Here is a 576716-nt window from a genome sequence, read left to right as displayed (position 1 = left end):
AAATCTTTTGGAAATCTCCAGTGACAAGAGTTTCTGAGGGAAACACAACCCTTTACAATCCACCACTGAGAATAAAATTACTTGCTAGGGGATGCACTGAACCTGGGCAAGGGCTGTATGTAACACGTCCTTCTATCTCTGTGTCTGGTGGGATTTGGGTGCAGACAAAGAACAAATCCATCTATCATTGTTGGTACTACTTTTTGTCTTAAGCCTGCCTTGGAAGGTGAAAGATCCAAGGCAGACCATCAGGCTTAGACAAGATTGTTCCCTCCCTCTGACCCTTCCCTCTCTCCTTCCATAGTAAAGATGAGAGGTGAGAGATGTGTCCCTGCCCCAGAGCCACACCCCAAAGCTTCCACAGGCCCCCAAGGTTCCCTAGGGCTCTTGCCTCTGTGGAAGGCAGGACAACCCTACCCTGTGCTTGCAGCCAGGAGTGAGGTACAGAGATTTTCTCCACCACAGAAGATCCTCCTGGCATTTCTGTTTCATCAAGTGCCTGCTCAGACAGTTTTCACTCTTTGTTAGCCCAGAGAAAATGATCCCCTCTCCAGCCTAACTGAATTATTTTTGGTCCATCTGCAACAGCACATTCTGCCCCAACTGGCAGAAGTGTAGCTACTCCTGATGTTCCCAAGGAAGGAAGGCAAAAGAAATGTTCAGATTCCCCATGGATTACAGCGCTGTTAAAAAAATTAAATCCTTTTGTTTCTAGACTGTACTGATCTGTTAGAAACTATTGAGCAGAAACCCAGAGCAGTATAAAATTCCTTTTACAGAGGAATTCTTAGAAGAAAAAACTGAAAACTAAGCTTCAAATCCTCTTGTTTGATTTTAAAGACAACATTTCTGTTCTAAGAAACAGTCGCCTTCCACTCAGAATTTTTAATATGAAAACAATCTTTCTGAAATTGTCACTGATTTCAGCATAGTTGCCGAGGGAGATTTGGCCCTATGTGCAGTCCACAGACTGTGCATGCAGAATTAATACTCTCGTTAACATTGCTATATGCAAATGCTCCCAGGATGCAGAGAGAGATTTGTCTTTCAGATTAATATTTTATGAGAATTTTGTGTGTACATGATAAATGAATAAATGGAGGGACACAAGGGGACATGAAGAACACGTGCATCATGTGTGAGAATTGCATTAATTCTTAAATGTTTGCAATGGCTACAAGATGGTTAAGGAACAAAAAGATTTATTATTGTAATTACATAGGAGGACAGAATAAGGGAAGAAAAATGAGAGATCAAGGGAGTTGTCTCATGTTACAGTTTCTCCAGCTGCAGAGCTGGCTTGAGAGGTTCTCCAGACCCTCCTGCCCCCACTCTTCCCACCCTATGTGCCTTTCCGTGGCTACAGACTACCATCCCTTTAATTCTGCCAACTCAATCATTTGCATGATCAAGCTTTAAACCAGCTCTTAATTACAACATGGAATCACACTCTTAGTCTACTTGGTCTTTTCTTCATTTCTATATTGAGGGCCAATACCATAAAATCTCAGCACTAAACAGTGCTGTGGATATGCAAAAATAGGCATGTCAGGGAGACTCAAAAGATGTCTCAGAATCTGGGCGTTAAAAAGGAGAGTTATGTGGAAAAACTGTCACTGATTTCCTGTTGTTTCATCTTCTGGGCCACCCCTTCCCTACCTCTCCAGTTGTCCTTATTCCACTGAAGTTTCATTGCTACTCTGGATGACATGAAGCTCTGTCACACTTAAACTATAAGAAATGTAATACTGTATTTGTCCAAAAACCTACATGAGTAAAAGAAGATCCCTGAGGGGATATTATTAACTGCCTGCTACTTATCATTGATGGTTATTCTCTGAGACTACTCTCCTGTTTAATCTTTATGCTCTCGACAATAACCCGTCTCTCTTTTTGATCAAGTGTTTAATTTTCTTGAAAGATTTTCTCCGACTTTAGTTATTATTGAAGGGGATTTTAATTTTACCCCAACTCTTTAATGGCTAAATCTTGAATATCCAGTATTTCAAATAGGGGTATTTCAGTTACTCTAAGTAAATAGTTCAAGGATTTGGTCTTGATAGGTAGCTGGAAAATTTCAAATCAAAACAAAATTGAAATTGCAGTTTCTTTTCCGTGTCAGAATAGAGTTTTTAGTCTCCCTGAATGACCTGTCAGTGTATTGGAATAAGAAATGGATACTGCTAGACTGCTACAGAGCATACTCCCATGTCAGCAGAGTTTCATCAGCATGAGTGGCAGCCCTGTATGGGAAATCAGTTAGCTGGTTATTTCATCTGCAGTTGATCAAAGATAAACAAGATAAAAAAGACAAACAAAGGAAAGTGGTGATGTAGAATGTATTCTTACTTTCCTAGCCTCCACAGGCAGTATTATGGCTAAATTTCCTCTAATTGTTTATAGTAGAACTTTAAAGCATAAAAGGGGAGAAAAATAAAAACAAAAAAACACCCAGAAGAGGTTCAGCAGAAAGCAAAGCCCAGAAACCCTTGAAATCTGCTTGGTCTCCCTTCTCACAAGCATTCCCAATCCTTCCCCATTGGTCACTGCATTCCACAGCACAGCAGAAGTCCAGCTTGTGGGTAAATATCTCATAATATAACAGTTACATTTAGAGCAGCACATAGAGCAGGGAAAGATTGCACTGTAGGACTGAGAAGTCTTTTTGGGAGGCTTGTTTTGTTTTACTATACGGGGCAGTCCTGTTTCCAATGACCTTGTTGCCCATGATAATTACAATAGTTTGCAACAGTCTTCTGTTCCTGGAGCCAATGAATTATTAGACTAGGCCCACGATTTTGTCTGTATTCCCAATATTGGCTTACTGTCTTCTCTTGTCTGATCTGAACATTTGTGAATGGAAGCACAGAGCCTCAGTCTGCTCCCTTCTGTGTAGCCACTCTTCTTTTCTGGTTCCCAGGGTCAAAATGGGAGCTTGGTACATCCTTCTTACAGCCTGAAGCAAGATGGTCATTCACTTATCTTCCTTGCCCCTTTTTCACAATAACCCACCCTCACTGCTACCCTCCCTCCCAGCATGGACTTGTTCACAGGATGCAATCAGAGAGGTACCAGGAGCTGCGCAGGACACAGCTGCTCCATAATCCAGAATTCAGGTGAGGAAAAGACTTGAGTGAAAGCATCAGGGCCAAATGCTAATTAGCAGGCACTGGAGTATGCAGATCTAAAGGTATACATCTGAGCCTTACATTTCTCAGTCTGTAAAAACAGCACTGAAACACTTCCCTATTTCTCAAGACAGTAACGAGGGTTAATAAATTAATGCTCACCTATCACCATACTGTCAGAAAAATACTCTTCCAAAATCAACATGTTTTCAAATATTTCAGTTGATGACAGTATTTTATAAACAGGTACAACAGACTATAAATGGCAGCTAATAACCTCAAGATGATCACCGTAAGATTAATCTAATATTGCAAAATCTTTCAGCCTAAATATTCATTTCCCCTGTTGCATTTCTGTTGAGGCAGTTGGGCTCAGCAGCCACATTTGCTTTCTCAGCATTAGTTGCCAGAGTACACAACAGTACAGGTGGAAAGAACACAGCAAGAGTGAGATGTAATCACCAAAGAAATGGAGCAACAGACTTAAGAAGAGCATGGCTCTCACAGCAGGTCAGCTGAAGTGGCAGCTGTGCATTTCTGGGCTAGTACCAAGTGTCCACTACCACCTTACAAGAGCATTGTGGCTTTAGATTTTATCCCAATTGACTGAAATACACACAGATTTTCTAACAGTACCTTTGCTTTTCAGAGAGTACTGGTTCTGCTCCAGCACAGGACAAACTTTCTCCAATACCTAATTTTTCTACCCCCTAAGGCTCAAACAAGAGATTTATAGAGAATCTTTGTGTGCTGCCCTTCACACTTGTGTTCAAATCTTCCCTGCTTAATGAGCCATGGGCTGTTGCTCTGAAACAGAGGACATTAACAGTTCAGAAAAAATAAACCCCTGCAGATTAATCACCTGCCTTCTTCATGGGCCCAAATCCAATCAGCAGACAGTGTGAAAGCAGAGTATCTTCATGTACACTGCCTGGCTGATAAGCATATTAGCTGATCACTAGGCCTGGATTTGACAAGCATATAGCACATGAGTCTTATTTCACTGTTTATTTCAAATGAATACCAGAGGTCTCCAAATGTCATTATATTCACAGAGACTAACAATGTGCAGCCATTTCATGATTCTCCTAGTATTCCCTGCTTCCCATGCCAGTGAAATAGTATCTATTTCATGCTTCTTGATTTTTAAAGTGAATGTTATATTGCTTTCTGAACAGCACTTAACTGCTAGGCATCATTTCTGAGTCCACCATGCAGTAATCCCTGCAAACACAAGAACCTGAATCCATCTTGAGAACAACACTTTGCTAGAAACTGGCCACAGACTAAGGGTATTCCTGCTCCTTGGTAAATCACTAGTAGCTTTATTGTTACTTAGTCTGACCGCTGCATCTGAGTACAGGAGGGATAGTACGAAATAGAAACGGGATTAAGTGTTGGCCAAAAGGATGGCAAACCCATCAAAAGCCCTTTGCCAAACCTCAAACATAGTATAGGCAGGACACAGTGCCTAATTTTCTGGAAAGAAAAGAGAAAAGAAACAGCTAAACAATCAGTTGTGCTGTCAGCAAAATTTCCTCCATTCCACTGCAAAGTAATCTCAGAAAAGACAAATGGGATATGGCACTAAACAGTTAAACAGACTTGAACTCCTTCAATTTATGTAATGACAATACCCTTCCATCACCATAACCCACCTCTTCACCCCTGCCCGCCCCAGCTCTCCATGGTTCGAGAGACTTTTTGAACAGAGTGATTCTAGCATAACATGAAGGAAATACCAGCTTTATCTTTTGATCATTTCTTACTCATCTCCTTTCTCTTGTTGGGTCAAATCTCAGTCTCACTAAACTCCTGATTTAGCCTATTAGCAGGTAACAGTGAACCCTCATCCTCATTTCACATTTCCCATGTTTCCAATTTTATAGCCCTTAGAGGCTACAGGAGTGTGCTGCTTTGATTGCCTTTACCTTAACCTTCCTACAGGTCATGCAGGTCAGTGGCATACCTGGAATAAACTGGGACTGTTATTTCAACCATCAGTCACTCTTCAGCTGGAAGGCAGAGTCCCTTTAGCAGGGAGACTGAAGTGCTGCAGAGCAAAGCAGAGGACAGGAGTGTCTTGGATGCTAACTGTGTGCTTCAGCTCCCACCGGTTAACAGGTATCCATGGGCACCGCTGTTCCCCTGGCTCTGTTTCCATTTGAACATGTTTTGTTGCTATTGGAGCATTTCAGTAAACAGGACCCAGCGCAGTGTCCCTGCTCTGTGACCATTCACCACAGGCTAGATCCTCCGCAGATTAAAAGTCAAAAAAGCTGTGGTGTTTTCCTGAGCTGAGGATTTGGCGCTATGTTATTAATGGTCCTCTGCCATCAAGCAGAATTCTTTTCAGGCAAGACACTGAACAGCATTTGATTAAGACCTCTGTGAATGGAGCATGCACAGCACCACAAATTCCCAGAAATGGTCCTGTACAAGGAACCACCTGGATGCTACAAAAAGAGCCATGTGCAGAGACCCTTTAAATACAATGGCACTCCAAACTGGACATCTTTGTAGCCCTTCAGTGTCTGCTGGGGTCACAAGCCCTGGAGCTGGGCACATTAATTCACTATGTCTTCAGAGCCAAAAACACTGCTGAGAGGGATGCAAACATGTTTGCTTTACGATGACTCATAAAGACTCTGCCTGGAGTCTCCCAAACAAGCCTTCCCTTTCCTTTAGTGGCACATGAACAGTGCACACTACATGCTTTAAATGGGATTCAAGTCACTTTTTCATTGCTACTAGAGCAGGTACTGCTGGAGATAAAAGCAACTGTCTCAGAAGAGCAGGTATGACATGTGGTACATAGCACCAAAAATAAATCTTTAACTTCCTCTCATACCTGCCAAACCCACTCCAAGGAAATAAGCTTGGGAAATATTACAAATACACACTTCTCTCTGATTTCAAAGGAAGAACTGACCTATTTTCTCTTTGCCCATTTTAAACATTTCCTATGAGAAGATCAGTTTGCTAAAACAATAGTCTATGTTTGGAATAACCACAATTATAAAGAAAACCGCATGCATCTGAAAAGGGCCAGTGGCCTGATGTTTGCATCGGAGGTAATTCACACTAATATCACTATTTATAGTGCAGCAGCACCTCAGGGACCCAGTCATGCTCAGCACACCTACTTGGTACACACTATACAAACATGAAATCTGATAGTCTCTCCCCTTTAGTATACTCATCATACCTGTGATTTATGGAAACTGGTTGTGTACTGTCATATAATTTGAGAGTGGTCCTTTGTGAAATTATTTTCTCATGTCATATTTGTGTAGTAAATATTTTCCATATCCTTTCAATAGCTGACCTGGCTTACAAGAAACAAAAGATTCGTGTATTGGCAAAGATGACCTACTTAAATCAGGAACAATTAAAGACCCAGTTCCTATTTACAAGCTTGCATAAGGAACCACACACACACACACACACACACACACACACACACACATATCAAACTGAAGATGCCAGGAAATGTTTCTCAGTGCTACAATTCTGGTCATACAGGAGGGTCTAAGGCAGGGGGGAACAAAAAAGGAAGTGCTTGTTATTCATTATTAGCAATGTAAATAGGACACATTTGGAAGCTGTCATCATCCTGATTGCTCATCTGCTTTTATTAGTCCTCATTCTTTATTCTCATTGTCTGGTTTTCTGCGCTTGTCATTAAAGTTAGTTATGTTATAGGCATCTGTTTAGCATATTCTATATGAAAATGCAAATGGAAATAAAAAACACCAGTAAAATAAATATATGCAGCTTCCCTGTCATGTATATATTTGACTGTTGCATGTCAAATACAAAATAATTATCACTTCATAAGTCCGTGTGTTCATTATGTGCATTACTGTTTTACCAGCAGATGGCAGTTTACTATTACTTCAAAAAAGTTACTTTGTTAATGTCAGATATTTTAAAGTTCGAAGTGGTTGGTAAAAAGCTTTGAGCTCATTTCAAAGCTAATTTTTAATTCAATTTCCTTCTGCATCATCCCCTCTAGAAAACGTAATCAGGACAGAGCTATTTGCTTCAGTTTACAGTCATACTGTTGACCAAGGCTAAACACTATCTACACAGAGTTATCTGACAGTAAGTTCATGCAGCACCAGTGGGTATTATCCAGCCTCAAACACTCACTGCTGCTACCAGCCCCTTGAGGCACACTTTACACTCCCCAATTCCCAGTCTATGCTTGGGAAATTCCACACAACATTATTAACACCAGTAGCAGGGGCAACACAAGGGACGTGACTGTAGAAAGAGGCCAGTGGTTTATTTACTGCTGTGTTGCTTTGACACTGTCTGAATTTTAGGTAACAAAGAGTTAAAACTACCATCCGGGCAATGCTGGCTGCCTCCTGCACTGCAGCCAAGGAGGGCCAAGGGCGAAGGGATTCTGTGCCAGGAGATGCAGCCTGCAGAGGCTTTCAGAATTCCTGCTGCTGCCCAAGGCCATCCTTTAACCCAGTCAGAGCTGCAACTATGAGCCCATCTGCCCCTGTCTAACACAGGGCTGAGAATGAGAGCTTTCCTAGTGAAAACACTCCAGCAGGGAGCACAAGCAAAATGAAGGGATGGGTCTGTCGGTCCAATGCTGCTTTAACACATGGGCACAGATTTACCCTGGGCATCAACTGACATGTACAGACCTCACAGGCACAGCAGTGCCATCTACATCCTAAGACCAGGCACCAGGAAGAGACTCGTGCACCGAGAGCCTCACTCTTCACTGACCCTGTGGTGACATTGCTCAGTCTGTGTCAACCCATCTTCCCTTCCTGCCCCAGCAACTCCCTCCTTTGTGTCAATACTGGTATTCAGGTTGGCCTGATGAGGCAGTGTGGAGTTTGCAGTTGGATCTGTTCCCTCATCCAACTCGGCCACCCACCTCAGCACACAAATGCTCCTTTTGTCTGTACCAGCCACAGAGATCAGGGCTGGATTAAAGCAATCACATGACTCCTGGCTTCTCACAGAAGCAGAACTCCTCTCTCCTTACACCACAGGTGTGCCAGCTTGCCCTTTCACTCTTGGTGGTATTTCAGGCACACATCCATTTCTGCCAGCTCTACAGCCACTGAGCACAATGGTGAGTTGAAACAGATTGTAGAGAGGGTGGGAAGGAGGAAAGGACTTCCCCCAACTGCCCACAGGCTGGGGACGGACTGGTTTTGTGGCTGGGCTCAGATTTTGTTAATTTGGTTTTTTGCTTTGCTTACATGGCAAACTGCCCTTTCCCTAGGGCTGCACAGGTCCTTTCTAGTCCTGCAACTTTTGAATTTGTGTTCCTTCTATTCTCACACTGAAGTAGCAAACAAGGGATCCAGAGATCACTCTGCATCTAAGTACTAAACAAAGCTAAAAGTTCCAAAACAAAGAGTACTGATACACACCAGTGTGTAACCTATCTTGGGAATGCAGTGTTTTCTTTTACAAGCAGTCCCACATAGCCTGTTTTTAATGATCTGCATAGAGAGACAAATTCACCAGTGGTATTAAATTAGAAGTGGAAAACAACAGAGACAGTAGATGCATTATACAAATGGGAAAGAGAGATGAAAAACACAGGAATGAGAAAGGAAATGTAACAACATTTGGGAAAAACAGGAGAGCATTGCAGAGTGGGGAACAATAGGACATGTATACATGGTATCGGGCACAGATTGACCGGGGGACATCAAAAATGTATCAAGAGGAACAGCTCAGCAGTAAGAGGGGAAAGACTTTTCTCTCCAATGCTGAAGATTCCTGACGATGTAGGACACTGGATACCCATTGTGGTGATGTCCTCATGGGTAGAGCTATAAAATAACATTGATATAGTTCCAAAGCCTTTTGCTAGAACAAATAGCAAATGGAAGTATTTAAGAATCACATAATGACTTTTGACAATTCCTAAACGATCACATAACCAGAAAAATACATGCTGATCAACCTTTGTTTCTCATGTGGACAACTGCATAAACAAAGCACATGTCCATGTGAACCTGACACCATCCTATCAACTTTTGTTTCCATTTGAGAAATACTTTAAATAATATTCAAAGCAGGTTTAACATCAGTTATTACTCTGTTTGATTACTGCATTCTTAAGAAAATGGACTTCAAAATTGTATTTTCTAGTTGAAGATTAAAGAGCTACTTCTGGGCTTCTTACCTTCTTTAATAAAGTAAGATTCCATCTAGTCTCAGAAGCTGAACATTAATATAGACGAGATTTGCTGTCGTCTTAGTAAGTGTTAGCAGCAAACATTTAGCATTTCCATTACTTTCCTACCCAAACTTCACCTACTCACATTGAGAAGCAAACTGGATTCCTGATACCCACATGTCACCTTCATCTTGCACTCAGGGATACCTGCCACTGTTGGACCCCAGCTTTTCTGCTCTGCTTCACAAAGTAAAAGCAGGTTTGTGCCTCAGGGCAGAAAGAGGGCAGCTTTTCATGCCTGTGATGCACAGGTATCCTGCTGACCTTCTAAGCAGCCTGCTTCCCCTCCAGGGAGGCTGCTGTGAACAGCGGAAAAAGCTGTTGGCTCACTGCATGGCCAACATGCAAAGAACAGCCACCACATTTGATGCTGTGGGATACACTTGGGATTGGAAAGCAACACACATTACTTCAGAGTGCAAGGAAAGAAGGGAATCTTTTAATTGCACCTCAGCAAGCAGTGAAGTCCATTCAGCTAGCCTTGCACTTCTTGTATACACATCACCTTCATACTGCAGGCAGGGTCACAGCACTTGCCTATGACTACAGCATACATCCTCAGAAACAGGTGGAAGGAAGAGGGAGAGACAAGACATCTCTCAGCAAGGGGCAGAGCTGGGCCCTCTTGTTCTCACCTTGCAGAGGCATGAACAGGTTAGCTCCTGGCCCCACTGACAGAGAAAACAGAGGGAAAATCCCACATCCTGCTGAGAATTCAGAGCAAAACTATGCCCTGTGAATTTTGTCTGACTTACGGCATTTCCTAAAACAGGTTTGATTGCCAAACAATACAGGATGAAGGATCTCTTAATTCCCCAGAATCTGTCCCAAAGGCTGAGCACTCTTAGTGCTCCTGATCTTGTGCACCGACTCATATTAAATCAGTTGCAGGACTCAGCCTAGGTTTGCCACACTTCCTCCAGCACACAGCACTGTGAGAAAGGATGAGTCGCAATCTGAGGCTAAAGCCAGGATATGCATTCCCTTCCTCCACTTTCCCCAGGCTTTATACCTAAAGCAGAGCAGCAACTAGGTGACTTATCTGCTTTCAGCACCTTCTATATTTTTCAGTTTCCTGTCAGGGCACAGAGAAGCCATAATGCTGAAGAACTACATTATCTTACTTTGCATTAGTTTTTCCACCTCCCTCTGTGAATTACCATGCCAAAATCTCTGCTATTTGAGTGATATGGAAAGCAGGAGATGAAGGCTCAAAAACTGCAATTTTGTCTACAATATGCAGCAAATAGAGACTAATCAGAAATTAATATTTATGAGCTATGTTCTTCTAATATGATTCCTTCTGCCCCCAAATGTCACTGTAGTGTCACTTAAAAGACAAGAAGGGGTGAGGTGAAGTCTCTTAATAGAGAAACACAGCAGAAACCCATGTGGGGAGCAGCACAGACTGGAGGCTGACAGGACTTGGCTCTACAGAGATGCCGGCCAGCAGGACAGGGACAGCGGAGCCCACGGACAAGAGAGCTTCAAGACATTAAATACCTGGTGGCTGAGAGCCGGTGCAGCTATGCAATAACCAAGAAGGGTTTGTCTTCATGTGCTGAGCAGGGCTGTGGGCTCCTTCCTGGCAGAGGCGGACGTGGGCTCGTCACGTGCAGCGGTGTCCCTGGAGCCCCGCTTCCTGCAGCGTGCTCTGCAGAGGGCAGCAGCTCAGAGGCGCAGAAGCTGGAGCCAGCGGGAAAGAAAAGCCTGTCTTACAACATATCTCACTGTGAGGATGTCCCTGAGCAACATCCCTGCCTTTGTCCAGTGGTTTCTGGGTAGAACTAAGTCCTAGAAATGAGTGTCCCAAACCTGGCACCACAAAACGGAGCTTCCATGTAACTGGATGCAAAAAAAAATTGCACCACAATGTTATAACAAAGTTGGGAATTAAACAGACAGCAGAAATTCAGGATGTGACTGTGTGTATATAGGAGGCCATGTCCCCTCAGAAGTCAAGGGATGACTAAAACCAGGAACAAAGTAAGGCCTGAGTACCCAGAGAATACCATCCAGCAAAGCAAACAGCTAAAAAAACCCCATTGGAGTTAAACCCCTTTTCACCTCCTAGCAGCATGTAAACACATTAACACCAAACTTAGATAGAACTATTGGTTTCTCTAAGAACCTGTGTTTTTAGTCCAGTATCTGAGGAGATCTTTGGACAAGCTCCGCACTGCTATATACCCTGCATTTCTACTTGGCTGGGGGGTGTGGGGCAAACACAAGACCAATTCTTCAGCCAAGACTCATCTACTGTGGTAAATACAATGAAATAAGAATACACTCACTATGTCAGTGGGTCATATAAATTAGAGGTGTTGCAAGGCTTAATAACAAAAGAAATGGCAAGATATACTGAGTTTCATTTAGAGCTTGTATATTGAAAGTAAGGATCTTTACCCAGGAGTGAATTTTACTCAATGAAACTCAAATTTTAAGTAAATGCAAATAGCCTACACTGAAAATGTGAAAAATAAACACAGTATCATTTAATTTAATTTGAGCACCCAAGCAAGTCATTCGCAAGTCTGTTTAATGTTTAGGAAGAAAAAGCCTTAGTTCGGTCTTTACAAATGGTTTTAGTTACTTCTCTGACTTTCCATCTCTTGAGGATAATCTACTCCTAATAAGGACAATTGCTCAGATTTATTACCCCACTGAGGTCTTGTTAAAGATCTAACAAAAATCCTATTTAAATGAAAAGGACAATAGAATCTTTAAAGTCAGTGTAGAGTTTAATTAAAACCTGAAACAGAATCAATGTCTTTATGCATTAGAAAAGCAAAAACAGATTTTGAAGCTGTTAAACTACATGTAATTGGCATAAACTATCCATTGAACCAAAGCAGAAAAAAAAAAAAGGCACACTATCATATGGAAATTGGAGTCTATTAATAAATAACAAACCTGATACATGTGCATAACACCATATTTTTGCATGCATTTTTTTATTTGCCTAATTTGCTAAGCATATCTTAGAGCAAACACGAGACACACTAGCTGTTAAGTTGAACAAATCCAAAAGGGACAAAAAGAGACTGATTGAAATCAATGCATTAACATGCACCAGCATTTAAAAACGTTTCATAATGTTCCCAAAGAGAGCATGTAAACTGCAGAAGTCTCAGTGCAAAACTGCTGTAATCTGTGTTCCCATGTAGTCATTATTCATACATGGGAGTATACAGTTCCTACAGTCATTTTTCATGCATGAATAGTTTAAAACCCAAAATCACTGACATAAACACACAAGGGAGACATCTCTTTTGAAAGTTAACATCTTGAGAACTCTGGAAAGGAATATGAAGCCAGACACCGGTCCACGTGCTGACACGTCTCTCCTGTAGGGAAGGGTCTGTGTGCAGAGCCCCCCTGTGACCGCAGGCACACCCAAACCTTCCCCAGCCCCAGAGTCAGCACCAGCCACTTGGTCGCCAGCTGCAGAGCCAAACCCAGCAAGGTCTGGACAGCACAGAGCAGAGCAAAGCCAAGACTTAACACTTCTCCCTTCCCCCCATCGGCATACAACTAGGGACAGCATGTACGGAAGGGAGGTCGGCCCAACGGCTTCTTTGGACACAGTTTCCTTTTCAGGAGAAAATAAATTCTGAGACAAAAACACCAAACCAAACCCATAACCTACTTCTGCATTAAGGAAAAAGCACTTTTCCTTCTCTTCTTTCCCACATGATGAAGGGTGATGGGCTGGCTGGGAGTGGGCAGACACGCAGATGGGCTTGGTGCAGAGAAAAGCACACCAGGACACTCCATGCAGCGGCAGCTGGAACATGGTACTCCAGCCTGGCTTTCCCCTCTGGCTGGCCCAGTTTGCACCCGAGAGCTACAAAGCAAAGCAGTCATGATGGAACTGCAGTGCTGGGGTGGGTCACACGACTCTGGAAAATTCCAGAGAGGATGATACACCACCTTCCCTCTGCAGCAGGTCAGTCCCTTGTTAACGATTCAATCAGTTTTGTTAGAATACACTGGAAGGCCATAAAAGCGGTCACCTTACTTAGGCTTCTCTCCATTTAAAATTACAGCTCTTGCCAGTGCTATAGTATAGTCGGTGCCTTTGCTTTCAAACTGCATTTTTGCACGACCGTTCAGTATTTAGGGCTCCTTTTTTAAGGCCAGAAACACGTGCCCGAGGCAAGGCCGGGTGGTCCCTTCGGGGCGCGGGCAGGCAGTGGTGGCGGCCGGGTCCCTGCGCCGGGTCTGTGTCAGCCGCCCAGCAGTGCCGAGCCCCGAGAGCCCTTTGGACAAGCACCGTGCAACACCACGCACGGGGCGGGTGCGGCACAAGCCGTGCGGTACCTCGGACTCACCCTGCACCCGGTGCCAGCACCGAGGGGGAGCGCGGGGTAACACGCAGTGTCACCGGCCAAGGCACCGAGCGCGGCACCGCCCGCCCCCGGCAAAGGGCCGCGGCCCCGCACCGCCCGCCGGCCCCGCCGCGGGACAGGGGCGCTGCGGGGACCGGGCGCGGCCGGGCCGCTGTAACGAGCCCCGGTAACGAGCCCCGGTAACGAGCCCCCCGCGCACGGGCCCGCGGGGGCCCCCCGGCGCTGCGCTGGGGCCGCGGAGCAGCCGCGGGAGCGCAGGGAACGAGGGCTCGTCCCGCGCGGGTCCTGCGCGGCCGGTGGGCCGGTCCTGAGTGCGCCTCGGGCCGGCGATTGTGAGCGCGGTAACGGAGAGGAAATGTCCGATGTGAGGCCTGGGTGAAAGACATATTAAAACACTTAGTGTGCGGTGCATCCTGGGGGTTGTATTCCTCAATGACCTTTTTAAAGAAATATATTCTGCAGTCTCTTGTCAGAGTATGTGGGAAGGCACTGCTGTTTACAGATGTCAGCCAGTGCTTGGGATTCTATTACCCATTCCACTTGGTGGCAAACAGCCCCTCATTTCCCATTCCATCCACACAGGAACTGGAAATGTAAATTTCGTGCTGCTCTTTTTTTTAGCTCTTTCACTGGAGATAGAAACCCCAGTACAGTTTCAAGGCAATGAGGAAGGGTGTGAAGCTGGATGAAATCTTGGAGCATGCCAAGCACTTTCAACTACCTTTATAGCTAACAAGCAGATCTACATCTTGGCGAGTTATGACTAAGCTCCAAATAAAAAATACAATTGGAAAATACATTAATCGCTGCCAATGGCAATTTCAAGCAGGATTTAGGATCTCTGCTTCATTAATGTTATGTAGTTCACTTGTCACATACATGAAACAAAGGCTATTTTCCAAATCAGGAATGAGTGAAATACAGCTGTGGAAGGTAACATTTTAGGCTGGTTTGCTCTTTGCACACATGCACTTTTTCATGCAACAACAGCATTGCCAAGAGATAAGAGACAGGCTTCTCAAAAGGAAGGGGGGTGGCAGTGGTATGGAGATTACTCACACATTTCTTTTAGCTAATTTCACATAAACCATCCTACAAAGCAACTGGACTGGCACAACAGCTGAGTGGCACAGGGCAGGAGTGGAGCTCAGCAGCATCAACGAACTTCTGCCAGAACATGCTTAACACAGAATTACACTCTGAGTATTTTCATTACTGATTAGGTTCCCATGTCTTCACAAGCACATTCCAGTCATACTAACTTCCAAAAATATCTGGCCAGTCAGCACAACCTTGTCTAGCAATAGAAAAGATGGCATCTGCATAAAGTTTGTCAGCAGGGGAGAAAGGGAAAAAATACAGGCAGTGAAGGTGAGGAATGTCCGTAACTTAACATTGCTCCAGAAGCCTCAGTGCTTCATGTAAGCAAACAGGTGGTTCCTAAAACTGTGCCTCTGAAGGAGGCAATACTTTGTGCAGCATTTTTTCTCCTGTGTTTCTTATTAGTTACAAGATCTCACAAATTAAAACTCTTAGAACAGATGCCCCACTCCCACATTAAAAGTTATGGGAGGGACTTCTTAATAAAAACACATCTATCACAGGCTTCATTAGTAAACTTATCTTGTTTGGGTAGTGGATTGTTGCCCTTGTCCTGGGGAGATTGCCCTGAGGAGCCTGATTCTGAACATGTGTCTCCTCTGTGATCCAGAGATCTTCTCCCTGATCCAGAGCCCTGGGACTCTCCTTGTAGGCCTGTATCATAATGTTTCCATGTCTGACACCAGCTCTACCTATGGGTGCAGTCATAGATTTTTCAGTGAATACTTACACAGCTACAGCACCTGACACAGTATCTTCCCAATATAAAGGGTATGGAGGAACACAGATAAAGTACTTCCTTCTGTGCATCATCCAACTCTAGTAAAGGAAAGAATTTCTCACAGGGCTTAAGGAAGCAAAAGGTGTGGCCTACAACTAACTGGGGCCACAAAAATAAACATTTTGATAATTACCTCAATGGAGAGGTAAATGTTTCAGTGCTAACACCTGAAAGCTTGAAATTGTTTTTTTTTTTTTAAATCATTTTAAAATCATTTTAAAATCAGCCTCAAAGTAGCAGAAAATATGTTGCTACTTTGGAAAGTGTTAATGCAGACTAAATCCAGTCAATAGCATAAGTCAAGTTACTCATAAATTCTTGTGCTCCTCAGATCTGCTCTTCCAGAAGAAAAGCACTTTAAGAATGCAACAGATGTTTTGCTTTTGAGCGCATCTCAGTAGAGCTCATGTACACCTGAGCGAGCAGGAGTTCACTCGAGTGAACAGACCTGTCCCACATCTGTTACAACTTACCCATTTGCAGGACCAGCACTCAGTCACCTCTGTAAAGCTGAACCCAACCCAACAAAACTAGAAAGAAGTAACGTTTAGAGTAGTTAGCTCTTTTTCATCCTATCCACAAAGACCTTGAATTAGCAACTGTGTTTAGGTAAATGCTTTTGCTTTTGACAAGCAAACCCACAGAATCCAGATTTCTAAAGGCAGGTGTTATGAAAATGGCAGGATAGAATTTTCTTTAAATCATGAGAATTCTGATCTGTTGGAGAGCTAGATTAAATAAAAAAGCTTGAAAATTAATCTTCTCATTGTGTCACTGCAGGGTAAATATTTCTTTCCAGTCTTACTTCCAATCTGAAAATTTCCAGAATGGTTCACAGAACACCCCATCACCACTCAGCCTGCTCAAGGAAACTTTCCTTTCTCCTGTCACTTCTAAAGCTTGGCTCTGTCCCACAAGCAAAATCCCAGCTCCTCCATGACGCTGCCTACAAGATCTTGGTCACTACATTTCTCTTCTCTACCCAACTTGGGAGCATCAGGTATCCCCATCCCTGAGCACTGCTCAGTTCCTCTCAGAGGAGGACACATCTGCCCCTTCCCCCCAGTAATCCAGAATGCAGGAGGCAAACGGGTGCCCTCCTTGTAGCCTTCTTCGCACCTGCAAAAGCCACAGCAAGAGTATAAAAGGCAGTACACTCCTGCAGTGAGCTAAATGTTCACCACTCAAACAAGCAGAGAAAAGACAGGACATGGTTAACATGAGGAACAACTGAGGAGAGACATGGATTTTTCTTTGAGACAATCCTTTTTGTTTACACACACTGTAGAAAAGTCAAGTTTTCTTGAGCATAGTTGTTTTTAAAAAAACAGGAGGCATTTTCTTTGCTCAGAATTCAAAGAGGCACACAACTGCACTAAGCATGAACATGCTTTTTGTATTTTATTAAGAAAGCTGCTTCTACTGCCACTATGACTAGTCATATCTTACTGTCACCTTTCCCCAGTTACTCACTAGTTCTGCATGAACATGCAGATACACCCATCTACTAAAACAAAATGGAACGAAGCCTCTACCCAACTCTGGATCTGCTTAAACTGACAGTAAAGCCACATGTTACACTAGGAACAACATTTAAGTATTCTCAAGAAAATACAATTAAATAAAACAACAAAACTAGGAAAAAAACCCCAGCAAGTTCTATAAGAATGTTCTGACAAGAACTTAATACATAATTTCTTTTCAGGTTACTTTTTGTTTTGCACTACATTTAAATACTGAAGAATGTTGGCAGGAAAATTACATGTTATTCTAGTGTTTCTTTAGGCACTGTAAGAGCTATTCTGCAGCAAAACTTCTGCTGAGGTAGGCTCTGGTGACAGAACACATTTAGAAACAATGGCCAGATGGTGGCACAGTAAATGCCCTTGCTTTGATGGGCTGTACCTGTCTGTTAGAAATATTCCTTGTTCCATATGCATGTGGAGTATTAGACACATACACTCCTCACACAGAACCACCACCTCCCAAAACACGTCAGTAGAGTATTTACTACCAAATCCAGAAGGAGTTTGTGATTCTAACGCTGTCCCCATTAATGAGAAAAATGTCACTATACAAAAGCTCTTCTTTTTTTTCCCCTTCTTATCAAATCATTCAAACAGCTGATAACTAGCTTTTATGGATTGGAGAGTCAGATAAAATTCTGAATCTATTATTTTACTAAAACCCCAGGGGTCAACTTATCACCTAAAAACCATTTTACATGGACAATTTGACTTTCATGTGGAGTGTCAGAACACACCCTAGATGGAAATCTAAAATAAATTATATGGAATACTGCCTTCTTTGTGCTGAAATTTATTGGTCCCATACTACAATAATTTTGAAAATTGTATTCCTTAAGCTACAGTGCTGAGATACTATTAACTGCTTGAACTGAAAGAGCGGGTCTGATAGGCTGCTATAAAGTCTATGAACAGAGACTAATTTCTATTGAACCACATGCTTATCTGAAGCTGTTTTCCACCATTCCAAGCTGCCAACTTTATTTTCTTTCAGAATACACTGCACATTTTTTTACCATCATCCTCAGTATGCACTGTCACTTCAGTAAAACCATTCCAGAAGCCAAGAATGCATCTAAGCTTCTGCTAATATGGTTGCCTGAGACAATCACACCCAAGAGAGAGAGAGGGAGAGATCCACTTGTATCTCTTATCTTCCTAACAAAGTTTATTTTCCTCACTAAGCAAGCCTCCAGTCTCCGAAATGCATCTCTGAGATATATCACAAGATAAGCAGATCTATTTCATGGCTGGCAATTTCTTAATCACTTCTACTGCCATACTTTTGAAATAAAATTATTTGATAATGTGCTGATGCTTTGGTCAATGCACCTTTTACATCTGTTAGTACAGTTTTTAGAAAGCAAACTGACCTCAGAGCCTAAAATCTTCATAATTGAGGAGATACTGAAAATGTAATGATCCAGCTGCTGGGTAACTATTCTTTGAGAAAAAATTTCCAACTAGACAGAAAAATCTTCTCTAGGCATAACACTTAAGACACAAGAATGGAGCTCTGGGATAAAAAAGTTTAATTCCTGCACCCAGGAACTCCAATAGCTAAAATATTACACCACAACCAGAAAAAAAAATCAGGATCCTAGTAATAAACTGTACTGCCATACTTTCATTCAGATAAATTAACAGCCTTACAAACTGAAAGAAATTGCTAAAAAAGGAAGTTCTGATCTGCACATCCAAGTTTCTAGATAGCACTACTTTCACTTTTTCTTTACTAGACAGTGTCAAGCTCTTGAAGAGGCATTCAGACTAATGACAATTCACTGTGGCAAATCAATCTCTGTTGTGCAGTGAGCTGGAACAACTGGGGTAAAATAGATTATATAGATTATAGCATATATAGATTTAGCTTTGAAACACTTGCTTTTTGTTTTGGCCAAGCATCTCAGTTTGTCAATGGTGGCCTATGTCAAGGCAGAAAATTTAGAAGCATAAACTTAAGAAGATAACCTGAGGAAATTATTTGAGACAGTAAAAGTAACATCCATGTCTACTTTAGTTATATCCTACCATTTATTAAAGTGACTACAGCAAGTTAGCAGGACTTTTTCTGTCTCACCAAAACAACAGAATTCTCTCACATCACAAATTCACAGTACTGAAGATAAGGAAAAGTGCCAAGTTTGGAGTTTTCCACTGGTACTGATAAATATTCTGAGCACTTTTAAGTGCTTAAATTGTTGAGATAAATGTTTTAAAATCTATTCTATAAATTAACTCAAAAGATGAAATTCATAATTTCATAGTGGGTACAATTGATAAACCCTGAATCTAGCTGGAAGGGTGATCAGGTATCAACATGCAGCAGCTTAAAAAAAGTTATACAAGCTGACCTTAATATGTGTGAATATCAGGTTTCCACTGTAGAAATATATTTTTCAATATCCTTGTCTGAGCAGAAATCATGTCATTTATATGCAAATCAGACTATATTCTGCAGCTGATTCTTCTGTGCTGAAGCCATGGGAATTATTTGCACTTAATAAAGCCTCATAAATAGCTTTTGCCTCTAAATGGGTGAGGGAACAGCAAATATATCGTAGCCATTTACAGTTACAAGCATCTTTTTATTTTGGAAGTTATATGCATCCTTTAATAGGAAGTTTCACAGTTACAAAAGAAACATTGTTTCATTTATATAAACAAAATACCCTTACAGCCTTCAAAACAGAATGTTTTGCCTTATTCCCTATGCTCAGCTATCTAAAACATAGAAATTGCCATCTAGCATCAATCAGAAAGACAGTCTGTTTCATCATTACAGGCTGGCTCCACAGAGTATATGTTAAATACGGGAAGAAATTCCTAGTTATTCTACCTACTTTTTATTATATTTAAAAGGGCATATACCTTCTTCATACAAAGTATGTCCACCCAGTATCATCTACTGCATTTCTGCCAAATGTTAACCCCTTTTTCACACGCCACCAATTAGATGTGCCCCTCAAGTCCTGGCACATGGAAACCATCTATTTAGAGAGCACAGGAGAACAGACTCAGGATTAGTCAAAGCACATCCCACAAGACAAGAATGCACATGTAATGTTTCACTGTGGTAGGTAACACACTAAAGCTAACTGGGAAACAGCTCTAACTGGTATAAACTGCCTGAACAGGGTTAAGAGCAGGACATGCCGTGCAGACTGCAAGTTAACAGTAGCACAGCTTTTCCTGTCACTTCACAACCAGAGGGAATCACAACAGTGATCAACATTGCCTAGAGAAAGGCAGTAAAAGGGCACCTATTGCTTACCAAGATGCAGCCCTTACCTCAGCCCATTCCACCTGAAACACCTGTTGAGAGCACATGGAGACCAAGAGCTACAACAGTGGGAGAAAAGTGAAGGCTTAAACTGATACAATTTAATCTCACATGGGTTTTAAGAACAAATACAGAAGCATGGCTCAGCCAGGTTGACCCTTAGCTGAATAGTGGCAGCCAAAAAAACCCTGCCCTTTTTCTACCTGATTGTTTTCAGACAAGCTGAACTTCATCACTGAAAACATCATATGTGCCTCAGTTTATTCTCACGTAAGTCTTCCATAAATTCAATGTGTTGTTAGCCTTTTGCTGGAAGTGAATTTTACCCTGATTAGTATTTTCTATTTCCTTGTTAAGCAAAGGAGCTAGAAAAAAAACAGGCATTCATGAATCTAATTTCAGGGATATAATTTAAAGATTCTGGCAGTAAAATGATTGACATGATACTGCTCTCTTGCTTCTACATAAAAAGCACAAGGGGTGACATAAAGAGCTAATTCAAGACATCCTCCCTTTTAGAAGAGGTACCACTGATACTGTCATAACGATGCCTTAGAGTGGTATCATTTGTGCTCTGCAGATTGACTGATTTTAACTATTTTGTGCATGTTGGTTTCATAAGGTGACTTCTGTTCACTCTTTATCATTATTCTGACTGCCTTTAAGAGGACCAACTTTTATACCTCACATAACTATTCTGTGAAGGTATATCTGAGTAAAAATACACCCAAATAATAAGAGCCTGACCTGTCGCAACTGGTGTTATTTTAACAATTCCTGTAATGTTTAACTCATTAAAATCTTCAAATACATGAATAATAAGTCTACATAATTAAAATGTGTCCAAGACATGCTGCATACAATTAAAATTATGTCACAATACATTTACAGTGTTCTATATCCTATGACTGTACCTTAAACAGAAATGTGTCTGGCAACATGTTTAAACACTATAGTTATTATTCCACTAACAATTTTTGAAGATTGTGGGTTTTGAGTGAATATTGCATTTTCTTCAAGCACAGATATGGGTGACCTCAGTTTATATTTTGAAATCAGTATGTGTGATAGGACAAGAAAGCATATAAGGAAGTTGAAGTTAAATTAAAAGCAGGTATAAGCATGTATTTTTATTATGGAGAATAAGACAAGTAAGATAGTAAAATCTGACTTCTTGTCACATTGAATTTTCTTTCACTATTCTATTATAGGAAACAGTATTTTTATAATGTAAATTTTATAGAATCATCCCCAGACTAAAGTCTGTGGCAGCCTGCTGTATCCCCAAAGAATTACTTATACAATCCCACTGATTGAAACTCAAGCCACTCATTTAAAGTTCCAACTCTATGCAGAATTAAAAGTAAGGATCATTTTAGGCTCTAACAACATTTTTATGTATTTTAATCTGTATTTTATTTATTGGTAGTAGCTTAGTGAAATTGTCTGATGTCATCCTGTGGAATTTAATTAGTCTGTTTTATCATCTCGGCAGCACCTGAAAGGAAGCAGAGCCATCTTTTGCTGTTTTATTCACCTTAGGAAAGTTAGATCCCTATGTGGATAAAAGAACTCGGGTGTGTCATGTGGACAAGAAAGGCAATATTCTGTGAATTCACAGCACACAAGGTTCTCCATGGCAGCTGTGTGAGGCCACTGTCATCACAGGTAGTTTGGTGAGTCCCATCAGAGAGCAATTCAGCCCACTTATAATCTGAATTATCTTCTGACTACACAGGGAGTCCAGGTAAAGTGACTTAAGGTGATTTAGTTAAATGACTAAACCTACAGCTCTTCATAACTAAGTCTATCCTTACCTTCTGAGGCATGACCTGGGAGTTTGGTCCTCTGGTCGTTTGTACAAAGCATCTGTGGAGAAACACCACTGTGACTGCCTGGGAGCCATCTGCTTTCCATGGAAATCAGAAGATGGTGATGGGCAGAAGGTGAACTCTGCATTCTTAAATCTTGCCATGAACTGGGAGGTGACTAGGATGGGCATGCCTAGGACTGCTGGGCTAAACGTAGCAGTAGTACAGCAGTTCTGACTTACCTCAGTTTGGAAGATTGATTTTAAAAATTAATTCAGATTTGACTAGGTTTTTCTAATTCTGCAGTCAACTTGCTCTTCCTGCCTGTATTTGTTTTGAAGTATAGTCACTGTGTATCTACAGTTAATTGTTGCCATAGAGACCTGCTATGGGTATCACTTTTGATCTTTCAATTATTCTGATTTGAAAAATGAAACAATAACAAATACTACAATACAAAGTCATTCCTTTTCCTGAGATGGAGGGCACATCTTCATGGAACTTCTAAAAGTGATTTAGATTTTAAAGAGTCATTCAGCTAATATGAATAATGAAGCAAAAAAAAAAAAAAGAGCGCCAAATAAAGCACTTATCTCTAAAAAAATGTTGTTGCACCAGAGGTTTGATATTAATGTAAAGATATTGCAGTATTGAAGTATTTACATTCCAAAATCTGTGAAATTTGTCAGCAGCAATAAGACAATTCTGTAATTTTCCAAGGGTGATATAGGATGCTGATTTTTTGTGGAAAACAGACCAGAAATAATCTTTTAGAACATCTGCATGAATCACCTTGGAAGTACCAAAATGCATTTACTATAATGTGTTTTGAGTATAGGATATTAAAGCCTTTTAAAAATCAAAAGGAAAAAATTTGAATACAGCACCAGAAAATTAATCAGCCTAAATCTTGAAGAAACCCAATAATTACTGAACTCGTGCACTGGGGAAAACCAAGAGGAAAATAAAATACATGCCTGCAAGGATAATTTTCTTTGAATTAACAGTCTAAATATAAACCTACTCCTATAAACTAAAAGCAAGTGATTATATTTAGACTATACAAAAAATGAAGCAAAAGCAGCAATAATGTCAATTACTTTGTAGACATTATATAAAATACTGAAATATTTCACAGAAAAATGGAAATTCACCTTCAGTGTAGATATGGGGCCAAAAAACATCTTGAAAAGATACTTCCTTAGTACAGAAAAATAAATAGAAACTTATTCATTTTTATGAAGCCCTAAGCACAACCAGTTTCTGCTATTCACTGCCTCACAGTTCAGAACCTTTAGAGGGAATTTCATGCAGACTAGCAGGAAGAAATGCAGCACCTACCACCTGAAGCATTCCCAGTTTGCAGGTGAGGCCTGAGCAACCAGCAGATAAGTGAAATTTTGGAAAGTTGCAAGTAGTATAATCACAAAGTTATATAAGTGAAACAAATTATATAATCAAGATTATCTTGATTGTTTCCTTCCTCTCCTGTTTTCCAAATTTGAAGCTCAGCTTTGTGTTGCTGAGTAAAAACTTGTGTCAGACTTGAAGAAACTGAGGAACTGCTGAATTAGCTGTTGCAGGCTAAAACCCCAGGGAAAGGCAGGATACAAAGGTGATTAAAGAATGCTATGTAAATAAGAACTATAAATTGAAAAAAAATGTTGTGCATTTCAAGCAGCAGGTGCTTAAACGTCAGCATCAAGTACCAGTTTAGATGCCTTAGAGGACCTGAAATATCTCCATGTGGGAGACCTGTGCTCCTCTGGCATGGTAGATTGAGCCAAGAGAAGATTGTCTGGAACATCTAAAATTACATTTGTCACCCTGCATTCTTAAATCTTACCCTGACACAGAACTGGAAAATGCACATGGCTAGGACTGCAGTAGTATAGTAATTCTGAGTTACATCAGTTTGGAAGCTTAATTTAACAAAACCATCAGACAAAAAGAGATCTGACATACTAAAAACTTCCAGATGTAATAAAATACTTGAGTTGCAGGAAAGGGAGTAAGCTTGGGCCTGCTGGAATTTGCATAGTCAAAAACATATCGAGGGGTGAGTAGTGAGGCTGCTTATGCTGGGCCAGTCTTTCATGTGCAGAAAGAGTTATACCAGACAGTAAGTCAAAGTGTAAGGAAGCACTGGAGTCAAGTAAAATGTTTATTGGCTGATAAAATTACAGCCTAGTAGTGCAGCAAAATATGGTTGCACTACAAACAATGTTGCAAGAACAGACAGCTAATATTCCATGTGTGATTTTAACCTTTTAATGCCACATATTTTGAATAATTAACAGTAAAAATTAACATTCTCTTGGATTTCAGGCAACATTATATATTCTGCTAACTACTGAACTTGCAGGGCCTACTGTTCAAACACTAAAGCTTCAAGAAGATATCCAAATCCAATGCTTGGTGCCTAAATCTGTATTAGGACAATAAATATCCTTTTATTATTTATTATTATAAAATCATTGTATGACCTTAGGTGTGAAAGTGAACAGTCAAACAGAGCTTTAGAGTATTGTACAGACATTTAACAACTGGTTTGCTGAGATTCTGGAAGCACATTTGCTTGAAGTTACACATTTTTATTAACAAGTTCATAGCACTGTCAAAAGGAACATCAAGTATCTAGAATAATTTACCATTCTATTACCTCTATTTGTAAATCTAATTATTTTACAGAATCAGTGCTATGAAAAATTCAGCATTAGAGAAACTGAAAGAAAAACCCAAAAAGCACTGGATTTCCAAGGAAAGTGTCTTTCATTCACTAAAGAGCACTTGTGAAGCAGGGCACGTTACTACAAACATATTACTACAAATCCCTTACTTTTTCTAATGAGATTTAATGTTATTAAATTAAACTGTTAATGTTATTAGCAGTTTATGAACTGTTCTTCTTTGACACATTCCAATATTTTTTTTTATAATCCTGAAAACAGCAAGGTCAACAAACAAATATTTAAGTACTTTTCAAACTAAGATATTATACTAGAATTCTATAAATTAGACACCAGTTTTGTTATTATCTACTCTATGCAGCAATCCAGCTATTGGTAAATAGGTATACAAATTCTCTTAACTGAAGGCTTCACTCTGTAAAACTGACTGTAACTTTTTTCCCCAGCACTTACAATGTAATTTGTTTATATGTTTTACAAAATGCCATCAAATATTCCAAGGAAGGGCTTGACATCACTGATTTCATCATCAAGAACATATCTAAAGAGTATTAAGGAAACAAACAAATTAGGTATAGCACATCAAAACCTATGAAAACAGGAACACTACATAAAGTATAGTCAAGAGATATCAAGCCAAACAAAATAATTTTAAATAATTGCCTTTTCAAGAAAACATAGTTCTTACTATTGCTATGAAAATTAAACTTTTTAAAAATTAATGTTATAAATTAACACAATGCTTAGAGGTCTATATTCCATGAAGAACTAAGCACTTGAATGCTGAGGCAACAGTAGAATCTGTTTATTACCTGGGATTCGCTTCTTTTTCCTGTTCTTTTGTGAAAATAAAAAAATCCTCTTTCCTAGTGAATTTAGAAGAGTCTGAGATTATTTTTGAGACAGGAGAACACTGTATGTTTTTCAGCTCTTGAGAAGCATTTGAGTGATTTTTTTCTTGAACATTGAACTGCAATATGAAAGTTAAAGTGTATATGGTTAAAACAGCTACCGGAAAGAGAAACTGCCAGACTGTTGTAGAATGTAGTGCAGGTATTTAATTGATATTATGGTATTTGACAAGGACCAAGCATGTGATAAATATAATTATATACTGCATAGAAAACCTATCAAATTGAGTTCAAATAGTTTGGAAATCATGCTATATAAAGTAAATGTGTGTCTTATTTATTTGTACTAGGAATATCACACTGAACACAGGATGCATGCGGGTTTGGACAACACAGGTTCAGAAATTCAGGATGCCCAAACTGATTCATAAGTCAGATATGGCAAATACATTTACATATTAAATACTCTAACAATAGAAAATTCTGTTATCAGTATATTTTTACTCACCAAAGTTATATTTCTACTCTGTACAGATAAATTCCCTTTTGATGTGCTACTGACCACAGAAACATCCGAGTTCTGAATATTGGTCTCATCATGTACTACTGTGCATGAACTGAAAATACCAAGTTGAATAATTTCAGTATTTTTACAGAAGTGCAAAACTATTTGCTTTTCAGTTCAGCATTTTCTACTTGTTTCCCTGCTCACTTAAATAAAAAACAAATAATATAATTCAACAACTCATACCTTTTAAATGTTGAAATTTCCCTCACTTTTATGAGGGAACAACTTTCTATACATTTAGTTATACAGATACATGTGAAATACAGACAATATTTTAAACTAGTAAAATTCTAAAACAGTAATAAATTATATGACTCTTACTCTTGTGAAATGTTATTTGTGGCTTTGCTTCTTGTATACTGGCAAAGGGGTTCACACTCATCTGCAATTTGAAGGCAGATATTTCCATGTTCCATTTAAGAATGAAAGTTTAAAAAACAGAGTTAAAAATCAGCCAAAACGCCTTGTAAATATTTCACATTATATGATAAATAATAGTTTGAAAATTATTCAAATGTTTTAACACTTGAAATATTTCTTTTGCAGATTTTGGTCTAATGTAAAGATAAGCACAGATATGGAGTCAGATAAAATAACAATTATGCAGTTGCAGACAATCAAAAAATTTTTAATTGTGACTTTCTCAACTCTCCCTTCTGTATTAGATTTATCACAATATATGACATTTAAGATAGAGTAATAAACCTGGCAGTGAAGTCAATAAATCAAATATTTCAGGTAGTTCTATTCATTGTATACTATAATAATTTATTCTCAAGTAATAGGCTGTAGAATAATTTGTATGTAGGAAACAAAGAAGTTTGTTGAAATAACCTTACCTAATTCTCTACTGACAAAGCTACTAGCAAATACTAATTTATCATCATCAATATCATCCCAAATATCATCTCTCATTTCAAAGTCCATGTCCAAAGCATCTGAAAAACAAGATCTGCTTTTATCTGCATCAGTCAACTTAAAATAACATTAAATATTTTTAGCATTTTTGTATGCCATTGTCTCTTAGCTCTTCTCACTCACAATGGTGTCATTTTCAAGCTGGCTGAGGGTGCACTTGATCCCACTGTCCACCTTGCCGACAAAAATGTTAAAATTATGCAGTATAGTTGCCAACACTTAAGGCAGCAGGAACTAAAAAAGTGTCAATTCATTTCAGCACCGTGTTTCTTGTATGTCTGAGTATGATCTAAACACTGGAGCTGCAACTTATCAGCCAAATTCTGACTTACATCAATCTACTGTCACCAAATACAAAAAGGCATGCAGTGAGGAGAACATCATAGTAATATACTGATAATGAAGACTGCTCATTTAATACCAAATGCAAAAACATCTGTGACCTTTTAGGGGGAAGAGAAACAGAAAGAGGAATTTTGCCAACTGCCAAAAAAAAGTTCATGTTTCATTAACTTCTTTCATCAAAAAGAAAAAAAAAGTATAGATATAAGGGTAAAATGCATCTTGTATTACAACTGGCTTCATAGGAAATATATACTTTCTGAAAGGTATTATTGTAATGTATAGGTTTGGACCTTTATATATTTAAGCATTTTCTTTTAAACATTTAAATGTTTAGATCTACATTAGAAATTCTTGGAGATACCAGAATGAAGGCCAATTAAGGCCAATATAATTCCCCATACAGTCAGTGTTCTACAATGCTATACTGGTTGCTGTAGTGATTTCAGCAAGTTTGAGTTCAGATAAAACAGTGAAAATTGTAATTTCAAACATTAGCAATAACTTACTACTCTTTCCATAATTCCAGGGTTGCATTTGTTTCTGAGATACTCCTAAGCTATTAACATTATCTGCCTGGTCCACTGAAGGTGATAAAGACAACTGTTTATTGCTAGACCTATTAAAAAAAGAAATAAAAAATTCAGTGACAAAACATTTGCAGAAAGGTGCAAAATAATTTTATTCACACAAAAAATTCTAATAGTTACAACTAAGTATACCATCTAAAATAAGACAGATTTCCTTTTTATTACTTATATTAATCAGTACCTTGGCAGTGCTGGCAACGAAGATCTGGGTGTAAAACCAAATTGTTTGAGATCCACATTTTGAGCTTGAGTTAACATCTGCATCTAAAGAAAGCAGAATATTTTAACTTTTAAGATACAAACATATTGAGAACTGTTATTTTTTTTAACAAGTTTAATGACATCATTAATACTGTATCAAGTTAGCATAATATTTAAATATCCTATATAAAACCTTTCTGGCGTCTGCTTATATAATGTAATCAGTTAAAAAGGTTTGAATTATGTGCTTCTGGTGGAGCTATCCAAGCACCCTGGCAAAGCCAAACTGGTTAACTCTCATCTGTATTAGCTATAGGCTAAATAATCCTGTATTGCAAACAAACAAGTAAATAAAACTCTGAGGAGGAAATAAAACCCTCCAATATCTTAAATGTCATTCTTGCTGCAGAAAGACCTAGTTTAACACTAAGTTCAAAGGGATGAAGTGCAAGCCATGAAATCTTTCACAGGGTTAAAAACTAATATGGATGGGTTTCTTACGAAAGTGGATTTACCTGCCAGTGAAAGATCTCTTAGTAGCATGACTCGAATAAATACCACTATTTGTTTCATTCAGGTCATATTGTGCCAAAACCAAGTCACTGTACAGTACCTTTCGACAATGTCTTTGAACCTCACTCACCACAGTCTATCAAACATCATAAGAGGAAAAACAGAGTACATGCACAAAAGTGGACCTTGGAAGTATTCCAAACAGCAGCAGAACCTCTTAGAGATTCCTGAACCTTTGTCGTTATTTGCTTTTTGCACTCCATGCAGAAAAGACAAATTTGAATGTTCATACTTAGTTATAAAATTCTTTCTTCAAACAATACATACAAATACATAACGTATTAAAATAAATATATTAAATAGCTGACTGTATTCAAATGAACCTTTAGCCGCTTTACTGGGGGTATAGATGAAATTGAGTTCCTGCTCCTTAAGTCAGCTAGGTACACAGAAAACTGTGTGTCACCATTCATCTGTGACTTTGGAGGTACTCCAGTTTTACCTGAGAAAATGAAATACAATAATCTTCAGATTAGTTTATTACAGATAAATCCTAATTCTTTTCAAATCAATGGAAACTTCGCCACTAAGCTTAGTATCTTCTCTTAGAAGATTCTAAAAGATATAACACGCTAATTAAATGATTTAACACACCAATATTCATATAAAAGTGTAACAAGCTTGACATTGTTCTTAAATCATATGCTAGATGGTCTGAAAAATATTCTTAATCACTGTAGTGCCTATAAAAGTGTTACTGACAAGGCTTTTTATAACTGCTTTTGTGGCTGCATCATAGCAACAACTCCAGTCTGATTCTCTTGCTTGTGCTGCTTCTGTTGATGTAGCCATTGGTACGAAGGAAGATATTCTAAATCATATTTGTCCCAAAAGTATCAGAAATGGTAGATTTAATGACACTCACAGCAGTCATGCCCACACACATCTTTATTTTTACACCGATGGTTGCATTCTCTGTTTCCATATTTCTTGTAAGCAATCTCTTGTTTAGATCTGCCTCCTAGACAAATATAGAAATTCAAACAGTAATATTAGATATCAAATACCCATGATTTTTCTTACTTTCAAAATCATCAAAGAATTGCACTGTAGTAGTATGTGACAAGCAGAAGCAGCAGCATTGTACTTTTATTACCTTTGAAAAAGAAACAGCATGGATAAATAAGGATCTTTATTCTGACAGCAAAATTCAATTTTCTGTTGACTTTGGAATTAGCCAGATATTGTGATCTGACCATTTACCTGTATCTACTTTTGCTGCTGGCAGACTTTGTGGTGAGCCACAACATACATCAAGTCTAGACTCAGCTTTCAGTTTTCCATTTGTAGCCACCTTACGTCCCTCTGTTTTCGGTGTTAAGTAAAAGGCTGTATATGTTTGCTGTATATCAAAGCCAACTTTGAACAAAAAAAGACAAAAATATTTAAAACTACACTAAACTGTTTCTAAACTACTGATTACCTTCAGTTTTCTAAAGTGTTTAAGAAAACATAAATGTTATTCAAAGGTCATGGAAATTTGTTAAATAATGTCCCATTAAAAGCACACTTTTATATGAACAGATGCTTTATGAATGAGATTAAAAATGCTAAATATTTTCAGAATGTTATAGAAGAACAAAAAAATTAGTCCCTTTTACTGAATGTTTTGTATTATTTTAAAACTACATTTATCTATGGCTTTGCAATGAGAATATAATTTTAATTTTTCAAATGTACTACAGTCTGTGCTCAGTAACAGCAGCAGCTCTGTATTGGCAAAGGCATAAAATGAGTATAGTTGACAGTACTTTTGAAATTGAATGCTAACAATGGTTCTGTTTCTAATTAAACCAGGATTCATACGAGACTGAGAGACACCCTTTGTAAAGAGATTATTTTTGTCTTTTATTAGGGAAATAAAATTTCCTGGAAATATTGCTGGAAAACTCTATAGGTTTTTAGAAAAATGTGAGGTGTCTTTCAAGCCTGAAACAGAAGCAGACTTCAAAATAACTAGAGACTAGAAAGATCTGGTTTTAGTCTAATTTCACTGTCGGCAGTTTCAGAGAAATTAATTGTTGTGTTTAGTTTTACTGAACTCAGTACAATGTGTAGATAGCCAAGTAGCAATAAAAGGACAAATTTTCTTCTTTTCTGTTTGGTTAGCAAACGCTTTTTTTCCAGAGCCACAGGTTTAGCCACAGAAATATAGATTATTCTAGGCTTATTACTGTAATAATCTCAATATTCAATGTTTAACATGGAAGCATCAACTCCAGTTAATCTAGCACACAGCAATCTTCTTTACAGGTGGGGTATGATGACAGAATTTAATACAATTTTTAAATTGTATTTTAAAGTTCTGTGTTTCAAGGTCATAACAGTCTCTCCTCATCTGCTGCTATAATTCCAATTATATGAAAATTGACACTGAGGGAACACTGTTTAAATCTGCACATGTTAAGGTACAAGATTTTCAACTGTAGAAGTTTCTTGCTACCGAAGTGGAGATGAGTCCATATCTAATACCTCTTTACCACTATGCAAAACGTAACCATTCACAAAGACATAAATAAACTTATCAGCTTGACAGGTTATCCAAAGTGAAAGTTAACTCACTTGAAGGCGAAGGACAAAAGAAATCCTAATCTCTACCAACGGAGCAAAATAATGTCTCCTAGTAACAATTTTGATGTTTCCCATTTCCTTAGTATGGCAGTAAATGAAATAAACAGGTAAGTAATTAGGACTGGCAGTATGCAACCCAGTAAAACATGTGATAGAATTTTGTTTCCAGATCAGTTCATTTTATGATATTTTTGGCTTGATATAAAGTGTTTTAATAATTTATTCAGAATTCTTATGCAGTTGTTTTTTTAATTCAAACCATACCACAACCTACCATAATCAGAACTAATTAAATTTATACTAATGTCTTCTGATTTAAAAGCTCTTTTCACTTCAATTTTCTTTGTCCAATTTCCATTTTTCAGAAGCACAGAATCCCTGTAAGGCATCAGTAAAGTTTTGTTAGACACAGACAATGAAAGCAAGACTGTAAACTACAGTATCTGTAACAGGTGAAAGAGTCTGTATTTGGCCTTAGTTCTTTGGGTTTGCTTGATAAGTGGCCTAAGAATAATCTTCCAATAATATATGATTTATGGCAATAAGAGAGCTGGGATCCTGCAGATCAGCTTAAGTTGTGCCAAAAGTGCCAGACTTCGGTCACAATTCTCATGAAGGTCAGGCAGTTGGAAAAAATTTTGTTTCTCTTTTCCCATTTGCTCCAAGCATCTCTTAGCCAACTGGAGAATTTAATTCCATCTTTGAGGGAAAAACAATTAAAAAATATAATTAAAGAAATATAGCTAACAGCAGTAAGTAAGAACTGATGAATATATCTTTTTAATAGGTATTTTGCTTGTTTTATATTCATGGAAAAGTTATTATGACTTCCATAACATGACATCAATGTTGTACAGATATTTACACATACTCTCTGCACTGACAAGCACACTGACATGTTTTTGGGGTCTCTGAATCTTGTGCAGCATTTTAAATGACAACAATGACTAGGAAATGCTGTAGAATAAACAGTAATTTTGGACTATTAGGCATCAGTAGGAAGTATTGCAAAAACTGCAAGTCACAGAACAGATCAAAAGCCAACACCCTAAAAAGATGTGAGGCAAAACCCCCTAATCATACATACATAATTTTCTGATTAAAAATGACTTGGTTGTCAGCATCTCCTATGACCAGTGTAACATAGTGAAAGTCTGTCGCTGTTCTCTTTGTCTGTAGCTGCTCATAGTTTGTTAATTTGACGGTTACTAAGATTTCGGCCAATGTATCGCTGTATTTTGGAAGCTAGGGAAAATGATATAGAAGACATAACTGCTAAAATATGCAAAGTAAAATATATACCCTCCCATAAATTTCTAGCTGTTGACACAAGTACATAAGCTCAATTCAAGCAATTTGTGGTACAATTTTTATTTGTTGTTCTGAGACACTGTTATACAGTTCTAACTTGCCCATAGCTGAATACTCTAAATTTGAGTAAGTATTGAGAATAAAAGACAAATGCAAAGAGAAATATGCAAGAAGAAAACTCGTTATATATAAGTTATATTTTGGCATCCCAACATTCCTCAATAAGATATTTATAATTGTTAAATCTTTGTTCTGAGAATCAAACTATTCATCTAGTATTATGGCAAATGAAAAACTTAACTAGAACTGATTGTTATAACAATAGTATTTCATACATCTATTGAGTTTTTAACTTCAAAGATGTCTTAATTTGTATCAACTTTAAGGTTATTTTTCAAATGTTGCATTTCAGAAAGGCAGAGTGGCTATGTGACCCATTTAAAGATAAAATGCATATCAGAACCTCGAAGCTCCTGATTACATGTGGAATTGTATCCTTCCTTTGAAAGGGCACCAACTAGGTAAATGTAATAATTTACTGTTTCTCTATATTCCTAACTGTGATGTAGAAAATAAATACGAGTTAATGCCTCTTTGGTAAGTTTTATTTGGATGTTTTTCTGTCTCTAGGGTTTGTTTATATTCAAGATAGAAGAGACCTCTCAGGCTGACATATAAAGCTAAAATGTGGATATACTGGTTTGCATCTGTAACATAAAATTTTATTAATGAGAGAGAGAGGGGCCAATATATTACAGGGAATGTCTATTCCAAGGCTCTCATTCAACGTTTAAGAGTTTCATTATACATACTAAGTTGGAAGGAGGTCACAATATTGTGTAATCTTCTATCAGCGAAGACTCAACATTTCTTTAAGTCAGTATTTGCTCTTTCATTTAATAATACCAGCATAAAAAACATACAATAGATAGAAAAGCATTTACCTGTTCAATATCAAGTTCATATTTTGGAAGGTGCAAAACAGACTCTTTTATCTGGTTTCCAAAAGGAGGATGTCTGTTTAAAATCTGCAAAGATTGAATTTAATTTCTGATACATTCAGCTGATTAGAGATGCCAAGAGAAATGTAAATCTAAGGAATCCAAGTCACCTGAGTAATTATGCTAGCAACAAAAGCCCTTATCACTCCTGGTTCTCTACTGTCAGGGATGCACAGAATAGCAATATTACCAAAAGAAAATTCCAGTACTTTTTCATGTTGCTACTGCTTCTGTTCAGGTAACAGCCAATGAACTAGACAATGACCTCAAAACCCAACTACTCAAGTTTTATATGAGATGACTCTTCTATGTTGCCCTAGCTTCAACTAAAACAAAAAAAATGACAGGAAAAACCACAAAAGGGGCAGGAACAAGAAATCAAATTCCTGAAGTCAAAATAAAAAAAAACAAGTAAGATTGGTTTCCCTCAGAAATCTGTTATATCTTCCAAAACACTGGAATAAGTTTCCTCAGAAAAGAAGCCAAGAACCAAAGAACTTGCCCTGGGGTAAAATCTAACTTCCCTAAAATAGAAAGTGCTTTATAGATGATTCAGAAGAGTTTTACTCTATCACCATCTCAAACTAGCAATAATGGAAATTGGGGATTCTCATAACTAAGATACATTAAGAGAAACTATATATATTTCCTTTTATATTTTTTCTAACACTCCCCAAAGGGAAATGCATATTGTCCTTTCTTTCGAATTATGTTAATTATGACATTCTACATATTTAAGCAACTGGTTTCCAAACTCAGCCAAATCAGTGAAATCATTCACATTAAATTTACTACAACAAAACATCATACACATTTTTCAAGGACAAACAGCAGTAGTTACAGACTTTTTAAAAATTCACTAGTAAAAATAAATAACCAACTAAACCCCTAAATTTTGCTATGATCATACAGCAGATATATATTAACCATACTGTTTTTACTGGTAATAGTATTAATACTCGATCTTTTCCTTATCATATTTATCTGTGTACAAAATAATAAATTACCAATTCAAGTTCCCTTGCGTTTATGTCTTCAATTTTTTTAAATGACGTCAGCCCAGCATTTACCATAGCATTTGACAGTGACACACCTGTGAAAAATTTAAGTTTTATGCTGTTAAAGGACAATCAATAACCTCAAATTATTCTGAAAAACTGCACTATAGCAGGTATAATCAAAGCATAAATAATTTTATATTACATTTGACCCAGCTTTCTGCCCAGCAAATCACTACATTTCTTTGCAGCTGATTAAATATTTTAGTATTATTTAATTTCTCCACTTGTAAACATTTCTGAGCAAAATAATAACGAAAGTCACTGAAAAAATGCATTTATTAGAATCTTCTAGGAGTCTTTGCAGAATATGCTGCAAGAGATATGACAGCATAAGAAAAATGTACAAAAAAAAGGAAAATCGGACAGATATGTGTAGATATAGCACTTACATTATTAAAAAACGAAACATGACTTTATTCTACTGAATAAGTGTACAGGAAGGATTTGTCTACACTGGAAGTGCCATATTTACTCCACTTATCCTAACTCCCTAGAAATGCTGAACACGAAGCAGACCCCTCAGATGACTGTGTTGCCATTGGCACAGGTGTGGAGTAGTGGAAATGTGTTCCCAGCACACCATACCGTGCAGTGCACAAGCTAACAAGCCTTGTCCCCTGCTTTGAATCCACGTGAATGAAGCACTACAGCTTCTGCACTTGAGCTGGCAAGGCTGTAACATACTGAACCATATGGATTTTCTGGATTAGCCATTCTCAAATTTGCAGATCTCTGTACTGTGCTCTTCAGTACAGAGCGTGTGTGTCTTTAAAGAAGAAATACAGAGAAGGCTGCAGTGAATTCTGAAAGCATGAAGGTATGATAAGACCAGACTTCAAAGCAGGAAGCTATACGACTGCCTCAAACAAGTATGACTACATTTTTGTAACGCAGAGGACTCAAAAATTTCTGAACTCCTTTTCAAATAATTATGACAAGCCGGTACTTCCAGCTGGAATTTCATCCAATAACAGGATACAGTGATAGGAAGAAGATCATTAGAAACTTTTGATCATCATGTGTGTAAGAACCTCATGCACAATAAATTTAATTCTATTTCAGGATTCCTATCCATGTCAATGCGAATTAAAGGGCTTTCATGCATATAAGAAAGAGGAACTACAGTGACAGCTGTTTGGAAAGGAAGGCATAGCCTAGTCAGAGACATGCAATCACACGGATGTGGAATATGCCTAAGACACTGAGATGAACATTAAGAAATATGAACAATTCTGAAATACTTTGAAACCCTGAAGGAAATTACTAAACAGTTCATTTTTGTTATGACAGATTATTCTGACAACTGTGGTACTCAACTGTGGCAAATGAGTAATTACAAGACTAATTTTATTATGTAAGCAGACACCACAGAAACCAGCAGGCTAATTAGGAGGTTTGATTCTCTATCAGATTACACTTTTATAATTTCTGTCTAGTACCTACCAATTTTTTCCAATTGTTTAGACACGTGAAGTGAATTTTCCCAAAGTCTGCACCTGAAACACTTTGCTAAAATCAAAGAGTTTAATAAAGCAGAAAAGTTGTTCTTAGATGATGCCAGAAAGTCAGATAACCCTGTAAAAATAAAATTGACTTATATTAATCAAATAAAATGTAGCTTATTTGTATTTGAACCAAAAAAAGGATTAAATTTTACCATACATCTAGTAACTCTTAAGCCATTTCTAAATATTCTGCCAGTATCTTGTGTCAAAGTAAAGTCTTGAACTGGAATACATCCCAGCTGAGCCTGAATGAGACTGGAAAAAGAATTTTTTTTACATACAAGCCATATTTACATAAATGTTATGTAAACAAAGTACAATAACATTTTAAAAAAAAGGAAACACAAAATAGAAAAAATGAAATGCAAGATCTGGTCCTCTGTAAAATGACAAATTTTAGCAGGGACTTCAACAGCCATAAAATGACAGTTTTTCAATAAAAAAAATAACAGCACAATATAATATTTACCAGTTTATTTTCATTTCTCTTGTTTTTATCTTCCCCTCCATTGGAAACCTATGCATGAAAACATACATATTTTCTACAATTCATTTGATTTATTGCTAAAAACGTACTTTCATTCTTCAATGAATTTTTTTTGTACCTGATAGTTATTTTGTCCTTGTCTTTATTCAAAGTGTTCAGTATTTTCTTTTCATTTGTTCTTAACTTGACATCCAGAAATTCTGAGCAGTTGGAGATCATTGTAATCTGTAGCAATTAGAGTTTTTTATTAATTGTTTTTATGTGCCATTTTTTCTATCACTTCTTCCAACTTCTGTTTTTTAAAAGAATACCTTAAAAATTTTATTGTCTCAACACTAGGAACATGAAATGTTCTTTCTAATACTGACCAACTTTCATTCATTTCCCTATAAGGCTATTATATAACAAAAAGGGAAAATTTTCTTTCAGCTTTTAGATTACTATTTCACCTGAAGTTATCTAAAATTAACCACACTGCTAACACTTTATCACATACAAGGCAAAAACCCCAGCTTTTCCCATCTATTATGTATTTCATTTTACTTTCTTCATACTTTAAGAACAAAAGATAGCCACAAGAAAAGAAGCATTCCATTTTTTCATGGCAAATCACTTCTACAATAGTATTTGCTTGAAAACAAAATGTCTTTTGTGACTTAACAGTAGCAAAAACAACCTGTTATCCGACAGAGGAAAGCTGCTTAAAACAGAAAGACAATTCCTTTAAAACTAAAATCTGTTCTTGATGCAGTTGGTTTTTGCAACAAAAATACTACTAAACCACAAAACAGTACAATGTTTAATACATAAACAGAACAGCTTCAGCAGCTTTCTCTCTCATCTTCATAAGCAAGTTTAGCGAGGGGAGAAAGAGTTGGAAATCAAAAGATCTCAAAAATACCCCAACAGAATTTAATTAGATGCATTCTCTAAAACTTTACATAAACAAAGACTGAGCTCTTTAAAATAAAACCTTCTGCTTCTTATCTTAGATTCTGTTTATAATCAATTGAACATATGTAAATTTTCTTTAAAAAGTTAAATTACCAATTCATTTAAAGTCTCAGTTCCCTTAATTGTGAAAAATTGCTTCACTGTATCAAATGCAATATAATACCACGCCATTAATCTTCCAGTTTCTGTAAAAGAAGAATACACCTTAGAAAATAAATATGCCAAGTTTATTTTAGTGAGCTGGAGGTTTTTTAAGTCACAAAACTAAATTACTTTTCTTATTACAGGCCTCTGTGAGGTTCACCACCAACTCAGTATGTTATTGCCCCCAGTGTCTCAGGGGCATTACTGACCCGATCACGGAGTGGCAGAAAGAACCATGTGCCAGTTAGTTTTCTCCAGTGGAGATTAATTAACACTAACATGCCAGGCAGTGAACTGTGGTTGCTGAGAAGCCAACCACCTCTAGCAGAGGACTGCAGACACGAGCAGATATCGATAAAACCTGTCCTCCACTGCACTGTGACACATCCAATTATCCTGTCAAAATGTTCTGCAATTTTCTCCTAATCTGCAAAAAATTTTCAGCAACAACAAGAAAAAAATCGTTCTTTTAATATTGATCCATGGATAGAACTTCTATGACTTGTTAAAGAAACCTGTTCATATATTCTAGTCAAACAATCTCTCAGATTCTGCTCTCTACTACATTTGTGTACTCCAATTAATGGGTCACAAGAAATGTTGTGACCCTTTGTAGTTCACTACTATCTCAACATCACTTCTGAAAAGCAGTTATTTAAAAGAAGTGTTACCTGTTGGTTTGAAATTATTTGCTTCATCCATCCTGATCAAATCAAAAGATGATAAATCATTTAAGTTCTTCAGACACAGTTCTGTCAAAAATTTGAAAACATCTGTATTTTTAGTACATGCAGAAAAACTACGTACAAATCAGAAACATCATCAAATTGCTCTGAATGTATACCCAAGTAATTCCACTGAACTCAAGAAAAGATTTTAGAATATGATTCTGCTTCTATTAAAGTTGGTGGTTAACTTCTGCCTGGGGAAACTCACGGGACAACCCGACTGTTTTTCAGCAAAGGAAAAGAAATGATGTTGGAATGTAGGCTGCCATATTCAATTTTGAATGACAGATCGGAAAGCCCACAGCATTTATACAAAAGATTTCTGCTGGAGAGTTAACACTTAAACTAGTGTTTAAATTTCAAATTTCAAATTATCTACAAGTATTTATTAATCTTTCATCAGATATTTTCATACTGTATCAGGTGCATTTGTATTTAGTTCACTGAACCTACTGTGTCAGGTATCTGCATAAGGATGACCAAAGTGTTTTAGTTTTCTCTTTTCAAGACCAAGACAATGTTCAGAATTTAAAAGTCAGTTAGAAAAGCACTCAAAGTGATAGTTCCTATAGCAACCAGAAATCATTCACATTACATATGAAATGTATGAAAACAAGTAACTATATACATTACTACAAAATACTTCATGTGTGCAGGGAAGAGGAGCTAGTTTCTGTAAGAACTTTAAAAAGAGGTTGTTTTTAAGATCAAAACACACTTCAAGAAAATACAATCCACACTGAAAAAGCATTTTAAAATGAATTCTTCTACCCTAGCACTAACTGTAGAGGTGGTTTCATACCATGCCTTCTCCCATGAAGGCTTATTTAGGTAGTAACATGCTTCATTACCTCTATTCCTTTCAACCTACATGCCAAAAATAGAAAAGTCCTGATCTAAAAGACAGGAAAAAAGATAGAAAACTACTGAACAAACACATGAACAAGGTAACTTTTTCTACTGATAAGTGCTTCTGTTTTAGCTCTGCAAGTCACAGTCAATGTCTCTCCTATTTGGAGACTTCAAGCAGTAGCACTTACACTGTGTTCCTGAGGATGGGCCTTTGGAATCCCTAAACAATAAAAAGCCTTGGCATCCTTCCACCAAGCCCAACATCAATCACAAATTTTTCCTACACAGTTGTGTAAAATGTAATAAATATGGAAGTGGAGTCCAAGTACAAGCTCTACAAATTTCTGGTTGTGTATCTGTCCATGTTTTCATGTACCAGACCCTCTTCCAGATACTTAAGTTCCAAATGGTCCAGTACACAAATGTACAGAACTATGATGGACACAAGGACTTTCACCGATGACAGAAAACTGTACTTGTAGATTTGCAGAACTTGACAGCAAGTAGTCTTTAATTAATATACTCGTTTTTGATCTACCAGAAAACTTAATTAAAATAAATTAAAACCAAACCAAAACCAAACCACTCAAAGAGAGTTGTATGCTATTTCTATATTTAAAGATGAGAGGCACTGATTCCCAAACTATTTAGTCAGCTGTATGTTTTCTAATGGAATTGTAAATAGCTGAAATGCAGTATTAAGAAAAAGTCAATAACTGGATTTTATTCAAGTCTTAGCAAAAAAGCCTTTTAAAATCATGCAATTTTAAACTGTGTCTGAACAAGGTAAAGATGTTTATCTTTTACGTGCTTTGTTTTCAAAGCTAAATTTGAAGGGAAGATGACAATTTCTAAAAAGGACTTTCTTGAAAGTATGTCAATAGATATTAATGAAAGTAAATGAGATCAATCAAAGGAAAATTAGGAAGAATGACAAGCAATCAAAATTAAAGTGCTCTGCTCCATATTTCTGAGCACGTATATGAAGACCAGATAGGTAAAAGCATTTAATTATTTTCCCATATACAAGAAAAACAAAATGCACTTATAGTCTTTCAAAAGTATTAATAATTTAATAAAATAAATAACAAAACATAGTAAATTACATTTGTTTTGCAAATGGATCTATTGAAATTAATGGAGATATACATATAATGAGAGAATCTGCTCTAAAACATAACATTTTACTGAAAAAAAGCTGAAAATTTCACACTTACCTTGTAATTTTGCTTCAATTCCAATTTTATCCAATCCAGGTGAAAAACCTTCATGGAAAAGACAAAAGGTGTTTTAACCTGATGCAATTATACACTTCCTCCTCAATATCATCAGCCATCAAAACTGATTTGCTGATTTTTGGGAGCCAGATAAATACCCCAAAATAAAAAAGGTGTAGTTATTGCACTGCTAACAAGTCAGAAGCCTTAGAGAGTGGAACTAAGTAGCAGTAAGTAGCTTTTGGAACAGATGTGCAAAGGTAAAAGCTGCAGATATTCCCCATTGTAAAATATCAGTCCTAGAAGTTGCGGAAATGTCAGTAGCAACTTCCCAGGTACAGTTTTCCCATTTAAGAACATAGAAAGCCACCTAAATTGTAACATCCATACAAGTAGTAGATGTACTATGTTCCAGCCCCAGCTATAAATCCTTATAAAAAACTGTCTCCAGCAAGTGTCCAATGACTTCAAAATCAGCTGTAGAGCAAGTGGGCAGGAACAAAGATATGGTCAGGGATGGGGACCAAGATGATGTTCTGGACAAGACAAACTGAAGAAATTGGAATTAATACTACTGAAGTTTCATTCTAGAAAAACTATGAAATATTAGACTCTCTTTTTTTCTTAGCAGTAGATTACATATTCAGCACTGAAAAATACATTATGGCTTGATACAGCATAAATATATGGCCCAGTGTATTAAGAGCAAAAGAAATACACTATGAAGCTGTAAATGGCTCCTTCATGATTTTTAAATGTTATACCATGATAAAACTCCCACTACTTATGTCAAAGCAACAAAATATTACAGGCCATATTGTACATCTTGTTTTCATCTTGTTATGAAATAACAGTCCATAAGAAAATGACAGAAACAAATAATATGGACCTAACACATCCTAGCATGATAATTTAGATAAATTTAAAAAAATAAAAACAAACCATAATGAGTTGGATTTTTTAAGGCTCTAATGTACAAGAAGGTTGATCGTATCCACTCCAAAGCTACAGTGACATCTGTGACAGTGTGTAGCACTATTTCTGCATTTAAGTGCTCAACAAGATGCCTGTGCAAGCTAATGCAAAAAAACAGGAGTTAAGTACCCATTAGCAATACAAAATTATCCATTAGCAATACAAAAAGTGCTAAAACTATTTTTGGGGAAGAAACAAAAGCAAACAAACCCCTCCTCCAAAACTACATCAACTGATCACTGTAATCAGCGAAATCAATAGAAAACAGTAAAGGTAATGTAAATAATCAACAATGTAATTTGTTTATTATGGCATAATGTCCAGCAAGGAAAAATAAACTGTCAACTGTGAAGTTTCACATTTATTTAGAAAACAAAGCTAGAAACATTTAAAAGTTACAGCATAATGGTGATATTCTGTATATATTTGAAAATTAAATGTTAACAAAATTACTCGCAAAAAAATTCCTATTTTACTCTTTAATGTCTTAACTTCCCTTTCTCTTGATAATGTGTTAAAATCAAGTGAATTCTTGTAGGTCGAGTACTTCCCAGACTCTATTATCTAAAAATTCAGAGACATGGTCTGGGTTCAATTCTTGCTTTTTGTCTTTGCAATATGAACTATTTCAGTTTCTTCAGTTTTCCAGCAGGAATTTATATAACTATTTTTTTGTGGTTGAGTTTAAAACGTTCTAAAGATGGCTCTGACTGATAAAACAGAGGCTGTTAACTCCTGAATAGCTTAATTTGATTTTCCTTAAATTTTTCTTGATTTCTTCTAAATTGACCAAATAAACACCCTAAAACCCACCTGAAAAAACACATTCTGTGGAAACTATGAAACTCTGCTACCATCTATAAAGTCTTATAAAAATTACTTAGTTACCTGCTCTCTATTATATCAGCACCATTTAACATCTGAATATACCTCTGCCTTGTGCTCACACGAGTCATAATAACTGCTGTAGCTGTAGTGTCAAACTGAAAAATAAAACCACAAATAAAAGCTCCTCTATAGTTCTTAGAAAAAAAAAATCCATTTGAATATGTATCAGGTATCTGTTGAGTCCATTAAAACTGTTTTCTTCAAATCCTGGTTGAAATAGCTATTGTTTGCCAGCTTCCCACTATTTCTCTAATCCCCACTGACCATGTAACTGAAATGTAATCTTTAGATCTTTTTCCACTTTTTGGTGGACCATACAAAAGCAAACAGATTTCTTTCTCAATTAAGAAGTTACCCAGGAGTAATTTAAGTATCAATAACAACCCTTTAAAACCCAAATGCTGCAGTAAAATTATTGGCATTGTTGTTTCTTTGTTGAGAATAGTTTCTACTAATCTATGGACAGCACCAATATATAGAGCATTAACTTACCTGAGGCCTTCCAGCTCTCCCAATCATTTGCAGAATATCAGTTTCACTGTACTCTTGAAACACTCCTCCAACATAGTGCATTGTGGATTTTATAACCACCAGGTGTGCAGGTAGATTGACTCCCATAGCTAAGGTGCTGGTAGTAACTACATCAGAGCAAAGTATATGAACACCATCGAAATGTCCTGGCAGACACTCAACAAGCAGCAAATAAGTGACTTAAGTCTTGATGCCTAAGAGCTGTTAGTTTCTAGTGGAATCAGTGGGCATTCTGCACCACAAAGGATTTTATGTAGATTACAGACAAGTACTTACATAACAATTTCCTGTGTACCTGATCATCAGCATCATTTATTATCGAGTTCTTTAACAATTTACATCCTAGATACTTTTATTTAAACACTCCTTTACATTTGGAGATAATCCATAATCCAATCCACCCTCAATATTACAGACACACAATGAAGAAACATTATTTCCTATTTCTTCATGTATAGATATTTGAATACAGCCATTACTTCATCTTGGTTAGTAGTGGTCAATATCTCTAAGATGTATTTTAAGTCATCAGTCATTAGCATTGTTTATCCATAGTGCCGAACCAAAATCACCACCAACACTATCACAGCACTTTACCAACACACGTTCTCACATGGAAAACACCAGTCAAGTGTGTGGCAAACTATCCCACACTCATGTTTGTGATTCACTTCCTCTAAAGAATATATGGGATGGCGAGAATTTAACATAGAAAGCCAACTGATATTACTAGTCTGCTAGGACAACAAAGTATTAATGAAATTTCCAATTCTTGAAATGAAAATTAAAATTATTACTTACGAGTTTTTCATATTTTGATAGTATGCAAAATGGGAAATCTGTCAAAACAAAAGAACCTAACCATAAAAAAAGCCGCAAAGAAAGATTACTTACCAGTGCAATCAGAGCTTCAGTCCATGTGTGTGTGTATATATAGATATACATGTATACACACACATATTGTGAGTATAGAGATATTCTACTCCAAAACCAAAAGATTTCTTTCCCTTTGCAGTAGCTGTGAAAGGTGTGTTAAAACCCTACCTCCCATCATGCTCACAGAGCTATGAAGTGGAATACGCTCCATACTCTTTCAGTTTCCCCTGTTATAGAAATGTAATTCTAGTATCTCAGATGATTCTGAAATATTCATACAAACTACAAATTTCAAAGGACTTAAGTACCAATGAGCAACTTTGCCATGTGATAGTCCACATGTATGTTCACACTGTGCTCAGCTGTGGCACAGGGTCTCAAAGCCATTTTTGCAAAGAGCAATCATAGAATTAGTCTCCTGAGATTTCAGAAATGGCACCAGAGCTGACAGCCACACACGGTGCAGCAGGCAGCCAAAGCACAGTAGATTGCAGGGATGCAGGGGCCTTTTATTACCATGGACATTGCAGCACTAGAAAGGTTTCCAGATCACAGTAAGGGTATCTACCTTACATTTTCATAGCAAGTCATGACCATTGTAACAGGAAAGAAAAAAATCCATGAATCTTTCAGTGTTGTACATGAACTACACAGACAATTCTCCATAGGCTCTGGATCTTTTGTTTACAGAAAAAGAAAGCCTGGATGAAATGCGACAATTATGTCTCAGATACCTTCTCATTTCATGTAACAACAGTTGGAGTAGTTCTTAAGAATCTCTTTATCAGTCACAACACCTTGCATGGGAGTTTGAAAATAGTATCCTGCCCATCTAAGAAGCATAAATATACAAGATTACCTTCTGGGAGGCCACTGCTTCAAAAGACCCAAAGAAAACATCATGTGAACTCAGACATACAAGCACAGAGCTCCACCTCAATGGGATGACTCAATGGTAGGAAAAAGAAATGGGCATGGCCAGACCTATACGGACATATGAGGGAGGATAACCTCCATGCACAGTGAAAAGAAGTTCTATGGTCTTTAGTAACAGTGCATATATAATCTCAGAGGGTAAAAGTGCACATGAAACAGAAAAAAACCTTTATCTGGATTTCACAAATTCCAGAAGTTTAACAAACTATAAAATCATAAAATATTACCACTTCGAAACTGCAGTCTTCTTAGGATATATAAACGACATTTGGACTTTCAAAGTTAAATTTACTTACAAAGTACTGGCAAGTCTCCCGCAGTAAAAGCCCCTTCAATTACTTTTCTGTCAGAGATCTCCATACCCGCATGATGATAAGCCACACCACACATTAAAAGATCTGACAATGAAATCATTACATGCATCATTTAACCAAGTTTACTCAAGCAAGTATTCATTCACAGAGCAGAGAAGGAGTAGGTTATATTTACCTCTCAGTTTGGAGTCTTTCAATGAATTTGCAAACCTCTGTAATCTATGCAACACAAACAAAAAAATAATATTAAAAACTATATATTCTTTGGGTATTTTCAACCACTAACTTTCCCATCTTCACAGAGGGAACAGACTGACTCTCTGGGGCAGCTATTGTAGCCTTTCCATCCTAGTCATCTTTCAAAGTCACAATCTACAATCCTTATGTGTTGTTCACATAAGGCAAATAAGATCATGTTTGAGGTCCAAAATCAGGAGGTAGCTTCTGCAGCTCCCATAATTAGGCAACCCCAAAGTAAATAATAATTAATATAGCTGTATTTATTAAAGGTATCTGATAATACAAAGACATTTTATGGCTTGACTTAAAACACTAGTAAGACCACATCCAGTTTAACTATTCATAAACTTGGTGCTTGCACCACAATGCCTTAGAGGCCTGTAAGAATTAACGTTTTTATGTTTATAAAGCAGATTTGAGAAACAACTTAATGTTTGTGAAAAGTACCCTAAAAATCTGAGAAGCAAATAAAACTTCCCAAGAAGAGTGCCAATTTACCAAAAAGAATGTCAACTGTGAAGATTTTTTTGCACACTCCTCTGCTAGAAATGGTATTAGCTCAACAGCTTTCCTCACAGAAGTCACAGGTTTACTAAAATATACAAACACTTATTAACAACCCAAATAGAAAAATACCTTTGTTTCTGTTCTATACTCAGTAGAAATTTAGCATCTTTTGCAAAAACAGAAGCAGCCTGCTGTACTCCTTTTCTTGTGGCACAAAACTATAAACAAGAAAGGGGTTTTTTTGAATCAACACTTTTAAGAAAGAAAGAATTTCAAATGCAATTAAAAAAGCTGCTCTACCACAAGTGCTGGTTTTTGTTCTGAGTATGTTTGTATAATACTAGCTATCTTGTAGTTAAGAGTTAAGTCAAATTTGAATTCTGTCTGATTGTCACTGCAAGGAAAACCAAGAACAACTTTGCGTAGCTTCACTGGTCGTTGATCCTCATCTATTTTCAGACATACAGCAGGCATCTTGCTGTCTGAAAGCCATTCTGCAATCTTTAAAAAAGAAGACAGAACAGAAATTATAAATTTCTTCTTTTAATCATGTTCCTGCTCTAACAGCATCACAGAATAATTAACTTAGCTTTTTTGTCACATATAAACTATTAACACATTTGACATTGCTTTTATCACTAAAATCAGGTGAGGTTCTGCTTTCTATGGAACCAATATAACTTGGACTGAGATCTTGAGTCTGTTGTGATTTGTACTTAAGAAGCAAAAATCACAAACAGAAATCTAAAACTGAAGCATGTCCATACTTGGCTGATAGCTCCATATGGCTGAAGGTAATTTGTTACATAGCATCAACCTCACAGCTGTCTTTGGCTGACAGCTTCAAAATTACAAATTTTGTTATCAATCTGAAATTGCAATTCCAGATAAATTTTATAAAATACAACTCCATTGATCAAAATACAAAGGTAACTCTTACATCTTCAGTGTTTGGTATTGTTGCAGAAACAGCTACAAATCTCAAGGGAGGAATAGTGTCATGCTTCTCTAACAGATGCCAAAGAGAAGACTGAATAGTCTTCATCCGACTGACCACAACTTCTAACGTTGCGCCACGGCTTTCATCTTTTATAACGTGAACCTAGCAGGAATTTCAAAAGACTTGCTAAGTATTTCTCCAGTACCAATCTACACATGTGCTAATAAATCTAGTATTTCCTAAGTTTCCTTCTATCTTCACAAAAGATACAAAACCAGTGCATAAAACCCCATCCTTTTTCTTACCTCATCAATGAGAAACAGTCGTACAAGCTGGACTATAGAATTGTCTCTCCATCTTCTAGTCATGCTATCCCATTTTTCCTTGGAGAAAAAAAATCAACAAAACAAAACAACAACAGAAGGTGAAAGATGTTTTAAAGGCCAACACAGGCTGCAGCAACAGTCCAGGCAGACATGCCTGAAGTTTAACAAATCTTTAAACAGAATCAGTTAAATTAAAGCTGATGCCATGCATGTTTCATCTGGCACATGACTGTATTACTAACTGTTGTTTATACGAACTAACAGGATGCCCAGCGGTGTGCAGGCAAGCATAAGGACTGCAAAATTACTACGTATACAAAAAAAGGAGCTGTCCTAGCAGCATACAATTAGAAGGGTGCTAATGTCTGCTTTTTGTGAGTTCTTGTAAGAAGTGGGATTGAAACCTACTGGTGTAGTGATAATAATATCAGCATGATGTATTTCAAATAAATCATCCATCAGTGTATCTCCTGTCAGCTCCTTGCAGGTGAGTCCAATAGGTCCAAATTTTTCTTTCCAATCCTCAAAACGCTGACTGCACAAAGCTTTTATTGGAGCCACTAAAAATAACACAAAATGATGAAAATTACATCAGGAAAACCAAATCTTCAATTGCACTAAGAATTTGGTTTAGTTTCCTTTACTTCCTTCTTCCCTTCTTGTGTATATCTTGCCCTCTTGGAGGACAAACTGCTTACAAGATTTTCTAATTTTTATTTGTATAGGTAATGCTGAACACTACAATTACACAATGGTGTTAAATATTAATAATAGTTTCAATAGTATCACTATTAAGGAAAACACTAAAAGGAAACAACTTTTTAAAGAATCAGGTAGGTCACAAATTCTTAACATATTTAATTTCAATATTTTTAATGCATTCACTCCAGATCTCTACATCGACAGAATGACAGTTTCTACTGCTGTCACCAAAATGTTTAAAGCTGCATAAAACTTACTGTAAACAACTTTAATATTTAACCAAGGCAGTGGGGCTTCCATGAGTAATCTGGTAATAGCTAGCTCGAACATTACAGTTTTTCCAGAGCCAGTCGGAGCACAAATCACAAAGTTCTTATCTGTATATAAAAGCTGGGAAAGAATTGCAAAGTAGTAAATATAACACAGCTATCCACAGTATCTATTCATACATCCCAAAAGCATTGTCTAGGGGAAAATGACACAAGGAAATTATTATTACGTTGATATATGTAGCCTTCTAAAAATTTTTGTGTTCGATGAGAAGTTACAGCAAAAGAAACATCATTTGCTACACATCTGCCACAGAAATTTAAATGAGATACTGTTCACCTAAGCTTTTATGTAATAAAGTCTGTCACTGTGACAAACAAACCTCCCACTATGTAGCATTAGATGGCATTAATACAGAATCACTGCCAATGTCCACTTGCAATCAAACGTGGGCTCATCAGAAAGAAGTATTTTGTGCTCAAATTCAAAATACAATTTGTTTGCCTTCTGTAATTTGATCTGCATTCAGAATTTCAACATTGGAATATATATCATTTAAACAGAATGTTTAGTTTTCAATAATCGCAAATGAAAATTTTGCATGACTGTGCTTCCTTCTCACACATTCTATCCTCTGCCATCTTAGAAGCCAGGTATGTCCATGTCAGGTTCCTTCATTTTCCTCTGATAAGGTCGATTCTACCTTCCTTCCTTCTCCACAGTGTCACTCACTCATTCAGCCACCCTTCCTCCCTGTAGCATTCTCTGTGCAGCCTTCCTGGCTTCCTTCCTTCCCTCCCAACTCATGCATTCTACTATTCTCACTCTTTTTTCCTTTCCTTCTAGCTGTTAATACTCTAAAGTATTCTATGATTGCTAGGAGCTCACATGGACAAACAGGAATCACCCAGCAATCAATTTATATATAACTGTAGCAATGACTGACACTGACAGTACTGCTGAACAGTTGCAGGAATTACCTGTGTTCATTTACCATTGTCAGTTCTCCAATGCTCAAAAAAAAAATAATCAATGAAGTATGAATGCTATATGAATACAAAATTTACCCTGATTTTTATTAAGTAATCCTTTGTAACATTCACTGTGAATCAATCAGAGAAATTCTACCAAGTTGAGTGCTTGCAACTTCTTGGAACCAGAGCTGCTACCAAGTTGAATTTTTCAACCTTAACCAATTTAAAAAAATATGCACACTCATTATCTTTTTAAAATGCCAACTTCTTCTTGACTTTTTTTAACAACGCCATGTCATACACACGACTGCTAAACAAACTTCATCCTTACTGGCACTTATAAAAAATTTTGTATTTAGGAGTACTAATACATGAGCTGTACCAAAAAAACCCAAAACAACTATTGTCCCAATAACTTTTTTGCAACTTTGATGAAAGTAAATCTTGCTTACAGCTGTGACTTCCCTTTATTCTAAGAACAAAGAGTCACAGAAAATTATTTTACAGGCCAATTCTAATTCTCATCAGAAAATAAACACAAATTTGGAACTAAGGAAAATATTCTAAATCTATGCATAATACTAAAAATTTAAGGCAAAACGGGGAAAATACATTTCTCCATATCATTTAAATACAAGATCATTCTGCTCACGTAAGCATCATTCTTAAAATCCCTCTTTTTATAAAACATTACCTGGTGAATACAAAATTCAAACAAAAGCATTTGCAACAGCAAAAGTAGCTTAGAAACATGCTTAGAAACATTTGTGAATGACACTGGGATTTTCCTACAGTTGAATAAAAATTCCAAATGCTCTGTTGAAGACTCTGATGGAACTCTGATATGTTCTCTTTGCAACAGCTATAATAAAAGCTTTCTCAGTTTTTTCAGCTTTACTTTCAAATAAGTTTTAGGTTTTAAAGAAAGAGCATAACTGATAAGAGGGGCATGGACAAACGGCCCTTCTCCAAAAGGAGAACCTTCTCTCAAGTTCTGCTTTTCTTAATCTTCCTGTGAAAATCATTAACAAAATATTACTAATCTGTATAAATAAATATAAATATAATCCACATCTTCACACAAATGTATTTTATGCTGAGAAAAAAAATTTTAAAAGTTTTTCTCATCTCTTCTCCCAGCTAAGCACAGCCCTGATCAACCATTCCAGGAAGAGGTTCTAGATATATTACAGTTTTCCAATCCCTTTTATGTTCTGAATATCAAATTATCACTTATATTTATCTACAAAGTACTACTTGCAGTCACAGTTACTGTTCTATACTTACATCATCCAAAGCTTTAGACTGTGCATAGTTAAAATATGGGAACTCCTTAAAAATACTTCTAAATTGGGTTGCTTGACGGCATTAAGGAATTTAAAACATTTGAGTGAAAATTATAAAATTTATTTTAGAACTGCAAATACATCTCTTTCTTGTAATTTAAATGAAAACTTAAAACATATACAGCAATATTTCATAGGCTTGTAAAAAGTTATCTAAAAGTAACCTATTAAATGATTCAGTAGTCTTCTTTTAGATTCTTGGTGTGACATATATTCCACTTCAGTTTAAAAAACATGACCTATTTGAGAGGCCTCAGGATTATACCAATACTCAAGAACTTCCTCCCTGGCACAGGCTTTGTGGAACAGCATACTATTATGGAATGTTGAACTGCAAGGGACAAACCAGATACAAGAGCAAGCAGAACACTGCTCTTAGCCCATTTAAGGTGCCAATGGCCACATGATATTTATAATATAACACTAATTAGCATAATATTCTACCATAATGTTCAGTCATAACAGTAGCAAAGAAATTCATGTATGATCACTTAGTACTGTGGTTTTAAAGATACTTTTCAGTCGCTAATAACGTGTGCTCTTCAGACAACAACATTCTTATCTAAAGCATGCATAAGATGAAAAGAGAGTATTGTGAGTTACAAATCCACATGAGTGAGTTGATCCTTGTCTGGACTTGCACACCGTGACCATCTCGTCAGGCTGAGGATGCACACACAGCCAGACATGACACCAACAGTAACAAGAACTGTGAACTGCTGAGGTCTCAGGTTGATGTTACATTAAATAACTAAAGAAAGAGGAAAAGCTAAAGCAGTAAAGCAAGAAATAAAAGCAGTTAAACATTAAAAGGAGTAAAGTTAAGCAAGTAACATCAGACTAGAGAAAATGGGGATTTAAAAAAAAATTATCTAAATTTTCTCTTTAAATAAGGGAACTATTTTCAAAATGTAGAGCACTAATGATCTGTGATTGGCCAATTCAGAACAACTGAGTCCTTACCCATTTTCAAAATTAGGACACTTTTTAAAGCTACTAACATGAATTTAAGATGCCTAAATTTAGACACTTCCTAATCCTGATATTTAACCTGCCACTTCACAGGTTACTAGAAACAAAATATTGAAAAGAATGCATAAAAAAAAAAAAGTTTGACAGATACAGATGAATGGTCAATCATGTTATATGTTCAAGACAGGGCCAAGAAGGAGGAAAATTATGGTAAAATCTGCATAAAGAACAGAAATATACCATAGGCACACTACAACATAAGTACAGACCAACAAAGAATATGTGAAGTTAATTTTCTCCTGAGAAAACAGGATAGAAAGTAAGATTCAGTTTTCCTAATATTTATTTCCTAAATAATAATTCACTTTTCCTTTATTTAAAGTGTATGGGGATATCTGTGTATATGCATGTTTGCATATAAAATCTTGCGTGAAATATATATTATGCAAATTAAAATTTTACATTTTAAAAATAAAGTTTTGAGGATTAAATTTTAATAAGTTTTCTTAGGAATGAATGATCTGTAAGTTGCCTTATTTTCATTCTATATTTTTAAGTCCAAAGGATAAGCACCTATTTACCATTTGATTCCCAGCATCATGTTACAAATCGAAACTATTACAATGTAATACACGAATACCCAATGGCTACAAATTAAACACTACAGTTTTGTAAATGTAAAGCATTGTAATAAAATCAGTAAATCAGAAGAGCAAATACAAGGATACGTATTTCTGTAACAGCCCTCAAAATTTCCAATTTTCTTTCTGTAGTTCCTAAAGAAATAGAAATAGTAAATTTATCAAATCAGATCTTTTTTCAACCAATAACCATGAAAAATATTTTCCTGACCTCAAGCTATGTGTTCTGCGAGGAGTTCCAAGGTTACAAACAAGGTCTAGGTGATACAGAAGGAGCTGACAGGATAGGACAGGGAGATCCTTTCAAATGAAAGGACCATCACACTGGAGTGTGCTGAACTCACTCCAGTTTAAGGATGTCTTGCATGTACCAGAGGCCCAAGACTTCACGCAGCATGTAGTGCAGCATGTAGAAGGGGATAATTACTTCCCTTAACCTTCTGGCTTTGTTCCCACTAACGAAGCCCAGGATGCTGCTGGCCTTTGTTAGTGCTGGGGCACACTGATCGTTCATGTTCAGCAAGTTGTTCACCAGACCCCAGGCACTTTTCCACAGAGCTGCCTCCAGTCAAACCATCCCAGGGGAATCCTAGGGGTTCTTCTCTTTCCCTGCAGCAGGACTGTGCATTTGTTCCTGCTGTTTTTCATGAGATCACTGGCAGCCCCCTCCTCCAGGAGAGACCCCTGCAGTACTGCACTGGTAGCAGGCACATGGGCAGAGTGTGACCCAGTAACCACCATCCTCTGAGCCTGGCCAAACATTTTCAGACCCATGCAGTGGTCAATTCACTGCTACTGCCCTAACTTGGACACAAGAATGTTGTGGAAGATGGTGTTTCTCAAACACTCTATGATTCTATGAACACTCCTGCTGAAGGCAAAGTAAATGACATCCACTGCTCTCCCCTCATCCACAAATTTCAGTACCATTGCTCAATAAGGCAATCAAACAGGAATCATACTTTCCATTCCTGGCCTGTCTCCAAATCCCATCCTAAGCCACAGCTCTGCCCTGCATTTTTCTGCTAGAAGTAATTTTCTATTCCATATTTCTGAAGCAGTTAGCCAGGTACACAAGGTACATTCCACAGACGCAGTGAGTCCCTGTCCCAAAAAGTTTAAAATCTAGAAATAAACCACACTTAGCTAAAAACTATTAAAAAACAAAAATTATTCTAAAACAATAATTTATCATTTCATCAGAATTCTAAGCACTTCCCCTAATTTTCTAGATATCTCCTATTTAACATCTATTTCTACAAAGACACAAGTACAAGCTACATCAGAAACAAACATTTCATTTTCAATATCTGGTTTAAAATGAAGATGACACTCTTTACCACATGAAAGGACGAGGCTGCTCTTTTCCAAATTGCTTAGAGGACTGATGTGAAGTGACATTTTCAAATACATTTACATGACTTGGCACTTCTGAAACTGTGAATCTTCTTCATAAATTGTTGAGCCAGCTCACATTAACAATGCAATTAAGTTCCACAGAATTGCAATACATTCTACCAATTTCAGCCAATTATCTCACCTTGAGCTGGTGAGAAAATGTTCTTCACTCTACCTCCGATCTTAGATATCCATTATTGTTATATACCAAAGACAGACTATGGACAATTTTTCTTAAAATAGACTAAAAATAATTACCTGTCATATCCAGAATCTCTGAAGCATTAGAAAATGATTGAAATTTAATTCCATTTTCAGACACAGTGTCCTCATTATTTACTCTATGCAAAGTAAAATCTGAGTCTTTAGTTATTGGAGCATGATGATTATTTTTCCATAAACTTTCTTTTCTCACTTCTTTCACGTTTTCACTTGTATTTAAGCAAGCATCAATTTCTTTCACATCAACAGAACCAGCTTTAAATTCTGCATTTTTGTATGTATAACCAGACTTCTTAAATAAGCTGCAAAAGATCCAGAATTTTCATTAGTTTGTTGTAATGTTACACAGTTAGTCTAATACTTTGAAAATATGTATGTTTGTATTAGAAGCAGAACTAGTAAGATACACTAATAATAAAATTGTATCTAACTTTATTTGATCTGACATAAAAACCTCTTTCAAGATATATTTTAACTTTATTTTCATTCCAGAAAGAACTTGAAAGAATTAACTGCCTGTCCAGCTAGGCTCTGACTCCCAACAGCAGATTAACTTTGAATTTCTGCATATTAAAACCAATAGAGACATACAGGTTCTGAGGAAAGCTCTCCTCCCAAGCAGCACTGAAATCACATTGAGAACTGCTCGAGGAATTTATTGCTGACTGCCTGACCACTGTTCTGAAAAACAAGTGATTGTTGCCTTCTTGCTTGTTACCATGCAGATAAAGAACTCAGAGTAGTATTTTGCAAAATCTTTGTTATCTAACAATTTCTTTAAAACTTAAGCAACAAATCTCACGCTTACTTTTCTCACGAAAGAGGCTGAGCTCAGGTCACATTTAATTAAAGTACTAAAATATTGGCAAAAAGAAACATCTTTTTTCCTTATACTGAAGAAAATTAGTGCCTGGAGCCCTGGAAAAGAGTACCTTCAACTGAAGGATTCAAAACTTTGTGTTAAACAGATTAATCTAAAATAATAATACCATTCTGACAGTGATAAGTTATCAGAGTTGACTAGACATGTACCTTTTTCTTAACACTGAATGGACACTCTCATCATCATCATCACTGTTTTCCGGAAAATTACTTAACACTTTATTTTGTGAAAAATTTGCACCAGGTTGCTGAGAAAACTCTATTCCTCTTTTAGATTTATCTTCATCAGAAGAGAGAAATGATGAAACTATTTTCAGACTTTCATGCTGAAAACTAATTTTCTCTCTTTCTCCTAGACTTAATTGTAGCACTTCTTTTTCAGAGGCTATGCCAAAAGGAACAGGTGCTGATGATTTGTCTTCTACTTTTTCAGTGTTACTGTTACATTGTTGTATAAACATCTGGTGCTTTCTCCCCCCTACAAAAACAATAAATTCATATTTATGTTAATATTCATATTCTTATTCATAATCATTTAATCAAATATTTTCCAAACCGTATCAGCCAAATTTACATATGTTATATGAACTGATATTTCTATCTTATTGCAAGAACTTTAGTGTATATTTTGACTTATGCTAATGAATGTAATGTATTTGTTGTCAATTAAAAAGTTATAAAAATAGGGTGACTTTCTTTGCTTCCTATACAAAGTAAAGGAGCAAAACTGTTCCTCAGAACTACAAAGCAGTTTGTAGGACAGAACTCTTCACCCTGTCCCAGAATAAAGATGGTCTTTAAAAATGACACAATGACCAAGCTTGAAGTTCCTGGTACAAACAGCTGTGAGATAAACACCGCAGTCTCAACAGTCAGAACTGGTACCAATGCTGGTGACAGGCTGCTCTCACAGCCCTCTTGGCTAATTATCACATTTTGCAAGGTTAGTTCTCAGTAGGATCGGTGTCCTGATCTGGCAGACCAGATCAACAAGCATTGCTGTTGGCAAAAGGAAGGCAAAGGCAGGAGCAGAAATAAGCAACTAAACCTGACAAGATAACAAAACAGTTCTATTCTGCAGTCTATTAATTTCAATGTTATCCATTTGGAAATTTCAAATTATAATGTCCTGTTAGTGATACAACCACAACAGTTCTAATTCTACAAACACCAGAAGGCTTATTTGAGTAAGTAGCTGCTAATGGAATTGCTTGTGCTGAAAGTAGAAAATAAAACAAACCACCTTCTGTTTTAAAATAATTCTTAAATAGAGAATATCATAATCAGCACAGCAGCTAAGAAATGCAGAAATCTGGTTGACAGAGAGAAAGCAACAAAATTCTTTAAAATAAATTTCCTTAAGGTGATTCCAAGCGTCTAGATGGGAGGAATATGCCACTTCACAGCAATTAACAACCAGATTCCAATTTCGCCTCCTGAACAGCAATTTGATAAAAGCCCCAAAAGGGAAGATAAAAGTTAGTTTCATATAAACTCTGTACCTTGGGTGAGAGACAGGTCATCAGATCCATGTGTTAACACTGTGCTCTTACAGCCCTTCCCACTGTGTTACAGTGCTTTGTGAAACAACGTGGAGTAACCGAAATTTTGATTATACTTCTGACCTTGCCCACTTCTGCACAGTAAACCTGTGGCCTGTATATGCCTAAAGAGGACTGTTAAGACTCCAAATACATCTAACACCATCATTCTCCACTAAAATACATTCTATGTCTATACTTGCATACCTAGAATAGCTCATATTTCCCAGCAAAAGAGGAGGAAATATCTGTCACATATTATTTGTTAAGTAATTTCAAATGAACGTAAAATATTATGGTTTAGTTGGACTTTGCAGTGTTATGTTTATGGGTGGACTTGATCACTTTAAACGTATTTTCCAACCTTTCCAATGATTCCATGATTATGTTCTATGATATTTTACCCATATGAGTGTTGGCTGACTTTTTTTCCAGTTCCCTCTGTAACTCCTCTGCAGATGGAATTTCAGCAGTAGCTGGAGCAGGTGCAATAAACCAATTCTTAGGCTCTTCATTTTCTAGATACCTATTTTTAACACACAAATATAAGGTAAAAGCATTCTGTAAGCACCCTCCACAACATCTAGCTCAAAATAACTAATTATAAATAACCTACTGTTTCTATTGCTACAAAATATTCTTATTCTTCAATTCATTTGATTTTTAGTCACATAAAATTAAAGAGGCAAAACTTCTGCTAGCCTCTATTTGTTGTAACCCTAAGATACACCTGCATCATACAATGTGCTTGGAGACATTTCAAAGTATGGGTCATGAATCTGGAAATTTCTAGTCCCATGTTTCTATCAGTAGACAAAAAAGTGAGTCACAAGAATACTACTGTAAAATGATTCAGAGTGTGGAAAATCTTGCAGAACAGTTATATATGTCTAACAATAAAGCTTTACCTTTGTCTCATTTCTGGTCTTTCATAAAATAAATTTTCCAGTGGAAAGACCATGTCTGCAGAGTTGAACATTTTTAGATCAAATGTGAAGTCTCTTAATTTGCAAAGGGCAGCACAAGCAACTGTAAAACCAGAATTACAAGAATTGAACCTGTATAAAGCAATAGGAAGTTTATTAGTTCTAAGTGCCAATATTTTCTAAATTGTTTTCTTTTAGAGCTTTTGCCTGCATCCTTAATTCTTCTTCAAACAGAGAATCTCTGTCCTGATAAAATATGGTTCCTATTACTTATGACTAAAAAATTCCATAGGGCAGCACTTTAAACAACCTTTACACTACTACGATGTGTCTGTAGGAGAAAAGTGGGTAGGACTGAAGATCAAGATAAAGTTTATATTAAAGTATTTAATTTCCAGGTAAAATGCTAATATTCTTTTATACAACTGCAGACTATATACTTTTTTCTCAAATTGTTTCTGTTCTGAAGGAAAAATACATCTTATGATTACAGTCTGACAACCTTTTGCAAAATAAAACTATACTGTTACCCAAAAAGTCAACAATTATTTTAATTTACAAGAAAACAAGATTTTTTTAAACCTACATGCAAATTGCTTACCTGGATAACTGGTGTACAGACCCAACTCCTTAATGTTGTTAACAGGTTTGTTCTGAAACATCAGAAACAGAGATTATTTCTAAACTATTTATAATATACACCAGTCTTAAAATACTCCACCTAATTTAAATGTTTTTCATTTAGCACCAACTGTAGACATCAGACATATTTTCTTTATGCATTCATGTTGAGAAGTTTCACGGCTCTTAATTCTGCTTGAGGACAAGTTTAAAAAGCAAAGATCTTACTAAAAGAATACTAGAGAGATGATTTTTTGACTCAAAAATCTTAGATTCACTAAAACAAATGGTAAAATACTAAATGAAGCTTATAAAGTCCAATAAAGGCCAACTCTGGAGATAAGGTAACAAAGCAAAACTATCTACTTTATCTAGAGAGATATACAAAGGCAACACTTCTTTTACTCCAGCATCTCATCAGTAACACATGAAAAGAATCTTTGAGAGTGCTTTGCAATTAGGACTCAGGTTTACTTTATTACTGTGTACTGTCAGCTGTGAATCAAAAATTTAAAGTATATTTTTCTTTTACAGAATCTGTAAAACTTCAAATATTCCAAAGAGATGCTTCAAACTTAAAACAGAAAACATTTCACAATACCAGGAGAATATAGAGTATGTAATCGAAACTGTCTGTGAACACAGTGAAGAACTTCAAACAAGAAGTCTGTCCATGCCCCTTCTACACAAAGTTTGCAATACCACTTCTGCCAATTTCTGCAACTCCCACTCTGCCAGGTTTTGCCACTTTCCCCTTCACATTATTAAATCTAGAATTTAGAAATCACACTGATAAATCTAACAAAGGTGGTTAATTTTGCCACCATGCTTTTGCGTGCTTTTAATGCCAGTAATCTAAAGCAGGAGTTCTCAGGCTTGGTAGCAGTAGGGGCAGCAGAAAGCATCTATCAGGAACACTATCAAGGTGTTGTTACTGAAGTAGTAATAATCCATGCTGGTGCTTATCCAACTGAATAACCACTGCTCCATCAGCAGAGCTGCGAACACTGCATACCACTATGAAATGGCTTTCCTATCTCAGGTGGGGCATCGCCAATCTATGATTATGCAACTTCCACTTAAGTAGTTCAGATTTATGATTCCCATCCTTGAACAGTCTTTGTTATATTTGTTATATTTGATCTCTCAGAGCTTTATGGCCCCTGCTCTCTATGTCATTTATTCTTTGATCAGCTCCATTTATTCCAATTGCTTGATAATATAAATAAAAATAAGATTCTATGAGAGTCATTCTATGAGACTACGGAAATCTGAAAGAGATGCACTCCTTTGTGCAGCTCTGCATTCATCCAGCTGCTCACAGGATGTAAGCTGGGACATCCCTCTCAAAATCTCCAGACAAGCAATAATGAAAAGTCTCTTGGACTTTTAAAAGAAGAAAGAACAAAACAAAAAAGGTCGGGGTGTGGTGGTGATGGTGGGAAGGAGCCCAAAATGTCCCCACAATGGAATAAAGGATAATAAAAGGAAAGGATAATAAAGGAAATAAAAGGATCCTTTCCATATGCTCAATACTGTTTGACTGCACAGGTAAAAGGCATATTCCAGGCGGCAGAATGAGGGAGTAGGTGTTTGCAGGAGCAGCACGGACCATTGATTCACATTTACAAAAAGGTGTCTGCCAAATCCTGTGAGCAAAGACCTCTCATGTATCTGCTTTAAGAAACACCTCACTACGAACACTACAGGCCACAAGGGGTTTTGCTCACTTTTGAAGCCCCTTTACTTTTCACCCTCCTCCTAAGCCAAGTCCTTTCCTCAGATCACCTCAGTGCTCTCTCCCGGGGCACAAGGTGAAGCTCGCAACCTTCCCGAGCGCTGGCCCAAACAACCCGCGACTGCGCACTCCCAGTCCTGGTTCCGGTGCCCCAAAGATTCAGATCCCCAGCTCGCTTGCACTTCTTCCCGGGCTCTGCGAGCCCCTCAGAGTCAGGCTTCCTCTCCCTTCACTGAGGAAGCAGAACCTGCGAGCGCCGCTCCCACCTCACCGACAGCGCCTCCCGCCGCCAACACCGTGTAAAATGGCGGCCGCGGTGGGGCCGCGTGGAGAAACCGCCTCAGCCGGGCCGGCGGGAAGCGGCGATGGCCGCCCGCGCCTCCCTCCGCAGTGTGCGGGGGCCGGCCGGCGTCCCCTCCAGCTCAGGGGCTGAGAGCTCCCGCCGGCGTTCCCTGTTCCCTCCCCGCTCAGGGGCCGAGGGCTCCCGCCGGCGCGAAATGGAGGGCGGCAGGCCCGCTCCCCGCCAGCTGCCTTCTCTCTGAGGGGCGGCCCGGCCGCGGCACCTGACAGACCCCGCTACTCGGAAATCCTGCAGCGATAGGAAGGGATGGGGCTAAATTCCCCATATAAATTGTCAAAGAGGAATGTGGAGAGACTCCACTGGTGCAAGATTTAGAGCTTGTCCAAACGTGGGAATTACTCTCTCTTGGAAAGTCCTTACTCACTTCGACCCCGGTATAAACTAGAAAAGGCAGCTGATTCCTGACCCATATGACTCTGTTAGCAAAATGATTCCTGCAGAAAGAAAAAAATATACGGAAAATATTGATCGTTAATATACTTTATAGTGGATTTTTGCGACTTTTTTCCCTTGCTGATGAACTGGAGCAACAAAACGCCTCAAATTCTACAAATTGAAGCAATATCACATAAAGTATTTGTAAAATGCAGCAGTAAGTTGCTTTTTATTTTCCCCCACAGAAATACTGCAATTTATCATCCTGGACTTGCCATTAGAGAATAGTTTTTAAACTAGTAAATTTTAAATAAATTGCAGAACTGTCTCAGTTTAAATTTTAAGCTGGTTCAAAGCTTCATGCCATTCAACAAATACTATAGAGGCAGCTACTGTAAATATGTATTTCCTCATACATAAATAGATGAAAAGAAGATTTTCTCAAATATTGATTGATTTTAACATAAATAATTTTTATTTAATCAACTTTTTTTTCTTTCTTGAAAATATTGATTAATTTTTAACTTTCCATTTCAAATTCTTAGACATTGTATGTTTACATAATGTGTGTTTGCTCAAGCCATACAAGCCCAGGTCAATTAAAAGCATGCAAGAAAGGTTATACTCATTTTTACAATTCAGTATATATGAGGTCTTTATTAATTCTTACCTTAAAAATACTTGCATCAGAATTGTGTCATATTATAATATCCCAAAATTTACACCACATGTTTAGATGCTTTAATCCACCTCCCCAACTAATTACTGGGCAGACAGCCAAAAGTGAGAAGCACTTCATTCGTATTTCCAACATGACAGGATCTTGGCCAGCACAGAATAACAAAAGATTTTATGATAAAAAGGTTAGAGTACAATTAGGATTTCTGATAAACCCATTATCTGCAATTGAATTCTGAAGCCACCAACATTATTCGGTAATCTGAATAAAAGCAGGGAAATGTTTGTGCTTATAAGCATACAGTAAGCACTCATTTTTTGCTTGTAATAAATTCTGAAACCAGAAAGCATTTTTCCTTCTTACTATTAAAGAATGCCTTCTTCGATTCTGGCCTCAGGCAAGTTTCCATCTTAGTTCACAACATCTGCTTTTAGCTGACCAGACTTTAATGTTTAAAGCCATAATACAAACAGTTCATTTTTTAAAGCTATTTTTTCTTCGATTCCTTTCCCTAGGTGACATCTCCCTCAACACACACACAAATCACATAAAATATATAGCAAAGCAGTCTCTCAACTGCTCCGAGACAGTTTAATTTTTGATTTTCCCGAAGCCTAACATCTGATCTGCCATATGTTTTGAGTCTTTCCAGCTCATGGAGATCACATACTAAGTCATAAACTTGCATGTTCTGGAGCAATGCAACTAGAAAATCATGAACACCAGACATTGGTCAGTGATCCGTACGATAACAGAATAATACTCATACTTGCTAAATACAAAGCTGTTAGAAGATTCAGGTTTCCTCAGAACTTACAAATTGAACAAATCAGCAACAAACAAATTAAATGGATAAAAGGAGGAGGACATAAGTGATCTGACAATCAGTGGTGTCTTTCAGCTTCGTTTGGCTTTATCCACAATTTCAGAGGCATGACAAAACCATTGGTCTAAAAAGCACCCTACCTCATGGCAGAAATCACTCTGAAATGTTAAAAGGTCTAAAGTCACAGGCAAGCCCTGAACTGCATGATTTTTACCATTGCTTGAGGTGGTTTCAATTACTCATCTATTAAAGAAATTGTAAGATTCGAGAATTAAAAAAATATTTGCAGCTGTAATCTTTTCCAGTCAAATAAAATACAAATAAAAATACGGCAAAAATTAAGTTGCCTGGATGAGGAAAAGGGAAGTTTCTTCCATTTTCATGTTGGCTAGTATTTACAAATGTGGGCCGGATGTTGCACCACCCTTGCAAAAACTTTAAACAGGTGAATAACTTAGTTTGTGGCAGCTGAAATTACTCACGTGCATAAGTGTTTGCAAGATTAGGTCTTAAGAGAGCTAAACGCGGCTCCCGCTGGGACCTGGCAATACTGCTCTGCATGTCCGCCGGAGGGGATCTCCCCGAGCTGATACAAGGCACTGCTCCCCAGGGCTGAGCCAGCAGCCTGCTCTTGCTGTGCCCTCAACAGCTGCTTCTCCAGGAAGTTTAGCTCTTGAACTTTGAATTTTATGTGGCTAAATTAAAATATTTTTATCGCTATTGCTTTTTTCATGGTGAGGTGGCGAAAGCGGTCTTTTCTGTACTTTTTTACATGTTTCCTTTTTAAATTTCTTACCCATACAGGTTTTTTTAAATTTATTTTTTACACTTCTAAGACATGAACTCCTCCCACTGAACCCCTCAGGCAAAGACTAACCATCAACGACTATTTTCATTATGTATAGTATTAGTGTTGTGCTTCAAATTAACAAAACAAGCACATTCCACATTTACAACTCCACCCTGAACAAATCTTATCATGTACAAACATTTATTTTATGTCATATGCTATTTAGATACACTAGCAATTTTGCACATAGACAAAGGAGATAATGTAATATTGAGTATAGATTTTACAGTTCAGATAGCTAATACGTTTCAATTCCTGTATCTAAATCATCGGTTCAGCTGATAAAATGAGACATACATGCAGAAGGAAAGAAAGTGAGATTAATGCTGTGGTGATATTTGCTCTTTTGGAGTGTATCTCCTAGGAGGCAAGTCATTGCTGCTTCCCTTAAAAGTGAAACATAAAGAATGTTTCATTGATAGTATCCGTGGAGTCTGCTTTTGTAGAGATGACAAATAAGCCTGAAAGTTATATCTGCAAACACTGTTTTGGAAAATTCCTGGCTATTTTCGTCTTGTCTGTTCCAACATTGTACTTTTTTAAAGGTAGGAAGGGAATGGATGCTTTTTAAGCTAGAGCTATTTTGTTGAAGTCAGATCTCAACAAAATGTTCTTATTTTATTGGCTTTTTGCTCTAAATTATCATGAATCAACAGTATTTACTATCATACAATAGCTAACATCTGAATTCCAGATCCTCTGATGGTTTATACCCTTTGACAATGTTTCCTGCCAGCAAAATTTCTTTTTCTTTGGATTAGAAACTATAATTCCATAATTGAGAACATACTGTTTATGAACTTCATTTGATGTACAGTTTTGGGAATTTTAAAAATATTTACTCATATTAATCTTCATGTGTCACTCTGAATCATTCAAAAAGTGTACATCCAAAGAGCTCATCTTCCAAATCATCAGTTCTATACATATTCCTGAGTAATACTTGCAGACCAGTTGACTTTGAGTTAGGTTTGTAAGTGAAATCCTTCTAACTTGCTGCTGCTCAGTAAACTGAAAAGAAGATACACTTATTGGAAGACAAGGTCCATAGAATAAGCCACAAATTGTAATTCTAAGGAAAAAGGAGGTTTCTCATCATGGAAAAGCTATTTATACAGAAACCTTAATATGACTGAGGTATTTGTCCATATTCAAGGGACAGAAGAAAATCTGTGAGTTTTGAAAATACAGATATGATAGAGAATGAATTTTTAGAATACATTTTGTTTTACACATAGCATTTTTATTCTCCAAGAAAGTTTATAGCTGTTCAAATGTGTTTTGTTATTTTGGCAAACAATGTTTTGAAGAGTAGGCAAGAGGTAAGAAAACAACTACACTATGAGCACTTACTATCTATGTATCTGATTCCTTCCCAGAGAAATTTGTTTTCTTGGCTTTGTGTCCACTTCATTTTCTGTAGAAAAAAAAAAAGCAAATACTTTAGCTACTGTTCTCTTTGAAATGCTCATCAAAAGATTCCTAGAAAAAGTTCATCTTCCTCACTTGTTTTCTTCCTTCCTGGTTGGTCCTAATTACTAAACTTATACTGATGAAGGTGGAATAAAGCAACTCAGCCACATAAACAGCATTTAAAGCAGCAGTGTGATACACATACAAAGTGCGTGGGGTCCAGCCAGTATGATTAATGGATTGATGTGGTGAGGATTAAGACACATATGTATTCTAGAGATAATTCTCTTAATTTAAAACTATCTTTTCTAGGATGACAGCCTGCTTTTCAGTTATTTCTAATAATCTTCCATACTGTAGCTATGCTGTGCATTTTAAGTTAAACAGCAACAATATGCCAATTAAATTTCTGCAGACTATATGATCTGAACACCCTACAGATCCTTAGCTTTTTCAAAGTAGGTCCGTGTATACAGATTTTGTTTGATCTCTGGTTCATGTCAACCTGGTTTTGAAACATACCATGACTAGAAAATGTTTCTTTATGATATGTTAGTTATCAAGAATGTGATCTATACTGATAGAGAAGGAAACAAGTTCATGCACTGATCTTTCTTCAAAAATGAAGTTTATTCTCCTTGCATTAAGGTAGAAAGCATACATTCCTCAAAGTTTGTTTTCTCCCGTACTTATTTATTTTAACTTTTTATGATCATAAAGAACATTTGCCTTGAGCCTTATGATTTTAAATTTAATAATTTGATGCTTGATAATATAACATATTTACTGATGCATCAGAAAAATGTTGAGTGCAAAGCTGTGTGTCTTGTAACAAAGTGTGGTCTAGTTCCAAGGAGAGTGTTAGGATATTATTGCAGTGCAGGTAATACACAACAGTAAGTACAAGTGCAGGAGTATTACATGTCCTTGCAGATGATGGAAGGGACATAAGCCAACCCTCTTGTCTCCATATCAAATACCAGAAAGCTGTTTATGTTTTGCACCACTCAGACCATATTGTTTTAGTAACTTAACATGACTTGAAAGGTGGGGGGAAACCGTACTGTTGCAGATGCAACACACAACAATGATACAAGTATCTAATATCAGGATGAGAAGAAATGGCCTCAAGTGTGCCGGGGGAAGTTTAGATTGGATATTCTTCACTGAAAGGGTTCCCAGGCATTGGAACAGGCTGCCCAGGGAGGGGGTGGAGTCACCATCCATGGGGGTATTTAAAAGATCTGTAAACATGGTTCTTAGGGACATAGTTCACTGGTGGACTTGGCAGTGCTGGGTTAATGGTTGACTTGATAATATTAAAGGTCTTTTCCAACCTAAACGGTTCTATGATTAAGGTGTCTGTTGAGTACTTCATCACAGTTCTTGGGTTCACTGACCTCCATTCTATTGCACAAGTCTTGAAGGCATTTGAATAGAATATTTTTTCCAATTCAAGTTAATTTGTACCTCTGTAAATTCCAGTGCTACCATATTTTTTGACTGAAAATCCTTGTGAAACAAGTATAATTCAAAACTTGAAAGTAGCAAGTATCTTACATTCAGTCTTTCATGCAGTCACTTGTACTGATGCTTAGCTTCCAGTTGGGGCATTTGAGGCAATTGTACTGCTTCCTGACATGATGTCTTCTGAAAACAAACCCCAAAACATTACATGAGAAGCAGCAGAATAGAAATCCTGAGTACACTCACATTTAAGAAATTGTCCATCACCAGGTGGGTTTGTTCCAAGCCAACTGTGGACTCCAAACTGCAGAGCATGTCAGGAGTAGGCACTGTATTAGATTGAACACATTCAGAGAAACTTCCAAGCTAGGAAGTAAAGGCGATGACTGAAGCTTGGGAACTTCCCACAATCACAAAAACATTTGAGCACAAAAATCCCACTGTACTTTGGCACAAAATGCTGAAGATGGTTTACATAGACTCAACTTATCCTCAAAGTAGCACAACTGCTTTGGTGACAGTGGAGAACCTGAGATATCAACATGTTGCAAAGAAAGAGGAAAAACTTCTGTCACACTGGATTTTTGATAAAAATGGAAGAGGCAGCAAGGAACACAGTTGAAAAATGCAGTGTGTTGACATACTACCAAAAGAAACAGAGTTAGATATGAAACACTTTTATAACAAGCTGACTACTGACAACGATACAGAAAGTAGGTGACAGTATTTCAAAGTCAAGACATTCTACATACTTGTTGATGTGTTTACAACATAGATGAAAGAGCAGTTTCAAGATTTCACAGAGAAATGCAGGCTGACACGTTGACATTGATAAAGTTTTAAAAACATCTCCTCACATAAAGCCATGAAGAAAACTTTTTAATTTGCATATTTAGTCCAGCTGTTCACTAATGAGCCCTTTCATGTATTAATTCAGACCATATAAACTTACTGGTAAATTTTGTGATAAGATATTCAGAAGAGGGCATATATATTTAAATAGATGAAGAAAAGATGAAATGATCAGTGGACTCTACCTACAGAAGAACTCAGGGTGTCATGATGGTCTGACAGTTTTCTGTGTCTTCTACTGTAAGGTGGTATATGTGCTTTCTGTTAGAATGTTCTGTGGAAAATTGAAAGCCCTGGCTTTCTATGTAATTCTGAGGAAAACTTGGGAACTTAGAGTCTAGCACATCACTACAAAGTATGGTAGGGTTCTCCCTTCTCATTTTACCAAACAGCATTACAGTTACAGCATTCACTGAAGATCCCTTCCCCCTTTTAGTGAAATGATTTCAATCCACATCTCCCACCTCGTGAGTGAAAAGTCCCATTACTCAATTATTCGCTTTTGTGAGCCAAGCCTGTCTCAGCATTGTCAGGGTAAAACCATTTAAAATGGTATGGTACAATTAAACCTTACATAAAAAGAACACATACGTGCCAACATGACTGTATGACTCAGGAAAAACACCTGAGAATTGGGAGACACCCCCCCCCCAAAATTACTGCATTCCCCTTGGCTACCAGAGAATACAGTCATGAGTGCTCTTGTCCAAATATTTAATTCATCCGAAGGAACCCAACCAAGTAAACCCAACCCACTATAAGGAAGCAAAGTATTTCTAGTGATAACAGTGATGTTTGTATCACATTTGCAAGAAAAGCCAAAGGGTCAAATCACTATTTAAAAATGGAAAATGTAACTTGTTAACTCTAATAATATTGAATTGAAGGAGTGGATTTTATATAGCTTTTAAAACTGTTTAATTTACTATGAAAGAAACTAAAGATTAAAAACTCATTCCTTAACAGAAGGTTTCTGCAAATCATACCAACTTACAAAAAAGTAGTAAGATCAGCCTAAGCTAAACTGTTTCTACTAGCATCACTAAATGTTACAAAGTGTGGGTTTCAAGTGTTTAGTGGGATTCATCATTTCTTTGTACTCATTTAAGCATCTTGTTTCCCTGTAAAACATGCTGGAATCACATCATCTAGGCAAATAACTTTAACATTTGGTCTTCATAAGCTGACTACAAAATACTCTATGTGAAAAAAAAATATTTCTTCATGAAACGTGTTATTTTCTTTCTTGAGAAGTTACTGATAAAATTCTCATGATATTCAGACAATATTTTAATTAAACATATATACAAAAAAAAAATCTACCTCCTGTCTCCTTGTTTTATCTCTTGTTTTTCTTTTGGCTTCACCTCTACAGAGTCAGAGTGGTATGACAAAGGAGGATGTAAGAATCCCCAACATGAGCTCCTTCATGTAAAAAGCCATTAAATTTCACCAAGTCACCCCCTTTTTGAGAGCTGTAACTTTTCCTTTTCTCTCCACCCTTCTGTTTTCTCCAAAGTGTGACCTTTGGCCTATATTCACAGTCTGCACATAGACTGTGGAAGCAGAGGGATTTGAGGCAGAAACATTTCCTTGGGCAATAGAAGTAGCAACAGCAGGAGTACCAGGAAAAACAAAGTGTTAGGATAAATCTCCCCTTAAAAAAAAATAAATCACAGTGCCAAGCTATTCCTCACAGCTACTATAGACCTATGGGGAAGAATCTTAATCACCCATGCACAAGGTACAGAATATAGATCCACAGAACTTCAAAATTAACTTGGATAAACTTACAGTATTCATTCAAAATAATAGTAATTAAAGAAATCGAATGTGAGCAAGAGAAATGCACTGAAGTGTTAAGACATAAGCCCAGCAACCATGCAGTTTTAGAGCATATATTTATAGAGCTCTGCAAGGCAGCTCCAAACACTGCTTTCCAGATGGCAGAGGAGAGCAGAGACACAAAGCAGTTATAGCGATGGAGCTGAGATCTATCACCACAATAACAACCGTGCAATAAAATAGCAGACATCAGCAAAGTAGAGGAGGTTTACTCACAAAAAGCAAAAAAAGGGAAGCAGCATAGGGAAGGGCTCCAAGAGTGGCTGAGGCTTCTGGGAGTGGCATCTAAATTGTGACTTCCCAACTTTGGCAGCACTTGCCTTGGTTAGCTCCCAAAGAAAAATCTAGTTACATTTGCTTACAGGTATTTCATGTTTCAAAAGTAAATTCTTATTTCCCTAAATATATTCCAAGCTTTTAAATCAGGGTCTTTGCTACTGCTTCTTGTCATCTGTTTCCCAAAGACTAAAGGGAATTTGTCTGTCACAGTCTTTCTGCTTTGTCATTAGCTCATGGGTGTGCATTGTGTGTATTTCAATAGTTGAAAATACAGCTTGGCTGTCACCTGGTCCTTCTTACCTGACACTGAGAGCATGAAGTATGCTTCCAGCCTAGAAATACGAGCACACACATGTACTAGTACCTGTCACTCCAAGAGCAAAAAACTGATCTACAGCGATTATCTTAGGGAACAAGAGAGCAGCACAACTCCCCTTTTGACTACCACTGCTACATATTCAGCCTGAAATAAGCATTTTAACCATTATTCCTTTCCTGCCAATTAAACAATTGTACAATGTGTCACTGAAATACAAGGAATTACAAGGACTGAGACTGATTTCCCTGTAACTACCACCTCAATTCTCTGGTAGTAAAGCATAGCTTTATTTTTAATTGTTGTAACTAGTGATTCCTTTGTTGATTTATGGGAAGCCCACAGGCACTCTCATCACAGTAGAAGTATAAGATTTTACAATATAGGATACTAGTATTGGGCAGTTTGGTTGGTTTTGTCTTTATCCTCAGACAATTTAGTACCCATTCAAGGTGATGCTTGAGAAATTTACACAGTAACACTGGGCTTTAATTGGTTAAAACTGCCATTTTTCTGTTGAAGACCATTTCAGACAGTGTGGTGGAGTAGGATAAAGTCAGGTCTGTTCTCCAGACTGAGGGAACAGCTTTCATTGCTCACAGAGGACAGCTAAGTAAAAGCTAGTGAAATACCATGACCACCATTAATGTGACACAGGAATTAAAACAGTGCATTTCCACTAGACCTGGTTGGGAAATAGAGTTTTTATCCTGGTAAAATTGTAATACCTCAGACTGCTTCCCTTTAAAAATATCCAATTGTTTTAAGACTTCCCATAAAATCTTTGGGCAAAGTTGGTATCCTCAAATGGCACATTCTGATTATGGTGAAATTCCAGCAGGACGTGGTTTTGCTTCAACAGTATTTCAGTAGTTTCTAATTCATTAACAACAGCCTTGTAGAAAAAGGCAGTAAAATGATTTTTTTTTAATTTCAGTTATATTTTTGCATTATATTTCCCAGTTTTATTTTAATAGTGAAAATCTCTGCAATGTTATTTGTTATTGTCATAAAAACGAGCCATCTTTCCCCTGATGATTTATATAGCTAGACATTATGTAGCATGCATCTTAAGCCCTATATAATTGAAATTTGCACAAAATTGTATTTCTAGGTTATAGTTTTATGTTATGCAAAGAACTGTTGACTGTATATTTGGAAAGGATTAAAAAAGCACTATTGTCATATTAAATTGGGGAGAGGGGATTACTACTTACCAAATTTCTATTCATATTCACAACACTTCAAGTAACTGCTATTTTAAACATTGAAACCCACAAGAAATATCTACAGGAGTATTGGAAAAGAGAGGAAAAAACCCTGATACTAAACACAAATATTGCTATGTTTCATTACTGTAATTGCTGCATTAAACCAAGCTTTTACGTTAGTAATCTACCAGTTTTCAGGAAAAAGAAACAAAATATTTCAATCGTATACATCCAATTTCTCTGGTTTAAAATGAATTCCTTTCAAAGAAGGTATCAGTTAACACCAGAGAGATTTTTGCCCCTTTGCAATGCTCTATAGTTCTGAAACACTAGCTGGAAATAGGACTTCAAGGGAGTGGAGGAGAGCGTAAGATGACTTCAGGAGCTTTCTGTGATTCTGTATCCATTGAATCATTAGTAGTTCTGAAACTCAAGAAAACTGGGTATTGTGTAAAATAGCTCGAGGGAACAGCTTCAGAACATTAAAATACAGTCCACAGGCAATTTTCTAAAAGAACACTCCTTACCATAGTTCTGTCCTCCTTTTAAATATTTTAAGCTAGATGCCTTAAGTGATATATGTCTTGCTTTCCTTTCAGTATAAAATTTCTCTTTGACAGACGGCTTTGGTGTGAGGGCCCCAGCACTGCTGCCTCCTGGGGGCTCCAAACCGCTTCCCTCAGCCTGCCAGGATCCCAGCACACCTCCACCAGGGATGCTGCCGTGCTGGCACAGTACAGCTTGCTTTGTATGCATTGCTTTCTTCTTCTGCATGTGGGTATGGAACACTTTTCTTATGAACTGTGGTTCTTTGTTCCTGTGTTGGTGGCTTTTTGGACCAAAAGCGTGGTAGGTGCAGGGAAACACCAGACAATACCTCTGCTGCTCTGCACTAGTCAGTGAGCTGAGGGTTAATTAATGCTCCGTTATATTGATGTACACAAGCAGTAAATAGTCCTCTCTAATGGTAATCTAAGATAAAGTATACACAAATAAGATTAGCTAAAACCTGGTGGCTTTTAGATATTTAAAATTTTTAAAATTTTTATTATAAACTGTAGAAGTAAGAGGCAAAGTTGCCTGTGGGTCATGAGTGGGGACAAAGACTGGAACAACACTTTATTGTGGGAGAAGTGGGCTTAGAAAGCTTGCTGCTTTTGTTTGTTTGAAAAATCACCTATAGGGATTTTTTTCCAAACAAGACTGAAAGAGCTAGAGTTTAAAAAGCTAGAGTTCAAAACCATAAATACCTATGGTTTCTTCTGGGTTTAGAACAGAAAAGCCTTGTGTGCATGCATACATGCAGATAAGTGGGCACAGTTTTGCTTGTATCCAAAACCAGGTGTTAGATTAAAATAACTGTTCCCACATCAGTGACACCCTCACAAATAATATAAATGCTGCAAGTGTAAAAAGATATGACAAGAAAGGTGTTTCAAACAAAGTCAGTTTTTCTGCTTATTAATTCTGGAAGCTGATTCTCCTCTTCACCACTCCTTTTTACACTACTGATGCCAAAACACGGAAAACATGAATACCAACACTGTAAAAAAAAAAAAATCCTCATTTAAAAAAATTTAGGTTCAATGGGTAGAATGCACACAGAATTCAGTTTTGAAATGTGAATAAATAGTATATTGTTCAAGCAATAGTGTACAATATCATGCTTTCCTAAAATGGTATTTTAATTTGAAGAATTTAATCTTGTAAAACAGAAGACAGATATGAAACAGGTGAATGTTTACTCATGGAAAATATACAAAACAAGAAATTCAGCAGTATCTAAGACCATAATACTAATAGCAGTGGAACAATGAAGTAACAATTGCCTGGAAACAGCATAAGAGAAAATATAGCCTTGTGCACTGATTTAAATAAAAGCCTGCATGTATGTTGTTAGACCATATTGGAAGTGACATTGTGTTAAGAGGATTCAGCCATTGAAGTTGTACTGATGTAAGCTCAGGCAGGATTTGGCCCTGCCTATCACATATGTTATACATGTGCTGCTCACTCTCTTTTGCTTTTCTCTGTTCTGACCTGTTGGCTGTCCCTGTTGGCTGTGATGCTGACTTCATTCTTGACCCTGGCTTTCTTCCACACCCCATATCTCCTCTGGCTGCACATTACTGCTCTCATTGCTTTAGCCATCTATTTTTCTACCATAATTTCATCCTTACTGAAGTCTCCCATTAAGAAATCTGATTATTTCAAGCTATCATTGAAGCTGTTTGCTTTCCTAGTTTAAAATGCTTTTATTTTGACCTTAATGCTTCTCAGTATAAGCACCCTACAGAAACATTAAAATTAATCCACTTGCGGCCAATTTTAATGTAAAAATATGACCATGTTAATCTTCAGCTATCCCTACCAACTCTTCATTGATTTCAGGATCTGTTAAAAAATGTCTCTTCTTGTTTTCCTCCATGGATTTTCTCCAGAATACCTCTTCATCTACAGGCTTGACTTTTCATTCCACCTCTCCTTAAGAAGTAACTTTCATCAGAGCTGTGTGGATGCCAAATGCTATCAAATAAAACTGTTACACACAGTTTGCATTGTATATATGCAAATGGAGATAAAGTCAACAGAGGATAATGTTCCATTGGTCAGTGCTATGCAAGAGTGCTCTGGGATACAGACTATCTATGATACGAAATACATCTAACTGTGTCCAAAGGGTGTATTTTGGACAAAAATTAGGAAATTGAGTTTTCAGAGTTGAGAGGCAATGGTTAGGACACAAAGCCTGTGGCTACAAGAATATTGAATATAATAGGGATCATGATGGCATCACCTCTCATCCTTTCTTCTGGCATGAAAGGCAGTGTTTGTAGCAGAGGGGGGCATTACAGTTGCCTCATTTCTTTTCCCTTACTCATAAATCTCTGAAGGAAGACACTCTGCTAAGTCATATGCTTCCACAACAGCTTCATGGTCCTCGTAATCAGAACAAATACGAAGACTTTTCAGCTTTCCCCGGCAACTCCAAATGAGCACTGTAGTGTTCCTATGAGGTTTTCCCCCATTTAGCACTGCTGTCACCATTCAGTTCTGTCCTTTGTTACAGTTTTACCAACACTGTTTATAAAACTGCTCCTGAGCTGCTTCAGCTATCTGAAAAAACCCAGCTTTTCTCAATCCTTCCATCCTGCCGCTTTTCCATTTGTTTTCAAACTTCATATGATAATACCTCTTTCTGAGTGACTCACTTTGCTACAAATTTCAGTTAGCAGAGGGACGAGAGAAATCTGTGACAGTGAGTAACACCTGAAGAATGCCATGGATTTGCACAAATGTCAGTTTACTTCCCCATTTGTACCAAAACCAGGTACATTTCAACACCTCATGTTTGCTGAATACATGCACTAGTCACTAGGAAGCTGACAAATCCCACAGAAAAAGTATGAACAGCCACCATTGCATCCCTCATTCCCTTTTCAGGGATGCTAGTAGGAAATCCATTTTCAGTGAGGCAAAAGAACTGGAGTACCTCCCTGTGTTATTTGTGAATTAAATTAATTTTCAGTTGTCTTCTTTGCATTAGGTATTTTAGAAATACCTATTGGACAACAATACTTCTGTTTTCATGGGTAAGTGATTTGGGCTTGCTGCTTTCTTGAACTGTGACATTACTTTTGATCCATTTAATTCATCATTTCCATATTTGTAGCTATAATAGGAAGCAGTTCCCTACTAAGTTGGCATATTTCTGTAGCTGTACCATATGGTCCTATGGCTTGCATACCACAGAGTGAAGAACAAAAATAAAAATCAGAAGGTAGCCATTAGAAGTCTGCCTTGGAAAGCTCATGTGCAGCCAAACCCTCTACTTGGAGTATGCTCACACCAAATTACAGCACTAAAATATTTCCTCACAGAGGATACGAAAGGATCCACAAACTCCCAAAGTGGTCTTGTGTAGGAGGACTTTTGGAAAAACTAATGTCCTACATGCCTCCCTGCAGAAAAACAAAACAAAACAAAACAAAACAAAAAAACCCAACAAAAAACCACTACAGCAGAAAGCAAGCAACCAGATAATAGGTGAGGTGGTGTGATATAATTTTCTAGATGAGTTTCTATGCTTAGAGGAACATTAGAAGATTATGACACTTGAGGCCTCAAAAAAGTTCATCTTTAAATGACTGTCCTGCCTATTCCAGATACAGCCATATGTGTTACTTGATCCTGTTCCTCACCAGTCTGGAGAGGGCTTATCTGATACACCCAAACATGTAATTTGATAACAAGGAGAGCACAGCTCCCACTTATTTGCCAGAGGTCCCAGTAGACTAGAAACATGGCATGCCTTCCCGTGCAGGGAGGAAGAGAAACAACAGCCTTCCCACACCATCACACCCCTGCCCCTCCTTGTGCCCAAACCTGAGAAGGCTCTGCTGTATTCTCATGCAGAGCTGTGCCTGTGACATGGGGCTGAAGCCACACTAAGCTTCAACATGTTCCTCTGTCAGCCCACCGCAGTTACCACCTTTTCCTGTCATTAGGAAAGTTTGCTCATTGTAGTTTTTCATATAATAACAACGAAGCTAGTTTTCATTTCATTACCAGTAGCTAAGAGTAATGAAAAAAGAAAAAAACCCAAACAAACAAGAGACGATTCTCTTTAAAAATAAGTGAATCAGTCAAGTCACAGCAAACTACTCACAAGAGAATTCATCCTCAGAACTTAATACAGAACAAGTTCTGCAGTGCACCAATACACACTTTAAATAATGCCTTTCCAAAGCATGTTATCCTCTCTTCTTAGTGAAAGAAAAAAAATCCAAAGCAAAAAGCCAAAAAAGGTTCTATATTCAAGTTTAGTACTATTATCCCTACTGTAGCTGGTAGGTACTGCAATAGCATTGGAGGCAGCTGATTTGGAGGTACGACTACTTTCAGTATAAGAGATTGCAAGAAATTAATTGTTTTACTCAGATTTTAATGTTGTTACCCCAAGGAAAAACTGAAGTGGAAACAGGAGCAAGCTACAAGTATATCACGGTACAGAATGAGAAATTCTTCTGATTTACAGTTGGGCTGGGAGAACCTAAAAATCAGGTTACTTGGTTGCCCAGACTAAGATACATGGTGCCTGATTTAAATTTCTATACTTGCGTCTTTTGGCCAAAGAACCTAAGAGTTTTAACCAGGGACATACAGTTACATGCAAAGAGACCTGCCAGGCTGGAAAGATGTGGATCAAAACATTACCTGTCAGAAAGGCTTTCACGGAGTCTCTGCTGTACATCTCTGCAACGGAGGAGAGAAGTAAAGGAAAACTGAGCTGACTGCTGCATTTCTTCCTCAGTAAAATCCAGGTGTAATAATGGTCTTGACAGGGCATATCAAGGGCTGGCAGCTCTTGCAGTGCTTGGAGGGACCACCTGGGTAGGCAGGATCTCACCCCCCATCCAGGGAGGTGAGCAGGGCAGGGAGGGGACAGTCCCCACACCCATCTGCCACCTCCCTGAGCACAGGGACAGCCCAGGACATCAGCCCACAACCAGGCAGGTCTGTAGGGAGCAAGAGACCAGCACTCTTACAGCATCACCAAAGCCGAGGCTAATGATCCCAGGCTGGGCTGAAATAGGGTCCTGGGCAGGGTGGGGTGTGGCCTCAGGTGGGGCTGACCAGGCCCATCAGTACCCCCGGGGCTCTGGCAAGTCTGGATGTATGTAACCACTTCCAAAAAAAGGGGAGAAAACAATTATATTCTTATACGAGGTTTTCCTCCTTTTGCAGAGCTAGGAGTAAAATTCCTATTAATTTCACTACTGAAAATTAGTATCTGTCCTCTACCAGGAGTGGAGAGAAAGAAACTGCTTATGGATTTTTGGATCAGTAACTTATCCTTTCCACTTGTGCCCACCATGTAACGTGCAGGAGACAATTCAAGCCTCCAGATTCAGCATTTACTGAATTCCATAGGTGAAACTATGTATTTGAAGAATACTATATGCACATTTTCTGAACTCATCCGTACTTTTAATTCTAGCCTTACTAGAATATTGCAGACAGCCTACAACTTTACTTCCTAGATGATATACAAGCTGGGGTTTTGGGGGTTTTTTTGGGTTTCATTCATGGGAGTTTAAACATACCAAAATCACTCTTCAAGATTTTTTTTCTGCTCCTTCTTAGACTATTTTTTTGGTAAATAAAGCTTCATAAAATGTCCTAAGTGTTACAGTTTAAATCTATTTTCAAAGAGATTTTTTTTTTTTGCATATCAAATATCTGTAGGCTTAAAAATTTGTTATTCTTGGCTACAATGCTGTCACAGATATTTATACTTGTTTTACTTTCTACTTTGCTTATTGTGAATAATTTTGAATAATATTGTAATAGACAGCATATGTGTACTGTTAGAGGAATAATAGCATTCTGCTGTTGTCTGTAAGTTTTAGCTTGTATTCAACATGCAGAATATAAAAGAGTCTCCAGAAAAGAAGTTTAATGTATCAACTTTTTTTTTCTAAATTAAACTCCAGAAAGGAAAGTTACAGTGCTGCAGTATTGATTCATCTTCAAAAATTAATGCAATGAGTACTTTAGGCATAATGCTTTCAGGTCATAAAAATTAATGAAAATAAAATGTGTGGTCATACAAACTAGCATGAAAAGTGGGTCTCTTTTGTAGGAATTTTGTAATTCAAAACACCCGATCATGTGTAACACAATTAAATTTTGCTCTGACCATCATTAGGTTCATAGTGACTAAGGCAATTTGAGAATTTTCAGAACATCCTTTGCCTCCCTGATTCTGTCATCCAAACCAGGATCCCTCAAGTAGCTGCAAGCCCATTCACACACACACCCCCCCCATCTATCTGGCACATGCTGCTAACAACAGCACACAACCCAATTCAGTGCCTTCAAGAGGGTTATGCACATGTTTAAAGTTATGTACATACTTTAGTGCTTAGTTGGATGAAGCCCAACATAGTGGCTTGCTGACCCTTATTTCACATGAAAAAACTGGTTCAAGAACAGCCATCTTGATTGAGATGTTGAGAGATATCCACAAGACATGCTCCACGATCTTCCTTCCAGAGAAACACAAATTCAGTCCATGCCCAACCAGCAATGTCAAAGTACAAGCCAGCAACTTTTCCCACAAAATATCTTCACCTCTCTGCACAAGCCTCCCAGCCTAAGATGTACTCCTCTACCTTTCATTTACAGCAGTTTTGCTGTGGTGATTTTCCGAGGTACTGTGTGTGAGATTAAAACTGTGCTTGGATTACAGCATACAGTAATAAATCCCTGTGGGCTGCTATGAAATGTTCAGTATATATTTCATACCTAGACTTTTCCCCTTATATTTTCATTGTTTTAAGTTACCTAGGCACACAAGTGCTCTTGTGCAATAGCACTGGACATCTAATGACTGTTTCATATTTCAACTCCATGGGGAGAATTCAGTGCCAGTATTTAAAAAAGTGACTAATTTAACAAAAATACAGGGACCTAACTCAGATAAAGCAATTTATATTAACTTCTTTTAGCCACTTTGATCTCTGTGGCTTGCTCTGATTTTGCTGAAGAAAATACCTGGCTCTCTGAAGCCCACCTGCTGCAAACATGAAGAAGCTGATGCTTTGTCTAAGCAGATCATTGGAACATCCCTGTTCTGCCCAAATCCATCAAGAGGTTGCAGACCTGGCTGTCCCAAACCAGGGTTCAGCACTGGGGCTCAGCACCATAGGCAGCCTTCTTCACAGCACAGGTAGAACTGAGTTCACACAGGATTACTCTGACTATGATCTGTACCTGAAGGGAATATTAATTGCTGGTCACTTAAATGATGATTTAAAGGCCAGGCAGCTTCAGACTGTAGATTGTACTGTCACACATGCAGCTAATACTCAGTTCACAGACTCTGCCCAGAGAAGGCACATCATTTTCCCTACCTGCTTCTCCCTGGCATTCCTTGTAGTCTCTCTTAGGCATCTTTTCTTTACTCAAAATTATTTCAGTGTGTATGATTAAAAAAAGGTATTAAATTGCTCTGTTCCTTTCATAGGCACTTCTTGGAACTTAGTAATGAGGATGGGTTTAGTCCATTTTCCAGCAATGCCTCTGCCAAGGAGAAATGCATAAAGAGTATTTCATCTGGATAACCCAATGTTTCCATTACAATCACATAACGTCTAATTATGTACTCCATAAATCTTCATATTTTGTTATGAAGCTCATAATAACAAAGTCTGATAAATAGATTCTCTCTCATGGCCACTACCAATTGAGTAGAAAAAAAACTTATTTATGAAGCTTTATTAATAAAATCTGAATAATTCAAACAGCTTCTTCAGTGAAGAAACAGCAGTAGAGTATATTCTTATTTGCATATAAATGAAATGATGCTTTAGTGTCAGAGTGAAGAATTAAATAATATGAATTTTTACAGTGCAGTCCTGACAGCCTCATAAATATTATGGTCATAAGTTGCAGTTTCCTAAAAATCTCATTTTATCTTTTATTACAAAAATATGACCAAAGGGCCAAGTCCTGCTCATTTTACATGTGTGAGTATTCCCAATGACAACACAATTTTTCAGTAAGTGAGGTTACCAGATTCAGCCTTATGTCAGCTAGTGGAGCAAAAGCACAGTGTTATCTACATATCTATTAGGAGACCAGAATCTCGTATTTAACCATGAGAAAAACCTTGTGTGTTGGTGAAATATAACAAATAACAAAGAAAACTGTAGGTCTACATTCAAAGAGGCAATATACAACAGCAGGAAAGGAAAAGCACACAGCTAATGCACATAAGATGCCAGTTTTGCCAGTTATGCAGGTACCAGTTTGGCCAAGCCCAATATTCCTGTTAGGCTGTAAATAATCACTAAAGCTACAGCAAATATAAGAATACTTAAATTACTGTAAATGGATTTTTACTTCTGAGGAAAGCTCTGATTTTGTGTATTTTCTTCTAAAGGTTGAAAAAGAGCAGCTATAGAGAGAGCTGAGCTGGATGAAATGCATTCTCCTAGAGGTCAAATAAAGGTGAAGGCCATGGGCACTACTTAAGAAACTTCTCTGAGAGATGTTGTGCAGTCTCAGGAGCTGGGACAAGAAGTGTGTGCCCATCTTCCCATAACCTGTCAGTGGTATTTTTCCAGCCACAGTGCTGTGCAAGTAGGACAGGATAGTCAAATACAGATGAGGCATACATTAAAAGGAAAGCTAAACTTGGGGTGATAGGAGGAAAAGAATTATTTATAGAGGTTTTGGAAAGTTTATAAATCAAAGAAATTTATCTATAAAGTCTAAAGAAGAGAGACAATGGGAGTATATAGTCTTATCTCCTGTAAATTACAGGCAACTGTTATTTAACCATGAACTGAGCCTGCTGGACTTCAACACAACATAGCCTGTGTTTGGATAGCCTGCATTTTTCAGGGAGGCATTGAGTCTCAATTTGAAGACACTGAGAGCCAAGGAATCAACCACAGCACTTGTTTATTCCAAGGATTATTTGTTATCAGTGGTACTGAACTAGGTACTGAACAGTACACTATTTTATTTTGCTTAATTCCAGCTGCTAGACATTACTCCTTCTTATTTAACTCTGGTAGGTTCAAGTGGCCCTTATATTCAATATTTTCCCTGTGCATATATGTATACATTGTTATCAACTTACCTTTAAATCTCTTTGGTTCAGTGAGTAGTTTAAGATTTTTAGTTCTTCAATTACATGGCATTTGCTCTGATTTCAGATCTTCTCTATACTCACTTCATTTTTTCCAGTATCCATCTTGCAATATGAGTATCAGAACTGGCTCAACCACCATCATAACTTCGCACATACAGGTAGAAATTGTCAGCATTAACAGCTGTGCTCTGTCTATAAGTCAAGGTTTGCACAAACCCTTTCTGCTACAGCAAACTCATCAGCTTACTTAGCTTGTCCTTTTTAAACTTTTCCATTGTGTAGGAGAGTCTACATTCCTTATTAGGTATATATTGATAGATTTTATTAAAACGTACATTGTTTGAATGAGATCCAGTTTATAAAAGGTCAAGAATTCCTCTGTATCTTTGCCTGAAGTAATTTTTATATCTATTTTTAACTGCCTTTAAATAGGCCGTAGAGACTGCTATATTGTGGTATGTTTTCTGACACCACAATAACTCTTGATATTTCAGATATAACTGATCAGAAAGTGCTGGCAGACACAGTCACTGCCACATCCAAGAGCATTATTCTAGGGCTGTGCTCATTTGCATGTGAGAGCAAAGCTGGCAATCTCAGCTTTCCTGGTTAAGGAATGGAAATGGAAAATGAAAAACAAAAAAAAGGATCTTAGTCCCATGGTTTTCAAATCAATCTCTTCATGTTAGTGCAAGACTCATGAGTCCTGAATGATTGAATTTGACAGTATTCCTAAAGGGCACAATAGCGTGAAGAGATTTGTCTCAACCTGGTGCCAAAGAGAGCAAAATTTTGCCATAGAATCATATTGCTAACAGAAAGAGTAATTAAAAGTTGGAAAGCATGTGTCATTCAGGCTAATGAAAACTGAATGGCACATTTAATAGTCTCTACTGTCATTAAAATTGAATTTTGTATATATGCATATTTGTATATATATTTTTAATACTGCCATTAAATATACTTTTATTTGCTCATTTCCAAGTAGTTTCTGGTTTCTAATTTATGAACAGATGTTCTTGGCATCAAGGGGATGTTAAGGATCTCCTACCTCTGTTTGTGCTGGATACATTCATCGGTTACCTTCCTGGACCTTGCTTATCAGTTTTTCAAGGCTGGAAGACAGTACAAACACACGGAGGCTTCTAGTTTAATTGACCTAGGAAGAGGTTAATAGATGTGCTCTAGTGTCAGCATGGATTCTTTTAGGCCTGTCAGCAGATACAAAAAGTTTGATTCAGCTGCAGATTCTGGCAGCAGTGGATGCAATCACACAGCAATGTTTGGATCCTTTCTTGGCAAGCTCCCAGAGGTGGGCTTTGGTGATGGCTTGTCAGCCATAAGGAATGTTCTGCATGGGCCTGTGTTGTCATTTGGCTTCTCATCCTTCATATCCAACCTAGAGATAAAGCCACAAGACAATGCAGCAGTTAGGCTCGCAGAGCATTAGATGTTCTGCTTTGTTTGTCATATTCTGTTGATGCAATTTCTTCTCTTTCCTTCTGAGAAGTTCCTACTGTGGTGCATTGTTAGAACTGGATCTCAGTGTTGAATGATAAGGTAGAGCCTTCTTTGCCCCAAGAGTGAAGGAGTTTCTGCTAATCCAAGCCAACAGGAAAGAAGGAGTGTCTCCTGCTGTAGGAAAGGCACAGAAGTTGTGCAGAAGCAAATCAGAAGCTATGTCTTTACCTATTCTACATTAATTCAAAATAAAGCAAAAATAAGCTGGAGATATTTAAGCAAATACTGAGGAAATACAGTGGAAAAGGTACACCTAATCTGTCACTCTCCCATGAAGATGTACATGGAGATAGACATTGATGAAGAAGTGACTTTTGAGAAGACATTCATATGAGGAGTCATAATCAATTTGACTGAACTTCCACCTTAAACAGAGGATAGGCAAGAAAGAACAGAATTTGGCCTACATTATTTTGTCATTATCCCTCATTTAATTCATGTTTAGTATAATCTGCTTTTAAATACTGTCACCCTTAACTGAAATTATTGAGCTAGCATACTTAACTTTGCTTAATGTCAAACTGCTGCCCTGGCTTATTAGAGCCCTAAAGAGAAAGTGTAAATTAGAACAACTGTTGGGAAAAACCCCGCACACATCAAACCTCACCACTGAAAACCACCAAAGCAGCTCAGCAACTTGATTCTGCACCCTCCTTTTAGACTGTATAATACGAAATGCAAATTAGCAAAAGTGGTGGAACCTGTTTCTGCTTTTAACAATTTGTTAGCCTAAGCACAGCTTGTTATAATGTAAAGTCACATTAGAATGTTGCCTTGGAAACTTTGTCAACCTCAGGTTTGGTTGTTATTTACTAAGGGCTGCAGTTACAGATCCCTACCTGAAGCATGCAATAAACAAGAGTGTTTTAGTTTATATTCTAATAAACAAGAGCTCTGTGCAACAGTGAGTGCAGGGGAGCTACTCTTTAACAAGAGCAATGTTATTTTACCTTAAAAATTGATCAAAGTGGATAAAAGACAAAAAGTGCTAATTCTCTTATTTGCAGACAGGCAACTGCATTGGTTTCGGTAAAATCCAACTACTTCAAATATCAGCAAAACATTATTCCACTAAATTTCCTACTCCTGCTCATTGCTAGTCAGTGGTTACAGCGGAGACCAGAGCCAAGATGCAAATTCAATTTGTGTTCAGTGCGATCCTTCTTCTTGTGTAATCAGGTAATAAGGCAAAGCTGCAAGCCAAGCTGTTCCCCGTTATTACGGTGTGAGCGAGGCCGCTCCACGGCCTCTGGGCTATTTGACTGAACTCACAGCGGAGCTAATGAGGACGAGATCTTATTGGGGACAGTAATTATTTCGCAATAACCACAAGCAAAAAAGAAAACCTAAGGGCCGAAGACTGTTGCAGGGGGCACGAACACCAGTAAAACACCCCGCCCCGACGGCGCCGGGCCCGGGGGGCGGCACCGGTGACTCGCGCCAGGCCCCGCCCCCGCTTCGAACCCCCCGCGCCGCTGTGGGCGGGCCCTTCCCCGGCGCCCGGCCAATCGTAGCACGTCTTTCGCCGCGCGGCGCCGCCATTGGCCGGGGCCGCGGCTTCCGCCGAGGGCCGGGATTGGCGGCGGCGCGCGCGCGGCGAAAGGGCGGCAGCAGCAAAACGCCGGGGCGGCGCGCGCCAGTGTCCGCGTGAGTGTCCGCCACCGCGCGAGCCCCTCCCGCCCCGCGCGACCCCCGCCCGCCACCCCCTCCCGCACCCCCCTCCCTCCCCGCGGCCCCGTCCATGGCGGCCCCGGGGCTGGCGCGGCCCCTCCGCGGGGACGGGGCCCGGCACGACCCGCCCTGACGCGGCCTCTCCGCCTGTGGGGGACCTGCTCCGCGCGTCCCCGCCCCTCCGCTGCCGGCCGGTCGCCGCGGAGGCCCTTCCCCTGCGGTGCTGAGCGGCGACCCCGCGGCCGCAGCTGAAGGGCCCGTCCCGCGTTCTCCCCGCTGCGCCCGCCCGTGAGTCCCGCGGCCGGTGGCGAACCCTGGGACGGGCGCTCGGGCCGCGGCCTCACCGTCAGGGGCTGTCCCGCAGAGCCGGTGACGAGCCCCGGGTGCTCCCCTTGGCCTGGCAGCGGTGACACCCCCGGTGCGAACTGAAGTGCTGGAGGCGGGACGGCTGTTGCCTGTCTTGGAACAGACGGATTTACTGTATCAGTATCCGTATTGCACTCTTTGTGCTGCCGGTGAGGCCCTGCTGTTACAGGTTTGGAACAGGCTCATCTGCCTGCTCAACACTGGCAGAGGGAGTGTCTGAAACCTCTCTAATCTCATTCCAGTAATTTCCAAGTCCCACTCTCCAGCAAAGCTCTGTCAAAAAAGGAGGCTGTTGCTTGTCCCTGTTCTGTTACACATGGATGACAGACTAAAGGTAGCTCGAATTCTTTGGGGACAAAATGTATTTCCAGCTCATAGCTGAAAGAGATGAATCCTTTCATTGGAAGTTTTCCAGAATATGTTTCCCCTGTGAAGAAAAGTTCATCCAGAACTTTGAAGGTTTGACAAAGTAACAAGCAAGGAAGGTTTTTGAATGGAACTAGTGTGGGGAACTGTCAGAGGTGGTGCTTCCAGGCTCACTTATCACCCATTATTCTGCCCTGGGGCTTCCTGCCACTCTTTCACTCATGAAATAGAATTATTGGGGTTTTTTTGATTGTATGGTATTAACTGTAAATTTACTAATTTGCAGTTTTATGTAGTATTCCCAATATTTGGGAAGAAGCACTTCAAAATAAGCCTATGTTATTTTTTCTTGTTATGGTGGGAGGACAACAAATAATTATGCCTTTTGTTGAGATTATCTAGGAGGGAGAGAAATCTCTTGTATTGAGAAGATATTTTTTATAATTTCTTTCAGGTTTTCTGTCTTTCTACAGCTGTTGCAGTGTGCAATGCAGCTATTTCCGTGTGCATCAGTTCCTTGCCTTTCAAAGCAAACTTCAGGGGAAAGACAATGCTTTAATATGAATGAGAAAATGTGAAAGATGAAAGAAAATCATTATCTAAGCTTATCTTGCAGTCTTTCTTCCCTTCACTGCTCTTCCCTTTTACTAGAGATAGAGTGGGTTTACTGGTTTGGTATTTCTCTGGGATAATGGATGACACTTTGTTGTTTTAGGTAACATAGAGGAACTCCTCAGACTCCCTAAATCTCATCTTAAGGACTGAGTGCAGGGCCAGGAAGTGTCTTACCAGATATGCTTGCTCCCCCAGGTGTCCAGAAGTGGCCCTCGAAGTCTTGGATTTTTTACTTGAGATTTGTTTTGTGATGGAGACGGTGTTGAAGTCTCACCGTGATGAACAGCACCCTCATCAGGCTGAAGACTTCCACAGGAAGCTTGAGCAGAACAGCAAGCTTTCAGGTATGCGCTGAAATAGGAATTGTTAACATTATGTTTTGTTGCTGGCATGCTGCTTCATCACTTCAGGAAGTTTCAATATAGATTATAAGCCTGTCTGTATATGGTCCTGGTGTATAAAGAATTAATGAAATGAAAACATTTGAGGTGGCTTTTGATTTTAAGTTTATTCCTGCTTTTTATGTGTTACAATTTGTCACAATTTGCTAAATTTACTATTTATTTATTATAGAATATGTTACTATAAGAGGATACTAGAATTCAAAAAAGCTAGCCCTGGAGAATAAAACTCTGACCAAACAAAAGAAGTGAATTCTTATGCAGGGTATAGAAAACACTTAAAGTACAAGAATTTGTAAACTGAATGGAAGACTACGTGATTTTTTTTAAATAATACAGTATAGCATCCTTGTCGTGCCATCTAGTGATTGCAGCACAAAGTGCAGCAACTTAAATGCAGACCAAACATGGGGTTTGATGTTTACTATTTTAAGAAAGTGTGAAAGATTGCATTATTGATCTTAAAAGTATATAAAAAATAATTCCTCTTCTGCATTTTTGATATGCATCTGGTGGATATGCACCTGTGCTTACAGAAACAACTATTACAGTTTTGTCCTGTGTGAAATTGATATTGCAAATCTCATGTAAACATTTGGCAATGAGCTGTAGATGTTGTACTAATCAGAAGGCTTTTGCCCTCTCAGGATCTCCTAGGTATCAGATGAGTAAAAAATAATTTTTTAAATGCTGCAGCTTATAAGGGAGTGGGATGAATAACAATATCAAGTATGCAGATGGTAATGTCAGCAGGGATAAGATACCTTTGTGCTGTTTTTTCCTCTGTATATGTGAATTCATAGTCCTGTGAACTGAAGTGTAATTTGTGATCTCAAATATACATCAGATATTGAATCAAGTAGTAAAGTTCCTAACTTATTTTCCCTGTTCTTTCCACCACAGGAATAAAAAAAGATATTGAAAAACTTTATGAAGCGGTGCCACAGCTTGTAAATGTGTTCAAAATTAAGGAAAAAATTGGAGAAGGTAAATGTTTCATTTTAGCTTGCTTAGACTTAGATTTCTTTTGGCATTTCTAATTTAAAAAGTATAAATCTAAGATCCCAATATATGCAGTTTAATCCAAATTCCTTTTTGACTTACTACTTGGTCTCTGTAGGAATTCTAATAGCTGAGCTCATAGGTGTGTTAATTAGGAACATTTTCAAGCTATTTTCTTGAAAATCTGGTATATTAAAGCCTTTTAAAACAACACTGCAATTTTGACAATTAAAAATTTTTGAGGTAGATTCAAGTAAATAAGTCTTAACATTCCGTTCTTTTTCTCCTTTACGTGAGAAGTCTATTTATTTTACTCTTGGGAGCAAACAATGCTTTTCAAAAATACCACTTGCAGTTTGGCAGCACTATGAGAAAACAAGCTTCAACTTAGGATTCCACTCTGGAGTCACTTTCATTTTAGCAGTTCTCACCACCAAAAATAATGTCTTAAGTCAGCTTGGTAACTCTTGTTGCTGTAATCACTTATATTGAAGGCATGGGTCTCTAGATTTTTATTTTTTTTAATGAGTGCAAAAAGTATTTCAGAGTTTTTGCTGGCCTTTTTATGTATGTGTTTACTCAGACTCTTGAACTAGCATGATGCAGACACAATACTTAAAATGTAATTAAAAGTAATTTGTATTCTTTATTCGTATGGAAGAACACTTCAACTTGTGTATTCAGATATCTCAGTTCTGAATTAACCTCCTAAGAGGTATATTAGGATATCCTTAAAATTAAATGGATGGGTAAGTTTATTGTGAAGCCTGAAAAATCCCTTTCTCAGATGAATGTCACATTCTTTGTGCTAATGCTCTGGGAAAACAAACAATAGGAGTCACACATCATGTGAGAAGCCTTACTTTATAGATAAGGTACAGAATTAAGAAAAAATGTAGCAATTTCAGAAGTGCTTTGAATAGCAAAGGCAGTGCCTTCCACATTAGCATTATATAGTCCTCTTACATTGTAGAGAGAGGAGTTGGATGTCAGATGAAAGTAAGCTACCTGAACAAGAAAGCAAATCAAAGATAGGAAATTTACATTCAAAGAGCTCTGTGTCCCAGGCAAGTTAGACAGTGTTATATTTGCATTTTTACTGACATAAAAAACTTGTATACAAGATCACGGAATTCAGTAGTAGAAAAAAGGAACTGGATTTTTCTCTTTTAGAATCTGCTTTTGATGTGGTATCAAATACACTGCAGGATTGTGAACAGTTACATCACTTCTGTAAAAAGCTGCATTGACCTAATTAAAAATGTTAAAGACAGTGTTTTTCTTCCTTGTTTACAGGTACTTTTAGTTCTGTTTACTTGGCCACAGCACAACTACAAACTGGATTAGAGGAAAAAATGGCTCTGAAACACTTGATTCCAACCAGCCACCCTCTGCGAATTGCTGCTGAACTTCAGTGCCTCACAGTAGCAGGGTACATAAACAAAAAAATTATGATTGTCATGACTAAACTGCTGAACATTGTCTCACTGCTCTGTATTTATTTATTTTAAATTTTGGCACTTCTCTTGCTTCTTTTTTAACCACAGACATGAAAATTCTTTTTATCGAGAGCAAATAACAAATGGAGTGTCTTACCTGTAAAGGATGCCCCTTTCTGCTAATCTCAGTTTGCAGAGGGTGCTCTGTTTTCCATCTGAGAAATTCCATGATGTTTCTCTGTGAGAACAAAAATTCCAGTTCTGAAATGCTTTGAAAAAAAGAATCTCTTCATTAGAAAATGTGGTTTTAGGAATGAATACTTGTTGCCAGAGTGTGCTGAATAACACCTTCTTAAAGTAGTTGGATCGTGAAGGTTAGGTAGTTACAGGGTAACTACAGCGGTAACTACAAACCACGGCCCCACAAATAATCTGTGGTACCCTCATTGCAAATTGCAGAACTCAAATGGAACATAGCAATGAGCAGCAACAGCACAACTACTGATTGCTGATAAGACTGCTGTCAAGATATAAGTTAGTATTAAAAGAAAGCCTGACTGAATTTTTTAAGAAATAAAGAAAAATAAATGTTCATCTTCTGATCTTTATTCAGTAACATTACTTTTCTTCTAGGGGACAAGATAATGTTATGGGAGTTAAATATTGCTTTAGGAAAAATGATCATGTGGTTATTGTTATGCCATACCTGGAACATGAATCCTTCTTGGTGAGTCTATTTTAATGTGTAGTAAAACATTTAATTAAGAGCAGTTGCATAATTATTCTGTAATTATTCTATGATTCTATGAATTACAGTATCCAAATAATCTTTCAGGACATTCTGAATTCTCTTTCCTTCGAAGAAGTGAGGGAATACATGTTTAACCTGTTCAAAGCATTGAGGCGCATTCATCACTTTGGTATTGTTCACCGTGACGTCAAGCCCAGTAACTTCCTCTACAACAGGCAGCTTAAAAAGTAAGTCTGGCCATACTGTGATCTCATTTGGGGATGTGTGCCTTGGCAGAACAGAGTCTATTAGGCTTTTAGGCTTCTTTCCTTCCAGCTGCATAACACGTGCTTAAGTAATAAAGCTAAAAAAGGTGGGTTTTTTTAATTTGTAATACTTTTCTTTCAGTGTTTAGGGATTTAAGGAGGGAAGAATTTTTTTTTAAAACTTAAGATAATATCTTCGAACTACTACAGAACTAATGTAGCCTTACCTGTTTGAAGACTCAAATTTCAGTAGTATTTGCCAGAAGTCTGTCAAAAATTTCAGCATTGTTAGTCTTGTCTGTCTTCACTTCTACATTTGTCCTCTGCCCGTCAGAATCCTGCAAGAGTGAAGTTACTTGTACTTGACTGTTGGTTGAAGGTTTGGAGCTGTAGGATTAAAACCCCAGAAATCAGTTGCTGGGAATATTTTTTTAACACCATTGAAGATAGTATGCACTTGAGAAGATTTTGGGACAAGAAACAATGAAGTAAGAGTGGTATAGGGTAAAAAACATTGAGGGGATAGGTTAAGATGGAACACAGGAGGTGAAGGAAGAAAACAGGACTGTGATGCTGGCAGTAGTACAGATAAGCAACATATTGAACAAAATGTGAAAGAAAGATAAGTAAGCAAGTAATGAATAGTAAACTGAAATGATGGATAGATACTTTGTGACTCCTGATTCTAAATTTGTGTATTTCAGGTATGCCTTGGTAGATTTTGGCTTGGCACAAGGAACCCCTGATACAAAAATTGAACTTCTGAAAACTGCCCACTCTGAAGACCAGCAGGAAAGTTGCTTGCAAAATAATCCCATTGTAGCCTTGGGAAATGGGGCTTCTGTCAGTGACACAGCACCTAAACAGATAGCTCAACAGTCAGCCTCAAAAGCAGCTGACAGAAAGTCCAGCTCACTTTCAAAAGCACAGATTAAACAAGGAAGAGGAGGAAAGGTTCTCAGTCTCTTTCATTAATATTGTTGTATATGTTTAATGTGTTCCTTCATCCAACAGGGGGAGATGCAATACTTGCACAGAAGCCATGTGTGCACATCTTGCAGGGCCCCAGAGGGATGCACAGAGGCTACTCCTATGTAACTGTATTGGCTTCATCATTATCTGTTTAATATAATACAGTGCCAAAGGCTGTATGAAACCCTAGCACGGGTTACTATTTAGACAGCCTTAAATCCTTTTTTAAGAGACATGTACAGTGAAACTCCTCCCCAAGCCAATAATTATTCACCTGTATTTAGTTATTGCATAACAAATGCAGTACAGACTACACTCAGATTGTCTTGGGGCACTTCTGAGGTGTGATTTGTTTTGTAAGCATGTTTGCTGTTCTGTCTAGACCATGTTTTCTTCATCCACAGTAAACTGATGCCTGAAAATGACTTACATGCAGCTGTTCATGTTTTATGTCACTTCACACTTTTTTTTTTTGAACTGTCAGTATCCAGCTGTGTGTTAGATCGGATCCTTATTGTCCTTTTCGTTGGTATTGCAGGAGGACTCTGTGCACCATTCTGTCCAGCGCTCTGTCTTTGGAGAGAGGAATTTCAATGTCTACAGTTCCACATACCAGGAGAACTCAAGTACAAAAGTAAAAGTATGACTCATCAGTAGGATCAATCTGTTACATATTTGGAAAATTATAGAACTGGTGGTTCTTTAAGACTGGACACCTCTCCAGGATAATGCGGAACTAAAAGTTTTTGAGCAGATTATTAAGTGTGCCTTTGCTCAAAGGCTTAAGGATTTTTTCATTTCTGTTTCAGTCCCTTTTGAAACTCTTGAACAACTAGGCTGTCTCCCTAGCTGATCTTGTTTGGATGCTAAATTAATCTTTTTTCCTGTACCTGTATCTGTGTAACTGATCACAGAATCATAGAATATGCTGAGTTGGAAAGGACCTATCAGGATCATTGAGTCCAACTCCTTGTCCTGCACAGGGCACCCTGAGAAACACACCACGTGTCTTGAGAGCATTGTCCAAACACTTCTTGAACTCAGACAGGCTTGATGCCATGACCACTTCCCTGGGGAGCCTGTTCCAGTGCTCAACCTCCCTCTACTTATCTTGTGCCACTTTTTTTTTCTTTTGCATATGAAGCTGAGGATAAAACTTGTAACTATTTTTTTGTCATTTGTCTAATATGACAAGGGGGAAACCCAACTAAATTAGAGGGTTTTGTCAACAGTGAGTATTTTATTGTAGAATTAGGGTTAGTGCCTGAGTGTTGCTGTGGCTTTTCATATTCTTTACTTCTTATTCTCATATTGAGCCAAAAAAATTCTTGAAACATTATACTAACTTGAAAAATACTTGGCTTGCAGCTTCAGAATATCTAATATATATATTGGGTTTTAGTAAACACTGAAAAATGTCTTCTGAAGGGGAAGGAGAGGAAATCAGAATATTTAGAAAGCTCCAGTGTCTGTTTTATAGATGTTGTGATACTGTTAAAAAAGATTTGGTGTCTTCTGTCCTAAAATTGCAGCTTCTTGCTCACGAGCATTGGTTCAATCTTAGTATTTTAAATATGTCACTTTCTCTAAAATATCTACATTGCAGCTTATAAAACAAGCAAAGGTGATAGATGTTTCATCTAGGAAGTTAGTAACAAAGAAGAAGATTATTTTTACCAAAACTGTGAGCAATGGGGCAGCCAGGAAAGCTGCCGGTCCCTTAGACCTGCCCTGTGACTGTTACGCAACGGACAGAGTTTGCAGTGTTTGCCTTTCAAGGTAATTTGCTTTGATAATGTTGTAAAATTTGTGAAATTGCCCACTCTGATGTCAAACAAAGTCAGAAACTTAGATTTACTAGACAGTTCATTTAGTAGGTGAAAGATAGGATTTGATCTCTTAAACTCTTAAAACTGAGTACTCTTTTTAAACAAGAGTAGTTCATGGAATTTGTGGGATAATTGGTTCACTGCTATCTGCAGCAACTAAGATCCTCTGTTAATGATTTTTTGTTGTATTTAATTATTCACCTACATGTGTTGTAGAAAATTGCTTGAGTTAATTACAACACTTAGAAAAGACAATACATCAATCTGTCATTAGTAGTTATCTTATAGGCCTAAATCATGCCAACAGTTGGGATTCTGGAAATGGTGAAATGTAGAATAAAAAGCAAACCTGACTGTTTTTATATTAATTTAAAAAAATAATAGAATCACAGAATGGTTTGAGTTGGAAGGGACTTTAAAGATCATCCAGTTCCAAGCCCTTGCCATGGGCAGGGACACTTTTCACTAGACCAGGCTGCTCAAAGCCCCGTCCAGTCTGGCCTTGAACACTTCTAGGCAGGGGCATCCACAGCTTTTCTGGGCAACCTGTGCCAGTGTCTCCTGTTAGAGAATCTTAGTAGCTCAGTTCAACTCCGTCCCTCTGCAGTTAGTTTTGATTATGATATACTATTGCCTTTTATCCCCACATTATTTTTTAAATAATGATAATTTCGCAGCTTTTAGTTAATGACAGGTAATATCTTGTCAACACTCAGAAAGAGCTAACCTTAGTTTGCTCTGGACTAATACAAAGCCAGAGCATATACTTCAAGAATCTCTTGCATTTTTTGCCTTTGGTGAATTAGTTTCAACTTCAAAGTGTGCTATGAAAACTAGACTTTAACAAACATTATGCTGCTCTTGGATGAAACTAGAAAAGGTCATTGTGAATTAAGTATGCAGTAAGTATTTCTCTGGTACTATCTTATGCTAGATAATACAATAAAAATATAATAGATAATATAATAAGGCTATGGCCTTATGCAACATAATGTCATGCTAGATAAGATGCTTCAAAGTTCTATAAAACTTGAATAAAGTAGGGTTAGGCTGTTTACACATCTTACATAAATATATTCTAAAAATAATATTAAGTGTTATTAGAACTTATTTATCAACATTTATATTCTGAATATGTTTACTTCTTATTACAAGGCCTCAACAAGTTGCTCCCAGGGCAGGAACACCTGGATTCAGAGCACCAGAAGTGTTAACAAAGTGCCCCACTCAGACCACAGGTACTACACAACGAACCAAAACAAATGCCTTTTCTCACCTTTTGATCCTTCTAATTTATGCATATTTTGTTGTCTTTTTTTTTATTGGAGGATTTTTTAACATGTGAAATTAATTTTTTCATCCCTTCTAACCCTTATCAAACATTTCCTGATTTTAATTAAAAGTTTATTATTAGGAGGAAGAACAAGTCATGAATATTTTTCTTGTGTTTGAAACTCGAATGTATCTTTATTCATTTGAGGGTTAGGGCCACATGCAGGAGTGGAATATATTTTTTTAAAAAAGCCATAATTTTTATCAAGTTTTTTGGCTTATTTATTCAAGAAAGATCTTGAATAAATCTTGGGGAAAGGACATACTGTAGACTTTTCTAGACAGATTGTCACATACTTTACTGTCATAGCGGGCATAATTAATGGTAGAATTGCAAATGGGTTCTAGAAAGCATCATTTATTGATTTTTATCACAATTTTTACTTTTCACTAGTGCTTTAAATAGCTAGTCTGTAAAAATAGCATAATCTTACTAAAATTTTAATTTCTCAGTGTTAAAGTCTATTTAACAAGATTCAGTAGTTTGGGTAAATATCAGGACACAGCAGAGGGATGGTTAATACATTAGGTGTTGCAAGCAACATGGAAGAGGTTGTGCCTACCTAAGGCTGGAGAGCCAATACAAGCAAAGTTACCCATTACACATTTGGTGTATGACTAGGAGTTTTGACTCATGAAAAAATACAAATGTCCTCAAAAGGTGGATTTAAAATAATAGGTTTTAGCCACTTTTTTTTCTGAATACTTTTTGAGAAAGTTGACAATTTTCAGTAGTTAAAGTGTGTATACACACTCAAAATAGACTTAACAATACATTTGATCAGTTTATGCCTAGATAGTTTACTGTTATTTGAAACAATGTCTGTGCTGTGGGTATGACTGGGATTTCAGAGATATGGCAGCTTGTTTGGAGTTCTTGTGCCTGTGCTGTAACAGCCAGCTTTATAGGCTACAAGCCATCCAGAAATCTAGGACAAGTTTAGACAATCCCTGAATCTGTCTAGACAGAATTTAGGCAGAAAGAAGACGTACTTGGGAAATCTTGGACACGTGCTGGTGTTAAACATTCTTTCAGACAGTTTTCTATTCTCTAGGGTAATGGAGAGCAGGATTACAGAAAATAGGGGTAAATCTGGAACTCTTGCATGTGGCACTGACATCCCTGAAAGGTCTGAGTGGTGCTGAGCTCCTGTAGTATGTCAACAAAGGCCTTAATTAGAACTGGGTAGACCAATACTAATATTTATGATATTATGTTTTTTTTGAACTAACAAATATTCTTGTCCGCTTCCATCTGGGACTGCTGGAGTCACCTCCTTGTATTCCTGCCAATCTTATGTCTAGTTTTGGTCTCTGTGCTGAGACCAACTTACCAGGTGGATCCAGCTGACTCTATCCAGAGCTACCACCGCGCATCGGACCCAGGTTCACAGTGCAGGGAATACAACCTAAACTCTCAAGCTGATGCTACACAGGTCCATTACCCTTTCACTTGGTTTGTCCTGCTCCCCTTTCCTCACTAGTTAGATAACACTATACAAAAGCATAGGAAAGAACCACGATTTTGATGTCATTCTACAGGATCTTGGAGTCTGTCAATGATCACAGGTCTACCAGAATTGTAGGGCTAGGATTTACTAGCCATTCAGATGTATAATGCCTATTAATTTCAGCAAGAGTTACATAATTAAACCTTTTCAAAGGTCTTGACCTTGATTGCTCCAGCTTACTCAAACACATCCTCAGGGTGATGCCCAAACCCTCAAACATATCATCTTTTCAGCAGTGATACAGTAATATTAAAACTTTTTTACAGGAACTGTGCAGAAGGTAGAAAACTTTTCTGCTGTGAATTGTGCCAAATGATTAACTTGGATTTTTATTTTTTAATAAAAGACGTAAAATCTGGCTTTGCAACTAAGTCAACCTAACACTTTTTTAAAAAATCAAAGTCCCGTGCTGAGTATTTCTAATTAAAACATCCAAATTAATTACTGCCTATTTTGCTACTTATTTTTTGAAGAGGAGCAGGATGACTCTGTCTTTAATTCCCAGCTGTTAATTTTTCTCTTCAAAGTTTGAGAATCCTTCAAACTCTCTCCTTCACTAAACCTCACCATCTCTCAAAATGTGCACCTTAGTGAGCCAAAGAAATTATGGCAGACAGGTATTCTTGTAACTAAAGTTTCCATCAGGCTTTGGCATCTATCCCTAGAGTACTCTCTGTACTCTTCATAACAGAGTGAAAGTGATGAATAAGTTCTACCTATTAGATTTAAACTGCCTATATTGTCAAATGATTTCATATTAGAGAGCAACAAAGTTCATAGTAAGATAAATTTCTTAGTGCTGCCTACAGCCTCATTCCCCAAAAAATTCAGATTCGCATTAATTTGTGAATTGTTTTTTATTTATGACCTTTATATATGATTTTCTTTGTATGAAGTAAAGTTCAAGAAGTATCAAAACTGGGCATTTCATTTGACCCATCTCATCTCCCTGGGTAAAACAACTTTATATATTGTTTTGGTACATTTTAAGTTTATCAAGAAAAACACACTCTCTGCATGAAAGTAGGAAATTATTCTTCATTCTAATTATAGTAATTTCCACTCTTTGCTAAAGTAATTATCTATGTGACTAAAGTCAGAACATAACTTCTGCTGATAGGAACTTCTCAGATCATAATTTCTTTTAAAAGAAGGTTGTGATTTTGTTTGTGATGAAATTGTGAGTTTAGTTATTACTAAATTTGCTTTCCTTTGCAGCAATTGACATGTGGTCTGCAGGAATCATATTCCTTTCTCTGCTCAGTGGACGGTATCCATTTTTTAAAGCAAGTGATGATTTAACTGCTTTGGCACAAATCATGACAGTCCGTGGATCCAGAGAAACCATTCAGGCTGCTAGAACTTTTGGTATGCAAACCTTAATTATGGGGAAAAGGGGAAAAATGTTATTTAATGCTGTGACTTACAATCTGATTTTTTTTTGTTTGTGTATATAAATATATTTTTAGGTTTTAGAGTCATTTTGGAAGTAAATGACACTTTTTGCATGTAAAAACTAAAAGTACTAGTCTATATTTACAGACTTCTAAGATGTTTTTGTACTTTCTGCCTTTTACAATGTGTATATGGGGTGCTTCATGCCACAGTTTTTCCAACCTGTCTACTGCCTTTCACTAAGTCAGGGCTACTTGAGGTGAAATATGCCAACTAAATGTTTTCTACTGGCATTTGGTTAGAATTCTTGAGACAGTGTTTCTATTCCTGCAAAATTTGTCCTGGAGGCTTAAGTCAATATGACTTAATATTTAGATGATGTAAACCTTACTTTCCCCCCACGCCCCAAGAAGAACTAGTAACAACAAAAAACCAAAACCCAACAGCTGGCCTGTTTAAAAAACAGAAAATCACCTCAGCAGAACACACAACAAACCAAAATAACCATTCCCCTAATTGCTTGCAGGCCAAATGCTGCAGCACTTGCTACCTGTATGTGTAACTAACAGCATCAGTGTTCATTCTCTAGACAAAGATGTAAAAATCAGGTGTACAGGGTGGCTGACAACCTGTCACTATGTAACTTCATATAAGCCAAACTGCTTTGTTCTGAGCAGAACTGAGGCTGTGACCCTTCTGAGTTGCTGGGACTATTGCTGTAACAGCATGGCTGGTATGGGGGGGGGGTTGGTTTTGGTTCTTTGATAGGTTTGAGGTGTTTTTCTTTCATTCTGGTTACACTTCGAGACATGAAATTTCTCTGAAACAAACTTGAAAGTTACAGCTGCATAGAAAGTATAATAAAACGTGGCTTACCTGTACAATTTTTTCCTCCAGGTAAATCAGTTGTGTGTACCCAGGTTGTCCCAACTCAAAACCTGCGAACCCTCTGTGAAAAGCTGAGAGGAACAAACAGTGGCTGTAGGAGATCTCAGGGAGAAGTGCCCAACGGGTCTGAAAACGACTCAGCTTTGCCATTTGCAGTAGACAAACCGTGTGCTCCTGAGGCACTTGGGAAACAAATTCAACAACAAAAAAGCTTTCAGGAAGGTGATGGTGCTTTGGAAATTAAGGCAACTGACATGAAAGGATGGGATCAGGTTCCTGATGAAGCATATGACTTACTTGATAAGCTACTAGACTTAAACCCTGCAACAAGAGTAACTGCAAAGGAGGCTTTGTTGCATCCTTTTTTTAAAGACGTAAGACTCTGAGAAGATCCTGTATTCTGTTATTCCTTTCATGTGTTTTATGTGGAAATGAGATACTGAGGCAGTTTTACCTTGTTGCCCTCAACATTTACACTCACTGAAATAACATCACACTGTGCTCTGAACTACTGAAATTTTGTCTTGTACAGTTAGACTGCAAATGTCAGTTTAAGAAATATGTGCAGATGTAAAAGTTACATAAACATCACTAACATGGTCTTATCCTAAGACACTTATGAGGGGTTATTGCTGTGCATACCTGTTCTCTGAAAAAGTTACCTTTGATCAAAAACAACAAAGAAAAAGGGTTTCATAAGCTCTATGCTTAATTCTCGAGATATTCCCTTAAAATTTACAGATTTGCCTTAAGGTATGACCGAAATATGCAAGTATGGAAAAAAGTCTCTCAAGCACTTTCTTATTTCTGCTTTGTTCCTGTTTAGTACATGGGGGACTGAAAATGGAGCAAAGTGTGTTCGTTTTATTCAGACTATTTTCAGAGAACAGTATTACTTTGAAAGTGTTGCTAGAGGAGAGGCCAGGTGCTGGAGGTTATATCATCAAAAGAAAAGCATAACTTTTAAAACTACATTTTTTTTTGTGTCTGGCCTTTCCTACTTAGGCAGTAATAATAAATGCATAGTACTCATTTTGCATAGCCCATATTCCTTAGTGCCACGGGTAACTGTCAGTATTCAATAGGTGCTGCCTTCAGAATGTCTTGTGTGACAGGCATAGATTTGATTTCTGTTATGGAAACTGATTTTTAAAAAAATATCTGTTCAATAAATGATTTGGTTTTATAACTTCAGAAGCTTGTCTAGAGATGCTGTACAAAAATTAGCCAGGTAAGGTTTTCTGCTATGCTTCTGTTTGGGGAAGATCATGCACACTAGTTTCCTGCATGAATTCCTCAGTCTAGAAGACACTTTTCTGATAGCTCTAGTGTGTATGACTGTTATAGTGGAAGTATCTTAATTATCAAGGAAGTCTTACCACAGACTTAGGAGCTGCCTATTGTCTGGTCCTAAGTAGGAAAATCCACCATAATAACCCTGTACATTCAATGTGTGAAGTAAGCTACATTATGTTCAGCAGACGTTTTTCTAAACCCCTTGATAATTCTGGGGACTGAAATGTAATACAGTGTTTTTCCATGTACATTTCTTGAAATGCTAATGGAGTTGTTGCTATAGGAGGTTACAAGCCATTCTGAGAAAAGATTGCTGCTTTGATACCTGTTGCATAACTGGTATGAACTCGTGGTTACAACAGTGCAAAGGTCCTGACCAGGGCTGGGGCTGAAGAGACACTATTTCAATATATTCAAAATCTTGAGCACATAGAAAGTGATGGTAATATTGCTCTGTTCCTGGCATCAGCTGTTAGGGAAAAATATTTGCAGATGTCAGAATATTGATTGCAGAAAATCTTGAAACCCATAAGACCCTGGGGCCCAGGTCTTAGTAATTTTTGCTGTTTATATAATTTCAACACAGCGCGTCACTGAGAAATTATTTATCTAAAGGAACTGTGGCCAAATTTGGCAAGCAGTGCTGTCTGCCAGTGTCTGCAGATGTATTGTTTCCTCCTACGTTCACTCGTGCTGTCTATGGTCTTATGAGAGCACTAGCTGACAGCAAGCGAAAATATGTCAACTATCTGTTGTGAACTTTCTAAGCAACTCCAGCTCTTTAGGCTTTCCTGCTAACAGCCTTAAGCAGCTCCTTGCAACAGGCACTACAACAATTAACCACTGCATAAATTTAATAGCCAAAAAGGCAAAAGCATTACTAATGATATTTTTACCAAAACATTAAGGGTAAATAAAATTTGTAAGGACCAGTTCTAAGCTCAGTGTATTCCATAATGAGCTGGAAGAACACACTGGTATTACTTCTTCCAGATAGCTATTTAAAACATGGAGAATTTTTTTTCCAGGGGAGGGATAAAGGAAAAGAAAAGTGTGTTTGAACAAGCATATGCTTATGAAGTACTTTTTCTAGCACTTTACAAAAGAAGAAAGCCAGAAGTAGAATGTTAAATACAATGGGCTCTCACCAGAGGAAAAAAGAAAAAGAGGAAAAAATGAAGGAAAACAGCAAGAAAACACTAAAACACTGGAGGCGAGCAGTGGTTGCCACTGAGTTTTCTGCTTCTCTCACCTGTAGTTCTGAGAATCTCATAATCTTGTAGGTAAAAGCCAAGTACTTAAGATTCCTTTAAAGTTCAGTTGCATGATTTGAGATGTTTCTAAACTGAATGTGAATCTCCTACCAGGAGAGCTACAATTAGAAAAAGATTCTGCACAGAAATTACGTTGCTACAGTAAATGTACAGGAGTTGTGAGGCCACAGCTGGGTTACTGTTGAGTTTTGGACACCATGCTATGACAAGGATATTAACAAATTGGACAGAAACCAAAAACGGCGGCAAAAATCAGCATGGACTTGGAAAGATGAGGAGAAACTGATACCTAGAATCCTGAGAACAGAGTGCTGGGAGCAAATATAAATACATCTGTGTATTTAGCATAGGGGAAGCTAGCTTATTCTCAACACTAAGCTAGATTCGGTGAGGAAATTGAGGCATTTGTGAGTTTGTTATTTTCATCCTACTTGAAAAGGATAGTAAATACATATTTAGAACAAGAGCATAATAGAACAACAGCATTTTAAAATTAATACTTAATGGCTTAATGAATTCCTATTCTATAATGAAACAATGCAGTTCAAGTGTACACTTACAGCAAGGACAGTTCTCTGAGACATTACTGAACAATGTCCTTACTGCACTATAGTTGTAAATGGCTTTTTGGTTGGGTTGGAGTTTTTTTATGTTTGTTTTTTTAGAGCACATAGTAAATTATTCTACTAAGGTAGCCACAGCATGTTCACTTCGAATTTCTCTTATGTTTTCCAGAAAACAGAACATGTCCCAGGCCAGTGACAGTACATATATGGTTCATACCCCTCTCTGCTGCTGTGTTGCTTACTGGCCAGTTCAAGGGGTAGTAAATATTTAAATTGGCAGCCTGCACACAGTGGGTGGAAATTGGATAGTCCCTTTGATCATACGCTTACAAAGGCCAGCATATAGAGTTTTGTTACCCCGGTAACCAAAAATTTCTAGTACTGCTGAAGTGAGGGTCCAGTAAATCAGATATTTTGCATCAGGAAGGTACAGCATAACCCAGATAACCAAGGGTTTTTAAATTTGCCTCTTATATGGTTAAATCTGCCTCTCCCTGACTCAACCCTTTTTACTTTCATGTCCCTTTATTCTGCAAGAATATTATCCCTATACAATGCTTTATTGTATCATGTTAAAAACTAACCACTATAAGCATTCCTGAGTATCCCCAGGGTATTGTTTATTCCATTTATGGAAAGACTTACATCTTCCTGTGGGTATATGGCAGGGAAGAGAATGGTTTTGTTACATGTTATTTGTGCTCTTGCATAAAGTTCTTGCATAGTTTTCAGAGGAGTCAGATTTTAATCCAAACCCTAATTAAACCTTTGATTCAAAAATACTAGTGCTAAGAAATGTTTTGCCCAGGGTATTTATTCAATCCATGTCTTCTATATGGCATAACAAACTAGTTGTAACAAATAATGCATAATTAACTTTACTTCTTAAGGAAGAGATAGGGACACAGCCTAACAATAGACATTTTAAAGGAAAATTAACATTTTATATGATTGATTTAATGAATGCCATAGCTCATATGTAGAAGCAGGCAGGCCATTGATAAAACCTCTCTTGTACTTTCCATTCCTGTTTCCTCTCATCACCGCCCCCAAAAAATCCTACCAGAGGATTAGATGCCTGCACTCTCTCTTGCTGCTTTTGTCTTTAATGATTGTTTTGCTGCTTTGAATGTTACTGTGCGTTATGTGAAAAACACCAATTATTTCCAAGTGTCCTGGGGTTCCTCTCTCAAGTCCTGCTTCTGTTCTACTGTCTGTTTACTTGTTTCAAAGATTGCAATTTCCTTATCAAAAACCTCTCACTTGGACTTGGCAGGGTAGGTAAGAAATTCCAGAGTTCTCTGTAGCATTTCATTTTTTTTGTCCATAGGCTTGTCTTATCTGATCTGGGAATACCAATTTCAAATGAAAGAGAAAGCCTAACTTCTGCTGAAATTTCTACTCTGTGAGTACACACCTGTCTGGAGGAAAGTGCTGAAGTGAGACAGTAACATGGATCTCAGAGGACACAAAATGCTACTGCCAGCTTTTTTTCTTGCTTCTATAAACAACGCCACATCTTTTTCCTTCACCAGATTTGTATTGAGCTATAAAATTTGTTTCAAAGTTGCTTTCAAAACTCCCCAGGAAGTTATTCTGCCTTCTGTTTGCCAGCCCACTCTCATAGGCTGCCTTAGCTACTTGTGGGGCTCCTTCCATATCCCAAAAGTGAGGGACTTATGATGGCTGACTTGCTGCAGGGGAGTCCAGGACACACAGAATCATAGAATACGCTGAGCTGGAAGGCACCCATTACAATCATCAAGGCCAGCTCCTGGCCTTGCACAGGACACCCCAAGAATCACACCATGTGCCTGAGAGTGTTGTGTAAATGTTTCTTGAGCTCAGACATGTTGAGGGTCTTTTTGTTTTTTCAGTACTTTTAATGGATTGAACTATGGTAGTTTACCATGGACAATTCACCAGGACACACAGTTGTCCCCCATACAGCTTACAGCCGAGCAGTTACTGCCTGCTGGGATCCTTCACATGTGCAATCTGCCATATGTTTCCCATTGCAGGTCTGCTTGCAACTAACTCTGTAACTTGAGTCACATTCATTACAGTTCGTTCATGAAAAAATAGTGTTTAGTTTGAGTTTAGAGGTATTTACCCCAGTTGTCTTTGTATAAATCACAGTATTCTGAAATAGTTTCTTACAGGCAGCCCATACTGAGAGGGGAGAAAGGTCTGAGTTACCTCTTGATTGCTATTCTTTTGGTTTGCTAAAAATCAATTATTTTATTAATTTGATGCATTATGACTTACATATGGTAAATCATCTAACAGCCAGCAAATCAAGGACTGCAAATTCCCTAGTAAATCACCATGGACATGGATGCAAATATACTGGACCAACGGTGGTCCAGAACTGCATTCCCTGGCCTTTTTTCAGAGTTTGTAAATGGAGACTTAGTCTAAGGCTTTTCCTTGAAACATTTCCATAGGGATTCATCACCTACAAATTTTATACAGCACATAAAACTGATTAATCAAAGCCCAATGTTTTCAGACCTTTTGGAACCTAATGAATATGGTAGGACATTACTGTGCCACTTCAGATAATTGCTGTTGGACCACCCAGCTCCTGCCCTCACACCACCTTTAGGACTACATACTGATCCTTGGAGATGAGACCATAATCTGGACATGCTTCACTCTGCCTATGGCCTGCCAGTAAAATTTGAAGCAAAAATTTATAATTACCAAACCAATTATTTTTCAAGTGCTGACGGACCATAATCACAGTTTGCGAGATGCTATTGTTTTGTTCTGTCATGTACTAATTATTCAGGAGAAGCCATACCATCATGCTTACAACTCATTGGTTTTAACCCTGTAACATTTGTATATCAGGGGCATGAAATGCTGAGACATGCCACACGTTTAAATTGTAACTACAAAATCTATATGTCAGTTTTAAGTGCCTCAGTACATGCTAAGCTTTGGCATGCAAACGTGAAAATTAGATCTACCACAGAATTTTCAAATATTAATGTCACTCATCCCCTATTGCTGGTATAAGTCTAAGTGAAATGCTAATTTGCAACATTCAAAGAAGACTCAGAATATCCAGGAGAGAAATTCAGTACTGTAATTCAGCCAAGTGCATGTTGCCTGGGTTAATCCCAGCAGGTCTATTTTGCATCTTCCAGTGCAACAAACTCCTTGTGAATTTAATGGAAATTATGAGAAAGGCTTAAATAGGAGGTCAAAAGAAAAATTCAGGTAGCACAAGAAATACACCTGCCATCCTTACAGACGCTGGGAGAGGAGTGCTTACCCCTCAGAGCGCAGGACAGCTCTTAGCAGCATTGTCTTGTGATGGCTTTGTGGCCTCAATTGGGTGTGCACATGTGTTTCAAAAGTTGCTGTTTGGTGCCGAGGCTGGGGTGAGTCAGCTCTAGATGGTTGTTCTCATTCCCTTAGCTTTATGCACCTGGATGACAGGCATCCCATGCCCATCACTGTGGAAATCTAAGGAAGGGATGAAGTAAAGTAGAGATGTAGTGCTAAGCTACCTCTGCTAGTTTCAGTGTTTGGGGCAGGGGCAACTCAGTCCCAAAACCACTGCAGCTGGCACAGCTTAGAAAGCATCCCATATGATTGAGCAAAGGAGCTGTGGATGCAGGGGAGGAACTCTGCTGGTAGCAGGCTCTTGGTGGTGGTTATCAGCCCTTCCAGAGCACCCTTCAGCCCAGCGGAAGACCTCCTTCTTCAGCAGCTAACACTGGGTAACAGTGGATAGGGGAACATCAGAGTGGTGACTTGTCACTGGTGGGATTCCACAGGGCTCTATCTTGGGCCCTGTGCTCTTCAACACCTTCATAAATGACCTGGAGGCAGGACTGGGAGGAATACTAAGCATGTTTGCGGGTACCACAAAACTCAGAGAAGCTGTTGACTCCCTGAAAGGAGTCAAAAGGTCTCCCTGCAGAGAGACCTCAACAAATTAGAGGACTGGGCAATCATCAACCATATGAAGTTCAACAAGGGAAAGTGCCAGATTCTGCACCTGGGATGGGGCAACCCTGGATGTTCAAATAGGCTGGGGAACAAGATGCTGGAAAGGAATCTGGGGATCCTGGTCTATGGCAAGATGAATATGAGTCAGCAGTGCCCTGGCAGCCAGGAGGGCCAACCATGTCCTGAGGGGCTTCAGGCAAAGCATCACCAGCTGAGCAAGGGAGGAGATTGTCCCACTCTGCTCTTCTCTGGGGCGGCCTCATCTTGAGTCCTGTGTGCAGTTTTGGTTATTAGAAAGAGATTCTTCACTCAGAGGCTGGTTGGGCACTGGAACAGGCTCTCCAGGGAAGTGGTCACAGCAACAAGCCTGACAGAGTTCAAGAAGTGTTTGGACAATACTGATGGGCGTGTGGTGTGACTCTCAGGGGTGGTCCTGTGCAGAGTTAAGAGTTGGACTTGATGATCTGTGTGGATCCCTTCCAACTCAGCATATTCTGTGATTCTGTGAAACAATCAGCTCCCCAGACCCAGCGAACGTGGCAGCACCAGGCAGGGGTGTACCCTCACACCTGGGACCATGCAGGGTTTAGGGCAGGAGCTGCAGGTGAGAATGCAGCAGCAGGAGAGTGCAATGGTGGGGTGTCCCCCTGTCCACCTTCCCTCCTGCAGGAGCAGCTGTCCACCTCCCTGACACCATCAGGACCTGCATACAAAACAAGCTGCAACCCTCCCTTTCTCTTCCCACTAATCTTCTCCAGTTTGTAAAACTGACAAACAGAGAGTAATTGATGGTTTATAAAGATATGCAGCTTATTTATCAGGAGGAATGGAGCTGGATACAGCAGCACAGGATTTTTGCCTTATCAAAACAGATGAAGAACTGAAAGATGGATGCTACCAGATACCACAATAAATTCCAATTCCCATCAAACAAACTGTAACAAGTCGTTAACGTCCTCCTACTCAGATGGAGGGAGATCTTCCTGTTGGTCCGTTAACAGAAACATACCATTTGGTGTCAAGCCTTATTTCCCTCAGTCCAGAATTAAGTCTTTCTAACAGCAAGAAGCAAAAGGTGTTTCCCCACCCACCCCCTTCTTTTGACTTCTTCATTCTTCTTACCTAAAGTGGGTTTATCAAATTTATAACATGTAATTAAGTATACCAGACCTAAACACAGAAGAGATCTTTAAGAACTTTTCCAAGCTTGCTGGTGACCAAAGAGTCAGAAGAGGCCTCTGAGCTGAATTTATTTGGGTGGGTCAAAGCAACATTTTCCACTGTCTGGGGGATCTGAGCTCAACTGAAAGGCTTCATCAGACTAGAGCTGTTTTTCCAGTAGCTTTTCAGATACAACATGGGAAGAATGCCATGGCAAGAATGTAATTTCTTCCAAGCATTTTCAGCCACAATTTTTCTCAAAAGATCCTCTTTGACCCTGTTGTCATTAGAGCTAGGACAACTGAGATTTTAATTCAGAACTTTATAGTAAGTATATAGAATATATGCACACAGACCACTCCAGCTGATAATCAGTATGAATACAGAAAAGGTCGGGATAGGCAAAAAGCAGAGGAAAACAGATGAGAGAGAAATATATAGGAGGAGCAGCGACAAAATGAAATGGGAATGGAATTCAATCCAGAAGGAAGAATATTTTGTTTTCAGAGCTTGGGGTAGTAAAGGAACAAGCCCACTGCAAGTTTTCACAGCCAGAGTCCCTCAGATAATTGCACTAATACTGGTCAGCCCACGCACTGAAGCATTACTGAACACACCACACCAGCCGAGAGGGAAATCCGAACTCTAAGCATTTGGTAGGCTGGTTTTACGCTCGGGCAGGTGTGCACCTGGCAGCTGTGCAGTCCCCATCCCTCGATTCTCCAGACTGGATACTTACATGAACAAGCTATGGCTCTATTTTAGGCTGGCACACCCAAGGTCCCCCCTTCTGCAAAGCTAGAATATGGAGAGAAAGAAAAGGAAGGGAGAAACCTGGGGACTGCAGGCCTATGTCTTGCCCCACCATGCAAAGGCAGGCTGAATCTAGGGAACAAACTCCATCCTGCTTAAAAATTGCTTTCTAAGCATAACCTTGTGAAGTAAAGCTCTTGGAATAATGATTAAAAACAAACCCACTCGCCTTAGCAGCTCATGTCAAAGAAGCTTAAGCACACGCCTAAAGTTAACCAGATGTTTAGGTTTCTGCTCGTGGGGCCTGTGCTGACTCTGCAGGATTGCTGGTTTACAGAACTGACTCACAGCAACCCCAGGCCCTTAATTCTGCTGGTACCTCTGCTCTGCTGATATGTGCTCATTGGTATGCACAGGCTGCAAACACTGACTCAGATGCCAGATTTCTGTAACATACACAAAGCCATAAAAGTACTTCTCAAACTCCGTCAATCTAATTGATTCAAAGCACACAAATATCTTGAAAATTAAATATAGATATATTTTTGTGATATGCAGGTACAAAGTGTTTTCATAACATTATTATTGACCCAAATATTCTAAAATGCCACATTAAAGCAATAGTGGCTTTAAAAATGCAAGAGAAGGTGAAAAACATAGATATTATTACAAGACACTCTTTTCAACCAATGACATGTTAAAAAAGTGTCTTATCCAAAATGTCTGTAAATGACTGTGTGTGTTAAAAATACTTGAGGTTAATCTCTAAACTATTTTTCAAAACTCTTTGCCCTTTTCTAGCATAAAATGTCAGGTTCTTCCAAATGGATGTTATCTGCTTTAGAGACACACTCTGCTCTGGGGGGAAGCTCTAGTTGCCAAGCATTTGGCAAGACGGATTTGCAATTAGGTACTTCCCTCTACTCTGGGGAACCTGGACTATAAAAAGAGAGCAGGAGACAGACCCAGATTTAACTAAAAGAACTGCACCCACTCCAAATGCTGCATGCCAAGTTTCAAAATACTCTGACTTGCAATAAAGCTTTAAAGATAAGTTTCCAGCAGCCATCTCAACAGCCTGCTGAATGCACACACGCATGCTGGGATTTCATACAGAAATGTGGTTCATAGTGAGACCTGGGTAATTAAACTTTTGCCAGAATTAGGACATATATAAAGAACACGCTCATGCATTGCTATAAAACTCAGTCCATTAACTACAGTTGGCAAACAATGCATATAGGAGACAAGGGTGGTTGTGAAACAGATTGCAAGATGTGCTGGTTAAAATTCCATGTGAGAGGTACAGTCGGTGAATATACGAGCGTATTCCTGCAAAAGATTACTGACTACAAACACAAACTGGCACACAGACACTTCTCCGGTGCTCCAGCAACTGACTTGCTAATCAAGCTACACTGAAAATACCTCTTTCTTACAATTGTCTTTTCCAAAATGCTGTAGGTGTACAAGTCATTTGAAAGGAAGAGATAAGAGGGTCACAAGGTGTTCAAGTCTTGCCGCAATTAAAAAAAAAAGGTTTTTTTAGTCCTTTCTAGTTTCTGAAGCACACTTACTATTGTAAGTTAAATGATCCATTTAGAAGGAATCTATGAAAGGAGGCCTAAGCCTCTCTCAAAGGTTAAATGAATTTACTCCCTTTACATATGAGATTTGCAGTGATAATGTGGAGATTCTTCCTTTTCTACCTGGTTGCATTTGCTGAAACAGACTAGTTCCCCAAAAACTTCAGCTGCACAGATCATCCATCATGAGGATGAATGCACACGTGCAAGTGCAAGCAATCTGAACGTAGGAATGTAGCTAATGCAATACTGCAATATGGAGCATTTAAGTGTACTAGAAATAATTTTCATTTATAGTTTTTTAAAAATCTCAACCAAAAAAAGTATAAAAAATAAATTTTACGTTACATTGTTTATAAAATTCCTTCTATTCAATACTCTACACATGATTTTAAAATCAGATCTAAAAATGATCAGCAGCCTATGTAAGCGTTGGCGGTACCTGCCTGGTCAGGCCAGCAAAAAGGACCAAAGCTCTGCTTGGATTTTCAAACAAATTCCATTGCCTCTGTACAAAGAAAGGACACAATGAAGCACAAGAAAAAGGACAGGAGATCTGGAGCAGAAAGAATTACAGTTCTTTATACAATTGCTGGATTTCTAGTAGCACAGAATCTGAGTCTTTTCCAAATCTGCTTTTTCCATTAGCTTTCATAATAATAAACAATGCTAGAGGTAAGATAGTTCTTCTTTTCATCCCTAGAGAGCCACAGTTTTGAAGAGATTGCTCAGATGGGGCACTGCTCAAGGCACCAGAATACTCCAGTATCAGGTTAACAGTCCTTTCAGAGGAACCAGAGAATTTACCCCCAAAAGATACTGGCTGTACCTTCTGACTTTCTAAATTTCATATATGTTATTTTAGTCTAGTTTCATCATTATAAAACTGTAATACAAATAAAGTTTACAAAAAGTGTCTTGCTTAGGGTATTGTTGATGATAGAGGTACGTAATTTCAAAAAAACCCAAGTTTAATTCATCTTTAAAGAATGTACTATCCTAACAACTATCATCTCCGAGTAAAACAAAGAACTACTGGGAACTACAGCAATGTGAAATTCATTCTTCTCTGAAATACACAGGAACTGTTTATTTCTTCATGTGCTCAGACGTGATCTGGATTTTCATTTAGTTTTTACTGCAGCACAGTGAATGAGAGCTATAGCATCCTGGTAAGTAAATTATGTCCCAGTTCCCCTCCATCTTCTTTGTATTTTGATTCTAATTCTAGAGGACGAGCAAATTCTTTTCCCTCCCCATTCCTAATTCTAGTTAATCTTTAGGAGGACCAAAAATCAAGTGAAAAGATTTGCTGATATTTAGCAATATTTTACTATATATTCCTTTGAAAAGAAAGGTTTGCTTTTACAGAGTATTTGACCATTTCCAGCCAGGTGAAGCTCAGTCACTGTTGTGCTGCAGGTCCTGGGTCAGGAAGGGGTGGCCCCTCTATGATCCACACGGACAACACTGGCAGGTAAACATGGAGTTACTAAGGCTCAGGTGGACTCTACCAGGGAAGGCCTTGCCTTCTGGGGCAGAGCCATTTTGGTCCAGCTAGGATGAGGGAAGGAATGAAGGAAGGAAGGGAACACGCACACACCACCAGATTTGAGTACCACTCCTCCACTGCAGCAGGGGTGAAAGCAGGATCCTCCTCTGTTTCACTTGCTTGCTAGGCTTTTTTTTTCTTTACTTTTCCTTTTCTTTTTTTTTTCCTAAGTTGTTAATGCCTTAAAATGTAGGCAGAAGCTCTTTTTGCATTCTAGAAGATTAGATCAAAATTTTCCCAATCTTACCAGTCAGAGACCAAGCATCTCCCAAATTTGACCCCTGCTATGGAGCAAAACCAAAAGTTTCCTCCTTGTATTATCTCTCTTCTTTTCTTGGGCAAACTGAGACAGGCATCTTGCTTAGAAGTTTTTTGGACTCAAGTCTAACATATCTGCACAATAACTGTTGAGCCCTGAAGGACTCCAAATATCACCACAGGCTACAAAATATTTCTCATCAAACATCAGCAAGGTTCAGACTTGCAGCAAGAACCCCAAAGCCTGGTAACATCATAGAAAGAACACCGAAGAAACTGTCACCCCTGCTCTGGTCCCCACAACAACAGGAAATTTGTTAAACAAAAGCCTGAGCTCATCCCAAGAAGCAATCAATGCTCCCAGTACACAGGAAAAAGATATGACCTGGAAAAAGAGGTCAGGAAACATGCTGGCAACCAGCTTGGTTTGAGTACACACGCAGCCAGAGACCTTGAGAAGTTTTGTTACCCCTTGAGATGCATGAATGGCACAGGATGAAGCTGACTTCCATCAGCTTCTGTAGTTGCTGATGCACAGGAGAGTTCAGCAGCCACACTGCTGCAGAGTTGGTAGGTACTTCCCTGTGCCAGCTGTCTGGGACCTCCTGGCATGAGCATCAGCTGCAATTCAGCACCAAGGAAATGCCCACTGAAGGCCAGCAAAGAGCAGCACGAGCAGGGCTGCTCCATGAAGGAGCCAGAGGCTGAGGTGACAGTGGTGTACACAGCCCCCTCATCAATCAGAGCAATCTTGCCATGTGTGACCAGGACAGGGAGAGCCAGGTGCAGGCATATCAGCAGTCCCTGATAAAGCAGTAGAGATATAAACTAGGCCCAGGGTCTATGCAGAGGGTCCAGTCAGTAGCAAAAGGAGACAGAGCTGGAGACAAGGCCACAGCACAGACCCAAGATGCATCTAGGAGGCAGGGCCAGAGTTGGAGACAGACACACTGACAAAGCTTGAGCTGAAGCACAGCCCCAGGGGAGGCCACTGTGTGCATTTGGGGTCCCAACTCAGTGGTTTCAACCTTAGCTGGTCATCTCCTTGCAGGAGGGGGTTACTATTGTAACTCTATTGCTTTTATGATCACATTTCCAAAAAGAAAAACAGCTGCCTCAATACTTCTGTCTCTCTCTTAAAAGAACAGTTTTTAAGCCAGCTGTTAGGGTAATTTAAGCTCATGCTGTCAAATAAATTGACCATGCAATTTTTGAGGTTTACTTCATTTATACCTTTTAAAACCAGCCTCAGGGACTTCAGAGTTGCTGCTCAAGCAAGTATTTCATTGCTTTAACTTAGTATTGAAAACATATTACTGTCATCTCTCGATCTCCATTTGTGCCTTTCATACAAGCTGCTTCCTGCCACATCACACTCATTCATTTCTGGTTTTCTGTATAGAAAAAGTCACAGCCCCGGTATGCGCCTGTTACGTAACCCCCTGCTAACGGGCTCGGGAATTCAGGATTCCGAACAGCCACAGATGAGTGAGCAGACTTGGCAAGCTCAGATTTTACTTCCTGTGAAACTGGAATGCAGAGCAGCTTGCTGGGCTTTGCAGTTTGTACAATAATTACTCCACTAAAGAGTTAGTCTGGAAAAGGAAAATAAGGGAGGTGTTGAAACAAGCCTCCTGCCGGGTCTGCAGAGGGGGACTCAGCTGAAATCACATATTTTAAAGTAGGTCAGTGCACCATATTGCATCTATGAGGAAGTGGTCACTGTTGTCAAGTCACCTATGCGTCACTGGGCTGCAGCAGAATGTACAAGATCAGGACTCCAAATGAATGTGACTCAGAAGAGTCAACTTCTTCTACCTCCTATCCCAGCTACTCCATGCTCCAAATATTTCCAAGCTGCTAATTTCTAATCAGATGGCTGCTCTGAGCAATGAAAGGGGAATGGGTTTACTTTCAAGAGCGCTGGCTCTACAGAGAACTGTCTTGCTCTCGAGCTCTGGCACCAAGCACCCCAAGTGTTTCCAAACATCTGGAGGTGTTCCTGCAGGACAGGCTGCCAAGCCCTAGAGTCCTGGGTTAGGACAGGCCCACTGACCCTGGCAAGATACCTGCTCTCTCTGAACACTCAGGAGCACTGTGGAAATGGAGTGCATTAAGCAACAAGAGACTCCGTAGAGGATCCAACATGCTAAATTCAGAAATGTCAAATATTTGCAAATGCCCTGCCCCTGAAGGAATTGGGCTGAACTGCTGCACCAAACCATGAACAGCCACGTTTCTCAGTGGAAATGCAGAAACACATGTCCACTCCTCCACTCCAAGACATATGGTTCACTTTTTGCGTGAAAGCTGGAGTATAACAGTGATAATAAGTTTCACACTGGCTACTTATGGCAGTGTTATCTCCACCCTTGGGAACTCTGGAAGGGATAGGTGGATAGTTGGATAGTTTTGAGCAAATTTTAAAAGCAAAGTTGCAAGTTCTTGTAAGTTTAGTCAGTACACGAGACGGAACAGAAATGTTCAACCCATACAAACATTCCTGCAAAGGGGGTTCTTACAGTGTTCATGGCAGAATCCACACACCTGCTGTTCCCAGGAGACCAGACCTTCCAATTCTCTTTGAATTTCATCCCACCTCATAGCCAAACAAGTGCCCCAGTTACCACCAGTGTTGCCTGTCACAAACTGTTACGTAGTAAGCGTGCATTGGTGGCCCTCCTCATTTCTGCCTCTTCCAGCAGAGATAGCTTTCCCTAAGAGCTACAACACAGAACAGCTCTTCATAATTGAAGTGCTCGTAACAGGATCAAAGTATGATCATTTCGCAGTCTGAGGGTTTCACCACTCTGTGTCACCCAGCAGGTTACTGGTAAACGTGTAATCTCTGTTCAGTGCTGACGATGAGTCCATAATGAACAATTAACGTCCTTAAATCCCCCTGTGTTTTCAAAGAGTTATCTGCTTGCTCTAAGCAAACTGCAACACACTGACCCTTGTGGCTTGCATCTGCTTCTCTCCTGCTTCCCTAAAACTTGGCACAGGAGTCACTACCTTGCACTCTGAGCTCCTCCCCACTACTCCCCACATATTCTATTAATTTAAAAAACCGTAAAAAATAGCTAGATCTGTTGGGTGTGCTAAAGTTTGATAGATAAGTTTTTTCTTTGTATTTTAAAAAATGTTGCTTTTGTAAAGGACACTAGCGACTTCAACAATAATCACTAGAATACACGGGTTTATGAATTTTTTTCTTCCTGATCTAGGAATGTAAATACGTCACCAGTTAAGAACAAGATATAACAGCAGTTAAACAGTCCTTGTTCCCCTAAAGATAATGAGATTGCTCACATGAGACCATTTTGAAGCATAGCAGATTTTTAAAAACATTTCTTCTGGCCTGAAGTATTTAGAATAAGATCTCTACATTCTCCAACTACACAGCTGTTATATGTCTGGCTTTTAACCCAAATCTGTATCATACTAAGATTCCCAGTGAATAGCTGCAAAACCTCAAGGCTGATTTTCCTTAGCATTGACAGTTTATTCCTTAATCAAGGTATTTTTGTAATGGATTACTTCAGTTAAATTTCCTTAATTTCCTTTGAGGATGCATTCTATCAAATATATATTTGATACAACTAGGGATAGCTCAACTCCCTAGTCCAAAACCTGGAAGTGAGAAGTTTTGGCCAGTGTCTCAGCCGGAAGTTTTTGTTTCAGGAGAAAAAATCCTGATTTATCAAAAAGTCCTGATATGGAAGAGTTTCATTTGCATGAGTTTAATTGATTATTATAATCATCATCATTTAAAAAATTTAAATTCTAAATGAAAATATTTATATCTACTGTCTCACAGAGAAAAATCAAAGCGGGAGACTTTTAGTTCTCTAGACCTTTTCTTGCTCTTCTGAAGCTGGAATTAAATAGATTTTTTTTAAAGTCTATTTATTTCTTTGAGCTAGTAATGAATAGGAGGAAAAAAACCAAATTCCCTCAGTACCCTGCTTCCATCTACACACAGGCTAAATCAAATTTATTCAACAACCTACAGACTGGGTGGAGGTAGTGGGAAATACTTGGCCATTCTGATTGTTCCTGACAACAGTTGCTCTGAAGTGATGTTATATTATGATGAGAATTGTGGGTGTTTTTGTATAGGAAAAACCCACAAAAATCTAATATTTGTTCAGTACTTGGTTTTTCTAGATTGAAATCAAATAATAACAACAACAATGATTTAGATATAAAAACTAGAATCAGGGCGTGTAAGCTTTTAAATATCTTCACTGGGCACTGAGGCAGACAAAGAACAAGATTTTATTCTTAATTTAACTTCACCAATCATTTAAAATCAACTTTTAAAGAATAGTATATTTGACCATGCTTTCATAAAAACAAAAGAAAAACATCCAGGCTATAGAAAAAATGTGCCAATATACTCAGACCAGACCAGAAGCTCCACAGATTAGACATCTCCTTTCTTAGTGTAATTCAAACTGTTTTGATCTACACTAAACAAGATATGAGCATATATCAGGGATCCCATTTTGCCTATTTCTACATGTCAGCAGTTACCATGGGAGGAATTGTGCCTATTTCCCCATTCCTCTCACGGTGACTCAGCCACTTGAACCCATCCATGGCATGTATGTAACGCAAGCACATTCGGCACGGAAGCCTCATCTGTCCAAAGGTGTCTCGTACAACCAGAAGACTTCAGAGATGCAAAAAGCCAGGACCATTGTCCAAAATCTGCAACACACTGTCTCATCACCAGGCTCAGGCCACTGAACCTGCAGTTCAGACCATGTTTCCCGGGCTGGGTACAGCTTCCCATGTGCAAGCCACCTCCTCTTGGACAATAAAGATGAGTCATAAACACAGATTTTCTAAATATAAACCTTTCTTTGAACAAGACATTCAGGATTTGGACATGTCAGAGCATGTAGTGATCCAGCCATCACAGAACAGTATTGTCTGACAGTACATTTTCTATCAGAAGTACAAAGCAACAACAATCTTTCAGCTACAAGATCCTGGCTTTGTGGGGCAACACCGACTCCAACATTGACTCACTTGTGCCTTCTGCTGCTGCTATTCATGTATTTCTGAATTATGAAACCATGCACAGTTATACAAGTTTCCTTTGCAATTTCTGTGTGACATATAAGGCAATAGCCTCCTGGCAAACTGGCATGACTAATCTCCTAATTTCTTTACTCTGAGACTCTTCACAGAATAGACTTGACTGAGCTGTTTGTAGTCTCCAATAGCAGTTCAAGTAGTTTCAAGTTAAAGCTTAAATAAAGTAGGAATTGAAGGGTAGTCTCTATGTCCTAGGGAGAAATGCCATAGATCCTTATGGTGAGAATACAGCACACAGCTCTTAGTGAGTTTCTTCAAATCACTTCTAGGATTACTTGAAAAAATGAAATACGTGGTACATGCAATAGTTAGTTTCACTACTTTTACCTTCTAGATTGTGACAGCAACCTACAGATTTCAAACTCTTGAGATGCAATGCCTGAAGGATGCAGCAAAATTACATTTCCTCCAGAAACATTCTTGGTTTAAGAGGATCCCTCCTGCAGAGGAACATCCTCCCATTCTCTCACACTGGCACAGCTGCTTTTTTGACCTTGCTGCAAAGTGAACACCAAAACAATGCAGCACCCCACTGTTTTAGAAACTCTGGTGTGTCACTTCAGAGGGGCAAATCAGCACACAACTGCAAAGGGATAGTGAACTATAAGGAGAGCATGTGCAGATGAAGGGACTAGGGTGTGGGAGAGCCATGAGTTTTTTCTAATAGGCCTTACTAGAAGAGCAAGTGTATCAAGCTATATTTTCAAGTTAATTTAACCCAATTTCATGGATAACACACAGTCATTGAAAAAGACACATCAAAATCCCACCTGTGCACATATAGAGGACATATACTACCACAGTTCTACAGTCTCATTTGTAATTTTTAAAAATAAAAATTACCTCTTCTGCTCTGCTCAATAATTTGGAAATCATATTTTACTGGAAGTTTTTCTTTTGCTGGTACTATAACTGCACATGTGTTGGTACTGAAGCCTGAAGTTCAGATCATAAATAGCTGATTAACAGTTCAACTTTTGGATGAAATAACAACATTGCCAAGGTAGGTTAAAAACAGCTCACTTTGCCATCCACCCTCACCTTTGAAAGGATAGCAAAGCAGTTTTGCCTACATTATTAGGCAAGGAATTCCACATAAAAGTAAACATGCAAGCAGTATTTCCTCCATTGTAGGGCACTAGCATGCCTAGAGTTGCTCAGCTTTTCCTGTTTGTTTCAGAATTTCCCATTTCTGTACTTCCCCAGTATCTATGATTTCTAGCAATTAAAAAAAAAAAAAAAAAAAAAGAAAACGAGTGCTGTCTCAATTCCAAAGACAGAACATAGGTTTTAGCATGCTACTCTGGTGTGTTTCTGCAATTTTTTCTCAAAACATACTGTGTGCCCACAAAATCTTTGCACTTGTGTCAGAGGGACACTGGGTACAGAGCACCAACAGAAGACAGAAACTGATGCTGTCCATGCAGTTTATTTATACCAAATATTCTAGAATTTGCCTCATCAAATAGTATTCACTGTAACAAATCTAGATGAAAGTCATTTGGCTGATGCTATTCTTCCCACTATTCCATTCAAGTCAGCAGATGAGCATTGTCTCTTGAGAATTTCTTGGCTTTGCAAAAGTTCTGACATTATTGTCTGGTGCTTTGAGTGTTACAATCAAATGACTCCCAGCTGTTTATTCCCCCATCCAACATGTTATTTCACTCAACACACCCTTCAGTTAAACAACTGATACATTTCTTCTTGCATTACCTTGCTTTTTCATTTGGTCTCCTGCAGTAAGGAAGTTTTAGCAGTTGTACTCTTTGTACATCTATCTCTTGCTTATCCCCACACAAAATCACTTTTTACTTTTTCTACCAAATCTGCTAAAGGGTTGAAGCCTCTAAGATTTGTTAATAGTTGGCCCATAGAGAGAAGGGACACCCAAATCTGTTGCCCACAAGAGGACCATCTGTGGTGTGTATGTATACAAGTACAGCACAAACCAAGAAATCCACCCACAGGGACACTAGGAAAACTGTGGGTACAAAGCCTGAAGCATGGCATTAGCACCCAGCTGGACTTCCACACACACAACCTCAACTCTTTGAGAGTAGTCACAGGTGTAAGGCACATTCATGCTTTAAAATCTCCTGAAATAGAGCCATACAGCACTTTGGACCGGCAAACACCCAAACCCTTGAAATACATTAATAGAACTGCAAAATCTTGCTGTTCGCTTTCTTTTCTGTTGTCTATTTTCAAGTTTGGAGGGTATTTTGCCCTAATTTTTCAAGTATTCCAACTTTGCTATTATAGCTTGTCTCTCCTTTCTCTTACTGAAAAAGACATCTCACTTTGCCATTATATTTCACAAGGCTTTAGCACTGGAATTGCCTTTCATGTAAACAGTGTCACCAGTTAAAGATTGCCATCAATCTGCAGATTGATTATTCTGCAGATGTTTGCACAGGAAAGATCCTGCACGATCTGCATGATCAGAGTATTTTCTGTGTTAACCAGTAAACTGCTAACGCTTTGAATTTTCTCTCATTGAATAGTTTAAAATGTAGAATGCATTTCATTCACAGAATCATCTATTCCCATCTTGTTACATTGTTTGTTTAAACTCTATTGCTTTCTGCTGTATTCCTCCATAAATGGTATGGTTTACAACAGAAAATACTCAAACTGCCTTTATCTTTTATTCTCCAATCCGTTGCATTGCTTAGTTCTATTTCCAGTTAACACAAGCCTGTTGTAGACAGCAACACTGACTGTTGCTATGGTTTTGTACTTCTTATGCTTTGTTTCCATTTCTACTGGTCCTTTTTCAGTTCTTTGACATGTTTTTAGTTACTTCATCTAAGGTTAATCTCTTTATTGACTCACTTGCTTAGGTATCATTTGGACTCAAATCATCTGATCACATATCTGGAATACTTCCAGACTTTTGAAACAATATTACAGGATATTATGCTTAGAGTTAGATGGCAGTCTAGCACTTAGCTTCATTTTAGCTTCGTTTTCCTATTAAGTGACTGCAAGGAATGAAGAATACTCCGCATTTTTATGGCTGTATCAATGGTATTGGTCTTCAACTGAAATAAGGTTATATCCTACTGTTCCTTGTGATGTGCAGACAGGCAGAAGCTCAGGATGAAGCCTTTGTAAAATAAAGTGAGCAGCCCCCATTTTATTTCATGGTTCCAGCTTCTGGTGTCTTGCAGCTGGGACTCCGCTTGGTTTTCTTGCCTGGAGAACACCAGGCTCAATCCTTTTTTGGATTCAGCCATTTCCAGTAGTTCCAGCAATTACTATGGAATGCTGTGTCAAAATCACTTTAGAGTAGGCCATTTTCACACCAAGAGAGAAATGAATGTCTCTATACTTGTGATCAGTGCCTCAGTACAATATGCACCTACTTCCTATAGAGGCTTTGAGCAAGGTTGGACAAAAAGAGGAAAATCAAAAGTAGGAGTTGATGGTGTTGATAAATCTTATTCCCACCAGAGCCAAAGAAATGATCCACATAAATGCTCACCATCACAACCACAGATTACACAATCAGAACACTAAAAATAGCAGCAAAACTTACATGGACATAATATTTTCAAATCTACATCCAGACAGTTCAGCCTTCAAGATCTCAGGACAAATTGTTTTTCATATCAGACTGGCTGAAAATATTGCTGAGCCTTTGTTTTAATCTCTCTCCAACACAACCCCACCTTTTTCACATGATATTTGCTGTCCCAAGTGTCACCTCATTCAACTAAGATGGACTATGGCCTTACAGTTGCCAAGACTTGAGATATACCAGACAGAGGATAACCAAGAAGATGATTTGGTTAACCTGGTGAATAATCATTGCCTAATCTGTCCAACAGGGATACTTTCTGATCCATCCATTCATACCAGGTAATGTTTACTACTTTCCCACCCCATCCCATTTGTAATTGCACTGCATATGGGGCGTTAACATCTATGGCCCTGAAACTTAACCAAATAATCCTGCTCTTTCCCACATATTAAGAAGTGTCCAACCTGTATTTTCACTTCATAAAGTGCTTAAATTTCCTTGTGCTGGACTTCTACACTATGAGAGAGCAATTTGTATTTTCTAACTCCTTGCTGTTTTTTTTTTTTTGAGGAGTGTTGTGAATCATACACAACAGGACTGAGCAAGACACAAATACAGGCATTCCCATCTCCACAAGGTCAGGGAGACTGAAAATGTGCACATTTGCTTTCAATATTCATGTTACATTATCTTATGTATATTTTTTAATATTACATTTAGAAAAATTCTGTCTTATATGTTCTGAACATATCCTGTTCTGCAAAATACAAGGATGCACAAAGAACATGTTTGGACAAAAGATTACGAACTTTCTCTTCCAGAACATTCTCCCTCCTCCCTGCACATCTAAGTACTTTCTTATCAGGGATTCAGAAGTTGCTGATTACAGAGCAGCAACAAAATATCTAGTCAATCTCACAAATGGCAACAACTTTGTGGTAAAGTTCATGTATGGAGTCTTTAAAGCATATCTCCTAATTTACTGAGTAGTATGCTTTTTATCAGATTTTTATAGGGAAAATCTACTTTGCCAGGAAAAAAAAAAGTTCCTTTTCACTAGTGAAAAATCACAATGGAAATCCTGCTATTAAAACCCCCCTCATAAACACTATCAAAGAATCATACCAAATAAGGTTTGTAAGGATCTTTTATTTAAATAACTAACAAACTATTTATACTTTTACAAGAGTCTGTCCTATTTTAGTAAATATTTGGCAAAGTTATTTGATTAAGAGAGCAACCTGACCCTCATTTAACATGGTTATTTGCCATAACTTAATCTTCCATCATTTTGGTTTAACTAGACAAGTAATTTTTTGATATCTTTAGGTTAAATAATACTTTTCATGGCTTGGTTAAAACTAGATTTCACAAGATAACTGACCAGGCATCTTTGAAAAAACTTTTTTACAGACACCTTAAGGCTGAAATCACTCTTAGCAACTTGTCATCAAGTGCTATATAGAGAACTGCATGGTCATTTCTTGTTTGATCACTAGATGTATCTTTAATTCCCAAACCAAGCTTTGCTTTAGAGGCTGGTTTTTTGATCTCTGAAAGCTTTTTAGCAGCTGTGATTTCTGTTCTCTGCTCAGACATTGAAGAGCACCTAATGTCATGTCTCAAAGCAACTTGTACATCAAAATCAAAGGACAGCTTGGCACTAGTTTTGCAGAGTAACAAGGCAATGAGGCACCATCCTACATCCTACAATCGTCTGCATGCTGTCTTCTGAGATTTACCAGTCAGGAGTACCTGTACTCCTCACACAGCAGCAGTGGTGTGCAGCATTTACAGGCCAACTCCAGCTCCTACCACACAGCACCATTTTGCTCTCTGATATTAGGCATGGCCCCAGTGCACCACTCTAGCCACTAACATGTTTAGCTTGACTTTTCTGAAGGAATTTTAAATCGATTTCTGTAGAGCACTTCTTTTTGTAAAAATGGAAACTCAATTACTCTCAGTTACATATATTTGTGTTACACACAGCACACAAACATATTGGTTTCAGTGATAATACTGGATGCACAAGAAATGCAGGATTAGATTTATAATTGAATTTTGGATAGCTTATAACATCAGGTACCTTCAAATAAGTAAAGCTGGTAATAAACATAAAGCTCTCCACATAGAGCACATCTAGAAGAACTTGGTCAGAGACTATTGAACTCCAACAAGGGCCTAAGTCCATCATTTCAGGCCATCAGCTGAAATGTATTTCACTGTACTTCATGTTAGCAAGGTACTAATGTGGCTTCTATTTCAAGTGCATACACTACAAAATAATTCCATAAATCATGCTAGACTAATGATCAATTCACATTACAAATACAGTGCAGTCAAGAAACTCTGTTACAACACAGTCCACATAGACAAGTTTTAGCTTTATCAAAATCCTGTTGTGATGGAATGGAGCTGTTCTGCAATAATTTATGAATACTCAGTGTTAACACAGTTACTGGGATGATTATTTTACAACTAGATGAGGGAAGGGCAGGGTATGGTATTTGCAGAAAACACTTGATTGGCAGTAAGAGGCAATTACAGCTGATGGTCCATGCATATTGGAGTTCAAAAGAATTAGAGTAGCTAGAAATGGACTTTCTCAAAGGAAGAAACAAACTAAGGAGCATTTGGAAAGAAGTACAAGAAGCAGACTGACACATGACCGTATCTGGATGTCTATAGAAGCTGGGTCTGCCACACTAGACGTAGACTTCAAATAACTAACAATGTATGTAGACTTTAATAACCAGCCATCTCCATATTCCAAGCACTTCCCTCCTCCTGATGAACTGAACTACCCGGTTTTAGGAACTCATTACAACTTTCAGAAAGAGATACTATATTTTCAGGTCTCATTCAGGTTGCAGCAATCAGGCTCTTGTTAGTATCTGCTCACCCTTTCATCTCCAGGGAGGTAAAGGGACAAGGCCTTAGAAGCTTCACTCAGTAATTAAGTAGCATGTGTGGCATTTCATGGTTTTTGTGGACACATTCTAATCAGATCAGGATACAGCTACAGCCTCAGAGCATGTTAGGCCCTCAGGAGATCTAGGCTGCTTTGAACACCAATATTTTCTATGAATTCAATTCCACACGCTCTTCATAGTTACAACCAGCAACAGAACAACTTTTCATTCACTGTTTTTGACGAAGCCAGATGCTTAAAATGGCAAACCAAAACCTGTGGAGAACTGTGCTTCTGAATCTCCTGCCAAATGTGGGAGCTGCACAGACTGAGGTTTGTGCAGTGGTTTTCTACTCTCCTCACACTGACCCAAGTGCAGGCTGCTGTCAGAAGAGCCAATTTGCATTCTCCTTTACCAACAGCAGCAACCATGCAAGCAAGTGCAACCGCAAGATAAATCAGGGAGATGATCTGGCTGAAAATTAACTCTTTCTCCCTTTCCTTCTGTCCCAAATGTTTAGTTTTCACTTGTGCACATGCCTCTGGTCTGGTTTGTCCAACAGTCATGTACATGAACACTAGTTCTGGTACAAAAGCAAGAAATATCACAAGGGAGGTTTTCCCCAGTTGCAGCAGCCAAATCTTTCATCTGATGAAAGCATCAGTGTTGCCACGACCCAAGCTCCATAGGAACTGATCCACAGACTGTGCTGTTGTCTGCCATCAGTGACTTACAAGATGTGAGGAAAGAGGAAATCTTACCAATGTTCTTATTAGAAGAGGCAGTTTCTTTAGAGTGATCCTGTTTTTTCCTTATGGAGAAGATGCAATGTGTAGAAGCACATAGTGGTTTAGCTGTAGAGAGAAGCTGCCTCACCAGGTAGATTAAAATGCCCATTTTATCACACTGAAAGCTCCCAGAATAGGAGCTAAGACATCAAATATGAAATTCTCCTCAAACCCTGAGCTGGGCTAATCCAGAGGGTATAAGCTCTGTAAAAGTCTCTGTGAGAAGAAAAGAAAGTTGGTTTTGATAACACTTCTCTCCAGTAATGTAGACTAATAAGATGGAGAAAGCAAATTCAAAACCATAATGGAGATTAGTCATCTCCACTGAGTAGGCTGTTTGTCTCTTGTTGCTTGTGTCTAACAAACCCCTTTTGTAGTTTCAGTTCTTTCTGGATACCCTGATAACTGCCCTCAAGAGGACTGTTTGGACATTACTCCAAAGTATTGTTGCCATCTGTAAATATTTGTACATATTATCAGAGCTCTGAAAGTGTAAATTTCTGACAACCAAAATAAATCAAGCCATTTAAGTAAAAAGACTTAAAAGTCAACTATAACAGCTGAAGAAAATATGAACTCTAACCCTCTCCCAGCAGTGGCTTGAAAGGAAAATGTGCTTGTTTCTGAAAATGAGCTTGTCATTAGTGTAATGAAGTTTTCCACTCCAGCACAGAAAAAGCATGCAAAGTGGTTTTAAAGAGACTAAAGTGTCAGTGGGTATCTTCAGCACTCAGGAGAAAGGTCTTATAAAATCAGCAGCACGTGGGAGGAAAACAAGAGTCTGGAGCAAGGGGATATCACAGCTAACAAGCAAGAAAGGAGCTCACATCCTGCTAAAAAAATCGGGGCTGCTGCTGCTGCTTCTCTGCCCACTCATCCAGAAATAAAGCACCAGGCCAGTTGCTTTACCTTTCTTGGCCGCAAAATAAAAAATATCACTCTACTCTGCACTACAGTAAAAGTAGTATTCATTTTAGAAAGTTTATAATTCTTTAAATTATAAAAGAATTTAAACTACCTGTAGACAACCAAGACAAGAATTTTCCTGGTAATTGGACCAAATTTTAAAATTAATTATATTTTTGCACGCACACACACACACATATATCTACATACACACATGCAATCAAACCAACATGTGAAAACACTGAAAGACTGCTACTGCATTTTGTGGTACTTTCCACCATTGCTGGTGAAGCACAAGTTTATTAAGAATTTGAAGTTTACTGACAAAATGCTCATACTTTAGAGCTAGTCAGGAATAGATAAACCCTATGCCATAAGTAGTAACATCTACTGTCTAACATTAAGAGGAGTTTCAAATCTTTATTGCCCAGAGAGGTGACTTCAGCTTCAGAACACTAAAGAGAGCAAGTTTATAAAGCACTTGTAATCCACTTGCTAATATACCTGTTCTCTCCAAATCCAGTGGTTCACAGATTCCTTGAACATGCAGTATTACAACAGAAAATTCTGTTTTCTTTTAACATGCAGAACGTCCCCCACACGGGCTTTTTGGCATTGGGGTTTTTGGTGTTTTATTTTCTTTTTTTTTGTGTGTGTGTGGTTTTATTTTGGTTTTGCTTGGTTGGGTTGTGTGTTTGTTTGTTGGGCTTTTTTGTTTGGTTGTGGCTGGTTTTTTTGTTGTTGGGTTCTGGTGAGTTTTGGTTTTATTTTATGTTTTTAAAAGGATTGCATTGTATTATTGCTCTTAAAAGGAAGGCATTATAGATTCTAAAAACTCATGAACTTTGCTGCACAGTTTTAGCACCTTCTACTGCATGTTATTTATGTCCATCCACAGGTGAATAGGACGGATGTGATGTATTACCCGATGCAGTGCTCACTAAAGTTAGCTGGAACATTTCCACTGACTTTAGAGAGCTTTGCACAAGACTGTTAGAAGAGGCTTTCAATGAGAGAAATGCTGCACTCGGTTCTCATTAGCAATGTTGAACTATGAACCCGCTAACATTTTGAATATCTCGGTGCAGCCAAGGAGTGCAGAAAATATGCAGTCCCATGGAGCATACCCCTGCATTCAGAGCTTGAGTCTACTTTTGAAAATAAATTTACTTCCCCTTAAAACAAAGGCAAAAAATGTCCCTTTTTTTATTATTTTTCCTCGATGCAGTCTGATAGTGTCATACTGTCAAACACTCTCTTTCCCAAGAAACAAATTTTTTTTCCACAAATCGATTTAAGCAAACATCAAATTCCCCAAGACAGTTGCCTTGCATGCACAACAGTCTATTCCTACCCCACAGAGCTTTAGTCCGGAGTAGCAGTGCAACTCCTGACTGCTCTGTTTAAAACTCACTGTAGCCCTTCTGGGTATACAGCCTCCATACTTAACATGCATGCATGTCTTGTTTATAAAAAAGTTTCAATTAGCAACTCAGACAAAAGACATGCCTATAAATAAAGATACAATAAAACCACACAGAAGAATACTGAATAAAGAAGGGAAGAGTAACAAGAAAAAGGAACCAGCTTTTCAAGCTCCATGGGGAACGGAGAGCATTCAGCAACTATCAGATTTAAGCCATTGATAATTCTCTCTTTTCCTGTTCACTTCAAATTAAACTTCTAGCATGAATCACTATCCAGAACATATGCATCAGATCCACATGATTATTTACACAAAGCTCATGCTTTCCTGCAAGCTCCACATCTTTGCATCTATTGAGCACAACTCCTCCTGTCAGCTGCACTCCTGAGATCAGGCAGCATCAAGCTGCCTCGTTAAGAACCATTCCCAGTGCAACCAAGCTAATTGCAATGAAGTGCTGACAGAGTGCCTTCACATATGAGGGAAACGTGCTGTGGTAAGAGTGAAAGAGAAGGAATGTCAGGGTGGAAGGTGACTCAACAGCTTGTGCATTCCCAGGCCTCACTTCAGTTAGAATGTTTTTTCTTAAATAGGCTCCTCTGAGATACTGTGGAGTTTATATTTTTCGTGGCTTTTATATTTTCAAGCTTTTTCAAAATAACGGGATACAACTGGAGGCACCCGTGCAGTACTCTGGGCACATATCCACAGAAATAAGAATTACAGCATGAACATATCCACCTCAACACACATCCTCCAGGAGGTTTTGCAAAGAAGGGAGAAGATGGCCTTTGCAGGTCACTGAGGGAACTAACATGTCCAGCATCTGGCAGGCTCTTGGAGCAGCACATTCCCAAAGACAGTATGAGAAGGTGCCCCCAGATACTCCCTCCTGCTTACCAGGGGAACTCCAGCCCCAACACCTCTGCTGACCTCTAGGGAGGCAGCACTTTCTCTGCTGTGATGTCCCAAGCCATTTAAATTTTTTTAACATAAAATTCAAGTTAACTATACAGAACAATCTGTAATCATGAGTTATTATAATTGCCTATTCAATCACAGTATAAATTGCGAAAAGTATATACTATAGAAATTCCACATAGAGATTCCCAAGACTACAACAGCTGATCAAGCTGTGGCTTAAGATGCACTTCTGGGGAGCTCTGTCCTGGCAAGCAGGCTGCACCCTCCTGTGCTGGCCTGGTTTTCCAAATCACAGAACTGTTGCTTCCCTAGTTCCTTCTATCCTGAAAACCTGATGTATTGTATTCAGTAAAAAATTATTTTGCTCTTGAGACTTAAAAGAGCTGTGTGTTTTCTTTGGGAGTAATATGTATCCCACAGAATTTTCTGTCTTGTCTTTCCTAATGTATCATCATCCTCATCTTTATTAATCTAATCCTGCATTTCTGAAGGAAACCTGAAATGTGAAAGTTTGTGCCTTCACTCCATTTGATCTGTTGTTTGTATGTTCTCCTTCAGTTTTTCCATCTACAGCGCTTATTTTAGCACTCAGTATTTCAAGGAAGCCAGGATAGATTATAGTTCCTGGTATCTGGAAAAAATGTCTTCAGACAAACCTGGTAGTCTGCTCAGTCTCAGCTTTCTCTCCATTGGCACCTGCAGCCAGGGGGGCACCCAGCTGGTGCATCACACATCAGGCCTAGGGATTTGAAAATTGTTTATTTCATTCCTCCCCAGGAATAACCCAGGTAGCTTCTTTCACAACCAAATGCTTATAAGTGATGGGATCTTAATTCTAATAAGTTTTATCCAAGAGCAAAGAGACAGGTCTGTTGTCACACTGTCCCTACATGCGACGCTGCTGCAGCACAGCTGGTCTGCGAGTTTTCTTGTGTGAAGTAATCATCTAATAAAGGTCAGAAATCTGGTAATGACTAAAATATGTACAATAAATATTACAATCTTTCCTAAGCACTTAAGAAGCCTTGCTGTCTGCTGATGTACTTGATAGGGTTTGGCTAATGGCAGCTTATATCAGCAGAAGGTGCCTACAGTGTTTTCCCCAGCATTGAATAAGGCAAACTTCTGTGAACCATGCATGAGCAGAAAAACACACATTTAAAGATTGAGTACCTTTTAAAAAAAAATATCACCTAAATAGGAATTGGTCCTCATAAGCACAAAGTCGATCATTGCCAACAAAAATCTTCCACAAAAGACTATGTGAGGAGACGACAGCAGCCTTCTTGTACCTATGAGACACTATAAAACTACATTTGAGCTAAATAAAGTGGCTAAATAGATTTAATAGTTCTGCATTTCGGAGAAACAGACACCAGAAGCCACCGACCAGGATACAGGCTGATAGATGGTAAGGCTTGGACTCTTTGAATCTGAACAATTTGGCTTCAGCAGTTCCCTTGGAGACGGAACATTATCGTAGGGCCGGAGCACTGGCGGGTTGCAGCTGTGGGAGCCCAGCCCCCAGCCTGGCCCAGGGTACACGGAGCTGGGGGCTGGGACCTGGGCACAGCACTCGCTGGAAGGCAGGCTTGGATGTCTGAGCAAGGAAACGGCATTATGCTCATTTCCAGTGCTTGAGGAAAGAGGACATTGTGTACTTTTTTTTGTGTGTGTGTATGTGAATAGAACAAGTTACATTTCTGCCAAGGAAACACACGCTCCTGCCAGCGTCTCCTAACAGAGCAAGCACTGACTGGTCTCCTGGGCAGAGACAAGAGTGAACAAGAGGAGTCTTGGCACCCCCTTCCTACTCCCCAGTGAGCGACATTCATGAACGCGATTATCCTAATCAGTTCTTGTTTTTGCAGAAAGCAGGGAAAAAACCCTAGGTGCTCGAATCAACGGAGCACATCAAGTGTAGAGGCTAATAAAGCCTTTTATTGCAAACTGAAGTCAGATTTCAGTCTGAGTGGTTAATGTGCTTTGGTCAGCTATTTGTTTTTCTCTTAAATTTGCTCCTGACCGCTTCACTTGCAGTGAGGTATTTGTGTCTTTTTATTACTTTTATTATTTATACGAGACATAAACCAAACACACTTTCCATCCTAACTAGCAAAACAGTCCAGTGGTCTGTTTCTCTTACACAGAATCAGCCTGGAGGCATGACAGTTATCTTTCCTCTCCTCATATTAGCCCTTAAACAGGCAAGACTTTCTCTAAGGCCAACTGTCCCAATCCATCATCGCAGACTATCAGCAAGCTCATACCACCATAGTGACATGATGAAATACCAGTTTCTGTCTAACTTGTGTTGCTTCCCAGCATCACTAATGGTTCAACATCCTCAGCAACACCAGAGGTTAAGGACAACCAACAGTCTGCCAATCGATTTTTGTACGAGGCTTTATTCAGTTAATTAGGATATAAATCAGCAAAGACACAAAATAGTGACTGTCATAAACAGAGTTTATGTATTATTGTGTGCTATCCTGGAGCTTTTAGATGAACAGAAAACCCTCAGAGCAGAAATGTTGCCCAGCTTTACTTTCTGCTATATAGTGAGGCAGGGTTGCACGGAACGACAGACTGATTCAGAATTTGTTTAAAGTCCATGTTGGAAACTGTAATTTTATCACCACTTTTCAGTTTTGTGCTGGGGAGCTATTTAATAAAATCCTTAGATTTCATTAAAAAGAATAACTTGTTTGTAGCTGTCCTTGCAGCTTTGGTTAATTCTGTAGTAATTGCTGTGCAGGTCAGAGACCAGAAATCCATGCCAAGTTTAAGCCAGCCAACATGGATAACAGTAACTTCTCTTTCCCAGCATACACTTTGACATGGGTTTCAGAACCCACTAGAGAAGCAAAGGAAGTACCTAGAGCAGCTTGTTCTCTCTGAGCTTCTGTTGTGAACCCTGTACCACAAAGCTTCAGCAACCCTGAGTACGTGATAACCAGCTTAATCACAAGATTTTTAACAGATGTGACTGGAAGGCTGAAATGTAGCATTAACTGCATGCCATACCCAACAGGGCATGGAAGTTGAAAGCAGAAGGGTGTTGTGGGAAGAAACTAAAATTTAAAAAAAAAGACAAAAAAATTCAGCAGGAAGATCAGAAGAAAAATGCAGGTGAACACATGGGGAAATAAGCCTGATTAAGAGTAGGAATACCTGAGAGAAGCAGCTAGGGACAAAGAAATGAGAGGAAATTGATGCTGTCTTATTGATGACATGACAAATGCTCACTACACATTCAAACAAAAGAACCTGTTTTCCCCAGTTAGCTGAGTTAATTAATTTCCAGTTCTTGGCGCTGGTTTTGGCTAATTTACCAAGAGAGAAAATTACAGTTCTTCCCTGGAGCTGCAGCAGACTGCATTTTGAATTTCCCCAAGCCACCAGTTTCCTTTTTTCTTAAAAGAAAATCCTTTCAACCTTTCACCTAAACACAGGCAGAGGAGGAGATGGAGGCTGGAACATGAACAGACTATAGCAAGCCCTCATATGCACAAGTGCTCACGCCAAAGGAGATGGGTAGAGTACTGTACAACATACTTAAGGATCCTCAGACCTCTGACCTCTTTATTTGTCAAGGTAATTTACATCACCATTGGGGATGGTATTCAGGCAATGCTGCTTTAGACAATACCATGCTGCAACACATCTGTGCTTACACCAAACACACCACCAGATGAAGGAGAAGATTCTTAAACTATCAGCTAATAATACTAATAGTATGACAAATCCAGTGCTGGGCACAGTTACTGAACAAAGTACATCTGTTTGTAACAGTTGCTATCTCAGGGACACTACAAAGAGAAGTGGCTGTCAACGACCTTCTGTATCTTAATTGATCTTAGTTGGTTAGTCCAGGCCAGGTTAGTGTGGTTTGCTGCTCCTTGAGTTAGCAGTGGCTGGTCTGTTAAATACACACTTCTCATATTTACATTAGCACGGTAGAGGTCTAAAAATCTCAGTATGTAACCTTGATTTTTTAAATCAATGTGTATAAAAATCTTGCAAATTCCAATTAGATTATAAAATGCAAACCCTACAATATAAATTACAAAACAGACCCCTGAGAACAAATTCAACAGCTTCAGAATCAATATTCCTCAGTGTTAATTGTGGCAACAAACTGTGTTGAAATTCTTGTGTCCCTGATGGGTTTCCAGCTTTCATTTTCAGATGTAAACAGTCAAGGAAATCATGCTTGAGTTCCTTCTTTCCCTGGAGAAAGGGATATGTAAAGCTTTCCAAAGCTTTGTCAATTCCTTTGGCACCTCCTTGTTGAGATCTTCCCTTGCCAAAGAATGAGTATTTTACCTTGTGACACTTCTCAAAAATGTGACACAATGTACTAGACATTTGTTCAGCCTTACATTTGTTAGTGCATTTCCATGGTCTTGACAGCAATTCTGTCCCCAGCTGAGTGGATTGGGTTAGTAACCATTTATTCTAGGCTACATTTAAAATGGAGTTGTTGAACACAGAACCACAGTCCTGAAATATTACAGTTTTTCAACCTTGTGAAACTGTGACCTTGGAGAAAGGACATGGGTTCAGGCCATGACTAGGACTAAGGTTCCGGTTTGGGTTAGTGTTTATTTGGGCTTTATCTTTGTCTCTCTGTTAACCCTAAACCCAAGTATAATACTTAGGCATGAAGTGAACCTTTATCCACATTCAACAGTCATTTTCTAAACTAAGTCCTCATGCAGCCCACCCCTTTGTTTGGTGACCACTTTTTGCCTCTATACCACCTGGACCCCTTGGCTTTCTCCCCTTTTTACCCCAACTGTAACTCTGAGATACATCCCCTAAGATCACTGGAGCTCTTTCAAGAACTGATTCTTACTGCTTTTTCACTTTGATAATTAGCCTTGTCAAACCCAAGCTAGTCCTAAGCTGTGAGTGTGTAGTCTTTGCTAATCTTAGTGCAGCTCCACCAACTTAGAGAGTTGATTGTCCTGGCCCTGAACATAGGCTATATTTCCTGGAAAGGAGATGAGAAATTAGAATATCCATTTGCTTAGACCAGCTTGCAGCCTGCTAGCATTGCAAGCTGTAAGCACTGTGCTGTTGTAAAATATATTTGAGGCCATTTTCTTGTCTTAGCATTAGTATTTTATGAAGTTAAAGCACAAAAATTAACATTGTACTACTTGAATCTGTTGTCTCTCAGCCCTCATTTTGGACCTTCGGAGTATGGCTGCAGAGAATAAACAGACCAGGAATGCTACACTGCTTGCTGGAATCCTAAAATAGGAAAGTTGGTGAGATGCTGTTTCTGTATGACATCAGACTACTTGCAGAAGGAAAGGGAACAAACAAAACAGTTAATGCTGTCAACAACTGCAGACCTGTAAATTCTAAAATTACTAAGGCAGGTGGCAAAAACCTCTTGAAGAAAAACTACAGCAAACTTCTCACTCCGAAAACAGTAATACAGATCAGTTGGCACAAATAGTATATTGTAAGTTGAGGAGTAGTCGTCAAGATTCCTTGGGGATTAGATGTATTTTGCAACAAATAACACCTGCAAGAGCACTACAGAGCCAAGGGATATAGTGGGTAGAACAGGAAAGGGATAATGATGGAAATGTTTCTAGCCAAGCTCACCCCTTTCAGGAAACATTACAATACCACATACCAAAGAGCCTGGGTTGTTTTTCTTGCTTTATCATTTGATTTTCCATATGGTTTAATAATTAGCCAACTTAGTTCATGGTACCATTTCACTTCTTTAGGAAACCTGTCTTATAAAATGTTTCCTCAAAGCAGTTTGTAAGCAGAGAAGAGAAACCTCATAACACTGGCTTTGTGTGTACAGCAGCAACAGAATTAACCCAATTCCCAGAGTTCTGCCATGAAACAGTGTCGCTCAGGTCTGCTTAGCTGGCAAGATAGTATGGAAATAGTGGCCAAGATGGCATGGTTGTACTGATCTCTTGAAACTCCATCAGCATAAAAAGGTTAGTTGGTACAGAGCATAGGGTGCAAAAAAACTCCCAAACATCTATTGCCTCGACAAGCCAGTTGCCATTAAAGCAGATGCAGTACCTAGGTTACTTGCTACTGAACAACAGAAGTATTTAGTGAGCTCAGGCCATTGCACAACACTGTCTGAAAAGAAAGGGAGGAATTAGTTTTTCCAGACTTGGAGCTGTATCAGAGACAGCTCAGATGCATTCACAGCTGGTTCTTATTGGACCCAGCATTGACGTGAGTGAGCACCAAGCAGCAAGTGACCTGGTGTGTCTTTGTCAGTGGAACTTAAAGCAGACCAGGACACCACAGTCATATAAAAAGTACCTCAGACACAGCTACAGACTGGCCTTCAAAAAGGCCCCAAAACAAGCAAAACTGAAAAACCTCCAACATACAGATTTAGTCATCTTAAAAGGTTAAGCAGCAAAAAATAAACGTAGCAATGGCAAATATTGGCTGTGCTTCCTAATTGATATCCACAGCTAAATCTGATTTCACCCCAGACTTTCTGCCAGCACTGCGTACCAATTCCCCTGGCTTTTATTAAAACCAAGATCATGTTGTAAATTAACCAAGTTTATGCTGCACTTGAATCACTCTTTGCCACTGTCCTTCTTTTTCCGAACATGATGACACTGCCTTTGCAGGCCTGTGCCAAAACTAACAAACCTTAGGTACTTCCTAAGCATTTTCATATGCATGAGTATTTTCAATCCTGCTCTTTTTAGAAACATGAAAAAGTTTACTAAATCAATACATTCTAATACAGTTTCAGAGTTGCAAAATGAAAGAAATGTAGTTGTTATAGCAGAAGTTATCTGCATTTGCCTGCATTAATTTCTCTCCTCTATTTACCTTTTCTCTTGAAACCTCATTTTCAATGACCAGAGTTGCTTGGATAAACAACTAAGCATATCCAAAAGAAACAACAGCTAAAGTCAAAGAAAATTCTTAGGTCAGCAACATTTTAAAATGTCATTATTTCAAACCAGGATTTTGCACAAGCTAACATTTCTTAGATCTCTGCTTTAGTAACATATTTGTTCAGAGATGTATTTTTTCCTCACCGCATTAGCAATGCACTGAATTTCCTATATATTGCCTTTGTTAGAAAACCAGCTATTGTTTATGCCTTAAAATTTAAAAAAAAAGCACATCACCAGTCCAGCCTTTCACCACTTGAGGTGGATGAGAAACCATCTGCATAGGAACCCGCTCCATACTAATGAATCTACAGCAAAACTCTGGTAACTCAAGCCTGCATTTATTGGAATTGCTCCGGCTGCAGGACGGCAGAGCAGAGTCAGCACCAGCTGCTCTGCATCCTGTCGGGGCTGTCCGCCTGCTCCTGCCTTTCTCCGCCTGAGCAACGACCCCGGGGAGCTCGGCCCCGGTCACTGCTCAGGCACTAGGGCACAGCACTGTTCCTCCGTGACACTCCCAGGGAATCCCTGGGAGCTTTGGGAGCAGGAAAATACAGATTTATGCATTAATACAATTGGTATGAAACCACAGGAAAATGTAACCACGCCTGAGCCCAAGCAGCTGGGCTCAGCTCTGGGAAGGCAGAATATCCAAGTCTTGCCTTCAGGTCCCAGCTATGAGGGGCAAGAGCCGAGGCACTGCTCAGTGCTGCTCCGGGCTGCTCCCTCCGTCTGACCTGCTGCACAGCGAGACCCTGCTGCTTTCGGTCTCCTAGACCTTTGCTTCTATGCAAAATCCTTTGGTGCTACCTTGGGAAGAGTAGCCTTAACCTGCCACAGGAACTGGCTTGCCCCCCTCCCCAGCCAGGAGAGACACCACAACCACCACGATCAACATCATTGGAAGTTTTCAATTTTAATTGCAAGTTAAATCAAAGTGGACAGAAAATTGAGCCATTGCCTAAGCTCCTAATCCACAAAAATCAGCTTTTGCACATACTTCGGAGGACATATCCTAACATGTGAATTTATTAAGGATTTTAAAGCTGATAGTTCATTTTGCTTAACACACACATTTTTCTCCAGATCAGTTTGCCCTCAATATGGAGCCATTCCTCTCTCCTTACTAGCAAGGAGGCATATATTTTTTCTTGAGTCTTAAGTAAAAATAAAGGAATGCAAGGCTTATCTGACATTCTGTTTACTCTTATATATCACCATTGTGTAAGATCTGTAAATATTTTCCATGTGTTAGCTAAAGCAATCCTTCCATTTCAGCGTCTGCAAGCTCTATCCACACAGCCTTTCAAATTAGCCTTAATAAATTATTTCTGACAAAAGTCAAACAAACACAGTTCAAGGACTCTTCCTACTCCCCACTATTTGCTGTAGCTTTATTCTCACATGCAAAATCACCACAGAGTTCATATTCACTGTAACTCAGCAATTTTAGGTTCAAAGGCCACATTTCAAAAGTAAAAATCAAGCACATTCACTTTTTTAGGCTGCCTTACCTTTGCTTGCCATGCTCAAAGTGGGCTCCAACACTGAAGGTGGTTGATTCCTTCCCTCTGCATCCCGTACCAGGAAAGAGTCCTCAGGCAACAGCCCCACCCCGGCCACACAACCCACACACCTGGAGCCTGGTGGCAGGTGTAGGCGTTTGACCCATTGATGTTCATCTAACAAACCCTCCCATTGGGCTGGGGAAATGGTAACAGAAGGCACATAAGAGAAATCCCATTTAAATAATTTAAAAACAAACCACTACTTTTGGCACTGAAACCTCAAGTCAGTCAACGAACTGATCAGATGAGGAAGGAGAAACATAAGAACGGTTTAATGCAATCCTATTGCTCCAAAGTCACCATTCAAATGAAGTGGTCTCCCTTGCTAGAGTCCTATTTCCATGGACAGGTTGCTGCACTCAGTGAATTTTTCTGTGCAAGAGGTTGATTACTGTCATGGTCAAAAGTTAAAGTAGATTTATGAACATAAAATTCAGTGTAAACAGATACTCGAGCAGAACCATAAATGTCAGTGCATACTTAATATGGGAGAGTTAACTTGAGCAAAAAAAACATGAACCATACTCTTGTGCATGTTGATTTATCTAACTAAATGAATTTCTGTAAGGATAATATCTGGATAACTACACTGTAGGAAAGTATTTATACAACCACAAACAATCATAAATTGCAGTATACTGGCAGTTTGGATTTTAATTAATGTTCCTTTTACCCTCCACCTCTCCTTCCTTTGTTATTTACTCATGTCCCTTGTAGTCCTTATTCCAAGCTGGCTGCTCAGATGGGAAAATGTCTTCCTCTGCAAGAAACATCATAATTAGACTGAGAAAAGGATGAGAGTTTTCTGTGAAAAGTTAAAACAAGAATCCCGCAGAGTTTACTAAAGAAAACTCAAAGCTTTCTACAAGGATACAGCCAACCTCTCCTGTTTCTCTTTCACCCTTCGGCACCCAAGCAACAAGTGAGTCACCTCCATAATGCACCCAGCATACAATAATCACATCACACAAAGTAGACGTCTCAAAAATTTTTTCCCAAGAAATCTCCAAAACCATTTGAGCTGCCCCTTACCATTTCTTCCAGTTTCTCATCCTATTTTCAGAGCAGTCATCATGGATAAAACACCCCCCTCCAGTAAAAGCCCAGGGCTTTTTCACTATTAAGTATGCTTGTTTATTTGACTGTGCTTGTCTCCAGTCTGAATGCAGTGCACGGTAGGAAAAATTAAAAATGGAGAAGATAGTCTACAGAAGGAACCCCTTTTGTAGGTTAGACATGTCAGACTAGAGATGGAGGAAGATATCCCAGAGCAGGAGCAATACAGTTGCTGCAGGATGCTCCAGCCTGTTAGGGTAGCAGGAGATGGTGGGCAAGGATAGATTGCAAGGAGTCAGGATACCCCTCATTCCTAGCAAGAAAAGAGCACTGCAGTGCAAAGGTCCACAAAAGGAAACGCAGACTTTGCAGCCAAACTTCAGACTTCCTGCAAAGGATGGGCAAAGAAAACAGTGGTACTAAAAAGGAAAACTCTTTTTATTCAAATTACAGAGTAAACAGAGGTTAGATTAGACTGAGGTATCCCAGCTCCCAACCTCGTGGTCAGCCTCAGAATGGGAGCTGAGAAGAGCAGTACTGAGCCTCAGCCACACCAGAGATGCTGGCCATGGTCACACAGGTTTCTAAAGAGGAGAATACTTTTGTACTGAATGTCCCACTGAACTGTGTGATTCACCCAGCTGTGGCACAACATTCATCCTTCCAGCACGAGGAACTTTAAAATAAACTGGCCACAGTTAAGTGGGGGATCCAGTGCATTTCAACATCTTTTAATCATCAATGATGATTACTAGACTAATTCTTTTGACCTACAAATCAACTCTATTAAGTCGGGATATTTTCTACCTCCGTCATTCTGCAGAACATTCTTCTATGTAAGAGTGAAAAGTTTATTAAAAAATACAGGGCATGGCATCATTGCTTAAAGCAAAGGTTTTCTCAGAACATGAAGTCAACAAAACATGGTTGTTTCAAGTTTACCCAGGAAAACAGTATTTCTTCACCATATGAATCCTTTCATGGTGCCTCCTGTTCCTGGGAGTGTTTAGTTTACAGCATGGCATTTAACACTTGTGCAGATTCACTCTCCCACAAATTCTGTGTGCTGTGACAAAGACACTGTGCTGTAAACACACTGGATGAGAACTGGAAGCAGAAAAAAGGAAGAACAGCCTCTTACATCCTACATACTATCCTTTAATGTAGCTTATGGATTTACAAATGAACAGTATTTAAAAAAAGTTGGCTTTGGCAACAGAGATTGCGCCTATAAAATAACAGCTCTTGAATTCTACTTCTTCATGGCCGTACCTGCTGTTTGGGATAAAATAGCTTTGTTTATTTCCAATTCATGGTGTTATTTGCAATAGGAAACAGTAATGAGTATTTCACTGGTTTGCCTTTGCAGATAGCATGGTGAAAAGAAATTACTGAGAGGAGCAAGAAATATGTACCTCAAAATTTTAGGGAAATTTTCTTGATGCAATCCTTAAAAAATATAGTGAAGGACTACTTTTTTTCTTTTTTTGCATCTGGCAAAATGCGTCTTACAGCAAGAAAAGTTAGAAAACAGAGCACAGTCTTTTAACCTTTCACGTTTTTCTGCAGATTGCTGAAGTAGTTAAAGTAGAACAGAGACCTTCCTCCCAGAACGTCAGCTCTCAGACATGCATCATCTTTAAAGTGCTAAAGTGAATAAGAAAGCCCCATATGAAAAAAAAGTGAGGCAGAGAAAAATTCAGTGCCTTGGCAGGGTTACTGGCAGAGCTGGGCTCTCCACTGTGCTGTGCCCCGCAGAGTGGTTTCCATCGCTCCCTGGGAACCACAGGGTTACCTTTCTTGAATGGCATTTTGGCCAGGGAACGTCATTCTTCAGAACTGATGCCTAAATGAAACAGAGCAGATAAGAGGTGCCCCCAAATGCCTTAAAGTAGATTGTATAAGTCTCAAACAATATATTATTACATCCCAAATCCCTTGGATTTAGACCTATCAAGATCTGCTCTGAGTTTTCTCTGTCTGGGTACCAGAACCTGATTCACTCAGGTGATAATCAGGAGTTGTGTCACAGAAACCAGCACTAATTCTCTGCTATAAAATCTGCGTCAAACCTCCAGATGTCTCAGACAAGGTGGCCTAAACAGATATTTTCTGTGTCTGATTTACAATGTGTGAACCTTTTATTATAAAGGTAATTCCACTGTATTGCAGCACCTGAAGTATGCAGAAATAACAAAAACTTACAAGAAATAGGTTGCTAAGACCTATTTGTCACTATCAGGATTTAAAAAGAAAGGAAATAATCACAAGCTGCTTTTATTGCAAAATGAACTCTAACTGTGAGAGGAGGAAGATACATAAACAGACACCAACAGTAAAGAGCCAGTTGTTCATCAGATCTGCAGGAGAGAGTTTTAGGTGGGAAATTCCCACTAAGGCTTCAATAATTTATACACAAAACTCCATGTGCCTTGATTGGAAAACAGACTTGCAGTATTAGATACCAGTGACATTCTAGCAGGCAATAAGGTTTCAGCTCTGTGGCATTTGCCTGTTTGCACCGGCCTGATAGGAATATCAAAAGAAAACCACTGCCATGGAGAACTGTTTTTCTTAAATAGCATCACCAGTGAATGGTTCTTATTACTGTGTTATGGAGAGTAAAACCTGATGCTTCTGCAAGATTTATATGATAGCTTTGATCAACCAAGCTTCCTCATGAAAAAAACGGGCAACCCTTCCATGAGAGTGTTTTTACTATCCCAATGACATCCACATGAAGTTATCAAGTATTTTGTAAGAATAAAACAAAGATTTGAAATTTCCTCAACAGGCTGCTAGTATCTATTTAAATTCACAACCAGAGGCATAGAGTTGTGTGATATAATTCAGTAAATCAGCTTAAAATAGGCTTAATTTTAGTACTAAAATCTTAGGGAAAATAAAGCGGAGTTTTAGGGACAATGCAAGCTTGGTCAAGTCTGAATCACATGTTAGAAGCCTTTAGTCAGGCACTTCAATGGCAGTCAGTCCTGGGGAAGGTGAGAAGTTCACAGAACATCCCTGAAATATCTTAGTCCTTGACAATGAATCACAGCTCATGACATATGATGAGCTGTTTCCTTAAATTTGGTGACTGATAAAAGAACAACTCTACTTCCTTTAAAAAATATTTTAGCACTGTGCAACAGCTTCATGCATCTGTATTTACAGGACTGAACAGTCATTTCTTCCCACAAACTTAAGATCTTTCCCAAAGGGTTTAACACAACAAACATATTTAGCCCATACAGTTATTTTTCCCCCCTACCTACTACTTGTCTAAGAGCAGTGTGTGATTTTACTATTTTGGTTGCTATTCCAAGGCATTTGATGAGCCCTGAATGCACGTTGCAGTCTGTGTGGGTTTTGCAGGCTGTTTTCTGGAAATATTTCTTTAATACTGAAGAACTCAAAGCCAGATGCTAGTTCTTTGTCTCCAGTGAGGTGACCTAACTTACAAACTCACTTGCAAAAGACAAAGGCAAAAGTGTCAAGCTAGAGATGTGTTTGCTTTATCCAAGTGGAAGAGTGGAAATGTAAATGGATGGCAGTCAATGCAGGAATAGCAATGAGCTCAAGGGAAAAAGAGGAAGAAACCTTCCTGAAAACTTGGATCAATGAAAAAGTTTTTAAGCCTCCCTGGTAAGTGGGCTGCATCACATGCAGTGCTAACTAGACCAGTCCTGGCCACAGCATGGACACACTTTAAAGTAGCTGCCAGTTAAAAACATCTGGGAACAGGCAATGTGAATAGGGTGTATAAGGGGTGGGATAGTTACAGCTGATTCATGTATGACTAATGTTTTCCTTGGAGGCCTAACCAAGTGTTGCTGAGAAGAGGGACACGAGAGCAGCAGTGGCCCGTTGCTGGCTGTCCTTGTCAGGAACGAGCCCATTGGCAGCCTGGAAGCCATTGAGCTTCACAAATGCCAAAGTGGCACTGGGAAACACAGTGCTCCACACTGGCAGCATTTCTCTCCATTTAGGAGAGTGACATTGCCCACAACCATACCGTGAGTGAGGAGATCTCAAGTGCTGTCCTTTGTGTGCTGTGCCAGACAGAGCCTGTGGGCTTTGCTGTAGAGCATCTCTTACTAATTAACACAGTGTTTGTATGTTTGCACGTGTGCTGCACAGAACACTTGTTTCAACCTTCTCTGCGGTTTTTATAATGAAACCTACCCAAGTCATTGAAGCCAGAATCGCTCCAGTGCCTTGCTACCTTGCACACTCTGCTCAAAACACATGCATTTTTAAAAAATGAGCACAGCATTTTGCACTGGTTGGTCTGAAAGGTGAGCCTTCTTGACTTAAATGCATAAAGCAGGACCAGCATCACAGTTGTTGGAATTTCAGCTGCAAATAAGAGCTTTTAATGCTGATTAGAGTCAAGGAAGAGGGCTTTACAGCTGCACAGCAAAACTCAGATGTTTGGAGAAAATGGGTAGTGTGCTGAACTAACATTGCAAGAAGAATGCATGACATGAGAGACTAGGGAATAGGTCCTGTTTTCAATAAAAGTCTAAAGAAGGAGGGAAGAGCTGGGGTTCAAGGAATCATCTTTGGATCTGAAGCACACTGGCAGCTGTCAAAACTGTCTGCTTGCCAGATTATATTTTTCTTATTTGGTGCTAAAAAACAGCTTACACACTTGAGAGATGCTTTGCTGGTGTAAACAGACAGAATTTGACTGAAGTTGAAGGAGCAGGTTTATATCAGCAAATGCCTCCAGTTTTACACACATTGGTTTCTTTCAGTGCTGTAAAAAATCTTTTTAAAGGTTTGTAAGCAGGAAGCAACATTTGAGTTCTCCCACCTAGAGACAGAAGCTGCATACTTGCATGGCAGTGACTCTGATCTCCTTTAGTCTCCTTCCATGTAACTGTTACCTTCACTGATTGTGTCAAAATAAACTTATATCATTGTATTTCTACACTGGCATCACCAGCACATATAAGAATCAGATTTTTGTAAGAACTGTTCCCCAGTGTGAGGAATGCTGTCTACAGAAGATTTACATATGGATTCATCCCGGCTCACTGCAGGTGCTCAGTCAGGAACAGAACAGAAGGCAAAATTAACCGTACCCAACACCTTGCCAGAGCTAGATTTCTGAAGTTCCCAGTGTAACTGTGGCCTCCTGGGTAGGTGATCCCATGATGCAGGTGATGGGCGCAACCCACGCGGGAGAAATTACTCTGTCCACAGAGCAGATCATCCTGTTCTTTCCATGGCCCACTGGGACGGCAGCCGGCCCAGGCAAGACCTCTTGGTTTATGACAGACCCTTGTTGTCTAGCATGTACTAAAATATGAGTCAGTTCAGGGACACACGTTTGAGGGAAGTCACAGAAAAATTAACTAAGCACTGCCAGTAAAAACATGGGTGTACTTACTCCGGCTTTGTAATGGTACAAAGCGTGTCAGCTTGATACATGCTTTCCAGTGTAATCATCCCTCAACTCTCCCCGGATAAAGCCAGCACACTCATGCTACAACACTCATAATCACAGCACCGATCCAACTTTCTCTGTCAACCAACCTGACAATAACCTCATCACGGATTTCTTCCTTTTTCCATCTTCAATTATCAACATCGTCTCCCCACATCATCAGACTCAGGGCACTGCCAGCTTAGTCTATGTAAATTAAAGTAACAGCCTCACCTTCCTTGTGTAGGTCTTTGTCATCCTGTACCTGCTCCTGCCTCTCTCTCTTGACCATCTTCCCCATCACCAGCACCCTTTGTCAGCTTGCATGTGATTCTTCTGCCCTGGGTATCGGAGCTGCCTGATGAGCTCTTTCTGGGGCTAAAGAGGGTTTGAAACATTCTGTCAGAAGACTGGGATCCAAAACTCCACCTTTGGGTCTCTTTCCTCTTAAAGCGAGGGTAGCTCTGTTTGTGACCAGAGTCCCAGATGGCACAGGTGCCTCCTGCAGCAGAGATGCTGTACAGAGCTGTTTGGAGACCTGGAGGGTGCAGGGCCCCTCATCACTCCCCACATGGCAGGTCAGTGAGACAGCAATTTAACTATTAAGTTAAAAACGTGAGCCACCTCCCTCCCCACCAAAACCCACATGCATCTTTCACCAGCAGTGATATTTTTGTCCAAAGAGGGTCACAACAGCTCTGTCTTTCCCATCACACGCTCCCACTGGGCATACATGGTCTGTCATGTCTGCACTCCTTCAAATCTACACCTGAACACCCACTTCCCCCGAGAAGCCCTTGTGAAATGCTGCCATGCACCCCGCAGCTGCCCCCAGAGCTGACAGCTGCCTCCCCTCTCACTTTGAGCTCCACTGCAAAACCCTCTTGGGACAGTCAAATTGCCATTTTGATCCTGCCTGAAGCCACAGATCTCCCAGCAGTAGGGCAACCGCTCTGCCTCGCTGCTCCTGTGTAAGTTGGACAGGGACAGACAGGAGTTTGTTCTTTTCCATGATGGGTTTTTTTATTTTGAACTCCTGAGCCTGGTGTTTAGCAGTGGAGGGACTCCCCAGAGGCAGGACTGCCACTGTACCTGTTCTGCTTGCAAGGCAAACACGCTCTGTCTGACCATCCCAAGTATCAGCACTGCAGTTTGTGACTTTCGACCAGAGCCTTTTGTATTTCATGGCCCTTCTTGCCAATGCAAAAGCCAAAGAGAGTTGCTTAGCTTACACACACACCCCTGATTTGTCTGAAACACTCTGTTAATAAAGGGCATATCACAGGGTTATATGCACAAGTCAGCAGCACAAGTCCTGTCTATAATAATCCTGCCCAGCTGGCTGATGCCCAGCACTGTATCCTGAGTTTCCAGTGACAGGCACTATCCCAGCCCAATGCCCTTGGCATGCTGGGGACAGGCTGTGGCCACAGCCAGTGCGTGGCAGCCCTGGAAGCCTGCCAGGTCCTGCTCCTTTCAGGCATGAGCCTTCAGTCTCCCATTTCCACACACTTCTTAACTGCTTCCTTCATGTTATTTTATTGGTGTGATTTAAATTTTCTGTGACATGTTTTGGCACTCAAAAATATTTCTGCTGCAAATGCCCTGTGTGTATGTTCCTCTGAAATCTTCCTGTTTATTTTATTTTTCGTTCTTAACAGCCAATGTTACTAATCACTTTTAGAATCATGAACTAATAAAAATATTCATAGAGCAAAGAATTTCCCTACATCCCAAGCTCTTACGACCTCATGGGATATGCCTCCTTGTATGAAAGACAGACTTAGAATTTTTTAATCCTTTTGCCCTGTTTACAAAGCAAATCTGGAAGTTAAATGCTTAGAGCACTGGGAAAACCACAGCCACTTGCACAGATTGCAGTGTGATTTTGCAGGCACACTGTAAAAGATCTACTGACAAAACAGAGTGGTGAGCCACTTAATGCATTGCTAAATACCATCAGCTTTCTCTGCCTAACACTCAGTATTTTGGTTTTTAGAATAAGATTTATTTTTTTGTCAGCACAGTATGTTTTTTACTAGAGCCAGCAGTTTACAAGCAGCAGTAACAGCAAAAAAGAGCCTCCACCCAAGTATTTTTTTAACCAATTCTTCAGACATACATGCCAAAATAACTGGGTGGAAAAAAAATCTGTCATTTAAACAAGAGTGCAGGAGTAACACTTTTGTGCTGCTCTTCGTCCTCAGCTATCCATAAACCAACTCCTTTTTAGATTTTTCCTAAACACAGTAAACCTGCAGCTCAGCAGTGCAGGCCAGACAGGCAAGACTGGCTGCACAGCCGGGAGACAGCTCAGTGTGCATCACCTTCTGGACAAGCTGCAGTGAGACCCTGAAGGCTTCCAGCAAATCAGGGACTATAGATGTGTAATTTGAGTCATAACCTTCTTCAAGCAGGTGAAGAGATGTAATTTGATCTTTCTTACGCAAAGTGTAAATGCACAGAGATTGGCAAGGCCACATCTAGAGCCTGAGATTTGGGAACACTGTACAAAAACATACGCTGCAAACAGAGTTCCAGCCTCATAAATATCTGCTTTACAATTACAAAGTGACAGCTGTGAAAATTTATCAAAATATTGTCTCCTTTTCCTTTTATAAGTCTTGGAAGGAACACTGTGATAAATTTAATTCTGTTTAAATTAGAAGAGCTCTGGACTGTGTTTTTTCTGAAACTGGCACTTGGTATTTTTTGACTTTCCAAAACGTTTGCTTCACTCATAGTGCTTGACAGAACAAACACCCACAACATTGACACTTATTCTGCAATATGGCAATAGTCTTACTTCTTAATGTCTAAAAATACTCATGCAAATGCATCACAATTTGTTGGCTAATAATTACATTTTAAAATTAATTCCTCATATGAGACACTGATCATGCTTTCCCACCATGTTTCTGTCAAAATACAAATCTTACAGGCAAAGGTGAACAGCAGCTCCAGCATCTTTAGGCTGTGAGTCAGCTCTATGGAGCTCATTTCCACAGGAAAACAAAACTGTCTTAATGCAGAAACTGAAATATGGTTGTTATGAAGCAAAAAATCTACTGCAGCTCTGTGAATTGTAAATCATAGGCAACATGTAGTTTAGAACTGCTTCTAATTAATGGCCTTTTCTGTACTGAAGGAATCTTGATTTTTAAGAGTGATCATTAAACATTTTAGATTCCCTTCTTAAGGAACTCTCTTTTGTGAGTCAATAACCACAACCTTTGAATAACCCAGGGAAATACCACTGAGGCTGGTTCCCCTCGAGTGCCCGTGAAGAACAGTTTGCACATGAAATACAGAAAGCAATGCAATAAGCAGGATAGTAAACACCTAAATCCTTGTCCTGCTGATATGCAGCCAACTATCTGCTCCAGCAGGGGAAGACCCTTAACAACCGAAAACACAGACTTGCTCATGTGTCTCCAGTGTACCTGCGGTCATGGGTACAACCCAAGGGCACTTGGCTGCTGCAGACCCTTGGGCTTGACTGTGCTCAAGCCAGGCTTTGTGTAGGAGTGGACTGAGGTTGTGTCTTGACATGCAACAACTAAATGCCCACTGGATCAGAGCTCTGGACTTCAAATTAGAGTGAAGAACAGCAACATTAACTAAATATAACTACTGGTTTCTGCAAGAAGCCGTGATATTGAGAAGTCAATCAAAGCCAATGGATAAAATAACACAGAAAGGTGAAAACAGAGGTGGACACACAGAATCAAATTCTACCTTTAATGCACACAATTCCCACTGAAGTTTATCGGACATGAGAACAGGGCAGTGAGACAAAACTTGATCTACTGATGTTGGCTTCAAATAAATGAATCACAGCATCAATTATTAATAAATTGATATACTTTATTATGCACAAGAGACTAAGATGACATGACACTGTGGTTATCAAAACTGTACAACTATGCATTTCCACAAGTCTCTGAAATACTGAATGTAATATGAAATACAAATGGGTGTTCAGACTGGCCACAGGTATTAGCAAGTAAATTTCTCCCATTCTTTGATTTAAAAAAGCATCTGGCATTTGCATCTTAAAGAAATATACTTATTTATTCAAAGGTGAGACTATTGTGTTTGGAACTGGTAGGAACACGGCAGCAAAGATCTGATAACACTGTGAACATCCCTATGAATGACAAACAACAGGGCAAACAGTCACCTCACACGAAGGGCTATCAGCACAACCAACAGTATAGTCTTCTTGTGAAGCATGAGGTAGATATACATAACAGAAAGAACAAACAGGAGAGGAAGGGTTAGAAAGGGGCAGGGGGAAGGTTACAATCATCAGCATTTACAGAATTTTGCAAAATCCATTTCCATGTGGAATATGCTACAGAAATAGCCTAACACAGAAAGATCTGACCTCTTGAGATATGAATATAGTAATGTCCAAAACCAAATGCTGTAAAAGGTTAGAGTTAGTGATTAGACAACACATGACAGAAGAAGCAGTCTATTGTGGAGTTTAAGTACATTACTAATAGCTTTTACAGGCAGAAGGTGTCCCTTTTTAAGCCCAATCCTCCCATTCTTACACAAAAAGTTCCTTTGCACTTGATTCCACCACGCTGAAATTAACCCCTTGACTCCATCCCTCCAAAACTCTGCTGTACCACCTCTGCTGGGATAGCAGCATCTCACTGGCCTTCCACACCCCACGGGGATCTGCCATGTGAGTCCAGCATGACAAGACCACGTTGGACAGAGGGGGGAATCAGTGGCTGAGCAGTTACACATTTGGGACCTTGCCACACCACACACAGAGACTTGCAGCAGAGACAAATGGCTGCTATAAAAATAGAGCTTATAAGTGTATCAGTGATCTGAACTGAAGGCAGCTTACCAGCTGCTGGAAAGTACTATACATTTTTGTAGTAAAGCTATTAACTGGGAATGCCCAGGTTTGGTTGCCTCTCTCTTTATTGAAGCAGAAATGGCTGTTCCATCTGCTAGGTAATCATTTTAGTAACCTCCAATAGACAATTAATTCAAGTGGATTAAAATTTCTGAATTAAATAGCTGAGTACACCAATTTCAGTTAATTTAAACTGTATTTCACACACGAGTCACCAAATCAAATCTTTGACCTTTATATATTTTTGGTTTATCCAATGGAAAATATAAATCTGTAAATTATTTTAAATTTACAGTTTTAAAGAGATTGATAATGCAGCATGTTTCTCTCAAAAGTACATAATTATCTGTTTTACAGAGAAGTTTTCAACCTATCCGTCCCAACAACCAAATCTAATACTTCCTATCAGAAACTGCTTAATAAAATATCTGAGGAAGGAAAGGGTTAAAACAGGGGAAAAGAATTTACAAAATATGTAAATTTCACAGTAATTGAAATTAAACATTTCATATAGAGTAACTTACATTTATCTAAAACATTTAAATATATCTTTATACAGAAATTTAATGTAGTAAAATATAGCTATGATTGAACTTAAAGACTCTAGTCTTCTTTGAAGACATCTTTAAAGACTTTACACATAGAATATGCTTATACAATACATTCTGCTGAAGGTTAGGCAAAGCGCTTTCTTTTCAACCACACAGGCAGCACATTCATCCTCCCGACACCTCGTAACAGAGCCAATCCTGCAAACCCTCACACATGGGAGAACTACACCCACGTGACAATCTGTCCATGTGACCAGGACTACTCACTGGCCTGCTAACATAAAATATTTTTGTATGCGTAACTCTGTGCACCAACTGCCTGCATGGACACTGAAACCAGCTGTGGTGTGTAGAGTCCAGCATGTGCTTCTAATAGCAAGGATGAGGCATGCAGTTACTCACATGTGTAAGTGTTTGCAGGATTAGTAACAGATTTGATTTAAAGTGAGCAACATTCTACCTTATCCTGGGCACTTAGGTCTATCACTTATCTTGCACTTCAACCATCCTGGCATCAGCAAGGCACAAGTGTAGAATCAGCAAGAGACTGGCAGCTCAAACTTCAGAGCAGACTATCGCTCCAGTGTAATGAACTCCCTTCCTCTCTTGCAGAACACAGGTAACTTTCACTAAAATTAATGAAAATTATTCATCTCATTTTTAGAGGAAAACAATCTCTCTTTTCCTCAAAGGAGAAGAATCAGTAGAACACATTACAATTACAAAGTGGCAACCAACAGTCAAACAATTACACATTAAAAGTGTCTTTTTTTTTCATTTGGCATCAATTTGAAGCTCAAGATAAGGCAACAACACTGAAAAATACTGTGACAATTAGTACCTTTCTGCCATTTCCATACTCTGATACTACTTTGGGACTATCCAACTGCAATGTTCATACAACAGTTTGATACAAACAACTGCACAACTATCTTCAGAGAACAATTTCGATAGGCAGTATTCTGCACAAACAACACGTTCTACTGTATATTCTTTGTGCTCTCAAACCCATCTCTTATTTCAAAGGGCTAGCTGAAGGATTAGAACCAAATCAACTTCTTTATCTCCTCTATCTTCTATAAACCAAAGAGACAGTTTTTTATTCATATATATATATATAAACATTATATATTTTATGTGTGGAAGGGACACTGAGCTAATTTCCAATTGTTAAAGTGGTAAGTTAGGCTCTGTATACCTAGGTATACATCTACTTGCATAAAGACATTGTCATTAAAGATACACACACACCTATGTTAGTGCACAAGACCATTCTTTGTCTTAATGTTTGTGTGTGCCTATATTTGGTATAGTAGATTAAAAAAAAAATCTCTTATTAAAGAGCTTTGGCCCAAAAAACAAGAGAGGGAATGTTAGTGTGCTCTTTTCCAATTAGCAAATCAATGCATATTACAACAAAAATACCTGGAACAAACTTGAACCTACAAACACAACAGGAAAGCAAATGAGATGCTGTAGCTGTAAGCTGAACAAAACAAAGATTACTCAAAAGTGGCTAAATGTAGCTGAAATAATAAAATGTTATTAACCAAAGAGATTTGACCTTGAAGCTTTCTTGCTTAGGCAAACAGAAATCCTTTGACCTAAGGTCATCTTTGTTCTCCATATCTTGTGTAGTGACAGGAGAAGGGGTAATGGCTTTAAACTGAAAGAGGGCAGGTTTAGATTGGATATTAGAAAAAAACTCTTTTCTGTGAGGGTGGTAAGGCACTGAACAGGCTGCCCAGAGAAGTTGTGGATGTCCCATCCCTGGAAGTGTTTTCAAAGCCACACTGGACACCACCTGAGCAACCTGGTCTAGTGGAAGGTATCCCTGCCCATGGCAGGGGGTTTGTAGCTAGATGATCTTTAAGGTCTCTTCCAACCCAAAGCATTCTATGATTCTATGATTGAATTCCCTTAATGAATACTTTGTGTCAATGAGAAGGTTCAGGGAAAGAAAAAAATTGTATAGACAAAGCAGCATTTTTCCAAACTGGCATAGACTTCACATTGAGGGGCCCACAAACCCCCAGAAAAGGTTGCAGTACTGTAAAATTAGTAGCTTTGTCACATGTAGCATAACATGCTAACAAGATCCAACAGGCTGTGTTCACTCATGCATTGTGTGCTCATATACACACTCACACACACAGTGGCTTCCCCAAATGAAAATCAGTCTTTTTTTTTTCTCCTGTAGAAAAATTCCTCCTCGTTTTTTTCAGAAGCAACCAAAACAACCCTTTTAACTTTAAAAAGCTGATGTCCACACACAGTCCTTGGAACCCATGTGCTCCTATGTTGCTCCTCAGCTGTGTCCCCCCCGGGTTAGGTGGCACTGCTGCTGGAGCAGGGGGTGCTCTGTGTGCTGCCGATGCTGTGAGCTGCACTGCTGTTCTCGGACGCTGGCGGGGATGTAGGGACCTGCTGTCTTCCTGTTGTTTCCCCTGAAGGAAAGGGAAGAGAAAAGGTGGGGTCAAGAAAAGGGAAATTGAAAATGTTAAATATCATAGAAAACAGCAATTCACTCCTTCCCAGTCTTCCTCTTTTGGTGGTCTGTATTTCCATGCAATAAATACATTGAGGGACAAACCTTAAACAGAGTATTGTTGAAAATGCTACTAGACTTTGGCATCTTAACATTGCTATGCATGTGGGGAAAACAATAGTGCTGTTTTGCACTTTAAAAGCAGCTGATGGAAACTGCCAAGATAGACACTGTCTACCTTCTACTGTCAGCTGTCACTCAATGGGTCCTGTTACAGACCACTTTATAGTTTTGCTATCTGCAGGAAAAAGGCCTCTGAAATGCAGGCTTTAGTTCTAATGCCAGTTTATAGAGTAGCATATTTACTAAAAGTGGAGCTGAAGACAGTGTCCTTCAATCAGCTGGATACCACATATCCTGAGACATGGCCAGTTTTCTTCATGCAGAAAAACAACAGGCTTAAAGCTTGACTTGATTTACTCCTAACACAAAATGCAGGAAGTTCCCCTATAGCTACCACAGTATGTGAAGCACTTAAAATCTGTAGTGAGAACATGTCTCACTATTTCTTGTCAATTGTTTACTGACAATAAATTAAAAGCCCTTCGTTATTTAGATTGCCAAAACAAGCACTAGGATTTAAAGCCTGATTTATGGCTCCTGATAAAACCTAGGTTTCTGTCTGCTCTCCTCATACATCTTCTGCACCTGTGCCTGGGATTCCATGGGAAAAATTCAGCTCTCAACTAAGCATGAAAGTAAAAATTGTGCCATTATGTCAATGCCCAAAAGATCATGAGACCACGTAGGAAACCATAACTGTGGCATTTTTTAAGCTACAGTGCTCAAATCTGTACAGTATTACAAAATCATCTCTTCAAAACAGATGGCAAGACTTAAGTTTATATAATGTGCACTGTAGCTGCCCCCTCCCTTGAGCTCATCTCTCAGGATGTGAACCTGTGATCTCAGCACAGTAACACAGTCAGACTGCTGCTGCTTGAGCTGCAGACCTCCTGTGGCAGTCAGAAACAGCACAGCTGCTTTCCCAGTAAAAAAGCAAGACAGAAATGTTTTGCTGGTCATGGGTAGGAGCAATTAGGAAAAATCAAAGGCCTCATCTCCTACTCCATGAGTTTGTAGTGACGCAACTCTCCTGCTTCACATTATCCTGTGTTATCCAAAACCTGAAGCCACGGGTCAGGTCTGCAGAGCCCAGTTTTTCTTCCATGTTCAGGATTTGTTGGAGATCTTGTTCCCCAGTTGCTGATTGCTTCAGCGACAGGTTGAAGGCTGGAGGCACAGCCTGCATCCAGAGGGTTACAGTGCAGGGACGAGACAGCTTCCTCCCACAGGAGCTGCTCTGGCACATCCCCCTGCCCTGTGTGCTGCTGCCCAGCTGCCAGAGCTCAAGCTCCTCGGAATGCGGCTGCAGAGGAAGTGTGCCTTTAACACTTTGTGGTTCAGGCCACAAAATATCCTTCTGCATGCTGCTCAGTATTCTGAGGTCTGCTACAAACAAGGGAGGTCTAAGGATTTCTCACAGCAGAGGTTGCAAGTGCTCTGTGTAATGGAAACCAGCAAGTTTGCTGCAAGCTGAAGCCACAGCCACAGCTGAAGTGCACATAAGGCCCCACAATGCACAGCTCTTGCCTTACACCCCACTGGTTTAGGAATGGGGAGGAAAGAAGGGATGGGATGGGACAGGACAGAAAAAACAACAAACTAAACTACTAAACCACATGGCCTAGGAGCCCAATAAAACTTTTAAAAAGAGGGTGAGGATCTTGCTTTTAAATTCAGCATTCAGTCTAACATTTACTCTTGTGAGCAGAGTTTGATTCTCTTTTTCCCAGTGTAACAAATAACTATGCAGCTCATCCACGAGCAGTGAATTTCTGCTCAAAGGCAGCAGGTCAGAATCTGCCCCCAGTCATCTGCAAATAAATCAATTTTCAGCTCTAACTTGCTTTGGAAATGGCTTTGCAACCAATCAGAATAAACTGTATAAAATCAAAGTCTGTGTCATCGTGCTGTAAAAGCTTTCATAAGCCTTGTTTGGATGTTTCTTCCCCTCCTGACTTGCTCCCTTCTTCAGTTGTTTGTGTACAAGCCTTCCTTCCTTTTGTACTACAGGATATATTTATAAAGGCAGTGACAAGCAAACTCCCTTTCATTAAAACAAAACAAGGGAACACAAACATCAGAAAGCAGCGAGGGGAGGTGGCAAACCCCCATCCCCAGCCGCAGGAGAAGCTGCTGGGGCGGTGCAGAGGAAGGGCGGCCGCTGCGCTCCCCCGGCAGGGCCCCTGGCCCCCGCCTCTCTCCCCACAGCTCTGCTGCCACCCATTTTACAAACCACATGGTTACACACAGCGTTGGTCAGCCTCAGCACATCAACACGATCTGTACGCATTTAACCATAAATTCATTTATAAGCTAAACACATGTTGTTTTCATTTTACGGCAAAGCGAAAGCACAATGCCAGAGTCCCTGTACAAGCCCAATGGCTCGCTCTCCCCTCCCGCCTCCTCTGGAAAGTGTCCTAGGAGGCACCTTCCCTTCTGTTTGGGTTGGAAGACTCCTTCCTTCCACTATAATTCAATGGCCTGCACAGGACCTCATTTCTAGAGCGCAATCAGCAGCTCTGATATACCACAATATATCACAATCACTTGTTGAACAATAGCAAATTCTCAGTGTCCTCAAGGAAAAGAAAAAAATCCAAATCACAGTGATGTTACGAACACAGCCTAGCAACTACATCTGGACTGGATGATTTTTCCTGTATTTTATTTCCTCAACACCTAGCTAACCGTAGAAAAGCTTTCTTTAAGGGAATATTCAAGAAAAGGATGTAAAGAAATGTAAACTATCACCACAGAGGCATTCTCCATCTGTCTTTTTCATGTAAACAGCTTCACGTATCTCATGTTACCGAACCAGAACTGCTCAGAATGGACATGTTTCATCTATTGACAGTAAACAAGCTTTTACCCATCTGAATGCAACAACACGCACTTTATTATTCACACTTAGGAAAGCTGCCAGTTGTACTCCCTGTCCAGGAAGTCTGAATGTTTGCTTTTCTATCTCCATTTGCCAAATATAATTGGTTGCTATGTCAGTTTACTTTAAATCAGATCCCATAAAAAAAGGGAGAAGTGGGGGAGGAGGGACGTTTTTAACTTCTCGGATTTTGGAACAGTTTATCCTCTCAACTTGCAACACTGCCTGAAGGAGGAAAGCGTGCTTCCTAAGAGAACACAGGGACAGATGTTCTCTAACACAGTTTACAAGGTTTAACGCTCTCATTAACTAATCAGACTTGTGCATGTCCCTTCCTAAAAATACTCAATTATCCCTATTAAGGCAGTTATTAAGAGATACATATTTATATGGTTAAATTTTGAAGGGTTTCTGCATCCATGCACACCGCAACAATTTTGCTCCTACATAACATCCTCAGATAAATGGGGTTAATTGTGGCAAATCCTTGCTATTTCCATTTGTCCTTGGGTCTTCTCCAGGCAGGACCAACACCTTTCTCGTCCTTTAACTGACTAAAAGAAGGATCAAAAGTACAGACTCCTTTTGCAGAAAAGTCAGCTAAAATTCCTCCTCTGCTGTTCTAATATTAGCTTTCTCTCTCTCTTTTCTTACTACCCATGTATCTTAGAACATTTGTACTCCACGCTGAATTGTTTCAGAAAATCTAGTGTATTCTGAAGCACAGTTTTGATGCTTTAGCAGAAACTTTTCATGACTGAACTCAGCAAAAGACCTACATGAAAAAACTCCACACAACAATCCTTGCTCAACATCTGGAGATTAACTTCTACCTGTTTTGGAGTTCCCTTCTGCTATCTCTTTGAGGTTTTAACATTAATGGCCCACCAAGAGAACAAAAGAGCTCATTCATGTAACGCTCTGTTACCAGCAGAGACATACTGATAAAAGTGCATTGGTAAACCTCCTTACAGGCAAAAAGGTGGCCTTTTGCTGCATTGCACACAGCACTACAGCAATAAAAACACCTTACTTCACACATCCCAAGTTGCCATTCTCTACCAGCAGTAGCTTTTATCTGTGCTCTGAGTATCAGCAGCATACAGTTCTAGAATGAACTCATATTTTCCAACCTTTGGTCTGAATCATGTGTTAGAAACCCAGTACTACTTGCAACAAAAGATGAGATATCAGAGAGATTCAGCAATGCCTAAATTCTCTAATGGCAAAAGACAGCCACTCTGTAGATGAAATTTAGATTATCTTTTTTCCCCCCTCCATGTGTTAATATAAGTCTGCAGCCAGCTCTAAAATGTTTCCACTGCAGCTGGATTATCTTGTCTGCCACAGCAGTTGCCCTCTTAAGAGACTGTCCCTGCCAGAGCCTTGGCTGCACTGTGTTGCAAGTTGTGCTTTGCAGATACAAGATACTATGTGCACAAAAATTATGTGCACAGGAACATAGGTTCACTTTCACAATTCTTTGAAAATCTGAACCAGATAATTTCCTGGATAATTTTTATAATTTCTGTGATTCTCTAATCTGATGCATTACAGTGTCCCTGTCCTTTCTTCTATTTTCATTTATTACTTTATTTCTGGCCTTTTTCTCCACTTTTTTCATCTCTCAAACACAAAGCCAGAGCAGCTGCCCTCTCCGTATGTGGTCACTATGACTGATATACTTTGCTAATATAACTCTTTTCACGGGATTGGTCCAAGTTCTATTGTTGCTGAAAGATTTCTCATGCTGGATTCCCAGTGTTCCTTGACTACAGACACACAACTTGTGTCTATAGATGGTTCTGTACATGAACAGAGATCGAACTTCCACAAACGCAGGACCTATTAATTTAAGAGTTGTTTTAATTTTTTTTGTTAATAAAGGTTACCTGTGGAAATTACCTTCTTAACTTATATATTTACTCACTGAAATTATGTTTACTTTTCTTCCACAATGTTTCAGTAGTATATGAGACAGGATTATACAATTTATACATATTATCACAAACTTTAAATTTTCCACATTTGCCCCAATTCCAAACAAGTTTCATACACAGCTGATGCACTGAGAAGCATTAAACTGCTTATATAAAATTGTTGTACTGCCAACTGGAAAAAAGCCCACAGGGTTTTTTTTTCCAAATTAACATAAGCTCCTGGGTCATAATATTTACAGGAGCTCTGACCCAACAGGGCCAGACTCTCACTCCTAAATAGCTTCCATGAGGTTTTGGATGCCAAAAAACCCAACACACTGTAGTGGGCTACAGGCAAATTCCACTGCTCTAGAGCTGCACAGGTTTGGAGTAATTGATTTCTCATTTTCCCCTCCTCCTAAAGGTCTTGGTAGGGTCTTATGAGGTTAAAAGTAGAAGTAGCTGGGAGTAGAGCGTGCTCTAGGAATCCTGAGATACCCCATAATCCACAAGCAGCCAAGGCCACGTGCTGGAAATCATGCTGGCTCCATCAGTGTCCAGTCTTTGTACCACCTTGCAGATGACATGCAACAGAAAGCTCCCAAAACTCCCTCTTCTTCCAATAGAGTATTCTATTTCTGCAAACTTAGTTTACTACGGGAAAAAATTCTGAGGAGATACTGGAAAATTATCTATGCACAAAGGTTGCACCAAATTCAGGCACATTCCTGATTATTTGTTTGGGCACAATTAAGATTACATGTGACTTCTACCAATTGAATGTAATAGTTGAAGAATGGAGGAATAAATAATTGTGGCAAAAATTTCAGGTAATCAAGGCCCAAGAAAAATTTTCAAGTCTAGTTATATTCAGAGTATGTCTACATAAATAAGGCATTCACTTAACCATTTGGCCCACTCCTTATACGCATCGGTCTAATGAAGTAACTGCAAAAAAATTTTTAAAAAGCAGTACGGGAACCAAAAAGGATCCATTAACTGAAATGTTAAGTAAATTTCAAATACAGAGATGCTACTAATGATAATGCACAAACCATGAATACTCAGAGTTTTACTTGTGTCCCATGTGAGTTTTCAAGATTCACATTTAAAATTATTTTAGCAAATTTTAAATCATAACGTGTAACATTTCCCTGTAGGGAAGGGCGGGTATCAATTGGCTGATACACAATACAGGCTCACGGGAGGAGCTGCTGGAAAACTCCCTAGTTAAGAGGAGAGGGCAAAAAATAAAAAAGCCCAGGACAGCCATTGCTGGCTCCCCTCCCCTTCAGACCACACCAAGTTTCCTGCTGCATGACCTGCACTGAGCTCTGTGAGAGCCCCGTACTCACCTGTGCGAGAGTAGATGAACCAGAGCGCTCCCGTCAGCAGGGCCCCGATCACAAAGGCTGCAAAGGCAATGCCCACCACAGTCAGCGTGTCCAGCCCGTAGAACACAGCTAAAGGTAAACACACATAACACAAGGACTTTTCATTATCAGTGGCAGATGCCGTTTTACAAAAATACACCCTTACACTTTCATGGGAGAGTTTTTTAAAAATTCATGGTTAATTAAGCACCATTTTAAGGAACAGCCTAGCAAATTTGCGTCAAGGAAATAAAAGGGAAGCTTTCAGAGAGTGGCTTCAGGTCAACTAACTGTTCCACATCACAAAGCAAAACCCCAGTTCAGCACACCCTAATCTGGAAAGCGTTGCAAAAATTAAGCATTTTCAGTTGGCTGTTAATAACTTGCTTTCAATTAAATATTCATTTATCTTAAAAGTGTTTTAAAAAGGCTGATATTTTTGGCAGAAGATGCTTTTCACTTAAATGGCCTAAGCAAGCTTTCCCCTACATCTCCTGCAAGTTCAGTCTGAAATCTAGGTGGAGAACGGAACTGCTGTTAAGAGGGAAGAGATGCCAGCAAAAAGTCAGCAAAAACATAAATAGAAGCAATTGTTTTTCACATTTGGCAATGCTTTCAATAACTAAAATTAATTCCAGAACACAAAAATAGAAACACACACACATGCAAATCACTTTCTAGGGGAGAGGCCCTTTTGTAGGACCATTTCAAGGGTAACAACATCTCGCCCCTGGCTGTGTTGCCCCCTAATGCTGACCATCCAAATAGAAAAACTTTTGGCTTCTGTGGTTTTGTTTTTGGTAATTGAAATACTTAAAAAAATAATAATCACTCTTTCAGCAATCATTTGGGAAAATTTCTTCTTACAAAACTGATTTTTAGTTTTAGTACTTTTAATGTCTCCCAGTGCACAAAATGGCTTAGGACAGTGAATTTTACTGACTACTCGGGCCAGGAAATGAGCTGACTGGATCTCAGTAGTATCCTTTAGTGGAATTTTCAGTTCCCAGAATACAACCAACACCCTCACTTTACACAATCCTGCACCCAGCAGATGTCCCTAAGGACATCTCCTATCCTCTTTTGACAAATGTCTTCTCCAGCAGTTCCTGTTGGCAAGGGCCTTCAGGACCCATTTCTGGGTACCTGTGACCTAGTTTGCATATGCAACACCTGACATATAATGGCTTAGAAGTTTCTTCTCTCATTTCTTCCATGAGGCTATTTCTGGTTTCTCTGGATACTTTCAGTCATTTTAAATGCAAACAGAAAAAATTCTCCTAAACACAACTGTTTTTTCCACCAGGCACCAGCCAGTGTCCTCTCCTCTTAGGAGGAAACTTAGTGGAGAGAAGAAAGTCCCATGGAGAAGTGGCAGAAGCATAATTTCTCATTGCCCTTGTTATTTTGAGCAAATTTAGTCTTGAAGGCAGGAACAGAGGAAAAAACCTTCTTTGCACTTCCTCTTCTAAATTCCCTTTTCTCCATTCATTCTTGCTTTTGGCTGCAAATCATCTGTACCTTCCTGTTTATTATTGCCTTCCAGTGCTGTTCCTTTTCTGGGTCATTAATAGACCCTGATTAATTCACTACACCAAGACAACAGAAAAACCAAAGAAATTAATCCATATCAAGTCAGTGATCTCATCTACAGCACGTAAGTGCTGGTGCCAGAGTAACTGGGGATGTGGCCAGCTGCAGCACAGGATATGAGTGAGGTTTGGAATAGGACATATTTAGGACACAGAAGCTCTGTAGGATCTTTGCTGCTCAAACACAGGTATTGGGAAGCAGTGGCCTCATCAGAGAAGGGGGAAATAATGCACACATATCAGCAAATGAACTTGCTAAGGCTGAGACTCTCAACGGTGTTTTCCCAAATTTGATTATCACATACATCAAAAGTCACAGCCATTCTCTCTAAATGCTGATGGGAACCTCTCAATCAGCAACTGAGTCAGAATTATGTTCTGTTTCAGAATTATACACATACACACTCACAAAACTTGAAGATAATTTTAATTTATCTAATGCTTTATAGACAAATATTTAAAACTTTAAAGTGATTGGTTTAAGAGTTACTTACGTGGCTGTCTCACATTTGGCTTTGGAAGGGAAGGATCTAATTTAAAACAAACAAAAAAACAAAATCCACAAAACATTAATCAGATAGAGTTCCACATACAGCCTACAAACTATGCAGGTTCTGATCTGACAGGAAAACATTAATTGTAATTTTTACAAACCAGGAATTTCAGGAAAACCATCCCAAATTCAATAATCTCACTTATCTCAGAAAAATTCTATTCATATAACAATTATTCCTCAAGGGACCCTATCTACGGTATCATTCATACATCACATATTTTGCTGGCAAGTACAGTGCAACCTTTCCCAACTCAGATGTCACCAGGTCTGACCCACAGTAACTCTGGCTACTCCTATGTGGAAGGCTGTTTTAAAGGTGATTACATTCATCTGACTACTCACTAGTCCCAAACAGGAGATACCAGCATGCTAAATCACAGGGACAAAAAAAGTCAAACACTGGCTATCACCTCTAAAGAATAGTGATTTTATGGCACAATAAACACTACTTTGTCCAAATCACATGAATATGTATTGATTCATTCATTTTCCTGAGTCCTACTTGTTATTCTTGAAAGTTGTGTGGGTTTTTTGGTTTGGTTTTTTAATTATATATAAGAATTGAAAGATCATAGCTATTGTATCAAAGCTATTATTCTTGGCAAGAACATCAAATATCATCATCATTATCAGCATGTAACAGAAAGAGACAAGTAAACAACTGTTTAAAAAATGAAGAATTTTCCCTTCTTTTGCTGAACTGGCTTCTCTCATCTTTCTCCAAGAATGTCACCTCAAGCAGAAGACCTAGAGATTCTGGCTTCAGACCCAAGGACCTGTTTGGTTAGCTGTAGTTTGATACTGGATTGCCCAGTAACTCAGGGGTCTCATTTAAATTCCAGCCTATCTGACTATGTTCAGTGCAACAGATGTAAAAGGATTGGATTCAATACTTGTTTTTGTATCTTTAGTAACTGAAAAAAAAATAGTTTAAGTGTTATGCAAACATAGCAGCGCAAAAAATAAATATATATATTTATTTATTTTAAGTGTTCTTAAACCAAGACTATGCTTCTAACTTCTAAAACCCAGACAGCAGTGCTAAACTTCCAGCAATATCCTTTAGACCATTAGGCTCTGAGACATGTGAGATGCGTGCGTACAAAATCCAAAAAAGCATTTTATTCTTAAACTGTGTTATTGACTCTTGTTCGAACACGAGTATTTCTTGGCATATGATAGGAAACAGGTGAAACAGAAGTAAGAAACAGGTGAGACCATAGAGGGGTGTGTGGGTGTCTGGGTGTGCATTCACAAATAAGCTGGAAAATCAAACAAACATAACACCAACGGTATAACTGAATGTAAGATTTGTGAGGAGGGCTGGACTGAAACCAAGGAGCAGTGAAAAGTACAAACATGGGTAAGGGCACTATCAGATTGTCCAAACACTCCACTAGCATATCCCAAGTGCCAAAAAAATTCCTTTTAAGCTGAGAGGAAAATGAATTTTCCATGCTCTTTCTATCACTGGCTTCTCTACAGAGAATATGAAATCTGCTAATGATAAGCTGTGTAGTCCATTATCAATTCGCTTCAGTCATCCAGTTCTTACATGTACTTTATTGTGGTTTGCTCAGAGCAATTCAGAAGCAGTGAGAATCCTTGAGGTCCACAAAAAACATCTAATTTAAAAACAAGATCAACCAGCCTTTAGAATTATTGTAATTTTATATATCTTTGTAGGATAGAAGCACTTGTTAGTTGCCCACTTGACCTCCTTTCTATGACTTGTCTCCTTTTGCAGTAGAAATACGAATCTGAAGTTTCCACACTTTAGCAAAAGTCTGAACAATGACAGTGGTAGATTATTTCAATAGAAGAACATGTAATTCCTATCATTTAAATGGCCATCCATATGCCTTTCATTGAAGTGGGGGAGATCATGTGTGTGAAATGTAGGAATGCAAAGGGAAAGAACGTGGCAAGGAGTTAGGTTTTAGACACTTCCACTGAGATCTAGTGCAATAATATAACCAACAGTCTCGTAAATAACTAACAAAATTAGGAGAGAAGGAAGAGTTATTCTCATTTGGATATACCATTGTAATTTCTAGTACAGTCAATGACAGTTATAAGCTTATGCCTGAAGAGAATAAAAGACACTTTTGCAACAACCAGTTTGTTCTGACTTTTGAAACATCAAGCGCTTAACTTTCACAAGTGGCTTGCTGAGCGGATCCAATGGCAGCACCTCACACAGTATGGTTTATAACAGTGAAAGCTGGTCTGTTCATATTAAAGAAAATGAAGAACACCACCTCTGAGAGGTAAATTCTACTGTTCAGTAATGTGATATAATTTCTTCAAATCTTAGGTTCACATATTGGCCAACACGACATTTGGCTTTAAGAAAGGGGTTGCTTGATTCACTGCAGGACAACTGCACACCAACAAAGCTATGCTGTTAATGAGCCACTCTGTATTATGTCTGAAAGCTGGGATATGCTGGGGAGATTTCCACCAAACATCCCACAATTAAAGTAAATCGTCCACAATGCAACGAAATACTCTATCACACTGTTGTCTTGTAACTAATCTTTATAAATTTAGCTTGTCTTTGCACACTAAGACCTTGTGCCTCTGACAAAGACAACATTCTGAGTGGAGCCCAAGATGGGAGCTGCGCACAATGCTCCACACATCACAAGGGCAAGAGAGCTGAGAGTACGACTCTGTTTATTGAAAGCTGAATTTCAGTTGCAGGATTTACTCATTCCCAATAGAAAGCCCACTGAAATAAAATGAGAGTTGAGCAAAAATAAAGCACAGAATCAAACCCAAAGCACGGTTTTAAGTGACAGATCAAATATTCACCTTTAATTCATAGTGGATTTGATCTGAATTAACAAATTCGTAGAAAACTCTCCAAAACTAAATATGAGCTGACTTGCAGAGTTAGACAGAAGCAGTTGTTGCTTATGTCCCCTAGCAACGCTGTACGGTACTTTAAATTGTTGGAAGACTAAAAAGCATGCACTGTACAATGGAGGTTAAAGGACTTCTGATCTCCATCTTTTTGATGCTTCCCAAAAAACATTCCAAAGGTCAAACAGTCCTTGGACACTATTGGAACATTTTGATTCAGCTTCTCCAAATCCTTCAATCAGTTACTAACCACAGTCATTTTCTTGCAATACAGATTACATAATCAAACAAGTCCCGCCAAAGTGGAGCACCTTTGTGCATCTCATCCTTTGCTCTTAATAGTTTAACTGTCTAATGAGTCTCCAGTGGCCACCTTTCTGCTTTACAAACTTATCAGGCTTTAGCACCCTCAATACTTTGTAATTCCACTGTTGTTATTCCTAAATTTATATTTACAAGCACAATAAATAAATTATAAAGTAGGGAGCAAAGCACTGCCTTTGATCTCTGGGCAACAAGGTTGCTGCAAATGCTACTGCTGCATTCATATCCAAACCCCAGTACAGCATTCCTTTCTCTATGCCTGGCAAAACCACAGGTCCAGAGATCAATACAATCAGAAAACAGCAACGAACTGCCTTGGTGACTGCTGCCAGGGAAATGTCTAAACAAGTAACATCTTACAGACACAGTATCACCATAAGATTACACAACGCCACATACTTGGAGCACTCCCTCATTTCAAGCCCCTGTATGTTACACAATATAATATATATAGCTTTATTAAAGAGTTCAAGCTCATTTTCATACCTTCTTGTTTTCCTTCATGTGTTATTACAAGGGGCTTGGTGAAGGTTTTCTTGTTGTGCATCATGGCCAAGATCATATCCACATTGAGAGAGGTGCAAGCTTCATCAGGAGGAATGCACTGCAAGTGGAAAAACTGTGTGTGAGGTCAGAGAGTCACCTGTTTGCCAAGAACCTCCAAACAACCCCCATGTAATGTACTGGCAAAGGTAATGAGCTGTATTTCAGGATGCAACCTCTGCCTTCGTTAAAGATTCTCTAACCTTTATGAGACTGTTACTATTAAACTTAAATGGTAGTAATTATTTTATTTCAGGATAATTTTTTTTCTAAAAATCTGGTAGTCAAAACTGTAGCCACTGACATGTGTTAATGAACAATGACAAATCATTTTTAAAAAACACATTTTAAGTGAAATGTGTATAAACCCCAAATTAAAAATAAATTCCGAACTCTTAGAATACATTCTTTAACAACTAATTTATATATAATTCCATTAGTTATAAAGCAAAATTTGGCAATTCTCTTTTGTAGCAATCAGATTACAATATTAACCTATATGATGCACGGCTTTGGAAATTGAAGCTAACATTGTTTGTGCTTTGGATATGGATGTGATATGGACAGCAAAGATCATCCTGAACCACTTGTGTAATAAAAAGCAATTTCTATTCGTAACCATCCAATGAAATTTAAACAGAAACTGTAAATCATGTAGTCAAAATGCATACTATAATAACTCTTCTCTGTTAAAATCCTGAGCCTAGAGATACCATGTTTATTACATCAATTCCACAGAAAACCGTTTATTCACTTCAGAGGTCAGATGAGAATAATACCTTATTTTCATCTAAATCATAAGATTTAACTTTATAAATTACTGACCTTTGGCAGTCCTTGAGTATCTTTGTCTTTATTTGTACACAAAGTCAACTCGCAGTGAAGAAAGAGCAGTGAGATGTTGAACATTGGTTTAAACACAAAGCTAAATCTTTTTTTGTCCCTCTGTGCATGTGGTATTGGAAAGTTCACCTTCTCAGTACTGTAGAATTTAACAGATTCATCTTTAGGACAAATGTTTTCTATAATGGTATAGTCAGACATTCTATCTGGATTTGAAAACGGGGAAACAAAGCATGTTTGAATGGCAAAGCCCAAGGATCTGTCAGCTTTAGTCAGAGACACCTGCATTAAAAAGAAAGAGATGGTAAGATCTCAGAAATGACATTTTTAGTTCACATTTCATTAATATTTTCAACAATTTTTAAAGCAGTTTTCCAGTACCATTTCCAACCTGAACTATTTTGAAGGCTAAATGTTAAGAGTAGACTGTCAAACTGAGAGACAGAAAATCTGTGGTTTCAAAATCAGCAGCTGTTTAATAGCATAACTGTGCATAAATACAGCCATCTCTTATCTTCCTGAAAGCAGATGAAAAACCCAGCCCAGACGAGACACACAGTTAATGACTGTGACTGCCACCTGAAATGGCACTGCTTCCCTTAGACACACACGCTGTGACAGAGCTGGATGGAAGTCAATCACTAATTCCATATCTTTGTATCTGTTTGAAACTATAATGAAAAAGAAAAAATACAAAAGCAACAGACACAGAGAACCCACCCCCAGCCATGACAGGAATGCAAAGGCAGAGAAGAGGTCATGGTCTGAAGTGTGGGTGGCATTCCTGGACTGGGGGGTTGAGGGAGCCTCCTAAAAAGCCATAATTTCTTGTGAAAGGATCCTTTTAGTTTATTGTAAGTTTGAAATTCATATTCTTTTATGAAAAATAATTAAGACTGCAAACTTCCGAGGCCCTAATGTTGCTCAGCTGGACTGGAATGCAGACAACAAATGCTACAGAATAATTAGAAGAAAAAAAAATAAATGGAATTTGTAACGAATGAGCTGTGTTGCTCTTAATAAACAACAGAAGCATTGTTTCTAACCATTAACACTGCCCAATGAAACAGTTCCACAAGAAATAATTTGCTTCTTAGAAGAAATGTGCCTTATCTGTGTACTTAATCCATATGTGCCTCATGTATCTTTAAGGAAGAGCCTGCCAAACTCTGTGGTTTGTGCAGTAATTTTTGAATGCTATGAGTTTTGCCGTGAATAAAGGCATTTCTCATTTTTTCTCTCCCTTGTGTGAGCAGCAATCAAACTAGAGACGAAGGGATGTGCAAGGGATTTTCTAAGCAAGAAAGACCATCTTCCAAAAAGAACAGAAATAAAGATGGATAAATGAAAGTCAGCCATAAATACTGACAGGAAACAAGCTGCTGGTGTAAATTAGTTTAAAAAGAGATTATGGGAAGGGGGACAGGCATACTACAGTTCATTAAATAAAAGGATGAATGATATCTCAAGGAAAGAAAACAACTACAGGAGGAAGGTGAGAAAATGACACCAGAGAAGAAAAAACCCCCCCAAAATATTGAAACACGAAAAAAATCTTTAGCAGACAAGGAAAAGGGAGATATAGAGTTCTTACTGATTATGATCTATTTATCAACCCCCCCAAATATATTTGTTATTAAAAAATGCAAAATAGAAACAAAAAAGCAAAAAAAATTATCTGAGTCTGTTAAAAAAATGGAGTCACAGAAGTTCAAAACTCATACGTTTTTCAAGGCACAAGAAGGAAAAACAGAAAAAAAAGGCTTCTGCCAGGACAGGTGATGAAGAAATCAGAACATCTGTCTGAATAAACAGCTACAGAACCAGACAAATCCAGAGGGCTTGGAGCCAGGGGGATTCATCTCAGATCACTGAAGGAAGCAGACGGTTTTATCCAAATGAAAAAAAAAAGAAGTGTCTTTTATAAACATATTCTTAATAGAGTGTAACATACTTTGTTTTTGCTTCGACTATCTTAAACTCTTTTCACTGGGTAGAGAACAAGGAAGAGACACAACGCACTGATATGAAGAAAACTGCACCAATGTCAGACAGGTCACTGTGCTTATCATGGTGCAACATGGACTCACAAAGAGGAACTACCTTGGGCAAGAGAAATATGGCACAGAACTAATTCAGTAAATATACTCTTGGTCTTATAAGCCCATAGTTCACACCTGGTAATTTACTCATCTATGAACTAGTGATACTTCTTCCCTGCCAAAGTTGTATTTATTAATGCCTACCATTATTTGCAAAATCCAAAATTCTGTACACATGGCTATATTTAGAAATACTGACTGTATTAGTTTGAAATTTCCCAGATGAGGAACAACACATGGAAATATTATCATGTGCAAAACACACCTGAAGTCAAGGGCTGTTGATTTTGCTTTAGTCTTACTTATCTAAATCTGGTAGATCCTTGTGTGGCAGCATTCAAAAGGATTGTAACTGATGTTTTTAAGTGAACTGGAGAGACATCAGAACCTGTACTAATGGTGGAACCTGAGAACAACTAGCATATGAAAGACACACACTTGTAATAATTTTTTGCACGTCTACATCTTTCAGATGAGGTTCAGATCTACTATCAAATATAATGAACCCTGAAGCCTTCATCAGGACATGCCAGTTCAGAGCAAGAGCCCAGAGACACTTATAAGTTCTGCACAGAAAAGCAGATTTGGCAAGAATCACCGATTTACCTTGTAAGAAAAATTCATCCATTTTGCAAGAATCCTTTGGTTTTTACCCAAAACACTGTCCTACTTCTTACCCCACAGTTTCTGTCCTCTGCAGCCACCACAGTAGCTACCTGCCTGCCTAAACCAACTGCCCAAAACCCTTCAACTCACAACAGATTTGGCTCAATTGCATGGCCTTGCAAAATGCTTCTTTTAGTTTGAAAGCCTTTTTCAACTTGTTACCTCTACATATATCGGCCCATTCTCAGCAACAGAGAAGAGTCCTTGGGAGGGAGCAAGGAACAAATCTGTTTTGTACAGCTCCATGTTGAAGGTAACATTGGTGATGTGTGGTTCAGGAGGCCAAAATATGCCTCTGTCATCCTCTGGCTGGTGCAGTGTGCAATTAAACTGAAATGAAAAAAAAAATAAATACAATAACATCCTGAGTCAGGAGTGGTAGCTGGATAAGGGCAAATTTGGTGTGTGCAATACAGGCCTCCCCCATGTTCCACCTACTTAGTGTAAATCTTCAACAGGGTCATAAGAAACAGTAGTGAGAAGAAATGTGTTAAAAGACAAATTAATTTCTATACAATTAATGTAATTTATGTGGAATGCCTATTACAATAGGTATTTCTTTATTGGCAGGTGCAAACTGAGAGTAACATACCGCTATTTCAGGCCAGCTTGAGAAAGAAACATCTCCCTCATCAGCATCCCCCGGAAATCCATTATCACCTGATTCCATGTCATCATCATCAAAGCCGCTGCCTTCAGCTGGTGATGACAGCTGAATGACAATCTGCTCAAAAGATATTGCAAACAAATTAGATTAGATATAACTGAGCACTCTCATGGTTATTTTCTTCTCTCTTCAGAACAATGCAAAGGCCAAAAGAAGAGCACCAGCTAAGCAGATAGTAAAAGCATGTCTTAAACAGCATTGTGCTGAGCATGTAGGACATGTAGCTTGCATTTCAAGAATGTTCCTTAGTTTTTTTCCAGAATTCAGAGCCAGTGATGACACCAATCTGGGTGTTGGTGTCTGAATGAGCAGCCTAGCATTTCTGTTCTATTTCTGGTATTTCTATAACCAACACTGAAAAAGGAGACAGCTTTCTAAAGCGATTTTTTGCAACTTACAGTTTTCCTTAAGGTACTCAGGAAAAATCACTAGAAGTGTTAGGGTTGCTACAGGATTTTCTCCTCTGTCACTTGCATTTTTTCTTTCCAGAGACGTAAACCCAAAAACATTATGTCTCTTCTTCATTTTTCCCTTGTTTTTCACTGAATTTGTACTGAATTCCAACCTTTTCTTTTAATCCTTTGTACACTTCTCCGTTACTTCACCTGCAAATTCCCTGGTTTTGTTTTCCAATGTTCTGTACTCTGCTTCAGTATGCCTTGTGGGTCCTCAGCTAGTTCCCTCCCTTCCAGGACTTCAACTTTGTTTTCTTGGACATAGAGCAACTGCTAAAAAGTGGCATATACACACCTTTTGACACTCCACTGCTGGGTGTTTATTTTTCAGGAGAAATGCTACGAAATTCTGAAAAACACCATACGGGTTTTGGAGTTCAAGCGTGTAGCCAAGACTTTTAAAAGACGTGATAGAGAAAAGAGAAGAGGTAAATGACTGTTTTAGTTTGGGCCATAATAGAATACAGGGACAATGACAGTATTTAGCTCCAGACACACGCTGCTCTGTAGTCTGCTGATGATTCTATCCACAGTGCTGGTTTGGGACTGTTTCTAAAGTTAGGTGCTACCAACTCACCAGTATAGAACAGTTGTAACCAGGCAAGGTCAGATCAGATTGCCTTAGCTGTGTTTGGGTTGGACCACAGGCTTTCCATCATTTGCCAAGGTTATTCTATGTACTGGAAAGCTCAGCAAGAGAAATGTGTCACTACTTTCCAATCCAGATTAGCTGCACTGCACTCAGGCTCATAAGTTTAGCCAGTCTGGAAGCAGTCACTTACAACCTAACTGTGCTCCTTCGCATCAACACTTATATGCAAGTACCCAAGAGTCCCTTCATCATGTACATCAACAGACAGAAAATATAAACTCAAATTCTAAAGAAGTGTGCATAATTAATGTATTTTCCTCATATTTTAAGAGCCTTTTTCACACACAATTTTAGAAGAAAAAATTTTCACTTAATTCAGCATACAAATTAATTGGTATTGCTTTGTACAATCACAAAATTCCCATTCCTCCTTACAGAATATAGTACTGCTTATGTATCAATGCATCAAAGCTGCACAGGGAAAGCTGGTGCAAATTCTCTGAGATTGGTACAGATAGTCCCCAAAGGGCAGCCATGCAGTTTTGTAAAAAGTATTTAACTCCAACTCCTGCTTTTTCCTTCGGGATACTATCTGACCACAGGAGCACCCTGAATATGAAGCCTTCATGCCTCCATGAATACAGGGACTGTGGCTGCAACGAGGTTTGAGTTAGACAGGAAAAGATCAGGATGCCTCCTTTTTGCTAAGACTAAAGCTAACTGCAACAGCTTCCTTGTACTACTATGATGTGCAGTGCAGAAGGTGGGTCCTCTTTGTAAAATACTCACAGAGTTAAAATAAACAATCTTGTTCAAGATATATGCTGTCCGAGTCCCACATTTGTTCAGTGCAGACTCCAAAATGAAATGGGTGCCATTCATCCTGGCTTTGCAAGAGTGATCCAGCAGCGAGAGCTCTGTCCGGGTGTAGCCACTGGCCTGAAACAAAGATGCTTTGTAAGTGACTGAAACACAATTGTGTTCAGCTCTTGCTTAAAGTGAAGTTCAGAATACTGTTCATGATTGCTCATAGGAGGAAGTGAAGTTCATTGTACTGACATCCAGGGAAGGTCACTCTCAAAATGCTGTTACACATGACAGACAGGGAATAAATGTAGCATGGAACAAAGAAAACAACAGGTTCATTATTAATCTTCTGATTAATAATGCTGACTCTGGTCTGAAATAAGCTAAAAATGCTGTCTGTATCAGGCTCTTTTCCACAATGCAAATGGACACAAGCAACCTGTCAGCTGGTAGATGGTACAGACCTATTCAGGTTTCACATTGCTATCAAAAGCAGCTTCTTTATACTTCGGAAATTAAAAACAGACTGATGGTTGAGCACACTACTTTTTTGACAGAGCCAACCCTGCAAAGCTTTAATAGGAAATCCTCCTAAAAACCATCGGATTGTTGTGAAGAGGAAACACGATTCTGAATTATGGCAAAGAATATCTACAGTATAGTTTCCTCACCAAACTATTTTTGGGGGGGTTGAGTGGTGATGGCTGTAGATCTTAGAATGTTTATTTTTTCAATCAAAATGCAAATAAAATGGTCTGTCCAAAAAAAGCCTACCCCATTTTGAGAATAAGATAGCACACCAACCTGCAGAGCATCTTTTTCTACAGCAACTGTCATGGCTTTGTCATCGCACTTTATCGACAGGGCCACATCAGCACTGCCCTGAACCTCTTCCGGTTCTTTATGTTTTGAGAGGGAATGTCCAAAGTCATGATTTATTAACGTATGTACTGAATGCCTGGATGGGAAGATTTCTTCTCCCACTGTATCATGCCTTCCTCTGTTAATGTGAAATGGAAAAGTCAGGCCATCACTTAACGTGGGATTCTTTGGAGCAGGCAGTGGGTTAGCTCCCAGCAATTCCGTCAGCTCTGGAGGAAGGGAATGGTCTTCTTCATCATTCATCTCTTCTAAAAAAAAAAAAAAAGAACCAGACAATCCCCCCCCATAAGTTCATTAGATATTTTTCCTAAAAAGTATCCGGCATTAATAATTTTCATACCAAAAAAAAAAAGTATCCAGAAAAGAAGCTCCTGAAGGACATCTAAAGTAGCATCTTTGTACTTTTCAGATAACTAGCCAAAACTCCTCCAACTAAAGGTTTAATTGTTCCTGAGGCACCTAATCTTGGTATATTTGGTCCCTGCTAAAAACCTCCAACACTAAGAGCTGAAATTAAACTTTGAGGAGTAGACCTATTACATGCAAAAGAACCACAGAGGTAAAAGAAACATCACATTCATAAATATACTATTTTAGTGCTGCTGAAATAGTCTAAGTGCAAATCATTGGGTTAAATTCTTTTATTACTCAACTCATCACAAATTCATTCACTCTGTTGTTGTGAAACTACTTACATAACCAGAGTGAAGCTAAATGAGAGTTAACGTTACAGTGAGTAAATGAGAAAACTATCTCCTGGCTTATACATGTGACTGCTCAGGACAGGAATCTCAACATCTGCCTCAGGCAGATAATTATCTGTAACCCATCAGAGTGCAACTGATAAAATTATGTGAACACAAGGTTTATCAAAATGGTTAAAGTGGTTGAAACTCAGAACTAGTGAAAAAAACAGATGCAACTCTGCTAGCTTCAATGGACCCAGATATCTTTACATCAGCAATGACTTTGGCCAAATAACTTTTTCTTTTTAATGGTTGTATTTATTATCATGTCTGTCAACAATTTAAATGTTTATTTAATTGTTTCTTGAGACAATTTCTTGTCTCAAGAAAACACTATGCTCATACTTCTGGGGAAAAAAACAACACTAAAAAAAAAATCAAAGCTGGACTTATAAACTAACAAGATATCTGGTTGCTCAAGTTCATTTCAGTGAACACTGAGTATGGTCAGATATAAAGTCTTGTGTGTTGGATAAACTATAAACACCTAATTCCACCAACATTTCAGAAAATAAAACAACTTGCCTGGACTTTTCTAATCAAAAAGCCATCATTTACAGATATTACTGGCGTTCTTGATGAAAGTAAAAGCTGTGCAATGCCCAAAACCAAAGCTTCAAAACTGAGAAAACATCTTTTAAGTAATTGTATTCCTGGAAATACAAGATGTATTTTTTCTATATGTTAAAAATCCATTTTTAAGCTTACCTGTATCTTCAAGTTGCAGATGAAATCTGTTAGCAACAGGGGCTTTTGTGTAGGAAGTAACTGGACTATAGTTATGCTCATAAGCCCACTTGATCAGACTCTCATGCGATGAGGGAATATCAGGTATTACTGATTTACTCATAGTCATGGATCTCTCTGTTTCCTTTCCAAACCCAATACTATTTGATGTCTGCAAATAAAGACAAACTTAGTTGGTGATTTATGATTTATGGATACTTAAAATGGAGTAGTGATACTGATTGAACCTGTTTTTTTAATCTGTTTTACTCTATTATATAACAACAAACTGAGGACACCTGGGAAATAAACCAAACCCTGCCACTGTAGGCACATAACTGTTGCATACATGGAAAAAGGCCTCCCCCTTCCTCCCAGCCTCTGGCTGGAGTACAGTAAATCAAGGTAGTTAAAAACTGTTAATCCTGAAATGAGACAAAGAAATATTTACAGTAATGTGTATAATGCAATACTTTCTTCAAAACTGAGTTGAAATTACTTCCGAGGTGAGGTGAATTCAAGATGCCAACTGATTTTTTAAATGTCCCCTTCATTTCTTTGATGAGAGCATTACTTCAGCTGCATAATGGAAAACCTTTGTTCAAATGAGCATTACTGAAAAAGGCAAAACAGCATGCTCATGAAGTAGAGCTGATACCAGCTCATGCTTTAAAGTCAGCTGGCACCAAGGACAGGTTGTGTCTGAATGAGCACCCTAGAAACGCTGCACGCCTCCTGTACATTTTTGATTATGTTAAACAGGATTGAATTAAATGCTTAACAGAGCAGTAAGTGAGAGCATGCACATTTATGCATGCTCAGACTACTCAAATAACATATACTTTCTGCATACGAAAAATTTTAAGATTTAATTAACAATACAAGTTTTACACAAATAAATTGATACAGCAAACTCATAAATGCACTTGCATGTTTCATTTTTTTAAATTATTAATAATTACAAATAATGCCTCAAAAAAGTTGGCACTGGAATACAGATGAGTCACACTGTCAGCTAGTTTCCATTTTCCGGTAAATGTTTTGCTAACTTTCAAATTTTCTTGTCCAAATGGGTAAGTCAAAGTAATAGAACAACTATCTCTCACTGTTAGAGGGGCAGTTAGAAAATATTAACTGGTATTACACTTAAACTTGCATTTAAGTACTTGGCATCTTTAACATGTATTCACACAAAGCTAAATACATATATATTTATTTTTACACTCACAACACTACTATTATCACTATAACAATCATATCAATGGCTACAGAACAAGTTGAACATAGATGCTGCAGGAAAGGCATTGATGACCCACTTTTCAATGATTTTTGCAATGTGATTGAATTGCACTTTCTAATGCAGCTGATACCACGGAATGTTCCATAAACACTTTAATTTCCATGCTCAATTATCTTCTCCATCATATAGGCTGCATTTTTTTTCATCCCCATTGGTTTTCCTCAAATCTTAAATCTTTTTCACTCTAGAACATCATAGGACTGACTGTTGAGATCTCTTTTAGATAGTGGTTGTATGGACATGCTACACAGGCCACAGAGCTTGGCTGCACTTCACCTGACATCAGAAACGACTTTAGAACAAAGAAGTGAATAAAGCATGTAGAGAGTCCTGATGGTATGGCAGAGTATACTTTCAGCTCCCTCCCTCATTTCTTCCTAGAGACCCAGTTCTGCAGCTTTTAAACATTTGCAGCTCCACAATAAAAATAATTTTAGGTACAGTGTGTGGTCTGAGGATACTGTTACTAGTATAGTTATCAATGACCAACAAAGGCCACTGAAGGTAAGAAACAAAAATGGAGCAATAGGTATCCTAATTTTAGTGCCTTAATCAGTTTTGGATCAACTGATCTTTGATCTTCAATAGATGCAAATCTGGACACGATTGATCACACAATGTCATATTACCACAGCTTTGACTGGTTGGAATTATTATGCTACTCCAACTTTGCTGCATCTGCCTCTCAGCTTTCTTTTACTTTTTTGTCAGAAGGAGACAGCTGAAAAAATATTATCCCAGAAGTTTACTGTCCTAGCTGGCACCCAAGCACTTCCAGGGCTTGTTTATACCACTCCACTCCACACTGAGCCTGTAAATGTTCAATCCTGCATTACCTTAGTGAAACAAAACCTGAGAACAAGGGCTTGCAGGAATAGACCTTCACTTGCCTGCCCTGCCAACAGCTTCACACACAGTGTTTGAAAGCAGGCAATCAGAGCCCCCACTAACCTACTCAGAAGAGAGACCATTTCTGAAAGTGGTGGGCAGTTGCTCTCATGTAAAGAACAGTCCCTCCAAGCTTTTGAAACCCTCACAGGGTTCTGTGCATTTCACTTCTCTCACTCTTCGCCCCTCAACACACTTATATTCTTTCTGCAACTTCACTGTGCAATTCCCAGCTTTGCAAAAGGACACCAAAACCAAAGAAAGCAGTGTGAACAGCAGCCTACAGGCACATAACCAGACAAGCACTGCAGAGGGGCTGCTGTAAGGACAGACTGCACGCTGGAGTTAAACACAGCCTGGGAGGAAAGCACTGCACATACATGATGTGCAGTATCATTTACCTAAATGACTCCCATTTTACTGGTGTTTGTATACAGCCTCTTCCAGAGTTTCAAGAAACACAGCAATCTGGGAGATGAGCTATATGAGCTACAGTGTCTTTTTCATTTTTTGTCTGTGAACTTAGACCTCAATAACTCACAGTCCTGGGTCTGAGGCAGCTTAGCACTAACCTTTCCCTCTCAGTCTGCCAATCCCCTCAAGACAATTCTGATTTGTACTGACGGCAAGAAGTTAGGAAAATTGAAGTGCGTGGAACTGCTTCAACTAATAAAAAGAACATTGTGAAACATTACCTAATTGCTTAGTAATGTTTTTATGCACTCTAAATTTGGGCTTGGAAAGGTCTTCAGCTTAATAGAGATATGAAGAGATCCTAAATGCTGGATATGCAGACTTTTTAATGACATGGGGGAGTTTGGTCCCCTCCCACACCCTCTCTAAATAAAGGAGAACAAACATATTCAGAAAATGAAACATCTATATACATAAAGCAGTAAAGCAAACAGTTACCCACAAATCCTAACATAAATACAGTCTTTTATATACTGACATTTCCATATATATTTTATGTATTACTTTTTCTTTTTGTTAATCTAAATAAAGTGTTACCTTCTGCCACTCATTACAGAAGGAATTTTTAATTATACTTTTATAATTATATTATTTATAATTTATATATATATACTTTACCAATTAATAATAATTAATAAAGAAGAAATGTAAAAATAATAGCAGCTTTCCTTTTCTATATTCAAGTACAGCAGTTTACACACAACAGAATTCTAAAATTCTGTAGAAATCCTCTCCAGGAAAATTGATCATCCATAAAGTGATAGCCTCATGGAGGTGAAATATGGTACTTGAGCTATCTCCAAGCAGAGAGGGAACTAAAGCACAATTCTCTATCCTATGAAAGTAGACCCATATGGGCCCAAATACACAGTGGTGAATTTTACTTAATAACCTAGAATGAAACTTTAAAGTCAAGCATTGTTTTTTTGCCCTTCTGCTTACAAGAGTGGTAATCCTCAGCACCTAACCTTGACCTTTCTCTTTAAAGACTGATTATTTAGGACCTACAGAATGACCAGAACACCCTTTCCTGTCTGTAAGACAAATCTGTGTTAGGGATGAAGAGGGAATTTCATCATCCACCCTAGATAATTTTTCCATTCAATTTTCTGAGCAACACCAAAATTTGTTTTCTTTTATTTCCTTCATTCTCAAAATATAGCATGAAATTCTATCTACCAATCTGTCCTCTTGGGAGATTTAGATCAATCAGCCTTTGCATCCTGTCAAAACAACCCTTACACACATCAAAAGCAGAATGCTACTCAGTAAAGTAAAACTCCCATAAATAGAGAGCTGAAGTTTGAAAACGTAACTGAATTACTGCAAAACTGCTAATCAGGAGGCCACTAGGTGGTCCTGAGCAAACATTCAGCTCAACTGTACAATGTGCTCTTAACTGATCACTTAAGACAGAAATAGGTCACACATTTATTGGCTGCGTGATCAGTCCAATTATGTTTATTTATTTCAGACCAAGGGAAAACACATTTTCTTAGTATAAATGGTGCTGAGCTACAAAGCCCGTACCAAAAATCAATGTTAACCAGCATCCCCTTCTAATTTTAGAAGTTTAGCTTTAGAGATCCTGGTTTTAACTTTTAAAAAACTTATTATTTGCAGTTTGAGGAGAGAAGAGGCCAATTTGACCAAACATTTACTGGGGCAGAAGTACTGGCAGGGAAGAGGGATAGACACAACTACAACCACAAGCAGGAGAAGTAAAACTGTTTCCACTTCTAAGGGTTGTGGGTGTGTGCCACATATTCAGTATTATCCATTCTGCACTCAGAGGCATTGTTCCAACTTCTGAGATGAACCTGTAGATCCACTCACTAAAGTAACAGTAAAAACGGAGATGAAGATCCAACTCTGTGTTTAGGGTACTTCAACAGAAGTTTAAAAGACACAGACCCTAAATCCTTGCACTAACCACCCGGCTTCTGCCATGTGTTGGTCTAATAGCCCATATATTAAAAACTAACGAGACAAAATAGTTTCTGCATTTGCTCCCTGACATGCATTAATAATTAAAAAAAAGCAATTATATCACATTTAAATGGATTCTATATTGTTGCAGTATTATATCTCTCAAAAAATAAAGGTGCCTTAACTTACAATCACTTCCAGCTTTCCCTGGACATCATGAGACTTGATAACCCAGTTGACAGACTTTCTACACTTGAGGATAAGTACGACATCTCTGACAAGTCTGGCGCCTGGTTGAGATGGTTTAATGTCAACAATTATATCCACCTGGAGAGCACTGGATGTGGAAAATAGAAAGTTAGAACAGAATGCCAGAAATTTGCAGCTATCAACCTTCTTCCAATCCATCATGTTTCCACTGTCTGGCCAGCTGATTAAAATGCTGGATATTATCCCAGGCAACACAACATGTGCAAAACAGATTGTTATTCCATATACGCTTAAGTGATTTTGCATAACAATAGAAACAAGTACTTTTTAGACAAATAATATTGTTGTCTCTTATTTACAAAGTGTGTGCTATTCATTTCAGCTATTATTTAGAGCAGGTAAGTTATATGACTAGCAGATTGCTTTATAAAATAAACATTGTTTTCTTATTTTCCTCTGACAGCATATAAATATAGCTGTTTCAGTTTCCTCTGGCTACAACTGTATTAAAACTCAAAATAATACCTTAAAAAAGGCAAAAAGACAAATTAAGCAGCTTAACGCAAACACACACACAAAAAATCCAAACCCAAATCAAACCACAAATACTGTATTGAAGGATGTCTCTGCTTAGGCAGTTAAATTGTGGAAATTACTTTGCTTAGGATCTTGTGTGTGTTGAGGAATTAAGCAGTGTATTCAGTTTCCAATCCTTCTGGATATATACTTACTCGAAACAGAAAAAACCCCAGATGTCCAGCCCACTGCTTGCTGGAAAATAGATGAACACTATACAGATTTTCAAGATCTCAGTAAAATAAGCAAATGGACAGAGCAAATAACACCTTGTCATGCAAAATATCAATTCAACAGAAAAACGTAAACTTCTAGACCATCTTATGGGGCCACACATCACAAGAACATGCTCATCCCCAAGCAACAGGTTTCAACTAATATTCTGCACTGAGACTCAGTTGTATTTTGGGGCCTTTGTTTCACCTCCTGGAGTTTTATCACACACTCAGATTGGCTTCCGTATGTTTCTTTGAGGATTTAAACTTTGTAAAGATAGCTATGGATAACACATAAAACTAAGAACAAAGCAACTTATCATTTCTTTTATTTTGAATAACAAAATACTTAAACATTTTCACTGTTATCTGAAAACCAAACTCCTATTGTACTATCAGCCAAAGCCAAAAGCCCAGTGGGCTTGGAATCCAGGCTGTCATTGCATAGCACTACATGGGATGTAGAATGATGGCTGATGCTAAAGATCAGTTCTGTTCAGGATGGGCCTGCAACTCACACCACACAGAATCAAATCATTTGGGGTTACCTACTCTCCTTCCACTACATCTTAACACTTTTTTATTCTCCCCAGGTTGCTAGGCAAGAATATTGTCAGGCTCTGGATTCAACATCTTGTAATGAGATAATTATCCTTTTTTACAAAGATCCCTCCTCCCATCCCATCTGTGTGATTTTCTCATTAGGGATAGGACATGCTCATGTGTAACTGCATGAGGAGCATGACTGGACAGTGCTGGATATCCAGTGTCAGCAGTAAGCAGACAGGATTTTAATGCTATCTTATCTCTGATGAAATTGTAACCATCTACATTTCACGGCAGATTTCTGTTCTAGTAACCATAGTCAGCACTTAACACAAGCTTTTTCAAGTATGACTATCTGAAGCAAACCCCATTAATGTTCTCCCACTGAGATCTAGGAAAGACGAGCAAAAGATGAATGTTTTAAATGTCCTACCTCCCAAAGGTACCTTCGACAATTCAGATAATCCTCATAATGTGTACAGAGAGTTATTTTCCCTAACCACTAGTTATAAAATTTTCTGGTCAGTGGACCACTGTCAACCCTTAACATTTTTTGCAATTATCAAACTATCCCTTAAACTCAACTGGAAACTTGACAGAAAATATTGTCATGGATCTTCAGACCAACTGTGGAACAATTACCATAGACCACAGGTCATTTGCAACCTCTGGACCACTGTTTGGAAGCCACTGTCCTAGGCTTTCTTGCCAGTCATTCCAACCAATGACAGGTCAAGATTACTTTCAACCTCTCTCTCACCTCCTCATACAGCAGTCTAACCTTAAACCCTATCTGTCAGATGCTGCCCTTACTGATATTCCCTTATTCATCTTAGTCTTGGAAAAATTCAATTGATTGAGCAAGAAGGGGGGGGATATAGTCCATAGAAACTGTGCTTTGAAGTCTTGTCCAGAAAGATCCTGTGATTATGAAGCAGAATCCAAAATCTTTACATACTGAAGAACTAGTTTCTATTTAAGGCAAAGTACTGAAGTCCGAGCTTTTCTTGTAAATCAACTTTCAGTTGATTTTTAAATAGACAGGTGAAACCTTTAGTTATGATTACAAACAGTTTTAGTCTATTTAGATGATATTTTACCTGTTAGGATTGGAATTTGGAGTGCTTAGTTCAATGATATGAACTTCTCTTTCTTGGACTAAGTTAGACATAAGGCACCCCTCTGCTGGCTTTGGTTGTAGGTATCCCGCAAGGTAATTTAAAGAGAGAAAATTCTTTTTAATGTTGCACGAGGGTGGAAAAACTTGATCTGGAGAGGGAAAAAAAAAAGGCATGTGTACCTTTAAACATAGCTATCAGCTTAGATATGTATATATACTGCGTCTACTTCAGTGTGGCACTATATTGCTGAAAGGTATATCTGTTATTTACTGTAAGCACAACAAATCAACATCATATTGAAAGGGAGATCACTGTTGCAGTAACATCACATTTCTGACATAAAATATATACTTCTAAACTGAACAGCTTCTATTTATGGATTCAAACATTTAATGAAAGAAAATTCCTACAAAGAGAAATTTGAAAACAATATTGAAGGAAAATATGTGAGCATTTTTCAAAATGAATAAAATACATTTAATTTGTTCCTTGTGTCTTTAAAAAATATTTCTTTCTTTTGTAATTTACTCAGAAACCTTTTGTGATCAATTCCTTCTCCCTCTGGAAAATGTTTTATTCTTGTTATTATAAACTTACCATAGAAAGTTTAAAATACCATAGAAAGTACTTTCCATTTCCTTACTCAATCTATTTCCCTATACATTGTGTAGTCAGTCAGTGCTCTCTAGAAATACTGCAGTTCTCTTGTGTGTGGAAAACTGAATACAGCAAGAAAAGGATGAAACCAGTTGCTGATATTAAGGAGGTCTAATCATAATATCCATAACTGAAATGATGAAATTCTAGCATAGATATTCACTCTCTTTCGGTTTTAACTGCCTAAGTGATCATGAGCATTAACTAGTGCAAAATGCAAACTATTAAAAATAGTCATTTGGTATGAAGTTCTCATGCACAGCTTACGTTGCTGTACCATAAGAAACAGTATTTCCACTGAAAATCAGGAATACTTTGCATTTCTGCTTTATAAGAAAGACTTTTCCTATTAAGGTCAGTAGTAAGATTAGAAAAAGAAATAAACCAAAAGCATGCACTGTGCACACAAAACTGTGGACAAACTCTTAACAACTTATCTAAGACCATGTGCCCCCTAACTGACCACTGAAATGTCACCTCTGAAGCACATTTGTTTGTGCTGCACAACTTTGCAGAGAGACCAGAGACTCCTATGGCCCTGGCCTCTGCAGAAAAAATTAGGGGAGTTTCTTCTGATCTTACACAAAGTAGCCTTTGAAATGAACTGTGCTGTCTTCTCTACAGAATCTAGGAAAGCTGTATAAGGCTGTAACTATTCATACTGCCCAAGCAAAGCACTCCTCTAACTATCTGGTATGTGCCCTGCCAGATTAGCCTTGAACACAGCTGCAGTTCTGCCAGCTCCTCCCACAACAGCACAGAATGGAAAATGATCCCAAATGGCTTATGCTGAGCTTGAATTTATATATATATATATATTCACATACACACACAGACACGGAGATACTAGCTATTTGCTTCTTAGCTGCTGCGCAACACAATTCAGGCCATAAAATAACAGCCTCTGAGCATTGTGTGGATAGTTACCACACGTGCTATCATTTGCCATTGCAAAGAAATCAGTTCTTGCTCCTGGCACTTCCATTAAGTGCCTCTGGAGCTCTCCAGAACTGCTACTCTTGCCGCCAGAAGCACAGAGGCTTCCCAGCCTGGGCCTCCACTCGATAGCACGCTTTTCCTCTGCAGCAAATTTTAACTCTATCAATGGCTACTTGACACACACACCAAAATGTATTTACTCTCATCCCTACCAGTTACCAAAATCTGGGCTGGAACCAAAGAGAAAAGGGGATCCATTTCATCTTTCTTTGCTCACTACCCTTCTTTTCTTTGTTAGTTTCAGGGCTGTCTACTTACTTTGGAAAGGCACTGCAGGTGTCTGCAATCAATTAAAAACATTACCAAACCAGTCAACAAACAGTCAATTTACGGACCCTGTGCCTCTCTAATCTCCACAGACTCCCAGTATGGAATCAGACATGAGTTTTGGCAGCAACACCCTCAGCAGAGGGTCTTCAGCCAGCAGGCTCAGGTGCCGAGGGGCCCCTCTGTGCAGAAGGCACGTGGTGGAGCTGTGTGCACAAGTGTCCAGCAGCCACCTTCTCCTTCGGCGCGTGCCAGACTGCCTGGATGGAGACAGAGGACTGCACACTGGGATCTGTAGTTTCTGTGGGCAGCACCTCCATTTGACAGATGAGGACAGACATCGCCTGCTCTATTCTGCATGAATTAGGTGTCATCCACAGGTTCTTGGCTAAAAGTTTAATATCCAAGCTTAACATCATGAGGAGGTCTAGTGTCACTCTCCAAGACAGGCACCCCAGGCAGCAGCAGTTGTATTGAGCAATAAAAATCCCATCCAAGCAGAGCTTGCCTTTCAAAGTCTGAGCAGGGGATAAGCAAGGCATTTGCAATTTTCCTTGGGCACTCTGATGGTGGGGCTTATTCATGTGCATTTTGGAGTCTGCCAGCCCTTAGCACAGAGATCAAAACCTTGACTGACATTTAATGGCAGGGGAGACATAGGATCAGGGAAGGGACTACAGAGGTCTCTGTAGGGAGTATGGAAACTCTCGTCAGTACTCATCCCACAGCAGGACATACAGCTAAAGCCAGGCACAATGCAATCACCTACAACCATTAAACCACACAAGCATGGCATGCAGGATATGTGCACTGGTGTGTACAGGCTATAAATTCAGATTCATGACTGAAGCTTCATCTTCTGCCAGGACAGAAGCACAGTGTTACCATCTGTAAATGGACTGTACATATTCCAGTTTAGTTATTCTTATGGCTGACTAACATTTTTTCTTATTAGCTAAGAAATGTGATGATACTAGCCTCCCTCCAGGCTAGCATTTGCCTTGGATTTACACTGGTAATACTGGGTGAGTTAGGTAACATTTACTAACTGATAAGCCTTCCTGACTTGTTCAATTGTATCTTACTGAGGCATGAGGATTTAAACTGCCTTCTGCTGAAAAACACGTACTAAGACCACTTTCATCATGAACAGTCCTCCTTTCTAGAATCTGACAGTGATTACCATGGCAGTCACTTTGTCATCTCCTTCACTACACAAATCAAGGCAACAACAAGAACCTCACTTCTTGTGCCCCCTTCCTCCACACCCCCATTCTGGCCCCTCAAAATTCTTGCTGTGGTCACCATCCCTGCAGTGTTTATCGACCAGTCTTTAGAATCAACAGGATTCAGATGCACTTGGCCCTGACCCAGTTTGCTAGTGCTCTCAGCTGCCTTTCATTTGCAGCTTCAAAAGTGACTTCAGAGACCCATGGCATCAGAAGCAGCTTTATTCTATGAAAAAATCATCCTTCTTCAGATCTTTTAGTCCTCTGGTTTGCATTTTCTGTTCACTGTATTCAGCTACAGCCTCCACTTCTAAAATGTTACATCTTCCAGTTTCAGATTTGTCTACCTTGAGTGAATCTGAAATGTAGACAATTATATGAATTCTGCAATTAAATTCTGTATCAGTCACATAGCAAGGAACTACTTCATATGACCACCTATATATTAGGAGTAATACTAGCAGTGATGCACAGACTGGCAGCTAAAGGTACCTTACTAAAATTGCTTGAGGAGTATAAATTTTACACGAAAAGCCCAAAATGTACATCACTGTATGCTGTGGTTTGTGAAATCCAGTGATTCTATTGTTCAGTCTGCAGAGAAGCAGAGCAGGACCACGTCCCACGTGGTTTCCTTAGAACTCCTTGCATGACTGCTGCAGTTCAAGAACTGACCCTCTCCCCACCCCTGAACACATGCATAACCCCCCACACATACATGCACTTTCATTCTTCTGCCAAGAATTTAAATCAAAAGCCAATATGGTTACAGCTGAGCTAGTTTGTAGGAGCCTTCACAGAAACTGTCTATTTTGGTTGCCTGCCAAGTTCCATTTTGTGTAGTTACTCCTAATTAAATTGTGTTTTAACACATTCTAAAGATGATACAGAACTCTCCTCTTTAGCTGCCTGGTTTGACTGGATGCAAAAATCAACAAACCAAATTTTATCTGGTTTTTTTTTGACATACCTAATTCAATATTCATCTCTGCAACACAGAGACCACCACTCCCATGTATATGTTCCAAGAGCACTTTAATAAGCTAATAAATATATTTCTGAATGATTTTCTGGCATTAAAATCCAAGACTGGTGCCAAGTAGAACAAAAAAAAAAAAAAATCACACAGGGGAATCCTCTACAAATTTGGCAGGATTTGGAAAAAACCAACACAGGCATGTTCTGATTTGGGGGGCAAGCCTCATATGTCAGGAAATCAAATGACCAGATACAGGTGGTTAGGAAAGAATGTTTTCTCCACAGAGGGTTTTTGGCTGTTTTGTTTTGGCTTTTTTTTTCTTAGCCAACTAGTTCAGCTACGCAGGACTTTCTATAGAAATATTGCTGCAGAGGCTCATATTGTTATATTTTCCAATACTGCTCAGCTGCAGAGCTACAGCCCGAACCCTACCCTAATATGGGCCTGTAAAGTCCCTGAGGAGCTGGAGTCCTCTCCCATCTGCATTAGGCCACCTGACGAATCTGGCATGTGGCTCACAGGGACAGGAAATCTTTCTCCTTGGGATGAAAACACACAAGGATAGACTGAGGCAACTTATTTTGGTGAGGAAAGTAGTAATTCTTTGCCCAAAGTAGCCTGGATCCTTACACAAGCAAATATTGAAAAAAACCCATAACTCGGGTATTTTTGGAAATTACCCCCTACATCAAGGTCTCCAGTTCTTCAGATGAATGCACCCAATCACTGTGAGTAGCTGATTCCATTTAAAAGGCAAAGTTTTGACTCTTTTAAGATTCTGAGCAATTGCATCCACAGTTACGAGCATAAAATTATGGCATCAGAATCCACTAAAAGTTGCCTAAATCCAAGGTCTTGTCTTTAGACTTGCTCTTATCTCTCTGCCTTCCCCTTTCTTATCACATCTCTTGGAAAATGAGAGGTATGTTTAAAGATTAAAATACAAAAAACAGTGAAATAATACTACGGCAACACAATATCCAGAAGTATCTATCAATTTTGTTGGTTTTGTTTTGGTTTACCTTCTCCTACTTTAATGTAGATGTTTCTTGATATTTTAAGTTCAGTGAAAGATGTTACTGCTCCATATTCCTTCTGGGCCCACTGTAGCAGATGTTCATTCTTCTCAGGAAAAAACTTTTCTTCTGTTTCTGCTGACAAGGAGAAATTTCCCTTCTCAAACTGAACAACGGAACCTAAAGACACCTGATGGGAATAAAAACATATTTTTAATGGAGTACATTTAACCACCCAGACAAGTAGCAAGTTTAAGCAATGTAATCTGTCACACTCAAACTGGAGGGTGATTATGGCTTATTGCCTAAATGTCACACGTTTTAACATCTGCATAACGATTCCTTTTTCTGAGCTGTTCTTGCAAAATGAAGTGCCCATGAGCCTGGGTAGGGTGCACATGGCAGACTAACAGAGGGCTCTGAGCCCCTCTCTGAAATCATACTGTTGCAGAAGTGGAACCACAGTGCTGCAAGGGGAGATAAACTGTGAGGGCAAAGAGAGGGCTGGAAGACAATAGGAAAACTAAGCAGGAGAGAATAAGATGATGATCTGAGGAAATGAAGGCAGATAAGAATATGAAGCTCAATAAAACTGGGAGCTACTAAAGTAACTCCCAAATCAGACAGAACATGAGTCCAAGATCAGTGACACATAAAGGCCAGCCCATAAACACAGGGTAAGGAAAGAAAAAGGCTAAAAGAAAGGGAAAATGTTTACTGTTGCTTTATTTACAGGAAGTAAGGAAATATTTTAGTCTAATACATAACACAGATGAGTTATACATCTTCAGAAAAATTCTTAAAAATAGGTTACATTAACTGAGATCTTGACTAAATGTCATTGAAAGCTAAAATGTCATTTAAAACAGTCAAAATGGAAAAACAGTAAGTAGAAGTGTAACAGGTTCTACAGGAAAGCCTAAGACTTTCAAACACAACTTCACTGAAGCGGCAATAGCATCATTCAAGAACAGAAGGCGGCAGAGGGTCAGACTCTCTTTCAGATTGGGACCTGCTTCAACTTGTGATGGTCTTGAGAGATAAACAAATCATTCCAGATTTACTACAATGCAACATCATCCCAACAGCAACCTTTTGACTTGCCTGGCCCAACACTTCCAAGACATTTGTCAGCTCTCAAGAGGTCCCTACAGCAAATGGTGAAAGAGCAGCATTCCTTCATCTGCCCAACCTCAGGAGCCATCACCCATCCATATACTTTACTGTCTCTTCCTTCAAGGTGCTGACAGACTGGGGCCTACATGCTCTATCCAGACTGGTCCTTCAATGAACACTTTCACTAAGATCTAAAACCATCACGTCAAGAATAATATGTACTTGAGCGAAAGCACAGCAAGATGAATAAGCTTTCAGGTGTGAAAGCATGAGTGAAGATTGCTTTGGATGTATGCCCTGTAGCTTGTTCAGATATAACACACAGCCCCTACTTCCAGACCACTGCAGCAGACAAGGCTTCATGAAAGAAGTACCATTACATTTTCTTCTGTTGTCCTCAGAGCACCTCAGGAAGAAGTCAGAGTCACTCTGTTGTTCTCCTCCCCATTCACATTTCCCATATTTCTATTAACTCAGATTTCTTTGGTGGAACAAAAGTGTATTTTTTTTTGTCCAAAACTACTGATGACTGGAAGAGGGAAAAATACATCATAACAATTTCTGCCCAGAGTACTATTTACACATTACAACAGGTAAGGGTCATAAGTATCTCTTAAGTCTTTTATAAAACTAATTATTTTACAGAAATTATCTGAAGTCAGGTTCCAATTACAGAAATTACCCAACGGCAACCAACTATTACCTCCCCTGGAGCTATTGTTCCCAGCACTATTTCAGGGTGATACATACCAATTTGTTTAGCACCGACAAAAATATTTGTCAAAGTAGACACATAAATTACAGCTTTTGGCATATGGAAAGAATTTCTAAGTTCTTCCCTGTGCTTCCAGCTAGTATTTATTATGCACATATCACATATTCTCCTCTAAGAGAAAGCCCAGGTAATTAAGAGTTCAATTTGACCACACCTGTCACAAAAAACAACTTAGGAAACCTTTTGCCACAATAATTTTCAAAGTTTAAACTAAAATCTGTTTTGATTCTGAATAATCTTCCTTATTTGTTGTTTTTGATATGACTACCATAAAACACTTCCTTCAAATGAAAAAGAAGTCTTTACTCAGTGTAACACAGACTACAGCACATTCTCTCAATACTCTCATAATTCTCAAATAAGACAGCATGTCTTATTCTCAAATAAGACATGCTACTACTATTAGAGTACATCCACTGCCCCCAAAACTACAATACTAGGAAAAGAGAGCAACACATTTATCTCTAAAATGTATTTAGTAAATATACTAAAAGTACTTCACTGTACTTTCACCACTTAGAAGCTGCGGGATTGATTTTATGGGACATCTCTACAGTGCTCCTAACACATTGAATTCTGTGTAAATTAAAAGCATACAGTCTCAGAGGATGACACTGACACAGCATAAGCCAGGTCATGCCAAATCGCATACAGAGCACCTCTTAGCAATGCTGTCTTTTATATCAGAGACATGTGGGATATTTTTGTAGAGCTTTAGCCTAACTAGAAAAATCTCCCATGCATGAAAATTGCAGGATTTAAGGACTTGACTGGTGATTATTTGGAGGAATATTGAATAGATGTTGGCATTCCACCCACAGAAACAAGCCTCCTTAACTACCTCAAAAATACTACAGTTTATCCAATATAGTATAGTAGTTAGTTTTCAATTACACAATGTTTCTGGTATTTTTTATGGTCAGCATAAGGGTAAAGCAGCATTAGGGTATCTTTTAAGACATGTGAGGACAGCATAAGAGAAAATATTATTCCTTCTAAATAATGACCAAAGAAATGCATTACCTTGCAATAATGCATTTTCACTGTATTTTTCATTTGAGATAGTTAAATGTTTGCTAACAAAACAGCTTTCCTCCTTAGAAAACACTTGGGTTTGCATTTATTACTAATTAAAACTTGAAAACCTTTTTCATCATCCTGCAGCATGACAAATGTCTTCCTGAGGGACAGATCCTACCAAAGTTACCAAGTCCTGTGAGGGAGGAACTGACAGACAGAAAGCAGAGCAACTAAGAAGTCTGGCATAAGCATCCTCACTAAGTGATCACATAGTAAACATCTTTAAATAAACATGAAGCTTATCATAATTTATTTTTTTAATCACATACTAAAGTCTGTTTGAAATGCTGGTTCCGCTAACCAGGTTTCAGAAAGGACTGCAGCATTCTGCTGTGCCTGCCAATGTTGGGATTTTTACTACACAGACCTAAGGCAAGGTTAAGTGAGCCAAACACGTTATTTTTTTTGGAAAGAATTCAACAGACCCTTCCAAAAAAGGCAAGCATCACTGTTTCAACACCTGCCTTGAACATTAACTACTTACTCTTCAGAACAAATTAAAAGCAACTTGAACATGCTTAGCATAACCCAGAGCATTAAAACCAAATAATGTTTTAAATATTTGGGAATATATTAATTTTTATCGGAGTACTAATTATACAGCTTGACTTGGTGATTAAGAAACTGCTGCCACAGACACTTTTATCTCCTCCCTTTATCTCCTGTAGTGGTTACTTTCTGAGTTTGCTGAGTGGAAAAAGTGCCCCAGCTCTATTTCTTCCAGTTGTGAGGACATGAAAAGTGACTGCACCAGAAACATCTTCTGCTGCTGAGTTCACCACACACCCTGTGACATTTCTGAGGCTAAATGAGGAAACTTCCAAACTGGACATGGAAAATCCGTTTGCAAGACCAAAAGATACTGGCCACAGCCACTAACCACAGCAAGGACCACGGTTCAAAGGGATCTTCTGCAGTCAGAGGGAATGAGGATCAAGTACGGTATTTTGAAAACTTGCTACCAAAACCTGAGTATTCCATCAAAGAACAAAATGTGTTTAGGAACACGTTTGGCTACATACACTACTGCCCTGCTGGCGACTGGGGAAAATAGGAACTGAAATTTTCTTTGCACCGTACCAAGGCAAGGAAACACATACCCCTCATGATGAAAGAGGTGGGGGGGAAATAAAGCCTTTATATGTCCCCTAAGAAAACTTTCCAGTTACTATCCATCAGAGGGAATAACTCTTAGAACCAAACCTGAGCCATCTCAACTATGTACACTGGTGAGCGTGAATATTGCACTCACAAAAATAGCACATTCTGTTTCTTATTTTACCTATTTCCTTCTTTCCTTTTAAATGTTTATTGCCTTTTTTTATTTGAATCTGATCCAGGCGGGATATTTACTTCGTTTGTTTTATGACATTTTAAGTATTTAACATAGTTATAATTCAGAACTCCCAAGTAGGAAGTAAGTCCATAATTTAAGCCTTGAGAGAGAGGTAGGCAGCTCTGGGAGAAGACCCAGAACACAAAGTTAAGTGTCCACAGCCACACAGCATGAACCAATCCCTCCCCTAACAGCAACAGCTACACCACTACTCACCAAGGGCCCTCCAGCACAACTAAGCAACTAATCCACCCCTAAAGCCAAGATATAGGCAAATATAGTAGCAGAAAAAAGTAGCATGCTTCATATTTTTATCTGAGCTATACAATATCAGACCTGCGGTGGAACACGCAGGAGAGGAGTAAATCTGCTCAGAATAAAATTATAAAACTTGAACCAACTTTCAGAGAAGCCCACATAGGGATCAGACTCAGCCGGTGTTTTTTGATACTGTACTTTGATGAGCTTTGCTCCCCTTACAGAGGAAAAGTAACGCCATGGATGAAATATCAGGTATTCCAAAGGGCAAAAATGTATCTTCTGTTGGTCATAAATCCACATACACATACTATAATCATCAAGAGAAAAATTCTCTCTGATAAGGGACTAAGAAACATGCTGCTTTTGAAACGCCATGTAACATTTGTGAATCCTCTATCAGCTTTGCATAGTCCTTACCAGCCACAGAGGTGTGATGCTTTCAGGCAGTAGTAAAATTTCTCATGTTCAGTTTAGTGTTCTCAAGACCACATACAGTAATTACAAAATTGCACTTCCAGATTTCATTTTTTTGAAAACAAACACATAAAAAAAGCATCATCTCAATTACATTTTAGATTTTAGTTCTACTTCCTAGGAGATGCTCAGTTTGCCAGGTACCTAAGATCCTTTTATAATTAAGGCTGCTCATCGTTTTCTCAGGATAAGAGCAGAACCATCTGAGATCAGGCTCTTGCACATCTTTATGGATCTAGAAATAAGATCCTGGGATTTTCTATCAAAGCTGAAATTGTGTCAACTCAAGTGTAACTTTCAAAACCCCCAAGGAACAGTTACTAGAATGATAAAAAAACATACAAACAAAAAAATCCATGTAAAGGATCTGTTCCCAAAGTTTAGGGGATTATTAATTGCACACAGGTAACTGTCCAGCCATCTTACATTAATCTAACCACATATTAATAGATTCAACATAACACTCATTTGACAGGAGCAAAATAAGGTAGCAGAAGGGATTCTGTTTCAAGTTAGAGTCCATGTAGTGGAAGGAGTGAAATGAGAATTAAAGCCTATCTGTGCAACTGCAGCTACAGTTTCCACTGGAATCAATGAGTCAGTGACACAACCTGTTGTGATTTACTATCTCCATGTCACTAACACCAGTAGTCTGCCAAAATCCACTGCCTGCTTTTGTAAACTTCCACTGGTTAAACCTCCTGTTTACTGAAGCAAGCAAAGAAGGGAAGGAGCCATGACCATACAGAAGACTATCACAGATGCCTGTTCCAGGCCCTTCAGTCTGCTGCATGATGGGTTTGAGACCTCAACCACTAAATTCCAGAATATTCTTTCTTTCCTTACTCTTGAAGCCTAGATTAACTTAAAGCCCAAGTCTTCCTGACTACCAGTCATCTTGGTTCTGAAAGTGATGGGTCTGGGCTCCTAGAAGGACCAGAAGGAGGAACACTCAGGATCAGTCAGAGGCAGCAATGAGAAAGACCAGCAGGAGATACAAGGTGCAGCATCATCCAGATCTGGCCTATCCACACTCCTAACACAAAGGTTTGTTGGCAGTGATGACCAATGAAGACGGCCCACTCTCAAAGCTGAAACGCCAAGCAACAGAACCTGAGTTTTGAAAAATGTCTTAGATTACATGGGATCAAGTAGGAACTTGGCAAACCAGGCTCTGAAAAAAGCGCAGGACTTTAAAGTCTCAAGAAAGGAGAAACTACGACATCACATGAACCTGCCTTGTTTTCTCTGAAATTTACTGGCAAGTTGGTATTTTTGAAATATTTCTGCCCAAACCGAAGTGATTACAGTGAAAGCACAGGATACCTATACATTATAAAATTTCACTATTTTGGGATATCACACATATAGAAATTTTTTACCATACACCGCATATTCATTTCACATACTGTATCTTGCTTCCTAAGCCAGAAATATCCCTTCTCTACTGTAAGAGCTGCCTGAAGCAAGCTTTAAATGAAAAAAAACCCAATCCCCCTAGATATTTAAAGATGCCTTACTGGGGTTATTGTATAATCTTAAACTCCTTTTACCGAATGCAGGCAATGCACTGCTTTCAAGCATGTATTTACCACTCTGTCATTTTTAGCCATCCCTACTGCTGACAGAATTCCTCCCCTCTTCTTCCAAGAATGTAAGAACCACCACTATATGTAGCCTGAGGTCCCCCTAATATTTCTGGGAGCAAACCCAGTTATACAGACTTTAGAAAAGTAGTATTTTGCAGTAGTTGAATCAGACCAGGAGACAGAATCTACAGGGAAAATTACTATTGCAAAAAGCACAGTAAGAGTTACATTTACTAAACACTGCTTTTAATTAGACACACAGTGATAATTTTCACATTTTTTCAAAAGGCAGGGAAATGGTGTGAGGAGGGGAGAGGAGCATATGAACTTTTCCAAGTGGAAAAGGGCAACTACAGGATTATTTCCAGCTCCTGAGTAGAACGATGAAGATTTATAAAAAATAACCCCATGATTCTACAGAAACGTAAACGTCCTTTTAAATTCCTCTTCACACTTCACACAACGCTAAAAATCTACTGGTTTTACGTGGAATAGTGAAAGGTCACTATTTATACCAAATTTATCACTAGTCATGTATTTCCTATCCTTCCTCACTCTTCTCCTAGCAGAGCGTTCTGTTCACATCTGGGTCTGTTTAACCAGTGATTGGAAATTTAGCCTCCTGATTTCCCGTTAAATACTAGGCACAGGAAAACAAATAGCACTTGTTTTTCAGTGAGTTTTGTCAGTCATCCAAATCTAGTACAAACCATAGAACAGCCTGTGGTTTGGTGGCAGTGACCCAAGATATGTGAACCATATTTTCATGAAGTGAAAGGAATAAACCAGCTATTGGCTGAAGTAATAAGAACATGGCTTTTTAATTCTTAAAAATACAGAAATTACTAATAATTAAAATCTTCATTTTAACACTTAGTCTTCTATAAAGACTTTATCTTCAAATCTCAAGCCAAGACCATGTGATCTGGTTTTCTATTTATCGTTACTGCTCTTGCTTTCTCCATTTTGCTAACTTAACACACACATTCAGTCCTATTAAAGAAGTTCTTGTGAGTAAGCTAATTTGCTTGCATAAGTGCTTTCTCATCCATAACTCTTACTCATTCAATTGCCTGAATAACTAAGAGAAAAAGCTGAAGCATTACTTCTTAAATCATATATTATATAAAATCACATATGTAGACATTTAAGGGGTTTTTGGATCTATTCTAACAGTGATTTCTGCCAGGAAATCACAAAGGATTGGGTCCTTTCTTTCATTGATTTAATTCTCACTATTTTAGCTTGCTGAGTAAAGACATTCCTAGGCTATAAAAGCAATTGAGAAAGCTACCAAATCTAAAGAAAAAAATTACTTGCTGAGTAGCACCTATAAAACCCTCTTTCTGTGAAGTTTCATAAAACTCCTGGTTTTCTGCCAAGACATGTTCGCAATAAACCGGCTTTAGGGAAGGAGAGAAATGATGACTTGATGGGAAGGAAGGAAATTATTTTGCTGTATGAAAACTTTAAAGTGGGGTGGTGGGAGAAGTCTGGTAATGTTTTCCTCCAAGACTGACCTGCAACAAGATCACAGGCAAAAGCATTTTCTACAGGTGTTGCCTAATTTATGTAAAATTGTGATCTGTCGTAATCTAACCAGCCTAGTCACCAGTGAAGATGTCCTTCAACTTCCTCTCCCACTCCCCCTTTACAATTTAATTTTGGCATTTATTCCCTGCTGAGGCAAAAATACTTAGCACAGTAGCTAAGTATTCCCCCTAGCTGAACTGAATGGAGCTCACCACCCATGTGCTACTCTTTAGAGCAATGAGCCCAGGAAGACCTGAACAAAAAATGCCTGTTCCCAAACTGTTGTATTTTTGTGACAGGTAAAAATATACGATCAGATTAATATGACTAGATGTACTGGTAATTGAAGTGATGATTTTCAATTACTTAGGTCAGGCAGAGTTCATGCACTAACCCATTTCAGGTATTTTTGGACTGAAATGCCATGATACTAAGGTATGTTTATTTTTAACACTGTGAGAATAAACTCAGGACTTACTTTACTAAAATTGCAATAATTTCCCAGCAACTTCTTCACCTGTCAATATAGAAACAACTCGTGCAGAGTCTGAAAATAAACCTGTCCATGCCAAATGTACTGCTAACATCACACTAGACAGTCACCATACATTCTTTTCTCTCTCTCTCTCGTAAACACACAGAGGAATTTTTGTCAGGTCTTTTCAAGAGGTCCAAATTTTTATTTAAGACTCTTCACTAGTGTTCCTTCTGATTTATAGATGAGGAAAGCACCTTGAGAAGCAAAATGACAACACAGGCAACAGACTAGTAAAGAGCAAGTTCCTTTAGCACCCATGCCCTGTCATGATGGCTTCCTCCAAAGTACTGTCACTCTGTAAGCATCACTGTGCTTCCATTCAGCACCATACTTCTGGAAATAAACTCTTCAAAACATGACATTCAAAAAATCAGGATGGTAACCAAACACAAACTTTGGTTTGTTTGGGACATGCTACTTAATTTTAATGTTAATTTATTCCACTGTGAGGTTTAGCCACCAGTAGACATTTCGTAAAAATGAAACCATGAGCTGTCTCCATGAAGATAAAGCATGTGACAAGTCACTGTGCTGAGAGAAACTATGTGCATTACATGATAAAAATAAGTGCAAAGCCACATGTATACACCAAATCTATATTTTTATACTGAAAAATGTTTATCAAGAAGGTATTTTGTGCTTCCCCCTATATTATAACCATACACACCCAAAGGCTGGATTTTCTCCCACATTCATTTTAAACTTCTTAACTTATGGAGAACCAGGCCCAAGGCAAAAAACCAAGCTTGAACTATGTGATAAGAAGTTAAACTCCAGCCTAACTCAGTAGTATTGTACTTTCCTAGTCTTTTGGATATGTGCTGACACAAGCTTTAAATCTTTTCATCCTTTCCTCTAAATAAAGCAATCTGGGACAGCTTAGCTTTAGTGGAAACTCAAACAATGAATTCACAGAGCAAAGGCAGCAGACCATCTTCCTTTTGAGGACATGAAAACACAGCCCTAAGCTCCAATACAATCATCCTTTAAGCTCAGTATGCCTTAGTTTCCCCTAATATGCTGTTAGTGGTACTAACAGCACTTCAGAGTGCTCCAGTTCATTATCTGCTCATACCCTGAAGCTATCTTTGTTAGAAATAACCTTTGAATTTTTAGTACAATTAACTTGTAATATTTATTTAGTTATTTATTCAAAACACATCTTCCTAGAACAGTTTAAGAACTTTATTATGATGCTTTACAAGGAAAAAATAGCTAGTATTAAAAAGAAATAAAGAGCTATGACTTCACTAATAGTTACGTGATCCTTTAACTACAAACTTTGACCCGGCTCTAGCAGTGTGGTCTTTATCAGCAGCAAGTCCCAGAAGTTGTCATTTAAAACAATACTTGCCTTTCTAACTAGGGCTCAGTCAATGAAACAAATTTAATTCATATTTTACATACAGTACATTAATAAAATTGTGAATGAATGTACTGTTTGGAAAGTCTGAAGGAAAAGCTGGAAAGTCAAAGAATATCCTGCCTGAGGCTTCCATAGAGACAGACACAATAGTTATGACACTCCTATGGTATGCATGCCACAGACTTCTGGTTTGAGCATAGAATTCACGGGCATTAGAAAAGGTTTTTCAAATTTAAAATCTTCTACGATTCACAATACTCCCGTTTTTTGGCTTGGCTACATATTTAAGGAGAATGAACAAGACAGAGCCAAGCAGTATTAAACAAGGGCCAGACTCTGCAGCCCTTGGAGCTGCTCTTTACCCTCCAGGTTCAATTCTTTGGAACTTACTGAAGGCTCTGGCACAGAGGCAGGGAGCCTCTCTGCTACTAGAGTAGAAGCAGAATGTCCCTTTGTCCCACAACTCACGTGAAACAAGAACCCTCGAATCAGCAAAGGGAAAAGCTCTTCTAGGACAGAGGCAGTCCCAGGGATTGGAAACAGGCATGGCACAACACAGGCAAACAGCTCTGTGGAAAACTGGAGCCCTTGATTTCTACTTGGCATACTGCACTCGTCTACAGGTGCAACTAGGGCTTCCTCAGCGTTTCCCATGTTTTCTGTGTGATTCTGTGCTCTTTTTGCAGAAAGCTTTTGGGAAATCAATGCATTTGTCCTTGTGAGCAGAGTGGAATTGTGGAATAGCAACAGATGATGACCACACAAAGTTGTTCACCCAGTAACCCTCATGGTTTACCATCCCAAGCTACCCTACCTACTCAAAAATTGGGTCATGAAAAGTGGGAAGGCTGATGAGTCCCTAATAAGAGACTGAAGTTAGCTTCTGCTTGCAGCAAAAATAGTGCCTTAAAGAGAAAACACAGAGAATGTAGTTTTGGAGGGAGAGGGACCACAGGGACTAAACTGGGAGAGGTAATGGTGGATCAGTACCCTGGCATTCTGCAATCTGATTCTTTGACCTCTTTATAAAAAAGAAAAATAGAAACCTTAACATGGTGGAAGGAAAAATACATAAATCATATGGCACTTAAGGAGATCCAAAATGGTTATGGAGAGCTATTCGGATGTTTAAATGTGATTAGGGATGGGTCAATACTGAGAGCCGGTTAACTCCTTGCAACAAATAGGTGAGCTCCCACATCTGCTCAGCAGCATTATCCCAGTGCCACTGCTGCATGCTGGCAGGATGCCATGAGGCACCACAACTTTCAGCCCTTACCATGACCAGCAGAGACTAAGATAGAGTATTGAGAGGAGGTATTTGAGTCCCACCAACACAGCAGCAAAGCTGTGGCATCTACCAGGTCCTGTCCCACCTGAGAAACAGTCACTCTTTCCTGCACCATTAGTGGCTAAGTTTACTGTGGCAATTCTTGAGTTCAGGTAACTTCTTGTTTGGCATGAATTCTGAGGGTTGCTGCTCACAGTTTCAAGCCTGTTTTTGTAACCAGAAGAGCCTGAAACAGTTTTCTGAAGCAAACACTTATCTAAGAGTACAGTTTTGGCAGTTAAAGCCTTAGGGACACATTCCTATTGTTCCTATGCCTTAATGCAGGTAGCTGAAGCCCTGCTGAGCCAAACCAAGCAAGCTCAGCATGATCACAGTCTGAACACCTGCGTAGTGCACTGAGCGGAAACGGATGGCTCTCAGCGGAGCACCTTTCCACTCCCAGAGCAAGGTAAGGGGAGAGGGAAAATCCTGGGTGAGGAGGAAGAACACAAACTAGCTGAATACAAGCTAGTTGATATGAGATGGGAGCGATGATGTAGTAATTGTAAGAGAAGATCAAAACTAAACTGAAAGTAGGTCCAAGATTTTATTAACTGATGGAAGATGCTGTTCTTTCGGCCCAGAGAGGAATGAGGACTCTTATCACACTGTTGTTCAGGACGTTGTTCCTCAGCTGTTTCCTGAGCAGACCTGAACTGTACTTGTTGCATTAAGGACATATGACAGGAATGGTCAACAAGAAGATAACAGTGAAGAGTCTCCAAAACAGTAATGAAAATCTTAAGACTATGAATACTTTAGAGTACAAACAAGCTCATGTTCTTTGCACCAATCAGCAACAAATTGTACTGGAAATAGGACAGAGTCCTTCAAAGTTCAAAATATCAAGGGTACTCTTTCTCTTGTACCTTGATGACAGGAAAAAGAAAAACAATCTCAGACAGCTTATGGTATCCACCAAGTGACAGACCTCTTGGTGCACTTAACAGTGTCACCACCACATTAGGTCAACTGAGAGAGCAGTGCCCCTTCCCAGTGCTGCAGCACTGCCCCTCTTCCTGTCCTGCTGATGCACAGTGACACCGTTACATTCCCACTGGGTACTGCAGAAACAGTCTTGCCTACCACTGTCAGCTGTGCTGGAGGAGAAAAATTAAGCCCTATAAGGATACAGCTAAATATAATCAAGTTTAGTTCTGCAATTAGAGTTGAATATAGTAAAAGCTGCAACTTTCATAAAGATGACTCATGATTAGACATGATGTCACACATGAAAAATTTAATCCAAACAACTTGTCTGTTTCACTACAAACAGCAAACTCGAATGTCCTGGCAAACTGTAAGGACATGATTTACAAATACTAGGTAATATTTGGATCTTACATTATAAGCATTGCTCCAGTCTTTCTGAGAAATAAAAATGATTTCATTCTGGGCTTAGCTTGGTCATTTCAATAGACCAAGCTTCACCAGAGACATAAGCTGTAACTGTACATATTGAGCTCAATATATACAAAGTTTTGTTTTGGTCACAGACCACACAACAAGTGTCCACCCTTAAAGTTTCTTGTTGCTTTGAGGTTTTTTGCATTACGATACTATTAGACTTCCAATCAGGACTGGCAATCTTGTAACCTCACAGCTTTTGAACTAAAATGGCTGTTAGTATTAACCACACAATGTGCAGATTCTGAAAAAGCAGTTTTGCTTTCTTTTCCTTGAATGCACATAACAAGTAATTGGCTACTTTTTCCAAACTGCTTTGCCCTACCACCTAACTGTTCCCCAGAGCCCTACAATGAAACTTGATCTACTGTTAACTTGTTTTTTTTTAATGTAAGCTTGAAAAACTTCCAAATGAATGCCATTAACTCCATGTCTTGTGCGACAAGTAGCTATGATAGAGAGCAGGCCAAAGGACTGTGTATACTTACGAAGAAAACTCTTCGGATTCCAGGTGCCAGTCTTTCTGTTTTTAGCTTCCAGACCAAAGGCAAAGGAGAGTTAAGAAGAAACACCAAAGGCTTCTGGTGAATATGCACTGATGAAATTGGATTCAAATGTAACGTGACCTACAGAGAAACACAGAAATATGTGAATACTTCCTGGAATTTGAAACAGCGAATCAAAAGTAATTTTTATATATATTATGACTTTTAGCATTCAGACCTCTTGACTCAAGACTGCAGACTAATCTACTTCCACAAAAATCAGTCAACAGAGCAGAGAGAATATAAAAGATGAAATAGTTAACATTTGTGCTCTGTGCTTGCAAAGCACTGCTAAAGTGTTTAAGAAAACCTTGGCAAATGTTGATGAAAAATAGCTTATGCAAAAGGTCAAACCACTAAGCTGAGAGTTGGAGAACAAGGAGATAAAACGAATTGCAAAGCAAACTCCGATTTCTGGTTTCTAGATGGTAGCCTACAAAGCTGGCTTAGAGTACAAAATCTTATCTGCTGATTCTATTAGGGGCATAAATCTAGCCTGCAAAACAAATAAAACTAAACAAACAAAAAACAGGAGGAAAAAATCCAGAAACACAAGGAAGCACTACACTAGTTCATGGAAGAAATTCCAAAATAAATTTTAACATACACTAGGGAAAGAAAATGCCTGTCTTCAGGGACTAGAAGGATATATAGGGTAAATGATCTCAAGAAAGTGGACATCACAAAAGTGAGGCAACCTGTTACAGGTGGCTCTGAAGCTACCAGTCTGTGGTTTCTGGAAGCCCCTCCTGCTCAGCTCCTTGTATGCTAGTGCTGCCCCTCTAGAAAGGGTCCCATGTTGGACAAAACCCTCACCAAATGCATGATAGAACAGCCTGTCAGTTTTTAGCATACAACAACTTGCAACTGATATCACAGTGTTTTTACAGCATCTAATAAGCTGTTTAAGCAGTGATTATTTAGCTTGATAGCTTAACCCACATTATAGGAAGTAACATTTAGTGTGCAATGGAGAGATGATCTACCACAGACTGAGCAGAGAAGCTGATGTCCCACAATAATGGGTGATAGGCAGATTCCCTGATAGACAACCACAGCTCTTTCTCAAAAAGGTATAGAGGGAGCAAACACGAACACAACCACCAATCTGAGTGGTGGCAAATAGAAATGAGCATACAGGTAATTCAGAATTAATTCTGTATCCTGCTAAAGAAGTTGAAAGGAGATCTGAGACCATGTCTAGTCAATTGCATGATTCTTCTATAATGGCAAGCAGACATCAGTTTACCATTAAACATAGATTCTTCTGGCAAACTAACTTCATGAAAGTTAAACACCAAATTGAAAATTAGGTACCCATTACTGCTGAAAATATTTCCAAAAGAACAAGTTAGGATGGTTTTTTTATTTTTTAATTTTCTTCATTTCCCCTTGAAAAGTTCACCATCACTGTAAAGCGAACGCCAAGACCTGGTCTCAGATCTGACAGACACCTGGAGGAGTCCACTACTCAAGAACTTGCAAAAAAGCTGGCAAACAGCTGGCTGTGCTCTCATGCCAATGAGAAAGCAGTTGCTTACATGTGCAGAATGACTGACTGTGTTGCTCATCCCCACAGTGGCACAGATACCAAATCCCACAGGCACATCTCTGGGGGCACCAAGGGCATCTCTGTCCTCCTCCTCTTTGTTAAGCGGATTAAAACTTGTTGGAAAACTGAATAAATCCGTATTTGTACTAAACCCAAGCTGCTTTAAAGAACAAGCATCTCTCCCCATCAGCAGCTGGGCAGTGACAGTGCTGCCTGCAGGAAGGCCAGGCACTGCCATTTTCTGCCCACCGCTGCCATCTTTGTCACCACTTGGCCTCTCCAGCAGAAGACCCAGTGGTGTTTATGCATTTCCAAAAGAAAACACTAAGTACCACAGATTACCACAAACCACATTTCTCTCCATTTTCTGCCTCTAAAGAATACAATACCTCATTTTTGGAAACTGGAGGGTGTTAGTGCTCTCAGTTCTAGTGGGAGTACAGAGACTTGAAATACCAAACAGGCATGTTTTTAGCTACAGAAACTGTTTTACGGTATCAGCTATAGAGCCAAAGTAATTCTGTTAGCTGAAAATAAGAGAGAAAGTGAAATTATTTGTTTTATAAGGCTCCTGCTTTGTCGTTCTGTCTAGAAATGGCAAGGTGAAAGGAAAACGTGTTTAGAACCACTATTAATTCACGACTATTAAAAAGCTTTTGTTAATTCTTGTGGGTTTTCAGCTGTAATCACTGTTAATTACTAATAAGCTGTTTAAACTATTAAATATAATTATCTTGTTCTGGGGTTATGTTTTCTTATAAAGCAATAAAAATACTGTAATCTCAGTTTACCAAAGTAGCTCCTCTTCCAGACTCACATCTGCCCTTTGTGTCCCCCTTTGGCACACACGCCTCCAAATAATACATGACCAACTTGTGAGGAATACAACAATTTAGACACAGATGAAATGTATAGATTAAAATTATTCTGAAAATCTTAAACCAAAACCTACTAATTCATTTTTAAAAAGCATGTAAGTCTGACTGGGACATGAAGAAGTTATGCCATTTTTGCTAGAATGCATTTTTCCACATACATAAAAAAAACAGAAAAAAAAAAGTCTTTAAGTTACCACGTTCACAGGTGCCCTGTCTATCAAATCTGTGCTGGCATTACTCAGTCAGCTGTATCTGTACATACCCATGCTGGTCACTTCTGGCTGCACAGAGTTCCTTTAAGGTCTCCAGCAGCTGCAAGGTTAAGGAGGCTGCAGAGGTTTCTGTCCCCAGAGATCACAGTTTCACGGAGGGCTGAGTATCACCACAGAAACCAACTACAAAAACAGTCTATGGGCTCCTGCCCCGTTACTCTGGTAAAGCAATTTGTACTACGTGAAAGGCAAGGACACAAATGCTGAAAACTGATCAAAGTAAATGCTGCTGTTAAAGTACCATTTTGTTTTGTTGACTTCAAGGCATCAAATCACAGGCTTTGTGTTTTGTTCTAAAAAGATGAAAGTTAAGTGCCAAGGATTTGTAAGGTTGAATTAACTATTCCATCATGAAGACCTTCAGATAAATTCATAGCACATTTTCCAAAACAGCCATTACAAATTTGTGCTAATAAGCCAGGACAAAATATGCTGTGTTGTATTGAATTACACTGCCTAGGCTTGGACAGCTGTTCTCTAAAAAAGAAGAAAAAGAAAAGAATTTTAACTCTCAGATCACATAAGCACATTTTCTGAATTACAAGTGGTGCACTAAAGATAGATTTATGACATCTTAACTCATTACTCTGCTGCAAAGATTAAATTAACTCATTCAAAGCAGGCAAAATTTAAAGCAGAATTTTGAAAATTTATACCTATCCTTGCTCTAAGTGTTCTCACTCTTTTTGTTAATACAATATTTATAGGACATAATTTATTCTGGTACTGTAACAGTCAAAGAAATTAATATGAAGAAACATAGCTTCACAGTTCACTCATGTCTAATAATCAATATAGGAGGTTTCGAATTTCCCCTGAAATTCAATGGAAAAATATAATGTTGATACATTGGCCATAACAGAATTCAGTCGAGGATTAATCCATGAATCCACCTCAAGTGGTGGGATCTAGTACTGCACCACTTTTCAGAAGTTTATCAATTACTCTGGGAAGGATCCTCTGGCCAATTTTTTTTATTTTTAAGATAAAAGTAAAGAAAAAAATCTTTTCTTTAGACAGAGACTGTGAATTCAAAATGGAACACTGTTTCTTCCTCACCTCTCACTGAATATTGTGTTATAGACGTGATAGCAAGCCAGCTATAGTAGATTACACTGCCCAGCTTTCAGGAGCCAACAGTTTCCAAGAGAGAGTTCGTTGATTTTTCCAAGAAACATAAAATACGTTCAAGTGGTGTTACTGTTTGAAGGTAGTTTTGATCAAACAGTTGCATATTTGCACTCTTAAATCAAATGAGCGTATAAGCACTTTCCTATAAGCACAGGAGACTGCTCCCTGCTTCCCTTCTGGGAAGATTCTCCAACGCACACTCTTTATTCATAGAAGGCAAGCACCAATTTTTCTGAAAACTCATCCCAGCAATGAGAAGGAAGATCTTCAAAACAGTATCAGAGAAACAACTAACTCCAGGAAAACTGCAGTGCCATTGAAAATAAGCCCTCATACCCACAGTTACTTTTTCTCCCACAGAACTCAACACTGTGCCCCCTTCACAGCCCTTGCCACAGACAAGCCATGCTTTCTTCTCTCTGCCAGGCGAGCACTAATGGACCTGCCCCTTTGGGAGAGAGCAGCAGGGCTGCAGTGCATAGGGCATGAGGGAAGAAAAGACCTTTTCTTTTTGCACTGCTGCCAGGATGAGGCATGACTCAGTCCCCAGGGAATGGGTCTGAGTCCCTGGTAGCATTCACCAGGTACATGGGGGACTGAAGTTTATTTCCAAGGCTCATGTAACACTGTAATTCTAAAATCAACCCTTTGTTTATTTTATCCTAAATATATGATTGCAAATGAATTGGCATTGCCTGGACCTTCTCGCCCACACAATACTGAGAGAATCTGATTGACTAAACAGCAGTTATAGCTCAGTTGTAAAAATCATGGGAAAGATTCACCCCTGGCATAATTCCACTGAAGCTACTGGCATTAAACCAGAGACTGATGTGGTCCCATACATTACTTCTTTAAAAAAAAGAATACTATTGCACAATCTGTTGACTGTTATGATCTACCACCCAGACGGGAAACCTCCAGTCAAAAAGTGGTAGGATGACTCCATCAAAAAGAAGACAAGAGAACAGAAAGGTTGATAAGGACTACCCAACTATGATCTATGGCCCATTGCACTTTTTTCATTAAGAAGTACTGTCAAAAACCTTTGACTGAAAAATGCTTGATATTTCCTTTTTTTTTTTCTCCCTATTTGTCCTGCAACAGGGGCTAAAGGTCAGGATGTGCTGTGCCAGACACAAAGAGCTTAAAAATCAAGTCCTGCAGCATGTGCACATGCTATTAACAAACTATTCTGAATAATGCATGATGTTCCCAGAGGCCTCTTTAAAATGAAGACACATTATTAATGATTCAGAGGAGAAATGCCAGCCCCAAAGCATGCGTTCAAAGGCAGAACTAAGCAAAGCTCCCTTCACCTTCAGTGAGGATGAAGCATCGCTACTGAATTTGGTACCTGTTGTACTCAGAGCCATTTTTAATTAAGATCTGAAGTTTACCATCAGAACCAGCTTGAAAACTGGCCTGCCCATCCACTGACACAGTGGCTGTACACAACAGCCAGATGAGAAAGAGTCCATTATTAGAATAAAAGCCTAAGAGTTTGCAGCATATGGAAAAAGTATCTGTAGCACCATGGTTCGGTCAATGGAAAGCCCACGTCTATCAGTGCAACACTGGGACTACTTGGCCCATTCTGCTTGTGACCTGAACTAAATGCTCAGGCTCCCAAAGATTTAAGTGAAATCATTTGTGCCATCTGCCCTTCTAGAAAGCAGCCAGGCTTCCCAGCACTTCAACCCTAAAAACATGATGTTTCTCTCAGCTTTGCATAAATCAGTAGATGTCAATACCATTCACATGCCATATAATGAATCCTGAGGGGACAGTCCTCCTTTTATACGGTTTGTGGGAAAATTTATTTTTGGCTTTAGATCTGTTTAAGGGCACACGATCCATTCCTGTGAGCCACAAGTACAGCATCTCCCTTACTGTTGTTAGTGACCTATTCAAAAAATGGTATCACATCAGACTAAGTTCTACTTTAACAATTAAGGTAAAAGACTCATGCAAAAATGAAACAACTTCCCTGATAATATTCTGTTCTGCACTTACATGTACATGTATTGCAGATATAAGCTTTTCTTTGGTTCATTGCCTGGGCTGCAAAGTTTAATTTTATACTCCTCTTCCCTTCTCCCATCCCTAGACTTCTACCAGATAGTTGTGTAACAGAGTGCCCAATGCCCTGAAAAGACAAGGCAGGTGGGGAGGGGGTTAACTACTGTGTTGGAGGATATACAAGTACATACTAGAAAGCAGCTCCTGTCCCAAAGGAAATGCTTCTTAAACTGACAGAAAAAAGGCAGATGACAAATTTCTGCCAGAACCATTTTCTTTAAATGCATTTGGGGCATTCTGAGCTAATCTACACGTGCTTTTCCAGGTAAGCACAAGTTTCCACTGCCTGTATTTTCAGCAAGTTAGATAGGTGCTAGCCACCCAGCCAGAAATTAGCTGCACTAGTGTATCACTACAGTAGATACATCTTGCCTCTCAACAGGTCTTGCTAGTCATGACACAGTGTCCTAAGAACATCATGGCACAACTGGAATCTGAATACAGAATTTCCAAATCTCAGGGTAAATCCTACATAGCTTGACACCATACTTTCCACTGTTTCACAAGCTGCAGGTGAGGAAGGGAAAGAGGCTGAGACAACAGGGCTTCAGAAAGCAAGAAAATATTACAATCGATCATGAAGAAGATGACAGACTGCAGGACAAAGGACATTTGAAAGCCCCCACATACAAAACAATTTGGTCCTCCCAGGTTTTGCAGCTAGACAACACAGAGCCAGATGACTGGGAAAAAGAAACATCATTCTAGGGTGTTTTTAAAGAAGCACTGTCACATAGGCAAAGTGCAAAATGCAAAGTTCACATCTTTATTGGACATGCTTGCTTTCCAAGCCAGAGCAAAGAACAGCATGTGTGCATGAGTCATAAAAAACAGACAACCCAGCAACAGCACCAGATTTAGGAAACAGTTTTGTTTACTTTATTGTCAGTAATCCACCAGCCCAAGCAAGAGTTGGTGCAAATGCGTGTCTGTAACACATATGTTCACAAACAGTATTAGAAATTAAATACAAAGGAAATTGGTTTCAGAAGATTAAAAGTAACTGTAACCAATGTTGTCTCTCTACTCCCCTGGGGCAGGTCTTCTGTCTTCACAAATTTTTTCTTATTTTCAAACTTCAAAAAGTAATCAGAACTTTTAGTCTCTGTACAAAACAAAACAATATTGGGGAAATATTTCAAATAATAAATTTTTGATACGGACTTCACAGAAAAAAATTACCCAAAACAACAAAAACCCTAAGGAACTAAATTTTCTATTTAATCAGGCCTAGTCATATAAGTAAGACTACTCATACCTCTATATAATTGCAGAATCAATACCATGAAATGTGACAAAATATTCCAGAAGACACTCGTGATGCTACCCAGTATTTTCTTGCACAATGACACCATTCTATGCGCTTCATATCTGCACTACCTTGCTGATTCTTGCTTGAAAGCAGGTTTACTGAAGAAAATACTGGCTTGCTTTCCAACTAAGTGAGAAAGAACCAACTGCATGTAGATTCAGGTGCATTTTCAGTGTTCAGTTTGCTTCATTGCAAGTATCGCTTGAAACCCAACTAGTGGACGAAAGAATGCACGTTCCAGTGCTCTGTTCTGAAGAGACACTTACAAAGCAAGTGCCACTGTGCAGAGTTCTCTGCAAAACCAATGTCATACAGAGTCACCTTACCAAAGAAAGCTCAAAACCCCATTTAAACATTCATACACACTAGCACATCATGCCCATGCAGAAGAAACGAACACTGTGCTTCCTTGAGAGATGATGGAAGAGTGAGCCAGAACTTCAAACCGTCTCCAGTGTAAGAGAATGTTGCTTATCTCCAGAAAGGTGACAACTTTTAATACTTTTCCCTCACTGATGACATTTGAGTCACTACCAAATATTACCTCTCATCTAGAAACACTACTGCCACCATTATGTCTATTACATACAGTGTGAGCTGCAATCATAATAAAAATATTTATTTTAAATTTCTATGGCAATTTTTAATGAGACAGTATCAGCTATGAACTACCAGTGATTCCTTCAAACTTTTTCAAGCAATTTAATTTTCAGATGCTTGTACCTCATGGTGGTGCTATTTTCGCATCTTCTCCTTTAAATAAAAAGTTATCCTACTGCAGAAGTACTCTGTTTTTCACAGGGAAAAGAAGAGACTCTGGTAGAGAAACACGAACTTAAGTGTTATCAAAAGCAAGATCTACATAAAAACACCCAACCAATTAAAACATTCGTTGTTCTTGTATCTTGCCACTGCATGGTTTGACTGTTTCAGCTGATACAGGAGCATGGTTGTCAGGCACGGCAACCTCCACACAACTTACGTTGGAAATTTTCCCCTATGCTGGGAGGCTGAAGGAGAAGGACTTCATTAATTCCAGCTTTTAGTTCAAACAGATGCTCTAGAGAACAACATAAACATGACCACTCATGACAAGCATTGCTCCAACATCTCACACACACACACACACACACACACATACAAGCCCAAGCTAGACTGGAACCTGACCATGGGGTCTGTGATATAAACAGACTCCTGGAAATGTCATCACTTCCTTAATTATCTTTTCTTGGGGAAAGTAACTACAGACAAAGCAGTAATTTATAAATACTTTAAGGCATGTCAGATAGAAGCTTTGAAGAAACTGGAGACCACAAATGTGAATCACAGTTTATGATCAAAAAGCAACATACTTCCATCCTCCTGAAAGAACGTGAGAGCCCATGTGTAGTGTGCTTACACACACAAGCCAGAGAGAGAGAGAGAGAGGAAGAAGAACAGCAGCAGCAGCCCCCACTTGCTCTCTGCAGTCCTGCAACAACACATCAGTACCTGTGGACACTTGCAGCAGAGGAAAGCAAGAGTCCAATTTTCAGCTTCCAACAGGACATTTTAAGCAAAACCAAAAACCGTCAGCAATCAGAAAACTCCTTTCGACATTTTTCCTTCCTTTCCGTTTGCCTTCTGTGGTAGGCCTTGGCATGGCTTCAGGCACCGCTCCACATAGCTCTCTGAACTGAGAACAGGGCTCACTTTCTGCACACAGCAAACAGTCCCATTTTTAAAAACAAAAAATACCAAGAGTTTGCACAGCACTTTCCAAGTCATGAGATGTCACTGCTGCCTCTTTAAGGGCAGACATGGATCAAGCCATGCTCCTGCAGGACACCCGGCTCTGTACAAACAGTCTCCTCTGGCCAACACAGCACTTCCTCTGGCAGTTCTGGTGGGCAGAACTTGAAATGATTGCCAAATCCAATGACCAACAAATCCTGAGCCGGCGAAAAACAACCCACAAGACTGCAGTCCAGACAAGCAAAATGAAAAAGCCACATTAAAAAAAAGGGGATTTTATGAAAGCACAGATGCCTCAAAGTGCTAACAAAGAGAAGAGGGGGAAGCGTGTTGTGAAGGCTTTTAAAAGACAAGCAAACTCCACTTCTTAAAGACATAGGAATGTCATGTTCATCAATCAAGGCAATTAAGACATTTTAGTGTATCTGCAGCTTTCAGCAGACATGGTGTTATCTGAGACAGACATTGACTGACTACAATTTCTGTGGAGCATGCTGCCAGTATCTTTCAATCTTTATAAGGTCTATCATGCTTAATTTCTGATTCAGTCCAGTACTACAGCCCAGAAAAGGCTCTTGGGCAAGGCTGTGTGTAAAGGGAGTAACAGCAGCCTGCAAAACAACCGTGGTGAGCCAGTAGAGCTACCACAGGCTGTAAGGCAAGCTTTGGAAAATACCCAGGATCAGAGATGCATGTGATGAGGAACTACTGCTTTCCAAGCAACAAATACAGGGTGTTCCTGGAGTATGTCTGCCACAGTGTCACTCACAACTTGACTCTGAGACCTCCCTGGCACAGAGCACTGGTGGAAGCAGTAATTCATCTGGACTTTCTGTTCTCGATCTGATGTGACACCATTCCCTCACAAAACACCGTGCAAGAAGATTCCAATAAAAAGCAGTGGTCAACCTCAAATTTGACACAGAGGTTTGCAGGTGGTCAAACTAATTTTCTACTGTCACTCTGAAGATCCTGTTTGGACTGATAACATTGCCTCTGCACAAGTTCATGAGCCACAGATCATCAAGGAACAAGCAATAACAGGGTGAAGTGATCAAGTTGACCTCGATGGGCTCACATAAGAGGCGAGCTGGCCAAGTGAAGAGGCTGAAGGTTCAAAACTGCTCTACATACTGGCATTGAAACTTGTGAGTCTGCTGCCATAGCTAGAGATCCACTATTACTGCAAAGTTAAGGTAGTCAAAAAGTATAGAGGCAGGAACAGCAAAATACCCTTGCAATGTTCAGATCCAATCTGTACCTGGGCATAGGTACAGTGCTTTGTTTTATTTCTCAAAGCTTCTTCTAAAGCAGCAACTATTTTTCTTCAAAGCAAAGGCCTCTTGACTTATCAGAAATACTACATATACCCACATGCAGCAGTGTATAGCTATTCAAACAATGGGTAACAAAAACCTCACTAACTCCAGCTGTCAAATAACAAACCTTGAATTCCCTTCCTGCCTGCTGTCAGCACAAGACCTCCAGGCCCCCTCTGACCATGGCACTAGTGCCACAGGTCAGCATGTTTAAAATATGCCCAGAAAGTGGCCCCCTTATCCAAGCTGAATCTCAAGGCTGTTCCTGGATCTCTGGATGCCTGAGCATGAAACAAAACATTTTTCCCTGACATAGCCTTGGGTAAGGCTGTTGTGGTATTAAACTTCTGAAAACAGCTAAAACAAACACACTGAGAAACACAGTAAATACCTAGAATAATAGGCAAAATGAACTAGGTTTTCATCACCCTCATTGCCCAGATCTTCATAGTTCTAAAATACAAAAACATTGTGACACAGAAAAATTATCCCGAATTCAAGATACTTTGGAAGTCATAATGTAGAAATACATTATTAGGTGACTGTTTCAGAGTCCTTCCCTGTCCCATTTTTTCAACTTAGAGGATCTCTTCAGAAAGTATTTAAATAGCGGACCAAAATAATTTTGCCCCTCAGTTTACAACTTCTAAGTGGGTTGGCTCAGGTACCTGAGATACATCACTAGCAAGTATCAGGCTAATTATAATTAACTTGCTCCAGGAACTAACATCAGATTTACTCTCAAAGGAAATTTTTAAAAATTATTATCAAATTGTTGCAAAGCAACGCTGATTAAGTCGTGGGGAAAAAGGTCTGTCAAATTATTACAGCCTCAGTGGCATTACTCAAAATTATAAAAAATAAAGACAAGTCCTTGATTTTCCTGACTTCATTTCACATAACACATGTTAAACATCTGTATCAGGCATAACATCTTAAAGGTTTTGAGGATGAGGATGTCAACGAAAACAATAGTGAATCCATTGCCAGGAACTCTGATTCCATGTATTCATATGTATTCAATCCTAAGTATTCACATGAGATTAATTTTATATGCCCCTCCTTCCCCCCTTTAACTATTTCAATTGTGACTATGTGCCTGAAGCAGCTCAGGGAAATTCAACCGACAGGCATAATAAAAGAATCCTTCATTAACTTAGGACTTGATAATACAACTTAAGGAGTCACTTTCATCTTAAAACTTTTACGCCTTTCTATACACATTTTTCTGGTTCAAATCCCTAGAGTTTCCAAGTGCCTCTGCAAAAACTAATTCTTTCTCAGAACAAGCAGCTCCATGACAAAGCAACTATCTCCTTTCTAAAAACTGGGAAACTGAAGCAGTGAAGATACCCAAAGCCGAAAAGAAAGTTATTGTAAGAGTTCAGTAGTTCCTGGCATTCAGCTGAGACCCAGATCAGTACAGAAATGCACACACGCACTCACTTCCCCAGGAATATTTGATCAAATAAAACAAACAGAAAAGGCTTGCATTTTTCATGCCAAGTTCAATATAAACACTTGAGGTTATTACATGCACCCGTATTCTATTTCCTATGATAAAGCACGGCCAAATATGAATTGTGATAAAAGACATTTCTAAGAAATACTTGAAAGAGATTGGAACTTCAGGGGTTCTTACTTGAAGAAAGTGTCTTCCCAGTTTTAACATATGAGATGTCACCCCAACAGGGATTAATGAAGTAAAACACAAACAAATTCCTTGAAGATCATAGATATGATTACAGCATTTCATGATATGACCCTCCATTTAACAGATTTCAACCTTAACATGAAAGTGCTAAATTACTGATTCAGTTTTGCAAGGACTGTTCAGAATACATAATCCTATACATTTCCAGTCTGTCTTTTTTTCTTCCCCCACCCCCTGCCCCAGTCTACAGGGAAGAAAAAGCACCCAAACCTTACTACCCTTTACTGAAAAGCCTGGGTGTGTTACAGGAGGAACACATGCCTCTCCTGCCTTGACCCCCCCCTCACATCAGCCACCCCTCCTATGTTTAAATTTGCAAACCCTTATTGTCAGTATATTCTACACAAGTGTCAAAGTGAGTTAAATTAATGCATACATGTATGTTGCATATTTATGAGAACCAGGATTACTGCACAAGTATGTTTAATGCATGAGCCCTCCAAGGAATTTGCTAGGGGAAGTTTACACTCCTCCCAGAAAGTAAGGAATGTGTAATTGAGCAGCATTCTAGCACAGGGCAGGTTAAAAACAAAATGAAACCCGACCTCCTCCCCCAAAGCAAGCCTTCACTTAAAGATTTTCAGATCTTGCATTTCATATTATCAGAACTTCAGCCAACCTCTGAGCAAATACATGATTTATTTTAAACATGCTTTCGATGCTGCTAAATCTAACTAATGTGCTGTCAAACAAAAGCACTGGTTTTATCCTGGAGTATACTGGAAATACTGTGTGACAAACGGATCTCTACCTTTGCTATCAGCATTTGCAGGCAACAGGAAATACCTCAGCTGGTAAATCAAGCTCATGTAACTTGAGGTGATGGATACATTCTACTTTTAGACAGAAGGCCACTTGGAGTTGGTTTTGCAATAATGGAAAAGATAACATTTGCTCTGCTTTGTTCTCAGAGTCTGATCCTATAAGTAAAATCCGATCTTTCCAAGTTGTTTACACTCTTCTGCTCGACACTGTTGCCAGCAAGCCTTGCTCCAGCTTCCTGTGCATTTTTAGAGCAGCCATCTCCAAGGGCTGAGACTGGGAACTGGTCGGGAAATGGGAGAAGGAGGCTAAGAACTACAAATCATGAAATATATTCTGTGTCCTACACTTTGGTGTATCCCTGAAGTACAGAGACAAGACAGCTTCAGGCAAACTGCTTTCTTACCAAAAGCACATTAAAGGAGGCACAAGCAGCCTCTTTCTACTCAACAGCAAGTATTTTTATTCAAAGCCAAATATTTAAATCTACCATTCTGTCAAGCTGATTAGGCAGTAGGGGCACAGCCTGCACCCTCGTGTGTGTGTGACTCGCTCACGTTGTGTGCACACAACTGCAGAAACTGCCCTTTGACGTAAGCAGCGCCAGCAGCACCGCACCAGGGGGAAATTTGGGGTTATGCAAATGTGCACTTGGCAGTTGATTGGGAGGTACAAGCTCCATCTGCAGCCTGCTTCATCCCATCCCTGGGCACCCTTTAGTAACTAAGAAGTTACAAATTCCCCCGATACCATGTTCCCACAGCAAGGGCACTCTTCTGTCCATTTTCAACAAAATCCCTGTTACATCAGCATCTTTGCTCTCTCATTACAAATTCCCTAATTGTGTACACACATTGCTCTCACAGGACACAGTACTAAGGATTTGTGTGTGTAATACTGTAAGAATATGAACTAAGAAGTTCAGCTGTCATAGCCTGCAATGTTTTCTTTGTACTTTGGCACTCTGTTTTGATGTGTTTTTAGAGTAAACAACAGTATGGCATAACTTAAAACCAAAAATTTTCTTCTTGTTCTATTGCTTTCAGAACAGCTACAGTTCTGGCCAGTCCCTTTGAGTGCAACACACACACAAAAGTAATTGGACTACCATAGTCAGCAACACTTGCTTTCTGTAAGCAATGCCCCCTCAGTGAAGCATTAAGGCTGCACTACAGAGGTAAAAGAATCTGCGTTTCAGTATTTGTATATAGTGGTCATGGCAGGGATCCAAAGGTATTTATGTTAATTTACAACACATTTAGGTAAACGATCTGCTTTTGAAGACAGCCAATTCTGCAAAGGCCTGTTGGAGATCTAAATCTGTTTCTTATTTCCTTTGCCCACCCCACCACCTTTTTTAAGTATACTTCATGGTTGTGAAAGGTGATTGAAAGGGTGACTGGGTATGGAAGCAGCTTACTTGCACGACATGCAAAGCATAGGGACAATATTCATGCAAATTGGACATAGTTCTTTGTAGTATTTTGGTGACAATTCAGAAGTAACTTTATTCAGCAAATGAATGTATAACAATGCCATTTGCAGACACACTTGTCACCAGGGACAAAAAGTAATTTCCCCTTTACCTCTCTTTCATGATGGCCAAGACCCTCCTCAGGGTTTCTGAGATTGAGGATGTGCACTTCTTGTGGCAGGCTCGTCGTGCCTCGGCTTGCACAGCCAGATAAGACTGTAAAACTTTCCAATAAGGCATGGACTGGATGTGAATTGTTAACAGGCGATAAGACACATTCATTGAGAGGCACAGGACCTGCAGAGGAAGACACAGATAGACATTATTTGGAGAAAAAAGCAGTACATCATTTACAATCAAATAATGATGATCCTTTTGTTCAGAAAACCCATAGGAACAGAAGCAGAAGCTTCGTGTTCGTTCTCCACAAAATGAAGACATTTATTCCCGTTGCCCTTTCAAGTTCTCCTGAATATGCTAACTCATTGGTTCATTTCTCTCTGAAAGTCTAAATTTCAAGTATGAATTCCAAAACTGAAGGTAGTCTTTTGGTTACCATGGAGGGATCCAAGGAGAAAACAAACTACCACCAGTGATAGAAGTCAGAGGAACTGGTTTGTCTTAGATGTGAATTATTTGTTTATGTCAGACATTGTTATCTCCAAACATTGAAAAATGCATTCATGTATATATAACAATGAAAAGTTAATCTCTACTATAAAGGTAATTACATCAGGAAGGATTTGGGCGAGTTGGATTTGTTGCTTTTGAAGCAGTGCTGATTTATAGTGAACGTCGTTCAAATACATTGTACAAAACAGCAGGCATCTGTCACACGATAAAATGAAATGTTTGTTTACTGAGCCTATTTTGTGTCTGACAGCAATTATCTACACTGATAACAGATATCTAGTCCAAAACAGAGTGTACACCGCCCTTTCAAATAATCACCACAGCATGATGTAGTGCCATACTCTTATATAGTACGTGAGACCGTGTGATGTGATATAGCAAGATAGCGCAAAAGCTGAAACATACAGAGCAGTTTACATTTAAACTATATCTCAGGAAACTAAATCAAGACAAATATTTATGAAATGCAGCCCTGCTTTTCCAAAACTGCTCAAACCCACCCCTGACAGTAACAGATACAGCATGTTTTTGATCCAGAAGGTCACAGGAGAACATAATTGACTTAACCCCTAATTTGCACTAAAGTCACTCAGATAAGAATTAGACTCACATGAACCAGTTAGTTTAGAGGCTGCCAGGCATAAAAAGGAAATATAAGCTCGAAGCATATTTTTTTCCAGATAGCGTACATCTGCAATTCAAGTAAAATGCTTCTTTTGAAAAAAGTTCAAAATTAAAGAAAATCCTCAGCTGATCAAATGGCAGAGCTCTGGTTTTGTCAAGTCTAGAGCCAGATATTGCAGCACTGGAGATCATCTGACTTCGGTGTACACTTATGTTTAATTATATTAGCGCTGACCTACACTTTATTGGTTAAAAACAGTTTTTTCAAGATAGAGTTTGCAGCTGGGCATTTATTTAGAAGTCAAAGAGACTATCTTAAACCAGACTATCTGGAAAAAGCAAAGCCCCTGAGCACAGGGAAATTTCTGCAGTGCCTCGGGCCATGTGTGCCTTGTCCTGCCAAACAGGCCGTTCCTGAAACCCACCAGTGCATAGTGCATATCCTCCCAGCTCCCACAGAGCAGGAATATTTGTAAAGGCAATACTCAAGGCATAAATTATGCATGCCTGTGCTTGGGGTACAGAGCATAAACAAACTTTCTGCTCTCTAAATGAGGAGCTTGGCAGTAGCACTGACCACCAGCTTGGAGGACTTGAGGTTTTTTGGTTTTTATTTAAATCCTTTTAAAGAATACGCATACAAAATGGGACCAGTCCAAGTAATGATACTCAGTTTACCAAAAAAAAAAAAAAAGAAATCCATTAAAAAGCTGCTCTTTGTAATGTTTGAAGAAATATTTAGAATTTGTAACAATAACACAACCAGTAGAGAGGCCACATTTTCCTGATGTACAGGACCAGATCAGAGACCCCGTTAACCAATTAGCCCAGCCACTGATGTGTAAGTCCTGCAGCAGACCATGTTATACAACCTGCACAAAAAGCTTTTCTAAACTGCACAAGGATTTCTTGGGCTAGGGAGCAAACAGAGTGCCAAGGAACACTTGTTCATTGAATTGTTTCTTGCAGACCAGAATGGAGTTCATGTTTAAGATGCTTCAATCATAACACATAACAAACACAGATAACAAGGTGTAAGACTGAACAAAACCAGAAATGGAGCTGCTGACAAAAATGTGAGTTTTCCTTAGTAAAGGTTCAAGACAAAGAGCTAATACCTCCTTTGTGATTTCCCTGTGAACACCTATTTCAATGCAGTACATCTACAAATCCTCCTCTCCAGCCTTCATTTGGTATTTATTCTGAACAAATTTACCATATTAGTGGAGAAGACATCTGGATACTCCCCTCACTTCCTACAAGGACTCATCCACATGAAGATGATGGTGACTGGTACATTCAGGCTCTGTCTCCCTTGCCAGCACCTCAAATGTGCGTTAAATCCCTCTTTCAAAGTCTTCTGTTCTGCTCAACATGCAAGATGGAAACACTCCCAGAGGGAGCAGAAGTTCACATCCCGGATAACCAAGCGCAGCCAGGCTTATGTGCACAGCGATGGGTGGACCAAGGCATGCCTCCTCTGCCTGCACTCCACCCTGGCAGGACGGGGCCAGATCTCCGGCAGAAACTCTGTCACTCTGCTGGCAGTGAGCCCATGTGCTGTCCCAGTCCTGAGCAGGGCTCACTGCTGTAGGCCTGCTCTCAAACCAGTGCAGCTGCACAGTGTCTGGCCACATACCCTGCTGGCCTGGGCCACCCCACCTCCAGCAGCTCTGTTTTGAGGAAAGGGGTGCACAGAGCTGCTCTAAACTGCTCAGTGTAAGAAACCAATGTTTTCAGGGAGCTACTGCATTTGATAGAGCTGCTTTCAGACCAGCCTCCTAAGTGACTGAGATACAGCCCTTGAAATCTGAACTGAAGATCAGAGTATCTCCTGGAGGCTGCTCCACTGCAGTCAGACCACAGAGCTGTAATACTGCCCATGCACAAGGCATGTTGGTGGGGCAATTAACAGAGAGGTTTCTCCAGCTGTCACATTTTTGCCAAGTTTCACATAGCTGCCTGTGTAGCTTTGTTCTGGACCTATACTACTCTTTCTAGGAACTCAAGACTCTTGCGAACACTATTTCTCTTAAGCATGCTGGCAGTACCAATCCACAATCCTCACACACTGATATTCGTGTTATTTGCCCAACCACTAATCTGGGTGTAGTGCCATGCCCAACATACACTGGCATGCCTGGAGGGAGTGCCAAGTGAAAGGAAAAATTACTTCTAGATCATGAAGTCCACTGAATGCTCAGCCTGTACATAGCACAAGACAGCTCCTTCTGCCACCATCTCCCAATTCATACTGTATTTTAGTCTATTCTTACGCTGCCTGCACTCCAGCAATGCTGGAGCTTTTTGCTCAAAATTCACTAACCATATTTCTTTCCAGCCCTTCCTACCATACCTGCAGACCTGCACCAGTCAAAGAAAGGTAGATGTTGCTACAAGGCACTGTCACTCCAGCAGGAGCAGCAAGAGCTCTCCTCTATCCAAATTAGCAGCTCTTGGCTCCTTCACAGACCCCTCCTCCTTATCCTCCTTCCTTCCTGCCAGCTTCCTCTGACTAGAGAGCCAGTTACTTCTATGTAGTTTAAATCCTACAAAATGCATATTTACCACTCTGAAAAAAAAACAGAAAGTCCTCTATATGACACTACTAATCTGATTGTTTATCACCTCCACATCGCCTACTTATATTTGAAAGCCAGCATGAAACCACAACCTCATCTTGCCTGGGTTTTATTGTTCCACTGCTCCGCCCTGCACAAACCCCCAGACTGGGCTTTGCCAGCTTCCTCCTACAGCCCCACACCTTGTTCCTGCCAACCTCATCTGGATCAGAGACACCAACATCCTGCCAAAATTCACTATCATCAACACTTTAGTTCATCCGATTAACACACCAAGATTGCCTCTTCAGCTCCAAACATGTACAGATGTTCTCCTGCATCTCCATCCCCATCAAACTGGCACTTAAAGAGTCAAAGCTATCTTCCAGTTTATCCATTCTAGTGTGGTCGTACGCCTTTAGCGCCTTCTCTGCTGAGAATACAAGTGCACACGCACAGCTATCCTTGGGCTTTTGTTTAACTTTGGAGCATGTAACCACTTAATCTTGTTAGAAAATCCTGGCTCCTACCACAATCAGATTTTAGTTGCTTAATGCCTTTAGAAGATGGAAAGCAGGTGAACCAATTATTAGGTATGTGGTTTACAATGGCAAATATTTTGTGAATTCAGATTTCTAGACAATCATTCAGTATTGAATTATTTTTCACTTCCAAATAATAAGAATATTTTAAAGGAAATCAATGCAGACCCAACCTTGTTTGATACTAACATCTGGAACATATTCAATACAACTTCAACATTCTTGTTTCCCATATCATCCATGCTACTAATGAACAACATGTGTTCTGCTGTAAGAAGGTAGCAGAAATGGGAGTAAGACACTAAAGGGGATAATACAACAACCCAAGACCAACACATAACTGTGATGGATTTATTCAAATAGTAAAGGCTAATGTACTTTCTGTTGTATTTCCATGGTGGTTTCTATAGTGTTGTCAGTTGAAAATTGTGAGCAGCTCCTGCAAATTGAGTGAATCTGTGCTGGGGGCTCCACAGCACGCTAGCATGGTTCCCCTATGCCATACCAGAGGGTACAAGCCACACCAATGGGATATAACACTCCTCAGAAAAAGGACAGATTTATTCTAATTAATTTTTGAATGAGGGAATGACACAAATCTAGTCATTATATATAAAGACAAAAAAGGCAAAATCCAGACTTGAGGAACACCAGGGATCTCTATGCTGTCAGGTACAAAGTAATATAAATTACTGCAGATCCTGCTAGAATTCATCAATTTATATGCTGAAAAGCACATTAAGATGTGGAAGAGGCTAACTAAAGCAGAGATTTCAGTATGCCCAAATGACAGACTTGCACGAAAGTTCTTTTGGAGAAGGTTAATTTAAGGGCATTCTCTTATATTAGCTAGTAACAATGATGACTGAAACAAGAAAAAAAGAAAAAAAGACAGGATCCTCAAACCTCCTTTTGAATGACAAAGGGAAGGGGAAGCTAGTTTCCCTTGAACTCAAAAGCTCCATGGAACACTTGTGCAAGACTCAGCAATAACTTCTTCCTATGACCTTCGCCACTCATTTCTATAGATGCAAGTGCATGGGCGAAGGGACACTGTTCTACACTGAATAATTGTTACCACCTACACAATCTTCTTCTCATAAAAGGTTTCTCACTGAGGGAAGCATTTATAGCAAAAAAATATACTCAAGGGTTGAGGCAAATAAGAATTTACAGAGAGAAGTGACGTCTATCATTCAAAGAGAAAATATAAGTCATTACTACTTATTTAGCATGGGCGGTTTCTAACAGTAACTACCAAATTCCTTCCTGCATGCCCATTGACAAAAGACCACCTGGAAAGCCAAATTCCTAGTAATTCAAATGGTATAGAGGATAATGGACAACCTCCATCATTAATATGAAGAGCAGTTTGTAGTATAGAGGACCATGAAAAAATAGCATCACACTCCCAAGCCAGCACTTGGGCAAGACATCTCTGCTCATGATCAGTCGATTCTGGCAAGCAGCCTTGAGAGATGGAAAAGACAAGATCAGATGGTAGGAAATATTACACTGCATTGTGTTGAGAGGCAGCAGCATAGAGGAAACTGCAGTGTTTCTTCTCAAAAGAGAAGACCTCCACCATGATCTGCAACAAGAAGGATCTGGGCTGCCCAAGACTATTCCTGGATTACACAAGTTTCCTCTCTAAATAAGTGTGACCACCATAAAAAAGAAGCAGGTAGAGAACACTGAACCTTCATACAGGCCAAGGGGAAGACTAAAGTAAAGGATGACTGTCTAAAGTCATCTTTATATTTGTACAAATCTACTATTGATTTATTTATTTTTGTATCTTACACACTATTCGGCTGCGGAGGAGAGCATTACACTTTTCTTGTTCTATACAACTCATGGCAGCAGTTGCAACTTGGGTGAAACACAGCACATGTGATGCAGAATAACACGGCTGCTAGTCTGCCATAGTTTTGGTAAGGAGGAGGAAGAAATTTACTGACAAACAAAACTTTGGTGTGCTTCCATATCACTTTTCTGCCTTAGTACATAGCCAGAAATGCATGGGAGTAATCAAGGTTTTGGATTTGTTCTGACAAAGAAAAAAAGCAATTCTGATCTTTTATATTTAAGAAATAAATTTTAAAGTGTGGAGTTTTTTAGTTCTTTTTCTGTCACGTCTAGCATAGGCTTCTTGTCAGAAAAAAAGCACATATATTTCATGGTGAAACTACTTTTGACTGAATTATCACTGGGGCAAAGGGCAGAGGTTTAAAACTGCAGGGAAAAGATTCACGGACATGGACTGATTTTGGCTATTTTGGAAAAATAACCCAACCAACCAACACACCCAAGATACCAGACTCCACAGATATCTATTTGAAATGAGTGAGCTGTAAAACTTAAACTGAGAAGAGGAAAAATATATCCTCAAGAAATATTCAGGACAGATGGCAACACTTGGTTGTAGAAGGAGTTAATATATACTAACTAAAAACACGTGCTTGTGCAAAAACACAGCAAAGGTTTCCCATTCCAGTGCTCTGAGCCCAGAAATCTCCAGCAACTTCATGACACCATCCCTGCATCTTTTCCCTTTCTCCAAGCATGAAAAAACACAACTATTCTCTGAAAAGATGCATTACCCTACATACTTCACCTTTAGACTGACTTCCACTGCTAATGCTACGTTGCAATTAGACCCTCACTCCATGTTTTCTCTATCCACAACTACCATCCCCCAATTAACTGTCATTCCACTATCATCAACTCTGCCCAGACTTATTCCATGTATGGACCAAACTATTCAGATGTTTCAACACATTAGATTACACTTAATCTGAAATATACACAGTAAAGACTATCGAGCATCTTCTGCCTGCCCACTAGGAATCATTCACACCTGTAGATGACATGCTCCATACCTTTTTGGGTTGCTATTCTGCTTGGTACAAACTCATCCTGTTTTCTCCTTCTAAGCAAAATAATCTTTTTTGCCTCTCTGGTGCATCTGTTGCAAAATATCCACTCCCACTCCTAGACACTGATAAAAGCACAAAATTTATCTCCTCTGTTTAGCAGAGATGATCTAACCTCAGGTGTTACTTGCACAAACCACACTTTTTTTTTTCCATGCAGGAAAAAATTCAAATTACATTTTGAAAGCAGGAATGCTTTCTCCCACTTTTTAAAAAACAAGCTTCTATTATCTTTTGTCCTTACCAGGACATAAAATTGATGCAAGTTCAATTAGAAAGGTAAACTATCAAATAAAACTCAATTTCTGCAGCAATGTATTGCTACTTAAAAAATATGAATTGTACTTAAACTATCCACTTAATGAAAAATTGTAAAGGTCAAAGTCAAATTCATTTGTTATACAGAAAAATTTAGTTCAATACCTGAGCAAGCAAGGCAAAGCTAGGCAATGTTAATCAGTCAGTATCTTGTTTGACAAAAGAAACAGACACTCTTGCTGTCTTGTTTATACACATATTAAGCTAATTAAACAGAAGAGGCAATGAATGAAAAACCTGTTCGGTTTAACATCCGCTGAGCACAATCTCAAGACACTGCTACCCATGAGGCACAATCTTAGAAAACAAACATCTGCACCTGGAAAACAAAGAAGTCTTTCAAAAGCAGATGTACTCTACCACAGAGCTACATTTTATGTAACCTCTGCTGTACTTTTTTCTGACCAGAAGTACTGTCAGAGCCCTACCTTCTCTTGAGGTTTGCAGCAAAACACTGCTTATAGGAACTCTTCTCTACTATATTTCCATGCCTGAACGTGCAAATTCATCCACATATGCTTTCTCTCTCTTCCCATTCCTTCTCCCAGGCAAGTATTTGGAAAACACTTCACTAACATAAGAGCATCTTTTTAATCCCTATAAACAGAACAGCATGAATGCATTGACTCTCATTTAAATAAACCCAGAAAGCACAATTTCTGTTTTCCATGCCAAAGAACTGAACACAAAGTAGTCCACCAAAAAGGGTTGTTTAGTTTTTCCCTTTGTTATCCTCAAGTAGTACAAAACAGACAAATTTCAATCAAATCTTATGTCCCATGAAGGACCATCCCTTTTTAAACAGTCGTCAATGTTACTCAGAATAAGGGCTTCCCCACCCCCCAGACATGGTTCTATGTCAGAAACCCAACTTTCATCACAAATTTGTACCGAGATTGTAAAAGATATAGAATTATTTCAGATAACAAGCAGTACCTAAAATCCAAATAATCATTGTGCCTTAACAGCCTTAATGGAGGAACCAAATTTAGCATTCCATTTGCATCACTGTTAATGGATGAAGTTGTCTTCAGCCCAGTGATTGTACAAAGAGGAAGAAATGAACAAACAAACTATTTCTAACATTCCTTGTTCATTATTCCTAACAACATTCAAATTTTATGTTGTAAAAGTCTCTTTTCCCCAGAGATAGCCCATAAATTGTCTCAGATTTATCCCTCTTTACTGTAGAAAGGATAGGAAGTTGCATGGAAACAATGAATGGAAGTACGCTTTTTATCAGAAAACGACAGGAAGCATTCTGCTTGGTTTACATGAGAGCCCTGTATTAGGGCCAAAAGGGAAAAAAACTCCAAACCTATAAAAACTAGACGCCTGCTCAGAGCAAAAATAACTAACACAGGTTTCAAAAACATTGTATTTTCAATAAACCAGTATTGAAACTCCTCAAACCATCCTAACCACACTACTGCTGTTACTGTATTCCTGAAAATGAGTAAATTTAAGATTACAGAGAAGGAAATCAGTTTCGGAAGGTAAAAAGAGAGAACCATACTTACTTTCACAATCAGCCACACAGGAATTCAGCAAAGAGCATGCACAAAAACACACATGAAAACATAGATTAAACCTGAGCATCCTGTGCTTACCTAAGAAAACAAGTCTTCCCAGTCTCTCTCAGCAAAATATTACCTATTTAAATTGCAAATGTATGCTTCGATTCTTTGTATACTCATGGGTACTCTTGAAAGTGCTGATACAAGTTCTAATGATTTTTGAACCAACACAGGAAATGCTGGAATCCCATCTCAGGCAGCATTAATAGGTATAAATAAAGGCATCCAAACAGACAGTAATAGGTTACAGAACGTCTACACAAGACTGAGGGCAGGGGTAAGATTTTTGGCTTAGGCAGATTTTGTTGTTCAGTTTGGGGTTTTTTCCTTTTCTTAATCAGAACAATTAAAAATATCCCATGGCAGTTTTTTGGAATGGCAAGTGGCTGTCACATGCTTGATCCCTACTGAATTCTGTTTGGAACTACATGTGCAGCCATCTTTTGCCCATATTGGTTGTCCAAGGGGCACTACCATGCAGTGAAGAGTTTATATCCAAAGTCTTATCTGATGACTAATGACAGCAACCTCAATGAGATCAGGAGAAACTAGAGGTGCCTTCTGTTAACTGGTTAGGGGGGAATACCCACCACAGAGTTGATAGCTACTCTTGCAATTTAGAAAATTTTCTAATTGCTTTTACTGAAACTATTAAGACACTAGACAAACATTCCTAAACAATTACAGTATTACACAATTCTACAAACCATTAACAGATTTTCCTTTAATTCATAACATTAGCATTACTTTTGATAGGACATCCAAGCTCCAAAGTAAAAGCATAGTCAAAATTTTCCTTTTATTTATTTTCTTTTATCTGGGCCCAAACTGCTTCCTTTTCTTCACATACACAGACACACTGAACTTGCAGGGGCTCCATTTGTGCCTTTTTTCCCCCCATCTATGAGCTCCTTTCCACAACTCTGCTAAACTTATCTGCAATTTGTTTTCTTTTGTATGCAACTGCTATTATTTCATTAAACTGTTCCTCTGTAGTCCCCTCACCTTCATCAGTACTTGGCATTCACTACACCTACATACAAAGGGATCTTCTTTCAATAAGATTTCCTGCTTTTATCTGTCAATCAGATTATGTGCAGGTCATATTTTGGTCTTCAAAGAGGGAATACTGAATTCTGGATGCTGGTGCATATGGATGCATGCACATCTGGAGAGTGAGAGAGAGGTGATCTTCTTTCAAAGATATCTTTTTGACAGCCCCAGAGATGCAGAAGACCAGATGGTACAGCTTTCAGCTCAACAGCAACTTCCATGTAATCATCTTCTGCTTTAACTTCACCACTGGGCCCAGGGCTGCACAAGAGACTTGTCATTTGTGACTAGCACATTGGAAGAACAGGTTAGCAGTCACTGCTTCTAATCCTTGGCCAGTACTGAACTATGTGGACCCTGCTTGCAACACCGGGCACCCAGAGAAAAGCAGACAGAGAGGAGTTCTTGGTTTGGGGTTTGGTTTTTTCCCTCCCCTTGGTTTTGCCTGTCAGAAGCCCTTCTGTGCTAATACATTGGTGCTTCACTCAAGCACAAAACTTTATAAGCCTTGGCCTTCCTAATCTCAGCTAGCACGTCAGAAACATCACTTCATACTAAAAAAGGGAACATCTGCTCAGCACTGTATGTCAGGAAGATCTGATAAACACCGCTGCTGGACGCAGAGCCGGAATGAGAGCAGCCGCTTTGAAACTCGTGATTCGCGTGCTGCCAGCCAGACCGGGACATGCTGGGGTTGCCTTTCCCATCTCCTCAGCTGCACATGGATTGAAAATCCTCATCAGTGGACAGCCCTTTCATAAAATAAAGAAACATTTCTTTGTTACTCCGGCTTCCAGCTGCAGCAGTTGGCAACTGCTTGCCTCAGAGTCCCATCAAATGCAGTGGGGATCTCAAAAGCAGCAAAAGCCAAAGGGAAGGAAAAAGGTTTTGGGGAAGACAGTTCCATAAATGAAAGAGTACCAACCTTTTCCTAATTAAAAATAACAAGATTACAAGTTCAATTGAAGGCTGAATTCCTGTAACTGACCCTTTAAGGATGAGTTCACTATCACTAAACGTCTGCACAAAGCTTGAAAACTGATCCTTATCAAGTGCTTAAGCAAGAGAAAACTTCCCTCCACAAAATACATAAAAGTTGCAGTCTTGTCGCAAAAAATATAAAAAGAGATACACCAAAGAGAGAGAAAAAAAAAAAAAAAAAAAAGGCAAAATCTACTGTACTGTTCCCCAGCCCCCACTGGGTTAACCAACTGCTCAGCCTCTATCGTAGGGTCAGCAAGGAAAACAATCCCGGAATATGCCCTGCTACAGGTTTTCTCTTTAGACTTGTGAATTTTATTATCTAGTTTGGTTTTAACTAGGAAGGACCCTGTGCTCCAAATTTTTCAAGGTTCTGTGCCTAAAGATGAGGAGAAAACACCAGGTTGGCCCCAGTGCTGAGGAATGCTTACAAAGACCTTGCTCTGTCCTGAACTCAAGGACAGCATCCCCTTGGACAGGGAAACAGTGTCCACACTCCCCTATTTGAAAGTCATGAAGATAAATGCTGTCAAATGTTTTTCCAAGTTCATCGAGGTGTTTCAGACAATTTGGCTGAAAGAGGCTGGTGCTGGAGACAGCTCAAGCCTCATCTGGATCTCCAGTGAGGGTTATAAACACAAGATAGCACTGGTCCACAGGTCACTGATGGCTCAGCTGCTTGTAAGTGGTCTGCATAACCACATTTTTCTTTATATCAAATTCAATAAAAAGTCTAATAGATAAGGTGCATGGTGGTCCTTGAAAAATTCTGAGGGATGACTATGCACCTAGATATCGCTACAGAAGACAAAGAAAGCCCACACTTCCAAGCTATTATGAACAGAAGTCAATCAGAGTAGCCTTCACTAAGCATCAGCAATAAAATAAATTTTTTTCATCAATTAAGCAAAGATAAAATAATAGGAGAGCTCTAGGCACATTTGGTGTTAAATGAAGGGACAGAAATTAGCACAATGCCGAGCAGGTCATGGACTATCCAAGTACAGAACATCCCACCGGTCATCAAGTTTTTCAAAAATGTGGCTCGAAAAATTTTTACTTGAGTACTTTTCCCCCTGTTTTTTATCTAAATATGAAATAATTACGCAAAGTCACTCTTTATTCTGGTTTAAAATTTCCCCTCAATTTAACTTAAAGTGATAGTACACCAAAAATCAAAAAATAAAGGAAAAACTTGGGAAGAAAAGAAAATATGTGCAGATGGATTCTAGAGTATTGTGAGCAGCTGACCTAATTTGGGCTTTTAGAAGCATTTATCTTCACTATTTCCATATATGCCAATTCTTCCCCAAAAATCTCTCCCATGGTGACATTTTTGTTTAAAATAATAAAAAATCCTGTATCATGTGAGTTTTCATGCTCCTTGGAAAATATATATATTATACTGTAAATCCCATATAGACTTGATTATCTTAAGCTAAATAATAAGCTTATATAATATGTTAATACAGATCCACAGGCATCTGCCTAAGTTGTGTAAACAGTGTCAAATGACATCTTGCAGTTCCAGACAAAAGAGTGTTTTCTAAAGTCCACATGCCAGGATCTTTAAAACATTATTTAAAATACTTATTACCAAATATTCAATTCCCTGCCATGTAGCAAGGTCGGCTACAAAGTTATTTTAACCCCCAAGACAGGGAAGTAATTGCAAAAATAAAAAAAAAAAATAAATCACTGCATTCTCTGTTTAAAATAGAAGTGTCATTACAGTAGAGATACAAACTGCCCCTTTAAAATATCATGGCAATAGGCCTTACCCATGTGAGCTAATCCCCACAGTCACCATTTTTAAGCCCAGCTCCCAGGACAGGCCCCCAGGCACCAGGTGGGCTGGCTGGCAGGTGACAAGCACGGTGCCTGGCACCCAGGGCATGGCTCTTTGCTTCACTCACACAGTGTGCCACCCCCTCCACAAGGGGATGGACCCAAATGAACAAGTCTATCACGGGATGGCAGACCTATACATACACAGCTAATTCCACAGGTAATGACAAACCAGTGAAACCTAACACTGGAGGTTTATGAGACAGGATGAATCATCCAATATCGAGACAGCCAAACCCAGTCTCATTCTCTTCACCTCTCTTCTCCTTCCCACCAACACTTTCCAGCTACTTTATGCCTATTTTCATGATGATCAAACCTGCCTTCCCCAGGAGCTGATTCAACTCACTAACATGATAGGAATCTAGCCCAAGCTAAGCAGGCTCCTGTTGGCCTTTGGTGCATTTGATAGCAGGGAGGAAGGCTCGGGGAGCACCTAGGCTGGCTCCCATCGAGGGCAGTGGGTAACCTGCACTCCTGTCCCTACTGTGGGCAGTAGGGAGCCTCCAGATTTAACTGTGCTTATGAAACCACAGACTGAATGCAAAGACCTTCCTAGAAAGAGATACTGCTGATTTCAGAAAATGTGCTGATTGTGTAAATGCAGTTTCCTTCTAGTTCAAGATCAGCACAACAGTAACACAAACTACTACTTTCAAAAGCCCCTATGCATTTTCATTTTGAATAAATATTTCCACGGTGCAGAACAAAAAAAAAAAAAAAAAAAAAAAAAAATCACAGCTTAGCAACTGCTCTGATTACCAAGAAGGCATCATGCAATACCTCACTAAGTTCCATGCATATACATATATGTGCAAGCGTAAATATACACACACACATTCTCCAAAGCTATTTGATCTGTACATTGACAAAAAATTCAGTGAAAGTGAGAACAACGAATCACACTTAGTCATATAAAGTCATATATATAGTCATATAAAGGTATTTGTTCCACATTTGAAGAGCATGCAAGAGATGGTTGGTTTTGAACATAAAAGCTTTTTCTGAAGGAATTTCATTTACTTTCCTCAGCACTACTAAAATGACCATTTACAATGAAAGGACATTGCAGTCATGACTCACGGTCTCTTAAAATTGCTTCCCTAACCAGTTTTCCTGTGAGCCCACACTTAACACCTCAGATAGAACGCAAGACTGGAGCTACCTCCTTTTTAAGTTGTAACCACACTGCACTGCAGCACTCCTCTCACCTTCTCATCTCCACTTCCTGTGTCAAACTCCTGGAAACTGCATTTACAGCTACACTGCAAAGAATCATCTTAGATGTAGCAGTATTAGACCTGATGTGGGAGAAGTCTTAAGTTTGAATGAGTTTAATCATTTATTAAAAGCATACGTTGTCACTTCAATTCATTTGTGTATTTAGGACCTTGTGGCACAGTCCCTTGCATACCATAAAATTACTTACTCTTGTTGAATTAACATAACACTTTTTATCCAGACAGAATAATTTTTCAAGAAGACTGAAGGAGTCACCCAATGCTTTTTTTACCAGCTCAGCTCTCAGTCCAAGTTAGACTTAGCTCTAGTTTTCAGAGTGGGGGTGAGGGGTTGGAGTGGAAATGCTATTAAAAAAAAAATTGAAAATGAGGATCAGGAAGTTTCATTTACTGTTCTGACTAAAAAATCCCAAGTAAATCCTGTTTGGTTTACAGATTCTTATCATCCCAGGTTACTGTTACAGCATCTTTTTATGGGACAAGATGCATGCATACAAGATGCTACATATTTGAAAACAATTGCAGACAGTTTCTCTACAAATTCTATGTGTAGAGAAGACCACCATCCTATCTGAATACCTAAAATAACTTATCACACCACATACAGCCTCACCTACATAGCTAATGCAACAGGGTGGTTTCCTAAAATATCACACTATGCCCAGGGAGACACCTACAATATGTAGGAAGTATAAAGTCAAAGTCTTCTGGCCCCGGCCAGAAGAGGTTGCTTGTACATAAATACCTTGAAGTAGAAGAGCTTGGGATAAACTCTTCTTGGATCAGTGTGAAATGCTGTCCTGCTCTGCACTCACTGAACTTTTTGCAACATAAAGCAGAGAAACAACCATTTGTCAGCTAGTAAGGAAAAAAAAACAAACCCCAAACCATTAAAGACCTGAAATTTATGATCTGAAATGTCCAATCCTTCCCTTCAAAAGCAGCAGTATTTTCACGCTCATACAGCAATGCAGTACCTGCATCCATGCAGTACATGGACATTTGTCCTGAACTTCCAATCAGCTGTAAGCAATTCAAGACCAGTCACAGCAGCTTTAACCAATCTCATAAATCCCAGGCTTAAATAATAAATAAAAATAAACATCTTCTCATCAGTAACATCCAGAGGTTCGTTTTCTGGGCACAATATCTGTCCACATCAAGTGCGTGGGTTTTTTCATGCTGCTGTTCCTATAAAACTGTTAATATTCAGACAACTAAATAAACAGATCTGCTCTTCAAGTCAACTGCTTTTGGATTATAATTATGAAAAGCAGAAACCATCTTTGTTTTTTCCTCCCCAAACTGGAAGAAATTGAACTTTGCCCTCTCAATAAGGCTGACTCAACAGGATGAGTAGAATACAAGCACAGAGGTCAAGTGGCCTAAGAAATCTGTTTTGAATATCCATACAAAAAGGCTGACCAGAAGCAACAGAAAAAATACCTGAATTTTAACAAGCTCAGTGCTTATACCACACTCTAAACAGAGTCCGTTTTCAAAGTGTGATGTTACATATTAAACTCAGCTGTTAAGCTAATACTGAAGTGTGAAAAACAACCAAGCCACCTTCCACTACTCCACAGGCCATTCCACCACAGCTCAGTGTTGCCATCATCACAGTGAAGTTATCTTGAAGCAAGATTACTTAAACCGGAGATTCCAGGTCCATAAGCCTAGACAAATATTTTTGGGAATATTTTCAAGAAGTTGAGGATCTGGGACTTTTGAAATGCTTGGCCTTGGTTTGCTAAGCATGTAACTATTAGTTAAAGTGCAGCTTAGAACTCAAGACAAATGGTTTGCACTAATGTGGGTCTACAGCGATATTCTCCCCTTTTACAACTTGTTAACATTATTACCACTAATTTATAGGGCAAGAGAAATTTACCAGTTGATAAAGTGAGCTTGTCCTTAGGCAAATAATTTGGTGGCTTTAAAGTGAGACTTCAAATTAACCCTGGTTACCTAATGCCACATGTTCTCTTCAATGTTTTACATGAAAAACACCACAAAGTTTATTCACATCTTCCTTTAAAAAAAACAAAAATAAAAGAAAATAGGCCTATTGTTAAACACACTTAATGGAAGAGAAACTGATGGTGGGAATATGTAATCATACAACACCTGGCCAGTGCCACAGTGCAGCAGGTGCCCCATGCCCTGCCTGATCTTCCACTTTCCTGAACACAGTAATCCAGCCCTTAAACAATACTAGCCACACATGGGAAACAATAGACACTCACAGACTCTATTGGAATTAAAATCTCAGAATTATTTAAGGAAAATTGAGACTAGAAAGATTATTTTGTATCAGTTGCCAGCAAAATGGACAAATGCTCTCTCCTCTTAGAATCACAGAATCATAGAATGGTTTGGGTTAGATGGAACCTGCCTTGAGTAAAGACATCTCCCACTACTCCTCGTTGCTCAATTCCCCATGCAACCTAGCCTTGAACACTGCCAGGGATGGGGCATCCACAACTTCTCTGGGCAACCTGTTCCAGTGTCTCACCACCCTCATAGTAAAGCATTTCTTCCACATATCTAACCTAAATTGCCCCTCTTTCAGCTTGAACCTATTACTCCTTGTCCTGTCACTACAGTTCCTGTAAAGAGCCCCTCTCCAGCTTTCTTGCAGGCCCCTTCAGATACTGGAAGGATGCTATGAGGTCTCCTCACAACCTTCTCCAGGCTGAACAGCCTCAATTTTCTCAGCTTGTCTTCACAGGGGAGGTGTTCTTCCCCTTACCAACTTCGTGGCCTCCTCTGGACTTGCTCCAACAGCTCCATATCCTTCCTATGTTGGGTGCACCAGGACTGTACACAGTATTCCAGGTGGGATCTCATGAGAGCAGAGCAGAGGGGAAGAATCGCCTCCATCAACCTGCTGGTCACAGTCCTTTTGATGCAGTCCAGGATAGGGTTGGCTTTCTGGCTGCAAGTGCATACTGCCAGCTCATATTGAGTTTTTCATCAACCATCACCCCCAAGTCTCTCTCCACAGGGCTGCTCTCAATCACTTCACCAATTCTGCAGGTGTGCCTGGGATTGCCCCGATCCAGGTGTAGGGCCTTGCACTTGGCCTTGTTGAACTTCATGAGGTTTTCATGGGCCCACCTCCAAAGGCTGTCAGTGTCCCTCTGGTGGTATGTTCAAGAACACCTTTGCCAGTCTTTGTTTCATACCTCTTTTTCATTATAACATCTTTGGCTTGCATCATTTGAGCCATAGAAATCCATTCTGCTTGATTTACAAGCGCCCAAGCTCAGCTATTCCTATCTGTACAAACACTGTGTGTCACTAGGTCATCACAACAGAAGTCTATGTTGCCAGAAGATAAAACACGTCATGCTTGTTAACACACAAGTGTTATCTTGTTCGACCAGATACCACCAAGTGTGCAATCACAGTGACACCCAGCCCTGTGAACCTTGTGTGAAGCCAATCATAGGTGAGGAGAAAAAGTACATGCACCAAAAAATGTTTATAAACACAGAAGTGCCAGTCTCGAAAGACTGAAAGAGCTTTACCACAAAAATCTACCTAGTTTTTTTAGGTGACAAATATATTTGTTTTCAACAAATCTTGCTTTAATGAAATACTACCTATGTTTGTCATGTGTTTTTAAATAGAAATTTATTTTCTTGGTAGGCATCCTGTAGCTATGCTGTAGCCTTCAACTCATGAAACTTTTGTCTTTTAAAGGTTATGTTTTCAACCTAAAATTGAGTTTCAGAGCCCTTTTGTGCCTAGGTGCAATAGCATTCAGAGAGAAGCCTATAAGCAGTAATACAACACTAAAGAACAGTTTTTTCTTATGTCAGAAATTTGCAAGTGCATTATACACTCACCTGGTTTTAAATTAAAAGCTAATTTGGGGGTTGCGTGAGAATTTCCATATTTCTTTCCCCTTTGAAACTGTGAGGTTCTGTGGGAATTCTGTTTTTCTTTTTAAACCAGATGCCTTGGTTTTAGGTAGTCTGCTCTGTTAAAATAAAAAACATCTAAAGGGCATTATCCACACAAAGAGCTGAAGGTCATTACCCAACTGTGCTCATTATCTCATTATATGGTCTAATTCGGTAATGTGTTTTCTTCCGGGATGTGATAATTAGTGTTGTGTTTCTTTGTTTCTAACAAAACCTTGGAGATACTGAAATCTTTTAAGGAAACAGTGAAGCATTTTGGAAGGCTATGTGCAGTAAGAGTCAAAGTTACGACCCTTCCTAGTTCTTACAATTTCATGGCTGCCTCTTCCCAAAGCAATCTGCTCTTGGATCCCCGCTTTTAGGAAAACAGCTCCTAAAAAATGAGTACCAATAAACTGAAATTTTCTGGTGAGGAACATCTCTATATACACATTCAGAAAATGAAAATTCATTCTAAATAAGCCACAAAATCCACAGAGAGACTATGTGTTTTCCTTTCCACAGAGGATTCAAATAATGGTAATAACTTACTTTAATCGAGTTAGGGCTAGCAAGTATGTGTACTGTAACACAGCCAAGTCCTGAAATCATTACCTTAGACCCAGCATACACACTGAACACTTTAGCAGCACACACTGCCTTCAACTCCCATGGAAATGTGTAGATTCTTGTGGGGATGTTGGGGTTTTATTATCTCACAAGGTCAAGCTCTTAGTCCTTAATCAGGCAAGAATCCAGATGAGGTCCATGGGAGATTTGCCAGCGAAAGAACTAACTGGAGAGAGAGAAAGGATGACTCTAAACAACTTGGGAGCAGAACTTTATAGAGAACAGAGAGAGCTTGCATATTGTACGCCTGATTCATAGGGAGTAATTTAGCTCACGCAGATGGCAGCCACATGTAAGAAGATCTGGCCGTATATATCCTATACTTGCGCCTTGTCTTCATTGAAAAGAGAAAGGCATCAGTGGATAAGCATGATTTCAATTACTAAAAATGTAAATTTTGACAGAATAAGTCCACTAATGAGATTTTCAAAACTGTTAAAGTTAACATAAAGGAATATATATTGAATTATAAAATAAAATACTTACTAACTATGCACCCTTGAGGTTATTTTCTGCTCTCCAGAATCCCACTAGAAAGTAAACAAACCCCACATGGAAACAAAAATCATTCTCAACAAACAAGTAAAATTCCTCACTTAGGAAATGTCTCTCAAAAGGCTATCTGCAATATCAGCCAGAGCTCTGAAATTAATCACTCACTAAGTTATCTCTTTCCACTCACCCTGAGGTAAAGTTTTGTTTCAGGAGTTTTTTACTAAATGCTACCACTCGCTTTTCTTTTTATCTAGGCAACAACTTACCCCCCGCTCATTACTGCCCTTCTTCCCTTCCAAAATACCAAAGAATTTTCTCCTCCTTGATTTCCTCCTGCTCACTGAGTACGTGCTTATTAAGTACGTGCCCCTTGTGTTATCCTACTGGATTTCTCTCCATATAATTCTATAAGGGCATTTGAAAAAATGCAGAGCTGTGGTTCTACAAGAGTTAACTGAGTCCAAACTTTCTTAATGTACTGACCAGCTGCTTGCTAGCTGTAACCAGAAGGAGCATGCACATTGGCAGTTAACTGTTAAATGCATTTTCAAAACTAATAGTAAATTGAAAACAATTTGAGCTCTGGACATAAGTACAGTGTACACTCCCAGGTGAGCATCAGATATAAAAGGAGAACTGAGATGGCCTCCATATGAAATCACAATGGCTCTTCTGCTCAAATAATCTTTTATTAACTTTTGCCTTTTTTTTTTTTATGGGAAGTTGGGGAAAGGAGTTTTAACTCAGGAAATAAGTCATTTGTGCCCAATGCTAACACAGCATTTATAAGGCATGTATCTTGGTATCATCACTGCATGGAAAAAAAGTCTCAGGGAACCTCAAAGCCGACTCAGGTTTCACAAAAATATAAAACGTTCAAACACATCTGAAGTACTTCCCTTTCAGAGACCCCACAGGTGTTGAAATCCACTTCCCTGTATGGCAAGGGTTCAACTCCCATTTAAGGGCTTACATGAAGAAGGCAAGAGCCCCCTTGACACTACAGATGGCAGGGAACACATGGGGGACCTGACTGCCGGTGATGGAATACAATTGTTGTCTTTTCCAATACACAAAAACTCCAGTTGCTCCTCCTTGAACAATCAAACAAACAAGACTTTAGGGGGAAAAAAAGGCAGGTAAATTCTGTAAAAACTACTCACAAAATGCTAACCAAAGAAGGTGTTTTGTCCCACAACTTAACTGGAAGCAGATAGCTCAGTGAGCAGGATGGCTTTTTCCCTTTCAACAAAGATGAACCCAGCCCTGTATACAGGGTAAGCAGTGAGAAATCTTACAGTGAGACTTTCGAAGTGACTTGGCAACACTTAGAACAGCACAATTTCTTTTCAAGTACAATCGGTAAAGGATAGCATTATTCAGAAAACAGTCACAATATCCTGGAACTTAACAGATGCAAAGTAACTTTGCAGTGGAGTCAGCAGTCTGAGGAGCCTCGCACATGCTCTGCAAGCTTTCAAACAGTCCTCCAGAAAGACTGGGGGGGAGGGGGGGAAAGAAGCAGGGAGGGTAATGAGTAATACCTCTTCCTGCTAAACATTCAAGGTACACGTAAAAGCTATCATTGAGTCAGCACTTGGGGGTGGCAGTTCAGACAGTAAAATCTGGTTTGCTGGAATTTACAACAGCCTGAAGGTGGCCACTGCTATGCATCTCACATACCCATACATATATATTTTAATTATTACTATCATTTTTGTAGAAGAAAATAATATTCAAATGACACATTTCAACATATTCATAACTAGGAGGTGATATCAGGTTATGATTTGAGGAAAAGAACAAGAGCTAGGGACTGACAAAACTTAGATATTTAATAAATGGCATCTTAATACAAACAAAAAACAAGCAGACAATGAACCTAATGCAGGGCCCAATTAAATCATATGGTTTGGTGGGGTTTAGACAAGCTCACATTTCAAGCTTTCACTTGCTTACACCATGGCATGCAAGCTGTAGCACCAAGTGTGAAAGGTTCCAGCTCAGAGCCCAGACAAGGACTGTTGACTCACATTTATTCAACAGTTTTTATAGGAAAAGCATGAAAGTTTCAACATTGCATTGTACAGTGGTGCATTTCCTTTTCATAATGTATTGTATATCACTGTAGGAAACTCTGCTAAGCTGGCAAACCCTTCTTACTGATACAGTTTACATAAGTCAAATGAACAAAAGAAGTGCTTCTGTCAGCTTTTCATGTACTTTTGAGTAAGGATGTATGGCTATGCCAGTAAATCAAATTGTTTTGTTGCCACATGTTCCAGTTCTGACAGGCTATGTTTTACTTTGTGGTTATGTCTAACTGTGCCACCAGGTGAAACACAGATCAAGTTACTCAAAATACCTGAACAATACTTCAATACTCTACTTGTGCAAGAGGAAATTCATTTTTGACCTAGTACAAACCTGAGCCGCTGCAAAAAAGGGAGGTTCCACTACCCCTGTCACCCACTTTCACAGGTCCCTGCATTTGCTCTAGCAATTATGATGATTCAGGGAAAACCAGACCCTTCTAGAACTTCAAAAGCTGTCACATAAGCACACAGGAACCAGGCTGAAACTTCTTCTTCTATCAGTGGTTTAACTTCATGGAAGGGAATGGAAGTTAACACCCACTATTTCACTAATATCTCATGAGATCTGTGACTGGCCATACAATGCAGAAGCAGTCTCAACATGACACTGCAAGTGAAGTCACTTGGTTAAGCATAAGCCTCACTGTGTCCTGCTTTAGAAAAGCCACCACCCTCAACTGATCGACTGAAGCATGGTATGAACATTTTCTACTGGATACAAACAATTGAATAATAAACACCCCCATCCCCTGCCCCCCGACGTCAACACAGACCTGACTCATAATCCGAGAGAATCCAGGCAGAGCAGTTCAACTGCCCCATTACTCTCAGCCCTACCACCAGAGCCACAAGCTTGGCTGGAAAAGGACTGAGTTCTTGTTGAGCACAAACACCCTTTTCTTTGGACAACAAGGCTACAGTAAAATAATAAAATACATTCATAAATAAAGGACAGGAGTATACTCTCATTTACCAATTCTTTATTGTGCTTACTATCAACTATTAATAGTTTAGTAAATTCCCTTGGACCATTACCTGCAGTTTTCGTTCACCATAAATGCAAAGAAAGACCCATGTATCACCCACTATACACTGCTCAGCCATTCTGTGAAAAAAATGTTTATCTTTAAAGCTTCCAATGTAACTGCACTGTTATATTTAAATGTTCTTTGAGATCATCCAGGAGATTACAAACATGGTTGTTTAAGAAGTCTGTGCCAGCTGTTCTATGTGTATATTAGGAGCATTACAAAGGCATCAAATACTCATTAGTGATGAGATCATCCCAACTAAAAAAACATACTAATACACATCTTGGATACAGACAATCAGAGTGAGGTATTGGACACAGGAGGAAGAACATACACCCAAAGAAAAAGGAGAGCAGAGAGCATTATATGCATTGCATTGTCCCACTGAAGAGTGAGGAAAAGGATTACTTCCCTTCATTGGCACAACAACCCTTGCACATCAGGTTCGCAGTAAATGTCTCTCCAACCATACCAACCATGGCCTATTTAACAAAACAGCATTGAGGACCTAACAAGAAGCTGCTAGGAAGAAAAAGCAAAGAAACTCGTGTCACAAATGGAGAAGGAGTGCCAAAAGACTTCAAACGAGAACACCATTTCAGGACGTGGTGTGCTACACCACCTTCAAATCTCTGCCATTAAACTGCCCTAGAGACATAATGCTATACAACTGTGCCAGCATCAGACACCTACTGACTGGTTTAGGATGGAATTAAAAGGGCAGAAGATGTAGCAACTCTGCAGAAAGGTATGAACACGAACCCTTTCTGGCTGCAGGGCTTGTAGCCCACCAAATAGCAAACTGAATCCCCAAGTGAGCATTCCAGCAAGAGATCCCACCAGGGAGCACTGGGACACAAGCATACAGGCTGGTTGCCTCCAAAAATGTAAGGAAAGCAACTGGAACAAGAAGACAACACAGGTATCAGAACTGAATCAATTAGTTCAGTCAACTAGTAGGAAAAATGTTGATTGCTCCAATTAAATTACTTCAGTCCATTAGGCCAAAAAAGACTGATTCATTGCTCAGAAATCCTCCCTAATAAATCCTGATTTTCTTTGAGCAATCTTGTCAAATCATAGATACTTGATTGATACATGAACACTTGACCTATAAAACCATCTTGAGTGCATTATTATTTCTTCGGAGAAAGAGGGAAGATACATTCTAGGACTCCTCAAGGCAGAACAAAATAAAGGAGTTCTTTGTTAGCAACTTTTACTTGAAATGTTTTAGACAGTTTCTTGGTTAATCCTTTGCGTAGTGCTTGTGTGATGTTGAAACAAACAGAAGGATGAGCTGGTTTGGTTTTTGCCACATACAAGAAGATTTTAACAACATCACTAAGCACTCAATACTCAGAACTGTGTCATTAGAATTCTTTTCTCCTGAATCATATCAATAAAGCTGAAGTTCAATCTAGCATTCATAAGAGATGACTTACAGGCTTCCTGCTGCAAATGTACTTTTGAGATCCAGTATATATAACAGAGACACAGAATTAAGTAACTTTAATTTTCCTTATTATTTTATAGAAAATGAACCATCACGAAGTCTTAGATATTATCTTGGGCATGAAATTGCTCGAAAAACCCCTAGCTTTGCAAATTTCAAAAACAAAAAGGGAAAAGAGATTTCAAGAGAACACAAGCAAGAACCAGGTCTTTTTCAGGATTGCTTTTATTTTTATGCTACTGGCATGAAGCATTCCTTATTCTGACATTTCGGGGGGGGGTTCTTTTTTACTATCATTGAAGTCAGGTAACAGGCCTTTTAACAGCAGACACTGGGGAAGCATTTGTCAAGTGTTACAGTTAAGACAATTTTAATCTTCTGAAAAACCTCAGAGTCCTTCCTATGATGCCTGCTTTAGCTCTCTTGCTTCCATCTGTGATGATACATGTGATCACAGAGATCAAACATTAACACTGGGAGAATGAAAACGAATGCAGTGAACAATATGGCCATGAGCACTATTTCAGCAAGAAAAACAACTACTATTGGCCTAGTTCCAAAAAGCAACTGAGACAAGTAATATCCAAGGTAATCTCTGAACAGTTTTCTTGCCAATTTATGCAAATACCCATTACTTTTTCAGCTTGAAGGTGAAAATATCCCACAGAACAATTAATTACTGCTTTGAACTCATTAGTGCTATAAAAGGAAATTTTGCCAGACTGATCTAAGATTTCAAAGCAGAAAACGCAGAAAACTGGCAACTTTTACAAATTACATAGTTTAACAAATCCTCTCCAAAGACAAGGTCTGTCCCAATGCCAGAAACTGAACCCACATGTTAACTTCTACCACATTGCTCAAGCTATGTATGGGATGCAATGGCGTCCTGCCTGCGAGTAAGTTTTCTTCTAATGATGCCAGAAAAGAATCACATTTCACCTGAAAATGGTGAAATGCGTACAGTCTCAGATTTCTCACCCCCTTGCATTGAGTATGATGGATCCTACTTCTTTTAAAAATAGTGAATTTATTTTTTTAAGAAATAAGGTTGGCATGGTAGGAAGAGAAAAGAGAAGCAATGAGTTAAGACACTCCTCAGGACATCATAACTAATTTATAACTTGCCAAAACTTCAACCCTTGTTCCTTATCAGAGATCACAACAAACTTCTGCAGTTCAGCATCCATGAGGCTAAACATAAGCAAAACAGGTGTGAAGTCTGACAGACCCTGAAATAAAATTTTTGCCATTTTCATACCTCCAAAAAACAGCAGGGGGAGGTTTTGAAGAATTAACAAGATAATAGCAGTTATTCCAATGTGATCCAAGAACTTTAAAGCCATTACATAAGCTCTTCACACAGTCCTGCATGGAAGATGTCAGGGTAGAACATCTGTTTTACATATCAAGAGACCAAGACTGAGAGATGAAATGACTCATGGGGAGATCACAGAGAAAGTCACAAATCCAGATACAAGCCTTTCATCTTTCAGTCAAAAGCAGAGGCTCACAGGTTACACCTACAGCCATCAGGAAGAGGGACTCCAAAAGAAGAACAGATCCAGTTGGTGGCCCAGCATCACTGTGCTCTTCTCCAGTAGTCCAGTTCAGGGCTGAGCCACAGCTGGAAAGAATTGATCTGACAGCCCATAACTCAGCCCACCCTCTCACAAAGGCCCTTCAGGCACAGGCCTTTACATTGAGTCACCACAGAGGATGACCACATGCACGTCAGGGCACACAGGGCTGCTGTGCATTGACTGTTAATGAAAAGTGCACATCACTCCATGGGCCACTCCATCGTGGTCCCAGCAGAGCAGGCAGCACACCTGTCCAGCAGGACCACGAGCCACAGGCAGCTTTTATCCTTCAGAGCAGATGTTTCCCAAGAGTAACCAGGAATCACCCATTTGGACTAAACACACACACAAATATATACAATGTGTGGCCACGGCTGTTAAAGTTCTTCTTCTACAGATTTCCTCCAAGCAACCCCAAATGTCCAAACTGAACAATGCTAAGCTACTTCAGCAACAGCTACATTTTCAAACAAGGTTTTCACCTTTACTCACTTTCATACCGTATCTGCAGCCTAAAGAACTGCCAAGGCATTGTGACACAAAGTGGCCAGTTACCCCCCACTGATTTTTACACATAAAGGGAAAGCACACAATCTTGTGAAGGAAAAAAGTCATCTTGACTTAGTAGCTTGAATCAAAATAACTTGAGCATCTCTAGTAGGACATATGTGTTAGTGTTCCATTTAAATGGAAAGTAATAATACAAAGGAAAGTTTTATTTACTCCAAAATAGATTGCATCAACCATCCCTTCCAGATACAAGGCAAATTCAGTGATCTGGGAAGTGAGGGAAAAGAAAAGAGGAAAAGAAGTGAAGGTAACCATAAAAATAAATTCTTGGCTCCCAGTTTTAAGTAAAGTACATTAATTTAAAATTTTAAAAGAAAACAAAAAAACACCACCCAAACACCAAACCTGCTCCAGATGAAAGTAAACTTTTTACTGAAGAGAAAAAAACAGAAACATTTCCATTGCCTAACCCTGAATTCCTTTATTTGTTACTTCTTCTATGTGCTACCTTCCAATAATGAGAGTAATGACATTTTCAGTTTAGTTATTTCCACTCCTGACAGGTAAAATCCCTTTTTTATTAAATACCTATTAGGAAGTTTCACAGTGTAGAAGCTGCCAAAAAAAGGAAACAATAGCTCCATCTTTTATAAAGTACACTTATGAAGAAAAGCACACTGTGCTTGAAGCAGCTGTACTTTATGGCATTACTAAAAACCTTTGCTTTTGTCACCTGTGGTCAAAATTTATCCTTGGCGAAATTCCATTGACTTAAAACAAGTTTACACCAAAGAGGAATCCAACTCAGTGCCTTCAGGTAATGAAACATGGCACAGAGTCTTTGTGCTAAATATATTTTTTTCACTCTAAATTCATCTCTCCTATGACTTACAGCCTAAGGGACTTCAGCTCTTTTTGTCATTAGCTACAGAGGATGAAATTATTTCTCTTCTTTGAAGGAATACATCTGACCCCTATATTCTCTCTACACTATAACATAACCAGTAGTAAAATAACAGCATTGATTCATGCAAATATATTTCAGTGGAAGAAGCTTATAAAAGAAAAACACTTGCAGAAACTCAATACAATTTTCATGTGAAAACAGCAACTGTTTTTCTAATAGCAGATGCTCTGTTTTTTCTTGAGACACCCCAGAATCACATTTGGGAATGCTGTGTTTGGGGTGCTACAGCCCTTAAAGTCCAATCTTTAGTTAACTAAATATGCCCTTTTCACTTTCTTATTAATTAAAGGGATCAAAAGTTCATGTTATTTTTAAGATAGATTACAGATGGAGAACCTAAGAAAGAGTTAATAAAGGCCTGCAATACAGAAAGGATATTAAAAGATCTACAAGCAAAATCCCAATTCCCAATTCCCTTCAGAAAACAAAAGAATTATTTTTAGCAAAGTATTTATAAAATAATTATGTGATGCTTAGAATTTGTTAAAGACGAGTTTCTCTTTCAAAAAAACTTCAATAAATTTCCTTAGAAAGACAAGGATTAATGCCATTCCCCATTCTGTGCCATAAAATTTTCCGCAAAATTACTTTTCATCAGTTGAGTACTTCCCCCCAGAGACCCTCAGCAATGCTGCCATTTGCCTGCATCTACGCAATTCCAGTACTGCATTGTGGGCCTCATATTCTTAGGATTCCTTTGGCATCACCCAGAGTCAGTTTTAATCAAAGAACCAGACATTCATGTTTAGTGATAAATGCTCTGGTTCAGCAAACACTTCAACATACATTCAGTTGTTTTGCTAAATCAGGACCCACAACCCCACATCCTACTGTTCCACATGGGCCACATGGGTATAGAATTGTGCAGAATTCTGCTGAAATTCAACTGTTTTTAGCTTGAGAGCCTTGCTGATACAGGAAAAACATAGTCTGCTCAGTTCAAGCCATTCCAAGTCTGTGACACAATTACCTCTTTGAAAATACATAACCTTTCTCTGTATCCTGACTCTTTAAATTCTTCAGAATTTTTGCGTGGGTTTGGAAGAAAAAAAAATACTATTTACGCACAAACCACACAGAAATGGCACAGGATTTGATTCAACTGAGTTGGCTGGAAGACAGACAGAAGGCCAGATTAAAAACATAATTTACAGAGGAATAGATCACCAAACAGCAGTGCTGGAGAAACATTAAGTCCGGGGACCCACAGATTTAGTCTAGCTCTCCAGTTTTGATCAATCTTTGTATTTAAATTGCTCAATTAAAAACATTATTTGCTCTTCAGAACTTATTACTTCTTTCTGTGTGAAATGAAGATTAACTATCTTTTTTTATGTATATTTTGACATCTCAAAGTTACCTCAGCAAGCTCACTGATATGAAGTTAGGAATTCATCATTTGGTTCCCTATCAGATGAACAATCTGATATTAAGATGCTTCAAATCACCATCAGGGTGCTGAAAGAATATTTAAAAAATAGAACAATTTCCACCTTAAAAGCTAGTCAGGGGTTCCTAAACAGTACTTCTCAGAACTGAGAGCACATTAGCCTCTCCTGAAAAGAGCATGACCATTCCCTTGCACCCTCTGCAGGGGGGCTCCCAGCCTTTCCCACATGGAGCATGGCAGTGGCAGATGGCACAGCACGAACCAGCCCTCTGCTCCTCTAATTCTCCTCTGAGATTGCAAGTCTTCAAATGTTCCAAATCCTGGTTAATCTCATCCTCTAAAGTCTGGCTATGCAGACCATAAAGGGATACCGGTGGGTGGTTTTACAAGGGAGGCAGAAATCAGCTGATTATGAGAAAGAGGTAAAAGGAAAGAGAGGTACAGAGTCAAACCTGTATCCATGCAGAAGCTGAACCAGCCTGTGCTTTACTTCAGTCCTAAAAATTCAAGAGCCAACCTCTGTCCCTTGGTTCTCATCCTCTAAACAAAATTTAAACAAAAAAACTCCACGGATCTGGCAACAAATACTTTGGAGAAAAAAATAAAAATTACAATTTAATTACATCTGGGAAATACCCAGCAAACACTGTTTAAAGTAGAAGGAAATTTGTGTGAGTGACTTAATTGGTATTAATTTCATTTTTTTAATATGAAATTTTTAAAATTTCTACTTCCAGTGGAAGGCTTTTCTGTTATGCTTTGAATGATTTTATATTGCTTTTTGAAACACAGTGTTCAAGGTCAGGGGAAGTTCGTCTTTAAAAAAAAGATGTCATGACAAGGTCTGTTTCTTCCTGTTGTTACACTTATTAACATGGCACCCATCACCACCATATCTGGGGGGCACAGATCCAAAAGATACATCTTACAAGTGAACAGTCTTATTGAAAATGAAGCACACGTGCTCTGACCAATGTGAGATTACTTATAAGAACAAGTACGTAAAAAGAAAGGAAAAAAAAGCTAGGATAACAATACAGTAGAGAACCAGGGAGTAAAGAGCTGTTGAAAGAAAACCATAGAGACAGACCTAATGCGAGCAGATAAACCAGTCAGTAAGATCAGTATTACAGAAAATGGGTAAATTCTTCAATATATCCAATTCTTACAGGCTCTTAAGACATCAGCCTGATCACAACCATGAAACTCTGTCACAAGGGGAGAGGTGTCTACAAGGCAAGCACAGGCAATACCCAATGTCAGGGGGGTTGAAGAAAAGTGAACATAACTACATGGGCAAATTCTGACTGGTTTCAGATGCCATGGCTGCACTGCTTTGTCAGCAGCAGGAATGAGTTGCACCACCAGAGGATCTAGCCCAGAAGGCTGGAACGAGACCTTTGGCCAGTGTAGATCCACAGGCTACATCACCCTTCTGTCCTCTTTCCAGTTGAATAGTAATGCAGGAAAGAAAAAAGAAAAATAGAAGTTCAAGTTAAAAACTGTTCCCATTCCTTCATGGAAGAACCTGTCCTGTTGAAGGTTTGGCCCTCAGGGCCTAGGGTAGATACATGTTTCAGCTGTCCTCTAAGACATCAAGACATGCATCGTGCACCCAACTGCACAAATTTGCCAGCAAGTAAAATAAATATGTTTCAGCCTTTGATTTAAGCTACATTAGGAGAGCATGTTTTTGCTCCAAGATTAAAAAGCCAGACTTGCTTATGAGGTTATCCAAGGCTGTAGTGTGTACAGTTCTGAGTGTTTTTGTGTGGAGTTCCTACTGTAGGTTGCCAGACCTTAATTTAAGCCCACTTCAAAAACATAATTCCTTCACTGAGGCAGATAGTTTGCCAGCAGTTCTTCTCTCCATCCTGCCTTGGACTATTCACGAAGAAAAATCTCACAGTAATCAAGGTTTTCTTTGTAATCTTTTTCTGTTATATTGAAGCTGTATAAATACAAGCTTACAAGAAATCTGTATATAAGATAAAAGCTAATCAGATTCAGATTAGCATTTAGCTACATACATCCAGGCAGTATGAGGAGGTAGAAAAACAAATATTATTTGAATATTTATACAGACCACTTTCAATGCAGTTAGTGAGGTGTACTTTTCAAGTATTAGCACGAAAAACATGCAGATCTGTGGCTCAGCTTTGAATATCCATGTCTGTGCATCATGTCTTAAAACTCCAGGGTTTTGGGGTTTTTTTGATATATATTTAATAGATTAGTACCTTAAAAAGCAAGAATAGAAAGAAATAAACTAAATACAGATTCTGTCTAGAAGCTCACCTATATCTGAAAAGATAAGAATGCTGAAGATATTGTAAAGTCAGCAAAAAACCCCAAGACAATTGCAGCAGAGCCAGTGTAGGACTGGCAAACAAAAGAAAGGTGTGCTTTCCTGCAGCAGCCTCACTTCTTCAGAAAAAAAAAAGTAAGCTGGAAAAAGGCTTAATATACAAAAATCAATACCCTAGGGAGGTGGCATGCTGCCCCCTGCCTCCCCCAGGCTTCACCACAAGCACGCAGGGATTTTATTTATACTTCCTAGCTTTATTTAGACTTCTAGTTTTATTTATACTAGTACATTAATGGTTCAAGACTGAAAGAGCACGGGTTCTGTACACTGGTAATTAAGAGCCAAGCTTGATCATCACTCTGACCACTGCTCATGGGCCCCTGCCACAGCTTTTTCCACACAACCCATTGCTTGCTCCCACCCGTGTTTCACCTATAGCCACAAACTTCCTGCATTTAAAGTATAACTGTTTGCATTAATAGGACTCAACAAAGTTCCAAAAGCTCTACCTAAATAACCTTCAGCTGTCCTTCCTCAGTTTTAATTACATTTGCCTGACATCTCTCTCTCTCTCTCCTCTTCATTGAAGTCCCTCAGTTCTTTATTGCTCTTATCTTACTGCACTCCTTATACACTGTAAAGGACACTAACTAGATGTTCTCGTTAAGAACTTATTGAAAACATAAAAAGCATGGAGGAAAACCAAAACCCACAGGACAGGCACAGCCAAAACCCACAATGACAGAGCTTTCCCACCTTCCCCTAACCAACTGCGACCCTTTCTACTCCCTTCACCTATGTTCTTCCCATGCAGACAGCAGGAAGAATCAGTCTCCAAGAAAAAAATAATTTGAAACTAGCTCTGCTCCACACAGGGTGCTGGACTAGATTTCCAGAGGTCCCTTTCAGCCAAAATAATTCTGTAACTCTACTTATGAATAAGCATTTGATCAAATCCAAGGCTTTATAAGAGTTTGTTTCAAGAATAGTTGCCAGAGGAAAACACAGAATTGGGGAGTAAAAAAAAAAAAAAAAACCACAATAAATTTCAAGACAGATACGTTAAGGTTTCTGAACACTGAAAAACTTTCTAATAGTAGTACCGTGTTTGATAACACTTAATGTGTTTTAATTAAAGCATAAAGAGGTAAGCTGACTTGTTAGGCAAGCAATTTCCTCAGCAGCAAAACAGAATTGTGGTTGTAATAAATTAAAAAAGCTTTTATTTTTCTACACCGGCACTTCCTTTTAAAGGAGATTTTTACACATCTATAATGATTCAGATTTGCTCCAAGTAATGGCTCTTCTCAGCCAAGACCAGCATCCAAGTCCTTGGCTCCAGCCACAGACACACTCAGACACGCCCTGAGAGTTCATCTGTAAGGAAGCTATTGCAAAATGTTACCATCACGTACTGCTAAACAATCGAAGTTACTAATGTTGGATGGATGCCCTTAGGAGGTCAAACCCAGAGAAAGTCCCACAAGGCTTGAGGGCTTGAAACAACAGTTTTCCACGCTGATGATGAAAGGAAGCCAAATTGTAACACATTTAATTGCTCAGCCCTGTCTCTTCCAAGGCTGGTCATCTTTTCCACAGTGAGGACATCTCAGATTTAAGCAAGCCATCTGTCCACTGTGCACTTTTCCCACTATCTCATTTTGACTGACTGTGTATCCACTTGGCATCTTCTCCAATGACCCACACTGTATGCAAGCCGGAAACATAAGAGGCTTCCCCTTGCAACCACAGAAAGAACTCTGACAAACAAACATACTGAGAAGAATCACTTCAGCACTTGAAGAAACTGCAGTATAAACTAGGTACTTGAACTCCACAGATCTTTCCTTTCTCCATCACAAGTTATTGCAACATACTGTTTTAAAAAATCCATAGGCCAAAAAGTGTGACAGGAGAAATCCCCACAAACAGCAATGCATATTCCTAACTACAAGACCTCCAGCAACACTGACAACTGTTATTAAAAGGTTTTTGCCATCACCACTGACAGTTCACTATAAAACAGATTAGACAACTCTCAGGAATGACCAAGGTGAGGTTTATCCCAACAAGGCAGGAAGGATGGATGGACTGAGTGACCTATTATGAACTTTTCTGGGATTTTGTCAGACATTTCTTTTTATGAAGTCAAATAATTGTGACTTAATTCCAGATTATAGGTCTTGAAGCTGGAATGGAGCTGGTAAACCCTTTCAGCTCAGCTCTGTAGAGAGACTCTAGCTCAACTTCACTAGCACAACCCTGCACCTAGGGTAATAAAATCTAGCCTCTTGACAGAGCAAATAGTTCATCATGCTGGCACAGCTACCCTGCTTCCTCTCCCAAAGGCTTCCATAGCAACCCTACCCTACATCCATGCACCATGCAGTTCTCTTTCTTTAAATAAATAGGTAAATAACCTAAATGACTTACATTACTACTGCAGTTCTTAAATTATTTTAAGGGTGAACACAGGTGCAAAAAACCATTCTTATAGGAACAGCATTGTTTCTCACATCATATATGATGCAGTTATAATCACAATAGTTTTATGTAAAACCTAGATATAAACATAAACTTTAGCTGACCTACATTTTTCCAGCATGAAAAAGTATTTTTGATAAACAATTCTGAAGCTGTACAATAGGTTACATTGAATGCATAATTTACATAATACCACCTACCTGCAGCTGCAAAGCACAAAACCATCAAAGCAAACACTGAAGTCACACAACTTGAAGACATTTTTGCAAATGCTGTATCTTCTCAAATCAATTCCCTTTGTAGCTCTTCATGTAGATTTGCTTTCTTTGAAATTTGTGGTGTGCTTTGAAATCAAATCCTCCGGACTTTTGATTGCCTACAGAAAGAAGTAAAAATACATATTAATATAAATACAACTTACAGAAATGTTACGAGACATTTAAAATTGTCTCTCTTGTAAGAAGGAAACAGAATTCTTTCTTAAAGGGGAGTGCATTTTATATTGCCAGATACCCAGGTGCCAATAGCCTACTATTCCTCCTGTATTTCAGCACTTCTTTGCAGCTGTTGCTCTCTCATTTTATACACTGTGCAAGTTATGATCTAATTGGAAGTGAAACCCCAGAGTCCCTTCTGTCAACTAATACCGAAGTCCTGTTGAAGCCTGCCAATGGTACTTACACCCTCAGACATGTTTATTTTAAGTAATCAGACTTTCTCTGGGATGTAAAAATATTTGTTTGGTTATTTATCTGCTGGTACCTTTATTATAGCATGGAGAAATGTTTCACATATGCTCTAGCTGATTTATGGGTAACTCAATAAATTTAACTCATCATTTCTCAGTACGACAAATTCTGAAAACTCTTCAATGCCACTTGACACTAAATATAAATACAAAGCTGTTCAGAATCTTTATTTTAAGAGATTTCAGGACACGATATACCAGGTCAGTTAAACAACTTTATTGTGCTATACAAAAAAATGACAGTACAGCTGACGCCTGCAAGGCTTAAAAACACTGGAAATTCTGGACCTAGAATTTCACACTGTAGATTTTTAAGAGAAAACACCAGATCCACAGTATCTTCTTCCACTTTTTTTTTTTTTAACGTATTCTCAGTCATCTAAATATCTAGAATAAGACTACCTATCAAGAAGGTAAGGCACCAGAATGTTGGTATTGTGTTCAGTCAAATAAAAAAATCTTATCTACTTTATTTCACTGCCAGCCTTCTGGAGCAGAAGATGACAGATGGTGCCTTGGCAACCACTAACACTCACCATAAAGCAACACAAGCAACTACAAACCGCCATCACAGCTCTAGGTGATAGGAAAATGCTGAGTCAGGACTAAAAGCATCGAAACTGTGGCAACATGAATAGCATATAAAAGATTCTTGCTGACATTAAAATGGAATGAAGTACAAAGACAAAAGGCTGGGCTCCATTATACAGCGTGTGCCGCATTGCGCACCATCAAAGTCTGCACAACGAAAACCTGCACCTAGACCTGCACTCCCAGGGCTACGAGGAAAACACCAGGAACTCCTCTGCAGCATTTCTCCATGGGTTTATTCAGCAGGGACATTACTTAGATCATGCTCCCATCAGCAGAAACCTCTCATTCTTCAGCAACATTTTAAGGCACAGAGTTGTGCAGAAATAGTGAACACAGGGAAAGAATGGGAGAGAAAGCAATGCTGCTCAGAATCCCATTCTGGCCTGACCACCTAAATGTGTTAAAATGTCAAGTTTCAATTCAACTTTGATTTGGGAACGATAATTTAAAAGGGAAAGAGAATACATACACATTTCCATCGGTATGAGTGATTTGATTCCTACTGAATCCACTGACCAGTAACATTTACAAGGTATAACTCAGAGTAGGCAGTATATGAAAATTCAGAAGAACTTTCTGAAGACTGAGCTCACTTGCTTGAAGATGTGCACTCACAAACTTAAAAAGGAGGGCAGATATCAAGCCATGTGAAAAGGTGACAAACTGACAGTGAGTCTCATGACTTTAGGATGACTGATATCCAAGCAGTCAGCTACACAGCTGCAACCCAAGTCAAAAGATAGACGAAATTGCTACCAATAACTCACTTAAGAATAAACCTATTAAGGAGGCAATTTGTCAGTATTTTGCAAAATCTGATCATCCTCACCTGTGACAGGACTCAGCTACAAAGCTACTACTAACTGACCATCTGACTATACCAAAGAGAAACAAATTTAAAAATAAAAAAAAAGGTGTGAAAAATTCAGTTGTGGTGCAAAATCTCCTGGATTTTGCTTCAATATGAAACCTGCTGTCACTAAAAGAATACGTGAAACCTGCGAAATAGGAAAAGCTGAGGCAGTCCACAAAATAGGGAAACATTTCCTTTGAAATAAGATAAGAAAGCTGTGCAAAGGGATAAGGAACCTAAACTATTTATCCAAGAAGTAAACACAACTGCTAGTCAACTTGAGATTAAAAAGAAATTTCCGAGAGAATCATCTTTTCCTTTGGGGTATATCTGCATGGCTATTTTTGTAACTGAGATCACAAAAGGGCATATTAAAAGTATAACCAAAAAATCCCAATGAGGAAGAGGAAGAGAAGACAACATCAGAGCTTTGGGTTTACTAAACAATGTTTTCATGCTTTATACTACCAGCTACAAGGAAGGCTGGTAAAAGAAGACATCTGCAGCCAGAGCCATAGAAGACTAAGAGGCGCTGTTTGCTGGGGCCATTTTCACTGAAGTTTGCTGTTGTAAAGGCCACTAGTCCTGGTAAAAGCAATGGTCCAAAAAACACAAAGAGCCTGTTTCGTTGAGAAATATCAGTTTGCAGATGCAATGGGGAAGGAGCACTGCTGGGGACATAGGAAGAATCTTACTACCACTAGATTTTATTAGGTTAAAAGGAAGACTGGGGGAATGGAAAAGGGGAAAACACATTATGAAGTACATGAGGACAAGTAGGGAAGACAGCATGAGGTTTTAATTTGGTTTAAATGAGGAGCCTCTGATGTCCATGAGAATTTTGATGCATAAAGCTTAGCTAGAAAACAGTGAAAAGCATGATGCTTTGGGAGGACACCAAAATGCGCTGAATAGAAGAACAGATAACATTGTTATGCTAAGCTAGAGGACAAAAGATGCTCCTTAACTCAGTGGTATTTATAGGAATCTGCATTTGTTAGAGCCAGCAGCAGTAAGCACAAAACACAGATCACTTGAGTACACTACTGTATCTCTCTGCCTTTCACTAATCAAAATAATTTTTTTCATAAAAATCTGCTACTCATCCTCAGAATCCCAGCCTTCTGTGGATTTTTTAAAGCTATTCTTTGAACTAAAACGTCACCTTCAATACTACAACATGACCAAAGAATTCACAGGTGAGAAGCATGCTGCTTACTCTTAAAAAAGCAGTTTTCCCTAGGGACATCCCAGCCCTCACTGACACGCACTCTCAGGCCATAAGGCTCTGAGGTCTATGGATGGCTTGTTACTAAGAAATCACATTCTGCACTGCTCTGACACCAGTAGAAATGTATCCACCCCCACACCTGCCTACTGCTCTCCAAAAAGGGGATGAGACTCTGCTCTAAAGTGCTTGAAGAACTACAAATGAAAATGACCCATTGTACACCCTAGGATTAAGCTCTGTCTTCAGGACATTTAAGCACTTTCCTACTCAGCCTATTTCTGTATTTCTGGCCAAGTACCTATTACACATTATTCTTCTTGAAATCAGTGCCACATTTATTGTTGAATTAGAATCTTTTTGTTTTATTTTCCCCTTTTATTTCTGTTCCTCTAACCCTCTTCCCCAGTCATCACCATCTGTTTCATTAATCAGCACCTATCTTTCCCATACAAATTCTTCCCTTGCCTTAACTCTATCCTCCTCCTTGTCCAACCTTTTCCTTTACTGCCTGAAGAACAACTTCCACTTCCTCTCCTCCTTATCTACCTGGACTCTGGTAGTTCCCTCCTCCCATGCCTGGTGCCAGAGGCAGCACAGATCTCTAAAACACTGCTAACAAACACTTCTCTACCAAAGCCAGCCAAAAATCCTCCTCTAAGTCACATCACAAGTCCCAACAAAGTGAATGGGGATACTTGAGTGAAGCCAGCAGGATCTGTCCCTTTGTGTTGTTTTGCCATAGCAACACGAACCCAAGATTCTAGGCCATCCAAGGCCGCCTTCACAGCCAAAGCTTTTTCACTTTCTGTTTGCTTGTTTTACGCATGGCAACCATTTAACTTATTTAACCAGGTTTTTTTCCCATTTGTCCCAGTTGGTTCCCTATGTGAATGCAATGAATACATGCACTCCATGTGTAAGTAAAAAAGCCAATCATTTGTAATCAAGTACAGTCAAGCTCAAGAAAAAAACCAACACAAATGGTTAGCTATACAAGCAGTTCTATAAACTTACAAACAGAACAGTTCTTGAAAGAGTTTATTTAATAACCCTACTCCTATTAAATATGCATTTTTGCAGATTTCTTTTTTATTAGATGACATTTATCCTCTGTCAATTCTCTGTGATTTGCACACATACAGGTCAGAAAGATGACTAACAGAATTAGCAAATATTCATGTGGAATTAAAAATATGTACTTTTTTAATGCCTATGTTCAAGGCGTATACACGAAGTTCCACATTCAGAACTCAAAACAGTAACTTATTCATAAACTATTAAGGGGACAGATTCTGGTTTAGAAACAACAAAGTGGTTTCGTTTTCAGGGAATATATGAATAGTAATAAAACTAAAAATCCTGACATATCAAAAGCCCAGGGAAAAAGTAACTCTGATGTCCTGCAGTTCACATGCTGCTGTGCTTGTAATGGGACATTTCAACAAGTCACAGTTAAAGGCTATGGGAACTGGATAAGTGCCAAGGGAAGATGCTTTATGCCATTTAGCAATTGTGCCCCTCTACTCCATGTGACTTTTGTTTTAACATTTTGTTTATTTATTTTCTTATTAATGTATTACAATGTAGCCTGTCAAATTACAGGAAGCCCCAAAATATGCACAAATGAGTCCATAAAAGATGTAAAACCATTCTACCTTTTTAGTAATGGTTTGCTGAGGTTGGTTTTGCTACCTGATACATATTTTGCCCACAGTTGGCAAGAAGATCCAGTTTGGAAGAGGGTGTCTATTCTCAGTATCATTTCACAACCAACTTTCCCTTCAGCTTCACAATTTATTTTTTTTTTATCACCTGACTTCATTACTGTGAGTTTAGATGACACCAGACACTGGAAGTTTCAGCTGAATAACAATTGCACAACACAGCACAAAAGTAAGAGACAGTTTGCAGAAACAGGACAAAAATTAGTCTGCTATATGTTCTCAGGACTCCCCTTCCCCCCAACACAGTGAGGTATGCAGCTGAATCTTCCTAGGCTGAGGGGCAAGGTTCTGCTTACCAAGTGTAAACAAGAGAATAGTCTCTTACAGGATCAGGATGCAGGAGGGTTCAATAGGTGGAAGGGAAGGAAGTGCCTTCGGGAGTCTTTTAGTGGAAGGAGTATCCAAGACTCTTCCACAAGGAGTAGACTGGAACAGATTGCTTTTTGACAGCAGCAGAAATTCCTAGAGGTTACTGAACCTCTACAGAAGGGAGCACAGACAGCACTTCAGACAGAGTTTAACAAGACCAACACCCTACATACAAACTCAGTACCAAATCAGAACTTTTCTACCTTAACGTAGAGCCCTCAGGCACATCCTACATAGAACATCACTAACAGGAGTGGAGAAAACAAGATGCTGGATGCTGCACAATTCTTGTACTATAATGGCTCAAGCCATTATACTGTAATGGCTCAAGCAATCTGCCATCTACTGCCAGCTTCTGCCATGTTATTTTCTGTCCAACTCACAAGTAGTCTATTCTTTCACAAGCAAAAAAGTCATGACAGTACCCCAATATGGCCACAGCAGTGACCCTGTAACACCCACCTAGAAAGACAACTACTTTAAGCATTCTGCTTCCATCTTCTAGTTAAAAGATGGATGAAAAAATCTCACTGCTCCTACAGGGAATACCAGCAGCACAATTATATGCCATCCTCCTGATATACATTCAGATAGCAGAAGAAGAAAAAAACAGAGATGCCTAGAAACATACATACATAAACACATGGCAACCCAAGAAATGTCAGATGTACATTTAAATAAAACTCAGATTCCCACCAAACCCAATTAACCAGTACTATCTCACCACAATTAACAGAGAAACCAGGCTCACATTTTTTAAATGGGACTTGCTGATTCTGAAAAGTTTACCCCAAAACAAAAGAGTGCACTAGAAACAGGAATCTTCAGGCTTAGCAAGATCATCATAAATTGCATGACAAAAAAGTCTCTACAACCTTTCCTTCTCACAGTTAAATTTCTCTGGACTAATTACTTACTTTTCTATGGTTTCTAGTTGGAAACAGAATAGGTTTCCTGGCACTGGGCTATCTTACTCTTCACGAACACAGTAGCAGCCAACAACCTCACAGAAATTTCATTTATCTTAAGTTTTACTTGGCTCAGTTTCTAATTGCACACCTAAACTAAACAGATAACAGCTCTAATGCACCTATCAAGACAGATATAACCCTAGGGAAGGTACCTCTGTAGAACTGAAGCCACAGCAGTATGTAAAGTTACCAACAACTCAGCAAGGCTTCTTCCACTCCGAGTAAAAGGTTTCAGCATATTACTCTGTCAATGAATGCTTCACACTGTTATTTTTTTCAAGACTGAACTCCAAAACCTTAGAACTGCATCTAGAAATATTCTGCTTGGGACCTTCCTACCAGGAAAAAAACCCTAAATCAATCACTGGTGGTTTTAAAATCTTGAAATTATATCTACACATTTAGAAGAGTAGTTTTGAAACCATAACCTAATAAATACCAAAAATTGTCTAGGTTAATTGTGAGAAACCTACAGAGAGTAATGATGAAAAGCAAGACTACAGCATTAACCATAAATTTGCTATATAAGGATGCAACCCTCTTTGGGAAGGGAAAAACAAACAAAAAATAAGTGGTTAGCAAATAAGTGAACAGGATTGAAAATCAGTGCTTCCCACTATACAGGAATTGGATAAGGTGATACAAGCCAGCCCTCCTCACTGCCATGGGCCATAAGATACTACAGGATGTAAATTAACAAGTTAGAATATTAACTGCTAGGTATTTTAAAGTTAATTGCATGCATTATCAAAACCACATTTTGGAAAAAAAGCCAAATGAACAAAACAGAACAACAAAAGAAGAATTTTGGTCTCTAAGGCATACTCTAGTAGGCAGTTAGATCAATAGATTATTTCTTAAAGTTGTTAAACAAGAATGCAAGATAAACACATTTGTCAAAAGTTCAGTGTTACCCACTAAACTTTCAGATGCTCATCTTACAGATAGGAAACTTCTCCCACACAAATAGGGAAGACCTTAAAATGCCACACAGTTAAAAGAATGAGTCAAAAGGAGTTTCCCTTTGTGTAGGGGTAATCTACCCTCTCCCTAACTGTCTGTTATATAACTGGTATAATTCAATTCGTTGGGCAGAAAAACATGTTCAGGTTAGGGCAAAACCTTTTTTCATAAAAATTATTATTTACAAGCACTTCAATGAGCATTTGTTTCAGTCAAGATATGCATCACTATCACATTCCACTCAGAATGGAGATACACTCCCATAAAATTTTTACCATTCAGAATTTCCTTTAATCATTTTACATTAAGTGTACAATCAAAGACTGCAAAAATCTTTGAGCACAAGTATAGGGAGAGGGAAAGCCGGAATAAATTCCTATACTCTGAAAAACAATCTGTGCATCTTGTATGCCACTACATCTCATCACTGGAGTGAACCAAACCACCAGATCCCCAGGTATTCAGAAACACTGATCACTTGTAAGGAGAAATCCCTTGCTGGAGGGAGGAACTAATCCATCACAGAACAGGAGCTGTACATACTGGGGGAGTGACTTGGTCCATTAATGCAACAGCCTCAAAACAAGAAAAGGTCCATCTTTTCAAATTCCACAACAGCTGTTTTGTAATTCAAATCATTGTCAAAACAATGTATTGCATTGGTGACAACACACTACTATAGTTCTTAGTCATGCTCTGGTCAAATGCAGCTACAGTCTAACAAATTACTTGTATAAATCTAAGACAAAAGAGGACATATTGGTCTTCAATTCACCTCCAGCTTCCTGGCAAAGAAATATACACAAATTCAGCAGATTTATACTATACAATAAGCTCACGGGATACTTTGGGATTTTTTTTATTGTTCCTCACACACACAATAAACCTCACTGATTTCCAACAGAAAATTACTGTGCTGACAAAGGAAATCAGAAAATAAGTGAATTGCCATTATTCTTCAGAATCATTAACAACACCTTATGTATCACAGACCCTACTGCCTTCTGTGCAGAAAAACAACCTACACACAGTAGCTCTATAATTAACCTGTTTCAGACCCATGACCTCTAGATAAGCTATTCTCCTGCAACCTAAACAGGTCTCTTGCAAGGTCACAACTGAAATTATTTAAAAGAGGGATCCTTTCCAGCTGACTCCCAAAATATTACAATGTGTTGCAACAGGAAAGGAAAAAGAAAAAAATCTGAACTTGGCCAACTAGTGTACTGAAATTAGGCAGACTATTAAAGAGAAGTGATAAACATAATGGAATTAAATTTGTTAATTATAAAGAGGTATAGCCCATTTTAAAGTACTACTCACAGAATGAAGACGGAATAATTATTTTCATATTTTCCTAAAATAACCCCATTTATTTCATTATAGATACGTCAGAAACTTATCTATCTTCCCAGGTATAATCATTTTTAAGCAGTACAAGTCAACAATACTACATTTACAATGCAATATATAAAATGTTCTCTGCTGAACTGGACAAATCTGACTAATCAAGGTCACAAAGTAAGTTCTTTTGAAAAAAAATTATTTTGTGATACTGGAAATTAAAAAATATGGACTATAAACTGAAGTGGCAGCTTTAAAGTCCCTCCTTCATTGATTTTCAGAGATATGTAAATCTGTTTCATTTTGGCTACCACAGGGTTAATTGTTGCTGTAATAGCACAAGAAATGCTGCTCTGTTGGATGACTGCCAGCACATAAAAATGTGAATCCACAGTTATGGATAAAGCAATTCCAATTGCACTACTTCTTTGCTAGTACATTTTTATGGCAAAACATGCTTCTATTCATGAAGTGGCTAGAAACTAGCATACCGCTGTTAATCACCACAAATATTACTGCTATAGAAGTAATGCCTATTTATAATGCACAAATATTTTGTGGATCTAGATCAAAAGTAATGCGACTGCAAAGATATTTGCAATCTGTATCCCACAGAGTATTTTCTGAGATTCACATAAATTGCCCAAGACTTGGTAACTCATGTCTTAAATGTTAACAGAATATTATTGGAGGTATCAAACAAAAGAACTGTAAGATATATCAGGCAAAGCTTTACTGTTATTTTCAAATAACATGAAAACAGAAATCTCACTTTGAGATGCTGAAGTGTGTAATTTGTAAAGTCAGAGAAACACCTGGGGAGAAAGTTTTTTTACTCCATGAAAGCAACGGAGGAGGGAGATTATCAATGGAATTTAACATACACTGTTTTGTACCTTCAGCAGCTGGCAACAACCCATAATGCCCTTAAGAGAAGAATGCATGGCCACTGGAATACACATATACCTGGTCACTGAAACAGTGGGAAGAAAACTCATATTCATTTCATACTTCAGTATGCAGTCAGTGCCATTCCAGAACCAGAGGAGCTTACATCTCTTCCTTTAAACCTGACCTGGGACTGTCAGTTCAGCTGAACTACATTTTGTCTCCACTTGCTCTAACACCTAATGCTGGGAGAATATACAACTGCTATCACTCACAAGCAGCAAATTGGCTACTCCGTGAAAAATGCTCCCTGGCATGTTTTTATCCCACCATCAATAAAAGATGGCTTAACACCAAGTATTAGCAGCAAGATATCTCACATTTACAGAAGGGTGAGAGTCCATTCCCCAGCTTCTACTGGGGAATAGCTGACATGATGCAAATTCCCATACTTCACTTAGCATTCAGCCATCTGTATGCATATCCATACCTTATGTTTGCCATTGGGCTGCATCCGACTTCACAGACCAGAAAGCAATATGGCTTGATGCAAGTCATCCACAAAACCTTCTCTGGCAACAGCCTTTACATCAGTATTCCTGGTACAAAATACTTAACCAATCATTACACCAACACAAATCCAAAAGGAAAATCATTATTGATCTGTGCTGAGAGCGTCAGTTGACCTTTACAAAAATAAGCTATTAATGACTTCTTAAAACGTAAGAGAGTATCTAAAAATATTTTCTCTTATGGAAACCCTAAATACTAGAAATAGTTTCTTGTGAGAATACAACTTCTTTGCAACTCAACTTTAACTCTCAGGATGTCTATATACAATCATAAATGTGACATTGTAGCAGTTTCACTGTGAAAATATTTTGTCTAGTTCGTTATCTAAAACTTACGGGATTACTCAAAATATCATTCCTTAGGTTTAATTACTTCACTTCAAACATCTTCAAAGAGAAATTTCTCTCAAATAAACCTCTAATGTTTTTGCAAGTCCAGTTATGGCTAATATGACAAAAAAAAAAAATCCATTCAGAAGAGTGGGAGACAGGCCTGCTAGAGAAAATTAATAAATAAGATTTCAAAAATTATGTGTTTATTGCAATGCATGAGGGAAGTCTAAGTAAATTGACATTCATTTTTTAAAGAAATACTATCACAAGTAGAGGCCCAAAGTTTTAACAAATTGCAACTGTGGTAGGAAGAGAGACTTTATAGACAGAAAGTTTTGTGTTCCCCCTGCTGGTTTAGCAATTGACTCCAAACATGGTTCCTGAGGTAGGCATCAAGATGCTGGGGTATGAAAAGATGTTTTGCAGGCCAGGAAAAAAAACCTTGAAGCTTACTTCTTAAAAGAATTCAGATCCATGGTGGATATCATTTACACATTGACCAGGTGAGGCTCTGGACACACAAAATGTGCATCAGTATCAACAACCAAACGAGACCTCCCCAGAGACAGAAAGCATGGCAGGAGAGAAAAATTTGAAGTGTCACTTTAAAGTTAACAAGGTTGGACTGCAGCAAACAATTGGGGGAAGCAAGTTTCAGAGTAAAGGACTCTTCACTGAAGGAAGCCAACGACCTGCCCCCCGTTCAACACTCGTCCCTCCCTTCCTCCCCCAGCTGAGCACCAGCTGCAGCAGTTGGTGTCGGCCCAGGTCTGAGTCGAGGAGCAGCTCCTCCTCAGCTGGAACTCAAGCCCTGTAAGCTTTCATGGGTTAAACTGGAGCTCTTCAAACGAATAAGCATCTTCCAATTAACATTTTACTAACACTCTTGCTGGGAACACTTTAACAGGACACCAGTACAGTGCTAATTAAAACCCAGCTACCAATTCATGTCGTGCCTGGCATTCATGGAGAAAAACATGGACTGTAAGAGAAATAAAGTAATCTTAGAAAGAAGTGATAAATAAATAGATTTTGTCTTAGGAAGATGTTTCATTTACATGTACAGGTTTAAAGTCTTCCACATACGAGACTACAATAGTATGAGTCCTCCAGGTCACTGTAAGACAAATCTAATTGGTCCTACAATTAATGAGCAGGCAGCTCTGTCACTCTGGGTTTTCTCCCCAGTGGGGGTCTAATACCAGCCTGTTCAATCTCATCAAAAAGAAAAAAAAAAAAAGTAAATAAAAACTTAGTTTGGTATAAATACAGATCCAACCAGAAAAACTTTTTCTTAGAACAAAATCATGGCACTTGTTCATCCAAGTGTCTAACAGGTTACAAACCCTATCAGGAGGTCTCTAAAAACTGAACTGTCCTGATGATACTACATATGAGAAGAAAATAATAAACGATAGCAAGTAAATTTTAACAGCTACAGCTTAACAAAACTGAGATGAGTAGATTTATACCTGGTTACATCCACAGCAAGTGGAAAAGGTGTAACTACACATGCAGCTACACCTAAAGTCCTTTCTTTTGAAAAGAAGTATCACCTCCTGTGCTGTTTGATGCCAATAACAGTGATTTCAGAATATTAAGTGCACCTGAATCTGAGTAAAGTTCATATTTAAAAACTCACTTAATTTACATATAACTTTATTGGCACATTCTTATTATTACTAGGAGAGATGAACTGAGAAGGCTGCAGTGAATTGACTCCAGTACATTCCCTGCAAAACATGCAACAGAAAATCCCACAGGTCAACAGCTCCTCAGTGAAATGGCAATGACGGGACATGTATTATCCTCACACAAAACTCTCACTCTGCTCGTACACCGCGGAGTTCCCACCTGGCCTCCAGGATGACACGAGGACCCCGCACACACCGGCGTGAGCATCCGCACAGGGCTTCGCTCGGTGCCCGCAACTCGCCCAGCACGTTCCAGCCAGCCAGGCACGGTGACTGTCGCCGGGACACCTGTAGTTTCCCCCCACCAGCCGCTCACCTCCCGGCTCGCTCCTCAGTTCCCACCCGGAGCCCGCGGTTCGCACGGTCCGGCCGGGAGCGCCGCTCCCAGCGCCGCTCCCCGCACCCGCGCGGGCTCCGACCGGCCCGGGCAGCTCCCGCACCCCGCGCCCGGCAGCTCCGCGGGGGCCCCCGGGACCGTCCCGCTCAGCCCGCCAGGCTGACACCCCGGGAGGCGCCCGCCCCAGCGGACGGGGCACCCCCGCGGGACGCCCGGCCCGAGCCGCCGCACCCACCTGGCGGCAGGTCCGTCCACGCCGCGTCCCGCGGGGCAGGCGCGGGGCAGGCGCGGGGCAGGCGCGCAGCAGCGCGGCTACGCCATGGGCAGCGCCGGCCGGGATGGGAGCGGACGGGAACGCAGCCCTCTCGAGGCTGCCCAGCGCCGGCCACTGCTGCCCGGCCCGCGGTGCGCGGAGGGGGCGCGAGGAGGCGGGTGCGGGAGAGGCGCGTGCCCGCCCAGCCGGCCCCCGGCCCGGCCCCCAGCCCGGCAGTAACCCCGGCGGGGCGGGCGGGGCCGCCATTGGGCGCGGGGCGGGGCCGGCGCCGTGACGGCCGCGCCCGCCTCCGCCGCCCTCGCGCAGCGAGCGCGCGCCTCGGTCCCCGCGCGGCCCGTCCCGCACCGTCCGTCCCCGAGGCCGTGAGGAAGGTCCCGGTGCCACACGCGCGGCCCGGCCGTGCCGACAGCCGGCGCCCCGAGCAGCCGGAGCACAGCGGCGATAGACCTCGCTCACGCCGCCCCGGGCGGCGGCACCGCGCCCCCGGCCCCCGTCGGCAACGGCTTTAAGTTACCGGCCTGGAAGGCGCGTGAGGCCGCGGGCACCGCGTCCGTAACGGAGCCTGGGCTGCACTCGGCCCCCGGCGTGACCGGCGGTGTGGCGGTGCCCTGCCCTGTGCTCCGAGGTACGTCCCCGCAGCCCCCGGCGGGCCCAGCTCCCACCGGCGGCGGGGGGCGCAGGGACTGAGCGGGGCCCCGCCGTCCCGTCAGCGCGGCCGCCCCGACCAAGGGCAGCCAAAAACACGCACCAGAAGGGATCTTGGCTGACACCACACAGCTGACATCGTATACAGCTAAGGAAATCAGTCCAGATCACTCGAGAGTTATTACTTTATGGTAGAAAATAACAAAGTGCTGTTCGGTGCAGAATGCACTTTGAAGTTGGTCAAAACACCCAGCTGTCAAGACTACTGAGTTGGGGAGCCATGTGTCATTAAGGGAGCTACACCATGGGTGAGGCCTTTCCACCTGTAGCCCCGTTCTAATTTTCTCTTACAGCAAGGATGAGCAGAGAGTTACTTTATGACACAGTCCTGCAAGACCGTTGTGCTCTTGGTACCTACATATCCTTTCAAGGTCATGGTAATAAGAGCAATACTAGCACTTGGCAAACATTAATACGGCAAAACTCCTGTCACAAAATTGAGCCCTAATCCTATTATTATCCAAATAAGCAATTATTCTTGTATAGGGATGGAGACCATGTGGAGATAAAGAGCGGTACAGAGGAGTTTCAGAATGTTTCAACAAAATTTTACTAGTTTAATTGGCTTTCTTGCTAGGAGGGGAGTTGATTTTTTTCATAGTGCTGTTTGACTTCAGCCCCTTTGTCCCCAGATCATGAATGCTGAATTCTTACATCTACCCAGGAGCTGTGTTATGAGTGTTCAGACACAATTTAGCCAAATTTGCAACCCAGATTAATGCCCTGCCACTTAACTTTGATCTGTACTGTTTGGACGAACCTTACTCATAAAGTTCCACTGCACATACCACACATCAGTCAATGGCTGGGTCCCCCAAAGACTAGGTCTCAAAACTTCTACGTTATTTGTATATGAGACCGCTAGCAAGTAAATAACAGGAATTTAGTCTACATTAAATATTTCAGCAAACAGGCTTATAAAATCCGCAGAAACATGTAAAATACAAGTTTGGACTGCTCGTTGGCAGCGGTAAGCCAGCTTACAGAATTTTTCATTTATTTTTAGTGTTTGAAAAGTTGTGCATGTTGGAACATGACATCTCCTCTCTTATCACTCTCGTATGTAGGATGCAAAATCTTTGCAAGAGAGGCCTGGAGGTGGGGGAAGTCCCTTCAAGAATGAAGAAAATTAATATTCTTTAGCAACATATGCATTTCAAGGCATATTTTGTGGCTACTATACTTCCACTAGCTGAAATTCCAACCGCTGATTAAAAATGGGATTGAAATTTAAGCAAACCAATTATTTTTATTTTAATTACTCATTTGGGTCCCAGTCCCACAAAGATTAAATCAAACAGATTAGGTTCACTCAAATAAGCAGCCATGAGAGCTGTTCAAGTGTGTGAAGTCAAATGTGTGCACACAAGTCCTGGCAAAATCAAATTCTTTGTACACAGGTCTGACTCCAGCCAAATTATTTTCACCATTTTCACTGATGTTGATAAGAACTGATTCTTGTTCAAGAGCCAATTCTGTTAGGTATTGACCATAGTTCAGGCTTTACACCACTTCTCCTGGTGTCTGAAAAAGTTCAAGACTTTCTATGACACACTCAACAATGACTTTTAGTTATAAACTAATATGTAACTCAGTTGATGTATATAAAGATCTATATTTGTATATGACAAATTGCCACATTAAAGTACAATTAGGAACATGGGTTGGCTCCCCCAGGAACATAATGATAGACAGTTGGCTTTGGCAATTTTTCTTTGTTTTTACATTTCATGGAAGAATAAACAGAAAACACCTAATTTCTATTAAAACCATGGAAAATTCTTGTAATCTTAACTATAGGGTTCATCTTTGCAGCTGAGGAACACAGTTATATATATAATTTGTATTTTTACTTACTTTTTAAGTATTTCCTGATCTAGTGATTAACTTCAGTCCAGGGCAGGGTTTTTTACTTAGCAGGCATTGGCCCAATCCAGCAATGTAATGTATTATCCTCACTAAGATGTATGAAAGCTGTGACAGTTCACTTTTGCAGGAGGTTTAAATGTTTTCATGGTGCTACATAATTAAGCCTAAGCAAATGTAAAAACTCAAAAAATAGGCACCAAGTAAAAACTATTACCATCACTTGGCAGTTTTAATTTCTTTTTTTTTTCTTTCTTTCCCACAAAATTCAATAGAGATACTTCTGTGGGTAACAAGTACCCGTTTACTATTCTCACGAAATTATAGACCAGCTTCAATTACTAACTTCACATTATAGTCATAGAGCTCTAACCTGCATCGAAGAGTCTGCTGAATTCAGGTCACCCAAGCCAAAAGCAGTATCAATCCTTTAAAATGGCATCCAATCTGAACTAATCCTTCCCAGGGACAGAGGTTATTGATTTGGATACCATTCTATATTCACAGAATCACAGAATATCTGGGGTTGAAAAGGAGAATTAGAGATCACTTGTACTCAAAACCTTAACATACTAAAACCATCATTGCCTGGGTAATTTCCACAGTTTTAAGAACACAGAACCGTCTCTGCCTCTGTAATGATGCAGGACCAGGGCCTTGGGATAACCATGGAGCTGGGGCCTGTGTGCTGTCCTTGGGACAGCACTGAATACACTTCCTGCTAATTAACATATTCTTCTGATGAACCCACTGCCACGAGTATAAGCATGCTTTAAAGAGTTGCTGCAGGATGTAGGCATCTGATGATCACTTACCTATTTATAGAACTATTTAAAAGTATTTTGCCCACTAAAAGAAATGAAGGGTACAACAGCTCTACAAAAAGTTTATTCCCAAATTGACTTGGAGATTCTAATCAAAAGCACAGACTTCTATAAAAGAGCAACTTTGTATGAAAATGTTTTCTTGTCACAAAGTATTTCAAGATCACAGAAATGATTTTCAGACATTAGTAAGGACTAATTCTCACAAAACTCTGTCTGACTCCAGTGTCTAGATTCTTGTCAAGGCTAAAAGATAGTCCCAACCAAAAAAGAACTAAAAAACCAAAATAATAATCAAAGATAGGAAGGACCACACTGTCCTAAGAACTGTTCCTGTTTGCTTTTAAATTTATAGATCATGTTCTACATTAAGGCAATACAAGTTCTGTAATGCTGGATCCAGACAACAGGCCAGCAACTGTGTTCTTGAAATGCTAAAGAAACATTGATAGTTTTGAAAGTCTAGAAAAGAGTAAATATCCTAATTCACTAATTCCAAAAAGGAATGGATCCTGCAAGGATATTTTGTACATAAGACTGGTTTGGAACTGAGATTAAGCACAAGGAGTATGTTCAGATGAGTGCAGTCATTGCCCAGGACATCCACTTTGTCCCTCTCTGAGGTAAAATGCTATTATTTAAAATTAGCTTTCTGTTTTAAGCTGATTTATTTGTGATTTATTGTGCAGCTGAAAGCAGGGAATAGAAAGGTCTAAAAGGCTTCACCATAGGTTGCTAGATATAGGTTGTTATGATGCAGTAACTCTATTGTTATACTCATATGACTCTACCCACACAACCTTTAATATAAAGGTTCACTTAATAAAATTAAGCCATTAAAATCTTCTTAGGAAATAACTCATTAATACAAACTAATGAGGTAAAATTCTACATTCCTTACTGAATGATCCTGCATTCCTTGAACACCTAAAACTTTTGCCAAAGGTAAGTAAATGTTAGTGTTGAACTGTTAGGCTTGTCTACACTTGAATGTTACCTTGGATTAAGGCAGGGAGTGAATTTCAAGTGCACCAGCAAATCTGAGTAATTCCAAAACAGACAAGTCATGTATAGTGCAACCGTGGAAGATACCATGGGGTTTAAACTCAAACCTGATGCTACATATCCAATTCAAATAACACATTCTTACTTTCAGGTTTAAAAAAGGAAGAAAAAAGACAAAATCCTCCAGCATGACTAATCATATCATTTGTGCCTCCCATTCACCCCTGCTTGCCTTGTTTAGGCTCTTCTATACCCAGCACTCCTCTCCTATTGACTCTGATATGCCCCTTACCCTCCTTCCAACATTTTTCTGATAAGATGTTTATAGGCCCTCAACCTACCAAATGCAAACACAACAGACTAGAAGAGGGAGGAAAGAAAGAGAGATTATATGAGAGAAGGGAAAAATCAACAAAAGATCAAACAAGAAAAATGTGAAACTAGCATACCTTTACTGCTCAATCACTTCTTTCTGGCTGGATCCCATTCCTCATATTGCATGTTGTCTGTTTAAAGCCCAATCTGAAGTTTCATCAAATAGCCAGAAGTCAATAGATTACTTTAAACTCTTCAGTTCCAGACAATTCTCTTTATGTTTGATCATTACACACCTAGAACCTTGTCACATAAAAATTATTTAATAACATACACGTGTACTTTCAGATTCAAGACCACATATTAAATAACTCATATTCACCCCTGTAATACTTAAAATATGGAACTATATATATGACTAAAATTGCATATGTTGTTTGCAGGATTGAGTCCCAAACTGCTGTATTCTGTTCTGAACTTTATACTGCATGCTTGTGGTTTCCATACTGTATTATGGGTGAAAAACTTTGTAGCCAAGATGTAAATATCACAGGCTGAAATCTTCTCATGTCTACAATGTCCTAATTACTTTATTAATTTTTATTTCTATAATTTCCATAGGGTGCCAAAAGTTTTACTGAAAATCATCAAGACAAAGGTGCTGCATAGAGAGCTAACAACTTCAATTAGCAAAGGTAAGTGAAAGAAAGGGATGCAACACAAAGAAAAGGAGGCAAGACAAAGTAATTGAGCATTGAAGCTTGACACACTGTTTAGATTATGTGTCTTGGACATTTTCTTTCAGCCCTTTTAATCTTTAGTGGATTTGTTTTTCTCTTTTTCTTCCCTTCCCAATCTGATTTGATTGCAAGGACATGATCCACTGGGTCATGATAAAGAAATAGAAGATTGAAGTACAGCCTGCCTCACAGATTAGGCAGAGCCAAAAATCAAACAGCTAGATAGATATTCACTACCTTTCATAAAGTAAATTTCATCCAGCACAGTAAAAATGCCTGAAATATGACTGCTTAAGCTACATTTCTGTCCCAAGATAAATAGGTTAGCTAGATGTTTAGAATCTAGCTATACATCCCAGCAAAATTTCATGTCAAGTAAACAAAAAAAATCAAACCTAAAAAACCACAGAAAAACCAACCAACCAAAAAACCAGAAGTTGCAAGACCTTATTTTATTAAATAGAGCTACTGTTTTCTTATCAGTCTGTTTGCAAAGAGGTTTGAGGATAAGGAGGTTATGAGATGTTTATAAGGTGATACAGTATGATATTTTTATAGCCCAATTTAGGTAATCACATTTTAAAGCAGAGCCATAAAATGAGTCTCTCTTCAGTATACAGTGTTTCCAAATTTCCTCCCCACAAGAAAAATCACCAATTTAAACCTACTAGTTATATGAATTTAAATACCAATCTGTGGCAAAATTTTTGGATTTGGGAATTACCAAGTAATGTATTGCCCAGGGTCCAATTTATTTCTTGTTTGAACTCCAAAAGTTCAAGGAAGGAATTCTGCACTGCTGCTTTGTGCTCAGGTTTGGCACTGATCCTGGTGAACACAGCAGGAGAACACACCATTATTTTTCTTTTGCAAGAGAAATTACCAATACTACTGCAAAACAAATGGGTAAAAGTGCCTAATTTTATACTTTTCTATGTGATTTAAAGTTTAGATCTAGCTGGAATTATGAATTAATGTAAAAGTTTTTCCTTCATGTATACAGTGCAGCATTAACTATTTCAGAGAACATATTATTTTGCCTTTGTGTATATAGGAATTAGAATCTTTTTGCAAGAGCTAGAGATCTCAATTTCATCCCTCCAAGTGATCTCTAATACATTACATTCCTTATTTTGCTTTAGACTGCTACTGATTCGTGCCTTATGTTGGATATTTGTTTGTTTTTCCCACGTGTTAGTTCATCGTCCCTGAAATTACAATAACACGTGCCAGGGAATGTGACCTATGAGTCTTAACTGTCCTTCATTGAGACTGAGTGGGGATGTAAGGCAAGTGCATACATATATGAAGGGTTTACACTCAAATTTGACACATAATTTGCTGCTGGAAGGCTTTCATATCATAAATCATAAATCATATCATGATTCATAAAGTATCAATTATTTAGTGTAGATGTGTGTGAATTGCTATCAAAATTCAGTCTTTGTTGCCATTTACACATTAAAAAAGCCAAATGCAAGTTTCTTTTTCCTTCAAATATACACAAAAGATAAGAGAGGTCTCAAGTAACGAAAGAGAGGAGGAAAACCAACCCAACCTCCCATCTGCTCCTTAACAAAACCTTGAGAGAAAAGTCTTTTCACTTCTTGGGTCTCTTGATTGAACTAGTGAGCATAGGACTTGTGGAGAAAGGCAATCTTTCAACAGAGAAATCCACACAGATAAGTAGAAAGCAGCTGATCGACACCACCAATCATAGCACATATCTGAAGACAAAAAATGTGAGATACCAGTTCCCAAGCAGTCCAGAGAATATCCAGCTAGCTGTAGTTTCATTAATATTTCTCACTACAGGCCCAAACACAGCTGCTTCTTGTAACCCACCACCATTCCCTGTCTTGCACAATTTAACAAGAATTTTATGTATTTCTGAATTATTTGTTCCACAGAACTGGCAATGTCAAATATGAAGGCGATAATGAGCTGAAGGACATCAGCAAACTGAGTACGTCAGAGCCAGTGCCCCCAGTGTTATCACGTGGAAATTGTTTTAAAGCAGGGCCAGTCCAAGCCCCGCTATATCACAGGGCTGAGAACTTTCTGTACAAAACAGGTTGCTTACATTCGCCACATGTGACCTGTGCATCTGTTGAACCATCTGTATTTTAGCAGACAGGCAACAGAATTACACACTGTTGAAAAACCACAGACAAAAAGAAACAATCAAAGGCAAGTTATGCCGCTAGCAGATATCATAAATATACATATCCAGTAAATTTGCTATTCAGGTCTTTCAAATTTTGCTGCTGCCTGAAGGTTTACTTTTATCTCAAGGACTGGAAGTTTCATTTGCCCCAAAATCTTTTTTTTTTTTTTCTTGGAGGTCTTTACAGGCTGGCATGGTACATGCCCACCAACAGCAATATAGATCTGCAGAAGGTCTCAAAGTTGAAGAATTCATACTTTTCTGAACCAGTCAAAATGTACCTAAAAAATTTCAACTTCTATAGGTTGTAAGAGACCAAAAGTACGAAGAAAGTAACATTATATACTTAAATCATCTTTTTGATACTTCATCTGTTCAATTCAATTGCTCTTGGGGGGGGAAAGAAAAGAAAGAAACCCACAAATCATTTCTACATGACATGCTCTTTTTAAAACGTGGAAGGAAAATATTTGCCTGCCCTAGAAAATATACTGATGCATACCAGTACACCAGAGAAATAGGAAAATCTATAAACCAGAGAGCTCTTTCTTACCTCCCAGATAAAGAAAACACATATTGCCTGGATATCTATATATTTAGATGTCAAGATATTTTGATATCAAGAGGCAATGGAAGCAGAATAGTTAACTACATTGAAAACTGCTCCTAATGTGTGAGCCACAAAACTATCACTATGAGGGTGAGAAAGGCCTCGTGCTAAAGAACATTGGCTGGCCTCCATCTGTCTCATCCTGTTTCTCCCATGAAGTAGACCAACCACTTTGTTAATGAACAGTAATTAATTCCAGAAGGAATAGGGGATACAAGAACAGATTCCCATAATCATGCTTTTTAAAAAGCAAGACATATTAATTATCAGTATCTCTCTATTAACAACTACCCAGGTACAATAGGAAGGGGTACACAGAACGAAACTGTATTTGTTGAGGGTCTGATGTCTACACTAGACACACTTTATGGGAAGTTATTTCCAGCCAATTCCTGTGTGGACTGCACATCCATTAGTTTTTGGAGCATGTTAGGTCCTGCATCACAATTTAACTTCACTCAGGAGGAATCCCATTTGTGTACTCTGACACTGCAAACTTGAGAACCAAAAAATGTGGGAATGACCAGGAGGTTCATTTCCAAAGCCTGCTCCTGATCCAGCTGACATAGGCATATCCCAAATACCTCCCACAATACAATTTTGCTCTCACTGCTCTTCAGGGACACACGTGGGCAAGAGAAACTTACCCAGCAGATACTACAGGGCACTGGCAACACTGACATTTGCTGCCTGTCAATAGATGCATCTGATACCATACTAAGGATGTTCCCACTCAAAGGGAATGCAAGTTCACAAAACATTTTTAGGTCTCTGCTTCTAAGTGTTGAAATCCATGCCAATGCAGAGAAACAACTTTTATGTACTGCTGTGCCCTTCTTCATTCCTATTTTGACTCCACGTTGTATCCAGGATTTGCACTGGCCCTCTGCTAGGGAGAACTTCACTAACTGTCCATGAAAGGACTGTAGAATCCTTCTCCCCAGCCCTCTTTCTCCTCTCAAACTGAACACAAATCCCTCTTCCATTATGCTTGGAACCTTGTCTAGCCATTCATGTATGTGAGGCTGATATACCAGAGGAGATACTGTCTTCTGTTGTCCTTTATTTCTTAAACGTTTTTACTTCTTCAAGGTAAAAACATTCAACCACAGTTCTATTTCATTGTATGGGATGGAGTTCAGATCCCTGAAGAGAAAACAGCTGAATTCCTTGGGTCCCAAGTTTCAATGTTAGAAATACGAAAGTTAACAAATTCTCTTTAGACCAGAAGGGATTAAGAATGTAATTTCTTAATAGCTGCATAATATATCCCACATACATTCCTGATAAAACAGACATATTTAGCACAGGTTGAGAACACTTTTTTTTTAAACCAAAATCTGGAGTGATTTCTCAAATGCAAGGTACTTTCTTTTACCTTTTATCTAAAAAGTGTGATGGCAACAAATTAAACCATCCATCCAGCAGAAAGGTAAAGTTAGCCTTTGCACACCTGTTAGGCAAAGTTAGCAAAAGATAGATAAAGCCTATGACTGGGCTGCTGTCTTTTCTAATTCCAAGACATGCAGTTAGTGTTTGATTCCTAACCTAAACAGTATTTGTTGAATTTCTGTAGGTAAAAAAGAGGCCAAACCAACATATTAAGCAATATAAGTTGAATTTTCTTGTTCTGCTTGTAATTTTTGAAATGCAGGCTTGTTGTACTACTCAAAACTTAGACCTTGGTAACCATCAACATTTTATTACAACGCCTATATGTACATTTTTTACTGTAACCATATACATCTCTCAGAGGGGCATAAGCTGGGGACCACTCTTAGCTCATACTTGTTTCCCCATGCAGCCACACATGTGGTGAACAGCTGTAGAAGTTGTAAAATTGTCTTTGCACATGCTGTTGAATTTAATATGCATACACATTATGTATGAAGCAAGTCCTACAGCAAAATAACGTACTGAATATTTCTTTTTACTAATTTTTGTAAATATTTGGCTTTATTTAAATAAAGACAAATGTTTCCTTCTTAGATTCTTTCAATAAAATAATAGCACTTAATTATTCAGAATTGCAGGTTTACCAGTTCTTACCACAAGCAAGCCTTTTAACCACATCCGTTATGGCAAAGAATCAAATGCTGTCAAAAGTGAATCTGCAAAGCAACTGTTACTATGGTATTGTGACCAGCTCCACTGCAATAAAATACAGAAATGAAAATGTAAATTGTTACTTATATATACATTTTGCTCCAGGGTGCTATAAGCAAAAATGAAAACAGCTGACACTGAGTCACCCTTCTAGATAATAAATATTGCTAATATGAATCTGATGTGTTGAAGGGTGGGAGGAAGCTCCAGAGACTAACACTCCCCTCGTTAATATTCTACCACCAAATTGAAGGAAAGGTGGAGTGGTTTCCCCATCTCTGGTGAGAGCTAAATCAATCCCCATGGAGATATCTTATCTGCAAGGCTCATGAAAAATATCTGACAAGTAAATGGTTAGCATTTGGAATGGACCACACCGTGTGAAGTAACAGTTATTTCATAAGAGATTTCCCATGGTATATATTCCCAAACCCAACCACGAGGCCTTCACTCCCACACCCACCACATGATATTATTTGAACGCTGTGCTCTACTATTAATATGCTCAGGGCAATTTTAAGCAGCAAAATACATACAGCCAAGCACACTAAAAGGATTGCTTATGTCTTGCTTATTATTAAAAAAAAAGAAAACAGATCTATTTAAATGAGGAACACCTCCCTCTGCTCCCATCTTCCATCTGCCAACAAATACAGATATTGCACATGAGGCTTATCACATAATAGAAAGGAAAGCATTATACAAGCCCACTGTTAATTTAGCTATGTAAATAAGAGCAATCTTTTTTTAAATTTGCTCCTTTTTCTGTTTTCTTAGTCTTTGTAACATGTTCAAAAGAATAAGGATTATTTTGAAAACTTTCAAAACTATTTATAATTTTTATTATATTTTGATCAACTATATACTGTAGAAACACGCTCTCACCAATGTTAAAGTTAGCATGTATGAAAACAAGCAATTGCCCATACAAACTGTCTGCAAGTCTTTTACACTTATCTACTACATGTCTTCTGCATACACTAAAACTGGTCAGATTAAACTTAAACATTTTTCTTGCCAATTTATTAAAAAAATAGCCAAAAATTGCTTGAATCTGATTTATGGATCTGACAAAAGAACTCACAAAACTTTACAGCTAATTTAAGAAATTTTACAAACATTTTTTATTATAATATCTAATTACAGTGCCTACCTGTGCCAGTGAAGTTTTTAGGGAACTATATCCATAGTGCACATATTCATCAAGCCCCAGTTCAACCTGATGCCAATCAATTAATAAGTTTTTCTCAGAATAAATGAAATTGCTTGAGTGTCTAAGTTGTGTTGCCTAAAGCTGTAATGAGGCCATTTGCCTGGAGAAATGCAAGTTGGAACCCCTCACTGTTTCTGTTTGCACGAGTTCAGATCTCCTAGTGGTACTAGCAAACAAATACTAGCCAAAGGCCAAGACTCAAACAAAGATAAGACTCAAGCCAGAATAAGCAAAGCAAAAATGCATACTATATTGTAGGATGCTGCCTTTTCTTCCTTGTGGGATACTGCATTACTCAGCCAAGGCCTCAGTCCTGATAGCTCTACTTATTGGGAAATTCACTTCAGATTAAAGAGCCTGTGAATTTTAGCAGGCAGACATATGTTCACCAGACAATTTGCTCTACCAAAATTTAATTTTTTTTTCTGTTATCACAGTAATTGTCATGTAGTTAAGCCATTGCTGATACATAGGAGAAAGATCAGACTTCTACCATAAGGATTATCAACGTAGCTACTGTCAGAGATACCAGAACCAGTTTCTTCAAACATACAGGGAATGACATTTTTTCCAACAGAGATCTGGGAGAAGGGGAGGAGGGAAGAGTTGGAGAGATCCTTCAAACAGGAATGTAACTTCCAATAATGACTTACAGATGTCCGAATAATGTTCTAAGATCTTCTTATTAGTCCAAAGCTATTATTTGTAACATATGCAGAATGAAAGCCCCTTGCATAAGGCTGTAAAGAAACTTCTTGACTGAACTAGTTGTGGCTCAGCCAACTTCAGCCCTGGGGGCAGGGAGGTGCAAAGGGGGTAAAAGAGGCCTCATTTTGTACTATCACGCTCAAGTTTTCTTACAATTTTGCCATTACTTTAGAGATGGGACATCTTTACTGTATAGGTTCCAAATCACCACACAAAACTATCGGAAATGCCTGTGATAAAGCAAGTAAAACCACACCCAGCATTATAGGAGAGAGATTTGAAATCAGACATGCAAGAGTAATGAGAAAAGATGAGAGTTTTCACTTAGAATATATGAAATTCGCTGCCAAAAAGAGAAAGAAAAAGCATCCAAGTTGGGCATCTCATATATACTGAGGAGAATTTATGTTTAAGTGTATCCAGCTTTCACAGTAAATAGCAAAGCATATAATCAATCATATTCCAGCAGTAAATATTAATATCAAATGCTGAATACCTCATTTACTCCAAAGCACTTCCAAGGTTTCGATTTCAGATAGTATCACCCAAAGCAGCTGTTTAGTAAAAATTATTTGTATAAATTAAAATCAACATTTGATCTTCATGCTGGTTCTTAATTATCAGACAAAACTCTTAACAGTGTGTCTGATGTAAAGTAGGGGCACACTGGAGGTGATGTGTTTCCTTTACAGATGAAAAGAAATTGTTTACAGTGTCTGTCACCATATGTACGTCAGGATCAGAGACAATTTGGTTGCATCAGTTAGATTTTCATTAGAATGCCAATCAGCATTTTTTACCAGCTAAGACACTAGAGTGTGCGTGGAAGCATCAACTGTGTCTGGCACCAAGGTTTGCTGGAAGGGGAGCAAATCAGGAAAGAAGAGCACACGGGGAGTCTTACAGACCCTATGGTGGAGGTTGGCAGAAGGTGCCTATTACACTCCCTTTCCCCTGTCCTAAGCAGTCAGAGGTGTACCTGGCAGTGCCCTGCCTCTGTGGAGGGGCACAGGCTTCCTGGCAGGAGTGGGAGCTCCAGCTCCTTACCAGCTATGTGGGAGCCAGCAGAGCCAGTGCACCTGATGTACGAGCTACATGGATGTCCCTAACATTCAAGTAGCAGTTTTTAACCCTTAGTGCTAAAAGCTAGTGCAACATAGGAGGTTGATCTGGACTTTTCTTACATCATACAACCTAGGAAACACATGCAGATTCCCCCTAAAACTGGTAGGTGTCAGGGCACCACATTGTACATCACGGGGGAATTACTGCCATCGGAGTGCAGGCGTACCATTGCTGTGCTGGATCAGCTGGGGCAGAGCTTTGTCCTTGGCCACAGCTGCTTCATAAAAATTCAGAGTGTTTTGCAAGAGGTAGTTGGGTTACACCTGTTTCAGGTAGAGATAATTCTAGCCCCTGTGAGTCAGTAGCATAAGTATTTATCTCTTCTCTAATATACTTAATTATTTACTTAACAGTATGTCAAACCTGAGTAAGCCTTGGTTTTAGCTTTGTTTTGTTGGATTTTTTTCCATTGTCTGTTCTTTTTCTAGATCCCAGTAAACTCTAGATACCAAACAGTATCCTCAAATAATGATTTCCCCAAGGAGAATATGCATTGCATGAAAAAACTTCCTTTCAATTTTGCAGGCAAAACATTTCAGTTTCATGACTAACTTACTCACTGTGGTTCATAAAATAAGGTGAATAGCCATTCCTGCTTTAACTTATCAACATTTGCTATTACTGTTTAAAACATTAGATGTGTCATGGCACAGCTTATTTATCTAAGTTATGTAATTATCTTAATTGGAGTTTTTTGCCTCTGTCATTTCGAAAGCTTTTGTGTGTTTTTATCACTTCTTTTGACCCAACTAATCTTAGTCTGATGTAATTTGGGGAGAGAAAAACATTTCAGCAGCAGGAGTCTTATCAACATCTGTGACAGATACTCTTGTCTCTTATGCTCCTGTTACATTCCCAGCACACGATGATGAGATGCAGGGGAAGCCCCTTGCATGAGTGGACACGGAATTGAGGATGCCTTGCAAGCAGCAGCACTGGGCTTTCTGTACTCATAGATGTCAAATAGACAAATAACAATATACCTATAATTTTACTTACAGGCAAAACATTTTGCCCAACAATAACAGAAGACAGTTTCTCTCTGTATTAACAAGAAGTAGCAATGCAGAAAAGTGAAATGTTTCTAGCATTGAGGTTAATCATTTTAGGACATGTCCAATAGCCCTTGTTGGAAACCTTGCACAAATGTGGACTGGAATTTGCCAAAATTCTTCATCATGAGGGAACACTGAAAGAACTGAAAACTATTTCAAATTAATGGAAAAATATATGGCACGTTAAAAGTTTTACAGAATATGTATTTAAAAGAACTTCAGCAACACAATTCAATTTAGGTTTCCCAAGAGCCTCAAAAAAAAGAAAGTATTGAATAGGCCTTTATTCATATTTCATGAGCTATCAGAATTATTTATGTTCCTACATAATTCTGCAGAAAGCTCCAGCTAACTGAGCACCACCTGAGAAATTTACATGTTCTGGGCAAAGTCATACAGACAAGACAAGATTGCTTCAGGTTGTAAAACATGCTTTGGTCCTTAGATCCTCACTACAGGACAATAATACCTGAACAAAAGCAGATTTTGCACAGAAAAACCAGTCTGAAATTCCTCTCAGTGTTTCATTTTTATTGGTAGCATGGCCGATGAGCAGGTGCTTATTCTGCAAGAACAAGCTGTCATACTCCTTGTATTTACAAACTGCTGCAGCTGTAATGAAGCTCATTCCCAGCTCTGTTCATCCCATCTATCAACACTTCACACTTCTCAAAATTTACCATTAATGCATGTACTACAAAGTGTTCATAGAATATCTTTAGTATCCTGTAAGACTCCACTTCAGCTCCTCAATCCATCTATTCAACTGCCTATAAATATATTTGTTCAGAATTATTATTGTAGTTTACAATTATGCAGCTTTAAAATTAATGAGATGCAATATGAAACAGTAAATCAGATTTTTCAGTTGTTCATATTTTCCTAGATCATAACTTTAATAGAGAGAAAGAGGGAACAAGATAGAATCCTCAATTACAGTTAGCAATACAAATACTTCCATTAAAAATAACAGTAATCACATAAACATTATACATATGGATCTGTACACGTGTATTTATTTTTCTTCATTCTAAGCAGAGCAATATTTCAGTTATGTTAGGATTATGCAAACAGAAAGGAAGAGTACTTGCCATACTACTGAAGTAACTGCTGTCTCTGTTCTGTGGCAGCCACAGAAAAATCTCTGTGAAAATGCAAACAAACAAAAAAATTCTATCTCCTTTCCAACAATTTGTAAATTATGTTGCAACTGCAACAAAATATGTTTTAAAAGACCAGTAATTAATTTATCATTCTACTATAAACCTATCTGCACTGTCAGCCTGAAATTTTAGCTTGATAGAGACTGATACTTTCATTTCTGATTAACTTCTTTTCTTTTAACATGTAATTCTAAAATAAACAGTTCTATATTACTAAACTGACCTTTGTTTCCATTTCAGTAGTCCCCCTATAAGAAGAAACAGAACAGCAGGACCTGACATAGTGTAAGGTATTTGGTTAATTAAAAAAGGTTTCATAAAGCAAGTTTTACCACATTAAATCTACTTGGAGGTTATTTCTTCTTTAGTGAAGAGCAAGATATAGTTCATAATTATTCATTTTTAATTTTTGATTAGTGAAGTCAAGAGCTGTAGTGCCTCATGAGAGCTGTAAGAAATCCTAGGTTTGATCCAGCTCTTATTAACTTTAACAAAAGCTCCAGGTTTCCCTTGATATCTCCATTGTTCTACAGGAAAACAGTGCTTTTCATTTCTTTTCTTCTACCTTTTCACAGATAATATATTTTTTGTAATGAAAGAAAAAAATGTTTTCTGCTTAATATAGGAATATATTCTCAGCCATTTTTTGAGATTATTGATTTTAATTATTAAGTTGATTAATTGAATAAATTAATTACTTGAATAAATACAGAGCACTCATACCTTCCACTGAATTACAGGGGCTTAGATCTATTTTAGGACTAAACCCTCAATACAACATTATTTTACAATACAGCTGTAATTTTATCTGCAGCACAAGAACCTATAGAAATAACTGAAAATACACAAAATATTTGGATGTATTTTTCCTCCAATATAGACATCATACACATTGTATTCATAATATTATGTACACAAAGTACAGTGGGATTTCTCCCCTGCATGCAGCAATTCTTACAAGTAGAGAATGCTAGAAGGTCACACTGTTAATGAGTCAAGTAATTTCTCTGCATTTGGAACATTCCAGTGCTGGATGGATACCACAGTGGATTTATGTTTGTAGCAATCACCTGGAAAAGGTATAGGAAGAAATGAAAATAAGTTGCACAGTTTTTGTTACTCAAAGGCAGAAAAGCTGTCCAGAACAATTTGTTCTTAATGGCTGTTTTAGCTCAAAAGAGGCCCTGAAGTGAAGAATAAACAAACTGTCACAGGAACAGAGAGTAAGTCTCTTAAGATCAGAGTTAAGGTTCATTGGTACAATTGCTCTAAGGCAAAACATTACCGCATCTTGGATTAATCTTGGCACGTAGATAAATATAAAGGTACAGCACTAATGCACATATGCTTTTTTTTGTAACCCTTGCACATGCAATACAGCCAAATGCATAGTGCAAAATATAGTGTCTTGTGAAAATGAAATGGGAATTCTAAACATGTTGAAACAGAGGTCTAGAAATTCAGAAACTAGATAATAATAAACAAAAGTTAGATAAACAGGCCCTGCTGTCAGTCTTGCACAAGTTGTATTACTCTTGTTTAAGCTAAAACAGACTCCAGCCAGCCATCTATCTCAAAAAAACAGTTTTCCCATCTACAACTTGCCTTCAGCTTTTTTCTCCCCCACAAAGCCTCAATATTTTTTTTATTTTTTTAAAAGATTATTTTAACATATTTTGACCCTCCCATGAAGAAAACCAGATATGCACAATGCAATTCCATGCTGGAGGGATTAGTCCTTCACATTTATTTAAGTATTAATATATCACTGGAAAATCCTTCAGTTTTACATTTGTTAAAAAAAAGGTTGTGCCAAAATCCTTTTCTCTTTCATCATTATTTGTTCTCCATCAGTAGCAGAGTCCTGAATGTAGCCACCCCTCTCTTGCTCCCAGAAACCTGCCTCTCCACACCCTCCCCTGCCCATTCCAGCTAAAGGCATTTCAGCTCTTGGAGATGGGTCAGAAGTATCAGCACTCAGGCTGAAGCCTCAAGCCAAGCAGTCTGTTCTCCTTTGCCACCTTCAAAGCTTCCCTTTAGGGGAGTAGGAGTTGCTCAGCTTCAGGCAGTGGCCAGGGACATGCAGGAATTCTGACAGTCCTCACTGCAAGAGTGGGCTGGCTGGAGTCTGGAGGACTTCTCACCTCCTCCAGTGTGAGGTTCCCCACTCCCTTTGCTACAAAACCTCAACTCCTGCAAAATTCACATAACGCCACACTGATATAGTAATAAACATTTCCCATGAGCAAAGGACTGTTCCTATTGCAGGAACAGAGCTGCATGTCCACTGCTTATCCTTCCTCTGTTATTTGCAAAACATAGCTGAGATAAGAGGATGAAGGAGGAAAAGCCATTCTTCTGACAGCAAGCATCTGCATCCCAGTGCAGCATTGCGTTATCCTTCCTCCTCCCTAGTAAATAATGCTGCCCAGCATTACCTATTAGAGCAAGGCTGTGGGATTTCTGGACTGGGCAAACTCCTGAGGACTGGGCTGGTCACTTACTAAGCCTCTCCATTTGCTGATACACTGCTCCCTTCACAGGCTCCTTGGCATAGAGAGGTGGAATATTCCCACTGGCCTCAAATATTAGTTCTTTTTTCCATTATGGTGTTTTAGCAACTGTTGTACTCTCCAGGACTTCTCTGGCCTGAAACAAAGTTAGAATCAGCACTGGTAATAGAGGATCTCCCTGGCCAAGGTCTAAGATTATTAAACTGTCCTTAACATGATGTGCTCGTAGACACTAATAGCAAAAGCTGCTGCTGACATGCACAGAGGGAGGAGTGTTTAGCAATGGAGGAAAGTCAAGCAGGCCTTAGGTGAGTTTTCCACAGAAGTGGATGCAGAATGCATACGTAGAAATAGCAGGACAAGTTCCTTGCAGAAGGATAGAGGCTTAGCAGAGGAGTCAGTCACCAGTCTTGGGCCAAGAGCTTGTGTACGTAGTTTCATAGCAGCTTCTCTACCAGCTTCAGTACCAGTGGCACTGCTCTCAAGCACCAGCATCCACACTCTCAGCTTCAAGCCACCTCAACAAGCAGTTACAGGAACTGCTTATGTCTGGGAATGGCAAAGAAGTGGAAGAGTTCTTCAGAGAGCCACTATCAATGGGACTGACCTTCATTAATCTAATTATTAGTGGCTCATATAATTTCACTATAGCTATTTTAGATGTTTTGAGCACATATACATACAGATCCTTTTAACTGACATTGCATGTGAATTATTTTCTCTGTATATGAACAATTAGTTAGGGTTAAAATGGTTTGGCTTTAATTGAATAGTTTATGACTTGGTTTGTGTTTAAAATACATTACTGTATGGGTTCTGCACATGCAGAAGAGCCAAGGAACAGATTACTAATCTTTAAAAAACTTGCAAAATTTCACAATCACCTAAAAGCTAAAGCCATATTAAGCCTGTAAAACATATGGTCACTTAACACTTAAAAATCTCACTAAAAAAAAATCTCACTAAACCTATAAACCCATAAAGCCTGTGACAAATTAACTGATGGTTGTATGGTAAAATATAATTTAAAATTTATTAAAATTGTTCAAACCATTATAGCTCCGCTCAAAAACTCACTTCCTATTTCACTTCAATGTAGGTATGCAGGGTATATCTTAATTCCCACCTTTCTAGAGCCAGACCCAGGAACAACGGGATTTTCTGGTTGCCCATATCAGCTCCCTAAACAAGCAGGCTCCTGAAAACACCCCATATGAAAATATCTCTGGGTTGACAGTGCAGAATTGGTTAGCTCAATCTAATTGGGGGCCCTGGATTTTTGTTACCAGTATCAACCTTCACCCAGTTCAACAAAATCACCCTCTTGCCACTGTCAAACATTTACAGCCAGTTCCACTGTGCCTGGCCCTCTGATGTTAAAGTAGTTCCATTTGTTGAAAAATGGCAAGAGTGAGGAATCTCCCTCCCAAAAAAAGTAATGACATGTAAGCAGCAAGGTCATTAGAAACGAATTTTTTAAACAAACAGTCCTAAAGACTCTGGAAGTGTGCAACTTGACTTTTCTGAATTTATTATATTGGCATCCACAACTGTTCATTGAGCTAGGCCGCAGACTGCAAAAATAAGGAATAACATTTTCTTGGAATTGATGTCTCCATTTTTTATTTTTAGATACCAAGTGGGAGCAGGTATGCCATCTACACAACACATATCAGTTCAAAAAGCCCAATCTCTGAAAATAATTTAGAAACTTTTACCTTCATGAATTTTGAGGACACACATCATTAATCACTTAACAGACTCCATGGTCCTAGTACAAAGAACTGAACTGCCAAGACAAGTTTAATTTTAATTCATACTTGTATTTTTAAACTTAAATTTGTAATCTACAGAAGATAAATCAGCCTGTGATAGCCACCCACCAGCAGGTTAGTGTCAGGGAGCAGGAGCTGGCTGCTCCACCAGGCAGGGTAAACACGGAGCCGATGTAGCCTCACCTGCACAGTACCCACCCCAAAGCCCCCAAGCAAGGTGAGCAGAGCAGGTCTAACAGCAGCAGCCAGGGTCAGCTGATAGTCCAGTGATTGTCAGACAAGTTTGTGGTGATCAAGCAGGTCCTAGGTCAAGCCAGGAAGCCAGCTAGCAGGGGTATGGCCAGGCAAGGGCATAAGTACTACATAGCTCAGGGAAGGGCATGGACCTGAGACAAAAGAGGGGGATCCTAAGGATGGCCCTCACAGCCCTGTCTCACACTGCTCTTTCCCCAGCAGTCTCATCCAAGGCTACACAGCTGCCCTGTGTCAGGGCAGGACCCAAACCACTCCCAGGAGAGGAGAAAGGACTGCCCAGCCTGTTGGTGCACTCAGGGTTCTGACAGCTGGGGAAGCTCCTTATTCAGCCCCATGGTGTATTTCCTGGATTCCCCACTGTTGGTTGTCCCAGATGTGTACAACAACATGGTTTCAGCCCATCCCAAATGTGATAGTTCCAGTGTGTAGGAACAGTGCCATGTTACCATAAAGACCAAAGTTTTGGGTCTCAAGATGCAACATATACAAACTAAGAATAGTCCTAAGAAAAAAAAAAAGAAAAAGTAAAAAAAATCCCAACAGTAAGCATATCCCTCCCTCACATTGTCTCACAGGGATAACCAGTTCACTGGGGCAGAGACTCCTCTGAATGCCCCAGTAGTTCTGTTTCTGGCAGCATAGAGGTTGCTGCAAATAACTACCACCTTCTGCAACACAGTGGTTCCTTTGCCCTGGCTTCTCAGTATGGCAACTTTGAATCAGAATCTGATCGTGAAAAATCTTTCCTTAAAGGTTAATAACTAACAGACCGTCTTTCCTTTTTCAATCACACTGTATTTAAGCTGTACAAATGTCACCAAGTGTGCAAATGTCACACTGGTCACACTGAATGTGTGAATACTGACATCATGCTTTCTGATGTTCTCAGCAAGCAATCTGATATTAAAAGTCAAGGCCAAAGTCACAGAACCACTAATTCTTATTACCAAAACGAGCAGAATAAACTTTCACTAGTTCTGAGCTGACATCTACTGGCAGAAGGTTGCAATAGAGTAGGACACTGGACACAATCAGGAAACACATAGGAAGGTATTTTGTTAAGGATCTCCAACTGGTACCTGGTGAATGATCTGAGATTGGAAAGCTCATAAAAGTACAAATTTATGCAATTCTGCTGTAAGGGTATAATCTCTCACAGAGAGATCAGGCACGTAGCTAGGGGATCTAACTCCTCAATCATCACCTCAAGTTTTGCATTTCAAGCATAACTTTGAGCCAATTTTATTCATGCAAGCAATTGTGCTTAAATTCATTTTAATCAGATCTGCTTTGGGTTAGCTTAAATCATGAAGAGTATGAATACATAACAGCTTGCAACTGTGTTAGAGCAGTTCAAGAAGTTCTTAGGTTTCAGCTGAGGCACAGTAATTAATAACATGTACATACTCCCAGCCAGCTGTAATGTAGAGCCAACTCAGTTTGCACAAAGCCACCACTGAAGATGGTTTAAAAATTCAAATTATGCTGAAATGAACTAGTACTAAATCAGAAATACATTATTTTCTCAGGGACTCAAACAACTGTTAGAACCTTACTTCAACAAAATCAATTCAATAAGGCTGTGGATGCATCTTTTCCACCTTCAGTTTCTTCCACAGCACAAGGAAGGGATTGACAGCGTGGGGAGCATCCAAACCTTTCAATACACATCCAAGTGCCACTCAGATTCTATGGATTCAATCATATGATGGCAGCACAGCCACACCATAACTGCAGTTGAAAATTACTGCCATAGATTCTGTTCAAACTACTATAAATCATGTGATTTAACATATTTTATATAATGGAAATTAAATCCCTAATTTATGGCTAAATATACATAGCATTTTATTATGTACTAATGCTTTAGGCAAACATTAGAGGACCTCCTAGAAGAGAACAGGTAATTTCCTGGCATATGCAAAGAGGGCATCTCATGAAGGAAAATAAAAAGGTGAAATTCAGACTTAATACACTGTTTTGTTTCTATTCTTTTCATCCTAGTTGGTTCTAATAACCACAAATTTAGTGCTGATACTGAGTATCAACATCCTGGGGAGTACAAAAATATACTGAACAAGCCAGTCATTTTCGCTTGGCAAGCTATTTAAATCTTTGGTTGTGAAAAGCACATTGAGCATTTCATTCTGCTAATTTTACACATGATGAAAAGAGACTCCTTTTCCACATCATAGGAGTCCATAATTTTTTTGCTATTCTCTCTATATGGCCAAAGGTCACGGGATGGGACAAAGAACCGATGTACACTTGAACCCTTCAGAATAATGCATTAAAGTTCTATGTAGAGAAGCCTAGTGACTGAGGCCTTCTTTTCCTGCTCAGAATGAGAGCTTCACAGGACACCTCCCCTTCAGCAGAGCAGCCCCCCACATCCAAATCCAGATGTGATCTCTGAAAGCACAGCAGCAAGCTGGCCATCAAAAATTAAGGCCTGACCAGACAGAAATTATTTTGAGGAGCTATTTAATAAGGGAATATGGATAAAGAAAAAACTTAAAAGATCCGAGGAGAAAGCAGATGTCCCTGAGCAATCCAATGAACAGTAAGGCCAGGCAGGAGCAAAGCAGCTAGAGGGACGTGTTTGCTTCAGGTGAGAAGCTGAATTGTCAGAAGGGAGAGCAAGGCAGAGGAAGCTGCTTATCCACAGGCTGGCAGAGGCCAGGAGAGCCACAGCAGGGGTAGAGGGAGCATCGCACTGGCTGAATGTCAGAAATAATTGACTCAAATGTAATGAAAGAGTTTAGAAATTAATTTTCAGGGAGAGAAATAGGTAGTTGCCAGCTCCATCAGCTGATGATGTAGTATGTTCCCAGTCAGGGATCATTCTGCAATAGTCCCTCAGTTGGACACTAGCTGAAGGCTGAGTTAATGAGGTGTGAGATTTCTCTAGCAAGTGAAACCAATCTAGTGGGTGAGAAAGCAAGCTGGAATGGTGCAGCTTTCTGGGATGCATGAATTTTTTCACAGTCATTTCCTGTATGTACCAAAGACCGGCCTTTACGACTTTTACGGGTACTCTGCCATAGAGTCTCAGATGAATAAAGTTATAAATACCTGGGAAAATGATACAATGAGTTAAACAAAGAGCATAGGGAAATGACACTTTGAGGTCATTTACCTGGATGAAAACCTAAAGCAAATCTGTTGAAGTCAGTAGGGTTATTCCAAATTTACAGTGCTATCTGAGAGCCAAATCTGGCCTATTAAAGCAGTAGTCATCAACTTCAGTTTCTGTGTCTTACTGTGATATAAAGCCGACTCCTGTAATCACGTTTTGAGCTTCAGTTCCCGTTACTTTGTTTCCAGTGGTTTTTGAAGTATTTGTTACCTGCATAGTCAAGGGTCCTATGGTGGTCTAGTGGTTAGAGTGCAGGACTCACACCGCTGCGACCCAGGTTCAATTCCCGGCCCCCCGGGCAGCTGGAGCTCGTCAGCCTTGTATGGCAATCCAGCTACGTCCTGGGGACCTCACTGCCACTGTCCAAGCTTTGCTCAGCCCCGGCAGATGAACCTCAGGATTAAAGGGTGGGCTCAGTTCAGCGCACGCTGTGTCTCACCTAAAAAATCCACTGCGCAGGCTCGAAGGGTTTATGACCTTTCCCAAATCTTCGCTTGCGAAGACTGGCCATTATTATTATTATATTATTATTATTATTATTAGTTAAGGGTCCTATCACACAGCATTCACTGGGCAAAGCAGTGCTTTAAAGGCTCCCAGGGAGAAGAAAATTAACATGCTGGAAATACTTTTGGGAAATATCATTCAACTTCTATAAATTAAAATAAATCGTTTGTGTTTCACGTGTTGTGAGGCTGATGCAGCGGTGTCAAAGCAACAGCCAAACCCACAAAGTAAGCATATATCAATGTGAACTATTAACATATCACATCAAATTGCACTACTATCTAGGATAGTACACTCCATACATGATTAAACCTACAAAGTGCTAAAAGGCAAATGCAGAGCAAGGGAGAAGACAAAAAGTGTCAGGAATTTGATGGTCTTGCTTCACTTATCCCCATTTCTCCCTAAGATCTGATTTGCAGAATACAGTCCATACAATTCTGCAAAGCATTTGCCTTTGTTCAGTGTTCTGTTCCAAACACAGAGAAGACAATATTGCTGAAATGCAGCACTAAGTGCAACAGCACCTTGAGAGTTGTTTTTAAACTAATAAGAGAAAGTAAACACTGGTTAGCTCATGTCCCGTGTCATGAAATCCTATTCAGAACAGATGCAGGTGACACAGTGCAGAGAACTGCTATGGGAATGACTGCAACAGCACTCTCACCAGTTCACTGTCTCCAGGGAATTATCCAAACATTTTTGAAAAAGTACAACAGGTATGAAAATCCAGCTATCCTTACGACATAGCTTAAACATTTTACAAGCGATGTAGGACATAGGAGATTAAAGTCAGTGAGGTCCTTCCAGTCAGTTTAAAAAAAAACAACAAATCCCTCCTTGTCAGCTCAAATTAGGTGCTTTTTTAGAATACTAGTTTTTAATTGCTGAACCTCAGCTGTCAACACTGACCCAGTCTGTAATTGGCAGTGTTTATCAGCACTAGCCGATTTTTATACAGATGTTTATAATCAGGAAGAGTTCATCATGATTCAGGGATAAATGGCTATCTGTAAGTAAAATTTTCACCAGAAAGTATAAAACTTGCAAACCTCAGCTAACAAGATCCATGGCAAGGGATAAACATGCCCTGTAGGAAGATAAAAATTTAAAGATGAAAAGAAATAGATACTTCATTATTTCACATCTTCTGAGCAAGCATTTAAAAATTTACCTTCTACCCACGGGACCTTCAAATGCCTTTGTTCAGTAGATCAAATCCCACTCAGATTTTCTGCCTTAGCAGACATTTAAGAATGATCAGTGATACTTGCTTTCACATTCCAAACAGATGAATCATTTAAAATATAATAATATAATCTATTTCCATGATATTCACCATATTAATGAAGTCTCAGGCTACTACCTTGGACATTGTCTTACAGTCTCCCAGATAGAAGCGATTAAAACTCTTTACAGAATGAGGTGTCTTCAGAAAGATGCAGTCTAACCCACTGCAGGCAGAGAGAACTGTCAACAAGTCTGCACTGAAATACCACTCCATCTCAGCCATCCTATCAGACTTGTAAAAATTCATTTTCTGAAGCATGTCAGGAATGTCATTCTAATCTGTCATGTAAGTGGATGGCACTAGGACTGTCTTGGAAATAGCAGACACTGGATGAGGGCAAAAGCATAAAGGTGACCACCTCTTTCCACTATTTTATTGTTTTCTTCTCCTCTCTACCCAATCATCACCTTTGGGAGAATTGCCAAAAGTACTTTTGGCAGCTACCTGCCTACAGGCCACAGCCAGCCAGACTCAGACCACGTAGCAAGTGCTGCAACTGGGGAGCCAGCAATGAACACTGCAACATTTTTCAAAGTTGCCTTTTCCCACATAGTATTTAAATGAATCAAAAATTACTGTAGTACATTCTTTTTCAGCTTATTTTAATATCAGTTACACACAGGTAGTGATTTCATTAAAACTTGGTTTTCTAAGTATTTACAAACCAAACCAGTATAGTTTTCAAACACAGTGTTTCCCCATTCACAGCACAGCCCACCAGATCCAACTGACTTAAATTTTTACAAGACGTGAGCAGATTCAGAGGAGGATTAAGCAGTGACAGTCTGGAAGCTAAGAGCAGAAAGCAAAATAAGAAAGCAAACAAGTCTGCTCAATAGACAACAGCTTCTGTTTTCTTTTGCCACTACTGGCATTTTTGCTAGTGTCCTTCCCATCTCACTGTCCAATCCCATCAATAGTAACACAACTTCATACTCCTCAGTAACAATCTTCTAGTGAGGAGATCACTCTGTTCAGCAAACCCTGAGACTTACCTACAGAGAATTCCACTCCCCTTCCTTGCTTTTCTTTATTGAATGAGGTTTCTAGTACTTGTTCTGCTTCAAATATAGGAATTCCTTACATCCCAGTAAAAACATCCTCCTCCTATCACCTAGAAAGAATAAACTTTGTGTTACCTACTCACAGCTCAGTAGAGGTGCCAGAGGAAGCAGCAAACAAATGCTTCCCCCAACAACTTCATCTATATCCTAACAGATTGGGCTGCTTAAGTAATAATACATGCCAGATCTACCCTAGATATTTTAGATCCTATACAAGTACTTCATACTTTTGCCAGAAAAACAGAGTCATCCAAGTACAGTTGGTCCATTCATTCAGACACCTTGCTGAAAAAAAAAAAAAAAGAGAAAAGAAAAAAAGTATGCAGATAAATTACTTTCATGATAAGAATCCAAGCAAGTTCTGATCCTAAAGTGGGACATGCACCTGAATTAAATACAAATCTCGTTTTGCAGAGTTACCTTATTCTAAAGCATGCTGGGGATGAAGCTTTTAAGGTGTACTGAGATAAACAAAAGCTTAGTCAATAGCTAAAATTCAAAATAAGCTTGGTAAATTCCTTTGTAGTTTTACTGGTAACAAATGAAATTTATTAGGAAACAACCTGGCCCTCATTTTTACACTACAATGCATTTGTTAAATATATTTGGGGTTAATTTAAGTAATGAATCTGTATATGAAGGAAGGTATGAATACTAGCCAACTCTTAACCAGACATACTATTTATGTACTGCTCTTACAACATAGCACAGTATGACCCTGCATAATCAATAAAACATAAGCATTCCATTATGCTAAATTTAAGACTTTAAAATTAAGATAGGAAAATCAAACCAAATTTGATCTAAGTATACCAATTCCTCTTTTTTAATCCCTCCACCTCGTGTTATTAACTAATGAGTGAGCAGGTCTGGCAAAATAACCATCTGGTGTGTTTTAGCCCTTAACAGCTGTTCCTTTTTTATGTTGATAACTTCTCAATGAGGACCATTGATAGGGCAGGTTTTTGTCAGGGTTGCAGGTGTGTGGCTGTTATTGCTAGAGAATAAAATGAAGGTGTGATTAGGTTATAAAGACTTCTGTGTCTGTCTTCTAAAGCTCTGTTCTTCCTTCATCTTTCAGGTGGGGAGGAAGTGAGTTGTGGCTTTTCCTAAAACTAAGGTAAAAAAGATGACTGGTCTGCTCTGAGGGTGGAAGTTTAGTTTTGAATTGCTCAGGGGTGGCTGGTTATGGTAGTAGCTCTAAGTCAGTGATTTCTTAGCACCTAATATTTATACAGATTGTCTTTAAATATAAGGTTTGTTTGATGTACCTCAGGAGAGCTCATAAAAATAAGGAAATGCTGTTTTATGGATGTCTTTAAGGGGATAGCTGTCCTTCTGAGAGAAGAGATTGTGCTACTTGCAGTAAGAAGGCTGTACTCTGTCCTGGGTAGTTCTAATATATCAACCTATGGGAGGTTCCAAGATTATTTATGAAATTTCAGTGTGATTATTGACTATTACCGAAAAAAACCTGTTAAAAAGGCCTTGAAGAATCAAATGTTCTTTGGGTGTAGAGTTTGGTAGACTGTCTACCTTTGTTCTGTATGTGGTATGCTAATATTTTTCTGAGCTGCTGTTCTTGACCAGTATTTGATATATGCAGGTTCTATGCTGGTAGCTATAATGCTCAGCTAAAACAAAAGAAAATAGCTGCCTTTTCAGGAGGCTTGCTAATGCATGCTTTTGGAGAGCTATCAGTGAGAGCAAATAACCTTTTCTTAAAAAAAAAAAAAAAAAGGAAAGAAGTGTGATTCTCATAAGATATGATATCTTGCTAAAAGCCTTGACTTCTCTAGAAATGTAATTCATGTAAGCTATTTGCCTTTTATTCTTAAACTAAAAAGACACTTCTATCAGGTTAGCTAAAAACTTCAAACTAGGCCTTAAGGAAACACTCAAGACTTCTCTTTTAAGACTACTTGACCTTTGGGATCTGCTTCAGCAGCTCAAGGACACACAAAGCTAGGAAGGGGTGGTTTGAAAAAACATCAAACAACTTAGCTAGCTGGAATCTGATCACACTTTTGCTTTAGTGTGCAAACACAGGTTTTATTTTAAGATAGGGAGGAGTGTTATGTGACTAGGGAGAAGGGGAGATGGAGGGGGAGGTAGTAAAGGAGGGATTGACCAAAACACAAACTTTTATCTGTCCTTTAGAAGATGCAGTCTTAGCTCTCCTATTGGCATGGAAGTTGATTTCCACGACATAAGTTAAGGTTTTAAAAGCTGAGCATCTAGACTGTGTTATGTACAAAACTTCAGTTTCCTGGTTTCCTTGGGCACTCTTTGTGCTTTTTTTTCCTAGACTCTACTGTACTAATTTACAAAATTTTCATGAAATTAGATGTGTGTCTCCATCTGAATAAAAGACATGCAGAGCCTGAGGTGGTGTACTTAGTAATAGAAATTACATTTGCACTCATTCTTCATGTCAGGCAGGTGTTGCTATTTTCCAAGGTATGTGAACTCTAAATGTAAACAGAAGGCTGTTGCTTGCACAGAGGGAGAGCAATATGAATGCTTAACTGTGGTACTGCATCAACAGAAGGTGCCTGGTGAGTTTGTCACTGGCTTGTGCCAGGGGGCAAGCAGGGCTCTGCACTGACTGGAAGGACAAGGCCAATCAGGCTGTTCCCAGTACCCCATCTTAGCTGGGTTCCCTCTTATGGACATCTCCAGTGGAAGGTACAAATGAGTGGTCAAAGTATCAACTACCTTTGCAAAAGCAGTACTATGAAAAATAGCAATAGTTTTGATACCTGATTTATTGTGGACCTCAAAACAATCTGATCTTGTACTGCATTTATTACTGATGTAGTGTCCTATGTAGGTATGCTGGCTGGTAGTTCAGAACTGTTCCAGGTATTAACGACTCAGGTTTGATACATTTTCCTTATTCAAGAAGAAAAGAGAGCTTTTACCTTGATGGCAGTACTGTTCAAGGAAAGACATCTGCATTCTGTAAATGACTACAGTGAACTAAGTGTGGCCAGCAGGTCGGGGAAGTGATTCTGCCCCTCTGTTCCACTGTCAGAAAATCCCACCTAGAGTATTGCTTCCATCTCTAGGGTCCTCAGTGCAGGAATGACATAAACCTGTTGGAGCAAGTTCAGAGAAGAGTCATGAGATAATTAGAGAGAAGAAGGGCCTCTCCTATGAAGAAAGGCTAAGAAAATTCGTATTGTTCAGCCTGGAGAAGAGAAGGGAGACATTAGAGCCCCTTCCAGTACCTAAAGGGGCTACAGGAGAGCTGAGAGGGACTTTTTACACGGGCATGTAGTGATAGAACAGGGGGAATGGCTTTAAACTGAAAGGCAGTAGGTTTACATTGGGTATGACGAGGAAATGCTTCACTGCAAGGGTAATGAGGCACTGGAACAGGTTGCTCAGGGAAGCTGTGGATGTCCCATTCCTGAAAGTATTCAAGGCTAGGCTGGATGGGGCTTTGACCAACCTGGTCTATTGGAATGGGTCCCTGCCCATGGTAGAAGGGTTGGACTAGATGTTTAAAAAGTTCCTTCCAACCCAAACTGTTGTCCACACACATGGGGAGAAACTGGAATGTCTCTTTAGCTTCAGGGGCTGTTTGAAGTATGCTTTTGAATGCTGAAATAAAGAACAAATGAAAACATAAGATGTGTGATACGCAGTATCTGATGAGATGTTACAGTTTGTGTAAGATTGGGCCATAGATACTATTCTAGCAGTGTGCTGATAACAGTAGCTTTCTACTTTATAATGAACTTTTCTGAAACTCATTACATACTTCATAGCATGATGAAAAGCAGGCTATCAGTTTTTCTTAGCAGAAAGCTAGGATGTATTTCTAGATTCTAGGGGTGCAGTATATCCAAATATGTACTTTTGTAAAACACATGCCTTGCTTAGAACATGAAGGTATGCCTGTAGCTACAGTATTGACATTCTACAAACAGAAGGGAACATGTAAGCACCATTAAATCCAGATATTCTTCACTGAATACTTCTGTCTTTTTTTTTTCCCCTCAGGTGTGATGCATAATGATCTTTGAACAAGTGGATATACAAACTCACTAAAGATGTCTGTTCCAAGTCAACACCATTCCATTATAATTAACCCTCCTCCACCAGAATACATAAATAACAAAAGTAGTGGTTGTCAGACAAACCAGCTCCAGTACTTACGGAGGGTGGTCATGAAAGCCATGTGGAGACACAACTATTCCTGGCCATTTCACCAGCCTGTGGATGCAGCAGCGCTGAATCTTCCTGTAAGAACCATTTTGGAATAAGAGTATTAATAAGTAAAATATTTAGAGGACTTTTGAATTAATGTTAGTTGAAAACAGTTTTTTTTCTGATGCAACAGGTTATGGAAGACTACTTTTGCATTTGAACTGCTGTCTACAAGAAAACTGTTCTCTTTGTAGAGAAATGCTGCATTTTTTCTAATTTATGTTCTGTATTGAGGCTAGAAAAGGGATAATTTTGAAGGGATAATAATAATGCTTAGATAAGCCTCTTAGAGTTTCTGGATATTGGCATTATTTGTCTTGTTGTCTTCTGGTTTAGACATTTATTAGCACTGAATATGGTGAGTATTTTCTTTTGCCTTTAAGTTTTTTATTTTTAATATGAGGCAGCCTCAATGTCAAATACGTTATGATGGGAAAACAGATCTGACTGACCCTGAAGTAAATAGGCAAATCTGGATCCATTTTGATGCATAGAAGTCATTACACTTGCAGTATTTGTTAATTTCAAATCATCTTGCTCTGAAGTTTCTAGAAGAATTAAATGTCCCTGTAAAAATAGGGAAGAAAAGAAGAGATATGATTCTTATAATACCACAGTGCTAGACCATCTTCTAGGAAATAGTTATGATGGTAAATTCTTGTTCCGTGTTGCTGCATGGGTTTTATTTTTGTTAAAACTTAATTGTAATAAAGTGCATGTGTATAATGTCTTGTGATAAATTGTTTTAATTCAGGTATCTTTAGACTCCAGTTCTGGATGTTTTTCAATCAAATGAAAACATAGGTTATTGACACAATGGTATTTCAATGACCTGGAAGATACCACTCTTGGTAGATAAGTAGAAAGGTGTTAAATAAAACCATGATATGTTTCCTTTGATTGTTTTCTTTTTTCCTCTCCACTAGCTTAAGCATTCATATTTACTTCTCTTATGTTTCCAAGACTAATTGTACAAAATCATTTGTTCTGTTCAGAGCAGACAAAAGCCTGTATCTATGGCTGTTTTCTTGTGACAAACTCATTTGGTCACTTCGTACAAAAGCACAGTCAAAGTGACTATCTTCTTGTGTCTTTTCTTACCCTTTTTCCTTCTTGGAAGGAGCTGTCAGTTAAGGTTAATATTAAGGGTCATTCCATCAGAGCTGTAGCAACATTTGCAGCTGGCTTCAGACCAGTTCTGCCTCTCTGGATTTCTAAGGCAGCCTCTTGACTTCTAGGAGTATGTGTTAGTTCAACCATTGCACAATAGCAAGCAAATGTCTGGCTCCATGGCAAGGACAATAAAGGTATTTGCCCCATTTGCCTCTCTCCCCCAGATACTAGAATCTTTTAATGGTAGAATGGACAATAATTATTAGCTGCATTATTTAAAAATTTTCTTGGTGGTGTTTTGGTAAATTCAATAGTCTACACTATAATGTATTTAGCTTTTTTATTTCACTAACACAGATTGTTAGGACAGCTTTAGAACACTGTTGGAATAGTAGTAACTTCACACAAAGCGTATGTGAACTTAGTGGGGGTATTTCTGTTCCAGTTTCTTAAATGCACCATTAGGGAATTAGCCTCATGTTCTTACCCACAAGCTTTTAGCCATGCTACTAAAATAATCACAATAGTTTACATTCCAGCTGCTTTTCAGTCCTTGCCACATGTTCACTAGACTAACCCTGAGAGGAGAGCTAGTATAACCCAGGCAATAAAGTATTTGGACAGCAATTGTGAAAACTTGGCAGCTTTTTTGTTAGTGACTGAGACTTTGTCTCTGTCCAAGTTTGTCTTTGGCTTCTTTTTCCACTGTTCTGTAAACCAGAGTGCTACTTCAGGCAAATGGCTTTTAGATAACAAATGAGAAGTGTGTATACTTTTCATAAGTATTAGTACCAGGAGAGCTCTGGATTCTATTGAAATAAATATTCTTTGGGGCTTTCAATTGTGTATGTTATATGAAAGAACAAGGAGGAAATATAAGGTGAAGAGTTCCTGACCACTTTTTTGGTACCTATGGCTACAGGGGAAAGTTTTCTTTTACAAAAATATTGCTTCTAACATAATGCAGTTCTCCTCTCTTGCAATTCAACTTTCATAGCTAAATGTGTAAAAATCTTCATGTCCTAATATTAAGGTACCTGTTTGGTGACTTATTCTTTCAATACCACAGGATTATTACAGTATTATAAAGAAACCTATGGACTTAGGCACCATAAAAAAGCGTCTGGAACACAATTACTACACAAAAGCTGCAGAATGCATTGAAGACTTTAAAACTATGTTCTTGAATTGCTACATGTATAACAAGGTATGTGAAACACAGCCTCTTACCAGTAACTGATTCTATTGAACAATCCAAACAAGTCTAAAACAAGCAAATGGTTATTAGAACTTGCACTAAGTCAATGTCGGCATGATTTTTTTTTTAAACTATTTTCTCTGAAAGGAGAGGAGGCTTTTTTGCTAGGATTGACTGAAGGCATGTAAGTAAAGTCTCCCTTGCTGTTACAACAACTGAATGTTGTACAAGGATTACACCTCCAAAATCTCTGGGTTATGGCTGTGCAGCTCAATCTGCAAGTGCTGTGTAACTCCTGTACAAGTTGAACACTAGCAACCATGAACCATGCTTTTTTCCTCCCATAAGTTTAACCTAATGAAGTGTGAGCATCTCCCTGTGCTTGGATGTTTGTTGGCTGTGTCTCAGTATCTTTGAGCTTCAACAGCTTTCTTCAGGACATAGTAGTAAATAAGGGAGTTGAAGATCTGCCCCCTTTTCCCTTTGCTGTAGATGTATGGGGATGGAAAAAGGACTGTGCAATGGGATAGTGGGAGAAAAAGTATTTCAATAGTGAAGTAATTTGTTTTAAAGTGAATTGTGGGGGCAGGGATGGCAAGAACTTCTAGACCTCTCTGATACTAGTGGCTTTCTTCAATCCTCGGAGCAGGATCCTGTAGTCTGGTAGCCCCCACTACTGCAGTCTCTCCTTTCCTGAGTGTTACTGACCGTATTTTGCAGCCAGGTGATGACATTGTGTTTATGGCTGAAGAACTAGAAAAAGTCTTTATGCGGAAAATAGCCCAAATGCCACCAGAAGAAACACTAGTGAGTCTCAATAAAGGAAAAAAAAAAGGAAAGAAGCCAGAAGGTAAGGCCTGTGTTTTATCGTGAATTGTTAAAATACCAAGCAAGCAAAAGCTGGAAACAGGGAATCCTCTTTGTCACAACTCAACCCTTGAGCAGCCGGGGTGTTTTCTACTCTTTCCAGAACAATCAGACAAGTAACAATACTGCTATAAGGCTTTAGAAGATTTATATTTTTTTTAAAAAGGCAACTGACTTCCATTTCAGAAAATGTCATAGGGCTGCTCAGTGTCGTGTTATATAAACTAATAGGTGTAAACATCTATGGGAACTAAACAGCATAACAGCTGGAAAACACATTAGTAATCTAACCAGCCAAAGCAAATACGGAAAAACATTGGTCTAAACTCTCCTCAGATCAGTGGTGGAGGGCTGTAATACTGCTTAGCCATATATGCAGGTATTAGCTATGCTTAGGAACCTTGAACCTTCGTGATGCAGCTTGCACCCTTTGCTGCCTGGTCTTTAACATGTTTGTAGAAAAGAACTTGATTCTCTTCTTGGCAAGAACATTTTTACAATGTACAGCGTATAGTGTGATGCCTTTTTAATCTTTTGTCTGAGGTTAATCCACAGCTTTCTTGAAGCCAAATAATGTGGAACTTGGTACAATATTCTAGCTGAGGCACTAATGGTGCTGATGAGGATATCAATGTTGCTATAAGTAACAACTGCTCTTGTTTGTATTTATTTGTACCACTTGTGTGTGGAAGAGTGGTTTTGCTGACAACTGTTCAATTTGACCATGTAAGAAATTAACTGCAACATTTAAGACCTAACTTTTAAAATTTCCTATATTAAAATAACCAGAAACACAGCAGCCCATCCCTGGGACTTCAAATGAACAAAGCACAAATCAGACACAAGCTGAAAGTTGTGAGCGGCCTCCAGTGATGACTCAAGAGCGACAGCAGATTCCACCGGCTCCTTTGTCTGCAGCCCAGCCAACTGCTTTAATGCCAGCTGCAGTCCCTATAACAAAAGTAAGTTTCCTCAAATAACCTTCAGAAAGAAAGATATTGAAATGGCTCCTTCAGGCATTAACAGCAAAACCTAAGGAGCTAGGCTTATTGCAATATCTTTTCAAAACTTCTATTGTGATAGAAGACAGTAAAAAATCTCTATTAAATCTTCTAGGTCTCTGCTAAATAACTGGGCCAGTACTAATTCTAGAAACTAAGTGGAAATTGGGATGACTGCTTGGTACATCTTTTCTTATAAATGTGGTTTTAAAACGTTGTTCTCAAAGAAGCAAAATGAACTTTAAAATGGTCATTTTTGAAGAGTATTACTATACTTCTGCAGGCTTGATCTTGATGCAGGAAACTGTTCTTTCCTTGAGGAAATAATGAGGCTACTTTGAGGATAATGGTTTGAGTACTAAAATAAAGCTCTATTTAATAATTCTCATGTTTTCAATGTAAATCAAACGCTTGATTCTCCAAAAATAGCATGTTTGCTTGAACATTGGGTAACTAGTCTGGAAGATGTCTGTAGCTCACAAAAGCAAGTTTTTGTTAACTGCAATCTTAATGTGAACATCTGACACTTTTATCAGAAAAACTCTCATGTATTGACTTGTTTTTGTTTTGCTGTTGCAAAGAGGAATAGGCACCTGTGGCAGCCTCTCCTACAGTGTATACACTTCACTCCAGAAGAGTCTGAACACCGATGACAAAGCACATATTGTATTGCTTCCAAACCAAATACTACCCAGGTTAAAGAAAAATAAAGATAAACCTTGTACACAAAGCCCGCAACCGGGCCTGAAATAAATAGCAGTAGTTTTCCCCTTTGTGTTGCAGTCAGTTTGTGGGTAACTTCACAACCTACCAGCTTCCTGGAATCCTCTTGAATGGCTAAAAACTGACCACAACCTGACCTGCAGTACATCCCATTCTTTCCTTTAAATCTAAGGTTAAGCTTGGTGTGCTGATCTTGTAATAACTTGTAGGTTTTCAGTCTAAACTTGTAGAAGTGCCACATTCTGCTCTGACTTCAACAGCTGTCAAAGCTCTGACATTTTTGAGATTATTCTTTTTGTGTGTGTGTGTATAGTCTGAAAACTGACCATTCTATCACTGCTCTGGACAACTGTATATTTTTTCTTTTCCTAGGCAAAAAAAGGTGTGAAAAGGAAGGCTGACACTACAACTCCTACTACTTCAATAGTCACAGCAAGTGGTGAATTTTCTACCATGTTTAATGAAAGAAGAGCTGTTAAAGCAGGCAGAGGTGAAAATGAACATATGGTAACAAATAAGCTTCTGAAGAGATCCTTGCCACATTCTCAACAGTCACCTGGAATTATTAAAAAGATTCAGTTGTCAGAAAAATTAAAACATTGTAATGCAATACTTAAAGAAATGTTTTCAAAGAAACATGCAGCATATGCGTGGCCTTTCTTAAAACCTGTAGATGGGGCATCTTTCTCCACTGGTGAGAACCAAGGCATTGCCAAATGTCCTACAGACCTAAGAACCATTAAAGTAAGTGTGTTTCTGAGGAAATTAGACTGTTTGTGTGCTTGCTTGAATAACTTGTGCAATTACAAGATTTTAGATGTGTTAGCTGAAAAGGTGTCATGAAAGCTGCTTCTCCTTTGAAAGAAAAAATGGCCACAGAATCCAGATACTTATGTGTCTCAGACTTAGCCACAGGTCACTGAAGAAAGTTTAAGTCTCGTGACTATGCACATAATGGCTAATTTACTTACCCAGTGAACAAGTTAATATAAGGAGTGAGGGAATTATGAAGCCCTTCCAAGCAGGCTGCATGTTAAATATCTCTGTTTGTACATACAGTGCTGTTGTTAATGCCCTGTAAAACAAAATGCAATTCTATTATGTCAACTTCTGCTTCTCTCTGAATCTCAATATCCTTGGTGAAGTGCCATGAAACCTCAACACTGGATATTTATGTGACACTTTTCACCTTTTTTGTGAAAAGTGACCCTTGTAGATGGAGATATGTGGACAGTGTTCTGTGAACACTGGGCATATATCTATGGGGTTAAAGTATAGCCCAGTTAAGCTCCACTTTCTCTTTTTTTTTGGGGGGGGGGGAGGGGAGGGGAGGGGGGGCTGAATTTAAATCGTTTACGGAATTACCTTGAAAACTGGCTTGCACAATATAAAGGTTATTTCCCAATTTCTAGCCCCTTAGAACTCTAGCTATTATGGAACAAGCTTTGTGTAAACATCATGCTTAGAATCAAAAACGGGTGCTGAGGACATAATCAAATAAAGTCACTCAAATATTGTTGTCTTAACCTAGTGCTGAAACTAGTACTAGAAAGTCCTTCCAGCAATTACAATTAATAAATCTGTTTAAAAGAGGAAAAAAAGTCTTTGTTAAAGGGACAATGTTAAAGTGAGAAGCAGGTCTTTGCATAACTTTTTTTTTACAATATTTACTGTCTTGATACAAGCTGAACCTGAATCTGTGTGTCAAAATTCTTGTACCCTCCTCTTTTTGTGCCAGTTCATGGTAATGCTCTCTACTAAACATGCATTATTTTTCTTTTCCTCTAGAAGAAAATGGACAACTTTGAATATAGTGATATACAAGAATTTGCTACAGATGTTAGATTAATGTTCATGAGCTGCTACAAACATAATTCTCCAGATCATGAAATAGTTGCCATGGCAAGAAAACTTCAGGTGAGTTCTCTCTTAAGTCAGACTTGAAAAAGAGTAGGTCATTTCATGCCCTGATGTAGAATCTACTAATGTTATTGAACGACTGTGTTGCTATGTACAAGTAGTACATATGTTGCTATGCACAAGTAGTAACTTGATAATGCTTTTAGAAATCTGAAAAGTACACTGTTCCCAAACCTAACTCTTCAGGATGTTTTTGAAATGCACTTCGCCAAAATTCCTGATGAACCTGTTGCAAGTGCTCATCTGCCACAGCCTGTGAGAGAAATGAAAGAAGCTTATTCCAGTGAAAGTAGTAATGATGACTCTTCAGAAGAAAAATCATCTGAAGACTCTGAAGAGGAAAAAAGAATGCACCTTGCAAAGCTTCAGGAGCAAGTGAGCATTAGTACTTCATGTGCACGACTTAAGATCTCTCTGACGCTGCCACTTTGATTTGTCCATTCTGAGGCTTAGCACCAAAAATCAGTTTTAAGAGATTCTAGTAACTTATTTCCTCTTTGGAACCACCATCAAAAGTTAAGAATAGTGCCTCAGCAAATACAAAGTGGGTTCTACTACTCTTACCTACCACTTCTTCAGATGACTCTCAAACTTTTAAAAAAATGAAACTGTTCCTGTGGTATGATGAGAGCCTGCAGACACTCCACACTTAGCTTAGTGGCATATTCTTCCAATAGGGGCATTTCTTTCATATGGCTGAAGAGCTCTGTTCTTACCCTCTGTCTCTCTTGAGCCACACAAAAGCAAGCCATTTTTTTTCTACTTCAGAAAGCTCAGTATGAGAAAACAGAAGGAACTTCATGCTAGCCAGTGAAGCAAAGCCATGCTTCATATTAAGAGTGGGATGGGTCTTGTTTCTGCTTGAACATAATCTTTTAACCTGTTGCTTCTGTATCTGAAAACTCTGGGGAAAATTAGCATTTGTTCTGCTTGTCAAATAAGGAACAGTTTTCAGTACTTGTCAAATGAGCAGATAAATCATCAATTTATGAGTGTAGGCAGGAGGATAAGCAAGTGTACAAGCCAGCCTTTGCTACAGTAGTTCAGTATGTCTGAATTCTAATTCTCATCACCTGACCATCTTCCAATTCCTGAGAGTTAAACAAAGTTGTGTTAAGTTGTTCTCCGAAACTCCTAGTATGTCCTAACTAGCCATCTTATATTGCAAACTAGGATGCATGAGCCCAGTCCCACTAGCCTAATTTGTCAGTGCTGTAAGAAATAGAACCTAATAAGGCACTTATGTGCATCCCAAGTGCTTGAAATTAAAGAGAGGATGCTGGAAGCTCCTAGAGTGATTTTTTTTTTCTTTTTCTCTTTTTTCATTCTTGACAGAACGTTAGAAAACACATACTGCTAGAAATGTCTGCATAAAATAAGTAGCCCTATATCTTCTAGGTGGATAGTCTTACTAAGCTACAATATAGTAAGATGTTTGGAAAATAAATCTCATTTGGAAAGCAGATATTCTATTAATATCATTCAGCTGCCACAAATATCTTGTGATATTTATGACCAGTTTATTGTTCCTTCTACATTGCCCAAGATTATCAGCTTTTTTTTTTCTTTCTTTTGATAGCTTAAAGCTCTTCACCAGCAGTTGTGGGTTTTGACCAAAGCATGTTTATCTAGACCAGAAAAGAAAAAAGGGAAGGCTAAAAGTGAGAAAAGAAAGAACAAGGAAAAAGCTAAAATAAAAAGCTTGATTCAAAAGAAGAAAAATCTGCAACACAAGAAGAAATCTAAGAAAAAACTCTCTTTAAACATGTAAGTGTGAGGGATTTGTGTGGGTGTCTAATTATTTCAAAATGTTGTTACTGCAGTATATTTTTTTCCTGCAGTCAATCAAAGAAAACCATGCAGCAGGTCTTGTTGGCACATAAATCAGAAGATGAAGATGCTGCCAAGCCCATGAATTATGATGAAAAACGACAGTTGAGTTTGGACATAAATAAACTCCCTGGAGATAAGCTTGGGAAAGTAGTCCATATAATACAGTCAAGAGAACCTGCACTGAGGAACTCCAACCCTGATGAGATAGAAATAGACTTTGAAACTTTAAATGCTTCAACACTCAGAGAACTAGAGAAATATGTGGCAACCTGCTTGAGGAAGAGACAAAGAAAGCAGCAGGGTATGTAGTAGAAATGATGCTTAAAAAAAAAAAACCACTAGATTTCTTTTCTTGTTTGCTTCCATGTTAACTTCTGTTTCCCATGCAGTTAAAAAACCAACGAAGTCAAAAGAACAACTTAATTCTGAGAGGAAACAAGAGTTAGAGAAGAGACTACTGGATGTCAATGGTCAACTAAACCCGAAGAAGAACATCAAGTGTAATGTGGCTCTTTTACTTATTTGGAATAGAAATAGCTTAAAATGGAATTCTTCCCTTGGGCTTTAGTGCTGTTATGCAGCTGGGGATTTTCTCCTCAGAATAGCTGGGGTCTTAAACTTCCCATTGCTAGTCTTAAGATTCTTCCTATGTTGAGTGAGCTGGAGTCACAGCAGCAAATTTGGCCAGTTACTTGTCCTGTCTAAAGCATCTTCCTTATTATTGCACCTAATACTTCATTACAGGTAAAGGTGGGAATGGCTTCAGAACTTAAGCAACACTGAACAATAAACTCCCCAATAAACTCCCCTTTATGCTGATGTATGAAAACATGGTGGGGAGTGGGGAGGGTCACAGTCTCTTTGTTCATAATTCACTTTCTATAGTTTAGAGACTCAAGAATAACCAACTCTAGTCATGCTTGTTAGGTGGCAGTCTCACTAGCTGTCACACTAGCAAAATTTCTGTGTCAGTGACAGGTGTCTGTGTTACCTTAGACTTCAGAAAGTATCCTAGGAGAATCAATTCAGTTTTTCAGGCAATAATGAGTTTCAAGATCAAAGCCAGAAATTTAGTACATACTTGAACTGTACACTTACTGGTGGTTCTCATCAGGGGCTGAGAATGGATCAATGCAGCTGATGCTACTATTATAGGTCAAGCTGTTCCTCATTAAACCACTGAGTGCTATTATTGCCCTCTATTGGATATCTATTTAGCTCCTGTGTAAAACCAGTTAGCTGAAATGATGGAAGCATCCTTGCAAAACACAGGCTTGCATCCAGCACTAGCATTAGCTCAGTCAGGTCTTCCTGTCTAGTATACATAATGGCTTGAAAACAGTCTAAAAAGAAAAGCCTGAAGAAGCAGCTGAAAACAATTGGGAACTATATGTTGTGTGGAGAGGGAAGAGGCAGGCTAGGGAATCTTCACAAATGGCATCTAGCTTGTTTACAAGAGCTTAATCTGGTATTTAACAAAGACTCGTGTCCAGGGAGACAGGCATCCATGTAACTTCTCATTTGCAAAGCTTCCATCAGAGCAACAACTTGGAAAAAGCTTTGACTGCAAAGTCCCTATAAGCTGAGTTAAATCAACCCTGCAGATGCTAAATAGTCAGATGGTAGGGAGGTGGTGAAAGATGGCAATTTTGGAGTACACATGGCTTGGGAAAGAAGAGTTGGCTGTAGATAAAGACCTCAGCATGCAAGTCTAGCAGCAGCAACAAGTACATAAACAGTCACTTAACAGCAGGAAATATGGGGGGAAATTGCTTGAATTGTGTCGTAAGACAGCATAGTTTTAATTTACTTGAGGATTGTAAATCATGTGACTACAGCTCCTCCCTGGATATTTCAGTCATTCAATGCTGCTGGGAAATCCCCCTCCTCTCCTCTGTAGAGGGAGCTCTTTTTTTCTCAAGTCTACTGCTAAATGGACAGTGGACAAGGAAGTGGAATAAGATGAACTGTTACATGGGAGAATAGATCTAACAAGGTTGATCCTAGTCTTGTCTATGAAGAATGCTCCACTGCTGGTTGTTCTGAATTCTCTCTTTTTCTCCCGCAGTTGAAAACAACACTGAGTCCAGTACTGGACCAAGCAGACTGAGTGACAGCAGCAGCTCCTCGGACTCTGGCAGCAGCACTAGCAGTGGTTCTAGCTCCTCAGATAGCAGTGACTCCGAATCAGGTTAGAAAGCTTACTTTTGTGTTTGTAGGTAAAACATCTGCCCTCTCGGTCAGCTTTTACTGTTCCACATGCTAAAATCCACAAGGATTTTAGTTATCCTTGTAGGTTTGCTCTGTTTTGAAGGCTCAATTGCAGTGCTGCTAAATCAATGTCTTAATACTGAGTTTCTAGGTAAAAACAAAACAAAAATCAAGGACAAAACAAACAAACCCCACTACAACATCCATTCAACTTACCAGTTAAAATCTTCAGAGACCAAAATAAGCTAGCAAAAGGTCTGGGTATTCAGGCTGGACACTTGACCATTGGGCTATAGCTTACTCTTGTAGTTTTGATTTGGTTTTGAAAGTGTGATTCACTTTACTTTCATCTTCTGGTCTGCAGCATAAAGGATGCCTTACCCTAGGGTAAGACTTAGTCCCTAAGCTGAGAAACACAAATGCCTACAGCACTGACTGTAGAGCCAAAGTCCCCCCTGGTGCTTAAGCTGTCTCAAGTTTGTATACAAAACTCTCTTTAGTTTTCTAGGACAGATAGATCTGCCAAACTGGAGGTCTGCAATGTAGATATCTGTGCAAGGTATAAGGTGAGATGAATGCTCAACCCTCTGTAGTGTGGGGAAGCAAATACAGTGAAGTCAATGGCAGCGAAGACCTTGATCCCACAGGAATCTTTGTGGTGTTTTTATATCTGGGAGAAGTTCTCTAAATGCATCAAGCTAAGTATTCAAGATAAGAATGTTCCTTTCACTGTGAGGTTTGGCTCTCTGGGTACAACTGCAACTCACAGCTTGTATATGTGAATAATGTAATGTATGTGAATGACTGATTTGGTTTTTTCCATCCTCCTCTTTCTGCCCACCTCACTGTATTTACAGCTACAGAAACCTGTTCAAAACAAACTGGAGCCAGGCAGAACTGTCCAGCTTCTGTGGAAAAGTCTAAGGTAAACTGACTGGAATGGAGGTAATATTTTTGCCCTAAACAAATTTAACATACAATAGTATTGGAAACTACAGGAAATTTCCTTTATCAGGAAATAATGAATATGGCTTGAATGTTATTTGTTCTGTAGGACTGAGTTATATGAAGATGTCAAATCTGCTGGTTTTTTAAAATAATTTATGCATTTGTATATAAACTGATGTCATGGGAGAACTCCTGAGGGTTTTACCTTTTATAATCCTTGTGGTCATTGTGTGTAGGGTGAAGGAGAGAGGGAGAATGCTACCCACAAACCCCTAAAAAAGTCAAATCCTCTCCAAATTGATCTTTGAGCATCCATGAGCCAATAAACAGTGCAAGCCTCACTTAAATGTTTTTTCTTTATGAACAACCTCACTTCTACATCTGAAAATAAATAAATTGTACAGTATATCACTTATTTTCAGGATACTTTAATATTGCTTATTACTATGGTATTATAGCCATCAGCAGTTTTATCCAGAAATAATTTTTAGTGCCTCTTACATTGAATTGCTCTATTCCTGTATATACATTGGGTGTTATTTCTTGTCAGGTTTAACTGCCTTTTACAATTTGCCTTCAAGCTGCCAAAGACAGACCTTGAATTTCAAAGCAAGATCACGGCAAAGCCTTCATTCTTTTTGCAATAGGTTTGCTTTCCCTTAAAGTACAGGAAAGTAGGCTGCAAATTTATTATTCAGCTGCTCCTTCTACATCTTCATAAGCAAAGACTGAAAAGAGGAATTATGCAACACACTTTTTTTGCTTAAGAAGAGCAGCCTCTGCAGTGACAGAATGACAGCAATAAACTTGAGAAAACAGGATCCACGAAATAAGCTTCAGCTTGGTCAGTTGTAACAGCCCCTAACTGACTTTCTGAGTAACAACAAATATCACACTTCAAATCCTCACATTACATTTTGTTCTCAGGGGTTTTCTGTATCTGTCAACCAAGAGAGTGCATTTTACCTCATGTCTCTGTCATCTAAACTCTTAAAAAAATGCTGGATAAGTATCACAATACAAGGACTACTGAATCTGATAGTGGAAATGGGAGCAGTGGTGGGGAAAGGGGATCAAAACACTATTAAGAAGATTTGACTGTATTAACTACCATAACCTCTTTATAGAGAATACCACTTTGTTTACAGAGGACATCCTGCAATGCTGTTCTGCAAGCACAGCACTCATCTGTTACTAGTAGCTTGCAAAATCACCGATCATCTGATCTGCAGCAGCCACCTCCCAATGTACAGCAGAGGCTCCAGCCTTTACAGAATAGATCACTTAAGCCACCAGAACAAAATGCCTTCTCTCCCTCAGGTAACACCTTTATGGCTATATTTGACTGCCGAGGGAAGAATGGGTGCCAGGATGCCTGTAATGCCCAATAAGTTTATCTTGGAATTTTGGAGGCTATCAAGTGGATATGAGAAAAAATTCTTGCAGGGTACGGATTGCAAAGAGCATGATGTAAATTAAAGCATGGCAGCACTGAGGATTGGCTAGAGTTTCAGATTGTGGTGGGATGGAGTAGTATTCAAACAGGAGGAGGTGTTCAGATGGAAAAGGATACCTTAATGAACCCAGAGTTACAGGAAGTGCTGAACACCTTAAGGCAGGAATTAGATGCTTAAACCCATCACCACTACTCAAGGTCAGGTCTGAAATGCCTGTTAGCTGAATTTAAGACTTGGTGCCATAGGTCCTCTAAATTGATTGCTGTTGTCTAGACATATCAAATACATGAAGTTGCTTAGGAACTTGATCCAAGGAGCTTTGCTTTTCCCTCCCTCATTTCAAAAGGTCTAATAACATCAGACACTTCTGAGGTTTTGGTAAAAGACAGCTTGAGCTAGTAGCTGATTAACTGAGAAATCAATTAAAATCTGATTAAAAATAACTCTTAAATTGTGCAGCTAGCATACATATCTTCATACTAAGTTAATCCACAGATCTAAACAGTGACCTAATTTTGAGATGTAGGACTGCACTTTGTATGATAGGGGAAAATCATACTCTACTTCTTTCTCAGGTGTAATCTCAGCTGTTTGTGTTCCGTATGATGCTGCAGACCAGCAAACTCCTCAGAGTACTCCAAAGACAAATCAGTCTTTTGTCACTCAGTCCAGACATGCTCTTCCAGAGGTGAATATGTGCTTCTCTCCAATGAATTCATTTCAAATAATGTCTTTAAAGCATGTTTTTACTCCTTTAAATAAGATATAATATAGTACTTCTGGCTTGAATGTGATGTGACGAAGGCCATTTCAGGTTTAGAACAAAAGTTTTCTAAAACTCTACTAACAAAGTGATTCTTATCCTTTAACAGGGTGTTACTTCATTGCCTGTTGGCTGCAACACAAAAGGAAAGTTTGACCAATCAAGTTTATGGTGTACTATAAAGCTTATTTTATTTCTTTTTAGGGCTATAGCTTGGACTTAAGTAACCCTTGCATGCTTACAGGCTAAAAGTCCACCCTGTAAACCTACAGCTTCACAAAACAGACAGGCAGCTTATAATAGATGTTTTTCTACAAATATCAATTTCACAAACTCAGTAATACTGTGAAGGCTCTAGAGGCTATACTGGAAAAGTGTGTTGCTTTTTATTCCTTTTCCTAAAGCTATGGAAACTGGGGCTTTCAGATGAGGTTGTGAAATATTTAGTCACTGTTAATTTCTATCTCAACATGTTCTTGGAGAGTATCCTGGTTAGAAGGGCCTCTGTGTAACAAAGGGAGTTAGTGATGTTACTGCAGCATGATCTATTCCATGTTAAGGTGTTTAATGGTCTTTCTCAACATGGTTGAAAATTTACCTGCTTTGGCGAGGCTGTACTGGCTTTTGTTTTCAGAAATTAATAGAAACCACCTCTTGAATTTAGGAGTACAAGAATGTATCCTGTAAGTAAGGAAGAAAAGCAGCTCACCCTTTCCCATTGGCATCCACTGTCCAAGATAGCAAGAAGTGTATATTATGACTCAGGTTTCTGCAACACCTCCCTCAGTTCAAGGGATTACTGCACAGAGGAAAAAATACCTTTAATCCTGATGCTGTATAATAAGAATCCACATATGCTAAAGACACATTTTGAAGAACATATTTTGAAGTCTAGCTTCTCTTCTAGGTATCCAACACAATCTCCCAGGTTGACAGCGCTGACTGGAGTAAACAAGCTGAGCAAACAAGACACCTAGACAAATCAAATAAACTTCAAAACAAGGCCAATGTGAGAACTGCTGATTCAATATCCTTAAGTCAAAAACAAAGTATGTAGCGTCATAATAAAAACAGTAATTGATATGAAGAGTGCAAAGTTCAAATGTATATGAACCTAGTTTAAAGAAATAAAATGCTGAGAACTTGTACATTAATCAGTTTGTACAATCTGTACAAACAAATTACAACCTGTAATTATCCAGAATAATGGAGGGAGTGATGTTTTCCCTTGCTCTTTCTTTTTGATTTGCTGCTTTAAAAAAAAAAGTTAAATGGATGTTTGGTTCTTGTTCTCTGTTAAAATGTATAAAACAAATTACTTTTTGATGTAGGAATTTAGTAGTATGGATAGTAATAAAAGAAGGAAGTCTGAGAACTGATGCTTCAATCTGTTGAACTTCACTGGACTTTAAAATATCTTCTGCTGGAGCTTCATGGAGTATTTTGAATTATCTCTGGCTTTTGGTACAAGGGTCTGACAGTAAATTAATGTCAAACAGACTTCCACCATGAAACAAACTTGCAATTATTACAAGAACATAGGCCCTCTGAAAACTGCATTCTATACTTCATACATCTTTCAAACTAAAGAATTGAACTGAATATCCCTGCTACGAGTCCAGTGTTACCAGACATGATTGTTTTGGTTGCTCCTTTACCCCCTTGTCCCTCCAGCCTACTTCTATAGGTTTAGACAGGGGACAGAACAAGCTTCTGAAAATGATGAATTAAAAGGCATAGTCTGCTCACTGATTAACTAGCATTATTCTTTGGCAAAAATTAAAAGAGTTATTTGAATTGTATTAAAGCAGTTCTAAAACTGGAAATTTAATTTTCTGTGGTGTTCTCTTCAGCATTTTCATGGTCTTGACACACCAATGTACTGCCCCTCACTTTGTTCCAACTTGCAGCAGCTCTGCTTGGTCTGTGGCTTTAGTTAATCATTTTCAATTAAAAAGTTTTGAGGCTATGAGGTCTTTCTGAAAACACCATTTATGACAAACTGAGTGAGGGTTTGATACTTTGCCTTTAGAATTCTGGATCCAAGCATCCAGAGACTTCTCCTTTGCATAATAAAAATATGCCAACATGTTACCTTAAGTTTCTTATTAAGCATTTACGTAATTACTGAAACATCTCAAACTGCAGTAGAGGGTCATTGCTGAATGACATAAAATATCTGTGGTGTTTATATCTGGTTTGAAAAAGTGTTTAGGTTTTTTTCCCCTCAAATAATAAAGAGGTAACAGCATGGAGCCTTTGTGCATCCTCTAGGCTACTGGAAATGTGATGACTAGCCTTTGCTGGCTGACCTATTTGCTTTGTTTAAAAAAACCAAAGAAGTAAATAGGGTTGAGAGCTTTAGGCAAAATGAGTTTACATAATGAATGAGGTACCCTTAAATAATACTAGAATCAAAGGGAAAGAGGGTTGGGAGGAAAAGGGGAGGAGGCAAATGGCAAAGTGCTGCGTTGAGACTTTCTGATCAAACTTATTGGGTGTTCCACTGGGACCTTTCCTAGAATCAACCAGGAGTTAATTTCTCATCTATAGCTGAGCTAACTATCCCTTTCCCTGCCCAAAAGTGGAGAGAAGTGATCCAGTTCAACTTAATCTTAGGAAATGTTTGGGAGAATTTCTGTCATTCTGAACCAAATAATAGTAAACTGCAGTGTAAGTTTATAAGTCATTCCTGGAATGACTGAAGTTTTATCATTTAATTTTGAGGGAAACATATCCATAAAATCAACTTGAGTGAAAAGCCTTTTTTTATTCTTCTATCAGGTCATTATACACCTGATGATAAACCTAATGATAAAAACATACTAGAGCCAAAATCTGAACTTCTTCCAAAAAAGGTAAGTGTTGCTCAAGTTCTATTTGAGAGGAGGGTGAGTTTACTTACTAGGTTGAGTAACTTCCTGACTTAGGATCTTCTCTAAAAATCTGTTCTTTTACAATTAGAATATTTAGTGTGTGATATGTCTCAGGCACCGTTATAACCTGTACAGATTTATCTGATTTTTAGTGCTAAAACCAAACAAATCTATAGACTCTAGGCATTTCAGAAGGTACATGAGACATATATAAAATAACATATCCATGTTGTCATATAAAAATATGGCTTGTTTCATTTAGTTTTAATATTATCTAGTTCTTATATCCAAGTTATTAGTGTGCTTTCCCTTGCTGATCTGGTAACAAAAATAAGAGTAGTGTGGAATATAGTCTTGGGTACTATTGAAAAACCTGTTCTGAAATAAGACAAAGCACTTTTAATGACTAAATATATTTATAAAAGTTAACTTAAACTGTATGCTAAGAAATATTTGTTTATCTTAAGTGGAAGAACAGAGAAATTTTCTTATCTGTTAAATTCTTCTCTGGTAATTAGCTATTTGAAAACATTAAATCAGAATTACTAATAATAGATCATTTTAGCTAACAGACCAAAAAAGTTTTCTCTATAATCTATTGAGCTAAAATGTTTCTAGAATTTTTCTTTAGGCACTTAGGTTTCAGAGAGCTATTAACTAACATATTGAATTCAATTCCAAAAATATGTATTTCCTTCATAAACACATGACCTTCTGCTAGAAGCAGGATTTCTTAATAATACTGCTTTTATGCTGTTTTCTGCTGTGAAGAAAATGCCACAGAGGAAATGGGGTAACATGGGTATTTAAAACAAACAAAACCCACAAGCCTAATGCAAAACTATTGCTATGTAAGGATTACATATAGAGAGTAGGTGGATGTTTTCTGTATTAAAACATTGTCAATGGACCTTGTGTAAACTCAGCCTTGTGAATTCCTATTTTCTGAAATGAAAAAAGAGAGGCAGACTTGAAGTGTAAGAATAGATATAAATACTAACAATTTTTAGCATATTGCTAAAGAATCTCAGAGTGGATGAGAAAATATATCTAAGCCTGTTCAGACTGTTATATTAGCACTAATGTCCTACCAAAGGAAGGCTATTTTGTTGTAGATATTTCCAAATAGAGCTAGTAAAAAAAATTTTTGCTAATGTAAGAACTGAGCAGGTAATGGATGTTAGTAGTGGTACCATATTTTTGCTTCTGCTCTGTTTTCCTTTTTCTAATAACTTCAGGATACAGGATTTAAGAATATAGATTCCTGGATAAGCCTGTGTAAAACAATGAAGCCTCCAGCTCCAATAAAAGCATCTGCTGAGAGCTTCAAACAGTTCAGAGAAGCAGTGTTAAAGAAGAGTGGGCAAGTGCCAGAGGTAAAAAGGCCTCTGGTGCAATCTGAGATGGAACTGCAAAACATTCCACAGGGGAAAAAAAGGTTTGTAACACATTTAAATATTATTCTGTTTTGTGCTTGTATGCTACTGGGTGGGTTAGTTATTAAAACGAGTGTTTTGGGTTAGGTAATGGCCACATATCAGACGAAGTCATGGAGCTGTACCACTCCAAGCACAAGAGCACATCCAAAATGCAAAAAGCAGCTTTTTCCTATCAAATTAGTATTATTTCAGCAGTTAAATAAACTTCTTGGGAATTTCTTTTTTCATTGTTGTTGTTAGTTTGATTTCTGTTTTGGTTTTGGATTTCTGGGGGGGGGGGAAGAAATTGTTTGGGTTTTGTTTGGGTGTTAGGATGGGAGGTTTTTTGTCCCCTAGAACACTCAATTCCTCTGGTCATGACCAGAATTCGTATTTGTCCTCAATATATTATTTCTCCTATACCTGTAGCCAGGAATATCCTCATCTTACTGCTGCCCTAATGGGATATAGGATAATCTAGTCTTCAAGAACACGGTGTTAACATGGCTAAAGGGGTTCCAGTGCACACCACTTTTGGCAGCAGAGTTCTTTGCATTGCTGTAGAGAAGCATATTACATAAGCCCCTGCTGTAGTATTCTTCCCTAGCTGTTTGCAGTCCCTCTTTTAGGGAGTGCCCATTTGTGTATCCCAGTCTGAGCTATATGGTTATGCTGAGTGGGATAAGTGACAGCCTACTAATTACTGCTTTGAAATAATATCCTGAATTTTGTTTGCCACCTTTTGGAAGCTCTGTAATAGTTCCCTCTTCAGTAGTATTGATTTTTTTTCTTGTCTATTTGACCCTGTGAAAGATAAGTCTGAACTGGTTCCTAAATTCTCCTGCTCCTGCCCATTGCTGGCTGTATTAGAACAGGTTAATTTTTTGGAGTGTACTATTTTAATATTTAATCTCTTATTATCTCAAGTCAGAGCATTTGAGAGACTTAAGAGTACGCTCCTGGTTTTCAACAAAGAGTGCAGTCCAGGCACCTTCAGCTGGTGTCTCTGAAGAGAAAACCAGGCATGTAGCTCTATGGAACAAGACATTACAGGTGTTTGCCTGAAGTCAGTGAAATATACCTTAAATAACTACTTGAGGAGGAAGAAGGTAGAAGAAAAACATTATGGGCCAAGAAAGTAACAGAGAAGTAAGAATTTCAAAGACAGCGTATGTAGGTTTTGTGTAGCGTGTCTATAAATCCCACATGCATAGAGATTGGAAATGGGACACAGGAAACCTGAACCTACTACAGCCCAACAACTGCAGGCACATACATCTTATGAAGGGAAATTACCATGAAACAACGTGTGGAACAGAATCACGGCTTGAGTGCTATGCACTGATTTAAATTATTTGCAGAATTCTATCAGGTGCAAAATGTTCTTATGAAGAAAAAGGACAATTTTTATCCTCCACTGATTTCTTTTCATGTCTTTAAAGGGGCCATGAAAGTACAGGATTGGATGCCATGGCTGCAACAGACTGTGAGCTTGAAAAAGAAATGCAAAAGAACAAACAACTGCCCGAAGCTCAACAACATATTCTTGATCAAGACCGTAACTTGGCTAGAAAAATGGAACAAGAACGCAGGAGGAAAGAAGCAGTAAGTTGCTGACTCTTGCTACCTGATTTTTTTTCAACTCAAGTAGAGAATAAATAAATATTAAGTCAGGTCCTAACTTCAAAGGATCTGAATAATTGAAAACAACAGAACTACACTACCTGAAGAATTAGTCCAGAAAATGAAATAGGAAACTCAAAGTATGTTTTCAAGTGATGTACTATGAAAAGCTATCTGCTTGGTCCTGTTACTCCTATAAGCTTAGAAAAATTGTGTGGTAAACTAAAATTGTAAATAATAAAATATTATTTATGCCTTCTAGATAGACATATTTTATATTAAAATATATATTTATAATATTTATATATTTATATAATATATATAAAATATTATATAGGCCTTCTAAATAGTTTCAAACCTTGAGTCTTGCAAGCTGCCTATCCTCTTTAACATGTTCCATGTCAACAAAAGTGCTAGTCATACTGTTCTGATCTGAAATATCAAACCTGAGCCTTTTTAAAACTAACTCTATTTATTGGTGTAGGTAATGACTGCTTTTTAATTGCTACCTTTTTTTAGAATAAACATTTCTTAATTCATGAGAGGACTTCAACAGCAGGCACACTCAAACTTGTAATAACAGAGAAGGCATATATTTTTTTAGAAGATGCCTTATAGTTTTTTCTTAAATCCTTATTAAATATTTTACCTCCATAGTATTCATTAATGTCTGATTGCTATGAAAAGACACTAACTTGCTTTCTTGCAGATGGCTTGGCTAATTGATGTGAATCTGCAGAGAGATATTATGGCATCTTTCGAAGAATATCTTCAGTGAAAGCTGTAGTTAATATAGAACTTAACTTCAAAACTGCTGCAAGCAGCATAGTTTTGTACTAGTTAGGATCTTATAAGACCACTTTAAAGAGTATGTAAGCTTCTCTAAAATACTTTATATTAAAAGCTTGTTCATTAACACCTGAAGTGCCAAAAGACTTTTTTTTCCGCGGCTCGTTTATACCATGGAATGGAGTCTGATACACACTGGAATGCAGCTGTTCTTTTGTTTACAGTTTTGTATGTTGTGTATGTATGCTATTAAAACAATCACTTTACTTTGACACACTTGCACAGAATCTGGGCTGTGATAAAAAGACCTGTACAATAGTGATACTCTCTAAAGGGTGCATAACAGTATTTGTAATCATAAATAAAGTTTCCATGAATGCTGTAATTTGGGCAGTAAATCCTGTGTAATTGCATTTCTTTTAAGGCCCAGATGTGTTTAATGTATTTTATCTTAACATAACATTTGGCTAAGGGTGCAAACATGTCTACCACATAGTTCTGGTTCTTCACAGGAAGAAGTTATCTAAAACAACTGGCTCCAGTTTTGAAAGATTTTCTGATTAATGCAAGATTTTATTAATGTTGGACTATTTGTCTGAAGCAGAAACCAGAATGTAAAAACTCTACATTCTTGTTGATTATATATAGCTGTGTCAAATTAAGGATGGGAGTAATAAAACATTGGTATATAGACTTAATACCAAAACACAGTGCGTAATACAGAAATGTTGGGTGGAAGGGGCCCCCTTGAGATAATCCGGTTCAGCGAACTCCAAACCTTTTTCATCACATACCCCATCATTTAAAAATTTTAAGCATGGACCCCAATTTATTAATTTATAAATTATATACTTGTTCTACTGTACTAGTATATTTTTACATTATAATTTTTTAATTTTCCTTTTTATTTGTAATACTGTTTATTTACTTTTGTTTAGTTTTCATTTTATTTTATTATTTTAAAAAATTGTATTACATATTTTCTTCCTACACTCCATTTTGGAGACTACTGATCTCAATGAACCTCCCACTCAAAACTCTCTATCACTACGGAGAACTCTGATCTGTCAAGTTCCTGGATGAAAGTTGAAAGCGAAGGTAACAATACCAGTTGTCGTGGGGTTCTGCCACAGACAACCCAACTCAGTAAAGTAAGTGGAAAAAACTTTCTACAAATAACTGAATTTTCAGAGAAAGACAGTAAGTTGCTTCTAAATTCATAGATGCCAGCTAAAGCATGCCTAAAAATAGCAGCCTGGTCGTTCAGGTAGCAGGCTGATGAGATAGTGCTGGCTTCAATATATCTATCCTACAATAACTGTTGTTCTGGATCTTCAACTTCTGCCACAGCTGGAATGGTATTATTTCATTCAACAGCACAAAGAGTGTATATGACTACATATATGTGTATTGGGGCATCACCCCCTGAAATGTCTAGGGATGTCCTCTCACATGAGCCTGGCCTGGAGGCACTCTCAAATATATGCTGTTTGAGAGATTTGAGGACTTGGCTAGGACAAGGATTTGTGATGGAAGATGTCTTGTAATGTAAACTAGTGCTGTTACGATGTCTTGTTTCATATCTACATCAAAAGTGACCTGCCTGTCAAAAGATCTGCCTTCATTTGTATTTTATATGTTATTAAGAGCTATTTGTCCTGCAATAAAATACTGCAGTTCACATTCAGGACACTTTACCTTGCTGTCACCTGGATATACTTTCTGACTGGGTTAATGCAAGCTCAAGATCTCTTGCTTTCGAAATAGGAGGTGACAGAGGCAAGGGCAAGAACTCCTTCTCTGCATTTCATCTATTCTATATAACTATATGGGCTTTGCTAACAGTATTGAACTGGTACTTTTTCCCCTTCAAAAACTAATTCCAGCTTCCATGACTCTATATTGTTGTGATGGCTTGAAGTCACAATGTCAGTGCTGCTAATGCTAATCTGATAAACCCTTTATTTGCAACCTACAAGTTACTCAGAGAGGATAATCAGTTCCTATCTTCAGACAGAAAGCTGACTTTAGAGGAAAGGGAGTTGGCCTCCAAATGTGAGTACCAAGCCTATAATGATTGTTTGCCCAAAGCCATGACCACACTCGAGGAAGCAGGACTACCACTTCTGTAGATACCCTCTGCAAACAAGCTGCTTAAATGAACTGTTAGTTACCTAACAGTTAAAATGTGTATTAAGTTCTGTTACACTGTTCATTTACCTTGACCATTTGTAAAAAACAGCTCCATTAATGTGTCACTTGCATACTTGTGTCTATGCTAGTAGATTGTATCTACATGTAAATGAAAGGGAAGATAGTCATTAGCTTTAAGGAGTTCCTCTGTCACTAACAAATGGAATATGTTAAATTTCTTAGTATCAACTATGAGTTGGTCAGGCTGGAGGCAGAGGCAGAACCAGTGATGTGCAAACTTGTCCTCTTTTGTCTCTCAGAGAAACGGTATTAGTTGAGCTGACAAAAGATAAGCAGGCAGATGGCACTTTATGGAGGGCAAAGCACACTGTCAAAGCACGTAAGACCATCTGCCTTGGGGTTGATTTGGCTTGGCACCCATTAGAACAATAATTTAGGGCAGAAGATGAGAAAATCAAAATATAAGGAAGACAGAAAAATAATTGTTTGGGTTCTTAATTTTTCTTATTCATATGAGATATATAGAAAATTCCAGGCTTTCTTCTGCAAAATGCTGGAAAATGTGTGGAAGGTATTCGCCTTGTACAAACAGGTTTGCCACACGTATGTAGACAGTATGGTCCTAGAGTACAAAGGAAATATTCCTCAATAAAAGAGGAATTCTAGGGCTTCCTTGGAAAACAGGACAGCTAAGGAAGCAGAGGTGGAGGTGCCCAGAAGTGCTGAGCTAGGATGTGCAGATATTTCATTGTGCAAAGACCGCTCAGAACTGTGAGGTCCCCAGCACTACCTTCTTCCCAGCCCTGATAGTGGATCCATATCCAGTACCTGAAGATGACATAGCAAAACTCCATGGGAAAAAGGTTTGTGTAATTTAGAAGTTTGACATGAAACTACCTAGGTAGTTAGTGACGTATAAAATAAAAACAGACTTAGTTCTAGTCCTGTGAAAAAATTGGCTCTGCTTCTTTCTTTGTACAAGGAATACTGCATAGCTTGGCCAAATACCTGCATACAATAATAAGGCACATCATGGTTCCAAAGTTTCACTCTTCTCGTATTGTAGATGACTACTATCATTTTGTGATTGCTGTGCCCAACCTATCACTGGACTTTCATCAACCTTTCTTTAGAGGCAAGTGGAACATTGTGGTCAACTCCAGGATTTCCAATCTCGGTTCTCCAATTTTTCTTAAGAGATGTTTTCTAGTAATTCATTCTGATTACTGGCTTATTAAGAAATGAGATGGCTACTGTGATATAAACAACACTGGTTGTTTTGCTCCTGCCAAACTTCCTAATTTATCTAACTGGGTCACTGGTTTACTGAGGTGCACTTCAGGGAAATTCTGCTGCAGCTTAGTCTGATATTGAGAAGTTGCAAAGGCTTCTTCCCTACAAGAAAGGTCATTAGCACAAAGTCTGATGCATGAAGAATTAGCCCTGTGCTAATCCTGGGGTTGGCGGTGTGAGTAATCTGAGTTTGAACGGAAAGCTCAGGCTCGGTAGGCATGATTCACGTAATCCTACTGCAGTCTGCAGAGCTCGGTGACTTAACTGAATCATCTGCTTCTGATGTTCCTTCTCTTCTTGCCCAAGAGAATGAAGGAGCCTTAAACAGCCCTGCACCTTTTTCCCCATTAGCCTGATAAAGCTCCTGCCCTTAAGTTTGTAAGGGCTTGTATTTAGACAATGAGTAGGGATCGTGAACAGTGCTATTCAACATTGGCAGCTGATGTGAGTTGCTGGTATTTAATCTGTGTTATTGATAAGATAAAGCTTGGCAGATTTTTACAGTTACTTGAAAATGTTACATTTAGTAGCAGAAAATAAATTCAGATAATGACTTTGTATCTTGCTTAAACTTTTAAATGCATGAAAATACACTAATGGGCCATTCTTTATAACATTCTCTTCTGCTGCTTTTTTTCCTTTTTTTAAAAAAAGAAAAATCTTGAACTTGTTGAAACCAGAATTAATTCTGTCACTGCCTTCAGCGGGACTAGGATTCAACATCAGTGCCTATATTTGTAAGTCTGAATTTAGAACAAGTAGGAGAAAGCATTTGGTATGTTACAGACAAAAGTCGTCTACAAGCTGTGTTCCATGCATAGTGAAAAACTATATATATTCTGCCTGTATACATGCTTATCTAATTTTTAAAAAATAGCCCACTGAATTACATATCTTAGAGTTAACAGATGGATGATGTCTTTGTACCAGCTTCTACTTGCACTGCTGGACAGAGCAAAAACATTTCTTGGAAGTTAGATTCTAATCCTACAGATTCACCTGGATCAAGAACAAATTTTGGTTTTCATCAGACTCAAGTAACATTTAGCAACCCCACCCCTCAAAAGGGAAGCAGTTGCACATAAGCCTACATATTAGCTGTGACCCTCATGTGGCCTCCCCAAACCTTGTCCATATCCTCTAGAAGCAAGGGGTTGAGATCCAGGAGTAAAGATGAGCAGGCTGTGCACTGAGTTGGATCAGGGCTTGACAGGATTTGACATGCGAGCTCAATTCTTGACTACAATTTTCTTGTAGTTAGCAAATACCTTGTCCACATTTTGTTATTTCCCAGAACTAATAAACGGTAATTTTTCATAACCTGAACTCTTATGACCTGCAAAATCAATTGTTCAGCATAGTTATACTTCTTCTTACAATTTTGGATTACATGAACTATTCTGGTTCTAAATTACCCTTTATCCTGCATATCAGTATGTTAATACCAGATAGACTGGAGCCTTTCTTCTTACCCTGGTATCTGTGGCCTCGTATGTGACTGTGACTACTTTGCTTGCACTTGTAGTGATTTACAACTAATGGACAGGTATAGGATTGTTCAGCTTCTAAAATCAGCCTTGAGGGGTTGAGATCTCAGTACAGAATAAGTCACATTTAAAAAAATACATAAATTTTGGTGCTGGAGCCCAAAATTCATATATTTTTAAGAAATATTCATTAGTAATAGCATATAATAACTAAAATTGTAATACATTTACAAAATCACCTTTAAATGGGTATAGTAGTGAGGCAGAAGTGAAAGAATGTAGTCTTGAAACACACTACAGTGGAAGGGCACAGCCCCACACATACACCTGTCCACCTCTGGCACGTAAATAAGGCACGGACAGTCAAGGACGTGTTCGGAGCGTGCAGCGCGATCGCCGCCGGGCCCGGGGCAGGCCGGGTGGCGGGGCTGGCCCGCCGGCCCCGGCCGCGCTGCTCCCAATGACATTCCGAGCGCGTCCCGGTGTCTGGCGGCTCTGGCGGAGCGCGCAGGTGACACAGCCGCGCCCCGCCGCCCCAGAGACGGCTTCTCCCCGTTTCACCGAGAAATACTTGGGGAGCAGAGCCCCCCGTGGCCGAGCCCTCCGCAGCTGGGCGCGCCCTCGGCCGCAGCGCCGCCGCTCCCGAGACGCCGCCCGGGGTCCGGCGAGCCCGGGCCGTGCAGCCGGGCGGGGCGGGCGGCCGGCGCTGTGTCCGTGCCGTGACCGTGCCGTGCCCGCCGGCGGCGCGGGGCGAGGGCCGCGGGGCGGGCGCGCCTCCGCCGCCGCTCCCGGTGCCTCCGCTCGGGCGGCTCCTGGCGGCGGCGGCGCTCGAGCCCCTCCCGGCCGGCAGGTTCGGCGGCGGCGGGGCCCGATGGCGAGACCCGGCGCTGCGTGCCCGCCGCCCGCCCGCCGGGTGATGGTGGCCGCCCGGGCGCTGCTCTTCTGGGCGCTGGTGTACAGCTACTGCGGGGTGTGCGCCTGCATCGCCGGGCTGCGGCTGCTCTGGAGCATCGGCCGGCGGCCGGGTGAGACCTTCCGCTGGGTGGTGCGGGAGAACCCCCCTGCCTGCCTCAACGACCCCTCCCTGGGCACACACTGCTACGTCCGCATCAAGGTGAGGGCGCGGGCGGGGGGCGCGGGGCCCCGCTGTGCGCGCTGCACCCCCGCGTTGTGCATGGCACCCCCTGTGCATGGCACCCCCTGTGCATGGCACCACTGCCCGCCCTGCTGCGCGTGGAGTGTGCTGTGCATGACACCCCCGCCCTCCCTGCTGTGTGTGGGGTGCGCTGTGCATGGCACCACTGCCTGCCCTGCCGTTCGCGGGGTGCTCTGTGCATGGCACCCCTTGTGCATGGTACCTCTGCCCGCCCTGCTGTTCGCGGGGTGCTCTGTGCGTGGCAGCCCCTGTGCGTGGCCCCCCTGCCCGCCTTGCCGTGCCTGCTCGCCCACCTGCGCTCACACCGCGCCTTCCCGCGCTGCCCCCGGAGCGGTGCCGTGCCCGCCGCGCTCGCTTTAGGCCGGGCCCGGTCCGTCCGCCCCGGGGGGAAGCGGTGCCCGTCCGGGGTGCGGAGCCCCCTGGGTGGGTGGGTGAGGGGCTCGCCCGCCCTGGGTCTCCCGCACCCCGCCGCTCCCCGCGCCGCCTCTGCGCTCGCTGGGATTTGCTGTTTGGCCAGCCGCGCATCAGAGTCGCAGGGAAAAACACAGAGTAAGAAACTAAGCGCTGTCCCTCAGGTTGTACAGTTAAAGCCACCACAGTTAATTTGGGTGCTTGTCTCAGGTCTCTACCTGTGATTTGCTCCTTTACAAAATGCTCTAAATGAAGTTGTATTATCTAGATTTCTTTTGCAGCTATAGGTGAGCAAAGAATGCACAGCAAATTTTGTCAAGTGCTATTTTTAATACCCTGTTCTCAGGGTTCTGTGCAGATGGTTTCATGCCAGGCAGTACTAATATAAATCATTGAGCCTCATTTTCTTATGATTTGCTTGTCTTCTTTTGCTAGCGGTGTGGACTTTTTTACTTGTATGACATTCTCTTTTTCTTGTAGCACAGAGCAGTAAATTAATGGGCTGCTGGAGAAGTGAGAGGGGTGTGACAGTAGTAGAAGAGCATTTGGGGGCAAATCAAATTGCTGTCAATATGACAGTCGATCACTCATTTCAGGAAATAAGAAACTCTTGCTCTTGGATAACAGCAGGCTAATGGCTTTTTTTCCAAACACACATATCCCACAGATCTGTTCAGATTTGAACAAAACAAAGAAAACAGTCCATTTCAGAAAAGACGGCAACATCCTATGTCTGTTTTGGGGGTGGAAAAATGGGGACAGAAAGCAGCAACTGAAAAGGTTAGATGGTTAGAGTTCGAGGTATGTAACATTTAAACTGCTGCTGTGTGAGTGGTGATTGAATTTGTATGAGTAAAGGGGATGTCCTTAAAAGCAACAAATAGATTAAAATAACAGCACTGAGGGTAAATCCCTAGAGGACACTAACTGAAAGAAGCAGCATGGAGGAGCGATTTCCCACTACTCATTAAACTGAGAAGAGAAACTGTGGAAGGAAATTGAGAAACTTCTACTTTTTTAAATGTAAAAGGATCAAAGGCAGAGTGATCTGGAGAACTGTACAGATGATGTAATGGTCCTAAAATTTACTAGGAATTTATTTTACCTCTAAGGACTTCAAGTTCATTGGCATCCCAGAGGTGAAATATCAGTGTCATTTGGGGCAAAACTTAGCAAAAGTCCCTGTTATATCCATAGCAAGTATAAAAAATCCAAATAGTTCTCTCTTTGGAGCCCTTTTGAGAATCAGGATGTAAGTTAATTGTTTTGTAGCTGGTTAGTAACTTATCAGTGCTAAGATATCTCAGAACATTTGAAGCATCTTTGGCAATAAAACATTTTGTATGCATTTGTGATCCTTGCCCTGATATTAGCTCTTGATGTGCAGCAAAAGGCATGGGATTTTTCTTTCCTTTTTGAAATAGCAGAAACAGTGCAGGCTCTGACATTCATTCAGGAGCTGTACAACCTTTCTTCCTGCCATTTCCTTCATGTGACTTCTAAACAGTATTTTGTAAGCTAACTCCCAATTTCTGTATCTACTTCTGTGTCAGAATTCAGTAAAAACTCTGGGTCATAATCTCAGTTTGTTTAAATTCTACTGGCTCTGACCTTGAGTCAGTGTAAGCTTGTGTACATCTATTCACTTCAATAGCATTTCAGTGTTCAGCCTCTGCAATAAGTAACTTGTCTGCTTGTAATTCTCATAAGACCCATTTTCTTAAAAGGTGCATCAAAACCAGTGACTACAGACAGTGCAGAAAGAACATTATAACATTAAGGCTTAATTTTCTGGAGTGAGTCTGAAACCTTGAATAGTAAAAACTAGCAAAAACAACTTGCTTTCTAGTTACTTAATTTTGATTGCTTTTTGTTCTGAAGAATCCATGCAGTCCTTTATCATGCCAGAATGCAATGTGATGGTTTTAAATAGTTGCATAACTTTACAAGCTAACTGAAAGATTGAAAGTGCATTTAAAGTATACTGAGTCTCAAAGTCTTTGTGTAAAGCACATGACTGGTGTCCACGTGAAAGCAAGGAGTTTGCTTCGACAGTAACCTGCATTTCCCAGTCACGGAGCCAGGGCTGTGTCAGGAGCATTGTTGTGCTCATTGCTGGACCAGCACACACTCACACAGTCTGGCAGGTACCAGAGTTAGTTCTCCCTGGGGAAAGCTGTGGTGGCAAGGGTGTGGGATACTCAGCATTGCCTGGGTGTGGGATACTCAGCATTGCCAGAGTGTAGCACATACTGGCTCTCAGAAGCACAGAAGGCTTCAGCTTCAAAACTAATAATTTGATTTTTTTCAGCTGCAATATATTGTTTCTTAGAATATTGTCTGAAACCATCATCATTCTCAAATCCCAGAATAGCAGTTTTATGCAGCAATAAAAGCACACTTCTTTTTCTCTCATTTTAGGATTCAGGGTTACGATTCCACTATGTGGCTGCTGGAGAAAGGGGTAAACCACTGATGCTGCTACTTCATGGCTTTCCAGAATTCTGGTAAAACTCCCTACATGCTTTTCTTATATAAAAGAGGCTGCATAAGATACCCAAGAGTGAACATCTCAACCTAAATATCCCCAGTGTGATCCATTATATATGTTTATGAGTACTAACTAATGGCATGAAGTTTTACTAGGCAATAAACCACGGAAACATTTTTTTAACTACAGCATCCACAAAAAATTCCTGCAGACTAACACAAACCAACCATCTTTTTTGCATTTTCAATTCACTTTTCCCCAGGTATGTACCCTTTTCTTCAAACTTTGGGGAGGCACTGCTCATTTTTAACAAATTTCCTCTTTGGATAGCACTTGTACTATATGGATAAACTTATGAATTATTGCAGAGGGTATTAAAATAAGGATAAGGAATATGGATTGCTCCGTTTATTAAAAATACTATACCTTAACTTTTAACTGAGGAAGGTGAAGAAGAACTATGAGTTCTATAGGCTATTGTGCAGCCTAATTTCAGAATGCTACTCAGGGAAAAAGATTCTATTATTAGTTCATCACAAGACGAGTGATGAATCAAACACAATCCTAAATGTTTGTTTATAACAGTGAAAAGCAGTCATGTGTCTAATGATTTAACCAAAGGCTATCATTGTCAGGTTTAACTAGTGAAGCGTGGCTTACAGAACTTGCTACCAAAAAACCAATAAGGGAATAAAGGAAGTGCTAATGCCAGTAGTTCAGCAAGTTAAATGATCCTTTTTCCTTCCTAAACTCAGGTACGGAGCTAGGGTCCACTGTTGCAACTGTCAGCTTTCAATTTGGACTAAGGTCATACCATGACAAACTGACCCAGGTAAAACAAAAGTCAGTTCTCTTCCCTTAGCAGCAATTTCCCATAGATACTAATGCCCTTGAGGATGATGGTAAAGAGTCATGTTTATGTTAAGGTATATTTTCAAAGAAGTAGATTGTTCTAATAGTAAATTGCTATCTAAAATTATTAAAACTGAAAACTTTGATTGGAAGGACTGTTAGATGGAGCAGTGCATATTCTATGCAAACATTATGCATACCTTGCATAAAGCATATCCTAACACAGGCAATGAGAGTGCAGCTGATTTCCCCTACAGGGGGAATGGAAAAATTAGCAGTTTACATACATATTCTACTGAGATCAAGTATATTACTTTCAGAAAGCAGATAGCCATTCTTACAGTTTAGAATGGTGAGTCATGCTGTAAGTGATGGCTAATATATTATATTATCTGACCATTCAAAAATTATGAATAAAAAACCTGTTATACAGGTCACTGGGACCACCAGTAGCATAGTTCATATCACTGTTTTTAAAAAGAAGACTACATGCTATGCTAATAGTCTGTAAAAAAGTTATGCTACAAATACTCAGGTTGGGTTGTTCATTCAATCAGCAAAGATTTTTTTATGCAGGAATAGTGATTGTTCTGAGAGCACAAGATAAAATAACCACAGTTTAAGAGAGATTTAAGGCAGCATCAAATTTGTACTGTTTGCCTAGGAAAATAAAAAGGATATGATCCACGGTCAGAGTTCTTAATTGTAACAAATCCTCTGCCTTCAAATGTCTCAAGGTTATAAATAGGACAAATATAACCAAACAATACTGACCTTAGTGAGTGATAGAGAATGTCTGAACATGAAAGATCACTTAAGAATATAATGCACCAGAGCCACTAAGTGCTTTAGATGCATAAGAACTTGAAAATCAATACCAATGTTGTGGAAAGACAATAATAAAATATTTGAAATTGGGCATAATGTGTTGAGACAGCTGGGTACCTACAAGATTTGTGTGTGAGCTGCTAAATTTTGTACAACTCGCCTTTTAGAGAGAAAGGGATCAAAAAGTCTCAAAATAGTTTCTATGATTGAACCTTATGAACATAGAAGCATTTGCAACATTTCCAAATTCTGTTTGCAAAGCAGTTGTCCAATAGTTACATATCATATGTGGTAAAAGGATTTCTTCAAATATAAAACCTACCCATTTGGTAGGTCAGACATTTGGTGATTGATGGACTGTTGTAAAAACAGAAGATGAGGACAGCTCATAGACATCTTCTGAAAACAAAAATAGTTAATTTATTTATTTATGGGACTGGTTCTTTCGTCTTACTGAAGTACATAGAAAAGCTGCAACAGTTACCATGGCAAATTCAGCTTCCAAGTCGTTATATAATGCCTTTAAAAGATTCATTCCTGGAGATCTCAGCTAAACCTTATCTTTGCATTATATGGCACTGAAATGAAAATGTTTGACTGTTTTGATTATATGAATACAGATTTATATCACTGAGTGTACCTGTAATATTACTTAATATTACTAATAGGCTGAAGGCAAAGATCAAGCAGAAGAGCCAACGGTCTGATATAAACACTATTTGGATTAAGGTAGAATTCTGTGCATCACTGCTACGACCACTGATGATCCAAATGTTATATATCCTTTATCTGAGACTGTTGAAACAAGCAGAAATAAAAGCTACCACAGTGGGATACAGCCACTATTAAATATGCTGAGAAGGATTCATGTATCTCTCTATTACAGTGCAATATAAGGCCATGTGTGTCTTGGTACTAGCTATTCTGAAATTTATCTGGTTTCAGTAACAGCTGAAGGCCAAATAGTTCTTGTAGGATGAGACCCACCATTTTCTTGTTATTTTTGCTTCATAACACACATATAATCCCTACATACTGTTACAGAATGAGGAATAGCCCAGGCCTTTGCCCAAGTTCTTAATTTTGTATGTCTTTTGATGTGTGTAATGTTATCACTCTTTTCCATAGAGACACAAGGAATGAAATATTTTGTATACCACCAACACATTGAGACAGCTTGTTCTGGAACAGTTCTGGTAGTAAAGAGACACAGATGAAATATAAATCCCACAAACTTTACCAAATTCATTTGTTATTAATTTAATTTCTTTCTTCGGGTTATTTAGTGTATGAATTATCTGACATTGTTTTTCTGAATAAAAAAAAATCAACCATGCCTTGAGGCATGTTTCCCTGCTCCATCAAAATGTGTGTGTCAGTAAGTCAGGGAGAAGAGACAGCTTTTCAGACCTTACATTTTGTTGATACTGTGGCTCCAAGGATAATACAGAGTAGTCCTCTCTGTGCTCTGGTTTACGCCTCCTTCCTTTGCTGCAAAGGGACTGTACCAGACTCCAGGAATTGTTGAAACACCCCAGCTCTGGCCAGGCCCCCTTTCTGGCAGCTGCACTTCCTTACTGGCAAATTCAAGAGGGGAACAGAAAACTACTGCAGCCACAAAGGACCATCAGCGTAGCACAGAAAGGAAAAGGAATCTCATTGCAAAGAAAGCCATGCTAATTTACCCTCAGTTATTTGGGTGCAAAAGCATTGAGTGCATTTTGATATCATACTGCTTGACCTCATAACTCCAACTTTTTTTCCTCTTTGTTAGGTATTCCTGGCGCCATCAATTGCGGGAATTTAAAAGTGAATATCGAGTGGTGGCCCTGGATTTGAGAGGTTATGGAGAAACAGATGCTCCTTCTCACAAGGAAAGTTACAAGTTAGATTGCCTGATAGCAGATATAAAGGACATTTTGGAATCTCTAGGTGCGTTACTAGAAGACAACCTACTTGACTCATAGATGACTTGATTTTCTAGCAAGAAAAACCCATAAAGATCTAGAACTGTTTTTTCTTAAACTGCAGTCTTTTTAATATATACACATCACAGATACATATAGGGATAAATCTAAGGATACTCGTATTTTATGGATTATTATAAATGAAAAAGGGTTGTTTTCTAATTATGATCTGTATGTCAGTATAAACAACAGGTAAAGATGATTTTTCCATCATGAGTTTAAAAAAAAAAATCTTTCCTATGTGCTATGAAATTCAGCAGTACAAACCTCTGGTCTTTATCCCTAAGAAAGTCTTTGCTCATGGCACTTAGAGGATAATGTTTTGAATTAGCACTTCCAGAACAAAGAATTTAAATCAGGTGACATTTTTCTTGCACAAACAAGACAGAGAAAATATTGTGGGCTTTATAGAAATGATGAGAGTACATCTGCTGTATTAAAAAAAAAAAAACAAAAACAAAAAAACTCTCCCAAAATACTACTCCTGCACAGTAGTCAGTTCTCCAGAGCTGAATCGCTCTGTCTTACACAACAGAGAGAAGAGAACAGAAGAGAGAACAAGGGACACGCAAATACCCAGTGTAATGGCCTAGAGCTGAAGTGAGCCTGCAAAATTTGCCCCTCCAGTTCAGTTTGAAGTGCCGCTGTTTGGGCGATAAATTGTAACACCTGGTGAAGGGTATTTCCTACCAATAGCAACACAAGGGGTTAGATTGTCATTCCCTGAGTCATTTAAATTCCCTGGATACTCCAGCGATGGTGATATCACTTACTTCATTTCATATGAAGAAATAGTAAAGCAGTGATTCCAGTTCTGAGGTTTGAATTTAGAATTTGCTTTGCTTGTGATGTTTGAGCATTGTCAAAAGATTGGGCAGGCAGTCCCCACACTGTGTTTACATTTTCCAGCCTTTGCTGGTTTTGTTAATCTCCACAGTAATGCCGTGGTTATGCTTGAGAAGTGCTCTCAGCATAATTCAATTTCATAGGGATTTAAAATTTTTTTGATAAAGTATTTCAGAGGCTTGTTATCTTTGTTCTAACCCTAAGTCAAATTCTTTTGGAGAACTTGATTATATCAAAAGTGCTCCAAAAGGTTTATATTCAAGAGGGTTTATAAGGTGCTTTGACAACTCTGTCCAAATTTTCTGTCAGAATTCTAGAAATCTTGGCTTTTATATGTTTCATTTGCAGTGTATGTGCTCAGTGTTCCAATCCTCAGTGAGGAGGGCGGTGGTATCTGACACTACAGTGTGTGTTCCAGCAGTGCTTAAAGAAGGAATAGTTAGACTTTCAAAAACTCAGTTGTTATCCCACATGACCCTTTTACTGCTGTTAAATACCATTTTTGTTGATGGAAGAATAAGTATGTGAATGTCAACAACTTTAAAAACTGCCAACACAACAGCTTATGGAGAAAAGCTGTGGGCCTACTAAGTATATATATAGGTGTGCATGTATATGCTGTGTATATGGCTATGAAGTATAGTGCCCACTTTTTGCATAATGGTGGTGTTGAGTGCTTAGATAACCACCCATATTCAGAGAAATTCATGAGGATTAGTTTTGTTCAGGAGGGGCTTAGCAGATTGCTCCATCTTTTTGTCTGCAGTTTCAAACTCCAAACTCTCTAAACATGACAAATGTACATGCATTATAATGACTGCCATTGAACTGTCTGTCTGACCCTGTACTGGCCAAGATGTAAACAGGGTGGCAGTCTGGATACTGAGTGACTTTAGGTTGACATGGAGGTAGTACACTTAAAGTTTAATGAAGTCCAATTAAACAATTTTAAATATTTGTACATTTTTTAAGTATACCAGTGGACAATTTTTTCTGACCATTAGTAATGGAAGCGGGGCAGTACTGAAGTTACATTAATAAATGTGCTGAACCACCTATTTTGTGCAATAATGAAATCATTATTGTATGTGATAATTTCTATGGATACTAATTCCATTGAAATAAAAGCATGTATCTGTGTTTATGTGGCAGGATACAACAAGTGTGTGTTGATTGGCCATGACTGGGGAGGAATGATCGCTTGGTTAGTGGCTATTTGTTACCCTGAAATGGTGACTAAGCTCATTGTGGTTAATTTCCCTCATCCTTCTGTATTTACAGGTGAGTTTTACAGTAGTCTTTGTTAATTCAAAGTATCTACACTTCCACTACGATTATGTTTGCTTTGAGAACCAACTACCTGCCCCCTTAGATGTTCAGTAGATAAGCTGCCAGTACTCCATGCTTCTCACAATCTGGGGTGTATTTTATGAAGTATCATTTTATAATGTATTTTATCGAGTATCTGACTTTTGGAAATAAATTTATTGTGGGAAGTTGGGATTGCTTGCAACAAAATTTACTGACTTTTTTAGTAAACCTTGAAGGTCCACAAACATAATTTTCGAACACATGAATCTGTTTTGTTCCGCTTTGGCAGGATAAAATTCCCTGAAGAGAGGGGTGTGTATTGTATTACACTTTGGTTAAGGCCTCACTGCACTATTAAATCTGCATAAACCAGCCTTTGTATAAATGTGACTCAGACATTAGAATTAAATCCCAATTTAGGTGACAAGCAATAATTTATGACCTGGTACAATATTCATCAGAAGACAACAGCCTTCCAGGCTACTTACTAGATGCTACTAGTACTAGTACTAGTACTCTTACTAGATGTACTAGTACTGAGCTGAAATAAGGGCTGAGGTGCACTAGCAGAATTTGTTGTGTGATAGACTTTGTCTACTACCCAGAATTACAAAACATTTCATAGGGATTATATCAACATTCCATAATGAAAATGAAAGTAGTATCTCCCTAATTTCAATTTTTTCAATTGCTGGCCTTACCCATTTCCATTTAACAAATCACCTCATTTCCCTAGAAATAGCTAAGAATATTCAGCGCAGCTTTAATTTTCATTTCAGTTGAATATAAATCAGACCTTACACCACTGTAGAATCAGAACCATCCACATATGTTGTTCTCACAGTGTTTTTGGGCACCTTTCTAAGATACTAAAGAACATTTTGTCAGGTAGTAAAGCCACACTTACCCCAGGAGAGGTCTGTTCATCACATGAGGAAGTAGGAGCTTTTTGCAGTATTTTCACTGACAGCAGGAGCCAGGCTGTGGAGACAATTACATTTTATTACAGTATTTGTTTGCATATTTGTTGAACTACAAAATCTGCTCTGTAGCTTGATAAATTCTCCCTAGATCAAATTTGTTCTACTGTGGGTTAAATGAAAATACACAGTTTATAAATAGTGGAGAAAAGTAAAGTTAGCAGTGATGGTCTAGCAAGGAAAAATATAATGGGTAATGCAATTTAAGAACATGTAAGATACGAACGTTTAGAAGATAGCTGACACTTCAATTTACATTGGTTTAAACCCCATTTTTATTCATTGTCAGAATTAATATTTCAGAGATACCTCCTGTGTTGGGAATGCAGTTTTACCTTCCTGAATTTGCACCTGTAAAGAATAAGTTCTAGAATTCCTAGTACCCGTACACACTGTGTGCTTGCTTTGAGGAAGTTAGATATTTGAATGTCAGTGTTGGCTCTTGCAGCTCACTGAAGATATAAATTTACAATTTTTAAAAAAGAGTTAATGCATGTCTGTATCATTTTCTTTTGTTATATATGCTCCAGTGTCTTTTAAAATTACCTTAAAAAATCTTTAAAAAGTGACTCTATATAACCTTGTTTACGGTTCTCGAAATTGCCAAGTAGGCAACTGTTAGAAAAAATCTGTACTTCTGTGAACAAGAGTGATGCAGTCTTTAGAATGTCAGTGGATCATCATCTACAGATTTCTGTGCATCACATCATTGATGAGAGAAATACCTAAATATTTTTATTTATGCCCTTTATTCCACATCCGTGAAAAAAATGCTTTGGACTAGCTACACACATAGATCTCTAAGTGAAAACCTATAATTTGATTAAACTCCCCAGTGCTGCTGTCCTCACTTAATCCTTGGCTAACTTTTGTTTTGCTGGCTGTTTATATTAACATTTATAAAAGAACTATGTTTTAATGACCACACCATATATTTACTCCTGAAACAATAATCATCTTTTGTCACATAGCATGCTTTAATGTAATATTTTTAAAACATTCCTTTAAGTTTAAAAAATAGTAATATTAACAGTAATTTTGTTTGAGTCATCAGTTTTCATTTTTAATTCATGGGCATTTTTGTTTCAGAATACATTCTACGACATCCATCACAATTGATTAAATCTGGTTACTACTTCTTTTTCCAAATGCCATGGTTTCCTGAATTCATGTTTACTCTAAATGATTTCAAGGTGAGCAAAATGAATGCTCTTGTTTATATATTTAACAGTGAGTAATAGAATTGCCACCTACATTGATCCCTTCTGATGGAGTTCTAATTACTGGACAAAATAGGGAGCTTTCTGATTTTTCTTCTTAAGCTTTATATAAAGCAGGATATAAGTACATAGAGTTACCGAGATTAACTCTTGCACTTCTGGGAGGTGTTCAGGCACATAGTTTTAACCTCCAGCACTGCAGTTCATTACTCCACCTAGAGTCAGCTGGTTTTACTTGTGCCCATAACACTGGGACATAGTTGGTGCCTGTGGAACTCCTGCTGACTTATCTGAAGCTCCCATGGGCAGTGGGACATTCTCTTACCTCTTAGAGCCTGCTGCAGGGCAGGTAGACTGGGAGTCTGGCCATCACATTCAGCCAGGTGTATAATTCTGCCTGAGGAACCAAGGCCAGCACTTTGTGTAACCTTAAAAACCAAGTGCAAGCACATAGAAAGGGACAAAGCAGCTGCAGGCTGCCTCCTACATGCAAACAGCCCAGTGCAGAGCTCCCAGTGCTGCATGCACACAGGGCACAGCCAGCTGGGGAGGTCATGAATCATCCTCCCTCCAGCCCTGTCACCTACTGGGGTCCATCCCAACAAAAAAAAGTGTGTGCCTGCGCTTGCCTTTGCCTTTCATAGGTGGCAGGTCAGGATGCAGAACTCAGTAACTGGGTAGGGTAATATTGGCATTTGTCTGTACTTGATTATTCTGAAGTAAGTTACACTAGAAATAAGTTAACCATGTGCTTTATACACAGCTCTCTAAAAAAACATTTGAACCCTTCGTTGTATGTTCTCTCCCCCTGTCCAGTCACAGAAGGGAGTGATAGAGTGGCTTTGCTGGGTACTTGGCATCCAGCCAGGGTCAACCCACTACAACTCTGAACATAAACAAATTTATAAATATGTATAAGTAGATTTTAGAAAGATATGTCCTGTTGAAGGAGAGAAAACACATTTTATAGCTATCTTAGGTAATAGCTTTTTATTCTTCCTTTTGTAGGTCCTGAAAAGTTTATTTACCAGCCAGGCCACTGGAATTGGAAGGAAAGGCTGCAGATTAACAGCAGAAGATATCGAAGCTTATCTGTATGTCTTTTCACAACCTGGAGCACTAACAGGACCCATTAACCATTACAGGACTATTTTCAGGTCAGTATAACGTTCTCAAACAGAGGAAAATATTTCTGAGAGTCCCCTGGAGCCCAAAAATGTTACTGCGGCTCCTGCCGCTGAGGCAGAGGGGGGGAACGGCAGCTCTGTTTCCGAAGCCTCCCAGGTGCCGGGTGCAGGCACAGTAAGGCAGGTGAGGCCTCGTGTGTTCTGTGTGGTGTCCATACAAAACAGCAAAACAACCAGAGTGCAGATAAGGAAAATTTTTGTTTCAAAATCTAATAAAGCGAAGGCCCTCCCTCATACACAGCACCCATGGCAATTCCATAAATCTATCTCTAAATAACACTTAAAAATTACCATCAATTAATTGTTTGCATTACAATTCATATTAAGTAATTATAATATCTATCAAGAGGTTACTACTAGATAATACTACTAGATAATACGGCATCCAGGTACGTGACCCTCACTTGTAACTTTACAAAACTATGTCTGACACCCACTTTTTACCTACCAAAAACATGGGCAGAAGGGCTTTAACTCTGTATACTACTTATAGAGCTAACTTGAAGGACTGTATCAAGAAGAGTGGCGTTGAACTTGTTTTTCCTTTACTGTCCAGTCTTCAGCAGTGATAAACGTCCTGCATGCTTCTCTAACACAAGACCAACTTCCCAATATTCTTTAAAATGACCATTCCCTTCTTTCCCTAAACTCAGGCAGTAGATGTTTGAGGTAGATTAACTTTTCATTTCCCCTGATGCAAATTTAGTACCACCTTTATTGCTTTCTGTGCCATCCATGCTGTCACTGTCAGGAGAGCAATCAGCAGGGAAATACCCCGAGGAAAACAAGGATCCGAGCTAGTTGCTGTCTTGTACAGGCTAAGAGACAAAGCTGGAAGGAGAAAGTGGAAAGACAACACCAAGCATGGATGACAGTGGGCAATAAATGAGATGGCCCTGCTGGAAACAGCACACTTAGTTAAAGCTACGCAGAGAGCAGTCGATGACATCAGCTGGGCTGTCCAAGGGCGCTGGAGCTGTGTGGCTGCACAGCCGCTCCCGGCCCGGCAGCTGCTCTGCGGGAGCCCCGGGGAAGGGCTAATGAGGAGCTGGAGAGGCGAGAGCGCCCGGAGCCCCGTTGGTCACGTTGGGCACAGCACCTCGCATCACTGAGCGTGCACATTAACCAGATGCTCCTCTGACAGCAACAGTGACGTGCCTGTGATCGCTGAATGGCTGTGGGACTCAGATGAAACAAATCTTTGATATGTTTAAACTATTTCAGGCCTTTTCAGGCTCAAAAAAAGTCTAGTATCAGTTATTAATCAGAAAGTATCTTCAGAGCTGTTAATTCCTCTGTGTGTTTTGTGTGTATGTTGGTGCAGTGTTCGCTTTATTTTTCTAATGAAAGCTTACCTGTAAGGAATTCAGAGAATTTTATTTTAGCTGCTGTCAGCCACGATGCAGAAGGCTTTGGACTGGAAAGAAAAGATTAGTCTTCAGCTCATTCAGTTCTTGCCACCAATTCTGATGGTCACACTTTGTCACACCTTACAGGATGTGAATTCTTAAATACTAAAACTGGATTGAAATTTTCCCTTTCTCTCATATGAGTTGTTAAGCAGCACTTGGATGCTAATGACTTGTATTCACCACAACTCCCAGTGGGCTGGTACTGGTGACCTACATGTTAAAGGTTACCAACTCATTACTATCCATTTAGAGTTTCAGTCTTCAGAGCTTGATTTTTCTGGAAAATTATTTCCAAATAGATGATTGAAATAACCTACTTCCATCCTTCACCAACACATCCTTTTATAAATAGCACAGCAGCCATTCCCTTCACTATACTTTAGATTCAAACACTTTGAGAATAAAAATCATAAAGCTTTTCTATCATGCTTGGTTAAGAGAGATAGGTACAGAGCTGGAGCTTGAATTTCTTCTGATATGCTATATTTTTAGAAAATGGCATTAGTTCTCTTATAGCAGTTAAGAAGTACTTCACTATTTGTTTACAGAAAAGCTGTATAACAATGCTGTATGAAGGTTTGAGTCTGTTTTTCAAAGACTTTAACACTTAAGGAGTGGAACTTCTTTCTAAATGTGATATCCGCATGTTAATTGTTATTAAAGGCAATTTCTAGAAATTTCAGGCATAATACAATTTCCCATATTCCAGACTGAGAAGACATACAGTGTAGCTCATAGGCAGTGAAAAATGACAGGTTGTTTATGTATGCAGCATGTGTAAAAAAGCCTGGTAGATTTTTTATCTAAGTAAGTCAGGCTACAAGTCTTGCAAGGCACAAAATAGGAAACCCTACAGTAGTGAAAACACCACACTTAAATAGTGAAAAGATCCAGGATACTGGATTTTAAAGGTAAAAAGGTTAGTCTAAATGCCCTGAATGAGATCACCAGATTATCAGTTTTTAAAACTGGTACTATGAATAAGCTATGGTTCAGGGGCTGAGGTCAGGGTGTTTGCAAAATGAGATTTAAATTTACTGGTAAAAAAAGGAATTTTAAGAGTTTTCCTAATTCATCAATCAAAATGAAATTAAATTATCACTGAAAGTGATCTTTTATTAACATTTTTTGACATAATGTGTAAGTAGAGGAAGAACGTCTTCAAAGCCTCCACTTCTTTGTCTTATTTTAAACTAATGTAAGTCATCTTCTTTGTCTTTTCCTCTTCACAGAGCATAATCTCTTAACTAACTCCCAAGGTTAAAACTAGTACTTAAGTATGTCATAAAAGTTTGTACAGAAAATCTTTTTTTATACATTATTGGTTTAAAATATTCCTATTTGTGCATTAATATAACGAAGATTTGTATCTGATCAGATGGAGTCTGTTTTGAATTGTCACAGTCTGTTACTATATGTGACTAAAATTAAGCAATTCAATCTTAGATAAATTTAAGCAATTCAATCTTAGATAAATTTTTCAGCATCTCTGAAACAGATGTGCTGGAATAAATTTGGGTGGGTTAATGGTGAAATAGTCTTTACTTTCTAGTTACTTGCATCTTTCTTAATACATGTAATATAAGGTAATATTTATTAAATATTCAATTCTAAATAATTGTATTTTAAAAATAATCTTTTTACTGAAAGTTTAAGTAGGTCATTGTGATAGTATCATGTTTATTATAGTTTTACTTTCTAAGGGCTTTTCTTCAAAGTGTTCTTCAAATGTCTTATAATGTATTTATCCTTAAACGCTTTCTAGTCTGACAAAACTCTGGGTTGTGATGTTGCAGTTTTAGAGAGATTATGACTTCATGAAAAGTAAATCTTTAAGAAACAGTTTTCCTTCACTGCATGTAAAAGATGTAGGTATGTAAGTCCTAGGCCTTCAAAAAACACTGTGGTGCTTTGTAAAGGGAACTCAAGCATTTTGAATGTTGCATGAATTTCATAGAGTGAATGTAACTGAATTCAGTTCAGCATTTCAGACATCAATGTTCTATAGAACATCTTATTTTACAAATATTTTTATTTTCAGCTGTACTCTATGATATTTAATTTTTAATAGGTCTGAAACACTCTAGCTGGTATCTTCCATAATATCCAGCAATGGCAGCCTGCCATTTGCTGGGCACATATTTTTCAGTAAGGTAGTTTGGCTGGTGTGCAGTAAATAATGCAGGTTCAGAAACTTGCCATTCATCAACCAAGGGAAAGCAAGTGACCTACAAAATTCTGGCCATGTTGTTCCACATTCCCTTTTACAGAGGTCATGGGGCTCCTGAGCTGTGCTGAGGCATCTTTCATGTTCCAAAAATGAGACCTCTGTTGCAATCAACTGCTGATTAGAGACCTGTTACAGTAAAAGTACCTTCTAACAATTTCACCATCCTTAAAACAATTAAAGAATTTTAAGTCACAGTGTTTTCTTGGTATTGTAGGAGATATCTTGAAACTTAGAAAGTCTGCAATGAGATTCACTGCATTGATTTCAAAAGCTATGTTGACTAAAACATGTCATAATGATTTTTTGTTAAAATAAGACCTAACTAGGTGTGTTTTATTTTTAAAGCTGCCTACCTCTGCAGCACCATGAAGTCATCATGCCAACCCTGCTGTTATGGGGAGAAAGAGATGCATTTATGGAAGTTGAGATGGCAGAAATTACAAGGATTTATGTTAAAAATCATTTCAGATTAACTATTTTGTCTGAAGCCAGTCATTGGCTCCAGCAGGATCAACCTGACATAGTGAACAAGTTGATATGGACCTTTCTTAAGGAAGAGACAAAAAGAAAAAGAGAATGACTGTACATGTTTTAAGAGGTCTACGTAAAAGCTCTTCAGATTTAAAACCTAATTGTTATCAGGGCCATATTTCCAGCCTGCCTTCTATTTTGAGCTCTGTTAGAGAAAAGTGTTTTCATTGTACTGTATATTTGGACACTAATGTTACAGCTAAAAGAAGTGAATTTGAGAATATATGATACCAACATTGGTTTTACCTGTATACTTGTATTTTGCACATAAAAACACCTGCCTTAAGATACATATGTATTTGTACAGAAAGAAAATCATGGAAAGTTGCTTGGTTTTGTTTTCTCTCTTGCTTTACGGTTTTAATGTGTGGTGCCTTTTACAAATTTATAATGAAACAATGGAGTGGTGCCATACTGAAGAAAGTCACGAGTTTTCATTCTAGATTTGCCTGAATTTTTTTAATGTATTTTACCATTAAACAGTAACTAACTCTTTTTATCTATATTTTAGCATACTGAACGATTGAAAATTTTCTGGGGTACGTTTCTAGTCTTTAAGTGAATAATGATACGTATCTTGTTGTATTGTTGAATGCAGCTGCTTTGTGCAATGTGTTTTTCTTTCTTGACTAAAAAATGGGAAATCTGTACACTCAACATGTCTGAACAAGAAAAATGGAAAATTAAGATATAACATGTATCAAATCCACCTCTGTCTAATAAAATGCAACTTACACAACTCTCTTTATCTGACTTCCTGTGGAGAGATTTCTTGCTGAAGCTTAGAACTGGGTTTGAATAGCTGAAGTGTCTGCCCAGCGTGCAGCCCGGACACCCATGCTATGATTGTTGTAGTTTCTTGAAAATAATGCCTCATTGTTGGCATTATCCTTCCCGTGTGAGCAACTACTGTTCTTGTCTCCAAGAACTGCTGCCCAGCCCCTGTGTCTATAGGGACGAAGAGACACAGTCATTACGGAAACAGAGGGTAGAATTAACTTGCGTGTGATGGCAGGAGGGAAGAAAACTGGATGCTAACTAAAAAGGAAAAGGAAGCACAAAATATGAGACCGCAGGTGAGTCACCTGCCTGTTGGGTTTCCAAAGCCTCTTCCCAGCTCGGTGTGACCCTGCAAGGAAGGACCAAGCTGTGCTGTCTGCCCAGCGTCAGTTCGTGGCTGGCAACCTGCTCCCTCTCGGCCACTTCACCAAATCCCAGAGGAGTCTCCTCAGGATCACGACAATGGTATCCATCTTGCCTCTTCCATCCTCGGTTGGTACTTGCCTTCAAGCCTTTTTCCCTGAGTATTTTCAGCACTTATCAACTTAAGATGGTTTCGTGCTTCTTCCACTTACACTCTGAAGTTGGAAAGGTTCTCCCTTGCCTCAGGAGGGCGGCATAGAGAGACTTCTACCACCTGAGCAGCAGTTTATTTCTTTGGCAAGGTAGCCGCTGATGGGGAGTATGGATTTTCCTGGAGAGCACCAGCTGGCTGAGGGCTGCGGCCCGCGGGAGGTGCAGTGGGACGGGGCGCGGGCGGCCTCGAACCCCCGCTCCGTCAGGGCCGCTCCGCGCGCGGGAGGGGTGCGGCGGGGCCGGGCCGGCGGGGCGGGGCAGCGGCCGCCAGGGGGCGCTCTCCCGGCGGCAGCCGCGATCGGCCGGGCCCAAAGGCCCCGCCCCCGGGATGGAGGTCCCGCCCCCCGGCACGGACCCCCCCCCGGCGGGGGCGGGGCCGGGCGCAGCGCCGCCGGCTCTGATTGGCGGAGGGCAGCGCTGGCCACGCCCCGCGCGCGGAGCGGGGAAGGCGCCGCGTCCCGTCCCGCGCGGCTCCCGCGGCTCCCGGCGCTGCTCCCGCTGCCCTGGCGGGAAGGCGGGCACGGCCCGCGGCCGCGAGCGCTGCCCCAGCTGTTTCCGTGAGTACGGCGGGCCGCCGCCAAGGGACCGGCTGGTCCCCGCCCCGCGCCTCTGCCGCCGTGCTGGGCGCGGAGCGGAGCGGCGGCCGGCACATGGCGCGGTGCGGCGGCGGCGGCGGCGCGGCGCCGAAGGGCCCCAGCCCGGCGGCGGCGGAGCGGCAGCGGCTGAAGGAGGCGCTGGCCGAGCAGCTCCGGCAGGACCTCGGCAGGTGGGCGCGGGGCGGCGGCCGAGGCGGGGGCGGCCCCGTGCGGGGCGGGGACACGCGGTAACGGTGCCGTCCCGCAGGCTGCTGGCGGAGGGGACCCGCTCCGACGTGACCATCCGGGTGGGCGACGCGGCGCTCCGGGCGCACCGGGCGGTGCTGCTGGCGCGGGCGCCACGGCTCTTCGCCGCCCTGGGAGGGGGGCGGCCGCCCCCCGAGGTGCTGCGGCTGGACGGCGTGGGGACCGCGGAGATCCGGCGCTTCCTGCGGTGAGTGCGCGGCCGCGGTGGGACTGATGAGCTGGCCTTGGCACCGCTTCTCTTGTGTCCTGTCTTCTTGCTTCCCCAGCACTAGCACCTGTTGTAAAGCTTTTCGTATTCAAGGCAGTATTCTCACAGCTTTCCGACAGCATTGGCAGCGGACTTTTCTGTAACTTTCTTATTTTCCTCTGCCTTTGTCCCTCTGATGACAGCGCATGGCTGTGCTCTCCACCACAGCATGCTTTTTATGGTATGTAAAGGCTTTGTAGTAAAGAGAAAAAGCAGCCAAAATCCTGAATATACCCTCTAAGATTATCTGTGCCTACTAAAACTCTTCTTAGCAAGATTCCCTAATGGAAACAGAAAAGAAAAACCGCTGTCAGGTCACATGTAAAATAAAAAAGTTATGGATACAGAAACCTAGGAGAGCTTCATCAAGTTGGATGAAAATGTATCAAAGCTAGAAACTCATCACTCAAGTCCTTATGAGCCATGGGCTAGGCCAGAGACGGCACAGCTTTGATCCGAGCTGGGATCCCAGAGGGAGGCGTGTGGGCTGGCTGCTCCCCAGGGACTGGTGCAAGGGCCAGCGCGTTTTTGCACTGCCAGCTGTTTTCCCATTGCCACACATGCAACATCTTTCATGTCTTGCTCCAAACCTTAGGTGAGTTACGTGAGGAGTGTTGCCACCAGACCTTGCAATCCTCCTCATTATAAATGCCTCTCACCTTCTTTCAAAGACCTCCTTTTCTCTAACAAAGCTGCAGCAGTGCCAACTACTTTCCCTAACACAGCGTTGGTGTGAAGTGGTAGGCACTCTGGGATTTCACATGAATTCAGGATGTGCCTAGAAAATGTAGGTACCTGCAGGCTCTTGAGATTGTTGGCAAGAGGAAGGGGAGGAGGGTGTTGCAGTTTTAAAGTTTAGTGCCTGAAATAGTCTGACCTCTCCCTATTGGTTTTGTTCATTCTCTCCTTAAATTTGTAAATAAGGCAGCAGATAGCTAAAAATATGTATTCAGAGTACTAAAGTTATGATAATTGTGAAAGAAAACTTTTTGAACCCAGAGTAATATCTGAAACACAGAATCATTGTAGTGGAACAGGTCGATAAACAGGCATTTGTTACATTACTGTCACAGCCTGGCAGGAGCATTAGCAAAACAAGTGGTAAGAAACAAAACAGCATGGGTTTTGTCTCGTATTTTTCCTGACTCCATTATTACTTTGCTATAACTAATTTCTTTCACTTCATATGAGAATTTCATGGAGAGGTATGATATTGCAAATTTTAAAAAATCAAATTCATTTGGACATAATTATTTGGAATAATTATTTTAATTATCTATATACTGTTATAGTATTTTTTTTTTGTTTTCCTAATGGTAAGCACATAATATGCCTACAGTCCACTGATACTTGCTTTCAATTTTGTCTGTGTTTGCTAGAAGGCAAGTAATGATGTCTAGAGTCCTGCATGTTCTCCAAAAAGAATGGTATTGAAAAGCACCTTTAAACTCAGCTCATCTCATTATAAACCTTTTATCTTTTCACAGTGAGTTTAGATTCTTCAAATGAACCTCCCTATATGTTCTAAGATATGTATGAAATGTGTTTTGCAAGCTGATTGCTTTTTCTTAACTTAGTCTTCAGTGCTGTTTGATACTTCACCTTTTGAGTCTTCTAACGTAGCACATGCTGTGAAAATTTGTGCCACAGAGTGCACTGAAGTTTGACAACAGTGAACTCCTTTGGACCAAATAAAGGAAGCAGCCTTAGTTGAAAAGAGCCTAATTCATTGCTGAAATGACTTCTGCTAGTATCAGTGGCTGTCGAATCTCAGTGGCTTCTTGGATGCTAATTAATTAATCTTCACAAATGCAAAATGGTGCCTTTAAATTACAGCTTCAGGTTTACCAGAAGCCAGCCTAGTTCTTGGAGCACGTGAACCACCATGATGAGTTGTAACAAAGACCTGTAGCTGCAGCTGAGCTCCTGGGAGAAAGATGTTGTGTTCTACAAAAGTTCTGGTTTTGTATGGAGAAGTGGAATACTAATATAGTATTGAAGAGTTCATCGAAGATATAAAAAAATCTCATTTCCTTTCCTGTTTGTATTCAGCTTTTCTTTTATCTTCCCAAGTAAAAATTATCTTTCCTTGGGGATTTGGGAATTTTCTTTTCTCACGGGCTATATCTGGCCTGCATCCCAGTGAGGCGGCACTTCCTTTGGGCCTCTGTCTCTCTTCATCAGGAGAGATGTGGGCTGCGTGTCACTTGTGTGCTGAAGGCTGTGCAGCTCCTCTTGCCAAACTTCTGAGCATTTTTGAGCAGGAGGGAGGACGTGGTGAGCTTCATGCAGATCTTTCTGCATAGCCCCAGCATGAAATAGAAGAGCAACTAAGCAGTGTTTTGTTTCCCCCCATACACTTGAATATCTGAGGACACCAGGAAGTGCAGCATCCATGCTGTAGACACTGTGCACCCTATGTTTTTGCCTGATTAATGTAATATTGACTGTGCCCTCCAATAGCCTCCTGTCACTCTTCAGGATGCCACTAGAAAAATGTCATCAATTCCAAGTACATGGATGGCAGGAGATGACTGCCTAAGCAGGGTTCTGCAGTGTGCCTCAGGAAGAAAAACTTAGCATCCCCAAAGGACAACAGTCAGTCACAGATCATTAGATCGTTACTATCTTGTGAGCTGGGAGGCAAACCGCTTTTCATTTTCCTTTGCAGTTGGAAAAAATACAGCTTTAGCAATAAAAAATCTAGTTATTTTTGTCTCTTGATATTTGTATTGAAGGCAGCTGAGTCAGGGAAGGACAGAGAGGGGCCTAATGACAGATCCAGTTAAAAAGCAATAAATACAATCAAATACAAAGAAATACAATTGTCATTGTGACATTTACTGCCACAGGGGTTAATTTGCTATACCAGCAAAGGTAGACCAGCTGTAGACCAGCCAAGGCTTCAACCGTGTTATGCTTGTAGAGTTCTGTGTCAGGCAGTACAAGGATGCCACATCTCTCTTAAGTGCAGGCAGAAACATTCTGGAAGGTAAACTCCTAGACAGCATGATGGCAGTAACTTCTTTCTGTAGAGTCTCTGTAAACCTTTCCTTTGTATAAAAAAATCTTAGGCTGTAATAACTGCTATGAATACAACAGTTACCCTATAGCATGTTCCTATTTCATCTGTCACCTGGCCACACCTCTTGCAATCTTGTTGCTCATGTCTATCAGAATCTTTTCTGTGTGCAGGGGGGAAAAAATCCCCAAGCCATAAGGTGAGGTATCTGTTAAAATTACACAACATCATACTGACGTTACAGAAGGTGATGGCTTAGCTCTGTTTTCAGCTTGACATTCTCTTGCACGTGAGGTTTTCATAAAACAGTTGCACCAAATACAGCACCTTTGTTAGTACTTGTTCTTTAAATACAATTTCCAGTTACAGTTCCATACCACTGGATTACAAAGTAGTGAAAAAGGGAAATATTTCTTTAAACAACTTGTGCATGAATTTATTCTTACTGATTCCTAGATTGTCATAGTCCACATTGGATAATGGCTACTTTGGAGGAAACAAACCTGACTTATGCACATGTACACTGAATTCCTTTATGTTTATGCCTCAGCAATCTTACCCTTAATATCTAGGCTTATGCTTTCCCCTGTAGTGGGTTGTGATTGCAGACCACTCTTTCAGAAGAATAGCATGCCTCCCATGTTCTTGAAATTTTATGGTTTATACAAACTATTCTGATATGGTCTTTCCCTTTTATCCTGTTACCAGTCGTGCCTATTGATGTGGTGCAGCGTACCGTGCAGGGAGTATCTTCTCTGAGTGACTGATTCGTGGAACTTGTAAACAAGCTAACTGCATAGGGCTTTCTGTGGCACTTACAGGTGCATTTTTTGGCCCAACAACTATTCTTTTCATATTCTTTCATACAGGAATCAGTGATACAGCTGGAAAAAAAAATCATCCCTCCTAAAAAAAAATAGAGTTAACAAACCTTGCCCTACTAATGTGGCAACATGGGAACTATCTTAAACTTTGTGAAACAATAAGTCCTGAATTGTGGAAATTAAAATGCTCTGTTAAGACTTATCTCCAAAGAACAGTGAAAACTGAGAAAGTTGAGAAAAATTATTGTGAATCAAAGTCTTTATTTTCCAAGTTAAGGGATTAGGGAATCTGCTTCTCTTGAACACCCAAGCTGTTCTAACTTAATGGCTTTTGTTCGTACAACCACATTGTCTGGTCTCAGTTTGTCACTACAGCACCAGGTTAGTTTTGTGGTTATAAATATGAGCTAAGTTAGTCACTGAGAAGAATAAGACTTTGCAGAGGGAGGGAAGGAGGGAAATAAGTAATTGTACAACACGAAGCTGGTAGCTCAGATTTTATGATGTATCCTGTTGGGGGAAGAAAGCGTTCACTAAGATGACTTGTTTACTTTGATGAAAATGAGCTTTAAACACATGACAAACAATGGCAACCTTATCTCCTTTACACATACATAGAAACAATGAGTTTGTCTTTTTTCTTACTGGATTTTTTTTTGTTCCATGTTTATATTTAATCTCAATCTTTCGGAGGCAGTTGAGAAGCTAAACTGTCAAGTCACAGTATATTCGGTATGTGTGTGATATTAAGATCTTGCTTTGGAAAGCATAGAATCTTAATGCAATGGATTTATGCCCAAGGGGAAAAAAAAATCAATCTATGAGAAATGGGTAGAAACCTTTCACTGGGACCACGACTGCTTAAGGATCAGGTTCTTCTGAAATGCTGAGCTTTCACAAGAAATTAGAAAATTTAATCAGCAGCTGTGTGAGGCAGCGAAGCAGTTGACATTGCATCTCATGAGAAGTTTACTGAAATACTTCTATCAGGAAATCAGCTAAGTTAAAACAACCATCTTGGCTGCAAAAATCAAGCAGATGGTTCTTTTAGCAAACCTAAAGGGAAATGGAAGAATCTTAAGTGATTACGGTATGTTGAAGTTGTGCATATGACAGGCCTGACTGGCACTAATGCAGATTCGCTGCTATAGGTGTATTGTTGAAGTATTTTTGCAAGCCCACCAAGATTAAATGCAGTACATGAGAGTATTTGGTGCAGTTGGGTTTGCTAGACATTAATGCATTAAAACTGTGGGCAGGGAGATTTCTTACATTTTCGATGTTATTTTTATTAACAAAAGTAAACATACTTTGGGTTCATTTTGGCACTTAGTTGTAGTAACTGATAGCTTTGTTAAAGTAAAACTGTATAATGTATTTTACACATGTAGGGAAGATATTTTGGTGCTAATCTAGTTACTGTGACATTCTTCTCTCTAAATTGGAGAGGAATGGGTTTGACAGGTGGACCATTCAGTGGATAAGGAACTGGCTGGACGAGCACATCAAAGAGTTGTAGTTGCTTGACAAAAAGCTCAATGTGAGCGGGCAGTGCGTGCTCACAGCCCAGAAAGCCAATCCTGGGCTGCATCAAAAGTGATGTGACCCACGGGTCGAGGAAGGTGACTCTCCTCCTCTACTCTGCTCTCTTGAGACTCCACATGGAGTACTGTGTCCAAGACTGGGGTCCCTAACATAAGAAACACATGGACCTGTTGGAACGAGTCCAAAGGAGGGCAACAAAGCTGATGAGAGGGCTGGGGCACCTTATGCAGACAGGCTGTGAGAGAGTTGGGGTTGTTTAGCCTGGAGAAGAGAAGGCTCTGAGGAGACCTTAGAGCACCTTCCAGTACCTAAAGGGTGCTTATACGAGAGAGCTGGAGAGGGATTTTTGACAAGGGCATGTGGTGAAAGGACAAGAGGGAATGGCTTTAAACTGAGAGTAGGTTTAGATTGGATATTAGGAAGAAATTCTTTATTGTGAGGGTGGTAAGGCCTTCTTAGATTGTTCAGAAGACTATGAAAACTGCTGACTTGTAACTACTCAGTTCAAAACTGACCAAGATATAAGACCTTCTGATGACACCTCTATCTGATTTAAAGAAGAGATTCATAACTTTATAGAATTGTTATCTTCTGCACTTTAGCTTATGAAGCTAGGATGTCACATTGAATGAAGCTTACTCATGAGGTTTGGAACAGTTTTTAAAAACTATTCCTATCATAATTCTGCAGTAAGGATTCTGGTTTCTTACAGCAACTGTGTTTTAAAGAGATGGTTTTACATTATCACTAAATCATCTGAGCTCCAAGGTCCAAGCTATGCATTTTGCTGTGGATGACAGATTTCCCTAGCTTTTATTTATGCAGAAATGCACCATTTGATACTCTCTAGAAGACAGTCTAGAAAGCTTCACTCTGCTTTAGAAATGAGTCTATAAAATAGAGAGTACTGCCAAGGAAAGTTTTCTGTAACAGGTTTTAGAAAAGTGCTGAATATTGCAATCTGGAAATATCTGATGGGATTTTAACTAAGATAAAAGGAAATTTTTAAAAGATGTGCTAAAATCATTATTGCTGTCTGTGAAGTAAAATAAAGGATGCCTCCATGAGTCTTTCAAAATAGTAAATTTACAGTCTGTATTAAGCAGGACTCTAATATGAAGATAACCTGCTGAATTTCTATGAATACACATACAGATACAACAACCTTAAAATCCTATGTAAAAAGGGTCCACCAATCTTTCAATGTGAAATCCTGTCACACCTTTTCCTGGCCCTTGCTTTCAAAATGTAATAAAATATTAAAATTCTTATTCCCTGCATTCTCATTTCTCCTCATTTTCGCTTGGTGAGGATCTGTATCACATACACAAAAAAAAATTCTGCCCATCTCAATCCTTCAAATACTTAAGAAGGACTTAAGAAGGAAGATGATTTCTTTGTATGTTTTCTCAGCCCCTTTAGAGGACAGTGTCCAAGTGGCATACTCAGATTACTGTGTTCCCAGTATTAACAAAAAAGCCTCTTTGCCATGGAACCAGTGACTCGATGCAGATCTCTAAGCACATCTGCTACATCCAAAGTAACTGTAGCTCTTCTGTTAAACTTTGTTAACTTCATCCCTATGGTATGAAAGCACGGATGAAGCATGTTATCTGTTCACATTGGCTTTGTAAGGCTCCATTAAGTTGTTGGAGCGCAGTATCTTTCTATAAATACAAAATCTTTGCAGTCACAGACTGCAGGCTTTGTTAGCCTTCCAGATCTTGAGCCAAAAATAAGCTGGTGAAACAGATGGGAAAGTGGGAAGCTGGAATATGGGCAAAATGAAAGTTCTTGGGTGATCTTAACTGCAGATTTTTGTGCTTTCAAGTACTTCCTTTGAAATTAAAATTTATTCCCCCAATTCATTTATATCTCTATACAATTATTATGATTTTGTACTTGTAACCTTGATGTTAAAAGGTTTTTATATTTTTGGGTGTGTAAAATTGATTATATTAAAGGACAATCAAATGTCTTCTTTTGCTCATACTAAGATTTATACATCAGTTCCTTTTAACCTTATATTACATTTTACTTGTAGTGCTTGTTTATGCTTTTCAAGCACTGCAGAAATAAGTTTTCCAGAGATACAATTTTTAAAAGGTGAGGTTTTTCTAAGCATTGTAGAGTCCAGCTTCTGTTTTCTGGTCATGTACTTTCTTACATAAAAAAATGTCATTTTTTATTTGTTTGGTTTGATCAATTAAGAAATTACAGGAGTAAAAGTTAGTGTCATCTTCTAGGCTTGTATATTCATCTGATAAAAATCTTAAAGAAGCTGAGGAGCTGGCTATGATGAAAAAAGTATTGGAACCCAAATTAATACATGAAAACAACATTGCTACTCTTCAGAAGACTCAAACAAATGTAAATTGTCTCAGAGAAAGCAAAAAACCACGTGTTGAACAGAATACTCCAAGTGGAGCTGTGCCCGTGCAGAAAGAAGTTGCTTGTTCGTCTTGTGTTGAGGAAATTCCAGAAGCAGTCGTTGATGCAGAAAGCAACAATGACACTGCAGGTAGGTTTGGAATTATGCTTTTCTTTCTTTTTGTCTTTTAAATAATTATTCAGTTGTAAAAATGCAGGCAAAAATTAAAATTACTTTTATAGCATGGTTTACATGGATATTCTTTCCTGTGGTCTACCTCATTCCCTCACACTTTGAAAAAATGAATTGCTGCAGAAGTTTGGCAGGAACTGTTCCTAGCCAATGTGCAGCATAATAAATCTGACAGGATTGTCAGGCATCAGGAAACTCGAGCCCTCCCCATGTGGAACTTCCCCACAGCAGAGTATGTCCATCCCTTTCCTTTTCTTGCAGATTGCACTAGTTCCAGTGTTGTTTTATGAGGGTTTTGGAACTTTTAAGAGTCTTCCATACTACAGTTGTGAATGAAGCAATATGAGGAAATGCATCTTCACCAGAGGTGTTGGCTGCTACAGCTGTGTCAGTAACAGAGGATCATGCAGCAAATTTGTAGCACTGCATGACCCTTCTACTTTAATGCAGAGGTTCGAGATCTGTGCAGAAAAAATGATCTGACTGCATAATCTTATGAAAGAGTAACTGTAGCACTTCTTCTGTAGGTACCAAATATGGAGCATTGGTCAAATTTCTGGTATCTCAAGTCAAAACGAGAGTAAAATGCAAGGTCTGGAAAACCCTTCAAGGAAAATCCTAGCTTTCGTGTCAGATTCTTCTTTTCAAAATTTTAAGTTTTCTGTGTACTGTCAATAGTCTGCTCTACACTAGACAGAGTGAAAATAGCTATTTCTCTCCATCTGCAGGTAATTCCAGACTAGAAACTGCATCTGTATTAGGAGAAGACTTAATGATGCTCTACAAGAAGTGCTGTTGTCCAGATATTAATATTTGCATAGAAGGCAAAGATTTTCAAGCTCACAGGTACATAAGTATTTACAGTAAAAAATTTTTCAACCAAAAGCCTTCTAACACTGTTGTTACTGTATATCTGTTGGAGGTTACTGCTGGTGCTGTTCCCTAGCTGTGAACTGTTATAGTTTTTAGGTCTCATGTCTGAAGTGGCCATACTTTGATACTAATCAGTATTATTTATCTCATCAACAGTAACTGTTGTGAAAACAACTGCACTTTTAGCACTTCTAAGATTGCCACTGTAAACTCATATGATGAGTACATACTCATGTATCAATACTGTGAAGTTTATTTTGCTAACTTTTTATATATAAATAAATATAAGATAATAAAAGATAATCTATGGTCTGTAAAGAAAATGAAAAATCTATTCATAAAATATTCAGCTATTAGTGCTGAATAAAATTTCCATATAGGTAGAAAAATTCTGGAATAGTAATTTTTTTTCCTGCTTTTCAGAATCTGTGCACACAGAATCTGATTTTACTTTAATTGCTTCAGTGATATAGGTGTAAAGATTGTCAGCAGACTTTATTAGATCTAAAGTCCACGGCCGTTTCAGGACTTTGGCTTATTGTACTCCTGTAGCTTGGGAAAGCAAATTAAAGTGTCAGTACCATTCCTTGTACCTTTGATATAAGTCTGCATTTGAGATAGCAAACTAGAGAGCCTGTATTTTGTTCCCTTTGAGTATAAAAATCACTGAGAGAGACTAGAAAAACCCTCCACTGTTTATAGTATTTTCTCAACACAAAGCTGGGGGGGTTATTACTGACGTTACAAGTATTACAAAAGACATGTCATAATAGTGTGTAGGGCTATTTTATTTTTTTAAATAATAGAGCTAGGATGTATACTAAATTTCCAGAATGTAGTATAGTTAAGCATGTTTGTTTCTTCTGTTCTACGCTATAAGAAGACATGTTCTCAGATCCATAACTTTGAGAAAAAAATACTTAATGAGAAAAAAAAATGAAAAGAGAGATTCTATCAGCTCTAAAGAGCTTCTTTAATTTAGTCCACTTCCTGCCTGGAGCAATGTATCTAGTTTAACTAGCATCAAAAAATATGGCAGTAAATCATAGAAAAAACAAGGATGTTCTGAAACAGACACAAGACTTGCTTGTTTTAGTGCTGTGTCATGTGAACAGTAGGAGCTAATAAGGGAAATCTAACTTTGAGTGTCGCTGTGGTGAAAGCACCAGAATTATTTACTTCCTTTAAGGGCTTTTTTTTAAAGTTTTCAAACAGGAAACAGTTTAAGCCCCCACACTCTCCCACCCACTTGTCTCAGTATTCCTTACTTTCTCATGAAGTCCTATGAACTTCCAACAGACTTTCCAGTGTGAGTAGCAGTGCTCTGAGAGAGTTGCCAGGTTATGTTTTCCTAGTGTTGTGTTGTGTTCTTACAGAGCTCTGCATGGAGCAAATCAAATTTGTTCAGTGATAAAATTGGCACAAACCATCATGGTAGGAAAGCACAGATAAATTTACTTCAAATTAATTTGGTATCTCCATGTGTTTTGTAACTATACACTGATAAAATTTAGGTAATACGCACTTGTCTGTATTCTACCGAGTGCCTGTTTTATTTAAAATAACAACTTCCAGCTATGCCCTTGAAGTCGATTGATCATTGCTCATTACTAAAATTTATTTGGAAGGAGATGAAAAATTGGAGATAAGTGTATTCCATCTCTCCGTGATACTGTGTTATTGTATCTTACAAAAACAAGATTGCGTGTGTATCCAGAATTTCACATATTCAAACTGATGATGTAGTACCCATTTACATGTGGACATATTTCACTAAGATATGAAACATTCTGTAAAAGCTTTGTTATAATTGCTGGATGAATCATGAGGAGGAATGTGCGAGAAGTTTCTAATTTAAAGTATTGAGACTTCTGAAGCAGGAGGAGGGAAGAGAGATGAGAGATTACAGAATATATAACGACTAGAAAAGAGACCATAAATAGCATTCTTCATGCTTCTTCCTACTCAAAATGAGAGTGCTCTGAAACATTTTAAGAGACAGCAAGTACATGTAACAGAAAGGATTCTCATGCCTAATATAACACTTTGCTTTTTCTGCCACAGAAATACGTGACATAAAATAATTTTATAAATAATAGGAAGCTTAGTAAGCATCAAGAAAAAAAAAGTATATGTGACAATGCTATCTGTGGCTGCAATAGCCCAGATAAGATATATGAAGGCTAACACTATAACTGGTGTGGGTCTGGAAGACTGAAATCATAAAGCAGTTTTCATCCACTACCTTCTCTTCCTTTCTGCTCTTGCACTTCCACCTTAAGAGGCTCCTGTTGCAAAGGTGTTCTTACATGATATTTTGAAGACTCTGATAGTGGCAGAGATACTGAGCTACACAGGCTGCTGGTCTGGGGTTTCTTTTTTCTATTTGATGGAAGTAGTAGTAAATTGAATTAGCCCCATTATGGCCAGTTATGCCTTTTAAATATACAAGGGTAGTAAGTGTAAATACAAGTAACTGATAACTCTTCTTAAACAGCATTGTAAACACATATCATATTGTTCTAGCATATGTTTGTATCAAGTTGTGTTTGACTTTTAGGATGTGGTGGTCGGTGGCCAACCGGTTTTGAATACAAGAAGTTACATACTTCTCTTTTCATTTTGATAAATACACATTTTGTAGTATAAAAAAAAATTTAAGACACAAGGTTATTTACTGTTATTTGTTAAATAAAACAGAAGAAATAAATGTGAAATTTTATATGAGAGGAAAATGCTTGTGAGAGTAGATTTCCTCTGTGTGAATCTCAAAGTCATACTAAAAACAAGCTTTAACTGAAGAATTTTTAGAGTAATGTTTGGGTTTGTTTCTAGCATATTTTGAAATTCCAAACACACTGGAAGAAAAGGTATGCAGTATACAGCTGACACCTTAATGCATAAAGGGCAAAGATTTAAGTCAATGTTATCAAAGAATCTCATAATAAATATTTGTATCTAGTGGAATAATGTTTACTTTTTGTCTCTCAGGGCCATTTTATGTGCCAGATCTAGTTACTTTGCTGCTATGCTGAGTGGAAGTTGGGCTGAGAGCTCCCAAGAGCACATCACTCTTCAAGGGTAAGTGTTGTCTCTGCAAGTCGTGTGGGAGCAAAGGTAGGCAATTTCCAATCACTGCAAATATGTAACAACTGTGCTGTGTACAGAGCACTGAAGATTAATCTGCCTTGACACTTTTCTCCAGCCCGATGAGTTTACCGAGTGCTGTTTTGACTTCAGGATGACTGTGTGTGTAGTGTATTTGTTAATATTGTCAGATGATTCAGAGAAGTATTTTTCATCAGCAGAAGGGCACTAATCCTTTTTTGTAGAGTATGTTTTAGTATTCATAGTGTATTTCAGAATTCTTTTCTTTCACTTCACGTTGTACATGTTGTGAAAAGTATTATGAGTGTCTGAACAACATAATTTTCATACTTATTTGTACAATAAGTGTATATTTACAATGTAAAGACAAATAACAATTACATCTCCTACATAGTATTTAATTATGATATTCCAGCAGCATTTACTGAAGCAACTTTATCTAGGGTGCTTGTTCACAATGGCTTTCAGTGTGAGAGCTGAAAACAATGGAGCTGTCACTGTAAGATGAATACTTAAGACTTCATAAATAAGCTGGGGACTGGCAGGTTAGTTCTTTTCAGTATCAGAAAAATCAATTGAAATACATTAGGTTTCCTTTAAGAGCAAAGGAATACTGATCTGTGTACATGTTAGCTTTTTTGTTCAGGCATGATGTAGGCTGACTCGGTTTTCTTCAGGAAGAACTGTGTACCTTACAGTGCTGCAAAATGTAACTGCTTTGTGTTAATAGAAAATTGCTTGGCCAAGTGATACCTTCTCAAATGATCATAATTGTAACTTGCTGTCAGTGTAATAATACTGCTGCAAAATCAGGAAGGTTGTCTGTTGATTTGGTTATAAATTCCTAATCCCTATAAAACATTATACTTGTAATTTAATTGATTCCTTAGCTTTTATGGTATGTTTTAGGGGCTGATAGTCCCCAATTACTCTGGTATTTACACTTCTCTCTCTATAATTGATTTCTATGTGGTTAAGAAAATTTCATCCTAATTTTTCACTAGAGGTTTTCTCCTGAGAAGTAGTTAATCTTTATATGAGCATATTCCCATGCCAGTGTCTCATAACTTCTGTTATAATGAATCATATCCATAATTTTACCTTTTCCAGTTCACTTTTCTGCTTAGTGCTGATTTCTGTGCTCTCTTTTGTAGCACTTATAAAGTACGTATGGCTTAATCTGAAATAATGAAAACTCTGCATAAGGTAACAACTGCCAAGACTGGGGAGACTCCTTGGTGACTTCCTGGCTATCGTGTGGACTGATACACAGAGACAACTGTGCTGATTTTGCTTTTCTGCATGTTGCAACACTGGGCTTTTTTCCTTTTGTTTTTAGTCATCAATGTCAGTTGCTTAAACATGTCTAATGTTTTAAAGGGTCTTAGCTCCATCTGCATGACTATATTCCATTTACACTAATGTACAAAGCACTTGTGGGCTCTGAAGATTGCTCACAAAACCGTATGTACACAAGTACAATGAGGTGTTGTTCAGGAGATCGTGTCCATCATTTAAAACAGGCATTCTGTGCCTTTCTGCATTGTGGTGCTGGGACTATGAAAGGATGCAAATGCTACCGTGTAGGAATTCCAGCTTCCTTAATCTGAGTAAAGACTTTCTAAATTTTGAGATGTAACATTCCTACTTAGCATTCTAATAAAACTACAAAATGTGTTTTTATTGTCGGAAAAAATAAATATATCATAAAATAAAGAATTAAAAAATAATTATTATAAAACAATTTTAACATATGCAGTTAATTAATAATTGATTTATTACTAGTGAAGTGCTTTGCTCTGATGAAAAAATCCTTTCTGAATATTATCAGTGTAAATAATATAGTTATTAGTATTAGTCTACTTATGACTTATTTTCAAAAATTTAAAGTATTAGAAAGTTTTAGCAAGACTATTCAGTAGCTAAATTCACCCAAAAGTAGTCCATTTAGATACTTTTGCATTGCAGTAATCTTGAAAATAGTTTTAATTTTATGAGATCATTTACCTTCCATTCACAGAACAGCTGGATGATGTATCAGCTTTTTGACCAACTTCCTTTGGCTAAGAAGTGTAGTGCATTTTATTCAGGACATGTCTTTATTTGTGTTTTTCTTTCTTTTTTTGCAGCATAAGCCATACAGAAATGAGTGTCATCTTGCATTTTATATATGGAGCTATTCTGGACTTCCCAGACAAAGTTGATGTTGGGTATATGTCAACTTTTATTATTTTTTAGTTGTAGTTTTGTTCATTTGATTGTTCTGTATTTTCTCAGTTAAAAGTCAGAAGGAAAATTCCAAAAATAAAGCTGTTGAAGGAATCTTGTTTATTTGACAGCTACTAGAAAAGGTGTGCCAGCCATTTTGGGAATACTGTGTGAGGAGTGTGAAAAACAGGAGGATGTTTTATACCAAAGTAATTCCTAATTTGCCTGTGCCTTCCTTTTAGTTTTCAGAATAATATATACAATGTGTGATAGCATATAACAGTTAATATTTTTAATTTATTTTAAAATAATTATTCAAGTGATGAGAAGGCTAAGTAGTGAGTCTTAGATCCATAAAAGGTGATATATAGGAACCAATGTAGATGTTGGCATTTTCTTCTGGGATAGTTCTTAATCACTTTTTTTACACATAATCCTGTATTAGTGAAGTAAATTCTGAAATCTGTGAATTATTCCCTGAAACCATTTCTATATGAGATGTTGAACTCTGCCACTAAACAGTAAAGAGCTACAATTTCTTAAAAATATGGAATTGTTCATAATGTGCCCCACTGTTAATGTTTAGGTAATGAATTGATATAGAAAATAAAATTATTGTATTGATTATTATATAAAATAATTAATAATTTGCTTGCTGTGCTTTTTAATATTTGAATGGGACATAACGATGTCATAACATTTTATGTAATCCTTGCAAAAAACCCTACAAAATGCCAAAACTCCACTGGCACAAATATCTTTTTCACCTGCTATCCTTAAAATAGAGAAGCTGAGAGACTTCTAAACAGTTTCTCAGCTAGTAGTTGAGGCTTACTGTTGTATAGACTGAACTCAGTGGCTGGGAGTTTATTATTAGGTGAATATATGTTTCTGTTTGAAGACTGTTCTTTGGCAAGTTGCACACTTGGTTATCAATATTTCTGCAGTAAGTTCTGACTGAACAAAGAGGTGAGAAATTAGCATGTCAATTGTCTTGTAAGCAAAATGCATTTATCAAAATGACTCGTTGATTTCTGTTGCTTTCTCTTCAGTCGCATGTTGGGCATTGCAGATATGTATGGGCTGGATGGGCTAAAAGAAGTAGCTATCTACATTTTGAAAAGAGATTACTGCAACTTTTTCCAAAAGGTACATCAGTTCTCATGCTATTTTGTCAGCTATAAAGCCCAAGAATTTTGATTCTATTACTTAACACATACTACTGAAAATATATTTACTAACTGTGTGGTCAAGGTGTTACCTTGAGTCAACAGACCCTGTTCTTATGTGTGAGTCTGCTAATTTCACTGGGACTGATGATGGGAGTAAGGCCTGTGGTATCATCTACCTGTTTACAGAAACTTGTAAACCCCAGCTGATGAAAAGCAGTATTCCACACGATTAATTCAATATATTAAATTACGCTGACTATAATTTAACATGTCCCATTGTAAATGTAGTTGTTCTCGGTGGAGATAAGGAAATGCTGTATATCTGCATATCATATTTCATGGGCATATATTTAGAAAATATTTCTGTTCAATTAAAATTAGTTTAAAAACAAATACCTCCTTAGAGTTGAGCATTTTCATGCATTAGGCTCATGAGGCTGAATCCAGCTTTACTGACACGTGGAAGCAGATGACTTCCATATTCTGCATAAAGGCAAACAAACCTAAATACCATGGTAGCTAACAGTACTTCTGTTTGAACTGAAGATTTTGTACTTCTGTATGGTTTCTGTAAATCAGAATGTACAATAATTGTGGTAATTTTCTAACAATTCTAGCCTGTTCCTGGAAAACAGCAACCTGTACTAGAATGCATGGCTATTGCTCATTCATTGGGAGTGGAAAACCTGTATGCTGCTTGCATGAAGTAAGTAAAATAAAATAAAATATTGTTTGTTTTTGATTCTCTGCTTTCTGTTTAAATTATCTTATTTTGGGAGATAGGACTTATTTTGGCATATAAGATCTTCACATTTGAAATATTTTTTTTCTTCATAATAGTTAAGAGGTATCACTTATGCTAACAAGTGAAGATAAAACATTTTTCATCTTCCTTACCTAAGAGTGGCTCTCTTTTCAACAGATGGGTAGGAAAACATTTTGCAAAATGTTTGTCAGAGAGAAGCTTTGCCAATTTACCTACTGAACTTCAGAACAACTGTCTTGTTATGTTGATTAACTCTTTGGTAAGTAGTGTGCTTTGTATAAAAATAGAGCTATGTACATTTTTTCCTTATTTAGCTGTACAATGTAATTTAAGAGATAACAAATGTAGTATTTTAAATCTGTAGTACATTTACACTATGTAAAAGTTTCCATTAAAATAACAATTTGAAACCCGATTTTGATGTGAAATGTCCTTGTTATGCTGCATGGCACACAGCCCAGTGATCGTCATATCCACGTCCAGCGTAATAACAGAAAATAAGTTTTTGAACCACAGCTGTGACATCCTAATGCAACATTATGGAAGTGTTCAAGGCCAGGCTGGGGGGGGCTCTGAGAAACTTGGTCACTGCCCTTGGCAGGGTGATTGGGACTAGATGATCTATCTGTAAGGTCCCTAGTGGCTGCTACTGCATATTCAGGTGAAAGCCTGAAAACCGAAGAGACTTCAGAGCTATGTGGCTGTGCCAAGAGAAGCTTAAGAGTATCCACAGCTATAAAGCCTGAACAGTCCTTCTGCCAGAATGCATAGTTCTGACAATAAAGATAGTAGCTATAATATCCCAGTAGTACACCTAGTATCTCTTAAGACACTAGGTGTTCTGCCATTATATCAGATCAGTATACTGATTTGTTCATAGAATATACACATAGCTTTGTGTGTCATATGTTGCATAAATATTTGAGAAGTTTTAACTAATGTTTTCAGGTATAGATCTACAGGTGTTCATAGTTACACCACTGCCCATCTCTAAACTACCTCGGGTGTGTCCTGTAGCCAAGAGTGAATGTAGACACAGCTCCAGGCTCTTCTCCGGGCCCTTGTGCAACATTATGGCAACAGTTTAAAGAGAAATGTTCGGGCCTTCCTTCCCCTCTGTGCCTATTCCAGTATATAAAGATGCAGTGGTTACAATTTGGGTTGAAATACATGTGCTACCTTTAAGCTGCCAGCACTTGCAGAACATTCATAGCACTGTGGTACTTGGTAGTGCTCCGGGTGTATGCCCAGCTTCTCTGGAAGGTTTTTCCAGTCTGGACTAGTGTGATTTGGATCCCGTATGATTGGTTTAAAAGTTGTGTTGCAAGATTCACTGGTGTTTTATGGACTGAGGTTTTGAAAGCTTTTAAAATTGCAAAATTATACAATAAAGCATAAGCCTCTTCTGCCCAGAGACCAGTTCTGCTGAGTGTTCATTCGACTCCGAGAGCTTAAGACACACATTCCAAAAACCTGTGGAATTCCCAGGGGAGTTTTTCACAATCTGCAAAAATGCTTAAGGCTGCTTGAGGGAGGAAGAAGAAAAGGTCTGACATTAATTTTGCAGGGGCTACTGTTACAATCCTCTTTTTCTCTGCTGCTGGAATTCTCTGCTGTAAAACTTTTTAACGGTTACCCCCAGTTAATGAGTATAACTCTGCTGATCCTTCCATTTACCAATATTGGAACTGTAAAGCCTAGTTAATGAGGGGCAGCCCTTTAGAGGAGAAAAGGTACAAAGAAAAGGAGATTGCTGATCAGAAAATCCCTGGGAAGCCACAATGGATAAACACAGAAACATTAAAATGGGGGTACAGTTTAAAGCACTCTTCAGGTACCTAACCCTGATTTCTCAACTCCATGCAAGAAAATTACTGGTTTTTTAGATAAGTAAAGTGGACTCCACTTTAGAATGGTTAGGAAAAAAATATAACAAGAGAAGTAAAATTCAGTTAGAGCCACTCCTACAAAGTACTGATTTAATTAGAAGTCAATGAAGGCATTTTATGTTTCACTGGAAGTGTCTAATGGGCGCAAATGCTTATTGCCTTGTGAGCAGGGGTTGAATTCTAGACAATTCAAAAAGCTTGTAATTGAGTCCAGTGGGAGCAAAATCAAACCATAAGCATGTATATAATCTTTAATTTACCTGAGATGCATAGAAGCAACTTGGTTTTGCCCAGAGATGAGTAAAGCAAAAATTATTAATTGAACAATGGATGGTCAGATTTTTTATTTTAACTATAATCTGCACAGAGAAGGTCCTCCCTGCTTTTGAAGTTGCATGGGACAAACATGATTGTGATCCAAACTTACAGTAGGGGATTTTGTGTCAAATATTTATCTGAATTGCTGTTTTTTTCTAGTGTTACTGATCTTACTGCATAATTTATCAATGTCCTGCTAGGTCATGTTGAATAGAGCTTTCAGTCCATTCTAATGTGGATAATCATAAATTGCAAGTTTTTTTCAAGTGACGTGTTAGGCAGTAGAAGTTGCCCTCAGGTACTGTGCTGATGCAATGCATGAAAGAACCAAAAGCACACGGTAATAAATATTAGCAAAACTCTTCACTTGTTTTAAATGTACTTAGAAACGTAACATTTACTTTTCTTAGAGAAACTATAGACAACAAAGAGGGTAAGTTCAGTTAAAACTCCATCTGGAAATCAAAAGGATTCATAACTGTGAAAATGTTTTTTGTGTATCCCAAAAGCTGGACCATCCACGCTTACCTAAAACACTGACTTAGCTATTTTATTTCAAAATGTATTACATCTCTCAGCGACCTAAAATGTTTTTCTCTGTTCAGAATAGTTTCTCCACTTAATCTTTGCCTTATTTTCTTCAGGACTGCAGTATGTAATGATACAGTTGAAAAAATACAATAAAGCCTACTGAAAACTTTACTACCTAACTTCAGGCAAAACAGAACCAGTGGATTTTTCTTTTTCTGCTTTAGTTTCAAAGGCAGGTATAATAAAAATATATATAATAAAATTTATTTAAAGAAGAGAAATTACTGCATGATTGGATCCTCGTGCAAAAGTTCAGTGACTGAAGAGAAGCTGTTTTACGATCAGCAATTCTTTAAGCAATTACTTGGCAACAGGTTAATTTCTGTTTTTATTTGAAGAACCACAAGAATGCTGCTTTCCTTTTGATGGAGAGTGACCGGCTGATCAACAGCCTCCCCCAAGTGAAGTGGACAGAGGCAGCTGTGGCCTTGGCATCCAGGCTACATGAAGAATGTGTGACATTTATTGTCGCAAACTTCCTACACGTAGTACAAAGCGAAGGCTTCTCTGTTTTGTTGCAGGTAAAAGTGCCCTCAAGTTATTGTATGCTTCCAAATAAATTGAATTGTATTACATTTTGGGAAGCTCAGACTGCTAATTATCAAAATGGCTTCAACTTTTACTTCGCAGTATAATTCTGTGGAAAATTTAAAAAAAAACCTTAGGCAGTGCTAAGTTTTTTGGGGGGGGGCAGGAGGTAGGTTTTTTCAGTGTTGTTTTAAAGCACATAAATATTTTGATATGCAGGACTGACACTGCGTTCAGGTTATGCACCTCAGTTAAGCAAATGTTACAGTTGATTTAGTGGGACAGTTTCTGTGTTGGAAAGAAGTATAAATACCAGCTTTGAAAAAGCTTTCAGGCCCCTAGAAAAACAGCATGTGCTTACAAGAGAGAGTATGAGCTTGACCAGTATATTCAAACTTCGACTGATTTGTGTTGTTAGTTGCAGGAATGTGGCAATACTGCAGGTTCTGGTGAGAGCATAGGTAGTCATCTAGCCAGTTCATTTCTCCTGTGAAAGATGTTTTTTAATGTGTATAGAGGAATAAAAAAATAAATAGGGAGATGTTAAAACATTTTGTCTTTGAATCCAGAGTTGCATGGGGCTGTAAATTCATCACCGTGTGCTTGTTCCTAAACTTTCTGTGAGCAATAGGCCTCAGGATGATTTGTAGAGGCCTGGAGAGGAGGCGGGTTATGGAATAGATACAAAGGAAGATGCTCAGCTTTGGAATACCTCCTGCACAGCTTGAGAGCAGATCTTCTCTGCTCAGTAATGCTCTTGCATACAAAGTACACTCTTTTGTTTTAAACGGCTGCCTTTTGTTGTTTCCTCAGGCACAGGCAATGAGCAGCAAACCTGACCTTCTAGAACTAATTTTTAATGCAATTGAAAAAAGCATTAATAATGAAAACAGCTGCTTTCTTCTGGTAGCTGTGGATACATTGTTGGACTCTGCAAATGTGAAGGAGATGGTAGGTTTTTCAATGTGCAGTTTGTAAAAAAACTGTTGTGATATTTTTTCATATAATGGTTCAAATCAGATGATGTGGTGTGAGCTCAGGTGACTCAGTCCTGCAACTGGGGTCACCCAGAAAAGCATCTGCATAAATCCAAGGTCCTGTTGGAAGTACAGAAAATGTTGTCATATTTTTACTTTCAAGAGAAACCCCATCCATGGCAATAAAAAAGTTCCTGTGTATTGCTGAAAATATAAGTCCTATGGGCAACACTGCCCTATTGATCTTTACTATCACTTTAAATTTGTGATGAGAAAAAGCCGATCAAAATGTTGCATTATCTAAAACTTATGGGGGGGGAGAGCTTATTCTTTTTCTCCCTATGTGTTTCCCCTCCTTTTTGTGAAAGTCACAGCTACATTTGCTTTTGTTCAAGACTGTCCTCTAAAGCAAGGACTGCCTCTTAATCCAGTGTGTGTTTTTTGGATTGGGTGGAGATGTCAGTCTCCATGTGTGTAACATACCGTGTATATCCACACAATCTAAATAATGATATGTAAGCTGTGGATAACTAATTCTGGGAATAATTCATAAATAGTATGACAAAGAATGAAAAATAAATGAAAAATTAATTAATGCAGTCTGGTGCTATTGTAGATCTCCTTGGTCAAAGCAATGAAAATTTAATCAAATACATTCTTTTTCCCTAGAGTATTTGACCTTGTTGTGACACAACTGACAGTGAAGAGCTATTATGGTGTTCATTTAAAAAAAAAAGAAGAAAAACAAAAAGAAAAAAAGAGCAATGTAGTGTTTACTAGTGCTGTAGTTTGTAGGTTTTAAAGTACTGAAAAAATTACTGTGGTGAGCAATAATCCTTCAAAAACAGCATCTCCATCTACCAGACCATTATAAAATATATGTGATGACATCATTGATCTAGCTTAGAGAGTAAGTAGATTCTGAAAGGAATAATGACTGGTTGCTATGACAATATGCCCCTCGCCAGCTGCTGATTTGTTACTTGAACACAGGGTTTTACGTGCAAGATCCAGGCGCTGCGTGATAAGCTCTGGGTCTTCCTGGTTCAGTCTTTTTATGCTGTTCGTCACACAGAAGGCTGGAAGCTGATGAGGCCAGACCATCAACAGAAAATACAAGCAGGTATGTTTGGCATCAAACGGCATTAGAATTTTTTAGCAATCTGTTTAGTAGATAAAATGCAGATGGAATTGTGGAGCCCGATACAAACTAAAGCAAAATCTCTGCTGCTCTGTGTTTTGAAGTGGTGTTTTAGAATAGAAGCATGATGGCATGCTTAGTTAGTTTCAAATATGGGAATCAGTCATTTTCTGTGAAAAGTCTTCCCTCCTTTTCATTTTAGGAGGATATATGATAGAAACCAAACCCATGTAGATGGATTCTATTCTTATTTACAGCTACTCTGAATTACTGAAAATGCTGCAGTAGGATTAAAAACCTTATCTGCCTCATTTTTAAGGAGATAAGCTCTGTGGATGAATTAAATTTGCACAAAGCAGATTACGTGTTCTGTGAATTCAGTTTGTGTCCTTTATCGTTTTCCCCATGATGTATAAATATTGCTTGTCTCTTGCATAATGCTTATCTCGTGCTCTGAGCAAATGCAGATAGCTGGACTTCTCGGTTGGTTGGCATTGTGATCCTGTGTGTGCTGCTGCAGAGAGCCCCTAAGGAGCTGCATGGTGTGCTCTCAACATTTTAACAGACAGCACTTCCAACAAAAAGGAGTTTTTGTTCTTTGTTTTGAAGTACACGGGTATTTCTGAGGGTGCAGAACTGATGGTGGAGTTCAGGTTATGGTTGAATATTAGCTTTGATAGTACAGTGTTATAAAAGAAATGTGTTGAATACTTCTCTGAAATCAAATCACTTTTGATTCAAAGGTGAAATAAACATTTTGATGTCCTTTTTGTTAAAGACATTAGTAGCTAGGACATGATAGTTATAAAATTGTTTATGCCGAAAAGTAGATTAAAATTTTATTGTACAATTACATGCTGAGAGAAAGATGCAGTAACAGTCTTTCTAAGCATGATTTAGGGATGTAGTCAAATAATATCTCACTGCTACTGTGTAAAACAGGTTTATTATTTCTTTCTGGATTATGAAATCCTTCAGAAGCTGAGGAGCTGGCTTTAGAAACAAGGGTGGGTTGTTTATGATTTGGGGTGTTTTACTTTTAAGATGATCATGTCCCTATTGTGAATAATGTCTAGGCTGCTTTGCACTAGTATTTTCAATACAATAAAAATGTTGAAAATCAAGGTGTGTCTTAGTTGTTCAAACTCCATCTTGCCAGAAATTGTTTGTTTTCTTTTAGATTAAATTATAACTCAGAGGTAGCGTACATTTTATATGTGAACAGGCTGAAATGTTTGCATAAATTATCTGGTTTTAATTACAGACAAAATGATCACACAATACTGGTAGAGAAATACTAATCTTTAGGTCAAATATGTCTAGGATAACTTAAATCAACTTTCATTTTAAAGATTTCTGGTGGTGGTTTATCTTCTAGAAATTTAGCCTATATAGAATTAGAAGGCTATAACAGAGGAGAAAAAATGCCAAAAGAAGGCAGATGATAATGTGTTTTTTTTCATTTACAATATGTCTTGTGTTTTCTTAGGCACAAGTTTATATGGATTTTGTCTTAATATATTGGTATGTATTAATGTGCAGAGTCATTGCTAGAAAAAGGATTAGATCCCTGGGGTGCCATTTTCAGCATACCTTTTGTGTGTTTTTACAGACCTATATAAAAATTATTTTTAGTATCTTCACTAAGAATTCAGTAGAATTTTTACTTGTGTTATACATACAAAAAATGTATCCATGTAGGATGTCAGAACATAATGAATGCTTAAATTTTTATATCCATTTTTTGCAAAACCTTTTTTTCAGCTGAAATATGAATACAAGCATAAATGAAACCTATCGATTCTGGCTCTGTACAGTGTCTATAAATATCCTTTTTGTATTCTACAAGTGCAATTGATTCAAAGGCTTTATTGAAAACTGCTTTCCTCCCAGAGTACATCAGATAAAAAAAAAGGCATTTACTGCCTGAAAATTCCACATGACAATCACAGGGATAACTCTCATGCCATTATGCTGCATGCTGTCTAAAGAGGCACTATGATCTTACTGTGTACATTTAGGTATTTTGGCTTTACCACTTTTCAAAACTAATATAATTTAATGTAATTAATCTCTTCTTAACATAGTATAAATAAATATTCTGTAAATAACAACACATCACTGAAAAGTCATTACTACTCTAAATTTGAAGCATCTTTTTTGTAAATTCTGTACACTTGCAAAGGTCTCAGTGCACTGCCAGCTTTAAATAAATTAGGCTTGGATAAACAAAAGTCCTACTATGGACATGGGGAAACAGAAGAGTTAAACAACTTGCTTATGGCCATGTGACCTCATTACAGATCTCACATTTTTGTTCCTAACATAAAACCATGTATTTCTACTTAACATTTGCCATGTCACCAAAATTAGCCTTCCTAGAATAATTACAGGACCCAAAGAACTCATTTCAGATGAAGTTGACTGAGTAGGCTGGATTGTTTTCTGTCTGCCTTCTTTCCTGCTAAATAGTAAAGAAAATGCTTCTTCCTTTTACAGCTGCATTTGACAAGGGTGATGACCGAAGACTTGCCAAAAAACCTGTATTCACTAGTTCTCAGGTAAACATTTATATCCAAACATTAAAAACACTTGGATAATTGCAAACAAAACTATTTTCATTATTTGTTTTAAATGAATACTAATTTTCCATATTGCTTAATGGAACTTGTTTTTGGAAAATCTATATTTTCTTGTGAACTGTTGTTTCTGCAGAATCAGTAATGTTCATTGCTGCAAACGTCTTAGGACTCAGACTGTGCTCTGCTACATTTTCAAACAGATAAGCTCAAATAAAAGAGAGGAATTTGCGTTCAGAATCTCATATTCCCCTCTTGCTACATAATGAAACTCATCTGTTTCCCAGAGCAAATGGTTTGCTACTGAGCTAATGAATCTCTGCTATTTTTACTAGAAGCCACCACAACACCAAGTCTCTTACACTCCCTGCCCGGAAAAATATTTTTTAGTGCCCTTAACAACTCTTCTGTTGAGACTCACAATCAAAACTACATTATCATTTGGTAGAAAAACAGTATGGGTTTCACATGATTTGGCAGTCTTGGATACATTGCAATGGCACTGGTATTACAAAGATTCCATTTCCTACACTTAATTCTCCATATTTCAGTGCATCTCTTTACCTGAGAGAATAAACATTGTCCCTTCTCTGTGCATACACTCTAGGTAATGGTTAAAAACATCACTTGTATTATACAATAATTTTGGGGTTTATGTTTGTAGTAATTCATAGCTTTGTTCCTCTTTGGAAAGTATGCACATATAACCCCAAAAGTTTTCTTACTTCAGCAGCCTCTAATAATATATCCATTACAAAATAATTTGTCCAAAGTAAAAGCAAAACTCTACTTAGATCTTTCTCTCCTCTTTATATAGAGCAGTACTTCCCATGAGTGATTTGTGCTACTTTTATATTCTTGAAAGCCAGCAAACTAAGCTAAAATTTTTTTTTTTTTTTAAATTTATTTCTATGTTGAATTGTTGAATGTTGTTGCTTTAGATTTATGTACTAATTTAAAAGTAGATGTGTTTCAGAAGTGTAAGAGTATGGACAGTTTGGTTTTACACATGTTGTCTGTTTTGGTTGGGGTTTTTTTCTGATGCCTTTTTTTTTTTTTTTTTTAATCCTAGCTAAATAAAACTACTACTCAATCTGTTGGTATAAGGAATAGTTCCTGGACAGAATACGGCAAGAAAGATTGCTGGGGAGATTCTTCCACCAATCAGGATAAAATGAAATCTGATGGATTAGGAGCATCTGGACATACATCCAGCACCAATAGAAACACTGTTAATAATAAGGCTTCAAAGCATGAGGATGTAAAGGGAAAAGATGGCAAAAAATTAGTTTCCAAGATTACTAAGGATTCAAAACCTGGGGAAAAAGCTGCCTCGCCAAAGGCTAGAGCTGTTATAAAGACAAAAATAGAAAACAATGGAAATGTGAAGGCTGAAAGCATGCTTAGCAAGCAAGATGGAGAAAAGACATCACCTGCAACTGGACAAAAAAATTCTGGAAGTGGCAAAGGACTAAAGAATCATGAAGGAAAAATTGCAGGTGCCAGACCTAAAGTGCTGACAGTAACCTCAAGTGTGCAGATCAAAACAAAACCATTGAAAAAAACCCCAGGGAAGGAATCTCCCTCCTTAGTGACTGTAGCAGCAACTTCCAGCAAGTCAGCAAACTCAAATGCGGATAGCAAGACTGTCAATGAACAGACAGAGGAACCCAAAGAGGATAAATTGGTAGAGGAAGGGAAAAAACAGACTGGTAATTTTTTATGATTTTTTTTTTTAAGTCTTGTTCTAATTTGCCTCAGGCTGGTCATATGCTGAAAACCAGTCTGGGAAGCTTTAAGAAAATCTACTATAGATTGATGGGAGTTACTTTCTTTCGCTGTAAATTAATATTAACTGACTTTATGGGCAATTGATAGCCATATGAAATGGTAAACACTTTACAAGTTTAGCATCTATGCTATTTTCAATAACTGACCTTCATGTATTAGATTTTTTCAGTACGTACATCCAGCGCATTTCCCCCTGTAATTAACTTTGAATTTACTTTACAATAGTGAAAACAAAGGCATCTGTGAAGATATCAAATGGAGTCACCACCAAAAAAAAAAAGACTGAGCTTGAGGCTAATGTCACAACAAGCAGGTATGTTACAGATCAATATGCTGCTTTATATATGTGTGTATGAGCTTGGGGAGAAACGTTTCAGGTGAACTATTAAACTTGCTGTTAGATCAATCAACATGTTCTTTTTAAGCTGAGAATGGTTGTCTGTAGGATGTTATTTGCAAAACAATTTGAATTAGCTGTTGGAAAAATTCTGTAAAGATAAAATTGGTTTGGCTTTTGTGTTGGGCTGTTTCATGCTAATAATTTTAAAATTGTTATGGGTCATTCAGAATTCTGCATACTGGAACAGTTAATGACTACACAAGGTGCTGTAAACTTATTGTTTCTGGAATAGGTTAAACTGGATAGGGAGACAGCTGAAACACCATGAAATTGTGAAATGGGTCATTTTGTATATCTTTGTACATACATTAAAAATATAGATGCACAAATAAGTTTTATTCTCAAAAAGTTTACTTTTTAGGTCGCATTTTCGATGTTTATATGTGTGTGCACATTAAAACACATATATTGCTTGTTTAAATATAATTAAACATTACTAGATCTAAGCTTGGAAATAATGGATGTAATAATTTCCTTGCAGTCTGACAAAAAAATCAACAGGAAAAGGATGCAATGAGCAAAATGTACAAACAGTTCTAAAGAAAAAAGGGAATGTCAGTACCAGTTCTGCAGCACAACAAAAGGCTCAAAACACACCTACCAATTCTCCCAAGAGCCAAGGTAAAGTTTCATACAGCAATTAAATGATCTGGCACTGTTAAGTAAAGCTTTGGGTTTTGTCTGTTTGTTTTTTAGCACAAGTATTTGGAAAAATCTTCTGAAGAATTCTGGGATTTTTCCATATTTCAATTTTGGTGACAGTCCTGAACTGTAGAATGCAAATTAATGTGTCAGCTTCAAAATGTTTAGAAGACAGTCTTCACTGCCAATTGGTGTTTTCTCTTGCTTGTTTAATCTGCATTGCAGAGTCTTCTATTTGCTGATCCCCTGCACTTCTGCATTTGGAACCATGACTGAGTCCAACAGAAATGCTGTAGGTTGAGAGTTTATAATAAGCATCAGAGATATGGACTGCAGACTCCTTCCTGGCTCCCTATTTTGGTGTTCCCCCACAGCAGTAGCACTGCTGACACTGACCCACAAGCTGCTGATAGCAAGAGTAGGAAATGACATCATAGACCACAGAGAGGGAACACTGCTTTATAAAGAAACAAAGTGTTAAGGATGGAGCTCCAGTATTCAAGTTATATTATCTTTAATGCATTATGATATAGAAAACACAGGTTCTGTCAATTTGTGGTCATTAAAGATCTTTCAGTGTTTTCTGACTGAGCAGGGACATTAATTCTGGTATTCTAATCACATTATGACTAATGTAATTATTTTCTGCCTCCTTTCATTTCCTTTACAATATAAATTGAATACAGTGCTCATCACTTCCTGTGCTAAACTGCTGTATAGTGTTTCTATGCATTATTAGAGAGCTGCTGCTTTCTACTCCAGTGATGACTACCTCAGTTACAGGCTGAAGTAATTCCTGTATGTATATTCTATGAATTGCTTTAAAGACAGCATGTAAATGCAAGATGGTATTTTTGTCTACTGTTTGTTTAAGATCTCAATTCTTCATTCTTTATTAAGCCCTAAATCCCTTAGTTACATGAAAAGCTGAGTAACTTGTTTCTCAACATAAACGCTAACGTAAAATTGGTCAGTGTATTGTGACTGGCATATACAATCTTTATAGTCTTTTTTACTGTTTGTTAGGACCTCAGGGGGAATCAACAAATTCACTGAAATCAGGAATGTCTCCAAAACATAATGAAGAAAAAAATGTGTTACAACATCTGGTTCAGACAACACTACCAGAAAAACATCCTTCAGCCAAGAAGAAGAGTGTTAAGCAGTCACAAACACCTGTAACAAAAGCCACTGCAAAAATAACACCTAAAACCTTGGCTCCATCAAAGCATGCTGAGATTACAAATAGTAAAGACCCGAAACAGAAATCAGCTGTATTAAAATCTCAGTCCTCTGCCCAAAAACATTCAAGGAATGAGTCTCCTGTTGTCCAGAAGAATGTGCACACCTCTGAGCACAGAGATTCAGGACAGAAACTTGAGAAAAACACGGCTGATGCTGTGGCAGGTCAGCTTCATGACAATAATGAATCTTTTAAACCTACGGTGCAAAGCAGCAGTGATGATAAACTGCTGGAGTCCTGTCAACCCAATAAACAAAAATTATCAGATTCTACTGAAAATGTGCAATACAGAATACAATCTGAGTCTTCTTCTCCTCTGATTACAGAAGAAACTATTTCTGAACTTCATGTTTCAGTGCAAAATGACAGGGAAACAAGACAAATCTGTAAAGATCAGTCTGGAATTAAAAAGATTGAAGATACAAAGATTGATAATACAGCTGAATTTCACTGTCATGCACAGTCTGCCAGTGATGGATATTCAGACTTTTCCAAGGAAACCAATCAAAAGGCTAGTGTTCCAGGAGAACTGGTGAAAGATTCAAAAACAACAAAAGTCTGTAGTGAGCGAAGTGATAAATTAAACTCTGAAACAGGTCTTAACTATGATGAAAATGCTTTGTCAAGCTTTTCCAGAATAACCAATAAAGAAGATGAGACATCATCTCCTCAGATCCATATGGAGGGATTTCTTACAGCTGATGAACTGTGTGATACATCAGCCTTGACTGAATATAAATCAGTTACAGCAGATTTAGATGATGTTTCAGAATGTTCCACAGAACAAATAACAGAAAAATATTCACCTAGTTACACAGAGCTTATAGACCCTACAGAAATGCCAGAAAACCAGGAAAATGCAGAAACTCCCTTCGTTGACCACTGGAATACTGGTGCCATAGATCCAAAAGAGAGCCCGGAATCAGATACTGGCAGTGCAACCACATCCTCTGATGATATAAAACCAAGATCAGAAGATTATGATGCTGGAGGCTCTCAGGATGATGAGGGATCCAATGAAAGAGGGATTTCTAAATGTAGCACTATGTTATGTCATGATTTTCTTGGAAGAAGCAGCAGCGACACAAGTACACCTGAGGAATTAAAAATTTATGATAGCAGCCTAAGAATAGAAGTGAAAATGAAAAAAGAGGGTTCTGATCTCTTCCGTGTTAATTCAACGAGTGATGATGAAATACCAAGAAAAAGACCTGAAATTTGGTCCCATCAGGAGAGTTCACGGACCAATACTAGAGAAAGCAAAAGTTCTACTTTTGGTAATGCACAGTTTACTCAGGAAGCAGACCAAGTTTCTTCTTCTGCCGATGAAACAGAAGATGACAGATCTGAAGCAGAGAATGTTGCACAAAACTTCCCTCCATCAAATGTGCCCACTCAACAGTTCCAAGGAATTGATAATTTAGCTTTTGAAGATGCAACAGAAAATGATACTGTAAGTCAGGAGTTTTCTAAAACTAAAAATTTCAAACGATCTGTTTTACTTTCAGTAGATGAATGTGAAGAATTGGGATCTGATGATAAAGTGGAAACTCATACTTCACGTCAGCACTCAGTAGATTCTCTTACTCCAGAAGTATTTGACAGTGTTTCTCAAGAGCAGCACGGAAAGACCTTTTATTCAAGACACTCAGTGGAAACTGAAGAAGGATTCCTGGATGGCAAACAGCGTAAGGATAGAGACAATAAGTCAGATAAAAGTGGAAGTTCTCTCCTACATCTTCACGGTACTGAAATCCCAGGGAAGGAGGACGAGGGTGCTTCAATGGCTGAACAAAATTGCCCAGAAAAAATCTATTCAGCAGCTAGTCCATATCCAGGAGAAAAACAGGAAGTAAATATGAAGAATGAGGTTGCTATTGAATTTCAGCAGTGCAATAAGTACTTAGACAATGATGCAAAATCTCAAGAAAGACCATGTCATCTGGATCTTCAGCAGAGAGAAGCTAATTCTGATGCGCAAAAGAACAGCTCTGTAAAACCTGTAGAAGCCAGTAAGAATCAGATACTGACTCAGGAAGGTCAAGTGAGAGACAGTCAACCACCAACTACTGAATGCGCTAATACTGATTTACTTCCAGGTAATGTACAGAAATAGAAACATTCAGTCATTCAAAAACAAATTAATAGGCAAAGCTTTGGCAATTTGTCTGGGATTGAATCCTGAACTGAAGTAATTTTGGCTGAAACTATATTAAATTTAAATATTTTTAAGTATTTCACTTGGGTTAGAGAATGCTTGTCTGTTTGAAATATCCGTCAATACCCTGCTGTTCAATGAGAAACTTGACTACAAGAAAAGAGATTTTATGTAATGCTAAAAGAAAGATTGGATACAGTTGTCTGTACTTCAGTTATTTTTGATCCAATCTAACATTGACAGCATCAGCTTTTGATGGAATTTTAGTATTTGTTTTGTCTGCTTGACAACATATAGTATGTCTGAATGGGATGTGCAATAACTAAAGTAATAACCTTAACTAAAGCGCACTGAACTGTTTACCTGAACAGCTATATGCATTATTGTTGTAATTTATTTATTTATATATTATATACCAATTTGGATCCTTCTCCCACTGAATATAACTGAATATTTGCCATATACACCAGTGGGAGCAGGTTTGAACTCTGCTTTAGAGCTTGTGAGATGTCTAAAATTCTAAATTTTACCAATAAAAGCTTATTTCCTAAAAGAGAGATTATACTTAGAACTGATGCTTATATACAAAAAAGTTCTAACTTGTTTCATGTAGCTAGATGAATACTTGTCTAGTTTTGTGTTTTGTCTTCTTTATATCAATAATTCAGTCTGTTTATCCCATCAAAAATATACAATAGTGTTGATTACAACTATTGTATATTCAAGAGCAATGAAACACTGATGATGATCTGTGTTCAGCCAGACCACAGAACAAGAAGACATTACAAGTTGTACTATTTTTTTTTAAGCTTGCTTGCCCTTGCCTGCAGCTGCCCTTGCATGTGCAGTGTAGAAATAAGCCTGTGGATAAACAATTTTGGTTTTAATTCTCTCCTAAGCTGACATAGCTTAAGTCACCATTCAGTAATCATTCTCTATTAATTCCCTCTATGCACCTCCTGGTCTAAATTTAATTTATGTAGTAAATGAGAAATTTCATGTGCATTAAGTGTATATTTACATTGTCATTTTCTGTATCAGAAATTTAATTATGGAGGTTATTGTTAATTACCAGTGGTGATTGCTACTTTAACTTAATTTATAAATCATACTTTGTTTTTTATATAGGAAATAAATGCCTCAAATTTTGTCAATTTTGTCTAACCCTCCATCCCCCCTTTTTTTAACCTGATTGGATTGTCCTTCCTGAATGAATTAAATTTTGCTCTACACAGCCCTGAGGGGAGGATCATCTACAATTTTTACATTGTACAGTATTGTGAATTATTTCAGGAGACATAGATGATTATGACACAATGGCACAAACCTGCATGTATGAACATCGGCCTCCAAAAACCCTTTCTCCAATATATGAGATGGATGTTGGAGAAGCAATTGAGCAGAGGATGGATTCAGAAACAGCAGTTCTAGATGTGGATTTTGAAGATCAGCAGTTTGCAGAACAGGACTGGACTCTTCTCAGGCAATTGTTATCTGAGCAGGACTCAAATATAGATTTCAAAAACTCTGTTCCTGAAGACCTTAACTTAGCACAATGTCTTATCAATCAGACACTGTTTCTGGCACGAGATGGTTCAAATCCTCAGGGTACATCACAAGTTGACACATTCAGTAGGTGGACTGAGCTCATGTCTCCACTGGACGATTCTTCAGCAAGCATTACAGTGGCAAGCTTTTCATCTGAAGACTGTTCATCCCCTCAAGGGGAATGGACAATTCTTGAACTGGAAACCCATCATTAAGGTGACCAACTGTTTGCAACTGAACTCCAACCCATTCCCCAAATCTATTTTTGATGCGTTGTTTCCATACAATAATGATACTGCATCAGTCAAGAACGAGCAATTCTTGATACTGAGGCAATCTTTCTTATATAATGAGGTAAATATGTTAATTTATAATCTAGATTTAATCACAGGTACGGTAATTTTTCAAGACTTAAATGTATGTCTTTTCTAAAAATGAACTTTGAGCATGTATTTTCTAGAATTGTTAGAAAAATTAGATGACATGAAAGAAAAATCTTGGTTTCCACCTTCCCTTTTATCTTCTTTTTTGACATTTAATGTTCTCATTCAGCAAAAATTTAAAGATGAATGCACAATTAGTAGAGCTATTCCCCTCCTTTTTTCCCCCCTCTCTCTATGGTCACTTCATTTTACAACAATAAAGATTCAGAATGGTTGTGTCAAAAGGTGATGTGTGCCAACACTACTTTAAATGATGGAAACACAGTCTTATGGTCAAAGAAAATGTTTCAATCTGAATCTGCCTTGGGCCTTATTAATATGAGCAGCTTGTTTCATCTAGTTCTTCCATATTACATTTTTGTATTTTGGTTTGTTTTGTTTAGAAGTTTGCAATAAATTTTTTAAATTGTGTTTCCTTTAAATATAAGACTTCAGAGGGTCTGTGCTATAGGAAGAGCACTGTTCCTTTCTTGGAAATGCATGTTTAAGTAAATATTTTAAATGGCATAGTGCATGAATTTAAAGGAGTTGGTAGAATGCTGCTCCTGTTCTAAGAAACAGCATGTCTGATGTTTCCACGAATATATCTGATGCTGAAGTCGTGGTCAATGTTACATCAGAAGTCTGACTGACTAGAATTACCCTCTGGCTTCAATTCATAACACTTGCACCCTCCTGATGCTGGGGCATAGCAAGATTCTCAGGAATTCGGTTTTGTTTGTTTTTACAGATGCTACATTTTTGGAGCAGTACTAGGATTCTTGCATCTTCATTAATACCTCTAGTGTAGCTTTTATATATTGAGACTAAATGTCAACATAACCTTTCTTCTGACTCAGAGGGAAATAGGATACAAAGCTCATTCTGCTGCTTTTGGCTATTTGAGTGTGGATAGGACTAATTATTGTCTTTTGTGCTTCGACAAGGAGGAAGGAGTGAGAAACTCTTTGTAATTGTTACCAAGTGAGAAGTCCTGAAACATACAAGTTTTTCCCCCTGCAAAGGCTGGGCTCTCTAAAATACCTGCATTATAGAAACAGTAGGGCTTGTCTTTCACACAGCCTGAAGTCTAAACAGGAAGTATTCTACCTCCTCTCAGTCATTAACAGAAGTGCCTTCTGAAATAGGTGCCATGTGGCAGTAAATGGCTACTAACATCCTTCTTTTGTGGAAACTATTTAAGATAAGTACACAACTTAAGCTGGTTGTAACCACCGGTAACATGGTCAGTTTTGCAAGCTTTTGCACAATTCCAACAGTGCACCTTAATTTTTTTGACAAACTTCATTTCTTACTGTTCATAGTCAAACTCTCAGTTCTGTGGAAATATGAAGTTGCCCTAGCGTATGAATGAAGTTATGACCTGTCTAACCTTTGGATTTGACATAATAAAGAGCTTTGGGGCAAAACAGTTTATCTAGAAAGCCACTTTGTTGAACTTCTGGCACAAAAGTAAAAGTAATGTTTTATTCTCCTCAGAACAAACAGAGGAAGAACTTTATATCTCATTCCTTAATGTCAAGGTAGGGGGAAAAAAAGGAAAGCCTCCTTTCTCTATGTCAATGGAGGACTCTAACTCAGGGAAGGAAGATGTTCAGTCTCATAATAAAAATCTTTCTAACCAACTCTTTTAGCAGCAGTATCAGTAGTTTGAAATATTATAATTCAAAATATTATAAATGTAATACACTGTATTTAACCCAGTTTTCATAGTGAGGAATTTAGGAGAACCTTTAGAAGTGCAAATCATCAAGAAAACCTGTTTTTCACCTTCAAAGTTTACAAGGTTTATCAGTAGGGGATAGTCTTTTGAATAAAAGAAAGAACTATAGTATTAGCCAAAGTAAAAGATGAAACTTGAGAGAAGCTCTTACAGAAGGCTGAAGAATAGTGTTTGCAATTTCTCTGTAAAACACTAAAGTAAAACTTGTTTACCAAAAAGCTTGATCAACTTTCAAATCCTGATGATATTCTGATAGTGGGCATTCACACGTTTAACAAGATGAAGTGATGGAAAGGAGAAGTGACAGAAAGTGAAAGAAGGGCTCCTTTGGTCTATTTTTTGCTTTGCCCATATTTTTAACTCTTACTGAATTGATAGAGCAGCACTGAAGCGACACACAAAGTTTCATGTTTGTTTTATGAATTACAACACATACAGAGGTTTATTTTTTCTTTGCATTTACTTTTCCGATTGTATCAAAATGAAATTAGCTTCTGTCTTCAAGTCCACAATGATGTTGCTGCAATTCCTTTAATAGTTTTGCAGCAGAGCGCTGATTAGGATGTGGTATTGTTCAGTTGTTACATATGCAGCCATAGAATGCAGCTTCCCACAGCCAAAGAGTGTCTGTAGAAGTAGCGGGAATAGAAAGTGGTATTGTTTTTAATTTGCGTTACCAGAGTGCCTGTGAAGCTTAATCAGACCAACGTCCCACTGGCTAGACATTGTACAAACCCAGAACGGAAACAAAGGCTTCCCACAGAGTGCTTATAATCCAAGTTAAGACAAAAGACCAAAAAAAAATGCACATGGATGGAAAAGTAAAATGAGCGTGTCAATATTGATCTAGCTGATTAGCAATGGTCTCAGCACATCATCAGTTTAAACAGTCATTTTTTTTCTCCTGTATGCGTTATGAGAAGGGGAAGTTGGAGGGTGAGATTTGGAGGCTGGATAATGAGGGAGCTGGAAGAACCTATATTCCTGACCAGCCTTGGTGCTAGCTAAACTCTCTTCCTGCTTGACCCTGACCTCATTCAGGGTCAAGCTTTAGGCCAGGTGTAGGTGGCTATGTATTAATAGTATCAGTCACCTGAGTTCTTCAGAGTCCTGCTCGTGCCTCCTGTCAGTGATTTTGTCACTGTATTGGCCTAGTTTCCAAAGCATGAGAGAATGGATAAAGGTTTGTTTGAAAACTTCACAGAGAAACAACCAATGCTAGTGTCACAGGCTTCAAATGAATAGTGATTAAGAGGTCCTGGAGGACCTCTAAAGTAGAGACAAGGTAGGTACATCTGATGAAACAGTGAAAGGGTGTCAGTGAAGAAACTAAAGAGATGGCATAGTGAAAATATTGTTTAAGGATTTACCTTTGCAGTAGTATTTTGGATAAGAGCAATAAAATTGCTTCATCAGAGCCTGAGCAGACAATGTTGCAGTTAACAGCTTACCTGAGATGTTATGTGAATGGGAAGGGTGTCTGTATCCTGCAGGTAGTAACACCAAATTTAGTAAACTCAGTGAAATTTAGAGGCGAGAACTCAGAAATCAGAGTGACTAATGACCCTGATTTTGCTTATCTTGAATTATGTTGTGAAAGTGAAAAACAAAGAAGGATGTTTTACATATGTGAAAGTATTAAGTTTAAAAAAGACTGTACCGCCAAAAAGTGGTCCTGTAGTCATAATAACTTTTTTTTTTTTACTTGAAAAATTAGAGTCTAGTCTGGACTGGAGAAGCAGCTCTGCAGGGTTTTTACATACAGATACTAACTAAAATTGTATTTGTGGAATAAATCACCAAAAGAAGTATTGCAGAGGGAAAATGGAAGCAACAAACAGTTGGAAACCTACAAGAAACTAAGGAAAGTGGCGGTTCTTCCAAATAATCTGCTCAAAAAAAAAAGAACCATTAGGTAAGCGAAGGAAATAAAGATGAAAACAGGAGTCAAATGAGGATGACAGGATTTAAGGAAAACTGCACCACTGGCTTCACTGGACAAAGCCCACAAGGCAGATGTATAAAATACCAGTTTTGAGGTTGGTTAAGAAAGTGTTCTTAAGGACTGTGATCAAAATGAGATATTGGCTCGCAGAGTAAAAGGCAAGCAGATGCCAGTTTGTTAGAGCATGACAGAACTGCAGGAAGGAAACTGAGCCTAACTATTAAGAGAGAGACAACAGTTAGAAAAGCAGATCAGTTAATAATATATTCTAGGTTGCTTTTTCAGTGCATGAGATTATGCCATGTTTATGCAGCGCAGCAAAAGAAATGTGGAGACAGACACACAGTGAAGATCAGGAGAGATAAGTAAGCATGAAATGAGATCAGCAGGCAGTCTGGGCTGCTACAAGTGATCAGATCAGTGCATAGAACCCAGACACTGGCTTTTGTGGTGTACGGGTAGTGGAAAGGACACTCCATATATTCATCATTTTTTCCCTTAGAAAAACTTCTAGAATCATAGAATTACAGAAAAGTATAGAACTGTGGGAAAATGCAGGCTTGAACAGACCTCCAAAGGTCTCTACTCTGACCTGCTGCTAGAAGCAGGGGTAACTTCAAAGTTAGATCAGGTTGCCATGGCCTCATCAAGGTTCATAGCATATAAAACCATAATAAAGTCAGCAGGGACAAACACAATGCTCATGTGAAGCAGTTATTTGAGATTAAAATATTCCAATAATATTGAAACTACTTCAACTATTGTTGAAAAATATTAGTAATTAAGTACAAGAAATATGGCTTGCTTGCAATATTTTTAAATTCTGGATGATGTGTGACTGAACTGTACATGTTTAATAATCTTACCTCACACTTTTTAAGGTTTTAAATTATTTCAAAATTATACTGAATTTTTGACTTTGCAAATATTATTATTATTTTGGAAGAATTAGGGCAAGAGAACTTCCCATGTTTCTCTCAAAAACTGTCCATAGGATGTGTTCCCTAGCATTGTCTTATCAGTTTCTTTCAGGGAATATGTAAAAACAAACAAAAAACCCTACATAGCTGTTCTAAGTACAGATTATAGGAGACTGTTTTAAAACTTTCAGTATATATTATTGCCATCTGGAAAATAATTAGTAGCATGTTCATTCTAGTTTGCTCCAGAAAATCTAAACCTTTGCATGAAGGAATTAAGAACTGCTCTTATGTTTTACATCAGTTGCTCAGAACCAAGACATTTAAGAATTCATTATTTTGCTTTCACTAATGTCAAAGAAAAGACTGTTGACCTCAGCTGAAGCAGGTTCAAGCCTTGCTTATATTAATGCATGTACTAGAAATGCTATTTTTCCAGTATATCTATTTCATAGTTTTCTAGTTTTACTCTACTAATAACATTGTACAATTGTAGGTGTGACAAATTACAGCTAGAAAGACTTCAATTTATTAGTCATAACTGTATGCATTCTGTTAATATTTCATGACTGAAGTGATTTAACATTTTTACATTGATAGATGACTTTCATGCCAGGACTACACAGGAACTGAGGACAAAAGACAGGATGAGAATTATTGCAGCTTTGTTACAACAGATGATTCCCTGGAAATGAGCTTTTAGATATGAAATCCAGTATAATTAGAAGCTTTCATCTCTCGCAGAAAATCCATACTGATTTTCATATCTCTCTCTTGAACACAAGCTATATATGATATTTTTTGAAAAATAAGCTTTAATGTGTTCCATTTTGGAAAAATTACAGCTCAGATCTCTTCTTTAGCTAATTTAAAACCAAGCTTCTTCCTACTGACAACTACTATCTGTGTTTAAGGAAACTAAACTTGTAACAGGATATCAATTGGGGAAAAATACCGAGTTTGATAATTTCTTTGATTTTTTTTTACATTTGGTAACTAATATAATAACTGAAAAAGCTATACAATGCATGCATGCACACCTGTTTATTTATTGCATTTGATCTTGCTTTTATACTTTGCAGTCTGTACTGTACAGTCCATTAGGCCACAGTTCTGCAAACACAGGAGTGAATCCACATGCACATTTGCAGATTGGCTTTCCATTTAACACTGGCTTTTCAGAAAGGGTAATGGAGCTGGCACTGGGGGCAGGCACTGGGCATGCTTGGGCTTTTATACAGTACTCAGCTTAATGAGCTTCTAATCCTGATGAGCCATCTGGATGCAGTTAAAGTATGAAATAATTAATAATGGAATTCCATTAAGTTGCTTCCCTGTTCTCCTTGATTTATTGCTGAAGTTGCCAGTTCAGAAGACTATTCAATTAGAGAAATCAAAGTCCTAAGAAATCATAACTTTTCACGTTACATACAACAAAATTTCTTTTGCTATTACACAGTAAAATATGAATACTGATCATGTCTTCAATAACTCAAACCTCAGTATTTGGAGGGGCTGCCTATAACTCAATAAATAGATGTATTTAACAAGGACATTGGTGGTCAGATTAGGATGATGACTGTTAACTGCATTAGAGTGCATATTCTGGTGAACCTGAACAGAGGCTCACATGCACAAATTTGGGACTCAGCCCAGTGACCCAGGTAGTCCATCAGATTTTATACTTTTGCACACCAGTGAAAGTGGCTACTTGTTCTAAGCTCCCACTGCAGTTAGTGTGAGAGATCCACATCTCTAAAAATCAGTGTATTTAAGTGTCTGAACAGAAAGACTACTTACCTGAGTAAAAACTTTGGCTCATGTAACTTAGCTCTATAACCCACTTTTGAGATTGATCTCACCAACTTAAACCTACAGCATCCTCATTTATGCAGTCCTTATTTAGGAATGTTTGTGGTTTTCTTACACTTGTTTTTAATGAAATTATTTTAGTTCTTCGCTTTTTTTTTTAAATAACGCTCTTCTGAGTGTGGAATGGCATCCTGCCTCTCAGTAGAGTTACATCAGTGTGCTTAAGATCAGTATAAATAGGACAAACCATAGGTACATGCCAGATCTAGTGTAAGTAGTATAAAAACTTTTTGTGACCTTCATAGACTGAGGTAATTTTAATGTCCACAAACATGAGACCCACCTTTAAATCAAACTTCCTACTTGTACCAAAATGTCCTCCTGTATCTGTAGAGAAGAAAACTTCAATCTCTATTTTCTGGATTATCATGTTTTAGTAATCAAGATTAATCCAATATATGTATAACGGGATGCATCTGGAGGAAAGTCTGAGTCACTAGCTATAGTCCATGACTTTATGGTCCAAGAATATTTTGACCACTCAGTCTTGTGGAAGGAGGGGGAGGGTTTAAAGCTCTCAAACTGAATGCTTGCATGTTTTCCAACTGCTTGCTTTTCAGATTTAGATAATTAGCTGGGACCTAAGTAATCTTATTTCCAAATGACTCTTTGTCAACACCGTCTTCTGTTTCCAGAATATCTGTGTGGTTGCATAGTCCTGAAACCTTTCTTCCCCATGCTACATACTGAAGGTTCTTAGTTGATTTCTGTATGACAGAAAATAATAAACCTATGTGTAAGTTAAATGCTGAGTCATTGTACTTCATTCAACTTGTGGACTGCTGACATCAATTTTTATTTGTGCTCTGTCAATTGCAAAAAAAAACATTACTTTTCTATGTGTTTAGTGAACCTTCACTCTTCCTCTTTCTCCTCAAAAAGAAAAAAATTAATTTTTCTTCAATTGTGTAATCAGAGAACAAGATGGGTGATGTGTGTGAAGATCAACAATCAATTCTCATATAAAATGCATAGAGAGGAAGAGACCTGTGTAACTGCCCTACAAAATCAAAAAATGGTGCTGATGTAGAACACACAGGATATGGCCCTGGACAGTGCAGAGAAACACTAATTAGATGATAGATTTTACCTTGTCATAAATTAGTTATTCATCCAAATGCTTACACCATTATCTTCATCATAGGGGAGTTGTAATCCCAAGATCTTTCTATTCCTGCCTAAATGGGGTTCTCTGCTCTGCTTCCAGGAATTATTTGATGTGCTGCCAGACTCAGCCCTATTCTTTCTCTCTCCTGCACCATCACCGTATGTGAAATGCACCATGTAGGTATATGGGAAAGGAATGCTTCTGAGGTTTAAAGCTAAGACTACCAAAATGTCAGAAACTGTCACAGCAGAGATAACCATAAGTATTAAAATAAATTTAGCTCATCAGATAGCACAGGATCCTTCAAAAGTCACTTTTGGGAAGGAAAACTTCTGTGGAGAATGCTCTGAAGAATACACAATCCAGAAAAAATTATTTTCTTTGAGTCCAAGCTCTCTTTTTTTCAGCCTTCTGACATTAGGCTCAAAAAAAGAGAAAGGCAATTCATGTAGTGAGATTCAGACTCGAATGGTATTGCAGAACAAACCTCTACCAGACTTGTCCCTTCAGTAGTTCCTAGTCCAGGGGTTCAGCATACCCCATTGCATAAGACTTAAACCAGACAAGCCTTAGGCCAGGGTGGCTCTTACACAGGACACCATGGGGTTCATTGTGCTCAGAATTTTCTGTCTCAGAGTCTCATTTTTATTTCAAATGTGAACTACTGTTAAATATGACAAGGAGAAAGATAAGTTTCTGGTATAAATTTTTGCCAACTGTAATTAAGATACACAATTTACACAAGTAGATATGTAACAACTGGAGTCAAAATATTGACAAGAAGCATTTTGTGTTAAGGTTGGGGTTTTCCTCATTGTCCCACGCTTATCCATCATTGTACTTTGATGCCTCTCAAGTGGAATTTTGAGGTTGAGGGCGTCTAACTCCATGCACAATAAGTGGCTATAGGGGAAAAAGGCATTTGCAGGTATCCCAAGAGCCTAAATCCAGTGTTTATATTTCTTTGTAATCACAATTTTTTTAATGTAATAATGTACCCTTGTATGTACTGTACATTTCTAACAGCATTACACTGAAGAAATAGAAATCTACTCACCCATTAAAGATATTTACATTGGAAATAATTTTTCATTCCATTCTATTCCCTACTATTTTTTTCTCCATTTGAATTGTTGTAATTCAATTAATGCATGTACATATTAGACATAATCTAAAACATGAATTCAAATATACTATAGTGTCATAAATCAAGTATAACCACTACAACAAAAGTTACTACTCTTTACCCATGGGATTTTTGTAGTACTGAAACACAAGTTCATTCATAGTCTGCATGAATTCAAAATTCACGTTGACAGATGTCAGCAGGATCATCAACCCTCATCATAAAACTGCCTTATAATTGTACTTTAAAATAATTCCTGATGTTCTTAACTCTGATTTTGGTGCAGTCAGAGCACATGGTTCCACTGTGTTACAGGACACAGTTTCACAGTTGGTTGGTCCTGTCACAGCTCTCCAGAACACAGCAGTCGGGATACCAAATACATCTGTTGTTTTCCTTTAATTTGCTGACTGTCACATTTATGCTCCACAGAAATTTTAAAATTCAGTATTAGAAATATTTGACTTACTAGGAAAAGTAGCATGACATTCCCATATCCTTCCAGAGCAGGGTAACCATAACTTCGATGCATTGCACCAACAGGAGAGGGAAGTCAGATGTGAATCCACTTCTTGTCTAGAACAAAAAGGAGAAGAGTGATTTTTAAATCACTAAGATGTCTAATTATTTTTATGCAAGGCATAAAATTTGCTATTTAAATGTATAATTTGTAATATATGAGGTCACTTCTATTTTAAAACACTCTAAAGTGGTTTAAAAGGAAAAGCTTTTACTAAAATCTCAGATTTTCAGTAAAATGCCAGTTTCAGTATAGTATTTGAAGCTAGATTCATGCCTGGGTGAAGAGCAGAGCTGGAAATCAATGCTTTTTCTGTGCTTCTTATGGCCGCACTCCAGCTCTTCTTTACTACGTTAAGTATTGTTTTCTCTCACATGATGAAAAAAGAAGCTCCAACACCCTCGGTATTTCTTTTTTCACTGAAAGTGGTGCTGAAAATGTCACACAACCTATCCTTGTACGGCAGCAGGCGCTCAGGCCAACACCAAGTTTCTGGAGGTCTTTACGGGGGCACTTCCAGGATGGTCATTGGGAGCCAGTCCCGGTGCGCGCCATGGAGCAGCGGCGGAGGAAAGGCAGCTGCGGCGCCTCCTCACCTCTCCCCGGCGCTGTTCCGTGCCTGTGTGGAAGTGGCCGGAGCCGTGCCCGCCATCCCGGGCGCGGGAGGCAGCGCTGGCTCCGGGACCGCGCGGCCCCCGAGGAGCGGCCGCGGCTCCTCCTGAGGGCTGAGGCGGGAGCGCGGGTCACCGGCCCAGTCCCGCCACCGGGCTCTCGCTGTCCTGCCCTCCCGGCCGCGCCACCGCCGGCTCCGGTTTAGCGCCGAAACAGGGTTTTAGATCGGGGAGAGGCCCGGTTGAAGCTTACATTGGGAACCAGCTGGCACAAAGGTACCCAGGCCCAGCGCCCGGGCTGCTTCCCGCTCCTGCCGGGAGCTCCCGTGTCCCCGACTGCTCCACGTGAGCCTTGCGGAGACAGAAACGCCTGCCAAGCTGCATAGACAGGAGTATTTTCAGAATAGTGTTATGCCTTATAGAGGAAGCCTGCTCATATGCAGATTCTTTAAAGCCATTTAGGTATTTAATTACCATCTTAAATTAGTTCACTGGCAGTAGGCACCTGTTACGTTCTGGGGAATTGAGTAGTGCCCTGGTTTTTAATCAGCTCTTTAATGTGTACATGTGCTTTAAACACCTCGTTAATTGGCAGGAAATAGTTGTCGTCTCTCTTTTCCCAAGCTTTTCAGACGGTGTCACCTGGGATCTCACTGCAGAGCCAGTGGACCATTGAAAAAAATGACAGAAAGCTGTGGGCAGGAGCAGACGAGATGGATAACAACAGTCATCATGAGCACAGCTCTCCAGGTACGGTACCACTTGTCAAGACCAGCATCTGACTCACTACGAAATGATGAAAAAATCATGTCCTATATTCTATACATGGAAATATTTTATTCAGTGTCAACAAATACAGTTTTTTTGAGGATAAAACAGAGATATTATTAGTCTGAAGCTGCTTCTTCTAGAGTTCTGGTTCTTTTTCCGTGTGTCTGTATTTTCTCCTAGCTACTTCCATATCTATTTAGTATTCTTGCTACCTGCTATTCTGAGTTACACTGCTTTAGGATTGTTCTCCTGGCTCATCATTTTTGCACTGCCCTGATGCCACTTTCAGTTAGTGCTGTAAATAATTTCATCAAAAATGTTTCTCAATTTTCTGAATTTCTCCCTATTTTCTACTACACAGTATCAACATTGGGGCAGAGGATCACTCAGTGAGCGCGTAATTCAGTTTAAAATAGTGAGTCCTACAGATATTGATATATATTTATATCCGTTAACATCAGAAGCCTTGACTGTGTTCCCAAGTAAAGTGAAAGGGTATTTCAATGAGCTGGTAATTAGTTTCTGCAGCTGAGGCCAATTTCATGCCAGCTGACAAGAATTTAGAGGCAAGAGTGCTTTGATTCACAGGCAAGAATATCTCATGCTAGCTTGGCTGACAAGGTTATCACCCCATCTCTGCTGGGTAAATGGGTGAACCATGTTGAAATAATTCCTGAATCACCTCAGTTTAAAGCCTATTCTTATTTGCCCGTGTGTCTTGGAATTTACAGCCTGTAAACTGTGACTGTTTGGGAACTGCTTCAAGAGCAACTTAATCCATAATATGGTAAGAGGTATTGGGTGGCAGTGATTTCATCAGCTATACCAGCATAACGCACTGCTATTAATAAGACCTGCAGCTCTATTCAAAACTACTGCTGTTAATAAGGGCTTTTCCTACACAAAGCTGAACACAAATCTAAGATGGCTTTTCTGTATCAGTTTTGGTTATAAGCTTTTTCTTTTTCCAGGACAGCTATAATTTTCTTAAAGCTGTTATTTACATTTGTGCATTTTTTCCAAAATTGTAGTTATAAGCAGTTGCCACTGAGTGTTCCCTTTCCAGACCAGTTGAAAGCATGACATTTCTGGTTACTGTCTCCTTCAGGGTTCACTTGCTATACAGATTTTATTTTGTACTCTTCCACTAAATCATGACACTTTCCTATAGAGGCAGGTTGGCTATATTTTAAATGGGCAGGTTAAGGAACATGTTATTAGCTAAAAAGGATTCAGTGATTTAACCTTTAAAATATGTGTGTTCGAGCAGCTTTCATAGAACATGTTGCAGAAATGCTTTTTGCAAGCTGAAAAATACATCCAAACCCTTTCCATTCTGCAGATTATTATGATTATTAGTTTTCCTGAGTGGATTGCATTCTGTCAAAAAGCTTTAAAGAAAATCACGTCCCATACAGAATTTCTGAACTATTTTCCAACTGAGATGGTGACATCTGTGAAAACAATGCAGTCTAATTAACTGGAGTCATAGAAACACACTACTATGTTCCTCATTTCTGCAAATCCTCCTTTAGCATTTCTTACAAGAATAGACTGTAAAATATTTGAATTTCTTTACGCATTATGCAGGAGTTTTCCTGAGACAAACAATGTGAGTGTACAGAGGTGTCACTTCTAATCAAATACTTCAAAGATCCATTAATTGAAAATGTTCAACATTTTAGTACTTAGTTTTTATTCCATTCATCATAAAATTCATTTTTAAACAACAATGCTAAAGGTTTATCTATAATGGTTCAGACAATGCTTTAAGGATATTTTTAACTTGTGGGCCGAAAACATATTTTTAAAATAAGCTTTTAAAATTTATTTAGGATCATGAAATTTCTACAATTCTACAGAGACAACACCACCGAGTTCGATATTCAGAATCAGTGGAAACTGGATCTGTGATTTTTCCTCTTTCTGGTACAGTGCTTTAAAGTTTATGCTTTTAAATCATAAACTCCAATGAGGTACAAGATCAGGTGCTGTTGTGGGCTGTGCTAAACTGAATAAAATCTGCCTTGTTGGAATGTTGTGCAGTAGTGAAAGGAGCTGTGCTATGACTGAATGTAAATCAGATGAAACAGAGAACTTGGGGAACAAAACATTTTCATTGTTTTTTACTTCTTTTGGATGTCTTGTACAACAGCTACATGAGATTTGGTGAACTGAACTGTTCAGTAAATTCTTGTTATAACTGAGCAAACATGCTGAATGCCACTAACATGTAAGCTGCCATCAAGATCTTGAGTATGCACAGCTATAAACGTAAGAGTGAACCAAGACCTTCGGCTGTCAACTTCCAAGTTGAATTTGCAAGACCTGGTGGTAGCAGAGGAGGTGGGGAAAGGCTTGTTTGAGTGGTTTTGATTAGGAAACCACTGAAAATATAAACATGAAATATCTATTTTCCTTTTTAGAGCAGAAGATGGTTTAGACACATAGATGAGATCCTTTATCTGAAGCTTTTCTGAACTATAAGGACTAGCATGCATTGGCCTAGTCTTTTATATGCTCAGTTGTTAAGCCTACTAGACTTCAGTATTCTTAACTTTCCCTTTCAGAATAACTTAGTTGAAAGGGCTATAATTTCATTTTTCATGGTAGACAGTTTAGCTAACTTTTAAGATTTTAAAACTGTTTAATTTAAAAACAGGACTTGCTGAGCTCTTCAGTCAGCCTTTGCATTTGCCCTAAATTAATTCCTTTATAGCAGTTGCTTGTTCCTGAAGCATGTGCTTTCAAAGGCATTCAGATGTGTCTACTTTGAGTGGATTGAATAATTGGGGGTTTTTTTAATGTTATGGTAGAAAACTAACCTCTGAGTTATTTGTAGTTTTATCTTAAAATTACTAGTCATCAGTGGCCAAATCTCATGACTGCATTTCACTGTCAAAGATGTGTAAATTCATTCATGTGTTTTGTTCCATTGCCTTTTAAACTAATGGTTGAATTAAGAATTCTGCTTCCTGGTTTGTGGTAAGAACTTAATCCCATTATTGCCATGACAGGTACATTTACATGATTTTCCTCAATAGGTGTTGCATTTATACTGTCAGACACTCAAGATTTGCTTAGGACAGGGGAAGAACAGTTTTCTGAAAGAATTCAGAAGTTCATAGGCATTCATCGGAACAGTTTTCTGGTTTTGTCAGCTGCTCTTCATGGATCAGAAGAATGGAATGTCATGTTCAGGATTCAGAAAAGGTAAGATTTCAACATCAAACCAAACTTTTTATTGCTAGGAAGAAATGAAGCAGCACTCTTAGATTTGGGAATATTATTTTAGGAATTAATAGGACAAGAGGCAATTGGCAAAATTAGAAAGCATCCAAAGGAGGGCAACAAAAATGGTGAAGGGCTTGAGGGGAAGCTGTAGGAGGAGCAGCTGAGGGCACTCGGTGTGTTCGGCGTGGAGGAGACTGAGGGTAGACCTTATCACAGTCTACAACTTCCTCGTGAGGGGAAGAGGAGGGACAGGCACTGATCTCTTCTCTGTTGTGATCAGTGACAGGACCCAAGGGAATGGCTTGAAGTTGTGCAAGGGGAGGTTTAGGTTGGAAATTAGAATAAGGTTCTTCACCCAGAGGGTGGTTGGGCACTGGAACAGGCTCCCCAGGGAAGTGGCCACAGCACCAAGGCTGACAGTTCAAGAAGCTCTCAGGGACATGGTGTGACTCTTGGGGATGGTCCTGTGCAGGGTTTAAGAGTTGGACTCAATGATCCCTGTGGGTCCCTTCCAAGTCAGCATATCCTGTGATTCTTTACTGCACAAGTGACCATGCACTGGACCAGGTTGCCCAGAGAGGTGGTGGAGTTTCTCTCGCTGGAGATATTCCAGAACCATCTGGATGAAATCCTGTGCAATGTGTTCTACGACAACCCTGCTTGAGCAGGAAGGATGGACCAGATGAACCATTGTAATCTCTTTCAACCTTACCTATTCTGTGAATTATTTCCAGGAATACGTATTTTATTTTGCTAATATACTGGAAAATTATTTGAGGCATTAATAAAGAGAATATAAAGTGAGACAATCTGACATATTATAGGTAACAAAAGAGGATGTACCTCAAAACATAACAAGTAATATTCCCTTCAATCACTTTAGGGCTATGTAATATAATAAAAGTTTTCTCTTGAACTGAAAAATGAAGTAATTTTCTTAGCTCTGTCACCATCTTTTCATGGTCATTTTCAAAACAGAACAGGCAAGTTTACTTAATTAGAAAAGGCTTTATTGGCAAGTGCAGATTATTTACCAGCTTTTAAAATCTGTTTACTTGGAACAGTGTCTATTATACAGAGCTAGAACAATTGAAATAGTGTTATTTTTTACCAAAAGTATAAAACTGGACATTAAAACTGGTTTGTTTAAAACTTTTGTCTGGGATTTCTAAAGAAGCCTGAAAACTTGCATATTTCTGTACATACCTGCTGACAACAGTGATCAGACTGCTTGTAGTCAGGACTATTTTCTGGTAGGTACAGTAGCCCTAACTGCAGCTGACTGTCACTCTTGGCCTCAAGAAGTGACTATTGTAATGAAGTCTTTGATCTTTACCTCCTTGAAACAAACACCAGTTTCATTAAATCCCGGGCATACTGCCAAATGTTGATGAATAGCAGAGTGTATGGGATGAAATGTAAGAAATCTATTACCCATTTGTGAAAATGCCATACATTTTCATGAGAGGTCTTAGAAGTTCTGCCACCATTCAGCAAGAACCTGTTATTCAGCTGATGGCAAGGCTAATTTCTCAGTCTAGATTTTGGTTACATGCAACAGAATTTGTGCATCTGTTGATCACTAAAACACAATGTTTTGGAACTGTATTCCATTTGACAAGTCAGTAATCTTATTAAAATAAAAAGTTTTATCATTGCAAGCAATATCAAATTCATGTTGACAAGGCACAATTATATTTTAAATGCATTTGCTTTTTTACTACCTGGTATCTTGGAATTCTTCTGTTGTATGTAAAGCACTGACTGAGCTTCTGCATTGGTGGGGTTGAAACTTGTGCCACGTTCTTTCAAACTACAAGTCACCTGTTGGATTTGTTAAAAAACAGAACACCTTAGTACTCAGGTTGTCTTCTATTACTGTTTCTTTCTGCTCATCTATGGTTTTGCTGCAACTGGGGAGGGATTGTTTTTTATTATTAACAAGAAAATTATAGGATTCTTCATCAACAACATGAACACCTTCTGTAAGGTTGTGTATAGTGTGGGGGAAGCGGGAGAAAAGCAGTAGCTTAAATGAGCATTCCACTAATAACCTCAGTAGGTGTGTATGTTAGGTTTTTAACACCCTGGAGGAAAGACCAGACGTGTTCAAATGGCCAGTATTCTGTCTGTTAAACAAATTAATAAAACTAAATTTAGACCTGCTGTAATTAGAACTGTTTATAAAAACAGATTTTCATGGATCCAGGTAAATACATGTAACTGTTTCTTCGTTGCACTTTGTTCATTCATGTTTTGTTTAGCCCATTCTAGTATTAATAAAATTGCATCAATTTATTTCTCTAATCCCTGAATGTAAATCAAATCACAGTTCCTGCATCAGATTTTAGCAAAACTCAACCGGGACCTGGGTGCCTACTCTTAGGGAAGGACAGTGTCTGTAACAGTTTTGCTAATTAGAAGGGCAGACAAGTTCAGATGAGATACCTAACCAGCATGAGGTCTTAATGTGAGTGAGTCCAAGTCATCAGACAGATTGCAGGGAAGAACAGGTGGTAGGCACAAGGGGAGGTCACAGGGGAGTGTGCAACTGAGCAGCTGGGCACTTCATTTGGATTACATTTTTGCTTATTTAAAATTCCTCATTCTTTGTTGTTAAGTCCCTCTCCCGTTTTAGCTCTACAACAGAAAACAGCAGCAACACTGACGTTTTGTCAGTGTTACAATACACTTCAGGTACCAGTCTGAAGGAGAGGCTCTGTGCTTCCCTAAGCTTTGATCTCTCCATGACTGCACTGAATGACTGCACTTAAAATCTTCAGATTCCATTCTCAAGAACGAATGCATATGAATAACACTATTTATAGAAAGAGAATGAATTTTAGGTCAAAGTATTTGAGTGAAAAAGCCCTTGCATGAAAGTAAATTATCCCATTATCTTAACCTCATCTGGAATACAGGTTGTTTTATTTATAGTAAACTACAAAGATTTTTAGCTCAAATCCTGAAGTATTTTTAGCACAGTGTTTTAGATACTTTCCTGTGTTTTTCCAAAGCCATAAAAATAACCCACATATTTTTTACTGCCACTGAGAATAGTCTTCAGCAGTATCACAGAAGAGGGTTTAGTTCTCTCTGAGTGTAAACACGCTTAAGAAGTGCTGACTGATTGTCCAAGAGCCCTAGATAAAGAAATGAGCCTTTCCAAATCCCACCTAAATAAGTGGTACAGAAATGGGACAGATGGCTATACAAACAGCATGAATTCTCCACTTGCTTTTAAGAATAAAAACAGTCTCTACGTAAGTAAAATTGCACAGTAAAAAGTTGTTTACAACATGTGGGGATGCAGTTTGAGTTTTATAGCATAACTAATTAAATACACATTCTAAAAGTAACCTTAACTTTAATTTATTTTGATGTGCAGATTCCTGGGCAGTAATTTACGTGTAATACCAGTTCATAATCCTGCTGAAACTGTTAAATTAATGCTAACTATGGCTAAGGTAAGTCCCTTTGCATATACTTAAAAATATTAGTATAATAATCAGGAAAAGCCAAGAACTATAAAACATTTGGTTTTCCTTAATGGAACTTTGGGTTATACTGACCACAATCCATTAATACACTGAGGTAGAACTGAACGTTTAGGATCTTATGTTTTAGCTGAGTCTTTAAACTATTGTTAAAGGTAACTTAAAAGCTCTTAATAGCATCTGCAAAGACACATATTTAAGACCTCATTTGGCTCTTACCACTTAAGTTAGAATGTCTTCATTTACTAGTGCACAACCAGCATAAGATTTAAATATGTAATGACTTCAACTTAAAGTAAAAATGCTACCTTAAAAATTAGTTACAAGTAGTTACTTGTGAATTTTTAGTGATGCACACACTAGTATATTACTGCTACAGCTTACTGTCATGTGTCTCTGGATCTGCAACATATCCAGTATCAGCAACATATTATTAATTAAATCTATTTACTGAAACTCTTTAAAGACCATTTTTCCATGAAAACTCTTAACTTTAGATATGAACTGTATCAGTACTAGCAGTATCCCATGTACCAAAACTAGAAAGAGCAGGTTGAATGACTTGTTAGGAAGGAATCAAAAACTAATTTACCTTCTATGCTTTCCTGAAATGGGCATCTCAAAATAATAAGCATTAACCTATTCAGAGTATGCATCATTTTAAAAGCGTGTAAGCTTCATCTCACTTAATGTATGGCAAAAGTTAAATACATATTACAATGTTGAACATTGTACTTTTTATGGAATATAGTGATGCCCAGTCTCTTAATACAGCATTTACCTAAAAGCTTTTAAGATTACTGCTGAACCTATAAACTTGAATTTGCTTTTCTGCTTCTTTGGAACATTTGCACCAAACTGCAACAGGAGAGCCCTGTAAGAAGCAGTGACAGCACCTATCACCAGTCTGCTGGTTGCCATTACATTCTTTCTTACTGATGCAAAGCCAGTTTAATGAGCTCATCATTTGCCAGAGAATCCCTAACTGGTACAGGACCTAAAAATCAACTTCTTTTTGCCCCACTTGAACAGATATGGCCAAGGGAGCAATACCATCCAACTAATCCCAAGCCATTCCCACCTCCTGTTGAAATACTGTCACCTCTGTGTACATCACTCCTGAGTACCTACTTCAGAACGTGATTCAAATTTCACTGCTGAATAACTTTGCATTTGCACTATTGGAAATATAAGATGTTGAATATTCTATTACCTAGGAGTTACTGTGTCCTACTCATAATACTTTTCTTTTCTCTAAGATGACTTCCAAGCCACAAGCAGATGATACTCGTTACAAACTGGAAATGACAAAAGCCCAAATAATAGAAAAAAGTCCAGTTTGGAAGATGCTCCAGGAATACCAATTGCACTGTAATTAATTTAGTGTTTGGGGTTTTTATTCATAAATAGAGTGGCTACATTTTAAACAAAATATAGAATGTTCTTAAAAATATAGTTACGTTTCAAAAGACTATATACAATATATGCATTTGGAATGAAAATTCATATTAAATAACTATACAGTGAAAAATAGCATACTTGATACCAAATGTGCATTCCAAGCATGGGGAAAAGTGATTTAGATGCACTACAGAAAAGTCATCTTTATTTAACTTGATTCTGAACTTAGACTCATCTGTTTATAAATAATTTCCCAAAATATTTACTATGTCTTAAGGAAAACTTTATCATTAAAGATAAGTATGATCAGAACAATTCCAAAATACAGGTTTTCCCAGCATACACAGGTATTTGTATGAAATCTTACACTTTTTTAAACACAAGCATTATCTGTTTTGTTACTAAGTTTTAACATCTTACTTGGCTCAAAGTTGATGTGTTTTCCTTTAAACCTGGCTTCCTTTGCCAGAGTGTTTTACTATCTATAGATTGTATATTCTATACTGTTACTTAGCAATACCTTACAGTCTGTTTGCAAATATACAAGCTAGTTTGTCAACATAAAAACATGCTAATAAAAATACCTTATGCTTTAACAGTGCTTTTTAATTAATGGTTCTTCAGTCACTTTATAAAAATGTTTGTAATTCACAATACCAGTCAGTAACTCTAGCTAACAAATTCTGAAAATGTAAAGAAAAAAAAATGCCCAACCATACCTCCCTGCCACAACAGAAGAGCATACCCCCACCTTGTTTAGTTTCTAAACTTAAGAGAAAGCATCAAATTCTGAAGAGGAGTAAACAGACCATATTTGTGAATCACATGCAACAAGACTTATGAAGAGCAGCATTTGCAATTCTTCTGGAGGCCACTCTAAATTGCTCCTCTTTAAAGGCTGGTAGCCTCCTTTGCAGCTAAAGTCTCCCAGCCTAAATGAACTTGTATGGAGTATGTTCATTCATATACTTCAGCTGACCTAACTATTTTCATCCATTACAGCTTTTATTTTCACTTCAATGAGTTCTTCTACTCGAGCTAGAACACTTTCTATTAAATCAAATGTGAAGAGCGCCGAGTGTAAAACCTGAAATGACAAAAAAGATCAGTGTTACTTTTATTAGATTTTTTTTTAACTCGCTGTACATCTACTTTTGTCTTCACATTGAAAAGAAGATGGCAATACTTCTGAATAGCTCTGAAGGAAACACAAACTAACCTGAAGCTGCATTCCAGTAGTCATGGCAGGCATCTTTTCCCCACTAACAGTTACAGAACAAACTGTGTTAGAACTGTGGGCCTCTGTAGAAGAAAATAACCAACATGACTCTTAGAATGAAAAGAATATTCAATATATTAGAATTTTGAGACAGTAATTGTTAAGAACACAAACCTAGGGATTGACCAAACAGAATGGAAGGTGCTGAACCTTCAGAGGAAGGCAGTTTGAGCTGGATGCTCTCTCTACACTTTCTATAACATGAACACCTACATAACTAAACAGGCAAGATCTGCAACTCAAAACAATTTATACAGCTCAAATTCTCTTGGAAAGGAAAAATAAATTTTATATGGTCAGGTTTTGATATATTTTTAAAATTTCCACATCCAGGGAGGCAGTAGGAGGTTCTTAAGTTTGATTTAATGAATCCAGACATGAAATACTTATTTTATTAAGAAAAGGCTGCAGGCTTCTCTGTTTCAGACAGATTACTTGCAGCAGGCTAAACTATAAGGACAGATCTGAAAACTAAGGGGAAAACCTCTTACATTCAGACCATATATTTGAAATAAAACATAATTCTTACAAAGATTATACACTGGGGAAGAAAGGTAAACCACTTAAGGTCACAAGTTAGATGTCCTCCCCTGAACTCAAATCTTTTTATACTTTGTCAAAGGCTAGAGAAATGTAAGAGGGACTTAAAGAAAAAACTTCCTGATTAATTTGGAAGGACTCCCTTTAGAAAGATATACATAGGTTGCCTTCAGACAAAAAACCCTTCTTTGCCTCATACTTCTATGGTTTACTACAGAATAGGGTAAGACTAGGGGCAAAAAGCTGTACTGACATTTTTAGTAGCAGATGCAAATTCCTTAGGCTGTCTTTATACTGGAGACCACAAGGAACAGAGGATCTGACATACAGAGAGATTGCCTAAAGCAGCTTCAGCTCTAGTGCCCCATGCAATGTGTCTGCTTAACCCAGAGCAGAAACTGATTCTGTGTGTCAGATTTTAAAAAAAAAAAATTAAAAAAAATCCAGATTGTAATGCCTCAGGCTTTAGAGAGCACTGTGTCACTTATTTCTTCTCTTGTTAACCTCCCCACACCTGGTATGAAACCTAAGGGCCATGTATTCAGAGAGACTGAGTTGCTCCTGTGGAACATTAAAATCAAAAGTATAAATGCAGAACAAGCTTTGAAGGTCTTCATGTGACAGTTCTGTTAGGTTTCCATAAGATTTACAAATGTGATGACAGATAAACAAGTTCCGATTTTCTGACCAATTATGAAAAATTTTAATATCAAATATAGCAACTGCTGAATTATTATCTGAGGTTTGGAACAGCATCAACAGTTAAATAAAACATGATCTATACAGCACTCACCAATTCTTTGTTTCCAAAGGATTATCAAAGTCTCTAGATACGAACAAAACTAAGGAAAAAAACCCAACAACTAACCTTTTCTGTTTTCTTTCTTATTTTTTATTTCTGCTTCATAATGTGCCTTTGACATATTGAGTCCTACACGCAGTGGTTTTAAAAAATTCTGCTCGATCCTGGTGAGTGTGGTCCATACACCAGTCTATTCAAACAGAACAGAGGAGGTTACAAATCAGTTTTAATGAAGCATTGCAATACTAAGTTTTTGAGCACAAGTTTTTCAGCTAGTCTTTATAACAATGAATAGCATTGTGACAGATATTTAAGCTCTCCCTCTCCGTTATTTATTTGTTGATTGGAGGATGAAGCAGTTAAAAGAAAAGGGGGAGGAGGGGGAACTTGGTATGTAGGCTGATAACTACAGCAATGGAAAGGCACATTTAAAGCTTGATTTTGTAAACAAAGCTGAAGGGATCTTGATATGCTGGAGGGGATACTTAGCCACTTTCTCAGGCTGGAATCTCTACAGCAAGTAAACAGCAGTTGTAGGTTCCTCTCAGATAATGAGGCAGCAAAATGGAACAAATATTTACATTAACGTTCCACTGTATTGCAATGCCATATGAAAGTTCTGATGAATATGCTCCCCAAATGCCTATATTGCATTTAAAAAGCTTTGTAGGAATGTTACTAGATATGCTACTACCACATCCTTAGGCACAGTACAGTAGCCAAAGTGACTATGAACTTCTCCCCAGTTTGGCATGGGTGGAAAGAACAGTTCACAATAATGGCCTTCATGAAGCAAGAGATACAAGGAAAAGGTGCTCAAAAACAAGGTTGTTCAGGGTTACACAGCACAAGAGGAAAACTCCTCTGCCTGGGCACCTTACAAGCTTGTAGTTACAAAACTGCTGTAGAAGGAAACAAACACACAGCAGCCTTTGTGTCCTTAGATATAGAGCCACTTATACAACTCCTTTCTTCAGGCAGTATCCACAAAGGGCAGAGTAAGGACGATAAAAATAAGAATTCTCAATGTTAAACACAGTGAGTCCACTGATGGCAGTGGAAAATTCATCAAATTTTAATACCAAATGACAGAAAGTCAACTGGTCAAGTAAGAAAAACAGTAATTACTTCCACCAGAATGTGGCTATAAAAAGGAAATAGCTTTCTGGAAAAATTTTTGAACTTGATTAATGAAATACTTGTTACACAGCAATAAAAAAATCTGAACTGACATGAAAGGAGGCGTTTTCTTTCTGCCCCACTTGCACTATATGAAGAGAGACAGGGAGGAAGTCAAGAAGAACTGACAGGGCTTTTTTGCCAGGAAACCCTCAGATGTGATGCTATTTTCTCCTCAAACTGTAGGGACATTCCTTTTGCCAGGTACTAGACAGCACTGCTAGAGCAGTTTAGTGCTACTATCTGTAAGTTTTTATTAAGAATAAAAGAAGAATTCTCACCTTTCTCACAAAGCTATGTATTTACATGAAACTGAGTGGACCATAATAATTACTTAAATATGAGAAATAGATATAATCTATCAAGATTAACTAATAATATAAATAGTAAATTAGAAATGCACCATTTTCGTTACTGTTCTGGCAATCAGTGCAAGTTACATTGTTATTATTCAATTTAGACCAATAACATTATTAGGCACTTATAAAACTTGTATACCCAGATCTCGAAGTAGTCTAAAAGTAGATCAGAAGTTTTTTTCTGTATGTTAGAAAACAGAACATGACATGCTGAAATCCATCAGTCCAAACATAAAGAACATCAAGGAAATGAGAGAGAGCAACAAAACACCTTAGGATACTTATCTACTGGTTAAAATACTCATATGACCATGATATTGCACTTATGAACCATCTGCTATCAACCCACTTGTCAAATTCCAACAAGTTCTCCCTCAAGCATCCAGGAACACATTTGCATCAACTGCAGGTGGACAGGACTGACTGTACACAAAGCCACAGATCCATCCTGAAATGCTGCACTGATCAGCTACACAGCAGCTGAGGAACAAATACTGGTAGAGGAGTGCAAAGTGTAAAACGTGTCCCTAACTGTTTCAGACAGAAAACACAAACACAATGGAGAAGAAAGAGGCAGGGATTACAGCTAAAGCTGCTGCTTTAAATTGAGGTTGCACAATATTACATGAGTAAAATACGTAAGGACAGTTTCAATTTCTTAAATATATTGCAGAGTATTTCTGAAATACCTACATTCAAACATTCACACACAGGAAATGAAGGTAAAGAGGCAGAGCTATAATAAAAACATGGGTAAACTGCAGTGGTGGGCAGTTTAGGCTGGCAGGTTACCTTTGTGCATAAAATGTTCTAGGCTGTTTCCAGTAAAGCAATGTAGCAGAAAATTGGATGGGTCTGGCCATTCCTTTTGTAACTTCAGCAGATGTATCTTACAGACAAGAACTTTTTTGATGCTAATACCTCGAGAAACTTTTAATATGTACCTATCACACACCTGCACAATTGCTGTAAATACAGAATATTGTTTTGCACAGCTAAAAACTAGTTAAATATGATTTTTTAATATTTTCTCAGAAATCCTAACAACTTTTAGCATATTGCACAAGAAGTACTTTTCCTAAAATGAATTAAATGGATTTCTTGAACTGCCAGGGTTTGTATTATTATTATTATCATCATCATCATTGCTATTATTATTTTTATTATTCAGAAATCCACTTGGAGCTTTTGGGGGATACCAGCAATAAGCAAGAGTAACAAATTTTTTCTCATGGGAATGCTTGATGGGTATGTGATTTTGTGGTGACATACTCTAATGTTATGGACACAGACCACAGTTTATGAGGCAGAGTAAAAGGATTAGCTTGTTTACAGTCAGAATATGAATGCAAACAAATTTCATCAGAATAAAATAACACATCACATATTTTCTAATTCTTTTAATTAAAAGCATCACTTCTGGCCAACTAGCCATTGCAAAGAAAAATGCAAAGACCATGTTTTCTGAATCAAGGATAACAGTGTTCACGTGAATCCAGCTCTCACATCTCAGCTAATCAATCATTTTCAAATCACTTGGTACTTACTTGATTATCACTTTCACAATCCTTAATGACTAAGTATCTCAGCAGATTTAGCGATGCCATAATCCTGTGAATTAAAAACATACTGTTTATAATCTAGACAGAGATTTATACTACAGGGACAATAACTTAAATTGTTCATTAGCCAGATATCCTAAAAGTATCCATTTGTACAAAACACTCGTCTGTTGAGCAATATAGCTTAGTCTAGAGCACCAGTGATGTCCACACAACAGTTCACACTTTGCAAGTAAATAACTGTCATCAGATTGGAGAAAGCTGCTGATTGTGAGGGAAAGAGTCCCCTGAAGAGACAGAATCTTATCACAGAACTTGTAATATGCATCACTAGTGATCCAAAGTTGATTTGAAACTAGTGTGACAGTTTTCTTTACTACCATACCGAATTTTTACCTTTGAGTGCTTTCTCAGATATGCTTTTTGCTTTTGTTTTTCCATACTTTTTAGCAGAAATTATTTATTGCCTTTTCCAGAAAAGAAGTACAATTACAGATAATACTTCTGCATTTTTTAATCAGTTATATGTCCATCTGGACTCCATCACCTTACTGATTTACAAGCCCAACCATTGCTCATCATATAAGATTTGTCCTATCAGGAGATTTTCAGAGATATTTCAGTTATTTTTTTATTTCTTAATTCCAATTATTTACTGTTCAGGTGGATCTGTATTCCCACTCATGAGATACTGGATTCCCAGCAGCAATCTGTGAAACAGCCTATAAGTTGCATCTGATAATTGTTCTTGCCTTGTATAAGACAACATACCACGTTGCTTTTATTCCTCCAACTGTTTCTGCAGAAAGCTGACAAATCAGATATTGCTCAAGAAATAATGCTTTGCTAATTAGTGTAATTTCACATCTGAAGTCTTATATCCTCAAGGAATGGAGGAAGAAATCCTTTTTTATTGTTAGAAATCAATGTAATAGCATTGTGACATTCTTCTATGCAGAGTTCATGGAAATAAATGATCATTTCCGTTTCTAGTTCTAAAAATTTAAAATACATTAATGTTGTCACTTCATTAGTTACATGACAGCATATGTCATTGTAGTAAGGCAGTTTAAAGTGTTTTTAAATGATGAAAAAAGGAGAAAAGCCTCTAACTGTCATTACAACTCACCTGTCTGAGTTTTGCAGAAGATCTGTCTCAGCACCTTCTGGAAGTGAAAGTACTAAATCTAGAAGGGAGATCAGGTGATGTCCTGTAAACCACACGTTATCATATTCCTTCTGAAAAAAACAATATAAAAAGTTTAGCTGAGTGCAAAATTTAAATCTTACATAATTTAACAACAATTTGTCTAAAAAAAGAAAAGGGATAGAATAATTGAACACTGGAAGCAGTATTTTCTAGTTACTACCTTGTGACTGAAGTATGCAAAGTAGCCTTCCATAATCCTCCCCAATTTGCCTCTGCATGTCAAGCTGTTCTTTCTTATTTTCTCAGAAAAAATTCTCCACCACTTTAGTGTTCCATCATCAATACAGTTAAAATTTGTTTACATAAACATAGCAAATTTTAGAAGGCATCCTTTTTTTTATATTGAGGAATGCAACAATTAATTATCTTTATCAGAGACTCTTCTTCATAACAGCAGTGTCACTGGGTTCTTTTAAATGTGAAATTTCAGAATACACTTTTACATATTCAATTTTAGTGCAAGCCCCTTTTGGAACAGTTTTCATCATGTTCACCCCTGCTGATTCAATATACAGGACACAGTATCATCTAATAAATAGTAATTCACTGTCATCTGGCAGAATTTTGCCAGCATAAAAGATGCATAAATTTACTAAATTGTCCTATTTGACAAAAGGCAGTATACTAGAGAATCAAATTTAGTTTGGAGAAGGCTCTAAGCAGTAAAAAAAAAAAGAGTTAATAATTTAGTTTTAATTAATTTTCCCAACTTCCCAGTATAAATGATTATAAAATGAGATATTTAAAAGGCTTTGATCTAGCTCCATCCCTTCTGATGAGTTTATCGCTTGCAAAGTACTTTATAATAAAATGCTGACTGTCATCAGAAAAACCAAGAAAAAATTAATAATTCTCCCTGGACTGTAGGACTTCAACTATATTCAAAAAATTAGGAACTATGGGGATAAAACAAAATACTGAGTAGTTCCACTTTAAGAAAAAAAACATACTTCCAAGCACAGAAAAGGTAATAATAACTTCTTAGAAAAATACAATAAGATTATGCAATTAAAAATATAACTATAAAATTAGAATGGAAATACATATATAAAAGGCCAAGGCGATATTTTTAACATAATTTCCCAATCTTATGTTTCTTTTCAAAGTGAATTTTTTTAATGCATCACTCAAGGTTTAAGCTGTAGATGTTTTCTTAACATAATACTGATAGAATTTTGAGATGGCAACTTGTTTTTTCGTGGTTACAGCCTCACCGTTAACGATAAGTGAATCTGATCTTTTATATTTTTAATAATGTATCCTTCCACACCAGCATGGTTGCTTGTCTTCAGTAAACACCTTCAAACAAACAAAACAAAGATATTATCTCTTCAAAGCTTCCTATGTAGTTAGTTCAACACTTAGATGACATTATGGGCTTATTCACTAAGTGGGAGTTTTACCACAGAAAAACTGGATGACTATGTAACCTTTAAACACTGGCTTACATAAGACAGGTGATTTTATGTGAGGCAATTGAAATTTATTATTTATCAAAAAATTAACAAGTAAAATTAATGTGACTTCTAGATGGAAACTGTCAGAAAACACTGTATGTATGTAATTAAACTGCACTAAGGCTGATATTACACAATCTACAGTAACTTGGATGCATACCTGAATAATGTATATTTTCCCTCACTGTCAAACTTGTCTATGAACAACTGCAAAATACTTAAACTCTTCTTTCTCTAAAGAAAACAGAGATGTTATCAGATGGATTCTCATTAAATAAATTCAGCACTTAACCCATTTAGTAGGTAACTTTACATACCAGATGCTCCATGGGACAAAGGGTCATAATTTTCACCAAATCCTGCAATGGGACAAAGAAAACATAATTTCTACTTACATACAGATCATTATATTAACACTAACTAAAATCTACTCAAGACAATAAAAAGTCCAAAAAAAACCCAAACAACAAAAACTCACAAAAACCAACCAACCAAACAAAAAAACAACCACAAACGACTGCACACTTGATTATGGGAAGATTCTCATCAGAGACATTCACATGAGATTCAGTGGTCAAAACCCCAGGGCTGATATGCAAGAACACAATCCTTGTACTGTTGGGTCCAAATCAGAACGTAGTCAAGCAAGGAAGAGACAAAAACAAGCAAGTACCATCTTTCAACTAAGATCTGTGCCCACCTGCTTCAGTGACCTGTACATAACATACACTAAGTATATTTTAATTGTCACTGAAGCTTCATGTTGCAGCAGGTAGAAAAGACAATCTATTCTATGCAGCAAGACACTGAAGGTTTCCATTTAACAACACAGGTGTACAAAGGTTCAGTAGCATGTGCTCTCTCCAACACCTAGAGGACAGCTAGGTATTATTTGTAACCAAACTCTGAGGATTTCTGTACATTGCTTCTTATTACCTGAGGTACATTAATAAAATCTCTGAATTCTAAATAGTCATGCAGAAGGCTGTTATCTTCCATTCTCAATAAACTGCTCTCAAACAGATCCTGCAGGTGGAAAAAAAATATGGCAATTGTATGCACATATAGAAGACATTAATCTATATGCTTAACATTTCATGGCTAAAACAGCTGTAAGTACTCATTCTGATATTGAAAGTTTCCAGGAGCTGCAGTTATAATAGTGATAATTTAAACATTTATGCAGGAGTGTAAAGTTCAAAAAATATAAGTATTTTTAACACTGAAGAATACCTAATTAAGCCTCAAAATATTTCTGGAACTATTATCTGAACTATCATTTGCACGTCTCTTAGAAGGGGAAAAAAGAGTTTTACCATTCCTTAAACTGAAAAAAATAAACATTCTAACATTGAAATTGAATTTAAAAAAACAACTTACAAGTCCTTTAGATAACATAGATTCTTCTGTTCTAGAAAAAAAAGTCAAATTTAAGTTTTTAATTAAAAAGACACTGTTGATATATTCAAAGATTTTTAGAATAAACTTGCTTATGTTAAAGTTGAACAATAGACTCTGCTCTTCAGGTCAAAATGATTTCTTTCCCCTCAGTATTTATAAATGCTCAATACAGGTATTGACATGCTGATTAACAAAGAAAATGAAACGGTGAGTATTCCTAAGGGGAAACTTGCCTTCTATAGCACTGCTAGAAGCTATCTGGTAACCCCACTGCTTAGAGAAGGCAAAATAATCACAATATATAGAAAAGTTCAGTTTCCTTTAGAAAGCCTGACCTTTAATCAGATTGTGTATCATGTCAGAATGCATTCAAATAAATAATATCACAATAGTCACCTTTAGTATTACAATAATTGTTACAGAAGTGCAAGTAAATATACACTAATTATTCTGCATGTGTTTAAACTACCTTAATTTTGCATTTTCCAAGTAAAGTTTCTAAAAATGCTATCACAATACATGATAAAAACAACATGTAAATATTTTAGAAAACTTCTACTTCTTAGTAGAAGAAGCCATCTTGTAGTGGAACTTGCCATTTTAATGCTCAGGTTTAAAAACCTCTACTGAACTTACATGGCATATTTGAAATTTGATTCTATGAATTACTATAAAAGATCACACCCATTACCTAGACCTGCAAATCCCACAAACTCTACCTTTTCAGTAGCACTTCAATGTGTGTCATATTACATAGCAGAAGGTATGATGGGCTAAAAGAGAAAAATTAGGTTACATTAAACTGCATTAGCCATATATGTTTGCACATAATTAATATATTTGACAGGATTGGTATTTTTTAAAAATTAAAATATCTTTCTAAAATTTTGAAATAGACAAAAAATTGTAAGTCAAATCACTGGTAGTAACTCTTACATGAAAACCGTCTATAAATATGTAATTGAACATTTAATATGCATTAATTTTCACCACATGATTGATCTCTGACAGTTTCTTTAAAAGGACAGCTCATCTAAAATTAAACTGTAATAGAGCAATCTGCAGGACTATGTTCTTTATATAAATAATATAAGCTACATAAAATATAAATGCACAAAGGTTGACATAAAACTAATACCAGTGAAATACAGTTTTCATTCATAACTGTTCACAAATAAAGTTCTTTTCTGCTCAGAAAGAATCTTCAAAGTACAGACTTACAATAAATGAGAAAGAATAGTTCTTACCTAAAAACCACTGGAAAGCATTCGATACCAAAATGCTGAACAAACATCAGATATGACAGACATGCCACAGAATCTGCAGAATTCTTTCGCTCTATGTCTGCAAACTCCTGATTCTCCCAGGGTGGACTTTTGCCTTTATGATGTAAAAACACTAATGGTATCAATTCTCTTATATTCCACAAAATGTTCTGAAAAAGAATGATAGATTGCCTACAGTTGCCTTTAAAATACCTGCATACCAAGTAAGTTTCAAAGCTTTAACTGTATTTACAGTACATTCTCTTGTACAGTACAAATTAAAATAAATGTGATATTTACGATATATACACATATGCACACAAAAAGAACCCTGCAGGAAAAATAACCCCCATTAGAAGACTGTTACTAACATAGCAAAGTGCTATTGTACATATTACAAAGAAATAGCAAGACAAAGGTCAGCTCACTCTTGCGGGGTTGCCAAAACAGAAGATTCAGGATCTCACGTTTTGGAAAACTAGGATTACACAAGAGGCCAAAGTATGACTTACTGACCTTAGTTTCAAATCCCACTACCCAATCCCATAAACACCAGAAGTAAATTTCTTAAGAAAACGAAGAAAATGTTAATTCATAATTAGTATTAAACACATGGTTTCAGACTATGCCCAAGAGAAAAGGCAGGATTAAAAGTCAGTTTTTCAGAGCACCCTTCAACTATCTTAACTATGAGATCATCTTCTGGTAATCCCTGCCTCCTTCCTGCACATCCTGAAAGTCCTGCAGTAAATGAAGTACAGGTTTCAGAAACAAGATTCTCTCTCATTGCACAACCTGACTGATCCACACAGCAGTTCCCACTCCCATGCTGAGGCATGCTGGGGGAAAAAAGTGGATGTGATCATGAGGGAAAACCCATTTTTTGTTGAAAAACAACCAAAAGTTTTGTCAACTACTTTGTGTGCTTCACTTCACAATCTTAACATCTAAATATAGAATTCTGTGAAAAAAATGCTTAGATTTTTAAATACAAATTGGAGAAAAAACACAGTTGCATCACAAGGCAATTTCCAGACCTCCTCTGTGTGCATGCACATTTGCATACATATTTATGTGTGCTTTCCTCATCCCAGCTAGCTCTAGGCCTTCCTTTTGAAGCTCATCAAGTTTTAGTGTGCCATTCCCTTCCCAAGTAACACCATGACCCAGCCTCATTAAGCTGTCTTTTTCTCAACCCATGAGTTTTTCTTCAGATTCTCTTCCCCACTCTGCCTGGGGGCCATAAGTGAGTGACTGGGTGGGGGCTTACCTGCCAGCTGGGGTGAAGCCACTAATTTGGATATGTGCAAGAAAGGAAATATTCTTTACCATATTCAAAATGTGAACAAAGTGCAGCTCTATGTGCAGTAACTTTATTAATCACATCTAGCCCTACTTCTGAAAACACACACATAATCTGTGTTCCAACATACACATGGACTGTACCTGACTATCTCCTTATAAGGCTTGGGTTTGCTGCAAATTGGAATAAACTTACCTTTACCCACATTAATCTTACTCTAATAAAATAGAGCTGCTATGTATAACATTCAAAACCAGTTACCAGAGTAACTGCATCGATAGCACGGAAGGGACACATGCTCACTGAATTTCCAGCTCTAGTCAAACATCAATTTAGATTCTTTGATAGTCAGCTGGCACTGCACCAGGCACATCAGAGATTTCACTCTGTGCAACACTTGGATTAAAGGTAACGTAGATTTTACCTTGTTGCAATACTGCAGCAAAGATGAGCCTTTAGATATACTAATAAATTCATACATCATCAAGAAAAAGCAGCAGTTAGAGCAAGGTTGCAGCTGCTGATTCAGAGAGCAGTGCAAACTTGTTCATCAAGGAGCAAAACTGTATATGAAAATTTGCAATTTCCACAGATGGTACCTGGAACAGTTCTAGAACTTTATCTACCTGCATTATCTTAAAGGACCAGTAAGTCACCCCACTAACCAATAAAGGAAGCAAAATGAGATCTAAAACAAACTACAGGTAATTCTGAACTAGACCACTGGTTTTGCAAACACTGCAATCCATTTTGACTGCACTTACTATAATTTCAGTTGCAAAATGCCGAAAAGGATGTTCTTCAATGCCTTCAAGTTGTTCAAGCTGAGCTGTCAATAATGGGTATTTCAGGCTTTTCATACAGCTGAAATAAAAAGGGGTGAAACTAAATCAGCAATATGGTCAAAAATACAGAGTATAGTAGTGTCATTAATGACCAAGAATAAAGTTTATACTCATAACATGCTCTATTTCTGGTATTCCAAGGAGAATTAAAAAACCCCAACATCTCCTGTAGAAGCATTCCTTAGACTTCACCTCCAGACTATGATTATCCTCACTGCTGAAAATCTGAGAAGCAGAGGAATACCAAATCAGCTTCACAGCACAGCAACTAATAGTTCTTTACCATTTCCCTGTACTAAAAAAGAATTGTTTTTACCTTTCTTCTCTCACTTCATAAATATATAAGGCCTATTTAGGGCTTCTTTTTCAAAATACCATGTTAGTGTAAGTTGACAGCATTATAAAAGGTGATTTATTTACTGCCTATGTAATAAATGCCTACTGACGATTTTGTAAAGTAATAGGAATATATCACACTGACATAAAATGCTCACAATTTTAATAATTCTTCTTTCAGCTCCATGTCATTGTATTCTGATGACTTTTCCATATTTTTAACAACTTCATTCACAAAGGGTTTAGCAAAGTCCACCACTGCATTACAACATAGACAAAGACCAAGTTTATCTTCTTGTATTTGTTGTTTTGTGTAAGGTACAGGTAAGGGAGTAAGCTGATTCATGATCATGGCCAACGACAAACCCACTGAGTAGGCCTTCTTGTTCTGAAGTTTCAAAAGCACTGGGGGAAAGGAAAAAAAAAAGGGGTAAAGAACATTTTGAGACAGAAAGTTATTACTTACTTAGTAGAGGAAAACATGAAGAAAAACAGTGTGACTACATAAGAAAGCACTTAGTTTCAAGGAAGGAGCTCACGTGAGCAAATCCAGCAAGACAAAATATCATCAGCAAGTTTAATGTGCTGTAGTTAACGCAACCATGTATTTGCAAATAACAAATATTAAAGCCATCACACATTTCAATGTTCTTCCTTTCTGCATAGCACCCTGATGAGGACTGAAAAAAATCTGCCTTTCTAGAACTGGGCTAAGTGAAATAATACTCCATTTATCTGACCTGGAAAACGCGTTTATTACTTGACTGCTTTTGTGCTTGGCAAAACCAGAGACACAGAAAAACAAAGCTCTCAGGTTTTCTGCTTAGAACTGGTCTTCACCCCATGGCAGAACCAACAGAGGCACTCCCAGACTGAGGAAGCAGCACCTGAGGCTCTCCATTTTAATGGACTCAGTACATGCTAACTGCAGATTTGCTATCCAAAAAATCACATATGCCTCTTGTTAAATTCTCAGAGATTGCTACAGTCAGAATTCAGCTTTCTACACAACACTTGGTTTCATCTCACATATCGAACCAGAAACTACCACTTGCTACCTACTTAGAGAGTGTCCAAACCCAATATTTTTAGTTTTCATATGTAAGCCAGAATAATGCTTCCCCCTCACCAATAACGTATTTCAGCATACTTCAGCTGAAAGGTTTGTACTATAAAAATATGAAACTGTATAAAAGTTAAATAATGAAGAATTTCACAAATCCATTTAATTCTCTACTTCTGTAACAATAGTATGAGTGCTTTACACCACATTCTTGTAACTGATAAGAAATAGTTGAATATTGCTTTTTCAACTGATGGTATTAACACCATCTAAAATCTTTTTCTAGCAGGCCAATATAAGCATGAAAGTTATACCTTGTGTTATTTTATAGAACATAAGATTGTAAAGCTTGTCAGCACAGGCATATTCTGAAACCATTCCAGCAAAAGCTAAACTAAGTTGATAAATAAATGAGAAAATAATCTAATTCAGAAATTGTACAATAAGCTGAGTCTTACCTGTCTGCAAAGGCTGAAGCAATAACATGACAGTTTGACACACTTGATCTCCAGAGGTCTGCTCGATTTGCTCAAGTAAACCCAAAAACAGTTCCTTTGGATTGCACAGCTGCAAGAGAGGAACTCAAGTTAGCTAACTCAGCTAAAATCGTGTCCTTTAGGTGAGTTTAACTCATCATGATGTGAGAACCACACCTCCGAAGCTGAGGCTGCCCATCTCCAAACGGAGAGCCCTGCCCACTGAACGTGCACCACGAACTCTGAATACACTGTACCTTTAAATCAAGGTGAGAGAATAAGCTGCCAAGAGCAGCTTATCCAAGTACAGATGTAGATCCATTATGCAAATATTGTTTGAACAGAATTGTATAAATACATTTGTATATTTGGCCTTTGGTGTGCTAGCTTTGTGGATTAATGATCCAGCCTTCTTTCTGTGCAGAACTGTAACTAAATCAAATCCCTCCATCCTGTGTGTCTTTTGGCTTTGTGTACTGGGTGAAATATCTCACTTTTCAGGGACAACAACACTGTATCTGTAGTAAGTAAGTGGCAGTTTTGCTTTGGTTGCTCTGACTACAGCAGTTGGCTATCAAAAATTTCGAGTGCTAGCTGCTGCCTTCTGGGTAATGCTCTGTCACTGTTTTACCCAGTTACTAATCTCAGACGTGTAAGACGTTAATTATCTCTGAGAACACTAAGCCTGTGTCTGCTTCAGATGAAACTGGCCCATGAATTTAATAGTTATGGGAAATAAGAAGAACCCAGAAACATTCATGCCCTGTTTTCTTTGGAAACTGGGGGGGAAATTACGACCTCTCTCTTTCCTACTATTATTGTATTATATTTCAAAACCATACCTGTGCCAACTGATCTAGTATCCTCAGGCAGTGTTCTCGCTTATCATCTTCTTCTTTATACGTGAAAATACATCTAACAAGAGGAGAGATGAGATTCCAACCCATATTCTTGATGATAACCTAAAGACCAGATTTTCAGAGAATAAACCAAAACTGTATGTCTTCTAAACCCATAAAGATTGCATATATAAAGAACAAAAGAGATAACAGATCAATCTCCTGGTTGTCACCAACACCACAGCTGTCACCGTCAGTGAAAATTTAACAACTATTACCATAAAGTTCTGTATTTGAAATACACTCTATTCTCTCCCCATACCTATAAATACAGTGCATAATTTGTATAAGTTTTCTTCAATTTATTAACATTAACATGTCAATATATACTTCTAAATGTCTATCACAATACATTTAAAACAGGACTGAGTACAGGAATTTTTCTGAAAGACTGCTTGGACAAATTATGCTTAACCTGAAGGGATTGAGATATTCAGTGGTTACTCCAAACTCACGAAATTCAAAACCAGACTGCAAACCTGCTGTAACACTGCTACAATATTCCATCCCTCATATCTCTGTACAATTTGGTATATTCTCCCAGCTCCCCCAGTGCCCACAGACACCAATAGCTCTTCAAGTACCATCAGCTTAGTTGGCTCTTACAATTTTGGCCAGTATTATTATATCCATCTGTGGTGGGCTGGTCCCAGAGAGCAACTAAGCACCCACCAGATGCTGGCTCACTCTCACCCCTCAGTAGGATGGAGGCAAGAATCTTATTGCTGAGCATGATGTTATATGGTATGAAATATCTCATCAGTTTGGCTCAGCTCTCCCAGCTGTGTCCCCTCCCAGCTTCCCTGTTTACTGATGGGGCAGAGTCAGAAACAGAGAAGGCCGTGATGCTGTGCATGCACTGGTCAGCAATAGCTGAAACACTGGTGTGTTATCAACACTGTTTTGGTCACAAATCTAAAACACAGCCCTATACAGGCTGCCATGAAGAAAGTCAACTCCATGGCAGCCAGATCCAGTACACCATCTGAAATCCCTGTCCTGCAAAAGAGGGACACTGTCAGCTTCTCCTATTTATGCTTTTGCCCTTCCTTTTCTCTTTGCGTCACTTACTGAAAAATGGTTTTGTTAAGATTACCATGATTTGGGTTCTCTACCTAAATCACAGAATTTAACACAGAGCAACTTATTAGCTATTCGTAAGTACAGCCTTGCTTCACAGTGAAAGTAGCTTTCCCTCCTTAATAAGCAGTTTTATGCATTTAACTGTGTTAATGCACAACTAATAGACTGTAAACTCACCTTATTTTTCTCATTTTGAATGACTTCTAATAGCTGAGCTGCATAGCCATCTTCTAAACATTTCTGACCTGCCACCAGGAACAGATTAAAATCTTCTCCTTTGAAATCAGCTTCTTCCAGAATTTGCTAGAAAGAAAATATTGACACTTAACTCCATGCTTATAAAAGTCAAATAAGAAAATACATGCATTCATTTCAAAATTAAATGTTGTAACTTACATACATTTTTCACGTGTTAAAAAAGCTACCAAGAGTTACTACAGAAGACAAAGCAGTATTTCAACAGCACTTTTTAAGTGTAGACTACAGCATACTGTTTGGAAGATATATTTTCTACAATAACCTCCTTCTGTTCCTGGGTGCAAGAACACTTCTTTCTCCAAGAAGCAGACGTTATCAAGCATCTTAGGATAAGCACCACAGAGAAGTCAATGAAATATGGAGGCTGAACTTAGCTGCCTAATGAGGGTAGCTCTGCTAACAACTGTCTTTGCTTTGAGGTCATTTTGGTTTTACTTATAATGTACGAAGAGAAATGCACACTGCTTACATTTGTTACTTTTAAGGAAAGAAAACTACTTACGCATCTTTGTATTATGGCTTGAAGTTCGTCAACTGCCATTGTAGTTTGACTGTGTTCTTCTGGCATCAAAAACTATTATAAAGAGTGAAGTATTATATCACATGAATTTAAAACAGATGCTGAAAAATAATTACATTATAAAAAAAAGTCAAGAGAGGAACAAGAACAACCTAGACAGATATTAAGAAGACTACACGATTAAAAAATATGGAAAAATGCATTTTTAGGAAGTGTAAGCTATATTATTCTACTCCCCATATTTGCAGGAGATAGTATTACAGTCAGGAAACAACCTGCATTCTATGTACAGGGAAGTAATTTTTCAAGTATTATCTAGGTCTTTTAAGAAGTTTGGAGGCTTTAGCTACCACTTTAGGCACACACATTGAAAACCGCAGCTAATACAGAGAGAGCCTGCACGCCAAGTGTGGATGCTCATGACACACTACACTTCCTGTGACCAAGTTCTGAACAGAGAAGCTCCTGCTCAGCCCTGACTGGAACACTTTAACCCGGTGTCTGGGATGTGCACAGCTGATGCAACCACCGTGCCAGTTTATACCAACAGTCCAATCACAATTACAAATGCAGTATCATTTATTTCTTTCTAGTGTTTACGGGGGGGTAGTTCAGTGGCCTTTTACCTCTAGGTACTATAATTCAGAACTAAAACCAATTAAGTTAAACATTTGAGTAATATTAAGTACATATAAAGTTTTACATAGCTAGGACCACAAATTACAAATAAAATCAAGCTTGGTTTTATTTATCCCATGTGATATATCATAGCAGCAGTCACAATCTTTATAGCTTCAAGTAATGCCATGGTCCTAAACCTGGTTATATGATGACTGTGAGTGTCAATTAGCCATACACATGGTTAATTAGCTATCTATTCATCAAAACACAGACACCTCCATATAAAGTCCTCAACCTTTCCTCTTATGTTTGACCTAAGCTACATCAGACACCACCTGGATAATAATCTAGCTGGGTGATTACACGAAGGGGGCAATTCATGAAAGCTCAAAAAGCATTAATTATCTTAATAATTTCTTAATTATACCAAGAATAAACAACTCCCCTTCTATTCTCGACGGCCTGATTTAACATTTTATGTCGTTGAAACCTATCCATTGTACTTAGCCTGTCATATTAACTTGGTCATTACCACATACTTTACTACTACATGCTGTACTATTCGAGCTCTTCATTTCACAGAACGGTACTAATCCTTCCAGAACAATTTAAATGTTCTTTCTAACGCGAACAGTGGTGCATTTTCACCCCTGAGTAACTTCACAAGGTACTTACAGCCTTGGACCGTGCTCCGAGCACCCACCGTGCTGCTGCAGGGATTTACCGGCCCAGCTCGCAGATGGTCTCCGGCCTTAATACTTAATCCGGTTTCTAACTAAATCTTTTCGGAGGTTTCAGCGGCAAGTGGGCAGAGTCTGGATCATGTGAAACGTTCTATTAATACTCACCAAACTGCCTCCTGATAAACATACACCGCAGCCCCTTCCCTCGGCGGTACAACACAGGGGCTGCCGGCGTCAGCTCGTAACGCGCGGCTGAACTAAAAACCATGGAGCAGCCCTCACCTCAGCCCGAACCGGCCGGACCTCCGAGCTCCGCGCCGTCGCCTCTCCCAGCCCGGCTCCGCCCCGGGTGAGAGGTCGGCGGGCGGGGCGGCGGCGATGGCGATGATGGCGGCCGGGACGGGCCGGCCCCGCCGGCGGCGCGCAGGTGGGCTCCGCGCGCCCGCCCCCCCGCCTGGCGCCTTGGGCTCTCCCCGTGCCCTCAGGCGGGCACAGCGGCGGACTCGCCCAACTCGCTGTGCCGAGGGGAGCGGCGGGACGGCTCGGCGGGCCTCGGCCGGGCCGGGCCGGGTGCGTGGCGCGATGGGCGGCAGGACGGGCGAGGCGGGTCTGGGACCCGCCGTCCCCTCGGGCTGTGCGGGGACAGCCCGGCCCGGCCCGCGACAGCGGTCGTGCAGCGGGTTGGACACTGCGTCCTCGTGTTCAAAGCATAACACGCCGGTATCTCCCCTCCCTGCTGCCCTTGTCTCAGGGGAGCGGCTGCCGAAGGCCCCGTGTCACCGCCCGGTCAGGGGCAGGCCGGGGGGCAGCGAGGGCGGCGGTGGCAGTGGTGGCTCTGTGAGCGGCCTGCGCCGCACCCGGCTCGGAGCAAATCCCAGCGGTGGGACAGCCGAGAGGACAGCGGGGTGCGGGGGTAACGCTGGGCCGGAGAGCCGGGGTGCGATTTGCACAAAGTAACTGTCAGAATTATTCTCCCCTTTTCGAGTATGCAGAACATGGTGTATGAATGGGAAGTATGGGAAGAGTTGGGTCTGTCTGTCCTCGCACTTGTGTCTAACTAGTTGCTGAATGCTTACTAGCTTACTGAAGTCACGGCCATCAAAAGCAAGTTTCTAAGCAATTGTCTTGATTATGCTTACAGTTTAGAGGTTTTAATTTTTTTCAGATTCCTGTATTTTCCAGTGTTAAAGGAAGAAAGTACACTAATTTCTATATTTCTACATTTTTATATTTGATTTCTAGGAAATAAGCATTCAACTGCTCCAAAGAATGAAGATGCTGCTCAGAGGTATAGTTTCTGACTAACAAAAAGCGACATTTGTGTCATTTTACCTCACTTTGAAATGGCATTCTCTGCCTTGCATGTCTTTTGTCTTTCTCAGAGTACCATGACTACCTGCAGGAGATCAGCAGCGTCATCATGCAGGCTTGTTTGGAGTGATGCTGTGTAACTTCTAACAGCATGCACATATGTGCATCGTATAATATACTAAAAGTCTATGAATCCAACCTGCACAATTGTATTTCCTTAGTAATACTTGCTTTTTGCCATCTTAACTTCTTTGCATACCTGCCATTTATACTTATTCACATTAAAAAGCATTCAGGAAATCTACTGTAGTAGCATTTGTTTGATTTATTCCTTCTTTTACTTTGTAACCTCACGCACAATCATGTTCCAGTCCTTTTTTCTTCCCACTCTTCTTGTCTTATCCAGCTCCTATTCTCTTGAAAACACTCTATAAACTGTGTGTCCTAGGCTCTTTCTCCAGCCAGTTCTTGGTTTCCCTCTTGCAAGAAGAGTTGGGCCACCTTGAGGGGGGTGTATTGCAACGCAATTAGAGTCAATACTTTTCCTGACCAGAGTGGAAATAAAACAAACCAAGGTTGGAAACTCCTTTGTGGTTATAACAGAATTACTACTCCAATTACTCGTTGCTTTGTTTGGCCCACATAGTGTGATGCAGAAAAGTATAAGCTACTGTATTTCAGAAAAAAGATAAAGATATGACTGGAAATTTGTTTATGAAAATCTGCCCTCTGTGTCATTCAGTGTCTGTTCTGTTATAGGAAAGCAGCTCTGGAAGCTGCTATGAGAAAGAAGATTGAATTTGAGAAAAAAGCGTTGTCTATTGTTGAACAGCTCCTGGAGGAGAACATTACTGAAGAGTTCCTTCTAAATTCTGTAGGTGTTGCAAGTTTTTGTACTGTTTTGTATCTTAGTGTGCTGCTTTTTTTTCCAAAGTTCTTGGAACAATTTACTGCAGTTTAAAATAGACAAACCATTGATTGCCTCTCTCATGAGCTCTGATGATGATTGCCTTGTTTTCAAGGGTTCTGCAGTGAAAACATGCCCTAGTTTTGCAGGATTGTATACATTTATGAATCCTCACTCTATTATCACAGCCTTTTTATATACCTCTGTGGTTCTGGACTGGTGGGTGAAGTATAAATATTTAGGTCTACATCACATCATCTGTGAATTTAGGCAAAGTTTCTATAAATACACCATGGTTTATCTGGCAGCACAGTTTTGCTGGAATAGTATGATGATTATTCCTGTTAAGGTTATAAATAAACTGGTAAATATAAATAGAGGAAAATTATGGAAATGAGTGCTACACTAGAGGCAAAATTATGAAGCTCTTGTATTTGTAAAAAGAAGTGCCCATGTCTGTCTTCTTTCTGTTTACCCTTTTAGCATTTTTACTGTGTAGGTTTTAAATGTTTATTAAGCTTACTAGGTAACTTATAAAATTTAAAATACTTACTTGCTTATGAGATGTTTTGAGTACAAAAAATGACATATTTTCCAGTATCTGTTGTTGAACTATTCTCTTGTCATTTTAGGGAAAGTATATTACTCCATCTCACTATAAAGACATTGTTGATGAACGATCTATCATCAAACTATGTGGTTATCCTCTGTGTCAAAATAAACTGGAAAATGTAAGTTGCTTTTCATTAATGTTGTTATCACAATTTTGATTCTCTTGCATTTTCTTTTTAAACGATTAAACAAAGATTAAAATACTGCCAAGTAATGGGCCAGGCATCATATCACTCCATTTCAGTATAATCCTTCTGAAGTGAGAGGTAAAATTTGATTAGAAGACAACAGTTACTATATGGTAAATCAGTTAGCATCTACTTGGACAGTGATAAAGATCAATGAGTTATGGCTTCATGGCCTTCCTTTGTGCATGAGAAAATTTTCTAATCTTGTTCTTTTGTCAGTATAGCCACAAGTGTCTGTGAGAAGGATTGAAGTGAAAAAATAATACAAATGCAGGGATATTATTATGTGAATACATATACATCTGCTGTAAAATTGTGTGTCAACTGTGTCAAAATCATAGTCAGACTTCTTTTAGCAGAACTCAGTTCAGTTAGATACCTGTGATGTAATACCAGTGGTACACTTGATTATCTGGAAAAAAAACCTACTTGAGTACAAAAAAATTTGCTGTTTTGGACTTCATATATTAACACAGAAGTTCACTTTGAAATTGTATTACATTTTACAGAAGTTCCCCTCTGGGTTTGTCAGGGTAGTGGTGGGGGTCTCTGACAGTACAGTCTCAGGTGCATATAAATAGATAGGAATTAAGGAAGGACCTGTCTGTCATTGCTCAGCACTTACACGTGAGAAAAGTGTCTGCCATGGCAGCTCCCTTGTTTTATGTTCAGCACTGACTTTCTTGTAGATCTGAAGTCTTCTACTGATGATGAGACATATATGATTAAAGATAAATTGCTATTCTTACAGGTGAGAAGGTACAACATCAGAATTGAGAGAAAAGGTGGTTGTAGTATGCAATTCAGTTAGAACATATTGCACTTAAGAATGAAGCTTTCTGTATAGTCACCATGGAAGTAACAGTCTTGCTGGTGAAAACATTCTGTTTTAGGTGCCAAAGCAGAAGTACAAGATTTCAACAAAAACTAACAGAGTTTATGATATCACTGAAAGAAAGGTATGATAACAAGTCTGTTTCTAGAATGTATTTAGTAGTTGCAATGTCAGAACTGCATTTTGTAACAGCATTAATATAATGACTTTGATTTAGAGCCAGTATTTTTGGTTCTTACAAAAATAATTTTCACGAACAGTTAGGAGGTTTTTGTGTGTTTCAGTTTCTAGATGCTGTCTTTGGTAAAACAAACCCGCATATTTTCTATATTTAAACATAACATGGAAAATTTTACCTGGATAGCAGTTTGAATGTGGTACAGCTGATCTGTGAAAGACATTTGTGACACATGTGGTTGTATAAAAATTGTCTTTGCCAGTTCGCAGGATACGCAGTCACCTACAGATGCTTAGACATTAAATTGTAAGATAAATATTTCCAGTTACAGAACAAATTTCTTCAGTGTCACTAGTATTCATTCCTTTCCTCTGTTTACAACTTCAGGATACATGAAATTCTAGGAATTGCTTTTTTAGGCAACCAGGCAAGACTCCGAGAAGATGCTGTGTCTTCTTCCCTTGTGACGCAAGTGTGCAAGTCAGTTTTTCAAAGATGCTGCAAAATTTTAGGTGTTGTTCCAAGTATTGCAAAAAACCAAGTTCTGTTGCTGACCAAAATTTTCATTATTAAACATCTGAATTTTATTGCATGTCTTTTAAACTGTATGACCGTCTTGGGTTATGGCTTGTTCTTTGAACAGTTTGTTGGGGGGTTTTTAATTATTTTTATGTAGGAGTCAACACTGATTTGCTGATCAGTATGTAATGAAAGTACAAAAAGCAGAAAAATGGGAAAAAAGAAGCTAAAAGTGGCTTTTGGGGAATGGGATAGACCTATTTGATATGTTTGGTTTTTCAGGTGAATTAAAAACCTGCTCATAGTCTTGAAAAGAAACATGAATTGGTACTTAATACAGGCATAAAAAACCAATTACTTTTGTACCTTTCTATGAGTATTGAAGTTGGCTTTAGTCATATCTTTTTGCTTTCTTTCATTTCCAGTGCTTTTGCAGCAACTTTTGCTATAGAGCATCTAAATATTTTGAAGCTCAAATTTCTAAAAGTCCAGTATGGATGAGAGAAGAAGAAAAGTAAGTATAATCTTATACATTCATTGCTCTTTTTGAGAATATCACTTCTCTTTGCAAGCTGCAATGCTAATTAATTAGCTGAAGTGTATCAATATTATTTGACTGAAGCAGAGGTAACTGATGTTAAGGTGTAAGCTTAGCACAGTGTTCCTTTTAAGTGTTGTTACCATATGGATTACAACAATTGACAAGGCTCAGTACTGCTCACATCTGCTTAGTAGACATGACCATGTTTTGATCACCCTTAGCACAGCATTTGGGATTGGTCTTCTGCTTAGACTGTGAATGCTTGCATCTGAGAGCAGACTACACCATGAAGAATTTCTTTGTCCTATCTAAATTTCAGATTGCCCATTTCACGTTGTTCCTGCAATACTCATTTTGGAACAGTGTAATGCAGTCTGTTCCTAGCTTAGGAAACACAGGCTTGCAGTAATGAGTGGAGCCAATGGGTGTCACTGTTGAACAATAAGGACTTGCATAGAGAATGTTCTGCTGAATTCATTCAACTTTCGTTCTCCAAGACAGTACTTTTCATAGTCTCCTGGTTTTCAGCAAAAGGAACTAGCTGAATTTATAGGTGTGAGCTCATTTTCACAGTCATAAGAAATAGGATACTCAGCAGTGTTTTAAAATCTCTGTCATTGGAGGTTTTCAAGATTTAAACTTCATGAATTTGTGGCTGATCAAACCTGCTGCTGGTGACAGTTGCATTACAAGCAGGAGGTCAGACTGGAGCCTTACAGAGGTCCTTTCTGACTAACATTGATGTGACTTGCTGATTGTGTTAAATGTTGTTCACTGTAACAGCCTGGTGCTGCAGGCACACGAGTCCCTCTCTGTGAACACGTGTGCAGAAACCTGCTCTCATAGCCTTGCTTTGAACAGTGGGTGTTGGACCACAGGATCCTCAGGCATCCCTTCCAAGCTCAACTATTTTTGTATTTATGTGTATTTCGAGATAATTGATTTAGCAGGAAAGTCTTCATTCTGTGTCTTCTTTTTGCAGACCACCAGACATAGAGCTGCTGAAGGAGGGACAGAGGTACACTGATCAATTTTATTTTTTTTTAAATGCACCTATACTTAGAAATTTTAGTATCGTATCAGGTGAAACGGGAATCTTTGATTTCCTGTATTATAGAAAAGACCTTATTAGAACCTACACAATGTTTTTTTTCCTTTGTGATTCTAACCCAGCATATTTGATCTGTATGATTTAGTGTACAGCTGCTCTTAGATTGTGTGTCTCAATTGAGCCCGTTGAAATCTGAAACAAAGACACTGTTTGTATTTTGCATATTTTATGCCATCTATTCTTTATAAAGAAAATTGTGCCAATTACATGTGATGAAAGCTTCTGTACTTCCTAATCTAAAATGTCTGTATCAGCCAAAATGAAATCACACCACTCTGTCATCTCTCTGTACCTCCCTGTGTATTGTGACTTTTTGTTTGTTTTCTTTTGCAACCCGTGGCCATTAGGTGGCAAACTTGCATATGGTCAAACAGCTCTGCTGTCCCTCTGATTTTAGGGTACTATATTCCTATTTATTTTAACATGCCTGTCTTCGGTTTAAAATTGCAGTATTCATCATGCTAAGTCTGATATTATTTTACTGTCCTTAATAATATTTTATTTACTTTTCTAACTGACAGTAATCAGCTGAGAACTCCCTTCTTTAAATAGTCTTTATACTTGTCATCTTGATTGTAGAACAGTACAAATCTAAGTTCAAGAAGACTTTTAGAAGAGCAGCTATGATTCTTAAAGCAAAAATCATTCTTCTTTTCTAAGGGGAAAAATGCTTTGTTTATCATTCTTACATGAGAATGAAAAGCTACTGCAGGTAACATCCATTTCTTATTTTGTTGATGCTTGTGTTGTCTGTTACAGTGGACGGTCTGGAGAAGAGGTGAAACTACGTGATGAAGTAATTAAAGCATCTGACATTGAAAATCCTAGGATACCTTCAGAGCCATGTGAAGCTGGTTCTCATGACACAGCCAGTGAGAGCAGCAGTGATAATGAGCAAGAATTTATTTCGTCTGTCCTACCAGGAAGTCAGTCAAGTTCAGCCAATTTTACACAGCAATTGCCCAGAAAAAGCATCCTCAAAAAAAAGCATGCTCAGAAAGTCTGTCCCAGCCCTAAAACTGAAGATTCAGATGTGGTAGAAGCCACTGAACAACTGTCTCATTGTAAATTAGATGCTCAGGAAGAAGTGCATGCTTGCTCTGTTCATAATGAAATAACTGCACCACCTTCAAAAAATACTACTCTAGGGAAATCGAGTGCTTCACAAATCTGTGAAAATCCCTGTGGATCACAAATAGTTTTTCTAGGTGTGAGCAAAAGAGGGGCAGAACATCTTAGAAGAACACTAGCTAACTCAACAGAATATAGAAAACATGAACTGAGGAATCCAGTTAATTCCAAAGGCAGTTTACTGGATGTGCTTAGGCACACACTTACAGAATGGAGAACTGAGGAAACTTTAAAATTTCTCTATGGCCCAAACTATACTTCTTTGTGCTCATCAGAGTGCATAGCACCTGCCAGCCAAGAGACTGAAGAACTTGATGAGGATGACTTAGATACAGCCGATGATCTTAACGCTGTTGCTGTAAGAGAGTCTGAAAACAGCTTGAATTATTCTTTACCTTTCACAGGCCCAGGTGAAATAGTTCAGCCTGTGCCTAGTTATGAAAAGTTAAAAGAAGAAACGGAGTTCCTAGAACTCCGAGTGAAAGAGTTCTATAAAGGGAGGTGCATCTTGGCTGAAGAGGCAGCGACACATGCGCAGAAAGAGGAACATCCAAGCACAGACAAAGTAAGTGTCCAGTGGAATAGTTTGGAGGCTGTGTAAAGCCTGAATAGGCCTTCAAAGAATTATTACTTTGTTTCTGCCATCTTAAGTGGGTGTCTCACACAGGGAAGAAGAAAAGTATGCTGGCTGCACACTGTATGTCGAGTCAGATTATGCAAGTTTCTGTCCATTAAAAAATTACAGTTTGGGGTATTTTTTCTATTCAGAGATAAGAGTAATCTTATGTTTAAACATTTATTGATAATCTGTGGCTGTTTTGATGCATTGACTTTAATTAAATACTAAGTTATAGCTGCTAAGGTGTTTTGTCTAACACAGGATGATCAACACGAAGATCTCACCTTCCCACTTGTTGATTCCAATGCACAAATGCAGATTAGAAAGCGAATTGTCCTTGAAAAACTGAGAAAAGTGTAAGTATCCTTTACTTTGTTAAATGTCAATCTGAAGTTGGTGCTCCTTCATCATCGTTTTAAGTAACAAACATGCTGTCCAAGGATGGGGCTGGCTTTCTCTAGGTGGCCTTAGTCATAACTTAAACCCAGTATTGTCCAAAAGCACTTATTTATTTCTGTGACAGTCACCTGTGGTACAGTTGCAGATGTCAGTTTGCATGGTCTGCATGTACCAACTGCTCAATTTTAAACTGAAAAACCTGAAGTTGATTGGGAGGAGTGCAAATATTTGTCTTGTACATTAAGCATACTGTTACTGGTAAAAAAAATCTACAGAGAAGGAAGCAATGTTTTCAAACCTCATAATCCTTTAAGCAAAGGTGTTACTAAAAGAGTTTCTAGTCCATGTTTGGATGGCTGATATCAGTATGCCGCTACTACAAGCATTAAAGGCCCTCAGAGTTGAATCTTAAAACTTCCCAAACATCAGACCTTCTTCATATACATAAAAGGGCTTTGGAGTCCCAGAAAATAAATTAAGGCATTTCTGTTGTAGCTGTTAGAATTACTAAATTGTCAAAGTTGAGAGGACCTTGAAAATATTCTCATTGTCAAGGCAATGCAGATAAATGAGTCTTTGAAGCTCATGATTCTGCTATTTTGTTAGGGGTATTTACTTTTCCTGTAGTTTGTGTTAGCCAGCCAAACTAGGTTTTGCCAAAGGTTTGGTTTTTCTTAAACTAAAAACCCCCACAATGAAAACTTCCCCCCCAAAATAAAAGAAAAAAATCCTTTTTGTTTTTCTCTACCTGCAACATGTGTGGATAGGCAACAATCATGGAATCAAACCATCCTGCAAGTGTCTGGCCTGTGTTGATTGTTTTACGTTTCCTGAGGTGGTGCAGTGATCCTGTCACAGTTTTCATTGTGATAAAGCAGGGAATATCCCCAGCATCATGAGAGTCCTGTGCTCAGTTTTTGTACAGAACAGAAATCTTGATTCTTCCAGTGATATTGATGCACTGTGTGCATATGAATGGAAATTCAAATGCAAGAGGATATTAACTATTAAACGAGTGAACTGAGGCAAAAGTTTAATCCTAAATGTGAAAAACAATGCACATTATTTCCATCATTTGGGAATACTGACAACTAGTTAAACATTATGTGCGGTGTGTGTGCTCTATCAGTTTTTATGTACAGTCAGGTAAGGAGGAAACCTGTATTTTTCTGTCTTTTGAAATTTTCTGATTACTATCATCGTGGTTTCAACTATCAAGCTCACAGTGGAGTGATATTTCTCTTGCATCTGTGCAAGTCTGAGGTGAGCAGGTATATTCTGTGTGCAAGTCTCAGACATGTAGTTTCCTTCTGTGTTGTTATTTTTGAACCAAGTAAATATAAACCTTTGAAAAATTTATAAGGCCTGTAGTTCCAATCATCATAATTTTAAGAATATCATGTCAGAACTGAAATGTGAAATGAGTAAGAAAATGTAGGTAGAACTGTATTTAATTTCTTCTTCACGTTCACTCTGAACTAGAGCTTATTTTTTAAAACAAGCTGTTGTGAAGTGAAGGTGGTGGCCCAAACACCGCTCAGAAGCTGCAATGAAAACTGCAGGCCTGATCTGTTGCACAAAAGTCACTCCTTTTCTTTTTACTAACTTTGATAAGCTTTGGCAGAAGTCCTACTTGAGAAGAAATAAGAAAGAGAAGAAAATGCATATTGACTGGTGTCTTTTGCCTCCTAGATTACCTGCAGTTTTGGGCCCTCTTCAGATTGCTCCAGGTGATGTTTACACAGAGCTGAAAAATCTTGTCAAAACTTTCCGGTGAGTATTGACCCTTATTTAGAGATTTTTCTTAATTGATTAATTAAACATGCCGATGAACGATTTGCAGATTTGCTCTTTTCTAGCTGTGTGTTCATGTAGGTAATGTCCCATTCCCTGTGGACTAACAAGTCAACCCTTTCCCTGCTCCTGACAGTGACTAGGTCACCAGGAGTATTTGTAGATTTTTAAAAACTAGGCCAGTGGTCTCTGGAGGATGATGGTGAGTCTTTTAAAGGTTCTGCTACCTTGTCACCTCCTATTAAGCATGAGTTTCTGAGATCTGTCGCTTTCTTTTGCTCTGGCTCCCTGCAGCTGGGCTAAATGGTTTTAATGTGATTAATAATTGTTACCAGTAACTTCTAGAGTCAGGAAGAAGGTCCAGTTTGACCTGCCTTGTTCCTGATTTTAAAGGGAAGTAGATTTAGTGGGCACTTTTACCATCCCAGAGGAAGCTTCTGCTTCAGTCAGTAGGACTAAAGACAGTATTTGGAAACAGTGAGATAAAGGAGGGAAAACAGAATGGTGGTAGCTTCTCTGAAGGTTTTTAGGTTTCCTTTGGAACACGACTCTCATAACTTGGACCTAGACCATGTTCTGCATCCTCAAGTGTTGTCAGGAAAAGAACAACAGCAATTGCTAACTGTGTGTACATTGTCACTCTTGAAACATCGTTCCCACATCCTCAACCTGCACGAGGTTTACATGTGAATTTTCCAGAACTCATTCATGCGGCATTTGCCACAAGGACTCTGGGCTGGAAGGATGCCACTAAAACACAGATGTCTGTATGCAGGATTTCTTACTGTGGAAAATTCTGTCTTCCCTTCCGATGACTCTGATCATGATCTCTTTTATTTAAAAGAATTATTAGTGTTTGAACTTGATTCTATGATTGCAGTCTTTTAAGTCCTGATTAACCTTTTGTTTTAACAGCAACATTGAAACCAGGGAAGATATTTTTGGTTATATCGAAGCAACATATACATACTGTATAGATACCTGTTATTTGAATAAGATCTTCTGTCTTAAAACAGTTTCATTGCTCTGCAGTTTTAATTCTTAATAGTTGCTTTAGCTTATGGATTGATAAAACTGGAAAAACTACGTTTGGTCTCTTTCAGTCTACTTTTGTATGATTGATTATGTAAGAAGGCCTGGAGGTTCTCAAAAGCAGAACTTCTATTTTAAATAATTTTTGCTATTCAAAGACAATGTGGCCTGAATATAAAGTTTTAGAAGTGGTTTATAAAAATAAGACTTGTAGCCAAAATAGACTTCTAAAACGTATATATATGAAACATATATATATGTATATATATTTAAAGAGTGGAACTAAATTAATTTATTTGGGCTTTGATCCCAATACTTAGCTCATGTAGCAATAATTTATCATATTTTAAAAGTCTCCCCTGATCTATTTCTGATCCCTTAGATAATGCTTTGTGAGTTCATTTTTATCTCTTTTTTTGTTAGGAAGTAAATCAAAGGTAATAGAAGCAAGGTCTTGAGGCTCTCTTCCTGTGAAGATTCCATATCAGTTGCTTAGAATTTCAGAATTTGAGATGAGGGGTGGTTGAAGGCAAGTTATATAATATATATATATCTCAAAAAAATGGAGTTTTGTCACTAATAGTGAAATAATAAAAACAGGAAATAGGGAAGCAATAAAAACCTTTGGGCCCTTTCTCCTTCTTACATTACTGATATGGAAAGGTCTGTTGATACACAAGAGCTCGCTAAGGTGAAGGCATAGATTTGAATCTCCAGTTCTGTATGTAGGTTTAAATTTATTTGAGTGCTCTCTCAAGCTTTGGATGTAATGCTTTGGCAGGGAGAAATTTTAAATGGCATTTGTATTTACAGGGTTTAGAAATTTCTTTGTTAATGTTGTTCACATACTTAGTGACTACAGAGGAGCACTGATAAATGCTCGTGCTTTTTCCTGCTTTTTGTACTGGAAATATTTCAGGCTGAAGAACTTGCCAAAGAGGGTAGTAGATAAAACACATGGCTGTAGTAGAGCTTAGCTGAAGAAGGGTAAAAGAGTATGTGGTGAACTAAGCAACAACAATTTTCAGCTCCATTGGTTTTTAAAGGAACACTTGCAGTTCAGCCTCCTTTGGGCAGCATTTTATTCAATCACCACTGCTAAGAAACACACTAGAGAGATCTCAAGAGACATTTTAGAATGGTTAGAGCTCTTCCCAAACAAAGTCCCTCAGTGCCTGTAAGCTTTTGTTACGAAAACTGAGATGTCAAATAAGTCTCCAGAGTGTGTAAGGGCACTTTGTTAAAAGATTAAGAGAAAATTAGCTACTTATATATAAACTGAGGAGAAATGATTATGTTTGTGTATGTGTGGTTGTTTTTTTAAGGCATAATATTTCATATTGAAAATAGATTTTCATCTGTATTTTATGGTTTTTAGGGGAGTAAATATTTTGCATAATAATGTTGGTGTCCATCTTCTAATCCCCATTGCACAGTGTTCCTTTAGTCAAATTGTTCCCTTGAAATTCCAGGAAATGGAATCCAGCTGAGGAAAAGGTGTCAGCTCCAGCATTGCTGAGTTTCTTTCCTATAACTTCAAGTTTGTTGTGGTCCCTTTCCAAGTTCTTGCACAGGGCACTTAGGCAGTGCTTAAATCTGCTGCCGCAGCAGGCACTGTTTACAAATCAGGCTATCATTTGCAGTTGATGGTAATTAAATGGGAAGACAACTAAAGGAAAAGAAGTAAACCCAACTGTGTATGCTCTTTTTTGTCATTTTTGGGTTTACTGTTTTTGTTTACTGATAACTTTCACCTTGGACTCCTCTGTATTACTACAACTTCCCTATTAGAATCCCCTTCCTTTGCAGGCTGGGTGCTAGTCAGTTATTGGGAGGACATTTGGGATGGAATTTTTATGCATCTTACTCTTGAGTCCTTTATCCTGTATCCTGTAAGCTTCTGCTACTTGGATCCATCTGCTCAGTCTGAGCTCCTTCGTAGAGGATGAAAACTGCTGCGTGGGTCCTGCTGGGGGGGTGGGAGCAATGAAGTCTGGCTGCGGTGTGTCTTGCTGGAGTGAACCACAAGACCCACAAACTAACAACTAAGCGACCCACACAGCTATTTGGGATATCAGACTTTCCTGGCTTACGTCTGCTGCTCTGCAGAGGCCCAGAAATTAGAGATGTTCCATTTTGGAAAGTTGCGTATTGTTTTCTTTCTTTAGGTAAGCAAGGGAGAATTCAGCCAAACTCTTTAACAGAAAATACTCCACTGCAAAACTCAAATCACACACAATAAGTTTCGTACAGTTTTAAGATTTCCACATTATATGCTTATGACAGAAATCTAGAGACCTCTCTTTCATGGATTGTTCTGAAGTAACAGTTTTGGCTAGAGGCAAGGCAAAGATTTAATGAACCATTCTTACAGAGGCCCTGCAGTTCCCTGTTTTCTGAAAGCTTTGCTCTTCAGAGACCTTGGTGTTGACACACAGCTTGTTTTTGAAAGTGACTGCCCTTCCACTGCTCCTTGTTATTTAAGGCTTCACACCTGTAGGTTGCTAGCTTTACTCTGATCTGCCTGAAATGTGGCTTTTTTTTCCAGCTGCACAAGTGTTTTAGGACAGGTGTTGTACTGAAGGGTTACTCATTGTGGAAGCCTGACTGTTCATCCAGTCTGGTGACAGTAGGACAGCAGCAGATCCATATTGCTGTATCCTGCTGGTTGCCTGTGTCTTTTGACTACCTCCTTCTTAAATAGCATATTGATGGCAATGACTAGTGTTCAGACCTTGCCAATCAATACTAACATTGAATAAGAGTTAATTGACACAAATAACTGCATCTCTCAGTTTGTGGACAAGAGTGACACCTTCCTGTGCTCTAATCAATAATAACTCCTTGTAGAGCATTGAAATAAAGCTGCTTTCTCTATTTGACAGAGTATTCCCAAGTGGCCTGGAGCTGTCTCTTTCATTGTGTCTCATCATAGCAGATTAACTGGAATGTTACATATGAATTGCCTGTCAGGATGATTCCATCAGGCATTTCTTGGTACTGTTTATCACTGTCATGAGTGTTGAGTCAAGATGTTCAGCCTTTGTTTTGGCCCTTGCTCTATAGCCAGAAAAATGTAACACTTAACACTTTACCAGATACAAGCTTTGTTGCCAGATCAATTAGCTATTTCCAATAGTAATTGCTAAACATTAATCTTTTAATAGCAAATATAATCTGTATTTGCCAGAACTGTTGGTTCTAGTTAGATATGACAATTCCTGCTTATGTAGGGCAAAACATTGTTTTGCCTTTCATAATTTAATAAAACTCAGGCTGCTGAGACACTGCTTGAGGAATCATTGCTTCAAAATCTTAGTTTGGTTTGAAGATTTGGAGATTTGAGGAGAAAAATAGGATAATATAATTTTGATCATTACAAATTTATTTTATTAATTTTTAATAGGTTTCTGAAATAGATAAATGCAAACATGAAAGGTCTTATTCATAACTGCATTTTTAATGACCACTTTGAACATAATTTTGGGGAATGAGTTAACAGAATTTTAATCTCAACAATTACAAGTACAATTATTTTCTCAATTTGTAAATTTTTTTCTTTTTTTTTTTTTGGTAACTATATACTTGCCCAAAGTAGTTAAAAGGTTTTTTTAAAAGTAGTCTTACTGGGGAAGAAAACCCTGGATTTGTATTTGTTGCCAAACAGTTAATTTTAAACAAGCTCTTACCTTCACCAGTGCCTGTAGGAGTATGAATAACAGGGCATCTTCATTCTGGATCTGAATTTGTGCAAGGCTTCACAGAAGGGAAACTGAGAGCAAGAAGGAAGCAAACACTGGGAGGCACTTGCCCCTCATTATTTCTGTTGGATGGTGCCATCTGTCTGAATAAAATTAAATCTACTGGCTCTTTTGGGTGCCTGCCCAGCCACTGCTGTGTTTTTAACTGTGACTTTTCCATGAAATTGCATGTCTGGGGTCATGCCTAAATTCAGCCATAGCAATTCACACGTGAATTGTTGTAGGACAGGTTAGCACTTAACTTAGAGCAGATCTGTTTTATTAGGCCGTTCAGCCAAGGGGGTCAGCTGGTTTCAGTGCAGCAGCACTTTGGTTGCACACCCATGAGGTTCTTGATTCACACCTCATTTATATTTATATGGCTCTTATATTTCCTCTGGCTCCCATTGCATAAACTAGAATTCTGGGTTTCCATTTTAAAAACAAGACTCATCAGAGGATTGGTGCTGTATCTTATAAAATTCAGTCTGTTTCCACATTAGCTCCCACAGCAAATCTGGATCCGAAGCCAACGGGAGGGAAACTAAGTGTAAGAAGGTTTGTCTTTTCAGAAACACACGTGCAGTTGTGGAGAATTTCCCAGTGGGACTCACAGCAGCCAGGACTACTTGTGAGCATATTCAAAGAATTCAAAGAATTAGCTTCTTTTCAGTCTTTCCCATCCCACTTTCATATAGAAAAAAGAGACATATCGGGAATTTTGCAATTCCTCCATTACAGGATGAAAGAAGCCTGAAAGTTGGTGCATTGCTCAGATACAGCTGTAATTGCTTCATTATAACTCTGTGTATTAATGGTAGACTTAAAATTCAGCTGTTAAAATCTGTTTATTTTTACTCTGAAATGTAATGAATTTTTTTTTTAATTCTTTTCAGGTTAACAAACAGAAATATTATTCACAAAATGCCTGAATGGACTCTAATTGCTATTGTTTTGTTGTCTGTGTAAGTACCTTTCCATGTCAAATATTCTTATATGCAACTGTCTTAACCAGCCTATTGAAACAAGATTTAATCTTCAGATAAAAGAAGCTAAGATTTATTGAAATTAACTGTGGAATCAGGAGAAATATTTTTCTCGTGAAAATGAACTAAATTCTCTTGACAAAACAGTATTGTCCGACTTGCAACAAATGTTAAGAATGGGCAATAACTTTTTAACAATAACTGAATGTTATGTTAAAAAAAAGAAAAGTTAAGCCTTAGGGGGTTTTAAGGAGGGCTGATGGGATGAAGGAGTGTAATTCACCCTCTTCCATTTGCTGCTGAGAGACATTCTTCCCTTCTCTGATGATAGGACAAAATGACGTGTATTGTATTATTTGGATTTGGCATAACTGTCAAGCTTTTTGTTTTTCATTTTACTTCTAATTTCTTAGAAGGTTTTACTTCTATGATTAAAGTCAAATTATTTCCATAAGGATATGGTGTGCTTCTAAATACATTTGTTTAAATATTTTAGCAAACTTCTTTTAGAGGGGAAAGCTTTTTTAGCAACTCCCAAGGAATACTGGGAGCCAGTATTTTATTTTTGTGAGGATTAGCTTTATTGCTCAAGATTATGATATTACAAGGCCACAGTTCCTTGTTGGCTTTGTTTTACTTATTGTAGAATTAAATCCTTTACAAGGATTTTCCTGATGGGAAGCCTGATTTTATTATAGTGTCTTTGAGTAACCTTCTGTACATATGAATATGCATCGAGTTCCTTAATTTGTATTTTGCAAATTCAGGTACATTTCTGAGGTTAAAGACACAAACTTTGCAGTGTGTTAAACAAACACAAATGTGTATTAAATATTTAACATTAGTTCACCTTTTAAGAAATCACTGGTGGTTTCACACCACCAGTGTCAGACACTGCCTTTCAGTAGGGTTAAATCATCAAGCAATCTTTGTATGTCTTGAGCTTAAATTACAGGATTGCAAAAATCTTTATTCCAGAGCCTGTTTATTACTGCACTGCTGCTGCTTCTTTTGGGCTTCCTGGGTCACTGGAGCCTGTAGGACAGAGAAGTGCTTACAGACATTCACAGGTCAAGAAGTATTGTGGGCCAGCCTCAGAGCATCCCCAGCACCTGCACTTACTTTCCTTGATATTACTTCAGTCTGACACATTGTTCTGGCTTTACTGTCCCAAGGAAGACTGTACCAGCAGGCATTAGAGCAGGCTTCAGCGAGCCTTACATCTGTGTCACCCAGCCAGATACCGCTCAAATGATTCATTAAATCAGAACACAGAAAGTAACTTTACTTGAATGCCTTGGCATAAATTTTTTATCAACTATAAGAACAAATCTTTTGTCATTTTTACTATATATTCTTATGGTTGAATTGTTAATTTGTGAAACAGATCTTATGAATTTTTCAAGTAGTTTCTGTATAGTTAAGGAAATGGTGACTTTTTGATCAGAATTTAAAGTATGTTGCTGGTTTCTGCATGTGATGAGCTCTAAATGTTTACATAACTAATGATTGTTTTACAGATGCTTTAAAATGTTATACAAGTAGTAGGCAGTCTTGGTAATAATCAGTGTAAGCAGAGAACCAAGTCTCTTTTTACTTTTGCTTTCTAAGGGTCTACCCCTAAACAAATGAATTATATTTCATGATAAAGTACAGTAGACTTTATTTCTAATATTATTTTGGTGAAATAATTAATAGAACCTCTGTTGACTTCCCCTTATTGTAAGGTTCTTGCAAGCTCATGATCTTGAGATTTTGAACAACTTCTCTCAGGTGCCTCTTAGGAGAGGATGTAGAAGAACGTAGGTGGGTTAAAATGAGTGGTAAGATTCCTCTAACAAGATGACACGTGTTGCATCATTTCCAGAAAGATTAAAGCAGAACACTTAATTATTTGGGAATTCGAGTCAAACTTCAATATTTAGTGGAAGCCAGGAGTGTACAGGGAAAGGCAACTCCTCACATCCTCGTGTTTTGGCCTTTTCACTCCTCCTGCAGTCTGCCAGGAACCTGTCATATATTACTAATATGTCTCATAAAAAGAAGTACGCCCTGTTAAGTCTTCTCCTTGAGCTGTACTGAGAGATTACGCACATCGTAGCACATGTAATGTCATTTATATCGTGGAGTTGTTTGGGGCCTGAGGCAGAGTGGGTCTTTATAAACTCCAGTCCTGTTCTGACAGTTTTTATTCGCAGGTCTTTTCCTGGTTTCAGACATAGGACGACCATTTTACTCCCAATACCAAAGAGCATAAACTACACCCTGGAAGAGGATACTACTTCCTCTTTCCAGGTGGGTGGCAGACCATATCACAAGTGCCCCAGGGTGCAGGGAACAGAGATTACAGAAGGCAGAGTGAACATGGCTTTCAAGGTATACCTCAAAAAAACTTATGAAGACTTCAAGTATTTTTTGTTTTGTATGGAAGGGGGCAGGGTTGTTTTGTTTCAAGTAGCAACTGTTGGACTTTGCTTGCACCCCATTTTGTGCATCAGTGTTGTGGCTCACCACTTCCTTCTTGTGTATGGCTAGAGCGTGCTGGGGACTTGGTGTACTTAACTCCACAGTGCAGTCTCAGAGAGCCCCGACCCTTTTTGTGATAAGCTGCTGGACAGAATAACTTGTCATTGCTGCTGTATTGAATTCAAGTGTCATCAGTGCTTCATACTTGTCTTATGGTATGACAGTGCTGTCCTCTCTTCACATGAGTGTGCATATTAACTCTTTGTGGGATACAACAAGATGTCATAACGCCGAATTTTGGTGCTTAAATTAGAACCTGGGCTCACTATAGTCTGCTGGTCCTTGACAAGCTGTTAAAAGTACTTATGTGCCCTTGAGTCTACTGACTGTTAAGGAAAGCTGGGCTTCTCATTCATTGCTCTGAAATGAAGTGCCTGAAATGGGACAGTGTGACTCTTGTGACTGTATGTCTCAAAGTATAAAATGTTGGAGGACGCAGCAGTGGAGTATTTCATGTTCCTAGTGAGCAGTTGGATTTATTCAATCAAATTATTGTATAAAATATGAACAGCCAGTCTCAGCCTTTATTGAAAATCTAGCCTGAGGCACTCCTATGACCAGCACATTCAGCAATGCTGAATTGACCTTCTTAGAGTACACTTTGACAGCCAGAGAATTATGTTCAAACAATTGCATTCATGCCTGTCATGGAGTGGGTGACTCTTAAAAATTATCTGTAGATCAAATTTCTTATTTATTGTAATTTGTAGTAATTTTGGCATTGGTAGATTCCTATTTCTTCCTGTAGCAATTTTTAATATGTTAAACAGAATTTTCTGTTCTAGTAATAGCTGCTTTATAATGTACTGTAAACCAGAATGCAGAAGTTGCATCTTTTTCCCCCAAAGAACGTTGCAAGAAAGCAAATGAAGCAGATAAATAGATACAAATACAGTAGTTCAAGAAAGAATGGAGAAGGCAATGTGAAGATTGGTTGCTGTACAAGCATGGGCACTTTCTGTTTTTAGTGTATACCCCTGGCACAGACTAATGGAAAGCTTTCAAGATATTTTCAGGAAATGTCTGCTTTCATCTTACTTATCTGAGCTGTCTGGTTCCAGTGAACTGTGGTCAGCTTCATCTACAAAGCCCATGCAAGAGGTTCCCCCGCTAAAAGCTTTGAAGCATTTCAAAATGTTCTGGGATTAGTTTATAAGCATTCGGCTGCAGTATTTAAACAAACTCAAAATGACCATGATCACTAAACAAAAGCCATCATTATATGAGTGCAGCCACTTTAGATAAATGTGTCATGTGGAGATGTACTCTAGAGGTTTACTCTCTTGGAGATAACAGTTCAGGAACTGGAGAATCTTGGGTTCAAGTATGTGTTTTTACTTCTTTGCACACGAGAGCACATCTATTGCTCAAGGCTAACATTTCTAAATTATTTTAAGAGGAATTCAGATTTTTGTGATATCACTACTGTGTTCTTATCTGAAAGTGTCTGAATGTTTGAAATGTACAAATCTAATGTACAAATACATATAGGATGTGAATCAGACTTGTATGTGGTTTCTGTAGGAAAAAGAGTCACTCTGCAAGTCAGCTGGATGATCTTTTATTTAGCACATTTGATGATGGAAGTTTGGTTCCAGGTTTCAGCTGAGAAAAATCATTTATTATTATTAAGCTAGAAATAGAATTATTTACCATTTTGAAACAGAACTTGCAGGACCAAGAATCCAAAAAGTCTTTTTATAAAAACACTTGAATGCAGTTATAGTGTTGTCTCTATCTGCAGTTATATTATTGTGTAAAATAAAGGCAAGTTTGTCTTAACATGTTAAAAAATTTTAAAAATACCTTCTTCCCTTTTTCCCTCTTAATTTTAGGATGTCATTTGGTAAGTGTGAGCTCAAATAGGTTTTCTGTTAAACAATTCTTAATTCTGCTAAGCAATTCTATTAAGCTTATTTACTCATCAGCACTTTCTAAGCAAACTCAAAGCTGCTCATTTGGCAGATTGTGGACATGATCAGTATTATCTTAGTTCTTCCTAGTGTGTTCCAGTAATATTTAGGAAACATACATGGAACAGTATTGTAAAGGATTTCAGGGTTGTTAATTGGATATTAATCAGTGCCAACTTTAAAATAATTTAATATCTTCATCATTCATAAGGGAGAAAACAGATGGAGAAATCTTAGCAGTTTCCAAGGAGATGTTTCTCCTGACACAAAAAAGCCCCACTGTTGTGTAGTGCTGTTGTGCAGAAGTGCCCCTGGATTTCATTGCAGCCCATACAGCTGCAGTTGTTTTTCCATTCTGGTAGCCTTCTGAATGGGAGATTTGGATGTGCTGTGTGACTTTGGTGTTTGCCCAGCACAAACTCTCTGAGGTGAGTCCAGGATAATTAGTTCCTCTTAACAGTGCTGGTCCTTGGCTTCATCAGCAGGAGTGGAGCTGTAGCACACACTGTCTCCTGGACTTCTGCTACATAGAGTTAGGAGGGTTGGCTCAGAAACCTGCTGTCTCTGCACCTGCTAGTTTTGTTGCCCAGTGCAAGGGAAGAGCAAGGCCATGGCTTTCTGCCAAGTGTCTTGGAAATCCCTCCTAGAGATAGAAATCTCCCTGTTCCCAGCAGCTGTATGTGTGGGCATTCAGACTGACATCTGCAACCGTGCAGAGCTGGTGTGCAAAGTGCATCACCAGCTATAAATTGTCCTTCGTGGTGGTGTTCTAACAATGTTCATCTCTGTTAGAATGTAGAGATGTGGAACATCATTTTGGATCTTCTGTTTTAGTCACCGTTGGCAAGATTACATTCCAAATATACTTGTGAATTAAGAATATGATAGTTGGGAAAGTACTTTGCCACTTCATTTTTGCCTTTCATGTGAATAAGTGAGATTTTTGTTGCCACTTGTGTTCCAAGCCTCTGAAAGGTAGCATGCTAGATTTTGGATGTCTGCTTCATCATCTTGACTCATTGGGGAGCTGACTTGGTCAGTGGGAGTTCATGTCCTATTGAACTTTATGCTACAACTGTGATAAAGCAGATGGGAAAAAAGCCCAGAGAGAGTACTGTTTTAAAGTGATATTTCTTTAAAAGGTTTATGTTTAGAAGAATTCTATTGTAATGTCATACTTTTCCTCCTTCTGTAATGGGTGCATACAGCTTTGTCCATTGGAAGTCATGTCATTGTGCAGAATAAGTAGTACAGTAATATAGACAGCTGTAAACTAATGCTGCCAGTGAGCCATCAGTAACTCAGACTGTTAACAGCTTCCCTAAATTTAGCTTTAAACTGAATGTATTTTAACTTCATCCACTGAGCAAACTGAACTGTTCATTTTGCAACTGAATCCTGAAGCTGTAACCCTATGAAAATATACGTACTTATTAATAATTAATCTTAATACATTCAAGGTAAACATTTTTTTAATCATGAAACATTACCCATCTGTTAAAAGAAAAACATGACTTTGACACGCGTTTGCATCTTTTATATTCAGAGTTTTAATTTTATCTTAGTTAACTTTGTAAAGAACAGCCTGCATTAGTGGGGATATGACATATAAGCAGTGGTTTTGGCGTACAGGAAACTTCATTGTAAGACACAAATCAGTGTTAATGTGGCTTGTTTCTGAACCAAAAAAAAAAGTAGAGGTGGACATCACTGGAAAGGCTACTACAGCTTCCTAGCATGTGATTCTCAGGTATTTTGTACCAGCAGAATTTTTAGCATGGATTCTGGATTCATTTGTTTGGTTCCATGCAGATAGTCATAGTGGTACCTCTCATAGGCTGAATGGCGTGTCCTCTTCTTCTTTAGCACTGAAATAAATTGTCCCTGAGGTAGAAGTATTGTATTCCTTAACTCTGTAAGAGAAAAACCACTATAAGAGAAAAACTTTGATTGTAAAAAATCCCTGTGAAAGAGCAGTATTATTTGAAGAGCTAATCATTTCTCTCTTATGCTGCTTGATGTAGATTATGGAATGTAAAACCTTGTAACACTAAACAGTAAGACAGGCATTATTTCATTCCAGAGATTCTATTTCCTTTGTTATATTGCTGTTGAACATAGCAGACAATATTTTTGCCTAACTTACATTAAGTGTGTAATGGTTTTTAAGGAGGAAGAATCCTAAAAGTGATTAAAAACCATGAAGACCTTAAAAACCTTCATGAATGAATGATGTCTTAGAAAACAGAAATAGTTGAATAATTGAGCTATTGTAATTTGCTTGGATCAACAGTGGTCCACAACCTACCCGAAGACCCACATATTGAAGGTCTGTGTCAGTTGGGGGAAATAGAGACATGCATTTTATTTACTTTCATATCAAGAATGTTATATTGGAGAACATTGCTGGTCCTATAATATTCTACAGTGACCAGAAATAAACTAAAAATTACTCAGAGGCATGAAAATTTGAAGGGGAGAGGAGATTAACTCAGAGAGGAGGCAAATTATTTTTATATGATAATTGATAGTGGGCAGTACACTGATGAACTGGAGACCTGGTTTTGTGTCCTAATATTGTAAGAATCAAATGCAAAGGCAGTTCATACTACTTCTCATTATTTCTCACGTTTAGCTGGCTGGTAGCAAACACAGCTAACCAGTATGTGGGAGTTTAGTCCAGAAACTGCAGAGTGTATATGGATAATTACTGTTAAGTGCAAAACCAGCATCAGTGCAAAAGCTGTACAGATGCTTGGTTGTTTAGAGGCTTGAGATCTCAGCATGTTTCATTCCATTTTGTGTACCACACTTACAGCCCACATTCCACAGAAGTGCATATATCACTCTCTCTCTTCCACCTTCTGTCCATCTGAACATCTTAACACACTGAATAGATTTCATTCATCATAAAACTCAGTATTTCTGAGATGAGGTATTTGGGTTTTTAAAAAGTTAGTGAATAGTTGAGGTTCCTCTGGCTCTTCATATGTGTTCCCAACCTCATCACATATTCTGCTGCTTTCAGGCGTATGTTTAGGTCAGTGTACTTTCACAAGTCAGTGTTACTAGTACTCGTCTGCTGTAGATATGGTAAGATTGAGATTAAGCGTAGAAAAGTGATTTCCTAGGAATCACCAAGTCAGGAATAGATTTGGAAATAAAACAATTAAACAGGAAAAGAGTTTGGGGTTTTCTGGTTTTGATTTGTTTGGTTTTTTTAAACCTACCGTGTGCTGACGTGTCTGGGAAAAGATGCTTAAGAATCTGTAACTTCTGGGGATTTCTAAGAATCTCATGTTGAGAGGTCCGAAACCACGCTGGCATTTGTTTTCAAAACTGGGAAAGGCAAGTAGAGAAGTATTGAGGTCATTATGTTTAACTTGTGAATAAAAAATAATTTGGACACAGTGGAAGCAAGTCTATTCCTAGCATGTCTCTTTACTCAGCTGCATTGTTCCAGGTGTTTGATCTGTATCCTGGACTGTAATCAAGTTACAATGTTAGAAACTTGTGAAACCAAACTATGATCAATTTTACGATCATTGTTTCCCTAGTAACTGAGAACAGGTGAGTACATTGTATAAAGTCAAGTACTGACATTGTTTATCTAAGCATATTGCATTGTAGCTGATTTAACTGTAGGTCACTATATTTTATTTTGTCTTTTTTGAATTTATTCTTTTTACATATCACTGAGATAATGAATTGATAGGAATAGAATACCCATATGTGGAAGCAAAAAAGTTGAGCAGTTGCAAAAGTGAAAGTATATTAAACAATGTTTAATTCATACAATGTACCATGTTTGAATATAAAAGCATCTTTTAGATATTAAATTGTCCCACTTTATGTGCACAATAATTTATAAAACCGTGTGTATTTTACAAAGTACTTAAAAGGTTCAGGCTCTGAGAAGCTTGCATTTTAGCATTCTTTAATCGGAGACTTTTACCTGTCCTTAATTTCATGTAACTAATACTTCAGTGGCATATATTCCAGTATTTGAGAAGTGTCACAGGAAAACTTTGTGGAACATAAAAAAAGGAGAAGACGACTGAGAAGGCTGAAAGGATCAATTTTAAAACTAATTTTAAAGATACTGAATTTAAAATTTTGTGTAAGTTAAAGAAGAGGGGGAAATGGGAACAAATGTTAGGACTGAGAAGTACCTTTGATCTGTCAGCTGGTTAGCAGGAAACAGACTTTCAAATAAATGGAGCTCTTTAAACAAAGCCTGTCCTTGAAATGTGTACCTAAGAAACTTAGATTTGTTAGAGAGAAACAGCTGATAGTGATTTCTTCTGGGTTGAAATTGTGAACTCTTTTTTGCCTTGGCATTATGATGACAAGTAAGCTAAACTGAAACTTCTTGGAACAAATTTCTTTATGAATGCAAGTGCTTTAAATCAGATGCAGTATTATGAATGTTCTAATCCTTTGTGTCTGTGAAATAATGTTGTAGTCATAATTTGGAATATGGTAATATAGATGTGGGTACCTACTCTGTTTTTTAGAAAATTATCCTGCAGTCATATCTGTTAATACAAAATGGTGAAACAGAGTCTGATCCAGCTAAACTTTGTAGAAGAGAATTCTGGATAAGAAACCATAGATGTCTTGGAGCTGATTTTGGTGCTTCCTTAGTCCTCTCAAGGTCTTTCTAATCCACTGTTAAAGAAACCTGGAAATGCTATTTGGCATATAATTACCCAAGTAATTGTTTTTTGCTCGACCTATATGATATTTCCATTGATGGCAGTCCTGGTGGTCATTTAAAAATAAGTAAGTCTTTGAAAATAGAGTTCTTAAATATCACTCTATCAGGAGGCAAATAGAGGCATTACATATTATTAGTAGGACTTTAAAGGAGTCATAGGTTGTGGAATTTTTGTCACTGGCATGACAGCAAAATATTTCCAGAGTGTTAGCTGTCATCTTTCTCATTAGACAGGCTAAGCCTGGGTTAAAAACAGTGATCCCTGATTACTTTAACCAACTGTTTAGTGTTACAGGTTCAGCATAATGCTGGCAAATGCTTGTAGGGAACGTGACGTCATTTTCCACCTGCTGAATGTTCTGAAATGTGTAGTTCCTTTCCTGGACAAGTGCCAAGGGAACTGACTTTGTTCTGTGTGTGTATATATAAGGTCACGACACTTGCTTGGAAAGAACATTATAGGAGTGATACTGTGTGGGGAAAAAAAAAAAACAGTTGATGCTTGCAATTGCAGAGACTAAAATAGTGTACAAAGCAATTGAGTTCTAAATTTTCTCTCAGCTGAATAGAAATTGTTGCTATTGTTTGTGCTACTGGTCACTCACAGGGAGCTGAAATATGGGAGTAGTGAGAAATGCCATTTGCTAGTTAATTTCTGAGAAGAATTGTATTATATAATTAATTATGTTGTGGTAAAATAGTATGAGTTACATTAACTGAAAGTTTCAGATGTTTATCTAATTTTTGAGACATTTTAAATTTTTTTTGTAGTTATTTATATAGAGAGTGTACATTTGAAGGCATGTTGCCTTCAAGTATACAATGTACAGATCTGACACAAATAGCACTAAATGGCTGTACTGAATGTCACACCATGTATGTGTCACTGTGGTTTCCTTAAACACGTTATTGATTTTAAGACTTGAGTGTTCATTTGCATCAGACTTTTACTTTGCCTGTAAAATTAATTACTGACCTAATGATGAAAATAGAAATTTGTTTTATATATGGGAAAGTTTTTAATTTGTCCTGCATTGAAAGTCAAGGGTCATTTATCTTACGGAAGTTAATATTTTGAGGACAAGTTAATTGATTTTTTTTTTCCTTTTCTGTATCTTGTTGTATCGATGCAACATTCTTATAAATTTTTTTCATTGCAGGACCTTTGTAGTTACACAGCTGGCTATTACAAATAACAGCTGGCAGCTGATGGAGTAATCCGTAACTTTCAAGGGAGAGGAAGAAAGTGGCATAAACAATATATCCTACTACTCATGCAAATAGCTTGTTTGTCAGGTTAAAAAATTGCAAAGATCCAGAACATTTGCATTTTATTAAATCCATTTTAAAGGAACAGTTTCTGTACCTGATAAGGCAGCCATAAGCCTGTTGCCTCAACTCTTCTCTCCTGCACAGTACAGTTAAAACATTGAAGTGCCTTCAAAAAACGTCCTTATGCAATTTAATGGAAAAACAATAACTGGACTCTCCTATGAAGGGAAAGACATAAAACAAGCTCTCATGTGGTATGTTAGGGTAGGACTTGCACAGTATTTTGCAGATGTTCACTCGGCCTCCAAAGCCCACGTGAACATGATGTGACTGGAGGGAACTGCTGCACAGCCTGGCCCCAAGGGCCTGGCCCCGAGCACCATCCCAGAGAGCTGTGGGGTGTGGGCTGGTGCAGCTTCAGGTTCAGTCTCAGACTGTTCTCTGAACTGCGAGTTGCCTGTTTGGATACACGTAACTCACTGGGGCAGGGGGGAAGGGAAAGAAAGAAAAGCAAGTTATTGTCTCTTTTTTAGTTGTTAGCAAGCACTCCTATCAAGTAGTTAGATAAACCCTTGTTACTGTAGGAATGCTTTCCTTTTACTGTTAGCTGTATCCATCTGGCTACACCACAAGTAAAGTTTTGGCCACATTTGGCCCCCACAAGTTGACTTGTGTCTGGACACCAACTATATGAAAAATGTGTGTGGAAAGTGAAATTTAAATGAAGAAAATATATATTTTGTGTAAGTATATGCATAAACATGTATCAAAGATCATTTTTATTGAGTGGACTTGTAGAAGCTGCATAGGAAAAAAATGAAGATAGTGGAAACAATTAACAAAGTTAACTTTTGAATGAACCTTAATTTTTGCCATATACTTGGATTATGTAGGAATTCCAGTCGTTGATTTTGAATCAATGTTTTTAGCATTGATTTGAGTGTAGTGGACAAAAATTTTGAACTATGAATAATTTAGTTTCTGTTGCCATCAGAGAATTAAAGTGCCTGTGCTGGATTCTGTGGAGAAGTCAGTACACAATAATGAAAGGAAGTTAAATAATAAATAAAACATGAGTTGCACTTCAGTTACAAAATTCTTGTCTTTATGATGAGAATAGGATCTTCAGGCTATATTTAAAACTAGACCAGAAGAGGCTTTTTTATCTCAGTAGGAAAATATGTTTATTTCTGCCAGTTGTTACCATTCAACACCATGGACTTCAGAGTGTTTTATCTTTTATTAAGAGAATATAATACAGGAATAAATTGGGGGAGATTAAAGAAAATTGCCCCTGAATACTCATGATTTCCTCTTTGACCCATTGGATATGGTAACAAAAGGCCCCAGATTAGAAGGTGCTTAAATTTCAGACTTGCACATGACACTGATCATAATTACTTTTTTTCAGTCCTAGTATAGTTTAATTTAAAAAGCTTAATTCCTAAAATATATTTAAATACTTTTGCATCTTGTTTGTAAGTTAGATGCTTCCAGTTCAAGCTTGTCTGTCAAATATTAATGTGTTCTAATGGAAAATGTTCACCCTAGAGACAGTCTTTTGCTTTTAACGGTTTGGGTTTTTTTAATGTTGAGATTTTTCAATGATGCTCAAACTAAAGTTATTAGAAACAAGTGGGGGTTTTTTCACTGAAACTGGGAACATAACTGCTGAGTTGAGGCTGTCATATTTTCTAATTTCTGAGTATGTGTTAAAACAGTGTCAGTTGTAACCCCTTAATTATAACAAAGTTTATAATTTTTTTAAGCTCCCTGGTGTTGCATCTTTAACTTACAGCTACACTCACATGCTTCAGATCAGCCTTCTGTCTGATAGTAACTCTGGCCTTAGGGATGCATCATGCTTTAAGGTCTGTGGAAATCCTGCTGTGATTTAAGATCCGTTACTAACAAAATTGCTGTCTCTAGACAAATATACTGTATCCAGTGAGATACTGGAAGTGAGAGACTCTACCTCTAAGCAGGCAGTCAATGTATTGTGAAGAACATTCAAAATTACAGTGATACTTTGACTTGTCAAAATGTCTGAGTGCCTTTGGGCAGGGATTCATGAGATGGATAAACACAGCAAGTGGTTGGTACATGGCAACACTGCAGTTGTATGTACAGGCAGATGGTCTGTGAGCCACAGTGCACATCTCTTTCAATGAGTTTTATTGCTGATGGGTAACGTGTTGTATTGACTCTGTCTGGCCATTTGTCTTAAACAAAACAATTGCTTTATACCTTGTAGAAGCAGTTGGAGACAATTTCCTTAGTGATTTCAATTCAAAATACAGAGCTGGGAAGAAGAGTATGTTAATGGTAAATATGAAAAGCAGTTGATATATAGGTAATACTGTCCCAACTGTTTATAAAAAAATATGTAGAGGGAGAAAGCTGGAAGTCTTGTGGGTTGATGGCCTTTTAACTTAGTCCTTCTAAGTATCAATTAATTATTCACAAAGATGGGCTGTCCTACATTCATGACTTTGTTTTTTCAAATCTGGAATTGACTCATAATAGCCAAGCAAGTGTGAATTTTGAATAGAAATTTGACAGATTTCCAAATTAATTTCCATTATCTGTGACCCACATGATGGTGCTATTCCCTGCTTTTGAATTACAGACTTAGACTTCAATAAGCTGCTCTTCTTTCAGAGCCATTTGATCACACACACAAAAAAGCGTGGTATTGCTAGTCAGTCCTTACCAGATCCCAGAAACACACTTTGATGTAGAGTTTCCATTAAAATGTTTTTCATTTGTGTCTGAATATTGGCAGACTTTTAGTATAACAAGTTTTTCTATTCAGACAGGGTTCTGTTTAATGCTTTATTGTAGGAGCTGTCAGGTAATGATCCCTGGCACTTCACAGAGTGTCTCCTGCACAGTTTGGTTTTGTCATGTGTTTCTCCTGGCTCAGTCCTTGTCAGCAATGTGACGTGACTTTGTCATAGCCATGAAGCAGAAGTGCTTTAGAGTCGTGCTAATGGCACATTGCTGGAATGGCTGATTGATCTCCCAGAATCTTCAATAGCTGTGGTGAATCACCTGAAATGATGGTGGAGGCTTGTAAGTACTTTTTGTTAAGTGTACATAGTACATGTTACCAGATCTTCAGCTGAAATGCTTGCACAGAGTGAGAGGAATAGATTGCTCATAGCCATAGTCCGATTTGTAACTGTCAAAACAGAGCAGAAATGCATTGGTCTTCCTTTCAGGTAGGGACCTGTTGCAAGAATCTATTGATTGCACCTCGATCAGAGGCTTGTTGGCCTCTGTGTGTGTTTTTGTTGGAGAAGGGCAAAAAATTGCTGCCTGTATTTGCTGCCATATCCTCCTTCATTTCCATGTTCTGAAACAAGTGTTCAGGAGACTCTGTGATCCTTGATTAGTTTAGCTCCATCATTCTAATAGTAGTTACCAGTCATCCTGGTTATGATGATCTTAAAAATATATTTGTCAAATGTTTTTGTAGGGCAAGTAATTAACAGAAAGCTTGGGTCTTGAGTTGAAGCACTGAAACTATGTAAACGTTTTGTGGTAGCCAGATGTCATTTAATAGCTTGATGATAATTGCTTGGTCTTCACATGAATTTCGCTTTTGTGGTTTTTTTCTTGAACATATAACATATGTGGAATAGCCAGCAAATACAAATTTTATCAATCAGATATAGTTTGACATTTTTAACACTTTTTAATCTTTACAAATACCTGTTTACCATATGGTGTAAGTGGGTGTGCAGGAAACGACACTTTCATCAACTCTGATATACTACTTTTCCATGAGCTGAGCATGAACATTTCCTTTTAACGGGTGTGCTGAAGGCGAGCCTTTGAAGAATGGGTGTATGATTTTGGACTGTAACATTTATATTTGTGTAATTCTGTAGGTGGTTATTTTAAAATCACTTCATCTTTTAGCTTTTCTTATTTTTATTTTACTTTATTCACAAAAGTCTGTTCCAGATGAATGTTGCAATATGTGAAAGAAGTAATAGAAAAGCAAAATTCATATTTTTCTTTTCATTGTTGCAGAAGCCAGTTGTTGTTTTTATTGTGGTCCAGAGTATCCCGTTTCCTGTTTATATTCTATGTCTTTTGAAGATGCTGCAGAGTTTCAAGGGAATTCTATGATCTTTGAACTGAAATCCTGTGTATCATTAAATTGAATTAGTCATGATAGTTTCTTCAGACATAGGGTCATAGTAGCTTTCAGTGACTTGCAGATACTGATCCCAAATGCTGTTCTGGCTTGTTTGCATACAGTTAAGGTTTAATTCAGTTAAACAGCCCCTCAATGCTCTGTTGTGCAGTATCTCAAATATACATTGGACCAGTGTTACTTAGAACATGTGACTTACCTCTTGATGCAAATAGGCAACTTGTGCTTGTTCCTCTTGCAGACAAAAGCTTCTGCTCCAACATCCACTTAAAAGTAGAAAAGTACTCAACAATAACAGCGATTCAAATTACAAGTTAGACCAAAAGGACACAGTTTTCCAAGAGTGAAGTGTTTGCACATATATTCATAAATGTTTAACACATTGTCCCATCAAGACACAACTTTTAACTAATTGCTAGAAACTTGTACGTGCCTCTCTGAAGTTACTTGTTGATTTAGTCTTGCTTATCAGATAATTAGTGACTTAATTAGTTTTTAAACAAAGCTCAGGTAAGGAAAAAAATTGATCCACAGCTAAAATGTCTTTTCTTTTTTTAACTTCCCTTTCTCAATATTTAATGCCTGGTAATTTCCCTAACAATATCAATACCTTTTTTTTTCTTTCTTGGTGTGAGGTATAGTAGCTATTCCTTAAACAGAGTGTCTTAAACAGAGTTTAACATTTAGGATGTGTTTGTAATTCATGAAACTATGTAATACTACAAACTGTAGTACAAAAAAAATTGTGTGAGCTTCATTGTATAAAGATTTTAGTTTTAGAGTATTACTTAAAGCTGCACAAGTTTCTCCTCTTTTTGAAAAATAATGTCCTTGTTAACATCCTCTTAAACCCATGGCAGGAGTAAGAAAATTCAGATAAAAATGCATGTAAATCTACATCATTGCCAAGAGAGTGGTTGACAATGCTGCAACTGCCTGGCACCAGCACTCAGGAAGTCATGACTGTTTCTGCCACCAGTCTTTTTTCATATACAGTCTACTTAATTCTAAGAAGGGTGAATTGAAGACTAGCAATAATGCATCTCTGGGTGTTTCTCTCACTATCCTTGTCTCCAAACTAACACTCTGAAATGGTTACTCTGATCCTCTATCAGCCCTTCCTCTGCTCCCCCGCTGACAAAGCGTCATAATGCAAAAACCAACCTCCAGCCTGTGAGGAGGGGCTCTGTTCTGCCAGCTCTGTTCTAACTGCCCGACCTCTCAATTAAACTGCTTTAAGGTACAGAGTGTCAAAACTAAGAAATCAGGTTGCTCTGATTACTCACTCAAATTGTTCCTTGGTTTGAGAGTTTAATTGATGTCTCGTGCCCATGTGCATCAAGTAAAATAAGTAATAATCCAAAATGCCTCTATGGGAGGCTTCTCTGTGTTTGGAGAAATCTTGGCACAAAGCAAAATGGGTTTGCTACTCTTAAGTTGTGGTTTATGGCACACAGAGCAGGGGAAAATTGGCTGAGAAAGTCACCTTCTTGAAAGTCTTTATGAACTTTGACAGTGTGTGACTATAAATATTATTCTTGGTTATTTTAAACAGAATTTTATGGTTCTTTTATATTTTAGTCATGCAAAGAAGTATACAGCTTTTACTGTATGATTGTTTAGGAGATTTTTGGTAAAGAAGAAAATAATGACCGAGATCTTTCCTTTTTTATGCATAATTGTATAATGTTTTGCACTTTGTTCATTCTGAATTTTGTTTATCTACATTAAATAACAGCAGTATACACCAGTTAGAGGCATACAAACTACTCACTCATTTTTTTCTAATTAGGGGTTTTTTTTCACTACATCTTAATAAAAAATCATATTTTGGTGTGGATCACATTTTATATAACACATACAGTCTGTTATATTTTGTAATGAATCAAGTGTGACAGTATACACTGCCTTTCTTCAATACCGTTGTTTGAACACACAAGCTTTGCTTGTTTTTTTACGTCAGACGCTGAAAAATTGCTTTTCTGTTTCAAATATGTTTGTTTTTTTTCCAGATTGTCACAAACTACTCCACTTTTCAAGAATACTCAAACAAGTCCAATGTACACACAGTTCCTGACCACGTTGCTGGAAGAACTGCATTTCAAAAATGAAGATTTGGAAAGTTTAACAAGAATATTTAGAATGGACTGATGACTTGAATGGTCAGTCAATTTTAAGCTACTTTGTGTGTCATAAAACCAAGGCAGTTAACACTGGTTTTTATTTTCAGCATTTTGTAAGTATGCACAGTAACTACAGATTGTATCAGCCAGAGTAGAAAATGTGTGAAGCACATTTTAAAGTAAAGAAATATATATGGTATGGAAATGAGTGTCATCATTTTGTCACTTACAGTAAATGCCAGCTGCTTACTTATCATATTAATCTTTTGATAATATATAGTGGTTTACTGCAATTTTGAGAGGAATTTTTACTACCCCAATTTTAAAAAAAAAAAATAAATTCTGTGTGGCTACAACAGCCAAGGCTCAGCAGGGTTTTTTTAATTATTACAATTAAATTGTTTTGTTCAGTCTTTGTGATATAAAATGGAGTCGAGAGATATGTATTATTTTCTTAATGTTGAGACCACATTGCATTCTGGGAAGGCCAAAAAATTTGGAGCAAATACCTTATTTATTTTGATCATATTAAATTGATTCAATGAAAACAGAGTTAGAATATTAATTAGTGTATTAACATTACTGATCTCAATCCTTTGTTCCCCACAGAATAACATGATCATCTTAACATCTCCTACCACCTGAAATAGTTGCACAGAGAATAAAAGAATACCTTCAATTGTTGGAACTTTTTTAAAATGAAAAATATAGTTTAGTATGAATTGTACTACTTTCACTTCTGCTTTTTCATTTCCTTGCTATGGGTAAGAATTTTGAAGTCTTGTGGAAAAGCTGCCTATAACAGCAGTTGTTCAAGGTATACATGAAGACAAGTTACCATGTGGATCATCTGAAAACTGTGTGTTTAAAAGCAGTAGAAAGGAATTTGGATTTGTTTTTTTCTTAGTTTGGAAACTTTCAGTTTGTCTACAGGAATTAGGGAAAGAGGGGGAGGGGAAGAATATTAGCCTGGAGTGTTAAGAACAGTGCTGCTGACATTTTTCCGGTTGCCCCAATGCATGGAGCAGTAACTGTAAGAATGACTGTGACAGTACACAAAGATGTCTGAGTTATAGCCTGTTTCTCTTGCTGCTTCTGACAAAAGGAGTGGTCTTTGAACTTATGTAAAAGTTATTTTTAAACAGACTCTGTTAATCATTAGGACTTTAACATATATTTTAATAACTAAAATTTTTGGCTTTCAGTAGTCATTTAATTTCAGTCATGTTGTTTAGACTGAGTGTCTTTGGGCTTGCTTCTGGCACTAACTGATTATAAATTGCAATTTAAAACTAATCCACTAGTGATTCTTAATGATTCCATAATATGGTTTACTGCATCGTTCTCAGTTCATTGGACACTGTCCTTTGAGAGACTTGGAGGTTGTAACTGACAGTGCTTAGTCTGCAGCAAATGCCAGCACTAGTTAAGGCTGAAGCAGCGACTCCAGTTGAAAAAACAAAGTTTATTCCCTTGTTTTGTTTCTGTAATTGGACATCATTAGGGAACTCTCCACTTAATTAGTTTATTGATGTGTTGTTCCTTCATACGTTCAGAATAAACGCAAAGAAGGCCATGCAGCTTTCCCTGGAAGCTTCACTGTGCAGTACACTTTATTTAGGAGATGCTTGACTTTTCCTAACTTACCTTGTAATGGGAAGTTATGTTCAGTATACATTGTAAAAGCAACAATTTAGAATGTGCATAACCTTTAATGCAGAGTTACAGCTACACATTTTTCTAAGTATGCAGCAGGAAAAAATTGCCCATTGCAATCAGAGCATGTCTGATATAAAATTCGTAAGAGTTACTGGATTGAAGGTACATCAGTTTTGGGCCGTGATGGAAAAAGTTTACTTGATACTTATGGAAAGAAGGGTCAAAACCTCACCAAAAGATAAACTTCTGTAGAAGACTGAGTAATAGGTATGATACTCTGAGCAGAACTTAAACCTTGATTTTTATATCTATTTGCTTCTGATTTTAGAAGTTAAATGTATTTCTATTTTTAGCTAGTACTTCACTGTGGATGAGCAAGCCATTGTCCTGTTCCATGCGCATTTACCTTGGGGCACAAAGATTACCTCACAACAGTTTTGTTATACTGACTGTACCTAGAAGGCATTACAAATATACTGTCAGGAATATGACTGTGTTTTATTACGTTCGATGGCTCACACTTGGAAAGTTTTTACACTTCCTGTCAGTTTAGTGGTGTGATTTTTTTTTTTTTTTTTTAGTTATTTTTAGGCCTGGTCTTCAGCACCTACTGTGTAGGAAATGTACGATCTTGTAATAAGAATGAATAGGTTGCAGGCTCAAAGACCTCTTTATCAGGGTTCAGTGTAGCTGCTTTTACTGTCTTTCTCAGCAGCTCAAAAAAATAAGCTTTCAGAATTTTTGTCTCTCTCCTTCAGCTCCTGTGTGGTAAGCTCCCCCATTCTTTTCCTTGCCCTAAGAGAACAGAATAACCTTTATCCTTCCATGAGGCCAGAAAAAAGACTTCTGTAGAATGCTGGAAATGCCCTGAAGAAATATTCTTCACTTACCTTTAATGATTTTATCTCCCTTAGACACGAGTAACACACATATGAATAAATGGAGACAGTATGCATATATACACCCATTACTAGGGAGAAAGGCTGTAGACTCATCTGAAAAGGATCTTTCATACTGTCAGCCTTAACTGGTATGTAAAGATGACAACTGAAGTACCAAAAATTAAGTTAATTTATGTAATTTTCTTATGAGCATGTTTTGTAACAGCTTAACTGCATAGAAATGTTCAAATCCAGACATCATTTTTGGCTTAAAGCTAATTTCTGTCACAACTATCTGTCCTTTAAGAGATGTCACTCTTTCTTAACTCGGTTTTGGTGTCGCTCCCCCACTTCTCATTCTGCTTCTGTTTGCAGGCAGATTGTTGCCTTGTGGCCTTGTTGCTGTGCTTACTGTCTTTCCTTCTCTGTGAGCTGAGCGGATGAGGGCAGATGACACTCAGGTCAGTGGTGGTTTCAGCCTTATCTCATACACACTAAATTTTTGTGACTGACTTGTGAGCTGCTGAGACCGACTTGTGTAGGGACATTATGGATCTGGGCCTTAGGGTAGATGGGGCATAAGCAGGGCAAATATAGTGTGATGTTTCTTTAATAGGGGAAAACCATTGACTTCTACAGTGATTTTTTTTTCCCTGATGTATATAATGGATTAAGTAAAGAACAGAAGAACAGTTTAGTTTAAAGCTTGAAGCAGAGCCTGCTTCATGCTGTTGCAGCTTCTCCGCATCAAAGGAGGAATGTGTGACACAAACCCTGCCTAGCACAGGTATGGATTTCTTACCAAGTTTTCTGTAGTAATGAAGTAATCTCAGGAAGAGAACAACCACGTATACAGAGAAAGTCACATTTTCTCAGTGTTATTCAAAGCAGTCTTTATGCTGGCCAAAGAGGCTGGCAAAAAGGCATTTGTGTCTATTTTCACACTGAAGTTCAGTTCACAGTCCTGTAAATACTCTCAGTGTAAGCACTGCCCTCTGTAATACTGAACTTCCTAGTGCAGAACCCTTCAGTGCTCCTGCTTTGGTTCTTTGTGCCCATTGACACGCTTGCTGATTTTTATTGGGTTTTGGAGAGCAGAGGATTCAGAGTGGTCCATTTGATAGTCACCATTTCAGGAAAGTAGCAAAGTCGTAAGGTAACCTGAAAATTATCAGAGATTATGCTGCATCTGTCTAAAATTGGCAAATGTTATGCTTATATATGGTAATACAAAATTCTACATTAAAACCAGAAGAGAGCTTGATTTATTTCATTGAAGACTATCAAAAAAAAATGTGCCTTAGTAAATCTAGAGCAGCATAACTGACAGGGCTGTGCTGCTGTCTAAACCCAGGACTGGAAAGTCTTTTAAAGAGTGATGCAGGGAGCGACAAGGAGCATGGTACATGTATGAGATACATCTGGGGCCTCAAAGGCTTTGTCCACATTACACATAGAAGAGTCACCTGTATTTTCACTCTTCAGTCTCAGTGAGTAGCTTAAAAGTGAGACATCTGTTGTGGTTTTAGGGAGAAATAACGGTTCTGTGAATCTTGATGTTCCATGTAATACCCTTCTTCCCCTAATTTGAGAACCTGGACTCTACAAAATGCAAGAGGGAATGAACAGCTCAGCTGGACATGAAGTCTGAACTGACCTTTTAACTGCTGGAGAAAAAAAGGACTAACACATCATAGAGAAGAAAAAGGAAGAGAGAAGGGGAAAGCAGTATTCACACCTTCTAAATTTAGGCATCCAACCTTAGGTACCTGCCTGTCTTAATTTACTTCAGAGAGAACCAATGCTCTTAAATTCAGGGTCTACAAATCTTACCTTAGTGCAGGGTATGAAGTGGGTGGTGGTAATACCTCTGTCCCTTAGTCCCTAGTGGGGGAAAGAAAGCAGAAAAGTCAACTCAGAATGTCGACCATAGTAGACTGGTTCTCCCTGGAATAATTTGTAATAGTTTATGAAACTTGGACCCTAAGTTTCTAAGCAATCTGATCCTATTGTTCACTTTGATGGCTACTATTTCTAATAGAATTTTTCTTAACCCGTAAGAGTTAAAACCAAAAGAATTAAATTGAGTGGCACTGTTTAGGGGAAAAAATAATTCCCATATGTTGAAATTACATCCAGGAGGTTACATTCAAGTTCTACAATTTGCCTCTAAGCTTTCCATACTTACTGTTTATTTTTGCAATTGCGTACGAACACACAGTGCTGTGGGTGGGGTTTAGATTGATCTGACTGGGGCAGCAGGTAATGCTGAACTGTCATTTCCAGTGAGCATTAAATATTGAAAACACAGAATCAGCTTCTCTTTTTGGCAAGTCCTAAGTTTCCATTAGCAGCAGATGGTATACAAGGCAGGGTTAGGCATCTACCTATAAAGACCTCTTGTTTCTCAACTGCACATCTCTACCACCTGACAGCCAGTCGTGCTGTGATTAGAGTCAGAGGAAGTGGGTGTGCCTTCCATTAGCAAAGGCAGAAAGTAATATTGCTGAAGACTTTTCCTCTTGAGAGCTTTCTTTTTGTGACTATTCATCTTAGAACCACTTCTCTGCACAGAGTGTGGAATGCTTTGGGAGATGCTTGAAGGATGCTGCGGAACATGAACTGTGGCATTTGTGGTGCTAAACGGGATTTGGTGAGGTGGGGGCAGGGAGGAGCTGGAAACCCATATCTTCAGGCAGCGCTCATTTGAACACTGGTTTAAAAAAGCAAGTGAAAGCAGATCAGCCACTGAGGCAATGTAAGGACATGTGTAATTAAATGTTAGTCATTCTCCCTTAGTTGCTTGCAGCTGTAGAGTACAGCAAGGTGCAAGCTGGAGTTCTAAAAAAAATATACTGACTTTGCTACCAGAACTGAATGTGTAGACTAAAGTCCTAGACTTAGGAAGGCTAATCAATCAGAACAGTGCAGTGAGTGTGGCCCCTGTACACTGCAGATGTCCTCCTGTTTGTTGGCTTTACTGTGCTATCCTGCAGTTACCCCAAGACAAGAGCTCTAAGGAGGCCCTCTCCAAGCACAGGCTAGAGCTGACACAGAGGTGATCCCAAGGCAGTCTCCTCTTGCCACTCTGCAGAATCCCACCTTGGAAGGCCCCGGGATGGTTTGGTAGCCTGTACTTCAAAGGCAAAGTCTTCGGTACGTTTTTGCACGCTGTGATTACCTGTGGGAGCTGCTTGCAAAGATCAGAGCGCAGAGCCTGTGGGGCTACTGACTGCTACATCCTGCACCACTGCAAGCCAGATCAATGCCATCTCTGGCAATTTTGAGCCTCTTAAATTTCATGGTGTATGTGACTGCACTGAACACTTAGTGGGACAGCAGCAGCTTCCTGGGAGTCCTGCAATTTGGTTAGAATTAGTCATCACTACAGAGAGTTTGAAGGACTTTGGATTCTGCTTTAATAAGCAGCAAACATTTAGATCAGGATTTACATCATAAATCTTGCTTTTTTGTTCTACTCAAACAGGAGTGTCTACAAATCAGGTTAATATAATTTAACAGTACAGTAGTTAAGTAACAAAAAGGATCATAATTGGTAGTATTATCTAAGAAGCCAGAACAACCCTGCTTACAGCTGTCAGCTAAGATCTGACTCATCTAAGGTATTTTATAGCAACCATATGTTAGGCACGTCTATCTCACCTATTATGCAAAAAAATGATAACGTTTCCTAATCAGGATTTGCCACTGAGCAGGATTTTCCATAAACATCTCAGTATTGCAAGTGCTGTCCACAGTCAGGGGAAAACCTTTGCAGACACTTCTGATTTGTTAATTTAATAAATAGAATAAATGCTTACAAATCTGTGGCTAGTACTGATTCAGCAAGGCTGGCTGTAGTTCGAGTTACAGGTGCGTTACTTTGGCAGTTGAAATGTTAAAATGTCACTTTAGCACAGAATTCCTGAAGGTGACTACTAGCTTTTTTGCACTTCTTATGCAAGAAGTGCAAACTCCTGGGTGTTTCAAATTGAAGACATGGTCTCCAAGCATGTGATACATGAGAAATACTTCACTGAGACCAATATTAAATTGATATAGTATATTCACCTGCATAGACAGAAGAGGGAGGGTGATTTCATATCAGTACACCAGAGCAAGATTAAAAAATGTTTGAAAATATTACAGTCTTTTGATAACAATGCAGGTGGTTAAGCTAGAATAGTAATTGCACTTTAACAAAGGCATACACTGTTGCAAACCCCACTGGCTGTTGATTTTTGGGCAAGTTTTAGATCCAGTTCACTTTTACACAGAAACCTGCCTAAGCCTACGCCCCTCTGCAGTCTGACTACTTCTTGCACAAAGATTGGTTATATGTCCATCAGCCTTAACTATTCCCAAGTGATCTTAAGGAATAATATGGGGGATGAAGCTGCTGTCCCAACACTTCCCTCTGTTCTCAAAAGGGCAGTAGTTTTACTGCTTAGAAACTCTGATTGACTTAAAAGCTTTTTTGAATACATTCTTCTTTTTCTGAACTGTGGGCTGTCACTAAATTAAAAAAAAAAAAGCAAAGTAGGTATTTTTGCTGCTTAAGATATTTGGCTTGTTATAAAATTTCACAACTAGAAATGTAGTTAAAGTGTTTCCTTATTAAGATAATTTTTCCAGAGAGTTTTCGAAAATAAGTAATTTTACATTAGCCCTCTACAGCTCTAGGTCAAAAACATGTCATCTCTGCTAGCTAGTCATTTCTAAGATCCTCCCAAGCTCTGCTCTTTTGTTCACTGAACATCTGATGCTTCTTGTTATTCTTCTGTAACCACAGATGTGCCCTCTTCAAAAAACTCACAATCTCACAACGCTAAACTGACAAGTTGAGTGTCAAACCACACACCCCAAGCAGCAGAAGAAAAACAGAATCCCGCTTGAAGGAAAACAAATCACACAAATTGTTTCCAAAGAATGAATCTGAAACATTTCAAACTGTGCCCAGGCATTGTTTCCTAAGAATGCAAATGCCATTTTTATGCTCACTTACTGTATAATCAGAGGCTGCTTTCAGAAGGAAGAGATAATTTTGAACAACTTTTTATTTCCTTGTTAAGGTGAGTTTTATCTCTTTGAGCTGAACTGGAGCCTTGCTATGGGACCAAGATGGGTCTCCCTTTTGCCGAAAAGCAGCAGGGCCGTTGCTGTGCTGGCTGAGTTACACAGCAGGGTAGGTGAGGCCGCTTCCCCGGGAACGTGCAGTTTGTGTGCCACGGAGCCGCTGTGCACCGGAGCCCCGTGTGGTGCTGATTGAGAGCAGCCGAGAGCTGGACAGGACTGAGCAGAGCTCCCTCTGCCTGAGCAGCCACCTCTCTGCTCTAGCGGGTCCCTGGTGACAGAAGGTTCTTTGGGCAGAGTGAAGAGATTTGTCAGGTCTCTGCAGCCAGGCTATAGCAGGACCCACAGCTCTTTCAGCTGTAGTGCCTCTCTGCAAGCCATGCCTCCTCCCACTGCAAGGGCTGATGTGGGAAAAGATTACAATGCTGTAGTGCTAAGGTGCCAAATATGTATGATTTGGCTTGGCAATAATTCTATAACTTACCTGAAAGGCCTTATGATACTATCCTGCAAAGAATGACATGTAAAGGCAGTAGGAGGGGTCATTATCATGCTGAAAAAATACTCAAGACCAGCTAGCTGGTTTCCTAATTAAACAATCAAGCACAGCTCACACTTTATGCTGTCTCCTTCTCTCTATGGTTCAAAATTTGTCACAGCATTAAAAACCCCGAGTTAAAATATAAAAAGCATAGCTACAAATGTGTATCTGGCTGCCTTGAAGGCAATGTCAATATGTAACTGTAAGATAGTGCTGTTGTTTAGGCTTCACTGAAAAACTTTTCTTTAATCTGATGATTCAAAGGTGAAACATTGACCTTCAGTTTTGGTACTTGACTGACGATCTTCTGTAAAGATCTGTGTAGGAGTAATGCTGAATTCTGGGTTACATCATTTATATATCAAGAGTTTGAGTCAAAAGTTGGATTTCTCTTTTTCCTAGTTCATTTCTATCTGATGGCCTTGAATATAAGAGATGATGCCTGAAGCAAAGCTGATAAAGTCACCAGTGCAAAGAAGCAGGGGGTGGGAGGGGGGTGGGGAGGGACACAACAGCATAGATACATATCTTCACATCCTTATTTCCTTTACAAAGGGAGGAAGGAAGTTCCCTGCAGGTTAGCCAGAGAGTATCCGCTCTTACAGTCTAAGAGGTAGCAAAGTACAATTTCCAGGAGCTGCAGGCTTTCAAAAATATTGAATTCAGTATTTCACAGATAATACTCCATAAAGTGTTTTCTATACCTAGGGCTCCTGAAAAACTTATACTAAAAATTCACAACTGAGTGTACAGCCAGAGTTACAGACACTCACCCCACCATTTCATATCTCTACTCTGTTTCTGTCCCATCTTCCAAATCCTTCTTGTTCTTCCCATCCCTGTGCCTGTCTATTCCTTTCTACTCTACCCCTTCCCTAACTCCAACAGCTAGCACTCATCTTCCTACCTGCTCCCTGTGTGCCCTTATAAAGATCCCACCCAACAGTCAGCTTCCACAGCAGCAGACCCCTGGGCTTCCCACCCCTCCCGCTGGCTCCCTGCACCACAGGAAGGGTCAGCACTGCCCAGTGAGGGCCTTGAGTCTCCCACCCTCCCGTCCACATAGGGAGCTGCTGCAGGGAACCTGCTGCAGGGCTCATTTTTGGATGAGGACATTTTGAGCACAGGATGGCAAACGGGCCGTCTCTGCCCTTGCTCCTCAAAAGTGGCTCACATGTGTCCTTGGTTTGGTGCCCATGAACATAGGTGACCTCTCTACAGCTGGGATGGCACTGCCCCAGGGCCAAGTGGATTGTGCAGGCAAAAGTACTCATATAAGGATTCTTAAAACAGCATCTTTAGGTTATTATGAAGGTTGTCTCTAAAACAGATATGACTCACCCAACAGCTACAGCAGTGCTCCTGCGCAGAGATGAATAAGAATTTTTATGCAACTTCTTTAATCAGAAGAGGCCTGCTTGGTTGAAAATGAAACCTTTGCAGGAAAATGTTGGTTTTGATTAATTTCTCAACTTGAAAAAGTGTCCAAATTGTCAGTGTGTATCACTTCAGCATTTCTAAACACACAGAAAGGGGGGAAAAGAAAAAATTAAGAAAATTAAGTTTCAAGTCACTTTTCATTTTAAGATGGGTTAAATTTCATTATATAATCAGCTGGAGTCCAGCCATTTTTATTTGCAAAAATTTACATTTTCACTTGTCTTCCCAAATTGTTTGTTGTAGATTACACTATGTAAATACTCAAATGTATTTTTCCTTAGTAGAAGTACAGTATTTATTTTTAAAACTAATTTGAGGAGGAGCCATAACAGCTTTGTTCGGAATTTCCTGCTATGTAATAGTAGCCCTTGTATCTCTATAGACTGTTACCTATCAAAGCCATTACCTTTCATAATGCAACCTCAGGGAAGATTTTATTGCTGAAAAAAAAATATCCATTCCTACTTTTAACCAGCTGTTATAAGAAATCGTTTAGTTTCAGAACTTTGACCAGGATTACAAATTCACCACTGAAAATGGATCAAACTAATCAGTGGTTTCAGAGGATCATGCTTATTTTTATTTGCTGACTTTTTGACTGAGCTAATAGTCTTCTTATGGCATATTTACATTTATTGAGGTGAGCTCTTTACCTGTTGAGGACACCTTTAAGATGATTATCAATTAGCCATTTGATCATCAATTTCAAAGCATTTTCCAAAGATACTAAAGCCCTTCTCACAGAAAAAGAAAGTGAAAGGGGAGTGGTGTGACTCATCTGGGCACATGGACTATATCAGATGCAGAGCCAGAAATAAACTGAGCTTCTGGTACCCACACTCGTGGCCAGGGCACTAACATGGCTTTTACCAAAACTGAGAGCAGGCATCCCACCATTTTGCAAAGGAACATCCCTTTCTGGTGGAACATGCATTTGCAATTCAAAATATATTTGCTTGGGTTTTGGCAATACATGCTGTAATGCCTCCCTTACTCTTTTGCCTAACCCTACCCAGAGCAGGAAGAAAAATAAAAATGCATTGAGCATATTTTTCTGTATCAGTTGCTTTGGCTTGATGTTGCTGGTACTGTAAACTTGGCTCCACTACAAGCAGAAATGTTACAGTTGAACTCAGTGAGATTTTCATAAGTAATCACGACCAGATTTGGGTCATATCTGTAGATATACTCACTGCAACCTTTAGACTCAGTTTTGAATGTGGTTAAGTGTGTTGAGGCCAAGCACTGTAAAATAAAGAGACTAAAAGCAGACCGTTTGCTCTGGCCTCAAGTGTGAATGCTGAGCTCTTTGAGGAATCTGAGCCACTTCATCTATCTTCTTGTCCCTTTATAACTGTCCTGCCCGTTGAAGAAGACAAGATGAGGCTACAGACGTAAGGGCAGCTGATGGTTGGGACAGAGCTACATGGGAGATGTTTGGAGAGCACAAGACAGGAGCACTGTGGGGATGGAGGTTTTGATATCCTCTAGCTCAGTGCTGCTCATTAAGGCCACCAACAGTAAACTCATGGGGTTAGGCCAGGGGCTTTAAACTGCCCTCAGGGAGAAGATAATGTAGCCAGTCTGGTAAAATGGCTATATCAGAAAGAAAGCAGGATGGATTAGAGCAATTAATAATACTTTGTAAGAGTCTTGCAAAACCAGAGTATGTTTCAAAGCAGCAATGAACTTCAGGTAAAAGATGAAAGAGGGTATGAGAGACAGTCCAAGGAAGCCTAAGCCAAGTGGTTAACTGCTACTACAACAACCCAATAGTTCTGGGTTAATTTGGGATGATTAAGGAAGAAAAAAGTGCTTGGGGTTTGGGCGTGGGTGGGAGCTGTTGTCACAAACTAGTAAGATTGCAAATCTTGGCTGACTCTGAGCAAAGATTGTAAGTATTAGTTCATAGTTCTAGATGGGTTGGTTTGGGGTGGTTGTTGGAGGTTTGTTTGTTTTTTTTTTAAATCCAGGCCATCCATGTAGAGGCACTTTTTATTCAGTGAATTGCATCAGCACAACAGTCAAGGTACATACAGTATGTGGCAGCTTTTGCTGACCTTGCCAGTTTAGAGCCCATGACTAGCACTTGTTCAGAGAGGGGGGTAAGGAAGTGCCAGCACCAGGTGCCATGTGGAAACTTAAGCAGCACGAGCTTAGGAGGAGAGAAAACACAACAGAGGTTTAGGGAAGAGAAGAAGAATGAGAACAAAGGTTTGACACAGAAGGGAGCAGCAGATGAGCTCACAGGAGGAGAAAGGGGTGCAGGGAAGAAGCTGTGATGCTAAAAATCTGTGACAGTAGAGTGGGCAGAGAACATTAGAGGATGTGGAGCCATAGGGTAATAAGGAGAGTAGGTCAGTGTTACAGGGTGATCTGAATCGCATAGTCACAAAATGTGTTTTAATACAACCAGATGCAATAGAACCACCTGGGAGAAAAGAAAGCAAGCTCCTGGGATGAGAATCTGCCTCTGAAAGCAATGATGGATATAGGGTGTGAAGTCAGCCTAGACAGCTCAGCACAAAAGTGTAATTATCTTTTTAGCATCTGCATCTGTGTATCAGTGTTTTGTTGCATGTATTCCTGTACAGATGTTTCTTTAAGTACAGTACTAATTATAAACAGAAGAACCACCACAAAATCTGCACAAGCGTCACAGACTTGTGAAACCATTGCAGACCCAAACCATGGTGCAGATGGTGAAATGGTCTTGTGTGGGAGTTAACTATTTCCACATTAACGTTATTCAATCACAGTGGCCCATTTTCACATAGCTTGCTGAACTTCAGAAGGTTTGCACAAAGGTTAAGGTTTGACATTTTGAGACGGAGTATCTTAGTCCTCTATCCTCTAGTGAGAACTACAATAAATAATCAATAATAGAAGAGAAACACACACTCTTACTGCGTCCCTTTCCAGGGTGGAAGCACTGAAAACATGCTTTTTTGACACAAATGCCTATTCTGAGGTTTTCATTACCAGGATTTCCAGTAAAATAGCCATAGGCAAGAAAGCACTTAATCTGACTGTTACATTAGGCTTCCTGAAACCACATGTAAGTGGAATTGTGAGTGCAGGCGTAAGAAAATGTCCTTAAACTTCTGATGGACAAACAGAATTACATTTCTGTCAATATGTAAGGTTGTGATGAGGTTCTACATAAAGGGTAGCATTTAGTGTTTTAGGGGGTTTTTTTGTAACCAGTGTGATTTCTGTTAGTTTATGCAAAGCACGCCTCTAAGAATGAAACAGATTGAGACAGGGCATAACGTCTTGTCACAGCAGCATAATTCATGACTGCATTCAGAAATCACTTCTCTCTTTAGATTTAGGTATTAGTTCAGAGATTACTTCTAGAAAGCAGTATTATCGCTTAATCACTCTGTTCTACAGATCTCTAATTATATGTTTAGCTAATTTATTACTGCTGCACATCTGTTATTTCTGCAGTACCAGATAGATACAGCACAACATTTTCAGTGTTACTGCCATCACAGAGCACTGTATCTGTAGGGGTTTGCCCTTCTTGATCAGAACCCACCCCTCTCACCCTGGTACTTGCTGTTTTGAGGCTGTGAGAGGAGGACGAGAACCTGGAAGCAGCCTGCCTGCTCTCACTTTTGTCTCCTGGATGCAATGACCAACTTAAGGGAATTTAGCTGCAGAGTCCTTGAAAGTCTCCACCAAACATGTATGAATTGTGGGTTCACAGCTTGCAGTAGGAGTTGCAGGTTGGACAGAGGTAAAACTCCAATACTAAAACAAAGATCTTTGCTAAAGGCTTGATCTCAATGTCCTGGAGCAATTAAAAGAGCAGCAGAGGTACCAAACTGTTACCCATCACCAACATGGCAGGATTCAAAAGTTCTCTGGTCTGTGTGCCAGTCTCAAGTCAGAAGCTGAAGCCACCTGCACACTGATTCCCTGGTCACTGAGAGTCACTGCTTTGCTCTACAAACCCAGCAGTGTCATCCAGACAGCACTCACAGGCATGCAGGTACAAACATGATGTAGAGGGAATTGGCAGAGTCATTAAGGAAAGTCCATACGCCCTTGTGTCCCCAGGTATAGGTCCCATTTCCCTGTCACACACCTTCAGGTAAAGAAACAAAGTGCCCATTTCAGAACAGCAGCTTGAGAAGGATGAACTTTTTCAGGTGCTTTTCCTCCCTTGGGACAAAGCAGTTCTGCAGGTACCCTGGAAATAGGAGTGTGGAGAGAGGGGAAGACTTCCCACCCAACGTACCACGAGAGGGAACTGCAGCTTCATAAAGAGGAGGGCACAGAGCCAGAGAGACATTTTCCCAAGAGTTCATTTTCAAAGATTGCTGAAACACAGTGGCTGCCTGTAAACCCAAGCAAACAGCAACATAACGGGTCAAGCACTGACATAAGAGAGTTCAGCCTACTTTGGTAATCTGACAGTTACAGGCAAATGAGAACGGGGACCATAACAGCAGCTCTTAAGCAACTTTTAAACACACAGTGTTTCCTATGGTCACAACACAGAGCAATCCCAGGAACAAGTTCTCTTAGCACATAATGACTGATAAGTCACCCAAAAGACAAAAACCCCAGCACTCTTTTTAAATGCAAAAAAAGATTTTAAAAAAAAAGTAATTTGAAATAAATACCTTCTATGAAAGAGAAGACTTGTCAAACCCTCCTGTGTGCATTCTGCTAATTGGACCAACCCACAACCCAAACCACAGAGCATTCAGGCAGGATCTAATCGCACTGCAAGGAGGCTCCTGTCACACAGTAACCTCTCCTCTCCATTAAGGTTGGGTTCTGACCAGGAATGGTTGCATCCTTCACTCTGGTTTCTGGGGATTTACTGTTTTGTTACAGCATTGGATGTGCCACTTCCAGTTTAATGCACTGAATTTCAGGCTGACCCCAATCATGTGCGCAGCTACTGAGCACAAGTTCTTTCCCCAGGAAGGTTTAAGAGTAGCCCTTAGTGTCATGTTAGTCCCCTGCCTTGAGGAAGAGCAGAGTGAAAAACAAATGCTGCCATAAGCGCAAACCCAAAATGTGCTGAGCCACGCAGAACTGCAGTGGAAGTACTGGAGATAAGAGTAACACCCACTGACCTGGTATTTCCAATAGTCAGCAGGGACCAGGAAACAACCGTTTTCCCCCAGTAGATGGACTGTTGCTGAGTTTAGCCTGCAGAGACACCCTGGCAGCACCAGTGAGACTCTTGCTATATTGTGCAGTCCACACAATATTGATTGAGTTACAGAGCTACAAACAGGTTCAGTTCAGTTTAGAGCATAGACCACTCAGATTTACCCTAAATACAGCAGATTAGATATAGGTTATCCTACAGTCGGGTTCCTGCTCTTTGACTTCAGTTAGAATAAGACAAATCTGTCACATGTGAGTCAGCTTCTAAATGCTCTTGGCATGATGGGAGTTTGCATTTATACAAAACTATGTAAATACCAAAAAAGAAACTAAAGATTTGACCTTTGTTTACCCAAGTGAGTCTCAATTGAAAAGGCATGTCAGATTTTAATAGCATTTCTAGGATTGATTCAGCTCTGACAGGCCAATTTCCACAAATTGACTGCAAGTACAACAGATCTGTACTCAGCAGGAAGCCTACACAGAGACTGCAGTGGCATCAGGAACCCACAAGTTACACAAAATAAACACTTTGGTGCAAAAGTCTGAACCAGGAGCAAAGCCAACATGACAGAATGCACTGATTTATTCACCACCTTCTCTCCAGCAAGGAGCCCTCTCCTGCAAACATCTCTACCACATCTGGCTGTCCCAGGGGAATGCCCAGCGGGTTGGAGAAGGTGCACGAGCAGTGCCAGTCCTCTGACAGCACCATTAATGAGTGCACCCTGCGTGCACAAGCTCATGGGAACCAGCCATCAAGGGGGCCACTGAAACTAGCACTAGCACCGTCAGCACGGGACCAGCGCTGGCAGAGATGCCCTGTTGCAAAGCTCTGTGTCCCTTTGCTCACATGTAAGCCCAAGACAAATCCTCAACAAGGGCACTTTTACCTTTAGTCACAACTTCATGACCATCTTTTTAATACCTTGGGCAAATATTGACTCGGATCCAACAGACTGAAAATATTTGTTTTGCACCAGATGCAGTGCGTGTGTATCTTTGAAACATTAGCTAAAGGAGTGATTTGGGAAAATAAAAATTCTAGGTGGATGTGTTTACTTTGCAAGGTTGTTGGTGTTGAGCTCAGATCCCAGAAGTGTGTGTGAAGGTTTCCACCACAGGCAGAGAGCCAGCTGTGAGCACCGCGATGCAGAGGCAGCAAAGCTGCGTGCACACATGTGCATTCTGCCTCTGCACTCACCACATGACAGAGGGAGGGCTGGGGATCACTGGTGAGGACGTTAACGGGTCCATACACTCCCCCTCTGAAGAGATCTGAAAAGGTCTGTGAGGTATAGAAGAAATTACTGAACTTATCACTCAAGACACATCCTCTAAAGTTCTTGGAATCTAATGTCGGGGCTGCTTTTTGCAAGAACTTGAGCATCGTTTCCCTGGCTCCCAGCTGACATCAGCTTTTGGAAATGATGACACTGTTTCAAGGGAAGGGAAGGTAAATGCCTACTCCTCTCCCTTTTCTCTTGCCCCATCTAACCAGAAAGAGTTCCAGTAAAAAGCACATATCTAAAGCACATATCTATGCAGGGAAACAGCCTTTGTTAGGAGGCTGAAAGCAACAGAGAGATAGTTTGAGTGGTTTAAGTTGCTTCAGTTTTCAATTCTTAGGACCCTCCCTGCCCCAAGTGCCAATTCCCTATATGGAGGTATCTCCATATCCCCAGTTCCCCAATATCCCATTCTCTCTTACTAAAAATTATCAGTCAGGTGCAGCTTTGGCAGTTGCAGAGCTTGCTTATGGAAACTGGAAAAGAGAGGGAAAACAATACAGGAACTGAAGGAATAGCACTTCAGCACCATTCAGTAATCTATGGATATTCCTTCTGTCCAATATTTTCATTTTGGGAGTTAATTAATTTGGGGGGCCTTTCAGAAGGAACAGGAGTGTGAAAAGAGGTTCTTTTCTGCATTTACCAAATAAGCATAGAAGAAAAAAACTACAGAATTTTGTTCAGTATATTTGCAGGAAGAGTCCTAGTGAAATATTTGTTTGCTGGGCAAGTCAGTGCCAAACTCAATAGTTAGAAGTTTGTATAGAACAGAATTATTCCTTGGAAACACTGGACTGGAAATTCATAGCAATGCTTTTTGATGTCTCTTAAAATAATCATCTTTGAGTCTGCAGCACATCCCAGGCAGCATTTGAGAAGTACAAGAGTAACATTTTGCTGAGTCTTTTTTCACAAGTGAATCTTTTCATCAGATAGACAACAACACCTGACACCTGGGGCTCTCATGCCAGTCAACAGATTTTGCCCAGAGCAACAAAAATGAGCAAGCCACACACTGATCCACACATACACCTACCTCTAATGCACTGCCTCCTGCCCCACTGGAAATTCAGGGGTATTGGAGTTTTCCTGGTCATGAAGGACCCCTACAGCAGCCAAGACATCCTTTCTTACCTGCAGGGTCTCTGTGAATCTCTGCAGGAAACTAGTCCTGAAAGCTTTACTCAGACACTAAGCTTGCATTAAAATCAATCTAATAACATTTGGGAGCTGTGGGAACATTGCACCTCTCTGAAGGGGAGTTATAGGTTGGTTTCAACGTGATGATCAGTTAAACCAGCACTAGAAAAGAGATCGAACTTCTGGCCATATGTTTCCTTGAAATATTCCCTTCTGCCATAAGTTCATTACCAGAGGCCAAGACACTTCACAGTAACATACCACAGGTTCAAGGACTAAGGTTATTTTACAGGAACCCTAGAAAGACACTTTTCTGTACTCATGTTAATGTAATTAAGCTCAAGCCTCAGTGTCACAGCAGCCAGCATGCAGAACCTCCTAATGCAGTTGTAAATCTAGAAAGGCATTTTTGAGGTTTCACCCTGCCAAGGAAACTCTGTAGATATGTTACAGTCAACATGTCTCATACCTGGAGGTTTCTGAGCCATCATCCCCACCATCAATGCCATGCACACTCCCTCCCCAGCTAATTCTTGACAGTCCAGCACACTCTTAGCTCTGTGTGTCCAAGTGAGTTCAGCCTAGGTTTCCTTCCTCAGGATCGCAGCATGTATTTAAGTACTCCATCTCCCCAGTCATATTCAGGTTATATTCCCCCTTCAAGGTGTTTGAGGCATTCCTGTGGAGGAATCAGATCACTCCAGCACCACATCACGAATCCTTAGCCTGACCTTTCTGCCTACAGCTGCCCAGTGCCTGGACATGCCAGAGGCATTTGCTGCACAGGTTTTCTCTCAAGTATTGTGGTGGAGTTTCCTCCACCTCTTTGTCAACAACTGTTACAACATACAACCAAGCACCACCATTAGCAAGATGTGCAATTACCCTATTTGAAATTTCTCTTTCAAGTTTATAGGACTGCAAACATACAATGAGTCCCTAGTAGGTCTCTGTATGCTGTTAAACAGAATCTCCCCTGGCCCATGACTTCCTCATACTGATGGCATCTTCCCTGTTCCCCGTACTCCTCTGCCCTGACCAGCCTTTACACAAAGGGGCATTTTAGTTTGGTTTTGTCCTACAGAAGTGAATTTCAGTTCTCAGGGCATCGTAAAAAGTTGTTAAGTCAATTCTCAGTCACATGAACATGGCTTTGTACAGAGCTAACAATAAAAAGGATCTGTGCAAAGCCCGTTTACTGACAGATGAGGAATTAGGGCCATTTCACACTTTTTAAGTTGACAAAATATTTTGTTATGCTATGAAGAACATGAAGCCTTCTGGAAGCATGGTTGGGTAGCTGCAGTGTCAGTGTGATCAGAAATTACGTCATATCCCCTGGCTACTATGGGCTGTGCTAAAGGGGCACTTCAGCTTCCTTAGCCCCTAAACCTGATTTCAGTCACCACCCTTTATTGTCAATAAACATAAGAGCATCCCTTTGGAGTAAAGAGATTGAAGTAATAGGAAACATAGGCACAGGCCACATGTGTGTCAGATCAGGAGTAGGGCTGCATGGTCACAGGCCTGTTCTTGCCATGCACTGGCCTGTCTGGTAGCCCACATAGAGGAGCCAGCTCTTAGCAAGGTTGTCTGCCACCAACTCTCACATAGATGTGAGAACCCTCTGTCACAGCATGGGGGGACAGGGAAAACACAAGTCACTGAATCATCCCATAGCAGCAGCAGAGAACAGGCACAGCAATCCCTGCAGCCCAGCTGGAGAAAGATGAGAAGCAGCTTTTTGGGTAGAAAGTGAGGCCTGGTATTTGTTGGCTTCTATGCCATTCAGGAAAATAAAGTGCAAGGAAACAATTTTTGGTGGTGGATTTTTTACCTTTCCCCCCCCCCTGCTTCAGCACTGCCAGGCCACTCTTGTCAAGAGGCAGTGGCACCACTGTAGAAGATTGATTCACCCATCAGTACTTGTGCTCTCAGGGACCTTCACTGATTGTCAGCTGAATTCCCACCATATAGCTAACCAGGAGCAGGACTGGAAAGAGGGCAATAACATTTACCTAGGAGACTCTCACTACCAGCACCAACAGGCACCCTCGCTGTAACACATGCTGCACATCTAGTTGTGCTGCTTAACTGTAGCATTTCCCCGATTAGGTTGAACAGCGGCAGAACCCAACCCAGCCGGTGCAGTTGTCCTTTGTGTTACTCTTTACTATGTGGGACCCTCAGGATCCAACACTCTTCCTGGGTGAGAACCATGTCTCCTTATGTTTGTGTTTTACATAGAGCATTTTGGCTCTCCACACACCACTGAAGTCTAAAACACCAGGGTCCTTAACCTTGCCAGAGCATCAGTACAAACAGTAGCCTTCTCCAACATGCAAAGGTTCACAGAAAAAATTACTCAAACAAGATTTAAGCAACCGAACATGCAGAGGAACAAAACAGACATCCAAATGGCAAGTGGAAAGAGCCACAGTTAAAAAACAAACCACAGCAGTCTCAAAAGAGAGAAGTAACAGTCAAATATCTCCCCTTCTGAAATTATTTGGTGCCCAGCAGTTAGAGGCACTTCACACTTAAGCAGGCACGTGCTCTTCCATAGCCCCATGTCTGGCTGGAGTCCTGCTGTGAGCGGTGTGAAAGGTTTCAGACAAAGGAATTCAGAATTTAGGGAAGAGTAAGATAGGACACAGCTTACCCCACTTGCATAAAACCCCTTCCTTCCAGAAATGCAACCGTTCTTTTCCATCCTGCAAGGGTCTGTGATGCAACTTGGGCTGGGGAAACTGGGACGGAAGCACCCACTGGAACATCGCCCCCCTTGCCTGGAATGAAGGGAGAGGTGGCAAACAGCCTCACCACCTCAAGTGGCCACAGAAATCAATCTGAAGATTGCCAAACCCCCATAGGAAACAGCAGCAGTGAGCCCTGCCAGAGCCAGGCCTGGCTGACAAACGGGCAGGGGGAGAGCGAGGCTGCCCGGCCCAGTGGAGGAGCTCACAAGCAAAACGCCTCAGCCATGGTGGAAACGTCACACTGGAGGGAGAGGGACACTCTTCTCAACTGCCATTAATGTTAATTTAGGCTACTGAAAACACACATAATTCCAAAACCAACTGACAGCAGATATATAGAGTACACACTAAAGCTCAGCAAAGGTCAGGCCCCTGCAGCACAAAGCCCAGCACAAGCACACAGGAAGACCCAGCTCTCAGAGCTCAAGGCGACAGCACCCTGACTCACACTCACTATTACTCAGTGCAAGCAAGAGCATCCTGGTCCAGCGGGTCTGAACTCACTGGCTGCAGGTTTGCAATAAAAGATGTCTTCACCCACAACCATTATTCCTGCAGCAGCTCAGACAGTTGAACAGCTACATAATGAGCATCAAGACCATTTTTCACCCCTTCCCTTTTTGGGAGCTGGTCTCACCCTCCTGCCTGCCTATCCATACTGCTGTGTTTCAGAGAGGCAAAAGGCAACAGGAGAAGCAGACCTGACCATTTGTGAAATTGGGAATTTAGAGTGTAAGTTAATTGCTAGAAGCAGCCCCTGGAAGCAATTTAGACCACGTAAATGTCTATTCTCTTCTGGCTTACCACATAATGAAATACAATTAATTTGTTGTGGCTCTTAACTGCAATACACAACTTTCCTATATGAAACACTGAAAACATATTTTTGCCTCTTTTCTTTTCAGATAAGTGTATTCTTTTGAACTCTGGGACTTAGTTTCCTGTCTCTTGCTTGCATTGATTTTCCCCTTTGAACTCACCCGTTGAACCTATCAGTGAGTTTTGGGAATGTATTATTCATAGGGGGAAAAAAAAAAAAGAAAGTGTAAAACATAAGTTTTGTGTCATACTGGCCTGTCTGTCACCTCAGAGGATTACAGTTTCCCTTTAATGCCAGCTGGCTCTATTACAGTAACTAAATAAATGGAATATCTTGGCCATTTTAAACATCTGCTGTGCTGCACTCCTGCCCAGCCACCTCTGACATGCACGCCAAGGAGGGAGCTGGGAGCACGAGCCAGCAGCTGAGGTGCTTTTTGGGCTGCTTGAGCGGAGGACCCCAGCATTGCAGCATGAAATGCTGCCAGTGCCTTGGCAAGCTGGGCCTGGGCAAGCTGGGGTGGATGTACCCCATGCATGGTAGTATCCAGCTGGCTGGCAGATCCCACGTGTGTCAGAAAGTTGGCTGGATGGTTTTAAAGAAGAAAATCTTTTCAATAGCTGTTATATTATTTTCTTTCTAGGTTAGTCTTATTCAGTATTCTTTTATGATATCTCTACTAAAAAAAACCCAAAAACATGCAGATGAGAAGCAGCATGTTGAAACAAGCAAATAAAAGTGGTTTGCTTTCATCTGATTTAAAAGATTTATCACATGCTCCAGGTCAATCCGTTAAGCAACATTATTCCAACAAGGTGTGGCCAGCACTTTTATAATGTATGAAACACTACTTTCAGATTTATGTGCTCTCTCTCTTTATAGTCCATATGTTGTGGATATCACAAACTGGTGTGACACAGACTCTGGAAATTTTCTGAGACTCCTGTATTGTTTTTTTGTTTTGCTTTCTTTCCCCAGTAGGGAAGTCAAAGACACAACTAGATACCCATATCCAATGTACATTCAGATCTGTCTGCAGCTTCAGATGCACAAATATCTTTTCAAATCTGATTCCATCATTTTACACACCTTATAATGCATTACAGATGTTTTCATGCCTTAAATCTATTTAGAGTGCTTTATTACTCGGAGGAAAAAATACTGGAAACTTCCACTATCCTACGGACAATTTTAAAAAAAATTACCCTTGGCATTCTCAGCAGCCACTTCCACTGCAGGTGAAAACAGACGTAAAGGAGGTGGCTTGGCAATGGAGTGAGGTCGAGGATTCAGCAGGGAAAATCTCTGGAATTTTGACTCTGAGCAAGCATCTAATAAGGTCTCTGCTAGAGAAGCACTCCATTGACTTACATGCATATTTCAGTGCTTTTCTAAATCACAATTCACCCAAACATAGCTGACCTATGTTTCACTATTAAGTTTAGAGTAGGACCCAAATCTTATACAGTAAAGGTAAAATCCATTCCTGATGTGAACTGGGGTAATGCTGGAGATGAATTTGACACAACTGACCTGTTTGGTTTTTCTCTCTTAAGGATGGAAAATGCAGAGACTTGAGGAGCACACCTTTGTCAACGTGCAAGATTAGCACAGCTTGCAAATAGAGTTGCATGAGTCTTGCAATCTTTCACCCAGGGCTTATTCTAAAAACCTCTTCCTCCCCCCCATCAACTGTAACAAAAGTTTTGCTTGAGGAAGGAGCAAGACCCAGAAGAGCTGCTCTCTCACTTGTGTTGCAATATCCAATCTGAGTGTTACTATCAGCTTTTGAAAACTGACTATATAGAAAACACAGATGATGTTTGCATATTTTAATTTTAAACATCTCTGCTTGGCATAAGGATGGAACCTAATAAGTTGCTTTGTTTCTGCCTCATGAATTAATTCACCTTGCTAACTGATTTGGATAAAGCATTTTGATTCCAACTACTAAATTTGTTTTCCGGGCAGGCAAAACAACTTTTGGAAGCATAGTAACAAGTTCATTAGCTTGCCAGGAGAAGTACTTTTATAATATCTTTAAGGAATAGATCTTTTCTTTTTATAACCCACTTGTTCCACCCATGTCTTTTACATCAATCAGATAAATTCACCTTGTTTTTCAATGCCCTGAATTCTGATAGCTCTGCACACTTGATAGGTAATTTAATCATTGTTGGCGTGGATGAACACAAGCTCAAATTAGCTTCTGAAAGGCTTAGTCGCCCTGTAGATAGCTCTGCCTTTCCACTTTTATGCAGGAACTGAGCTTCGCCAACTGGTTAGCTAGAGGTGTCATTAAAAATTTACAGAAAGAAACAAAGGTGTGCTCCAGCGTCTCTCCTTACCCTTTCTACTGTTACTCTGGCAAACAAAAGGTATGGAACCTGCTTCATGAATGTAATGTAATATGCATAATGCATTTTTAATGGCACGCAGTAATAACATTGAGAGAGATATTTCCAATCTTCAGACTTGCACTGCAGCCTCTCAGTAGCCTGTTCTGATTCTCCCCAGATAAATCTTCTTTTCTTCATTTCAATTCCCCACCTTAAAGCTATGTCTTTTCTCCACAGGTAGCTGCATTTTACCTAAGCCAGCAGCTGGCACTCCTGCAAGAGGGGCTGGGGAGGTGGGAACACCTTCCCATGCAGCCACACATGGACATTTTGGGGCAGTTTGGGCCTGAGCAGCAGCCCAGCACTGGTCCCCTGAGACACACCAGTGAACTGCAACACGCTCTGGCAGGAGACACACTTGAACCAATAAAAACACCAGAGTTTCTTCCCATAAAAAACATTCTCACCACCTGGGCTGTGTCCACACTGCCTCCCCGGCTGCCTGCCCCAGACAGCAGGGCAGCACTAGGCTCAAACCACACCAGTAGCCCTGTTGGAAATGGGACACTCCAGGGGAACAGGCACACGTTGCTACTGTCATCGTAAAGGCAAATGCCAGCAACTGAGCCTGCTCAGGGCCTGCTGGAGTGAGGCCTGCTCAGAGGGAGGGAGGAAGGCTGTGCCCGGCAGGAAAGGCCCTCCTGAGGGCAGAGGGACTGGCACCCAAGCCACCCCATGCCCAGAACCCTGGCCAGCACTCAACTCCATCCACACCACCCCTTTCCCTGTAAAATAAATACTGAGCATAACCCTGGGACACCCCAAGCCTACCTGTGCCACCTGATGAGCCACTCCTTGGAGCCTCTCCTGGCCCGGGCAGGGCCCAGGACATCACGAGTCCTCCCCATCAACACTTAGTGTCCTACACTGACCTTCTGCATTAATTAATCCAGCATAATGGGCCTCATGTGTGGTCATCAGAGCACCTGGCACCTTCTGTGGTGCCTGTGCCACAGCCTCTCTCACTCACTGCTGGGCTGTTCAGTAAGAGCTTGGTGTGTGGGCAGCCCTGCCTGGCAGCGAAGCCCTGCCCAAGTGGGTTTGCCCTGTGGGGATTCACTTCAGCCATAGCCTGCGATGGCGACCTGTGGGGAAGCAGCTGAGGTTCTCAGGGGTGGCAGAAAGCAGAAACACAGAGGGACCTGGGTGCCACCATGGCAGGCAGAGCGCCACGGCCCTCGGGTGGGAAGGGTGCCGCAGGGCTGGGCCAGCCCAGCAGGGCACAGGGGCCTCTGCCCACTGGGTTTATCCAAAATAAAAGTACAAAGCTGAAAACAAGAGTATATACCCATGTGGGCACAAGATTACATGCACATATAAAAGCCCAGGCTGCCATGCTGCGCTCTGCTGGGAAAAGGACAAGGGAGCCCTCCATCCTCCTCCTGCTTCTCTTTTGTATGGGCTGCAACTGCCAGATGGAGCCTGCCCTGCTGACAAGGCAGGCAGGCAAAAGGCAATGCTCTGAGTCCCAACAGGCTTAAGTATAAATGATGCACCTGCTGCTCAGGTGTCCCTGCAAACTCCCAGGCACAGACATTTAATCTTGTGGGGGGACATTCAAGTTTCTCCTGGGCTAAGCAGGGACTTCTGGCAGTCTACACTTCCAAAGCAGACACTTAAAACCACTGTTTCTCCTCTAAACCCTTTCAAGCTGATAGCACTAGGCCCAGTATACCCCAGTCTTCAAAAGTGTAAATGTTTAACTGAAATCAGTGGGAGCTGGACAAATACATATGGCAGTGGTGTTCTCCAATCACTACAGACCTTGTGCAAATTCTGCTGTGCCTACATTCTGTCCTCAGATTCTGCATTCCTGACATTTCTGTATTGTTGTAATGGCTGACATTCACAAATGTGCTTAAGTTAGATATTAAATAAAAATCACTCTGGACCATCCTCAATACTTTATTAACTTAAAACATTGTTCCAATAAATATGTGCCAAGAAACATAAGACACTCTGTAAAATCTAAATAAGGACATTTACAAACCTGTCAACAAAGTAAAAACAGCTTTTTTTTTTTAACTGAGGTACATGCAGGGTTGTTTAAGGCAAATTAAGTCAATTAAACTTTTATAATAATTCCTGCCCACCTCAGAAAGTTTCCCTCTAAAAATTAAAAAAAACAAAACCAAATATACAAATGATGCTATTGAGTAGCTATTTTCCAGTTATTAGAACAAGCCCAGAGTGCAGAAGCCTGTAATGGTTCTGGACAGAAAGTCTGTGCCTTCCTTGTGCTCCTGCCTTTCTCAGGCAGGATCACTTGTTGGATTGGTTTCTAGTTCTAAGGCATAATTCTGTGCTTTGGCTTTTCCAGTGGTCTTTTCACAAACTTCCTTCTCCCCACAGGATGTAGGAAGAGGTAACCCCCCCCATACCTCAAACACTCAGGCAGTCAGGCCTTGCATGGACAGAGAGACAGTTCTGGGAGGATAAAAAGGGCCTCTCTATAACTGATAATGCAGCTCCTGATTTGCACCAGAACAAGTGAGAGCAGACTCAGACCCAAACTGGTACCTTTGCTTAAAAACCAGCAAGATGTCAAACTGCACAGTCCTGAAAGGAAACCATCCAAGAGTGAACCCATTCAGCACTGGACTTAACCAAGCCAAGTGCTGATGGCTCTCTGTCATTGCACCATGTAAACACTGTTATACCCATGTTTTCCTGCAAGGTGATTCAAGCTACTGAATACTTGAAGGGGTTCATCATGGCCATGGGAGAAGTATTTTCCACCTTACAGATATTTGGTAGCTTATCCATCTTTGGAATATCAAGGCTTCATATCTAAAAGACTTATTTTCCAGTGTTATTTCAGAGACAAAGAGGAGAAAAGAAAGAGAAAAATGCCAGCCTTTAATTTCTACTTTCAGTCATTCAGGTTGAGCTGTCAATGCGTGGCTCTGTCCTCTTCTTTCCTCTTCAAGCTCTGTTCAGAAAGATAATGCCAGGGTTTGTGTTCAGGAAATGGCTTGGGTCCAGCAAGGAAGCCAAGGGAGTCTGTTCTCATAGTGTTGTAGGCTTTCCGTATTGCAGATGAGGCTCATTTCAGGCCATGCTGTGTCTCCCGGTGTCTCCGTAAATCCACCTTTCGTTGGAAGCCTTTGCCACACAGATCACAGCCAAAGGGCTTGAAGCCTGTGTGCTTCCGACTGTGGGTGATGAGGTTGGAGCTCTGACTAAAGGCTTTTCCACACACCTGGCACTTGTGAGGCTTCTCACCTGCAAGTAGAAGGTGGGAAAATGAGAGAGGGTGTGAAAGAGGCATCATGCTGCTTACATGGGACCACAGCGAACAGCAAATGCACACTGGGCCTTACAGCTTATTAAACAGATTCCTGTGTGATTACCTAAGAAGTCATTCTTACAAAAAACATGCAGTTGGGAGCCTCAAAGCATTAGCTGAGCCTGCACTACAGCTGAGCAGGTCTGGACTTGGATGCACGTCCATCACCCCAGTATAGTCCTGGGAGCAGTCTGAAGCACAGAGTGCTCTCAGGATACCACACTTTGTGAACATATTTGGCTGCATGGGCTCTGTCCAATTTAAACTGGCTTTGTGCCCTAGAAACGTGAGGAACTCCTTGAAAAGTGATGAATGCATGACACGGATTACTATACCATCAGCATAGGGGCAGGGGGAATAGGTAGGTGGAGGTTGTTAAGATCAACCCAGTGAGCTGGGATCTGTCCCCAAGGGAGGTATTAGGGCCATTCAGTGAGCCCTGAAGGGCAGGGTTTATCCAAACATCTGTTCTTCTCTCTGTTCCCCACACTGAAATGCTAGCAGTCACAGCCTTGAAGTTCTCCTGAAGGCAAATAATGTAAATGAGAATAAATGCAGCCTCTGGAACTTCTACAGAGCACTCAGTGGCAAAACTCCACTGGCCTCCATGGGAGTAGGATCTCAGTGTGTTTTCATAGTGTTTATTATCAAATAACGAATAAAAGGGAACCCAACCACAATACCAAGTCAGATTTTCAGAGTGGCTTTGCACCTGCAGAGCCCACTGACTTCAGCTGGAGCAACAAACTCTCTGGATGTTTGAAGATCAGATTCTTAGAATCGTAAAATAATACAAAATTTGCTGAAGTCTCAGTTCACAAGTATATGCTGCATATGAACGGAATCCCTGATTCAGTTAAGGACCTAGTTTTATATTAGCAGTTTAAAAGCCCAGGCACAGTTTCTGATCTCACAACAAAATAATGGGTTTGACTGATTCAGAATTTGGCTGAAATTCTACTTAATCAAGCCTCATTTGAAAAAGTTATTATGGAAATACTTGTGTTACTTCTAAATAGTTCATTTTCATCCAGCAACCATCAAGTGGAAAATCTTTATAAGTAACATTTATTGTTCACTGCTTATCACCTAGAAAAGTCACAGTCAAGCAGCACCACATATAGTGCCATCTTTCTACATATTTGCCATTTTTAGGCTTCACCCTTGATATCTGCTAGTGGACACATCAGGAAAAAGGATTTTTGTTATCTGAACCTTGGGTTTGTCCAGTAAAGCTATTATTTCATGTCTACAAATTCTTCCATATCTCACACATAATTCGTTTCCCTCTACTTTAAGTGAACGGTGCAGGTCTGAAAGGCAAGATTTTCTTTTAATGATTTCTGATAAACCTGCCTTCTCACTGAATGACATTTTTAAAACAATTTCCTTTGGTGATTCACCTGCACTTTATTAGTTTCCATGTTTATTACTAACAGTGAAACTTGAGAACTCTGCACCTCTCCTTCCATTTTGTATCAAACTGCAGCCATTTCTCAGAAAGTCCGGGTGGAAGTGCAATCTCTGAACAAATATTTAGACTAAGAGCTGGATCCTCAGCCCTTCAGTTTAGTGTTTGATCTAGAGGAGGAGACTCCTGTTGCTCCTATTGTAAATTGGTAGATCCTGCAAAAAGCAATGCTGCAATCAAATTCATCTGTCATTTTCCAGGGACCTCAGCTGTAAATCAAGGCTACACGAATATAATACTCTACAAATCATCTTACACAAAAGCCCTTTGAATAAACATTGGTGGATCCTATTAAGAGGACACTGATTGGATTGCTAGGATTTGGGTTGTTTTGCAGCTGCTGTTCAGTAAACCACATTCAAATCACCCTCCTTTGCCCAAGTACAGCTCAGATAGCATGAACAGCAGCGGGGCAGTGAGAAGCACCGGGAGATGTGTGTGTACTGTCCCAGCTTAGTAGGAATGGATTGCTGCAGAGAAACCTCTGCCTTCGTGTTGGGGCTGAATACCAGCAGCTGCAGGGCTGACCTGTGTGAATGAAGGTGTGTTTCTTCATATCAGATTTCTGGTGGAATCGCTTCCCACAGTACTGGCACGGATAGGGTCGGGTGTCCGAGTGGATGAGCAGGTGGGTCGACAGAGTAGAAGATCTCTTAAAACTCTTGCCACAGATCTTACAATCAAAGCTGCGTTCCTGCAGAGAGATGAGCACAAACACACACATTACACCACAACGATGATCCCATCAGCAACAAACTACCCAGCAGCACATCAGTGTTGTCCCTTCTGCCTTAGCAAGCACTTACACTTCTCTAGAGAGCTAAACTGGCCTTCAGAGACACTAACACTGGCCTGATAGCACCACATGATAAAAAAGATAATGAATCCTCTCCCAGTGCTGTGCACTGCTCCTCAAAAAATTTAATTGAACAGCTCTTCCTGCTGGCAACAATAGCCAGGTGGGGGCAGCCCTGATGGACCAGGCAGTCTGCCTGCACATTTTAACAGGGGCCCGAGACGCAATCACTCTACTGGGAAGCCAAACAGCTGCAGCGCTGTTCAGAGGCCACCTCTTCACTGTACACAGGAAAGTGGGTGCTAAGATCTGCCTGGCTCTCCTGGGAAATCCCTGTGGCAGACTGAGTTCTGCTGGCAGGGTAACAGCTAACTGCTTATCTGTAGTTCCATTAAAATTCAAGTGAAAGGTATGCAGAGCACCTGGGAAAAACAGCTTTTCAGGTTACTACTTTAACATATAAAAACAAATGCTTTAAGATCTTATGTCTCTCGCCTCTCCCTCACACACTTCTTCCTCTCCACCACAAATCATCTCTTCTTTTCATCCCTTAACCTCCACTGCTCCTTCCTCTTCCTTCTATGCTTTCACACAATCACCTTTATTTGGCTTTTAGTGCACTCTCCCTGAAATGCTGTCCCCTCCATAGACACAGTATGCAGTGTGCTCTTTTCACCAGTTTAATGGATGATGAGATATCTCCCCTCATTGTGTGCTCTGCTGGTTGCACACTCGTGAAATTATAAATAAAACAGTTTGCAAAAAAACATTGCTGTAACTCTATCCACTAAAAGCCAGTCTGAAGAAGGAAGATTTGCCAAGTCAAGTGGGTGGGGAAGGGGAAATATGGCAGAGTATCAGCAGGTGGAAAATGTTACAAGTCCTCCTACCAAAATTAACTACCATATTCTTCTGGGGTGTGACTCAGAGTGTGTCGAGACGGGTGAAGTCTGTGCTCTATACCTGACTGGTCATTCAGATGTTCCCTTCACAGACACAGAGACTACAAACAAGGAAAGACTCACTGCTCTGGGGGAAGGAGGAGAAAGAATGAGGAGAGCTGCATCCAAAGAAATCACAGTGAGTTGCTTTAGCTGTTAAAGAGAAGTCCACATCTGCATTACAATTTCCAGCTCTGAGAGTGAAAATCTGTTGCCTCTGGAGTGCCAAGAGTGCCCACTGCTTAATACAGATGCATGCAAGGTCTGAGAAATGGAAACAAAGCCTGTGTTCTTTAATTTGTTGATTAGCTCCTTTGCTCACTAGCTGCCCACCCTTTCCTCTGCTTGTCACATATTCTTCACCTACAGCTGCCCAACTGCAGCCCTACCATGTTCTCTTCCCCTCCTGAGTTTAGATTCCCAACTCTTGCCCTGCAATTGCCTTCCTGCCGTCCCCAGAGCCAGCTGAATAAGGCAGCTGGCCCTGGCTCCCAGACCTTCATCCTGGCAGCCTGCCCTGCTCTCACCTGCGAGTGCACGGCCTTGTGCTGCTCCAGGCTGACTGCATGGCCGAAGGTCTTGCCACACATGTCACAGGCAAAGGGCCTCGTGCCACTGTGTGAGCGGCGCACATGCACCTCAAGGCCGTGCGGTGTGGAGAAAACCTGAGGGAGGAGAGTACACGGGGTCAGGTTCACCAGGGAGAAGGGTCTGGGGAAGAGTCATAACCAGTGTGGGAGAAAGGGACCCCTACCTTGCTGCACTTAACACACTTGTAAGAGCCAGTGCTGATGAGCAATGGGCGGCACAAGAGGTCTGACTCCACTTTGATGCCACCTGGCCCCTTCTCCTGCTGCAGCCCAGGCTGTGTTTCGGCATAGAGTCCAGGAGCTGCTGCCGGCGAGCGCTCAAACAGCCCCGTGCCCGGGGAGCTGAAGTCACCATACAGTCCAAGGGAAGAGCCACACTCAGCACCATACAGGGCAGGCTCAGAGCCTCGGTCGCAGAAGAGCCCCAGCGTTGAGGATCGCTCCAGCGTTGGGCAGGGCCTGTAGCTTTGCACAAGGTGCCTCAGCTCAGAGCCACCCAGGCTGTTCCACATGTATGGTTTGAAGGGCACCGAGAAAGGGGGCGCTTCATCTAGGGATGGACACACAGATCTCTCCGAGGCTGTGGAAACACAAGGGCATGGGAATTAGTGTGCTTTACGATCCAGACACTATCACAGGGCAGAACAGTCTCAGCACTCAGACTTATGCCCAGAGGCAGACCCCTGTACTGCACACTAAGGCTGCCCTTTCATCTCTCATGGGAGGACATTTTACATTGCACATTAGGGGCTGAGCATCCAGTACTACCTACTTACTGGATGTCCCAGCCAAATTACTTAAAGCAGACATTAATTTTTTTTGTCTCCATTTCTGAGTGTCCAGGTGTATACACACTGATCTGACTGTGCAAACAGTCTAAACAACTCAGTCTGCAACTTCCTACAGTTTTATCTGCAACTTCTCAGAAACATGTATCTACTATGTCCCAAGATGGACATCAAAGCTCGCAGTCCATGTTTAAGCTCTGACAGAGATTCTACACATCCATATAGTAAATATGGCATTACAGAGGTGCCAGACACAGCAAATACGTACCAAGATTTACCTGTTCAACAAAAGCAGCTTGTTGCACAATTTAATGTCCCAGTCTAGTCTCTCAACTTCATGCCACAACTGACCATAACTATACTACAACATAACTGAAATAAATAACAGCTTCTGAGGTGCTTGCATAATATGCCGCATTTCTTCAGAAAAAAAAATCCTGAACAACTAAAATCAATCCTCATCTGAAAAACAATCATGATTGTTTCAGATTGCTCTGAGCTTCTCCATGTGAAGAAATTGAGTCCACCCACAACACAGAGCTTTGTAAAGTCATCAGTATAAGCCACATTAAAAACTGAAGACACAATTAACATTTTCCTACCAGTGATAATCAAAGCAAACTTCCACCAGGACAAGCTTAGATGGCTTTAGTTGACTCTAACAGGCTCATCTTGGGCAATGGCATCTGATCAAGAAACTGGGCACTACAATATCAATCATACTTGGGGGCCCATAGCAGAGTCTGATACAATGGCAGGAGCACAGCCTTTCAGATGAGGCACAAATGCTCAGGAAGCCTTGCATGGAGGAAAGCACAGTTGGGCACGGAGCATGAGGTACCAGACCCCAACCATGTCTGCCAGAGATGCTGATTAATGGCTGAGGTGCACTGCTTTCACTTCTCATCACAACACACAGCAGCATTGGGAGAGTCAAATGTCTCCACTGGACAAATGTTTTAGTGAACCAAGGAAAAGATGAATCAGTTAACTGCTGAAACACCAATGCCTTCATAGAGATATTGGCACTGCTTACAACTTGGGCTTCCAGATTAACGCCTCTTAACCAAAATCTTGTCCACCCACAATTGCTCTCCTACTTTTTCTCCCTCCTGTCAGCTTCACAGCTCCCACGGCCTTCTCAGCCTTCGGTAAAACAAGATAACCAGGGGTGGACTAGGGAAGGAAGGAATGATGTGTTAGGCTATCCATTTGGATAGGCAAATGGTCACTGAGAGGTTACAGAAGGGAGTGAGAAATCAGGTGAAAACTGAGCTTTGAATGACATGACTGTTTCCTATCTTTTACGTAATTTCAGACGTTAACAGTCTCAAATTCTTCCATTGAAATTAGCAGTCTTTTGGTTGGATATATATGCACACATACCAACTGGGACATTTGAACAGAGCGATGAAATCAAATTAGCTGACATGGTGCTGAGCATGATTTTTCCTGTTCTGCACTGACTGCAAAGTTGCGGTCAGTGTCACATCATCTATCTTGTGTCTTTGCAACCAGTTTCAGTGTTGCCACCTCTTGCAATTTTACCACAAAATTAAAAACTATTTTAAAGTCCCAGCTCTTAAAACTGCATGATTTCATCAGGCCTTCAGCTTTTTTGTTTGCTTGTTCTTGTTTTAACCTTTCCCCCCTCCTTAAAGCCAACTTCTAGTCCAAACATTAAAGGAAAATATGAAAACATAAACCCTCAATTTTTCAACATTAGAACCAAATATCCATAAGGTATTACTTACAAGCTTGATTTCTAAGCCAGCTCATCGAGTGAGAGGAGAGGGAAGGCTGACCTGATTTTTGAGCCCTTGGAATTGGCAATACAGTACACGGTGAACACTGCACCACAGATCAGTTTGCGTGCAATGTTCCTTCCATCACCTCGCATGCTTTGGAGCCCTCTCAAGCACAAGTGCAGGGCAGTCACTCACGTTATACTCAAGCCATCCAAGCCCTGTACCCAGTGTAAAAGCAACCTCCAAACCCTGCTCTGCCACACTGCAAGGTACTTCTGTGTCTGCCTCTCCTCCACTCCACAGCATCTAGGGGGGAGCAGGGAGGGAGACAAAGATTCTCCCTCATTTTCCTAGAAATTCTGTGCAGCTTTTATATAGACTATTTCTGGGAGAAAAAAAAAAATCAATGTTCTTTTTTGAAGGCAAGATAAACTCAACCTTAAATGGCTGATATACATAACAAAGAAAGATTCAAGTGTCCTCTTAGAGCACAAAACACCACTTTCTGCCCATTATACCCAGTACAATCTCCTTTCAAGACTGGAATATCAAGAGACTCATCAGGACTTACTAATACACTGCTGCAGGAGCTCCCATGCACCTTCTGTATATGCAAACGTGTGTGATTAGAGACACACACAGAAAGTGAGGTTAAACAGCAAAGTGATTTGCACTAATGGAGTCAACAGTGTATTAGAGAGTTAAAAGGTAGTGTGTCTATATGCTGTATGCCCACCTAGATCAGCAGCACAGCACTCAAAACCAAAAGTGAAATACGGATTTCACTGCATACTGAAGTGCAACCTGCACCTATATTCAGAGATAAGGGGGTCATCGTACTGCTCACCATGCCTGCTCTGAGCATGACTTAGAATCATCATTTCTCATCTGCTCTACCTAGCAAAACACAAAAACTGTGCCTCATCCAAACACAATCACAGGAATACAGTCTCTCACCAGGGCATCTTAGAGAAGTGACCTAGACACAAATTCCAGCTTTGCACTGAATCTGACAAAGCAGCTGGAAGGCAGAGGGCTTTGGGGGGAGCTGAGGGAGGAAGCCTAACTATCTAATCCTGCTGCCACTGTCTTCATCATTAACGTAACAGCACCTGTCTCAATGCACTGAGATTCATTTAATGAAGTTCTTACACTTGGGAGTTCCTTGCCTTCCTGGTCCTCCTATGAATGGGATCAGACAATCCCAGAACTGCACCCCCCTACAATTCAAAAAATCTTGATCTGGGGATGTCACCTGCATTTTGCAAAGCTATTTTCCAGGGATAGCTGGATGATTGGCTGGGAGCTAGTGAATCCCACTGTCAGGGAAGAAATGAGTGGAAAAGAAGAAAAAGCAGAGTAGACCTGGTAAATACCTGCTCCACTTTACATCTGCCTTTATACAACACGTGAAAACGGTCTGTTTCCTGTGCAGAAATTGTAATTATTTGGGAAAGGAGAAGCAGGACAAATTCATTAGAAAAAAAAATTACCCACATGGCTACACTTTGTGCAGAAATATTATCAGAAGAGAGACTGTTGCACTGTTGCATTTGGTCTGGTCTGTCATTTGCACAGACTGAAACTGTCCTGTGGCTGGCTGTGATGATGCTGGGCAGCATTTTGAATGTTCCTTCAAAGGGGCTTAGGACTCTTAAAAGAAGATGAGGCTTTAAAAATGCAAACCCACATGATTACAATCAGCCACTGATATGCAAGGACACTATAAAGACAAAGTAGGAAAACCCGGTGGCGAACCAGGACTAAGTATTCGTTTGCTGGTGTCTGCTGTCACTTGGTAAACCTGACACAATCTCTCCTTCATCGAGACAGAAATTGTTCTTTTTTTCCAGCTGTCACTTTTTAATCGAAGCAATAAAAAATAGTTTTATATACGCATGTATTTTTGTTATAAAATGACACCACTGTATTTTTAAACGAGATAAGTATTTGCGCCAGGCTGGGGACAGCATTTCCCACTGCTTCAACCACATCAAAGGCAGGACGAGGGAGCCAGAGACAGGCACTACAGCCATAAGTGTGAGTTTCCTGGATTTGGGGTGTTTAAATCTGACCATCATTATTTTCCTCTGGTTTTTACAAATGCGTTTATGGAAAAGAAAAATAAACAACCAAAAAACCCAATCCAAAAAAAAACACCAAAAGAGAGGGGGGCGGGAAGAGAGAGAGACAGATCCTTTTTATAGGCAAGAGTCAAGAAATAACGTGAAAGGGTGTTGGGGAAGATGTCTAACAGGTAGTAAAAAACACAAAATCAACGTTGTTTCCTACAGGTATATAGACTGCCTAGCAGAAATTTGTACTGTCTTAAAAATCTTATAAGCTCCGTGTAGGCAGGACCCTGTAGGAAAATGCCGGGACCCTTAAAAACATAACCGACCTGCTTTTAACAATTAATCACAAACAAAAAAATCAACACCCGATGTCATGACAACTTTTCTACAGCCTGCTGAAGGAGCAGCGGGACACGGGCTGGGAAAGCAACCCGAAAGATGTAACCCGAAAACGAGTGGAAGGAACAGATTCTGGCAAATCTGTGGGGAGAAGAAAATAATAATAAAAAAGAGACAGGCAAATCTGTCCCTTGTACTCGTTTTCGGCGGCGGCCACCAACCACGAAATACATGCTGCACTGCCCCACGGCACGGACGCTGACATGCAGCCGGACCCCCGCTGGGCGATGCTCGCCCCGGTCCTACCTGGAGAGACGGAGGGCGAGGGAGGTCTCCAGAAATCCTCGAACTCGGACACCCTGTCACAGACGCTGCCCTCGCAGCTGGGCACTGACTCGGAGGTGCCATCGGCAGCCTCGGTAAGGTGGGATTCCGGGGAGAAGCGCCCTTGGGAAGTCTCCGGATCGGGCGGGGCAGTGCGGCACAGCTCCGTGTCCTCGGGGATCTTGCTGTCTGCAGGGCAAAGGGGGCGAGGGGGCTCATCAGTGCGGGTCCATGGTGGGAGCCAGCCACCTCCCGCGGCGGTCTCGCTCCCACCAAGGTTTGATGTCGGACGCTCTAAAACCCCGCATCAGCCCCTCCGGCGTCCCGCGGGGGCTTCACAGGACCGGCCGGTGCCGTGAGCAGCGGGGTGATGCGGGGCAGGCGGGCAGACTCCTACCTGCACAGATCTGGGCTAGCACCGTCTCCAGCCGCAAGCTGTAGTCCTCGTCGGCGGAGCGGGGCTGGTGGTAGCTGTGCGCTTTCTTGCTCTTCACTAGGAAGGACCTCGGCATGGTGGGGTGCTGCCACGGCCGGCACGGCCGCACTCCCTCTCCAGGCGCCGGGCGCGGCGGCGAGTGTCACCCCCGAGTCTCCTGCGGGGCGGCGGCGACGAGGCGACCTGCGGGGAGGCGGCGATCCCGCCGGTGAGGGCCGGGGGCGCCGGCCGGGAGGGGCCGCTCGTCGGGGGCGGTGCGCCAGGTGGCGGCGCGCAGGTGGCTCCGGCCGCCGCCCCCGGCCCCGCTCGACTCGCCCCCCCTTCCCTGAGCGCAACTCACTCAGCCTCCCACTGCCCCCGGCCAACGCCTTTCGCCTTTCCACCCTCCCCACGAGGGCCTTGGGGCCGCCCCGGCCACGCTCCGGCAGCCCGTCGGTCGCAGCCAGATCGCGGGGAACAGGCAACAGCAGTAGCCGGGCACCGTTCGTTGGACGAGGGGGGGCTGAGGGAGCTGGGGGTCGCGGTCGGGTGCAGCCCCGTCCCTCCGCGGGAGCGCGTCCGCAGTCGGCCCACCGGGCGCACCGCGCCTCCGTGCTGGTCCCCAAGCCGGCGCCGCAGCACAAGCGGCGCCAACAAATCTCTCTTCCCCAGAAACTGCTTATCAGTCCCCGCCACCCTGAACGGGCTGGTCAGCGCGCGGTTGCTGTCGGGGCGGGCGGCAGAGTCGTTACAAACTCGGCAGCGTAAACCTGGCGCTTGAGGGGCTGTTCCTGTCGGAGCGACTGATTCACTCATCCCGCGCGAACCACGACAACGCGAAAACGAACAAAACGGAATCTTTCCTGAAGCCCGCAGCTGTCGGCGCCGCGACACCTTGCAGCTGCGGGCACTGAAAGCCGGGGCGGGGAGAGGAGACGAGGTGGGAAACCTCCTGGGGGACCCTGCGGGGAGTCGTGGAGTCGAGGGGGGCCAGGGACCAGGTTAACGAGAGCTGCCCTGAGCCGGCTCCTCGGAGTAAGACAGGAGAGGTTCACTGGAACTCGTCCAGTACCGGGCCGCCTCTGCCATTACACTTGACACTTTGCAAATAACGAATTTAATCCACTTTCGTTGGGTTCTTTAAGGGGGTCACTTCACTTTTTTTCCCCCCTCTCCCGTTAGCGGCCTCAGGTTCGCGAACGGGGAAAAGAGGGAAGGGGCCCAACCCGTTGGCGGGGCGCAGGAGCTGCCCCGCAGGTGCCCTCGCCGGCTTGCCGCGAAGCACCGGCCCGTCCGCGCCCGGCGGGGGCCGGGTCGCTCCGCGCCGCCGGGGAGGCACCGCCCACGGGCACGGGGCCGGGTGGCCGGGTGGGAGCGTTGCTGCCCAGACCCACCTGCGCCTGGGTTCATCCTTGAGCGGGGGCTGGCAGCGAGGGGGCCCGCGCGGAGCAGGGCGAGAAATCAAAGCGCTCTCGATAACGCGCCGCTCCCCCGACAGCAGCGCCCGCCGCAGCCGTTGGGGGCTCCGGGCGCCGGCGCCGCTTCTGCCGCGTGTTTTCGTCCCCGGCGCGGCGCTTTTCCCTCCAAACGCCACGCCGCGGAGGCGCCGCCGGCCTCCCAAGGCCGGAGCCGGCCAGGCAAGGACCGGGCCCGTGGGAAGGCGAGTTCCGCAGCCCACCTGTCCGCCGCGGGCACCCGCCCCCTCTTTCCCCGCTCCCGCTGGCCCGACGGCCGTGCCCGTTCGGTGGCCGCCACTCCGGGGGCGAGAGGAGAGGGGGCTCTGCTGCCCCGGCTCGCCCGCCGGCGGCTGCCCATGCGAGGGGAGAGAAGCGAGAGCGCTTACCCATTAGGAGGGGCGAAGGAACCTGGGCTGTCAACGGGGTACGCACGGCAGCCTAATAGTTTGGGTGACTTTAAACTTAGCCTCCCTTCAAAGAGCAATGCTGCTTGAGTTGGCTTTTTTTTTTCTCTTCTCTCTCTCTCTCTCTCCTCCTTCAGAGCTCGGCCCCCTAAACCACAAATTCCACTTCCTGAGCGTTAGTTAGGAGCTTCTGCAAAAAAAAAAAAAAAAAAAAAGTTTTTTTAAAAAGCCAGAACTTCACAAATCAGTACTGTTCCCGTCCTCTCTTTCTCTCTCAGTTTTCCTTAAATGAAAATGTCTTACCGTATTCCACCTCACATAGGGCTCGCTAAAGTGACATCGAAGTGTCATTCTGGAATCGGGCCTTTCATTTCTCTCGGGGTTCTGCTCCAGAAATTACACAAATCTATCTGAACTATTCTTGGATCCCCCTTCGACTTCCGCAACGAGAATAAGTCACAGATTCAAAACACAGATTGACTCTGGCGGGCAGAGGCAGAGGGCAGGAGACGGGGCAGCCGCTGCCCGCCCTGCCGAGCCCGCTCCGCGCCACATCCCTGCCCCCGGCCCGGCAGCGGGGGCCGCACCTCCCGCCGCCATCGGGACGTGCGTGGCGCTGTAATCGGGGCTAAGGCCGGGCCTTGGGCGACGGAGACCTCTCCTACACTAGAAATAACTTGTTGTGGAAAACTCTTTTGGGATAAATACGCCCAAGGGCGCTGAAAATACCTTAAGACCCAAGCCTAGAGGTTTGCTCATTTCCCTTCGGATTTAGGTAATGGTTAAATATGGAAGGGGTAGGCGAGATCCCCACACCCCACTCCCCCCCCCCCCGCTACTGTTTGCTTGACAGCGATTCAAACACGCAGGAGGGAAGCGATTGCCGTCCTCCCCTGCGTGCCCGTGCTTAGGTGCAGTGACTCGGGGAGGATCCGTAGGGCAGGCACCGGCGGCAAAGAGAAAAAGGCTCGCCTTGCTTTACACACTCACACACGACCTCAAAACATAGTTTTCCAGGTCTAGCCTCGGATTCCTAACGCAGCCAGGAAATCCAGCTCGGGTCTCCGGTATCTTTCTGAGGTGGTTCTGGGCTTCGCTATTAGACATCTCGGGTCACCAGCATCGTTTCGATGGCTGTAGGGCCCCTCAAAATGCGGCTCTGCAGTGAGCCAGTCGAGGTTTAACACCATTTTCCGTTCAGAAACGACTGAGACTGAAGTCGGACATGACAGAAGCTTCAGCCTCCCTCACGCCCTGGAGCATGGTGGCTTTGCGAGATGTTTTTTTCGCCACCACCCCCGAAGCATTCACAGAAACATTAGTCATTTGATGTCACTGAGCCCCTGTGGAACATAGGATTAACCTGACTTCCCAAAGTCTAACTAAGCAAGCAAACACCACTACGGGAAAAACTGTCCAACCTTTTGCTGATGGTTTAGTGTGACACAAAAGGAAGCTGAAGAACACGACTGACGACACATCGCCCTTAACACCTTCATTATTGCCGGAAAGTTCCTGGTGCTGGGCACAGCAGTTTTACTTACGGCAGCTGTGTACCGCGGTCTCCTTGCTGCGCCTTTGGTTGATTAGTCTGAAAATCATTCACGCCTTCGGCTTCAAAAATCAATGCTCGAATCAGTAGAAATAACCAGATTAGAAAAACTCGGTCTAATTTCGTGTATGCGTCTTCGTTGACTCACTGTGACTTTTCGAGAAACAGTCTTTCTCGTTTGCCTCTGAAATGGGATGATAAACTCATACCCTTTTGAGTACCTTGCTACACGGCGCTTTGATTGGATGTAATGAAGGCAAGAGAAAAAATTAGTATTAGCGCTCATAAATAATTGTGACCCGGTTACAAGAAAATACATATTCGTCTTTATATGTGTAAATTCAAAATTTATACAGGTGCTGCAGCACGCTGTAAGGCGCGGTGATCTCCGTGCGTAGGGCGCTCGCAGCCATCCGAGATGCGGGGCGCGGGATGCGCTGCCGGGCGCCGAGCGGCTCCGCTCGGGGCTGTCCTGCGGGAGGCACTGCGCCCAGCCCCTTCTGCTCGGCCCACCTGCGGACGGCCCTTCCTCACCTTCTGCTCCCTAATCGGGTTAAACCCTTCAGCAGAAATAAAGAAATCAACGAGTGAACCAAGCGACTGTTTCACATACAGCCATATAATCTCTCGTGTGAGGGAGGGTGGGCGCTTCATGGGCACCGGGAACAGACATCTGGCTCTGGGGCGTCAGTTTTCTCAAACGATTAGAGGGGAAATGGTACGAAACCGGCTGTGTTTCGTGATTTGCAAAACCAGTTCGTGCCTGGAATGGACTCTGCCTTCCCGGAATCCCGGCTGGACGGGCCATTTGTTTCACGCCGCCGGTGGGGAGGGGGGAGCGGAACGCGGGCGTTGCGCACCGAGTGCTGCCGGGGATGACCCGGGGCTGCCAGCGGGGCCTCAGGGAGGTTCAGGTCTGTCGTCGGAAGGTGTGCGGCCACATCCTCGCACACCCCCGCACACCCGGGCACACCCCCGCACACCCCCGCACACCCGGGCACACCCCGCACACCCCGCGGGTACCGGTGTTACCGGGGCCGGGCGCGGGGCCGCCTCGTGCGCGCGGGCCGCTGTGCCACGTGCCCGCGGGCGGCGGCGCGAGGCGGCCCCGCGCGCTCAGCCCTGAGGGGAGCCCTGAGCGGAGCCCTGAGCGGAGCCCTCAGCGCTGCCTCCGCCGCGCCGGGAGCCGCCCACGGCCATCGCCCCAGGGTCCTCCCCACGCCGAGAGGAGCTGCTATCTGCAGTAACAGCACGATGAACAGAGGTGAAGGGGCTCGGCTCTTATTCTTGGTTTACTGTGTGACGTGTGTGCCGCAGCTCAGTAACCTTTGAGGTGGTCTTGCCTGTGCAGTGGCCATCGTGTGATATGCAAGAGCTCTGTGACAATGAATGCCAAGTGTTCTGTGTCCCAGGGTGGAAAAAGCCAAACCCCAGGCCCTGAGTTGGCGGAGGACTGTAATTCGTGGGCAGTGTAGGGCTGGGTTTTAACGGAGCTGCTCCAATGCTTCCCCCCAAAGGGAGTGTGGCATTCCAAGTTAAACGTAAAAATTTGGTAAGATACAGTTGAATGCAATGATAAGTGTATGATTGCTACCCCTTGGTGTCAAAAGAGGGGAAGAAATAAGAGGAGGGATTTAAAGTAGGGTGCGATTTTATTATAGTCGTGCTTAAAACTGAAGAGCTATTAAGTGTAATTCCCTGCACTCTTCACAGCAGCTGCATGGTGTCACTCTTAGAGCTAAAGATAACATCAGATAAGGTGCCAAACGGGACGGGCTGCAGGTGAGATCTTCGATCAGAAGTGATGAGAGACTTTGCAACAGGAATCTGAAGACCAGGATTTGACAGGTTAGCTGCTTGGTACATAGGAGAGGAGAAGTAGTTTGTTGTGTGTGGAAGTCAGGATTGGGAGAAGGCAGCAAAGAGGGTGATACTGGGGGGAATTCGTGCGTACTTTAAAGTGATAAAATTTGGGAGCACAGTTATGCAGAACAGTTTCACTATGAGAAGCTGCTAGAACTTGTAGTAGCGTGCATTCTGTTGGAAAGTATCTCTTTTTTTAATAACTTTTTTTTTAAAACCTGTTTTTAACATGATGCTTATTGTTTATTTTTTCTTCCACCATCTTGTTCACTGCTGCCTTTATGCCTTGTGGCATAAACACGTGATGTAAACATGTGAGAAATTAATCAGTGATTTTGATTGGTTTTTCCAGCAATCAAAAAAAGTGCAAAGTAACTTCTGCTGGTCTCAAGAGCAGATTAGAAAAGTAATGATCCCTGTAAGCACAAACTGGGGAGGGAAAGTTCACAGTATGCTGTGGTGTTGAAAGCTGGGATGAACATAGACTATGTGAAATGGTCTCATAGGAATTTTAGTTCTCGTAGTGGGACAGTAGAAGTTTCAGTCACTTGGGTAGTAGTCTACAATTCTAAGAGTATGCTACACCGCTTTTGTTTTTCCTAATTGTGAAATAAGGTATTAGTTCCTGGAAAGGGAGAGTGTTAAGCTGTTGTATCTTAGATCTAGCGGTTGTATCTTAGTAGTCAGTGCCCGAGCATGCGTAGGTATGCATATGTAACGTTTTCTCCACTGAAGCTGAAACTCCATGCTATACAGAGGTTATGTTGAAAGTCAATTTACTGTGTACTTCCTATTATTCAGAATTTCGGGTTCTAAAGCCTACTGCGGAAATGTATTTCACCGATTTTTCTTATGTTAAAAACAAAACAAAACAACAAAAAAACCCCAACCCCAAACCAAAAAACTCCATCACCACCTAAAATCATCAGAGAATTACAGAAAATATGCTGATGTAATTACAATGATAGAAGTATTTCACAGAACAAAAATGTACTTAAGTGAATCTAGAAATCTCTTGGTTATACATAGCTTTTCTCTTCTCTCAATACACAGAATTAGTAGCTGGTGCGTGGTTGAACATAACATCGTAGTTTCCACATAGATTGTGCAAACCTCTGTCTTACAGGTTGATTTTTTTTTAGTCTCCAGGACTAGCCTAATGGCTCTCCTAGGGGATTTGCATCATCCTCTATCTTCTCCCGAAATGAATTACATTATTTGGAGCCTCGACAGGTAAGAGAATTAGCAGTACATCCCATATAAAATGTGGGTATTTTTATGCTAACATATCTCTAGGTCATTCTAGCTTAAAATAGAAATGTGTGAGCATCAAGTTTCACTAAATCACTAACACAGTCTCTGATACAGAACAGTGATTATATTAAATACTCCAGACAAACATGCAATACCTTCTGTGTTGCAGTTCTAAAAAAGGGTTGAGTACTGATCAAGATCAATAGTACAGAATTTACAAAGTGGTTTTGTTAAATTTATGCAAACTCCTACGTGAATGCTTCTTTTAATCACTTTCATAGCAATTTATTTAATAGAGGAAATTGCAGATACAGTTGAAAATTGAATTTAGTGGACAATAGTACTTTGTGGATGTGTATGTAGATGAGGCCTGCTTTTTGTTTAAAAAAAAAAGTGACCAATGAGAATAAAGAGTTGTTGAGCTGTGAATGTAATACATGCTTCTTATCTTCACCGATGCACTTTTTCCCAAACAGTCATGTTCCAAATTTTTCACAAATGTTACAAAGCTTCTAACATTTGAAATGACTTCAGTAAGAAGACGTCTAACCATAAATGCTATTAGTACTTAAAATACTCATAAGAAAATGCAAATTAATTAGTGAAGGCATTTGATTATCAGACTGGGGAAATCAGAACCATTTTCACTACATAAAATTGTAATTTACAATTACATAAAATGTAATTTACACATAAACCCCATATATAGCAGGGCATCCCCCTTCCCTATTTCACCTCTCTTCTCAGCTGCAGCACTTACATATTCAAGAATCTTGAGTTTTCATGTTTACGTGCTTTTTTTAACCTTATGATTTTAGCGTTAGCGTTGAGCTTTTCCAGCCTGCATTTTAAAGCAAATCTGAGCAATTAGCAATGTTTGTTAGAAGGTCATGGTATGTAGCATAATTAATGTTTTATTTATTGACAAATATATTGTTATGCTGTTAATAACTTGACAATATTCTCATGCATATTCAAATTATAATACATACAGCAAAGAGATTAGTGTCTTTTTTTGCCAGAAGAGTTGCAGAAAAAGCAGGATGATGCTGAGCAGCCTGTCTTGCGCTGTCTTCCTAGGATAGTCTGTGTATAGCCAAGTCTTCTGAAACTGCAGCATGTCCAGTGACTCATTTTTATCACTAGATGTAGCTGGTCGACTTCTGTATTTCCCTTAATATTTTTATTTATGCTGTTATTAACTATCAGTATTTATTCTGTACTTTAAGACCACAAAAGTTCAGGAAATAACTCTTGCCAACTAATCTCATTTGCTATCACTTGAATATTAAGGCAGTTATTGCAAAATCATAACACTTCACTGTTCAAACAGAGAGGATTTTTATGGCTCTTCAACTGAATTTTGTGCCTGCCACTTATTACAGAAGATTACCTTTAAGAGAGGCTTGCAGCTGGTATTGATGACAGGCAACAAGACATTTGTCACCTATCCTCTTGGGCAACAATGATCCAGGTGCAAACTTAAGTTAGCAGATGCTCGTTGGAAGCAAAAAGACAATTGTTACTCATTTGTGAACAAAAGTGCTCCTAATTTGGTTTTGCATACATAAAATTTTCATCAGGGATAAGAATCAGTGAGCTAATCCACCTGAGAGATGGCAATTCCCACAGGCTATACTGGGAACAGCATAATCAGTGGTAGGATGTGGGGAAATTTTGCAGAAATACTGAAGCAAGTTAGGAGCTGCAGACATCAGTAATTTGGAATTTGTCACCTACATGCTTTAAGATGTAAATTAGATGCACCTGGGCAGATACTACAGTTGAGAGACCCAGAATGGCTACTTCCATGCAGCCTTCTCTATCATTCTTTGAAAATTTGTTAATCTCCTCACTCGTGCTGTTTCTTTCTGAAAATACATTCCAAATAAAGGGAAAGGAAATGCCTCATGGGCCTGGCAGATGCATTCAGCAGTATGCTTCCACACTTCTGCAGTTTTAAACAACTACACTGCTGCTTGTGAGTAGCAAGACAGTTAACATACATGCTGCCTATCAGTACCAACTTGTGCGTGGCTTTTTTTTTAATAGAACAGTTGCAAATATTGCTAAAAGAAGTCTTAAGGATTGCTTAATTACATAACATGGCAATAATGGAATATTAAGAATATTGACTAGAATGTGTCTGAGAGGGCAAGTAAGTGTTCATATGACAACAGGAGAATATGTTGTTCTGTTCAAGAAGGTGAAGCCATTTTACTGGATCTCAATTTTCAGGAGACTGAAAGCAGAATGCTCAGCTCAGCTCTCACTGCTTTGCTCAATCACAGCTATTTGGTGACAGCACCAATAGCTCACTTCCTACATAGGTCTGCAATATAAACTGTAAGAAGACTGAACTTACATATTTTACACTGCATTGACCATGTCTTCATTAGAACTGAATAATTTTTCACCTTATTTGAACCCATCTAGAGGCCACAAGTGACTATGTGGTAACCAAGGACTGTAGCTTGGAAGCGACTAAACAGTAAATGCTGCAACCTTGTTAAATCATGAAAAATTTATTTTCATTACATATACATGAAGGTAAAAGATTTCAGTCAATAGTGTTTTGAACAAGCATTTCTGACATGAGCTTGTTAGTGTAGCTAGGCTGAAACTGAATGTAAAGTTAGTGTTTTGCCTTTATTTAGTAATTCACTTCTAGTGTGTATATACAGAATTCATTTTCCTGTTAGAATACCAGAGACAGTAATATTGCAACATTTACATTCCTCATATAAAATGGTGTAATGTACATTTTCAGCTTGGTGTAGATATATAAATATGTACAAATAAACATTATTGTAATTAATATATTTCAGACCAGTTATTATTTAGCAACATCAAAGGCAGATGCACGTAGATTTAAGTGAAAATGGTGAAAACACCTTTATGACATTAGTGACCATTATTGGCATATATGAAGTACTACAGATAAAGGCTTCTCTTTCAAGCCTTCTGTGGGCATCCAATAACTTTAGTAAAAAACCAGAAGTAATTGAGAAGTATAAGGTAATTTTATATATATATGTGTCATGATCAGATGGTTTACTAGGGTCCATCTTGATCACAAAAGGATAACAATGTAAAACATACACTTTTGTTCAGAGCATAAAATATTGCACAAAAGCAATTTCTTTTGAGGAAAATAATTCCCGTGTTTGTGAACAGCAAAAATGGTTCTTATGCACTAAAGAAATAATATATTTGCAGTTTCTAAACCAAAGAACATTCAGTAATACTGTCAGAACTGTCATCCATCAGCTTCTTCCCAGCCTGTTTTATGGCAATGGTATGTCATTAGCAAGATTTGGCAAAGAGAGAAGGCAGACAAACAGTACATCTATATTCTTATCACAGGCCAGACCAGATCCAATAGTTGCCTAAGCTAACTGCTGGATGGTTTCATTTTCAGCCTTAAAGAACTAGGAAAGTCTTCAGTGCTCGTCACAGTGATAATCACACAGTAGTAGAGTAAGATTCCATTCTTCTCTGCTTAGAAACCATCTTGTCTGAATTCCCAGCGTGAAGGGCACTTTCCTCAGTATCACTTTCACTGCTGTCTACAAGTGTGTGATCCAAAGCCATCTGACCAGTCCTTCTGGGTAGATGAAAGTTCACCCCACTCTCCTGTATGGAGTTAGTTATAAAATCTTCATCAGAAGAATGAAATGATTCATCGTCTCCTGTGAAATGGTTGACAATGTGAATCCCATCAAAAGTGGGTTGGTCTGAGAAGTCTCTCTGGCCTTTTAGACATTTGATCTGTTCAAAAAAGTAGAAATTAACAGTTAATCAGAGCTCAAGAGTCCAGTAGTAAAAAAACCCCAAACAACCAAAACCAAACGAAATCAAAAAACCAAACACATTTTCAAGAAATGTATCACTGAACTCTTAGTGGATAAAATTAAATGCTAGATCTGGAAGTAGCACGTTTGATGATCACTTCAAGTACTACAGTTTTAAGGCTTAATAATGAAGGTACCTAGAATCAGTAATGACAGATCCCTCTATTTACTGCATCTTTAATATCCCCAAGGATGGTTTCTATTTTCTAGAGTGGCCTATTTGTTTTGACAGGACTTTTGGCCTTAACATCTTTTATTGGCCTTTTATTCTCTCCTGTATCACCTGACTTCTCACTTGAGAAATCCCTTCCCCTATTCCAAAGAGCAGGGTCCCAAATGAATATTGCCAGTTTCACACAGCCACAGAAGAAAATCCCAGAGAATATGTTTAGTTCTGTCTCCACTGCAAGATTGTCTTAACTATCTAGTTCAGATCCAATGAGATTTCAGATCAAGCAGTATGAGAGAAACATCTCTTCGTACAGCATGAATAGATTGTAGTTGCAATTTTAAGAGAACATCAAACAAGACAAAAATGACTGTCAGACCATAGACAGATAACATTTTAATTCAATGCACTATGGAGTAATGCACTATTACAACCATGCATGCAAGCTATTCAAAACTAAAACCTAAAGTGCTGAAGTCTCCTGTTAATTTAATGAAAAATAACTCACGGACAACATTCCAGAGGTGGGTTGGTTTTGTGGTGTTTGTTTGTTTGTTTTATAATTTCACTTTTATTAGCTTTTAGTAGCAACTGTCCCTCAGGGTCAGTTTAACAGTGTAAGAGTATTAAAATAAAAAATCCTGAGGATGGAGAAAAACATTAAAAATGGATTACAGAACCTTCCTAATGTTACTCCGAAAGCTTAAAACAGAAGATGCACCAAGTGCTACTTTGTAAGCAACTTTTCATACTAAGAGACTTGGAGAATAGAAAGAATAAAATGGCTGAAGAGTTTCTTTACAGAAATCTATTTGATGTTTCATAAATCCGAAGCAATATTCACTTTAATAATTAACGAGTGCATGTATGTCCTCAGTATTGAACACCAGTATTGAACACATCTGTCCATTTGGGGAAGAAGGAATCTCTGTACTTACCGTGGGCTTGTGTAGAAGAGAAAAAAGAGTTGGAAAAAAATCACATGAGTCATAATCACACTAGCTGCCATTAAATCACATGTTAACAGCATGTAAAAGCTTCACCTTTTAATATCAGAACGTCCCTGTTAGGAATATGGATACATGCTGCAGATCTAAACCTTGTTTACTATGTGCACTAACATTAGTTTTTTGCATTGTCTTCACATACACATAGGCTGCAGTTGTTTCATGAGGTCTTTGCTTATATAAAGGCAAGCAGAACAGAGTTCCACATTTGCACAGCGTAACTCATGATGCAAGCAAATTAAACTTATGCCAAATATTAGATACTGGACAGTAACATATATCTGGAATAGATAATTTTTACTAGCTTATATACCTAGATACAGACAGCCTGATACAGACATTCTTGTGTTATTTAGAAATATTATCTCTGAAAATATCCTGCAATATGATCAGATTAGCTACCACATGAATTTTCCAAAACAGCTATCAATTTTAGTCACTAAGAAAATAAAACACAGAAACCCAACAATTTCTCTCCGCCCTCACCACAGGAAAAAAAAAAGATCCACTGTACCAGTGACTACAAACTTCATATTAGAGTAGGAAATTATATGGTTTTAGGTCTGCAGAGTTGAGCCATTGGTTCACCTGCAATTATAAAGCTGATACTCAGTGTTAGTTGTTTTGAACACTCAGAAAGCCAAGCCAGTGACCTCAGATGTTTTCCTGAAGACTTAAAACACAATACCTTTAGATGAATATATTTCGGTAATATGACAAAATCATGGTTTTACGGTTTTAGGTAGTAACCTTTCCAAATGGAGAGTCTGTGGAAAATGCTGTTGGTGAAAAAATCATGAATAGACACAACCTTTGCCAGTTCCTAAAGGAAGCTCAGGAAAACACTGTGGTGTTATCTTTGTGCATCCTTTCATTAAAATAACAAATCTGTGACCTTCCAGAAATACTTCTGATCTGCAGCTTCACACTTGCCTGCCTTTTTTCTCAAGTACTCCTCGCATCCAAGGGGAAACAGGTTGTTAGGAAGAAACATAAATGTACTGCAGAGAATATACGTGATAATCAATGGTAATATCAATGGTCACAGAGTTCTGTAACTTCTGTCTGCTTGAGACATGGCCACCTCAGCCAGAAGCACAGACTACTACAGCATAGAATTTGTATTATGGGGATCAACAAGCTGGAGGGCAACACTGCTGAAGAGGACATGGGGGCCTGACACACAGGAGGCTAAACGTGTCCCCGGGCAGGGGCAAAGGCTAACAGCACACTGGGCTGCGGTGACAAGGGCACAACCAGTACGGCATGGGAATGGATTCTTATCTGGCACTTGTTAGACTGCATCTCTCCTATTCCACACTGGCTACCTCACTCCTTCCTCAGTACCTAAGATTAATGAGAGGCACCAAGACTTAAGGGTTAAGGGGCAGGAGCTTATACCTTAAGTTAGCAGAGAGCTGGTTCTTCACTGAAATGCATGGTGGAAGAAGAGACATTGATCATAACACAAACCATAAAGTTGTGTTTGAATGTGAAGGGAGAATATTTGCTATAAGGCTAGCTAAGAATTAGAATAGGTTGTTCAGAGGGCTGTGGACTCTTCATGTCATTAAGTTTGAACACCCAACTGACAGAGCCCTAAGCAACCTGCTTTGAATTCAGTGTTGGTCCTGTTTTGAGCAGGCAATTGGACTAGAGGCCTCCCAGGGTCTCTTCCAACCTGCTTCAGTGAGATGCGTGAAAAGCACAGGCAGTGGGATGCATATTACTGCTCTTTATGGGAGCCATTTTGAGTTTGAGAAGTTGAGATACTTTCTACCTGCCCAAGTTGTTGCATTTCTCAAAGATGTAAATGCTGTCATTTGAATACAAATGCTTTTACATTAAATATCAGTACTAAATATCTGTATTTATTGCAAAATCTAGACTTCAGCAGAATGTTACTTTTATTTTACAATTAGAAACGCATCACTGGAATCTTGAAAATACTTAAGTTGTTTTTTCAATTGAAGGTAGAATCTGTTTTGCACTGACTTTTAAACTTCAGTGTTGATGAAAGCAAGTAATCTTCAAGAAATTAAAATTATTTAACAGAATAGGTGGGAACAGCTGCACACTATTTCCAGTTTTGTGTACTTTCAGAGTTGAAGATAGTTCAGGGGCACTTCAATCGAATATTTGTTCAGGAGCATTTCTGAAGGAGCCTAATTATTTGTAATTTCTGTTGCAACAGAAAGGCTTTATAAGGCTTCTCAAAGCATTTGAAACAACTTGCAGACAGCCTGTGCTCCGCTGCAGTTAGATAGCAGTGGCTAATATCAGCATAAGGCTTTAAAATAGATGTTCCTTAAAATGAAGTTTTGCATTCTCACATAACTTTACAGTCTAGCAAGTGAGGCTCTGCACTTTAACAGAAAAAGCAGTATCTTTTTTCAAGGCAGGAACATTACTGTCCTGTTGGTCCACCAGCCCAATATCATGTGTCCAGCAGTGACAGCAGAACTTTTATATTACCAAGCCCCCATCCACTTGTCCAGAAGTAGTTGTAGCAAATATAAGTGCAATCTCTTACTAGCTGCTTCAGCATACATTTATAGACCAGCTGTCCATGACTGATGATTTTCTTTTTATTTGCTGTGTACCTCCACAGCTTCCTGTGGCAGTAAGTTCCAGAAATTCCTTTATTTGTTTTAAACTAATCTCCTACTCTTTTTAAGTAACTGCCCCCGAATTCGAATAATGCACGAACAAGTGGTGAAGAGCAGTTCTGCGGTCATGACTCTGAACCTTATGTCACAATGCCTCCCTCAGCCCTCTCTCTAAAACAGATGAGTTCCACTCCTTTTTAGCCTTATGAACAGGCAGCGATCAAGACAGCTGATCATTTCAGTTGCCTTTTAACTTCCCTACAGGCCTTCTTTAAACTCTCTACATCTATCTAGATACCAAGTGGCAATACAAAACTCCTTAATTTGTTTTTTAATATACTTCCTATTGATGCCCAACATTGCCTTGTCCAATTTGGCTGCTACTGTGTGCTAGGCCAGTGATGTCACAGGACTCTAAAAACCAACTTGAAAATATCTTTCCTGATTTGTAACTAACAATTCTATGTTTGCCATCATGTAGGTAAGGCCTTAGATTTTGCAGCTGATGAATCACCTTACATCAAAGCTCATCTGTCACTTTTTAAGACAGACTTGAGATTCTTGCTGTCAGTGTTTCATTTGAACATGGAAGAAGAGCTTAAAGTAGGAACTAAAGCATTATGCCAAGATTTGCTATTCGTGTAGCCAACATATCAAGACAATGGGAAATCCGGTTAAGGACTCGGAATGCAGGATGTGTGGACCTAACCCAAACATACACCTCCACACCCTAGTTCCACTCTATCCTTTTACCTGAAGGAAAAACAACCCTCTTCTTGCAGTCATGTTGAACAGAGTATAGACTTCTGTTCTCTTTTTTACAAAGAGTCAGTATTGATTAAAGGCTTTCACTTTTGGGTCTGCTCCTCCAAGTGAATGGAACTAGATCTCTGTCACTCCAACAAGTGACATTTAAATGAACTTGTTTCTTACTCTTTCAGTTTTGCAAGAATCTCAAATCTGATCACATCTGTGAAAAAAAACCAACTGATAAAAATCCAGGTCTGGTAAACCCATGTGTTTTGCTTTGAGTTCTCAAATCCAGGTCATATTGTCTAGATGACTGCAGCTTCAACCTAGTTTTCACTACAGCACATTCACATGGTCTTTAGGACATTTCAAAGGGTTAATAACATTATATGACCAAAATCTATGTCATCATTATCCCTTGAAAAGCCAGCTGAATCAAGAGCAGAATCTTAGTGATGTGTACATTTATATAGATTCTCTTGCCTAAAGAATTCAGCATTTTAAAGACAAACTGTATGTCTGCTGGTCAACATATGAAAATACCTTAGTTGTACATACTCTTAACAAGTAACACTGTATTTTCACAAATTCAAAAGAGCTGAAAAAAGGCTAACAATCAGATCCTTGAACCTCAGAATAAACTTTCTTACCTGATGCTGACTGCCTCATCGAGCCAGGCATGAAGGAGAAACAGTAAAGAGAAATTTAGAAGTTTTAAAACAATTCAAAAGGTCTTCTATATTAAATCATAGGATCATAGTTTGAAGCGTGCTATTCAGTTGCAAGACCCTTTGGTTTTTTTTAACTAGAGAACATATGTCATATTTTCAAGTGGCACTTTGTGAAAAGAGTTCTGCTTAAGCTCTGGGAGGCATTTTTATGTTGTAACCTGTAGGATTTTTTAAAGCTAGGAGTTCAGTGGTGAAAACTCAAACTAAAATGCTACTGTCTGCTCTCTTTAAAAGGCTTCAGTTACTAATTCTTGAAATTTACTCAATTCTGAAATAGTAAAGACAAGTTTTAACAAAACTTGCCAATAAATATTTAATATACAATACACAGGTGAGATCAAAATACGATAAAAATATGACCACTGCCTCAAGTGAATAAAATTGGTTTTGGTAGAAGGCAAGATGTTACATTTTTATTTAAAGAATAAAGATACTGAATTCTCAGTGCTTTTACTTATAACAAGAGGAATCTAAAAATCAGAGTTCCCTCATTATTTTTCTCTACCTTAGTAACAGGAACTCTTCATACGATTTCATACTTAAAAACCAAACCTGTGTCAAAATTAGAATGTTGCTGAAAGTATGTTCTAGCTGAAGAAACAAGTCATAAGCATTTTCAAATACCTGTCCTATAATGCATAAAAAGCATTGTCAATTTGGCAAGATGAAAGTAGAGATTTAGAAGTCAAAACCTAATTAGAAGCCAAAAAAAAAATCAGTTATGATCTATTAAATTATAATTACATTTAACATGAATAAAAGCAATTTAATTGGAGTTCTTAAAATGTCCTGAGACTGTCCACAGCATCTAATGGGATCCCTTATCATATATAACAGTTGACTGCTACTTAGTGCTGACTATCCCACTTGTAATGAGATTACTTCAGTTTAAGGCATACAGTAGTACACTATCACTACTTTAAAATCACTCCCAGTAACTTCTTTTGGAAAAATGCTTATCTCAGGAAATTAAGTACTTGGAGCACCTTCAACTGAATTAATGGAAAATATGTTGTCATTTGGGAGATAAATATCAGTCCAGACAACTGTTACATCCAGCAGGTACAATGCAGAAGCATTTCTGCACATGCACACAAAGGAAATGAACAATGTCAAGGTTGCAGGCCTTTTCATGCTACTTTTTCACTTCCATGAACACAAGCAGCTCCTTAGATATCTTAAACTCTCTGAAGCCCATTTTTAAATACATGGTTGAGTCACATTCATACTGAAACCATCACAACACGAACACTGCACAAACGGAGACAAGGTGAGCTAAACGAATGGTTGCAGAAACTAATAATAGCAATCCATCATCTAAAGCAATTCTTAACAAGTTTAATGGCTGTACAGCTACAATGGAAATAGGATTTCTAAACTTTCTCAACAGAATCAGCTTCCTTATGTGAAAAGGACTGCTAGACATGCATTGTGACAGAATTGTATCAGAGCATTTTAATGAAAGCCATTTTTTGACAGTCTGAGATTTAAAAAAATATTAGGTATGGTTCAATTAATCCTGCAAGAAAGAAAAAGTTTAAAGCAAAACCAAACCAGCTTTAGAAGACATTCTTCATTTTCCTCAAGCATGAGGCAGTTTTTACCCAAACATATGGATCATATGCAAAAGACTATCCTATGTCTTTTCCTGACAACTCGTATACCTTCAGATTACATGTAAAATAAGATTATTTGTAAAAATCAACAACACATATTGTATATAGTACGATATTCTTTGCTTAGAAATAGTGACACATTCTCTAACAAATTTTAAAAATATATGTTAAATTAGCAATGTGTTATCTTTGTAACTGTATTAGGACAAAGCTCGAAGTTGTGGCTTTTATTTCAGCGTCAGTGAATTTCCTGTTTCACTTCAGTTAGCATTAAGGGCTTTTTTCTAAAACCATAGCTATAAATGCAGCCATAATTAGGATTAACAGTTTCTAAGTAACAGCCATGATCAGTGCCAGACAAGGGTCATTCTTGGAAATTACTGATGATTCAAGAAGCCCAAACAAACCTGACCAAACAGATGCTGAATCCAGGAACTCCCATTTACTCGATTTGCTCCCACTACCCAATCGCTGTTGTCCCTCCAGAGGAAGAGACTCTAACAACCCTGGACTCACTGAAAGGTGACAGCTGGGAGGGGCTTCTCCTCTTTGAAATCCTGGAAAAGCTACAGAGATGGGCCCTCCCCCCAGTCTCTCAACAAAGCCATTCTGGATTCTCCAATGCCTATCTACCCCTACCGATTTAAAAGATGAAATGTAGACCTCAAAATACATTTTTTAGACCTCAAAATATATCCAGACAATATGTTAAAAAAAGGGAGGCAAAGGAAAGAGAAATCACAATGAATCGTGTCTTTGTTTTGCTGTGAGGCAGACATGCAAGATCTGCAATAGTCGGATATTCTTAGTAGAGAAATTCAGGAAATAGGTCACATCTTCGTTTATTGCTTTCACACATCTTTTTATTTTCTTTTCAATTTAAAATATCTAAACTCTTCAGAACAACTTTGAGTCTTCTCAGATTCCCTAAAGACATTCTGCTTCATCGTAAAATCTAACTAATTTTGAAATTGATACAATAGACAATGACATTCTCAAATAGGAAGTGTTAGTATACAGTTCTCTTTACTGCTCCGTTCCCTAAGATTTAATTTTGTGCCAAAAGCAAAAAAATCCCAGCAAATTAGCTAAATTTTTCTGAAATCAAGCTGTTCAGTACACTCTAATGGGTGTTGAAGAACCATGGACATCAGGAGGGAAGTGAATACATTTAAAAAGGCATTTAAAAACTCTGGAAGACTATTTCAGGGAAGTTTTATAACGCCACTAACAAAAATACTTTTCCCCATGGAGTTCACCTAAACTAAAAATATTAAAGTTAGCCTGAAGTGTTTAGGGTGATGGTTTGACATAAATTTCGAGTCTAGCAGACTAGAGCCACCACTACATAGATCTATAGTTTGCCTTTGCTTTTGCCTTTCCCCCACCCCCAAAGGTGATATTGGTAAGGCAGTACTCAAGTTTCTCATCAGGGACTAAATAAAGAAATTAAACTAGTTAAGGAAAATAAAGCAAACTGAAATTGCTTAAAAAAAAATCCAGTGCATTAGGTGCTGTGACTTAAGAAAGCAGGAAATGTCTTGATCATGTTTACAAAGAACATGCAGTGAGAGTATTTCAAAAATTTGTTTGCAAAACTGCTTCCTTTTCTTAGCGTTAATGAATCACCATTAAACATTTCATTTCTCATAAAAGCTTTTTTTAAAGACACTTTTAAAGTCTTTGATATATACATTAATTCATTTCTTTGTCTAAAAATTTTCACCCAGCTTTCAGTGAGATGAACAAAATGTTGATTATTAGGGAGTCCAGCAATGACCTTTGAAATCAGGTTATTAGGCAGACCCTGTAAGATCCCTACAGGAAGAGCCAAGCTGCATTCTAACATACTCAAGACTGTCTGGGACCATCTTAGCACATTTGGCCATTTATTTGGGACTGAGTGTAGCATGACAAAAACAGGAAACCTGCACAATCAACAAACAAGTGATATGAGTTAGTGATTCTAGAATAGCACAAGTTTAGTGGTTTCTATAAAGTATTATTTATAAAGAATATAAAATAGTGTCCTAAAGAAAATTAACTCTGCTTTGTAGAGATGTGTTCAGAGCTGTATTTGTTTCCTTCCAGCATTATCTCATCTGGCCCCCCCAAAAATTTTATAATGGTCATACCAAGATAAAAATCTGTTGACAAAAAGTTTTAGAGGACTTGGTGGAATATTTGGCTTCTTATCTTGAGGTGTAATAAAATGAATCTTGGAGAAAAGTTAATTTTGATTTGCTAGAGTTTTTAGGACAAGCAGAAAGAAGCAGATTGGGAAAGTTAGTTTTTGATTAATTTCAGTATAGCAGAAGGGTTCAAAGGTGCTGATTTGCAGCACATTTCATGGTAGGAAGACTGCAAGTGTCCATATCCAGTTGTCTGCAGGTTCTCTTTGAACTTCTTGATCTGCACTATCTCAAAATAGTACAACTGGTCTTGGAGTTTGTAAATTAAATCCAATCTAATATTGTTGCAGTATTATCTACCCACTTCTTAGAGCAATTGCAGCAAAACACCTTGAAACTGGTAACAAAAGCTAATCAGAAATTAGAGCAAGTAGTAAACTCCAGGCTAGATAATCCTACTGTGGGTCTGAGCCAGAACACCAGTGAATGACAACGATAAATACCTGAACAGGCCTAGGCCGCTTATTCTGGCTGTGCAAATATGGCTGCTATTGCTGAAAATTAAAAACACCAGTTAAAAACTGGCCTGACTTTTTTCCCCCATCTATAGTAGGCTTAAAAGCAACAGTCATGAGGTACTACAACATTAGATGAATCTGCCCAACTCATCTTTAACTCTCTGGAATCCAAGATTAAGTATGTGATTAATTAGTAGTCTCCTGTTTAATGAAAGTATTACCTTAGTTTTTGAAACTCGTACTTTTAAAAGGATGATCAAGAGTAACACACTAGTATATAACACACTGGTATACAACCTGAAATATTTATCTCAAATATCTGAAATATTTATCTCAGCTCCAGCTGTCCAGCTATTTATTTCCTATTGCTCTGAATGTACTCTTATATTTCCTGACTTAAGTTTTTATAAAAAGTGTTTTTTCAACATTATTATTTGGAGAGCACTTGAGCCAAAAGGAAATATGATGTTAAATGTGTGTTGTGTATCAGTTTTACCATAGTCTGCTGTATTGTAAACGTGACAAAGATTAAAACCACCACCAAGTGTTCAGATCAGAAGGTTTCAAGTGAATCAGAACAGGAAACCAATAAAGCGATCAATGGGAGGTCATGACGTTTTGATCACTGCACTATATGGTTAAAGAATCTGGTTTTGATCTAGTGCTGTGTAATCAAGTTAAACTTTGAAGTTAGGTATCAAATATGCAATTGAAATAGCAACAGTGCTAAGGAATACCCAACTCTTACACTATTTTCAAAAAAGTTAGTATTTGGCAATTATAAGTCAGGTTTTATTTCTTGACGGAATTTTTGTAAGACTGACAGGTTTGTTGTAGTGAGATTGTATGCAATTCCAAAGAAAGTTCCAAGCTACAGGTCTAGGAATTTTCCTTCCACCTACCTACTAGTTATTTATGGAAAGTTCCTAGAAACTCTACAAGAAGCTCTGATGGAAGTGTATATTTGCAGTGAGGACACGACAACAAAAATAATTTAAAACAGCAGTATAATCATACTGAATGTACTGCAATTATTATATCCAAGGAAATACCTAAGTCTCAGTGCGCCTCTCTACAGTATGCATCTGTAAATACAAATGTTACTGAAACCTCCAGCATTAACTAGAATGTACTGGCTGATAGAGAGACTGAAAATATACCCATTCCGGGCAACAGTTACAGGAAATGATCATTTCACACTTTTACTCTGTCCTTTTAAAGCACAAGTTAAACTCAGCAGTTTTAAATGGACTAAGTAACATTTTTGCCTCTGACTGCAGAAACTACTTTCGTTTGTGCTGGCTGCCACTCAAAGTGATAAAAGAATTTTAGGAGGGGTTTCTACCACATTTCCACTGTTTGCCTCACTTATATTCAGATAAGTTTACGGAGACCTATTACAAGCTAACACATAGCAGTCCTCTCTTCAGCGTGCTTCTCACCTAGGCAGCACCTAATTTTTGCAAGGAACAACCACTCAGATAAACCAGTAGAACCTCAATTCCTCAATTCCTCCACTTTTCAATCCCCAAAAACTTAATTTACAGGCAGAAACACACAACAGACGCTGACATAGCTCTAATCAGTACAGCAGGCAGGTCACACAGTTTCAACAGTCAAGAACATTATTGCCAAGACAGTGAAATAACTTTATCTATTATCAGTTTACTTGCTTTAGCAATCCAGACAAACTCTAAAGAAGGACACAATATAGCTATGTTCATCTTTAATGGTGCAGTCAAGAAATACTATACTGCTCAGCAAGACAGATCTGGAACTTCGATGCAGTAGGACACAGGGAAAAAAAAAGGGAAAACGTGAAAACCTTCAGCCATCTTCATTTATTTTATCTAATCTGTCACTAGTGGTGGTGAAACAGTTAAGAATCACGTGTCCCTCATCCAAGTAAACAAAGACATGTTCCATTTGAGGACGGACTACATCAGTGTCCTGGTTACACTCTTCACATTTAGAGGTTTCCTTCACCCTCACAAGGGATGGAAAATATTTTGTTGATGGTGTTGTTACTGGGGGGAAGGGAGAGGAATCAACCTTACCTCATGCAAAGATGAAGATGGAGTTTGTGTCCAAAGATTCATGGAATGAAGTACCATCACTAAGGAATCAATCGTATCATTTTGGGCAAGTGTAACATGACTGTGTTAATTACACTATGACCACCCAAAGTTAATTGAATTAAACGAGTTCATAAAATACAGAGATTCCATTGTGCCTTCCTTCTGACTGTTGATTGCTTAGTTTAGCCAGACAGTTTCTAAAGCTAGTTGCTTTATTCAAGTCAGGACTAAATTGGAGAAAGTTACTGGATAATAAGACTCTCAATCTGATCAGTCCTCCACTTCTGTAACAATCTGGGCATTATCAAGCCAGCTTAACATCTGACTCTGAAGGACAAGTTGAGCCTAAGAACTAAAGCAATTCCCTTTTCTAAAGCATAGAGTGTATATTTAACTATCCTGTGTAGACAAAGCTGCTACGTTAGATTGGGTGTTTGCAAACCACATGACCTCACAAACGCTATCTTATCACATCACAGGTTCCTCAGACTGACCACAACCACTTAAATCAGACTCTGCCAGCACGGAGGCTCTGTAACTTTGACACATAACTAGTAAAGCAACTACATTTTTAGCTGTCCAGCAGCCTTGCAAGAATTTTACTTGTGGAGAGGGAAAAATCTGATCATCTCTTGTCCAACTGTGCTTGCAAGATATGGTAAAAGAAAAGCACATGATTTATTGTGCTATATAAACTTCCACCACAAGTTGAAATGCTTACTCTGTAAATCTGAGGGCTAACATATTTCCTTTCAGGGACAACACTTCTTATCAAGTAAGAAAACATTTATAGAGAGCCACATATTTTGAAAGCATTTGTCTAGTAAAACATACTATTAGAAGATGTTAATGTGATTCTCTTCTGTATTGAGAAACAAGTGCTTTGCAAGAGTTAATACAGGAGTTTTAACCAACATTATAGTTCTACTGAGAACTGTGGAGGGAAAACAATGTAAAAATTGACTGAAATAAATCCCATGCAGCCTAGTTGGTTTTATGAAAGCAAGCAAAATGACAGCTTCCAAGAGACAAATCCACGTGCTTGTACTACATGAAAAGGAAATAGTATGCTCCTTCGAGAAGAAAGAGGGGGAAATAAGTTGTTGAGAGACTGAGTGAAAGAGCATTATATCTAATAACAAATATTACAGGAAGATTACTAGGCCTTTTTGGACTTGCTATTCTTGCCTTAGTTCTGATGAAAGAAGTGTTACCTATTTCTGTTTCTGAGGTACCTAAACTGTGATAAATCTGATCTCCCATTCTCATTTGCCCATATGATCTGACCACCACTGTCCATCACCCTCTGTCTCCAGAGAATTTGAAAAAAATTCTAGTAGGCTGAACTGCAACTAGAATTCACTTTCCCCAGTTAATCCTCATATCCCCATTATTCTAAGGTATGTTATTTACTCCAAGTTATTTACTCTGCTTTTGAATGCAGTCCAGTGGTGCATCAGATAAGAGAACATTTGATTTGGGAAGCACTGAATTTGACTGAAAGGAATCCAAATAATAAAATTAATAGAGGAAAGAAATAATGCTTCCCGCTGGTATCCCATCTTCAAGCTCAGATGCTGTGATTGTGAGAGAAATAGGAGCTAGGAATGCTGCTGGAAGTGGACAACCCATCTGGTGCTATTCCAGTGGGTCACAAGAGCATCACAACTTTGTGCTCATCTATGACTGATGTGGAGTCATCATTTAGCTGCTTGTAAAGATATTCCCTCAACTCCTAATGGACAGCTTGGACCGAGGGTTCCCTGTGCCAGGGACCAGAACCACTCGCTGTCCCACAGTGATATAAGGTTATTAGCTAATAATAAAAAGAGGACATAATATGACAGCTTTTAAACACAGCTTACCTACCATATATATTTATGATATTTAGGATTAAAGGAACTGTTAATGTGGTTTATTCTTTCATCCTGGTACTGTAGTGCATTGAATTTTATTTAGGTATTTTATTGCGTGGCCCATATAGGTGTTTTTTTTAATCCTTCACACTGATGAGCTACAGTTTACTTTCCCTTCTCCATTTTAGTTTCAGCAGTGAAAAAGCCTAGAAAGCTAATGCAGGTTGCAAGATGTATCCTTAATTCAGCCATATTACCAGTTACTCCTTTGGTCACAACTTATGCATTATTTATCCTCAAAGTCATTACTTAAAGTGTTTTGAATTTTATTTACACAAGCAAAATCTTTTAAAAGCACAGTATTTAATCTCCAACTTTTATATCTTTTTTCATTAAGCCAATCTTAAAATGTTAGCTCACCAGGAGCATGATCAGACCATGAGATAACACCTATATCAGAATCTTGCTGACTGCATTAGGTTCTTAAAACATACTATATCATCCATTCCTAGATAAACTCTATGTATGTGGGAATGGAAGAGTAGTAAGCTAATGGTCATTACTTCTTTGAATAGCCATCAAGTTTTCAGATACTGAAATGGGAAATACCTTTAAAAAAATCCCCCTTTTCTGCATTGTCAATATGCAAGAATTTAATCACTAGAATTTCACTTAAAGGTACTTTAAGTGAAAAGCCTTTTAAATGCCTCAGAAATTATTTTGGCAGAATAATAATGCCCCAGGTAATTCGCCATGTTATTCTTTTCCATCAGCCAAGCTGAAATATTGTTAACTGGGCTAGTTTGCAGACAGTTTTCTAACTGTTGGAACAGCGTGCCACACTACCATCAGGATTTTGGTTTTCATTCAAATACCAAACACATGCATAAGATTTGCACATTAGAAAATCTCATCCTTGCTTCCTCTCAAAATATTACAATTAGCTGTCGAGAGCATATCTCAATACAGAGAAACAGCTAGGAGAAAACTAGCTCTGTATTCTGTCTCTGACAGTGGTCAATGGCAGATGCCTGCAGAAAAAAGGCAAAATATGAAGTTTCCCAGAATGTTCTTCCCAAACTCCAGCAATTAGCTCTCTAAATTCATGGGGAGGGGTGGGAGGTGGAATAGTCCCTGCAGATGCACAGATGCCATAGTATAATTGAAAAACAGGCTGTTTTGAACATCTATATTTCTGCTTCCTAAGGAAAAATATGCTAAGTGAAGGAAGTGTTGTTTCTCTTCATAAAGCTGTCCTCTAACACAGATACCCAATACACAGATGAATCATAGCTTCATGGAAAAATGCACTGAAAGGCTTTTGTGGACCTCAGTGTTAGGCAGAATTTAGCCTTTAATATGAAATCCGTCATAAGCTTAAAACAAATCCCCATTTGAAATACTGTAGTAGTATAAATAAGAAAATGCAATTTAGGAGCAAAACAAACTCATTAAAAGATTCTAAGAGACACAAAAATCAGCTAACAATATGACAAACTTTGTAAAGTTTCATGTGAAACAACTTAAGCACTTCAGTCCTAAATCACAAAGTCTGAAAGACTGGAAACCACTTGCTTTTGTCTCCAAAGGTGTCTTGTGGTCTGCCAGTGTAGTTTGTGGGTAAGCACGTCAATTCTAATCTTTTGTACCACTCCTGTAATCTAGGTAACACATGCAAGCCTTGCAACATCCAACAGGAAGCAGAGCCAGCTGCTGGGTAATATATATAAAGTGATTGCACGTACAGAGGGGTAGTGCATGAAATGCAGAACTTCAGCAGTTTATAAATCATTTAATTCCATTCAGTTTGAATTAAAAGGAAAAAGTGGAAAACTACGAACACCCTCTCCTTGTTTCCTCAGTATGTGATTTGTGTTGAAAAGAGTAACAACTTGTTCGAGATTCATCTTACTTTTTCTTAAACTTTTAAATTTACTTAGTGGAAACTCGTAACAGTCCAAAACTTCCAGTGTATTCATTTCCACATAGGATAACAGCTTTACTTCAGTACTGCCTACTGAGTGGGATATGTTCTTGAACAGTAAAAATGTACCACAAAAGTTGCTTTCACTTATCATTTTGGTGTCTAATCAAAGGCAACTTCTGTGAAGTATTACCACTCCTTGTGCAGCCTGAGAATATATAACCACAGTATGAATCGTGCAGTGTCTGTATACTCATGTCATTTATGTCACGTTGATCAAAACACAGGAACTGGAAAGTCAAGTGACAGAATATAGTGCTCACTAGACCTTGTTTCTCCTGTGCCAAAGACAGGGCAACCAAGCTGCCGTACTTACTGGCAAGAGTAACAAAAAGTTGCTCCACAGAAGCTGTAGCCTGTTGGGACTTCACAATGAGAAGGCATTTTAGCCTAAAATCCCACTAAGCTGGAAGATAATACTGTAGAGATAGCTTTAAGAATGGAAGGGAATTGGAGGAAGAAAGAAAATGCTAGGTGAAAAGATTTCAATTCATGAAAAGAACAAATGGCAATTGGACACAAATTTCTGAAAAGGCAGACAGAGTATCCAAGTCCAGTGCATATTAAAAAGAAGTTTACATCATGACTTCCTGTTTGTGATGATCCTCAACATTTCAAGTTTTCACACTAGTTTCAACCTTCAACAATAAAGTCATAAGTCACAACCATCCAACAACTCTGTGCCCAACAAAGCAGAAAAGGTAGTACAGCACTAAATATACAAAACTTACCAAAGGATTAGCTACTGGCTAACTAGAAATACTGCAGTCTGAGTATCCTTTCTTTATGCATCAGCTGTTCTTCGAATGTTGAAAGGTTGTGTAAAAGATTAAAGGATAGCTGTCAGTAACTTTCTAGGGAATGAACATAAAACCTGACATATATTTACTAAAGTTAAAAGTGCAAGTTAATAATAATTGATCTATATGTATTTGATCTCTGAGTGAAATTATGGTTGCACTGAGGAATTTAAGAATTAATTCACTATTTTACATAACACTGTATGTTACACTCAGTATTAAGATTCTAACCCATATTTGGTTGTTCAGGTTAGTGCAAAGAAAGAGGTGCATGTAAGTAGATCGAAGATAATGTCCATGGAATCAGAATTGTTAAGGCTGGAAAAGACCTCTAAGATCAGAGTCCAGCCATTAACTCAACACTGATGTTTTCACCACTAAACCAGAAGCTTACAGAAGTCTAGAGAATCTAGTAGAGCAGAAGCCTGCAACTTCTTGTTACAGTGTTCTCAAAGCTCAAAATATTGTCTGTTTGCTTTCCTGAAGTGTTCATAAAATACAAGTTTAAGACCTACTGTGAAGTAGCCAATATACAGTTTAGTTTACTGTCCCACAGAAATCCTCTGGTTAGGTGTAAAAGGAATCAGGTAGGCAGCTTGTTAGAACAGGCCAAAAATCCAATATAGTAATTCCATTTATAGTTATTTTACTTTATTTGAAAGGGAAGAAAAAAGGCATTGTCTTTTTCTATTTAATTTACATTGTACATTTCATAGCTTTGTGCCTCATCGGTTCAGTTTTGGGTGCCATACTACCAATTCCCAGTATGTGCAGTTTTATCCAGTAACAGGAACACAACTTGAATTTACTTCAAGTAAGTTTTCTTATAATATTAATTGAAGACTGACTGTAGCATTACTATTCATGGATGAGTAATAAAAGCAGCTGAAATTTATCCTTTAGGCTGCAAGCTGCACTATATTTAAGACACATGCAAAATTTTGAACTCTCTCTTTGCAGAGACAACTCTCTGTCTTTGCTGTTCCTCACTGATATTCTAGGTTTGCCCTGTCCCTGGCTACTACCCTGGCTTGCAAACACTGATGAAACAGTTTAAAGTTACAGCATTACAATATATTAGAAGGTAATCATACAGTCAGCAAGAGCTCTGTTCCATTTCCACTGCCTTTTACATGCTAACCAGTTGGGAGGTTGTGGTCAGCATGTCACATACACCATCAGCCTATCTTCAGGAAGATGAATTTGCAAACGTGTAACGTTTCTTTTAACTTTTGCAGAAGTAGAATCAAAAAGCAGCTAGCCAAAAAGCAAAGCACACAGTCATTAATGGATGTATATACGAAGGTGCCTCAGTGCAGATTTAAAGTTGTTGTTGAACTGGCAGTGACTAAATTATTCTAATCTTTACATTTACCAGTTGAGGGCAAACATTTTTGCCTCTTCCTGTTGCCATTTTGCTCAGATTTTGCTTTTTGAGGAAACACTGCAGGAAACACTACTTTCCCTCTTAATTTTTTATTTAAAAACTAGACAAATAGATACATAACAGTAAGAGAGGAAGGAAAAAAAAAGTCATTAGTAAACAAAGACTTTCAGGCTTTAAGAAAGGAAACATTCAGAATGCTGCCAGGGTAGAACATGTCTACTACATACAGAGTTTCATAAAATCATGGAACCACGAAGGTCAGAAAAGACCTGTAGGATTATCAAGTCAGACCATTTCTTCTTACTGTTTCTATGTGTCCTAGAATGACTTTGTTTCTGTAGTGTTTACCTAGTTTGGAAATTAAAAATTAAGCCACAACAAAAAGAAATCTAGATGAGGAGTGGTCTTCTACATGGAATTACTCAAACTCTGCTGTTGTTAAAATTCATTATTCTTCATAGCTGGTATTTTCTTTCAGTCAAATTGAAATGCTAATGAAGATTTGTCTAGGCTGAACTGTTTAAGAATCACTGGTATTACTACGAATTATCATTGTTCTATGAGCTAATGGACCTTATCTTCATTCCAACCTGTTCACACTAACTTACACACAGTAAACATGTACAATATTGTCTGCCTTCATGACAACTGAGTTACTCACCAGGCATGTAACAAATGATTGTATTGAGAAAATTATGCAACAGCTTTCCAACAGTAATTCCACTTTCCCCCACAGCAGTGTTTCTTACCTTTTAAACATACACCAAGCAGAAGAAAAAGCCAGTACAGTGCCTTATTTATTCATAATGCAAAAATACACTACATATCTGGCTTTCTGAGAATTCAGCAGGTGACTTTCTTATAAGGAACAAAGCAAGCTAGTTAGAGTGCTTTAATGGAAGAAGACAGGTTATTGATTTTTAAATCTGTTTTTTAAGTGAGCTTAATGATTGGTAAAGGTGCTGGACTGACGGCCCTAGAGACTATCCTCAATCATCTACAGCATAGCAATCTATAGCATAGACAGCATTCCAAGATCCTCAACTGTATTACAGCTCTCAGGGGATTGATCCTAAAAGGTTGAATCTACTAAGATTGTTATGAAAACACTATCTACACTTAAAGAAAGTGTGTGTTTATTTAACAAAAGCAAAAAGGCACCAAACAAACAATTAGCAGAATTGCTCTATGATACTATGGTTTTAAGCAACAGTATCAGAGCTGTGTCTTAGAAGGCTATTGAAACAGAAGCAGACTATAATGCAAAGATGACTGGGCATTTTGCACACAGTGTAGTGTTAGGTAAAGACATTTCTTCACAATGCAGGATGAAGTGAAATGAGCCAGTGAGGATGGTAGTTACATAAGCCATCTCTGTTTCAAGACCACCTGATCTTTTTAACTAACAGAAAGTTACTACAACTATTAGAGTAAGGAAGTTTGAAGGCAGAAATTTCATAGGTTGAAGGTTTTGGCAGTTTAAAACTTACAAATCTGTTAACTGATATTAAGCAAGCATCCTTTTCTTTTTTTAAGCAATCTCAGTATAGTACCACATAAAATTCATCCTTGCAAGAGCAAGAACCAGAAAATCTACACATGGACTCTTCTACTTGAACAAATGCAGTTTAGTTTCCAACTGTAATAGCCTTAATAGTTGTAGCAAATAAAGGCATAAAGGGGCTTATTTTCATATACACAGCTCCAAAAGCAGTAAATGCAACACGAACATCATCAACTCATGAAATTAAGGAGAAAAACCAAGGTGGAACATAATTGCTGATCTCCTTTAATATCAAAACATGTAACTAAGCAGTTTTTTGTTATTCTACATCCCAGGGTAAAGGAAAGATTCACGTATAAGAGTTTTATTGCATTCATTTAAAATAATGTACTTGGGTAAAATCAGGTACTGAAAATGTAATAACTGTTAAATAACCAAAACCTGCTACAAGTGAAAGGACAAAAGGTACATGTGATCAGAGACTGTAGTATTTTATCACTTACCTCATGATGCAGCTCAGCTATCTGATCTTTCAGTTCTCTGATGTACTGGTTAGAATCAGATTTATTAAGCTGCCCTTGAATTTTTCCTTCTTCTTTCTGTTTTGGTTAAAAAAAGGAATCATATTCAAATTATTCAAAGATCTACTATATTAAAAATCTTAGTTTAACTGTCTGCATATTTTTGTCACAAACAGAAGCTAGTCCCAGACACCATTCAGCACTTTCATTTGGTTGAATTTACAGCAGGTATCTAAAGGTGACCGTGGCTCAGACCAAGCTGACTCTCTCAGTACTAACAGGCAGGATTCTATGGAGGAGCATGAAGAATTACCAGCTTCACAGGTGGAATTGATGTCCTATGTACATGAGGTTGTATATTTGCTTTAGTAAACCCAATTCACACACACACACACACACGTAATATTATCAATATTACTAATAGTTCCTGTCCTGAATAATTACTTTATATTACTCTGAATGACTATGTCACTATACACTATAGTATCAAAAAGCATCAGTAAAGCAAAGTGTTAGCACAGATAGAACATAGGTGTCATAGCCCTTTTAAAACAGAAGTGTAATAAGCAGCTGAGCTTACATTGAAACTGGGTGCACAAGAGGACATGAAAAAGGTGCTCCCAAGTTAAGTCAGTATAAACTAACAGCAGAAGCAGTAACATTTAGCAGGTTGGTTTTGGCACTGCACAAAGAGCTGAAAGCTGTTTGTATACACCATATGGGAATCACACACTTTCATTATATTTAAGTGATTTTATTGTTACTTTTTATTCCAGAAATAACACTGTAAAGTTAATGTAGATATTACAAAATAATCTGACATGTATATTTGCTCATGGAAGAACTGACTCTAACTACAGTCAGCTGGAGCTGAATATTGTGCACAAAGCTGGCTTGCAAGATCCCCATTTTTAGTGAAAGGCAAGTAAGTTTCAGTTTTCCTTTCAGAACTACAGATTTTGTAGAGCTGGCAATTCACAAAAATGCATTTAGCACACAAAAAAAAAACGGAACCCTGCAATATCATTTTCTACAAACATGCTTTAAAAAAGGTCTTGCTGTAACTTCCTCTTGAAACATTCAAAACACTAGAGATCAGAAGCTGATCCTTTTAACTGGCTGCAACAGAAATTACATATTTCAAATTAAATAAGCTCATGTTCTAAAAGCTACCAAGTCTGTCTACAGTGGATAAATTGGAAGGATGACATAGAAAAAATTAAGAGCAAGGTATCAGTCTTCTTCACAGCTGCTGTTCATCTCTGAGCAATAGAAAAGATAGAGTTTATTTTAAAAAAGAAAAGTAGACTAAGTTGATCCTGCCATTGCCTTTTAGAGTCACTCATGCAGGTGCAGTAGCAAACCACTGAAAAAACATGTAGGGGCCAGACACTATAGCATTAAAATATATTTTAATGTTTATCAAATTCATCTAATTTAGAGAATAAATAATAAATAGATAGCTGAAAACTTACATATTTTAGATGAACAAAAAAAATTCAAAGTTTTATCTGTCAGATTATGATTAAGTTGCCAACCATTCTTTAAAACTGTGAGAAAAGATTAATATTTCTCATCAATACATACATTTCCATACAAGTACGAAGTATTACCATGATCTGACAAATTGTTTCACTTTCTAGTGACATTTCATGTTAGAAAGTAATCTGAACTTAATGCAAATAATTCCCACCTTCTGATGAGCATTCGTTAATCAAAGGCAAATTTTAATGTGAGGGACTTAAATTTAGTAGTAATATTCTTTAACAGTATTTTTTCATTAGGGTGGCTTGACAGAATTCAAAAAGAAAAATTGTTGTCAGGAAAAACTTCAACATGGCAGTTCTTTTTAATGTGACCAAACCCAATGTTAACAGCTTTCCCTTCTCTCTGTTAGTATCTCTCACTCAGACAGAAACCTTCCTCTGAAAAATTCTATAGTTCTAGGTTTGCTTCTCAAGATTACCCTAGATTGTATGACATTATCTATTACTTCCTGATTATCATAAAAACTTATTTCTTACTGTTTTTATCAAGTGATCTTAATATCATCCTAGAATCTCTTTTAAGGAGAGTATGGTATCTTTTAAGGTCAGTATATGTGCATTTTGAGATCGTGAAAACCTCCACAACTGCAAAACAAACCCTATATTCTGCCCCCATGCAGGTTAGATTCCCACTTGTACATCTTAATTCTAGATGACAATAGAATAGTGCCAAAACACAGCTAGTATGTCACTGTGAATGGTGAAAGCCCCAGAGACCACAAGGACACTCATGCTCCAAACAACACATGGAAACTGCACAAATAATTTAATGTTCATGTTTCATGAGTAGCTTAATCAAAGCTTGAGCAGCTTCAGCTTGGATAACACCATATTACATAATTCTTAACTCTTAACAATGACCATCTAATCCAACTGCCCAACCAATTCAGGGCTGAATTGGTTAAAGCCTGTTAAGGGCATTGTCCAAATGCCTCAAACACTGCCAGGCTTGGGGCATCGACCCCCTCTAGGAAGCGTGTTCCAGCGTTTGACCACTCTCTGGTAAAGAAATGCTTCCTAATGTCCAGTCTGAACTCTCCTAGTGCAACTTTGAACCATTCCCACGTGTCCTATCACTGGATACCAGGGATAAGAGTGCCTCAGGAAGCTATATAGGGCAATGAGGCCACCCATGGCCACCCTTTTCTCCAAACTAAACAAGGCCAACATCCTTAGCCACTCCTCACAGGGCTTTATTTACAGCCCTTTCACCAGCTTTATTGCCCTCGTCTGGACACATTCAAGGACCGTCACATCCTTCTGAAACAGTGGGGCCCAGAACTGCACACAGTACTCCAGCTGAGGTGATACCATTCGTTACTAGACAGTCCCACTGACATAAGAAAAATTAAATTGCTTTAATGCAACTTAATTTCATTTAATGCTTCCTGTTGTAGCATTTACTTTAGTAGGAACTGGACATTTCACTCTGCATTGTTTTTATACTGTGCCTGAATAGTTTTGTACTACTGTGCTTGAGCAGCTTTGTACTTCTGAGGACAGCACTCAGATCAACTGTATGGGTTCAAAACAACTCCACTGAAAATTTAGAAGTCTTTAAGGTATGAACATCACACCTTTTAAAAGGAAATAGCATAAGCAATTAGTAATATTTCTTCATGCTTTATTTTTTAAAATCTAGAATTATAGACATAGGATGTGGGTTGCTGGTTTGTTGGGTTTTTTGGGGTTTTTTTTGAGGGGCAGCGCTACTATAGAAAATCTGTTGTATTTGGAGAGGTCATGACACTAAGAATAGCTGATCTCTAGGCAAACAATAGCCATTTTAAATTTAAAACTAAAATATAGAGAAAAAGTCAGATAACGTGTCATAAGCAAAGTGTGAGTATTAACAGAATTGCAAGATAATGAAAGAGAGCCAATTCTAGAATCTAGGAATTTGTTTAAAACACCCTGCAGTTATATGTGAACGAATCTCTCTACATGCACAACCCACTGGGGTGCTGCTTCTGCATATTGGCACCACTGCAGTGCCCATCTGCTCTTCCCAGAAAGCTTTTTAGAAAAGTAATGCCAGTTGGTGTTATGTTGTAGTAAAGATGCTTCATCTCAATTTCACTGCTTTGGAGGATTAATAACTCCTCCCAGTCTTACAGTCTCTTCCAACAGACCAGCTCCACCATGAGAAAACCCCGTATCATGAAAACAAACACGCTGTCAGCCAGGTATCACCTCTGCTCAGGTGATAGGTGCTTCTAACAGTGTACACAGCAGAACACAATCCAATCCCCTGCCCCAGAGGTTGTGTATATAGTGGGAGCAGCACGGGCAGCGAAGCAGGAAATGAGCTCTGTAGATTGTAAAACCCCATTGCTAAAACAGAACTCACTTAGGCCCCTTCACAGTTTTGGAAGCTCTCACCTCTCTCATCCTGCTGTGAAATACTAGAGTGACTGTACTTCTGTACATACAAGAGTTACACTGAGAGTTCCCGAGAAGAAAAATCTGTACTCCAAAAATTTCCTTCTTAGAATGAGGAAAAATTCTGCCCACCAAAAAGTATCAGCTGAGAATCATAGTTTTCATCTCATACTTGAATCCTCCTTTGTCTGGCTTTCCAGGAGAAAAATATCTTCCAAAGAAGCAGCAGTTAGTCTCAAACACCTGATACCTACTGAGAACTACCAAGCATGTGGAGACCTTTCAGACTCAATCAGCAGACCAGCATGTATAGCTGGCAACACAAGAGTGCAGGGACAGACTGCTTCAAAGAATGCCATTTTAAAATACCCAAAAATATTACTGTATAATGCCCTCCCAAAATCAAGTTTAGTACTCATGATAAAAAAAGTGTTTAGACAACAAATAAATAAATCACTGGAAGTCACCCAAAAAACACTGGAGGACTTAAGCCTGCTTTTGCTGCTCAACGAAAGACACAGAAGATCAATGTAATCAAATTTCAGTTGCAGGTGTCTTATCCCAAGAGGAGCAAAAGGACAAAGTTTTATAAAACACTCAATTATCACATCAGAGTCGGAAAATAAAAGCACATCAGTGAGAAAATAGGCCATTTTAAATCATAAGAAAACATCTAGGATTGTTTTCACTTTAATAACTGTAAATTTAAAAACACAGAAAAACAAAAAAATGGTTTTATAGGCAGTTGAACTCCAGGCACACTGGAAAGTTGCTGTTCCTAAGATAACAGTGTACCATCTTTACTAAAAATGGCTGGAAGATAGGATGTTTCCCTAACATCCCTGATTTTTTCTGACTTAGAAATATTTACTTGTTAATGCCTTGTCTCAGCCTCTTTTCAGGGGAGACTTTAAAATTCTTACTCTGCGGCAAAAGATACTGCATTAAAAATGTAAATGAAGTATATTCAGAAGGGTAAATGTGGTAACTAGTGTCCTTTCAGTGACTTTACAGTGACTCATTCTATACTTTCAAAAACACATCACTAACATCACACACCACTATTGATAAGAGCAAAAAAAGGTTTCCTGTAATTTGAAAAGATGGAAACAATTTCTTTACTCAACAGTCAGTACTTGGAAAAGTTATTAAACAGAGGTCATAGAAAGGCTTCAGTCTAACGAAATAGTGCTAAAAGTTTAAACTGTGGGGGAGATTACTAGCACAATCATGGATTTCCTTTACAGTTGCTCTCAAAGCAGCTTTGACATGGTTAGAGATAGGGTAAATGTGACAAAATTCTCTGAATCTGCCAGGAAACACAGCAGGAGGAAGTGATGTTACCGCCTGTCCAGACCAACCTAACAAAAAAAAGAATGAGTTCTTATGGATATTTTTTGCTTTAAGATTACTCAGATGTAACACCAGTTTTTTATATTACAAGTATGCTCTATACCTGCCAACCCAAACCAGCCATGGATAATTTTAAGAGGCTAGTACAAGTTACCAGCCTGAACAGAAATGGAGGGAGAGGGATTAAGCTGTCCCACTCTGCTTCCTTGGCCCACCTACACTTCCACTGGCCTAATGCTCCGTACCCTAAACCAGCTGAGTGACAGTAGCTTGCAACTGATTTAACCCTGCCTGAATTTTTCTATTCTTCTTTCAACTACTGCAGGGAAAGCCTTTAAAAAACCAACCAACAAAACCCAAAACACCACTGATGGTCCAAAAGGACTGCCCATAAGTGATCAGAAGGATCACTTGCTAATTAATAGGCCAGAAATATTTGCTTGCTGCAGTTTGAAGCTATCAGACCAGTTCAGCTGAAAACTAGACTAGTTTCTTGAGGAAGCAAACCTGAATCTTTGCTAATTGACAATAGACATAGAGGGAGACAATATCCATTCCTTAGCCCTGGGTCTTTACACCTTACAAAAGGCTGGGACAACCACAATCAGAGTGCATGCAACCTGACCAGTTACAAGGTGTGAACAGGTATGTGCAATACAAGTTAAACTTCAGTTATACTTCAATTCTGTGTTATTTTTGCTAAGGAATGACTAAGGATATCTGTCATGTATTGGACAACTCATTGCATGTCAATATACTTAAAAAGCTCCTTAACTGAACGCTCAGCCAAGATAAGATGGCATCTAGAATATATTAAAAAATAACTTCCTAGTATCATAATAAACTGACAACTTGCTGCAGAATTACATCTACTGTTGAATGATAAGAGTTCTCTCTCCTTCTCCTTCTCTGCTGTTATTACTAACCAAAACTAAGAGTGACCCATAAACTGTGATTTAAATCTAGCATTTGTGTGTGTGTAACGTCAGATCAGTTCTTATGTGGGAGTAGTGATACTCTGTTACAAATTTAACACCAGTGTCTTGCACCTACACCTACATGAACATTTAAAAGAAAACCACACAATTCAGGTTAAGCATTGCTATGGACCATGTGGACCTGGCAATGAATCCCTAGAGCTTCTTAGAAAAGCTCCACCCTGCTCAAAAAAAGGGAAGGTTATGAGGTAGGTTAACTTCCTCCCTTCATTTTTATCAGCTTTGAAATAACACAGCAAGCAGATCTATTTGTGGTGCTCTGTGCATCTCTACTTTAAGACAGACACCTACACTCCAAGACTGGCTACGTGTATTTATGGTATTAAATATTGCATTTCAAGTCATTAAGGCAAGTCCTGATTAAAAGGCTCTCTGCTCCTCACATCAGGTCACAGCAAGTGCCGCCACAAGCTGAACAGAAGATAATGAGAGGCAGCTTTTTCTCCAATGAGGAAGAAGTTATTTAGATTTTCAATTTCCTTAAAAAAAGTGGCATTTGTTTAAGCTCTGTTATCAATTGCATGGGTTACAGTTTACAAGCTTTGGGAGTTCAGGCTTTCCAACTCCATTACTATTTTTTTGGTGCAGGTGTTTCAAAGGCTTTTGAGCATGAGTACCCAAAAAGGAAGTTTTGATCATAAGTTTCATATTTGCTGGCAAAACACACTGGTCAAAAGTATCTGCTCAGACTCCTAAAAAAAAAACAACCACCTATCACAGTCCAATAAAAGGCTTTCAGGTCATGTCTACAGTGTCAGAAATAAATACATTAACATTAGAGGAACTTAATTCTACTAAATCTCTTTTGTTTTAAATATGATAAGGTTCACACTCAAAATCTGTCTTTGACAACTGAAGTTTTCTTCCATGTTTAAGTTTGAGATCAGTAGTTCACCAAAAACCTAACAGGGCAAAGTCATCAAATGAGAAACATGAACTCCAGCCACAGAATGATTTCATACTCCACACTGTGTACAAAGAAAGCACAGCCACCGTCATTTGTGAAGAAAATCCAGAATTTTACTAAGATTGAGACTTGAAATGCACTTTAGTAGGAAACATAAAACCTAGAATAAGAAAAACATAACTAAAAGTTGCATTCTACAAAGTAGTTATTGTGAAGAGGAAGGAGAGGTGATGTGGACAACCAACTGAACATGAGCCAGCGCAATATCACAACAAAAGAGGGGCAGTGTAATCTTTGAACGTATTAGCCAGAGTCATGAAACAGGTATTATAAAAATCTGCATGCAATTCTTATATCTATAACTTAAGCAAAATATGGAAAGGGAATAGGAGAGAGCTGTAAAATGATGGAGCATGGATGGTTTGATCAGTCAAACAACAGAAAACCCAGTTAGATGTACTGACATTACAAAATGAATACAATTCTAATTGTGTGACAGCTACCAGGAAAAAACCCCTGATCATTAGGGGATTCACCATTTGATAAGATTTCGACTACTTTTTGGGAGACCTGTATCAGTCAAATAAGGGAGGCAGGATGCCATTTGAAGTCTGTGCTAAAGTAAAAATAATGCAAAATGAGTACTGACTTCTTACCTACAAAATCACATTGTTTGAAGTAACCTCTAAACTTCGTCCCCCTTTTTTTTTAGTAAAATGTTAACATGAGTAGAAGATTGACCTAAATTCAGCTACTCTTTTGTTATCTTAAAAAATGATAAATGATTCATATGCAATGCTTACTGTATTTCTAGTGTATTGATCACAGCATTATCTAAGCATTATATGATTAAAAGAAATGATTGCTTTTTCTTTTAATAAATTTCGTGCCTGCTGCGCTAAAGGAAATACAATGAAAATTCTTTATGCAAGCTCAATGAAATTTTTTTGTACATTCCAAATACAATGAGATGAAAAAGCTACAACTAGCTGAGAAATCATCACCTCAAAGGAAAGATTTCAGAGGAAGAAAAGACAATAGCAATACCAGTTTTTTAAAAAAAAAAACTAGAGAGTAACTAGTTAGTAACCTGGGAATGATAATCAAGAAAACCTTTGCAGCAGAATTCAGAAAAGACAACAGTATATGAGTATAGAAAGGCCAGACTAAAGTAACACATCATGATTTCTCCAAGCCAAGAAAATACAAGGAACAGTAATTTCTGTTCAAGTTCATGAGACAAGTAAAGCTCCAAAAGGAACTGAAAGTGTGAGGAACAACAGAGAGGCCAAAGGATGCATCTTCAGATCCTACAGTGATGTGGAAGCAGTAAACATTTCTGGTTTCAAGATTTACATAAAGGGAGTAAGAGTTTTACGATAAATCCTCCCATACTGGTCATAGCAGAAGAGTAAGCATAGGAAAAATGTTTGCTGAAATCAAAATGTTAGCATCTTTTTTTGGACAGAGGATGTTTTCAGCCTCATCTGTTCATTGGTAAAAAGTACCAATTACAAGAATAAAAACCAAAACAGAAGTCAGAGTTAAAAAGAGTGTTGCCATTAGCACGGTACTAGTACAGAAGCAATTATTAACAGCTCACAAGTATGCACATAAGGTAGATTTAAGGCTTTGCTTGAACAGGAATTCAACAATATAGCATTATCCTACTTGGCAAAGCAGTGCCTTATGTTCTCGGTAGGTTAATGAGGAAAGAAAGTGGAGGCAGAAAAAACCCATGAAGTACAAAAACTAATCAGTATCAAGTTACACGTTTAATGCCATCACTTGTTACCTGGATTTCTAATTCAGCAATATGCTGCTGGAGTTCTGCCACAGCTGCAATGCGGTCTGCCTCCCGGAGCCGAACTGCCATCACTTCTTCTTTGCTCTGAAAGAAGGCAGAGATGCAAGCAAACAAATATCAGTTTCAGCTATTAACAACTGTGCACTGCTTTTACCCAAAATTATAAGAAGAGAAAACTGCTCTGCACTACTGTGTGAACTACTACTATCCCAAAGAACTCAAATTTAATTTTAACCCCTAGAATTGTGTAATCATCTAATATAAATTCTAAACTATAATAATCTAAAAAAAAAAAAATCTGTGCAGTTTTGAAAACTTGCTGTTATCAGTTTTCAGGTCCAGAAAACAGCTGTCTTGTTTTCCAGAAATGTTATATTGTAAATTCAGAAAAAGCATCAACATAATAAAAAACCAGCTTCAACCTTTGACCTTATATATAAAGAAACAGCAAAGCTACAAAAGAGTTACTTATCATTTCCTTTGTCTAAAAAAATAAATTAAAAAAACCCCCACAAAAGTAGATATATTCTAAACCTCATTTAGTCCAGCTATCTTAAATTCACAGTACACAACAAAGCTTGGAATAAAATACCAGTGCACATAACCTACAATCAGCCTCCCACTGTAAGTTTAACCTGTAAGTCTGTCTATAAATGATAGGCAGTTTGGACAAGAGAGAAGGAAACATGAAAAACCCTTATTCCTGTTTTAATGAGGCAAGTCCTCAAGACTTCAGAGCACAAAACAACTAATATTATATTTTCAGCAGTCTAGTACAGCCACAGAGAGAAAGCAGTGCTAGATAGTGAGTGAGCAGTACTGTCAGCTGGAGAGCAAATAACTGGGGAAGAGACAGACTAGGCTCAGGTACACCTGCTTTTATGGCAGACTGGTGTAACTAAACTGTAGTTACTGTAAATCAGTTCCAGTATTTCAGTTATTTTAATGTATGCTTCAAACTAACAGTACTCAAGCCTCCTTTGTTAGACAGTATAGTTGAGACCAAATTGAACATATCAAAGCTTATTTCAGTAGCCACTTGAAAACATGCTATTTGTTTGGGGTTTTTTTAAAGATTACTGTAACAGAGGTATATCATCTATAGGATCCAATTAACAGTATTTGTAATCAGTGAAGTCCATTTCAGAGAAATCTATCATGTGTTAGCCAAAGTTCAGCCATTCTTGCTAAATTCTGTTGCATGATTACTCAAATGAAGGCAAACCGACAAGTCCACAGGATTGCATGTATTTAACTGAAAGCTGAAGGACAGACTCTGGTATCTGAGATGAGTCAATAGTGTTGCTCTAGATGGCACTTATGCTTTATCTCTGAAACAGAGCATGTTCTCAATTACCACAGAACTTGATATGGTGGTAGGAAGGACAAGACTGGGGTGGGGGCACAAATCTTATGTTGTAAATTCTTTAGCAAAACTGATTAGAAAGATCAGTGATGAGTTTCAAGAAACAATCTGAAATTGAGTCCTTGCTGTAGGAGCAGTACTCAGATCAAAAGGGAAAAATGTAACAGTACACACCAGTGACAGAAAAGAGTTGTCCTACAGGTGGTATGAGATGCAACTTGCTACAAAAATTTTAACTTCTGCTTATGCATTTCAAGTTATTTTTAAAAAAAAAAATACAAGCTACTGAAATAACGTACCAATCCTTTATGCATAGAACAACTGGGGGCGGAGTTGAAAATCCAAATATATATTTTTCTGAGACACCTCTTGAAGTAGAAATATTGCTACCTAGCCAAGACTTACTGACAAAAATAGAACTAGAGTGTGATTTCAGATGACTTGAAACAACAGGAAGAAAAAAAAAATAATCGAACATCAGATACTAATGGAATCGAGAATAACAAACTTGCTAGATTTAAAGAGATGGGAGGTGAAACTTTTAAATATATTTAGTTCTACAAAAACTTAATATTTGTCTGTATTGCTCCATGACATTATCTGAAAAACACTTAGCAAAAACACTTGTGCATTGAAGCAGTACAGGAGTCTACATGGTATTCTACTAAGTCTCTTCCCAAGAAGTCACTGTCTAGCTCACAGTTAAACAGTAGAAATCCAGGTAATGGATATGCATCAAATTGGCAATATTTCATTTTATATCAGAAACATCAACTCATAAAACATCTTACAGTGTAAATTGTAATCTTTTTTCTATCAACTACAAACCAAGTTTCAGGATCTAATGTCACTGTATGTCAGTACTACTGCTTCACTGGGTATTGACCACTGCTATTTTCAGAGAATCTCTAAAGAATATGACTGGTGCTCTGTCTATTACTGTCACACTTTTTCTCTAGCCCATGTTAGAACAGAGCTTTACAAGCAAATTATCCTAGTGAGAATAGTTATGTATACAAACACATTAGTCAGGTTAAAAACATATTATTCTCTTATAGTCAACATAAAACCAGAATGTTGACTACACACTCTAATCCTCAATCTCTCAATGTTTAATGAGCACCTTCAGTATCAAACAAAAAAGTTACAGGTTATATGAAAAAGACATATCACCAAGATTGAGAATATTAAAAAAAAAATAATAAATCAGTAAGAATAATCTCAGCATTAAAAAAATAGCACTTAGGAACCCAATGATTATGGCAAACAAGACAGTCAGTAGAAGCAATTTCTTCTAATTAAGATTCAGTGGCTTTTTACCCAAAAGTTTGTGATGGAGTTTGAGCAGTCAGTAGAAGTTACCTCTTCATTGCACTTTTGATTCAGGTTCAACTAGAAACAAATGGAATTGGCAAGACAGCAAGGAAATGAAAACCTAAAAGTGTCTGTTGTCTCAGAGTGTCTTTTTATACTACACACAGACACTTTTCTGAGTAGAACCACACTTTAAAGTTTATCTTTGTGGGACCACAAAGAAGCAGCTCTGTCAAAACCTCAAGTGATTTTTGTGAGATGGTAAATTCAAGATGATGTTGCCAAAATCAGTAAAAAGAATTTTGGTTTTATGATTTATGCTTCTCAGTTAAGACACAATTCTGTCCAACAACAGCAGACAAGACTAAAATGCACATGTATATTAGCACCCAAGTAGTCTATTCAGGATGTTGTTTACCTTGCATTCAATCTCTGCTTGTCTACGTTTTGCTTCATTCAACTGAGCCAGAAGTCCTTTGTTCTGTGCAGAAAGATACTGCACCTTCTCCTGTAGGTTGGTAACCTCTTGCTCTGCCCTTCGTAAATGATTACTATTGATCTGATTCTGAAATTTATGACAAAAAAAGGGAATGAAAATGCATGTTAAGGAAAGATTTTGGATATTAATTTAACTCTCCGAAGTCTGACAAAACAGACTTATAGATTATTTACCATAAAAAACTTTTGATGAAAAAGCATTCTGAGTTTTCTAAGTGCAATCAGAAGAGTTTGCATGACGTTTTGTTTATGATCAAGATATTCAAATTGTTCCTTAATAACAGATGACTCATTACAAGAATGCTATTGCAAAGCTCCTGTACATCTGTTTTTCCCAATTTCTTGCTTAGGTAAGGCAAAGATTTTGTGAACTTGTATCCCAACTGCAGCATGCATCCAAGAAACATCAGGTATGTCAGAAATGTGTGCACATTTCTCTGTTCAGAGAATTCCTAAAAGCAATGTGGCACCTTAATTGAGATCAGTGCAGTACTACCAGTCACACCATTTGTATGTGAAGCTGTGCAGGCCAGTACATAACACGAGAACCAGTGCATTTCTCTCAGCTGAGAGCTAAACAGCATAAACACATACAGACTCAATGCATAACACTGAAGTGAGAAATACCTAAAAGGTCTTGTGACATATTAGCCAGACAGCAGGATCCCTATGCCCCCTACTGACCAAAATACACACATGAGGCAAAGGCAACAAAATAAAAGCACTTTAACTGTAGTGCAACAGTGTTGACACCTCAATGAAAATTTTAAAAGTACTGCAAAAGGAAACCTTTATTCAGTTGGTACAGAAAAAGCAGTGCCTCTGTCAGAAATAAACCACCATGTGCCTTGCAGTTAGCTAATCTCTCTTCAATAGCACACCCTTATGTGCTCTCATTATTTCTGGAATTGTTGAACCTTGTCAAGTAAAGCTACTGTTTGTTTAGCCTTTTGGATGCACAAGTCTCTTTCAAAAAACAGTTACATTTAGCAGATATTCCATGGGAGGATTTCTCAAAAGTCTCTTACAAATCCTTCTCATCAACTGCGTGTTGTGCCTACTGACTCGAGAGAAAGTTCACTAATATAATATGAACTCACCACTTTAGTGCACTTTTATTTCAGATTTCTTTGCTTAACAACTTATTCTCTAGTTATACGAAAAGAATTTTGGCAGTCAAGCTATGATTGTCTTTTCTGAACAAACCTCAGCAAGGGTCATCCATGCATTTCTATTCTGGCACACAAAAGGCAAAGCTTCTGCTAAAAACACCTGACCAACACGCAAACTGCTCTGCCGAGTCCACAGCTTAGTAACCAGATTCATGACCTCAGCAGAAAATCCAGTATCACCAGTTTCACCAGAAGAAAGCAAAACACTCCCATTTAAACAATTAGAATTACTATTTGTGATTTGTGAAATTTAAAACACCTTAAGCATTCTTTTGTTGTTAAATCAGATATAATTTAATAAATTTACATTCACACACAGTTTACCAACTAATCCAAATGAGAAATTTGGAAAGCATAGTCGTAGAAGACTAAAGAAGAGACATTAAAGTAAGCTGGATTGTATGCACTAGATTCTTCCATCCTAGTCCAACAGCAGCATCCAGCTCAATTCACACGTACTAGCGTTCAAAACATACCTGTGTTTCCATCTCCATCATTCTTTGTTTGGTCTCTTTCAGTTCAGCTTGAGTTTCTGCTTCTCTCAACCGGACTGTCATCAGCTCATCCTGTAGTTCATTCACTGCATTTTTTTTGGGAGGATCTTTCCATCTTCCAGTGGTTCGAGCTAGATGACGCTAGAAAAACAGCATGTTTTTGCTGATAATGCCAGATCTTTCCTGGTGTTCCCTTATTTCATTTAAGGTCTCAGAGTTATATGAGGACAAATAGCTATAGTTCTCCTGTAGGTCCTAAAAGCTAGAAACCCATGGAAACTTACTGTTTTTAAGAACAGTTAAAAAGCTGAAGACAGTCATTCCCAGCTACGGTAAGTCAGTGAATTGCAAGTATATCCTGAGACTTTTGCCTATTTCTAGACCTTACCACTTAGCAAAGTCAGAGTACTGCTCAGGTACTTCCCTCCTACCAGAATGGTTAGCTGGAAGCACAGGCCCTCTGCCATCTAGGGACCAAATTCTAACATACTTTCTAAGTTAAGTTTCTTGTGGCAGCTGCATTTAAAGATTTTCTCATCTCAGCAGTTTGGTCCACAGTCATTAGTTTCTACTTGATCTATAATTCAAAATTTCATAGTCTTGGTTTATCACCATTCATTGAAAGTAAAAATTAATAAAAGTGTATTGCTACCCATACCTGCCAGTGTTCCTCCAAATCTTTGACTTGCTGCCTTAGTTCTTTGAGACCCATCGAAGCTTCTGCTTCTCTTAATTTTACTGCAATTAATTCTTCTTGTAGTCTGGCAACATTTTCCTCATCAGGGAGGGAGCTGTTCCTCTGCAACAAGGACCATCCTCTTAAATTTGTATTTGAATAAAACTGTGCCTAGTGAAACCCACTCCGAATATAGACATGGAACAATAACTCTTATTACTAATCAAGCTTTAAGTACACATCCTTTGCAAAATAAAATTCCTTTAAAAAAATCTAAGTTTCTGGATATAGTATGTATAAATAACTTCTGCCAACTACAGAAAAAAATGAAAAGGTACTAGTTTTACGTATTCTGACTTTGTGATTTCCCTAGATGGTATCTCCCTAACAAAACATTATATTTAAAATATTTGAACCCATCAAAAATATGGAGAGAAATCTGAAAGATTTTGAGCTAGTCGATAAAAAGTAAAGCAAACAAGGAACTAAAACTACACTTTAAAGCTACAACTTTTACCTGCGTTTACAGAGAAAATAATAAATGGAAATTTATTTTTTAGGAAGTAGGTCACCAGCCTTTGTCAACATATCTGTTCTCCTTTTCAAAGGAACCAGGCATTAATATATATATATAAACAAGTCAAGAAGAGGTCTTAGAAATGAAAGACACATGAGGAAAAAAGGATAGAGAAAGCCAAACAGAACACAGGAAAACACTGGGGAAAGCAACACAGAGATGAAATCCTAATAATGGAAATATGGGAAAAAAACAGAGGGGAAGAAAAAGGACAGTCTGTCCAATTACAATATCCCTGACTGTGCTTCATCACTTTCTACTGTATTTCTCATCAGCAAAATCCAGTGTTTTAGAAGACATGTAATACTGTGACAGTTTCCAGGTTTTCTTGAGAGTTGAGAGTAAAGCACATGATTAACATTAACAGAACACAGCACAACAGCCATTTATTAGCATTCCATGTTTCAAAATCATGGGATCTGAGTACTGGCAAATATAGGAAGTGAGAGGGTGTGTTTCTGAATGTTTACATCACTGTCAGTATAGCCATGCAAGTCTCGGCTTATTCAGCAGAAGTTCCCCAGATTACATGATACAGCAATAACAGCAATAAAGAGCTGTACTGCAGGAATTTGAGGGAATTAGCTTCAGCCACTTTCTCATGTGCCTAAGTTCAATATAAGAGACTGAAGTACTACTGTACATCTGAGTTTGTCTGGTACACTGGAATTGACCCTATCACAGGTAAATTTTCAGTGCATGCTGTCTCTGAGTTAAGTAGTTTCCTTTTGAATTTTGAAAAATACCTTATATCCTGAATTCTTACCAATGGTCAGGACAGTAAAAACTACACTACTAACCTGCTAGGCTCTCATCAAGCCCCTCAGATAATTTAAAAAGTAAATCTTGACTCCAGTGGGTTAATTTAATCAGTAACTAAGTTCTGGCCAAAACCTGGGTATATAGCCCTTTAAAATTTCCTAAGGAAACTATTTCCAAGGCCAATACAATAAGATCTGAAAAGCATGCTTTATATCAGGTCAATTTATTGTTGGTTTTTTTTTTTCCTTTTTTCATTTTGCTATTTTATCTTGCAGTTAAGTTTTACTTCAAAGAAAGGTAAATGTTTGACAGTTGGTTTGATTACAGCTTGAGCTCTGGCATCAGGAAGTTACAAGCTACCATAGCACCCAAAAAGCAGCAGAGATTTTGATAATCAATGGTGGAGAGATTCCTTCCCTGCCCATAATGGGACAAAGTAGAAGATGCTGAAGACCTGGGAATGGTTATATTGTACCCTTTCCTCCTCCTTTCCCAAACTTTTTAGTTTCACATCACCTCAGTGCTCACTCTAAGCCCCCTGCTCTTGTTGCAGGATATCATTTTGAAACAATTGATGTTTCCTGTAAAGACTTCATCAGAATCCAAGTTTTCCACTACAGTAGGCTTCAGGAACAAGAGAAAAGGGGTTTGTTCTTCACAAACCTTTGCCAGTGCAAAAATATCTTAGTTTTATTGCTGTTGTTCTTACAGGTTTGAAAAGCATCTTGTAATCATGAAAGCATAGAAGAGAAAGTTCTAGAGCACAGTTATGCAAAGAATTACAGGGACCTGTATTCTGTTTGTAGTGCTGTTCTGTACAGAGGGTCCTGGTTCAATTTACCTTTTCCATCTCTAGAACTTTATCTTGCATCTCCTTCAGGGCACATTGCGATTCTGCTTCACTCAGCCTGGCTTGGACCAGCTCTTTTTCCAGCTGTAGCACAAAGTCTTCACTGTATCGTGAACTGCATTTATGCTACAAAGTTTGCAGAAATATGTTTAGTATGAAGCACAGATGGTTTGAAAGGGGTTTTATATACCAGACCTGGTGTGAAAAGTACATTCAGCTGTGTAAGATCAGGAAGACTACCTTAAGTGCTTACCTTATGCAAGTCTATTAATATGTCCATCCAGACTGCCACCAAAAATATCCCTAATGCTCTGCCTCAAACAACTGCACCCCCACCCAGCCTGTTAATACTGACGAGCAACAACTCACACTTTTGTCTCATTGTTAACCAAACTGAAAGATTCTCAAAGGATCTGTGCTATGCAGAAAAAGATGCTACAGGAACACTAGCTAATTACAAGGTTAATACAAGTATCTCTCAATTTCTACTCAAACTGTGATTCGACAGAATCCTTCTGTAATTCTGGATTTAAAATGAAGTCATGTGTGGCTTCAATGTACAATGACTTTGGTTTGCCCATTTCTTCACTCCAACCCTTGGCTATCATTTGCTCACCATATACATATTCCTTCTGAGATTCAGACACATCCAACCAAAGCATTTATATTCAAAAGCCTCACTTAACTTTTTTCCCCCTAGTCAATAGCTTAAAAAACACATTTTATTTCTTCTTGGGTCACTTTAAAATGACTTAGCAGTTTGACAGATTGTCAGACTTGCCTGATAGGCATTCTGTATTTGAAAATTGAAATCGGTATTTTAATTTCTGATTTTGGAAAAAAGGGGGTGTTGACATCCTCAAAGCATAGCTGTCTAGTTACTGTGCTTACATCGTTACCCTGAAAATTAAGTTTAGAGGAAAATAATTCAATACTTTTTTGGTGTCATTAACTACATTGTGAAATATAAATACTATACTTGGATTAATAGATTAAGTTTTAATTAATTAAAAATTCAACAGTAAAATCCACAGATTATTCATTATACTAAAGATGCAACTGTTTTCTTTGTGTTTGCATAAAAAAAATTAGTTTTCTACATCTAAAAACAGAGACAAAATGAAGAGCCTTCAGTTCCACATGCTTCTGTTATGGTGTGGCATTCCCTGACCTTCAATGCACAAACCAAAGGCGAACAGGACAAACCAAGGATTTACATGTAACTACATGGTCAGGGAAACTATTTTTTCATTTATTTTTATACTTCTGCATGCCAAGGAACCTTTGGCATGACTTACAGTACAATCCAAATTCAGAATCTACGCTAACCTTAGTGTTACAATGTATTATATTTCTTGTATAAATGTGCCTTCAGGAAGCTGTGATGGAGGGATGTATACAAAGCACTGAAAAGCAAGCAGAGCTCAGGCAGTTTTTAGTGTCATCAAGACCATCCACTTAAGTGCTCTGCCTGCTTAACTGTGCAGCTGAACACACAGGGAACACATATATATTATGATCCTTGTACATTAGTATTAATTTGCCCTTACACATTACTAATTTAATTCGTATTATTTTCAACCCACACAGTGTCTTTGCCTCAGCAAGCAGTGGAGGCAGACCTGATTTGAGTGCAAGAAAAGGATGGGTGGGCAATGCTGATTCATTTCTATGATTGCTTCACATGATGTAGGAACACAAGTACAATAGGTAACAACATGCAGACACAGAAAAGAGGCAACAGCTCTTTCATATTCCCTGGCTGCTTGTACAAGTTCATCACATGATACACACGACAACTTAGATGGACTCTACCTTTTTTGTTCCAGATTCTGCCAAACATTTTAATCACAGTAGCACTTTGCTGACTATGTTGAAAAGACAAATGTAACATAAAGCACTAAAATTGCAGCTCTGCAGCCATTTAATTCTGAAAGAAACAAGTCCTTGCTTAGTTTCACACAACTGGATTTATTTTCTCCCAATTTTTCTTAAACACAACCATTCCTAATATTATTTTGGTTGATGATAGATGTAATTACAGAATGTTTCTCCAGCACACTATACTGAAGAGCAATTAACAGATTGTTCAGCAGCTAACTTTGCTCAGCTAACTTTGCTTATACATTTAAGCACTAACACTGAACACAGTATTTTTATTTTCTGCATTTTGGTTGCAAATCAGAACACAGTATTAGAAGAGTATACTGCAAAGTACAGTGAAGCCTTCCATAAGGTTGCAACACTCATTTACAAGCATATATTCCCTAAATCAACTACTATGCTTTTAATAATTATCAGCCATTGTAGCTTGAGTTCCTGAAAAACAACTATGAAGTTGCTGTAACAATAACCAAATACATGGCTATAAATTACCTTACAAAGTGCATATGCTTCCATCTGAATGCTTAGTCAATTAAAATTCTATCTTCACATAATACAGTTGAAGAGACTATTTAAAAATAAGATGTGAACCAATTTCAGCTTGATCTGCCTCTCATTTCTCAGATTCAGTTTTAAAGCACTCAGACTGATGAACTGGGTAATCATTGACAATTAAGGTATCACTGGGAAAGACAAGATTTGCATTCTGGAGGTGTTTACATCCAGCAGAAGCTACCTTTTTCATTTAGAAACAAAAAGGGGAAAAGAACAGAGAATAAAACCTTCAGCACATAATATCAGGACTAAGTTACAACAGGCTGATTACCCCTGCCCCTAACTCCTCAAATACCATTATATATACTTAGCATGCCTCAAAAGAAAACTGTATTCTGTTAAAGTCAGGCACAACTTCCTCTATGCAGTTCTTGATTTACCACCAGTATGAGGAAGAAGCCACCTTCCTCTTAACTGTTTGGTTATCCACCACAACTTGCCTTTGGCAAGTTTCTGTATTTAAAGGTTAGACAAGCCAAAGACAGATTAGTACCATCCAATAGTACAATGATAACCTCTGAGTAGACTTCACACTTCATTATGAAGTCATTCTGGTTCATCTAAAAACTCCCTATAAATACTTCAGCACAGGAAGAAATAAACTTGTGTGTAATTTGGGCTTCTGGTGATGGACTTCAGTCAAAATACTCCTCTTCTACCCATCTCTCTATTCAGAAGTGCTGCAGTGGAGAATTTCTTCACAGACACAAACATCCAGTAAGCACCTTCAGTACTTACCCTTGAATGATCCAACCTGTGCTATCGAATCTCCTTGAGCAGATTGCATAAACCTCAATAATATATAAATACAAACACATAACCTTTTTACAAAGGACATGTTAACCTTCTTAGAAATACTACGGTTAGGTGATATTTTTGCTACCAACAAAAACGTGTTTTGTTGAGTTTTTTTAATCCCAGGATGTTAGTTGAAAGTATCCTTAGGCAGTTCTTTTCATACATTCCTATTCAGAAATTCATACCCAAACATTACAATTTCTGTCATGCTGAAACAGCATATTCAAGACTGGAAAATACGTAGATTATAAAATACATAGGATAAATGCTGTATCTTTAAATAAGCACAGATAAACTATCCAGCCACTTACAAGTTTACAGTGCTATCATTTTTGCTAATCATAAAGAAAGCTGAAATAATTGGGGAGAAAAACATTAAAGCAGATATTCGCAAGACAGTACTGAAAAGGATATTGCCAAGAACAAAGCTACTGGCACTAGCACGTGGTAAAAAATTTACCAGTGTAAAGTAAAATGCCAAAATTCCAAATAAACCCACGCATTCCCACCAGGTGGAGCCCTAAACAAACGCAACTGCTTACATTTGTGTCGTTCCCATTTCCAGCTTGGAAACAAAGTTAAAGCCTGTTCAAGCACTAATGTTACTGATGCAGTAGCCCATAGCGATCTCCTAACTGAAGCCATTTTTGCACTTTCCCCACGTTGTCTAATTCCGATGGTTCTCAAAACCACAGCACTACTCCTTACACTTCAGAATTAGCCAGCTACCAGGCACAAATCTGTCCATAACCACATGTATTTACAGTCTCAGTTCCACATACATAGTCTGACTATTTCCTATAGTCATGTTCACGTTTAAGTGGAGGAAAACAACGCTGCAAGCATGCAAAGTAGGAAGCGTGGCTCTTAATTTAACTGCTCATTCTTGTATTTTACTTACTCTCCATTCTCTCAGTACCTGTCCAGTCTTCTGCCCTGTCCAGTCTTCTGCCCTTACAGCTCCAATCCAGCCAATTTTGCAATCCACAGCTATTTACAGTTCTGCTCAGGACCAGTTCCCATGCCCAGCCAACCTCTCATGCCTCCCCATCATTGTTCTTCAGTAAGTTCCCAGCATAATTAAAGGCATTAGCTTTTAAAGACATACTACCTGTCAATTAACTAATAAATAAATAGAGTACCTTAGTCTCTTCTAATAAGTTTTAACTACATGCAGGTCATTAATGTGGATGCCTCCAAAAAACACATTCTAAGGGCATGTGTACTATTGTAATCAGACAATAAATAGCTGGATAACTAGAAGTCTATCATTTCCCACTGCATTTCACTTGAAAGATTACAATATATCTAAAATGTTGGAAAGCACCACAAGACCATCCCCATCTTCCTAACTGTTATTTCTTCATGGTGCTGTTTTCCTCCTAAAGAAATTGCTCGTATTATATAAACAGCAGCATTTCACATGACAGCTCATCAGTAGTAGCTCATCAGTCACTCCTTGCAATTATTCCAGCATACCTTTTTTACGCTGAAATGCATTAAACAGACATAATAAAGACAACATTCTAGAACTAGTCTAAGTTATGATTTCCTTTCGGTCCAACAGTAAATTTCATCTTTACCTTCCAAGGTGAGATACAAGTATTTCTAGAGCTTTGGTGGAAGATGTATAAAACCAACTGCCCTACTGACTTAACGGGGCCTGGTAAGCAGCTGCAGTATGTTGTAGTTTTAAAAAGTGGTATTTCATACACCTGAAATGCCCAAGACTCCAGACAAGTACTTAGATACCACTTAAAGCAGTATGAGGATATTCACATCAGCACTAGTAGTGCAGAGTTTATTCAGCAAGTGAAGATGCTTAAATGGCTTCCCCCACGCCCCAGGAGAAGACACTGGGCACTTTAAGTGGCTTAGAGGAAGTAACTTCAGTCTCACAGCAATAGTCTGAAGTCGTGCACATTTTACTACCTAAAACACAGAGTAACACAAACACAGTACTATACTATATATAAATTATTTTCCTGCTTCACATCCACATAAACCTACATTTTTTAATCAAGTCCTGTAGTTCCAAACTCAGGGACAACATCCTTCCACTTCAGTAAGCAGTAAATTTTAGTATACTAGGAAAACCCCAAATATAGATACACAGAAGAAACGCTAACATGAAATAAACTGACTTAGAAGATACACTATGTAAAGGCATTGTAAACCAACTCCCAGATTTGAGTATTCAGAGTGACACAATTTGCAATGGGTAGATTCTTAGCATGAAGAGCTACCAAAGGCTGTATGTGTGTGGTTTTGTTAGTATTTCTTTGGTGGTATGTGGAGGGGTTGGGTTGGGTGCTTTTTGTTGTTGAGTTTTTTGATTGGTGTGTTTCATTGTGGGTATGTTGGGTTTTTTTTATAAACTGATAAACTTACATCTATCCAGGGTTATGGATCTCCCCTATCAGTAAGAACAGACCAAAATTTCGTTTAGTCTAATTTGTATAATTTTAAGAATGCAAATCACAATGAACAAGGATTTACAAGGACAGCACAGAGACCATGTCATGATGAGGAAAAATAAACACAAGTGAGTGAAAAAGATGAGATGATGTGCTGCCAGGCTCCTTACCCATTGTTGCTGTTGTTGGAGCTCCCTGATGGTATTCTCAGCTTGCTCCAGTTTAGTAATGGCCTCATCACTCTGCTGTTTGATGGTGGCCAGCTCCCGTTTTATGAGGTAGTTTTCCTCAGCCTCCTGGGCCCTTGTCACTTGTCCCTTAGGACATAATTTATTTTTTTAAGCACTTAATGACAAATCCAAGAAAGACTGCCTTTGTGATGTTTAGCTGCTTATTTCATCAGATTGGTTTTGCGAACAGCACAGATACAATTGGTAGAAATTTTAGGACAAGGTAGTACTGAACAGCTGCTTTAGTACTTTAGTACAAAGTTCAGCATCCATTTAGCAAGCACAGTTTGGTACTTGCATTCAATAAAATTCCTTTCATGCATTATTACTCAGTAGTACATGCACAGATTGAAGTTCACAATATTCAATTTCAGTGTTAATACAGTGTCATAGAATCCATTTGTCATAGGAATTTGTACCAGAAAAATCACATTAGGTTAGGAAAATTACTATAACGTGCAGGTATTGGGTTTATATATTTTTAGTAAACAAAATTAAACAAGTTTCTAGCAAGATGTTAGCTCTGTATTTATTCCAAATCAGCAAAGCAGGGATAGGATATAGCATGCAAATATGCATGCATTAAAGCAGTTGGAGTTTAAGAGTAGGAAGAGAGTCATACAGTAAAAGACTAAAAGACTATACCTGTATCAATCTATCTGCCAAGGAAGCACTTTCCTACAAAGGAAAAATTCAGATAGGAATAAGGAAAAGGAAAATCAAAAAACAAGGGGCTGATAATAGTGACAAAAAAGACCAAGAGCTAATAGAAAGAAAATGCCCAAATTCTACCCATTTTCTGTGCAAACCTTTTAGCAAAATTAACAACTCTTCATATAAATTAAGGCAACTCAGCCTGAAAGTCCCAGGAAGCAGCCTTTTCTGCAACAGATTTAACACAATCCATCTTTGGTACAGAAGGTTTCAAAGCCAAATTTCTGTAACACTTAAAATTCACCTACAGGAGAGTAGGTATTTTTCTTTGAACAGCTTGCTTCCCTAATTAAGCAGAGTTACTGATGCATTATCTGATATGATCTATAGATAGATGCAAGACTACAGTCCACCCACAACATGAAACAAAGGCATAATCTGAGCACAAAGGAAACTCCACTAAGCACCAAGGTGCTCATGCAGAGCTACAGCTTCCAGTAAGATGAAGCAGGAACATTAAATGGTGCAAACTGACAGACAAGTAGGAAATGTCAGCTATGACAGCTCATATTTTGTTTTACTGAACTCTTGCAGTAACTCATCGAGCTGTTTATAGATTCTTTCCTTGACAAACTTTTGCAAGAAAGAAATTTTCATTTTTTGCCCACTGAAAAGCACTACCCCCCTGCAGTTGCATTTAACTCCTACTTTATCACTCCTGAAAGCACTCAATGTTTTGCACATTCTACAAACACATCTATCCACAGACTTTCTTTGTCCTTGGAACTGTTAGTAAAACTGAAGTGCGAACTAGTTGATAAGAGCTAATACTGAGAAGTTAAGGTACACTAAGAAAATCACAACTAAATCATATGAGTTTGGATGAGGGAAAAAGTATTTTTAAAATAAATTTCCAACAGTAGAACTGAATGTGTTTGTTCACACTTCATGATCTGTTTCTCAAATGCTGTGATGATAATGATCATCAGAAATTCTTACTAATAGATAATATTTTCCCATTTTGTAATGTTTTAATTCCAGTCAGACTGGGATACTCTGAAAGTGAACTCTGAAATTCTAAATACAGAATGTGCAAAAGCACTAGCATCTGGGAGTTCATCACGGACTTCATAATAAAAAAAAAAATTTCCAACCCCTGCGAGTTAAATATAAAACAGAGATACTTACTATTATATATTTGCCAAGGAAATTGAAATGATTCACTACAGTTTCAAGCTTCTTAAAGACAGCCTGCTCTTTTCCATTCATTTTATCAATGCTTCAATATTAGAAACAAAAATATTCATGAAATTGTATTTTTGTTCACAACTTTCACAATGTGTCCTTATGCATATTTTCCAAACTAAATTCAGAAACCAATTAATTAGAATTTGACATATGGACTGTTCTTCAAGAAATCATAACAGATTTAACATCTGAAGTGTGACATCTTCCAACTATGCCACTCTGAAACTTTACCATTTTCTTCCCTGTGAAACACAATTGTTTGCAACTCACAGGAGTGCTCAATTCCACTGTTTGTGGTGAAGATGGACAAGAATGTTCTCATTCTAGAGCAGAGCAGCTCAGATGCAATCTGCCACGGGAAGCATGATACCAGGACATAGGAGAGGCCACTGGAGAACAATGCCTGCATGTTGGCAGTGTATCCACAGCAGTTAACATGCTTACTTCTGAAGTTTTACCCAGTTACAAACAAGCCTAACAAAACTACTCCAGACTAAACCCATGAGAAATAAGTCTTTAGATATTCTCTCCACCATGTATCCAAAATTGCCACAGAAGTTCAAAATTACACAGAGCAGATTAATGGCAGTGTTCCTGTGAATGCTGCAACAACACCCTCTACTGCTGTATTCACTAGTGATGAAGTGATCTGCCTTCATCTCATCTCTCCGGTCATTGGTAGGTCTGTCATTTTGCTCCTACATAAAAACACCCAACAACTTCAGATTTTCAGAACTGAGGATTCTCTCACAAAAACCTCTTTTCCACCCAAGCACTCCACTATATACAGTCTTCTCCACTTTGAACAGATGCTTCTAATTCAGAAAGAAAACAGTACAATCAAAGTTGGGTATGTGAAAACGTTTGATTTTTTAATCACTATGAGTCAGATATAACAACCTTACATATTTACTGACCCTAATTGCCTGATTATTGCCATGCTATTTGGCTAAGCACTGTTAGTAAACACCATAGATTAGAAGGAAAACAATAAACTATAATTCTGAGATTCTCATTTCATATAATAAAATTTCCATAAATTTAAGCATAAATTAACATAGATTAAATCTAATCCCCAACATACTCACTTTTTCTAGTGTTTCAATGCGCTGCTTTAGGAGTCTATTTTCAGTTCGTAACCTCTGGAAGGGAAACAGTTCAAAAATGCATTTCTCAAGTTATGAATTGAAAGTCTGATAAAAGCCAAGCAAGCTAACAACATTTTTACTTCATCACATCTATGAAAATCAATATAAGTACGAAAATAATTAGTGACCTTCTTAATTCCTTTTATATGATGAACGAGCTCTAAAGATGAGTTTAACCAGCAAAGATGAGACAATGTCTTGTGTTATACAAAAGCATCTGTGTTACATGAGCTGAAAGCAGCACGTCTGCAGGTGAACCACAGGGCTTAACCCCACGCTAGACCTGACAGCCTCCCCTTCATAAAAACAGCAAAAGTCTTCATGGTTAAGGGACATGAAAGTGCACTCCCTGCACTAGGAAGGCAAATGAGATAGCTGCAAGGTTTCATTCCTTTTCCTCCTAATAGTTAGTGTTAATCTGTAGGTTATACTGAGAATTATTTACCTCAAATGCCCCAGAAGTAAGAAGGAATTGTACTGCATTATATACTTTACTAGTGCACTTCCTGTAAATTTTAGCAGTCAGCATTCAGATAGAAGAGATCCACATCCCTAAGAATAGAGCCTTGGATATCAGTTCAATAAATGGCTTATTCTGCCAGGCTAAAAGACAAACTCAAAATGTGCTTGTTTTTCTATCTCTCTAAAATAGTCTCTTCCGTTAAGAAGCTCTGCTAAGTCAGAAACAAGGTACATAAGTCCCAGAGTAGGACCTAGAAACAGACAGCTTTGGGTGTTGGGGTTGGTTGGTTGGGGTTTTTTGGTTGGTTTTTTTGTTGGGGTGTGGTTGTTGGTTTTTGCTCCCACGGGGGGGGGGGGGGGGAGCATGGGAAGAAGCAGAGAAGGATTTGAAATGAATTAAAATACTAGAATCTAAAGTTACAGTTGTCTTTCATATCATTTTATTTGTCCTGTTCTGCAGAGAGCTGTCATTTGAGCCCTGCAAATCTTCTGATTTCAGATGCCATTACAGCATTACATCATAATGCTGCTAATGCCTCACTGCCTGCTACAACAATAACAAACTGCCTGAAAAGGCTCAGAACACCTTTGTGCTTCCAGGTGCATGTCAGTCATTTTTCTGAAGAACTGATGCCTTAAGAACTGACACTGAAAAGCAAAATGACTAGCAGTGGACAGGAAGGAAGGCTGTACCTCACTCCCTCTATAAGCTTTATTTAATGCACTTGCTCATTGTTTCTCCACTGCCTTTTCTCACAGAATTGTCTAAAAACACAAGAAAGAAAATCCAGATCAAACAACATGCTGTGAAAAAAAAATGAGAAAAAGGAAAAAAAGGCATCAAAAGCCTATTTATGTCTCAAAAGGAAAAAGATGCAGTGCTTAAGTAGATATAGGAAGTAGGTCAGTTAGTAAAAGGGAAGAATAAACTCCGCTGGCAGGTTGGCTTTTCCCCCCACAGTCTTAGTATTAACTGCAAAAGCTCCAAAAGAAAAGGTGACTCCAGACAGAAGAGTCTCCATTTTGGGTCCAATGCACAGGAAAAATCAAGATCTCAAAATCAATGACAAACCACTCAAATGCACTCTGACAAACTCTGTCTTAACATGTGTCATACAAAGCTCCTATGTGGGACACCTACAACTAAACCAGCATATTTGGAACCCCTGATAAATGAGGCCATCTGTAAGCAAGCTTTAGTCAGCAGGAAATAATAAAAAATAAGTACAGCAGGTCTCTAAAGACTTTTTTTTTTAATGTCCACCAGAAATCTCAATAATTTCACTGTAGGTATCCTTTATGAATAGATATCCTAAATACAAATGCTGAAAGAAAAGAATTTGGGGACTTTAATTACATGTCCTGCTACATGTACAGATCAAACATGTAACCCTCCCCCCTAGGAATTAAACTGATTCATAAATCAATTTGTTGAGGCTTTCTTACTTTAATTTCAACTTGTTCCTCCATTTCTTTTGTCTTTATTGTAGTGTATTCCTTTTCTAACCTAAAAATTAGAAATAGTAAATTAGGATTAGAAAACTTGTGGATAATTTACTTGTTGGTGCACTAACTAACAAATATCAGTAGAACAGAGATACAGATTATTGATATTTCCTCTGAAATGCACTCCTGTAAATGCTTAGACTAGACATTAAATTTAAACACAGATTTGGGTAGGTATGAACAGACTCTGAACCAGCACTCCTTTCCCTGCCTCACCCTGAAAAAAACCAAACAATCTCCCCTCCCCTCCAAAAGCACCCCCCCCCAGCTTTCCTATTCAGCTCCTGTTTACAGAAGTGTTGTAATTCCCCATTCTTTCTTCAGAAGCTTTTTTGGTTATTTTTACAAAGAAAAATAGCAAATACTGCTTTAAAATAATTTTCTTACAGGCAGAACTCAGCTTTAATTGTTTATATAGCATAAAAACAAAAAAAAATTAAAGACGGAAAATTAAAAAATAAACACTGAATAACTAGTTTTAAAGATAAACAAACAGTAGCTCTTAGCAACAGTATAATCTATTTTCTCAAAATGCTATACCTACTTTTTCATCTTTTTTGCATTGTATTTGACTTGGTAAGATGCTTGGATTAATTTGTCTGGACCACTGTCAAACTGATGTGGAATGACCTTTTGAAAGTGCTAAAAGCAATCAGAGCACAAGATTACACATAATTAATAGCTGTGAGGAAATACACACACACACTACACATATCAGACATCTCTCAAAATTATTATAATCATAACTTACCTGTAACATTCCTTCCATGTCAAGTTGCAGTAACTCTGCCTGGTTCATCTGAAGTAGTGCTAAACCTACTCGAAATACTATTTCTAAACCCTGAAAACAGAAGTTAAAAAATATCCAACAATTATTCATGGCATCATCAATAGTGCGATGCCTCTTTATTAACGATGGAAATCTCACCCAGTTTCTCAGACAAGCAAAAGGGCTACAAAAAAAGTCTCTCAACAACAGGTTCTGGGTTTCTTAGTTTGTTCTAGGGACAAGCAGTCTGGCTGTTTGTCCTGATGTCAGACACCCCCCTCAGAGAGGCCACTGCTGAACTAAAAACTCAAGTGACAAGAGTCCTCTAGGTCAGCTCCATCAAACATTTTAAATATACCTAGTAGAAAAACACCCAAGTACTTCTCCAAAAAGCCATTTTAATTTCAGATATGGTACAATACAGTTAACCTACTGAAACAGATATAAGGGAATGTCTCCATATATACCCTATCTCAGACATTCTTGAGGGTAAGCTAAAAGGATCCACCTTTGACTTACTATTTTCTAAAAGATCACTGCAGAGCATAAATGGACCACAAGCTATGATTTGTTACTAGTTACAGTGATGCAAAGCTCTAATCCTAAACACAAGACAATGTGTCTTTGTGATAGTGACACTGAACAATTCCATAAATTTCTTTGGCTACTATTCATCATCCAGACAATAAAAGTTACTAACACTCCCTCTTCATGGCTTGCACATGCCCATGGAACTTGACTTAGGTCTGAAAGCAGTATTAGTTTCCCCTGCAAACTTACTGTACACTGAGAAAATGATGACCATGCTGCATGCAATGCTACTGCTCTGCATCCAGAAAGAACAGATTTGGTAACCCCTCAATAGGTTAGAGCACAAAGATCCACAGATCCACAGATCCAAAGAACACAGGATCCACATTCAGAGACTTAGTTCCTCTTCCTTGACAAACTACTTGACACACAGACACCTTCCCCTTAAAATAATCTGATCGGTGTAAGAACTAAAAAGCAAATGACTGCTTTTAACACCTACTCTTAAAATATAACTTATGAGCATTTAGTAGTTACCTCAGACATAAAGATATCAAATATTCTCGTTGCAATTGGTAGTGGAAAAGTTGTAAGGAATATAGTTAGAAACCACGATGATGCATACATAGAAGTGTGAAAACTCTGAGACTGAAAGTGCACATAAAGCTCTGGAAGATGCTCCTGGAAAAGAAGAGGAATAAAAAAACCAAGTATGTTAAGCTTCTGCTTGCAGTCTTAGTGCAGACATGGTTTTGACAAATTTTGAATAAAAGAAGAAAATAACTGATGTTTAGTAGACAACAGCTTAGCAACACAGGACTAGGAATGCTATGAGTCATCATTATCAAGAACCATGCAACAGAAGTCCCAATATAGAATGTTCTACAGCACTTCCACCCTGCAAAGCACAGATTACAAAAACACTTCCTGATCCTAATAGGAAGTCACAAGCTTATAAATCCCTAAGTAACATCTAAAATGGAACAAAAAGAGCTGGAAATATCTAAGGATATCCCACCCCGATCATCATGTTATAAACTGGATCACAAAACACAAACCTATTTTTCTCCATCAACCTGACCAGGAAGACAGTGCTCTGAGTTATAATCTGAAAACAATTTCAATTCCACATGAGGATATCTTCCAGTTTCCATCTTGTAAAATAGCTAAAAATTGACTATGAAGAATTTGACTTCCAGAGTCTTCAATTCAAACAAAATTTCATATGCCTAAACCTGCAGTGATACAAATCCTCATGCTTCAGTGTTTAAAGCCAGTCAGTCTGCCAAAGGTTAAAAAAAAGTATCCCACAGAGCCACATGCATTTACTTCTGAAGTTCTGAAACTAGCTACTGTCAAGAGTGCAGCCCATTAGCCAACAGATATGCCTGCTCTTGAACTGTAATTCCCAAGTTCCTTATTAATAGTTACTGAAGAGAAAGTTTGATAGATTTTGTATGTACCTGTATCATGCATTCAAACTGGTACATACAAAGGCCCAGTTCAGCCATGCTTGGTTTAAAGAGTTCTCGTAGTCTGTAATCTTGCATTAATTTAACAAACACACAGAACGCCTCTTCTTCTGGCATCTATATTAAAAATAAGAAAGCACAGTAAAAACTCTGGACAAATGGAATGATATATCAAAGTAAGTGCCTGGGAGGGCACTGGGGGTTGGGGTTGGGTGTGTGTACACAATGTGTTTTTTTGTTGTTGGTTTGTTTGTTTGTTTCAAGGTTTTTGTTTTGTGAACTTCTGCATATACTAAATTCTATCAAATTATTTCTAAACTGAAATGGAGGTCTACGAGTAGTTTTTTATTGTATGTTCTACTTTGTCATAAAACAAAAACCAATAATACAAACACAGCTTTAAAACAATCAAATCAAGTGTGAAGTTTCATTTCAACTCTGAGGAGATTCAATGTAGTAGAACTGAAATGAGAAGTTCATTAATAGTTGAAACAACACTCATCAAAATAACTTGCAAGCCTGCAGTCCTACCTTAGCTCTGAGAAATAAATGTATTCTCTCACTCCAATACAGTATCTTGGCAAATAGAGCAACAGAAAGTAAATCTCATTTCATTTGCAGAGTAAACAGCTGCCCTTGACAACTCCATTTTATCAAAATGATGAAGAACACTATTGTAAAAATTTCCAACAAGTCACCAGAATATATTATGCATTCTAGCAGGGATTTTGAAGGTTCACATATTTAATATTATGCTTACCTGCATAAGCAGTAATCCAACTATAAAAGCGCTTCCTTGACAGTATCCAACCTCACGATCCACCAAAGAATAAGCCTGGGAAATAAAGTTAAGACTCTCAACAATTAAAACCTCATCACCAATAAAAAGTAATCATAGTTCATCCTGCTATCTTGCTAATAACTCACTCTTCCATTCCAAAATCCAGCAAGGGCAGACATTCTATTTAGAAGTTTTAGTCAGATGTTCTAGTTGCTGCTACAAAGGGTATGAAGTCTGCTCTCTGATCACCTACAAAGCTGAGAGTAAGGCAAACCTACCAAAAATACAAGCAGTTTTCAACTACAGGAATTTGCCAAGATATCAGAGCCAGCTGGCATACAAACCACACAAGGTTACTACTTCTATAAGAGACAGACCAGACAAAGAAACAAGTTGGGTTTTTTTCAGAAAAAAATATGTGCTGCAGTTTTATCTATGGGAGGATGAAATGTGTTGATTTTCATGCATGTAGCATCTTCATTTTAGAGTTATGGAAGTTACTAAGATCTGGAAACCTGCTAACTTTTCTGTTGAAACTATGGTGTACGGAAAGGTCTGTCTTTCCAAATTTAAGCTCTAGTACAGTGAAGACAAAATAATGCAAACAATTTTATGTTGGCATTTCTTATTTTGTTTTTGGGCACTGGAACAACTGACCATTAGCTTGTACCTGCCATTTGCTGCTACCACTTGCAGGTTCAGAAATACTTGAAAACTGAATACTAGTTCTGATTGTCGATGTTCTTGTCTTGGTGAATGTTGTTTACTTAATTTCATGGCACACTTCATTCCACTACACTATCAGCAGTTCGCATCTGACTTTGTTTTAATGCCTACTTAATGGTTTTACATTGTAAGAGATTTAAAAAGCTTATAGGAATACCATTGGAAGCTCTCTTTGAAACTGGAATGTGATTTGTTAAACCATTCCAATGTCAGTGGTTTAAAAAAGAGTAAGATGAAAAAAACCAAACCCCTGAAACCGGTGCAAGTTCACTCTACACAAGGCAATCCAAACGTTTGTGCATCTTGTTGCTAATATATTTTCAAGGGCTGAAATACTGACTCACCTTCATTACATTGAACAAGACCTCCTGCCCAAGGCTATCTTTTTCTTTGAAAAAATCATGTTCAGGGTATGTCCTAGCAATGTCCCTTCTTATTAATTTTTCACAAGGAGATGTCATTTTCAAAAGCTCTGAATACTGATCCTTAATTGGCATGCTTTGAGCACTGCATAAAAGTTGCCAAACAATTGCTCTGAAGTGATGAGGTATCCCTTTTCGAACCAGCTCCTAAAGCACAAAAAGACAAATTAATTTATATCTCCTAAAAATGTAAACTTAAGCCTAAAGAACAAAACACTTCAAATTAACTTCTTTGTAACTTCAGAAAAAATTTACATCATAGCAAAAACTAATCATACAGTTTATAACAGGTAAACTTTAATTTTAGTGTGATAGATTATTAAGTTAACAAAAGTAAGCAGTCTCTGAATGATTTTCAGTGGCTAAATTAGCTAATGAAAGTAGTACCCTATCCATGGTAAGCTACTTGAAAAACTGAATATTCAAATAATTTTATACAAGAACTTTCATTAACCAGAATTTAATACAATTATTTCTAAATTTCACAAAAGATGACTAAACATAACACCCTTTGGTAAAATTTGTACTAAGTGAGATTTAAGAAATCACCAACTAAAAATTATTTCCAAGATAGGTAAATGACAAAAACTGAAACTAACTGTAGCACAGCCAACTGCAACAAAAAAATATGTACAATAAAAATATCAGAGGTCATTTAACAAACTTGACAAGTTGTGTCTAATTTCTCTGGTGTGCCAGTATTTCCAAGTTGCCTTCTAAGAAAGTATCTAAATGCAGTTTCAGACACCGGACCAAGAAAACATTAAGTTTACATCTATTAAATTAACTAATTTACTTTGTCTTCAAAAAAAAAAAAAATCAGCTAGATATTATATGATTTAAACATGCCCAGATCAGTAGAACTAAAAACCTGTTACTTGTGTTTTAAGAAATCAAAAGGACAAGTAGTCTTGCTGCTTAATCTGAAAACTGAGAAAGAAGTATTATTCAGGAATTTTACAGACTGTCTTAGTGGTCCTTCCTGCAACTAGAATCAGTCTGACCCAGAAGATTGTCTCTTCAAGATGATTTCTTTAATCATTTTTTGTACCTTAAGAACTGTTATCAAACATTTTGTCTCCTAAAGGATAATTCCTTCCACTGTTATTTATTCTGAAGCCAGAGTAATCAATTTTCTAATATCCCTAAGTTCTCCATCCCTCCTTCCTCAGAACCATCATAGTAACGCCACTAAGACATGCTGTGTTATTCCCTTAAAGATTCCCAGCTCCAAGCGAAGAATGCTAACAAATCAGCTTTGCACACCTGTCTCTAGCTATCCTTTGTCAACAACACACTGTCAGACCGTACATCAGTCATCTAAAGCCTCAAAGGCTACTAATAAAGCAAGAAACTAATTGCTAGTGCTTTGAGTTACCATGTACCTGCTTGACAGAATAATAGGGTTAACCCCTCCAGCTTTCCTAAAAGGAGCAGCAGAAAACACCCCTACTAGGCAGCACTAAGATGATCCTACTCTACACAGTATTATGTGAATCAAATAGCAGGACTTAAGTCATCCTTCAGAATCCCTCATAAATGGGAACTGAGTTCTGAAGTGGATTGAGAGACATAAGGGTGGAACACATCACCTATGGAAGAAGGTATAGATGCCTATGCTTAAAACTTAAAAAACTTACCAGATTCTTAATAACCTAAGAGCATCTTTTACAGCCAGGACAAAAAGACACCCATGTTGCTACCTATGTACCTACCGGCACAATCAGGAAATAGGAATGGATGTTCTGATATTCCATCGTAAATGCAGACTGACAGAGTTTAGGCTGACTTTGGACAAAAAAATACTGAGAATTATTTAACCAGCAAAGGAAAACTTGGCTAGTTTTCAATATAATACTAGTTAGCAATATAATTAAATATTCCCTGAAAGTTAGTCAAATGCTCCCCAAATTGTACTTGGCCAGCTGTAAAAACAAGTGATACTTGTGACAGGTGATAGGGTTCAAACAAATTCTAACTAACCAGATCTACTTATTACCATCTCACTTCTCCTTTCTCTTGCCAGGTTCATGTGGCCTTCTTTTCATGGCCTTTTGGAACACCTTTCCAGAAACTGCTTTCCCTATGCAAGCAGGAAGTCTTGAGTTCATTTTCTTCCCTTGTTTCCTCTCAAGTCATGTTCTCTCTTCACAACTGCTTCACATAAAAGACACTTTACTTTAGCCCACTGTTCTGCCTTCCCACAACCTATTCATAGACACACATTTCAAACTGTTCAAAAGACCCCGACATTTGTATTCTGCACATAAAACTACAGACTACAGCCCAATAAAGAACCAAAGCAGAACAGACTTGCCTACAAACAAAGAAATCCCACACTGCTGTACTTGCTGCCACTGAAACATGGATAGTGCACTAGATGCTTTTTAGCTTGAATTTAAAATGTAATTGAACTCTACTTCTGTGCATGCCCACAACTAACCCAGACTGGACACACTGCTCAAAGTTTGCCCTGGGGTCAACACACTTGGCATGCAAAAAAACCCAAACTCATGGGAGCCTCATACAGAAGAATTATCAGCTCTTCTGTTAAGAATGCTTTAAAAAGAGAGCTGCTCAGTGGGGAAAATAATCACAGCATCCAGCTATCAGATGCCCTTAAGTTGATTTTCAGTAATTCCATTTTTGGAAACATGAAGCTAATTATCCCTGTACTCATGGAAATCTCTCATTACAGGTAGACTGAAAGCTTTAGTATTCAAAATACGGTAAATGGATCTAGTTTTCTGCAGGAGACATTTGCTGGGCAACAGTTACATAGGAAGGACTAAGGCCTAGGGATGGAACAGATTCAACTGTAAGCTTCTATTACATATTTATTTTAAAAAAGTAAGCCCAACAGGAAGATGGAACACAGTCTCACTTATATCACAATACAAATATATCCAAAAAACCCAGTGTCCAGCTACTACCTTAACTTGCTTTTCTTTCTTTTTCCGTACATCTTCCCATTCATTCACAATCCTCCCCCACAGGATCCATGAGTCTTCTTCAAGGTGGCTGAGATTGCTGGAAGCTGATGAACTAGACACAAGAGACGACCCACTGTTTCTTCTTGACCCATTTACTGATCGTAAGGATTTGCTATCGGTTTCCAAGAGTCTGCAAAGAAAGCACACAAAACCCAAATTCAAGTTCTTCTAATCAAAGGATCACACTATTAATTGTTTGTTTGTAACTCAGTTCTTCCAATCTCTCGACAAAGAATGCACCCAGAGGTTCAATGGAACATCAGTTTGTACTACATTTGAAAAGAACTTTCAATGTTAGTGTTTTCTGTTGAGATCTCAAGTAATGCTGCAGACAGAACAGTTCACACTGCAGCATTTTAAGAAATGGATAAAGATGTCACCCACAGCTGTCATGTATCAGACTGACAAAGAGAACCTAAGGAAGTTAAATATCCCCAATGATAGTCTCAAATGTCTGGGTACTTAAAAAAATACAGTAATTAAAAAGACAAATAATTAGCCTCCTAAAATTCTACCTGATTACACTTTTTTAAAATTGACAGTGTAAATACAGACAAAATAATTAAAACCTGATGGAATTTTAAAACACCTGGCATTTGCTGACAACTGTTCACAAATCAACATGCTGTTTTATAAATGCAAGGGAGAAATCCCTGACCTAAAGAGTGGGGACCAGGCGACAGGAGTGATTAGTACAGCTAATGAATGTTTAATTAATGCGCAGAGTTCAAACGTGAGAACCTCTGGGGTTATCAGGCAGCAGAGCACACATAAAGATGTGCCAAGGGCCAGACAAGTTCCTGAAGAGGCTTCCCTGTTAGCTGGTTGCTATGGCCCTCAGCTTGGCAAAGAGCTGGGATTCTGGGCAAAAAGGCATGCTTTGTTTATCCTCAACTCACACTGAGCCCCATAAACAGGGGGAAATTTTTTAGACCATGTGTTAGGTAAGAGCAAGAATTCAGACTAACTTGAAAGTGTTTTGCTATAGCAAGAGTTTCATTTGTGCTTTAACTTCCAAGAATTCCAACATGAGTATATGAGAGCCACGTGGTTGAATAATTTCTCAATGCACCCGCACAAAAGCTGTCCCTGCCCAGCATTTCAGAAAGGTTATGGTCTAGATATTTAATAAATTATAAGCTGAGGTATATTGTACCTGAGATGGTACACAAACCTCAGCATACCTACAATTTTTAAGCTCTCTGCTACAACAGAGATATTTATACTAGCTTTCCCAGCTTTCACCTACTGGTGTTTATGAAAGGCGTGGGAAAAGTAATTTAATTCACAATGACAAGTACAGTCTACAGCAGTATTTTGTTTGGAAAAGGGTTAAATGGTAATGCCTCCGGAAAAAAAAAACCAACAACAAAGCCTTTTTAAGACAAATTTTCATTTAGTCCATATTAATGGAATGCAAAAAATCTAGTTTTAAAGAAAATATTTTAAAAATCCATTTTAAATGTTTAGAAGCATGGCTTATATTGACCCATAGTGAAAATGTAGTCTGGAACTCCTCTCAATCCACAATAATGCCTAAACATCAAATTCAAAGTAATCACAGAGCAAAAACAAGCACAGAATAAACATTAAGATGACAAAAACAAGGTTCTAACTAGTCACTTCCAGTTTTCACAGCTTTCTATAGAAGTTACACTAAGTTTCTGCAATTTGACCTTACCTGGATAAACTCATTGTTCTTAGATTTGAAAATGGGAAGTTCTTTTTACAGTAAGTAGCAAGTTCTGTGATGTTTAGTCACTGCTTTCTTTCATTTAAAACTTTATAAATGATTTACTAATGCCAAACAGTTGCACCAGGACTCTGGACTGAGCTACCTCATTATTCTGAGGGGACTTTCAGTATAATTAGATTACAGAATGCTACAAGACATAGCTTGATACAATTTGAGTTCTTCCCTCTTCTAGCTGTTTAACTAATTCGTATTCTCCTTACTGACATAAAAGCCAACAATGAAAAGGAAATCTTTAAAAACATGCATCATCAGCAGTTCTTCCAGCAAGCAGAAACAAGAGTGGTTCCCTCTGAACAGAGTACAATTTCTTGTCAACAAAGTGCCACTGTGCAAAACTGCAGATGCAAACTGTTCTGAAACTACAGTGAACCCAGCATGAGAGCATCAAATTTCAGCATTAAAGGGCAGTATGTCACGAGGAAAGGTACACCTGATAGGGCAGCTTCTCATCACAATTCATACACAAGACTAGTGTGGGACTGAACAACAGGTCTGGCTAAAATTAAACAACACCTGACAAGATTTGCTAATTTATTTACTAAATGAAGAAAGCTGAGTTGAAAAAGAAAGCCCAAGCTCATATTCTTCTTTCAACAAGCCAGCTAGTCTAACTGCAGGGCTTAATGAGATGACTCTACATGTAAAGACATTATGCTCCAACATAGATAAGCAGTCCAAAGAACAGTTTGCTTTACAAATAAAAGTCACTTTGCCATGAACAGAGTAGAAAGCCTCAGATTAAATGCAAATTAGCTTTCTTAAAAGCACTATTTCACTATTTTTTGCTTCTCTTGATAATTTTTCATTTGCACAGCAAAAATTACATATAGTTCATCTTCAAAGAGAGACAATCTCATAAACCACAAGGAAGAGAGGATGATGTGCTTCTAGAAGCTTCCTTCTATTCTCAGTCAAGAACTAGACAGATATATCAAATTCCCTGCAAACAGTACTGCTATTAGGCTGCAGAATATAAACATGAGAGAAGACTTGCCAGGTGACACAAAGGCATGAGCCCCTTCTCCCTCAGTTACTCTTTTCCTCCACTGGAAGTTACTACTCTCATAAGTGAATCAGCAGAGCAAACAACACACACCAACAAACAAAAACCACCCAACCAAAAATAGAGCACCTCAACTGCCTCAGCGCAAAGTCCAGTCACACTCACAGAAGCTGGAACTAGTTTGAGTTAAATTAGCAATCCCTGCACTGCACTGCAGCACAGGGATAGCCATCTCCAGCAGGTATGAAAGCCCTGCAGATACCTGCCAAGTCTAAAAATCTATTTGGAGCTCAAGTTCTTTGCAGTCAACCTCTCAAAGACTACTGAAACATATTTATCAAACACAACCAAATTTTGCAAGAGGACAGATGACTTAGAAGTCCTGCCTCAAAAGTGCAAGTGTGTACGGGTTCTGGAAATTCAGCATTAAGAAATTATACAGTCCAGTTCCATTTTTTAGTGACACTGCAAACTTGCAATCACTGTGCACATGAAGAGCAACTGATACACCTAAAAGTTGCACCTTGAATTGCACACAGTGCAAAAACATATGCACTCATGGAAAGGCTGCCAAGGAAATGGTTACCTACTATACAAAAAAAAAAGGCAAGAAGAAAGGACTAATTAGGAATTACTACCAGTAGTGTTAACAGCAGAAACGTGGCTGAACGCTGTTCTATCTCTATACAGAGAAAGTTATGTAGTTAAAAGCAAGAACTGGGTAAAAATAGAAAAAATAGAGAAAATGGAATTTAGAAATACTTAAGATTTCAAGAAGCTAATAGGAAGTATAGTTTTGACCTTAGAAGGTAAGGTTTATACACAAGTCTCATCCCTGAGATACTCTATTTTAAATTGGATACCGAAAATCACAGACTCAGCATAATTTCTTACTATTAGAAGCAGCTACAAATGCTCCTGTAAAATCAGGAGAGAAAAACACCTCTTAGAGTTCCACAAAAACAGAAGTTGTAAAAACACACCACAAGAATATGTTCTTAAACCTTAGGGCCTTGGAATTGAAGTGCTGTGCCATAACGTTTTACCTACCCCCCTTTAACAGCCTCTGTGCTGCAATTGCAATAAAACAATTTCAGTCTCACTGCTGTATTTCAAAGAGCAAAAAGTTTTCCGTTCACCTGTTCTGTTCCTCAAGTTTTGCGAGTAGTTCTAAGTCGTCTGGGCTCAGCTGTGTTGGTGAGGATGGCGACAGGGCGGGTGTGGACAGAGTGGTGGAGGGGGATGTTGTGTGTAAGGAGGCAGATGGACTTGCCACCTGACTGGCCATTTGACTGACGGTGTGTGACACAGTGTTCTTCACCCATGAGAGAGTAGAGCTCAGCTTTCCTGCAACCTTGTCTGTCGCCACCTGTTAGGACAAAAAGAAGAGGATGCAAAAGTTGTCCTTTTTTAATTCCTTTTTTCCACTAAACCTGCTGCACCAAACAAAGGAAAAATATACAATATGCACAAAGGGACACTGAGATTATTTATCTCTCCAGAACCCCCAAGGCTGTCAGAAGTTACACAAGCATCAACAGCAATACAACATTATAGAAGTAACATGCAAGTATGCTGCTCATCCACAAAGACAGACTCAGAGAAATTCCTGATGTATACTCACAGAGCTCATCTCTGCAGTACAGAAATACCACAGGATCCAGGATCAGCTCCGACTTCCCATTACAAAAATAAATAGAAATAAAAGCTTATTTTAAAACATCTTGATAAACTAATAATGGCACAGAAACTGTAGAAAAATAGATATAGAAACAATCAACTACTTTAGTGATAGGCACTGAAGCAGTACAAGTAACAAGTATCAGTGTAAACCCTCCAGGCCACCCACTGCTCACCTTCACTAATCCCTACTGTGGCAGAACAGAGGAGCAGGGACACCACATTTCTAATCTACACCAAAGCAAAAGATCCTCTAGCATCTGCCAGTGTGCAGAAAACAGTCTCAAAGAATTTATGCCCAGGAATCTACAACAGCTCCCAAATGTCTCACACTAAGGCATCACACTGCTGGCTCTGCTCTTTCCTCACTTTCTCTTCACGTCACTCCCTACACCAAGTGTCCTTAATCCCCAGTCTCACTGCCAGTGCTTGGACAGGCCTGGGGTTTTGGAGGAAGAGCAAGAGGTGCTACATGAGCAGTCAGGGAAACAGTGGGTTTGGGAAAGTGAAGGTTACCTGCCACTTCATTAATTCTGCCAATTCATTAATCATTAATTGCTGCTATTTCTTGACCAGAGTTGTGGGGTCAGAGCATTCAGAACAGAACCGCTGCTCACTCGGGAAATGAAAACAGCAGCCCTTTGGGGCATTTTCTAGCAAACCCCTCACTAGAGCTTCCTTCAGCATCTGAAAATGCAGGGCTTTGACCTACAGTGACTCAGAGTTTAATTCTTCCCCAGCCCAACTCAGAGAAAATCCAGATGCACCTCAGAGGAAGGGCTAGCTGCAGAGCAAAGGGTAAAACTTGGCAAAACAAAGGCTGAAGAGGAACTTTTGAAGTGGTGTTGCTAGTAACTATTTATTTTGACCTTTGCTGATTTCCTCAAAACACTGAATTACTAAATTGTTGCCACAAACAATTCTGCAACTACAGGGAAAAAAAAGTCACTTCTGAAGATCCTCCAATAGTATCTAATTAAAGTAAAATTACTGGAATGAGTAAATCCATCTCATAACACTGTGCATTTATCTGAAGCACAATATATAGACTGAGTGATTGGTTGCTAAAGCAGAAGCTTTTATTTGGATGCAATGCTACAAAGAACTTTTTTGTCAATCAAATACAGCATTGTTTTATTGTCACTTCATATCAAAAGGAAGACACACTGAATGCCTTCAGATAACAAGAGGAACACCACAGGTCAAACCCAAACCAGTAGTACTCAACTTCCCCACTTTCCACCACCAACATGACACTGAAGAGCTCTCCTAGAAAACTGCAAAGGGGTTTCCAATTTCCATATGTCCCACATTCACTCTGAAAATGGCATCAGATTTTGCCAGAAGCCTTCAGATGCAGGGTGGGAATAGTAAGGTCCCAATCCAAACATCAGAAAGATTCCAGTTGGTTCTTATATCACTGTGGGACAGAAAGACTCAGGTATATCAATTACAAAAAAACCCTCAAAAACCAAAAAGCCAACCAAACAAAAAACCCAAAACACAGAAATCCCAACATATATCTTTTAAATATAATCTTGGAAAAAATTACTTTCAAGACTAGTATTTGACACCATCTTTTATACAAGAAAGGAATAAAAATTACTAGATGTTTCAAAATCCTAATTTTAGTACATTAATATTTCACTCTCAGTCTATATCCTTTATTCACTGTCACTATGAAAGGATAAATTACTGCTGTTTCACTTTGAATGAAATTGCATTATAATGAAGGTAACTCATACATCTTACTTAAGACTGATTATTTTCTCAAAGGCTTTAAACTGCTTAAAATATCACAAGTAATGCAACTACTCCAAAAATAAGTGCCAGCAGAAACAGGGCCAATCTTAACAACACGGTAAAAATGACTGCCATACACAGCAGGCTTTAAGAGTCACCCGTACTAAGAATCTTAGGTATAAAGATTAGGAAAGCAGTGGTTTTGAGTAATACCCTGTGGTGCAAATAGGAAGAGAAAATACATTCAATTTTTTATCTCTTCACAAAGTAACTGGGAAGATTTAAGGCAAAAAAGTAAATTCAAGGTCAATCTGGCTTATAAATGTGAGGCTCACACTGCATGGTAAGAGAGCTGAAGTGGTGGGTGGTGTAGAGGACAGAAATCAAGAATCTTGCTAACATTCATTCACCAAGATTTCATCAGGCATTAAACAAATTAACTCAAAGGTTTGGAGAAGCCAATTATGTGAGGAATATCAAGAAAAAGTATGGTCAAGAAAACCACGCAAACCAGCATTTTAAATCAGTCAGAACAATGTATCTAACAATGCTACTGTTTCTAAGAGCAGCTCAGAGTTTCATTAGAATGTATCAGAATACAAAACTATTCCTAGCCATCTCTGAAAGCATTGACACATAGAGCAAGCAAAGTGCACAGCTGCCAAAAGCAAATGTTTGAAAATCAAAAGGCTCACAGTGAAGTTTGCACCAAAAACACATGAAGAATTTGTCTGGGGAAAAACAGTTACAGCAGTCACCTAAGGCCAAGCTAAATTAAGAAAAACACAATTCTGATATAACAGCTAACTAGTCACGCCCACATCGTTTTTGTCAGGGTTTTCCAGGTTTTCCTAAAACTTTAAAACCAGCTCTCTTAAACTGTCAGCATCAGTGAAGACTCTTGGACCTAGACATGAAGGCATTTAGCTATCAGTTCATTATCCATTTCCCTAAATAGGACAGAATAACAGGAGTTTTCATATTTCATCATTTCACCTATGTTAATTTCAAAATTTATAACAGTGGCAGAGGATTTCAAAGAATTATTCTCTGATAAGTGACTTAAGACCTTCCAGAAAACAGGTCACTGAAATTTGAAAGTGAGAAAACCTTGGGCTGTGTCCCAAGAAACCTGATCTGAACAAATGCATACCTCATACCTATGACTCTAGTAAATAAACATCTAGTCAATAAACGCAGGAACATTAATTGTGAAATAAGTCACATGCACAGTTTTAAACCTTTCTTTCTGCTGTGTGGTTTTACTCTAATCTGAAAACAAATCAGCATTTTGATGAGAAGTGGAAATAAAATACTCTGGTTTAGAATTACAATGTTCAGGAAGTCAGTTTTAAAATACTAGGATTTCTGAAAGTGAGTATACATTGTCAGTAGTAATTTTAAGGGTTTGGTTTTGCTTATTTCTTTTTAGTATGTCTTTTGATTCCCTTTAAATACTAACATGCAAATAGAACTTAGTCTAAATTGTAATAGAAAATCACCAGCAATAAAGCAAATTATTTTGATATTAGTTTATTTGTAATGATTCTCTTCAGAAAAGTATGGAAATAGCAGTTACATTTATTGAGCTGATTTTAGTGATGTGGAGAACACAGAATAGCAACGTTAACATGTAAAGATCCAGTTACTTGAGTTATTTTACCAAATTTAAGCTGCAAATTTATATAGTTTAATTATTTTTTCCTCCTGTAAGGAGCAACATATCAGCATTCCTATGGACACACATTGAGTGCTCCTGTAGTTGCCTTTCCAACTCTTTACCCTCCTCTTAATAAAGACTGAAAATCCCTTCTACATGTCATAAGCTTTTCAACTCCATGTACACCATTCCATCCAGCAGGGTAGTTTACTTGGCCATCACTAAACCACAGACCACTGCTCTCTCCCACCGTTCTGCTGACAACCCCTGCGGCAAGAAATCTCTGTCACTCCACTGAGACAATACGTACCCACAGTGCACAAGTGAATCCTGCTGACTCCCAAGAGATATGTCCCTCTTTCCTCTGACAGCACAAAGGAAAGAGCTAAAAGTTTCTCTCTAGCCCTGTTAGAGAAACTGAGGCTTCTCCAATTAAAACTCACAGTGACAGCAATAAGAATACATTCACTATGAATGATGGCTGATAGTTTCACTGGATATCACCAACTCCAGGAAAATCTGTATAAGCACTTGGTTTAACTTCCCCGCTTTAGAGATGTGATTTTGCTTAACACAGCATTCTGGAAACACTCAAGAAAACAAATCTCATTAAACCTTTAATCTTTGTATTTTTGGACAGTCTTCTCAAGGCTTTCCTAAACAAACGTTTCTTTAAAAACCTGGTTATTATTTAAACAGTGACAGATCTGCAGGCCTTTTGCCGACAAAAACGATGCTCTGCACTTCAGTTACAAAGTGTCCTTCCCTTTGCTACTCTTAATTGCAGTGGAAGAGATTGTAGTCATGTGCTCAGCTGTTTGTAGCAGTAACAAGGACAGCCAGATACACCACAGTGCCCCTCCTAAGATCTTAGCTAGGCCCCAGTGATAAATCTAACTGCAAGAGTCGGGACTTCTGCCTTTGCCGTCACCCTCCCACCTCTGCCGGTCCCCCTGTGCCCTGCCGCACCTCCCCGCGGGAGCTCTCATCTTGTAAAGCTGCTCCACCTGGTGCCCTCTTATACCACAGGGCCAGCAGCTACAGAGAGCTCAAGCCCAGGCTCTGCTCCCCAAGCCCCAACACTTCCCAGATCTAGGCAAGCTCTCTCCAGCTGACCAGCCCAGGCTGGAAGCCCCCAGTTAACAGTATTCTTTGCTCAACTCACCTCAGCCAGTTTTTCAGCTCTGCAAAGAGAACTGGTTTCCTTGTTTTTCCCAGCATTTTTCAGATGCTGAAATTCAAGTTATATTTGAAGAGTACAAAAGGTAACCTACATTGGCTGGGAAGCATGCCAAATCATCCAGAGCACCATCAGGATGCTCAAGCCATTATTAACTATTATTAATGTGTGATCAAAACTAGAATCAACCCATTCTAAAAATGTGCTTTTTCCCCAGAGAGGGCTCACTCTAGAACCTGCCAATTTATCAGAGATTTTGAACACAAATCCCACTTCCAGCCTGCTCCTGAGGACACCAGCACTTTCCACTGAAGATGGCTGGCTCTGGAGACAAGCAGGCAGGGGTACACCTTCCTTACCCTGTGCAGGAGCACACGTGGAACTAAGCAGCATCACCCAGCTCCAAAGCAGGGACACTCATTCAGGCTCCAAGCCATACTAGCTACACTGCTCCCAGTTTGCCAACAAACCCAGGAGGACCCCATTTGCATCCCCCTGCCTAAAGTCATGCAGATACCTCCTAAAGAAATGTATGGATTTTGAGTTTGAATATACTGAAAGATAAGAGGACATAAGACTTAATTAGTAAAGACTTCGATGCAGTTTCCAGTGGGCAAAACAGAACCACCAGCAACTCTCAGCCACCTGATCAGTCAGTCAGGCAAGGCACAGACCTGTCTGCTACATCCTCAAAGTTACTGCAAACATAAATGTTTATATTTATATTATCCACAGATGCATATGATATGCAGCATATATATGCCTATTATATATAAAATTCAGTATCTCAATTTTATGTTTAGTATCTTTAATTGGGTGATGATTACAGGGCTTTATTACCTAGAGGAACTACAATACTGTGTTTAGATTTCTGAGTTACTCAAAGGAACACTGCAGTGGATCAGCACACACGATATTTTAAGTAAGGTTAGCTGAAGGTAGACTGCAACACCCCACATTACATACAACTGTATAAACCTCTTTCCCTGAGAATCCTAAGGTAAAGTGCAGGACCTTACAGTAAGCCCAAATATGTTAGCACCTACATGTATCTCCAATGCCAGGCATTTGGTTTTTTTCTAAAAAAGTCTATTTAGATTTGTTTTTAAAAACAGTTTCTTCACTGTACACATCAAATTAGCTTACTACCTATATCCTACATTTCCCTGAAGAAAATTGGTATTAAAGAGTTACAGGTATCTTGATTACCCAAAATACTGTCTCAACTATTCTTATCATATGACAAAGTAAAAATAACTGCACACCTTACACAAACACTACTGTATATATGATATGCTTTAACTATTCCTTCTCTTCCTGAAAAGAGAAAGAAATGGGAACTTCCAGAATACAGGAAGTAATCGTCATACTAGTCTACACATAAAAAGAAGTCTGACATAATTGGGGCTGAAATTGTATATGTGGTTTTCAAGCCAGTTATATAGCATTCCACAGACCCAGTCTCCTTCTTGCTTCAAAGTTAATGGCATTCTAATATCTGAAGAATAAATTAAACTGACTCAGTCAATGACACATGCAGGAGAGGGAGCTGGTGAATTAGCCTGCTGTAATGCTCCCTGACAAGCTAAAATCCCAATTTAGGGCTCAAACACAGCTTCACTGTAAGCTTCATTTGTGTCTTTTACACTACAAATTCATAACTGATTTCTGCTGACATCTTCCTGATTTTACTTGGAATATTGCCTAACAATAGTCAGGAATATCATGGCTAGCATTCCCCAGATTCCATTTCACTTGATACTCACTAGCTCTCCAAGTCTTTCTGATATAAAAAAATAAAGCAGTCTAACATTTTAGATAGCATAAAACTTATCCTATCAGAAAGCTTTGTGTAGCATCATTCTTTAAAAGTCATCATCAGACTAATGAGTCATGGGGTTTTCATGGTCCCAAAGAAAACTGAAGTGGAAGTTCACAAATACAACTAGTATGTGAGGTGTTTTAAGAAGGAACTTAATTAGAAATGTTGTAGCAATCTACTAAAAGTTGAAATCATTGCTCAAAGTCCTGTGACTAACATTTCCATCACTGACCACGTTAAACTAAATTCCCTTTATTTCCAAGAACAATTTCAGGTTTTTAATTACCTCTGAAGTCCAGTGTGATTTACAGTCTGTCGAGCATTGTCCCCGTGTGCTGAGAAGAAAAACCACACTGTTTTTGCAGACACTATCTCCTGTCCATCTGAAGATGGCCCTTTATCAAAAAAGTTTCAAATCTGACACAGGGATGTGTCCTTCAGGAAACCAGAGAAGCCTTCTTTCAAGGGGAAAAGAATTAAATACAGTGTATTTGTACATAAGATGGCTGACAGCTCCCCGGGCTGCAAGAGAAAATACTGATGGACTACAGTAAAAACTTTTAACAGGGGACTTTCTTTGTTCTCTTAGACCTCGGCTGGAAAATTTCTTTGGTTTTGAGGCTCAGCATGCCAAACGAAACATACATATACTTGAAGGTCCATCCCCTTGGCTAACAAAACAGGGAAGAATCAGATTAATCAGCTAAGAACTGACTGCAAAGTCAGTTTGTTTATGCACTAGATCGGAAGATTTAGGGTTTTTTCTTTTCAATAAAATGCAACTCAATCGTTTCACTGGAGTTCAAGTATCATCATGCATTTACAAAAGAGTAACACACTTTGAAGGTCACATGCTTATTATTAAAGCTCCTTTCTACATATTTTACTTTCCTACTCATTCCCCCAAAGGCTAGCTTCCTTAATGTTGCTTTTAGCCAACTTTCTCCTGGAAAGGAGCCAGAACTAGCATCTACCCTACATCAGAACCAAAACAAACAAAAGAATACAAATGGAGTTAAATTTACTATAAGGCTTAGGTGCACATGCCAGAAGTGAGAAACAACCGAGTCATATTTTTAAATGTTCACTGAGCCTTAATTAAAATCAATGTTTTTAGCATAACTCTTTATTTTAAAGATATACAAAATTTACAAGGAGTTAAATTGGTAAGTTTAAAAGGATCCAGCATCTGACACATGAAAACATACCATTCTATGCAACTTTGGGGTTTATGTATCAGCAGCTCAAGTATTTTCTAGGTCTAATTCTCCTTGGTTATAGAGATAATATGAACTTATGCCACAATCTGCAGGCTAGAACCAAAATGCTCATCTCTCATTTACCAAGTTGTGCACAGTTCCCTTTCCAAAGGGATGGATGAAATGAGACTTGATGGAGAAACCAAAGAACATAACCATGGTCCTTATGCAATATGGTATCACGTAACCCTTTATTAATCACTTACTACAGTTTTAAACAAACCACGTGACTGGTGAGAACCCACTTCAGGATATTACTCTTCTTTCCTTTAAATGATCAGTTAAAAGGCCAACTTTCTATCAGTTACACTCAAACTCAAGAGTAAAACACTTTCTAAACTAGCTTTTCTTGTGAACTACAACTCATTGCAACCTGCAGCTGTTGACAGCCAACAAGAAATGAAAGTAAAGATTTTAGCAGCGAGAAGCATAACCAGTTTAGTAATTTCCACACAGGAAAGCTGTCCAAGCTACCCAGTAAACAGAGAAGGTATAAACACATGCATACATCAATAGTCAATTCTTCTAACACAATCCATCCAACATCCATGGTCTTGCAGTAATATTTCATTTTGCTCACTAATTTTCTTAGCATAGCCATGACTTGCCTTCACAAGCACTTACAGCATAACTTGAAACCAAGGTATTCTTGTGGCTATGGAAGTCTTCCTCCATGCTATTCAAGCAACAGTGCTCCTGCAGCCTGCTCTGAGCACAAGTCTTAGAAATCTAATTTTCCTTAGATATTAAATAAAGAAAAGGGAAGTGGCTCTTCACAGAAATATGTATCTGCTCATCATCAAAGAAGTCAGTTATTTTCTGATTAGCTGGCCACTGACTGTTGCACTTCTATTTGGAAGTAAGGGCCTGTTTACTTCTTTCAAAATGGCCTACTACAGGAAAAATGCAAGGAAGATCATTGAAACAGATGATTTTTAAGTATCAGTCTGACACCAGAAAATGTATATAAAAATCCCAAGTCCATTTTAACATAATGTGTCTTACCATGGAATTCTAACTTGCTTTTGTAGCTTTGTCTTTAGAAAGACCAATCACAATTCTTTTTCCAAAGGGCTGAGAAATACTTCCTAAGGGCTCAGCCAAATCTATGAAGTTCCACCAGTAATGCATTCCAATGGCGAAAAAAAATTACTTTGCTTAATGAATACTGGGTTTTAGCTCTGCTGTTTCAGACAGCATGGAAGCTGAAATTTCTTCTTACAATGCCTGAAAGTAGTTCATTGTTTGAACTACATATAATCAAGAAGACTACATGAAAAATGAGAGATGTAAAACTAACTTCTACACGATGTCACTCTATAGTTATGTGGACTGGACATGTTCCCAATGTCAGGTTTTGGCTAGCTACTACTTTTTTTACACCCATTTTAAGTGATATTTGATTGTTTTTTGTAAGAAAAGTAACAGTAAGCTCTTCTAACATCCTCTTAGCTACAAGGGCATGGTTAACTTATGATAAAAACAATGCATTACTGAAAGACTGGTCCCATCTGCCAGCTTGATGAAACCAAAGAAAAAATGCATAATTAATACATTATCATCACAATATAATTATATTCTTTAAATTAAAGCATCAAGAACATGTTATGATGTACCAAACAGGTATTTAGTGCTATGCTAAGAAGCACTAAGATTTAGTCATGACAATAGGGCATAAGCAAACTCAGGAGTTGGGAAGTTCAATAGCTTACCATGTAGCAGAACACATTATAACAACCTATTACCAAAACAATAAGTTAGGGTTTGTTTTTCTTTTTTTTAACTGTGGAATAAAGGCAATACAGGTCAGGTAAGATGACAGACTTCAGTAACATAGCCCAGGTAAAGTTTGTTCAGAACAAAGAACATGAAGACATTTAGTGATGGCTTTTAGCTGCTTTCCAAGTTGGAAATTAATACAAAAAGGTTAAGTGTCCACAGGCATTCTGTCCAACCACCTTACTTCTTGTCCAGAATACAGACCAACCCCAGTACTGTACTTAACCCCAAATATGCAACTGTCTGGCTGAGACTGGGAAGGATTACTTTTGCAATTAGCAAACAAAGTTGACAGTCACACAGCCTGAAATAAGACAGAGCCCACAGCATCATCCCTGTCATCGTGACTGAAAGGAGATCCTTCCTTGCCTGACCCCTATACAGGCTCAACGCTTCCCAGGCTCTCCCCAAAACACCACTTCACAGCTAAACTGAATAGTTTCCAGAGTTCACAAGAAGTTAGACAACATTAAGAGTAATTACAAAAAAGCTACAATTCAGTAAATGACTTCTGCTGCTACCTTTGATAATACAGTTTCTGTGTACACACATACAACAAAACCACATCACGACTGCGTATGAAATGAGCACAGCAAGAGCAGAGGCCCTGCACTGTCACTACCCATGAGTTGCAATCCCCACTTGCTGGAGAAGAAAAGGATGCACTTAAGCAGAGACAACTGCCATGAAAGACAGTATTCCCAAGTTAAAGGGATCAAAAACTGGCCTACAGAAGACATGAGGCTTTAATTCAGCATGCTATCTACAACCTTCAGTGACAGTCAAGAGCTTCAGAGAATACATCTAACAACTCAAAGTTACATACCCTTATAATATTTACTTTCTTTTTTTAAACTGTAACTATTTTAATTGGGTCTGGAAAAAAACGAAGAGACTGTAATCAAGGCAAGTATAGGTTAGTTTAGAAAACAACATTCATAAACTCAGGGTTTCTTTTCATTATTATTTCTCTTCTTGGACCACCAGAGAAAGATTTTTCTTTTAAACTATGCATTTGACACTTAAAATTATATCCAAAATATTAAATTCTACTATGTCTCTTCCTTAAGCATTAGAATTTCTTTTTTCTACAAGTTAAGAAAACAACCCAGGAAGACTAAGAAAATATAAGCATAATCTGAAGTATGCATACCCCCACCTCAGCTGTTTCCCCCCCTTCTAAATTATGGTATTAGTAGCTTGAATTAGCAAGGTAAACACTTTTGTTTTCCAAAATTCACTGACAAAGGACTTGTCTTCCCATTTTGATTACTTCTTTGTTTACTATCAATCCTACCCAGAGAACAAACAGACAGTAATTATTTAGGCTTGTCACTTTCTCCATCCCTTCTTCTCCCATAAATTTGGAAAAGCTTTTCTCCCATCTCTTCCTTTCCATTAACACCATTTCAACCACTCCACTCTCCAATCACCTCCTGTTTTCTTGTTTAACAGCAACTAAACAAGTCTACAGAAGGCAAACATAGGGAGTGCAATGGGGACAAAAAAAAACCCAAAACACCACCAAAAAACCCCAACCAACATTACCAAAACAAAAAATCCAAGCCAGCAGCTGTAGCTCAGGAAGTCTTTAAGCCTCAACCCGTGTGAGTCTAGGAAGAGATATAGGGAGGAAATAGGGCTGTTCTGTTAAAGGGTTTTTTTCTCCAAACATCTGTTCCTCTTCAAGGTACTGTTGGGCTGGATGGACATTCAGTGACAATCCCTACAGCTGCTCTCATCCCACTTTATCAGATTCAGGGAATGCTGATTCATAATACGAGTGCTTTCCTCCTGATCATGCTCCTCTTTCCTTGGCTGTGTCTATTTCCTCTCCTAATCCTCACTTGAAAAAGAACTCATAGCTATGTATTTCAAAATAAGCCTTAAATCTTTTTAAGCAGAAATAGAGAGCTGTATAATCATCAAAGCTGACACCGCACACTGGAGAAAGGGAAGAGAAATAAACAGGCACATTTATACAAAACACTTTAATGCTATCTACCAGTAAACCAAACAAGATCCAGCTACCATCTTCTTTAGACATGTGAAGTAAAGCAAATTTAAAAAAAAAAAAAAAAGAAAAAAACCCCTGATTTTTTTGACAAATACTTTTGGAGACAAGTAAAACACATTGAACATTATCTGCTCTTCTCCATATGAATTTGTCTTCTTTCTCCATCTTTTGCATGTGATCTTTGGAAAAGATGAAGTTATTTAAGACTGATGTGGAATGCCATGTTTTGATACAGGCAGTATTAATGGCAGCTCACGCTGGAAATTGAAAATGGTATAAACCCATTTTCTCGTTTACTATGGAATTGCCCTGATTATCAATGCTAACAAATAGCAGGCTTTACATGGAACCACAGCAAAATGGCACTAGTAAATACAGCTATAAGTAGCCAGAACATTAATATCGACTTTTTACTCTCATTATATAACCACGTTCATGCAGATGCAGCAGAAGGTGGCAGGAAACGAGATCTCCGAAGCACTATTTGAAAATTCTCTCTCTCAAGAATGACAGACCGGCGGGTACTCCCACCAGCCAGGGCAGAACTCGCCCTCTGCAGACGGACCCTCTGGAGTCTCCCCGGACCACGGCCCCTCCCTCCGGGCACTTTTCCCGCGGAGCTCCCGCTGCCCACCCGCGTCCCGCCGCGGGCCCGAGACCCGCCGGCCCCGCAGCTCCCGAGCCGGGCAGGGCCGCGCAGCGCGGCCTCCCCTCACCCTGCCGGCGGAGCCCGGGGGGTCCCTGCCCAGCAGCGGCGCCGCACCGCCCAACCCGCCAGGAGGGCCCGGGCGGGGGCAGCCGGCGGCGCCCCGACACCGCCCGGCCCGGCCCGGCCCGGCCCTGCCGCGACAAGACAGCGGGGCCGGGGTCGCCGCGCCCCGCCCGGGCCCGGCCGCTCCCGCCCTCCTTGGCCCCGCCGCGGGCCCGGCGCGCCTCACCTTGAGAGCGCTGCCCGCGGCGGGAGGAGCGGGCGCGCGCGGGCATCGGCGTCCGGCCCGCCGAGCCCCCACCGCCGCCCGCCGGCCCCGCGCCCCGGACACGGCCCGGCCCGCGCCGCGCGCAGGCGCACTGAGCGCGCAGCCGCTGCGAGGGGCCGCCGCGGCCCCCGCACCCTCCGGGCCGGGAACGGGAAGGGAAGGGCCGGGAAGGGCCGGCGGCGGCGGCTCTGCCCCCCGGGCTCCCCGCGGAACGCACCGGCGCTGCTCTCGGGGGCTGCCACGGGGCCCCGGTGGAAGGCCGGGCGGCGAGCTGTCTCCGCACCGTGCAGGTGTCACCGCTGCCGCACCGGCACAGCCCCCGGCCGTCAGCAGAGCCCCCGCCCGGCCCCGGGTCGCGGCATCCGAACCCCCGCCCCGAGCTCGCCCCTCACGGCAGCGGCGGGGACACGGAGCTGCCGCCGCACGAGGCGAGGACGCGAAGCCCCTGCTCCGCGAAGAGTTGGCTTTTTTGGTGTAATTAGAGCGTCTGCCCAGGGATTTTCATAACGCGTTCTCCGCGTTGGAAGCTGCCCACAGTAACGCGTTCTCCGGGAGCACCACGCAGCCTCGGGCTACATGGGCCCTTCCCCACGCACATTTGTCAGACACGTTTCAGCCAGATGCCGATTAGGTTACACAAACAGTTGAGACACTGTCTGCCCGGCGCAGCTTCCCGTCTAATAATGAGCCCATTTGCCATTGTCCTTCCACAATGAGTAGAGGCTCCTAGACAAAACCATACAGAAATTTTCATTTGGAAGAATTCTAATAAAATCTTAAATATAATTTTCATTTAAAAAAATATAAAAGTAATTCCAGGACACATACAGCACTTCATACTACTGCTTTATAACACAAATATGCAAAGAATACACTCTTAAAAAAACAATAAGCAGCGGTAGCAGGAATAGGTTATAGGTAGGCCTTCAGCATAAGTCTTTTGTGTGGAAATAAGGCTGTCACTGCTGCGAGTACAGGGGAAAAAAAGTACAATTCCTACAAGTGACCACAGGTCAGTCCAGTCACAGACAACAGCGTTTCTGCCTTAAGTCTTCTGCAGACAAACAGGGACAGGGGCCCTGGTTCCAGGAGGTGCTGATAAAGTACCGGTTTCATCAGACAAAGAGACTTACAAGTACAAGAGACTGCTCTAAAGGACCTGCCTGATACCTTGCTCTCTAGAACTCAGGTAAGTAAAAATAACACATAAAATATGACAGAAATTGAGAAATAACATCGGGAGTGCGGGAAAAAGAGTGTATACCTTTTTTCTTATCAATGTGTTATCAGTTTAAAGTACTTCATTAAAGCACTGAAAATACTGGCTTTTACTTCAACACGTTCAGAGCCTCTGTGAACAGCAGCCACCCTTTCAACAAACATTGTCACTAAAGGCCAGAGGAGCAATTCACCCTGAATTTGTAAGAGATTCTGGGGTGGGGCTAATAAGCTCAGCTAGAGCCTCTGTTTTGCTGGGTGACAATGAGCAAGAAAGTGTGTGGGTGTGATGGGTTAACAGGCTGATTTTTGTCATGGTGAGCTATTTTAGGAGTAAAAGGTCTTCTTATAGGGAAGAAGAAATTGATTTTTTTTTTCACTTGTTTAACAACGAGATTAATGGAGTCTTGCTTATGATACCATTGACTGTGAGACATTGGTCACCGAAGTAATTGCCTAGCAGTGGCCAGCAGACCCTATTGGAGAGCACGAATTTATATGCCAGAGAGTAGCTAAGACAATGTGCTCCCCTAGAGATACTTCATGTACAAATTGAAAAGCATGCAGAATTCTGAGCTTTCTAAAATTCATTCTTAGATCACAGAATTATTTTTCATAAATGACCTCCAAGATCATCAAGCCCAATCTTTGACTGATGAACACCTTGTCAACTAAACCATGTCTAGTCATCCAGTCATTTCTTGAACACCTCAGGGGATGGTGACTCCATTCATGGTAGGAACCATGCTGGTACTTGCCTGATGTAGGAAACATTTATTATTTCTTTAATTCTCTTGGTTATTTATATCATATTAAAAACTTTTTAAAATATTGGTCTATGTATAACTAGTGAGATGGGTTCTTGGGTTTTTCTAAGTAAAATGAATGAGGATAACCAGATAAATACATCAGGAAAAAAGATGCATTATTGTCTGACAATGTCAAGAAATCTGATGCCACTTGACCTGTTTGGTCCAGTGTGTATATATATACATATATGTGTATATAAGCAGATGTTCAGTTCTTGCTTTAATTCATCAAATATCAGTAATCTCTAGCATCTATAATTTATTGTAAGAACAGCATTCAACTGGGTGTCTGGTTTGTTTAATTACTTACTGTTTTAACAGTTGTGAGAATTTTCCCTAGAAAATGAAGGGAATTAATATCCTATCATATTTCCATAATTGGTGATTTTTAAAGATCAAATTTATGTATTTTTTTCCATTTACGAACCCCTTTGCTGGGATATATCCCTGGCTAATAACTGCTTAGGTAGTTAACAAAAGGAGACTTGCAAGTGATCATGCATTACACGTAGGTGTTAGATGACAGCAATATTATTTTTTTCCTTAGAATTCTATTTCTCTGATATCACAGAATCATAGAATCAATTAGGTTGAAAAAGACTTCTGAGACCATCGAGTCCAACCTTTGACTGAACACCACCATATTAACTAGACCATGGCACCGAGTGCTACATCCAGTCTTTCCTTGAACACCTCCAGGGACAGTGACTCCACCACCTCCCTGGGAAGCCCATTCCAATATCTAATCACCCCTTCTGTGAAGAAATTTCTCCTGATGTCCAACTTAAACCTCCCCTCGCTCAGCTTAAGACTGTGATCTCTCGTCGTGTCGCTGGTTGCCTGGGAGAAGAGGCCGACCCCCGCCTCACTACAAGCTCTTTTCATGTACTTCTAGAGAGGGTTAAGGTCATCCTGAGCCTCCTCCAGCCTAAACATCCCCAGCTTCCTCAGCCGCTCCTTGTAGGACTTACCCTCCAGACCCTTCACCACCTTCGGTGCCCATCTCTAGACCCGCTCAGCACCTCGATGTCTTTCTTGAAGAGGGGGAAGCAGCAGTGGCGGCAGTACTCGGGGTGTGGCCGCAGCAGTGCGGAGCGCAGGGGGATGCGCCCCAAGGAATGCGGCGGTGCCGCGGGAGCGCCGCCGCTGTGCCAGGCCCGTTCCCGGGCTGCCCGCGGGCGCTGCCCGGACCGCGCGCGGCGGCTCCTCCGGGCCGGCAGGGGGCAGCAGGGCGCGCGCGGCGCCCCGCCCCGCCGGGCGGGGAGGAGCTGCGGCTGCGCGGGACGTGCGGCCTTTCCCCCGTTGCTGCGGAGCGCAGTAGTCGTGCGGAGCGGGCCCCGGCCTGGTGGGACCGGACAGTGCCTGGCACGATGGTCAGTACCGGCCCCGCAGGGCTTAGGGGAGTCCGGGAGGGCTGCGGCCGCCGCCTGGCACCCGCCGCGCCGTCCGATTGGACGGATGGAGCCCGATTGCGCCGGGCCCGGGGCGGCTGCCGGCGTGGCAATGGCTGCCATTGCTGGGGCTGCGCCGCGGGCGGCTGCGAGCGGCTCTAGCGGGGCACGGCCCGGCCCCGGCACCAGCGGCGCTGTCGCCCTGGGCCGCGTTCGGCCGGGTTCCGGGTCGGGTGCGGGCCGCGGGCGCGGGGCAGCGGTGCCGGGTCTGACAGAGCGGCCGGTGCCCGTCGGACCGACCGGGGCAGGGGGCTGCAGGGGGAGAGGCTCCGGGGCAGAACGCGCCCGAGAAATTACTGGCTGTGCGCGAGTGACAGGAAATGACCACGGTCACTGCTCCGGTCCGTGCAGACAGGCCTCCAGTTGACAAATACACTGTTTGGTTTTCTCCTTCTGTACGAAGTTATGGGGATAAGTATGCATTAGTTCCTGTGGGAGGGGCAGAATTTATGGGATTTGATCTGTTGTGGTTTTTTTCCCCCCATTTAATTTTTATGACGCTTTTTATCTAAATGTATAAGAATACCTGTTTTATTCCTGATTGCACCACGGTTTTATTCATAGCAGGTTTAGTTGGATGGTCTTGGCTTATGTGGTTATATGTTAATAACATCTAGTTATATTTCTTATCCAAGGGGTTTGTGAAAGTTGTCAAGAATAAGGCGTACTTCAAGAGATACCAAGTGAAATTCAGGAGAAGGAGAGGTATTAAATTTCCTGCAACATATAATTAAACATCATTGATGATTAGTCTTACTTTGTTCACACGTTTTTCCACACTGCAACTCTTGCTTTTTCAGAGGGAAAAACTGACTACTATGCCCGCAAACGTTTGGTAATTCAGGATAAAAACAAGTACAACACTCCTAAGTACAGGATGATTGTGCGTGTTACCAACAGAGACATCATTTGCCAGGTAAGGCCTGTGGTGCTTCCTGCCTGCTCACTGGCCTTCCCAAGGAGAACAGGAGGGGGATGGTTGGAGCAGCTGGGATTTTTAGGCTGGATCTGAGAAGTTTTTGTATTGTAAAATAGTTCCTTAGAGGAGAACAATCTTTAATGTTGTCACAACTTCAGTAATAAATTACGTTCATCATAGAAATGAAGTTTTATTAGTGTTAACATTCTTCTGTGAGGTTATTTGCAATATAAGATTGTACTGCTTTAATGATGCTATAATAAGTAGCAAATTTTAGGGAGAGGGAAGACTTCTCTGGGGTTTTTTTCTGCTATGTAAAGGGCTTCAAAAAGAGGCCTTTTTGCTTGGCTGAAGGCAACCAAGTTGACAGGGTGACTTGTCAACCTTCATGGGCTATTGTGTTGTATCTGAAGGTGCCTTCTCTTTTGATAGTTTTATTTCCATGATGTTATGTGGGTCATATGAAGCAGCAAGGCCTTATGATGGCTTTCCTGTGAGATTAAAGGATACTGGTAAATAAGAATAGTAAGCATTTTTTTGTGTTTATGAAGTATGCTGTTGTGTCTTGCATCATATGCTGTTTCTCACTGGGCTCACTTTCAGAATGTTTTGACTAATTTTGAAGTTAAAAACTTAGGCATGTTTGTTGTACCATGAATATATGTTGTTAAGCTCAAAAAAGAGGCAGCTGGGAAAATATAAGTGTTGTTCCTTCATAGAAAGATTAGCTGTTGAGAATAGTCAGTTCAGTCATCGACAAGGTTATTTAATCTTTGAAACTCAAAACAAAAATCAGTGGCAGGTGCTTGCATCTGACTGATAGTGCCTTTCCAGTATGTAGGAATCCTGCAAAAAGGGGACAACTTTTGGATGTAGAAAGGAGGTGTGGGAGTTATCAGAAACATACCTGATAGTACTGCTGTCTCACGGGAGACCCCTGAGATGATGATAGTCTCAGACCCATTAATAAAATCATTCCATAAGGTTAGTGACAGTGTTGTCACAAACTGTGTCACATGCTTTTTGCATTTTTCTGAGGTGTGCCAGAAAGGGAGAGAATTCACCCACATCTGTAATGATTCTTTGAAAAGTTGATTTTGTAGGCAGTTTCCTGGCCTCTTGACCTATGTGGAGAGGTAATTACAAATACGTTTTCACTGTCCTAGTACAGATTTGAATACTTTGTTCTTACTTGAGGAGTTGATTCTTCCTTTAACAAAAAAACCAACCAACCAAAAATCACAAGGAAAAAAGCCCCAAACAAACCCTCAGCAAACCAAAACACCACACTCCCTTGAGCTTGCGTGCAGAGGTTGGCGGTGAGCTGCACACCTCCATACAGTATTCCTGCTGGCTTAAGTAGATGCCAAAGGAACAATAAACGGAGCCTGGAATTGTGAGAACACTAACGTTTGTTTTGTTTTTGTCAGATTGCCTATGCCAGGATCGAAGGCGACATGATTGTCTGTGCTGCTTATGCCCACGAGCTGCCAAAGTACGGCGTGAAGGTTGGCCTGACCAACTACGCAGCCGCCTACTGCACAGGCCTGCTCCTGGCACGCAGGGTACGTATTGTCACGGCGCCTGCAGGTGGCTGCTCTTGTTCTTCTGGTTCTCTTATGAAAGGGAAAGCCCACTTCGTTGAATGGTGCGTCAGCCCACCTCATCTGTGGGTTTCTCAAAAGAATAACTTTTGCTCTTTACCATATAGATTTGATGGCCTCTTGTGACTGTCAAATCACACAAGTATGACAGCACACAGTTTCAGCTCCAGCAGCCACTTTTAAGTCTCAGCCCCTAAGTTTGGCAGAGGGAGGGAGTCTAGATGAAAATGTAAGAAATGTTCCTTAAAGAGTTTGAAAACATGTAAACTGCATCCATCCATTTCCTACATGAGCTCATGAATAAGTCTTGAGTTCACTGGTGTGCCTGTTGGAACTGTAGGTTGAAGCATAACAGACATTCTTACAGTGGTGATAGTTAAAAAGGTTTCTGTAAAGAAATTTGTTAAAAACATGATTCTACTGCAAATTCACATTTTAAGGTGGTGTTGACTCTACCTTCTATCAGCTAATGGGAAGAATTGCCTTTCCTTTCCTCACAGCTTCTGAATAAATTTGGCCTCGATAAGATCTACGAAGGCCAAGTTGAAGTCACTGGTGATGAATACAACGTGGAAAGTGTGGATGGCAAGCCTGGTGCTTTTACATGTTACCTGGATGCAGGTCTTGCCAGAACTACCACTGGAAACAAAGTCTTTGGTGCTCTGAAGGGTGCAGTGGATGGTGGTCTGTCCATCCCTCACAGGTAATCTACTTTTGGAAGAATTTCTTTAGGGTTAACCTGAGATGCTTCTGTATATGACAGTCTGCTTATACTAAAGTGCTATTAACACTTTATGTTAATAATTTTGTTCTGACCTGGTAATGATTATGTAGCCTAGGTACTGAGTTGGTGGTTTTTTTGTTGGTGGTTTTTTAATCCACAAGTGCAATTCTGATATTGCTGCTGGGAATCTCAAAACTGTTGAGATGCTGAGAAACTATCAGACACTGTTGATTCTACTAAAAGTCAAGTGACTGAATGCATTTACGTAAATATCCGTTACAGTTCTGTTAAGTCTTTACCAAAATGTGTGTAGGTATTCTTTTCACCATGAAAACCTGTGCATTCCAGGTATGTTGCTCCAGTTGTCAGTACAATAGTAAGCCAGAGCAGTCCACCTGCATTTAAAATTATCACATATTACAGCTGACTGCTGCTTTCTGCTGGCAGCAGCGGAGGAGAGAAAATCCTGAGATCTCTTACGTATTTTCCTCCCCTCTCCCATGCTGTCCTATTTTTGACTAACTGTCCAGTGTTTCTGACTTGGCTGCTACATGATGACACTCGGAATGACTGAACACTCTGTAGTTGGTCCATGGTGTGTGTATGATGTACTGCAGTGTTTCAAGACGGGACTGATGGCAGCTAAGATGAACTTAAAACTTTTGCTTCTTATTTTTAATTAGAGGGTCCTATCCCTTAGTTATCTGTAGGAGAATCTGACGTACCAATAATTTGTGTGGATCTTAGCCTCTGAATTAGAGCATTTGGCAGTGTCTTAATTTGACTGTAACTGCTGTTCCACAGTACCAAACGTTTCCCTGGCTATGACTCGGAAAGCAAAGAATTCAATGCGGAGGTTCACCGCAAGCACATCATGGGCCAGAACGTTGCAGATTATATGCGTTACCTGATGGAGGAGGACGAAGACGCTTACAAGAAACAGTTCTCCCAGTACATAAAGAACAATGTAACACCTGACGGGGTAAGATTTACCTAGCTGATCTTGGGCATTAATAGACATGCTGGTAAGTCTTGTGTAGGGCCTTCTGTAGTAATGCAAGTAAGTTTGGTATGTAAAATTATGTGATTCATGCTGTATGTTATCTGTGGAAAGAAAATATTTTTTTCCTTCATTAAGGGCTCTGTAGTATATCATAGAACTTTCAAAAGTGGGACCATTTTTCGTGCTGTGAAGCTTAACATTCTGCCTTTAAATCCAAGCTTACAGGATTGCATCCTGTGCTGGACCACTTCCCCTCATCCCCAATACAGAAATTAACTTGGAAGTTTCTGTACATGCTATCCACTCAATCCTTATCCTGCACCACAGCCTGTCATTTCTGCAGCTGTAGCAATTGCACCTGTGAGCATGTGCTTCCGTGTCAAATCTGTGTTAGGATTTGTGTGACCCTATAAGTAGTTCTGTGTTCCAGGTGAACACAGAATAGCCCAAGCTAGCTGTATTGTAGGAGCTAGCATTTCATGAATCTACAGAGTCTAATACATTTTATTTTAGTACTGCTTTAAATTTTAGTGTTTTGTGCAAAACATTGGAAGATATGTAAGAATACAGAGGTGCTTCTTCCACTTGTTCCAAGTATTAAGCTCCTTTCAGATGCTTGTCCTGCTGCCTGTAATATTCTTGCTTGGTTTTCCTAGTAAGTGGTCCTGGAGCTTTAAAACATATGTTCCTAGAAAGTTTTTCACAGCTGAGATCTAGTGGTCTTAATTAACCACCAGCAAAGGTATTCTTAAAATTTGTGCCATTATGGAGCCAGAGTTGTCTTTGGGACAGAGCAGCATTAGTGCATCCCTGGGGACAATGCAGGCACTACCATGGTTCTTGCAAGACTTGTGAAAGCAGCTACAGCTTCACAACTTCTGCCTTTTATTAAGCAGCTTTGTAGTGGGTACTGCAGTAGGGTCTGAAAAGTGATAAGATTACATGTCTGGTGCCAGAGTTTGTGTGAAGTATTTTTTTATAAAGTAAACACAAAGCATTTTATTCTAGGTAGAATAACTTTCTGGCTTGCCTTTTAATTGAAACCTGGGGAAGCTGCAGCACTGAAAGTAGGCTTCAGCAACTGCAAGATGCCAGCCTGTAGTTATGAGACTTCTTAGTTCTGTAGGGAACTAAGGCCCTAGAGTAACTAACTGTAAAATAAGGATAAAATTACTTTCTCTGTTAAATGCCCTGAGTTTGGGTTTGGAGATTTACATTTAACATAGTGACAGCAGGAATTTCTTAATGCTGTGGCAGTTCTTTTCTGTATGAAGGAAGTGTTTTAAAGGTAACCATTGTGATGAAACTGGTTTCTAGTGCATGCTTAGCTAGGGATATCTTGGATTTTTGATATCCAACAGCTGGACCATTTTGGTGACTTTAATTTTAATTTTTTTTTTTTTTTTAAGATGGAAGAAATGTATAAAAAAGCCCATGCTGCTATACGGGATAATCCAGTCCATGAAAAGAAACCCAAGAGAGAAGTGAAGAAAAAGAGGTAAAACTCATTCTCTTTAACATCCATGTGACTTCTCAGTTGAGGATATTTTAGTTACAGTAAAACAAGTAATGCAATTCACATAGCAGTTGTGTCAAAATTCACATTGTAGATCAGATTAAGATAAAAGCAGTTCTGTATAACTTAGGAGTTAACTTTAGCAGTAGGAATCTGAAATTCAAGAGCAAAAAAATTCCAAGTGAAGCATGCATGTGGCCTGAATAGCTGGAACTCTGAGGTGTGTATCTTCAGGTCTTAGTGTTTTCAGTGGGAAAGCTGCTTCTCTTCAGCTGAGATCACTACTTTGTCAGTACTAAACTATTTTCATTGTTCGGGGGTGTGGGAGAAATCAAGGCACAGCTATTGCATTGGGCTGATAATGCCTATACAAAAGAGTACAGGGTTTACCTCTTGAGAAATCAAACTGTCCAACTTTTCGTGGTACCCCAACTACAGCCTTAAGTCATTGCAAGAAAATAAAACATGTTACAGAAGTGGGCATACATACATTTTTCCATCACACTCTTAATCACAGTTGTGGTGCACCACAGGCTTCTTGGCCACCTTTTTGCTTATTTCTGCCTTGACTATATCATACCCTGTGCTTACATTGCAGATGGAACTGTCCCAAGATGTCCCTCGCCCAGAAGAAAGACCGTGTTGCTCAGAAGAAGGCCAGCTTCCTCCGGGCCCAGGAGCGCAGAACTGATAGTTAAGACAACTTCCACAGTTTTCTGCGAAGCTTTGGAAAAAGCGGGAATAAATTTATCAAAGAAGCAACAGTGTAAGACTGGCTTATTTATATAGTTTATAAAAAGAGACAATATTTTTTATTATCTAGGTATTTTGTACCTGAAAGGGTTTTTTTCCCCCTCTCAAAGTACTGTGTGAATTGAATTTTCACTGCGGAGAGATGATGATAAGACTTCAAAGACCAAGGTTGCTGCATTAGAATTACTCCTATAAGAAGGGGAAATCAATTTTATTAATCTTTGGCATGGTGAGTATCAAAGACTAGGTATAAGAGTTTGCTGCTTCTAACTAGAAAAAGATTTTAACGTTTTAAAAAATGCTTTACGTGTCCTTCACAATTTTTCTTTCAGCATAACGTTAGGTGGCAGTCTGGATGTAGCTTAGGAAAAGAACAAGAGTAGTCGAAATAGGCTCTAAAACCTCTGCCCACAGGTAACCTTAGGCTTTCAGGCACTTCACACACTCACCTCCCCGTTCTGGCTGCTACTGAAACAGGTACTGTCTTAAGCTGAATACTTAACATTATTAAGTGATTGATAAGAGAATCCACTTCTGAGATGCACGTACGTGCTTTGTTACAAGGCCTTGATAAGGAAACTTCCCAGACTCCCTTGCAGCCACGACACCAGAGACTGTCACTGCTGGGACCAAAGGCCCTCCTTCCCTGGGGGCAGCTCCACTGAGCCCATGGGTGCTCCACTTGCCTCCCCCCCCCCCAAGACACAGCCACACTAGGTTTCCCTGAGCAGAGTCCAGGACATCACATTCCACAAGGCAATTTATCCTGGCACAGTAACACAACTCGAGACAGCCCCTCCAAGGAGCACTCCCAACCCAAGAACCCCCAGGTCCTACTATCTCAGTTTTATAAGTGCTTTGTTTCCCATTAGACTTACTGAAGTTGTTTGCACAGTTAAAACATGGGTCGAGTAGGCTACGTGAGGAATGTTTTGCTTTAAGATACTGACTGTTGGTGTAAATACTGCTCTTGAAAGAGAAAAGGAGGCCTGTGATTTATTGTAAACAAGTGTTTTGTTCCAACCAAAGCTTCAACTTGATGCAACAGCAATAAATATGAAGGTTCTGTACAACAAATCACATTAAACATGTTTTCCAGTTGTTAACAGCAGGAATCTTCTCTGCCCAAAACCTCTTAGCCATCACTCAGATTTTTTTTCACCAAGAACATGACCACTTTACACTTGAGTGCATTGCTGGTTACAAATACTTATTAGTTTGTGGTTGGAGCACAGTAGCAAGTTTGAGACAAGAATTAGCATGAGCACAGTATTTCTTAAATTAAAAAGCTGCTGTTCACAAAACAGTACTCTCTTAACCCAAGCTGCATATTATCACATAGGGTATGAAGATGTGACTTTATTGTGGCCCAGTACTTCAGTTTAATCATTCAAAGATTGCATTTAAGACAGGATACCTAAAGCAATTAACCTTTCAGATATTTAAATAAAGCTGAGAATGAATTAAGGGGCCAGGATTCAGAAGTAATATGGATGACCGGCTTTAAAATCATAGGGATTGAACAACTTCATACCTAAAGCATCTATAAATTAAACATTAACAGATAAGAACGGAGCACAGTATCAAGGTGTTTTATGGATGTCCAATTCTGCAAGATTATGAACATAGATGTAAATCTGAAGAGCAACAAGGGGATAATAAAGGTGGTAGAGTGGTCATGCCATGTGGAGTGCCAGGATCAGATGATGTTTATTTACTCGAGACTTAACAATGACTCATAGATGCTACTAGAAAAAAAAGGATAACAGTAACACACTGCAGCTCACTTACTTTCCAGCTCTTTCCTACCTGTTACTATCTCATAGGCTCCAATTTAAGCAATATTGCATGGGTCTGAACAATCCAGCTTCTGTCCTGCAGTTCAGGTCTAGCTCTCACATAAATCTTCTTAATCTATTGCAAGAAGTAAGTAAAAGTCTAGCTAAATTTGGAGGGACAGTAAAGAGTCAAGACTATGCACAACTATTAACTTGTTTCTCATATTACACAGCAGATTCCCACCCTGTGCAAGCTTCCTTTTTTTAATTGGTAGCACAGTTCTGCTATCAGTATTTTTGAAAATCTATTAACTTCAGTTTTCATACAATAGCTTAGTCCACAAACTCCTTACTTTTTAAAATTTGCTACACCTTAATTTGGGTTAAAGATTTCAACTGAAATAAAACAATTTACAGGTTTTGAAATGGATGCTGGTACTGCTGCTAGACCACATAGATGATTTTAAGAAATAACATTCTAAAATTCTTGGCCCTCACCCTGGTTCACCATACAATGACTTAATTAAGAAGTGTTGAACTACTTAAACATTCAGGATGTAAGCATGAGGTAACAAATGTGTAAACAGAATCTGATTTAAGTCTTATAATACAACCTGTCCATTCTAGAATAAAATTTAATTTTCCACAGTTAAAAAATTATTAATGTGCAAATTCTGCCATGCCAAGATATTAGTAAACTTCAATCTCACGATTCAGTTTATTCATAACAGCAGCTTGGACTTGAACACATTATTTGCAGTAGTGGTGATTCTTCAGAAAACTACTCGGGATAAAAATCCCTCGCAGGTATTTCACAAGTGAGCAGTGATTTTCACAGAATTGTAAGATGTTCCATCTCTTGATGTGGTGGCACACTGAGTACTTTCATCCTGTTCAAGATCTGACAAAGTGCACAGAACGGTCAAGCATGCAGGGTTTTTGTTTCCATAACACAGCACTGAACACCAGAAGTACTTCTGGCCTCTGCCCGATCATTCAGTGGCATGTTCATTCTTTGAGAAGCCCTGTCATAAGGTACTTACTGAAGGGCAAGAGTGAAAGAACCATTAATAAAATCTGAGTAAAGAAATATCTTTTAAAAAAGGTGCAGATTGTTTTTATCAAATGTGGCAGACCACCTCTAATGGCAGGCATCAATACTCCCTTTGCTGGTGAAGAAGCTAAGAATCATTTGTATGAGAAATTTTCTTCCACAGTAAAGTTTTTAAGTTATTGAGTATTAAAGAATGCTCCATTTCCATCTGATTTGCTGTGACTTTAAGGGCAATACATAAGTACAGTTGTTTTTCTAATTCTTCATGGATATCAGATGGAGCACCACGAAGCAGATAGTCTTTAAGTAGCTGACAGGCTTTTGCCAAGTTTGGCTGAATTACTTCTGTGGTACATCTCATTTTGCTTTGGTCACATAGTGTTCTACAGTCTGTGCCATAAATGCAGTCCAAATCTGAGTCACACTGACGATCTTTAATTATTTCCTTCAAATTCATTTCTGGCACAATTTTTCTCATGTCCATCATTTTCAAATCATATTTATCGTTATATCCCAAGTTTTTGGCACTTGTATCACACATAAGAAAGTTTCCATAAGGTCCATGAAAAATATCTTCCACAAATTCTAAAAGCCCTATAGCTATTTTTGCCTTTCTTGGCCACGATGGAGTGAACCACTGGTCCATGCTTCTTCTGAAGCCAGAGGGAATGAAAAGTTCTATAATCCATGGAAGGCTGATTCCATAGAGAGAGGTATATTCAACTCTTTCCGTCACATAGAGATCCCCACAAAAACCCATCAACTTGGGAGTATGTTCTTTATCCTGGAGGATCACCATTAACAGAAACTCCTCTAGCTGCAGAAGCGCCCATGCAGATTTCGCCTCTGGCAAAGAGACTCTGCCATCTTTGTTTCCATCAGCAAAAGACAGGATGAGATTAACCAGTTCTGAAAGATTTCCTTGTTCACCCAATTTTGCCTAAAAGCAACAAGCAAAAAGGATTAAGTATGATTTCATTAACTACCACCAATCCATCTGTCATTCTGCCTCCTGTTATCTCGTATGAATAGCATGGTAGTGTATGTTCTAGTTTCCTGAGTATGGATGTTACAGGACCTGGTATCAGATGCCTGAAGAGCTGCCTTTTTGCTCTGTTTTAATGGGCACTAAGCATATGATCTTCTGAAAGTACGAGTGTTCTCTGCATTTCAAAACGCAAACATTAAAATTCAAACATTATTCTTGGTCAGATCAGTCTTTAGAAAAATTGTATCAACTAGCTTATTCGATATTCTCTTAGAAAGAGTATGCAGAATTCAAATGTTTAGATCAGGTTTAGTTTTCAGCTGGTTAAACCTTACAGGTATAGAGAAATTACATTATAAACTACATTTTGGCCAACTATAAAAAGTACCAAGACACACGGGGTACAAATCCCACAACCTAAGTGTACTGAAATGCTTAATGTTGTTATTTAATAAAACCACCTCGATTGTGTCAATACTCAGAAGCCACTGCTGGAATCAGAACTGTTCCGTTTTCAGCTACCATGAATGCACATGTAAGGGCAAATAGGAGATATGGGAGACATAGGAGCTATGACAATAGCAAGATAATTTTAAGAAAGAAAACCCCAAATCAGAATTAACAAAGCATCAAGGTGATTATATTATGAAAATTCTGGGGTAGCATTAAGGTAGTAGAAATAAGCATCACGTGAATGTAACACAGAAAGGACAAGTATGACTGGTCACTCTGGACAAAGAGATTGCTGCTGCTCAGTTAACACAGGAACTCTTCCCAAGCAGGAACAATAACCTCAAAAGCACCAAAAAATAAATGTTTTTACCATATTTTCTATACAAATACAAGTCAAGGCTGTAAACACGCAAGATGAATGCCAACTTCCATAATTTAAAAAGTAAGGAAAAAACCTAATAATTAGTTACTTCAAACTTCAAGGTAAGCACCTCTGGGAAATACTAGTTTTGTGCTGATTATTTTTATAATATGCACTTGAACAAGGCTCATACAATAGGGTATTCTCTCCAGCTTCAGGAAAATGAGCCTTTCAGTCAAAATAGAATAAATAAGCATATACTTACTTTAAAAAGACCATATACCATTTCTTTGAATTTCTCAACAGTGGTTCCTCTTGTTGGTTTATCAAATAGGACTACTTCCTTCCTTGGTTCTGGGTCAGTACCAAAATCAAGTTGAGCTGCTTCCTCCATCTGGCATTTTATAACACTTTGCAGATTTCCCCAGATTCCTAAGTACATCTGTGCAGAAAAAGAGGGAAAAATGTAAAAAACACTGTACAAGTCCACCTGAAGACTACCTGTCTTCCAGCCACTGCTTCAGGAGTCAAATGGCAACACAGCTCAGCAAACAGAGTCCTGTGCACAGAGCAATTTGAACAATGGCAACCTCAAATACAACACGTTGCTGCAGGTACTTAGGAGACACTACACTGGCAAAACACAGCTTCACAAACAGTGTACTGGCATTACTGCCACTGTGCACAGGCTGTTATGAGGCTGCTGCTTCTAGCTGTGAAGCAGGATAGCAGAGCAGCAGTATGCTGTACAAAAGTATGCTTATTCTGTCAAACTGTGGAAGGATCCAGTATATATGTTTCCAGAACACATCTATTATAAAATAATGATATACGCCTCTACATACAGGAACAATCTATACTATTGTGTATAGGTGCATACTGTATAAATTAATAGTATGTATTATATCTTCCATGTATAGATATTTTTATGTACATACACACACACACGCTCTGCATGTCACAGCAAATGAAGTTTGAAATAATCTGTATTAAATAGATACAACTTGCTGACAATAAGGTCTTCCTGATGCTCCAGACAATGACATTTCAGTGGGAAATAATAGAACTAGGTTGGATGAGTAAAGCCTTACCTGATTGTTGGGCTTTGTTGACAAACATTTTCCAAAATACAATGTTTCTTTAGCACAAAGACTACTACATGCTGACCCATCAATAACTCCAGTCTTGTATTTATCACACTGAAACAAATACAGAGAAATATATTTAATAAATTGCCTGAGAAAGGAGACAACAACTGCATCTCTTCCAACTCTTGAAAGAAAAATCTAAGAAAACAATTTTAATTACTCTACACCAAAATAACGTTGCCACAAGTGGTTTTATCTGTAACTGAAGTTGTAATCTTACAATTCAATATGAGAACTTGATTAAATTACACAGGGCACTGACTGAATTGGCAGTGGAATTAGTCAAACACTTTAGAAAGCTATACTAAATATACTTACTATTATTTTCCTACAGTCATGTCCTCTGCATAGCTCTGTGTAGGTGGAGTACTGAACATACATAACCCAGCTGCCAATAAACACCACTAACCAAGAGATGAAGAGATACTTCACGCGCACGTACGACAAACGTACCTAGAGGACACAAAGAGAAAATATGATTTGCAATTCACTGAGCAGCAGTAAACATGACTTACTATTTCACCTCTAAGGAATTTGACTTCCACAGTGATAAAATAAGCAGCCTACATTACATGGAACATTCGCTTCCTTCAGGGAGCAAAACTGACAGGGGAGGTCAGTTTGACTTATGTAAATGGAAGGAAAATTGAGATATAAATAAATAGAAGAAAAGGTGTCAGACCCTTATAGGGCAAGCCAGACTGCAGGAACCAATTTGATCAAAATCATAAACTGCCAGAGCTCAATTACATGCATTTTTCTCTAAGACCAGTTACTTTTGTTCCACTCATGGTAAATCAAATCCAACAGATCAGGATTTTTTTCAAAAAATATTCTGTGTTCATGTGTGAATATGCAAGGCAGATATACAAAGAGCATGGTGGTTGTCAGGGTCAGGTTCCATGTGCTGAAGTCTCCCTCTCCTTCCTTGAAATTGCACCATTTAATTATGCAAATAAAATTCCTCTGTACTAGCCTCACCTTAAAAAGAAGGCAAAATACCACACCTACATGCTTACAACACAAAGCATCACAATCTTCCTTGTAGACCACACTACTTGAACAGACCAACGAAAAGCAGTAGAAGTCATCCTACATGTGAACCAACAGTAGGTGAAAACTTATGGGTTCAGAAATACTGCTCTCACCCCCTAAGGAAGAGAACTGAAATCTCTGTTCCAGCATAGGTGGACTCAGTCTCATCGATTCTTTCTTCCAGATCATTTTCTGTATTTAGTAATTTACAATTGTCACTTACTAATTTTTTCTTTCCAGTACTCATCTCAAACCATTTCTTTAGACAGTCTTAGTGTCCCCCTCCCAAACCACACATCCTCTGCTATTCTTTTTCTTCCAGCTATTTCCAGTCTATTTTCATCCGACTCTGCAACACTGGCCTCAGTTCCCATCTTCCTCCACTTTCTGTCTTCCATCTCCAGTACGTTTCCAGCACTACTCAGCACCTCATCCACTTCTTCAGTTTCTCCAGCACAACTTTCCTCCTTCAGAATCCTTGTCCTGCCCCTGTACCAAATGCGCTTACCATCCACAGGCATCCTTCCTTCTCAGCTCTGGGAAGCCAGCAGAGGTGGTATGGCAAAGCATTAGGAGAGGGTCTCTCTCCCTGTTCTCACTTCCAGAACCAAAGGAAAACTGTAAGCAGGGCAGATGGATTCTTTCCCTAGTTTAGTTCTTACACCCACACCACACAAAATAAACCAAAACAAACCTAGAGATTTATTGCTCCCTAGATCTCTAGGAAGCCCAGGATACCAGCTCAGAGGCAGCTCTCCAGCAGAGGGGGCTTTGAACTGAGAGGTGAACCAAAGCAGTAGACCTGGATCAGTTGTGAGCATACAACCAGATCTTTCTCAGTCCATCTACAGAACACAATTCGCTTTTTCTTTGCTCCCTTCATACTTTCTGCTGGTCGAATTACAAATGAATAATTTTAGCACTTACAAACAAGAACTGCTTCAGCACAGTCATGCAGGTTCAATGTCTTCTGTAATAATTTCTCATTTTTTGTTCTTATATCACCAAAAAATTCATGGTTCCATAAACATTTTTTGAATCACTAGGTTTCAACCTAGTAATAATACCACTAAGTGCTCTGTAGTGAGTGCCTGAAATTATCTAACTAGGTGAGTCACTCACCTATTTTTACTTTGGCCTAATGTTTCTGTAACTAGATACAACACGAAAAAGAAAGAATTACTTTGCAAAAAGCACCATGAGATACAGAAACATCTAAAGAAAAGTACAAATGGTATTTGTCATTAAAGCACGGTATTTTGATAAAATCAGATCATATTCAATTATTGATAGCTATGCAAAGAAGGCATGTTTAATCATGAGGGTTTTTGTGCCCATCTTTTTATCAGGATTGACATCTAGTTGACTAGGCAAGCAACTACCTATTATTTCCACTTCCATTCCCTTGCCCAAATCCTGTGTCAACGGTTACCACCACATGGCAGACTCTGTAGAAGCACACACAGTTAGGTGTCATACTCTGCATCACTATTTGCAGGAAAAAATATTGTTTTCACCGGAAATTTCCAGTAGTCAAACAAATAACAAGCTGGAGCAGTTAAGGTATGGGCACATGCTCACTCTGCCTCTTTAGCTGTAGATACAGTAAACTAAGAGGGGCATCTTGGACTACCCAGCCAACTCCACAGCACTGAGCAAGTACAATTAAGATGTGCCAGGCTGAAATGAGAATGGCCTCACTCAAACCATCCTTAATTTCTTGCCTTTAAATTGTCACAGAGCTAACCTAAACCATTTTCCATCTAAATATATGCCACCAGTGCATTGTTGTGAACCTAATCTCAGACAAAGGTTCATCCTGTATTTCATAAAATAAACCCCAAACACAATCATCACACACACAGAACTCCAGCAACAGAACTCTTGAGCATCTAACCTGAAAAGGAGGTATGTTTTTTAACAGCTTATGGTATTAGATCTAAATTTCAGGCAGGGGGTTGGGGAGGGGGGCAGGGGAGAGAAAAAGAAACCATAATCTAACAAAAAATGCCACACGAACAACACCCCCTCTCTCCCCACTCAAGGGAAAAAAACACCAAAAAACCACAAACCAAACACCAACAAAACTCACACAACACGGATGGTGTTTACAGTTTCAGGTAAGTCCTCTTCCTTCCCACCCAACCTCTCATGGTCTTTCCTCAGCCTAGAGCTGCTGAGATCAAGAAAGAATGGTCTTCCTGAAGCTTCTCACAAAATTTTTCTCTACAAAAGTCTTCTCTTAATAGGATTACTGAAAATCCTAATAAGTTAACTTTCTTCAGTATTTCCCCTACACATAAATAAGGGGAATTCCTGATTCATAGAATCAGGAATTATAGAAAATAAGTGCTAATGATTATCTTTGATTATTTGAAAGATAAGATACAACGATTTCCTTTAGAGACGGGATTTTGTTATTTTGCATTTTTTAAAACTATTTCTAATAACCCCATTATATCGTAGAACATACAGCACAGAAAACTACTGATAAAATCCAGGGAAGATAAAAAGAAATACATCTGATAATTTTAGGCAAAGCTGTTTCACATATAAAAACTGCTTGGGAACCCAAGCTTCAGGGACAACAAACCCTCTACGTTTCTCAGTGTTTCTTGCTGAAACTTTCCATGAACCTTTATAACACTAAACTTTAAACCAATGTGCTATTTAATGCAAATCTGTATTAATCACATACCATTTAGTACAACCTCAGAGACCAGCAGTGGCCTGCAGGCTTCAGGACCACTGCAGAATATCGACCATATTTATGTACAGAATAATGTATATATGGGTTTATCCAAATTTGTCCTCCTTCTCAGGCAGAAATCAAATGCGTTTGAGACAGAAAATCCTTCCCAAATGCCATCTGACTACATCACATATTTGGCAAGAAGTTCCAGAGAAGCGAGGTTTATTTTGAGCTCAGCACTGTGCCAATGCAGTCGTGTAGCTTTTGACTTGCAAAAGCCATCCTGCCAGTTCAGAGCATGGACAACAGCATCCATCTGCTTACAGACAACCACAAGCTTTCACTCTCTGATTCAAGGGGAATTACTTTTCTAAGGACTTCCTTATCACATTCAGCAAAAGGACTGTTCATTATTTGATTTCTTCCCATACATTCCTCCTATCCAATTTCTATTTCCTCCCCACAATCAGCCTGTGAGCGTAGACACACTTAGTCCACTTCATCCAGCATGTGCACGTGCTGCATGTGCAGCAGGGACAGGATTTACTGAGCCTGGTTTGGTCACATGTGCACTAAAGCACCCAGAGTGCAGAGGACTCACTGCACATATGCCATGCACGTCATTGGAACACATTTCTGAGCAAGGAGTCCCAGTGTTGCATTTAGGAAGCAACACATACAGACAGACTCCATTTGAAATTGTGACAAACTGCTAGGAAACTTGTAATAAGAACATATTCAGGGCAACAGGAGGACAGAGTTCCAAAAGTATCAAAAAGGAAGACAGTGTTCAAACTCAGGAAACAATTTCTCTTTTCAACTTCACTCTTCCACCAAGACGCTTAAATATAAGCCAGGGAACACAAGAACGAGGGAAAGCACTTGTAATGCTTGATGTTTCAGAGTCAACTTCTTCCATCACTTGTATATTCTGCTAAGTCATGTGCATTGAATAATAATTAGACATTCATCCCCTGAAATAGAACTGGAAAACCACTTCTGGCAAAACTCAAGCCTGGATGAACTCCAAAGCATATGGAGAGTAGTGAATCAACATGCAACATAACTTGACAGTTTTTTGTTAAGTGTACTTTTTATTTAAAACACTTTTATGGTTAAAGAGTATGAAAGCATTTCTTTGTTTAGTAGTACAGAGAGCTTAATTCTGCAAAGTATTCCAGATAACCATAGTGCACTTATCTCCTCCAAATCAGAGCTGTTTACTCCATTTGTTTTACACACTAGCAACAGGAAAGGACGGATAAAAAAAATTGAGGCCAATCATGTTAGAAATCCTCTTTTGTTCTCTGTTCAGAGTGGTTTGTGGATCACGGGATGCACTTCAGGTATGCTGACATGATGTCTGAGAGCATCAGCCCACACTGTCTTGGATGCCATGTAATGGACACGTTCACATCTTTAAGAGCACAAGTGAATTCTTAAGATTATGCCAGTGTCTTGAATTATTTTGTATCCTGAGTAACTAAACTGAGTAAACAGAGCTGAGGTATCTTTTGAAATAAAATAGTGACCAAGATGGAAAATGGGATCTCTCTCCTTAAAAGGTTAAACAAAACAAAAGGGATTAAAATCTTAAAGCAAAGAGATGACACAGGAAATTTCTGTTATGTGTGGCTTTAAACTTGCTTATTCTTTGCCCCTTCAAAGATAGTCTCTTGTACATTACTTAAGTCCATGGGGCACTTCTAAAGAGTCTGAAAACTTGAACCTCTAGAGGCCAGAAAGTTTCCAAGCATGCAAGTGCTCTTTACATGATTATTGTCATGAGCAACCCTGCTGGCTTATCCTCTGCCTCACGATACAATTGGTAACTACAGCTATCAGAAGGAACTTCAGGTCAATGTCTCCTAAATTTGGGACACTAACCTCTCTTTATAAAACACAAAATCCCAGTGTTAATCACCCAACTGAAAAATCCTATAAATATAATTAGATTACTTTTTTGTGATCTTTAGTAGCATTCAAAAGTTTGTCAGGTTTTACAGTATTTGTGGGTATTTTTTGCTATTATTACATTACCTACGGATCTAGCATTCTGCATAAAAGCTGAAGAGCAAATAAATTTGCCACAGACTGTCTTTTGCAAACCAACTCATAACATCCTGCTCCTAGTACAACAGGAAAACCAGAACAGGTATTAAATTTTGTCTCGCAGAACCTGATGTTCTGTCAAGACATTTCACAACACAGTTTTCTACGAGTCTGGAACACCAGCCATCAAAAGTTGGAATTCACTCAGTGATAACCTTCCACTGTACAAACACCTTCCCCACTGTGCTACTTGAAACGCTGCATAGAAATACTACACAAATCTTTTATCTTGCTCAGAGGCCTCAGTTAAGTCTAACATTTACTTAGAGAGCACTGGCTTCTTTAGAGACAAATCCCCATAAAGCACTCAGCAATTAGTGCAGTTAAACCATGACTACATTTGTCAAGCACCAGCAGTAATGTGCAGTGACAAGAGAAGCCAATATATTGATAGCTTGCTGCCATTCCACAGATGCATCAAACATCAACATAGCAGCTAACGCTAACACAGAAAAATATGTTTATGTTCACAAAACCACTATTTTAGATCTCCTAAAACGAATCTGTAGAATATTCAAAAGCAGCTTCCAGTATAAAAAAGCACAGTCAGAAATATTTTTTTAATCTGCAATAGAAACAAAAATTTAGCTTCTTTGGCTTTTCTAATAAATAATTTTGCTGTCTTCCTGTTTCTCAGTGGACTTCAAAATAACATATTTTGCTTGGAAGGCCTTAAATTAAATTTTGAGAAGAAAAGAGAACAATGTAATCAGATGTCCCCATATAATGATCAGAGAGAGGTTATCAAGGCAAAGGAAGCAAACAATTTGGAAAACCCTAATTTGAATGGTAGTGTATAGATTACAAATTCATTTTTACTTGTATTGAAGGCTTTCTCCTATAGGAATCCAAATGCTTTACAAATGTAAATTCAGTAAACAGATCTACAGTAATCTTTTCCGGTCTAAAGCTCAAGTGGTACTGACCCAGATTTGCAGACACGTACCATAAAACAAATACTGAAGAGGGTAAGATTATACTATATCTGCATGCTTTTCCTTAAACATTATACCCTCTTCTGGGCACTTCCAAAACCAGAGTAAGACTGGAAAAGTTCCAGATAAGAAGAAACTAAAACATTCAAGATTTTAAAATGCATCAAAACAAAGTATAAATTTTTTTAATACAATGGTCACGAAGCATATCAACAGATGATGAACACGTAAGTAGCATATATAAGTAAATATTTCTCTGCTCCAACTTAACAAATACTCATTTTAGTTACAATTTATTTAAAATACAATCCAATCGATAAGAAGGAAACCCAGAGGACACCTATCAAGAAACCAAAGGGTCATATCTGACTGACATTTCACAGCAGAACTTTCCACTGCACGACAGATACAGCACTTCCAACCAACACGTCACTACTCAGGTAACTTAAGTAATGCAAACGTGTACTTGTATACGTAAATACAGAAGTCTGTCTACGAACACATACACAGATGCATGGAGCAATTACCTACTGGGCAGCAGAAAAAAAGTGCCCGACACTAATTTTTTTAGAACACGTGAAAAAATGAGTCTGCTCATGCAAGCTCTGTTCCCCCCGCTGACAGGACGGGTGCCCGCGGCAGCGGCGATAGGTGTAAAGGCGGGACGTGGAGAGGGCTCCCCGGGCCCGGCGGTGCCGCAGGTGTGGCTGCCCCGCTGACAATCCCCGAGAGCGCGGGGCCATCGCGGACCGGCCGCGGCGTAACAGGTCCCGCGGCGCTCGGGGAGGGCGCTCCGCGCACCGCCAAGGCCCGACCCGCCCGGCGGGGGCGGCGAGAGGCACCGCGGCCCGGGGGCCGCCGCCACCTGCTCTGGTGCCCCAACACCCGCCCCAGCCCCGGAGCCGCCACCGCCCGCGGGCCGAGCCCCGGCCGCCGCCAGGCGCCGGCGGGAGGGAGCGGCGGCCGCGCCGGGCCGGGGGGAGCGGCGAGAGCCCTGCGGGGGGCGCCCGCTCCGGAGGGAACTTGGCGGGGAGAGACGGGCGCCGGCACCGGCCCCTCGCCGGCCTACCTGCGCGGAGTGGGGCTTTCTCAGCCAGGCCCCCGGGAAGAGCCGCCTCGCCATGGCAATCACACATCCCCGCAGCGGGCGGCGGTCGGAGGCGGAGCGGCGAGGAGCGCTCCCCCGCCTGCCGCTGCAGCCGCGCCGCCGGCTCCCCGGGGCTCGGCACGGCGGGGGAAGCGCTGCCTCGGGCACCGGCGGCCGCCGAGAGACGACGGCTGTCAGCGGGCAGGGCGGCCGGGCAGGCAGCTGCCGCCGCACAAGCCGCTCACGCCGCGGCTCGAAGGAGTCGAACGCAGCAGCTGTGAGGGGGCGAGGCGGGGCGGAGGGGGCGAAGGCGGGGAGCCCCCGCCCCGCCGGTCGGCGCTCGGCGCGTTGGCCGTGCCCGCCCCGAGCCTGCGGGGCTGTCCCGGCCCGTCTTCCCCCTCCAGGGCCGTGCGGGGCTCGTGGAGCCGACAGCCACCCCCGGGTTCCGCTCCTGTCTGCCAGAAGGCGCTCGGGCGCTGTCTGGGGACAATTATGGAGAAGTCAGTTAATAAAAAACGTGTGTCGTTGATTGCGAACAGGCTCCTATCATTCACTGGGCAGGGTATTAAAAACAGCTGTAGGCTTGTTGCAGTCTTTAAAAAAAAAAAAAAAAAAAAAAAAGGAGTCTTTCCTTCGAAATAAGGAAGGGGCGTTTGCCTGGGCCCATGTTAGCACACAGGAGGGAATTCTTTACTGTGAGGGTGGTGAGGCGGACAATAAGTTGCTCAGGGAAGCTGTGGTTGCCCCGTGCCTGGAAGTGTCCAAGGCCAGGTTGGATGGGGCTCTGAGCAACCTGCCATGGCAAGAGGGTTGGAACTGGATTATCTTTAATTATCTGGGTCCCTTCCAACCCAAGCCACTCTATGATTCTACGCTAGTGCCATAAAGTGGGGGAAAAGTTATGAGTTTCTTCTTCGCCAGAGGATTTCTCAACCCTTCGTGCGCTGTGGGAAGTCTCAGTCCAATTGAAATTTGTGGGAACACTGTTAACTTCAAATAAAATAGCCCTTTCTTATGCGAAGTTTGATTTTTGTCCAGCCTTCTTGTTTTTGTGACTTGATTGTGACTCCTTTTAGCGCGGGGGCTATGTGGCCTATAGGGCCTATGGAGTCCTTGAGGCCTATGAGACCCAGAAGGCCTATGGGGAGTCAAAGTCAGAAGCTGGGAGTTTCCAGTTCTGATGCTTTTTGTCTGTGAGACTTTGGGCACAAATATTATGCCATGGTGTGGGCATAAAATGAGATGAATGTAGCACATTATGTCTTTGGGTGTTCAGTGCAGAAGGCAGCTTTGATGAAAAGATAGGTCACAAAAGTACTACTGTAAGGATAAGCTGCCATTTTTTGGCAGGGCTTACTTTAAAGAAAGATGTGTCTGTGGCTGATTTTTGAATAATATAATCACTGCCAGAGTGACCCTGAAGTATAAATCTGAAAATTAATTAGTAAGATTTGGCACTCCTGTAAAAGCAATCCTGGTTTTAATAACAGCCAGTGACTCTCATGGTATGGAGGTTTTCTTCTCTTCCTCTTCAGGAGACCCAGATGGCTGCACTTTCTGCATCACCTCCCACTACAGTTCAGTGATTTGCATGAGTTTAGCTTGATTACGGACATGAAATGGAACAGCTACACAAGAGGATGCCACAGAGCAAACAGTTTAACATTTTGATGAATAATTGCAAGCCCTTACTTCATCCAGTGCTCTGTGCCAACCCTTGGAATGACAGGCTGGGAGTAATTGTGAGATGTGGGTCTCCCATATGGCTGGTAAGGATCTAAATGTCTTATTCCTGTTACATCTAGATCCAAACAGTTCCTGGCATATGTTCATTAGGGGATATATTTTTCACTTAGTCCATGAGATCTTCATCATTTGTGAGATGCGTTATTCCAGCACTGAAGTACTCTTTGTGCCCAGGCTTTGCCAAATGCTAAAAAATGAGGCTATATCAGCCTTTTTGAGTTACCTGTTAAATTCCCAGTTAAGCCTCAGTAGAGGCAGCTCCCATAAAAAGCTAAGGCCATGTAAGGCAGAACAGTAACAGAAAAGGTCTAACATGCACTGACTTGGCATTCTCTGGTTGTGCAAAACCAAAGAAATATTCTAAAACTGGGGAGCAGATGCAGAAAACCCACGCAGGTAGAATATAAATCATATTGATGTATTATTTACTGTACAGCCTTTCAGTTCTGCAGTTCACGCATTACCCATTTTTGTATGCCAATGCCAAAACTTTGGTGTATATATATATATATATATATATATATATATGGACATTATGCTGATTTATTGCTACCTATTAATATTTAAGTTTCCTATCCAGCTATAACAACACTGAATGTTGTTATTGTAGTGATGTAGGGTTTGTGTATAAGGTAGAAATCAACCACTAATTATACAAGTGTATAATTTGTCACTCATAGTGTCAAAAGGTAAATGTGGTTTCTTAATACCTTCTTACCTTCATCTGCAGTTCTATGAGAACTTGGAGGCTATTACACATTAAGAATAACTCAGAAAAATCAAAGAATGGTTGCGGATGCTGAAGTCTCCAGGAATTCTGAACATATAAGAAATGAAAATGTGAGAC

General features: G+C 39.1%; 13 protein-coding genes, 8 long non-coding RNA genes and 1 other non-coding gene across 73 annotated transcripts; 10 read left to right on the top strand and 12 right to left on the bottom strand.

Annotated features, from left to right (window-relative positions):
• Window positions 1-24357: 24357 nt before the first annotated feature.
• HFM1 (helicase for meiosis 1) lies at window positions 24358-60034 on the bottom strand. Of its 10 annotated transcripts, XM_064664757.1 has the most exons (40): window positions 59592-60031; window positions 57784-57835; window positions 57165-57314; window positions 56661-56782; window positions 54866-55193; window positions 53870-54135; window positions 52301-52348; window positions 50542-50612; window positions 48268-48400; window positions 47717-47868; window positions 47288-47365; window positions 46983-47144; window positions 46343-46543; window positions 46172-46260; window positions 45471-45514; window positions 45278-45379; window positions 43131-43276; window positions 42639-42733; window positions 41718-41851; window positions 40776-40823; window positions 38650-38730; window positions 37928-38019; window positions 36999-37105; window positions 36863-36910; window positions 36551-36648; window positions 36332-36463; window positions 34835-34920; window positions 33771-33854; window positions 32603-32760; window positions 31790-31893; window positions 30148-30303; window positions 29810-29905; window positions 29268-29386; window positions 28352-28434; window positions 28090-28199; window positions 27160-27258; window positions 26642-26702; window positions 26261-26369; window positions 25714-25871; window positions 24358-25442 (listed from the first exon to the last, which is right to left on the bottom strand). In XM_064664757.1, exons 3-40 carry the CDS (start codon window positions 57233-57235, stop codon window positions 25376-25378), a joined length of 4338 nt encoding a protein of 1445 aa, XP_064520827.1. In that variant the 5' UTR covers window positions 57236-57314; window positions 57784-57835; window positions 59592-60031; the 3' UTR covers window positions 24358-25375. The 10 variants fall into 10 exon arrangements, 9 of the variants coding, with proteins under 9 accessions (XP_064520827.1, XP_064520823.1, XP_064520820.1 ...); XM_064664753.1 differs by lacking the exons at window positions 24358-25442; window positions 25714-25871; window positions 26261-26369 and having other exon boundaries at window positions 26622-26702; window positions 36332-36397; window positions 59592-60032; XM_064664750.1 differs by lacking the exons at window positions 24358-25442; window positions 25714-25871; window positions 26261-26369 and having other exon boundaries at window positions 26622-26702; window positions 59808-60032.
• Window positions 60035-82749: 22715 nt separating this feature from the next.
• Window positions 82750-97183, top strand: CDC7 (cell division cycle 7). Of its 7 annotated transcripts, XR_010432737.1 has the most exons (13): window positions 83169-83389; window positions 84417-84565; window positions 85526-85609; window positions 86921-87056; window positions 87697-87790; window positions 87899-88041; window positions 88764-89013; window positions 89570-89671; window positions 90638-90810; window positions 92016-92098; window positions 94922-95071; window positions 95996-96839; window positions 96872-97183. XR_010432737.1 is itself a non-coding variant. In XM_064664763.1 (12 exons), the coding sequence occupies exons 2-12, from the start codon at window positions 84472-84474 to the stop codon at window positions 96370-96372; spliced, it is 1686 nt and encodes a 561-aa protein (XP_064520833.1). In that variant the 5' UTR covers window positions 82750-82850; window positions 84417-84471; the 3' UTR covers window positions 96373-97183. The 7 variants fall into 7 exon arrangements, 6 of the variants coding, with proteins under 6 accessions (XP_064520833.1, XP_064520830.1, XP_064520832.1 ...); XM_064664763.1 differs by lacking the exon at window positions 83169-83389 and adding an exon at window positions 82750-82850 and having other exon boundaries at window positions 95996-97183; XM_064664760.1 differs by lacking the exon at window positions 83169-83389 and adding an exon at window positions 82961-83162 and having other exon boundaries at window positions 95996-97183.
• LOC135418914 (uncharacterized) lies at window positions 87221-96055 on the bottom strand. The gene is made up of 3 exons (XR_010432738.1): window positions 95975-96055; window positions 88287-88397; window positions 87221-87301 (listed from the first exon to the last, which is right to left on the bottom strand). It is a non-coding gene; the product is annotated as an uncharacterized LOC135418914 (long non-coding RNA).
• A 45633-nt stretch (window positions 97184-142816) lies between the features above and the next one.
• Window positions 142817-253772, bottom strand: TGFBR3 (transforming growth factor beta receptor 3). 3 transcript variants are annotated; one of them, XM_064664746.1, is made up of 17 exons: window positions 253580-253772; window positions 240924-241099; window positions 207661-207845; window positions 193262-193399; window positions 179975-180158; window positions 174801-174969; window positions 172343-172490; window positions 167545-167734; window positions 166013-166335; window positions 165191-165340; window positions 163280-163411; window positions 162850-163017; window positions 159902-160201; window positions 159020-159137; window positions 155280-155315; window positions 153176-153283; window positions 142817-146850 (listed from the first exon to the last, which is right to left on the bottom strand). In XM_064664746.1, the coding sequence occupies exons 2-17, from the start codon at window positions 240982-240984 to the stop codon at window positions 146732-146734; spliced, it is 2529 nt and encodes an 842-aa protein (XP_064520816.1). In that variant the 5' UTR covers window positions 240985-241099; window positions 253580-253772; the 3' UTR covers window positions 142817-146731. The 3 variants fall into 3 exon arrangements, with proteins under 3 accessions (XP_064520816.1, XP_064520814.1, XP_064520815.1); XM_064664744.1 differs by having other exon boundaries at window positions 166013-166338; window positions 253580-253770; XM_064664745.1 differs by lacking the exon at window positions 253580-253772 and adding an exon at window positions 253324-253427 and having other exon boundaries at window positions 166013-166338.
• A 139-nt stretch (window positions 253773-253911) lies between these two features.
• On the top strand, window positions 253912-304851 carry BRDT (bromodomain testis associated). 11 transcript variants are annotated; one of them, XM_064664736.1, is made up of 23 exons: window positions 253913-254243; window positions 258955-259028; window positions 269464-269505; window positions 280846-280884; window positions 283776-284017; window positions 286165-286302; window positions 287014-287143; window positions 287950-288122; window positions 289257-289628; window positions 290673-290801; window positions 290991-291179; window positions 292384-292571; window positions 292646-292938; window positions 293027-293137; window positions 294706-294828; window positions 295706-295773; window positions 296924-297116; window positions 297829-297941; window positions 298924-299065; window positions 300801-300874; window positions 302131-302330; window positions 303753-303915; window positions 304643-304851. In XM_064664736.1, exons 5-23 carry the CDS (start codon window positions 283826-283828, stop codon window positions 304709-304711), a joined length of 3060 nt encoding a protein of 1019 aa, XP_064520806.1. In that variant the 5' UTR covers window positions 253913-254243; window positions 258955-259028; window positions 269464-269505; window positions 280846-280884; window positions 283776-283825; the 3' UTR covers window positions 304712-304851. The 11 variants fall into 11 exon arrangements, with proteins under 11 accessions (XP_064520813.1, XP_064520806.1, XP_064520807.1 ...); XM_064664737.1 differs by having other exon boundaries at window positions 269464-269510; XM_064664733.1 differs by having other exon boundaries at window positions 269461-269505.
• Window positions 268568-284019, bottom strand: LOC135418910 (uncharacterized). The gene is made up of 8 exons (XR_010432732.1): window positions 283932-284019; window positions 283222-283373; window positions 282689-282862; window positions 279696-279814; window positions 271725-271869; window positions 270179-270290; window positions 269444-269495; window positions 268568-269201 (listed from the first exon to the last, which is right to left on the bottom strand). It is a non-coding gene; the product is annotated as an uncharacterized LOC135418910 (long non-coding RNA).
• Window positions 284220-328588, bottom strand: LOC135418911 (uncharacterized). Of its 3 annotated transcripts, none has more exons than XR_010432734.1 (5): window positions 328164-328588; window positions 320426-320499; window positions 298726-298815; window positions 289856-289959; window positions 284221-284549 (listed from the first exon to the last, which is right to left on the bottom strand). It is a non-coding gene; the product is annotated as an uncharacterized LOC135418911 (long non-coding RNA). The 3 variants fall into 3 exon arrangements; XR_010432733.1 differs by having other exon boundaries at window positions 284223-284549; window positions 328168-328588; XR_010432735.1 differs by lacking the exon at window positions 289856-289959 and having other exon boundaries at window positions 284220-284549; window positions 328168-328588.
• EPHX4 (epoxide hydrolase 4) lies at window positions 310087-327817 on the top strand. Its single transcript, XM_064664747.1, has 7 exons — window positions 310087-310770; window positions 313645-313730; window positions 317169-317326; window positions 319360-319488; window positions 321588-321691; window positions 322727-322875; window positions 326893-327817. The coding sequence occupies exons 1-7, from the start codon at window positions 310117-310119 to the stop codon at window positions 327125-327127; spliced, it is 1515 nt and encodes a 504-aa protein (XP_064520817.1). The 5' UTR covers window positions 310087-310116; the 3' UTR covers window positions 327128-327817.
• Window positions 328589-328849: 261 nt separating the features above from the next.
• BTBD8 (BTB domain containing 8) lies at window positions 328850-369058 on the top strand. Its single transcript, XM_064663946.1, has 18 exons — window positions 328850-329200; window positions 329278-329463; window positions 337161-337435; window positions 338206-338323; window positions 341342-341431; window positions 343588-343668; window positions 344719-344815; window positions 345456-345544; window positions 345761-345863; window positions 348741-348923; window positions 349744-349881; window positions 350901-351030; window positions 353548-353609; window positions 354700-355339; window positions 355644-355731; window positions 356300-356439; window positions 357487-359802; window positions 361155-369058. Exons 1-18 carry the CDS (start codon window positions 329085-329087, stop codon window positions 361622-361624), a joined length of 5322 nt encoding a protein of 1773 aa, XP_064520016.1. The 5' UTR covers window positions 328850-329084; the 3' UTR covers window positions 361625-369058.
• On the bottom strand, window positions 363970-372030 carry LOC135418538 (uncharacterized). 2 transcript variants are annotated; one of them, XR_010432499.1, is made up of 3 exons: window positions 371931-372030; window positions 371016-371122; window positions 363970-364202 (listed from the first exon to the last, which is right to left on the bottom strand). It is a non-coding gene; the product is annotated as an uncharacterized LOC135418538 (long non-coding RNA). The 2 variants fall into 2 exon arrangements; XR_010432500.1 differs by lacking the exon at window positions 371931-372030 and adding an exon at window positions 371663-371803.
• C9H1orf146 (chromosome 9 C1orf146 homolog) lies at window positions 371820-381176 on the top strand. Of its 4 annotated transcripts, none has more exons than XM_064664003.1 (6): window positions 371820-371953; window positions 372302-372427; window positions 374284-374377; window positions 375493-375661; window positions 379071-379149; window positions 380212-380422. In XM_064664003.1, the coding sequence occupies exons 2-6, from the start codon at window positions 372359-372361 to the stop codon at window positions 380320-380322; spliced, it is 522 nt and encodes a 173-aa protein (XP_064520073.1). In that variant the 5' UTR covers window positions 371820-371953; window positions 372302-372358; the 3' UTR covers window positions 380323-380422. The 4 variants fall into 4 exon arrangements, with proteins under 4 accessions (XP_064520073.1, XP_064520074.1, XP_064520071.1 ...); XM_064664004.1 differs by lacking the exon at window positions 380212-380422 and adding an exon at window positions 380047-380184 and having other exon boundaries at window positions 371822-371953; XM_064664001.1 differs by lacking the exon at window positions 380212-380422 and adding an exon at window positions 380439-381176 and having other exon boundaries at window positions 371833-371953.
• On the bottom strand, window positions 381166-400112 carry GLMN (glomulin, FKBP associated protein). 4 transcript variants are annotated; one of them, XM_064663981.1, is made up of 20 exons: window positions 400004-400112; window positions 399714-399853; window positions 398400-398518; window positions 397817-397942; window positions 396500-396619; window positions 395640-395748; window positions 394277-394523; window positions 393702-393801; window positions 391617-391804; window positions 391089-391142; window positions 390349-390379; window positions 389905-389994; window positions 389286-389327; window positions 389129-389202; window positions 388726-388810; window positions 387431-387540; window positions 386287-386350; window positions 383268-383391; window positions 381800-381882; window positions 381166-381667 (listed from the first exon to the last, which is right to left on the bottom strand). In XM_064663981.1, the coding sequence occupies exons 3-20, from the start codon at window positions 398463-398465 to the stop codon at window positions 381560-381562; spliced, it is 1821 nt and encodes a 606-aa protein (XP_064520051.1). In that variant the 5' UTR covers window positions 398466-398518; window positions 399714-399853; window positions 400004-400112; the 3' UTR covers window positions 381166-381559. The 4 variants fall into 4 exon arrangements, with proteins under 4 accessions (XP_064520051.1, XP_064520053.1, XP_064520050.1 ...); XM_064663983.1 differs by having other exon boundaries at window positions 398400-398471; XM_064663980.1 differs by lacking the exon at window positions 399714-399853 and having other exon boundaries at window positions 398400-398471; window positions 399887-400101.
• RPAP2 (RNA polymerase II associated protein 2) lies at window positions 400060-433073 on the top strand. 3 transcript variants are annotated; one of them, XM_064663978.1, is made up of 13 exons: window positions 400062-400148; window positions 400964-401009; window positions 401792-401906; window positions 402572-402670; window positions 403633-403698; window positions 404697-404785; window positions 405795-405830; window positions 406683-407619; window positions 407935-408029; window positions 409765-409845; window positions 415535-415603; window positions 432236-432385; window positions 432956-433073. In XM_064663978.1, the coding sequence occupies exons 1-12, from the start codon at window positions 400100-400102 to the stop codon at window positions 432372-432374; spliced, it is 1821 nt and encodes a 606-aa protein (XP_064520048.1). In that variant the 5' UTR covers window positions 400062-400099; the 3' UTR covers window positions 432375-432385; window positions 432956-433073. The 3 variants fall into 3 exon arrangements, with proteins under 3 accessions (XP_064520047.1, XP_064520048.1, XP_064520049.1); XM_064663977.1 differs by lacking the exons at window positions 432236-432385; window positions 432956-433073 and adding an exon at window positions 416603-416911 and having other exon boundaries at window positions 400060-400148; XM_064663979.1 differs by lacking the exons at window positions 400062-400148; window positions 432236-432385; window positions 432956-433073 and adding exons at window positions 400339-400441; window positions 416603-416911.
• Window positions 421598-456850, bottom strand: LOC135418539 (uncharacterized). Of its 3 annotated transcripts, XR_010432502.1 has the most exons (5): window positions 456258-456850; window positions 441842-442017; window positions 436720-436770; window positions 426150-426273; window positions 421598-421931 (listed from the first exon to the last, which is right to left on the bottom strand). It is a non-coding gene; the product is annotated as an uncharacterized LOC135418539 (long non-coding RNA). The 3 variants fall into 3 exon arrangements; XR_010432501.1 differs by having other exon boundaries at window positions 421598-426273; XR_010432503.1 differs by lacking the exons at window positions 421598-421931; window positions 426150-426273 and adding an exon at window positions 433790-436047.
• A 1474-nt stretch (window positions 456851-458324) lies between these two features.
• GFI1 (growth factor independent 1 transcriptional repressor) lies at window positions 458325-470121 on the bottom strand. Its single transcript, XM_064663991.1, has 7 exons — window positions 470106-470121; window positions 468245-468466; window positions 467830-468036; window positions 462738-463153; window positions 462511-462648; window positions 460775-460940; window positions 458325-458711 (listed from the first exon to the last, which is right to left on the bottom strand). Exons 2-7 carry the CDS (start codon window positions 468357-468359, stop codon window positions 458533-458535), a joined length of 1221 nt encoding a protein of 406 aa, XP_064520061.1. The 5' UTR covers window positions 468360-468466; window positions 470106-470121; the 3' UTR covers window positions 458325-458532.
• Window positions 470122-471420: 1299 nt separating this feature from the next.
• Window positions 471421-472616, bottom strand: LOC135418541 (uncharacterized). The gene is made up of 2 exons (XR_010432505.1): window positions 472536-472616; window positions 471421-472235 (listed from the first exon to the last, which is right to left on the bottom strand). It is a non-coding gene; the product is annotated as an uncharacterized LOC135418541 (long non-coding RNA).
• A 183-nt stretch (window positions 472617-472799) lies between these two features.
• On the top strand, window positions 472800-520807 carry LOC135418537 (uncharacterized). 2 transcript variants are annotated; one of them, XR_010432498.1, is made up of 5 exons: window positions 472800-472939; window positions 473392-473523; window positions 474681-474771; window positions 510831-510890; window positions 514437-520807. It is a non-coding gene; the product is annotated as an uncharacterized LOC135418537 (long non-coding RNA). The 2 variants fall into 2 exon arrangements; XR_010432497.1 differs by having other exon boundaries at window positions 473389-473523.
• On the bottom strand, window positions 477299-553714 carry EVI5 (ecotropic viral integration site 5). 11 transcript variants are annotated; one of them, XM_064663972.1, is made up of 22 exons: window positions 550445-550462; window positions 537991-538042; window positions 537506-537735; window positions 533548-533737; window positions 530537-530761; window positions 529446-529520; window positions 528677-528802; window positions 527751-527894; window positions 526665-526754; window positions 526458-526555; window positions 525854-525914; window positions 523886-523939; window positions 521541-521573; window positions 520836-520982; window positions 515003-515137; window positions 512805-512945; window positions 512129-512287; window positions 510401-510547; window positions 507291-507386; window positions 498291-498386; window positions 483832-483841; window positions 478363-478563 (listed from the first exon to the last, which is right to left on the bottom strand). In XM_064663972.1, the coding sequence occupies exons 2-22, from the start codon at window positions 537997-537999 to the stop codon at window positions 478514-478516; spliced, it is 2316 nt and encodes a 771-aa protein (XP_064520042.1). In that variant the 5' UTR covers window positions 538000-538042; window positions 550445-550462; the 3' UTR covers window positions 478363-478513. The 11 variants fall into 11 exon arrangements, with proteins under 11 accessions (XP_064520035.1, XP_064520034.1, XP_064520037.1 ...); XM_064663973.1 differs by having other exon boundaries at window positions 478405-478563; window positions 483832-483845; XM_064663965.1 differs by lacking the exons at window positions 483832-483841; window positions 550445-550462 and adding an exon at window positions 553482-553695 and having other exon boundaries at window positions 477299-478563.
• On the top strand, window positions 533722-537595 carry LOC135418540 (uncharacterized). The gene is made up of 2 exons (XR_010432504.1): window positions 533722-533809; window positions 536178-537595. It is a non-coding gene; the product is annotated as an uncharacterized LOC135418540 (long non-coding RNA).
• Window positions 553715-553740: 26 nt separating the features above from the next.
• Window positions 553741-560485, top strand: RPL5 (ribosomal protein L5). Its single transcript, XM_064663996.1, has 8 exons — window positions 553741-553883; window positions 554597-554666; window positions 554762-554877; window positions 556311-556445; window positions 556985-557187; window positions 558013-558190; window positions 559621-559709; window positions 560326-560485. Exons 1-8 carry the CDS (start codon window positions 553881-553883, stop codon window positions 560423-560425), a joined length of 894 nt encoding a protein of 297 aa, XP_064520066.1. The 5' UTR covers window positions 553741-553880; the 3' UTR covers window positions 560426-560485.
• On the top strand, window positions 557755-557851 carry LOC135419262 (small nucleolar RNA SNORD21). The gene has a single exon (XR_010432882.1). It is a non-coding gene; the product is annotated as a small nucleolar RNA SNORD21 (small nucleolar RNA).
• A 965-nt stretch (window positions 560486-561450) lies between the features above and the next one.
• Window positions 561451-574511, bottom strand: DIPK1A (divergent protein kinase domain 1A). Its single transcript, XM_064663990.1, has 5 exons — window positions 574106-574511; window positions 566581-566715; window positions 566206-566313; window positions 565380-565556; window positions 561451-564252 (listed from the first exon to the last, which is right to left on the bottom strand). The coding sequence occupies exons 1-5, from the start codon at window positions 574157-574159 to the stop codon at window positions 563440-563442; spliced, it is 1287 nt and encodes a 428-aa protein (XP_064520060.1). The 5' UTR covers window positions 574160-574511; the 3' UTR covers window positions 561451-563439.
• Window positions 574512-576716: the final 2205 nt, after the last annotated feature.

This window comes from Pseudopipra pipra, chromosome 9, assembly GCF_036250125.1.
Source record: "Pseudopipra pipra isolate bDixPip1 chromosome 9, bDixPip1.hap1, whole genome shotgun sequence".
NCBI classification, from domain to species: Eukaryota; Metazoa; Chordata; class Aves; order Passeriformes; family Pipridae; genus Pseudopipra; species Pseudopipra pipra.
Note: the sequence above shows the minus strand (reverse complement) of the source record. Positions and strands in the feature narration are given on the sequence as shown.

Excerpts from the sequence above, each read along its gene's own strand:
- HFM1 (XM_064664757.1), bottom strand. The coding sequence starts at position 57,235 with ATGTTCAACTCTGCAGACATGGTCTTTCCACTGGAAAATTTATTTTAT. Across the intron at positions 31,894-32,602 it reads ATTTTTAATCAGAAAATTAT|GGATTCTGTGCTTCTGAAAA; the intron begins GTATGTATGATT and ends GATGCCTTACAG. Across the intron at positions 29,387-29,809 it reads TGTGTGTGGGCATGACTGCT|GTAAAACTGGAGTACCTCCA; the intron begins GTGAGTGTCATT and ends TCATTTTCTCAG.
- CDC7 (XM_064664763.1), top strand. The coding sequence starts at position 84,472 with ATGGAGACGGTGTTGAAGTCTCACCGTGATGAACAGCACCCTCATCAG. Across the intron at positions 87,057-87,696 it reads CAGTGCCTCACAGTAGCAGG|GGGACAAGATAATGTTATGG; the intron begins GTACATAAACAA and ends CTTTTCTTCTAG. Across the intron at positions 88,042-88,763 it reads TACAACAGGCAGCTTAAAAA|GTATGCCTTGGTAGATTTTG; the intron begins GTAAGTCTGGCC and ends TGTGTATTTCAG.
- TGFBR3 (XM_064664744.1), bottom strand. The coding sequence starts at position 240,984 with ATGTCTTCAAGTTGTGTGACTTCAGTGTTTGCTTTGATGGTTTTGTGC. Across the intron at positions 193,400-207,660 it reads TTGGCCATCATGAAAGAGAG|GTCACGTTACATTTGAATCC; the intron begins GTAAAGGGGAAA and ends GTTTCTCTGTAG. Across the intron at positions 146,851-153,175 it reads GTTCATCTACTCTCGCACAG|GGGAAACAACAGGAAGACAG; the intron begins GTGAGTACGGGG and ends CCTTTCCTTCAG.
- BRDT (XM_064664740.1), top strand. The coding sequence starts at position 283,826 with ATGTCTGTTCCAAGTCAACACCATTCCATTATAATTAACCCTCCTCCA. Across the intron at positions 289,629-290,672 it reads CAGACCTAAGAACCATTAAA|AAGAAAATGGACAACTTTGA; the intron begins GTAAGTGTGTTT and ends CTTTTCCTCTAG. Across the intron at positions 299,066-300,800 it reads ATCCTTAAGTCAAAAACAAA|GTCATTATACACCTGATGAT; the intron begins GTATGTAGCGTC and ends TTCTTCTATCAG.
- EPHX4 (XM_064664747.1), top strand. The coding sequence starts at position 310,117 with ATGACATTCCGAGCGCGTCCCGGTGTCTGGCGGCTCTGGCGGAGCGCG. Across the intron at positions 317,327-319,359 it reads GGACATTTTGGAATCTCTAG|GATACAACAAGTGTGTGTTG; the intron begins GTGCGTTACTAG and ends TTTATGTGGCAG. Across the intron at positions 322,876-326,892 it reads CATTACAGGACTATTTTCAG|CTGCCTACCTCTGCAGCACC; the intron begins GTCAGTATAACG and ends TTATTTTTAAAG.
- BTBD8 (XM_064663946.1), top strand. The coding sequence starts at position 329,085 with ATGGCGCGGTGCGGCGGCGGCGGCGGCGCGGCGCCGAAGGGCCCCAGC. Across the intron at positions 329,464-337,160 it reads GAGATCCGGCGCTTCCTGCG|GCTTGTATATTCATCTGATA; the intron begins GTGAGTGCGCGG and ends GTCATCTTCTAG. Across the intron at positions 351,031-353,547 it reads TCAACAGAAAATACAAGCAG|CTGCATTTGACAAGGGTGAT; the intron begins GTATGTTTGGCA and ends TTCCTTTTACAG.
- C9H1orf146 (XM_064664001.1), top strand. The coding sequence starts at position 372,359 with ATGACAGAAAGCTGTGGGCAGGAGCAGACGAGATGGATAACAACAGTC. Across the intron at positions 372,428-374,283 it reads TCATGAGCACAGCTCTCCAG|GATCATGAAATTTCTACAAT; the intron begins GTACGGTACCAC and ends AAATTTATTTAG. Across the intron at positions 375,662-379,070 it reads ATGTTCAGGATTCAGAAAAG|ATTCCTGGGCAGTAATTTAC; the intron begins GTAAGATTTCAA and ends TTTGATGTGCAG.
- GLMN (XM_064663981.1), bottom strand. The coding sequence starts at position 398,465 with ATGCCAGAAGAACACAGTCAAACTACAATGGCAGTTGACGAACTTCAA. Across the intron at positions 396,620-397,816 it reads TTCAAAATGAGAAAAATAAG|GTTATCATCAAGAATATGGG; the intron begins GTGAGTTTACAG and ends TCTGGTCTTTAG. Across the intron at positions 388,811-389,128 it reads GGAAAATATACATTATTCAG|GTGTTTACTGAAGACAAGCA; the intron begins GTATGCATCCAA and ends GTTTGTTTGAAG.
- RPAP2 (XM_064663977.1), top strand. The coding sequence starts at position 400,100 with ATGGCGATGATGGCGGCCGGGACGGGCCGGCCCCGCCGGCGGCGCGCA. Across the intron at positions 407,620-407,934 it reads AACATCCAAGCACAGACAAA|GATGATCAACACGAAGATCT; the intron begins GTAAGTGTCCAG and ends TGTCTAACACAG. Across the intron at positions 409,846-415,534 it reads AATCTTGTCAAAACTTTCCG|GTTAACAAACAGAAATATTA; the intron begins GTGAGTATTGAC and ends AATTCTTTTCAG.
- GFI1 (XM_064663991.1), bottom strand. The coding sequence starts at position 468,359 with ATGCCGAGGTCCTTCCTAGTGAAGAGCAAGAAAGCGCACAGCTACCAC. Across the intron at positions 463,154-467,829 it reads CTCGCCCTCCGTCTCTCCAG|CCTCGGAGAGATCTGTGTGT; the intron begins GTAGGACCGGGG and ends GTGTTTCCACAG. Across the intron at positions 460,941-462,510 it reads ACAAGGCCGTGCACTCGCAG|GAACGCAGCTTTGATTGTAA; the intron begins GTGAGAGCAGGG and ends ATCTCTCTGCAG.
- EVI5 (XM_064663965.1), bottom strand. Across the intron at positions 527,895-528,676 it reads AGTTTGAATGCATGATACAG|GAGCATCTTCCAGAGCTTTA; the intron begins GTACATACAAAA and ends CTTCTTTTCCAG. Across the intron at positions 512,946-515,002 it reads AAGTTCTAGAGATGGAAAAG|AGGAACAGCTCCCTCCCTGA; the intron begins GTAAATTGAACC and ends TCCTTGTTGCAG.
- RPL5 (XM_064663996.1), top strand. Across the intron at positions 554,667-554,761 it reads GAAATTCAGGAGAAGGAGAG|AGGGAAAAACTGACTACTAT; the intron begins GTATTAAATTTC and ends TTGCTTTTTCAG. Across the intron at positions 559,710-560,325 it reads AGAGAAGTGAAGAAAAAGAG|ATGGAACTGTCCCAAGATGT; the intron begins GTAAAACTCATT and ends CTTACATTGCAG.
- DIPK1A (XM_064663990.1), bottom strand. The coding sequence starts at position 574,159 with ATGGCGAGGCGGCTCTTCCCGGGGGCCTGGCTGAGAAAGCCCCACTCC. Across the intron at positions 565,557-566,205 it reads CAACAAAGCCCAACAATCAG|ATGTACTTAGGAATCTGGGG; the intron begins GTAAGGCTTTAC and ends TTTTCTGCACAG. Across the intron at positions 564,253-565,379 it reads TGGTATATGGTCTTTTTAAA|GCAAAATTGGGTGAACAAGG; the intron begins GTAAGTATATGC and ends TGTTGCTTTTAG.